Here is a 576,716-nt window from a genome sequence, read left to right as displayed (position 1 = left end):
TGTTTTTGGTTTGTAATATACTATTTTGTGTAGCGCTCTGATGCCTGCAGGCTTTTAGGGCTTTATAAACAAATACATTGATTAAATAAATAAAAAAAAACACTCCCTGAGCAAACGTTTGTATCTTTTCGTTCTAGCAAAGCTTTCCCGTTGGTGTGGGAGTCATTGTTTCTTTATATCAGAACGTCATCTGTTGTTGGGTAGAATTCACCAGCATCACTTGTTGCTAGAAAGAAAACCCAGTGTTGTAATTCCAATTCAGGGATGCTAGGCTATCGTAGTGGCACAGGGGGCATTCGTTTGAGCCACAGACATGTTGTGTACAGGCAGCAGCGGAAGCTCTTACTCAACGAAGCAAGTCCAAATTGTTATATTTCAATTATAATTTTACATGGAAACGTTGAGCACTGTATGCTAAAGCATGTATGATATCAGATGAAAGATGTGGATTTAAGGGGAACACTGTGCCTTTACCCTTTTCACTCTGGGCTCAGAGGCTTATTTTCTAGGCAAATGTCACTCTTGTGACACATGGGTGGCTGGTTGGCGCCTCGTCTCCAAATTTAAGTATTAGCTGAGTCAGGATACACTTTTAAATATGGATTTATTCTTTCCATTATCTTTAATACACCCACCAGTAACACAGAGTCCTTCAATACAGTAGACTCTCTCTTGGCCGGATTCTCAAGTGTGTGTTAAGTACCGAAAAGGTCATTAAAAGCGTTAACAACCTTTTCAGTGGTTAAGACCTATTCTGAAGGTGGCACATTCTTCAGAAGTTGCTATGAATGCGCCACTTTTGCAATATATGTGGTGGTTGCTAGGATGGGTGGGAAATGTAAGGATATTTGGCGTGTTACAGTACAGAGTACAGTAATACTGCACAAGTAGCACATTTTTTTTTTGCAGCACCACCACAAGGGTGCGGTGCATTGCTATATGGGTTACCAGATTAACAAGGAAAGACAGGCTATTCAGTCAAAACGATTTTAACATATAAGATGCAAATCTATTTTTACAGTTAAAAGCACACGTGCTCATTTAAAAATGCACACTATTTTTCACCTGAAATGCCTATATTGCTAGAGACACATTTGAAAATTAACAGCTAACCTATTAACAATTAACCTGACTAATAAAACATTATTTAACATAACCCACTAATAAAATGTGTTTTCCACTGCAGAATTAGGCATACTCTGAAAACCATTTAAATGCGTGTGCAGATTTTTTCTTCTCTTCTCTGCCTGATTCTCCGTGTTTTTGTGCACAGTAACTGCAGGAAGAAGGAAGTCAGATTTGCAACAATTGCAAATGTATAAGCGAAGCTATTGTTGAAGAGTAGGAGGATGAGAGATGATGGATTTCATTGGGACACGTCATACAGAGGGCTGAGAGGAAAGTTTTAGTGGGCAGTATCAGGGAAAAAGACAGGCAGACATCTTTCTGCACTATTGGGGAGAAGACCTGGCTGTGGGGCTCCTGACTGAATGCAGATTCCTGTGTCCTGCTGCAGTCGAGATTGGGGAGAGCTGAAAGAAGGACCTTTCCACTGGCTGAGGCATTCCTATCTGCAAAAGCTGAGAATTCCAGGCAATGACCCCGGTTTGAGAAGGCAAGCGTTCCTTTTTGCTGGAGTTAATCCAAGAGAGCCACATTCACAAAGAGAACAACTAAAAAGATAAGGTAATGAGAAGTGTGGGAGCTGAGTGTGTACGGTAATATGCAGTCAGTGTAGGATTCCTGTGCGTGTCTTAATCAAGTGCTAATGTTGCAATTTGAGTTCTGTTCTCCGCCACTCTCTTTGCAGTGTGTCACAGACAATGCTTTGACTGTACCATTTTATTTCTGTGAATAATGAGATCGTGTTTAAATACAACTTTTATAATACAGAAAAATATTTGAAAACAGACGGGTGATGTTTATTGTTTACCATTACAATGCTGATGATGTGGGGAGATTTTTAAACAGTGCAATGGTCATTTTAAGACAGATGTGTGCATGTCAAAATCAGTATGAATAATTGTGAGTGACTGTAGCATAGCTTGTTGGAGGTACATGAGCCAACGGGAAGAGAGACTCTCTGAACATAGCTCCCTACCGTATATAAGGTAGTGGAAATTACCACAAGACTACCACATATAGCTCTCTGTCGTAAATAAGTCAGTGAGTTCGCCCATGGTGGCACACCAACACTATCACTGGAAAATGTGGTATTCCTAGAATGCAGGTCTGAGGTCTCTCTAGTGATCACACGAAAAATCTAAGCAAAGATAAGGGATTCTGGACATTGGGGCCACAAATAAAACAAGGGAATTATGCTCACCAAAATACCACCAACCACGTATACCAAATATGCAGGTCTGGGTGCTGAAATAATGCATGTCCATTGTATTATTGTTGCACATGGCCAAATCTGAATACAAAGAGTGATTATTGCTAAGTTATTTTTCGGCGGTAATAAAATACCGTCAGGCCCCAAATCTCCACAAAATACCCTACATATTTATGGTGCGTTGCAGGCCGGGAAAGTGATCATAGAGTACCTACTGGGCGTGGCAAGTGTGTCTCACACTGCCATTTGCACATTAAAGGGAACCCATTTTATAATAGCAGTGTGCCACTAAAAACGAATTTCAGAATGTCACAAAGGGAAACCACATTCTCAGATCTAGTGCAATATTTAGAGGCAAAGTTATTTGCACATGGGAATTGGTCTTCGAATAGCACGTTAGAATGGAGTAACCGCATTCAGGGTGAGGTGCAGAAAGAAAAACTAGACAATATTTTTGCAGAAGGCAGCATAATCCAGGTCTGCCTTACAAGATTATTGAATGCAGCCGATAAAAGTGCAGAGAAAGACTGTTTAATACGGCTATGCGGCAAAATATGGTTTATTTTAAACAAATCCCTGCGAATGCAAGAGAATGATACTCAGCTAATTAACAGGTTAAAGAGTGAATTAGAGGGGGCAAGTAAAAATCAGGAAATGTTGAGAGCAGAATTGGATGTATGCCAAAAAGACATGCAATTAAAATGCAGAGACTTTGATACTCAGTTATCCAAAAGCAAGAAACAATTTGAAGATAGTGAGCAAGAATTGACACACTTAAAAGCCTTAGTGGATCACATTAGGCAGGATAAAGATGAGGTTGTTTCAGAAATGCAGATTTTACAAAAAGAACATTGTGAAAAAGAAGGTGATCTCCAGAGTGCAGAACAAGAAATGATTAAAATGATTCAAGAAAGAGACAAAAGAAATAAAGAGTTCAATGAATGCCAAATGCAAATGTGCGACATGCAGGAGGCGATTAATAAAATGAGCGATGAAAATAATTATTTGCAGAATGAAGCAACCAGACTCCTTAAAAAGTGTAAGGACTTAGAACAGCAAATGTGCATTCCCAGGTCCCAAGAGAGGCGGCAGGGTACCACATTCAATGGAGTGGAGGTGAATTCTAGCTCTGCCCAAAGAGCTAGTGCCCCAGTGACTGGGCCGGTGACTGAACTTGGTTGCAGCGCCCTTGGGGGATTTGATACTCCCATTGGGGGCAGTCACCAATCTCATACACCTGAAAACAGGATTGACTCACAAAATAGTGCAATTCCATGTATTGCAACAAGTAGCCCCATAAAAATAATGAAATCCATTAAAGCCCTGATCAAACAATTTAAAAAGGGAGGTGAATGCTGCATTGAGGATCACTTAGAAGCGGTGCATGACATTTTTAAAGCACTCCAGATACCTAAGGAACAGTACAGACAATATTTTCATTTAACTTTAGATGCCCCGACGGCCAGCATCATAAGGGGATTAAATGAACAGCAGAATATGACATGGCTGGAGTTTGAAAAAGAAATTAGGCGTCATTTTTCTCCTTTTCAGTCATTGCAGGAGGCAAAGAAAGTCGCGTACACAATTACTGCTGGACCTAATACATCCCCTCGCCAATTTTTACAAGACTTAAAAAGAGCATTCTCTCGCTTTGATGTATCTTTTGACTCAAATTCCAATGAGTTTAAAACTGCATACTTCTATGGGCTACAGAAAGACATCATATCCCAATTGGTCCGTGAATTTGACCGTGACAAGTCCCTTGAATGGATTGTACATCAAAGCACAAAGCTATATGAGGTACTCTATTGTCAGGGTAGAGAAAGTGATAAAATGAAAGATACTAGGCATAAATCTAAAGAACCCTCAGCCACAGTAATGGAAATCAGGTCAGCCAAAATGTCCCTTGAGTCTGCTCAAAGTCAAGGTAAAAATAATGTGACACCTGAACAAAGGGGTAATCAACAAAGATCGCCATTTCCTGTACCAATATTCCAAACACATGATCCTAGTAATAGAGAGAGCTACATCAGCCCTAGGTACTTAGGGGATAGACCCCGGGTAAGATACCGGCCTGATATGGCAGGTATGAACAATAACCAGAGACAAAATCAAGATCAAAGAAATGATGGTCCCTACCAGTCATTGGGGACACAGAGTAGGTTTGATCCCAACACCATGATATATGGTAATCAGGATAGGCCCCGATATGTGGATCGATTTACTGATAATGGAAATCAACATAGGGGCCAGTACCCACAATCTGAGAGACAGGACATGAGGCAAAACGTGAACTACAGTCCACGCCAGTACGATGATTCCCCACCAAGGGACTATAATCAAAGGATGGGTGCAACCCGCTCCCCTCCACAAATGAATCAAGAGTTCAGAAACCATCCCAACCGGTATCAATCACCTGAGAGGTATCAGAATAGATCCAATCAGGGGGAAAACAACCAATATCGACCTAGGCCACAGAAAGAGGATCCTAGAGAGATGGAAAGGTTCCAGTGCCTTGAGGCCCAAGTGAAAATGTTAGCTGAGCAAATAGGAAAGCTCTATACAGCGCAAAAACAACCTTCCAAAGAGGGGGCTGATGGCCATAGCAATGACCGGGGGGCTTCCGAAAAGTGACTAAGTACTCATGATAACTGCAGTGCCAAAATGACAGATTGCTCTGATATAATTTTGCATAACGACTCTGAGATGCCTAATGGATTAAAAATGAAAGTACCAGTAAATGAAATTGTGACAGAAAGTGCAAATACTTCTAAAAAAGAGGTACGGTTTAACTTAGAGCTAAATAAAACAGTAAAGATTTGCACAAATGAAAAAGAAACATTAGGAATTCCAAAAGAACAAAGGAACAGATTTAAGAAAAATGACTCATGCATGGGGAATACCAGTGAACAGGGAGTAAGTGGGGATGCCATAGCTCCTTCCCTGGGCAATCAAAACAATGACCAAACACAGACAGAAAAAGGAAATACTCACAAGGAGGGTACAAGTCAATCACCTGAAGAATTCTTTGAGCCACATATTTTTGAAGAGGCTGAAAGGGCTGGTATTACACTAAATGATCACAAATGCACAGAATTAAAAAATGACAAATTGCTGAATGATGTTGTTACACATGTTCAGTTGGAAGGTTGTAATGTGGTCTCTGATGTTACCCAGATGGATGGGCGAACAGTGGCCACACTCCAAAAAACCTCTGAACATGGAGAAATGAATAAAATATCTCGCACAGAAATGGGTAAAAAGGAGGGAAAAATGTCTTTTCATTTACCAATGTGCTTAGCCAAAAGTGAAAAAGACCTGAGAAAGGTGAGCCCTGAAATCAGTAAGAATTCACATTTCTTATGTGTATTAGAGGAAGTTGAGGACAGATATTATGCACCCATCACTGTAGAAGAAAAATGCCACACCTTCGCTATGATTGACACTGGCGCACAGGCCACAATTATGTCCAAGGAGCTGGTAAAGAGTATCAATGAAGGGAGGCCTCCACAGAGTCAGATCACAGTGAAGGCAAATCAAGGCCCAGTGCATAACTTTAATGGGGAGGAGGTGCCCATCATAGGTGTAACTGAGGTTGACATAAAAATAGGAAAGCACAGAATGAAACAAGAGGTATTGATCACATCTATTTGTGAAATTCCATTTCTGATGGGGACAGATTGCCTGAAAAGATTGTCTCCTCTCATAGATGGGGTGAATGGAGTGCTGTGGTCCTTAACCAAAAAACCATTGAGGCCTAAGAAACTAAAATCACAAAACAGCAATATAAATGAATGTCACACCGTTGCCAAAACAAATGATGCTGTGGAGGTATATCTCCAGAATAGCTGCATACCTAGTGTCACTGTTATATTAATGTGTCAAGACAAAGATCAGAGCGACAATGAAAAACTACCTGTACAAATATACTTGGACCCAAGGAAAGATTGGCAGACTGCTATAGATGAGCACACATTACGTTTCTATTTAAAAGAGAATACATGCAAACAGAATATTGTTCCTAAAACAGATTCAGAACAACACATTACCACTCTGGCAGAAATACACATGGAAGATGAGCAACCATGGGTTCACGTTGGTATAAATGATTATCTTAAAACAATAAAAGCCACTTTAGCGCTTGAACATGAAAGGAGTTTCATTAATGAGAAATTGTTGCAAAAAATTATGGAGAGGGAAGAAATCCCGAAATTTAGGATTAAAAACCAATATGTTTCTGGGTTGGACAGTCCAGACTTTGAAAACCGAATTGCAGGCAGATGCATGCTTAAAATTAGCATTGGGCAGAAAACAATTTACCATAATGTATGGATAGTGAATGGAGCACAAAATGAATTTTACATGGGCAATGACATCATGCACAGAATGTGTATGGTGTTAGATTTCCTTAATCAAAAAATATGGTCACGCCTAGGTGGGCCGGCACCTGAATTTGAAGACAAAAGAAGGGCTTATCATTGTGCACAACTGGTTCCTTATGCCATCGAATTACAAATAAGGAAAGATACTATTATTCCTGCATTTACAAATTGTCCTGGTGACTGATTCTGACTATGCACGGAATAGCTTTGTGGAGTATTTGCCTGGTTGGAAAGCAAGAGGCATGGTTACATACAACAAAAAGCCACTTAAACATGGAAAAATGATACAAGCCATAGACAAATTGGTGTCAGAAAATAATTTAACAATATACTGGAGAAAAATTCGTGGGCATTTAAAAACACCAGGAGAGGATAAGGAGGGAAATGATAAGGCAGACCATCTGGCTAAGATTGGGGCTGCGATGGGAGAATTGCTACATATTGATTATTTAATGGGTGAAATACAAATTGATGCAGTGACACGTTCTAAAGCACCAAAGGAGATAGATCAACCGGTGGTGCAGTGGAGTCATGACACGCCAGACCAAGATTTGATTGAGGCACAAAAGAATGATCAAATTTTGGGAATCTATTATAATCATTTGATAGATCCTGAACAAAATCCTTTAACAGAAAAAGATTGCATGGGAAAAGAAGAGTTGAGGGTGTTATTAAAGAACAAAACACGAATCAGATTACAGGATGGACTCATGATTAGAGAGTCCATAACAGGACAAATACAGTGGGTAGTACCCCTTTCATTCAGAGGACTAATGCTACACCATGCACATGATGCCATAACTGCAGGCCATAGAGGTTCACAAAAAACATTAGAAATACTAAAAGATTATGCTTACTGGCCTCATATGTTCCAAGATGTGGAATTATATACTAGAGGATGTCTAGTATGCGCCCAATTTAAACCTGCTTCACCAATGCATAGAGCACCATTGATGAAAAGAGGCCTAACTCTCCCATGGTCAGATTTGCAAATAGACTATGTAGGTCCTTTAAAAAGGTCGAGCAGGGGACACCGTTATATTTTGAGTGTGGTATGTTTGATGTCAAAGTGGATTGAATGCATTCCTGCACCAGATTGTAGTGCGCAAACAGCAGCCACATTGCTGGTGAACCATGTGTTCTCAAGGTTTGGGTTGCCACAAAGAATTGAGTCAGACAGAGGAAGTCATTTCACAAGTACTCTAATGAGTAAGGTATGGCAAATACTAGGTGTGAAAAGGAAACTACATATCGCATATCGGGCGGTGTCTTCAGGTACAGTTGAAAGAAGCAATAGGTCTGTTGTGGATATTTTAAAGAAATTTGTGGCAGAAGCAGGTTCCAGCTGGGATTTACGTTTACCGTTGGTTCTGATGGCAATCAGGTCGACTCCTGCCAAAGCAACAGGTGTTAGCCCCCATGAGGTCTTGACAGGTAGGAAAATGGTGTTACCACAACACCTACTATACAGAACACATGAGCAAACTCTAGTGAGTGCATCCACGGTTCATGAATATATTGATGAACTGAGGAGGCATTTGCAACATGCATTTGCTTTTGTGCAGAGAAATCTGGAAAGGGCTGCTGACAGTGCTAAGTCATATTATGACAAAAAGACATCAGTAAAGGAATACAATGTAGGGGATCAGGTGTACAAGTTTCATTTTGGAAAAAGTAAACAGAAAAATTCTAAATTTCTAGCAGCCTGGCAGGGGCCATTTCGAATTATAGATAAGGTCTCTCCTGTAGTGTATAAAATTTTGAAAAATGAAGGTGAAACAGCAATAGAGCAGTTTGTCCATGTAAATCAAATCAAACCATGCCATCCCAGACATGAGATCAGGCGGCTTGAGCATGTAGAAACAGATAAAATCACTTGAACACAAAAAGAGAAAATAAATGAGTACAATCAGGAGGCAGTGACAAAGAAGTTAAAAAGTTGATTGTTATGATGGCACATAAACACTGTAGTATATGTAAAATATATAATATAAAATAAATAAATAAATAAATAAATAAATAAATAAATAAATGCACATATAATGGAAGCTCATGGTTGGTGTGCAGAGAGAAAGTGTATTAAATATTGAATGCTGTTTTATATGTGTTTGTTTTCTTTTAACTTGTGTTTGATTTCAGAAGAAAAAAAAAAAAAAGAAATATTTTTACCAAGCATGTTTTATTTTTGGCAAAAGGATGAAGTTAGTATTATGCTATGTACTTAATCTGTTTATTTTCTATTTTGATTTAGACAATTAACATTATTTGGTCGGAGGTTCCGGGATCAGAGGCCACGGGAGACGATGGAGTCCTGGAGTCCCCTGGATGAAGACCAAAAGATGCCTGCCTCCAGGTGGAGGTGAAGACAAAATAACCGGAATGCCAAAAGAGATGACTACTGTGGATTCAAGATTGCCAAGATGAAAGAGTACTCGAATGAACCGAATGACATCGCTGGTCGGGACATACCAAAAGAGACAAAACAAAAGTTCCGGCATATGAAGTTCCACGTATTTATTATTTTAATTATTTATTTTAACTTGTTATATTACTTATTTGTTTTAGTTAGTTGTTTTATTTCATTGTTTTTAATTGACTTGGAAAATTTAAACTTAAAGTAATGCCACTTCCACTGAGAAGGCAAATGTGGAACATTTTATGAACTGATGGACTCAGATGAAATGTTGATTGCAAATTTTCATTGATGCACATGAATATTCATTTTGTTGGATTGCTATATTGTAAAAAAAATAGAACAAGTTGTTTTTAGGAATTGGCTTGGATTATAGCCAAGTTCTAAAAACAAAAGGAGGGTATATGTAAGGATATTTGGCGTGTTACAGTACAGAGTACAGTAATACTGCACAAGTAGCACATTTTTTTTTTGCAGCACCACCACAAGGGTGCGGTGCATTGCTATATGGGTTACCAGATTAACAAGGAAAGACAGGCTATTCAGTCAAAAACGATTTTAACATATAAGATGCAAATCTATTTTTACAGTTAAAAGCACACGTGCTCATTTAAAAATGCACACTATTTTTCACCTGAAATGCCTATATTGCTAGAGACACATTTGAAAATTAACAGCTAACCTATTAACAATTAACCTGACTAATAAAACATTATTTAACATAACCCACTAATAAAATGTGTTTTCCACTGCAGAATTAGGCATACTCTGAAAACCATTTAAATGCGTGTGCAGATTTTTTCTTCTCTTCTCTGCCTGATTCTCCGTGTTTTTGTGCACAGTAACTGCAGGAAGAAGGAAGTCAGATTTGCAACAATTGCAAATGTATAAGCGAAGCTATTGTTGAAGAGTAGGAGGATGAGAGATGATGGATTTCATTGGGACACGTCATACAGAGGGCTGAGAGGAAAGTTTTAGTGGGCAGTATCAGGGAAAAAGACAGGCAGACATCTTTCTGCACTATTGGGGAGAAGACCTGGCTGTGGGGCTCCTGACTGAATGCAGATTCCTGTGTCCTGCTGCAGTCGAGATTGGGGAGAGCTGAAAGAAGGACCTTTCCACTGGCTGAGGCATTCCTATCTGCAAAAGCTGAGAATTCCAGGCAATGACCCCGGTTTGAGAAGGCAAGCGTTCCTTTTTGCTGGAGTTAATCCAAGAGAGCCACATTCACAAAGAGAACAACTAAAAAGATAAGGTAATGAGAAGTGTGGGAGCTGAGTGTGTACGGTAATATGCAGTCAGTGTAGGATTCCTGTGCGTGTCTTAATCAAGTGCTAATGTTGCAATTTGAGTTCTGTTCTCCGCCACTCTCTTTGCAGTGTGTCACAGACAATGCTTTGACTGTACCATTTTATTTCTGTGAATAATGAGATCGTGTTTAAATACAACTTTTATAATACAGAAAAATATTTGAAAACAGACGGGTGATGTTTATTGTTTACCATTACAATGCTGATGATGTGGGGAGATTTTTAAACAGTGCAATGGTCATTTTAAGACAGATGTGTGCATGTCAAAATCAGTATGAATAATTGTGAGTGACTGTAGCATAGCTTGTTGGAGGTACATGAGCCAACGGGAAGAGAGACTCTCTGAACATAGCTCCCTACCGTATATAAGGTAGTGGAAATTACCACAAGACTACCACATATAGCTCTCTGTCGTAAATAAGTCAGTGAGTTCGCCCATGGTGGCACACCAACACTATCACTGGAAAATGTGGTATTCCTAGAATGCAGGTCTGAGGTCTCTCTAGTGATCACACGAAAAATCTAAGCAAAGATAAGGGATTCTGGACATTGGGGCCACAAATAAAACAAGGGAATTATGCTCACCAAAATACCACCAACCACGTATACCAAATATGCAGGTCTGGGTGCTGAAATAATGCATGTCCATTGTATTATTGTTGCACATGGCCAAATCTGAATACAAAGAGTGATTATTGCTAAGTTATTTTTCGGCGGTAATAAAATACCGTCAGGCCCCAAATCTCCACAAAATACCCTACAGAAAGCAGCCGCCACATTTGTTACCTGCCATTTAAGACAGGTATTCTTGTGGCACTCCTCCACCTTTAAATGTGCACTAAAGTGGCGCACATATACAGTACCATTTTGGTGCCATTATTGTGGAGGAGTGCACAGGAAGTCAGTCACAGTGCAGGTGGGTGGGCAAACCAGTAAAGTAAGCAGCTTCAATGTTGTATACTGTGTCAGGGCAGGATACAACGTTGAAGCTACTGTTAGGGTGAGCATAGTTGTTTAATTATTCCACTAGCTTGTTTAAATAGCCTGGTGGGAAGAATTAGATTGGGCCGTGTGGATTCTTCACTTACTTATAGATTATGTACACACTGGAACATTGCTTTCTGTAAGTTGGTAGGGTATTCACTGCCAAGAACAGGACTGGTGCAGGAGATGATACACCTGTGTCCTTGGCAGCACTTTCGTAAAATAGAGATTATGTTATTTTACAAAATAACTAGATTCCTGCATTGTGCCCGTTGTGCCCAAAAACAGGCGTAATGACCACAGTGCACTGTTGTGCGCTACGAGGATTCCCGGGCCCACTTGAGAATAGTGGTGGAGCCTGGGCGTCCTGATTTGGCGCAGTAATTAGTGCTCCTTAGCACGCTAACTGCGCCAACTTGAGAATCGGGCCCTCTCTCTATAGTCTTACTCCCTTCGATTCTAGAGCCGTCATATCTTAACATTCCCCACTGTACATCATTAACACTTTGTATGCTGAATACTACCGTTTTGATTTAGGCTAATTAGAGTGGTCACTAAAAGATGGCACCATCACCTTCAGCCACTGATTATAGTCTCCTCCTGCCTAACCAGAAAAAAACACACTTTCCTTCTAGCTGGTGTGTGGTATAGCCACATTGAGACGGCATGTACCGTTGCACTGCATATACTCATGAAAAGTGTATATCATCCTGCCTACCAAGAAATATATAACTTATTATGTGGATAACTGTGGCTATTGTGTTGTAGGCAGGGAAGATGGCTTTTGAGAGGTAGAGATTACAGATGTGGGAGAGCTAAAAGGGGGTGACAGCTGCAAGCACTTATACTGTGGCTGCAGGTGATGGTGCATACTTTAGTGACTAGACCAAATACTAGTGGCATAGAAAAACTCTTACACTGTTCCAAACAACTTGACTTGTCAATAATGTGCAATAGTCAGGATTTTGGATTTGTGTCGACATAATTTTGGCCCTGTTTAGTTTCTACCTGACTGATGATGCACCTGACTGCTCCGCTCACTGGTCACCTGGTTACCCTCTTAACTCGGACCCAGGCTCCTGCATGTCCAGTTGCCCTCGCACTTCCCCTGGGCTCCCCAGCACTTAAGGGTCTGTATCTGCTATCCTCCAGTCTCTTCTCTCTGCACTTATGAGCCACCTGCTGGCCGCACTTGTGAGTTAACTGCACTTGCCCCTTCCCTTCCCCCCTGGCACTTTTCCCCTTCCCTCTTCCCCCCACTTGCACGATCTGAATGCCGCAAGGCCTGGTAAAATCGTTATTTTGTCCTCCCTTTGTTCCCCCTCCTTGTCTTACCACACCTAGAAACACTTTTATGTTATAAATGCCACATCATATCATATCATATCATACCACAAGCTACATCACTTGCCCAGACTATGGCTTGGGTAAGTAAATAGCCCTCCTATAAAGTAGCAGCATAGAAAACATGTAGATTTGCTCTGTAAATGAAAGTATGGTGACAGAAGTTTAAAACAAAAACTTACTCTAAAGTGAAAAATAAATCACCAGATGAATGCAAAAGGTTTATCAGAAATTGTGCTGTAAGTAACAAATGTCCGAATCTGTAAAGAGCACAGTGGCTTTTGTCATGAGACTTGTTAATTAGGAGCGTTGGTATTCACAGCACAGCTTCCTATGCAACCCAAAGGCCAAAACCATACTGACAGCCACAGAAGAGCAGCTGTCAGACATATGGTTTTGACTGCATTAGAGATATTGTTTGACCCTGAATCAATACACCAAGCATCTACTCCAAGTGACAGAAAGGCACAAATAGATGGAAAATGCAAATACATATTTGAAGAATGGCTTACTTAGCAGAGGAGAAGGCTCTTTATGTCCTACTGAAGCATTGGCTGTCTGTCAAAAGTCAGCATGTTTGCCAGCTCCACTGAGTTGCTTGGCGCACCGGATGACAGAAAGAGATTCAGATCATCCACGGACCTTTAAATAGTTGGCCCACAGATGGGGTGGCGTTGTGCTGCCTATTTGACATTTGCGTCCCCTGACCTGCAGCTCGACATTTTCAATAATACCAAACTACAACATAGTTATGCTTTAAAAGCAATGATACCCTGCCCTTCTCCTGGAACTCTGGGATTTTAAGAAAGGTGTCATTTCTTTAAGTGCAATTACGTGTGAAACGTGTAAGCCACTGAACCTTTTGGTGTGTGTGGGCTGAAGAGAGAGACAAATAAAGCACCGTCTGAGTCATAGATGCGCTACCACAGTTTCATTTTATGAACTACAGGACTTTCAGAGCAGTTCCGTCAGTTATCAAGAAACAGCATTTAGTTATGCAATCCGTAAAGGTGAAACATAAAATGTCACCGATCATAAGACCGAATCGCAAAACGCAGTTATCAGGTGGTTTTCTCTGAAATGAGCAATGCTGTAAACCGTGCGGTGCTGACAGCATTAAAGAGGTGCGACTTGACAATGTGCTAAGGAGCGTGAACAATGTGGCAGCTGGTTTTACGAACAGTTGAACAGTCTCGTGTATCACATGAACAAATGTGTCTGTAAAATGTGTTAAGGAATACCACAACAACAATGGGGTTTGCCTCTGGCCTGCTAGTACAGAAGCACAGAAGTCGATTCCAATCAGCGAAAGCGCGTTACCAGGCAGGAGGAACTTCATTCCGCTGCATTTACCGAGACAGCAAAGCCAGAAACACATGTCCACAGACTGAACAATTCGCTGTCTTGCTAAAATATTTAAACGCTAATTAACAAATAGGAACATAGTGATATTCAGGCGCAGAAAAGCACAGCAGCGTTCCTATTTTTTTGTTTAAATAGTTAGCTAATTCAGACAAAACGTGTCTGATCACTTTTAAGAGAAGACTTTAAAACATACTAACCGCCAAATATGTAGATTGCAGTTTTTGCTCCAGAAATGTCAGTCATGTGTTAAAGTGAGGTACTTTAGGGATGATTTATAAAGATTGCACATGCCTCGCCTATTGATTTATGGCGTTATATGCAATGCATGAGGATAGGAGTATGGGGTTTGATTCTACTTAGATTTTAGTAAAAATTGGATTGTGCTGTTATTTGTGCTTTGGGGTTAAGTAAGCAAGCTGTTTATGTTACAGTATGAAAACAGTGATAATAAACTGTAGAGCAAGAACCCATCTGTGCTTGAACATCCCATCACCACCCATAGCCAATGCTCAGTGTAATAACAAAGTCTTGGCCAGAGATGACACTGAGACTGGTGTAGGAACAGGAAACCTTTTTACTGAGGTACCAGTCTCAGGTCAAAGGCACAGGTATACATTTAGGGAAAATCAGGTAGGTTACATGGACATAGCATCCACTGGCATCCTCTCTCAGTCAAGCCATCTTCCCAAGGACACTCTCAGAACCATTCAGAAGAAACACTTTTCACCCACAGCATTCCATGTCAGTCATTCCCAGCATTCCATGCATACAGGCAGGGTGTAGGGAAAGGCAAGACACAACATATCTTCCGCTATCAACAACAGAAGACAACACCCAAGAAGAGACATACATAAATGCACATTCACAACACATGTACATCCGTCAACTTTCAGCACAATTCTCCCAACAAGGCACCCAATGCAAACCCTGTAACCGTCCTCACGTAGTGGGACAGCTGCACCATACAATGCCCCTCCTTTTTCTACTGAGTAAGGGAGAGACACCAAACAACTTAAGAAAGGATATCACATCGAGTCTCTCATACAACTTCAGGCATCCAGCCCCAAACCACATGACTCGGGCAACAGCATACCATACAAATATTAAAGGTGTTCCCAGCGGGCATGGAGAACAATCTCCCAACACAAACCTCCACACACACTTATCACTTCCTATTGGAGCAACTACACCTCACTGGTGACTCCATAACAAGCGTCCAACACCCCTTAGGACAGGGCACTCCAAGCACTCCGGTTGTCCAACACCCCACATCACAGAGCCCTCCAAGCAATACTGGATGTCCAACACCCCACATGACAGAGCACTCAAAGCACTCTGGGTGTCCAGCACCCCTCAGAAGACATCACACACCTATGCAGGAATCCCTGCCCCTCAGCTCCTCTATTCTCCTCTCACTCCGATTGCCAGGGATAGGACCCCTCCACCAGTCCTGCAGCCACCCCAGTAATCTGTGAACACGTGCCCTAAGACTGAACTTTATCCCCTACAACCTGTAACCAAAGGCACCAACTATCGGAAGGCCACCATGAACTCATCGATAGCAATTAGCAACGGTCAATTATGGTTTGTCATCCACTGCTTCTCATCACGCTGGGTAAAACCGTGTCCTGAAATTATTACTGGCACCTTTTACATGTATAGTTTAACTTAGAAACTTGTTAAATACTAACATGTTACCCCTGCAGGCCCAGCACCTCACACCTACTCTAGCTCTGATTGTATTAACTACATGTACCAATGCTATAGATAGCGCAAGATAGACCCAATCAACCACGGACGGCCATTTGATTGTTGCATTTGGCCTCTATTTGCTCTGACATTTGATTGTTGTAGTTAGCCTCTCTTTGCCCTGCCATTTGATTGTTGCATTTAGTCTTCCCCTAGCGGCCCTAATCTATTGTGTACTGCCTGCCCCTAGCGGCCCTGATCTATTGTGTACTGCCTGCCCCTAACGGCCCTGATCTAAGGTGTACTGCCTGCCCCTAGCGGCCCTGATTAACAGCATAATTGCCTGCCTGCACATCTGTTGCCTACAAATGCAGCCTCTTGGCACACACCCCACAGCGCTTACGCATCTCCTTTCCTCTTCCTCCATCCTCATCTTATCCCTCTCCCTTCTGGCCATCTGCAGCATGCCGCCTGCGCATCCAGACCACCATGCACACCCAGGCCCCACTCCTCTACCTGACCTCATACACTCCACACCAGTCTGCACTCCAATCCACACTCAACCACCGCACCAATCCTTCCGGACATCACCCACTCCACCTCAGGCTCTCCAGACTAGGAACACGCACCAAACCTTTCCTAGCTCCCTGCAGCACTCCACCCTCCACCCTCCGCACTCCTTAGGAACAACAGACTCCGTTCTCGCACCCATACGTCAGTCACCCAGCTTCACCTCCCTGGCCATGCTCACTACCCTAGCACCCTTCACGCCGCATCTATCACGCCCAAACACGCACCTTCCACCTCCAGCATCCCCAAAGCTATCACACACACTCCACTACCAGATTTAAGATGTGCACTCATCAATGCGTGCTGTGTTCAGGCCCATGCCATCGAAATCAATGACCTTATCACCACCCACAATCTTGACCTACTGGCCATATCTGAAACCTGGATCCATGAAGCCTCCAACCCTTCCATCCACCTCGCCCTTCCTCAAAACTATACCATTCTCAGACAGGCATGGGCGTAATTTTAGGGGGGACGGGGGTGTTTGTCACCCCAACTTTCATGGCACACCATTTTGTCCCCATTCATTTGATGGGGCACACCTTTTCTTCAGATGTCATGTCCCCCCCAACAATTTCAGCAAAGTTACTCCACTGCAGACAGGACAAGAAACACTATAAAAGTGGTGGCGGCGACACCCTCATCCTTAAAGACACCCTCGCCATCAGAATGGGTAATCAACAATGGGACAACAACACTGATCTCCTCACCGCTAAACTAGCCCTTTCCCCGAACTGCACCATAAACTTCTTTATCACCTAAAGACCACCAGGATCATCTCCCGCTGACTACCAAAAGCAACTCCTCCAAAACATAGGCAACAACCTCAAAAACACCACCAAAAGCATCCTTCTAGGGGATATTAACCTTGGTTTATCTGACCCGAAGGACAAAGCAGTCGCTAATTTAGCCAAAGAACTATCACACATGGGGTTCGAACACAAAATTACTGCACCCACTCATAACAAAGGCAGATCCTTTGACTGTCTAGCGGATCACAACTGCTCATCTACAATCACCTCCATCTCGGCCCTCCCATGGACGGACCATTACCTCATTCAATTCTCCATTCCTACCACGCCCACCCATAAAACCTTAACTCATGCCCCCCTGCAAAAGTAAGAAGCTCCAAAAAGCTTGCTGCTTCCAACCTCGCCCCTCTCCTCGACATCCCTGAACTCAAGCCTCCATTTACCATTGACCCTACCTCCCTCACCAACACCTACGCCAGTACACTCTCTCAAGCCATCAAACTCATTGCCCCTCTAGAAGATAAAAAAGGGAAAAAATCTATGCACTACAACTCTTGGTTCAGTGAAGAACTATCTGACCTTCGCACCAAGAAACGCAAAGCTCTATCCAGATGGCACTCAGCACCCAATCAATCCTCTCTTAGCGATTTCAAAGAGATCTCATTGACCTACAAAAAAGCCATATTTCACGCGAAATCCGAATCCTATAACCAGAGAACACCAACGCCAGCTCCAAATCTAGAGAAATATTCTCCATATTCAAGGAACTCGCCACACCTGCCCCCAGCCCCCAGCCCAGACGAAATCATCAAGGATGAAGCATGGTGCACTGACATTCAGTCTGCACTCCTCAATAAAGTCAACACACTCCAAAACAAAATAGCCGCCCAACGCAAAGCACTCAATACCCCCACCTGCTCGCCCACACCTCCCACTAACAACTCTCTCTCACAAACACCCCTCTTCACCTTCAGAGAAGTCTCAGAGATGGAAGTCAAGGACCTCCTAAAAAAAATCAAACCCTCCACCTGCAAAGGGGATATCTGCCCACCCTCCTTAATCAAAGAATGCTCAGAATCCCTCACCCCATCATCACGGCTTTCATCAATGCCTCATTCGCATCTGGAACCGTACCACAATGTCTAAAAGAAGCTTGGGCTCGCCCGCTTCTGAAAAAACCCTCTCTCGATCCTTCCTCCCCTAATAACTATCGACCCATCACCGCCGTCCCCTTCCTCTTCAAAATCCTCGACAAAGCAGCGCACAACCAAATCCAACACTACCTGGAAACCAACACCATCCTAGGCAAAAGACAATCAGGTTTCCGCAAAGGCCATGGGACTGAAACTGCTCTTCTCGATCTAAAGAATTAAATTACCATGATAATGGACACAGGCAAACCTGCTCTCCTCCTACTGCTCGACCTCTCTGCAGCATTTGATCTGGTCGACCACAGCAGAATTCTCACATCCCACCTCTTCAATGCTTAACACTTCTCCCACAAGGCAACCACTTGGATCACATCCTTCCTTGAAGGTAGGGCCATGAAGGTGTACTCAGACCAGGCCAGTGCCCCCCCCCACCACTATAAATTGTGGAATCCCACAAGGCCACAAGGGTCTTGCACTGCACCGACCCTTTACAACCTATTCACTAAACCACTCTTTGACTTACTGGACTCCCTCAACATAGCCTACACAAACTACGCCGATGACACACCAGTTCTCCAGCCCTCCTCAAAATCTACTCCACTATACAAACCTGGTTGGCGATCAATGGTCTTTGTTTAAACTGAGACAAAACCGAAATCATCATCATCCTAGCCCCCAGCGAAACACTAACCAAACTCAGCCCCGATTACTCTCACATGATCATTGACAGTATTAGCATTCCTGTCCCCTCCGCCGTCAAGACCTTAGGAGTCTACTTAGACGCCACACTCTCCATGACCAGACAAACCAGCGCCATCGCCTCCGCATCTGCTCTGACCACCAAACTCATTCATGCCATAAAACCCTACCCTACCACACCCAACTGCCTCTCCATAGCCAGAGCTACTATAGGAGCCAGATTGGACTACTGCAACGCCCTCCTGGCAGGCACATTGACTAAAAACCTAAGCAGGCTCCAAATATTGCAAAATAATGCCCTCCGCACTGCACTACACATCCCCAAAACTGACCATATCTCACTGGCCAGAAGACTCGTCCATTGGCTCCCAGTCAAGGAAAGAATCAACTTTAAAATGTTCACTCTCACACACAAATGCATCAATCACACAGCACCCCCATACTTATCTGAAACTATAACTAAGAACTCTTCCACCGGTCCTAGAAGAAGCCATCACGCCAACCAACTCCGAGAACCCACTATAAGAAGAGCCAAAGCCGGCGGCATTGGCTTCCCACACATAGCACCTAAGCTCTGGAATGCCCTCCCCAACTAACTCAGAGCAGAACCTTCGCTGTACTCCTTTCGCAAATCCCTAAAAACTATGCTGTTCAACTAACGTCCTCCCTCGCCTACTCTTGCTCGCATACGTATGCTACAAAATGTTTTATGTAAGAAAATTTGCTTTGTAACCATCTTCCTTCCATTGTAACCAGATTATGTATTCATGTAACAGCGCCACGATGCCCCTGGGCTGACGTGCGCTATAAATAAATAAATAAATAAATAAATAAATAAATGCTAGAGGACCATACACGACAACTCCAATAAAGGAAGCCAACCACAAACCACACCAAATCCACAACCACTCAAACAAGACAAAGGTCAAACATGTTAAATAGCAACATTCCTAAACGTGCTGATAAAACCATAATATTCTAACAGTTCTCACAGCACATAAAAGTGCAAAATGATTTCGTTTTTAATAATGCATTGAAAACGCTGCACTGTAAAAGTTAATGCCCTAACTCATGCTGCTCACTAAAAGTCCAGCCTGTAAACAAAAAAGGTTAAGCGGAATATGCTATGCAATTTGCTCTTCGCCCTACCATGCTTAGCAAGTCCATGTCCTAACTACATTATGTTAAAAGTCCAACTAATGAAGGAAAAGGTTAAAAACACAACATTAACAGGGTGCACTATAACCTGAGCCAAACCTTAACACAGTGCACTTTAGACAACACTACACAGAGAACACGAAGTGCAACCAATCCATTCATTGCAAGATCAAACTCACTCCGACAGGCCTCGCATCACAACACTAAATTGCTATACCGAAATTATTAATCCCAGCAATACTGAGCAGAGAACAGCTTGGATTCAACCAAGTTGGTTGTTTCTCTTCCTGGCTGAAATAGAAAACTTTCAAAATTGGCAAAAGATTCTCACAATGATCAAAACTTGCATTGACCACTCTTCCTGCCACTTCAAGCACAGTACCTCTGGGGAACACGACCCCCTTGTTCTCTGACCAAATCCAACTTGCCTGGGGGAGATGATCTCTTCCCACTTCTGCAAAGATACTCCCTTGCTGCACCAGCACTCCCACACACGCTGCTCCATTCACCACTTCTTCATCACACTTGTGCTGCCCCACACAGCTATACATGTCACAAGGCTCCGCTCTCGCTCATTATTACGAGCACGTCTTCACCAATTCACAAGAATCAGCATGCGCCACCTTGTCTCCGCCACTCTCCATAACGCAGGTCTGCAGCCACGACAAGAAAGCAGGACCCAGCAACACCATTGCAATGTGAGATTGTCCCATTCTCTCTACGCCTGTTGCCTTGGAACACAGCATGAGGCCACATTCAAAGATGTCATCTTTTTGCTTCCGCACTTCATGGTGAGCTGAGCTTGCTGATCCCCATTGACAGCGCAAGGTGCTTCCCAACGCACAACACTGGACCAGGCTCGCTCATGACGAGATCCGCTGCGCCTTAGTGGCAGAACTAAGCAACAGGTAAGACCTGTGTTGGCTTCTTTGACCTCAGCTGCCTCCAGCAGCCACATCTTGGTGTCTCGCCCATCAAAGGCGTAAACTCCAGCAGGAACACGCGCCGCTCCCTCTCTCAGCATTGACAAACCTTTCAGCAACTACAAATATTCAATGAGTTAGCCTTCCACGCCATCGCTGCTCAAGGCTTTCCTGACAGCTCACAGCTAACCACTTCTCCTTTATGTTCCTGCTGCTTGGAGACCTTTGCAGCTCACCTTGCTGCTCACAGCAGTCAGCAGCTCCTCTTACTGCTGAGCTCCACTATGGCAGGCAAATGGCTGTCTTCTTATGACAGCAAAGTCCATGTCTGCCACTGCAGACCCAGTTAGCCCTTGGCCCTGGTGCTGCTCCTTACATCAAAGTCTGGACCTCACAGGCCCCACTGCTCCGGCCAGTGCTCCTACCTCAAGAGAGGATCTTCTCTGGGTTTGGGGGGTGGTGGATGTCCATCTTCTTGATGTCACTTCCAGGTGCTGTCCCGCCAGCACAGCCCATGCAAGTTCCTCCAGCTCGTCACCAGTTTAATAAAGGAAGTCTAGCACAGCGATGGCATTGAGACTGGTGTAGGAACAGGAAACATCTCTACTGAGGTTACAGTTTCAGGTACAAGGCACACACCTATGCTAGGGGACCATAGACAACAACTCCAATGTAGGAAGCCAACCACAAACCATCCCAAATCCTCAACAGCTCACACCAGACAAAGGTCAAACATGTTAAATGACAATTGTGTCAATCCCCAACAGTGGATTGGATATTGTCATTCTTTAAAGTTTCCATACTAACAGATAATTGTCATTTTCACAATGCTTAATGAACAAATATTGGCAGTTTCTGTGATGCCAGATAATATTAATGCCAGAAGAGGTGAGTCTTAAGATGGCCTGGTGGACAGATTTTAGCAGGCTACCCTAGTTATTTTGAAGAGGGGAACTCTGAGAGATTAGCCAAAACCCAATCAAGATAGCAATGGAGAGCAGTCAAAGTGTGAGTGGGATCATGTGTCCACAATGAGTCCACACAGTGAAGCACACAATGATTCAATTTAGACAGGAATGTACAAAACCGCTATATTTATTCTAGGCCAAAAACACACACTAAAAAATGAAACAAGCAGGTGACAATATACAACACTCAATAATAAACATAAATGCAGCCACGATAGGTTCTTAAATGCATTCAATGACTTACATCAATACAATAAGGTAAGTGATGCAGTAAGATGGATGCAAGTCATAAGAAATATGCCTTAGCTTCAGAAGTCCAATACCTATGAAGATTGGGGCCTTATGCTCAATAGTCACAATGTTTCTCCCCAGAATGTATCTGATGCAGGTAAAGTGCTAGTGTTAGTGATTATTCAAGCAAAAAGATGCAACAAAGTTACTAGTAAGTAAAAATGTGTTCTTATCTTTCAGGGTACACTGCTCAGGTATGACGACCAACAAGCAGTGGAATGGAAGGATACTTAGAGACTTGTCCTCAATGTTTTCCTATGGAGAACAGGGGGAGACAAATGCTTTGTGTTTACTTAACCCGCTGACTCTGATTTTCCCAGAAGACTGGGTGGGAGGAACGGGCATTGCTGAAGGTTGGGTTCAAAGCTGGTTGAGGGGAGAAGTTCCCAAGAGCTGCAGGTGAAAGGATTTTTCTGGTCGGGTCAAGGAAGGCAACTTACAACCCTAGACTGGGTTGCTGATCGGAACTGTAACATCAGCATTACCAACATAATACCACAATCCTGGACTGACCACCACTTAATTGTATTCAATGCCTCACTAGACCTTATCCGGCCCAAACCTATACTCATGGCCCCGCCACTTCCCACCAGAAGTAAAAAAGACATCACATCAGAACAACTCCTACCCCACCTTCTCCCTACTCTCAATAACTTAGACAACATCACAGACCCTACGTCGCTTGTAGAAGCTTACAACAGCTCTATGATCAAGGCACTTGACTCGATTGCCCCTACCAAGCTGCGCAAAAGCAAACAACTCTGTCACCTTAACAACTGGTTCACGCCATACCTGAAAGACCTTAGAATCCAAAAAAGAAAGTTGCAGTCTATCTGGCAACACTCACCCACTGAGGAGAACAAAACCAAATTAGCCACCCTCGCCAAACAGTATAAAAAGGAAATCATAAGTACTAAAAGAAACACCTTCAATGACAGAATCTCCAAAGCCAAATCAGACACTAAGGAGCTATTTTCCATCCTCCGTGAAATGGAAACACCCATAACCCCACCTGACAACATTCCTAAAAACAAGCTCTGGTGCACTAATATACAAAATGCCCTGGCGGGTAAAATCAGCTTGCTCCAATCTAAAATTGCTAACAAAAAAGCTTCCTTGCTCCTGCCTACAGAACCCATATTGCAACCTCAGCTCCTCCCAAACCAATCTAACACCCCTCACCCATTTAGCTTCAGAAAAATATCCATATTGGAGACAGAAAAAATCATACTATCTCTAAAACCCTCCAACTGTAAAGGTGACAACTGTCCGGCCCAAATTATAAAAGATGCAGCTCGAGACCTAGCACCCTTCATTTCGAAACTCATCAATGCATCCTTTAAGTCTAATCTAGTACCTAACAACCTCAAACAATCCTGGGTGCTTCCCTTGCTAAAAAAACAAACACTTGACCCTGCTATACCAACTAACTACAGACCCATCACTACTGTCCCTTTCTTACTTAAAATTATAGACAGAGTAGCATACCTGCAAATCCAGGACTACTTAGAAACTAACAATTTACTAGGATCACGGCAATCTGGCTTCCGTCCCCTTCATGGCACTGAAACAGCCTTGATTGACCTCAAGACCCAAATTGACGAGTTGAAGGACAATGGTAAAACAGCGATGCTACTCCTCCTTGACCTATCTGCGGCCTTCGACTTGGTAGATCATGCAGTCTTATGCAATCATCTAAGCTCAGCCGCTCATTTCTCAAGTGATGCCATAACCTGGGTACAATCCTTCCTTGCAAACCGGACAATGAGAGTCTTCTCCCCCTCAGCAGCCGCTGATCCCATACAAGTTTCATGCGGTGTCCCCCAAGGATCATGTGTTTCTCCGACGATGTATAACATCTTTACTAAGCCCCTGTTTGATAAGCTGGACAGACTGGGTGTTGTCTACACTAATTACGCAGATGACACTCAGATTCTAATCCCCCTTTCGGGTAACTTCTTGGAAGACACGGACTTAGTAAATAAGATATATCTCCTCATTCAGGCTTGGATGGCATCCCATGGCCTCTGCCTGAACGACGACAAGACTGAGCTACTGATCATTGGCTCAGCGTTGGCTATCAAAAAACTTGACCCTAACTATGCCTCATTTAACATCGACAATAACGTCATCAAAGTGATGCCTGCAGTCAAAACCCTTGGGGTTTATCTTGACTCAACGCTCACCTTCAAAAAACAAACAAACTCTCTAGCATCCTCCACGGCATATACTTGCAAATTGATCCGAGCATGTAGACCTTTTCTAACTGAGACTAGCTGCATCACATTAGCCAATGCTCTCATCATATCCAAGCTGGATTACTGCAATGCCCTCTATGCAGGCTCTAACAAGTATATCCTTGACAAACTACAAACTCTCCAAAATAACGCTATCAGAGTAGCTTTAAATATTCCTAACAGAGCCCACATCTCCACCTTTAGGAAAAATATCCATTGGCTAAAAATCAAAGACAGGATCACCCTCAAAATACTCTCCCTCACATCCAAATGTCTTAACAACATTGCCCCCCCCTATCTGGCCAATAGAATCCACAGGAGAACCTCAAACCGTCCCACTAGACTGACCAACGCCTTCACCTTAGTGATGCCTAGATACAAAAAGAGTACAGCCGGCGGCTCTAGTTTCCCAATCATACCTGCGCAAACTTGGAACAAACTCCCTTTGGATCTCAGAATGGACCAACCTTACTCTAGTTTCAGGCGAAAAGTCCTCACTTGGATCCATGCCAATGACACTTAGCTTGACCTTCCCCTCCCACATAGACACTAGACGTCTGCAACCAGCTGAATGACATCCGATCAACTAGACTGAACCGTAGTTCCGCATTTTTTCTTCTTTTCCTTCTGCTTTCCTTCTATACTTACCTTTGATCTAACGTGAACTGTATAAACTGCACTTTTCTTGATTTAACTGCGAACTGCATAAATTGTATTTCTCCTGTAACTAAGTTCTTAAGTAATCTTGTACTGTTTGCGCCCAGCTACCCCTTCGGGTTTGGTTCTGCGCTATACCAAATAAACAAACAAACAAACACAAGCTGGCGAATACTGAAGTTTTGGCTGCAAAAATGGAACAGCGATTGTTCTAGCGCGGTAGGCCAGTGGCGAGCTGGTCAGTGCACTGGGTAACATATATTCACACAAAAAACTCACTTTGTAGCACAACATGTGAGAATACCAAAGACTGCCATATAAAATGTTTGACCAATAGGTAAACAATAAAAAATGTCTTTATTTATTAATTGTTACAAACAAACCTCAACTTTCTTAAAACAACTGACCATTAGTGCTGAGTTCAATGTCATCCAAAATGTAAATATGCCACATTACCAGAAAAGTGTATGAAGAAATGTAATAAATACATGGAGAAACCACTGCACACAGCCTCACAATATACTCGTGAATAAATACAAAACATGAATGAAACTTATGAATGAAAATGATTTGCCCAACACCGCCACCAGCTGGTCCAGGGATACTTCCAAAGGCTCAGGATGGCAGGATCCTTGAGACTGGATAGTCCTACTACTCCAGGGATTGAAGCACAACACAGCGCCTTCGCAAATCAGGTAGTCATACAGGGCTTCTCTGGGCCAGATGCTGGGTCTCTTCAGACATCTTCCTAGGATCTTCAGTATGCTGCTCTTCTACACAGGATTCTTGGCTCCAACGCTGATCTGTAGAAAAGCCTCAGTAGTCCTCATCTTATCTAAAAGCCTGGCTGGCATCAAGTCCAAGCCCACCAGTGTAAGGTTCTACACCATTCAAACAGCCAGCAGTGGTCCAATAGGGTACCACTGTTGATTTCACTCATGTCCCACACCCAGACTTTCGAGAACCACAGATGTGGAGGGGACCAGACAGTGTCACCCTCTTCCTGATCCCCACACACACAGAAAGGCAACACACAAAGGCATAACTTGCCCACGAAAGCAGCAGCTTTCTAGGGCAAGTGCATGAGCTTATATTGGATTTCCTGACCTGTCAAGGCAGTAAGAAATCCAAACCGCATTATGCAAGCGAAAGTCTCGTGGCACAGACATTTTAGTTCACTAGCCACAAGTCTCGGGAGGATAGCTCAGTGGCAACACGCTAGACTTTGAAGCAAGACAATGTGGAGCAACACAAGTTCGATCCATGTGTTCGTGCTTAGAAACCTCTGGGTATTAAGTGTGCTATAAATAACCAATTATAATATAATAGTAGCCATATGCGGTACATGCAAATGTGCATACCAGAAATAATGCAAACATGGTAAAAATATATCTGCTGCCACCAGCTTGTCTGTACACACATATAAAAGTCACCACAAATCCCAAGCGTAAAAGACATCCTTGTGGCAATGCATTGTAAGATGCTGCATTAAAAGTTAAAAATGTACACAAGTGTAAAAGTCAAAAGGGAAGCATAGTTTCCCAGTACTGATAGTCTGAAGGACAGATCAGTTTCCCCATAACAAAATAAGAAAAAGGCCAGGGGAGTGAGTCAGGACAGGTCAAAAACAAAAGCAAAAAGTGTGGGGGTCCGTGAAACTATGAGGGGACATTTGATAAAGGAGAAATCTCTCCTAACATTGAGTAAGCAAACATAAAAAACTTCAACAAAACCTGATTTACTACTTTCAACAATGCTTCATGACTGAGTTTTTGCCTTTCCGATCTGTCAAAGCAAGCTGACATGTGGGCGGTCATTTTGCAGAATAACTGAATTGCACTGGAGGACTTCATGTCCTTTTGCACTGGTGTGCAAAAGGTCCCATGCATGCAAATCTGGTCATTTCCAACACGGAGTGGACATGGAAATAGAAACACATGGGGGAAATCACTTTTAATCTTTATATTTCCAAAGCATTTACAAAGGAGTTCTATGAAATCTGACTACTTTACCAGGTGGAAAAGTCAGTTGGATTTTATAAGAACCCTTGGGTTTTCCACCAGCATGAAAATGCATCCTGGCAGAAAACCATGGTTTATTTAAATGCAGAGCAAGAATGCACCACAGAAATGCATATCCCTTTCGAAGCCCGACTCCGTGTTGACATTGAATGAAAATCCCCCTGATCGTAAGGAGCCTATAGGCTTTTACACTTTGCTTTAATAATCCGGGTGCTTAGAACATTGCCCCCTTTGTGTATTTCCATACCAGTCGTTTTTTTCAGACAATTACATTCTTACTTTGTCTGAGTTTCCTTTGTTTCAACATCACTTAGCTCATCTCGTAATTGGTTTTGCTTTATGTATGCTATTTTGCACAGCTATTGCTTTATGCATGGGCACACCCTTTCCTTTATGAAGTAACCAGGGAGAGAGTAAGGGGTCCCCTAAAGAAACTATAGTTCAGCATTTGGGAAAGAGGTTTTGCCATGCCTCAAAACATCTCATGCTGAACTGTATAAATAAGTATTGCAAATATACATAACATTTTCAACTGAAGAAAGTGGCATAGACACTCATTAACTAGAGCCTGCAGTATTTATTGAGTAATTTAGTCAGCAAATTGTCCAATGATACATAAGTGCCAACAAAGAGACTAGATCATGAGTTCTTCCATTATATATAGTGTTTTGGTCAGCTCACACGACTACGTGTTCTGCAGTAAACTCTACACTTGTGTGTGTGGCATGGGATATAACAATAATCTATTACCTTAGCTGATCAGAATCCACTACACAACTCGAGAATTTCTTGTTAATTGATGACTGGCTGATTTTGACCTTTGTGCACCAGGGACGTCATTTCACCAAATTGCTAGGGTTAGCGTAAGTGACATCACACGACCCTTGACTACTGATGACATCACAGGAAGTGATGTCATTTGACCCCACCGCAACATTTTGCGGGAAGCGATGGAGCACAACCTTTCACCCGTTGACAAAACAGGAAGTGGCATCACATAGCATTATACACTACGAAAAATATGGTTACGATATGACTTTTGTTAGAAGTCGCAAGTGAGACCTTAGAGGTTGCAGTTGCGACCTCTGGCGACCACTAAATGACGTCCCTGTGTGCATCTCTGGTGTCCCAGATACTGTCTACCTTTGACATAGCTGGCAACTGCATCTTAGTGGGGCAACTGAAATGTGTAATATATGTAGATTTGTCTAAAGCATCGGTCACTGGTTTAAGAGAAGCTTAGCATTCAAAAATCTATCAGGTAAACAAAAGATAGCTAACATCACTCATGGCTGAAATGACGAGAGGGAACTAGGCCAAGAACTCGGCAGTTATATTTCAAATGGGGGCTTATCCTCAGTTGAAAGTATCTCCTGGGTCAGGCGAATATCCCAACTATAGAACATGCAATGCGTATGTGTTTGGTAGTTATCGGTACAGTGTGACATAGCACAGACACAACAGAGCACAAATGCTTCCTTGCTTAACTGACACTGCAAGGAGTTTTCTCTTAAGGGAGTAGTTTATGAAAGTCACAAACCTCCCCTCAAAGCTGTATTTCCTGGTCGCCTGTACTAGGTAAGATCACTACTGTGCCGTATTTGCAACCATACATATTCATGCTAGGAAAACTTGACATGGTGTAAGCTTTTCTTATTATGGGGTTTGTCCACTGTACGGGGATGTTCTGTGTGCTATAAACCTCACTTTATCTGGATGTATTATCTCTCTTGTATGTTAGTGGACAATGCATGTGCTTTCATCAGTATTTTAAGGTTATAGGTAAAAATATAGAATAGTAACTGTGTTGGTTATCACAATAAATATGTTGTGTGTCGTTGAGTCTGGGAATTTACTATGATTCCAGAAAAGAATTTTATAGTTTTTGTAAGCATAGAATCAAAGCAATCTTGAATTGTTTGACAATCTATCTGCCTAATTCACCGGGGCTTGGAAACTCGCATTTCTCTAATTATTTATATTCTGGCAACTCCTTGGATACACGTTTCCAAGAATCATTAGACTCATAATGAGTGATGTGATCTAAGAGCCACTCCATGTGTTCATTTAATTTTGAATTGGACAACTTCTCTTTGCATGTTCACCCCTAGCACTTCACATTCGTGCCGACCTGCATTCCCCATCCCTCGGACTTCTTGTTACTGCACTTGAATGATCTGAATGTCACAATGCCTAGAAGGGCCGTTATTGTCATCTTCCTCCCTTGTCCCATCCCCCAGCCCCTTTTTGTCTTGTGGCACCTTGAAACACCATTTGTTGTATAGGCGCTTTACAAATATCCAGTAAATAAATACAAATAAAACCCTATTTAAGTGTTCCATACAACCCCTCGCAGGCCAAATCTTTGTGTTACTCATCTCATGATTTCATCTAAAACCCTTTTTATCTCTGCTCTATTTATGTTTTTATACAGCCCTCACACTAGCCCACATCTCTGACCGTTTTTGCCATACTCATCTTTTCTCCCTTATTCTTCTCATACTTCAAGTCCACCTTACTCCTTTCATTGCTTTTCTCTGCCCATCATATGAACCTTTCCCTTTCTGGTCACCCTCCCAAATTCAACAATGCCAGAATGTTCTCTTTCCCTCCACTGTGTAGGCCGGGCTTGCCCTTGCTTTTTTCTCCTTTGCACCATGTCTGATTGCTCTTGCATTCCTGGGCTTGCTTGGCAGTCCCATCTGCTGTAGGAGACAGATGTCTGTACTTATATCTTCTCTACACTCCTCAGCCCTACCCCCATGGCAGGGGACCTCATCATAATTCACCGTACACCCCCAGAGATTGCCTTTCCTTTTCTGCAACCTCACAGGAAGGGAATACATACTCAGCATTCTATCATCTTTTCTTCCACTGTTCCATCTTTATAAGTGTGTGTAGTGTATGAAATGGCTGCATTGAGGAGAGGGGAAGAGACTCTACATTGGCCCACAGAGAGATTCGTCCATGCAACATTCCAATTCTATCCTATATTTTTTGTATGCATGTTCATGATTTAGCCATTGTAGATTTGTTTTTGCTCTGTAAAAGTCAGTCAATGGGCAACATTTGTGCAAAAAGATGACATATATGGCCAGTCTGTTTAGTGATATATCATCAGTGATGTTAGGTCTCATATTTCTCGTATTACCCATTGTTGCCAAACTACTAATATATCTCACAAGAGCTATATTTGACGGAAGAAGCATGTTGGTCGGACCCCGAGAGGATCCGTTGCAACATTGATCTGACTTATCCCCTAAAAATCCTTCCGAGGGCCACTTACCATGGGGTAGAGCCAATACCCACTCCCAAACCCTGCTATGCTTATGCAGTCCTAATGCCAGATTTTCATTCAACTCCCCATTGATCACACCCATGTGTATCTGATTCATGTTTCCATCCAAATTCCATTTGTATCAGTTTGCCCTACTTATGTTTCCATGCAACTGCCTCAAAAGCTCAGACATGTCACTTTTTAATCCTACTCAGCTTTCATCCTTTCTCTTCTCACACTGCAAGGGCATCTTTCACCTTTTCATTGCTTTCCACTGCCCATGTGTCAGCACTTAACGCCCAAAACCCTATGGTCGCTCTCCCTATTTCAACCATGTGGTCCAGCATTTTCTCTTCAGCATCTTTCTTGATTTAGGCCCGGCTGCTCCTTCCAATAAAATTCCTCCCTGCCTTGCTCACTTTCACCCAACTTAAGATTGCTCTTGCAGTCCTACGCTCTAATGGCAGTAGCACTAGCAAGCAGCTGCCTCTACTTTTATCTTATCTTCATGTAAGCAGCATTGCCCATGCAGCCCCAGAGCTTGTCTTTCAGAACTCCTTCTAAGGTAAGTTACACTCTACATTCTGTCATTGTTAATGCCCTTGTTCCCTCTGTATGAGTGTGTGTAATGCATGAACATATGCAAATGGCTCGACTGTTGAATTGGCGCAGCCTTTACATTGGCCCAAGGGGGACCTCATAGGGATAATGGACCGATTCTGCCATAGATATTCTGTACATTATATCCCCTCAAATATTGATGACTCCCATATTGACAATACTGTCATCTGCCTCCTCTTTTGCATACCACTGTGTCTTGTCATCTGTTGTTCATATCAGTCACCCAGCCTACAAGCGCTCTTTTATTGCCCATCTCCCACTGCACAACTGTGCAACTCTGTGCTGATAAAACTCTGGCGCTGGCGCCTTTCAGATAAGTGTGTGTTTGCCTACCTCAATTGTTGTCAGTTCCCCCATGTCTTCCTGTTAGTGTAGCAGAGATGGGAAGTCCTCTGGCTTCTCCAGTGCAGGGCACTCCACCCCTGGCTGTTGTCAATGGCTGCCGCTGCTATTGGATGAATTAACAACAGGCAATGATACTTGTATGGACTGGGTGTAGACAGGGTTTGACACGTTGCTTCAGGCACTATGGACCAAACGTGTTTGTGCCCAGTTATGTATTCTTAACACCGTTCTGTGAGAGTGTGCACATGTACAGAGTGGTTGGGATTTGCTTTTCTCACTGAATTTATGGAGTTTCAGCAACGCTTCAACTTTTAGATGCCCCGTGTTCTCTAGAGCTCTAAAGCAAAGCACCAAACAAGCTTTGATAGCTTTTGCAGATTGTTTGAATGGCTAATTTCAAATACCCTGCTTGGTTTAATTTAATAGTGTCATAGAATATGCTTCCTCCGTTGTGAGTCCGTGACATAAATTCCCATTGAATTTATGCAGTAATTTACCCGCTTTGCTACAGGGGACACAACGTTGCCAGGACCATTTTGCATAATGAGATAATGTTATTTAGCCACTTCTAACCTTGGGATTGATTCATAAGCAATATTGGGCTCAGCCTAGTTGCACAGCACTAGGATACTTAGTAAATATGGACTGACAGGGGCTTAGGTGGGTGTATGCGGGCACAGTTACACCCTATACCATGCGAAGGTCATAGTTCATTTGAAAGAAATCTCTATATTTTCGTTGGGCATTTGCGCTGAATAAATCATTGAAAAGTACATCAAGAGTGTACATGTAATACGTATGTATTTAGCCAGATAGACACTGATCTTAGTTCTATAATACCATAAATCTGTTTACAGTTCAGTTCTCAGTTCAACATTAGTACCATTTGTTAATTTTTTTACATTTGTTCATCCATACACTTATCTACATAGCTTGTTTCCTGATTGACATACAGTACAGTTATAAGCTGTCTGTGTGTAGTTTTGTAACTTAACATCGTAATACATCGAAGAATGTTTCTTTAAATGTGAGTTGGCCCAGTATTTCTACTCCTGGCCGCACACGCCAACACGTATTTCAGCCCAAACAGGTACTTATCAAGGCTGGCCCTTTGCTATATCAGTATCATCGGATGCTTTTGATAGCCTGTTTGATAAGAAACAACGAGCAATAATAAACAATAATAAACTATCATAGTTAAGGTCAGTAATTAAGCAATAAGACTCGAGAGATAGGGGGCATTGCTGTGTTAGGTAAAGCCCCCGGGGCCCAAAGTTACAGGCCCGAGCGAATGATAGAGAGCTATGAATATGTGTTAAGTGCCCTAATCACAATATTTAATGTGAATTTGCATTTGACTAAGCATAGAGAATGTATAATTATATGGTACTTCTAAAACAAAAGTCAATGTCCTCCTCAATTCAGTACCTTTTGTCATGAACCAGGTGCAGACCCAAGCTACTCCTCACTGATGAGGCCCAGCAATGCCCGAAACATGTTTGGGGAATCTTGTGGTCTTCTGGAGAAGGGATGTGACCAATCAGTATGGGCTGGATGGCCCCTTTTGGGGTGGAACCAAGCCTGATTTGCACATGTTCCTACCCCTTTTGTAATGGCTTGGCAGGCAAAGAACGATGGTCGGAGGGTTGCCCATAGCGATGCCAGAGGTTGGGATTGGATTCATTATAAACCTTCCAGCAGTCACACCGAGGGGCAGGGGTATGCCCAGACGTGGGTTCCCTGGTTGCTGGGCACAGAGACCTAAGCAACTCCTCACCAATGAGGCCCATCAAGGCTGAAACATGTTTGGGAATGCCCGTGGTATTGTTCAGAAGGGATGTGACCAAGCAGTTCTGGCTGCACAGCCCCCTTTGGGGTGGGACCAAGCAGGATTTACAGATGGTTGTTCTTCTTTTGTAATGGCTTGACATGCACGGACCAATGGTCTGGAGGGTTGCCAAGAGCAACGCCAAAGGTTAGGATCAGTTCCAAACATTCATTTGTTTTGCGTAAATCACCCTGAGTGGGACAGGTATGCCCAGGTGTGGGTCCCATGCCTGCTGGGCCTAGAGACCAAAGATAGTCATAACTGATGAGATCCAACAAGGCCGAAACAAGTTTGGGGATGCTGAAGGTCTTGTGCAAAAGGGATGTCAACAAGCAGATTGGGCTGGATGGCCCCTATTGGGGTGGGACCAAGCCTGATTTGCATATCATCTTTCCCATTTTGTAATTGCTTGGCGGGCAAATAACGATGGTCTGGATTGTTGCCCTGAGCAATGACAAAGGTTAGGATTATTTTCACACCTTCTAGCCTTCACCTCTTTTGTTTTGCATAAGTCATCCCGAGAGGGATGGGTATGCCCAGACGTCGGTCCCGTGCCTGCTGGGCCTAGATACCCAAGCTACTCCTCACTGATGAGGCCTCTCCAGGCCAGACAATGTTTGGGGATGCCCGTGTTCACATGCAGAAGGAATGTGACCTAGCGGTTTGTGCTGGACTGCCCCTTTTGGGTTGGGACCAGGCCTGATTTGCAGATAGTCTTTCCACTTTTGTAATGGCTTGGCAGACAAAGAACAATTGTCAGGAGTATTGACCAGAGCAATGCCAGAGGTTGGGATTAATTCCAAACCTTCCAGCCATAATCTTTTGTTTTACGTAAGTCACCCTGAGTGTGATGGGTATGCCCAGATGTAGGTCCCATGCCTGCTAAGCCTAGATCCCCAAGTTACTCCTCAGTGTTGAGGCCCAAGAAGTCTGAAACATGTTTGGGGATGCCTGTGGGCTCGTGCAGAAGGGATGTGATGAATCAGTTTGTGCTGAACTGTCCCTTTTGGGTTGGGACCAAGCCTGATTTGCATATGGTCTTTCCCCCTTTGTAATGGCTTGGCAGGCAGAAAACAATGGTCTGGAGGGTTGACCAGAGCAATGCTAGATGTTAGGATTAATTCCAAACATTGCAGCCATCACCCCTTTTGTTTTACGTAAGTCACTCCAAGTGGGATGGGTATGCCCAGACGTGGGTTTCGTGCCTGCTAATTTGTATTTGTATTTTCTTTATTTGTAGAGCGTGCCGGGCCTGGAGGCATCTGGGTGCTTAGTTTTAGGTTACAGACATGTGATGCCGTTAAGGTACAGGGATATAATACATAATGATAATAATAATTCAAGATATACAATGAGGTAGATGAAAGGCATGTGATACATTGTACAATACACAAGTGTAATACAACATAATAATGACAACTACAAAATATACAGTATGGTAACTGAAGAGCATGAGGGGTGAGCATAACTAATAGTACTAGGAAGTTCAGAATATATACAAGAGCAGGTTGTCTTAGGTGTAGTGGCAGACGGCGCAGACTAAGCACCCAGAGGATTGACAGGGGCTGATACCATAGTGTGGTCTTGAATTTGAAGGAGTGGAATGAAGGTTCAGATCTCGACTGGTTGGGCAAGGTGTTCCATAATTTGGAGGCTAGTGTAGGGAAGCTGGACCCACCCTCTTTCTGTAGTTTGCATCTAGGCATAACAAGGCAATTTGTTTGTGCCGATCTGAGCGGTCGGTGTGAGATGTGAGGTGTGAAGCTGGCAGCCAAGTAGGTAGGCGCCTGGTTGTCTAGGCATTTATGTGTGAGGGCCAGTGCTTTCAGCGAAATTCTTTGACATACTGAAAGCCAGCGTAGATTGCATCTGGTGTCTGAGATGTGTTGGCCCCTGGGGAAGTTGAGAGCCAACCTGGTGGCATTATTCTGTATGACCTGAAGTTTGTTTAGATTATATTGACTTGTCCCGAGTGCATTACAATAGTCAATCTTGGACATGATGAGGGTTCTCGCTAAGGTAATGCAATTAGCTGTGGTGAGGAAAGGGCGGCAGGCAGTTATAAGTTTACAAACATAGGCGAAGCTGAGCTAACCGCATTAGTTTGCCATACAAATGATAGGGTGGAATCAAGGTAGATGCCAAGCGTTTTAGTGTCGTTTGAGACCTTGATGATATTGCCGTCAATGGTGAAAGTTTTGAAAGCATGGTCGAGTTTCTTAAGTCGGTGGTGGGAACCCAAGATGAGGAGCTCAGTCTTATCATCATTGAGGCACAGCTCGTGTTGAGCCATCCAAGCCTGAATGACCATGTAGACCTTGTGCAGAGCATTAGTGTCAGCCAGATAGTCTCCTGTTGTTAAAGACTCCAATCAAGCAGTCCCACTAAGTCAGTGCCTTGTCTGGGATTGCTCAAGGGAAGCCCTTATTTATATATTTTTATGACAAGTTATAATCTGGATGATGAACCCTTGTATCACGCCCCTCTCTGAGAATCCCCCTGACCCCACTGAGCCAAGAAGTAGGTTTGTTTTGCAAATTGAAAAGGTTTATTTGAAAAATTAAACAATAGATATATATCACACTTTTATAATAAATTAATATTTGATATCACACTTAGACATATGACAGTGATCAACAATGGATGATGTTATACTGGCACACTGGTTTAATTACTTAGGAGTAGTATAGAGGATAAGATTGCTGAGAATGCTTTATATGGTACATGAAATGCAAGGTGGAAAAGAAGCAACACAGGAATAAACTTGATATGATTACAGCAAAAGGTAATAGAATCACTTTTCCCCGTTTGGCAACTCACCCCCCCCCATGCAATAGAAAATGGAAGAGAGAGCACACAGTTCTCAGGAATACAATCACAGTAAGATACAAATTCAGTTCCCCCCTAGCAAGCTTAGAGAAACAGGGATGATTTTAAACACAGGCAAAATACTTTAAAGGTGGTATGCAAAGAAGGGAAAAATATGCTAAAATGATTTTAATTCCCTCTAGAGGTTCAGGGTGAGTGAGAGATACTTTAAACCAGTTCAGGCCAGCCCTATCAATGATTCAGGGATGGTTACCAGGTTGAAAATGGAATTCCGTAATGGAAGCAAGACAAATATTTTTACACGTGGCTGAAATGAAGCAAAATGTCAAATTGCAGCAATTTAGTCGCGTGCGTCGAGCGCAATTACGGAGGATGTATAAGGACTAGCAAGTCAGTTTCGAGCTTGTTAGAAAGCTTAGAATCTCAGTTAATAAAATAAAATAAAAGTTAAATCACGCTTCTATCACAAACGGTTCAAGAGATACGGTCGATTTTGTGAAGGTAGATTCTCAAAATAAAAGTAAAGCTCAGAATGACAGATGACAGTTTTGCAGCTTTAAAGTCACAGAAGAACACACAATTCTATGATGTAGTTCTGGATGGGTTAAAATAGTTTGAATTAGATTTTTTTAAACTAAGAGATTTGTTTTGCACAGTTCTGGCTGAGTACTCGCACTATATTTTGGACAGGAATGCGACTTCGTCACGGATCGGGTCAGGATTGGCTGCGGTTCTCTCGCCACTGGGTACTGGTTCTCTGGTTCTGCTCACAGCGATCTGGGTCAGCTCCCAGCACTGCACAGCGATCTGGTCTCTCTGGATCTCTGGTCTCTGGAGATTGATGGATTTGAAGTCTGGAGTCTCCCGGCAAAGCGTCCCGCAAGAAAGTGGAAAGTGAATGTCCCTGCCTGGGTTCCAGTGGCTCTTTTTATGTCTTTTAAAAATGGGTGTGGATGCTAACTTTCATTGCCCAACCCACTCACGATTTGATAGGTCAAGGGTTTCTCTTTGACCTGATTTGAGAAGGGAACAGTGAGTCAGAGTGATGAGGTAGGTTTATGGGTCAGAGGGTCCTCCCCTTGTCAAATTTCACACAAATCTATATTTGATCCAAATATATATTTATCTATGTACCATTTTTCAAATATTATATGTCCAGTTAACTTATTTTCTGTAGCACCAAACCATCCAATCCCTGTCTTTGTAAGATGTTGTGTCCACTTATGACAGAATTCTGCCCTTTTCATCAAGAACACAACCTCTAAACTTTTCCAGATTTTACACAAATGTGCACAAGGAATATGGGAATCAGATGATAAGGTGTCAGATTTTTAACATACATACATTTGGAGTAACAACCTATTTTCCGCTACTATCCCCAAGAACATATCACAGAGTCCTAACACCTCTTAAAATGTGCACAGAAAAATCACAAGAATAATGATATTACTTATATAATTTTGACAAGTCCGTACTATGAATTATCCATCTTTTTAAAATTATGCTCTGGCCCAGAGGGTGTGGTTTCCCAAAGCACATGGTGGAATTTCTGGTTTGTCCACTTCCCCCAACTCAAGTTGCTCACAGATGCAGTGCCCCTCCCTGTTTCCTTCCAAGAGAAAGCCATTTACGACCCCCCTAATTTAACATTTGCCTGGGCCAAGGAATGCTCATTGTTTAGTTTCCTGCAGTCCCCAGGTGCCACTCCCCTAATTCAATCAGAGAGGTGTCATCTCCTTTAGGCAGGGGCAGCAGAATGCAGCCAGGCCTGGGAACACAGCTGCTGATCAAGTTTCAACTCCTGTCGGGGGTAGTTGTCAGGTAGAATTCAATCTCTTAAGCCAGGCTTCAGCTAAATGTCACTTTGGTTCCCAGTTTTCTACATTCAAGCCAAACTTGCAATTTTCACACATGCAGCTAGAACACTGATTCTAAGTTCAAACCTATGACATTTAAACAATTGCAACCTATACGACACTCAAAAGTAGGTCACTCATTTATTCTAAACATTTCAATTTTAGTGGCTTTAAACCCAAATTCACTTAAGCTGATGGCATCCCCAGCTATTTTCAATACATACATTAGACAATTACTTCCTTCAAGTCATTTCAGAATATAGTTTTACATTGTATCCACCTCTTAGTAAGTCTTTCTTTGGCCTGGTTTGGTTCATTTGTTCAGTTTTACACAAGTATCTGGTGGTTTTAAAACACTGGCTTTCTGGTAGTGGTGAGCACCAGTATTGCACCTATTTTTGACATCAATAACAACAGATTTTGAACAGCACCATCTTTCTTTGCACTGGTGGGTGGCAGGTCAGGCGACCGTTTTGGTGTGCGCACAAACTGCACGGTTCTCCTGGATTCTGGCGCAAATGTGGGCTTTTCCGCCCTCTTGGATTTCCTAAACCCACAGCACAAATGTTGTAGGCTAATTACTTGAACGTGGGTCAAGACACCCAACAAGCCCCCCCCGACTGCGCTTTGATTTCAAGTCGAGGGGGAGTCGGGTGCAAAGGATGTTTTGATCCACGCGCTGGTATGTCCGCATCCTCTTCTTCCAATTCCGCAGATGGCACAGTTCAGCATCTTTTCCTCCATCCGGTTGGATCGATCGGTTCTCCTCGCCTGTCCTGATGGGAATATTGGGCGGTACACCGGGCCCCTCAGATCTTTGCTCCCGGTCTCCAGGTCGTCTTCCGTGGTCAGTCTCCGGGTTTCATCTCTCCTAGGATGATAAAGCACAGCGGCAATACACATTCCTAGACATTTTTCCACCACTATTAATGGTGTGGCGAACATATACATTTTATACATCCGGATACATTTTGCAGTGATATTTTTAAAAAACAAGATATAACAGGAGACATTTTCATACCAGAATCATGATATTTTAGAGACTATATGCGGGATATTTTAGGGTTGGAACTGAATTACTCTGGAGCGGCCCCCTCTGGGATTCCAGAGGATTCCTCCAGTTGCTGCTGAGTGTGCCTGGGATGGCAACACTTTAGCTGATTGATGTGGACCCACTTGTCTTTCCCCTCTACCAAACTGCCTTTGGGGAGGCGGATCTTGTATGCCACGGGGGAGATCTTGTCTATAATTTCAAAGGGTCCCTTCCATGTAGGCAAAAATGTTCCCTGTTTGGCCTGGTTCCTTTGGAAATTGTATAGATAGACCCGGTCTCCCACATTATATACTTTCCTGGAAGTTTTCAAATCGTAATGGGTCTTCATGCTATCAGCTGATCTTTCTAGATTCCACTGAGCATAGGAAAAAGCACGTTGGAGGTGTTTCCTCAAATTCTCCACATACTCATGAGTTGTGGAGGCATTGATCAACGTCTGCTCTTGAGTCCTGTTTAGCAAATGCTGGGGAAGCACCATCTTGCGTCCAGTCATCAGCTCAAATGGTGGCATTTTAGTTGCAGATGAAGGGGTAGATCTGATGGTCATTAGGACCAGAGGTAATCGGATAACCCAACTTGGCCCAGAATCTGCCACAAACTCTTTTAATATGCTCACAATGGTCCGGTTGTAGCGTTCAGCTGCCCCAGAAGAAGCTGGCCGGTAAGCAATATGTAGCTTCCTTTTGACCCCCAGTATCTCCCACATCTTAGTCATTACTTCGCTTGTTAAATGGCTACCTCTGTCTGACTCAATCATTTGAGGTAGACCAAAACGGGAAAAGATGTGGTTAATCAACAGGGCAGCTGCTGTTTCTGCCTTGCAGTTTGGGGCCGGGAGACATTCCACCCACTTGGTAAACAAGCATGTGACCGTCAACATGTACTTGTTTCCTCAAGACGAGTGAATCACAGGGCCTGCGAAGTCGATTTGCAAATCTGACCATGGCAGTGTCATCCCCTCTTTTGGAGAGGCGCCCGGTGTGTGAGGGATGTTGGCTGAAATTGTGCACACACAAGACACCCCTTCAAGTATTGGTCGAGATCCTGCCCCATGTGTGGCCAGTATGCAACCTCTCTTAAGATTTCCAGTGTTGTGTGAAACCCCCTATGACCGGCGGTGGCCACATCATGGGCATGACTTAACATCAGGCTTCGGAATGAGGTAGGAACCACCCACTGATCATGGCCAGCTTGAGATTTCCTTACCAACAAACCGTCTTGGATTCAGAACATCTTTGGACATTTCATCAACACTCTAAGGTCCTCTTTCCCAATGTAATCGGTATCCGTCAGGGGAAAGTTCTCAGGGTCCTCAATGTGTTGGTAAAACTTACCAATTATTGGATCCCCTTTTTGAGCCGTGATCAAATCGGCATCTGGGGTCTCCTTACTCCATTGTGCAGTTGAAAGATCATTGTGAGCATTTGTCTGGGACCTAGTGATAGCAGTGACCTGGATTTCCCCCAACAGGGACTCTATTTCTATTAGATCCCCTTGGATGGCCCCGGATTTGGCCAGCTGATCAGCTAAGTCATTTCCAGTTTTGTCTGGTCCCTCTACTTTGGAATGACCCTTGATCTTCTTCCAATAAATGGTCATCCCATTCAAGGTGACCAGATCGTCAATGTTTTGGATCAACTTCCCATGTTTGGTTTGTTGTTAGCACATATAGCATGCCTCTGGTTTTCCAATTAACCAGGTGCTCCACAAACCCGTTCCGTACATAATCCGAATCTGTGATTATGACCAGTTCGTGGAGTTGATGTTGGACAGCAGTGAGGATGGCCTGATGTACAGCCATCAACTCTGCCACCTGACTACTTCGGGGACCAATTTTGTACCCAGCGGGGGGTTCTGGAAACTCCGTCACCCATGCATTCCCTACGCCGGCCACCAGTTCTTTCTCCCCGCTGTTGTCAACATGGTAAGAGCATCCATCCACATAGACAGTGGCCATTCCCTCACACTTGTCTTCTTCAAAGACTTTGTGGGGGGAATTAAGGTATGCCTCCATGTTGTCCTTGATTTTTAGACTTTCGTCCTCAAGACCGTTTTCTCTGGCACAATCGTGCAAGTCAGCCAGACCTTGCGCAAGGGGACTCTTCTTGTTTTGGCCATATCTGACCTCCACAGGATAGCCTTGCATTGACAGAATCCAGGAAGTAATTCGGGAATTACTCACATTTCCGGCCTGGATTCTGTCACTTTGGAGATATTGCCGAGGCTGGTGTGGAGTCTCCACTATGATGTGTTCCCCCTGGATGAACAGATGGTAATTCTTCAATGCCCACACCGTTGCCAGGAGTGCCTTCTCACAATCGTTGAATGTTTCCTCCACAGAGGATAAAGTTTTGCTAGCATAGGAGATTACTTTATTGACCTTGTCATGCTTTTGGTATAATACTGCAGTCAAGCACTTATTAGAGAACCCTGTCTCCAGGAAGAACTCCTTGTTTCTGACAGGGTAAGCTAGGCAAGGCGCTTGTGAGAGGCTTCTTTTGAGTTGTCTTACTGCCTCGGATTGTTCTGGACCCCATTCCCACTTGACCCCCCCTTCAAAAGATCAATCAGGGGTCTAGTGATCTCTGCGTAGACCTCAAAGAACTTTCTGCTGTAATTAGTCAGTCCAAGGAGGCTCCTTAGTTCCCGCAGAGTTGTGGGGTCTTTTAGTTTCTGAAGTGCTTCCACTTTCTTTTCCTGGGGACAGAGACCCTGAGGAGTAATCTCATGCCCCAAGAAATTAACACGGGTTCTACACCACTGTGCTTTCTGAAAGGAAAGTTTTGCTCCGGCGGCCCTCAACTGTGTCAGAACATAACAGATCTCTGCTATGTGTTCCTCCACAGATGAACTTTTGATGAGGACATCATCTACATAAGCCAGGTTACCCCTCGCACCCAGGTCGGGCATGGCCTTGTGTAGGAAAATGTTGAATTCATTGCCGGAGTTGAGGTATCTGAAGGGAGTCCGGGTCCATGTGTACTGCTGGCCTCCAAAGATAAAAGCCAGTTTGTATTGGTTCCTCCCTACTGACAGGGACTGTCCAGTATCCATTGGTCAGGTCTATTGCAGTGAATACCTGTGAACCCTGGATCTGGGCCAGCCCTTGGTCAATGTAGGGAAGAGGCCATCGGGAAGTATGGACCCGTTTGTTGAGCACCCTAAGGTCGGCGCAGAGTCTCCACTGGCCGTTTGGCTTCAATATTCCCAGCACCGGATTATTGAAGGTGCTGTGTACTGGACGGATTATTCCCCGGGACTCAAGGTTCTTAATTATTTCAGTAAGGGAGTCCATTGATGCGAGAGACAAGCATATTGCTTCACAAACACTGGAGTCATGCCAGGGTCCGTTGGAATTGTTGTTGTGTGGATGTTGGTGCGACCACAGTCATATGAGTCTACCGCAAAGAGGTCTTGGAAATCCAAGAAAACATGTTTCAACTTTTGCTTCTGTTCCAGAGTCACGCAGGCATCAGCTAGGTTGACTCTCTCTTTCACCATCTGCCTGAAGCCTGGAAAGACTTCTGGTTTTGCTATCTCAGCGGCCTCCTCCAGCTGGGTGGAGAAGTCCCTGGTCAGAGTGCTGATTTGGACCGGAGGCTTCAGGTGGGAAAGGCAGCCCTCATGGACCTGGAAAATCACCTCATCCCCTCTGAAGTCACAAGTCACATCTTCCTTACCATAAGGGCAAGAAGTGTACACCAGGAAGTCCCCCCCCCCCCATGCCGGTGTTGTATTGTCATCACTGTCACTGTCAAAACAGTCCTTGGGGATTGGTCCTAACAGTTCATTTCCTAAATAAATGGATTAATGTTGGTCATCAACCACCATTCCAATAATGGTGCCTGCGGCTAGAGTAATACTCTTTAAGTCGCTGTTATCCACCTCTATTGGAATGGTGTCATGTTCTATGTTGACTAATGGTGTTGGGTTTACCCCTAACCCTTGCTGTTGGAGGAAAGCATTTAGATGAATATAAGCATCAGGGTTTTTCAATTTTTGTCCTCTTTTAACTTTCACTTCCAGGGAGAATTGTCAGGTCCTTTCTGCGATGGTGACTTCCTCTTTAATCTGAATTTCAACTGCATAAGGTAGCAATTGAGCTGACCTAAATGCTTTTTCTGGATCATCAAAGCCCATGGGATTATCCACTAATCGGGACCAAGCTTTGAAGTTTATTAGGTCCAAACTAATGGCAAAGCGATTGAGAATGTCACTGCCTAAGTAAAAGGCGGCAGCGACGTCTCGCACGACCCAACAATTATGGACTATGCTCTTGTTGCCAATGGAGATTTTGAGCATACACCTGCTTGGCAGGAGATGTTTGGAATTGGGTGCTTCCAGGTCCATTTCCCATTTGTCTATCAGTTTGAATGTGGGAATGGCTGGATCTTTTGGGAGTCGGCGGAACATGGCTTCGCTGATGAAGCTCTTACCGTTGTTCACACACACTCGAGCGAAAACAGAGTCCTTCCCATCATTTAACTGAACCGGGCTGAACAACTGCTCTCCAATTTGCTGAATATCAGCCAGGAACTGAAATGATTTCACATCTTTCTGGACTATAGGAGTGGGAGTGTCCGATTGTGGATTGGTAAATAATTCTGAGTGTTTCCTTCCAGTGTGGGTCCTCTCTATTTCTGAAAATCAACCTTCCTTCCAGTGTGGAATACCACCTTAAACTGGAAGGAAGGTTGATTTTCAGAAATAGAGAGGACCCCACATCACCAGTTTGTTGTCCTACTGCTATTACTGTCACTTCTGGAATTTGGTTGCTCTGGAAGTGAAATTCTACTTGGTCAGATTTTTGTTCAACCATGTGGCACGTGCTGTTTAAACTAACATGGTTGACACTCTGCTTTAATTTTATTGGTCGGCTAGTCTGGGTCCAGAGGACCTTGTTTACGCAATCTATTAGGGGTGACAACCTTCTCAGGAGGTCATTCCCTAGTAAACAAGGGATGCCCACTGGAGTCACTACTATGACCGGGTGTTTCACCTTGTGTCGCCCAATTTTGATGTCCAAATCTGCAGTCCCCTCGACTGGAATTTCCTTCCCGTCAAAGTTCTAGAGTTGTCCAGGAAGACAGGTGAGAGGAATGCGATAATTCTCTCCCCTTCCTGCATTTAGTTCATCAAAGGCCCTTTTGGACAGAAGTGTAGCTAGGGATTCAGTGTCCACCAGTGCCAAAATTGTACCCTGCCCCTGTACTTGTACCGGGGCATAATATCTTCCCTCCTTCTCCTCAAGGGGTCACAGATAATGCACATTTTTGGACAACTGGTGGGCTAATTTTCTGGTTTTGGACATTGAGAGAGAAGAAATTTGGGCAGAATTCTGTGGAGAGCCTTGGGAATCTGAAAGAAAAAGTTTGCAACTGGGTATTGATGCAGTTTTTGGTTCCCCTGGTTCTGGTTCTGGGCCGCCCTCCCCCCCTTTTGGAGGCAGTCACCTGGATGGGTTTGAACCAGGGGTTTTCGGTCTTGTTGGTTCTGGGATAGAATGATGGGCGGCGACAGCTCAATCCCCACATCTACCCAGTCTGGGTTGGAATCCCTTGGGACCCATTTTTCCTTGGGAGGAGTTCCCCCATCTCTGAAGGAGAAGACCCTCTTCCCAGGATCCTCTGAGGATCCCTCTCCCTCAAATTGGAAGACCTGTACCTTCTCCACAAAATGGGTCTGTTTGGGTCCTTTGTTTCTCCTACTTCCTCTTTGCTCCTTGGGTGGCAGACTTTCCGGGGTAGGAGATTTTGTTTCCGGTTCCTGAGTTTCCAGGGGCTGTTTACAAGTGGGGAAGGAAGCTTCCGCCAAGGCTTTACACGCCCCCTTCCCCTTGTGCCTCCTCCCTGGGAACCGGTGGGTTATCGGGGTGCTGCCCTCGTCATTGTTCTGGAGCACCAGGCCCAGAGTTTGGGGCATTCTGCGGTGGCATGCTCATCTGAGGGTTCTGTTGAGCCCTCAGTATGTGACCCAGATCCCGTGCCATTTTTTTGGACCTGGCGCTCAAGTTGGGAAACCCGCTCAGGCTGATACGGGGTTCTGTTTTCTCCCCTGGGGTAAAGAAGGATGGATGGTTTTGGGGTTGGAAATTGGGTGGATACCTGGGAAAAAAGTTCTGCCCAGTGTTTGGGGAATTTCTGCCCTCCTGTGGGAAGTTAGGAGGGAAGTTCCCTGGGTCAGGTGCTTGGCTGGATCCCCGCCTTGGGCTGGAGGAGTCCACACATAACTCATGATTGGTCTTTTTCCCTTGTAGCGGGGACTTACATAGTCAGGGGAGCGAGGGACCCCATTCGTGGGATTACCTCCTTGACTTCCTGTCTGTGACTAGCCCGAGGGCCTTCTGGGCTGTGAATTGCTCGGTGCAGGCAGGTTTTTAGGCCCCCCATCTCCAAATCTAAAACGGGGGCAACCTTTACCTCTGCCACCTTGGCAGCAGCAGGGGTGCTGTTGGTTTTGGGGTTTTTGGGTTGATTCTTATTTTCCACCGGTTTCTGCACCTCATAGATGCGGGTGGCTTGCTCAATGACCCAGTCTAAAGATCTTTTCTCGTGAAAATCTCTCACGAGCTGGGTCATTATGTATTTGGGGAATGCATGGAAAAATGTGTTTATGAATTCTCTGCTGTCCGTGCGCACCCTTCTGGTGGTCTGCGCAAAGGCACGCTTCAATTCTTCCACAAATTCTTGTGGGGCCTGAGCCTCCTCACATTGCCAATTGTAGGCTGCCTTGCGAGCCTCTTGGGGATTCCAGTGAACAGAACAATGTTTCAAGATGGCCGCCCTATATGTGGACCATCTTGAATGGTTTTGGTCCTCCAGCCCCGCAAAGAAACTGGAGTATTCTGGGGAGAATGTCCATTTGACAAACTGAATGCAGCTACTGCTGTCATTCAAATGGAAAGTCTCCATAATTTGCTCGAAGAGCTCCAAGTGTTCCCAAACAGAATACTTGGAGTTCTTGTGATAAGGGGTGATGACACACCTTATTGCCTTGATCTGCTTTAAGGGGTCCTTAAGCAAGGCCCTTTTTGCCTTATTGGCCTTTTTGGTTCATGTAACCCTGGTCCATTCCTCCTCTGACTCAGAAGCACTGCTCCCAGAGGTGCCCGTCTGATCTTCCAGGCTTTCCCGGCTTCTGCGAGCCTGGGAATGGCTGGCAGAATGTGGGGACCTGGTCTCCTGTGTCCAGGGCTGCTCAGAGGAGTCTTCAGATCCCTCCTTGCTGCCAGGATTTGATGGGTACCCCCCCCCCCCCCACTGACCTAACTGGGCAGAGGTTTTCAGGATGCCCCTAGTGGGCCTACTCTCCTGGGGTTCCCCACTAAATTGCACTGTGCTTAGGTGCCCATACCCGGATGCCCGCCCATCCATTCCTGGGAGGTACTGGCCTATGAACCCCATACTTTTGGCCGGATAGTAATCTGCCCTCCCTGTGGCCCTGTGCTCCCGTGCGCAAGGGGACATGGGGGTGGCAGAGTCCAAGGACTGGGAGAGATGAAGGCCTCTGGTACTAGGGCTCCTGAAGTTATGCTCAGGTGTTTCCCTTTCCCAGCAAACTTCATCTCTATCAGCCCCTGCTCCCTGTTGCAATGCAAGAGCCTGTGCTTTCAGTTCCCCAGTTAAGACCTTACTAGACTCTATCAGTCTCTCCTGCATGGCTACCTGTTGCTGGAGCCTATCATTGCGCTGACAGAGAGCCTCATTCTCTCTCTGTGCCTCCTGATTGGTCCTGGAATACTGGACCAGTCTTTGCTACATGAGGGTTGTCGTGACTTGCCACGTAGTGAAGAGTATTGAGCCTCTGTCCACAAATCACCCACAGGGAGAGAAAGATTAACACTCTCTGTGCGAGCTTTGAGGCCACAGGTGGTTGATGGTTCACCGAATCGGATGGCGCCGAGGACCCCAGAGGCTGTTGGGAGAAAATCAGAGTTAGTACAGGCAAAGACAGTGCTGTAGTGAAAAGCAAATCAATGATACTCTCTTACCTAAGTTCCGTGGAAGGGAGCCTGAGGATTTGGTGCAGGAGAGCGCCGATGATTCCAACAGTCAAGTACCTGGGGGCAGGTACGGGCTGACCACCTGTAACCCTTAGGTTAAACGTAATGATTTTCCAAGAAAGCGGAATGAAGGTCGTAACCAATCTCAAGATCTAAATCCAGGTTGTAGAAAGCGAGCAGATAGGGAAATCCAAAGCAGTCCGTTATGCGTAAGCCAAAGGTCCAAAGTACCAGTATATATGCAAAGTTCCAGCAAACGTATCCAAGGAGCAAGAGTTTAACCAATCCGTTAAGTGGAAGCCTGAAGTCGAAATCCGATGAGACCAAAATAACAAGAGTCGAGACGCCGAACAGTGTTGTGAAAACAGCTGTGAAGCGGCGAGTGAATCGAAGCTCCCGGGTTTTATGCGAGCCGCCTCCCAATCACGTGAGCGAGGCTCCGTGCACGTGATCGGGAAGTTGATGTGAAACCCGGAAGCAATCGCGATCGGCTGTTCCAGCCCGATCGCAATCTCCATGGCAGTTGCCATTGGAGACGAGGAAACAAACAACGCCGTCCTCTGCGTCTGATTTGAAACCATCGGTGATGGCGACTCCCCTGCACCCCAGGTGATGGGACAACTGGTGGGTTTGGCTGAGACCTGGGGAGCTTGACAGTACTGTGTGTTGGAGTGTTATGCAAGGTGTTGTATGGGCGTGTAACTGACCTATTGTGCATGACAAGGGTTACCTCCTGTGTCCCATCCCTACTGGCCTGCTCCTTTCTTGCCAGAGCATCTTCCACCCTCCTGGTGTGCTCTAACAAGTTCTGATGCTCTTTTTGGAGGTCACCCAGTCCCTGGGGGGCCAGGTGATTTCCTTCAATTTTTTCTTTTAATTGGAAGACTTCCTGGCCTAAGGTGTCCCTTTCCTGAATAAGAGCCTGCATCTGTGCCGACAGGTCGTCCCTCTGCCTTTGAAAGGCACCAGCTTTCTGGCATTTGTGATTAAACTCTGCCTGGGTATCCAGGTCTTTCAAAATCAATGTATTGCTTTCCTCTTTCTCCCTATCTAGGTGGCTTTGCAGGGTGACTACCTGCTCTGCGCATGCCCTATTGAAGTCCAGTTGTTGCTCCAGCTTTTTCTGGCTCTGCAGTAGGGCGTCCAAACCTTCTTGGTACTCCTTCTGCAAGGCCAGAAATCTGTTATCCAGGTCAGACTTTTCCTGTTGCAGGATATCCATTTCCTCCTTTTAATAATATACTGCCTACTATCATTTTCTGACTATTGGCTGCTCTGCAGCCTCTGCTCAGAAGAGACCAGGTCAGATTGGGCCTTCTCTAATGCCATCAGTTGCCTATTTGCCAGAACTTGGCATTCAGCACATTTGCCCTGTATGGCTCCCATGTGTAAATATAAATATGCCGCTACCCTGGCAATCTTGTTGTGCTCATCCTTGGCCTTAGGGGCCATATATAGTTCACTCAGGGCCACATGTAAGGGACCCTGATCTCCATATATCTGACCCTGTTTCAGTGATCTGGGGTGCGATTGCCTGCAACCAGACCGCCTGGTCCTGATGAGTCCACTCACCTCTCACAAATAGCTTATGTAAGAGGTGTTCCCTGGCTATTTTGATATCTACCAAGGTCGTCATTCTGGAGCTTGATTTCCTTTCTGATTTACAGAAGTTTGTATTTTATTTTGCAAAACAGACCGTTTCCTTAGAGCGTTCCTTTGCTGGGTGTCTTTGCAGTGTAACACGGCATGGTGATCCAACAGAGTTTATATATTCTGTCAGTTAGCACACTGTATTAATCTGCACAAGTGATAGATCTAATCCAGAATCACCGGCTACGAGCCCCCACTCTGTTAAAGACTCCAATCAAGCAGTCCCACTAAGTCGGTGCCTTGTCTGGGATTGCTCAAGGGAAGCCCTTATTTATATATTTTTATGACAAGTTATAATCTGGATGATGAACCCTTGTGTCACGCCCCTCTCTGAGAATCCCCCTGACCCCACTGAGCCAAGAAGTAGGTTTGTTTTGCAAATTGAAAAGGTTTATTTGAAAAATTAAACAATAGATATATATCACACTTTTATAATAAATTAATATTTGATATCACACTTAGACATATGACAGTGATCAACAATGGATGATGTGATACTAGCACACTGGTTAAATTACTTAGGAGTAGTATAGAGGATAAGGTAGCTGAGAATGCTTTATATGGTACATGAAATGCAAGGTGGAAAAGAAGCAACACAGGAATAAACTTGATATGATTTCAGCAAAACATAATATAATCACTTATCCCCTTTTGGCAATTCACCCCCCCTCTATGAAATGTAAGGAGGTGGAAGTAACACACACAATCGTCAGGAATACAATCACAGTACAATACGAATTCAGTTCCCCCCTAGCAAGCTTAGAGAAACAGGGATGATTTTAAACACAGGCAAAGTACTTTAAAGGTGGTATGCAAAGAAGGGAAAAATATGCTAAAATGCTAAAATGATTTTAATTCCCTCTAGAGGTTCAGGGTGAGTGAGAGATACGTTAAATCAGTTCAGGCCAGCCCTATCAATGATTCAGGGATGGTTACCAGGTTGAAAACGGAATTCCGTAATGGAAGCAAAAGACAAATATGTTTACACGTGGCTGAAATGAAGCAAAATGTCAAATCGCAGCAATTTAGTCGCGTGCGTCAAGCACAGTTACAGAGGAAATATAAAGACTAGCAAGTCTAGCAAGAGCTTGTTAGAAAGCTTAGAATCCCAGCTTTAAAATAAAAGTTAAATCACGCTTTTATCACAAACGGTTCAAGAGATACAGATGATTTTGTGAAGGTAGATTCTCAAAATAAAAGTAAAGCTCAGAATGACAGATGACAGTTTTGCAGCTTTAAAGTCACAGAAGTACACACAATTCTATGATTTAGTTCTAGATAGGTTAAAATAGTTTGAATTAGATTATTTTAAACTAAGAGATTGGTTTTGCACAGTTCTGGCTGAGTGATCATACTATATTTTGGACAGGAATGCGACTTCATCACGGATCGGGTCAGGATTGGCTATGGTTCTCTTGCCACTGGGTACTGGTTCTCTGGTTCTGCTCACAGCGATTTGGGTCAGCTCTCAACACTGCACAGCGATCTGGTCTCTCTGGATCTCTGGTCTCTCTGGATCTCTGGTCTCTCTGGATCTCTGGTCTCTCTGGATCTCTGGTCTCTCTGGATCTCTGGTCTCTGGAGATTGCCGGGAGACTCCAGACTTCAAATCCATCAAAGCGTCCCGCAAGAAAGTGGAAAGTGAATGTCCCTGCCTGGGTTCCAGTGGCTCTTTTTATGTCTTTTGAAAATGGGTGTGGATGCTAACTTTCTTTGTCCAACCCACTCACGATTTGATAGGTCAAGGGTTTCTCTTTGACCTGATTTGAGAAGGGAACAGTGAGTCAGAGTGATGAAGTAGGTTTATGGGTCAGAGGGTCCTCCCCTTGTCAAATTGCACACAAATCTATATTTGATCCAAATACACATTTATCTATGTACCATTTTTCTAATATTATATGTCCAGTTAACATATTTTCTGTAGCACCAAACCATCCGCTCCCTGTCTTTGTAAGATGTTGTGTCCACCTATGACAGAATTCTGCCCTTTTCATCAAGAACACAACCTCTAAACTTTTCCAGATTTTACACAAATGTGCACAAGGAATATGGGTATCAGATGATAAGGTGTCAGATTTTTAACATAGATATATTTGTAGTAACAACCTATTTTCCGCTACTATCCCCAAGAACATACCACAGAGTCCTAACACCTCTTAAAATGTGCACAGAAAAATCACAAGAATAATGATATTACTTATATAATTTTGACAAGTCCGTACTATGAATTATCCATCTTTTTAAAATTATGCTCTGGCCCAGAGGGGTGTGGTTTCCCAAAGCACATGTTGGAATTCCTGGTTTGTCCACTTCCCCCAACTCAAGTTGCTCACAGATGCAGTGCCCCTCTCTGTTTCCTTCCAAGAGGAAGCCATTTATGACTCCCCTAATTTAACATTTGCCTGGGCCAAGAAAGGCTCATTGTTTAGTTTCCTGCAGTCCCCAGGTGCCACTCCCCTAATTCAATCAGAGAGGTCATCTCCTTTTGGCAGGGGCAGCAGAATGCAGCCAGGCCTGGGAACACAGCTGCTGATCAAGTTTCAACTCCTGTCGGGGGTAGTTGTCAGGCAGAATTCAATCTCTTAAGCCAGGCTTCAGCTAAATGTCACTTTGGTTCCCAGTTTTCTACATTGAAACCAAACTTGCAATTTTTACACATGCAGCTAGAACACTGATTCTAAGTTCAAATCTATGACATTTAAACAATTGCAACCTATGCGACACTCAAAAGTAGGTCACTCATTTATTCTAAACATTTCGATTTTAGTGGCTTTAAAACCCAAATTCACTTAAGCTGCTGACATCCCCAGCTACTTTCAATACATACATTAGACAATTACTTCCTTCAAGTCATTTCAGGATATATTTTTAAATTGTATCCACCTCTTAGTAAGTCTTTCTTTGGCCTGGTTTGCTTCATTTGGTCAGTTTTACACAAGTGTCTGGTGTTTTTAAAACGCCGGCTTTCTGGTAGTGGTGAGCACCAGTATTGCACCAATTTTTGACATTAATAACAGATTTTGAACAGCACCATCTTTCTTTGCACTGGTGGGGTGACAAGTCAGGTGACCGTTTTAGTGTGCGCACAAACTGCACGGTTCTCCTGGATTCTGGCGCAAATGTGGGCTTTTCCGCCCTCTTGGATTTCTTAAGTCCACAGCACAAATGTTGTAGCCTAATAACTTGAACGTGGGTCAAGATACCCAACATTGTGATGGGGATGAGTCTAAGCTAAGCTTAGATATCCAAGCTACTCCTCAGTGATGAGGCCCAACCAGGCTGAAACATGTTTGGGGAGGAGTGTGGTCTTGTGCAAGAGGGATGTGACCAAGCAGTTGGGGCTGGACTGCCATAGGTTGGGACCAAGCATGATTTGCATATTGTCTTTCCCCTTTTGTAATGGCTTGGCAGGCGATTAATGATGGTCTGGAGTTTTGCCCAGAGCAACGCCAGAGGTAAGAATTAATTCCAAACATTCCAGCCATCACCTCTTTTGTTTTGTGTAAGTCATCCCAAGTGGGATGGGTATGCCCAGGCGTTGGTCCTGTGCCTGCTGTGCCTAGGGACCCAAGCTACTCCTCACTGATAATGCCCAACAAGGCCGAAACATGTATGGCTATGCTCTTGGTCTCGCGCAGAAGGGATTTGAACAAGCAGATGGGGCTGGATGGCCCCTACTGGGGTGTGACCAAGCCTGATTTGCATATGATCTTTCTCCTTTTATAATGGCTTGGATGGCAAAGAACAATGATCTGGAGGGTTGCCCAGAGCAATGACAGAGGTTAGGATTAATTCCAAACATTCCAGCCATTGCCTCTTTTGTTATGCATACGTCACCCTGAGTTGGATGGGTATGTTGAGACGTGTGTCCCGTGCCTGCTGGACCTAAAGAGCCATGTTACTCCTAACTGATGAGGCACAACAAGGCTAAAATATGTTTAAGGATGCTTGTGGTCCTGTGCAGAAGGGATGCGAACAAGCAGTTAAGGCTGGACTGCCCCTTTTGTGGTGGGACCCAGCCTGATTTGCATATGGTCTTTCCCCTTTTGTAATGGCTTGGCAGGCAAAGAACGATTATCTGGAGGGTTGCCCAGAGCAATGCCAGAATTGATGATTAATCCCCAACCTTGCAGCCATCACCTCTTTTGTTTTGACTTTGGACACTGCCTTATTTGAAACCATGGTTACATCTTCTCCACATATTACATTGGCTTCAGTTAATTATTTGGTCATGAGAGATCTGCCCATATCCATGGTATATACTTGACGACTGACCAGCCTTGGACATTGGCATCTACCAACCACACATGCCTTAAGTGGTAAAGAGCCAACATACTTGCCTTAGCCACTGCCTTATGACATCCCTTAATGCCTCCTGTGAAGCCATCCCTCATTTTATTATTTATTTTTTTAAACTTTTATTTATTAAGCAAGACTTTGCAGCAGAGACAACGAGCAACATACAGATGGTCAATGAGTTTACATTCTGTGTACATATTTGGACTGTAGGTTGTATATAACAGCGAAACACCAGTTAGGATGACAGTGTTCAAAGACATGAGTAACACAAGGGCAATCAGGTCACATCAGTTAAGCTGAGTTAGGTACCGGAGGGGCCAGATCGCTGATCTCGTCATCAGTGTCAGTGGACAGAGAGGAGATATATGAAGGGAAAGGGGCCCAGATGTTGCTCGGTCTAGATGCTATCGGTTGCAGGTGTGTCCAGCATTCTTCAGTGTTAGAAGCCCAGGTGACAGCCCTGAGCCACTGAGCATGCGTGAGGGTCCTAGGCCGAAGCCAAAGCAGTAGAATACAGAGGGTCACAAGGAGCAGACAAAGGCCTGCCAGTTTCTTGGAGTCGTGGTGTAGTCTGAGGAGTTCATGAAAAATAGATGTCAATGGGGAATGGGGAATATTGCAGTCCAACTTTTCAGAAAGGGAAGCGCTCACCCCCTCCCAGAATTGGGATAGGCGTGGGCATGACCACACCATGTGTATGTAATTTGCGTCATCAGATTTGCATCTCAGGCATGTGGGTGGATGGTTTCGCGACATGCGGTGGAGCCTGATCGAGATCTAGTGGAATGTATGAAGTACCTTCAACTGTATCAGCTTAAACCGGTCATTAAATGAAATTTCATGGGTATGGGCACACATATGATCCCAGCGCTGGTCGGACATTTAGATACCCAGGTCTCTACCCCAGGAGTCTCTGAGCTTGGCGAATGGAGAAGCTGTCTAATTCTGGAGGGTGGGGTACAGCCTGGAGACCTTCCCTTTGAGGCTCATGGTATTTAGGATTTTTGACAGTATGCGGTTATCTTGGGGGGATTGAGGGGAAGTCAGGAAATCTGTTCTTAAGAGAGTGGCGCAAGCCCACGTATTGTAACCAATGACAGGTCTGAACATTCAATGAAGATGCCCTGTTCGAACGCGCCATGGACAGTGGCCAGTCCCGCAACCGCCCAACGACGCATTGTTGCAGCATCTGCTCGAGGAGCTTCTGGAAGAGAATTCCAGAGGGGAAGGTCACCATGGAAGGGGTGTGAGGTGTCAGTCCATTATCACATTTTACCCATGGCTAATGCCGTAGACTTAACCAGGTCAAGGGGGTCAAATTTCACATTACATGAGGGGAGTACTATAGAGCGGTGTTGCAACCCTCTGCAGCAAGGCGCTCAAGCTTGACATGAAGAGGAGGATCGGTAGGCATGAACCAAAACGATGCAAAATGGGCTTGAGCAGCCATCCAATTCCCTTCAAGGTTAGGGGTGTTGAGTCCACCCTTTGGCATTGGGGCGGTTAGTGTTCCCAGTTTTAGATGGACCACTCCAGAATGCCATAAAAATATGTTGATAGTTCGGGTCAGTATTGTAAAGAATTATCGGCCTGGCCATAGTGGAACATTGAAAAATCTATACAAGAGTTGGGGCAGTACCACCATCTTGAGGATGCCATTCTTGCCAGCCAGGGAGATCTGTAGTTTTTCCCAGCCTACGCACTTTCGGGCAAGGGTGGTGAGATATTTCCCAAAATTGGCTTCATATAAGGTGTTTTGCTGCAGTGTGACCGTCACTCCCAGATAGGTAATCTCAGACCGCGCCCATGCAAATCCCACAGAGTTCAAAGGGGGAGTGGTGGCCTCAGTTAATGGGAACAACACAGATTTAGAACAATTTACCTGGAGGCTCGATAGTTTATCAAAGCGTATGACGTCTTCCAACACTGGGGCCAGATTATGTTCCGAGAAATGGATGAAGAGAACAGCATTGTCCGCATAAAGGCAGATGACCTCAGGGGAACCTGACAACCGAATGCCTCTATGTGCATGCTGTTGGCGTTTCCTGTCGGCCAGTGGTTCAATGGCTAGGGCAAAGATTAACGGTGAGAAGGGAAATCCCTGTCTCATACCTCTGGCTATCGGGAATTGGGTCGAATACAGACCTCCCGTGCAAATTCTAGCAACAAGGGAGGAATAGAAGAGTTGAACCCAGGATCTGAAGCCAGGGCCAAAGTTGCATTTCTTGAGTACCTGCCATAGGTATCTCCATGAGACAGAGTCAAAGGCCTTCTGCATGTCAAGAATAGCCATGACTGCTTGTGTTCTTGGATTAATCCAAGCAAGTATGTTAAATAGCCGGCGATGATTCAGAGAAGTGGAGCGACCACGGATAAAACCGCACTGATCCGGGTGAATAATATATGGCAGATAAGGGACCAATCTCAGAGCTGAAACCTTAGTGTAGATTTTAGCATTGCAGTTGATAAGATAGAGGGGGCGATAGGAGCCACATTGTGTGGGGCGTTTGCCCGGTTTAAGTAATACCATTATTATTGCTTCACAAAGAGATAGGGGAAGGAAGCCTGTATCACAGGCCTCACTCCATAGGGTGGACAATTGCGGGACAAGACGGGATTTGTAGCATTTATAAAATTCATCTGGGAGCCCGTCGGACCCAGGAGCTTTCCCGGAGGCCAGCAAGTCTATAGCCTTGGAGATTTCTTCAGGCTTGATCCTAGTGTCTGGAGCATCCCTAGTCTCCGAAGATAGGATGGAAAGTTATCTAAGAATGTTTCTATGTCAGCAATAGTGGCCTTGTCTCCTTCGGAATAGAGGTTTTAGTAAAACGGAGCAAAATTCGGTATTGACATCATGTGATGATAGAGCCAAAGTGCCATCGGCCCTCTCTATAGCCGGGATATGTGATGTGCCTTTATCAAGTTGAATCAACCTAGCTAGGACACGACTAGGACGCTCACCCTCCCTGTACCTGCACGCAGACTGGGGGGGGGGTCATTAAGGAATTTCCATTCCGGCTCTGCATGAGTGCGGAACGTATCCAATTCAGTGCCTATACCGGCAAGAGTATCAGCCCGCTCGGAGGAAGCATACATGGTCTCAAGGAGGGCAAGTCTAGTCTCATTCTCAGAAATGTCTCGTCGTATTGCTCTGAGAATCCCCGCCTCTTTGGAGATTGCTATACCCCTTGTATAAACCTTAAATGCCTCCCAGAGGGTGGCTTGTGATTCAACGGAGCCAGTGCTCAGTCAGTAGAAATCGTCTATGCTGGTTCCCATTTCGGTTTTGAAGGCAACATCCTGCAGAGAATGTGTTTTCTGCCTCCATGAACCGGTTTTCAGGTCATCTGCACCCCATCTCAAGGAGGCCACTACAGGGGAGTGGTCCAAGAAAGGTCTAGGAAGAATAGTCATTTGGGTGATAACCTTAACAAGGGTGTCTGAGATAAGCCATATGTCTATACGCAAATAGGGATCATGAACCGAGGAGTAGAAGGAAAACATGCGGGAGTCGGGGCGAATCAACCGCCACGCGTCAGTGATTTCAAATTGGTCCTGCAAATCTATGATGGTTCTGGCTGCCCTGGAGAGCTGACAGGGTTTGGAGCCTAATGTATCATAGTTAATGTCCAAAATATTGTTGCAATCTCCAGCCCCAGAGTATAGAAATGAGAGGGAAAACAGATAGCAAAGAGGACAGGTGTATATAGAAGTCAGGGTCATCGACGTTAGGGTCATATATGTTCAATAGTATGACTTCTCTGCCCTGCAAGGCTCCGAAGAGCAATACATACCATCTCAGAGGGTCTGTGTGGGTAACTTTGTGTTGGAATCGGAGACTCTTATATATGAGAATCATGACTCCGCGGTTTTGGGTGGAGTAGACTGTGTAATAGCTTTGAGAACACCAGGACCTCGCAAATCTCTCACATGCGCCGGAAAGAGCATGTTTTTCTTGCAAAAAGAGCAGCTTAACTTTGTGCTGTTCTATATACAATTGCATTTTATGCATTTTAACGTGATTACCCATTCCCATGATATTCCAGCTCATACATATGATTTCACCATCAGCCATTGGATCGAAAGTCCAACATCAATAGAGAATCAACCCAGCCAAGCATATCGTGACAGGACCAAGACCCAAAACAGCGAGATCTCAGTGCAACCAGTCTCATCTGGGATGGTGGAAGAACCCAGATTCCAGCTGCGTGTCATGCATTTTTCCAACTAAAAGTCACTCACCACCCTCTCCCACCCCCACCCGTCCCCCAATCAGAGAGGTGATATTTGTAAAAAACTTGAACCCAGTCACAAACAGTGGTGACATTGCCTGTGGGGCCTTGCGCCGATTATGAGCGGCGATGCACCCGAAGTGGGGTATTGCCCAGGCATTGTGTGGTGTGCAATGTGGTATCTTTACAGAAGTGGTAGGAAATAAGATCAGACTAATGGGCCAGAGTCGGATTTCGGCTGATCCCATCCGTCCCATGGTGCATCGGGAAAGTGATCATGCGAGCCCTGTCCTGGTTCCATGTAATAATGTCGCCACAAAAATATCACCATGCAAAAATATCGCCGAAAAATGGTCGTTTTTTGTGGTGACATTATTGCATGGAACATGCGGGGGACACCCCGCAACCCCCACATTTTTTGTTTTGTTTTTAAAATTATTATTATTATTTTCTTTTTTTTTGCCCCTATCGCCACAAATATGGTCACCCAAATAATATCGCCACAACATTTTCCCGGTGATATTATTTACGGCGACCATATATGTGGCGATATTAATACATGATACCCCTGTCCCGCGCTAAGATATTTCAACATTCAACAACAACCATAAACCGAAAAGTCATCAGGGATAACATTCAGAGTCGGTCAGCCAGGGAAATGGTCTTCAAAAAATGTAGAGGCCTCTTCGGGAATGGTGAAGAAGAAGACCCTGCTGGAATGCTCGATCCTGAGTTTAGCGGGGTATAGCATTGAGTATTTGACCCCTAAGTCTCGTAGTTTCTTCTTGATGGCCAGGAAAATTTTCCGTTCCTGCTGAATGGCCACTGAAAATTCTGCATAAAGGTGGATCCTGGAGGAACCCAGGAAGATGTCACCTTTGGCCCTCGCCGCTTGAAGTAGAGTATCCCTGTTTCGATAGTTTAATACTCTAGTTATGATGGGGTGGGGAGGGGCCCCAGGCCTAGGCTTCACCATCAAATATCGGTGGGCTCTCTCAATGGTGAACTACGCGGACAGTTTTGGAGAGTCTAGTAAAGAGAGAAGTGTCCGCTCGACCTAGTCTTCCATGAAGCCTTCTATGTCATCCTCTGGAACCTCGATGATGCGTATATTACTATGCCTGAAACGCATTTTTTAACGTCCTCGTTCTTTTTGCTGGCATCTTGAACCTGTCTGGACAGGGAGGTCACTTCAGCCCGGAGGATTGTGATATTGTCCTCCGCCGTCCCGATCCTAGTCTCCACCTCTATCAACCGACCATCTGTTTTCTCAATATGGGCTTTAATCGCGCATATGGTTCCGCTCATATCATCTAATTTTGAATGAAGAGCAGTGACCTCCTACTGCATGTATTCAATCATTTTCTGCAACTCTGAGGCTTCAGGAGATGTTGACTTGGATGCCACCTGCTCCGGTAGGTGCTCGCTTGATTTCTGTGCTGCCTTAGTGTACATATTAATAGAAATTTGCTTCTTGTTGGCCCCCTTGGTCATGATGTCCACAGCCATGTGCAAAACAGGATTGCACAGTTCCCCCCCGTTATCAGGAGGGAGGTCTTGGGCTGGAAGAGTGGTCGGTAAGTGGCAAGGAATGGCGAGGGTATCCAAGCAAGTCTCTAGTTGGCAGTCGAGTTACCGGGTTGTGCAACCCAGAGCGTCATCAAGCCAAGAAAGTTAGACATTGAGGCATGAAATTAATTACACCAGGGGGGTTAGCCAAGCAGGCAGCCAGCACCTCGAAACAATAAGAAGCAGTCACATTCACATTACCTCAGGCCCTAGTGGTAGGGGAGTGTAACGCTCACCTGATTCCCGCAGAGGCACCGGTCTTGACTGGGTGAATGCCGTATCTTCAAAGGTGATGTGTAACACACGGTTGGCTCTTTGGGCTGGACCTCTGTGCACTGTATGTCTGACTCGAAGAGTAAGATGTCTGCAGATAGAAAATATGGGATTAATGAACTGGGGTTATTGGGTGCCTCTCTCCTCTTCCCTTTCTCTTCTCCTGTAGAACCCCAAAGGTTAACGCCCTCACCTTAGGTAAGTGAACGCCGAGCTCTCCATCTGCCTCGGGGCAGGGTGCCGTAACCAGTTTCTTCACTGGATAAGGGTGCAGGCCTCTTGACCTCAGAGGACTGCTGTCCGTCGTTAACTGCACGAATGGTAAATTCTGGGCACTTCAAATGTCTTAAGTCTTTTGTAATGATATCTCTTGTTTTGCAGGGTTCCGGCGATGGCGGATGGCGGGCTGATGAGAGTTGAGGATCGAACCGCGTGAGGAATAGAAGCGCCTGGAAGCACGCAAGTAAGCGCTTGTAACCTGCTTCACGATGCGCACTAACTGTCCCTTTTATCTTGCAGGTACAAGTTCGGAGCTTTAGAGAAGCTGAAGGGTGCTGGAATACCCACTGGATTCGGCGTGGGAAGGAGTAATGGCACGTGAGTAATAAAGTTGCCCAATGTCTTTAAACGCACCTTCTTTTGTCTTTCAGATGCGGGATGCAGCGCCGAAGGCCTCCGGAGCGTGCGAAGAGCTGGTAAGCTTTTGTCTTTCAGATGCCGGAATGCAGTGCGAAGACCTCCGGAGCATGCGAAGAGTAGGTAAGCCTTTGTCTTTCAGATGCCGGAATGCAGCGCGAGGCGTTGGTGACAGCCGATGGACCAGGTAAGAGATGCGCTGCCACTGAAGACCGTAGTGCTAACCTGTTCTTTCTTTGTCTTTACAGGTGCTGCTGAAGACTGGATTCCAGGATGGTAAGCCTTTGTTCCCTTAGGCCCAGGATCAGAAGCAGAAGACACGATGAGCGTTCTGCTGCAGAGAATGCAGAATAACACAAAGCAAGATTCATCCATCGGATGTGGTTTAAATAGCCTCCTGTAGTGCTTAGGTGTCTCCTTCCACAGCCACGCCTAGTTAAGAAAAGAGTTCCTGCTTTCCAGAAGAGTTCCAGTGTTCTGAACCTAGGGAGTGGCTCCTGCCCCACCCAACAGGAAAAGTAGTCCCAACAGAAGAGGATCAGGGGTTCAACTGGCAGGTAAGTAAGCAGCATGGTCTGCTGCAGGTAAGTCCACCCAAGCATTATGAGCCCGGCGCTTCCAGCGCTGGGACTGGGCATTTTATGAGCCTGGTGCCACTGGCGCCAGGACAGGGTCCCAATTGGGACTGGCTGGCACTCGGAACCGGGGTTATGCGTCTGCTTCCAAGGGAGTCGGGCAAGTCCTGATCTTTTGGAAGCAGAGATCATGACAGGGAGACAGGGTCTGCCTCCTGTCTTTCTCCTGCCCAGGATAGAGCAGGGTGCATCAGGTCCATCCGTAGTGATAATTGCAGCTAGCCAGGGGTACAAGCCCCCAACAAATGGACTGTGGCCTCCCACGTATGTGTAAGCGATATTCAATCAACATTACAGCTAAGTCAATGCCTAGTCTGGGATGCTGAGGAAAACCCTTATTGATGTATTTTTATGTCCAGTTCAGTACTCTGGATGACAACCCTTGTGTAACACCCCGCTCTTAGAATCCCCCTGACCACACTGAGCCAAGAAGTAGGTTTGTTTTGCAAATTAAAAGGTTTATTTGAAAAATTAAAAAATCTATGTGTCATACTTTTATAACAAATTAATATCTGATAGTACACTTAGACATATGATGTGGATCCACAATGGGTAATGTTTCAGTGGTACACTTGATTACTTAGGAGTAGTATTGAGGATGAGGTAGCTGAAATGCTTTATGGTTTCAAGGAAATGCAAGGTGGAATAAATGCAGTACAGAAAATAAACTGATATGGTTTCACAAGAGATAATATGTTCACTTTTCCCCTGGTGGCAATTCACCTGCCCTATATGCAATGCAAGGAGATAGAAGTAATACACACAGTCTTCAGGAATACAATCAAATACAATACGGAACTCAGTTCCCCCCCAGCAAGTTTAGAGGAAACAGGTAGAAGTTTGAAACACAGGCTCAAAATGCTTTTAAATGTGATGGCAATGGATGGGAAAATGTGCTAACTGATTTTAATTCCCTCTAGAGATTCAGGGTGAGTGAGAGATGCTTGTTGGTATTAGTTCAGGCTCACTTTAGCAATGCTCTGAGTTATTACCAGGTTGCAAACAGATTTTTAACAAAGGAAAGAATGGAGCTGCTATTTTGACAAGTGGAGAAATTGAGCCAAAATCGCAAATCGTGGTAAATTTCGCGAGTGCGTAAATTGCGATTACGGAAAAAGTATAGGGAGTAGGAAGTCGGTTCTAGGTTCGTTGGAAAGCCTAGAATCGCAGCTTTAAAATGAAATTTCGTAACTAGCCCAACGGTTCCAGAGATACGGACAATTTAATAAAGGTAGATTTTCGGATTTAAAGTAAAACTCAAAATGACAGGTGACAGCTTGCAGCTTTAAAAATGACAGATGACACGATTTCTAGGAGGCAGTTCTACTTAGGTTAAAATGGCTTGAATTAGATTATTTTAACTAAAAGATTGGTTCTGCACAGTTCTGCTAGGTACTCACAATATAAATTTGAACTAGGCCTCATCACGGATCTGGTCAACTCGTCCGGCGGCGGTTCTGTCTGCTCGGTGGGTCAATCAGGCCCCGGTTCTGCTCACAGCGATCCGGATGTCTGGTTCTGCTCACAGCGGTCTGGGTCAGCTCTGCTCTGCTGGTCTAGCCTCTCTGGATACAGCGGCCTCTGGTTCTGGATACTGCTCTGCTTTCCGGTCCGGATCAAATGGATTCTGGATGTAACACTGCTTTCTGGGTACTGGCAAAAGTTCTTGGCAAAAGAATTCAGACAGCTCGCCCGGCTGTGGAATAGTTTGCAAATGATTTTAAGGATGCTGAGGCCTGCTGAGAAGAGTTCTCAGTTTGTGGGTTTAGGCCCTTGCTTTAAGTTCTGAAGTAAATTTCTGGTCTCTGAAGATTGATGGATGTGAAGTCTGGAGTCTCCCGGCAGAGCGTCCCGCAGAAAATGGAATTGAATGTCTCAACCTGTCCCAGCAGTCTCTTTTTATGTGTTTTGGAAGTGGGTGTGTGCGTGGCATAACTGAGCCTGCCCCTCTCTACTTGTCATTGGCCCAATTCTCCCCTCTCCCATGATTGGAGGAAGCAAATGGATTGTCATCATGATGAGGTCTGTTTATGGGTCAGAGGATCCTCCCCTGGTCAATTTGCCCACAAATCTTTATTTGATTCAAATACATATTTCCCAGATACACAATTTGTTGAAATTACATGTACACATTATATATTCCTTATGGTCCATGCTTGTCCGCCTCTGATCTTCCTGGGAGCTTGAATTAAAAAAGGACAACATTTTGCGCTTTTTGACTGGTTTACCAATATCGAATATTTACCAAAAATTACACACATGTGCGCAAGGAGTATGGACATTAATTGATGAAGTGTCAGATTTTTAACATGCAGACATTTGGAGTGAGACCCTATTTTCTGCTAGCAAACCCCCAGAATACACCACAGGGTCCCAACGCCTCTTAAAACATGCACATAAAAATCACAAAAATAATGATATTACTTATATAATTTTGACCAGTCCGCACTATGAGTTATCTATCTTTTTTTAAAATTATGCTCTGGCCCAGATGGGTGTGGTTTAGGTTCCAAAGCACATGGGGGAAGCTTCTGTCTGCCCCCGCCTCCAGCTCAGGTGGCTCCCAGAGGCACTTCTCCTCCCACTTCTCTCAAGAGGAAGCCACTTTATGGCCCCCCCAATATAACATTTGCCTGAGTCCAGGACAAGGCTTTGTTCAACCTCCTGCGGTGCCCCTCCCCTTATCTAATCAGAGAGGTGTCAACTCCTTTTGGTGGGGAAGCAGGATGCAGCTAGGCCTGGGAAGAGTGGCTGAGCAGGTTTCTCCTGTCGGGGGTAGTTGTCAGGCAGAATTCAGCTAAATGTCACTTTAGTTCCCAGTTTAAATCAAACTTACAATTTTTACCTATACATTAAATAATTACTTCCTTCAAGTCATTTCAGAATATAGTTTTACATTGTATCCACCTCTTAGCAAGTCTTTCTTTGGTCTGGTTTGGGTTCCTCTGTTCAGTTTTACACAAAAGTCTGGTGGTTTTAAAACGCCGGCTTTCTGATAGTGGTGAGTACCAGTATTGCAACCATTTTTGGGATTAAGAAAATGAATTCCCCACAGTTCTGAGTTGCTTTTTGGCAATCAGCATTGCCATTCCCAATGGTTTCAGGCTACTGTGTGTGTAGCCCAATAGTGGTTTTAGGCAGGGCCCTCCTGTGCTCACAACATAGGCAAAAATGGGTGGCAGCCTATTCTTCATGTTTTCCCTGTGCACTCTCTGGGGAGTTCTGGCCATCATGATGTTTTCCATGCCAGTACTGCACAGTTTTATGGTAGGGCTTGGATGCATGGGTAAAAACATCCCACATATGTCAGGATTGGAGATAATGCCAAAGGTGGTCGGTGTTGCCAATCAATTAGTATAACATATGTGGGAGCTCACAATCAAGTGAGCAACAGGAACTCCATTGTAGGCAAATATTATGTTCTGTGAAAGTCTGGCACTGGAAATAGGGGGTTGGTGTGTATAGCGAGAGAGCTGCAGCCGGAGATGCTTTTTCAAGTTTTCCCAGTGTTTATGGGTGAACAATGTGACTCTCACTCTCTGGGCCCCCAGTCAAGTACTACAAAAATGGTTGCTGTATAGCCCAAAGTGTGGGACCTAAGTGGTCCACAATGGGCAGAAGGGTGACCTTGCAGTGATGCCTTGGCAATTCCAGGCACTGCGTGGTGTGCGAAGTCCACCCGATGCCCCCCAAGCAAGTGAAGCCCCCACTGTGTCCTCTGTGTCCTCGAGGGGCCTCAGCACCGCTGTGGGTGGAGAAGGACTGCCCCAACCCCCAGAGCTGCGTTGATTGCCAAGGGAATGTACCTGCAGTCTTGTGGGGAGGTCGGTCCTGTAGCTCCTCTGGCCTACCAGGTGTGGAACGCTGGGGACGTGAATTCTGGCTGCAGCCAGCAGCACCCTCTGCTGCATCCGGGTCTCACCTGATCCATGGGTCACTTAGTGTATCACCAGAGTAGTGCCAACAGGGTAGAGGCAATGCAGCTGAGGTGCCCGTCAGCTCTGGGGTCTCCACCACAGAGCAGCACGCTGCCGGTGGTAAGGTCTTGGAAGTTGGAGACTGGAAGGCTAGCGCCGCAGGGTGCTCATCGGGATGTCCACCATATGAGCGGGGGGCAGTGGGTCCGCCACATCAGCCACCACCGGTCAGTGCAGAGCAGGCGAGGCTTGCGGATCAGAGTGGCTGCCGCCCCTCCCCCATCAGGGTCATGCAGACTCGCAGCTCAAGTCTCTCCCAGGCCACCCACTGTAGAAGCGCAGTGAGGGTTGCTGCAAGGGAGCCCGACGGCACTCCTAGAACATTATTTCCTCCACAGCAGACCATTCACCGGAGCCGCCAGCCAAGCAATACCCACAGGCAGGTTATGGGATACAGCCGATGTCTTCACAGGAAAAACCGGAGCACCACTACAGCATATTTTGAGGTTTAGGATCTTCCCCCATGCAGAGCTCATGCTCAAGCAGTCATACTACTTGAGCGCAACAGCACCCCCCCCTCATCCCTCACATTTTGATAGCCAAACAACACAAAGATTCCTAGTAGTTAATGACATTGCACACCAGAGCCATATTTGCCTATATTTCCCTCATCTACCTTGTTTCAAGTATATACAACCAAAGATATTCCTCTTACCAGTAGATTTACAAGAAATTAATTAGTTACTTCCCCCTAGATAAACCCAAAGAATGAATCAGATTCCCCTATTTATGAATTCCAGAGTGACTTTTTATTAACAGATCCTCAGTGTCCCACCATACCACTGAGTCCAACACATTGCAATTACACTAATCTACAACTTTGCCCACATTGCACCTCAGAAACACCACCCATTCCCATTTCAGTCATGACACTAAGCATGTTATCAGGTTTATGTGAATTTGTCCCCCAGTTAAAGAGCCTCCATAAAGGAAAGAAACCAGCATGTTTGACAAGTATAACCTGTTGATGTTTCTGATGATCGTTGCTGGAGGGAACAGCTAAAAATATAATTCACTAAGGAAATATTCGGCTATGGGTGCAATGGTGTGGAACAAGGGGGTGAAAATGAATGCTGAGGCACATATGCACCAACAATAGACGTGGTTTTCCAAAATTAAGTTAGAACCTAATCGGACAGTGGCCTCAAATCTAACTATTTTGTATTGCAATACACTTGAAATAGTAAGGGCAAACAAATAGTAATTTGTCCTCGGTGTAATAGCTTACAAATAACCTTCTCTACTTGATTAATTTAATGTGCATGCAGAAATATGTACCAGCACCCTTTTGTTTCGTATTACATCAGCACTGTTATCGTGAATGAGAAACACAGATAATATGAACATTGAGAAAAATATAAGGAAAGAGACTCATCCAGAGAGATCTGCCAAAGAAAATAGTATGTATTTTAGTTTTATGATTCGGTATAGGTCTTTCTCCTATTCGGCATGTGCTTTGACACTCGCTCTTGATCCATTTTGCACAGTGTGAAACATTCAGCATTAGAGAAATCATGTTACCTGGTCTTAGCGTCTCACTGTTGTAGTCCTGCCTGGTTTCCTATTAAAAGGTGAGTGGATTCCTTCTAGATAATTGCATCCAGATTGTGTTTTCTACAGACCCCTGGGTTAGTGGGTACCAGGTGCAGTCACTAACAGCTATTTTCTGAATAGGTCAGAAAACCCATACATCTCAATGTTTATAGTCCGATGGGAGTATCTACTTCCTGTGCTGCATTTATCTCTTTGAAGCATTAATTGTACATAAGTCAAGTCATCTGTCCATCAGCAATGGAAACACTGATCTCTCCTGCTGATGTGGCCTCACTCAGCACCTATTTTCCATCGCTTCCAAGAATGAGAAATCTTAACAGTGAGACTTTGCTTGGTTAGTAATGGCCTTAGGTGAAATGATAACAGGTCCCCTGCTGTCACGACCCTCGCCCAAAACCCTTTCTGGCAAACCCATTGACCAGGTGGAGTCAGGACTCAGGGCTCTAGAGCCTGGCATCCTCTTCAAAAGCCCTCATGGGGCCAGTCCTGGCGCCTATGGCGCCAGGCTCATACGCCATGAAAAACAATGTGCTTGGGAACTACTTTATTGTATTGTCAGCCAACATGGAGGCATCCACATAGCTTGGTTCCTAAGAACCAAGCTATGCGGTCTAGTGTTTTGGGTGTGGTAGCCTAGGGACTACTTTACTTGGACTATTTTTCTGGGGCTATTTAAACCACACCCGAGCAAGACAACACGCTTCGCGTTACTTTGCAGCTTGCAACGTGACGCTCACTGTGTCCAGCTATTCCCTCGAACCTCGCAGAAGCAGAACCTGCAAGGAGACAAAAGGAACATCATTAGCTGCAGCATTTTACCTGCAGTCTTCATCTTTAAACACTTGCAGCTACTGAGAACAGCTTCCTCGAATCTGCACGCCTCCCGGACAGAACAACCTGAAAGAGGAAGATAGAGGCAACATTAAAGAAAGCAGTAGAGACATTTACAAATTATGAACTGCTCAAAAGGCTTACCTGGCTGGTCGCCTCTCGGCTGACGCCACTCCGGACATTCCACTCACGCTGAAGTACACCGCGAGCTACAAGGAAGGTAAACAGAGGTTAGCAAAGGCAAGACTTTGCAGTGCTGCGCATAGCGCTCACTTACCGCATTTTAGCGCTCTTAATGCGGCATCATTTACCAGCGGGGCTCAACCAAGCCAGTTCGCTGCGCTGAAGCTCCGCATACCTAAGGTAGAAAAAAGAGACATTTTAAACAAAGAAAGGCATGCAGGATAGCAACAAAACTAAAGAACAGCAATAAGACCTACCTGAACAATATCAAACTGGCCGGCGTCAGTGAAGTAGTGAAGTAACTGGACCGTACTCGCCCATGAAAGACACCGCGCCCCTGCAAAGAAGGCAGAACGGAGAGCACGCCTAATTCTACCACAAGGTGAGGAGAGGGCGCCAGAGGGACTGAAATCATATGGGGCTAGAGGGAGGATACTTACCCCAGTCGGTCAGTCTTGAACACAGTCCTCCTGTATTTTCAGGCAGAATCTTCCCCGCAGACCACATCAGGGCAAGCTGAGAAGCATACCAGCGAGTAACCTGGGTGGGTGGCATCCCTGTGGATACCAGGTGAGTGTAACACCTGCCTTCCATATACATGCTCATGAACACTCCTTAAAAGAAAGACGGGTCCTCTTTGTACTATGTATGCTTATATACTACTTAGTGATTTATGACCATGTCAGGTTTTAGTGCCATACTTTCTGAATCATTCTGTGGGACCTTGCAGCAGCGAAGTGTCTCTGTCCCCAAAAGCCACAGAATAATCTGCCTAGAAACTGCATCCTCTCATTAAAAGTATCCTGAAGGCAAACATTTAGAGCACATGTCATTTCTCAAAAATTGCCTAATTATTAGCACTTTGAAGCACGTCAAAAAACAAAACAAAAATAAGGTGATCCAAAAAACAGGAATTGTATTCGGATTCATAATGGAACTATGATGCCCACTCAATGTAAATTGGCAGGAATAAACTCAATTTCACCAATTGACATCTCTGTGGGGGTGGGGTATGTGTGAAACACAATTTAAGGATAGTTTCTCTTCATCTTCAGAGCATGAAATCCTAGGGTGAGAGAAGGGACAATCCACATGCCTTTTCCACAAGAAATACTTCTTACTAAAACTCCAGTAGATATCAGTGCTTTCCCTCCTATTAGATGGACATATCTACCAATCTACGGTCTGAGGGTCCTTTTTGCGACTTCCAGGAAACATTAGGGAATTGAGGCTTCCCTCAAAGGAAGGTAACAGGGATCCTGACAGAGAGGTGATCATTTGGGTGACTCTTGTGGATTCCAATTGGAGCAATATAATTGTAAAAGTTGCTGCCTTAAAGAGGTATTTGATGTGTGATGAATGAAAAGTGTTTTGTGGCTCAGAAGAGTACACACAATCAAAAACTATTTTCCAGACGGATCAGACAATAGTACACAGTCCAACTAACATTACACAAAATCCACACTCTATCAATGCCTTTAGAGTGACATAAACACAGATTCCTTACATACAAAATCTTCAAGATCATAGATATACACCCTGATTCATGCAATTATTTGCGCGTAAAATGCAGATTTGCATGCCATTCTGCCCGAAGATTCCCCATAATTCAAATAGGGATTTTCAGGCAGAAAGGCTCGCAAATCTGCGTTTTACGCGCAGATAATTCCATGAATCGGGCTGATAATCTTCTCAAGTAAAATAAAAAAAGACACAAAGATTCATGTTCAGATACAAATGCACAGAAGACTTGATCCAAAATTAGAAAGCCACACACACACATACAAAATCACCATATACATAAACAAGCTTGGAAAATACCAATAGCTTTGGCTTTTTATAGTTTAAATGTGTAATGTATTTATAATGAAGTTGTGCTAAAATTATAGTGTTCCGGTTTCATATGAAAGATATATAGTACTAGCAAAAAGTACCCATTCTCCGAAAGGGTTCTGTGGACAGACATGACAACACTCATCAATTGTTGAAAATGAATGATCCTGTTGGTCGCTGTTCCAATTTGCTTATCGCTTGATGTACTTTGCACTCTGAAGTAAACCACACTGAGAATGGGTGGCTGTGGATGGCTGGAAAAGGCAGGAGAAGGCATAGGTGGGGGTGCATGAGAGATGGTGTGCTGCTGCATACTGGGACCTACTGTGCTCTCTCTCCACATGTTGCCTCTCTGTGTCATGGCACAGTTTGTTGCAGTGAATTGCAGTGCAAATGTCCCAGAACTGTGCATTCAAGGGTTGAGGACCGGTCCTTCTACAACCACAATGATTCGCCGATTTTAAGAAACCACCTCATGTGTGAAGGTGCTGAAATCTGGTGAAGGGGTGGGGTGGCCAAACCTTATGTGGCCAGTAATGTCCAGGTAACTATGCAGATTTGGTGCAGATTGGTGAAACAGTGTCGAATTGTATAACAAACAAAGCTTCACCAACCCACAATAAAAACAAATTTAGAGTTTTGCTGGACTCCAGGGAAAGGGGTGGCGTGTCCACATGTCATTTAGCCACTAATGTCCTGACGGGTAACTATGTGAAATCTTGTGAGGTTGGTGAAACAGTTTGAAATTGTATAGGGAACAACTGTTCACCAACCCACAAAACCACACATTTTCACTTTTATAAAAATAGATTACTTTTCTTATATAAGAGTAGAATGAAAGTTGCTATGGTTTTGATCATCAAAAAATAAAATTAACATTATGGTCCTGATTCACAAAGATGTGCACTGGAGCCAAATGGGGATGCCCATGAGCATTGTTAGTTTCCTTCTGACAACATATAGGTTATTCTCAGAGTCTAAAGCAGGAGCAAACCTCTGGATGCCTGGAGCATTTCTGAGATGTCCATGAGCAATGATTTGTGCATCTCATTTTCACTTGAGCATCTCATCATTTTGAATATCACTGAGAAAGGTGATCGCTGCCATCATCTCACATGATGACCACATACTTGGAATAAGTGCACGACTGTAACTGATTCTCAAATTTGTTGAAGGATTGAGTCCTTCTTAAGTGACAGGACCCCCTCAGCAGTGGCAGACCCCACCCCTATCACCTGTGGGGTGCCCCAGGGCTCCTGCGTCTCCCCCACACTTTGCAACATTTTTACCAAGTCCCTTATTCGATGATCTGGACCAGCTTGGTATCACCTTCACCAACTATACAGATGATAGTCAGATTCTCCTCCCACATTCTGGGTATTATGTTAAGGATTTGTTCTTGTTCAATAGAGTGTACCTCATCATCCAGGCATATATGGCGACCCACAGTCTGTGCCTGAATGATGACAAAACTGAGCTCATCATCCTGGGTACCCCAACCAACATCAACAAACTCGGTCAGGATTACTCATCCTTCACCATTGATGGTAACCTCATTAAAGTAGCCAAGGAGGTAAAGACCCTTGGCTTCTACCTTGACTCCACGCTTTCCTTCACCAAAGAAGTGAATTTGATGGCCTCGTTCACCGCCTACACTTGTAAGCTTATGAGAACCGGCAAACCTTTTCTATCCGATGACAGTTGCATTATCCTGACCAGAACCCTTATCCTCTCCAGGCTGGACTATTGCAACGCCCTCTATATCGGAGCTAATAAAGCAATCACCCAGAGGATCCAAGTTCTCCAAAATAATGCCGTTATAGCAGCCCTCGGCGTGGCTAGAAGAACATATCTGAGATTAGACACCAAAACAACTGGTTATCAACTTATGATAAAATCCAGCTAAAAACTGCTTCCCTCACCCACAAAGGCCTGAACAACACTGCCCCTAGCTATCTCACACACCAATTCTGCAGAAGAAACTCCACCAGACTCACGAGACGAACTAACACCAACTGCCTTACGATCCTCAGGTTTAAGCTCTCGAAAGTCAGCGACTGTTGTTTCCCTGTCAAGGCGGCCCAACATTGGAACTACTTGCCACCTTCAATTAGAGAAGACCAACCTTACCTCAACTTCAAACTTAACTTTATCAACTGCCTCAAGTCCACCGATCATTAGGCCCGCTCATCCCCTTGCCTCATTGCATTTATTGACCTATACCTATTTACTGTACCCTCACTTCACCTATTTACTGTACCTTTACGTGACTTCTTCTACCTGCGTACTTATATATGCTCCCTAGTGTATGTATTGATGTATACATGCTTCTGTGCCTATAATATTCATTCTGTACTATGTACTATTTCTGTTCAACCTGTGTAATGTCCTTTAACCTAAGCTTTGCATAGCCTTGTAATTTTTGCACCCTGATACACTCGGGTCTGGCGCGCAGTACACATGAATAAACAAACAAACAAACAAACAAGGACTGCATGACCATGTTTTTTATCTATAGGTACACCTCTTTTCTTCCTGATGAAGCTGAATTAGAGCAAAACATGGGTTGAATGTTTGCATTTGAACATATGCAATTAACTGTGGAATCAATGAAATAATCTTTACGTAATCTTTACACTACAACTAACTGATTTCAGTGTCCTGTATTCGTTATATGTGGCAAACTAGTGCAAGACCAAACACAAACATCTCAAAATGTGCTACATGCAGCATATGGCTGTTTAGAGGCCACCCTCGTGCTGGAAAACTCTATAGACAAAATTCGACCTTTAGATGTGATATTGTGGTAATATTTTCTAATTCTATTTTTATCTTTATAAAGGCCTGTTAGAGAACATCTTTCCACATTCCTTTGCACATTCTTACGAGCACGCATTGCATCAACTGTAGAGTCTTTTTTCATAAAGCTTTACGCTATTTTTGTGTTTTTCAAGATATAAACATGAATATCTACATTCTGTTGTTTGCAATTGTCTTAATTTATATGTGAATGTATGTTTTGTTTTATTGATGTATTGCTAAGCATACTGTTAATCAATTGTGTTTTCATTGAGAATATATTTATTGTGATTGTGCATTGTGTAAAGCTTGTATTGTTTTACAACTGAACTAGCAGAAAATACCTGTACTCCCCAGGTGTTCTTGTTCCACGTTTGTGATGAATTTGGCCTTTCAATTTGAAAGTTGGCAGGAAGACAGTTTCTTCAACATTTGCTGTTGTACTGAAAGATGCCATTTGGAAGAATGAATTGTAACTCCTTATGTTTTGCAGGAGGTTGATTTAAAGGCGGAAGTTTAAGTTTCCCATGTGAGCAACACATTCCAGGCGATTCACATTGTTTCATCTTTTTGCTTGACACTGATTGCATATCACGTCAATTTTTCCAATTGTAACTTTTGGATGTACTCGATGATCGTAATCTTGGATCCAAAAATGTAAGATTTTAAATTGCGCGGCTTAAATGTATGCATCGATTGTGGATGTCGCATACGGTCGATTTGAAGCCGGTTTTGATGCTGCTTGGCTGTTTCCTCAACCCTTGATTTAGCCATCCTTGCTTGTTGTTGTACAAGCCAGTCTTCATTCCGCTCAGTGTTCCACATTCTGCCTTATTCTTTGTTGTTCAAGACAGGCTTCACACTGTTGAGGTTTCTCAGCTGCCCTTAATAATCTCACTTTCTTTGATTTTGGAATCATTTGGACAATAGGGTTTTGCTTTTTGGGAGGCATCTGGAAGAGAAAAGCATAGAAATTACAACAGCATTAAAATGTATCTGGTGTGGTAAAGCGCATTGTGGTGCAAATATCCTGGAAATGGTATGCCCTAGTGCCTTGAAATGTGGCCCCATAGAGAACTCTGTTCCTCATGTGAAACACTTAAAATGAGCTTTATCCAGTCTTTCTACAACCACATTGATGTTTCACCAATTTCAGGCAACCAACTGTCTCATGTGTGAAGGGGCTGAAATCCGGGGAAAGGGATGGGGTGTCCAAATGTCATCTAGCTAGTAATGTCCAGAGGGTCCTAACAAGTTACTATGTCAAATGTTATCCAGATTGGTGGAACTTTGTGGAATTGTATAAGGAATAAACTAACAGATGTTATGCTTTATATAGAGAGTGATTGAGTGATTGATTTATTGGTTACATCTTCAGTTGAATCTTCAGTCATCATTGTTCACTCAGAAAGAAGCTGGAATTGTACCCACAGAAGATAGATGTAAATGCAACTCTCAACAAAAAGATGTTACAGTAACTCTTGTTTGTGGTATACGTTGGACACAGACTGGAGCTCTAGCTGCATGGATATAGGTTATCTACTGGGGGAGTGGGGTTTTAGGGAAGTCGCCAAGTATTTTGGAGTGCAACAATGCATCCATGTGTGTACCATAGACAAAGCAAAGTTAATTATTTTGGTTGGTGGCATGCTAATGACTTGCAAAATCGGTTTTGTAAAAACCACAGTGGGGCAGATTTGAATGCAGCACTTGGGTCTCACTGTGCTGCGAGAATCCACTAGTATGGCTTTGTTTCCACAATGCTACTTTGAAAACAATATGTTGTGCATGAGATATCAAGGCACAGAGCATGTAATCAGGCATAAGTAAGTGTTCCTGAATTTTACTTTTCACAGCGACTATTACGATAAATCTCCCACCACTATGCTGCACTAACATACAAGCACAAGATCTATGTGCACTGAGATTTAAGCAGTCGGCAACAAGTCATCCTGTTCAATACTACCCCATCTTCACACTCATTGTATACAGCAAAAAGGTACCATACAAACATACCCATTATGTGTTGAAATGTAACCACTAATAGTAATGAAAGGATAGCGTTGCCAATATTTTTATTCTAAATAGCAGTGCCATGGTTGTGAAGAACACCATAGCCAGCCATTAATTCAGGATTGTTTTCAATTTCGACTGATAGCTGTGTTGCAAATATGGCACAAGCACTGGTCACACACTTCTTTTGCTAGCAGTGAAAATATCAGCCTGTGCAATCAAATATAGCAACACTGCTGTATCACAAAACACCATATGAAATCAAGGCCTATCTTGCAGAGGCATTCAGAACTATTTGCATTTATTGGTTAATGCAAAATTAATGTATCTACCTGTATATTTATAAGAGACTACTATTAAGTTGAGTTCCTGGCCAAGCACATCACTGAAACCAGTATAGCAACAGGAAACATCTTTACTAAGTTATTTACTAAGTTCCAAATCTGGGTACATAGTACAGGAATACATTCAGGCCACATCAGTTAATTTACATCGACAGACATCCACCGGCATCCTCCCTCAGTCAACCCATCTTCTCAACTGACATCCACTGAACTATTCAGAACATAACATTCTCACACACAACATTCCATGTCAGTCACTCCAAGCATTCCATGAATACATTGAATTATGCTATAAATGCTCCAAAACCTATTTGTCACTCGTTGTGTACTTTTATGGTCTGCCAAACTGGTTTGTTTCTAAATGGCTTGCTTTAAGAAAATATACCAAACTTATAAATTTAACAAAACCATAAAATTGAAATTGTTCACTAAAACACATGAATGCAAATCCCCTCCACCCCCACAAAAAAGAAAGCAATAACAAATATGCATGTAGGAAGTCTATGCCCTAACCGGGTATGTTATAAAGACCAACCTGTAGGAAGAAAATGTTAAAAAGATTGCTTAAACATATCTTACTGTTTTAACATGCATCCATACCTTTACTAATCTAAATTAAAAAGGTGTGTCCTAAAAAGCCCAAACTGTAAAAGAAAGTGTTAAAACACTGCTAAAATGAATGCATGCCAATATCTCAACCACATGTTGCTATGGTGTGAAATAAATCTATTTAGAACTGAGGCCAAAACTTCCAGAAACACAAGAACACCCAGAGATGTAGAAATTCAACAGGCCCCACATCACAACTCCACAGTATTTTCTAAACTAAAAACACTACTAAAACATTATCTGAAGATCAAGCTACTAAACATTTCTAACATTCCACCTCACTAACGCGATGGCTACAATGCATTCATAAAAAGGAGGATCAGTAATATCACCATTAAAACACATTGCGATCTTGCTAATGCGGCTCCTCTCATCGACACAGAACACATAGGGTTCCTCCTACTTGGAAACGCTGCAAGCAACTTTATTGTAGCCATTCACTTTCATGTTGTTTGCCCAGATCTTATGCTGAACGGCAATGCGCTGTGGACATGGCCTCCTTTTTTTTGCCTTGCCGTGACCCCAGACTTTGCCTGACCCTGCCTCACCTTCCTTGATGTCCCATACTTTTCCTCAGGCAGCGCCATAGCAAATGGCCACACACTCCCTCTTCGAACCATCATACTGGCACATAAGAGGAAGGGACCTAAAACGAGCAGAGAGCACGTCACAGTGTGTCTGAATGTTGCACAGTTCTTTTCTTCCTCACCCACAGTTCCATTATTGAAGGAGCTCTCAGAGACTTTGTCACACCCCTGAAATGGTTGCCATCACCCCAGGGATTCTGGGTTATTTTATCAGTATGGGGGACACTCTGAGCAGAGCTCCTGACACCAAGAGTCCCTGTTCCTGCAACTGCTCCTGTCCCACACACCTTCAAGCTCGCACACTGGACCACTGCAGTCCAGCCAGGATGGAACCTCCTTTACCGAACCCAGCTTCTCACGAGCTTCTCCCTGTAGAAAGGTAAGCCCCACAACTTCAGCCTTCAACGTGGCTCACACTGTCACCACAGCACTGCTCCTCTAACCCTTGGCTTTGCCTGTGCTCACTGGTTCTTGCACCTCACAGAAAAAGCCTTGCCTGCCCCTACCCATTTGCTCCTGGCCAATATAAACAGCACAACATATTAACTGCTGCCACTTGCAGCACTGCTATGTCTGCCCCTCCAAGACCCGACTGTCCTCTGGGCAAATTTCTGCTCACTGTCCTGTCTGCCCCTTGCAGACTCGTATGGGCCCTTGGCCCTGCAATATCTCTATCTGCCCCTTGCAGACTCGATAAGCCCCAAGGACCTGGCGCCGACTCCTCACATTAATGGCTGACCCTCACAGGCCACACTTCAGCCCGCAGCGCTCCTACCTCGAGAAGGAATATTCTCTTGTTTTGGGAGGTGGTGGATGTCCCTCTCCTGGTGCTGTTTGCCCAGCACAGCCAGCATCCTCGTTGCCATTTTTAAGTTGAGCTTCTGTCCAAGCGCGACACTGACACCAGTGTAGGAACAGGAAACATCTTACAGCTCTGGTTACAAGAATACATTTAGGCCACAATCAGGTATGGTACATGGACAGACTTCCACCGGCATCCTCTCTGTCAACCCACCTTCTCAACTGACATTCACAGACCCATTCAGAACATAACATTCTTACAGACAACATTCCATGTCAGTCACGCCAAGCATTCCACGAATACAGGGAAAGGTGCAAGGAAAGACAAGACACAACAACTACACATGAAATATAGAGCATATTCAAAATGTTAACTATTATCAAAACAGTTCCCCATTCTAAGAGTCTTGCATACCAGCAGAACGAAAAAAGTGTATATCGCACCACCAAATCACATTCAACTGATTTATCTCACATCAAGAGCACCTATTCTATTCACTGAAAACAAAAGAGTTACACAAATATAAACAATATCCTATGACTCACTCTCAAACACAATCAGGCACAAGCTCATCTATTGGTCTTTCATGCACCCTTTCCTTTTGGTGCTTCTCGCCATTCACATATATGGTGCTCTGAGAGGCATAGCTGTTGTGTTTGCATTATATTAGAATCAAGGATCTATTGCGATGTAAATATTTCTGTTTTATTTTTGGTTAAAATAATTGTTCTATTTTATAATAATTATAATAATAATAATCATGATAATAATAATATTTCTTAACATATTAGCCCAAACGTCAGCGAGATAGAGGTAAGCATTCTCTGCTGTGATCTGTATACATTATTCTTTAAACATCATCACACAATTGATTTTTGGACATGAGTGTTTTATCAAAGATTAGAACAATACAAGTCAACATCATAGTAAACATGGTATAAGTCTTAAGATTCAATTTCAATACACATAGATAAAATATATACAAACATAAAAAGAATTCATAACACATGATGCAGCCAGATAAAATCCCAATGAATGCCACTTAAAACTCTAATATCATAAATTACGAATACCCCTTTACTAATTAATTCCTTTTAAACCGGGCCCTATGAATAAAGCTTAAAACGGCTAAAATGACAATATGAATTGCTGTACATTTACAAAAATTAATTGCATCTGTAACAGATCTAATCTTATGTTGGATTAGGAATGGTTTCAAATGATCAAGTCTCAAAACACTTCACGCCGTGCAAAGAAGTATAAAGTGCTTCAATGACCCTTTTCTCAGAGTGCATGAGATGCATAAATCAGACTCAGGCGTAATCCATCTCATTTTCAGGTCTGCAAGCGGGAGGATACCAAACTTCATGTATAGAGATCTAGCTAGTTGAGGCTGAATCATGTCCAGGTAGTCCTCAAACCCTAGTGCATTTATACACAACAATTATTCACGCATTAATGTGCATTTTTGAAAGTTCTCAATTTGCTGATGAATGCCCTTGTAGCATACTCTGTTTACCTGTTCCTTAGTGGTAGAATGTAGACTGGTAGGGTTCACCCACAACTTCATATAGGCTTGATTTTTGAATATGGAATTGACGTGTTTGCACGTGGGAAATTTTGAGCTCCCCTCCTGGACAAGGATGTCCAGCATTACTTTAGTTAACATCGGGGATGACCACAATCAGAGCAAATACAGGACAGGTTTGAGATTCCTATCATAAGTTATGCTTTTATGGTCAAGGTATATTTTAAGTGGTGTGTTTGGCGCACTCTTGGGGAGGCCGATTAGCCCCTTCAGGAATTTATTTTCCATTTTTGATAACTTTGTTGTGTTTGCGTGCCCCACAGCTCAGCACCACAGTTTGATGAAGAGCATGAATGTGCTTTATATAATCACATAGAAGGGCTAACGGCACCATTACCATGTACACACGCAAATCTAGGGAGTGCATTGGTGGATCACTCAAGCGTGAAGTGAGATTCTTGAATTATTTATCCCACATTCGCTTAATATCGAATCTGATGCCCAAACAGTTGTAACTAGAAACCTGTTCTATTTGATTTCTCCCAAAGTCGAGAGACAATTTAGGTACCTTTCTCCCTTGAGCACTAAACACTGAAGCCTTGATTTTAGACAGATTGAGCTCAATCCAGTTGTCTATACACAAAATAATTCAAGAAAATTCTAAATTGATTGGTCAAGCCTATTGATGTTTTAGAAATCAAAATAGCATCATCTGCAAACTAAAACATTGGGATTTTTCTTATGGACGTTGCAAGTCTGGAGTGCTGCAAGTAAACCTGGGTGAACATACACAGCCAAATCCCATATTATCTGATCTCATTTACTTTGTCTGAGCTAAACATCTCCAAACTTTCTTTAGAGTATGGGCAAAGGGGTTTTGGTGCGGTTTGCCTAAAATATCATAAATAAAGCGTGTGCAGTTAGAGTTCATAATCTGTTTTATAGGCAGCTGACGAGGTAGCTAGTGCAGTTGTGGGAAAGGTACACATTATGACTTGCATTCAGTTTAATGAGAGGTAAATATTGAAATAGTATTTAGTATTGTCAATTGGATTTGTGTTTATTGAACAATGGGTGGAATTTCAAACAGTAACGATGCACGTGGTAGGAAATATAGATGGCAGAGGCGGTCCCTAGACAGAGCACCTTTACAAAAGAAAGAGCATGATTGTGTTTTAGAGACTGCTTTATGAGAGGATAGGGTAGTAGGACATGGAATCGGGATAAAGACTAGATAACAGATAGAAACATAGAACTAACATTAATGCCTTAACAAATATTAATATATGCCAATGTATAAGATCTGTTTGTCAAGATGTTTTCTTACCAATCCCTATTAGAAAAGAAAAAAAACTAGACAAGCAGGTCAGACTAACATTCGATTGAAGACCTGGACACTCTAACTAGCCTCATTAGTCTATAAAATCACCTAAACCAAGAGGACTCACAAGTTCCATTAGATTGGGTGGAACTTGGCATCAGCACTGACTGGTGGAAAACATCAAAACTGAAATGTGAGTCCAACTTTAACCCACTGGCTCCATCAGGTGGGTATATTGAAGCATTTCAGGGTTTGGTTATCAAGGATTTAATGAATTTAATGAAGTCCACCCTGATGATGTCCGACAATCTTAACTTCAAATCTAAAGGAGCTATAAGAGCTATACAGGAATTGCAAGACCTTTCAACGTGTATCATAAAGCCCCCAGGTAAGGGTAGGAATATTGTTCTTATGAATAAATCTGACTACATAAGGGAGGCCAAGAGACAACTTAATGATAAAACGTTTTATGAGGTTTTGATTGAGTCCCATTATATCCATGGAGACAGTATTGGATTCTTTTTTGAATCAGTGGAAAACAGCAGGACTACTCGATGAAGACGTATGCACTTTTTTTGTTCACTAAAACCTCTCTGACACCCACTATTTATTTTCTCCCCAAAATTCACACAAATGCTAAGATATCTCTGGGAAGACCTTTCGTTACCCTAGTGGGGTTTTTGTATAAGAGAATATATTGAAACTGATTGATGAAGTAGTCTTACGATTTGTGTCCATAATACCCTCATTTTTGATAGACACCGAAGATTTCTTTGGTAAAATAAACAAAATCCCAAGGGAGAATGAATATGTGTTTGCTACTATCGATGTGGTATCACTCTACGCCAATCACACATATGGGTATAGCACTCATTTGTGTTATAGGGGGGCCCAGCTCATGAGGAACTAGTCAAACATCATATACACACAATTGAGTAACAATTGTTATAGGGGGGCCCAGCTCATGAGGAACTAGTCAAACATCATATACACACAATTGAGTATGGGCTACCCCACCATTCCACACACTAAAGTACGGGTAATAGCCAACAGCCAGACTGGGGTACAAATCCCCCTGTCATTTTGATCAGAAAACAGTCATCAATTGATACAACCTAACCAATTGGTGACTAGGAGCACACATTATATTCTAATTACTGCTTTGATACTTATGAAAGCTAACAGGCTGCATGGGAGATAAACCTACCTGACAGAAGATGGAACATACAATGAACAACACCTTTGTGGAACCTTCCCGTCCCTTGCACACCCTTTTTGTTGTGTAAACCAAGTTTTTAGTGTTAATTAAATCTTTTACAATAACGCCATTAGATATGTATTTTATAAACAATTAGATTTACTATTCTTGTGCTTTGAATTTCATATGAACAATTGTGGATCATATTTATACACATAACATTTAATCATTTTATCAAAAAAAGGGGTTGAAATGAAAAATAAAGTTCATCCAGATATACTTTTTCACTTTTCTTTCTCCAGAGCACAAACACCATTACAATTATTCACAATTAAATCCTAAACTATTTGTTGTGGTGCGTCATCACGCAATTGCGTGATTATGCCTGCCCTGTAGAGGAATAAACACATACAGAATAAAAAGCTCCTTAAGAAGAGGTTAAGTTCCCGAAACGCATAGAGAAAACACCTAAGGAATTGTAACACTACCAATACTATGAATACAATGATATTAGAAATTGTTTAGGATTTAATTGTGAATAACTGTATAGGGGGTTGTGCAATATACTCTGGAGAAAGAAAAGTGAAAAAGTATATCTGAATTAACTTTATTTTTCATTTAAACCCCTAAGTGATTCGATATTATGTGTATACATATGATCCACAATTGTTCATATGGAACTGAATGCACAAGAAAAGTAAATCATTTTTTTATAAAATACATATCTAATGGTGTTATTGTGAACGATTGAATTAACACTAAAAATGTGTTGCTTACACAGCACAACAGGTGTGCAATGGACGGGAGGGCTCTACAAAGGTATGGACTTCTACTGTTGTTCATCAATTGATAAAACAAAATGTATTCACCATCAGTATTACAAAGCAACTATTAAAACCACACACAGTCATACATGTTATAGCACAGCTCATATGCTTAATGTGATGCTCACAGTATCAATCAGTGTGATTTGGTGCACTATGTTGATCAACATAGTGCACCAAATCACACTAGTTACTAACCACACTATTTTTGTGTGTATATCTGATTGATACTGTGAGCATTACATTAAGCATATGAGCTGTGCTGTAACATGTTTGACTATGTGTTGCTTTAATATTTGTTTTGCAATACTGATGAAGAATGCATTTTGATGACTGTTTTCTGATCAAAACGACAAGGGGATTTGTATCCCAGTCTGGCTGTTGGCTATTTTCTGTACCATAGCTTTTGGAAGGGTGGGGTAGCCCATACTCAATTGTTTGTATTTGATATGTGGTATCAATCTATATAGCTATACAGCATGGTATAGGTTTGAGAGCTTATCAGTACTAGTTGAATTCAAGATCGCTAAATTAAAACATACCGAGATGATTATAGGTATGATTGAACTGTGCCTGACTAATAATGTGTTCTTGTTTGATGGCATTTCTACAGACATCTACAGGGAACTGCTAAGGGTTCTACATTTGCGCCATCCTATGCCAATCTCACAATGGGTTGGTTCGACAAATGTATTGTGTGGTCTGAGAGGAATGTGCAATACACAGATACAATATTTTTATGGTTACGATTTATAGATGGCATTAGTCATCTGGAATGGAATGGAAACAGAGTGGTTGAGTTTGTTAAAGTTCTCAATGAGTACACATCAAACCTCAAATTTACTAAATCCCAATGCCGGAATGAGATCATATTTTTAGATGTCATGGTTGAACAAAAATTGGGCAAAATAGAAACCAACCTGTATAGGGAACCGACTGGTTCTAATACTCCCCTTCATGCTATGAGCAATCATCCCAAGAGCTTAAAATGGCGCACACCTTATGGGGAATCCCTAAGACTACGCTGAAACTGTTCAACAATGGTATACTTTGAAGAGCAGAGCAGATTGACTGCAAAAGGTTTAAAAGATTGAGTGATTGAACATGCTTTTCTGAAAGTAAGAAAAATGCAAAGAGAGAGTTTACTGATTAATACTAATTCTATGATCATGAAGGAGAAAGAAGTGGATGAGTCAAGAATAATTTTCACATTTGATCTAGCTTCTAAAAATATTAGAACCATCATGAACTGTCATTTGCATGTGCTAAGGCTAGATAAAATCTTGGATAAAGTACTTTCCAGTAGGCCTAGTACCTCTTACAGACGGTCCACTTCGGTTAAAGATGTATTAGTGTCCAGTTTTATGCATAAAGAGCCCATATTATCTTTGAGACAATGGTTACAAGCTGCAAGTGATGGGTTTCGGAAATGCACTAAATGTAAGGTGTGTCATATTGCTCATAATTGCACCTCTTTCGAAAATCCAATACTGAAGCAGACAGTGAAAATCAAATTTAGTATCTCGTGCAATACGAAATCTGTTGTTTATATACTCATGTGCTTATGCCAGAAGTGGTATGTAAGAAGTACTGTATGTAAATTAAATTTACAAATATTACAACATGTATAAGCCATAAAGAACAACAATCAATCATACCCTACCGCTAAACATTTCAGAGAAGCACATGAAAATGATTTGCATGGCTTCAAGTTCTTTGGATTACCAACTATACCTCCATTATCTAGAGCAGGTAATCGGGAACTGAGTCTGCGACAGCAAGTGACTATATTGAATTGCAAGACTCCTTTTCCTTTTGTACACAATATAGTTGACACATTGTACACTTTCCTATGATATGTCCATTATTCCATGCATTGATTTTATCAAAAAATGTTTGTTCATGTTGTGTGGTTTTTTGCTACTATGTTGATAATAAGTAATGCCCTCAGCAGGGGAGCCTACTTATGAATTTCCCGAGCGGTGCCCAATTATAGGAAGTGACATCACCGGCAGTTATATGACCGCATTCCACGTGGTCGCCAACTTTGTGCAAAGGGGTTTCGGGGTGCGCAGAATGATGGAAACATTGGCTAACATGTACTGCATATACTAAAGTCATGTAAGAAGGAGGTTTAAGACTTCCAGGTGCATTCTAGTAAGCCAACACTGCCCCTTCTCCACCCCTCTATAATCAACCAGGTTGTAGTAGCCCTCGAAAGGCAGAGCAACTAGGATGGGAGAATGAAATGCTTGCTAAACAGAAGGTACAGCTGCAAGGTGAAGTACCACCACCAACACCAAAAGAAAGTTCCCAATTCAAGGGCAAACAAGTAAAGATGTTTCCTGATTAAGAAGGACAACAGTGCTTTCTCATGATCTACATCATTCACTGCATACCGTAGCATGCCCATCATCCCCAAGGTATCTATGGCAGGTTTTTAGACCATATTGCTGTACCAGAAGGATCCTCTTTCCCTGGGTGGTAAAAGGGCCACATGTCTTCAGTTCACAGCCCCAACTACTTTAGGGAAGCCCACTATTGTGTAGAACTGGCTGGGCTATGATGTACTTTAGGGCCAATGGGTTACTGTTGAAGGATATGTGGTATTGATTATTAACATAAAGGCATTCTCAGCCCATGGATTTGCACCAGCTCTGTCACACGTGTACCACAGTTCAAATTAATGTGACGTAAAAGGGCCCATTCCTGTTTGATTCTACTTTGGTTAGCTGAAATTGTGTTAGTAAAGTTAGTAAAGAATAAGCAGTGGAGTGTCAAGATAAAACAAACTAAACAAAATAATCAATACAACCAAAGGCACACAGTGAGGTTACTGACATACATCCAGGCAATGAGGTCAAGGGTAAGTTGAGCCACTAGAACAACACATTATTTTCCAGGTACAATCAGATCCAACAAACCCTCAGGGTTGGAAGGAAGTATGTCATCCCAGATGACAACAGTGTCTGGACATGGAAATGGTAGCTTGGTATGAGAGGAGTATGCAAGGAGTACAAAATGATCCATAACAACAAATATGAACTGGACTGTCAGAGACCAACCACAGTGAGAGTACAAAAGGCTTTGCAAAAGCAGAAAAGCAAAATGGCAATGACACTGACCAGGTGGAACTCGAGTGCTGTTCAGAGACATTTGGCAGCACAAATAGCTATGGAGGAATGCCACGTCAATGGTACGAGAAAGGAGATACCCAGCAAGGTTCAAAGGATAGGAACTCTGTGAACTGGATCTTCTCTGCTGTTGTTTTGTTCAAAAGAGAAGTGTGCATTATATGTTATACTGTCCTGCTTCAGGGTCATAGAACAAATGAGTCATGGAACATATGAGTGGAGTGTCAGGACATTCTCCATTCATATATCTACCCAAGCACAGACCCAAAATGTAATTGCTAGTCCCAAGGCAGCTCTGCTATCTCCAGGATGACAGCCTAACTTTATATCCTTATGAAATAAAGCAGTGTTGTTAACCATTCATGTTTATCTCCTCAGCCTTCAACTTTACTACAGGGCGTCTCTCTAATAGTGACCTAGTGGGACCCCTAGCTATGCCTTGGCATGGGCCAGATGTATATTAAACACTTCAGGCCTTACCTTGGGTGTGTGGATGGAACAGTGTGATACCTCATGTGCTGGGCATATCCACAGTCACAGTGGTGGAAGATAATGAGTTACTTATATAGTACTTTCCCCAAAGCACTGTGCAGAGGACATATTCAAACACACACAAATACCACCCAGGAGAAGTTGGTACTCATCTTTCGACCTCGGTCAGAATGATTAAAGGCTGAGTTGGACTTGCTGGATTAGAACATGCAGATCACACTCAGTTTGCACTGCAGCAGCATGCACTTATCAGAAGAAGGACACGTGATTTGGAATGCGAGCAGCCTGTATGTGAATAACCCTGCGCTGCCAGATTGCACAGCAAATGAACAACTGTCTCAGTGGGCAAAGTCACAAACTGAGGAAACTATCTTACCACCAGCTGCCTGCACAAGGAACCAATATAATGGGTCTCATTACGAGTTTGCTGGTACAGTAGCAATGGTACAGTTAAGCTTGCCGGACCGTTGTTACCGTATCGGCAAACTACGAGTTCTGCTCGCGGGTGCCCTTGCAGCCACCAGGTCTGACCTTGTGGCTGTACTGGCACCCGTGAACAGAACATGACAGTAGCATTGTAACTACTAGGCTCAATGGGAATGGGGAAGAATTTTTTCTGGCACCCAGAAAAGGGAAATTACTGGGTTTGGCAAGGCCGTAATGACCCGGTAATTGTCCTTTTCTGTGTGCCAGAAAAGAAAATAATGAATACCGGTGGCAGCAGTGCCTGTACAACAGGCACGACTACCGCCAGCCTCGTAACATGGCCCAATGTCTCTGCGAGATCATTTGACTGTGCAAAAAGCATTCCATTAGTGCACAGTGGGAGAAAATGTGCATTCAGATTATCACAATCTTAGGTTGGCGCTGAAAACAGCATAAATCAGTAAAATTAATAGGTCGGCTATTGCTGATCTTTTATGACAGGAATAAAACCTGAAGGAAGAGAAAAACGGTGAAATGCAGAGAAAACGATAGATTCAAGAAGCAAGTTGAACATCTAAGTAGCGACAGGAGGGAAACTCAGTCACTGGTTCAATCAGAGGGGGTCACAAGAGGCTGGAGGGGCTAAAGTCTTGGGTCTTTTGGTTCTAGCCCCGGATAGAAGCTGAGGGTCTGCACCCAAAAGGCCAGATAGCCCTGAGTCCCAACAGTCCTTACATTAGCGGTCATAGCACCAGAACCTTTCCAGACCTAGCAACACCCCTGTGTTCAATGGTGGGACAGGATTCAGAGGTGCAGGGAGAGGAAGTGATAATGTGACACAGTGTTTGAGGGGGTGGGGCTCTAATGAACGATGGAGGTGGCAAATCTGACATGGAGAAACATTTGGATATGAATTTTGGGTTGAGGAAAATACTTTTGAGGAAAGCAGAAATCACCTGATAGCAGTATCATGACTATCCCTGTAAAACGACCTTGATGGGTTTATTAAGGCATGAGTCATGACCTAAAACATATTTAAATTAGCACAACTGTTGGATAATAACACAGAATTTAAGGTAATGACTACAGAGGAAGCTGCTGTTCAGCAGCTCCTTGGAAGGGACAACAACGTTGTCAACATGACAACGTTAGTGAAGCAAGCAGGAGGGGGAGACGAGAGAGGAGAAAAGATAGGAAAAACATGAACGCGCGAGGGAGAGAGGGAGCTATAGGCTACTATGAAGGGGAACACCTTACCCACATACCGGAATGGAGCAGTGGCGTGGCGGTAAGTAGTAACAACACAATGACACCACAGACCAGGTGGGACTCGGACTCACTCCCAACCAGATTCTGAATTCAGTCTAAGCAGGGCAGTGGCACTGTCTGGCACCAATATGTCAGAGTGGCAAAGGTCAATGGAACCATCAAACACCTGCCTGTCACAGTGCAGGACTCCAAATAATCCGGGCCGTGAAATGGTTCAGGTTGCTGGGCATGCTAACTATCTGACTTCAAACGTGCGCCTGGAATATTCTTGCAGTAGCACCCTGGGCCCGGGCAAACTCCACCTCCTCCAGTCCCTGGCTCGCTAAATGCAAACAGCCAGCCTAATACCTCAGAGCCTTCAAGCCACTGCATTTGCAAAGTCAGTGCACTGAAAATTACAGTACAATTTGCAAAACCTCACACCCATTCAAACAAGGTAACGTTTAGTGATGATGAGATTGTTCAGGCTGACACGCTCAGAGATAAAGTAGTACAGATGCTATCTGCTGGCTGCAGCAAGAAGAGACCACAGAGACGTCATGTCATATTGTATGTATATTGGCCCTAAATGATCTTGTTATACAATAAAACTACAACAGACGCAGAAACAAACGCGGTGTGAATTTCAAAAAGATGTTAGTTAGCTCTGAGCTAATCCGATACGAGTGTAACCAGGGATTGGTCACAACATGCACGAATCGCTCAACTCTCTGGTCCCCACTTCACCATTCAAAACGGGGAGCCCTTTAATCCAGACAAAGCGCCCCTATTAGTCGGTGTTTGAAAACAACATGCCTATTTCGGTGTGTGTCCGAATATGGTGTATTGCTGACAAGTGTGGGCAAGAGCTTAAATGTGACATGATAGTTGGTTCCACTGAGTCACCCTTTAATGTTGACACGCAAAATTAAGGGTGTGATTTGCTTTTTGGGGGGTTTTGGGTTTTCAAGCTGAGGCAAAGGCAAGGTTTTCATAGTAATGTGCTGACTTGAAGACAATACCCGCAGCTTGCAGACTTCAGCTCTGGGGGCGTCACAATGTATGCTTGAGCTGTTCTTGTATCTGATCTTCTACGACCTCTATATATTTTGTTGTCTTTTTGCCTGGAACTTGTAACCTACATTCTATGGCCTGTATATACTGTGTTTATTGCTTGTTATTTGTAACCATGTAACCCTAAGCCTCACATTTTCTGTACTGCTCCACCAGGTTACCCTCGGGTCTGGTGCGCATTATAAGTGAATAAAACAAACAAACAAACCTGTACATATATACCCATATACAAATATACCTCTCCCTTTTTTTAATATGCCGCTAATCAACTCCTCCCTCCCACTCCTCTCACTGTTCTTGCTTTCTATTGACCTCCTGGTCCTCTTCCCTGATCTGAACCTTCTCCTTGAGTCACTTCCTAACAGAAATCCCGTTTTGATGCCTGGGTACCTTAAACTTCCAAATCCCTCTGCAGCCACCTGCCTTGAACTTAAATTTCTCCTATCCGACCACTCCTCTACACCCTCCATGACTAGCTTAACCACTCTGGTGGAAACTCTCTTGATTTTGTCTTTCTCTTTACTTGGTGCTTCTCTGACCTCTCCATTGATCTCTCGTTCTCCCTGATCACTTCATTTTTCACTTTAACCTCTCAGACCCTCCATCTTCTACCATTCATCTGCATCTGCCCTCTTTAACAACTAAGAGGACATTCATGCAGGAATATCTTGCCCCTTAAATTGTTGAGGTTAGAATCACGTTCTTGTCTCTCTCCCCTATCTGTGCCTCTTCCATTGACCCCGCTTGATCTGACTTTCAATTCACTTATGACTCCATATGACCAACGCTATCCGGCTCACACATTCACACCTTCTCATCCCTATTCTGACTCGGATTTCCTCTAAAATGCATGTCCACCAAACAAACATGGGGCATGACCAATATTGCTGGTGAAAATTAAAGACACCTACCTGTGAGGAATTCTGCAGAGTCATCACTGAACCCCAGCCTCAGACTTCCTCCCATGTGGCCAGGTGGAAGGTAGCCGCTACCTGATCCTAACCCTGGGGGTTGTATCATGCGTGAGAATCACATGGGAGGAGATGGTTGTCAGGTGGAAGTGGTGACTCCTTTTGGAGGGATGCAGTATTCATCTTCTTGAAAGGATGAGAACCCTATAATTCCAAAATACTTAGTGGCGTGCTGTCATTGTACAAGTCCCTCCCATTAAACTAACTAAAGAACATACTATGCAAAGTAATCTAAACATAGTAGGTTTTGTACCTCAGGAGTTCATGAACTATATATGCCATCCTCTAATTTTCATTATTCTACGTAGGTAGAGGTCCTAACCCCAATGTTAAATCACAAAACCTTTTACATAACATCCCATAGCTCTGGCAACTCTCAGTTCACAAAGCATCCATAAAGCCTGTGATACTGGGACGAGGAAGAGGAACTCAGATTTAGTAAGGATCAGAGGTGCTGTTGAATAGAATGTGCAGTCTAATTGTTGTAGCGCAAGGGACCAGAACAAGACATTTAAATCCAAGAATGAACTACAGCTGGAGAGAGAGGTGCAAGGAGTAGTAGATGTAGAAGCAGTCCAGAGTTCTGGGATTGCTGCAGAAGCAGAAGAGGAGCACCAGCTGAAGCAGACACAGGAAGAGAAGGTGTGAGGTATTGCACAGTGTTTGCAGCAGGAAGCATCATTGTGGTCGACAATGGAAGGAGAAGCCAAGCCGTATGGGAGACATGCTCCCAACCAGACGTGTGTTGCTTTGGTATGCGGGAAGACACGGAGGCCCAACAGAGCTGTCCGAGCTACGGAGAAGAGCCATGCATACCGCTGAAGCAATGCGAAGCTGGCAATGGAGTGGGCAGAACGCAGAAGGTCCACCGCAGCAGCAGAAAGTGAAGCAAAGTCACCAAGGAGAACTGTGAGTTGTCCTGAAGTCCAAGGTGATCAGGAGCTCACTGAGCAGGACATTTGCCGTAACCAATCATTTTGATTACCTAACAAACAAAGAAAAGCGGCAACAAGGGTGTAATTCCCATTTATTGGGACACCAACTTGGGGAAACCTTTAACCCACATTACCAACAGCCAAGGGTCTATCAAGAAGCAGTCAAAGGGCAACTTGGGCACACTTCTCCTTTATTGAGTTTCCAGCTTGGTGAAACCTGTAAACCACATTGCCAAGAGCCAAGAGACTATCAAAGGAGGCAGCCATTGTACAGCCCACTTCACAAGGGATACTGATGTGGAGAAACTTGGAACAAATATTTCCACTAAGACCAATTGTAGTTGCACGAGTTTTCTTCCTGGCTGGTGAATAAACCAGGAAAGGGATCAGTGGTAGTTAGTCCTGGCATGTGAGTATACCAAGAAATAAGACAATGTTTTAAAGAAGTGTGGTTTTGGCAAAAAGGTGTAGTGGAAAGAACTCTATTATCATGTTGACAAATTGTTGCATCACCAAAGGTAGTTGCTGCACTATCCTGACAAAAGTATTCCATTTGAAGAATAAGTGTGATACGCTCATAATTGCTTTGCATCCTGCGGAAAACAATTGCCTTGGTTTATGAACTTGTGTTTTGTGAGAGAGACATTTGCCTTACCAAGAAGGATACTGTGGAAGACAATAATTGCTTTGATTTTTTAACAAGTTTTTTTGTGAAAGAGACGTTTACTTTACCAAGTAGAAGGACACAGTGGATGGAAAAGACATTTTGGGCCTCATCACGAGTTTGGCTGTAACCCTTAAATCCGGCGGTAGCGCTGTTATCGCGGGATTTAAGGGTCTGCCAAATCAGGGTTTTGGCAGATTTCTCCCCACCTCTAAGCTGGGGGGAAATCCGCCGAAAATTCACACCCGCCGGCGGTATGAGCGCGAAATTTCCCCATTGAGCCCAATGGGGAATGGAGCATTCCCGAATGGGCCCAATGGGGAATGGGGAATTCCAAATCCGCCAAACCCGTGATACGTCGCTAATAGCGCCGGTGGGTTTGGCGGTAGGGCAGATGGCGCCAGCGCTATTAGCACCGGCGTTACCGCCCAACTCGTGATGAGGCCCTTTGTGTTGACCTGAACCGAACTTTGTTGAATCAGAACTTTTCCAAGGGTATTCCTGAATTGATCCAGGGGACGGGAGCCCCACCCTGGTCACAATGAACACTTTCTAAAATGTATAAGTTTGAACCTTTACAATGTATTGTTGAATCGAAGACAGACAAATATTCCTTGTATACTTTGTTGTATGTATTAGTGTGATGGTCAAATTATTTTGAGCACTAGGTCATCTTCCTTTAATTTCAGTTTGCTAGATGGGGACAACCTTGTTATGATACGGAACAATAGGCATTTATCTCACCCCTATAACTATACCTTTGTGTCTGTCTCACATTTCTGACCCTTTATACATGGTGTTAGATGTGGGATGCTGAAGTGGTTGCTACAAACTTAGAACTCATTAGTTATAATTGGATCCTCTCATGAAACTTGTCACACAAGAGTTCGAGGAAGAGGATTTTACCCTTGAAATACATCCTCATTATACAATTCTTATAAACCTCAATTCCCCTTACTAGGATTAACCACAGTCTCAGGAAATTCACCTTGGTCCCTGCCAATCTGGCAGAATTACCCAAACCAATAGAGGTAGATCCAGCCCGTGAAGTAGAGGGGGAGATTATCTTACACAAGCACAAAGTTGAAAACTTTAATAAAGGCCAGTTTGATCAAGATATATCCTTTAATGAAGGGAGAATAAGATTACTTAGAAGATAAGAAGTCCCAACTATAGAGAATCTCCTAGCCCACTTGGCTGACCATCAGAAGAGGGCAGTAGGTGATGGATTGACTTGCTGCTACTTCAAAGAGATGCATATTACTACAAGGATGCAACAACCTTATAGGCAGGGGGAAGACCTAGGCAAACTTTTCCTTAATTTTGAGTGACTGGCTCACCAGTTGCATTGGGGAGCAGAACTGGAGACCTGTTATTGGAGACTACTGTAAAGTTGGGTTCCTGGCCAAGCATGACACTGACACCAGTATAGGAACAGGACCCATCGTTACTAAGTTCTTTACTAAGTTCTTTACTAAGTTCCAGCTCTGGGTTCACAGTATAGGAATACATTCAGGCCACATCAGTTAAGTTACATGGACAGACATCCACCGGCATCCTCTCAGTCAACCCATCTTCTCAACTGACATCCACAGAACTATTCAGAACATAACATTCTCACACACAACATTCTATGTCAGTCACTCCAAGCATTCCATGCATACAGTGAATTATGATATAAAGGCTCCAAAATTTGTCTGTCACTCGTGTACTTTAATGGTCTGCCAAACTGGCTTGTTTCGAAATGGCTTGCTTTAAGAAAATATGCCAAACTTATACCTTTAACAAAACCATAAAATTGAAATTGTTCACTAAAACACATGAATGCAACCCCCCCCGCACCCCCAAAAAGAAAAATTACAACTCTGCAGTTAGGAAGTCTATGCCCTAACCGGGTATGTAATGTTAAAAAGATTGCTAAAACATATCTTACTGTTTTAACATGCATCCATACTTTTAATAATCTAACTTAAAAATGTGTGTCCTAAAAAGTCCAACCTGTATAAGGAAGTGAAAACACTGCTAAAATGAATGCATGCTAATATCTCAATCACATGTTGCTATGGTGTGAAATAAATCTATTTAGAACTGAGGCCAAAACTTCAGGAGACACAAGAACACCCACAGATGTAGAAATTCAACAGGCCCCACATCACAACTCCACCGTCATTTCTAAACTAAAAACACTACAAAAACATTTTCTGAAGATCAAGCTGCTAAGCATTTCTAACATTCCAACCCACTAACGCGATGGCTACAATGCATTCATAAAAAAGGAGGATCAGTAATATCACCATTAAAACTTTGTTGGCCCAAATCTTATGCTGAACGGCAATGCGCTGCGGCCAGGTCCTCCTGTTTTACCTTGCCGTGACCCCCAACTTTGCCTGACGCTGCCTCACCTTCCTTGATGTCCCATACTTTTCCTGAGGCAGCACCATAGCAAATGGCCACACACTCCCTCTTCGTACCATCAACCTGGCACATAAGACGAAGGGACCTAAATCGAGCAGAGCGCACGTCACAGTATGTCTGAATTTTGCAGGGTTCTTTTCTTCTTAACCCACATTATTGAAGAAACACTCAGAATGTTGACTTTGTCACACCACTGAAACGGTTACCATCACCCCAGGGATTCTGTGTTATTTCATCAGTATGGGTGACACTGAGCAGAGCAGAGCTCCTGGCACCAATGGTCCCTGTTACTGCAACTTCTCCTGTCCCACACACCTTCAAGCTCGCACACCGGCCCACTGCAATCCTGCCAGGATGGAACCTCCTCTACTGACCCCAGCTTCTCATGAGCTGCTCCCTGTAGAAAGGTAAGGCCCACAACTTCAGCCTTCAACGTGGGACACACTGGCACCACAGTGGGACACTTACACCACAGCACTGCTCATCTGCCCCTTGGCTTTGCCTGTGTTCATTGGTTCTTGCAACTCAGAGTAAAATCCCTGCCTGCCCCTTGCATACCCATATGCTCCTGGCCAATATAACCAGCACAACAGAAACTCTGCTGCCACTCGCAGCACTGCTATGTCTGCCCCTGCAAGACCTGACCGGCCCCTGGGCAAATGTCTGCTCACTGACCAGTCTGCCCCTTGCAGACCCGGATGGGCACTTGGCCCTTCAATATCTCTGTCTGCCCCTTGCAGACTAAATAAGCCCCAAAGACCTGGCGCCACCTCCTCACATTAATGGCTGGCCCTCACTGGCCCCACTTCAGCCCGCAGCGCCCCTACCTCGAGAGGGAATATTCTCTTGTTTTGGGGGGTGGTGGATGTCCCTCTCCTGGTGCTGTGTGCCCAGCACAGCCAACATCCTCGTTGCCATTGTTAAGTTGGGCTTCTGTCCAAGAACGACACTGACACCAGTGTAGGAACCGGAAACATCTTTACTAAGTTACAGCTCTGGTTAAAAGAAGTTCAACCGGGATCCTCTCTGTCAACCCACCTTCTCAACTGACATTCACAGAACCATTCAGAACATAACATTCTTACAGACAACATTCCATGTCAGTCACACTAAGCACTCCATGAATATAGGGAAAGGTGCAAGGAAAGATAAGACACAACAAATACGCATAACATATAGAGGATATTCCTATTATCTAAACAGTTCCCCATTCTAAGAGACTTGCATACCAGCAGAACAGAAAAAGTCTTTATTCCACCACCAAATCACACTCAACTGATTTATCCCACATCAAGAGCATCTATTCTATTCAATGAAAACACAAGAGTTACAAAAATATAAACAATTCCCTATGACTCACTCTCAAACACAATCAGGCACAAGCTCATCTCTTGGTTTTCCATGCACCCTTTCCTTTTGGTGCTTCTCGCCATTCACTTATATGATGCTCTGAGAGTCAATTCTATTCAAATATTGCTTCTTTTTTGGAATTGATCCACACTGTTGGGTTCCTGTTTACTTTATCCTTCAAGGTTCCACACTTTCTGTTTTTTTGTGTGTATGTTGTTTCCCAAATAAACATTACATTTTATTTGTTTTTTTTGGAATGCAACCAATTATAATAGAGGTGTTTATCTAATTTCTCTCAGCTGGAAAGGAGATTATATAAATCGAGAGGAAGAACTTGTGGGTTCACTTCACAAAAGATTTATGTTAAAAACAAAACATTGTATTTGGAGTGTTGGACCAAGAATAATCAGAGACAACTCCTATTTTTTTGGGCTCGGAGATGTATTTTTTGTAATAAGCTCCTTTCCTAAGGTTGTTGAATACACAATCCCTCTTAGTGTTGGGATCATTGTGTGGCCTGGTCTGGGGATCTCTCTGATCTGTATTTGTCTAATCAGGTCACATAGAAGCTGACCGATTTCAGTGGTATTAGGATAATTAAAACCGCTTTCTTCAGGGCTACGGACCAGCACCGATTAGTGTGCGGTCTAATTTCTTCTTGTGATGATGAATCTCTAATATTCAAATAGGAGGTTGCCCTATATTGTGAAAAGAGCGGGGTATGGGAGTGAGATAAAAGAGGGGAGAGTGCCGTTAGGAAAAAAATTTGCCCCTCGAGACACTTTGGAACCATGAAAAACCAACAGGACATACCCCATGTGGGTCATGCAGTGCCTGCCCTGGGACTAGGAGAACAAAATCTATAGATATTGGATATTGGATGGCGCTATCCATGGATACAATACGCTATCCATGGAAAAGAAATGACTAACTGCAACACCAAAAATGTTCTATGTGACCTGATTAGACAAAAATGGATCAGAGAGATCCCCAGACCAGGCCACACCTTGATCCCAACACTAAGAAAGATTGTGTATTCAGCAACCTTAGGAACAGACCTTATTACAAAAAATACATCTCCAAACCCAAATAAATAGGAGTTGTCTCTGACTATTCTTGGTCCAACACTCCAAATACAATGTTTTGTTTTTAACATAAATCTTTTGTGAAGTGAACCCACAAGTTCTTCCTCTTGACTTATATAATCTCCTTTCCAGCCGAGAGACATTAGATCACACCTCTATTTTAATTGGTTGCATTCCAAAAAACGAAATAAAAATGTAATGTATTTTTGGGAAACAACACACACAAAAAAAAGAGAAAGTGTGGAACCTTGAAGGATAAAGTAAACAGGAACCCAACACTGTGGATCAATTCCAAAAAAGAAGCAATATTTGAATAGAATTGCATTATATTAGAATCCAGGATCTATTGTGATGTAAATATTTCAGTTTTATTTTTGGTTAAAATAATTGTTCTCTTTTTTCATAATAATAATGATGATAATAATAATAATAATGATAATAATAATAATATTTCTTAACATATTAGCCCAAACATCAACGAGATAGATCAGTTGGATAAGCATTCTCTGCTGTGATCTGTATTCATTATTCATCATCACACAATTCATTTTTAGACATCCATTGCTCTTATTAGGGCCACTAATTCTGCCGCCTGTGCAGAATAGTGAGCCGGTAATCACACCTGCAAGCAAATGCAAAATTCTCCCCCTATATGCGCTACCATTGCAGCACCCATATGCCTGAATCTCATGCTGGAATCAACCTTTGATGACCTGTCAACAAAAAGCATATCTCCCCATCTATTAGTTCCACCTTCACCTGGGGGTTCCCTTCTGTTATGTCCATGTAAGATGCGCATGTTACGCTCACCAGATATCCCCGGGGGAGTCTGGAAGGCTCTGAGATCTGGGACCCTGGATGCGTAGTTGCCCAGTGCTGAATAATGAATCTGCAATTACAGAAGGGAGGATTTGTGATAACTGTCTCTAATGGGTGAGTCTCCCACCTCCTTCTGACCGATTCCCTTCCCACTGGGTTCTTTTCTCACCTTAGTTATTTGTAGGGTGAGCTATCCGTCCTGCATTTCTTGTGCAGGGGCACTTGACGTTTGTTGGCGAGCTGCCCGAGTTGCTTCACTGGTGCAGTACGGCTTCCTTGGGCCCTGGCCTTCTGTGACCCCGATTCTGCTGGTAGACAGGTAGGTTTGTTAATTTTAAGTCTTTGTTCTGTTTATGGTGGGAATTTGTTAATGTCTTTATCTCCTTCTTTTCAGGTGCGAAGGTCTTGATGCTGGCGTGCCGGATGGAGAGGCACGTTTCTAGGTAAGAGAAAGTGCGAAGCGCAGCACCTTTATTGTCTTTTAAAGCTAACCTGTGTTTTCTTCTTCTTCTCCTCACAGGCCGCTGTGGTGCTTAAGTGGATGAGAGCGCGATGAAAAACAGGCATCCAGAATCTGTTAAGGTAAGTACAGCGCTGTGCAGTTGTTTAATATTGAAAGCAAACCTGAATATGTCTCTTTTCCTTTGCAGATGTTGCTGTGGTGCTCCGGATGGAAGCGTGGCGCAGCGCGATGGAATTCAGGTAAGACTGATGGAATTTGTTGCTTTGGAAGCACGCGTTCTAATATTGTTTTTCCCTTTCTCGTAATTGTAGGTCGCAATGTTCGAGCAGCAGCTGTGGTAGCGGTTCGCCGGAAGTCTTTAAGCGAGTACTCACAGGTGAGTGATGTTTCTTCTTCTCTCGGTTTGCACAGATTGCAGCCCAGTTGAGATGCTGAGTGCTGGATGGTGTTTTCTCAGGTAAGACAGAATAATCGTGTTCTTGTTCATGCAGGATTACAGGAAGATGCTGAAGACCAGGAGCTGGACACGGTGAGCGTCACGCTGCTGGTGGCAGAATAACACGAAGCGTGTTCTGCAGTCAGGGTCTGGTTTATATAGCCCAGGTAAAGTAGTATCGTGGAAAGTAGTTCCAGGCCTGCCACACCCAAAACACTAGACCGCATGGCTTGGTTCTTAGAACTAGACTGTGTGGGTGCTTCCATGTTGGATTTAAAGGCCCATGTACTTAAATGGGACCTAGTTTGAACAGCCCTTCCTTCCTACATATGAGCCTGGTGCCAAAGGTGCCAGGACTGGCTACAGGAGCCCTTTTGCAGTGGTTTTAAGACCCTCAGGGTTCTGGTTGGAGCCTGCTTGTGGTGTAACTTGTGCACTTGTGCCCCCTCACAGTCGTCATGACATCGCAGTAATGAACATAGTTTCCTGGCTCAACATACTGTGCTATGAATTCTGCTGGATACACTACGCGACATCTTACTATCTCAATTTCTGGATTCGTCACTATGACCTCATATCCCGAGGCCTTGGTGTAGTTAGCGTGGATTTTGAATCCTCAAGTATGGCAAAAAGAGAGTGCTCCATTTACAAAACTATGGTGTACCCCATTGTTAACATTGCTGCCTTTTCTATTGTGAATGCTGCTGCTGAAAGGGCTTGTTCGTAGGGGAACTAACCCTGCAGCACTGGGTCCAATTGACTGCTGTAGTATTCTAGGGGCTTGTGTCCATGTTGAATTTTCTAGGTGAGGACAGCCATCATTGCCTTGTCATCAGAGTGTGAGAACAGGTAGAACTTTTATTTATAATTAGGGGTTGCCAAATCTGGGGTATGGGCCAGTCCCTTTTTGAATTCAGCTAAATTCTCTTTATGCTCTGAGGTTCATTTAATTTGACACTTAGCTTTTTGCTGTTCCTTGAGTGCCCGGAGGAGCGGCTTGGTAAAGGTTGAATAATCAAACACCCAAACCCTATAAAAATTACACAGTCCTACGAACTGCTGTATCTCTTTTCCCGTATGAGGAGGTGGGGTCCTATGTATTGCCTCTACCATTTCTTCACCCTTCAGTAGATATTATCTGCCCCAGGCACACCACCTCCTCCTCACAATACTGTAGCTTCTCCTTGTCTACTGTGTAACCCTTTTCTTCCAGCAGGGTCAAAGAAATAATGGAGTATGTCCTGCGCTGTTCCTCTGTCTCACTGCAAACCTAGATTCTGGATGTAATGGCATGGAAAAGATAGGATTCTTGAGATCAATTACTGTGAAATATTTTGCATTCATAGTATGTTGCACAATATTGTGGCGTGGTTTAGTAAAAGCAGAAATTCAGCTTCTGCCACATTGTTTATGGGGCGGAGGTCCTATGTAAATCACCATGCTCCTCCCTGTGCCTTTTTAATCAGATATATGGCCGTGTTACAAGGGGATGTGGACGTTTGTATTATGCCCTGCTGCCATAACACCAGTGGGTCTCGTAAATACTTATATATGATTAGTGGTAAAGTGGGTAATGTTTTACCTTGGGCAGCAATGCCCCTTCTTTTAACTTTGTGTGGACTGTCCCAGCTCCTTTGAGCACTTTCACATCTTGAGGGCCTTTTGTCCACAATGTTTCTGGGACCTTTTGTAGATCTTCGCAAGATTAGCTAGCTAGTTTCTTACTATATGTGTCAGTTGTGAAACTAACCTTGCTATCACTCATATTGGACATGGGATGTGTAGTTGGAACACTACTTCCCCTTCCTCCTCCATCAGTCGCATCAGTCAGTATCAGTGTTTTGTCAATACAGAGTACTGTGTGCATTCTATGTTGTTGTCAGGGATGGCACTCTATTAAGAGTAGCACAAGACACCCAGAAAGGGTTTGGGTGGTTGTGCCAAAATAAAGTGGACAGATAAGTACACACACAGCAGAGAGGAAAGAGAACAAAGAGTAGGCCAGAGTAGCAAGGGAAAAAGGTACAGAATTAATTCCCTCTTGGGGTGTATGCAGATCTAGGAAAAGAGTATTCCACGAACCTTAGGAAATACTCTAGCCTTCTACACAGTTTGCTATAACAGAGGCCCACGCTGTTTGCTCATGGCTTGGAACAGCAGCTATGGGTGTCTGTAATGTAGAAACGAAACAAGGGAAAGGGCAGAGGTTGACTGATGGGAACCAACAGACAAGCTCTGTACAAAAGGGTCTACAAACAGTAGAAGAGAAGATACTACAGACAAATCCAGGAAAGGAGGTGATAGCAAACTAGCAGAAGGAAATGAAGGGAAAGTCGTGTAACAGGATAGGATAGCAGAGGACAGTAAGGAACAAGGTTGAGAGCTCAGAGGAGCAGGAAAGCAATGAGCAAGCCCACAGGAGCAGGGCTGTAAGTTAGAGAGCCCAGATGAAAAGGGCTTAGGGCAGCAGAGTAAAGCAGGCTGCACGGTAAGGAACCCAGAAGGGCCGGGCGGCAAGGAGTGGGCCCTGAGTGGCAGGGCCGCTGACCGTAGAAGGTAGCAGAGGACTGTAGCGGGCTGCTAGGCCGAGAACCTAGCGGAAAAAGATAGGTAGTAGGCAGCGGAGCGTGATAAGCTGCAAAGTAGGAAGGCCAGAGGACAAGGGCCGTAGGCAACCGGAGTGAGGTAGACTGCAGAGCAGGGAGCCCAAAGGACAAAGGCTGAAGGCAGCCGGAGTGAGGCAGGCTGTAGAGCAGGGAGCCCAGAGGACAAGGGCTGAAGGCTAGAAAGCAGCAGAGCGTGATCAGCTGAAATGTAGAGAGCCCGCAGGGCAAGGGCGGAGGCTGGAAGGCAGCAGAGCGTGATCGGCTGCAATGTGGAGAGCCCGGCAGGGCAAGGGCGGAAGCTGGAAGGCAGCAGAGCGTGATCAGCTGCAATGTGGAGAGCCCAAAGGAGCAGGGCTGTGAGGCAGGGAGCCTGGAAGGCAATGGCAGGAGGCAGCGAAGTGTAACAGGCTGCAAGGCAGGAAGCCCAGAGGAGCTGGACTGAGGTAGGGAGCCCAGAAGGCTAGGGCTGTAGGCAGCAGGATGTAGCAAGCTGCAAGGCAGGAAGCCCAGAGGAGCTGGACTGAGGCAGGGAGCCCAGAAGGCTAGGGCTGTAGGCAGCAGGGTGTAGCAAGCTGCAAGGCAGGATCCAAGCAGGAGAGATGGTAAACAGCATACAAAGATCCGTAGAAAGACGCGAAAGGTGGAGGAAGGACTCTCAGATGCAAGAGGCAGAGCCACTGCAGGCAGCAGCCTTTATACTGCCTAGCCCAGCACAGAGGCAGGCTAATTGGTTGCACCTGGCTAAGCACACCTGCAGGCAATCGGCCACCTCCCTTTCTGTTCCTGGGCTGGTGGAAGCAGGGCAAGTCCCTAGGGCTTCTGGGGGGTGTAGTTCCTTTGATAACCAATAGGAACAGCCAGGAATCGATGCTTGTAGCCAGGTGCATTGTGGTATATGTAGTTTGTTGGAAAAAATAATAAAGCACCAAAGTCTCACAAATGGGAAATAAAGTTCCCAAAGTAAATATAGATGGATCCAAGAGTCTGTTGTAAATAAATGATAAACAAATAGTCCATATTGAGCGTAAATGGATGCGCCCATGGCGCAGGCGTGACAGTTGTCCTCATCTGTTCCACATAATATCACCATGTGTTTTTGTGCTATCACCTCCTCTAAATACAAAAATATGCATGTGCCGGGGATATGTCTGTTTGACATGAGGGCCTGAACAGAAATTATGTGGCTATTCAGAATGTCTTTCTTTTATCCCTGCCACCCATCCCAGTAGTATGTGAACTGTGTATAGGAACACCTTGGGGTGTACGGGTTGCCATCGTAAAGTGATGTTGGCATAATAGGTTTATGCAATGATGGCCACCCTCACTGGATACATGCCAGGAGTAGAAACACTATACTTGTCTCTGTGAATGACATGGTAGCATTCAGCGTGCTCAACAATTCCTTTCCCAGATTTTTATGGGAGTATCCTTGGAATACGGGAATGGGGCTACAAGATGTTCTGGACCTATTGTAGGGGGTAAATTGTGTGTAACTGGAACCATGACACTAGCCCCAAAGAAGCCCTGTTTGTCCATAACTTTTTTTGATAGTGGGTACCACTCTCTTTTAAGCACGATTTGGTGCCCCTGTATCTATCAATAAGGATAAATCTCTCTGTCCTATCTTTACTGCTACCTCAGGATATCATCAGTGTCTTCAGTTACTGCAAGGACTGGACACATGACCACACTTTCAGTGGGCACTCCTATTGGGGGATAAATATTCTGCAGAAATGGGAACAGATTCCCTCCCAGGACAGTTCCTCCCTGAGCGCATGGAGACCAACTCCATTGGTGAGGGTGCACTATATAAATACATTTAACATTAACATTAACATGTAATGGGGTACTACATGCTGGCTCAACAATGTACTATCCCCTTGTGAGAGTGTTTGTGTGGGTGCATGGAAAACATTTGTGGGCATCCCCCAGACCTCTACCAGCCCTGGTTGGGCAAACGGCAGTGCCTGTGGGGGCGGAGGTTGCACCTGCTGTGTTTGGAGTTGCTGGGTCTGCATCTGCTGAGGTTGGAACTGCTGGGGCTGCACATTCCATGGGAGTCGGACCTGTTATTATGTCAATTGATTCCATGGTTGTGGGCTCCATTGCTGTGGGCTCCTGGGTTTGTAAAATGCTTGTTGCCCAAAAGGGCACATTTGTGTGAAATGTCCCTGATTGCTGCATATAAAACATGGCCCACCAAACCAATAACTTGCACCTCTATATCCACCCCGTTTGGCCCCTCTGTGAGTAAGCTCTCCCTTGTGGGCAGCATCCCAGTGGCTGGTAAACTCAACCTTGTGATAAAAGCCCCAGCTGCTGTCCCCCACTCTGTGGCATACTGTGACTGTAGATACCCCTCTTGCTGGGGCACACTCCCTACTGGGAACCCCCTGTTGGGCAGCGGCCACTGCTGCCGGGTCTGGAATGAGCATTGCCCCCTCCATGGGCAACTTCACTAGCTTCTTTTGTACCAGCTCATTCTCTGACTTTTTGGTGTTATCTGGTGTCTCTCTCTCTCTCTTGCTTGTAACCTCTCGCAATAGTGTATGATAGTCACTTGTATTTTTTGGCCACCCTTTTACCTCTATGCCCACTATTTTGTCAGGGGAAAGCCTGTACATCTGGTGTAAGCCCTTTGACCAGTACATGAGAGTCCAAAACTCCTGTACGTGTTGTATGTATTACACAGGGTCCTGGTCTGGCTTCATCTTGTGGGCCTTTAAAGCCCCATGATCCGAGGTATCCGGGTACATACTCCTCAACACTTTCCACACATGGACATGGTAGTTATTGAAAGGTACTCCATCATGTGCATTTGTGCTTAATTTTACCCCTGTGTACCCTGCTTGTTCCCATATTTTGTCCGCTCGTTCCCCTATTATCGCTGTAAACAGGCTCTTCATGTTCCCTATTGATAGGATCACCCCTACTCTTTCTTTTTCAAGAGCATATGTCCTGTGACATTTTCCATCACTATTTTTTCTTTTCTAGGGCAGAGGCTTGTTTACCAATTTCTACTTGGCCCCTCTTAATCCCTTTCTTCCATTTCTTCCGTCCCCTCTCTTTCTCTTTAACAGCCACCCACAGCTTAATTGTCCCTCCTCCTACTTTTCATCTGATATACTGTTACCTCCCACCCAAATATCCATCTATTCCTTCCCCTTGTCAGACTCTTCGTTAAACAATTTTAACGTTATCCTCCCCGACACTCACCCCTCTCCTCCTACAGCATCCCCTCTTTCCCTTTCCTTTCTCTGCACCTCCTTCTCTATCATCTTCTCTGCCTCATTGAACAAAGCATCCACTTGTCGCTGCTTGCTTTTTGTATGTCTGCCAGTTACGTCCTGTCTCCCGTATCCTTCAGTTCTTCATGTCCGCCCCCTTTGATGTTCTTTCTCCACTTGTCCAAATCCCCCCTCCTTGGGGACTCACGTCATGGGTTGTATCCTGTGTCAGGGTTCAATGTGAGGTACAACCCCTAGGCAGGGGAGCGGGGCACTTGGTAATTCTGCCATGTTACTGCTCGGCCTGCCTCTATTTTCACAGGCTCCTCCTTTTTCTCTTCATATAATTTCCAAAGCCCTAACATGTTTTGACTGCTCTTAAGTCTGGAACCTTTCTATGTTGCTGGCAGGTACGAGAACATGTGTACTATGACCCCCACAGGCAAACATTCACTCTCCTGGCCATTCATGGAAACACTGTTCCACAGTGTCCTGAACTCACTGAAAGTGGTATTGTAATATGTTATTGCAATATTAGGGCAACTTGTTACACAGGTGATCTAAGGGTGAGTCTCTGAAAGCCATTGCCACCCCATTTATATACCTGCTATTCTATCGCCTAAAGGTCCCTCCCTCTCTTTTTACTTAAATACTTTCCACAATTCAAATTACCTGTATACCCCTCACACCACTCCTTTATCACTTTCTCACCTTCACTTCTTCACTCCCATTCACTCCTCACATATCCATACTTACCATCCTTTCCACTCAAAACCCTATCCTCAGTCACTCGTCCTCCCCACAGGGCTGCCACTCACTCCAACCATGCACCCCGCCCTTCTGCTCAGGCCCACCAACTCACTCAGTGTTGGTACAAACCAACCCTCTCCATAGGCCCATCTTCTTTTATGTTAGTATGCAGATTCTAGGCCACACCCCTCCTCTGAGCTTGTGTCTACCACAACTAATCTGAGCGGAAGTATGTACACGTTACCTGAGGATATGATCCTTCCACCTCGGCAGTCTCCACACAAATCGACAAATGCTTCTCTCTATGCTATGTCAACAAAACACCAAAAGGTAAGGCCAAAAAACGTGCCTACATACACTATACATATACAAAATCCTAAACTCTCCATCCCTGAAATTAACTATACTATTGCCTGGACTATGCTCTACTCCCCTCAAATGTGTTGCCCTGTTCTACACTCTCTTCTGCTCTAAAGCAGACATGACCACCAAACATCCACTCCCTATCGGGTGGATGGAACTAAATTCTAAGACTAAGATTTTCCTCCCCTCTGTGGGCTGTGTTTTAAACACCTTAAAAATATAATTAAAGGTCATCATTTCCCAGCGAGTGCCCAGAAGCCTGGCTCGCTGACCTCGAGAGTATCGGCTGGACCCCTCTCCCATCGACTACAGTCTCATGGGAATGGTTTGTCTGCAAAATTTCTCCAGCATGCTGCTATGGCTGAGTGCTCGAGAAATTCATGTCAGCCCACAAACACCGGGCCTGTCAGTGAGAAAGCCCAAGCAACTTACTTACCTAATGTCCACACATGGCTGTGGTATGGTTTATGATATAAGGTACTATAACTTCTACACCTTGGTCATCATCCTGGGTCCCTCTTCCCCCTGGATGCCCCCTCTCTGACTCTTCTGCACATACATCTCTAGCTGCACCTGTGCACAAAGCGCATAATTTACACATGGCAGATATCAGTGATGTCTGTTCCCCATCAAGGGATACCACTTCCTTGTTCCCGTCATTGCCACAAATGGTAGGCGTGCTCCCCTTGACAGCATTGAATTTGCACCTTTACTGCAAGGTTAAGGAAGGACTATTGAAAAAGCTGGGCCAAAATGAACATTTCTATAAACAGAAATTTAGAACCATCAGACTAAATACAGCTGAAATTCCAGTAAAGTTATCCTCTAGGATACAAACTACTTTGTCCCTCTGGATAGGGAAGAAATCGTTACCAGACATTTGGACATTTTGACTCTAGAACACTTCCCTTATCTACAAAAAGCTATTTTACAATTGGAAATACCCAGTGTATCCCTGGTTGTTGAGACAACCCACATTTTTACGGAAGCCAATTGCGACGTGAAAATTATCCAAAGAGGGGAATTGTCAAAACGAGATCTAAAAGGATTCTCTTACCTTCCTACTCCGTTAACTTGGATTCAAAATCAAAGGAATCCTCCTAAATTGTTAATGTGAGAAACCTCCAGCACAGAGAGAATGTCCTGTTTATTTAAAGAAAGAAGTGACCCAAAAAACAACAAAGGGTGATATCAATGGTGTATTGCGATACTATGCTTTTCTTGTGGACTGTCTGGCCATTTAGCCTGCCATTGTACCAAACAGAATAGAAGAACCAATAGAAATTGGTTTTATGGTGGCACAAAACTGGGAAGAAGAATATTTAGAGGAAGTAGAAGAGGAGGGAACTAATATTTGTTTACTTGATAGTAAGTCCTTTAAAACTCTTGATTCTGCAATAGTCAATGTGGGTTCTGGTTAAATTCTTGATTAATTCCGGAAGTAAACAGATGGCTATATTGCCTAATTATCTTAAATATCAGAGGAAAGGCTGCCCAATTAAGTTGAGTTGTGTACATGGGGCGAAGAGATGTATCATAGAACCCCAGTTACTATTAAAATACAAGAGGAGGCTACTGGGTCAAGTCAAGAGAAAGAGCCTGGAAAGGGAGGATGGGGGTCTTTAGGGGAAGGGTATGTGATGAATCCTGCAGAGTCATCACTGAACCACAGCCTAGTATCACCTCCCATGTGACCAGGGGAAGGCGCCACTACCTGATCATAACCCTGGGGTGGTATCATGAGGGAGAATCACATGGGAGAAGATGACTGTCGGGGGGAATGGTGACTCCTTTGGGAGGGATTCAGTATTCTTCTTCTTGTGAGGATGAGAGCCCTATAATTCCCAAATACCTAATGGCATGCTGTCATTGCACATGTCCCTCACATTAAACTACCCAAAGAACATGCTATGAAAAGTCATCTAGACAGAATAAGGTTTGTGCCTTGGGAGTTCAAGAATGAAATATGCCATCATTTAATGTGATGATTCTGTCTTAGGTAGAAGTCTTAACCTTATTGTTAAATCACAAACCTTTTACATAACATCCCATAACCCTGCAACGCTCAGTTCACAAAGCAATCAAAATGAACTAAACGCAAAAGGACCAAAACCACTATAGACTTCAGGATCCATAATGCCTGTGGTACTGTGACAGGGAGGAGGGTCTCTGAGTTAGTAACGATCAGATGTTCTATTGAACAAAATGTGATGATTAGTTGTAGAGCAAGGCACCTGAGAGGGACATTTGAACGTAAGAATGAGCTACAGCTGGAGAGAGACACAGAAGGAGTAGTAGAGGCAAAAGCAGTCCAGAGTTTTGGGATCGCTGCAAAAGCAGAATGAAGAGCACCAGCTGAAGCTGATGCAGGAAGAGAAGGCCTGCAATATTGCAGAGTGCGTTCAACAGGAAGCAGTATCATGGACGACAACAGGAGAAGAAGCCCAGCCATATGGGAGAAGTGCTCCCAACCTGACCTGTGTTGCTTTGGTGTGTAAGAGGATGCAGAGGCCCAACAGAGCTGGCAGAGGTCTGAAGAAGAGCCATGCAGTCGCTGAAGTTATGCGGAAGCTGGCAACGCAGTGGGCAGAATGCAGAAGGTCTGCTGCAGCAGTAGAAAGTGAAGCAGAGTAGCTAAAGGAGGCCGGTGAGTTCACCTGAAGTTAAAGGTGATTCCGGGGCCCTCTGAGCAGGACATTATGAAGCAACCAATATTCTTTTAATACCGAACAAATAAAGTAAAGATGTGACACAGTGCAATTCCACTTTATTGGGGCACCAACTTTGGGAAACCTGTCACCCATTGCCAACAGCCAAGAGGCTGTAAAGAAGCAGTACAAAGGCTACAAGGGTACAATTATTTTTTTATGGGATACCTACTTGGGGAAACCTGTAACCCACATTGCCAATAGCCAAGGGGCTATCAAGAAGTAGTTAAGGGGCAACTTGGGCATAATTCTCCTTCCTTGAGTTTCCAGTTTGGGGAAACCTGTAACCCACATTACCAATAATCAAGAGACTATACAAAGAGGCTGCCATTGTTCGGCCCTCCTCAAATAGGATACTGTTCTGGAGAACCTTGGAATAAATAGTGACACTAATATCAATTGTAGTTGTAGGAATTTTATTCCGGGCAGGCAAGTAAACCAGGAAAGGGAACAGTAGTAGTTAGTCCTGGCAGGTGAGTATACCAGGAAGGAAGATGATGTTTTGAAGAAGTGTGGTTGTGGCAAAAAGGTGTGGCTGAAAGAACTTGTTAACTCCATTATCATTTTGACAAACTGTTGCATCACCAAGGGTAGTTTCTGTGCTATCCAGACAAAAGGTTCAATTTAAAGAATAAGTGTGGTATGCTAATAATTGCTTTGCATCCCGAGGAAAACAATTGCCTTGATTTATAACGATGTGTTTTGTGAGAGACACACATATTGCTTTTATTTTTTAACAAGTGTTTTTGAACGAGACATTTACTTTACCAAGTGGAAGGACGTAGTGGAGGGAAAAGACATTTTTTGTTGAAACAAACAGAAATGTTTGAATCAAAACTTTTCAAAGGGTATTTCTGCATTGATCCAGTGGAAGGCTGCCCAACCTTGGTCACAAGGAGTACTTTCTAAAACCTATAATTTAGAACTTTTACACATTTGTGTTAGATTGAATCAAGACAAATATTCCTTGTATACTTTTGTTGTATGTATCAGTGTGAGAGTCAGAGACTATTGGACACTAGGTCATCGTCCTTTAGTTTTAGTTTTATATGTAGGGACATCCTTGTTAGGATAGTGAAAGATAGGCTTTTATCTCACCCTTTTCCATTTTAATAAATAGCAAACATTGAGAAAACTATACCTTTGTGTCCAAATTGCATTTCTGACCCCTCACATACTCTACTCCTAGCCTAAAATAATCATTACGACATCTTCTCCACTACCTCTCCTATTAAAGCACCCGTCATTCACATTGCTACGCGGCATTGCAATTCTATTGACCTTTTTTCTCTCCAAATGGTCAAACACTTATCTCATTCACTTGCCATTAAATCTCCACACTGGACTCTTCCCTGTCTCTGTCAAAATTGCAACTGTCTTACATCTATAGAAGTAACTCTTAGCTGACCCAAACATCTTAGAAAACTAGTGCCCACTTGCTATCATTCCCCATTAATCAAAAGTCCTTGAGTGATTGATTTTCTACCAAATCACTAAACACTGTGAGGATAATGTCATTGGAGAGCCACTTTAATCTGGCTTTTAAGGTAAACACTCCACCGAGATATCACTCATGCATATCTGCTGACTTTGCTGAATGGAAAGAGCAGCAGGCTCAAGCTTTAGTCAAGTTTGCTGAGCAGGACAGAAGAGAGGGATTTGGCTAATGTGCACGTGAGATGGTGGAAGATGTTATTTTTCAGAAGGCTGATTTGTGTAGCAGTAACCATAAACTGTTGCGGTCTAAGGTCACTATCATAGAGACCTCCATGATTGCAAGCCGTCAGTGAAGAAGTTAGGATAACCCGAACAAAGGAGATAGAAGATGGAGAGTGGGGTGAGCATTGGTGGCCGGGAGGAATATGAATGCATTTCCTGTTTGCATTGTTTTTATTTATTTTTATTCTGGTGGAGTTTTGCTGCTGTTTTAAAAGCAATTTCTGAGTCTGTATTTACCATTGTTTCCCTATATTTTACTACAAATAAATCAAAGCCATTTGTGTTTTCCTGTGGTTACAAAGCAATGTTGTTTTTAATGCTGCATGCATAATTCAAAAGCCCACAAAAGCTAGCACTGCTGTTCAAACCCTGTCCAATGTTCTTTCCTAACATTAGAAGAGCACGTGGTTAACAAACGTACAGGTCATATTCTGCAGTCCTAGCAATTCATTGTGCATTCTTGTACAGCGTGTGTAGTTTTTTTTTCTCGATGTAATTGCCGTATTAATCATGCCAGAATGCAACATCAAGTGACGCTAATAATCGCGGCAGGCTCCTCAGTTCACACCTAGAGATTGCTGTAGACTACACTTGGAAGTGTTATACGTTTACGATATGAAGGCACAGCCCAGAAGAGCTAGTGTGCTGAAGTCACATGTTCTAACCACCATTGTTAGACTCAGGCTTACAACATGTGGTCATGCATTATATGACAGAAATGGCTAGTGAGTTCAAGTTTAAAAGGAGGTTTATATTGTGATTCAAATTATTTTAGACGATGAATATGTTAAACTGAATTTGGGGCTTTGAAATGAATCAATTTCAAAGGTAGGGCAAATTACCAACCATTAACAGTTGGTTCAACACACATGAATTCTGCTGGCCGTTACTATCTCCCCAGCAGTGATGGGTGAGGAATCTTGTTTAGCGTAAACTGCTTCAAGGAATTCAGGGTTTGACGGATCAACTACTCTGCATGTGATAGTCTTCTGATCATAGCACCGCTGCTTGGGGAGGCTTACATCAGGACTCTGCAACCTTTAGCTCTCCAGATGTTTTGGACTACGACTGTTCATGATCCCTCACCACTGGCTATGCACGTTCGTGCTCATGGCATGTGTAGTGCTAAACATTTGGAGAGCCAATGTTTGCATTGAGATTCAGTTTTTCAAAAAGGGTGCTAATCCTAGTACAACATTGGACAGGTTGTTCTTTCCTCACGTTGTCACTTAGACAGGGATAATCGCAGATTAAAGAGTTAATTATAAACCACAAGGAAGATCAAGGGATCAGTATCAGACAATATACTATTTTTTATTTATTTTTTATTTATAGTGTTATAGTTTTTTGCAAACTTTTTTTACACTTTTAAGCAAAATAAAAGAAGGAAAAAGAGGGAGAGGCAGCAAGATAGGAAACAAGATATCTCCATGTTTCGTTATTCCGTTTTTTTTCTTTCCAATCCTTTCCTATCCTTTCCCTGTCTTTTCATCCACAGCCATGTTCTTACATATTTCGTATTTCCCTCGTTTCTTCTGTGTCTAATAAGATTTCAAACAGTGCATCTTCCTCATTTAATTTTTTATCTAATATCCGGTCGAGGAAGTTTATACCTGCACATGGTCTTACTATGTTTTCACCAGTCATGAATACCTCCTACCATTCATTTGCAGTTAATGTGTTGGTGGTGTATTTTCCTAGAAAATTAGTTCTTTCCAACGTTAACCCAGAGCATACAGTCAAGACATTTTTTGTTGTTTCAATAACATTATTTTGCTTGCAGAAACAGAAGTTGGCCTTACAGTCTCTTTGTTTCCATCTAAACAGAGTCTCCTTTGTTTAATATAGGTTTAGTTTTAGCCGTAAGAATTGATTCTGATGATATCGGCTGGGAAACGTTCATAGATACTTCAGTATTTTATTCAGCCTTCAATGAACTATTGACATATTAGAGAAGGATTTCTACTGTGCTCTTTCATATTGAGTTGCTATCCAGTGTCTTATTTAGAGTTTTCTTTTTTCAACGATTCAGGATTTTCAATTCAGGTGATAATGTCCATATCAAGGTGTGTCAACTGCTTCATACAATTCTTCTTCCATCATTTAATGGCCATGTGGATGCACCATTATCTGGTCCTGCTAGAATTCGAAATGGAACTGCAGAGTCTTTCAATATCATTTTCCTAAGTGCCAAACATTTCCATATTATTATTGAGTGAATCATTACAAACCAAGTTCACTACGAATTTCACTCATCTGGATAGTTTTTGGGAAAAGGACTCTTTTCAAAAAATATTCCTTCAATTAAATTCCAGGTGGACCATACCATGCTCAAAGCCGTTTCACCTCCAAATGTAACTATTGGTATCACTTTTTGTTTGTAAAAGCTTAATAGTGGTATCATTGTGAATTTTTCAAATTGTGCATGAACAGCTAATAATTTGGTTTCTGATCACAACATCTCTATCCAAATTTGTACATCAAAGGTTTTATTGAACTGAATTCCTAGATATCTGATGGACTCAACTTGTTCCAGACTGTCATGCCCTAGGCACCAATTGAATGGCCATTTTTTACTTCTAAATTCTTGGTTGAATGTTACTATGTTGGATTTCTCTGTGTTTACTGAAAGCTGGTTAGTTCCCATATAGCTTTCCAGTCGGATCAATTTCCACTGAAGCCCAATTTGTGTCTGATCAGTGAGCACCAAGTCATCAGCGTATATGATCCATGCTATTTGTTGACCATTGATTTTTGGTGGAAAATCATTTGCCTCCATCAGTGTTTTGGATAGGTCGGCTAGTTGCCCCCAATGGGCAACCTTGTTTTACACCTTTGTTTGTTTGAATTGTAGAGGAGACTGCACCTTGTTTATTTAACCTGATTTGAATTGAGGTATTAGCGTAAAAGGCTTTAATCATTTGCAAGAGTCCTTCTGGACATTTCCAAGCTTGCACTTTTCCCAGAGTGTAACTCTATTTACGGTGTCAAATGTCTGCTGCAGGTCAATGAACGCTAGATGTAGATTCATTTTAGTTTTCATTGCATGAATTTTGAGTAGATTTGGGATAAATAGATTTAACTCTGTGCCCATACCTTTACTGAATCAGTTCTGTCTTGGATCCATAATCTTTGTTTTGTTGGCCCATGATGCAAGTTGTTTTTGAATATTCGATGCCAGCACTTTACCAATTACATCCAATAAACTATTTACCTGTAATTTTTCATATCTGTTTTGTCTCCTTGTTTAAATATGGGTACAATAATTGCAGTTGTCCATGATGGAGGTAATTGACCAATTTTTACTATTTGTGATATCATTTTAGATATCAATTTGGCCCATGCTTCTGGTTCCTTTTTTAGTATATTATTTGTAAGGCCGTACGGTCCCGCAACGTTAGATGATTTTAATTTTCTAATTGCAATCTCTATATCTGCTCGGTCGAAGTTAATTCTGCATCCAGCTTCTGGAGTATTCGTAGACATTAGGGGCTTATTCTTGGGATCCATAAAAACTTTGGAGAAATGATCCACACATTGGCTTTCTGTTACTCTGCTGCATAAGATTAACTGTTGGTTGCACTTTGTTTGATTAAATAGTGCCCATGTTACTCTAGTATTTGCTAGTGCTACTGCCTTTAGCATTATCTCTCCTTGTTCTTGTTCTCTCAATATTCGAAAGTTAATCAGCCAGTTTCAATACTCTGTTTCCTCTTTTTATTTTAGTCTGTCCTTTTACCTGGATTTAAGTTCTTCATCATGTTTAGGGTCTTTTCTCAGGCATTCTTTTTCTTCTGCTACCATGTTGCTAGATTGATGTTTGTGTTTGAAGTGTGGATGTTTGAAGCCAGTTTGAATGGCAGTGTAACTTTCCAATAACGGTTGGTAGCATAGACCACTGCTTTCATCCTTTAAGTATCTGTATAAGCATTATTTAACTGTGTAATGTCTTTAGCATTACACTTTAGCCTATTTATTCCTTGATTTACTGTTATATCAATTGCGAGAAGGGACTGAGATGTCATGATCGCTTTCGGTCATTGATAAAATATCTAATTGCTTGATGTGTGTGAAGTTGCACGAGCTCCAAATATAGTCGATGGTCGAAGCTGAACTGTCACTCTGCCATGTCACTTTTCCTGGAATATCTCCTCCTGTTTTACCATGCAACATAGGGCAGTTATTTTGTGACAGTTCTTGGTACCACATTTGGTTTCTTTGCTCATCCTTCTGAGGTGCTGCGTGTTCAAATCCCAACAGGATACCTCTCTGATCCAAACATTTAATTTTTAAGTCACCACAGATTAGCAGGTGTGGGTTTCTTAATTCTAGGTAACAGTTGTCGATTATTGCTGTACCTGCTTGCAAACATTTCCTGCCTGTGATCATAGCTAGATTCTGTTGGCAGAGATGTAGTGTTTCCCACCCCTCTTACCATTACTGCATGAACAGATCTCACTTATGATGGAGGGGGGGAGATGTCCCCCCTCTCTCCTATGCATAGTCTGTACTAATCATCTCTCTAATTACTAACAAAAGGAAAATATGTAACCAAGCCTTATTGGGGCTCAGAGACTCCATCTTGTAACAAGCCTGATGTCATCTTTCACTAGGTCCAACAATTATTTCTAGAAACCTGTCTCTCCCCTGCCCAGTGCCTTATACAAACATTCCAGGCCACCACTGCCTCCTTCGAGCTCAAGACAAGTCCAGTTCTCACTGAAGTCCAGCCATTCATTGTTGCAAAAGTTAACATCACCCATGGGAAAGAAGAGCTCACTGCACTGTGTGAGACCGGAGCAGGCACCAGACTAAGAACCCTTCCATCTCCACTCACCTGCCTGTGCCCCCTTGACCCCCACCCTGCCAAGCCACAGTCCACCAGGCCTGTGCCCCTCTGTTGTTTGATCCAGATACACATATGACCCCTTGCAGTGACTAACTGAGGACACTCACCATAGCCCTAATCCCAGACACCAATATATTCTATCCAAACATAACACATGCATACTCGTATCATGAGGCATCGGGAAGATCAAAACCCCCAAGGGGAGCTCCTGGGTCGGGGGCACTGGGTTCATAGGTATCTAGGTGCAGAGGGTAGAATACATATATAAGTGTCTATGACCTCTGAGAAGCACCCCCATTCATGTCAAAATGTTATGCCTGCCATTTGTCTCATGTCCTCATAACCTGTTATTGGAGCTTAGACAGCTAGCAATGTAGCGCTTTACCAACATGAGCTTCACTCCATCGAGATGAGCCTAACTGCCCTACGTGCTGCGGGATCGACACCCGAGCAACAGCCAATCCAGCTCGGTCATCTCTTATGGCTGTATAATGTATCATTGTATCTCACCAATTGGATTACAGAATTGTGCACCTATAGTATGGCATCATTAGTGATGCAGTTTTCTTTTATACTGTGCTTCCCGTGTAATTTTTGGCAGAGCGCTCTCTGGGAAGCAGAGTTCTCTGTGTGCACAACTTATCTTATATAAAACTTTGTTCCACTTGCAATCCATCTCCTGGTCTAATTCCCTCATTGGGTGCATCCATTATTTGGGTGTTTGGATATTGTGGGGGTGGGGGTGCAGGGGAACATGAGTTGGACATGGGTGGGGGCCTGGTGGAGGCTGCCCCTGGTGGCTGGGGGGTGGGGGTGATAGGGGACATGAGTGGGGGCCTGTTGGAGGCTGCCCCTGCACTGCTGGGGGGTGGGGGTGCAGGGGAACATGAGTTGGACATGGGTGGGGGCCTGGTGGAGGCTGCCCCTGGTGGCTGGGGGGTGGGGGTGATAGGGGACATGAGTGGGGGCCTGTTGGAGGCTGCCCCTGCACTGCTGGGGGGTGGGGGTGCAGGGGAACATGAGTTGGACATGGGTGGGGGCCTGGTGGAGGCTGCCCCTGGTGGCTGGGGGGTGGGGGTGATACATGAGTGGGGGCCTGGTGGAGGCTGCCCCTGGTGGCTGGGGGGTGGGGGTGATAGGGGACAGGAGTGGGGGCCTGGTGGAGGCTGCCCCTGGTGGCTGGGGGGTGGGGGTGATAGGGGACAGGAGTGGGGGCCTGCTGGCAGGTGCCCCACAGTGCTGGGGGGTGGGGGTGCAGGGGAACATGAGTTGGACATGAGTGGGGGCCTGCAGGCAGGTGCCCCACAGTGCTGGGGGTGCAGGGGACAGGAGTGGGGGCCAGGTGGAGGCCTCCCCTGCACTGCCGGGGGTGGGGGTGGTGGGAGACATGGGTGGGGGCCTGGTGGAGGCTGCCCCTGCTGGCTGGGGGTGCAGGGGGACATGCGTTGGTGGGCAGTAGTGCAAGTTGACAAGTGGGTTGGCTGGGGGGCATGGCCATGGTGGATGGGGTGCCTGCAGGACATGTGCAGGGTAGGCCCCTGTGGTGTGGGCCACATGCAGGGGCCGTGGAGGGTGCAGAGAGAACACCTGGGAGGACCCACACGTGCAATTCACGTGTGGTGCTCCCGGTGCACCCCTGTAATACACGTACCCTGATGGAATCGCGTGTGATACTTTCCGCGCACCCCTGAAATACACGCACCCTGCTGATATCGCGTGTGAAACTTCCCGCGCACCCCAAGATACACGTAGCCAGGACATTCGCGTGTGTAACTTCCAGCGCACCCCGAAATACACGTAGCCAGGACATTCGCGTGTGGAACTTCCCGCGCACCCCTGATATACATGTACCCTGCTGATATCGCGTGTGAAACTTCCCGCGCACCCCAAGATACACGTAGCCAGGACATTCGCGTGTGGAACTTCCCGCGCACCCCTGATATACATGTACCCTGCTGATATCGCGTGTGAAACTTCTCGCGCACCCCAAGATACACGTAGCCAGGACATTCGCGTGTGGAACTTCCAGCGCACCCCTGGAATACACATACCCTGCTGATATCGCGTGTGGAACTTCCTGCGCACCCCGAAATACACGTAGCCAGGACATTCGCGTGTGGGACTTCCCGCGCACCCCTGATATACACGTACCCTGCTGAATTCACGTGTGAAAATTCCCGTGCACCCCTGATGTACACGTACCCTGATGGAATCGCGTGTGGAACTTCAAGCGCACCCCTGAAATATACGTACCCAGCTGAAATGACGTGAGGTACTTCCCGCGCACCCCACTGATACACGTAGCCCGCTTGCCGTGCTGGTACAGGGTTAGCACAGCCCTTTGCGCTGGATTGGGGATTTTGATGGCTTTTCCTTGCGCGAGAGGCATTCTTGGGGGCGTAACTGGCGCTGCTGCAGGGTCGCTGCGCCACTGTGCGCCATGGCTGGTTTTGGTAGCTGGAATCCATGAATACGCTGTGCGCGGAAATGGGTTCTGGCGCAGGGATTTACACACGCACACTGTGCGCCAGCCACGTGCGCCACTTGTGCGCTAAATTCTATGAATTACACCCTCAGTCACACCATGTTTTGGGGGATTAGCATGTTGACTTTTCCCTCTGTTTGATACGTTGGGCGTAGAGACAGAATTGTTTTCTTCATTGTTAAAATGTCTTTCATTGAAGGAGAAGCGTAGGGACTGTTCACAAATTTGTTCCTGCATTTCTGCCACGTCTTGTTCAAATCTGGCAGCCAGTTGTATGTCACGCTGCTTAACTTCATTTGTCAAAATTCTGGCAGATACAATCTTTCCTTTAGGTTCCTCCTGTGCCTTGTGTGTCTCTGCCACATCGCTGTTATTGAATTCCTTCTCCAGCACGTTGTTACAATTCTTGGTGGACTTATTTCTCTCAAGTCTCTGTGTCTTTAAGTCCTTACTTGAATTGCCCTCATTCACCAGAGGTAAAGATGTCCGTTCTTCATTGTTCGCTATGTGCCACATTATTATTTTGGTGACCTTTTTAGATAGTTTAAGTTGTTCCGTCAAGCCACTGAGAGCCTGGGCCAACTCCCAGCATTCCTCTTTTGCTTGGTCATATTCTTCCTGTTGTTTTTGCCCTTGTCACATCTCTCTCTGTGATCTCAGTTCAGAAGGCATTGTATGCAGGTTTGCTTTTTCTTACTCCTGTTAAGCGCAGTGGACTTTTCTATCTCTAGCAATTCAGTGGGGGTCATTACGACCCAGGCGCTAATTGCGCCAACTTTACCACCATGGTGTAAACTACGTTTACACCATGGTGGATGGCGGATTTACCGCCCCATTCCAAGGTGAGTGGGGCGGTAAATCCCCATTTCCCATTTTCCCTTCCCCATTCCCATTTTTGCCCCATAGGGCATAATGGGAATGGGGAAGGCGCTAATTACGCCACCGTAAATTACGGTGGCGTAATTAGCATCATGGCAGGTTAGCGCCATGGATTTTAACGGCTGCTAAAAGCAGCCGTTAAAATCGGAATCAGGCGATAAGGGTTAACGACGGCGTTAACCCTTAACGCCTGAGATGTAATGAGGCCCTATATAGACTTGATTCTTTCTTTTTTACGGCTAGCTCGGCCACAACCACAACTACATTAGTGACAGGCTCCACCCGCAGTATCAATGTCAGTGCTGCCATTGCTGATGTTGTATTCATGTTCCTGGGACCTTGTCCACTCACCTTCGGAGTTACGTGGAGCATACTCTGCAACGGTGTGGTTGCCATCAGACATTGTTGTTTCCGAGTTCGGGGACCAGACTGTTTAATTTGTCTCGGACTGCTGGATGCGCTCGTTGCAGGGGTTGTTGCTTGAAGGCGCCCAGAGCATGACTGGAGAGAGACTGGACTCTCTGCCGGACTCACGTGCTGGAGCTACATGCCCCCTGAGGTGGAGCCAAGTAATTAAAGTGGTGGTAGTCAAATCTCCACACTCCAGCACAGGAAACAGCATGTCCATCTAGTAGAGTGCATTGCCATTCAGTCAGCATTTTAAATTTGTATTAAGATGAATTCCAAGAAAGAAACACTTCTTCATGTGTTTTTTTTATACCAGAAAAATTCTGAATAGGACAAAATCTGCAAAGCCTGAATATGATGCCTTTTTTGGAGGTCTTAAACATCAGGTAGCATAGAAACATCCAGTGGTAAATGGCTAGCACAAAGCTGGTGTATATTTAAGTGATGCTAGTAAGGCCTATGGAGGGAAGAAGAACATCTGAGTGTTATTGGCAGATAAGTGGCAGAGGAAGTCAAATGAAGAGATTATTAGGCAGAAAGTCAGCCTTCATACCACACGTGGTAGCCTTCTGTACTTTCTGCTGACTTTTTGGGTTTTGTGAATTTAATATTTTTCAGCCAGGCTTATTCCAAACCCTTGCTGAGAGTGGGGCTCTGCCTTAAGAGTCCTTATGACTTCTGAGACAGGGGTACTCCATTGTTAGCCTTACTGATCCAGATATACCACAATGTCTCTGTCATTCATGTAGCTAGGCTGATGGTAACTTGTTCACCTATGTGGTGGACACTTCATTGTGTCTGGGTGGGTCTTTTTAAAACCTCTTCCCAATCATCATAATGAAGATTTTATTTAGTGCATCGAAGACCTAAGGGGTCACATTATTATCATGTGTGTGTGCACAAGCGAGGAGGTGGCCATCTTTGGCCACTTGGTGTGTGTGTCCTATGACTGGGGGCTGTAGTTAGCCTAATACCAGTTTTGACTGGCATACACAAGTGCCCATCTGGGATAGTCTGAATTCCTTCCGTTGTGTCATAGACACTTCAAGAATGCTTGGGTATGTTTGGAGCCATTGGTTGACCTGCCCTCTCTTTGAATTATGCTTGTTGTTTGATTGGGTGCATAGGTTAATCAATGGTTCCTGGGTGGATAAAAGGAGACCCTCTTGCCCAATGACCTTTTATATAGCTGGATCACAGAATATCTCCCTCGCTCCCTCCCTGCCTTGAAGTGCTTTGAAACATACTAGCTATAGGCGCTATACAAATAAACACTTAATCAATCAAATAACCTGTCCCATCCTCTGAAGCTGGATCCTGTAGCCTAGGACCATGTGGGAGCTCTGCTATCACTGTAGCCCTCCCGTACCTGCTGAACTACATGTGCAGTAACTGCCTCTGGAAACTGCCAACCACATCCTGCAGAACTGCTCACCTGTTCCAAGGTTATTTCTCCCCTGATCATCCAGCACTTCTGGTAGTCATTTTCTAAATTGTTTTCTTTATCCCTAGACTTCTTCTGTATCTACTCTGACTCTTGAGGGTCTCCATCTAACGGAAATCCAGGAACTGCTTCTTGGGTGCACTTTTACACTAAGCTATCTCTCTCCCACCAAGGACTGTCCCTATGCACAATACAGGTCCCTTTTTATCTCTGAAAACTTACCTACCTAAATCTAATCGCTCAACCTGTTACTTGCTATTTCTCTATGAGGAAGGAATGTTACATTGACTATGAAAGAAACCATATTTATTATACTTTTTTTGTGTTTATTTTTAATGTGTTTTAGTTCATTGTGAACTGTTTACATACTTTACAATGGAAATGGACTGAGGGCAAATGAATATCATGACATTTCTAATTGACTTCATCTATTGGTAATAGGAGCTTAAACACAGAGATAAAAGTTGATTATATATGATATGATATGATAGTTTATATAACGCCTATACACAATGGGCCTCATTACGACTCCGGCGCTAGACCATGGTGCTATTAGCACCATGGTCCATGCCGGGGTCCCTCATGGTGAATGACAGAATTACCGCCCCATTCCAAGGTTGGCGGGGCGGTAATTCACCATGGGCCCTTCCCCATTCCCATTTTTGCCCCATAGGGCTCAATGGGAATGGGGAAGGCGCTAAGTATGGTGCCGCAAATTGCGACACTGTACTTAGCACCAAGGTCCCTTTGCGGGTTGGATTTTAACGCCTGCAAAAAGCAAGCGTTAAAATCGCCAAGCCGCAAAGGGACCTCGTAATCGGGCGTTAAGGGGTTAACGACGCTGCCACCTTTTGCGGCATCGTTAACCCCTTAACGCCAGGATTGTAATGAGGGCCAATGTGATTCAAAGCGCTTCAAGGCTAGGGAGGGTAGAAGGGAAAATACAATGACATTCTTACAGGCCATGAACAATAAGGATGTGAAATTAACTATCGTACTCGGCCTGACGACATTTCAGATAGTCGGCCTGATGACATTTCAGATAGTGCAAGAGCTAATGCATAGATAAGGGAGGGGGAGAGTGGGAAGGAAATAGAAACAGACAGGCAACTACTGTACTAGGCCTGACGACATTTCTGTTAGAGCCAGAGAAAACAAAAGTTGAGGGAGAGGGGTGAAGAAAGGGAGGGAACATCAAATAGACTAATTGCAATTGTTTTAAAGGGAAGTGATTTTAGTACTTGATTATTTTTTCTTTTTTTCTTTCTATCATTGCACTTTTATTGATTGTATTTATTTTATTCTTTCCTGTGTTTTTATACATATATGCAAAGAAGATGCAATAAAATGTGCTTAAGGTATGTTTTTTCTTTTAACCAAATGCACAATAAAGTAAAACAAAAAAAACAAAAAAATTAAGAAAAACATGCTTTACAAACAGCAAAAACCAATTACACAGTTAATAAAATGTCCATTATTTTAGCATCATTAATGCTCATATCCCAATTCACAATTAATGCATAGGCCTTTATACAAAGTACACACATGGAAATCCAAGAATGGTTTAGACACAGAGACCACAGCACATAGTGATGGCAATGAAATAAACATCTCTATAAAAACATGTTAACATTATAACAAATTGATATATTTGCGCAAAATTGAAAGTAAATATTGACTGAATAAAGTGCCTAGTGCTATTAATGCAGTCAACAAGTCAATTTGTAATCTTCATATGAAAACAATCACTGAATAGAGTGATAAGCAATTGATTAGTAGATCATAGATCAATAGATCATATTTAACTAGTTATTGCATATATTACACGGCCACGGTAGTGGCTGTGTAGTTATGGTTAAGTTGCTAATCCTATAGAAAGAGCACTTTATGGGTTGCTTATAACTTCGCTCTCTCTGGACGAATCCTCCCCAAACTTTGCAAAATAAGTTTGGTAAAGTTCGGTCCAGGGGGACAAAGTTATGGGGGGGGTCCCAAAATGTATTTTTTTCCCATAGACTGAGTGGGGAAAAACTTTGCTCACGCCTACAGCGCAAACAGCTGGACGGATTTTCACCAACTTTGCGGCAAGAGCAGCGGCTTGGTCCCGAAAGTGTGCTTTTGTAAATTTGGTGAAAATCCGTCCAGTAGTTTTTTAAAAAATGACCAAAAACTAGGTCACAAAAAATTAGTGATATCGATGTCCGGTCTGCGGACACACTTCCCTGTTTGCTTCGCGGACAGTGTCCTGATTGCCTAATCGGCTGCGTCATGTCCGCGGACAAGCAACGTGTCTGCTGAATGGATGGTGAAGAGCGTGGAGTGCGTCAGATTTTGGGAACACCCGCCATCTTGGACAGTGCAGTGACAAATGGTGGAGAAATACAATTTTGGCAAGTGTGTTGGCATGTAAGACTGTTTGGGGAGGGTTGGGGAGTAAGAGATGTGTCAAATATGGTATCTATTTAGGTGGCAGGCACCCCTGTTGTGTTTGTTGTGTCCACGGACAGCCGCGCTGTCCTCGATGTCTGCAATCAACCCAAGGACACTATACCTGTCTGTACTGTTCGCAGGCAAGTTAAAACTGTTCTAGGAATATACACGGTGTCTGGGAAGTCCGTAATTAAACACAAATGGAGGTGTCCTAAGTACACTATACCTGTTCATACTGTTCGCAGACAAGTTGAAACTGTTCTAAGAACACACGGTGTCCGGATGTCCATAATGAAACGAAAATGGAGGTGTCCCAAGAACACTATACCTATCCGTACTGTTCGCATGCAAGTTGAAACTGTTCTAAGATCACACACAGTGTCGGGATGTCCGTAATTGGGAAAACGGTGGTGTCGTGAGGACAATATTCGTGTGCTTACTGTTCGCATGCAAGTTGAAACTGTTCTAAGAACACACACGATGTCTGGGATGTCCATAATTAAACAAAAATTGAGGTGTCATAAGGACGCTATACCTGTTCGTACTGTTCGCAGGCAAGTTGAAACTGTTCTAAGAATGCCCACAGTGTCCTCGAACATAAAAAATGTCCATATGGCATAGTTAAAATGTTTGATTCTATGGGTGTCATCTATGGGTGCGGTGGTTGTGGCCAGAGCTTAGAGTCTTGGGTGCATGGCCGAAGGCCGTAGGCCATGCACCCAAGACTCTAGGCTCTGGCCACAACCACCGCAGCATATCACACCCATAGAATCAAATATGGGTGTGATATGCTGTGGTGGTTGTGGCAAGGCCTAGATTCTTCGGTGCATGTGGTGGTTGTGGTCAGGGCCTAGAGTCTTGGGTGCACCCAAGACCAAAGTTCAAGACCAAAGTTATAAGTACTGAAGTTATAGTCTGTAATCAAGCCAAAATGGAGGTGTTCTAAGGACACTATAGCTGTCTGTACTGTTCGCAGGCAAGTTGAAACTGTTCTAAGAACACACACGGTGTCCGGGATGTTTGTAATTAAACAAAAATGAAGGCATCCTAAGGACACTATACCTGTCCGTACTGTTCGCAGGCAAGTTGAAACTGTTCTAAGAACACACATGGTGTCCGGGATGTCTGTAATAAAATGAAAATGGAGGTGTCCTAAGGACACTATACCTGTCCGTACTGTTTGTGGCAAGTTGAAACTGTTCTGAGAACACATACGGTGTCCGGGATGTCCGTAATGAAACGAAAACGGAGGTGTCCTTTGGACACAATACCTGCCCGTACTGTTCGCATGCAAGTTAAAACTGTTCTAAGAAAACACACGGTGTGCGGGATGTCCGTAATTAAACAAAAATGGAGGTGTCCTAAGGACACTATACCTGTCCGTACTGTTAGCAGGCAAGTTGAAACTGTTTTAAGAACACACACGGTGTCCGCAGACATAAAAATTGACCATATGACATAGCTTAAATGTTTGATTCTATGGGTGTGATATGCTGTGGTGGCCAGGGCCTAGAGTCTTGGGTGCATGTGGTGGCTGTGGTCAGGGCATAGAGTCTTGGGTGCATGGCCGAAGGTCATGCACCCAAGACCAAAGTTCAAGACCAAAGTTATAAGTACCAAAGTTATAAGCTAGCATTGGTGTGATATGTTGCGGTGGTTGTGGCCAGGGCCTACCCAAGACCAAAGTTATAAGTACCGAAGTTATAAGCTACCATGGGTATGATAAACTGCGGTGGTTGTGGCCAGGTCCTAGAGTCTTGGGTGCATGAGCATGCACCCCAAGACCGAAGTTATATGCACTGTTTGCGTCAATGGTTGTGTTATGGAGCAGTATGTATGAGATGTACTTATTGTAATATATTTACTGTTTGGTTTGTTAACTGGAGTACATATATTCTTTGTCAATTTCTGTGATAAAAGAAAAGATCATGTTAGTATTGGTAGTTTCTAAGGACTTACAGCATTGAACAATAGACATCATTTATTCATTTTGACCCTCATATTTAGTAGATTACAAACCAGTGTACTGTGCTATTTGCTCAGTTTCTGTGTTTGTTTTTCAGATCATTGGGTCTGTGGGGAAAAAAACAAATCCATGTCAGATTGAAAACCCCCTTTTTTTTTGTTATGCTACAGTCTATTTGTTTGTTTGTTTTCAGAGTTCACTTGTTGTTTCTAGCTAATGTTCTATCTGTTGGCTTGTTGCATATTTTGGGAGCAGTTAGATACCTGTTGTCGTATTCTGTCTATTTTTTGTTATAATTTAGTGGTATTGATTTATCTGTTTGGTTGTTGCATATTTTGGGAGCAGTTAGATACCTGTTGTCGTATTCTAACTGTCTATTTTTTGTTATAATTTAGTGGTATTTATTAATCTGTTTGGTTGTTATAGAATCTTGCGGCAGTTACATACCTGTTGTCGTATTGTAACAGTTTATATTTTTTTACTGGAAGTTTTGTTAATGTTTAAGTACAGATTAGTTCTTAATTTTTGGTTTTAAGAAGATTAAATAAGCATTTAGCTTTGTTGGTAATCTCTGCTTTATAGTAATGGCATTATCATTACATTTGAAACATCCACATTTCTTTTTAATACATGCAGTGTAGTGAACTGCATTGGTTGTGGCTCCTGCGTGGTCGATAAAAAATACTTTTTTTGTTATGCTATAGTCTATTTGTTTGTTTTGTTTTTAGTGTTCACTTGGTGTTTTTGGCTAATGTTCTATCTGTTGGCTTGTTGCACATTTTTGGAGCAGTTAGATACCTGTTGGCGTATTCTAACTGTTTATTTCTTGTTATAATTTAGTGGTATACATTTATCAGTTTGGTTGTTGTAGAATCTTGGGGCATTTAGATACCGTTGGCGTATTGAAACAGTTTATATTTTTTTAATTGAAGTTTTCATAATGTTTAAGTACAGATTAGTTATTAAATTTTGGCTTTAAGAGATTAAATAAGCGTTTGTAAGATTTGCTGGTAATCTCTGCTTTAGAGTAATGGTACTATCATTACATTCAAACCATCCACATTTCATTTTAATATATGCAGTGTAGTGACCTGGATTGGTTGTGGCTCCTGCCTAGTAGATTATACCTATTGTTATGAAGGTTTTCTTACCAAGTGATACTTGACCATGTGTGAATCCAGTCAGCTTGCAGTTGTTTTTTGTACCATCTGCATTGTAACGTAGAAGCATTAGTATTATTTATTTACTATGTGTTTGTATTAGTAAAGTGGAGCAAATATCTAAATTGCAGGTAGTACATAATATACCATGGTTTGCCTTTTGTACAAGTTGCTGAAATGGAACAGATTCACAATTAGGTATGGATACATACACGAAGCGCTCATTAGGGATTTGTTCCTGTGTCACATTGTTGCAGAGAGTGCATGTATGTTTCCACATGTATGAAATCTGGAAAATTTCATTTATAGGTTTGTTTTTGTTTTCAAGTACTTGTAGTAAGTACATAAGAAATTCTTGCGGATCTTCTTGTCAGTTTATAGTGAATTTCACCATTCCAGCACAGTAGTCCAATTCTTGTTTTATTCCATGAACACTATACGTGTTGCCAGGATTGTTTGTTGCGTTTCTATGAAGTACTAACATTTGCAAACACAATTGGTCTATACTGTGTAAGTAAATGTTGTCAACAATTGGTGGTAATTGAAATAGAATAGTCATTGCTACATTTGCGTTGCAACCTACACCAGTTATATTTGAAAATTTGAATGGACCAGCTAGGTCTGTGTCCAAGTCATTTTTTCAGAGTGTTTGTTGCTTCTTTGAAGAAGTACCTGAGTTACTTTGAGTGATAGGTTCTTCTTTGGTTGTGGTAATTGATGAAGTATTAGCTTCTTTTTGTTTCTTTTGAGGATTTGCAGTGAGATCCTGTTGCATTGCTGTTTGAATTATTTTTCTTTTACAACATTTTCTTTTTTGTGGAAAAGGATATGTTTTTAGATGGGGGGTGTATAGTGAACATAGTCTATTCTAATCTAAAATCCAAGGATTATCAGTGTTTACTTTACTTGCATCAAAGTTGATTAGAAATAGACCGTCAAGTGTACGTAAGGGGGATAGTGCTAAGTAGCTCTTGCCTTCTTTAAAGACTGTGTTACCAATATGTATCACTGCTTTGTCTAGGGTAAGACCTTGTGATTTATGAATGGTGACTGCGTATGCTAGAGTTAGAGAATATTGTTCTCTGCGTACATACATGTCTTTGAAGAGAAGGAATCGAGCTGTTGAGCGCCCTATCCTTTTTACTTCTGAAAGTTTGTCAAAGAGAATATTGACAAACGGAATGTTGTTGTCACGTGGGTATGTTTGAAAGCCAACAACTGTACCCAGTGCTCCATTGACTAATCCTTGCTCCACATCACGGTTACGTTTAAGCATTACTCTACAGTTTAAGGATAATTTTAATATTTTTTCCGAACCAGCTGTTTTGGAGATGGAATTTTCTAAGGTATTTAGTCTTGTTGTGGCTTGTTGACACATGGGTAGTGTCATACCATGTACGTCCAGTGTGTCTGTTGTGGAAATTTCAATTATTGGTTGCATTTCTTTTTTCAACATTGTTTCATTGAATTTGGAACAGCTTGCAAGAGTTGCCATTAAGGACATACAATTGACATTTTTGTATGCTAATTGTTCCATAACATCAGTAGCACATGAGTTATGGCCACAAGGTACATGGATGTGCTAGGTTTTTAATATTGCTTGTGCTTCTTGAGATAGTACACCAACTCTAATACTTTTTAAAATGTTGGCATAGGTGAGGTCTGCAGACTGTTGCATGTTTTCTGTTAATTCTCTGTATTGGAAGTGTTGCCAAAGGTTGACATTTCCTATGCTGCCAAAAGATTTCTGGAAAAGTTTGTGTCCAGAGGTTTTAAAAATTGGTTTACTGTTCACAGGTGTGAATTAAAGAAGATCTCCGAAAACAATAATGTGTTTTCCTCCAAAGAGCTCTTCATAGTTTGTTTTAAGTTGTTCTTGTAATCTGAGGTGAATCAAAGCCGACATTAGGTTGGAGACCATGCTCACTTTATCTATTAGTAGCATTTTCATTTGTTTTAACACTCTGCGTAGTTCCATTGCAGCTTCTGTAGAAAGTTTGTAATATTCTAATTTGTTTTGGTGTTCTACTGGCAGGAGTAGTAATCGGTGTAAAGTGACACCGCCTATGTTGTAGGCAGCTAAACCTGTGGCGGCAGTTACAACAGCTGCCAGTTTGTTGTTTGTCAATTGTTGAAGGAACTTGCTGATGATTTTGATTAAGAATGTTTTGCCTGAACCAGCTTCAACACTGACGTATAATAGTCTAGGTTTGTAATTTTGGCAGGTACATTCTTTATTTTCATGTTGTACACCATGTGCAATTTCCTTTGTTACTTATTAATAAATGCTATGCTGCTCATTGTTTAGTTTTGATTGTAGTGTACTTAAGTCTTCTGTATATTCATACTGACACATGGGGCCTCATTTACGACCCTGGCAGTACGGAGTGAACGGCGCCGTAAAAGGTGCCGGCGCCGTTCACTCCGTACCGCCGCATTACGAGTTCCTCTCGCTGGACACGGAAAGCACGCCTGGGAAAACCAGGCGTGCTTACCGGGTCCCGTGAGGGGAAGAGGGAGCAAACAATGGGCCATCTCGTAATGGCCCGTTGTTTGCTCTCTCTCCCATTCCCATTCCGCCCTATGGGGGATGAAATGGGAATGGGGAAGGACCGTGTCTGGGTGCTTGGAGGGAGGAATTACCGGGCCTTCCGAACTCAGAATGTCCCGGTAAATCCTCATTCCGAGGACCCGGACCCCGACGCGATTTCGGCGGGAGCCATGCCACCAATAGCGGCATGGTGACCGCCAAACTCGTAATGAGTGCCATGGTGTTTTCTACTTCTGTCATAGCTAATTCTGCATCATTAGTGGCTGTCCCAGTGGTTCTTGGCTTCCTGTTACAGAAGGTTGACTACTGTCAGGAGTGTCCTTATCTAGTTGGGCCTGGAGTTCTTCTTTGTGTTGCTGTTCTTTGTGCAACATTGTTTTGTACTGTGTAAAGTTTACATCGGTGATAGTGCTTTCATTTGCTTTGAAAGCGTCTTCATAGGAGTCATAGTTATCTAGCATTTCTTCTTCTTTTCTACATGGTTTAAAGAGTTGTAGCAGGGATATGTAATATAGTTCTTCATGTTGAGGAGTTCTTAAGGACAATTTGATATAATTAATTAAACTTGGTTTGGTACGTTTTACTAAGCTGCCTTCACAATTTGTCACTCTGTATCTATCTTTTTTCATCAGGTTTTATATTTTATGTTATATTTATATTCTTTTTGTATGTGAAGTTTTGGGCTATGTGGTATAGACACATGGTTTCCAAAGTGGTACTTCTGTTTGGGTAGTATGTGTCTAGTAAATTGTTTTTCAAAATGTCTTGGCTGTTGGGATCATTTTTGGCTATTGTTTCTATGTCATCGTATGATTTGAGAACTCTTTTTGTAGATTTAGCAGGACCAAGACTTAGCCATGCTATATTTTCAGATTTTCCATACAAAGCAGTACCGGTTAAACAGTCTGCAGCTTCACAGTAGCCACATTCTCTATGGAGAGAATTTTTACGCCCAAGCTGACAGGTCATTCCAGAGGTCTTGAAGCTCTGTTTTTCTGCTTTCGTTAAGTAGGCTGTAACATATCATGCAACTTCAGTGGAATTGTCTGCAATGTACTGCACATCTATGTTTGCATTCCACAATAGGGCAATGATTGCATTGTAATCATTGATATATTTTGCTTTTTCTGTTCTTTTTATTTAATATGTATTTTTACGTGAATTACCTTTAACACTATGTCTAACTGAAGACAAGTTGTTCACTTCAACTGTTTCTGTAACCGGTCTAGGGAAACCAAAACTGCATTTAGTGTAGTATTTCCCATTGTTTTTGTATTTGCGACGGCAATATTTGCCACATTTGTATCCTTGAAATTGTACAATTTGTGCACGAAGATCACTATTTGTTGCTTTTGATGGAATTTCATAAGTGACATATTTTTCGATAAACTGTAACACAGTGGCATCACTGTCTTGACCAAATTTAGGAGCATCTTTAATCCATAAAAGCATGTGGATATGTGGTGCTTCTCTGTCTTGGTATTCTTTTCTACAAAAGACGTGTGACACTTCTCTGAGGGGAGGAACAGCTTTATTACAAATAAAGTGTAGCATAGCAATGAAGTGATGATGGAAATATTTTGAAACATTAACGGGATCTAGAGAGCAAAGTTCTCCAGGTGTTAGTATATCTATGTTTGTTTGATATGCGTAGGAAATCATGTAGATCTTTCCATGCATATTCTGCACAACTTAATGTAACAAACCAAGTGGGTGGGCCAAGGATTCTTATCATACAACGTACATCTCCGTGACGTCAGAACCAGTACTCTTTTGTACCACGCATGTTTGCTGACAGATTTGTAATGCTTGATTGTAAAACTTCATCTTTTTCTTGCACTGTTGTAGTAATTGCGTAGCTGACATATTTTGAAAGTGGGTTCCTGATTTTAATGTGTGTGCAACTCCGTAACATAGAGTTGCTAGTTCACTTTCAAAGAGTAGGGGGAATATGTATTCCACATTTTGTCTAAATCTGGGACCTTCAGAATGCATCCGTAATGAGCGGTATTCTGATGCTGTATCTGAGTGGGTCTATCATCGTACCTTCCTCCTTTTGCCATTAAGAAAGAGTAGAAGAGTAGAGGAAAAGCATGTGCTTCTATACTTTTTTCCCATATGCTGATTGGTGATCCTTTCATTTGTCGCATTTAGTATGTTTCTAATGCATCTTCTATGGTGTCATTAGAGTGTAATGGATGAATTGTATACTGGTCTAAAATATTGGATACTGTAGCAGAATCTAGAAGTTCAAATTGACCAGTTTCTGGTGACTCTTGAATTATTTCAGTTGTTTCCCTTAAGTTTTCTTCAATATTTATTTCTTTGTAGTATTCATTATTGTCTTTTAGATATTGCAAGGCTTGTCTAACTTTATGTAAGTCTACCAGTTGTCTTTTTTAAAGGTACACCATTTACTAAGACAACTATAGATTGATCTATTGGACGTTGCACTCCCAGTGGTTGCACATTTTCTTTTAGATCTAATGGTAAATATACTACTTTGCCGCAAATGCCTTTCACCAATTCAGAGGGAGGTAATTTTGCTGTTTTTGGTTGAAGGCGTAGTATTGCTTGAAATCGGTGCACTGTTTGAATTATGATGCTTTCATATAAATTGAGTTGTTGCAGGGGTTTTGGTAGAGGGAATAATTCCAAATTATTTGTGATAGCACGTGACAGAGTTTGATTGTTGTTGGGGTCATTTATTTCATATTTTTTTCTGCTATAAGGAAGAGAGCTAATTCAAACCATTTTGAATCTTCCTTCTCTTCTATTTTGTATGTCATGGCTATGGTTTTTGTGTTACTTTTATAAAAATTTCTGCGGCAACACACACACACAGTTTGGTATTTCAGCGTATGTACTTTTGAATTTTAGTATTCCTTTTTTGTATGTGTGTAGTAGAAGGCTGCCATATGCAGAATTGTTTCTAGTCTGTTTTAAAGCTATTGCATTTTGTAAGTGGTTTTCACTTCCAAATTATTTACTCTGAATATGGTTGATTTCTTTGAGTAGGTATTGGCTGTACCATGTAGAAGATAGTTATTTAAATTGTCTAGTGCTAAAGCAGAACTTTTAGCATAGTACAGTTTATAGACTAGATTTCTTATAGTTGAATGATGTGTTGATATCATTTTGATATGATGGAAGCTGCTTTTGCAAATAGGTCCTGAAATGCCAATGAATGTCCTTGCAGTCCCGTGTATTGGCGCACTGGACAGGTATCTTTATTTTGCAGCAGTTTTTTTTTGATTTTATCTTTGCCTTTCACATATTGATTGAGGATCTGGCGTAAAGATTTCAAAGATTTTTTGGCAATGTTACACATTGACGTAAATGACCATTTGTATACTGGACGTTCTGGTTCAGTCGAATGGAGAATTGATTCTGAGTTTTCTGGGGATATTTTTGTAAGCAGTATTTCTTGTTCCATTTTGGTATTATTAAGTTTTTCATAACCTCGTCCACTGCTATGGATGGCAATTGTGTTTGTTTGATTTTGTTTGTATGCTCTTTCATTGAAATATGGGTCTGTGCTTGTGGTGTGACTCCATTCACCACCACAGATATTCAAGAAGTTATTTTTGTTGACATTCCGTTTATTGAGAAGCCTTTTTTGTAATTTAGCACTTAGATTTGTTAGTGGTTTCATTCTGTTTAACACTAAAATAAATAACTTTCTTTTGAGAAGGCTTGCAATTTCTATCAAAGTTTCTAAGATTAATTTTCTACGCTAGTTTTTAAGGGTTGTACATGATTTGTCTCCTGTTTTTATAAGATTCTGAAGGACTCTGTGGCGGAACATTTTTGCTAATCTACTTTTTTTGGTATGGTTACTTCCTACTATATCAAGATTTTTAGGAGCAGTTTTAGCATTAGTGGTAGATGCATGTCTGTTAATCATTTTCTGTTTTCTTTTACATTTTGATAGAGGAGGCAAAGTTTATGTACTGGAAGATTGTTTAGTTTTGCTAAATGACTGTATTAGCTGTTTTGTTTGAACTGTTTGTACAAACTCTGCTAGAGATGGATGCTTATTTTGGACATTTTTATTTTCATTTGCTCTATTTCTGCATTGCTTTCTACAGAATTGCTTTCTGGTAGGCATTATGTGGGGTCTGTTGAAACCAGAAAATAGAAGGTATGGGTTGGGCTGTTGTGCAATGTATGTGTGCTGCATGCATGAGTGTTGGTGTGTGATTGTGCATTGGGCAGCTACAATTAGTTGGGAAGGCTATTCTTCTATTTGTGTGGTACTATACTGCGGATCAGATGACAGTAGCAAGTGAGCTAGTGTTGAAGATAAGTACTAATAGTAAATCAAATGGTCTAAAATTAAAACAATTCTTTGTTTTGTAATAGTAATATTCTAGGGGCTGAGTTATGTTATTTGTGCTCTGAAAAACGGGGATTTGTATGCCTTTCTGCATGATAATCCCTGTTTAATAAATGGTGATTTGTGGGTAGAATGGTACACACATCTTTGTTTTTTTGGTGCACAAATTACATTAATCACCCACACAGTATGTCTGAGTAATATATTTTAATAACGAGATGATACATATAACAATTAACATTATAACAGTAACAGTGGAAGCAATTTAAAATTGAGAAACAGTAAGTAGGCCAATTAAACTGAAGGGGAGAAGGATAGTAGTGCAGTAGAAGTGAGAGAGAGGGAAGGGTGGGGAAGAGGAGGAGGAGGGAAACAGATGGGTTAAAGGTGAGAATGGGGAGAGAGGGAAGGGGAGGGAGATCATTAAGGAGATAAGGCAAAGGGGAGGGGGCAAGAAGGTGGGAGGGGTTTCATGTTGGGGAATGGAGAAGGAGAGATTTGAGGAAAGTGTAGAATGAGGAAAAGGTAGAAATAGAGCCGAGTGGGGGAGGTAAGGAGTTCCAGTGCAGGGAGGGCTAGGAGATGGAAGGAGCGGAAACGGGATGTGACACAAGGGGAAGGAGGAACAGTGAGAAGAAAGTGAGCAGCAGAGTGAAGGGAGTGCGAGGGAGTGTAGAAAGAGAGGAGAGATAAGAGGGAGCAAGATTGTAGAGAGATTTAAAGAGTAGGCAGAGAAACTAGGGTAGTATTGTACTTACTCTTTTTTTGTGGAATGAGCAGGTTTCTTTGTAGTTGGTGTTTGTAGTTCAGATGTTGCTGTTTTCCAGGAGAGTGATTGCCACTGCAATTGTAAAAGAAAGAAGTCAGTAATTGTGTGTGTTTATAGCAGCAATGTTAATTGAGAGATTCATTTGTATGTCTTTGTAGTAGGATTCTTGTTTGATTTCTGAATGTAGTGTATGCATGCAGCTTTGTAAATGAGTAGAATATTAAGTGTATGAAATTCACTTGCTTTTTTAAAGCTGTGTTATAGAATGTTAGGAGAAAGAAGAAATAATGTTATATTTATGTTGCATTTTTTATTAGGTAAATGGTAGAAACTGTATAGAAAAAGCATGGAATATATGTATTTGTGAAGCTGTGGGTAATAAAGTAGAAGGATGTGATGTACAGGTAGTGGTGTTATTACAGCTGGGAGCATTTCAATGATATTGTCTATGTGTGTGAGTGTATGAAGATGCATGACATTTTACTGACTGTGTGTAATTTTATGATACACTACTAAGTGTTTTTCCACAATTATATTGTTATTTCTTCCATCTTCAAATGTTATAATTTTTTAGATAGGTGTGTGTGTAAAAAATAAATTAGATAGCAGACAGGTTTGGAAGTGATAGTTGATTTTAGCAGATGGAAAAAATGACAATAAGTTAATTTTATAGGCTATACAGGTTAAGTGGCATTTACTCTGTTTATATTCATTTGTAAGAGTTGTACACGCACTGTGAAGAAAATATGAATACCTGTAGTTTGTATTCATGCATGTGGATATGCACGCAGCTGCAAGTAGAAATCTTGAAGACTTGTACAGTAGTTTTTGTAGTAAGTGCTTTTCAATGATATGAGACTTGTACTTAGTGATCTATAGTACATTTGAAGTGCTGAACTCTGATGATGGTGTTAGATGTAGAGGTCTTGGATGTGATTGGTGGATGGTTGTGTGACTGCTTAGCGCTATCCAATGAGGGAATGGCACAGAAAGTGATGTGGAAAGGGTAGAAGAGCTGCCTAAGAGTTACACGGTCCGTGGACACCGCGGCTGTCAGTGGACAGAGCGTGCCACATCCAGGGTTTTCCAGCAAATGGAGCATGGAAAGGTGACTGTAGGGATCAGCCAATGAGATGTTGAGGTTGTGGGTTTGTGTTGAAAGAGAGTGTAGGGTAGATGGCAGAGGTAGAGAAAGTCAGGGTGTTGGTGCTTGGAGATATGCTTGTGCATGGTTTACAGCAGTATGCTCAAAGCAGGCATGTGGCAAATAATGTTGATGTTAAAGAGTGAAGGTGGTGTGGAGCACTGTGCCTGATTGCAATGTACAGGGAGTTGTACAAGTTTGTAAAGATATGAGCAGTATGGACAGTCCTCATGTGGTAGTTTTGCATTATGGAGTTTTCCATTTAGGCTATGTCAGTGCCCCTACTTTGTTGGAAGATTTGGAACACTTGGTTCAAGCAGTAATGAACATCCTTCCAAATTGCAAAGTATTTTTTTCTGGATTAGTACCTACGGCAAAATGGGACAATCGTTCTGTTTTTTGTCCTCAGCAAAACATTGCTAGGTGTGCAATCAACCAAGGCATGTGTGCTTTCATGCTTAGAGCTGGTATGTTCTTCCGTAATAATGAGAACATTGACATTCCAGTAATGCTGTTAATTTCGAAGAAGATGGTATTTCCTTATCTTTTTCGGGAAATGCAATTCTGTTTTGGAATGTAAGGGTTGCTTTGGAGAAGTCTATGTGAAGATTTTAGGAGTAAAGTAAGGGAAACAAATATGCAAAATAACAGGTGTTTGTGAAGCATCTACAAAAAAACAAAAAAGAATGCTCTTTTCAGAGCCAAACTCAAAGGGGAAATGGAGCACACTATTTAAATTTACATTCAGCATGCTCAGATTTTCAATATGTCCGTGGACACGGCGGTAGTCCGCGGACATTGTGTATTACATACAGGGATTTTGGGGTGGAGAGGCATGCAAATGAGAATGAGCAGAGCAACTGATTGGTCAGTAAAGTTTAGTTGGTGTGTTGTGTAAGGAGAGAGTTTGTCAGAAAGTATTTTTCTGGAGAGAAGAACAGTTAGCTATGGCTGTGTGTTTCAGAAAACAAATTGTCTGGATTTTGGGAGACTCATGGATACATTGGTTGGAGGTGCATGCAGAACGCTGTGGAGTAGCTGCAGATCTTGGATTCCCTCATGTGGAAGTGCAATGGCATGGAGTGCGTGAAATCAAGTGGCTGGACGTGGTACCTCTCTGTGCTAGTTTGGAGACAGAGCTTCATCCAGTTTTAATTTAATTCATTGTGGAGGGAACAGTTTAGGACATATGTCAGGAATTTCTTTGCAATTTGCGATGAAAGAGGACTTGGGAAGGTCATGGAAATGTTTCCAAATTACCAAGTAATATTTTCTCGTATTGCGCAGAGACAAATGTGGCTGCGTTCTTCTTCATTTGGTCCACAAATGGTGAAAGCACGGTGGAAATAATAAGGCTGTTTGTGCCTTTCTAAGAGATGTTGGCATGTCCTCTTTTCACAATGAAAATATTATGTTTCGTAGCACATACATTTTTCGCAGAGATGGAGTCCATCTTACTTATGCTGGTAATCAGATTTTTCTGAGAAATGTACAAAATACATTGCGTCCTTTTGTGGAATTACAGCCATCCATTTTGCAGTAGGTGTTGACTAGTTCAAGTTTTTCAAACACAAAAAAACGCCACCAAAAGGCTCTTTTCAGAGCCACCACTTCCTCCCAGAGAAAAGTGCAATCATTTTGATAGGGCAGCACCCCAACATTTTTGAAGTTCGCGAACTGTCCGCGGACTTCTAAAAAAAAAAAATGCACAGGGCCCTGCTCCATTTATTTGTCACTTCTTTTTTTAGACTGTGGAAGGCGGCTCTGAAAAGAGCATTTTTTGGGGGGGATTTTTGTTGTTTTATATTCTTTTTGGTTTTTACACATGACACACTAGGAGAGGAGGGGAAAGGAGGGTAAGGGGGGGCACCAGCCACGGGGATAAGAATGGGCGGGTGGAGAGAGGAAGATGTAGGGTGGGCCTTACTTAGGTAGTGGGCAGGTCTTCTCCTGCTCCGAGACGGTAGTCTCAAAAGCACTTCAAAGTCTCTCCCCTCTGCAGAGTAATACATCGCGTCGCGGTACATAGGTGAATTTTTACTATAAAATACTGTGGATTGCCTGAAAAGGTACTTTTAAAATGTTCTTGGGTGCGGTCACATGATGGCATTGCGAACATGTCCGCTAAGCGAATGGGTGTCCGCAGGACACCAAATGCACGGGAACGGTTGTGCGCATGTGCGCGGGTGTTCTACGGACAGTGTTCGGGTCCTGAAACTAATTAAAAATGTGACACAAGTGCGACAAACAGTTACTGACAGGCCCGATGTTCAGAGAACTTATGGGTGTGGTGTGAATGTGTGTAGATGTTCTTCAGGCAGTATGGACAGGTGTAGTGTCCTTAGAACACCCCCACTTTGCATATATGCAGACATCCCGGACACCGTGTTTGTTCTTAGAACAGTTTCAACTTGCCTGCGAACAGTACAGACAGGTATTGTGTTCTTAGGACACCTCCATTTTGGTTTATTACAGACATCCCGGACACCGAGTGTGTTCTTACAACAGTTTCAACTTGACTGAGGACATTACGGACAGGTATAGTGTCCTTAGGACACCTCCATTTTGGTTAATTACGGACATCCCAGACACCGAGTGTGTTCTCAGAACGGTTCCATTTTGCTTGCGAACAGTAAGGACAGGTATAGTGTACTTAGGTCACCTCCATTTTGGTTTATTACAGACATATCGGACACCGAGTGTGTTCTTAGAACAAATTCAACTTGCCTGCGAATAGTACGGACAGGTATACAGGCCAATTCATGGAATTAATGTGCACTGAAATTTTCGGCGCAAGCGTGCGAATCGCAGTGCCAGTGCGAAAATCGCAGCGAAATCCGCGCACAGCGAATCATGGAAGTCCGTGCGCGTGTAAATCTCAGGATGTGTGCCAAAATTCTGCGTGGCGCACGCTGGTGCACACGTCTCCAGACAGCGTGCACTACACGCACAGCGAAATCGCACATAGCGCGGCGCACACAACAAAAGTAGGAGGAACAGGGAGCATGCTGAACGCCCACACGCACGTTCAAAAAACACATTCATGGATTCGAACGGGGCTAACGCGTGCGCCAAAAAAGACGCGCTAATCCGGAAACACGTACGCCAGCAGGTAGCAGGCGTACGTGGACCCGCGCAGCATAAAAGTGCACGCAAAGAACAAACAAGCTCAGATGCCAGGATGAATATACCGTTCCTAGCAGCAGTGGTCGTGGGATACCGCAGGAGGAGGAGGAGGAGGATAGTCAGGCCCAGAATTTTCACACCCAGAACCAGCCTTTTTGGGATGCCTGATGACCAGGTGTATGGGAGGTACAGATTTCCACCTCACATAATACTCAACCTGGTGAGTGAGTGGGAGGATGACCTCACATCACCCACCCTGTGCTCCCAAGCACTCAGCCCCCTGGAGAAGGTGCTCAATGTACAGCACTTCTTAGCCACTGGATCATTTCAGTGGACAAGTGCTATAGTGGGGGGGGGGTCACAGGCCACGCAGTCACGCTGCCTACACCAGGTCTTGGCCATCATGAGTGCACGCCCATCAGTCCGCAGGCACATATACCTGCCCAGAACACCTGCAGAAAGGCAGGCTGCCATCCAGGATTTCTACGGGGTGGCACAATTCCCAAAGTCCTAGGTGCCATTGATTGCACCCATGTCGCTCTACGTCCCCCGAGGGCATCAGAGCACATCTATAGAAACCGCAAGCACTGGCATTCCATCAATGTGCAGGTAGTATGTGATGCCACGGGAATCATCACATCAGTATATGCCAACTATCCAGGGTCCACCAACGACAGTTTTATTTACAGAATGTCAACCCTAAACCGGGACCTAGAAGCTGGGCGGCATGGCGATACATGGCTGCTCGGTGGGTATAAATGCCACAGCACATGCATTCATGTCAGATACTGAGTAATGTCACAACCCCACTAATGATACCCATCACCACCTCCCCAGGGGACAGTGCCTACCCTCTGAGCACCCACATGATGACGCCAATTGGGAACCCCACCACGCCACCCGAGGTAAGATACAACACAGCCCACATTGCAATCCAGGGTATAGTGGAGCGCACATTCAGAGTGCTCAAGTCACGCTTTCGCTCCCTTGACCGCTCTGGCAGGCAGCTGTTATACGCTCCCCCAGTAGTGTGCAGGATCATAGTGGCAGCATGTTTCCTGCGCAACGATGCAACATGCCGGGGCCTGCCCATGGACATGGTGGTGCCCCCACATCCCCAACCACATGCACGGCCGCTGCGCATGGGAGGGTAAAGGGCACGGGGTGAGTCAGCCCGTACGCTGCTGGTGGCTAATTACTTCACCTAAAATCACACACCTGTGGAGTGCACAAAGCCCTGGCACATACCAGCTGACAATCAATGATGATGACATAAGGGACAGTTAACTGTCACAACCATACCAGCCTGAGATTGGTCACCTGGAAGTGTTACATTGTGTGCATCCCTACCTACACAAACACCACCAATTCTGTGTCATCAAAAGACACACTTCTATGCTTCTAAATTCATTACCCCCTTGCAAAATACAACATGACAACAGTGCCATGTCACCCAACCCCTCCCAGCACCGCCACCCAACAAACCATGGCATGTCATGCTATGTGACAGCAAACAAAGCAATCCCCAAAACCTGACACAAGTGTTACGAAGTACAGTGTCCCTAATGGCACCTGGCCACACACAATATGCTCCCAGCAATGTAGAACTAACAACACACATGACCAAATACTTACCAACAACACAATGTAGCTACACAACCTCAAACATAGCAAAAACTTGACAGTACTAAGTTAAAGTAGTGGTAGTCTTACAACCTGATCATGCCAGCACATTGACCCCTTCCAACTGTACAGTGTTGCTGCCACGCAAATGTGTAAGTGCACTGCTTACAACATGAACTCCATCTCCAAAGTAGACGGCCTTGTGAACACATGAGGAATGAACCTGAAAATTAGGAGGAAGACATGGATGCACAGTATTGACTACAGACTGCCCACACAGCTCATGGGAGTCCAACGTCACTGTGTAATTCACTGTCACTTGGGCACACCTTTTGCAAGCCCATGGAAATGGGAAGCAGGAGGGGTGTGTGTCTCACAAACCCAAGCATCTAACCCAAACTCAGGACAAGCCTACATGTGCCCAGCCGGAATACAGTGGATGCCCACGGTGGCCACACAAGGCAACACACTGTAAAAAATCAAAAATGGCCATGTGGGGTATGGGGGGGGAGGCCACCCAGGAGGTCTGAAGACAGGGTGTGCACCAACAGCCACCTGTGTGGATGTTGGGGAAAAAAAAACACCTCCATGGGCTCATGGCCTGCACGGCTATGCCAATGTGGGAGAACTGCTGCTGTCGCTCTCATCACCCTCTGCTGCTGCATCAGAAGGTGGTGGTGCTATGAGAGGCAGCCCATGCAAAGCCCTGGTATGGTCCTCCATGGCAGCAAGCATGCGGATGTGGAAGGTCTCGTTCTGGAGGATTATAGTGTCCCCATGCAGCACCTGACGTGATGCCCGCATATTCTCCCGAGTTGCCTACATCTCAGCTGAGAGCGAACGTGTGAGCCGCTCCAGCTGTTGTTCTGTCCTCAAGTTAGTGGAAGCTACAAGGTCAACAAGAGTCTCCCTGAGGTGATGGAGTTCTACCCTCAGGGCTTCCCTGTGGGCCTGGGACTCTATTGATATCTATTGGCGTAGAGTCTCCAGTGCCACCCGTCGGTCCCTGTTGGACACCAACATGTCTTCCCTGTGTGATTGGCAAATGGAGTCTGTTGCCTGCTGTAGTTGCTCCATCTGCCTTTCAGGGGGTACAATGGAAGTGGCCACCCTCTCCATTCCTTGAGCCATCATCTCAACTGATGCTGCCTTTTGGGTTGCCATACCGTACATGGATTGTTCCCATACGGTATTGCCTGGTGGCGTACGGCCACTGCGTCGGTGGGTACCACACCTGTTTGGGGCAAGGTGATCTGCGCCTTGCTGTGCGGCACTGCCTGAGGCTACAGGACTGCATTCCCCCTCTGATCTGCTGGCCCAGGAACAGGATCAGATGTTGTGGAGTGTGACCCTGCATCCGTAACCGCCAAAGGCGGATTTACCAACACTGACATCCCCATAGAGGGTTCTACCCTGGTGCAGGTGGGTTGGACAGAACAGAATCCCTGCCAGAAACACTTACCTGGGACGGCACATAGGTCTCATCATCCGAATCAGCACCTGAATAGAGGTTTGGGGAGGTGCACCCAGAGAAACCCCTGAACAGAATGGTCTGCAGCAAGATTGGGTTCTCACCCACCACCATAGCACGTCCCCCACTGGTGCCTGGTCGTGCCTGAGATTCCTCCTGGGTCTGCACCATCTCCTCAACCTCAACAGCATCAAGTGCGTCATCCCCTGCAAAAACATGAAAGACAAAAAATGGAAACAGGCATTAACACCAAAGCACACAAATAGGCCTGACAAGCTACAGAACCAGTACATGATTGTTAGGCGGAAACCTGTGCAGTTCCCTCTGGGACCACTGCAAAAGATTTAGGACTACAGGCGTTGGCGGTGAACCCACTTGGTAGCAGTCTGCACCACACAGATTCACGTGATAGCTGTGGCTGAGCAGTCAGACTTCTCTCAAGAAAAGTTGAGCAGTATGTGGAGTATACAAAATAGGACAATTCTTCACAGCAAGACAAGCAAACACGCAACGAGGCTTAGTGTAAAGATATTAAGGCATTTATTTATAGCAGAACATCTATGAAAAACACTAAGGCAAATCACGGCAAACAAATCAAACACAATTACTCTAGGAAGTCGAAAACGATCAATCCCCCTAGCAATATTTCGACAACTCTAGGTTCTACCGGTATCACTTATTTTCAGACAGAGGTCTATACCTCAACCCAGATGACACTCGAATATTAGTTAGGACGGGAGAGAAAAAAATAGGCAGGTCATGAAATCAACACAGTTCAATCCTAGCGGATAAAATGCAAGGCAGGAAGGCAAGAATCACAATAGATCGTAAAGTTCAGAGGCCAGGCCCACTCGGAGAGAGGCAAGGCGCGATGTCCCAAAAAGTCTCTAGTGGAGATGCATTCAAGTCTGTATAGCAAATTGTTATCGGCAGGTTGAACCAGTTCAGAACAAAGGATGAGAAAAGCTTGGAGGCGACCCAACGGAACGGAGAGGATTAAGACACCTCACTCGAACCGATCGAAAGGGAAGCCAGGCGGACACGGTACCTTGTTGTGGAGGGCAGCTCCGGCGGGGGCAGTTGTTCCTGGTGGTGGATGCACGTCGGGTCTTTGCCAAGAGTAGAGATGATCTTGTCGTCGAAGAAAATGAAGTCCGGTGCACCACCAGGGAAGAGACCAGCCGCGGAGTGCTCCGTCACAAGGCACCACCTTTTGGTCGCGGTTCAGGGGTAGTGGCTATCCGGTTGCCGGGGTGCTCTGCACGGGCAATTCGACCACTGCGTCCTTAGGCGAATAAAAAGCAAAGGGGACTGGTTGTTCCCACCAGCCAGGGGAAGAGACTCTCCGGCAGGGAGATCTCCTCTGTCGTCGGGAAGTGGTGTGTCGGCTCCGCAGGGCTCCACCGGAGGTGTCGTCGTGCAGGTCGGCTCAGCGTTACCCTCGTCGGATTCTTAGGTCCTGTGGCGACTTCTGAAGATCCAGTCCCAAAAGCCCTGCTTTTATGCAGAAAAACCCCCATTCATTCAGCCTAGCTGTCAATCAACACATGGTAAGTGGTGAGCGGGAAGGCTCACCACCTGGGCCAATCACTCCAGAGTGCGACCGGGGTTGGCAAGGCAACTCGGTCCAGGGTGCCTAAACCCCCTCCCACACCCCTGAGGTAACCCAGACAGAATGGCACCACTTTGGAGGGTCTCTGTACAGAGGCCCGCCAAAAGTGGAACAAAAGGCTCAACCTTTGGTTTAGGAGTCACAGAGACGAACACAGACACCATTTTACAAACCGAGTTCTGGCAGAAAATACCATCCGATAAACTTATTTACGATAAGTAGATCGGTGGTACGTTAGAGATTAACGAGAAAAAGTATCAATATCCAACAATGGGACGAATCCCATAGGGTTATGCTCGGGGTCGAACATAACAAGTAGTTTCCACTGCCACCAGCCAAAACTCGACGAGGGGGGACGGGACAGTGCCCCCTCGAGTAACAGGTCTAGGAGTAATCGAATTACCCCTACTAGTACGTCCACAATAAGATGGTTGGTACTAGTCCTGTTAGTAAATTTAGGTCTAGTAAAGCCAATGGTGACTTTACATGTCCAGGGAGACAGTAGTCAGTCCCCGGGTATGGAGTCTATGGTGGGGGTCTGCTAGGACGCCCCAGTGTTACGGCACGTAGGGTGCGGTGTAACACACACAGAAAAACATATGAGACCCTATGGAGTAAAAGACCCCATAGCCCATCGAACACATTGAAATTTCAAAGGAATTACACACACATACATGTCCAAGAGTGGGAGAAAAGAGTCTCACTCTTGGCAGGATGGAAAAAACAAACGCCAGAAATCCAGCAAAGCTGCTGGGGGACTCACTAGGTTAGGAAATTCAGCCTAAACAGAGAATTCTCCCTAACAATGATTTACACATGTCCCACATGACTACAACCCTCCCATGCATGCACTGTCACTGAGTTGGAAGGGGAGGCAAAAGGCAGACACTGATGACACCAAGATGGAAGAGCAACACATTTGCTGCATGCTGGGTAGCACTGCCATCACACATTGGCCTGTGAGTGGCATGTCCAATACACATACATGACACATGCCATCACACAGATGGCATGTACCATAGCCATGGTACATTCCACAAGTACATCCATATGTCAGTGAATGAGTACTGTCAGCCATCCATGTGAGATGGACATGATGAGATGAAAAATGCTACATAGTGTGACAAAATACGCATGTGCCACACACTGCAACACATCCAGTGTACACAAATACAGTGATTGCAGGCCGATGTACACATCAATGGTTGTGCACTTCGACATGACAGGAAACAACTATCATGTTCCACATTCAAACAGGCCCCAAAAATGTATGTGATCAGGCCAATACTCAATCAGCCTGAATGGTCAAATCATTCACCTAACAAGGTAACACATGTGGGCCAATGTGGAGTTCATCAATGACAGAAACATGTCACAAATGTGACAATAGGGCTGAGGAATGCGTAGCAAAAGTGGGAGAATTGAAACAATCAGCCTGAACGAACACTGAAAAATACAAACAATGTTGTTGCAAGATGCCACTTCAAGGGCTACTGCCGTAATGTTGTGCTAAATTACTACTGTGGGCAGAAGGGCTACTGTCACACCCAAATCCAAGGCCGCTGAATGTTTTGGATGAAGCACATGGGTGACCCATACTGTTAGATATTGGCAACGTTCAAATGTATTGGGACGTAGTACAGATCAAGTTATGTCTAAACGTGGGAGTGCTGACTCGCGTTTAGACAGAGGATCGGTAGCTACTGGTCCTTTAAGGTCTCGGCTGCCGGGATCTTGGAGGTTGGCATGGAAACGATGGCGTCCTGCCTGTACTTCCTGATTTCGCTTAGCACGTTGAGGAGCGCCATTTACATCAGGTGACCTTATTTAAGCTCCGCCTTTACTCCGAGTCGGCGCTTCTGAATCTTGTATTCTTAGGCTCTTGTTGTTTCCTCGTTCTTGGAACTTTGTCTGTCTACGGATCTTCTGGCTTCTTCGACCATGGCCCTCCATTGATATTGTTTTGCCTATTCCCCTGTGCCTCTGCTGACCGCCTTGTTTCTTCGACCATTGACCGTTTTATGGATTTGCCCTGCCTTGCCTCTTGTACTGCTGCTGCCCGCACCGCTTCACGACCTCGGACCGTTTTTTTTGGATTTGCCTTTCTTCGTTCCGCCAAAGGTGCAGCGGAGCCCGCACGGAACTGTAGGATCTACTGCTTCCCAATCCTTTCCTTCAACCCCACTGACCTTCAACGCCTGGAACTCAGCTCCACTCACGGCATTTAGACTTTGGAAGTGTACTTGACCTTGGATTGTTCTTGGGACCTTGAACTATTCGGTACACGGACTAGAGACTGCCTTGGTGTACCTTTTAGGCGTCCGCGTGCCGTCGGGTTAGGTCTTGGAACTTTTTATTTCTTGGATTTGTTCTTACCTTTGCATCTGGCTTCCACGATCTACTGGCTGTTCTACCCATTCCTAGAAACTACTTACCCGGTTCTTCAGTCCAAGGTGTTTACAAGATACAGGTTAGTCTTATTTTATTTGGTTCTATTCTAAGTACTGCTACGAATTGCATGGTGGTTACTGGTGCTCTTCTTGCAGTTACCTGGGGTCATCGCCTGTGCTCCTGAGACATCCTGTTGTAGTATCCTGCCCTCTGTTGTTCCGGGTTTTTCGTTGGTCTTCCATCTTTTGGCCAATCAACTGTTCTGGTTGTTTTCTTATTCAATCAGTTTGGTAGATTGGCAAGAAGAACTCCTCAGCTACACTACGAGGGCAAGAGCAAGTCTGACACATACCACTCAGGCACACACACCCTCACCTGGCACTCAATCAGAACCCGTCACCCAAACAACATACACATACATTACACACACATGCATGGGCACTCACCGGACAATGCATCATAATCAGGTAGTTCTCCCACACCTTGGATCTGTTCCTCTGTGACGAAGACCCCAGCAACAGACTCATGTTCAGTGAGTTTGTTGTCCTCTTGTGGAGACCCGCCGCCAGTCACCAGCTGCATGATTTGAGGCCAGCTTGTTCTTTGCTCTGCATTTCAGGTCATTCCACCTCTTGTAGCAATCATCAGCTGTGCGCCTCACAAATCCAAGGGTACTTATGCGGTCGGCGTTGGTCTGCCAGTGTGCCCTACGTTGACCAGGTGTGGTCTTGCACCCTGCAGTCACCAACATTTCGCGGCTATGTGCCGGCACATAGGACACATAGGACACAAGTGCATCAAGTTCTGCGTCATTAAAGCAAGGCTTCCTTGACGTGCCGGAGTGTGTAGCCGTGTCTGGGGCCTCAGCCTGTCGTGCCAGAGCACCCTTCTTCCTCTTCTTTAAAGGTGGAGCGGAGCCAGAGCGTCAGTAGGGGCAGAATCACTGGTGGACTGGGTAGTAGGAGTGTGGGAATGCACAATGACCATAGGTCTTGATGCAGGCATTGGTTGCAGGGTAAAGTTGGCAGGGAGAACATCAGTTTGCTGGACCTGGACTGACACTGTCCTGGCTGGGAGAGTCAGAGCTGGGGCGGATGGAGCTGCAGCTGCCCCTGCAGCCTCCCCACCCTGCACATTTGGGGCAGCAGATGACATAGCTGCCCCAGATCCACGTTGATTGGTGACAACAACTTGCACCACCACACGTGGCCTAGACTTGCTGACCTGGAAGTCATCCTGGGAGTCATCCTGTGCCAGCTCAGGTGCCACAATGGGCTGGTCCAACAGGGGCTGAGCTGGGATGGTGTCAGCCGCGTTTCCCTCAACCATGGGGGGGCATGGGTGTCCCCGATTGTTCCTCCACACATGGGGGTATAGGGGCACCCTGCAAATCCCGGCCACATCCCCTACCGCGCCCACCACGCCCACATTTTGAAGGTCGGCCACCTTTGCCTCCCTTACTGCTTGGTCGCCTCCCAACCATGGCACTGATGTTGTTGTGCGTATGGGAGTTGCAGTAAACTATTGTCCTGGGCAATTGGGGGTCAAAGGGGTAGGATACTAGATGGAATTCGTACCCTAGTGCTCTAACAAGGCTGTCTGTGACCCCTGGGGAAGATGACGGGTCACGCAACTCACAGGCAGCCCAAAATCAAAAATTAACATGCACGCAACTGCTCGTAGACCACGTGCATGAAAAAATGAACCCGCACTATGCTGTGGCACCCAGAAACACAAAAATAAGCGTACGCGTAATACACACAGCCTACAATGACCTCTGAAAGGGAACACGACACACGGGGCAAGCACAGTTGCTAAGTACGTGCTGAACTCACCGTCTGCCTGGAAAAAGAACGTGAAAAATACATGCGTGTGTACGTTGGCAACACCCCCGCCAAAAGAAGAATTGTACACTGTCTGAGGAGACAGGACAAAAGGAGAAGTGAACTCTGTTTGAGGAAACAGGCCCAACAAAAAATCAGAAAAGAGCTGTCAGAGGTAACAGGGAGTATGAACTAGAAACGCTGTGAAGTAATCGCGTGTGAACCGACAAGAAGTACAGATTTCACCCACTCGCTCTCCACGAAAAGCACGTACATGGAAATGGCGCCCTACACGTAGATTTTAAACCAGCCCACACGTACGTGTCAGATACGCGTGTACGCGGGCCCTTTCCTCCAATTACACACGATGACACTCGGACGTGCAGTCTTTCCACGTGTGCTCTGTCATCACGTGCTATGAGGGAAACGGGCGCGCGCGTAATGTAATTTACGCGCTTACGTGCTAAGGGCCTTTGGTCCAATGAAATCGCGTGCGTGTGCTGACGCGCTTACGTGCTAAGGCCCTTTCCTTGAATTACACGCTGTCGTGCAATTTTGTCACGTGCCAAATCACTCCGTATCAAGCAGGCCACACGAAAACACACGGAAGACCACGCTCCTGCCCAGAAGGCTGAATTACTGCCCCCCAGAGCCCCGAGCATGCTCCCACCTGCCATCTGCTGCTGCCTGACTGCCTGCTGCCCACGTGCCCTGCCATTTGCTGCCAGCAAGTCAGCCAGGGGTGTAGTTGCTGTGACCACCCCTGCTGGAACCGAAGACTCCCGACTGGGATTCCATTGCTCCACAGCCGAGCCCCAGGACCCAGTTGCCCACCCACTCCTGCCTCTGGAGTTGCCATGTCCAGCACAACACCATCTGGCTGCACTGGCAACCCCCAGCCAGAGAGGCAGAGGGCCACCAGCTTCACTGCCACCGAAGTTGGTGTCCTGGTGGAGCAAGTCCTGGGGCAGTATGATGCCCCCTTTGGAAGTTTGCGCGCCGACAATGAAGGACGGACCAGGATCTGGATGGACATCGTGACTGCCATCAATGCGGAGGGGGTGGCAGTCCACGACTTACATCATGTCAAGAAGCGCTGGGAGGACTTCAGGTCCAGGACCCTCAACAAGGCCCGGCGCCTCGCTAAGCAGCGGAAGCCAAGGGGCGCCGGGGCCAGCTGTCGAACCATCAAATGAGGGTCATGGAACGCATATGCCCAGCGCTCTACGTCCAGATGCTTGAGAGGCAGACCCGTTTGGAGTCAAGGGGTAAGTGTAAATGCATGTTGATGTATGCTGTGCGTGTCGTGGTTTGCCAGTAGTGTGCAGGTTGCACATGTGTTTATGTAGGGCCATGTAGGGTTGTATATGAACATGGGCGTGAGGCTGCCACATATGAGTCCTCTCAGTTGTGAGACACATTGATGGTGTATGTGTTGGTAAGCATGCTGGGCAAATGCAGGTGTGGGAGCACACATGTTTGAATTTCTGTGTATGTACATTGGCATGGTTGTGGCATGGATGGTGGTTCATAATGCATGTATCTGCACTGTATACATGTGCATGTCTGTGTATCTGACAAGTGTGCGACTGTGATGCAACATGGATGCACGTGACACTGATATGTAGAAGGATGAATGGCAGATGTGACATGCAGGGCGATCTCATCACTGCAACAGTTGGAGGAGATGAAGACATGCATGTAAGTGTGGTGGCGTGTGTGCATGTCTAGTGCACTGCTTGTGTTTCATGTGATGTCAGGCTCACCTTTGGCTGTTCATGCTTTTGAATGTGTATGGATGGTGCTGCCTGGTGCAATATTGCTGTTCAAATGTTCATGTGTGTGAGTTAAAATGGCATGCGTGTCGTGGAGTGTGATACCGTGTCTGTAGTTACACACATGACAGTTGCACATGAGTGGCATTGTTTATCAGTCCATTGTACAGTGCCCTGATGCCTGTGTTTTATCTCTCCCTGTCTGAAGCATCAACTGAAGAAGAGGGCGGAGAGGGTGCTGTGGAGCACAGTGGCAGGGATTATCCCGCCAGCCGGAGACGCAAGGCCCGGCTCCCCTCCCAGGTTGTCATCTTGTCGGGGAGTGAGGAGTCCGGTGCCGCGTCCCAGGCTGCAGCTGCCGAGGGAAGATCCAAGAGGCGAAGGTCGAAGTTGGACTCCTCGGCAGCAGAAGGGGCAGTTGAGACCCCACAGGGTCCACGGAGGAAGATGGCACGGAGTCATCCAGGTTGGTGGGGGGTTTGGTGGAGGAGGAGGCCATGCAAGGGACAGACACGGGGTCTGGAGGTGGGGATTCCACTGGTGCTAGTGGTGCAGTGCAGGGGCAGGGACAGGAGGCAGAACAGGCCACCGCAGAGGTGCCTGTGTATAATCCTGTCCCCGATCCTGTGATTGCATCATCCCGCACCAGCAGGGATGCCTACGTCCAGACCCGTTTTCAGGGCTTACAACAACTGGCCTTCCTCTCCCTGTGGACGTGGCTATCCGGGACCGGTTTGAGCCTGTCCTGGGTGGGGTAGCGTTGCGTCAACAGGCCATGCGAGGTGACCTGCAGTCTTTTCATGAGGAGACTGCACGTCATCTCGAATGGCTCGTTGACTGCATTGACCTACTGGGAAAGCTCACCAGGGCCGGATTCATCCATTTGCTGGACCTTGTTCCGACCCCCTCCTCAAATGAACCCCTTATGCGCCAGTCGTACTCCATGCCATCTTCCCACCCATGTATCACCTGGGTACCCTGTGGAGCTGCATCTGACCCTGCGGCCAGGCTGGTGGAGGACACATCCCTGCCACAGTTTGCAGTCGGACGTCCAGCAGGGGTGGCCACATCAACAACTGCACCCCAGACGGAGGAGGATGTGCAGGCAGCAAGAGCCAGGGCACAGGCAGAGGCACAGCAGCAGCAGCAACAAGGTGGGAGCCATGATAGCTCAGGGCCTTCGTCATTGGAGGGGCAGGCATCGGCCAGAGGGCAGGAGGACCCAGGACTGGAAGTGTCTTCCGTGTGGCAGCGGTTAGGCCATGCTATAGATGCGGAGCGGCAGCGGGCAGAAGAGGCACGGCTCACGATGGACAGGGCGGAGAACTCCATGTGGAGGGCCCTGAGGCGAGCCGAGTGCCTCTAGGCAATTTGCAACGAGTTGGAGGAGAACATGTCATCGTCCCTGCGAACCCTCGGGGTCATGGAAGAGAACCGCCTCCAGGACATTGGACAGGAGTTCGATGATGCCCTGGCCAGGGACATCCAAAAGTGAGCCGTCGGACTAGCCCGCTGCCATTGTTAATAATTTTTAGAGTTAGGTTTCCTTTTCGTTTTCCTTTTATTTGTGGTCAATGGACAATGCCACACACATTTGTATATAGTTATATTTTTAGGTAGTTTCTTAGGTAGGTTTCATTTGTTTAGTTGGGCTCATAGACCCTTTACATCGTTGAACAATGGATTGATTTATTTTTGGGATTTTTGCACGCACATGGATTAATGGATTTTTATTTTGGACAATGGATTGTATATAGTTACATCATGGATTCATTTGGATTTTTTTTTTCATTATGGACATGGAGTAATGTTTTTTTTTCAGGACAATGTATTGTAAATAGTTGGACTATGGATTGATTTCGCATTTTTATTTGTCATTATGAACATGAAACAATGGATATCTTTTTTTTTAACCTTTTTTTGGATTTGAGTTGGTGGAGGGAGAGTTTGGACTGTTTCTTTCAAATTTGTTTGCATAGCTTATCATTTTCATTCACTCATCTTTTTCACATGCTTTTAATTTCATGTTTGATATTTTGTTATGTTTTCATTTCAATTATTTATTTATGTACATAATACATTTTCATATTTTAGTTCCATGTGTGGGATTTGCTCATTGGGTTGATGCATGTGAAATTGTGGGTTTACACAAGCAATGCCAACCAGTGTATATGTGTGATGGACATTTGTTGATGTACATAGTTGAGTTTTGGTTTGTGTCTTGAGATAGGCATGTCAGTGTGGGGTGGATTGGGAAATCATTGCGTCTCAAGAATGGGGTGGCGTGATGTGGTATTTTTTGGTGTAGAAGTGGGCCATGACTGCATCTTTATTTTGTGTAGGGGGGACAAGAGTGGGACATGAGTGGGGGCCTGCTGGCAGGTGCTCCTGACTACTGGGGGGTGGGGGTGCAGGGGGGCATGAGTGGGGGACTGCTGGCAGGTGCCCCTGACTTCTGGGGGGTGGGGGTGCAGAGGGACATGAGTGGGACATGAGTGGGGGCCTGCTGGCAGGTGCACCCGACTGCTGGGGGGTGGGGGTGCAGGGGGACATGAGTGGGGGCCTGCTGGCAGGTGCCCCTGACTGCTGGGGGGTGAGGATGCAAAGGGACATGAGTGGGGCATGATGGCAGGTGCCTCTGACTGCTGAGGGGTGGGGGTGCAGGGGGACATGAGTGGGGGCCTGCTGGCAGGTGCCTCTGACTGCTGGGGGGTGGAGGTGCAGGGGGACATGAGTGGGGGCCTGCTGGCAGGTGCCCTGCACTGCTGGGGGGTGAGGGTGCAGGGGGACATGAGTGGGACATGAGTGGGGGCCTGCTGGCAGGTGCCCTGCACTGCTGGGTGGTGGGGGTGCAAAGGGACATGAGTGGGGGCCTGCCGGCAGGTGCCCCTGACTGCTGGGCAGTGGGGGTGCAAAGGGACATGAGTGGGGGCCTGATGGCAGGTGCCCCTGACTGCTGGGGGGTGGGGGTGTAAAGGGACATGAGTGGGGGCCTGATGGCAGGTGCCCCTGACTGCTGGGGGGTGGGGGTGTAAAGGGACATGAGTGGGGGCCTGATGGCAGGTGCCCCTGACTGCTGGGGGTGTGGGTTCATGGGGACATGAGCGGGGGCCTGCTGGCAGGTGCCCCTGACTGCTAGGGGGTGGAGGTGCAGGGGGGACATGAGTGGGTGATCAGTAGTGCAAGCTGACATGTGGCTTGGCTGGAGGGCAGGCCCATGGTAGATGGGCTGCCTGCGGGACATGACCAGGGGTGCAGGGTAGTCCCCTGTGGTGTGGGCTGCCTGCAGGGGCCGTGGAGGGTGCAGAGGGAACACCTGGGAGGACCCACACTGCCAATGTATTTGTAGGACTCCCTGCGCACCCCCGAAATTCAATTCATCACTCTGACAGCAAAATCGCGTGTGAAACTTCCCGTGCAACCCAGGAATACACGTACCCTGCTCCAATCGCATGTGAAACTTACCGCACACCCCAGTTATACACGTACCCTGCTCGCACAGGGCCAATCGTGTGTGAAACTTCACGCGAACCCCAGTAATACACGTACCCCACTCACACAGACCCTTTCGTGTGTGAAACTTCACGCGAACCCCAGTAATACACGTACCCCACTCACACAGACCCTTTCGCGTGTGAAACTTCCCGCGCACCCCAGTTGTACACGTACTCCACTCGCACAGGCCCTTTCGCGTGTGAAACTTCCCGCGCACCCCGAAATACACGTACCCGGATCCAATCGCGTGTGAGATTTCACGCGAACCCCAGTTATACACGTACCCCGCTCGCACAGGCCCTTTCGTTTGTGAAACTTCCCGCGAACCCCAGTTATACACGTACCCCGCTCGCAAAGGGCCAATTGAGTGTGAAACTTCCTGCGAACCCCAGTTATACACGTACTCCACTCGCACAGGCCCTTTCACGTGTTAAACTTCCCGTGAACCCCCGTAATACACGTACCCTGCTCCAATCACGTGTGAAACTTCCCGCGAACCCCGTAATACACGTACCCTGCTCCAATCGCATATGAAACTTCCCGCAAACCCCAGTTATACACGTACCCCACTCACACAGGCCCTTTCGCGTGTGAAACTTCCCGCACACCCCAGAAATACATGTACCCGGATCCAATCGCGAGTGAGACTTCACGCGAACCCCAGTTATGCACGTACCCTGCTCGCAAAGGGCCTATCGCGTGTGAAACTTCACGCGAACCCCAGTAATACACGTTTCCCGCTTGCCGTTTGCTGCTTGGCAGCCCTGTAAATTAGTCCCGGGTTAGCGCAGCCCTTTGCGCTGGATTGGGGATTTTGATGGCTTTTCCTTGCGCGAGGGCGTACTTGGGGGCGTAACTGGCGCTGATGCAGGGTCGCTGCGCCACTCTGCGCCACGGCTGGTTTTGGAGGCTAAAATCCATGAATACGCTGTGCGCAGAAATCGATTTTAGCACACGCTGCTGGCGCAGACATCCGCACACACACACTGTGCGCCAGCCGCATGCGCCACTTGTGCGTGAAATTCTATGAATTACCCCCATAGTGTCCTTAGGACACCTCCATTTTGGTTAATTGCGGACATCCCAGACACCGTGTGTGTTCTTAGAACGGTTCCATTTTGCTTGCGAACAGTACGGACAGGTATAGTGTCTTTAGGACTACCCCATTTTGGTTAATTACGGACATTCCAAACACCCGCGCTGTCGGCAGACACCCCAACTGCCTTTAAAAAAAGAAAAAAAAGAACTAAATTAAAACACATATAATATTTTTGTTTCATTATATATAGATGTACAATTTATGAAAGAGAAGGGGAAGCAGAAACTGACACAAACACAGGGGAATTGGGGGTTCAAGAGGATGGATAGGAGGAGATGAAGGGATGGAAGTCTCATCAAAAGGTTTTTCTTCGCGGAGAGGGTTTGGGGATAATTGACTAGGATATGGAGAGGGGGAGAGGTACATGTGGGACAATGCTATTTATTTTTTCTTTTATGTGGTGCTCCACAAAGTTTTTCAAATGGTTGAAATTTGCCATGAGCATGTCCATTTTTCCGCCACTGCGGAGGTGCCTGTGTATAATCCTGTCCCCGATCCTGTGATTGCATCATCCCGCACCAGCAGGGATGCCTACGTCCAGACCCGTTTTCAGGGCTTACAACAACTGGCCTTCCTCTCCCTGCGGACGTGGCTATCCGGGACCGGGTTGAGCCTGTCCTGGGTGGGGTAGCGTTGCGTCAACAGGCCATGCGAGGTGACCTGCAGTCTTTTCATGAGGAGACTGCACGTCATTTCGAATGGCTCATTGACCGCAATGACCTACTGGGACAGCTCACCAAGGCCGGATTCCTCCGTTTGCTGGACCTTGTTCCGACCCCCTCCTCAAATGAACCCCCTATGCGCCAGTCGTACTCCATGCCATCTTCCCACCTATGTATCACCTGGGTACCCTGTGGAGCTGCCTCTGACCCTGCGGCCAGGCTGGTGGAGGACACATCCCTGCCACAGTTGGGAGTCGGACGTCCAGCAGGGGTGGCCACATCAACAACTGCACCCCAGCCGGAGGAGGATGTGCAGGTAGCAAGAGCCAGGGCACAGGCACAGCAGCAGCAGCAAGAAGGTCGGAGCCATGATAGCTCAGGGCCTTCGTCATCGGAGGGGCAGGCATCGGCCAGAGGGCAGGAGGACCCAGGACTGGAAGTGTCTTCCGTGTGGCAGCGGTTAGGCCATGCTATAGATGCGGAGCGGCAGCGGGCAGAAGAGGCACGGCTCACGATGGTCAGGGCGGAGAACTCCATGCGGAGGGCCCTGAGGCGAGCCGAGTGCCTGTAGGCAATTTGCAGTGAGTTGGAGGAGAACATGTCGTCGTCCCTGCGAACTCTTGGGGTCATGGAAGAGGACCGCCTCCAGGACATTGGACAGGAGTTCGATGATGCCCTGGCCCGGGACATCCAAAAGTGAGCTTTCGGACTAGCCCGCTGCCATTGTAAATAATTTTTAGAGTTAGGTTTCCTTTTCGTTTTCATTTTATTTGTGGTCAATGGACAATGCCACACACACTTGTATATAGTTATATTTTTAGGTAGTTTCTTAGGTAGGTTTCATTTGTTTAGTTGGGCTCATGGACCCTTTACATCGTTGGACAATGGATTGATTTGTTTTTGGGATTTTTGCACATGGATTAAAGGATTTTTATTTTGGACAATGGATTGTATATAGTTACATCATGGATTCATTTGGATCTTTCTTTTCATTATGGACATGGAGCAATGTTTTTTTTCAGGACAATGTATTGTAAATAGTTGGACTATGGATTGATTTTGCATTTTTATTTGTCATTATGAACATGAAACAATGGATGTCTTTTTTTTTTAACCTTTTTTTGGATTTGCGTTGGTGGAGGGAGAGTTTGGACTGTTTTTCTTTCAAATTTGTTTGCATTGCCTATCATTTTCATTCACTCATCTTTTTCACATGCTTTTCATTTCATGTTTGATATTTTTGTATGCTTTCATTTCATTTATTTATTTATGTACATAATACATTTTCATATTTTAGTTCCATGTGTGGGATTTGCTCATTGGGTTGATGCATGTGAAATTGTGTGTTTACACAAGCAATGCCAACCAGTGTATGTGTGTGATGGACATGTGTTGATGTACATAGTTGAGTTTTGGTTTGTGTCTTGAGATAGGCATGTCAGTGTGGGGTGGATTGGGAAATCATTGCGTCTCAAGAATGGGGTGGCGTGATGTGGTATTTTTGGGTGTAGAAGTGGGCCATGACTGTGCATCTTTATTTTGTGTAGGGGGGACATGAGTGGGACATGAGTGGGGGCCTGCTGGCAGGTGCACCCGACTGCTGGGGGGTTTGGGTGCAGGGGGACATGAGTGGGGGCCTGCTGGCAGGTGCCCCTGACTGCTGGGCGGTGAAGATGCAAAGGGACATGAGTGGGGGCCTGATGCCAGGTGCCCCTGACTGCTGGGGGGTGGGGGTGCAGGGGGACATGAGAGGGGGGCCTGCTGGCAGGTGCCCGTGACTGTTGGGGGGTGGGGTGCAGGGGGACATGAGTGGGGGCCTGCTGGCATGTGCCCTGCACTGCTGGGGGGCGGGGGTGCAGGGGGGCATGAGTGGGACATGAGTAGGGGCCTGCTGGGTGGTGGGGGTACAAAGGGACATGAGTGGGGGCCTGCCGGCAGGTGCCCCTGACTGCTGGGCGGTGGGGGTGCAAAGGGACATGAGTGGGGGCCTGCTGGCAGGTGCCCCTGACTGCTGGGGGGTGGGGGTGCAAAGGGATATAAGTGGGGGCCTGCTGGCAGGTGCCCCTGACTGCTGGGGGTGGGTGTGCAAAGGGACATGAGTGGGGGCCTGATGGCAGGTGCTCCTGGCTGCTGGGGGGTGGGGGTGTAAAGGGACATGAGTGGGGGCCTGCTGGCAGGTGCCCCTGACTGCTGGGGGTGGGGGTGCAGGGGGACGTGAGTGGGTGATCAGTAGTGCAAGCTGACATGTGACTTGGCTGGAGGGCAGGCCCATGGTAGATGGGCTGCCTGCGGGACATGACCAGGAGTGCAGGGTAGTCCCCTGTGGTGTGGGCTGCCTGCAGGGGCCGTGGAGGGTGTAGAGGGAACACCTGGGAGGACCCACCCTGCCAATTCATGTGTAGGACTCCCCGCGCACCTCCGAAATTCAATACACCACTCTGACAGCAAATTTGCGTGTGAAACTTCCCGCGCACCCCAGGAATACACATACTCTGCTCAAATCGCGTGTGAAACTTACCGCGCACCCCAGTTATACATGTACCCTGCTCGCACATGGCCAATCGCATGTGAAACTTCTCGCGAACCCCAGTAATACACAAACCCCACTCGCACAGGCCCTTTCGCGTGTGAAACTTCACGCGAACCCCAGTAATACACGTACCCCACTCGCACAGGCCCTTTCGCGTGTGAAACTTCCCGCGAACCCCAGTAATACACGTATCCCACTCGCACAGACCCTTTCGTGTGTGAAACTTCACGCGCACCCCAGTTATACACGTACTCCACTCGCATAGGCCCTTTCGCGTGTGAAACTTCACGCGCACCCTGAAATACATGTACCCGGATCCACTCACGTGTGAGACTTCACGCGAACCCCAGTTATACACGTACCCCGCTCGCACACGGCCTATTGCGTGTGAAACTTCACGCGAACCCAGTAATACACGTACCCCACTCGCACAGGCCCTTTCGCGTGTGAAACTTCCCGCGAACCCCAGTTATACACGTAACCCGCTCGCACAGGGCCAATTGCGTGTGAAACTTCCTGCGAACCCCAGTTATGCACGTACCCCACTCGCACAGGCCCTTTCGCGTGTGAAACTTCCCGTGAACCCCCGAACTACACGTAACCTGCTCCAATCGCATATGAAACTTCCCGCGAACCCCAGTTATGCACGTACCCCACTCAGACAGGCCCTTTCGTTTGTGAAACTTCCTGCGCACCCCAGAAATACACGTACCTGGATCCAATCGCGTGTGAGACTTCACGGGAACCCCAGTTATACACGTACCCCACTCGCACAGGGCCTTCACGCGTGTGAAACTTCACATGAACCCCAGTAACACATGTTCCCCGCTTGCCGTTTGCTGTTTGGCAGCCCTGTAAATTGGTCCAGGGTTAGCGCAGTCCTTTGCACTGGATTGGGGATTTTGATGGCTTTTCCTTGCGCGAGGGCGTTCTTGGGGGCGTAACTGGCGCTGATGCAGGGTCGCTGCGCCACTCTGCGCCACGGCTGGTTTTGGAGGCTAAAATCCATGAATACGCTGTGCGCAGAAATCGATTCTAGCACACGCGGCTGGCGCAGACATTCGCATGCAAACACTGTGCGCCAGCCGCGTGCGCCACTTGTGCGCGAAATTCTATGAATTACCCCCATAGTGTCCTTAGGACACCTCCATTTTGGTTAATTGCGGACATCCCGGACACCGTGTGTGTTCTTAGAACGGTTCCATTTTGCTTGCGAACAGTACGGACAGGTATAGTGTCCTTAGGAATACCCCGTTTTGGTTAATTACGGACATTCCAAACACCCGCGCTGTCCGCGGACACTCCAACTGCCTTTAAAAAAGAAGAAAAAAAAAAGAACTGAATTAAAACATATATAATATTTTTGTGTTATTATATATAGATGTACAATTTATGAAAGAGAAGGGGAAGTAGAAACTGACACAAACACAGGGGAATTGGGGGTTCAAGAGGATGGATAGGAGGAGATGAAGGGATGGAAGTCTCATCAAAAGGTTTTTCTTCGCAGAGAGGGTTTGGGGATAATTGACTAGGATATGGAGAGGGGGGACAGATACATGTGGGACAATGCTATTTATTTTTTTCTTTCATGTGGTGCTCCACAAAGTTTTTCAAATGGTTGAAATTTGCTATGAGCATGTCCATTTTTTCTTCCATGCGCTGGAGATTCTTTTCCAATGTATCTTTTGGTGTACTATTTTCAATGTTTGTATGGTCTGTTAAAAATATTACAGAGCCACGCTAGTGGCTGTGTAGTTATGGTTAAGTTGCTGTTTCCATAGGAAGAGCACTTTTTGGGCGGCTTATAACTTTGCTCCCCCTGGACGAATCCTCACCAAAGTTTGCAAAACAAGTATATTGTACGAAATGAACTTACGGCGTCCATGTCCGCGGACAAGACAGGGATTGGGCCAGCGGGTTGCGTGATGTCCATGGACATCTGACGTGCTCTCTCATTGGATGCGGTGAAAGCGTGCAGTGCGTGGTGGCTTCAGAGACGACCGCCATCTTTCTTTCTCGCATGAGAGGCTTTAGGCTTTGTCAGGTCAGCAGGAGCGAGATTTGCCGCCTGCACAGTAAGTCCCCCACCCCCGCTTATGCCCGTGTCTGTCTCCTGTTCCCCCCACCCCCGCTCATGCTCCGTGTCTCCCCTGTTCCTCCAGCCCCCGCTCACGCCATCGGCACACGGTGGCCAGCGGAGGGCCGAGGAGTGGGATCTGCCGCCTGCACATGAACTCATGTCTGTGTTTTTGTCTGTCTCCCCTCCCCCCTACCCCTGCTCATTCCCCGTGTCTCTCTCCCGTTCCCCAACCCCCGCTCATGCCCTGTGTGTCTCTCCCCTTCCCCCACCCCCTGCTCATGCCCTGTGTGTCTCTCCCCTTGTCACACTCCCCCGCTCATGCCCCATGTGTGTCTCCCCTTCCCCCCACCCCCGCTCATGCCCCGTGTCTCCCTCCTTTCCCCCCGCTCATGCCCCATGTGTCTCTCTCCTTCCCCCCACCCTCCGCTCATGCCCCGTGTTTCTCTCCCCTTCCGCCCCACCCCCGCTCATGCCCCGTGTGTCTCTCCCCTTCCCCCCACCACCCGCTCATGCCCCGTGTGTCTCTCCCCTTCCCCCCACCCCCCGCTCATGCCCCGTGTTTCCCTCCCCTTCCCCACCACCCCCCGCCTATGCCCCGTGTGCCTCTCCCCTTCGCCCCACCCCCCACTCATGCCCTGTATGTCTCTCCCCTTCCCCCAAATCCCGCTCATGCCCCGTGTTTCTCTCCCCTTCCCCCCACCCCTGCTCATGCCCCGTGTGTCTCTCCCCTTCCCCCCACCCCCTGCTGATGCCCCATTTCTCTCCCCTTCCCCTTACTTGGTGTCACCGGGGTCGGTGATATCTTCGTCCGACAGTGTAGATTCTGAGATCTCCCCCGACTCCTCACCTTCTTCTTCCTTCCAAGAACCCTTCTTTTCCTTTCTTCGAGATCCACCTTTTTTTTATGGAGATAGGGACGACCCCGGGAGGAAGCCACCGTGCCCCCTCCCAAAGAGGGGAGACCAGGGGGCCCCTCCCCCGGGATCAACCAAGAGGGGAAAAAGCCCTTAGGCACAAAAAAACCCTGTTAACGTTGGGTGCCTTGGTGGTGTGGAACCAGGAATCCTTGAAGGGTGAGAGCTGGTGGAAAGTGTTTGGAGGCAACACGTGGAGTGAATCCCCCCAGAACACAGGCAGTCCAGTAAGCGGTCCGAGGATCTGATACACAAGGCTAGAAGTGGAAGTAACAAAACGGCAAGCAAAGGCAGTCCAGGGGAACAGGCCAGAGTCTGGTACACGGAAAGTCACAGCAAACAATCCTGAAGGTAGGCGAGAGCAAGTCCAAAATGGACAAGGCAGGGAACTGGCACACGGAAGGTACGGAGCAGAGCGAGAGGAAGTAGGAAACAGAAGAACAGAGTGAGCGGAACAGACAAGAGGAGGAAAAGCGGTAAGTGAAGATGGGAAGGAGGGAGGGTAAACAAGTTGGAAGGAGGGCAGAGGAGGTGGGCGAGTGAAACAAAGCCAAGGGAGCGAGAGAAAGGCAGATAGAACCAGCGGAAGGACGAAGGAAGAACAGAGGGGGCTGGACTGGGCTCGAGGACCCGACCGGCAGGAAAGTGAGTAACCCAGGAAGAATAGCAACAGGTAGCAAGCAACTCAGGGCTAACGGACGAAACCGGAAGCGTTGCGACGCATCCGTGACCCGGAAGTGGCCGGTTAAAACACTGGGCCGCGGAGCGCCCAACCAATAGGAACAGAAGGAAAGCAAACCCAGGAAACAGGGGGCGTGGCCGAAAGCTGCCGGCGAACGGGACTAAGTTCAGCGTCGCCAGCGGCTCCATAGACGCCAGGAACCATAACGTCACTTTAACAACGTTTTTTCACTGAATTTAGTAGCGCAACTTAACCGTAACGTCCCTTTAACAAAGTTTTTTTACTGAATTTGATAGGTTTTTAGTAGCGCAACTTAACCATGACGTCCCTTTAACAAAGTTTTTTCACTGAATTTCATAGGTTTTTAGTAGCGCAACTTAACCATAACGTCCTTTTAACAAAGTTTTTTTACTGAATGTCATAGGTTTTTAGTAGCGCAACTTAACCATAACGTCCCTTTAACAAAGCTTTTTTACTGAATTTCATAGGTTTTTAGTAGCAAAACTTATATATATATATATATACACGTTATGGTTAAGTTGCGCTTCTAAAAACCTATGAAATTCAGTGAAAAAACTTTGTTAAAGGGACGTTATGGTTCCAGTGATGTCAGTGATGTCATCAATGGCATTTGTGATGTCATCTTTGATGTCCTGGGTGTTAGGCTTAGCAGTGCACAGTGGTGGCGCGAGTTATGGTTGCTTAGCTTACCATAACTGGCGAATTTCGGTATTACTTGGAACCAAAACGTTCCTTTAACAAAGTGTTTTCACTGAATATATATATATATATATATATATATATATATATATATATATATATATATATATAAACACGGCCCACGGCCACGGTAGTTTTTGGGCGGCTTATAACTTTGCTCCCCCTGGACCAAACCTCATCAAACTTTGCAAAACAAAAAGTATATGGCCCACTCTGATTTTTTTTGCAAAGTTTTGTGAGGTTTGGTCTAGGGGGGGCAAAGTTATAGGGGGGTCCCATTATTTTTTTTTTCCCATAGACTGAATGGTGAAAAAAACTTTGCTCACGCCTACAGCCCAAACCGCTGGACGGATTTTCACCAAATTTGCGGCAGGAGCAGTGGCTTGGTCCCGAAAAGCGTGCTTTTGTAAATTTGGTGAAAATCCGTCCAGTAGTTTTTTTTTTAAATGACCAATAAGCAGGTCACAAAAAATGTGTGATATCTATGTACGCACTGCAGACACACTTCCCTGTTCGCTCCGCGGACAGGACAACGATTGGTTAATCGGCTTGTGTCATGTCCGCGGACATGCAACGTATTTGCTGATTGGATGGTGAACAGCATGAAGTGTGTCAGATTTTTGGAAACACCGCCATCTTGGATTCGCAGACATCGCCACTGTCCACGGACATCGCAGTAAAAACATATTAAAAAACACAACATTGCACTTATCAAATAATCTCTGGGGAGGTGAGGGGTGATGAGTATGGGATGGGATATGGCTGCAGGAAGCAAAGAAACGGGTGTGTTTTGCTGCGAAAGTCCGCAAACAGTTTGGATATTCGCAAACAGTCCTGAAAAGTTTGTGGACACCTCAGCATTACATGGTTGGTGTAATGCAGTTTTTGGATGGCTTATAACTTTGGTGCCACTTAATGGAACTGCATGAACGTTTGCATGTATATTTCTGAGCTGATTCTGAGTGAGTATGCAAAGTTTGGTGGGATTCTGTCATGAGGGGCAAATTTAGAGGGGGGTCCCAAAATAATGTAAAGGCCTATAAATGAGGGCCATTTGACAAATCTACACTTAATTTGGGAAACTGATAATACATTTAGATATGCATGTTTTTCCGAAGTTTGATGGGATTTTGTGCAGAGGGGGCAAAATTAGAGGGGGGTCCCAAAATAATGTAAAGGCCTATAAATGAGGGCCATTTGACAAATCTACACAAAGGTTTGCAAAAAGATTATAGATCTAGATATAGATGTTTTCATAAAGTCAGAATGGATTTTGTCAAGTGGGGGCTAGGTTATATGACAATTGTATGTGCATACATTTGACACTTTTGAAAAAATAAAACATGGGTGGATTTCCAGCAAACTTGCGTATGGAGCATTGGCAAGGACCTACAAGCATGGTTTGACAAATGTGCCAGTGTTTTATTATTTGACAAGTGTCATAATGTAGCTACAAAAAATAGCAGTATATCTTTAGTGACTGAGGGGTAGCCTGTGGCCATGGGCAGTGGCCAGATTGTCCGGGTCATGGAATAAGGTCATGATCCAGACAATCTGGCTACTCGCCATGACCACAAGGGACAAAGCATAGGATTAAAGTGGCAATGTCCACCTGGGACTGGCTTTGTGGTAAAGTTATTAGAAATAAGGATAGATCTGAAAGGAAAGAAAAATGTGCTCGTGGTAATATGGTCATAGGGTTCTCTTTTTGCCTTCTACATGCTGCCATGGAAAGCGAAGAGGGACCCTGTATGGAACCCTTGCCTTCCCTTTCCATGGTGGCCATCTTCGTAAAGGATTTTCCTTCCTACACCAGGACGCCACAGGCGTCCCGGTGTAGGAAGAAAAGTCCTCTTTTAGCACCCTGGGTTCCTGCTTTGGGAACCTACGTTGCTAATGGCCTTCATCCCCCATTTCAGGGGCTGGAATGGGGGGGATAATGGTCCAGAGACCTCGTTATCCAACCTCGCTTTGCTTGGGCTGATAACTTGGGCTGCTGGGCCGGTATCCACCGTTCCAGTCCCTGGAACGGAAGCTGACCGCAACAATATTCCCATTAGCATAAAACAAAATGTAAATGAAATGTTGGAAAATCTTATTGAGTCTATGTACTTTACTGAGAAATATAAAGTAGATGGAGTCTATACATGTTTTTTTAGTTTTATTTCTTAACTGTGAAAGGTGGTTCCTAAAGGAATATGTCTTTTGTTGATTTTGGATGCATTTTTTTTGGCAGGAGATCTGAGAACGAAAGGTGGAGAGGGAAATGAGGGAAGAGGAACCAAACACTAATATCGAGGGGTAGGTGGACGAGGGAAAATGTGTGTGTGTTATTTCTAAGGTAGGGGGCAGTGATTCTCATGCTCCTTGATTACAGCAATGGTGTTGGCTCTTGGGGAGGAGGGATGGCATTAGATGATGCCATTTTAAGATAAATAGCAGTTTTGCTAAAAGTATGTACTGTGTATTAGATTATTAATGGATAATGAGTAGGAATAGGTGTTGAAACTGTGCAAGGGAAATTTTGAAGTTGAAAGTTCCTAGATCAATAGAAAATGCAGTTCTGAACTGTCCGCAAAGCAGAGATCTTATCGTGAAATGCGGACGGGTTCTCAGACATATCATCATACCGCGCGCCAGCGTATGATCATGTGGCATTGTCCGGAAGGTCCGCTATGAAGTCAGATGTTCGTAGACGGCTACAGATGCAAAACTAGTTGAATTAGTTGCAAAAAGTGTATGGAAGTGATAAAAATTATTCCAGAAGTTGGGAAATGGCAGAGATGGGACACAAATATAGCTATATTGGGTATGTATATTGGTAAGTTGTAGGAAAATAACATGTACTGGTAAAAGACTATGAAATTCACTGAAAAAAACATGTTAAAGGGGCATTATGGTTTATTTGGACTAATAAAATCCTATGAAATTCAATGAAAAAACTTTGTTAAAGGGACATTATGGTTAAGTTGCGCTACTAAAACACTATCAAATTCAGTGAAAAAACTTTGTTAAAGGGACGTTATGTTTACAAGTAAAACCGAAAGACCCACTGAAATTCGGCAGTTATGGTAAGCTAAGCAACCATAACTCACGCCAACACCTTGCATTGCTAAGAATAACACCCATGACGTCAAAGATGACATCACAAATATGATTGATGACAATATTTTTATTAGTGCAACTTAACCATAATGTCCCTTTAACAAAGTTTTTTCATTGAATATATATATATATGTATACTACATGGACGCAGTAGCATCCATGTAGTTATGGTTAAGTTGGTGTTTCCATAGGAAGAGCATTTTTTGGACGAATCCTCAACAATCCTCACCAGACTTGGCAAAAAAAGTATCTGGCCCACTCTGAATTTTTTTGCAAAGTTTGGAGAGGTTTGGTCCAGGGGGAGCAAAGTTATAGGGGGGGTCCCAAAACTTTTGTTTTTTCCCATAGACATAATGGGAAAAAACTTTGTGCACGCCTCCAGCCCAAACCGCTGGACAGTTTTACACCAAATTTGCGGCAGGAGCGGGGGCTTGGTCCCGAAAGCGTGCTTTTGCAAATTTGGTGTAAATACGTCCAAAGGTTTTTTTTTAAAATGACCAAATTGTAAGGCAAAAAAAATTAGTGATCTCTCCGTTCGCTTCGCGGACTGACTTCCCTGTTCGCTCCGCGGACAGTGCCCTGATTGGCCGAGCGGCTTGCGTGATGTCCGGGGACATCTGACGTTTTCGCTGATTGGACGGCGTGGGGCGTGGAGCGTGTCAGATTTTTGGTGGCACCCAACATCTTGTATTTGCGGACAACCGCGGACAGCGAAGTGAATCTTGGTTTAAAAATTGTATTTAGTGGAGTGTGTTGGTGTGTAAGAGTGTTTGGGGAGGGTGGGGGAGTATGAGATAGGTGCAATGTTGTATTTTGTTTATGTGCTAGACGTTTTTACTGTGTTCGATTTGTCTGCGGACAACACGGCTGTTCTGAAATGTTCGGAAATAAGCAGAATGGATTCGGTGTCAAGTCGAAAGTGTTCTAAGAAGACTCGTGGGGTCCTGGAATGTTCGCAGGGGGTGTCCTGAAGAACTTGTCTGTATTGTTCATTGTCAAGCTGAAAGTGTTCTAAGAACACTTGCGGTGTCCTGAAATGTTCGTACATAAAGAAAATGGAGTTGTTCTGAGGACGCTGTCCGTATCGTCGTCTGGCAAGTTGAATGTGCTCTAGGAACTTCCTTGTGTCCGCAGACATTAAAATGTTTGCAATGCTTGAATCTATGGGTGTGATATGCTGTGGTGGTTGTGGCCAGGGTATAGAATGTTGGGTGCATGGCCATTTGGCCATGCACCCAAGACTCTATGCCCTGGCCACAACCACCGCAGCATATCACACTCATATGCCATGCTCCCAAGAGTCTATGCTCTGGCCACAAGCACCGCAGCATATCACACTCACAGTGGCTTATAACTTTGGGTCAAAAACAAATTTATAAGGAACATTGTTATAAGCCAGTATGGGTGTGATATACTGCGATGGTTGTATTTATCATGTTATACTTACTATTTGCTTTAGTAACGGGAGTCCATGTTTTTCTTGTTCATTTCTGTGATAAAGGAAAATAGCATGTTAGTATTAGTATTTTATAAAGACTTATTACATTGTACATCTTATTACATTGTACAATCAACATTTTCTTCTTTTTTTTACCCTCATATTTAGTAGATGACAAACCAGAGTACTGTGCAATTTGCTCAGTTTCTGTGTTTGTTGCTAAAATCATTGGGTCTGTGGGAGAAAAAAAATCCATGTTGGATTAAAAAAAAAAACTTTTTGTGTTATGCTACAGTTTATTTGTTTGTTTGTTTTCAGTATTTACTTGTTGTTTCTGGCTAATGCTTTATACATTGGATTGTTCCAGTTTTTGGGAGCAGTAAGATATTAGGTATTTGTTTGGATATTGTAAAATTTTGGAGCAGTTAGATACCAATAGGCGTATTCTAACTGTTTATTTTTTTATATAATTTCGTGCTATTGATTTATCTGTTTGGATATTTCTAAATTGTGGGACAGTTAGATACCAATTGGCGTATTCTAACTGCCTGTTTTTTTCTCTATTTGAGTGGTATTAATTTATCTGATTAGTTGTTGTAGCATCTTTGGGCAGATAGATAGCTTTTGGAATATTGTGACAGTTTATATTTGTTTACTACAAGTGTAATTAAGGTTTAAGTACAGTTTAGTTATCAAATTTTGGTTTTAAGAACATTAAGCTTTGTAAGATTTTCTGGTAATCTCTGCTTTAGAGTAATGGTACTATCATTACATTAAAACCATCCACATTTCTTTTTTATATATGCAGTGTAGTGCCCTGAATTGGTTGTGGCTCCTGCGTGGTAGATTATACCTAATGTTGTGAAGGTTTTCCTACCAAGTGATATTTGACCATGTATGAATCCAGTCAGCTTGCAGTTGTTATTGGTACCATCTGCATTGTAACGTAGAAGCATTAGTATTACGTATTTACTATGTGTTTGTATTACTAACGTGGAGCGATTATCTGAATTGCAGGTCGAAAATAATCTACCATGGTTTGCATTTTGTACAAGTTGCTGAAATGGAACGGATTCACAATTAGGTATTGATGTATACACAAAGCGTTCATTGGGGATTTGTTCTTGTGTCACATTGTTGCAGAGAGTGTATGTATGTTTCCACATGTATGAAATCTGGAAGATTTCATTTATAGGTATGTTTTTGTTTTCCAGTACTAATAGTAAGTACATTAGAAATTCTTGTGGATCTTCCTGTGAGTTTATAGTGAATTTCACCATTCCAGCACAGTAGTCCAATTGTTGTCTTATTCCATAAACACTATACGTGTTGTCAGGATTGTTTGCTGCATTTCTGTGAAGTACTAACATTTGCAAACACAATGGGTCTGTACTGTGTAAGTAAATGTTCTCAACAATTGGTGGTAATTGAAATAGAATATTCATTGCTACATTTGCGTAGCAACTTACACCAACTATATTTGAAAGTTTAAATGGACCAGGTAGTTCTGTATCTGACTGCTTTTTTTGGAGTTTGTCTTCCTTCTTTGAAGAAGTACCTGGTTTACTTTCCCTAATTGATTCTTTTTTGCTTGTGGCACTTGATGAAGTATTACTTTCTTTTACTCTCTTTGGAGGATTTGCAGTGACATCCTGTTGCTTTTCTGTTTGATTTATTTTTCTTTTATAATGTTTTACTTTTTGTGGAACAGAATATGTGTTTAGATGGGGAGTGTATAGTGAACAAAGTCTATTGTATTCTAAAATGCAAGGAATATCAGCGTTTATTTTACTTGCATCAAAGTTGATTAGAAATAGACCGTCAAGTGTACATAAGCGTGATAGTGCTACGTAGCTCATGCCTTCTTTAAAGACTGTGTTACCAATGTCTATCATTGCTTTGTCTAGGGTAAGACCTTGTGATTTATGAATGGTGACTGCGTATGCAAGAGTTAGAGAAAATTGTTCTCTGCGTACATACATGTCTTTGAAGAGAAGGAATCGAGCTGTTGAGCATCCTATTCCTTTTACTTCTGAAAGTTTGTCAAAGGGAATATTGAGAAACTGAATTTTGTTGTCACGTGGGTATTTTTGAAAGCCAACAACTGTACCCAGTGCTCCATTAACTAGTCCTTGGTCCACGTCAAGGTTACGTTTCAGCATTACTCTGCAATTTAAGGATAATTTTAATATCTTTTCCAAGCCTGCTGTGTTTGAGATTGATTTTTCTAAACTAGTTAGTCTTGTTGTGGCTTGGTCACACATGGGTAGTGTCATTCCATGTACATCTAGTTTGTCTGTGGCGCTAATTTCCATTATTGGTTGCATTTCTTTACTTAACATTATTTCAATGATTTTGAAACAGCTTGCAAGAGTTGGCATTAAGGCCATACAATTGACATTTATGTGGGCTAATTGTTCCATAACATCTGTAGCACATGCATTATCACCATAAAGTGCATGAATGTGCCGGGTTTTCAACATTGCTTCTGCTTCTTTAGAAAATATACCATCTCTGATACTTTTTAAGATGTTGGCATAAGTGAGATCTGCAGATTGGCGCATGTTTTCTGTTAATTCTCTGTATTGGAAATGTTGCCAAAGGTTGACATTTCCTATGCTGCCAACAATTTTACGGCAGAGTTTGTGTCCTAATGTTTTAAAAATAGGCTCACCTTTTACTGGTGTCAAACGAAGAAGATCCTCAAACAATAATGTGTTTTCCTGCAAAGAGCTCTTCATAGTTTGTTTTGAGTACTTCTTGTAATCTGAGGTGAATCAAAGCCAACATTAGGTTGGAAACCATGCTCACTTCATCTATTAGTAGCATTTTCATTTGTTTCAATACTCTGCGTAGTTCCATTGCAGCTTCTGCAGAAAGTTTGTAATAATCTAATTTGTTTTGGTGTTCTACTGGCAGCAGTAGTAATCCGTGTAAAGTGACACCACCTATGTTGTAGGCAGCTAAACCTGTGGGGGCAGTGACAACAGCTGACAGTTTGTTGTTTGTCAATTGTTGAAGGAACTTACTGATGATTTTGATTAGGAATGTTTTGCTGGAAACCAGCTTCACCACTGACATACAATAGTATAGGTTTGTAATTTTGACAGGTGCATTCTTTGTTTTCATGTTGTACACCATGTGCAATTTCTTTTGTTACTTCTTGAAAAATGCTACGTTGCTCATTGTTTAGCTTTGATTGTAGTATAGTTAAGTTTTCTTTATCTTCATACTTACACATGGTGTTTTCTACTTCTATCATAGCTAATTCTGCCTCATTTGTTATTATTGGGTCTCCCAGTGGTTCTTGGCTTCCTGTGACAGAAGGTTGACTACTGTCAGGAGTGTCCTTATCTAGTTGGGCCTGGAGTTCTACTTCGTGTTGCTGTTCATTGTGCAACATTGTTTTGTACTGTGCAAAGTTTACATCAGTTATACTGCTTTCATTTGCTTTGAAAGCGTCTTCATATGAGTCATAGTTATCTAGTGTTTCGTCTTCTTTTCTCCATGGTTTAAAGAGTTGTAGCAGGGACATGTAATATACTTCTTTATGTTGAGGAGTCTTTAATGACAATTTGATATGATTAATTAAATTTGTTTTGGGGAGTTTTACTAAGCTGCCTTCACAGTTTGTCACTTTGTATTTACGGTTTTGTTCATCAGATTTTATATTATTTTTGTATGTGTAGTTTTTGGCTATGTGGTATAGACACATGGGGCCTCATTACACGGATGGCGGTAAGGATTTACCGGTACCGGTAAAATACCGGTACTGGTAAATCCTTATCACCTTACTACGAGGTCCCTTTGCGGGTTGGGGGATTTAATGCCTGCGGTACCGTAATTAGCGCCTTCCCCATTCCCATTATGCCCTATGGGGCAAAAATGGGAATGGGGAAGGGCAATGGTGGAAGGGGGAATTACCGCCCTGCCAACCTTGGAATGGGGCGGTAATTCCCCTTTCCGCAAAGGCGGTGCCGGTATTTTACCGGCATGAACCATGGCGCTAATAGCGCCATGGTTCTCCGCCATCCGTGTAATGAGGCCCATGGTTTCCAAAGTGGTACTCCTGTTTGGGTAGTATGTGTCCAATAAATTGTTTTTTAAAATGTCTTGGCTGTTGGGATCATGTTTGGCTATTGTTTCTATATCTTCGTATGATTTTAGAACTCTTTTCTTAGATTTAGCTGGACCAAGACTTAGCCATACTATATTTGCAGATTTACCATACAATGCAGTACCAGTTAATCGATCAGCTGCTTCATAGGATCCATATTCTCCATGGGACAGCATTTTTGTGCCCAAGCTGTGTAATTTCTGATACACTGTTTTATCTGATGACCGGTCATTCCAGAGGTCTTGGAGCTCTGTCTTTCTGATTTGGTTAGGTATGCTGTGACATATTGTGCAACTGCAGTAGAATTGTCTGCTATGTACTGCACATCTATGTTTGCATTCCATAAGTGGGCAATGATTGCATTGTAATCATTGATATATTTTTCTTCTTCTTTTCCTTTTATGCAATATGTATTTTTAGGTGACTTACCTTTAACACTATGTCTAACTGAAGACATGAGGTTGTTCACTTGACCTGTATTTGTAACTGGTCTAGAGAAACCAAATCGGCATTTGGTGTAGTATTTCCCTTTGTTTTTGTATTTGCAACGACAATATTTGCCACATTTGTGTCTTTGGAATTGTAAAGCCTTTGCATGAAGATCACTATTTGTGGATTCTGATGGAATTTCACAAGTGACATATTTTTCAATGAACTGTAAAACAGTGGCATCGCTGTCTGGACCAAATTTAGGAGCATCTTTAATCCATAAAAGCATGTGGACATGTGGTGCTCCTCTGGCTTGGTATTCTTTTCTCCAAAAGAAGTGTTGCACTTCTCAAAGGAGAGGAACAGTTTTATTACAAATAAAATGTAGCATAGCAATGAAGCGATGGTGAAAATATCTTGAAACATTAACAGGATCCTGAGAACAAAGTTCTCCAGGTGTTAGTATATCTATGTTTGTTTTATTTTCGTTTGATATGCGTAGGAAATCATGTAAATCTTCCCATGCATATTCTGCACAACTTAATGTAACAAACTAAGTGGGTGGGCCAAGGTTTCTGATCATACAACGTACATCTCCATGACGTCGAAACCAGTACTCTTTAGTACCACGCATATTTGCTAATAGATTTCTAAGATTTGCTTGTAAAAGCTCATCTTTTTGTTGAACTTTTTGTAATAATTGTGTAGCTGTCATATTTTGAAAGTGTGATCCTGATTTTAATATGTGTGCAACTCCGTAACATAAAGTTGCTAGTTCACTTTCAAAGAGTAGGTGGAATATGTATTCCACATTTTGTCAAAATCGGGGATCTTCAGAATACATTCGTAATGAGCGATATTCTGATGCTGATATTTGAATAGGTCTATCATCGTATCTTCCTCCTTTGCCAGTTGGAAAGCACGTGCTTCTATACTTTTTTCCCATATGCTGATTGGTGATCCTTTTGTTTGACGCATTTGGTACGTTTCCAGTGCATCTACTATGGTGTCATTAGAGTGCAATGGATGAATTGTATAATGGTCTAAAGTGTTTGATATTGTAGCAGGATCTAGGAGCTCAAATTAACCAGCTTATTGTGTCTCTTGAATTATTTCAGTTGTATCTTTCAAGTTTTCTTCAATATTAATTTCTTTGTAATATTCATTATTCTCTTTAAGATATTGCAGGGCTTCTCTAACTTTATGTAAATCTACCAGTTGTTGCCAATTTTTTTTTGTCTTTTGTAGGTAGTCCATTTACCAAGATAATTAAAGATTGTTGCATTGGACGTTGCACTCCTAGAGTGCGCACATTTTCTTTTAGATCTAATGGTAAACACACTACTTTTCCACAAATATCTTTCACTAATTCAGAGGGAGGTAATTTTGCAGTTTTTGGTAGAAGGCGTATTATTGCTTGAAATGGGTGCACTGTTTCAATTATGATGCTCTCATATAAATTAAGTTGTTGAAGGGGTTTTGGTAGTGGATATAATTCCAAGTTATTTGTGATAGCACGTGAAGGAGTTTGGTTGTTGTCAAGTTTTGTAGTACAGTAACTGCAAAGTATTATGGGGTCAGTTATTTCATATTTGTTTTCTGCTATAAGGTAGAGAGCTAATTCAAACCATTTAGATTCTTCATTGTCTTCTATTTTGTATGACAGGTCTACAGTTTTTGTGTTACTTTTATAAAAAGTTCTGCGGCAAAATACACACACGTGGTTTGGTACTTCAGCTGAAGTACTTTCACATTTTAGTATTTCTTTTTTGTATGTGTGTAGTGAAAGGTTGCCATGTGCAGAATTGTTACGAAGTTGGTTTACAGCTAATTCATCTTGAAAGTGGGTTTCACTTCCAAAATATTTTGTCTGGATATAGTTGATTTCTTTTAGTAGGACTTTTGCTGCACCATGTAGAAGAATGTTATTTAAATTGGCTAGTGCCAAAGCAGGACTTTTAGCATAGTACAGTTTATAAACTAGATTTCTTATACTTGCATGATGTGTTGATATCCTTTTGATATCATCGAAGGTTGTTTTGCAAGTAGGTCCTGTAATGCAGGCCAATGAATGTCCTTGTAGTGCTGTGTACTTAAGTACTGGACAAGCATCCATATTTTGCAGTAGTTTAATTTTGATTGTGTCTTTGCTTTTCACATATTGATTGAGGAATTGGCGTAAAGACTTGAACATTTTTTGGGAATGTTACACATTGACGTGCATGGCCATTTGTACACTTGATGTTGAATGGAGGGGTAAATCATGTTTTCAGGGCATATTTTTGTAAGGAGTACTTCTTGTTCCATTATGGTATTATCAACTTTTTCATAACCTCGACCACTGCTATGTATGGCAATTGTATTTGTTTGCTTTTGTTTGTACGCTTCTTCATTAAAGTATGGTTCTGTGCTTGTAGTGTGACTCCATTCACCTCCACAGATATTTAAGAAGTTATTTCTGTTGACATTTCGTTTATTGAGAAGTCTTTTTTGTAATTTAGTTATTAGTTTTGTTAGTGGTTTTATTCTGTGTAACACTAAAATAAATAACTTACTTTTGAGAAGAATTGCACTGTCTATCAACGCTTCTGAGATAACTTTTCTACGATAGGTTTGAAGTGTTGAACCTGGTTTCTCTCCTGTTTTCATAAGATTTAGAAGGACTTTGTGACGGAACATTTTGGCTAAAATACTTTTCTTGGTATGCTTACTTTGTACTTCATCAAGATTTATAGAAGAAGTTTTATTTGTAGTGATAGTTGATTTTCTGTTAATTGTTTTTTGGTTTGTTTTACTTTTTGATAGAGGAGGCAAAGTTTGTGTACTAGAAACATCTTCTGTTTCACTACAGGACTGTATTACCTGTTGTGTTTCAACTTTTTTTTAAAAAATTCTGCTATAGATGGATGTTTATGTTGGAGAGTTTTCTTTTCATTTGCTCTACTTCTGTGTTCCTTTCTATGGAGTTGCTTTTTGGTAGGCATTCTTTAGGGTCTGTTGAAGAAAATACAGAAGGTATGGGTTGGGGTGTTCTGGAATGCATATGTGTTGTGTGCATGAGTGTTTGAGTAAGATGATAAAGTTGTATGTAATGGTGTGTGATTGTGCTTTGGGAAGTACAACTAGTAGGGATGGGTATTCTTGAATTAATGTGTTACTAAACTGGGGTTCAGATGACAGTAAAAAGTAAGCCAGTGGTTTGGAGTAGTATAAATAGTATATCTAAAGCTATACAATTAAAACAGTTGTTTGTTCTACATCTGAATTCTGGCGGCAGAGTTGGGTAATTTGTGTGTCAAAAAATCGGAAGTTGTGGGCCATTCTGCCAGTAAATCACTGTTTAAAATGGGGGGATTTTTGGTCAGAATGGTGCAGAATCTCTATTTTTAGGCACAGAAATAGCATGAATTAACCTTACAGTGTGTTTGAGTAATAATTCAAATATTATGGTAACATTTTACTTACTTTTTTTTTTAAAATGAGCAGTTTGCTTCTTAGTTGTTCTTTGTACTTCAAATTCGGCTGCTTCTTTTCTGGAGAATGGTCTTCACTGCAATTGTAAAAGAAAGAAATTAGTAATTTGGTTTGTATATAGGACTGTTTTTAATTTAGACATAGATTTTTTCAATTGAAATGCTCAGCGCCTTCCTCAAAACAATTAAAACTATCTTATGACTAACTGTAGGAAAGAAAATATCTTTACTATGGCTTGTGAAATTCATAATGTACCACTGTATACCACTATTCCTGTAACTAAGCTTTTCCACGTAATAGTGAGTCAATGTCATAGCCTGCTTGTCCTATATAAATGTAAGTAATTATATAAATTGAACAAATTCAAACCAATTATGTGTTTGTACAAATATTATTGTTTGAGATTTGATCATAGAGTGTGCATGTAATTTTGTTTGATTATGTGTAGTCTATATATTTTATTTCAAAAATGTTGGTTTAACATTATTTGCGTGTGTGTGTGTGTGTATGAAGAAATGAAATGGTATAAAGGTTTGTAAGTCACAGTTCATTTTAGGACAATGAAACAATGATCGTAGATTCAATGCTCCCGGCTATCTTGCTTGTAGTTTGTGAAATAAATATTTTTTACACTTTGGTTAATACGAATTAATTCGTTTATTGTTGGTGTTTTTCTCTATGATCTTTCCATAAGTACATGTGTTTATGAAAAACACTATTTCGAACTTGACGAGCAAGCTTAGGTCAGCCGACACGTGTTTCGACCTTACGGTCGTTCTCAAGGCCAATTAGGTTTGCTGTGTGCCCTCAGTGGGGTTCTGTAATATAAACTGTCCTTTGCGGCAGTCCTGGCTCCTGTTGGGCCCTGTTGCTCTGTCTGGCGTCCCAGGCAACAGGGCCCAACAGGAGCCAGGACTGCCGCAAAGGACAGTTTATATTACAGAACCCCACTGAGGGCACACAGCAAACCTAATTGGCCTTGAGAACGACCGTAAGGTCGAAACACGTGTCGGCGGACCTAAGCTTGCTCGTCAAGTTCGAAATAGTGTTTTTCATAAACACATGTACTTATGGAAAGATCATAGAGAAAAACACCAACAATAAACGAATTAATTCGTATTAACCAAAGTGTCAAAAATATTTATTTCACAAACTACAAGCAAGATAGCCGGGAGCAACAAACCTCTCTTTTTCTACTTACCAAACTGGGGCTTAGGCTAACCCCAAAACCGCTCCTGTGATCTTGCCCCCAAAAAATCGTAATCACAAAACATTTGGAGCTTAGCACTGGCAGGTTCCATTCCTAGAGCCTAAAACACACCCAATGATCGTAGATTCATTTTACAGATTATACAAGGTAAAAGTCGGTTAGAAAATGTGTTCATGTACTGTATAGAAAATATGCATACCTGTAGTTTGTGTTGATGCATATGGATATGGACGAAGCTGCAAGTAGAAATCTTGGAGACTTGTATAGTATTTCTCGTAGATCGTGCTTGCCAATGGTATGAGACTTGTACTCCGAGAGATTCACCGTACATTTGCAGTGCTGATCTTTGATGATGCAGTTACATGTAGAGGTCTTGGATTTGATTGGTGGATGGTTATGTTATTTCTTAGCTACATCCAATGAGGGAATGGTGCAGAGAGTGAAGTGGAAATGGTAGAAGGGCTGTCCATGTTACGATATGTTCGCAGACATGGCGGTAGTTCTAGGACACCGCGTATTACATCCGGGGAATTTGGGGTGGGGAGGCATGCAAATGAGATTGAATGTAGCAAGGGATTGGTCAGTAAAGTTTAGTGAGTGTTTTGTGCTAGGAGAGGTTTTCTCAGATATTCTTTTTGCTGAGAGAAGAACAGATAGCTATGGCTGAGTGTTTCAAAAAACAGATTGTGTGGATTTTGGGAGACTCGTGGATACATTGGTTGAAGGTGCATGCAGAAAGCTGTGGAGTATCTATAGATCTTGGATTTCCACATGTGGAAGTGCACTGGCATGGAATGCGTGGAATGAAGTGGTTGGACTTGCTACCACTCTGTGCAACTTTGAAGATAGAGGAACATCCAGACATAATTGTAATTCATTGTGGAGGGAACAGTTTAGGACGTGTCTGGAATTTCTTTGCGATTTGCAATGTAAGAAGGACTTCAGAAGATCATGGACATGTTTCCAAACTCCAAAGTAATTTTTTCACGGATTGCGCAGATACAAATGTGGCTTTGTTCTTTGTCATGTGGTCCACAAATGGAGAAAGCAAGGCATAATGTCAATAAGGCTGTTTGTGCCTTCCTAAGAGATTTTGGCATGTCCTCTTTTCACAATGAAAATATTATGCTTCGTAGTACATACATTTTTCACAGAGATGGAGTCCATCTTACTTATGCTGGCAATCAGATTTTTCTGAGAACTTTACAAAATACATTGCAACCTTTTTTAGAAATACAGCATCCATTTTGAAGTAGGTGTTAAGTATTTATAATTTCTGACATACAAACTCCTCCCAAAGGCTCTTTTCAGAGCCACCACTTGCTCCCAGAGAAAAATGCAATGATTACAATAGAGTAGCACCCCAATATTTTTTATGTTTGCGAACTGTCCGAGGGCTTTTAAGATATACAAAGGGCCCTGCTTTATTTATCTTCACTTCTATTTTTTAACTGTGAACGGCGGCTCTGAAAAGAGCCTTATTTTTTTTTGATTTTTGTTATTTTGTATTTTTTTTGCTTTTTTATACACGACACACTAGCAGAGGAGAGTAAAGGAGGGTAAATGGGGGACACCAACCACAGGGATAAGAAAGGGCGAGCTGAGAGAGGAAGTTGTAGAGTGGGTTTTATTTGGGTAGTGAGCAGGTCTTCTTGTGCTCTGAGACGATAGTCTCAAAAGCACTCCGTAGTCGCTCCCCCCTGCAGAGTACTATGTCACAGTACATACATACAACTGTGACCCTTGAAAGGTAAGGATCATCAGAATTCTGTATGGCCTGTGAGGCAGCTTGAGGAAGACGCTGTCCCACAGAGGTGTTCCTTGTGGTGACAGGATCAGAAACGCAGGATGAAGTAGAGGCAATCAACCTACTACACTCTTCGCAAGGTACAACCTGGCGAATGGCCCCAGTGTGGAATGAGTTCAGGTGTCGCTTCATGGTCGTGGTCCCAAAGCTGTACACACCATGCCTCCCGCGACTGAGTACCATTTTGCACTCATTGCCGGTGTAACGGTTCGCACGAGCCTTAGGAACATTCCCATGAACAGTAAACAACCGCCACACCCAAGAATCACGCCGAGGGCGGGTAGTAGGGATTTCCTCTACCTCATTTTCACCATCCTCTTCTTCCTCCTCTGTATCCTCACTCCTGTTCCCCTCTTCAGGCCCTTGGGGAGATGGTGGTGGTGGAGGGGGTGGGGGTGGTGCTGAGGCAGATGTAGCACCAGGTGGCAATAGTGGAGCCATGGATGTCATCGTCTTAGAGATGGAAATCTCAAAATCTGCAAAGTATGCAGCAAAATGCAGTGTGCTCTGTGGAATAGCCAGAAACACAATGAGAATGAGCTCTAGGGCGTGGTCTTTTATAGGGGTGCTTGTATGCGGTTCGCAGACATGCGCGCCGTCCGCAAGACAGATCGAACACCAAAAAAGGTTCAAAAAGTCACAAAAACTATGTGGACATTTAGGATTAGTATGTGGGATTTGTGGTATGATGAGTTTTTAATGAGAAATATTGTGTATTACTTGGAAATGTACTTTTAAACTGTTCGGGGATACAAACAGTGTCCGCATTCAGAACATGCGATCAGCGTGGGCGCGGTCAAATGATTGCTTTGTGAGCATGTTCGCTAAGGAAGCGGCCTTCCGCAGGACACCCAATGTACGGACATTGTTTTACGCATGCGTGTTGATGTTCTACGGACAGTGTTCAGGTCCTGAACTAATTAAAAGTGCATCACACTTAAAACGAACAGTTACGGACAGCCGTTTGTTCTTAGCACATTTTAACTTACTTGCGAACAATACGGACAGACATGGTGTCCCCAGCACACCTCCATTTTCGTTTATTTACGAACATTTCAGGACAGTCCGAGTGTTCTTAGAACAGTTTCAACTTGCATGAGAACATTACGGACGGATATAGTGTCCTCAGGACACTTACATTTTCGTTTATTTACGAACATTTCTGAACAACCGCGCTGTCCGTGGACACCTAAATTGGTTTTAACAGAAAGAACTGAAAGTAATTACAACACAATATAAAAAAGTAACTTTATTTGACATATATAAACAATTTATGACTGAGACGGTGGGGCAGAAACGGAAACAAAAACAGGAGAATTAGGGATTTCAACATAATTGGGATTAGGTGAAGAAGGGATGGAAATGTCATCAAAACGTTTTGGTCCATGGAGAGGGTTTGGGGTTAAATGAGTGGGATATGGTGAGGGGGACAAGTACAGGTGGGACAATGGTATGTTGTTGGTAGTTTTAGGTGATCTTCCACAAAGTTCTTTAAATCGTTAAAATTTGCCATAAGTTGGTCCATTTTTTGGTTAATGTATTCCAGAGTGTTATCCACCGCTTCTTTTTCTGTGGTAGTGGCAATTTTTGTATGGTCTGTAAAAAACAAAATGTATATGTTAAATGTATACAAAATAATATTTATTAATTGGTTTATATAGTAAAGTGTGTACCATTAGGTGCACTATCTTCTGACATTTCGTCTTGTGGGAAATGCTCCTCTAACCACTCCAGAGTACTACACATTTCTGTGAGAAAACAAAAAAGTAATATTTTTTTTTATCTAATACAGAAAGTTGATAAATATATGAGTAAAATGAAGTGCACTTACTATTTCAGGAAAGTATGTGATGAGTAGTCTGTACGTCTGGTCTTGTTCTTAGTTGTGGAGTGTCTGTGAGGTAATTATGTTGGAAGCCACTTTATCTTCTTTTGGTATATTCCATTTTAGAACATATTGTATTTAAATGAATGGTTAGTGTGTTACATATATGGGTTACATTTCTTAAGTATTATTACATATACTTTGTATGTGTGCTGCTTTGTGAATTGGTTAAATGTTCCTATGTTATGATATAACAATTACACATACCCCCCCAGAGTTTTTAGGTGGTGGTACTGTTGTTCGAACATGTCCGCGGACAGTCAAATTCAGTAGAAACGGTTCAGTATGTTCCATATTACATGTACATAAAGTCAAAGTTATTATTGTTAAGTTGTGCTACTAAAAAACGATGAAATTCAGTAAAAAACTTTGTTAAAGGGACGTTATGGTTAAGTTGCGCTAATACATTTGTGATGTCATCTTTGATATCCTGGGTGTTAGTGTTAGCAGTGCACAGTGGCGCGAGTTATGCTTGCTTATCTTACCATAACTGCTGAATTTCTTGGGTTTTTCGGTTTTACTTTGAACCATAACGTCCCTTTAAAAAAGTTTTTTTACTGAATTTGATAGGTTTTTAGTAGCGCAACTTAACCATAACGTCCCTTTTAACAAAGTTTTTTCATTGAATTTCATAGGTTTTTATTAGCGCAACTTAACCATAACGTCCCTTTGACAGTTTTTTTACTGAATATATATATATATATATATATATATATATATATATATATATATATATATATATATATATATATATAGTCAAGGAAAAAACGTTAGTGTCATGGACGTTAAGGTGAGAACACAACAAAATCCTTGAAATTCAGCTAAAGCCACCTTAACTTCGCAACCCCTGTTGCAGAGCCTATGACCACAATGATGACATCACAGATCACATTGCTGATGACATCACTATTTACATGTTTTAGCAGAACACTTATAACATCACATGCGTGTTGATGTTCTACGGACAGTGTTCAGGTCCTGAACTAATTAAAAGTGCATCACACTTAAAACGAACAGTTACGGACAGCCGTTTGTTCTTAGCACATTTTAACTTACTTGCGAACAATACGGACAGACATAGTGTCCCCAGCACACCCCCATTTTCGTTTATTTACGAACATTTCAGGACAGTACGATGATATCAGTGGTGACAACCACTGATGATATCAGTGGTGACAACACTAATTGCATTGTATATAACAGATTACATCAATAATGGCATTAGACATAACATAACACAACATAGGTTAGCTCATAAAATATATTTTTTTAATAACAATTTAGGCCATGGACTTGGCCATGACAAAGGCTGTGGTCACTGGCCATCACCAAACATCATAGCTAGTGGTCAGTTAGTGTGGCAAAATAGCAATGTGCATGGTTAAATGCCATGCCTAGTGGCCTGTCACTGTTCATTGAAGGCTGTAGTCAGTGGCCATAGTTAAAGGCCATAGATAGTGAGCTTTAATGTTAGAGTATATAGTCAGCACATCCAAAGGCCAGGGCCACTGGTTAGTATTGTGTTGAAGACCATGGCTAGTGGCTGGTTTGTGTATGTAATATACCGTGGGCACGACTGAAGTGCATAGATAGGGACTGGTTAGTGTTGCATAATACAAAGTGGGAACGTCCAAAGTCCATCGCTTATGGCATGTTAATATTTCAAAATATGTGAAAACAAGGGGGTCCTCAGAGTCCCTCTGCCTGCCAATAAGTCCCGGTTTCGAGATTCTTTAGCTCACTATCTCTTTAACAGAGGAGAAATATCCATAACATATCAGTATTTGTCCTGCCCTGGGGCAGTCCAGTACCGAAATACCAGGCAATTCTCCTCTGAACAAGAATACAAACAGCAACCCCAGACACGTGTTTTGGCCTCGTTGGGCCTCATCAGTAGGGTGGCGCTATGCCTCTCTAAGAGCATTGAGCAAGGTGTCCATGTCTAGATTACCCTAGTAACTTAGTATTTTAAAATATACAGTATACATACCCAAAAGATGTACACAATGCTCATGGTCAAAGGCAATGGCTAGTGGCACATTTATATATTGGAATATATAGTGGGCATAGCCAAAGAATGTGGCCTTTGAGCAGTACTGTGCTAAAGCCTGTGGCTAGTGGCTGATTAGTGTATATAATATACATTGAACACAGCTGAAAACTGTAGCCACTGGTGAAGGGCAAAGTCTATGGTTGGTGGCCTGTTAGTGTTTTTTGAAATATACAGTTCACAAGAATGTGGTCAGTGATCGTGACTGAAGGCCATAATTAGTATCTGTTAATTCATTAAAGTATATTTGGCCATGCACACTGACCATGACTGAAGGCCATCCTTAATACCGGTTACTGTTGTAATGCAAGTAGTGATGTCATCAGTGGTGTGATCAGTGATGTCATCTTTGTGGTCATAGGCTGTGCAAGGTATAACGTCCCTGCAACTAAAGATGTTTCCTTGAATATGTATATAAATTCAGTGAATAAACAGTGAAAAAACATTGTTAAAGAGACGTCATGGTTACAAGTAAAACCGAAAAACCCCAGACATTTACCAGTTATAGTAAGCTAAGCAACCATAACTCCCGTCACCACTGTGCACTGCTAACACTAACACAGAGGACATCAAAGATGACCTCACAAATGTCATGTACAACATCACTGATGACATCAAATATCTAAGCCACTTGTTTTTGTTCGCTGAAATAGATAGGCCAGTTTTTTTTGTTCACTGACAGTCAGAATATTAAAATGTAAAAGGTGCTATATAGTTAGACGTTAACCATGTTGTATGTACTTAAAGTACTTTCCTTAGGGTTTAGTATGAGCTCACAGTGGACATACATGGGGCAATAAGCGGGCCTCAAACGCACAATTCATTTGTGTACATGAAGATGCACTTAAATGTTATTGACATTTTCTGGTCATGTTATTTCGTGTTTCCTTACTTTAGTTTCTGTGTGTGCCTCTGATTTGTATGCATTGTGGCTCTTCATATGTATTGTTTGTACTAATACAACGTGTGGTAAGTGTTGAATTGTTAGCTATTTATTTCATGTTTAACATTACTCAAATCTCTGATAAGCTAGAATGTATTATTTTACTATTTAAAATTACCAAATAAAAATATTGTATTTCTATGGTGCATGCTGCAGCCATTGCCTATCTGTATGTGTGACTACGTTCTTGCATTATCAACAACACTGCAATATAATGTTGTGTTTACTTTCGATCACAATTAATTGAATATAAATCACTGATATCATAAATTAAATGTGTGATGTCATCTTTCATGTGCTGGGTTTTAGTGTTGTTCTAAAACTTAAGGGATCTAGCCTCCACTATGATGGGAGCTAGAGAGACACACACTAATCCAAAAAGGTTATTCCCATCAGAACATATTATATAAATGACTCAACAAAGGTTTAGCGTGTAACATGCAGATCGGAAATAATTATTCAAATTTTTTAAATATTTAGGCACTTGACAAAATGCAGAAAATGTGTGCAATAACAAACATTGAATGTTTGTGATAAACACAAAATCCATATGAGTAAGTGTGTATAAATATTTTGTTATTATGCACAGTCAAAATTAATTAAGCAAACATGGATAATGCAGTCCAAAGCTTTTACTAATCCCTTTGGCATGAATACTGCTTGTTGAATGCGTATTAATTACTGATGCACTTGTAAATCATAGGTGTGCATATAAAGGCAATGACATAATGCATAAAACAGACATTAATTGCATTAATAATTGTCAAGAGTCAATTATGGCTCTGATCTCTTCATCATTGTAACTAAGAGTAAAATTGTCTGCCATCCTAAACACAGCGTAGCACAGGGGAGACAGATAATAAGAAACAAATACGAAAAGTGATTAAAACAATGGCAGTGCAAGCATAGGGTAAGCAGAGAAGGTGCACAACTCTGTGCTGGACTCTCAACCAAACATTTAAAAACAATCAAACAAATCAATAAATGGAAACATGATTCCGTGGTCCCTATAGACAGACAAGCTGTTGGTCACAGTAATACTAAAGGGAGAGAACCTCCGCTATGATAGGAGCTGGAGAGACATACTAACCCAAAAAGGTTGTTCTCATCAGAACTTAAATTCAATGACTCAAAAAAGTTTAGCATGTATCATGCAGATCGAAAATAAATCCAAATATTTAAATATTCAGGCACTTGACAAAATGCAAAAAATGTGCGCAATAACAAACATTGAATGTTTGAGATAAACACAAAATCTGTATGAATAAGTACATTGTACATGCCCAAAGATTGGATGCTCAAAAGCATGAGGTGCATATCTTTTGAAACGTCGCCATGTTGGATCCACAGACATCTGCCAGTATCCACGGATAGCGTGGTGTGAAAAAACTCTGGAAAACACATTTGGAGTCATTTGTTGTCCGAAAGAGGGTTTGGAAAGGGTGGGGGAGTGCAATAAAGGACACATGCAGCTGTTTTTATAGGTGAAAAATTAGTGTGCAGGTGCCGCCAAGTCCGCTGTCACTTTTGGTGTCCCCAGACATCATTTGGATTGTAGGGGGTTCAGGACGAGTTTTGTTATTTGAAGGTGTATTGCACATACTTGTTATATGGTTTAATTCTATTGTGGTGGTTGTGGCCATTGGGCAGATTTGTGGGGGCATATGTAATGTCATCTTTCATGTCCTGGGTGTTAGTTTTAGCAGTGCATGGTGGTGGCGCGAGTTATGGTTGATTAGTTTACCAAAACTTTCAAATTTCTGGGGGGTTTCGGTTTTACTATTAACCATAACGTCCCTTTAACAATGTTTTTTTCACTGAATTTAATAGGTTTTTATTAGTGCAACGTAACTATAATGTCCCATTAACAAAGCTTTTATCACTGAAGTAAATGGGTTTTTACCAGAGCACCCTAAAATGCAAAGAATTTATAATATCATACTTACACTCAATATAGCACCATTGTTGGCTGATGTAGAAATGTTGAACTTAAAATTGTGCTATTGCCCACCTTGAGGAACATTTGTAACAATTTTATTAACTTTCTGTATCTTTTATCAATGTTTTTGTGTTCGCAGACATTTGCAAACGTCTGACGTCATTATAGACTTTCCGGGCAATGTCATGTGACCAGGCATGTGCATTGCATGATGATGTATTCACAGACAGGTCTGCTCTTCGTGAATGAGTCATTGCTATGCCAACAGTTTAAAACTGCTTTTTCATCTGATCTAGAAAGTTTCAAGCTGAAAACGTACCCTGACACGGCCACTAGACCTATTTTTATGATGATCTACCTGCAATCCAGCATATAGCACATGCTTGGAAGAACATTAGCAAAATTGCTATTTATCTTTAAAAATGGCATCAGACATTGCCATCCCTCCTTCCCAGGAACCACCAGTGTCAGTAGCAGAGCATTGAGTTACCAGGTAAGGGATTAAGTAAAACAGGAAGAGAAAAACAGAGTTTGCAAAAGGTTTCAGAACCTAAGGAAGTCCAGCTCAAGTATAAAAGGAGCAGCAAGGCTGTTCCAAAAAGAGGCACCAGTCAGAGACCAGTCAGAGAGAGAGACATGCCTCCTGCTCTGTTTCAAAAAGCATTTCACAAGCAGAGAATTAGAGTTACTGCAGCAGAGGAATCTAGCAGGGTAGTATTTAGGAACACTAAGTTGGAGATAGTGTAGTTCCAGGCACCTAAAAGCCTTCTCAATTATACAGAGGATCATGGTTTTCATCCTTACAACCACCAAGATCAAATGTACATATTTTGGGGTTGCAGTGATACGATCCCTGGACTTGAGACCAAACATAAATTGTACATCTCTTTACTGGATTAGCTGAAGGGGGCATATCAAACAAAGGGTGAGTTTTAAAAAGTGGCTGTTTCAGTAGTTCACCCTACAGAGGACCAGGGCTGTAGAGATGGTCAGCTTTTAGAGGAAGGTAAGGAACGGTAGAATTCCTGTAAGGAGATGAAGCTGAAACTGGGACTTCTTCACAAGCTCAAAAATGTAAGGAGTAAAGGTCAGAGAGGACTTAATGATAACCCCAAGGATTTTGGCCTCACAGCATGATGAGAGTCGAAGGCCCAAAAAGGACAGCCTGAGGATCCAAAAAAACAGGGCCCAAGTGTCACAATACAAAAAGGATGTGCGTCTTATTGACATTGGGACAGAGATTGTTAACTGCATGCGATGCCTAGAAACCAGTCAGGCAATCAGGGATAAAAAAGAAGTAGAAGAAATTAGTATAGGGCAATTTAAGGAAAGCTGTGTGTCATTAACATAACACTGGAAATCAGAAAATAAAAAGATGATCAGGTAAGCCAGAGGGACAACATATATATTGAAAAGCCACAAGCATAGGATAGAACCCTGGGCTATGCTGCAAGTACAGAGTGAGGTGGTATAGTAGAAATGGCCCACTTGCAGCAGGAAAGGGCAGTAAGCAAGGAAAACAGGTCAGCTAGTCCATTGCCAAGTCCATGATGCTAACGGTATCAGGCAACCGTTTAATGAAGGTAGAATCATTGACAGTATAAAAGGTGGAGAACACATAAAAGAGCACTATTCTCAATTGTCATACTACCATAAATACCATATTTACTTCAACTATGTAATTCCACCATATTACAAATATGGTATACTACCCCTATAGTACTTATAATAACTATACACGTATTACTATACTGTATTTAGCCAGTGGCCACATCCACCACAATACAATTAAACCACATTACATACAATAGACCTTCAAATAACAAGACTAACCCTAAAACCCCCTACAATCTAAATCGTGTCCACAGACACCAAAAGTGTCTTTTCAGCACTATTAGCGCAGTTCTAATTGCATTGGCACTAATAGTGCCAAGAAACTCCCATTGGGACCAATGGGCCCAATCGGATTGTGGATCTGCCTCCCCCTGCAAATCGGGATCTGGCGCAAATTGTGCCGGACTGAGTTGCGGTAATGCTATTTGTGTTCAGCAGTATCACAGCACAATTAGCAACAGCATCCCTCCCAACCCCGGACGAGGCCCTTGGTCCTTTGCCCAGAAATATTGCCAACTGTCAGCACATGTTTTTTGTGGCATTGCTTGTTCCATGGAGTTAAAGCCTAAGCCACCCAGACCACCTCATCATCACTGCTGGTTGTAGTCATTTTAAAATACAAACCCGTGGAGGATAATGGAAAACTGTAAAAATAAACAAAACAAAAAGGACTCTGCCATTTAATATCAACAACTTTAAAAAAAAACAACTACAAAGCACAAGACAAAGGACAAAGAAGAAGAAGAAAGGTAAAAAAGGAATGGATAAGTCAAGGTACTGCTTTTTAAACATTTCTGAAGTCTTACAAAGAAGTCCACCCACCAAGAGACAAAAAGCAGTAACAGAAAGCCGGAAAAGGTGTTTGGGAGAGGGGTATAACCTGCGTTACGTGACAAAACAAACCGGCATGTGTTGTCCATATGCGTGCATACCACCAAGCGCAATGTCGTGTTCGCACCTAAATCATTGACCAATCACCTGGGTCAATGAAAAGACACGCATGCACATGGCCGTAGTCAGGTAAAAGAAAGGCCCAATCACTCTGAAAGCTGCATTGACGCAGCTACACGACTTCATGCCACTTTTGACAGTCACTAGGATCACAGGCTGCAGTCACCCACCTAGCCATGTCAATGAATGACCCAATCACATGCTGCTGTATATTGATGTGGCTACTCCCATGCAGTGTGATGAAATCAGTGCGTGCAACATGCCCCAATAGGATGTCGGGTTTCGTCGATGCACCTAGGAGACTTTGCACCTAATGCACCAGCCAATCATGTCACGTGGTGCCTTTACCTGCACATAACTCCTGGCAGCTTCAACAAACTGACCAAACATTTTGCCATGTATTGACCTGGCTATGCCCATGACATATGATGAAACCTGTGCATGCAAAATGACCCAATTGGATGTCAAGCTTCTTCTATGCTTCTATGCATCTTCATGCTTGATATGCCAGCCAATCATATCAGGCGCTCCCGCTGCACGTTTACACGTCTTCTATCCACGTCAATGAATGGCTCAATCACGTGTCATGCATAACACAATATATGTATATATTTTCAACTAACGTCATCTTAACTTTGCGCCCCCTGTTGCGCAGCCTATGACCACAATGATGACAACAAAGATGACATCACTAATTACATTATCTGTCAGATCTCTGTTTACTTCATAGATCGCATCACTCATGCAATCATTTTCCTAATGCTATCCAAGTAGACATTTAAAAGTACAATTAGTTCCCTGATGAGGGAAAATCAAATTGTTGCAAAGGATCTGATTGACCCCCACTGGGTCCTTAGCAGCCTGACAAGGCATCGGTCGCCGCCATGTCCTTCAGTGTTCCTTCAACGACGGGCTGCCATAGAAAGGGAGAAGGGAATCGTCTTCCTTGCCATGGCAGCCATTTACTTTAAAAAATATATGTTTTTAATGGCAACCCAATTGTGGCATATGCAGCACATTACCTTCATAACAGATAGATTGGGTGCCTGTAAAAAAATAGCAACAGGTGCAATTGAAGCAGCAGCCAGAGTAATTGAGGGTTGACTGTCTGTTGGTTGTGTCCCACTGGTGGATGCAGTTGCTGGAGGTGCTGCTGATTCTCTGCCACGTATTGCATGAGTCCCATGCATTTTTATTTTGTGGTGCTCACATGATCTACAGTACTCATTCACATCATCCAAGTGGATCCTCACCAGATGGTTAATTTGGACAGACATTCCCAGGCTTTCAAAGAGAACATTTGAAGGCACATGTCTTAGTGTTTTTTGCACAATGGGCATTGGACAGCTGCCGCTTCTTTTTTCGAACAGTGCTCTGTTACTTTGAAGTGACGCCAACTATCTGCAGTGGACCTCATTGCAGTTGCCTTCTTTTTGGTTGGGGATGGATTGGGGACTCACACAACATCATCATCACTGATACTATGATTGTTAGACATGTTTATATGTCTAACAGGGGAGGAACATATCAAATATCACAAATTGCAAGACTAAAAGGTCAATGCCAAAAAGAAATGTTGTTTTCAGTAGTCGTCATGTACATTATTCCTGTAGACCTGAACCAGATGGTTTATTACAAGGACTGATAGCAATGATCAATATAAAGTTATTTACTTTGGGTATGGTCATAAGTCATGGATATGGAATCTTGTGTATCTTGACTGGTCATGAGTAGTGTTTCTAGTCTTGTCACTGTTTCCACTGAAAATAAAGCTCTACATATGTACCGACACTTACAATGTATTTATTCCAAAAATCCACAAATTTTTACATAAGCAATAGAGTCTGCATGTGCACAGTGTGACTTCTGCAATTATAGGCTAAATTGTTATTATGAAATTGAAAGATGTTATAAGATTACTTATAAATAATATTAATTCTAATGCCATCATTTCTGTTATCTGTTACATACAATGTAATTCATACTTTTTGGAAAACAAAAAAGCAGCATCAGAGGCTGCTGGCACATTGCCACCTAGCAATGCTTACTTTTGTGTGCAAATGGGGTCATCCTCTTCTCCTGGTGTGGTCTGGGCATGGCTGACTTGGGAAAAGTGGGAACACATGCTCCACTCCACTCTCAGTCTATTTGCCAGCCATGCCCAGATTACACCAGCATGGTTCCTTTGGCAGTCTGCATCACGCAATACGGAAAGACCTCAGTGGCTGATGCATTGTCTATCTCTTGCAAACAAAGAGAGATAGATCATCATAGAAAGCAGACATTCAGCTCCAAGTGAGTATTCGCAAAGGTATTCGGCTGAAACTCAATACCTAGATTTTGGCTGAAATTCGGTAGGCACAAGGAGCAGTGTATCTCTTAGGCAATGAAAACTACACCATTACAGCAGAACACTGTCATTCAATTCTAGTGAAGATTGACCCTAAGATAGGGAATTGGCATTCAAAGAAGCTGAGTTGACAGTCAAAGGACTACCTTTTGGTGAAAACCTTCATCAATGATAAGTCTAAGTTTGCAATTACCTTTGCAACCCTGGATTAGGCTCAGTATTTACTGAAAAAAGTATTCATCCCCCTGATGTTTGTCATGGCTGACAGAGGCAGACTCAGGTCCGCCTGCTGGAAAACCAATCAAAGGCCCTATAGACGAAACAACTGACACCAAGAACACAGGAGACCCCTTCTTCCCCTCCCATGGGAGAGGGAAAGGTTGAGTTTGGCCCAACGACAGCACAGGGCAGGACGGTAACACTGGTGAGCTTGCAGTCACTTTCGCAATGCTGAGTGATAAACAGCACAATTTCAACCATCAGAGGCATGCTTGGCAAGCAGTGGTCAAAGTGAGCCGGAGCGGTCGGGAGCGGTGCTCCTATACTTTTATAAATTACCTTGTACAGCTCCTATACTTTTATTTGAAAAAGAAACCGTTCCGGAATGGTTTCATTTTAAAATAAAAGTGTAGGAAGAAGTTGAAACTTGCACTTCCAGTGCACTGCACTGAACGTTCTCTTAAACATCAGGTGCAAGTGTTTGGGGGTGTGTATTTTGTGTGGATGGGGACGTGGTGATGGGGTTTGTGGGAAGTGCGTGAAGGCCAGCAGGGAACATAGCTCCACTACTTCTTTTCGTACACTTCGACCACTGTTGGCAAGTTCTTACAGCAGACTCATGAGTTTTAAAGATACATTAGTTGCCAATAATATTGCAGCAGCAGAGGTTCTGAGTTGGGTGCTCATTGGAGTTATTCCAATGGTAGTTGGAGCTGCTGATAGATGAAGTACTGTTTTACGATGATGTAGGAAATGAGGTTAATGCATTTTTATTTTGTAGTGCTGGTGTGCTTTTCTATATTCCTCATCCATATCATCCTAGTGGACCTTAACAACATGATTGATCAGCACCAATGTTTGTAAACTTTAGGATGGAACATTGGAAGAGCCACATCGCTCAATCTTTTCAAACAAAAGTGTATGTCATGTCTTCTGCTGCTTTAATGGAAAAGTGTTGTTTCACACGAAAATACTTTAAATTGTCCACTGTAGACTTCATCCCTATAGGTCAAAGCTTTCCAAACTGTGTGCCGTGACACATTACTGTGTCAGTGGGAGTATGTTGGGGTGTCGCACGAAATGCAGAAAATGTTGTGGAAGGAAAGCACAGAGCTCCCTCACTCGTGTTTGCTTCCCTCATCCCCTCCCCCGCAACTTCCAAAAACAGCTAATGTTAAAGCAAAGCTAAGGCTTAGCTGCTTTAACATCATATGCTGTCTTGATGTAGGACACGCGTGACTGACGATGTTGGAGCGACACAAAGAAACATAAACACTACAAACAGTCCTGTTATTTTCATATTTAGTTAATGCCAAAACCTAGAAATAAATGTGCATAGATATATTCCTTAAATTGCAGTTGAATTTCCTGTAAAATGGATACTAGTTGCGCAAACCATTGGAAATTAATTACAAAACATTTGGACAAAGTGGTTCAAAAGGTCAATCACATAAAAATAAAACATCTTCAAACATGAATATTTGCTCATATTTGTGACTAAATGTGGGTAAGGTTTAAAAAGCTTCTACTGCACACAGACATTTGTTGTCTCTGAAGAGGTTGAGTGCTTTGTCAGGTATATGAATTGAGGGAAATGATGCTTAAACCTTTTCATGAAAACAAGCAAAATGAATTCTGTGATCTAATTCAAAACAAACCTTTGTACACAAAATCGGGATGAAATGGATGAACACTTCCAGCAACTGCATTGGCATTAGAAAGAAAAGATCCTGGGAAGGCTTCTCACTCATCCAAGTGATACTGCTGGAGATTGGAGCAGCACATATGTAGACACTTCATCAAAAGCCTCATCTCTGAACCTTTGAAGCATTTCGGTTTGACTCGTCAAATGGAGTGTTCCATTGCTGCAGGTATTTCAATACTCTGGGTGTTGGTGGCAGCACCTTTAATGAGTGGAGGTTGATTCTGCACAACCACTGCTTACAGCTCCAGTGAAGAGGGAAGACCACATGCAAGACAAGAAGGGCTGCAGCCCAAAATGGCCAGACCATCCAGAAGTCATTAGGAGCTAGTTTGAGACATAGTTTGCAGCATTTATTCCTCATGTAGAATTGGTTAAAGTTCTCCCAAGGCACGGATGAGATCAGAGATAGAGGCGAGACAGGAAGAGAAAAAGGGTGAAGAAAGAAAGCCCAGAGGGCACATGATGGTGGCACACCTCCGGGTACACCACAGAAGGAGAAAGGTGGCTAGAAAATAATGAGGTTGAGGATGAAAGAAATCAGGTGGCAGAAAATATTCTCACCCAGCATGATTGAGGAACATTACAGCCTGCAGGAGCATTCCACTGAAGAGGAGGCAGAAACACTGTCATCATCCAGTGAAGATAAAGGCAAAATACCTTTGATCCAGACACTCTCATTCATCCCTGGTCATCAGAATGGAAGCCGCCAATGAAAATAGTGGCTTACCTGGTGAGGAGGTTAAGAACACCACTGGCCAAAGAAGCAAAATCAAACTACAGACTGAGCATCCCATAACACATCTGCCAGAAAGACATCTTTTATGACATTCCTAGTTTGGAGGATGTCACATCCACAGACATCCAACAAGTGGAGTTTATCGACGAAAGAGATTTAACAGAGGCAAGATTGTGGATTCTGTCAGGAGTCATTTTAAATGCAATCTGGAAATCTAGGGTGGATTTATATGCCTTAAGATTTGTTAATGTGCGGGATTCATTTGCACAGCATTCCATTAACTTCAGACAAATCGACAAACCTGCAGACTTTACAAACCAACCACTGTCAATTAAAGTGACATATTCATCTAAATCTTGGCAGATTGTTCAGTATGCAAACTCAGGTTTTCACAACCAGAATCAACAAACTAACTGGGCGAGTTTGCATGCATAACAATGCAAGTCACAGATCATCCATCTGGTTCAACTTGCCAGCTGGAATACTCAAGGGTTTATATATTTGATGGATGCCAGTAACAATCATTTGAATTACTATGACATTGTGGCCCTACAGGAAACATGGTTCACATAACTGCTGAACCCATATGCATACATTAGTAATGGGTGAAACCCGAACCCTCAACCAAAATAATAGGCTCACAACTTGTATCAAGTTTTGGCAATAAAAGGACGTAGGATTTTATTGTACAGATATGGGTTATGGCAATAACAATATCACAATGGTATCATACTTTTGGGCACCGGGTCCTGAGGTTACCCCCTCAGACCCGTGCCGCCTTCTTGTGTCCCACGACTTGTTGTGGGCACCGTACAGTTCCTTGTACTTCTTTTTGTTCTTCTCCCCTTTTTGTAGGGTGGGCGGGTTCTGTGGTAAAGAAGCAAGAAGATTTGGAAGACACTGAGTCAACAGTGAACCTCCTTTTTGCTTGGGTCCCCGTTTAGGGTCCACAAACCAATTGTGTTTACTCTGAGCATGCTGCTCTCATTTATAGGACCCAGGGAGGCCCTGGGTCTTTGTTGTGTATGTGGTGGGGGCTGCTGTTGTCGCAGCCCCCGACCGGATAGCCGACTGTCTGACCCCCTGGTGGGGGCAGATCTTTTGAACCTGGGCCCTGCCTGATGGTTGTTTTCCTTATGGTGCTTAGCACCTTGCTGGTTGGAGGAAAGGTGCAATGACTGTTCGCACCTTAACCTTACGTGGCTTTTGTGCTGCCAAGATTGCGTGTCTCCGTAGCTGGTGGGAGGAGAGGGGCAGGCGCGGGGAGGTTGGGGCTGCCCCTCTCCCAGCTGCTGATGGTAACAGCAGTTACCCTACCTCGCTTGTGGGATGCCAATGCAGCATTGCCCATAACTGCTGAACCCATATGCATGCATTAGTAATGGCCGAAACCCAAACCCTCACCCATAATGATAGGCTCACAACTTGTATCAAGTTTTGGCAATAAAAGGCTGTAGGATTTTATTGTACAGAATGGGTTATGGCAATAACAATATCACATATCATGATGGTATCATACTTTTGGGCACCGGGTCCTGAGGTTACCCCCTCGGACCCGTGCCGCCACACAAGGGCAGGTTGCCGGCTGACCGTGTTCCCCCAAGAGTATGCCCCAGAGACAGCCCATGTGAGCAAGTGTTGTATTGATTTCCCGAAAGAAATGCTCCATGCCCTGGCTAGATAGATGGGTGCCGTTGTGGAGAAAAAGGTCTGGGTTGCCTAGTGTAATGGCTGTGTGTTTTATGAAACCCAGTCCTCTTGTCATACAGAATCTCTTTATCGTCCTGTTCAGTTTTCCTCTGAATATGTCTATGGATTTGTAGCAGCTGGCCTCGAGCCATTCCTTTCTTGGTAAGATGGCTGAGAAGTATATTTCAGTACCCCTCCAGTTGGGCAAAATGCCTGCTAGGGAGGAGCAGATTTCTTCGCATAGCTGTGTTGACTAGGTCGTTGCCCCCTAGATGAATGATCAGGAATTCTGGGGGATCCCTGTATGCCACCAGTTCTGCTAGTGTTTCGTGGTCGTCAGCCCAGCGTTGGCCTCTGTATCCCCACCATGAAGTAACAGTGTTTCTGAAAGGTGGCCCTTCTTTGGTCTCTTCTGCCCATCTGCCTGTCCTGAAAACGAATGAGTGGCCAACTATCCATGCTGATCGGAGTGTGGTCCTCGATTCGCCTGTTGTTTCTGTGGTGGTGGGAGGTAGGGAAAAGAAAGAAAATTTTAGGGCGATGGCTATATCAATTTTGGTCTGATATATCTTTTATAACAGTCTGACTTCCATCCCCCTATGTTTTTTAGTAGTTGCGGTGCTAAACTCCTTGCCATGCTGCAGTGGCGGCACCTATCCTGAAGGAATGAGTGCCGAAATGTTTGGGATCCCACCCTGCTCTGCTGATTGGTTTTATCAGCACTCCTTTAAATTGGTAGCAGCTTAGGGCCGATGCATCCTTGTGGATTAAAAAACTCCCCCCTACTTTGGGTCGTTGTGCGTAATAGAGGTTGGTGATGCAAACCGGGCAGTTTGTTGCCTCATCGATGCAACAAATATTGATGGTTCTTTTTGCACCCGTTTTCGACTGTTGCATTTCTATGTTAACACTCTCCTGTCTCACCCTGATTTCCATGACGCCCAGGCCATTTGTGGCCTTGGTGCTGGAAGCGATGAGTTCTCCTACCCGGAAAGCCCCGAAGTATGCTAGGAAAAAGGCTGTTTTAAATGACATTATCTCGTATGGGTGCTAACATATGGCATCCAAATGGCTTGCTATCTGCACCAGTTTGCCGAAATCAAGGGGTTGGCGGGTGTCCACTAGCGGACCCTCTATTCTGCCCCATCCCTTCATTGCATAAGAGATGAGGGCGTTCTGGGTGGGGTCTGAATCGCCCTGTATTTTTGTAAAGTATGAAATTGCCACCAGGTGTCTTTTAGCCCAATCCCTTTGGAAACCTTGTTCCGGGCCCATTTTAAAAATACTTCTATATCTTTAATCGTTATTAGTCCTACGTGGTTTACACCTGTGGCCTTAAATACTGTTTGCAAACACTTACTGTACTGTGTTGCGGTGGTGCTTTCCACCGCCCTCTCTGCCATCTCCGTTAGGAAGCCTGTGAGGTTGTTGGCACCCGTTGTTGATGTGCCTGATTCTTGTTGGGTATCCCGGCCTGGGCTCTCTGGCGCTGGCGTTGATGCCAATGTGTTGCTGGCACCCCTTTTAGAGGTGCCTGCTTTGTATTGGTCATCCCGGCCTGCACTCTCTGGTGCTGGCGTTGATGCCAATGTGCTGTTGGCACCCGTTTTAGAGGTGCCTGGTTTTTGTTGGGCATCCCGGCCTGTGCTCTCTGGCATTGGCGTTAATGCCGTTATTCTTGTCTTCCCATTATTGCACAGCATTCTGCTGGTATTGGCGTCATCTGTTCTTGGGCGTGCAGCGCTAGCTCTCGGAATCTTGTCCACTGGAAACGAGATAAGGCATCAGCAATGTTATTATCTGCCCCTGAAATGTGCTTCGCTTTGAGTACAATGTTTACTTGTAGTGTGACTGTTGTAATGGCTTGTAATACTTTTAGTACTAAAGGGCATTTCGTAGACCTTCTGTTTATGGAGTCCACTACAGCCATGTTATCGCACCAGATCAAAAGTTCTTTATTCGCTAGTCGCCTGCCCCAGATGTGTAATGTTAGCCAGATGGGGAATATTTCTAGTAGGGTGATGTTTCTTGTCCACCCTGCTGCTTGCCATGAATTGGGCCAGTGTCCTGCCACCCATTTGGAGTCTAGTATGGCTCCAAACCCCTTGCTCCCAGCTACGTTGGTGTATAGGACCATGTTTGACCGGGTATTTAAAGGCGTTCACCAAAGTAAAGACCAGTTGAAATCTCTGAAGAATTTTCCCCACGTTTCCAGGTCTTGTTTCACCTCTCTGCCTAGCCGGATATGCAAGTGTGGTTTGGTGAGTGATTTGATTTTTAACTCCAGGCATCTGGAAAATATCCTTCCTTGAGGTATTATTTTGGATGTGAAATTGAGGCTGACTGCTAAGGATTGTATTTCCTTTACAGTCCCCTTTTCACTCATTATCAGGTTTTGTATTTTAGCCAGGAGTTCTGATATTTTTGTTTTGGGGATTCTGCAGAGCCCCTTTGCTGAGTCTATTTCGATGCCCAGAAAAATGATGTTTGTGTCTGGTTTGGTGGTTTTTCCCCTCGCTAGGGGAACTCCCCACTGGGCGGCCATGTGCTCCAGTTTTGCTAAAGCCCGGCCTCGGAGTTTGATGGCCCTATGACCATGAAATCGTCTAGGTAATGCACTATTTTTGTCCCTGGTCTCTGCTTTAGGAAAGCCCATTGAAAAAAGGAACTGAATTGCTCAAATAGTGCACAGGATACTGCGCACCCCTTGGGGAGGCATCTATCTACATAGAATTTGTTGTTAAAAGTGAAATCTAGCCACTGCTGTGACTCTGGGTGAACTGGCAAGAGTCTGAAAGCAGATTCGATGTCCAGCTTAGCCATCAAGGCGTTTCTGCCACACTCTTGTATGAGCCTTACCACCTCTTGGAAATGCGTGTAAGATACAGCGGATTCTGTGTGTGGGATGCCATCGTTTAAAGACTGGCCTTTAGGGTAGGAGAGGTGATGGATGAATCTAATTTTCCCGGGTTCTTTTTTGGGGACCAGGCCTGGTGGAGATATTAAATAGTCCTTTAAAGGCATGACGTCCCAAGGACATGCTACCCTGCCCAGTTGCAGTTCTTTCTTGATTTTGGTTTCTACTATCTGGGGGTTGTCCCTGGCTGACTTTAGGTTCATCGGGATGTATTGTGACCCAGTGCCCTTAAATGGGATGAAAAAACCTTTGGTGAAACCCTGCCATAGTAACCTGCTGGTTTCCTTGTCTGGGTAGCTGTTTAGGGCATCCCTAAAATTGCCCGGATTGATGGGCATTCGTCCTGGTTCTAAAATTGGGATATCATTCTTTCTAGGCTGGTAGTCTGGTGCAGTTGTTTGCTGCATGGTCGCCATTGCAGTTTGTGCAGGCGTGTTTGTACCAGTATTCTTTGCCCCATGTACACTGGTTTTTCCCAAAATTTCTGCAGGGGATGTTGGATTTGACAGCCTGCTGTTTGTTCTGTCTGTGGGTATTATTTTTAGCTGCCCAAGGCTGGTTCCTCCGAAAGGGCTGCACCCCTTTTTTGGATTTATCATTGTCATGGGATTTGCTTACTTGCAAATTTTTGCTATTTTTAAGAGAAGAATGCATGGTATCTTCTTCCTGTGGAGGTTCGGCGTTGAGGGTGTATAAATCGTTCTGGACTTCATCCCACTCAATGGCCGGCCTTTCTGACATGCTCCTCCTAAATCTGAAGTCGTATGCCAGCCATGTCTTCCCCCTCTGTGTTACTTTTACTTCCCTTATTTTATCAACGTATGCCCAGATCTTCCTACCATCCATGGGGAATTTTTCTTCAATATTGTTGCTAAGATGGCAAAGGCCTGTAACCAGTTGTCCCAGTTTTGTGCGACCTGGGCGTTTCTGGCAATAGCTTTTTCTTCAATTTTTTTGGGGTCTCTGAAAGCATCTTTCCCCTTGCGCTGGGCTTCTATTAGGGAAAAGATTTCTATAAATTCTTTGGCCCATATGGCTTCTTTGATTGTGGTATCAATGTTCCATGCCAGGCATCTTTTGTATCTATTTAATATCTCTGTTTGGAAAGATTTCATTTTTAGGTCTAATTGTGCATTACAGATTGTTACAATGTCAGTTGTATTGCTGCCGGATGCCCCTGTCGCGCCCGTGTTGTCTGTGCCTGGGCTTGCCCATGCTTTTAGGGCACCTGCTGAATCTGTTGCTGGAGTTGTGGAGGCTGTTGTATTTATAGCTGTGGGCGCTATTGGCAAATGCTGGACTTGTTTTGGCGGGATTGCTGTGGGTAGTGTTACGGGTGGGTTGACAAATGTTATTGTAGGTTCTATTGCGATGGTAGGGTTTGAGGCCCCAGGTTCCTTTGTGGGTGGTGTCTGTTTCCCCCTTATATCTACCATTAGTTGCTGTAATTCCACTACATTTTCACATAGTTTTGAATATTTTTTGGTACCTTTTCTGGTGCCTTTGGATATTTTTCTCCTTTTTAATGGTGCAGAAAACTCCTCCTGGCTGGGTAAGCTGGTAATTCCTTCCCTGGGTAGGCCGTACATGTTTTCTCTAACACATGCCCATCCGTAGTGCTCTGCCGCTTCAATGGCTGCTAGCAGTTGTGGTGATTTGTACTTCTGCCCCGGTGTTGGGGGTGCCTGTGCTTTCCGTTTGGGCCCCATGTTCTTCTATGCCTGCTATAGGAAAAGGAAAAAGATTTTATCAAGGGGTTAAACTGTTGTTATCGGCGAGTTATCTGCGCCTGTTCTATTTGTTGCCCGTGCTGGGTAACTGTTGACTGGTGCCTTCTTGCCCAGGTTCAGAAAATTGGGCTGCTCCCAGGCTTGATTTACTGGGTTTAAATAATTGGTTTCGCTTGTGAGGACACCCTGTAATATTACAGAAATTATTATTATTATTTTTTTTTTTATTTGCATTTGGTTCAAAATACATGACAATTCATGTAGAACCTTTACAAAGTTTAAAATCTTACAGATAACCATTTAATCAATCATTACAGTTTAGAAAATAACTCTAATTCATTTTCAATGTGCGTACAACAATTTGCCACTTCATATATTAAGGGTTTATATGATCCCTGCATCATTCTGGACCACAAAACTTCAAGGCAGTCCTCAAATTCAATTTCTACAAATTTCCTCAATTTAAGTGTCCTTAAGTTCTTAAAATGCGGACAATACAATATAAGATGTTTCAATGTTTCATAAGATTCATTACATTCAACAAATCGACATCCCACACAATTATTTGATTTATTCATTTCCCAGTTCTTAGTTCTTTCCCTAGTATAGTATAGGTTTAGTCTGAATCGAATATATACCTTTCGGATATTTTCACAGGGGAATAACAAGACATGATCGTAACGTAGAATGCGCTGTTTTACATGTGTACCATATTCTTTATATAGCCCATAGGTCTTAATTGAATCAATTGTTATACACCAATCCATTTCAAAGAGTTTTTTCTTAGCAAAACCAGGACGATATTGAATATCCTCAACAGTAATATTTGCATTGTCCAAAATTTGTTGCATTTTTAATTGATAGTTAGAAAAGGATTTTGGAGTTTGAAAACCCAACATTTTGTTTAGATCGATATACAATGAGTTAGTTGGAGGATAATGAATCTTGACATAGTTGGACAGCTGTCTCCATTTCCAACGAGATGATAGTGCAACCAGCCCCAATTCATGCCGAATAATGGCATTTGGAATTGACATAGGGAGAGACATTGCAGATTTCAAAAGAGAGCCCTGTAAGCTGTCCAGCGTGCTTGTCATATCACATAGACAAATATCTAATGTATACAATATAAAACTTTCAATTTTTAATGTCGTAAAATCTATTAGCGGGATTAAAGAGAATTCGCAATATTGGGTATAGATCCTTTTCATTTGGGACAATAGTGGTCGTGTTTTGTTTGTAATTATAATTGACCAAGCGTTAATGGAGTTGAGGGCTGATATATAATACCCTAGATAGATAGCATTATTCACACAACAAATTTGTGTATTCAACATTTGCCATCTAAAATTCCCTCATTTTGATTTAACTCCAAAGGTCATAATGGCAGTTTTCGCTGGGCTAGGTGTCAAATTATTAGCTTTTGCAAAAGTCTCAAATAATGAGAGTTTAGTTTGAAGTCCTACCGGAGTAGGGTCAAACAAGATGATATCATCAACGAATGCAATCCATTTCAGGTGAATACTCCCCACTTTAACAGAAAACAAATTCTCTTTTTCCCAATTTTCACCCAGATCAGATAGGTATAAATTAAATAAGGTAGCCGCCAGATTACAACCCTGTTTCACACCAATTGTTGTACATATGGGGGCAGTGGCTCCACCTTCCGTAGAGATTCTTATTCTATACGAAGTATTCGTGTGCAACTTAATGATCCAATACATCAGCACAGTTGGAATCCCTATCTTCGTCATTTTCTTCCACAATAAATTGCGGACCACCGTGTCGAAAGCTGAACTCATATCGATCATTGCTATATAAACAGGATTAGAATTCTTTTCTTTTGCTCCCGCAATGACATGCGACATGATAAAAGCATTTAAGGTTGTACTCATGCTCTTCCTAAATCCAGTTTGGTATTTCGAGTACATGTCATTCGCCTCAATTACTTTCTCCAATTCGTTTAAGAGAAGGATAGAGAAAATCTTAGCCTCAGTATCAATTAAAGATATTGGACGATAATTTTCTGGGAGAGAAGGATCACCCTTTTTAAATATGGGTACTATATTAGCAGTTAGCCATGAGGGTGGAACCTCCCCAGACCTAATGATAGAGTCGAATTTATGGTTTATAATGCCAGCCCACAGCACGGGATCCGCCTTATAAAGACATGGGGGAAGACCATCCGGTCCTGCAGCTTTTGAATATGTCAACCTGGAGATTGCCCACATAATGTCAATGCAATCCCACTTCAGCCTTGGGATTTTAGAATATTCAAGAGAAACATCTGGGACAAAACGAAAATTGCAAGGCAATTGGTATTTAACCTTTATAAATGTTTGCCAAGTCTGCTCAGGAATATAGTTTAGCGAGTACAATGCCACACATTTATTATCAGCTTTCAAGGTGCGCCAGATTACTCGTGTGTCATGAGCCAGAATGGCTCGAATTAATGTGCAATTTACGTCATTGTATCTTGAAATACGAGCAGATCTCAAATTATGTTTGTAGGCTGATAATATTCTATTCCTCCTTGCCTTGCTATCTTCGATGCCCAAGTTGCTTTTCTTTAAATATCTCAGCGCCCTATTCTTCTCCCTTTTTAATAATTTGCATGTATGATCATATAAATGTGCATGTTGCACATTACTTTGTATTTTGCCAAGTCGCTCGAGTGCTGTGGCAACTATATCAGAATAATGCATGCACAATGTATATTCATAATTTCCCCCTGCACGTCTGATCCTCTCAATCTCCAAGGAAATTTGTTTAACAAAATTGCAGATCCCTCGATTCCATCTGATGGAATGCAGAGGACGATCAATTTCAACCACTGACAAGGTAATATTTGGCATGAGCGAATGACATTTTAGTTGATAAAAGGTAGAAAGTTGTGCGTGATCTCCTATCTCAATCTGTCCTATTACTAGGGGAGCCATATGCATGATAAGATTGTGAGATACAAATATATAATCTATCATTGAGTGCTTCGTTCCTCTTGCCCATGTATTTCGTAAATTCATGCCATTTCTTACCATTAAATCCATATCCCACTCTGTGAGGAGTTCTCTAAATTTAACTCCTCTACTATAAGAAAGAGTGGATGATTTAAATTTGTGGGTTTCAGTCAAATCTCTACAATCACAATTAAAGTCACCGCCTATAATGATTTCACAAGTCTGGTATCTACCAGATATATATAATAAGCATGCATCTAATTCGTCCAACATCTCGTCGACTGATAAGGCCGCTGGATTCCAGTATAGGGAAATTATCATGAGTGAGGAATATCTAAATGAGGGTATTGTAAGATGAATCCCCAGTATACTTGCAGATTCCCAAGCTAATTCCACTTGAGCCTGCAAGGATATCTTAACTCCAACCAACAGACCCCCAGATGGACGTCCTAGCAAAGATCTTCTTGCTGGTGAGGTAAAAGTTAAATTCCCAGGAATAACGAATGGCTCAGTTTTCATCGTTTCTTGTACCATTATTATTGTTGGTTGATCTACGTGGGTTAAAGCAGAGTGCCACTTCATTAAGTTTACATGTCCGCAAGAATTCCAAGATATAATTTGCATATTCGTATCATTGCATGGCTATTTAGCAGGGGTAGGTTATTTTTGGACATAGGATTGCCGAAAGCATAGGTTCCCTCCATGGTAGCCCTTTTGTATTGGCTGCAAATTTCAAAATTTCCAACATACCCCCATCCAGCCCTGCTTCAGATTGTGGATAAGGCCTACCTGCTTCTTCTATCTTTTCAACACCCTTGGCCGGTGTTTCTAGAAATATTAAAGCCTCCGACTCACAGTCAAACGTAAACAGCATCAAACCCTCCTTTTTTATTTCCTCGTGATTAGACCAGATAAATTTCATTATAGCCTCAGAGGTAAGATAACATATAGCCCTGTGATTATTTACACTTGCCAAAGAAACCCTTGTGATATCTTCGGATTTGATTATTCTCAATTGAGGTATTTTTGAGAATACGGAGAATGTATAGGATCGATTAATGCGATTATCCGCCAATATCCTTTCATCCCCTTCAAATCCAATAATGTACTGTGTTTCCAATTCACTATCTTGGTGCCTAGTTGGAGGTGTGTTTTTTCCTGTATTTATTAGTGTTGTAACCAATGGGGATGCCCTAGTAGCCACACGGGGATTCAACTCAAGTGAAAATATGCTCTTGCTATCGGAAAGATCGTATTCTTTATTCATATTAGTTTGATTCTCAGATAAGGACCTTCTTAAAGGAGGACCATGAATAGATATGTATCTCGGTGCAAAAGGGGCACCCACATTATTTACTTCATTAATTGATAAATTCCCGGACTGGGTCCTCAGAAGTGTCTCAACAATTTCCGCTTTTTGCCTTGGCCATTTACCATCACTACATTTTTCTTTTTATCCAATAAACAATTTTCAAACCTTATTGAATCGTCACGTGTTACATTCATTTTATTACTGTTACTATTTGCTACTTCTAATTGTATTTCATTACTCACTGTGCACATATTATTTACATGTGTTCGATTGTTAGTAACATTAGTACATATCTCGCTATAGGATTTCCTCATAGGTATTTTTAGGGAGGCGCTGATTGCTTCGTCCTGATATTTTATTTGATTTTTCGACGTACAGCATCTACCAACTATAGGGAAATATTCGCATAAAGTGGCTTTTGCCGAGTTTTGAGTAATGAGATCTGTGTTAGACTTTACGATTTCATTTTGCTGAGTTGAGTGGTCTTTTGGAATAATCATAGGTATTTTTTGATGTAACACAGTTTTGGAAGTTGAGTTTTTTTGAGAGTTTGATTTTGCCAATTGTGTGGTACTAGTTTTTATGATTCCCATGTTGGTGTGCACGTCTTCCTTCAATAGTGAAGGGGTGCCTAGACCACCTCCTCCTTTTTCCACTTTTACTTCAATAGCAGATGTGAGGGCATACTGGCTCTCTTTCGACAACTCATCCAAGTTGATATGCTCCTCATCTGCAATTTCTAGGATGGAAGTTGATTTAATAATCTTCGCCTCCCTCCTTCTTTTAGCAAGTCTTTTCACAGCACGCATATGCATCCTTTTTGCCCGGTGAGACATAAAGGTTGGAGTTGCTTCGGTGTGAATATTTTCAATTTCCGTCTTTTCTTGTTTTTCAATTTCATCCAACAAGACAGAAGGGCTATCTGGCAGATCTAAAATCGGAACTTTAGCAATAGGACTTCGCAGCATATCAAAAGGCTGTGCTTTATTAAATAGATGAGAAACTATTGTATCGTTTAATGCAGTTATCGATGATTTAATCTCACTCAGATCGTTCTCACAATTGCACTTCAATGGCTCAGATGATACCCCATGTGATTGTCCAGAATTGTTACATTCTAGGTGAGCAGGTAGCGAGCATTGCGTGCTTTTCTCATGACACTCATTTGTAACTTCTCTTAGAATTTTTCTTTTAAATCTTCAGTGTTTGGGCCCGCCGAGCTTGAAACTGTGTTCGCCAGCTCTGCATGGCTGTCAAGAAAAGACGAGCTCCCTGCTCGCCGTGCTACCAAGCTGGCTTGTGACTCTGCCCGAGTTTAAAAATGGCTTGTGTTATCTTGCCCCGCCTGCCTTATAACGCGGGGGTTCCAGTCCACTGTAATAAAATGTATCTCTTCCGGACATAAATGTCTATTTTTCCTCCCTCGTAGCCCCAGCGCGTTGGCTCACCTGTAAGTTGTTGAATCGGAAGCCGTCCGCGCCGTGCTGTTCGAGTGCCACTCTCTCCTTCGTTCGCACTGGTTTTGGGGATGATTCCGCAGCACGCGTCTTTGTTTGTTTTGTTTTGAACACGCTCGCCGCTTGCTTTTCCTTCTATGCCGAAAATGTTGAAGTTGACAGCATCCGCGCTGGCCGTTCGGTTGCTGCTTCTTCCTTCGTTAAGGCTGCATTGCAATTGCTTTGAACAGTACAATGTTTAGGAAGGAAAAGAGACACTGCAATGTACAGTGAACTTCAAGAATTGCTAAAGAAGCAAGAAGATTTGGAAGACACTGAGTAAACAGTGAACCTCCTGTTTGCTTGGGTCCCCGTTCAGGGTCCACAAACCAATTGTGTTTACTCTGAGCATGCTGCTCTCATTTATAGGACCCAGGGAGGTCCTGGATCTTTGTTGTGTATGTGGTGGGGGCTGCTGTTGTTGCAGCCCCCGGCCGGATAGCCGACTGTCTGACCCCCTGGTGGGGGCAGATCTTTTGAACCTGGGCCCTCCCTGACGGTTGTTTTCCTTATGGCGCTTAGTACCTTGCTGTTTGGAGGAAGGGTGCGATGACTGTTCGCACCTTACCCTTCCGTGGCTTTTGTGCTGCCGAGACTGCGTGTCTCCGTAGCTGGGGGGAGGAGAGGGGCAGGCGCAGGGAGGTTGGGGCTGACCCTCTCCCAGCTGCTGATGGTAACAGGAGTTACCCTGCCTCGCTTGTGGGATGCCCATGCAGCATTGCCCAGAACCCCCTCTCTAGGATGGCTATGAGGTTATCCTGCAGGCGGCCAAATCATCTACCAAAGGAAGACCCACATCAGGGCTGCTTATTGCAACCAAAATAAGCTCTGGGTTCTCAGCATGGGCATGGGGGGCCCTAAATCAATATATTCAATTAGCTAAGATTAAGTCAGCTGTCAAAGACATCACACTAATCAACATTCACTGTAACCATGTAGAAATTGATTCTAATCAATTCTCCCAAGACCCCAAAGCGGTTCTAGACTGCATTATACAAGACCATTCCATTGCACATAGCATCTTGGTAGGGAATTTAAACCTCCACTGCTTCTCGAAATACACCACACATGAAGCTACCTTATGGAGAAGATGGCTCTCCCTAATGGAAGAGAGACAGTTGGTGATGACGAATGGTGCGCTTCCTGGAGGCATTCCTCCGCAAAGTATGTGGAAAAGGTGTCCCCAGGAAGCAATTATTGATTACATTTAGCTAGATAAAGATCTCTTTGTACAAGTGATAAACTTTGAATTCAAACCGCAAAAGCACAGTGACAACAAGATGCTGTCCCTGAGCTGGTCATTGACTTTTGTTGCAGATAACGCCTCAGAGAACACATTTGGAAGCCAATTAACCATAATGGGTGGGAGAAACCACTTTCGATGGTCTGAGCAATCGGTAAAACAGCTGGGGGGAGGAGAGGGGCAGGCGCGGGGAGGTTGGGGCTGACCCTCTCCCAGCTGCTGATGGTAACAGCAGTTACCCTGCCTCGCTTGTGGGATGCCCATGCAGCATTGCCCAGAACCCCCTCTCTAGGATGGCTATGAGGTTATCCTGCAGGTGGCCAAATCATCTACCAAAGGAAGACCCACATCAGGGCTGCTTATTGCAACCAAAATAAGCTCTGGGTTCTCAGCATGGGCATGGGGGGCCCTAAATCAATATATTCAATTAGCTAAGATTAAGTCAGCTGTCAAAGACATCACACTAATCAACATTCACTGTAACCATGTAGAAATCGATTCTAATCAATTCTCCCAAGACCCCAAAGCGGTTCTAGACTGCATTATACAAGACCATTCCATTGCACATAGCATCTTGGTAGGGAATTTAAACCTCCACTGCTTCTCGAAATACACCACACATGAAGCTACCTTATGGAGAAGATGGCTCTCCCTAATGGAAGAGAGACAGTTGGTGATGACGAATGGTGCGCTTCCTGGAGGCATTCCTCCACAAAGTATGTGGAAAAGGTGTCCCCAGGAAGCAATTATTGATTACATTTAGCTAGATAAAGATCTCTTTGTACAAGTGATAAACTTTGAAATTCAAACCGCAAAAGCACAGTGACAACAAGCTGGTCACTGACTTTTGTTGCAGATAACACCTCAGAGAACACATTTGGAAGACAATTAACCATAATGGGTGGGAGAAACCACTTTCGATGGTCTGAGCAATCGGTAAAACATTTAACTGACTGCATTATAAATAATCAAGGCGCTGCATGAGTGATTCAGGTACATTATGTTGTATCGCTGTTACTTTTTAGCCAAGAGCCTTCCACATCAGCCAAAACGATTGACAAAATCAAACATAACTATGACCCAGAATTGCATAACAGAAAAAACATTTTTCGTCAAGAGAGAAGATTTGCCGGGTCCCTAGCTCCAAATAAACCCAAGCTCTCAAGCAACTAAAAACCAAGTCCAAAAATTGGATACAGGCTTGAATAGCTCTAATGTATCAAAAAGATGGAGAACAAATGCTTTTGGCAATCGCTTAAAAAAACTCAGCACAGGTCTGGAATGTACTTAACCATGTGAATCATATCAAGCAAACTCCCATCTTACTCAATGGAGCTTCAGACCTGCAATGGAAAGATCATTTCATTGCTGTTTATGCATTGCCAAGCGCAATTGTTTCCGTCCATCATAGAGCTCCACCCATAAAAAATATCAACTCGAAATAACTAAAGAAGACATACTGTAATATATTTAAAAATCCAGTTGATCAAGAGCTCCAGGTCCTGGCAGGCTCCATAATGCCATGTTTAAATAGCAACCTTATGCCTGGGTGGAAATCCTTTATAACATCTACATTCATGTACTTAAAACTAAAGTACTACCAAAGTCTTGGCTCAAATCAATCGTTAGGCACTTCTATCAAACGAATGACCTTTAGTGCCATAAAGGCCCACTCCCAGTCTCAGAGACAACACATTTATTTGGCTTTCATTGATTTTCATTCATCTTTTGATTCTGTGTCTAGGCACTACTGAGTTAGTACATTAATACCATTACATGGGTATCAATGTAAACTACCAACCCCAAGACCTTCCAAATTTCACAGAAATTGAAACAAAGATTCAAACTGCTATTTGCTGAACAAGAGTGATACATGCCAAATATGGCAAGTTTTCATGTTCAACAGTGCTTACCTTTTATAATCAAAAGGTAACATCTCAAATGCTATATGGGGCGGAATCTAAAGCGGTCATTCCAGAATCATTATGGCTTAAAATGGAAGCCACATTTTGGAGATGCATCTTGTCCATTCCTCAATGCGTACCTGCTGCCATGATCAGATTTGAACTAGGACTTCTGTCTTTGTACACATTATGCATGTGGAAATAGTGCACCTTATATAGGAAATGCTTGATGCCACCCAAATCTGATATGTTAATTTCCATTTTGGCGATGAATGTAACATCATCAGATCATAATTTTGTTAGAACTTGGAAGAGCACAATTGCATATATACTAACATCTGCAGATATACCTATTACCCTTTTGATAGATAATCCGATACACGCTAGACAAAAATTGTAGCAATTTGATTGGATTAGAACACGACAAGCATGCTTAAAGTATGCTGACTTTAGGAACAACCCCTTCAGCCACAAAAAATACCATCTTCTGGAGACTTATCTAATCAGAATGTCCCTAACCATTTATGAGAAATGCTTTACTCAGACTCAGATTCAACTTGTGGCTGACAAGGGAAGTTTTAGCAAGAAGAAAAGTTTCTTGTTTTGTTCCTACCCTCCCTTTCTGCACCCCTCTCCCTCACCTTTTGTTTTTCTACGGCTCTACCAGAAATGTTGTCAGGCCTAGTACGGTAGTCGCCTGTCTGTTTCCATTTATTTCCCACTCTCCCCCTCCCTTCCTTATCTATGTCTTAGCTCTTGCACTATCTGAAATGTCATCAGGCCGAGTACGATAGTTAATTTCACATCCTTACTGTTCATGGCCTGTAAGAATGTGCTTATATTTTTCCTTGTTCCCTCCCTTGCCTTGAAGCGCTTTGAAACACATTGTGTATAGGCGCTATATAAATAAACGATCATATCATAAACGATCATATCATTGTAAAAACTGAAAATATATGTTGATTGTGTAATAAACCAAGGCAGACAGCAGGCCTCATTGCGAGGTGGGCGGAATGGGTTTAACGGTGCTGGTAATGGTGCCAGTGCCGGTAGACCCATTCCGCCCTATTACGAGGTTCCCTTGCGGGACCCGCTCAGAACGTCTGGTCAGACTAGATGTCCTTTGCGGGTCCCGCAAGGGGACCAGAGAGATAATAACAGGACCGTTATTAACAGACCCGTTATTAGCTCCCTCCTCATTCCCATTGAGCCTTATGTGGGCTCAATGGGAATTGGGGATGGGTTTTTTGAATGAAGAATTACCAGGTCCTCCAAGGTTGGAATGACCCGGTAATTCCTCATTCAAGGAACCCGGACCCGAGTTTGGAGGCAGCCATCGAGTTATATATCTGCAAAAGCATTTTAAACATTATCAAAATCTCTCCATACAGAATCTTTGCAATATATCTTTCCAACTAACCGCATGTCTGTCAGAATTGCAACAATGAATTTACTTGCAGCTCTACATCTTACTTAATGGTTGAATATTTTAAATAATTATCTGTTGCTACCTTTTGATCAAAGTGTTTTAATCCATCATTGATATATAGCATGTTTTGTTTCAGATTTGAAAGGATGAATCATTTTAACCCGATTGTAACCATTTTATTCATCCTCGATTACTGTCAATTATAAAATTGTAAGGATTGTAAAGTTCTAAATTGAAAGGATGAATTAATTCAGCCAAATCAATAAAAATAATTTAAAAATCCCAAATGGCTGAAATAGACAAAAGAATGCACACCTGCATGGGCGAATATACTAAACACATGAATAAATGGCTTGATGGATCTTGGAAATCATGCTAAGATAAATTACTGGATGTTTTGGGACCAATTACAAAGGTACTCCATCTGGCTGATAAAGCGAAAGTGGAAGAGGGGAGCATAGACCCCATGGTTCTGACGAGATGGGCCCCGAAAACCATATGCCTACTGCGTAGTGCCAACTGTACAATCACAATGGAAAGGAAAAGGTCCATCAAAGTAAAAATTGATCCTAAACTGAGTGACCGAGAAACATCGGAGGCTGCAGAAGCCAAGGGCAAATTATTTGGCGACTCGTTCATCAAGGAAAACCCTACAAAAAATGTACATTTGTATTCATTCTTTCAGACTTTGCCCATTCCCTGTTTAAGAAACACCAATTTTGTGAAAAAAAAACATTTGTTACGTGTTCTGTTTTGTTTGATTTTTTATATAATTCACTAGCTTAAAGATCTTCTACGACATATCTTGCTGACATATATCAACAACAAATAAAATAAACACCATGGATATGTCTAACTTTCTGAATACATTCCCTGCCCTACATAAGACTCACTCTTCACTGAAAAGAGTATTCACCCCTCAGGTTTTTGTCAGGACTGGCAGAGGCAGAGGCTGCTCAGTCAGCTTCAGAGGTAATCAAAGGCCCTAGACAGGACTCAGCTGATGCCAAAAGGACAGCATGAACAGTGCCTGTTACATTAGTTCCACTTTTCCACACTTGGTTAACGATACGCTGTGGTTGTTTTTGTCAAATACTAGTGATGCCACATTGGGCAATAGCCTACAGAAGTACCAAGAATATGTTTTAGAACACTACCAAAGTTGGATAGCAACTGCCATAGTATATTCCAAAACAGCTTGCATTGGACATGGTCACTTTCTTGGGGAATTTACGAATCACTCGGAAACCTCAGCACAGCGAAGAACAAGCAATGAATGAAAGTTATGAAGACATGCATGGGTATGCTAAATATTAGCCGTAACTCCAAGGAAGAACCAGTGTGCCCAGAAAACTGTCACTGACAGCTGGCAGTATCTCTGTATCAAGTAGCAATGGAGTAAGAGGGGCATTAAAGAAGTTTAGAGTGTTTCCTATTGTAAGCTGTTGCAGATGGAAGCTTCAACTAAACCATCTCAAAATTTAGCTACATCTAATTTGATTCAGCACCTCATCCGGTTCCATTACAACAATGAGGAGGAACCCTATAGAGAGGCTAATTTCCATCAAAATGTACAACACCATGGCCTATAATCTGCACACATGTATTTGCTGAAGAAAAGAGCCCCTGCGTCACTCACTTCCACTTCTATTGCTTCCTCTGTTCTATCCACCTCCACCCAACCTCGTCCCAGCCTACCCAATCTGCAGGACTGCAAAGTAATGTGTTTGAAATATAATAACTGCATCATGGTGTGAACTCGTACCCTACATGATTACAGAAGATCTATTTTAGAACACCAAAGCAATTGCTGCCACTACAAATGTATTTAAATTTAAAATAGGAGTTTGCACAGCTTATACGATGTCTGTATTCTTTTTGAGTATATCTTTAAAGATAGAAACAATCAAACATATTTTTCATGAAATTAATAAACACTAGGTTTCACAATAAACAAACAAATGAAGACAATATATGTTCTCTTATATATAACCACACAGTAACACAATCCTGAATAAACAATCTTTGTAAAGCAGACACATTTTCAGATCACCCCAAAAAGCTCTTTAATAAACACCATAAGTGATTATAAAAGCATTGCAAGTAAATCCCATTTATACTGCTCTGTGACCATTCTTTCATTGTGAGTGCTACTTAATAATACTATATTCTGTACCTCACTAAAATACATTTTCTTTCCTAATAAACAACTTCCAATAATTGTGCCCACCCATCACAGCAGTACCACTTCATTGTTAACAAATACAGTAAGATTTTAAAAAAGTCAAAAAGCCCTATTATCAACATATCTATCTATATATTCAAGGAAAAAACTTTAGTTGCAGGGACATTAAGGTGAGAACTTAACGCAATAAAACCACTGAAATTAGCACCACCTTAACTGTGCGCCCCATGTTGTGCAGCCTATGACCACAATGAAGACACCAAAGATGAATGTGTGGCTAAATGCAGCAATGACTGGGTGGAGGGGCCTACCTCCAGCTCCCACATAGGATAACTGTGGCTATAATAAAATAAATAAGGATATGTGTTTTTTTTTTTAACACGCACTGTATTGAAAGGATACATTCAAGGTTTTTGATCCATATTTACTGTATGTTTTTATTGTCTATTTGCCTAGCTGAAAAGTTGGCCCTAAAAAGGACCGTTTTGGAGCATAAGGAAAAAAGATGTAGGAACTGGGAAGGGAAAAATACTGGGATTCATACATATAAGAAAAGGTTAAAACAAAGAACATTTCTTTTTTCATTTTATATTTTGTACAATTTGTGTGTTTTATTTTCTAAAGAATGGTGTAAAAGAATGGACACTTAAAAAATATACATAGCATTGGCAATTGGTTGAATTTTCTGAAAAAGCCTTGCCCCAAGTATCTAATGTACCACCTCACACCGCAATCAAGCTGTGACAGGTATTGCACATCACAATAAAATTAGAAAGATCGGGTGCAGGCTGGATGGACTGAGGTTGGGTGTTAGTTGGTGGAAAATAGCTGGTAATCGAATTGGACGTCTGTGGCACAGATGACAAATACTGCTGTTCTGATCTTGCTCCATGTGCTGCTATGTTTCACATGAGTCTTCCTATAGGATTCATCAACTTCATCCCAATGAATATGGGCACGATGTTGAAGTAATATGGATGTCTCCAAGCTTTACGATGGCTTGTGTGAAGGCCCCCCCACAAAACCTTACCACAGAAGTTAAACATGACCTCCTCAATCTACGTATTGCTGTGTGTACATCCTGTACGTGGAATTATTGGCAACTGTCATTTTTTTGCGCAAATTGTTTCTTCCGTGGCAGTGAACCTGAAGCTACCCACAACACCTCATCATCACTGCCGGTCGTAGTAATTTTGAAATGCAGGACCGTGGAGGAAAAGTAAAAACTGTAAAAATACACAACACAAAAAGGACTCTGCCACTTATATCAAAAAAAGTTTTGTTAAAAAACATATCACAAGCAAACAATACCACAAACTGACAATCTACAAAGCACAAGACAAAGAACAAAGGTATGGGAAGAAGAACGGTAAAAACAGAATGGATAAATCAAGCTACTGCTTTTAAAAGTTCATGAAGGCTTACAATGAGGTTCACCCACCAAGAGACAAAAAGCAAAGACAGAAAACATGAGAAAGGTATTTGGGAGAGGGGTGTAACCACGGTTAAGTGACACAGCAAACCGGGATGTGTTTTCTGTATTTGCGGGTACTCCCAAGCGCAATGATGTGTTTGTCCCTAAATTATTGACCAATTGCATGGCCCAATGAGGGGTCGCCCATTAACATGGCAATAGCCACATCAATGAAAGACCCAATAACTTTGAAATCTACTTTGACGTGGCTACCTGGCTTTGTGCCTCTTCAAAACAGCCAATTGGATCATGGGCTGCGGTAACCTTCCTACCGTTTCAAAAAATGAGCCAATGATACACTGCAGTGCATTGCCTCAACTAAGCCCATGACGTTTCATGAAATCAAGTGCATTCTGAAATGAGCCAATAGGACATCGAGCTGCTTTAATGCAGCTGTGCATCATCGCGCTTGTTGCGCCTGCCACTCATAAAACAAAAAAGTGTTCCCTGTTAAGCAACTCCCGTCCCTTGCACAGTATCTAGAGTCTGAACAGATCAGACAAATTATGTGTGGTATGATATGCCCATAGTCATTCACCTATAACCAAGGTGGCTACCATTGCATTATACCACTTATATTCATAGATATTTAAGAAGTTTCAAATAACCAATAGTCATGTACTGTGTACAGAAGCAGAAATTCAAATGACAAGTTTGCTTGATATCACAAGACATACAAATGTATTTTGTTTGTTGGCCCAACACGTTTCAAGCTAATACTCTTCATCAGGGGAAGAACATTTTTTTTCTGTAGCTCTTAACAATAGAACAGATAACCTAATTAAGGTTCATGTAACAATTTTCACAGAGATATGTTCAAAGTTGAATGCAATTATTAAATAAAGAATTTTACAAAAAATGAAGTCAAAGTAAATACACTATAACATATCCATTATTATATCATATTCATGTACATAATTATGGTTACCAATCAAGACACGTTTGATTGACCTAAGCTGTGGTAACTTTTTAATGGTAATAGAATGCCTAGATGGTGCATATCATGTCATAATAATGGTGTACATTTTCTAAGTTAGGGTGTATCCCAATATATGGAGCAAGTTGTGGCGTAATTGGTATATTCTGTCAAAGTTGGGGTAAGGAAAGCATTCTGATCTTGTGATAACTTTTTAGGGGAAGATTGTGGATCTTCCTGGTGGTAAAAAAGAGGTTCTATCTTCCCTCAGGGGTTAGCATCATGGTCAGGTCCTACAAAGTACAAATGTCATCTTGGTAAGTGCGTTAACAGTGACTTGTGATAGAGAAGGAGTTGAGCATTTGGATATAGAACTTACCAAAAATGTATCGTGCAGTGATTACTGCATGTCCAAGACAGGTCTACTAGAGTATGTTTGGGGATGAAGGCTGAACTGGCATAGATCTTCTAAATCTTCAAGGTACGGCTTCTTAATACCTAGTAGTGCAAGTATTTTGTATTCTATCAATTGTAGAATCTGGGGAATCAGGGTGAGTTACATCAATCTACGGACTACAAGTTGACAATTATTTAAATTATTGTCAATTTTAGTAAAAGGAAAGGCCTATTCTAAGACTTACTTGAAGATTTTGGCAAAAATATGGAACACCTTGTGGACCTCTGAGTTCAAAGAACACCGAGGAGGGACTGCTACAGTGACCGGTAGTGGTCACTGTTTATATAAAATGCTGCTCATGATGTCACACCGCGCATGCATGGGTGACGAGCAAATATATTAGTAAAACTAGTGAATCAGTAATATGCTCGTCTTATGAGGTTTGATAGCTATAAAAGACGTGTATTGTCATCCTGTTGTGACGTCATGCCGCGCATGCATCAAAACTGATATTGTCATTATTGGATGTCGAGGAAGAAAAAACTACTTAGCAATGGTAAAAGTAAAAAAAAAATGTTTTCCTCTCATGGAGGTGAGTAGATGGGATTAAAGGGGTAACTGTTATATTTGGTAATCTGCCTTGTGCAAGTGAATGCGCCAAAGATACAGATGGTAATGCACCCCGGGAAATAGTATCCTAATCGGAATCTACATATTGCGATTTAAGTATCGGTAGTGGAAAGTGCCAGACCATGTGACACTATTTCAGATTATTTTAGCATGTGCTAATAATAGTAATGATCTTGTGTGGTTACAGCTTGACCCATAATGCCTACGGGTAGAGTTCCTTCTGTGATACATCATTGTATCAGGATATCCAGACCTGAATACAGTTTAGTAACGGCTGTCCCCTGAGAGGTTCACAATCTATAGTTTGAAGGACATTAGCCCAAGTTATAAGTTGGGCGTGTGTGCAGTCTACTTCCCCATATGAGGGAACCTGGTCTGCATTTTACAGAAATATTTTGCATTTCAGACAATTCATTCAGAATACAGAATACCCATTGTGGACAGGATGTCCGTTCATGCATACAGTTGACTTAGGACTGCCCCATGTAAGTGAACACAATCTGTAGTTTAAACAACATTTTCCTAAGAAATTCAAGAAGCAACCAATTATGCAGATGGGCATATGTACAGTCTATTTTCTCAATACGGACTACTCCAAATGAGAAATCCCTGTTTGTAGTTTCAAATGTTTTTACTTTCAACAATACATTAAGAGAACATAATACTCATTCTGGACAACCCATTCCGCTGATGTTCTACTTGTAATGGTAATAGAATGCCTATCACGCTGTGGCTGCCCATCTACACGTAACCCCTTTCAGCGTCAATGAATGGTCCAATCAAGAGTTGAGATGTATTAACGCGGCTACACCCATATCATATTAGGAAATCCATGTGTGTGAAAGTGTCCAATCAGGGTGCACGGCAATGCCTAGCCTCGAATAATCAGCCCGCCCAAAACAAATATGTTTATATTGATTATTTTTATCAGTGCTTATTAGTGAAAGATTATCCAATTAACTGCAATAAATGTTGGCACTTTAACTCTTTAATTTGTCTTCTTTTACCCACTTTTAACCAAATTCTCTTTTCGCCTGTCTTGTGATTTGTTCAGTTTGCCTAGTTTTTGTTTTACTTTTTTAATTTTTTTACTTTTTTCATTTTTGTGTGGCCTTTTCTTTTTAGTGCTGTCATCTATGTTGTTTTACATTTTCCTCCCCAGTTGTATATTGCAACATGTTGAACCATGATAGCAGCAGCAGCGATGATGAAATCATCTGGATCCCCAATCCATCGCCACCCAGGAAAAAAGCAACTGGAATGAAGACCTCCCCAGACAGTTGGCAATATTTCAAGGTGAAAGAACATTCTTCTAAAAAAGAGGCGTAGGATGTATTATGCACATCATGCAAGAAAACACTAAGACGTGGACCTTCTAATGTTCTGTCACAAAGCTTGGGAACATCAGTTTTGATAAATCATCTGTTACAAGTCTACTGGGATGATTTGGATGATGCAAATTGGAAATCGCATGAGCACCACAAAATAATAATGCATGGGGCTCATGCATTACATGCGTGGAAATCAGCAACACTCCCAGCACCTTCAACCACCAGTGGGACATCACTTATACTGAACGAACCCTCAACTTCTGCATCAGTGTCAACTGCACGTGTTTCAATATTCCCGGATCTCAATATCTCAGTTATGAGAGTCATGCAGTAGGTAGCCGTGGGAGTTAATATCTCAACACAAAATTAACTTGTATACTTAGATTTTAGTGGCAATGCTGTCCCCCTTTTTTCAGAAAGAAATCCAAAATATATAATAAAATAAAATAAAACCCCAAAAATATGTTCCTTTTAATTTTAATTCCCTTTGTTATATGTTTCATCATTATGTGTTTTCCTTGCTCATTTCACCCCCTCATTCCTTCCCCCCTTTTAAGGTCACCCTTTAAGACACAAAGGTAGATGAAATTGAACATGGACTGCAAAAATATATTGCATATCTATTGTAACTTATTTAATGCAGTTTGAGTGTCTAAAATCCCCCAAAATGTTTACTTGCAACTGCGGTTACAATGTTAACAGTGTGTTATGTAGCCTTGGATAGAATCTCTGCAGTTGTTGCTCAATTTAGCCGCTCTTGCATAAACCCGCATCTGTGCTGTAGCTACTGCTATAAATAATAATATAAAAAATAAACAAATCTGTGTGCATACATATGTGTATTTTAGATATTACAGGGCCTGTGGTAGTGGCTCTGTAGTTATGGTTAAGTTGCTTAACTCATAGAAAGAGCACTTTTTTGGCAACTTATAACGTTGCCCATCCTGGATGAATCCTTACAAGACTTTACAAGAAAGGTATATGGCCCCCTCAGAATGATTCTGCAAAGGTTGGTGTGGTTTCATCAAGTTATGGGGGGGGTCCAAAAATGTGTGAAAATCCTCATAGATGCAATGGAACCAAAATTTGCTTGTGCCTACAGCCCAAACCGTGACCAATTGTCACTAAATTTGCATCATGAGCAATGGCTTTGTTCCAAAAGCATGCTGTAACTTTGGTGTAAATTTGTCGAGTAGTTTTTTTTTTTTAAATACCCAAAAAGTAGATTAAAAAAATAGTGATATCTGGGTCCTGTCCGCAGACTCACTTCCCAATTCATGGTCTGTGGACGCCTCTCGGCCAATCATGGGGGCGGTGTGATGTTCATCAGACATCTTATGTGCCTGCTGATTGGATGCTGAAAAGCGTGAGGAGCATCATATTTTTTTAAACGGTCACCTTGTTGGATCCATGGACAGCCACAGGTGTCCACGGCTAGTGCTGAAGGGAAAAAGTCTGGAAAACACATTTGGGGTTATTTGGTGGCCAAAAAAGGGGCTGGAAAGTGTGGGGGTTTGGAATGCTGCTCTTTTAATAGGTGAAAGAAGGGTTTACGGGTGCTACCGAGTCCACAGACATAGCCGCTCACCAAGGACAGCGGGGTGAGAAGAAGTCTGGATATCACATTTGGAGTTATTTAGTGGCCGAAAGAGGGTTTGGAAAGGGTCGGGGAGTGCAATAAAGGAGACATGGAGATGCTTTTATAGGTGAAAACTTGGTGTGCAGGTGCTGCCGAGTCCGCTTTCACTTTTGGTGTCCCCAGACATAATTTGGATTACAGGGGGTTCAGGGCGAGTTTTGCTATTTAAAGATGTATTGTGCATGCTTGTTATATGAATTAATTCTATAGTGATGGTTGTGGCCAGTGGCCAGATTCATGGGGGCATTTGTGATGTCATCACTCATGTCCTGGGTGTTAGGCTTAGCAGTACACACTGGTGGCGTGAGTTATGGTTGCTTAGCTTACCATAATTGGTGAATTTCTGGGCATATTTGGTTTTCTATGTAATCATAACGTCCCTTTAAGAACGTTTTTTCACTGATATTTGTAGGTTTTTATTAGTGCAATTTAACCATAACATCCCTTTAACGTTTTTTCACTGAAATGCATGGGTTTTTCCCAGTGCATACTTAATTTTCTACAGGTTCCATATATCATACTCACCCCCAATGTAGCAGCTCTAGAGTCAACGGACAGTGTGATAGTCTGCAGACCAAAAGCAGCATTCACAAAGCCCAGAAGCACAGGGGAGAACAGAAAATGTTCTACCCATCACCCAACAAACACATATACATAAAAAAACCTCACTTACATTTACTACACCCAAATATACCTTTGTGTATAAAGGATTACTTCAAAATTTACAAATTGTTTTAATTTATGACACAACATAATGGAATGCACCAAGCACAAACCAGAACTGTACACCTCATATGATCTCTTCAACACAACTCTTCAAAGAGACTCACATACACCAGACAATCATTCTAAAACAATCTCTCACATAAGTACACTGCATTTATTTATCTGTTATTACCATTATTCATTATGTAAACATTTCTTATAAGCAAATATTACATTTCTTTTTATTTTAACAGAAATAACAAACACACTTGAGTGGTTGGAAGAAAACTTTCCAACAGAGGAAATTAGTAATGATAACATCTCTAATGGTAAACAATACATGTTTTAATATAAAAAATAATGTAATTTCTACAGAACTCAGTGAAATACTAATTTCTTCTTTTCTTATAGTACGTAGTTTACATGAAGAAACAACACCCAAATTTAATTATGGTAGAATCCCAGGAATCACAAAGACCATCTCTATCCCCAACTGTACATGATGAAATCATGATCTTTTCTGCAAAATTAGATAAACTCAGTAATGGCTTTAAGGAACTTTTAAATTATATTAAAAATCATGTTATTAAACATGTTGATTATCACTGTCCTTCTTGCACCTATCCTCCTTATCCCCAGAAATCATCCCCATCAAATTCCCAAAATATATGAAAGTCGCTTTGATGAAACTTCACTCCCTCCCCCCCTGATCATTATTGTACAGACATTCCAAATTCTCCCATGTATCTTTCTAATTCTGATACCACATCCCTTTCTTAAATGCTTTTATTTTTTATACTATAAATACCTTGTATATTATTCCCTCATTCTTTTTTAAAAAAAACCCAATTAATAGTCCGCCGACAGTACAATGAAATAACAAATAGGATGTCTGCAGACAGCATGCTGTGTCAAGACATGTCTGTTGGTGCAAGATCCACTTCTAATTAGTCCGCAGACAGTGCGCCAGTTCTTCGGACACCCATGCTCATGTGCCCTGCATCTCCCACCTGATGGGTGTCTGCTGACAGCCGTAAGCACCATGGCTGTCCGCAGACAACATGATGTGACTGCACCCGTGCAGTGTGAAGGCCTGCATGCAAACAGTTTATGTACTCCACTGACAGTTTAAAACTGCATTTTCAGCCAATTCTGTGATTTTCAAGTTGAAAGTTGACCCTTCCAGAGTTCCTAGACACAATCTTAGTTTATCTAGCAACTTTTAACAACTTTACATGCCTATTTTTGACTCAGTAGTCTGCTTACCTTTGTAGGGTATCCGGACGGTTCCTCTGAAGGGACCCACTCATTACTTCCAGTTATTCTCAGTCTGGCTATCCAGGAGAGAGCAGCTCACAATACCTTCTTTGCACAACAGCTAAATTTGAATACAATGGCATCTGTCATGGCCATCCCTCGTCCCCAGACACGCCCACCACCAATAGCATTACCATCTGGAGAACCTGGAAAAAGAAAAAGACGGGAGAATGCAGAAAAAGAGGAAGTGGAAGACAAAGATGAGGTAGAGGTAGAGGAAGTGCCTACCACCAGCACCCGATGTGAGTCCTGGGTGTGGATTTTTTTACCACTGTTCGGGGTGTACCAAAGGCTCAGGCAACCAAGGTTGGATGCACTGAGCATGGGGACGCATTCAGTCATGGAAAACCTGGGCTGTACTCCTACAGGACCACCTCCAAGCACCGCTACACCAGATAGAACCAATACGGTGCTCTGAGAAAGTAATTCCTTTCTCAGGGAAAAGCAGGTTAACAAGCTCTACCCCATCGTCCTCGACTGCTCCTGCAACCACACAGACTACTCCTGTGGGGCAGAGGATTCTGGCGGCCTCCTTGCTGGCCATACAGAACGCTGTTGACCCTTACATTTTGTACAATGTTTGTTCTGTGATGCACCGATCTGCAAGGGGGAGCATTTGCGTAGTGCTTAAAAAGCCGTGGTCAAGGAGCATGAGAAACCATGCCACCTACCTTAGATTTATGGTGCAACCAACATCTTCCTATGTCCACCTGCACTTAAGTCTCTGTGGTTGGTGCCCCTTTGCTCCCTTCCCTCCATCACCTTACCTTGCCTCTCCTGATTTTTTTTAAATGCCCCAAAAAATATAAAATCATAAAACACAAACAGGGTTCCTTTAGGAACAACCTTTCACAGTTAAAACATAGAACTGAAAAAAGAAATCACAGGCCCCTTGGTCAGCCTACATAGTCTGCCAGCAGTGCGGTAGTCTGTAGACAACTGGGAAATTTTAGGAGTGAGGTGGGGAAATGAAAATCATTTAAATTTTTTGTTAAAAAATGTTGGCTCTTAAAATAACCTTTTTTCTCTTTTTGATTTTCATATGTTTTGCTTATTTCATTGTATGTGCTAACTAACAAATATTCTAAAGAACTTAATTACTTTTTCTGACTTTCAAAGAAAGTACTTCTATTTTTTCTCTTTTTACTTTTTGTTTAATTCAACTTCTAAATAATGCTTGAATCCATATGTTATGTGTGTACAGAAACTGCTTCAATGCATTTTGAATGTTTTCAAAAGAAATTTGATTACCCACATCAACTAGATGTTCTCCATCTCTTTGGAAAATGTTGACAATATAAAATGTAATGTTTTCATTATATAAAGATATCATGCTAACATCCCGCAAAATGTCAAATACAACTGTGTTCACATTGTGCCATGCTTTCACAATTTTTGGACAAAATAACTTTGAACACATCCACATCAATCTCTGAGATATCCAAGAAAAAACATTGTTTGAATGAGGAAACAGTTCCATCTACTTTCCAAATGTATAGTTCATTGCAAACTGTAATGAAATTCCGATAACATAGCCCAAACTGTTGCCTCCACAGTAAAGTACAATGATGTACGGATGCTTCAAGTGAACTATATTCGCATTAAATGAGAGGAATTCTGCCCACTTCATTCCTCGAACTCCAAAACATGAAACTTGCAATTTACTGAATCCAAGATTCTCAAACAATCCACAGTGCTCAGAATACGCCTTTAGCCAATGGATCCCAGAATCCATACACTCTGCTTCCTCAAACACATAGCCTTAGACATCTTCGCTGCACACAACAAAGACAACTCTCGCCACCCAGTCTTCCTGTAGCACACACCAACAAAACCTGATTGGCTGATCCCCCGATGTCCACGGACACCACAACTGTCCGTAGTCTCTGCCGTCCTATTTCCATGCCACACATCCTTAAAAGACTGGGATATCATGTGTGGTGTCCTCGGACTACTTTGGTGACCACAGACACCAAAGCATAAGGCAGCCCTTTTACCCTTTCTACTTTCATGTTTGTAACTCTCCCTCATTGGCTGCTTTCAAACAGTCATACATCCATCCACCAATCACATTCGAAAACTCTACAAGTAATCCAGCCATCTCAGTTCAGCACTTCAGATGTACTCTTGAACTCTCTGAGTACATGTCTCCTGTTACTCAAAGCCAACTGCATGAAAATCTACTATAAAACTCTCAAAGATTTATATTTGCAGATTCAACATCTGCTTTTAACAAGTCATTGCAAAGATATGCTTATATTTTTAAAAGTGTTATTTCCTACTCTTTCAAATGTATATATACAGGGTTGCTGCCACTTACCCTGTAATAAGCTTCTGAATATGCGTATTGTCTTTGTTAACCACTTTAGCAAATGCCCTGTATTGCAGAATTGAGCACCTGCCCATATCATGTGGCAGTTACCTACAATGCTGTGCTTTTAAAAATGTTTGTTATTGAATTTAAAACACTGCATGTGTGCATTATTAGCAGCACTGTGTGTAGCTTTTGTTTATACTGTGTAACATTTTCAAGTGGCACTTGGTGTGTGGAAGTTTAATATGTTGACAGTACATGCATACTTGAAAACATGACCCATTTCAAACTCTAGCTGCTTATCAAGTCTTGGTTTCTTTCTTTACATTCTTTGACTTTTAATACCACTTCTCCCATTACACAACTTGCACTACAAGTCCCAGAATCCAAAAAAAGCAGGCCGAACAGAAAGATTGAAAAGTCACATTTATATCAAATGAAAATGCTGAGCATTTAACAATATCATATTCATATTTATAATTACATATTCATTTTTAGGAGCATTTTCACTAAAGTTACAAAATGCATATGTACATTTACAGCAGCACTGTGTGTAACCCCTTTGTAAAACAAAGAAAAAGCAGATACCAAACATTTCTCCAACATTTCTAAGGTTCAATAGCTTCATAGTACATGCATAATTGCTTACACACCCATTCTGACATGTATGTGCATATCCACTTCTAGTTTCTTCTATACATTCTGGAACAGGTAGTCCACGTTTTTTCATGGAAAAAGTGCAACTACACCTCCTAAAATGCAAAGAATAAAAACAAGACTTTATAAGCACCTACATATTTGAATGGATCATGTTGGCAAGTGTGCATGTACTGCAACACACCAACTGCCACTTAATAATGTGCTACAAATCTTTTAAATCTGCTTTTCTTTTCTTTTACAAAGAGGTTAAACACAGTGCTGCTTGCATTTTTTTTTTACTTTCATGAAAATGCTCCTAAAAAGATTTTTTTTAAAACGGTTAGCATTTTACATTTTACATATACATGTGACACTGTCCATCCTCACTCATTACATTCCTTACACTGCCAGCATTGTCCAACTGCTCATGCGTGTGCGTATACCAACAAAGTATCTTTATACAACACTTCACCTTACATATAAAGTACTCTTCTTTCCCAACCTCTACTATAAGACACCAAACACTGCTGCAACATCAATCTACCATTGCATTAGCACTAGACCACAGTTTCCCTATTCTTTAAAAACACTGCAACACATTACAAATATTACACCACAAACATTGCACTTATTTTATTTTCAGCAGCAAATAAATAACCTACATATCCACTGTTTTCTCACACCCATGTTTGCCCAGTATCTTCTAAAGTGGCGTACAGCACTACTCATACTCCAATTGTTCTAACATCATAGTTAACAGTCTTTAGGACACCACCCATAACAAAACGTATGAAGAAGACTTTTCAGTGCTGAAATCACAGTTACATTCTGATCAACTCACCATTCATCTAGAAGTCACTGAAGAAAGTGAACATGGTTTTAAACATGAAACTAAAACTTGTAGCTCTAAAAATTATAAACCTTTGCCACTGTATGTAAGTGGTGAAGCTGGTTCTAGTAAAACATTCTTAATTAAAATAATCCACACATTTCTTCAAAACTTGACAAACAACAACCTTTTAGCTGTTGTAGGCAGCTAAACATGTCGTGTCGTTTACAACATAGGAGGTGTAACTTTACACCAACTACTGCTCCTCCCAGTAGAACACCAAAACAAATTATAATACTACAAATGATCAGCAGAAGCTGCTTCTGAAGTGCACAGAAATCTGAAACAAATGAAAGTGCTCATGATAGATGAAATAACCGTGGTTGCCATTAATGTTATGTTGGCTTTAATTCACTTCAGAATGCAAGGAGTCCTAAAAAGTGACTATGATGAACGCTTTGGAGGAAAACACATTATTGTTTTCAGAGACCTCCTACAGTTAACACCAGTTAAAGGTCAAACAATTTTCCAAACATTTTCAAACATAACCATAAATACAGGACCACTGTGGCCCTGTAGTTATGGTTACATTTCTTAACTCATAGAAAGAGTACTTTCTTTTTGGATGACTTATAACTTTGCCCCCACTCGACAATCACCAAACTTTGCAAAAAAAAGTATATGGACCCCTCGGAATAATTTTGCAAAGTTTGGTATAGTTTTGTTAAGGGAGGCAAAGTTATAGTGGGGTTCCAATATTTGTGGAAATCCTCATAGACACAATGGAACAAAATGTTTGCTTGCACCTACAGCCCAAACGGCTGGATGGATTTTCACCAAATTTGCACCAGCAGTGGCAACTTGGCCCCAATTTGAAGCTTTTGTAAATGTGGTGTAAAGCCATTCAGAATTTCTTTTTAAATGGGCAAAAAGTAGGTACAAAAAATGTATATCTGGGTCCAGTTCATGGACTCATTTTCCTGATTTAGAGTCCATGGACACCTCCGAACCAATCAGGTCTGGCGTGGCTTGCACAGACATGGTACAGGGCCGCTGTTTGGTTGTTGGAAAAAAAAGCTGCGTTAGATTTTTTTGAATGGATGCCGTTTTGAATCCATGGAAATCTGCTGCCGACCACAGACACTGCAGTGAGCAAAAAGTTTAGAATACACATTTGCCGTTATTTGGTGGCTGAAAGAGGGCCTGGGAAGGGTGGAGGAGTCAAATAGAGTTGATATGGAGCTGCTTTTGTGGGTGGAAAAAAGATTTGCACATTTTGCTTTGTCCACGGACATCCCCATTGACTGCAGACATCACAGTAAGTAAAAAGTATGGGAAACACTATTGGGGTTATTTCGTAGCTGAAGAGGACCTGGGAAGGGCGGGGGAGTCATAACATGTTAAGATGGAGCCATTTTAGTAGATGCTAAAAGTGGTGCAGGTTTAATTATATTGTGGTAGTTGTGGCCAGTGTAGGTGGAAGGGCTGCCCTATGAACAGAAATAAAGGGTAGCCTGTGTTTTCTTTGTTGTCTTTGTTGAGTGCTGTGAAGATGTCTGTAGCTATGGCTATGAAGAAGTACAGTGTGTGGATGGTGGGAGATTCTTGGATGCATTCATTGAAGGGCTACACCGAATCTTGTGGCATCTCTCATACTACTGGATTGGAAGAAATGAACGTTTTGTGGTATGCAGTTTCTGGGTTTAACTGGGCAACCTTATTGCCATTCTGTAAGAGTATGGCTCACTTTAAATGTACATATGTTATTGTTGTGCAGTGTGGAGGCAGCAGTTTGGGCTATTTAAGTCCAATATTGTTACGGCTTGCCATAAAGAATATGTTGTGAAGCCTAATGGAAATGTTTCTAGCTGCAAAGATTATTTTCTTCTGAAATCAATCCAAGGCAAATATGGAGATGTCCACATTTGTTTTCTCCACAAATGTAAGAAGCTAGGCACCTTGTTAGTAAAGGTGTATGTGTTTTTTTATATGGTTTAGCAAAGGTATTCTCCAAACTGGACCTGCAAAAGGGGTATCACCAGCTGGTCTTACACCCCGACAGTAGAAACATCACAACATTTGTCACCCATGTTGGTCTCTTCCGATACAAGAAACTAAGCTTCGGGGTGTCCTCGGCAGCAGAAACCTTCCAGGCTGAAGTTCACAACATTATAAAACACATTCTGAACTGCCTCAATTATTCAGACGACATCCTGTTCTTTGGAGCTGATGTGAACAAACACGATGAGACCCTGATGTTGGTGTGCAAGGCCCTGCACAATGCAAACCTCACGCTAAACAGAGACAAGTGCGAGTTTCGGAAAAATACATTAAATTCTTTGGACATATTTTCTCCGAATCCGGCATGACCCCTGACCCAGATAAAGTGGCAGTACTCAACAACACGGTGGCTCCTTCCAACATATCAGAACTTTGGTCATTTTTGGGACTTGCCAGCTACTGCAACCGGTACATCGGAACTTCGTGTCGGTCAGCGAACCCCTCAGACAGCTAACGCACCAAGACACAAAATTCGAATGGTCACAGGAGTGTCAAAAAGCCTTCGAACTCTTAAGGGAAAGGGTTGCAAAAGCAGAGAACATGTCGTACTACGACCCCAGCAGACAGACCGAGCTCACTGTCGATGCCAGCCCATTTGGCCTCAGAGCCATATTGGCGCAAAAGGACCCGAAGGATCCCTCACGGAAACACATAGTGGCTTATGCCAGCTGTAGCCTATCGACTACAGAAACTGGTTACTCACAGGCGGAGAAGGAAGGACTCGCCGTTGTATGGGCGTGCAAACAATTTCACCTGTTCTTGTATGGGAAACCTTTTCAAGTCGTCACAGACCACCAGGCCTTATTGTTCCTATATGGCAACCCTCAAGCCAAGATGCCCCCGAGAATCGCCCGATGGGGTCTGAGACTTCAGGACTATGCGTTGTAGATCATCCACAGACCAGGGAAAGGTGAAAACCCGGCTGACTTTCTTTCCAGGAGACCACGGGAGCAAAACACACCAGAACCATCAGTGGCCGACAGGTACCTAAGGTACCTCATTCACCAGGCTGCACCAGAGGGCATTAACATGGAAGCACTCGCCCGTGAAACGGAAAACGACCCAGCCTGTCGCATCATCTGTGAAGGACTGGAATCAGGACAGTGGCGGAGGGCAAAAGAAAAGGGGAGAGCTGCAGGTTGAATGGTGTAAATAATTATCAGAGCGATGGAGTGCATTTAACTGATTTTGGCAATCAAATCTTTCTTTGGAATGTTACAAATTAATTTAATTCTAAATCAACGGGTCCACATGTCCTAATGGCCTCTCCCCTACATTGACCAGGGGCTGGCCCAGATCCAGGGGTCAAAGGTATACACTGTTTGTTTGTTTGTTTATTTATTTGGTAATGCGCTCCAAGCCCGTGGGCATCTGGGCGCAGCAATACAAGAGGACTCGAAACTTAGTTACAATGCCTGACACAGGCTATTACAGAAAAACAGTGGTCGCTTACAATAGGTGATACAATACATATAGAATAAAAAGGGTTAAGGGCATAAGAATAACATTTTAACAGGTTGTAATGTTTCCGCTAGGATGAGGATCGTTGCATGTCGTTGTTGTGCAGCCATTTGAGAGCGTAGGATCTGAATCTTGTGTAAGGTAAAGGGCATCTAAGGTCGGATGGGAGTGTGTTCCATGATTGTGCAGCTCTAACTGGGAAGCTCGCTCCGCCCGCTGTGGTAAGTTTGAATCTAGGGACTTCCAGTAGGAAGGTGTTGGCAGATCTTGTCAGTCGGTTAGAGGGTCTCCAATTGATTCTTTCCGCTAGGCAGGGGGGTGCTTGATTGTTGAGGCATTTAGAAGTGAGGGAAATAGTTTTAAGGAGGATTCTGTCCTTTATCTTTAGCCAGTGGGCTTCTGTCCGGTGTTTGGAGATATGCTCTCTGCGTGGGATGTTCAGAGCTGCTCTAAGAGCGTTATTTTGTAATCTCTGGAGTTTGTCGGTGACCGACTTGTTAGCACCCGAGTATAAGGCGTTGCAATAGTCCAGTCTGGACATGACAAGGGCATTGGCCAAGGTGAGGTAGCTGGCACTGGACAGGAAGGGTCTGGCGGCACGGATGAGTTTGCACGTGTAAGTGGTTGAGGAGGCGAGGGAGTTCACTTGCTTTTTGAGGGTAAGAGCGGAGTCGAGGTAAAAACCTAAAGTTTTGACCTCGCGCATAACCTTAATAGTATTGTTATCGATGTTAAATGAGGCATAGTCCGGGGTGAGTTTGGATAAGTTGTGGTCTGAACCGAGGAGCAGGATTTCAGTTTTATCGTCGTTCAGGCAGAGGCCATGTGTGGCCATCCATGCTTGAATGAGGATGTAAATTTTATTCACCAGAGCCAAGTCCACTTCATAGTTGCCCGAAAGGGGTATGAGGATCTGGGTGTCATCTGCGTAATTAGTGTAGGTGACGCCCAGTCTGTCCAACTTGTCAAAAAATGACTTTGTGAAGATGTTGTACATAGTGGGTGAGACACAGGAGCCCTGTGGGACTCCACATGTGATTTGGATGGGATCGGCACAAGTGGAAGAGGAGAACACTCTCATGGTCCGGTTGGCTAGAAAGGATTGGACCCATGCTATAGCATCTCCTGTGAAGTTGGCAGCCAGCTTGAGGTGGTTGCATAAGACTGCATGATCCACCAGATCAAAAGCTGCTGACAAGTCCAGTAAAAGTAGCAGCGCTGTTTTCCCATTATTCTTAAATTCCTCCATTTTAGTTTTAAGATCTATCAGGGCTGTTTCCGTGCCATGGCGAGGGCGGAAGCCCGATTGGCGCGAGCCTAGTAGATGATTAGCTTCTAGGTACTCTTGAATTTGGAGATAGGCTACTCTGTCGATAATTTTTAGTATGAAGGGTACCGTGGTGATAGGCCTATAGTTAGTCGGGATAGATGGGTCGAGGGTTTGTTTTTTGAGAAGGGGGAGGACCCAGGATTCTTTTAAGTTGGCTGGCACTGTGTTGAATTTGAAGGATGAGTTGATAAGCTTCGAGATGAAAGGGGCTAAGTCTCTGGCAGCGTCCTTTATTATTTGAGCTGGGCAGCTGTCGCCCTTACAGTTGGAGGGCTTCAGTGAGAGGATAGCCTTTTCAGTGTCGATGATGGAGATGGGTTTAAAGCTAAAAGGGGGGATAGTAATAGGTTCAGTTACTAGAGGCACGTGTTGATCAGTAGGAGAGAGGGTGTCTTTTTTATTCATTATTTTAAGTTGGAGGGTGGAGATTTTGTTTGATAGGGCATTCTGTATATTAGTGCACCATATCTTGTCCTTTGGGACCGTGTCCGTTGTTTGGATAGGGGATTCCATTTCCCGGAGGATGGCAAAAAGTTCCTTGGTATTCGATTTGGCATTGGTAATTCTGTCATTGAATACGTTTTTTTTAGTGTTGATAATTTCTGACTTGTAATGTTTTGTAACTTGGGTTAGCGTAGCTTTGTTGTCGTTGGTGGGCGAATTACGCCAGATAGTTTGGAGTTTTCGTTTCTGCTTTCTAAGGTCCTTAAGCTGGGGGGTGAACCAGGCATTGAGGTGGGCTTCTTGCTTAGCTTTGCGTAGTTTTGCAGGTGCAATGGTGTCTAGTGCGTGATACATAGCTTTGTTAAAGGTGTCTACTAGTGTGCCTGGGTCAGTGTTGTCCTTCAGACCGTTAATAGTGGGCAGGAGGAGGGGGATGAGTTTTTCTGTAGTAATATCTTTTTTACTTCTGGTAGGGAGTGGTGGTATCATTTTGATACCAGTATACATCTGACCAATGGGTACTGGACTGGGCCTGTCAGTAGGGAGGACCAATACAAGCTGGCATTTACATTTGGGGGGCAGCAGTATACCTGGACCCAGACTCCCTTCGGATACATCAACTCCGGTAACAAATGCAACATCTTCCTACATAAGGTCATGCACGACTTGGGTGAAAGGGGTAACCTGGCCTATGTGTATAATGTCCTGATAAAAAGCTCAACTGTGGAGGAACACATAGTGGAAATCCATTATGTTCTGACACAGTTGAGGGCTACAGGAGCAAAACTATCCTTCCAAAAGGCACAGTGCTGCCGAACCCGTGTCAACTTCTAGGGACATGAGATAACTCCTGAGGGTCTCTGTCCCCTGGAGAAGAAAGTGGAAGCACTCCTAAAACTGAAAGACCCCACAACTCTGCGGGAACTAAGTAGCCTCCTTGGACTAACTAATTACAACAGAAAGTTCATTGAGGACTGCGCAGAGATCACAAGACCACTGATCCATCTGTTGAACAGGGCTCAAGTGGGAGTGGGGTCCAGAACAAGCCGAGGCAGTAAATCAACTCAAAAGAAGCCTCTCACAAGCGCCTTGTCGAGCTTACTCTGTCAAAAACAAGGAGTTCTTCTTGGAGACAGTGTTCTCGAATACATGCTTGACAGCAGTATTATATCAAAAGCATGACAAGGTCAATAAAGTCATCTCCTATGCAAGCAAGACTTTATCCTGTGTGGAGGAAAAATTTAACGATTTTGAGAAAGCCCTCCTGGCAACGGTGTGGGCATTGAAAAATTACCACCCGTTCATCTGGGGGAACACATTATAGTGGAGACTCCTCAGCAGCATTTGCAATACCTCCAAAGTGACAGAATCTGGGCTGGAAATGTGAGTAATTCCAGAATTACTTCCTGGATTCTGTCACTGCAAGGCTTTCCTGTGGAGGTCAGACATGGCCAAAACAAGAAGAGTCCCTTCGCGCAAGGTCTAGAGGCCAAAAGTCTTAAAACCCAGAACAACATGGAGGCATACCTGAATTCCCTGCACAAAGTCTATGAAGAAGACAAGTGTGAGGGAATGCCCACAGTTTATGTGGACGGGTGCTCCTACCATGTTAACAACGGGGAAAAGGAACTGGTGGCCGGTGTTGGGAATGCCTGGGTAAATGATGCCCCGTAACCCTTTGCTGGGTACAAATTAGGTCCTTGCAGTAATGAGGTGGTGGAGTTGATGGCAGTTCATCAGGCCATCCTCACTGCCATCCAACACCAACTCCACAAACTGGTCATAATCACCGAATCAGATTATGCCCTGAACTGGTTCATGGAGCACCTGGTTAATTGGAAAACCATAGGCATGCTATGTGCAACAACAAACCACTTTAATATGGCAAGCTTATCCAAAATATTGATGATCTGGTCACCTATACTGGGATGACCATGTATTGGAAGAAGATCAAGGGTCATTCCAGAATAGAGGGGCCAGACAAAACTGGAAATTACCTAGCGGGTCAGTTGGCCAAAACCAGAGCCATCCAGGGGGATCTCCTTGAGATCGGGTCCCTGTTGGGGGAAATCCAGGTCACTGCCATCACTAGGTCCCAGACAAATGCTCACCATGAACTCTCAACTGCCTCAACTGCCCAATGGAGTAAGGAGACCCCAGATGCTAATTTAATCACAGTACAAAAAGGGGATCCGATCATTGGTACATTTCATCAACACATTGAGGACCCGCAGAACTTTACCCTGATGGATACTGATTACACTGGGAAAGAGGACCTCAGAGTGTTGATGAAATGTCCAAAAATATTCTGAATCCAAGACGGTTTGTTGGTAAGGGGTTCCAAAGCTGGCTGTGACCAGTGGGTGGTCACTACCTCATTTCAAAGCCTGATGCTAAATCACGCCCAAGACGCGGCCACAGCCAGTCATCAGGGGTTTTACACTACTTTAGAAATCTTGTGAGAGGTTGCATACTGGGCACACATGGGGCAGGACCTCGACCAATACTTGAAGGGATGTCTTGTGTGTGCACAATTTCAGCCAACATCACTCACACACTGAGTTCCCCTCCAGAAGAGGGGGATGACACTGCTTTGGTCAGATTTACAAGTAGATTTCCTCGGGTCGGTGATTCGCACCTTTAGGGGGAACAAGTACATGTTAACCGTAAAGTGCTTGTTTACAAAATGGGTGGAAAGTCTCCTGGCCCCAAATTGCAAGGCATAAACAGCAGCTTCCCTGATGATTAACCACATCTTCTCGCATTTTGGCCTACCCCAAAGGATTGAGTCAGACCGAGGTAGTCACTTCACCCGCAAAGTTATTACAAAGATGTTGGAGATACTTGGGGTAAAAAGGAAACTTCACATTGCATGCCGCTGTCCTCTAGTGGTGGAGTTGCGAGGTACAATAAAACCATTGTGAGCATTCTAAAAAAGTGTGTGGCAGACTCTGGGCCAAGTTGGGACATCCAATTACCGCTTGTCCTGATGGCCATCAGATCTACACCTTCTTCTGCAAATAAAATGTCTCTTTTTGAGCTGAAGATTGGATGAAGGTTGGTGTTAACTCAGCATTTGCTCTATAAAAACAGAGGAGCAGACACTGATAAACGCCTCCACAACTCATGAGTATGATGTGAATCTAAAGAAAACACCTTCAACATACTTTTATGTATGCTCAGCGGAATCTAGAAAGGAAAGATCTGCAGAGGGTATGAAGACTCAATATGATCTAAAAACAACCAAAAAGGAATACCAAGTAGGAGACAGGGTCTACTTGCACAATTTCCAAAGGAACCAGACCAAAGAGCGCACATTTTTGCCGACTTGGCGCGGTCCTTTTGAAATTGTAGATATAATTTGCCTACAGAATCTGCATCCCCAATGGCAAATTGACAGAAGAGAAATGCATCTATATTAATTAGCTAAAAAGTTGTCACCCTAGGCACACTTTGCAACAAATGCAGGACCCCAGAGATAATAATAGAGGAGACATCTGAAACATGAGAAAAAGAAAAAGAGGAACCAGCAGTGAACAGAGAGAGTTTTCGGTATAATTTTGTAACAGGGAGTATTTTTCTTCATTATCAATTGTCATCATTGAAATCCTGCGTATCCCACTGCTGTCAACCCGATTGGAGGGCGGCTAGTGGGAAATGGTAGTAACCGGTTTGTGTTCTCTTTCATAGATTTGTACTGGTTGCACCTTCACTACCAAGGAGATCCTCCTCGGGTACCTGGAAAGGAGAAATCAAAGAAAATCTGGGAGTGTCGCTCAACACCATAAGGGAATATCCAAGAGAAATCTGGGGGTGTCATTCCACATTCCAACCAGAGACAGTGAGAGGAGCGTGACGCACTGCTCTCTGATGGAAGAAGGACTCATACCTGACTGATCCTGCTTTGCCCCATTGAGGAATCCCACTTGCCCAATTTTCCCTCAACTTGGAATCACAAAAGAAGTTGGGGGGGTATGTAGGATATACTGATCCTCTCAACAGTATTTCCCCACATCACTAAGCTGCATTGGTGCAGAAACAGCAAAATGGCTGTGCTGGCTCCCGTGAGCGCCATGGCCTCAAAATTGTGTTTTTTGCAGCAACACAAAGATGCACCTTCTTGCCAAGCATACATTGGGCAGGATGGAACAAGAGGACACACTGAAAGAGCGTGCCAGTGTGTTCTGACATATACAAAAGGAAGAAAGTGAAAAGGCAGCACTGCGTTGCTGAAAACCCCAAAATCCCCATTGAAAAGGAAACTTTTTTACCTTTAAAAAAATGCTGCTGTGACGCTAATTCCATCTGTTCTTTCTTAAACCACTGTGATTAATAAGGTCCTGCCATGCACATTCATATCCCCATTTTGCTTCAGCAAAACCAACATGACCCCTGAATGACAGGCTCTGTTAAGCAAAATCTGAAAAAAAGCCCAAGAAACTTCACTTTCTGCCATGCACAGGAAACACTTTATTTTGTGCTACACAATGTCAAAGGAATGAGCCCTGCAAAAGAAATCATAGCTCTGCACACATGTCCATTCCAGGAGACCTTTGCCTTGTACAGACTGTTGTGCACAAGAAACTAACTATGGCTGCAAGACAATATTGGGAATTCAGATGGCAAAATCGAATTTGAAAGAAAATGCTAGCAGTTTCACCACATGTGTAAAATGGGCTTTGCAAACCAAAGAAAAATAAATGCCCGTTTTAAAGGAAAAGTAATATGTTGAATTAAAACATGTCTGTGCCTAGCAATGGGACGGGGTTGGCTGCAGGGAAACACACATGGGCTCTTTTTATTCCACAGGCTTGTTTTTTCTGATTCAGGGCCAAATAAAAGAAAATAAAGGTTTTAAACTGACTTGGCTAGATTTTGCAAGCTTCCAAAAGAAAGTTATTCTAGTTGGCAGAGCTAAGGCTTCCCCAAAGGAAGGGAGCCACCATAAAGTTCCAGGACACAAAAGTGATAATTGTTAGGTTGGAAAACTATGTCTGACCAGGACAAAGAAACTTCACATACTAATCAGACTTCAGTCTGGGCAGGGGCCTTTTTCAATAGAAATTCTGAGACATCAAAGTGCGAAGTAGAAAAGGTGCAAGAAACCTTCAATCAAGCTGTATAAACCCATCCTCTCTTTGGGGGAAGTGACAGTTGGTGGTAGCTGAAAAAGAAAATGGTCCAGTGCAGGACAAAGGACTGCCATTTGCTTCCGGAGACCATTTCATAAATAAACTTTAAAGACTTTTATCTCTGCAGCAAGACTTAGTAAAAATGTGAAAATACTAGTTTAAATTTGATTTTATGGGCTTTTATTTAAGAAATTGTAGAATTTCATGACACCTTGGGAATAGAAATGGCAAAGTATTGTGGATTTTAAGAAAGGTATCCATGTTACCAATGCAAATGTTTATACTTACATCCCTTATGATAATCCACACAGATATATAATTTTATGTGATTTTAGGCCGAATCTTTCATACTCAAAATGACCAGAAATGATTAAAAGGAAAAAAACAATGTCTCACAGATTGCAGGATTGGACTGCTATTCTCTACATAAAATATGTAACCTGGTCATGTCATTTATTAAGGTGCTGCAAATGTACAAATGTGTTCATTCTGTTATGACTGATTTTTGGCAAAAAGGTCTCTGGGAAGTTTTTTTACATCATAAAATGCAACCTCCTAAACTGAGCCACATCCTAGGAGAGGCGGCAAACATTGATTGCCCAATCTAGTTGGTAAAGGCGTGTTTAGCAGACCCGGCCCAGCCATATACTTCGATGATGTCACTATGCATTATAAATAAGAGTCCCTGACAAGACTCTGGACACACTCTTCCTGAAGTTCCTGTGTAGCGTTGCTGTTCCATTTATCATCCAGATACCAGACCCCAATACAAGGCCAAAGTCTTGCTGACCCTACTCCAGGGCCCACTGCAAAACCCAAGCAGTGCTGATGCTATTCCCAGCAAGGCCTCAATTCTGAAAACCACTAATCTCCCATTAAAAAGGATAAAGCTGTGGTACCTTTTGCATCCTGAACCAGCCTGGATTGCGGCCCACTAACTGCATGTCCACTGCAATCCTGCCATCCAGCTGACCTTTAGTTTCCAGTGACTAGAATTGCCAGTCCAGAAGTGCCATTCGGTGACCAGCCCTTCCCGGCTGTTTGCCAGGTGCGCTACCGTGTAGTGACCAGAAGCTATTGATGGTCCAAAAATCCCAAAACTAAAAGGTGGACTGGGAGTATAAATCACCACCCCACAGAAATCCATAGTATACCCTGTTTTGCCTTGGTCCTTATTGCACTCTCATAGTCATCCTATCCATATCCTGAAAACTTGTTGAAACTGTCAGACTCATTCTTGCAACACTGCCCTTGATTTCTAGTGCTACCACCATATCTGTCTTGTGTAATCCTAAAACTTTAATCCTATTTCGAGTGATCGGACTGGTTTCTGCCAGGGTTGGACGCTGGGGTGACAGGGTTAAAATCGTGAATCAACCCTGGATCTTACTGTGTCCCTCTTTGGTGGGCTAGCCTGAATACTCTAGGTTAAAGTAAAACTGTTCTAGTCAAAACTGATTTCCTTTCCTATTTCACAGCTTCATTTTACTCAAAGTGCACCTTTTTCCATCTTGTATAACTCCTCCAATTTACCAGCTAGAGACCCAGTTTCACTTTTAGAATATCCCTGGGATATACCTCTATCTCCCAACCCAAACCATACTCCAAATCAGTGTATTTCACCTGTTTTTTATTAAAAACCATTTGGGTAATTTCAAGCGGGAATTGAAAAATTGCAACTTTTCCAATGTGTCATTTTGCTGCAATCTGTTTTAAATGTTCCACTCATTTTCAAACTGTATGCTTTTGGTAATCCATTCTTTGCGATTGTTACTGTCTTTGCATTGTTGCTTTAGTGAGGAATTATATTTGCTTCAAGGTTTTTTTTTAACGCACATTCATTATTTATTTGTCCATTTCCGAGTGTCATTTCATCACATTGCAAGGGGTTTAAAATCTGTTTTTCTCTCTTATTTAGGGAGGGAAGGTCCGATTTGGATTTTGTTTCCTGTTTCTAATTCCTGATTACCTGCGGCTTCTGTTTATCCACTCGGAATTGATTATTTGTGGGGGAGGGAACATTGGTGGGGAACATTCTAATTTGCGTGCTATCTTTCCCAAATCAAAAAGTGCTCCTATTCCACTGTGTTGTGTATATGTTCCACTAGAAGGGTAAACCATGTGCATTGCTCACATTCTCATTGTAATTATCACCCCATTGGTAATTGCGGCCCCACATTAAAAAGTGTATGATTTCTTTTGAATTTTAAAATAAATAAGTATTGTATTTTACCAACCAGCATGGTGCATGGTCCATTGTGACCCGGGGTATTTGAAAAGGGTGTGTGATATGAGTGGTATACCATCTCAATATTGGATCTATATAATATAAAGAGATAGGCATTTCAGTCGTGCGCTGCATACTAGACCGAGACCAAGGTGTGTGTTGCCTGATTGAAATCCTTAACAGTTTCCATGATGTAACATTATTAGGGAAATTATCATTGTTAAGTACACGCATTTCTTCAAATTGTACCATAGATAGGTTAGCCAGAGATGGAGCATACTTGGATCCCATCACCACCCCCTTTGTCTGTACGCAGTATGCATCATTAAACCTTTGAGGATTGTTTGTCAGGGTAAATCTTAAAAAAAAACATTTCAGTACTTTAATATGTCTGTGAAAAGATGCAGAGGAATTGTGGTAAGTATATTCAACAACTTTGATGGCTAGTTCATGGTCTATGCTCATATAGAGGGCTGTTACATCAAGAGTGACTATGAGGAAATCTCCTTCCAGTGAATATTCTTTAGGAACAGCAAAACGTGTATACTATCCCTGATATAGGACATCATATTGACTATATGTGGTTTTAATGCATCATCCAAATATTAGGAAATACCTTCTGTGGCCCAACCTATGCCGCTCATTATAGGGCTAACATCTGAAAGAATTTGACATGGTTTGTGTATTTGGGAAGAAAGTATAGGGTCGGCATGGTGGGTTCTGTGATAAGCAAACCCCTTTTTCTCCTCATCTGTGAGGTAACCCAAAGAGTGCATTCATGAATGAGGGCCTTTAAATCTTGAACAACCCTCTTTGTTGGATTAGAGCCTAATTGCTTATAACATTCCATGGTGACTAGATTTTTGTTGCCCATGTTAATATAGTCTTGTGTATTGAGCATAACTGCATTGCCTCCCTTGTCTGCCTCCTTAATTGTAATGGAACCATCCCTTGCTAGACTCTCCAAAGCTATGTGTTCTTCTATGCTAAGATTGGTTCTGGTTCTCTTCTTTCTGGAAGAAGTCTTATCTAAGTATACACATATATTTTATGTTAGTGCTCTATTAAATGACATTTACATTCTCCAATTGAGGAGTAAATTTAGATCTGGGTTTTAAATCATTGATTTTCAAATGTGTGGCTTTCATTCCTAGCTCGGTACATATCGTCCCCTGATCTGAATGAGTATCTTTATCCGATCTCATGGTGAGAGTGTTCAAGGGGTCAAGCAAATGTTTTGAAACATATGTATATACTTGGTTGGAAAAAACAAACAGTTTTCTTACTAATTTGAACACATCAATTCGGAAATCTACAAAGTTAGTATTGAAACTTGGTGCAAATTATAATCCTCTATTGAAAACTTTGATTTCTGGCTCACTCAGTATTCTACTTGAGAGATGCACGACTAGGTTCATTTTGGTCACTTCGCTAATTGTTTTCACGTGTTGGATCTGGTCAGAATCCTGGTGGGACTTGCGTCCTCGTCCAAACTTCTGCATCCCCCCTCTAAGCCCTGGTGTGCATTTGGTATTGTAGTATTTTATGTTAATGGACTTTGGAATCTGACTTGTTTTGTGTTACTTTGCCTGCCCTTCTTGTATCGACAGATTTGATCTAAAATACCCTTGATTTCAGTGGAGATTGGATCTGTATTCTCTGAGCTAGTTCCTGTCATATCAGTATTCTCACCCTCAGATTCAGGTCAGAGTTGACTTGAGTAGTATTAAATGAACTGCTTCTTGATTTGGTACCTGTATTGTCATATTTACTCTGAAAGGTATAGACCCTGTCTTGTTTTTTAAACCATATCATCCCTAAAATATTTCCTAAATTTCCTTAGTTTATTTTCATCTTGATATTCCCTTAGAGTATTATACATTTTGTCATAATTCTTCTGTTTAGGTGCATCTGCATGTGTCATGTTTTTAATTTCTTGCTTCAGCTGTTTTATTTGTGCAGTCAGTCTTGTATGTTCTCTATTAGTGTGTGCAATGTGCAATTCTAGCCTGCTTTTCGAACTTTGATTAAGAATGTCCTCCCATTTTTTGGCTAGATCTTTATCTTCTTATTATCAAAATTGGGAAAAATCAAAATACATAGGCCTCTAAGACTTTTGTTATTTTCTAAGTAATTAGTGAATGAGACTAGTTCCCAGTATTTGTTTATTTCTTTTTCTGATAGGCATTCTAATATGATGAATGTTTGTCTTAGTGTCTTAGTGTTTCGATTGAATTATAGTTGCTTTTAAATTCATTGCTGGTTCTTCCCCTGAGTTCAAAAAGGGCCGTCTTATCCTCATCCCGGTTAAGTAGGCAGTCTGTCATAGTGTATGGCTAGTGGTCCCCAGCAGGCACTGAAAAATGTAAAGCATGATTGAACTGCATTTTGGCGAATCGCGCTCTGTCTCCTCAAAGTTTGTAAGCTACGTAATAATGAGCAGTTAATTCAGAGTCCTCCCAATTGGTCTTTCAAAAATAGGTTTGTTCCTGATAAGGTTATCCGACATGTGTTTCGACCTTATCATCCTCAAGGCTGACAAAAGAATTTTGATTGTGTTCATAATAAAATAATGATTACAGATAAGTGAGTATATGCAAAAGGCCATACAGTGGTTATTTCCATTCAAGCCAATAGTCAAATAATGTTGTGGTACATTTGTACATTTGTTTGATTACATATATGTAAGTAAATAATATTTTCCAAAAGATAGAAGTATCACATTATTTGTGTGTGGTTGTTACATACCCAACATCAGTTTAAGGATGGAGGGTCACTCAGAGGTTTAACAAGAGACTTGTGAACCTTGGCCAAGAAATAAATGGTAGATATCACCAGAAAGTCAGGTGACAAAAAAGTGACAATCTTCTTCATATAAAGGTCCAGTCATTTTCCACCTGATTAATAGCTCACCAAGATTGTCCTGAATTGAGGAAAATAGATTCTCTGTTAGCTTCATGTAGCAAGCATAATCTCTCAATTGTGTGTTTGCTTCAAAATGATAATCCTCACGACTCAAAATAATGATATTGGGCCACTTATAGATGGTTTGATATCAACCTCAGATAGCTGTTTTGATTTATTTAAAGTACTCAGATGTGCTTTGGACAAATGGTTATGATGTTTGACATGGTAATTGATCCTGAGTTAATTTTAAGATCAGAAACAAATCACTTTTATTAGGCCACTCCGGATCAATACCGAAGTCCCTCAAGTTGATCTCCTCAATTTCCTGCATGGTTTCCTATAAGCAAGCCAAACCTGCTACAGTGATTATAATGGATATAGTACGATTAGTTCTGCCTTCCCTCTCTGCTTGTCTGGTTTCTTTTTCAGGGTTCATGGCAAAGATGTTATTTTATGTAAGTTTGCGCATGAATTGGTCAAAATTGAGTCTTGTCTGGACGTAATCATAGTGAGTTGCTGGACAGAAATGTAAGCACAGTTTTAAAACCCTAATTAGTGGGTTGGTCAACTGATAGCCTAATCAACCACTTGCATATAAGAGCTGTCATTCATTTCTTGCCCAGCACTCCATAACGCATGGCCCTCTCCTGTGATGGATTATTGGTTACATGTATTAATAGAACCTCAATTTAACATTCCTTTTAATTTGGACCGTTACTTGGTGTTTGGGTTGCTACTGAATCACAATCACACACCTCTTGAGAGTATAGCCTTTCCTCGGCCCACTTTGCCATAAAAAGTGAAGGAGTTATACCTCCTAACTGTGTCTGTTTTACCTTTATAATTGGGGTCACTGTTGGTTTGTAGAAGTATGAGGGCTGACTAAGTAGTTTTGCTTCTACTCACCCTTGTACTCCTGCATAGCAGAAGTTATTTCATTAGCGAGGGCTCGTTTCCATTAATTTATATGGCGGGGGAGACAATTTGCATTTTCTCTGCTTTCTTGCTCTCCACCATGGAAATGCTCAGGATCACAATGGAGTCCGTTGATTTTATACAACAGCAAAAAGCTGAGGGACTCCATAGGGATAAATTGTAAACACTGCTTGCTATCCATGAATAGCAAGCAGTGGTTACTTAATTTCTACAGCGGAGTGCAAAAGGGGAGGCAAAAGGTTGCTTACCTGCTTGTACGTCACCTTTTGCTATCACCTTTTGCATGCCTCCATGCAAGTGAGGAAAATTCTGTGTCAACGTGTAAGTCTACAAGTAACGGGTCTGTGCCACCAAATTACAAGCTTCAATAAAATTAGCTCCACAGGGTGTTACACAAATGTTTTAACAAGGGTTTCCAACAAAGGGTTTCTTGCTTGGGGTCTTTTTTTGGGAGGAAGCTTAAGTGAATGGTTTTAAAGAACACTAATGACTTCACTTTTCACTTAGGTCTTCTTAAAGGTTGATTTTCTTGTTTGTTCTGGATGGATGAATTGAGAGGAAAAGGGAATCCCATAGAAATGATTACAAAGGGTTTATCAAAGGGGGTCATTCTTTCGGGAACTTCACGTAACTAGCACAATTAAAAATAAAGTGTTGCAAATAGGAAACGGCGTGAAAAACACATAGCAAATACTCACTATGAGTACGGAACAAGCTCTCCTGATCTTGCCTACTGTGGACTAGCGCTGATTCTCCTTCTAAAAGCCAAACACAAAACCAGGAATTGATCTGGACCTTTTATGTATCCAGCAACCCTCCCTAGACTTTCTGGGCCACTGTTTAGACCAATAAATTGCTCACAGATGATCAGTTATATTTAGCCCACCAAATTTGAGCCCAAGTACCCAGTTTGCATTTGAATTTGGGCAAGAGGTGACCTTCTTCCTAACTTTGCAAGCCTGCTCAATCACTGCTGGCGGCGTTTGGTTTGACAACATGGAAGATCACCAGACCATAGCTGCAAAGCCAAATCATCGGTACAACCTGCTGGGGTCAATACAATGAATACGCATCAATTTTTCTGTTGGTTTTGCTTGTTATGTAACAAGAATCGAAACATACTCTTATGGAAAGCTCTATACAAGTTGACGTTATGAAGTGAATAATACTATTAGATAAGTCTGATGTGCAGTAATTTGAACTATAGCTAAATAATTATGACTCTGCCAAATGATCTATCTTTGCAGTGCTGAGAAATGAGTGTAATCTAACATGTGATCCTTACAATTCATTTCAGGACATTAGAATAGATGATCAAAGAGATGGATAAACTTTCGGAACATAAATGGCGGAACATTCCTTCTGCATATGGTATGCTACACCAAACCCCACCAACGCTACAGTGGTTTTAAACAATGTGTCGGAACAAATATTCTACTGTGTAATGTCGAAGTGTGAAAGGTCATTTCAGTTAACAAGTTACACAGGTTAGAGTGCCTAGCATTCAGCCCTGGAAGTTCATCTTAATCTGGAGCCAGAGAGCAAAATGTGCGTGCGCCATTACATGAAATGCTTCGTGTTTGCTCTGTGTGGGATTAATGCCATTGTTTTACAGGTTCGATCTATTTCATAAATAGCTTTATTAGTCCAAGACCAACAGCTGTCAGTGATACAAAAAGCAAATATGCGTTTCACTTCCGTTGGGGATTCTCTCGGTGATGTAATTGGCATCTTATATGATAAATAATTTGGTCTGTAACAATAAACAGACTACAGATGGGCAAGAGATGTAAGACACAAGTGCCTAGCACACAGCAGGAATTGCCCTCCAGAACTAGACATCAAAGCAGAAATAGGTTAACTGCCTGTAAATAAGGGAGCCAAGCTACACCCAAGCCATGGGCGTGGCCTGGGATGGCACGTGCTACCACTGGAATCTGATTGGCCACCCCAGGTGCCACCCCATTATCCTGACAACTATGATAATTAGGGGTGGGTGCTCGTACTTCATGCCACCCTTGCATACCCCAGTGGCTCACTTGGGCCACCACAGTCAAAAGAGTCTGGGCACACCTTTGCCTGAAACGTCTCTCGATCACACAAAGCCGGCGTGCAGCGCTGTTTTGCATCAAAAGAGATGCCAGTTCCCTGACATCATATAAAGTCGGCATAATTCTGGCTAGGAAGCGTGATCAACGTGTAAGAATGTCAACGATGCAAGAGGGTCTCTATATGCCAGTGTGATGACAAAATTCAATTCTTCCTACCATGGGAACGAGAACAAAAGCCGATCCCTACAACACGAGAAGCTGAAGCGTCTGGCCGTCAAGTACATGGGTCTCGCCACTTGTCACTTCTGGCACAAATATGAGCACTGCTAGAGTACCGTGTACATAATCGCGAGCCGGAACAAGCGTTTCTCTTGCTGAGCAAATTCATCATCTAGAAAAGCTGCCGAAGGACGGAACGACTCGGCGACAAAAGCAGGCAACACAAAGCAACATCTGCCGGCGCTTTAGACAAAGAAACAGTTAACTACCCAATCATGCACACGTCAAGATAAAAGGCTTTATTGAGCCAGTTCAGAATATAGTTTCTAGGGGAAACAATCACCGCCATGCACCGCAAAATTGACGTTTTTGTTGTTGAAACATTTGCTTCCTGCCCACTGGCTTTTTCCGAATTCAGCAAGTCCGCGCAAATTGCCTTAGCATCAGCGTTTCTTAATGGTCCTTGGACTTGTATTGATTTTCCAGGCTATGGCAGCTATCAGCTTGGATTGTTGTGTGCCACGATGCGCCCGTTGCTCTATTTCAGTAGACTTGTTTTTAGCAATGATGAGTTAACCAGTTCAGCGTATCGCGAGACTACAGTTGATGTCCTGTGAGAAAGGCAAAATAGCAATCCGCTGCATTGCCATGCATTTTTTCTATCAATCTATTGGTTTGTGCTGCTTGTATTTCTCGAATAACCTTTGACAGGAAGTGCGTTGTTCCTATTATTTATTCTGTTTCCGTGAAATGTCAAGTATAGGCCACCCTTTCCCTCCAAGTGCGATGCTGGTGCTAACATGGACAGCTGGGAGGATTCGCAGATACGCTGTTGACGCACTGGATTGGTCCTTTTGTTTTAATGTTCTGAGCAAACCCTGCATTGGAGTTGTGTTTCCGATTGGGGCTGGAAACTGGAATTCTGTGGAATGATTTCTAGTGTTGCTACAGTTTGATAACGTGTTTCCCAAGCTCACGCTTCAACACCGAGGAGCTAATTTTCTGTTTGTGGTGTAACATGAATGAAAGGCATAAACGTCTTGAGCAATGCATTTACGCTTGTATCCGTGTCCCTCCACAATTTCAACCATGTGTATGGTGCCTGCCTTCCTCTTCACCATACAAATGCTCCAGCATTTGCGCTGGCATGGATGTTGACGCTGGCGCAAATAAAGAAGATCCTTACGGGGTCCGACCACTTAATATCCCAGCATAAAGTAGGTGGACCTCATAGGGATCCATTGTACATGCTGCCTGCAATGCTCACATGGCAAGCAGCATTCACAAGTGAAAATTAAACCCTGTCCGGCATGTAAGCATATCGGTCAGCATTTATCTGGAATTATAAACACTGCTTTTCATGCGTGCATTGTAAGCAGCGTTTACTCACTTTACACGGCGCAGTGCAAAAGTACAGGGCAAAAGACTGTACACATGCGTCTACACAACCTCTTTGCCCTGCACATTTTCAGTCAGCCATGCAAATAACTAGCAAGTATGAGCAGGGACCTGTCTAGGCCCAAGTGCAAACATACCAGGTCCCCTCTGTCGAATTACGTTTCAGAGAGAAAAAGAGCCCCTTACTGTTCTTGAAGACAGCATACGTTTTGCTCGCTGAGGACTTAAACATATCCACTAGCAGTACATGATTGCTTCCTCACTAGACTGACGTAGTCTATCACCATTTTAGAGCAGGCTTTCTAATGTCAGTGAAAGGACAAATAGCCAAATGGGTGAAGATGTGCACTATACGTTTCTCTGGTAAGTTTTTTAGGAGTGCCATGGAAAGCTAGGCACACAGTATTAAAAAAAAAAAAAACTTCGAGATGACATTGATTGAGGATTGCATCAAAAATCTTTCTAGGATGCGCACTTAAAGCATTTTCATAAGTGCATGTTTCTCAAAAGGTCAACGTATAAAGTGTCTAGACCAGGCAATTTTGGGGCTGCCAGCTTGTGTCAGAAGCTCGAGGATTAGCCCCTTAATTGTCAAGGACGAGTATGCTCGTCCTGTTTGCATTGACTTGCATAATAGCCTGGCAGTTATCAGTACCTTTTGCTGGAAGTGAGGAGGACCAACATCCTTATCCAGTAGAAAACCTGTATTAAAAAAGATAATTTTAAACATCTTTAAGATTAATTTTTAATCTTAGCAGTGTGTTTGTCTTACCCTTTGGAAGGGCTAACACTTCATTTGTTTTCAACAATACAGCACGTGATTGAATTGATATAACCCCATAATTCCGCTCCAAAGACCGCTTCAGTGTAAATGCACACCTTTAAAGAAGGGCTGACAAACTATTTCCATGAGTAGAGCAAATATAAGTGGGACATTGCAAGACCTTTCTATGGCCAGAAGCGACATATTTAGCTGATCATTCCACTTACACCTACTATCGAATCTGACACCCAGATAATCATGACGGGAAACGTGGTAGAACATGTGTTTGACAGAATAAGCAGCAAATTTAACTTAAACAAGACTTGTACGAATAGAGGATTTGGGTTTGGTCAAGGACACTGATAAAATACTTAATACAGAATAAGTGGAACATGGACACTGACATGCGGCTTATGGGACCTGATTCTTTGTAAAATAGTTGGTTTCTCATGCTACTTTTGAAAAAAAATATGTGCATAATGGAAAGCCTTTCGTTATGACATAAGCAAGCTCTGCAGCAATGCAAAAGGATTCCAGAACACCCCATGCAAACTTGACATATACCCACATTTATGACACTCACAATCCAAACTTGGCAGAAAACTAGCTATGCATCAATAGAGACAAAACCGAGCTTCTGATAATTGGATCTCCTGCCACTCTCAGGAAAATGGACAAACAATACAGCTCCTTTACAATTGACGATTCGTCAATCCCATTATCACAAGCTGATCAAGGCAGCAAGATCATATCTCACTGAACTAAATTGTCTTACCATTGCAAGAGCCATAATCAGATTTAGATTAGACTACTGCAATGCCTTTTTTTTAGGAACTTCCAGTAAAAGCATTGCCAAACTCCAGACAGTCCAGAATAATGTTCATTGTCTCCCCATTAAAGAGAGGATAGTCTTCAAAGCCCTTGCCCTAACACATAAATGTGTCCATAACCAGGCACCCCCATATTAGCTCAAAGAGTTGTCAAGCCGGTACTCACCAGACCCACAAGAATGTCCTACGCCAATAGGGTCTCCGTTCCTAAAACTAGGAGAATTCGAGCAGGAGGATCTAGCTTTCCAGTGCTGGCAGCGATACATTGGAACGCCCTGCCCCCCATGTCTGAAAGTTCGAATCCCACCGACCATTCAGGAAATTAATCAAAACATTGCTGTTCACCTAATCACCCTACCCTATGAATGTTGTTATTCTCAAATCAGACTGTTTTTGTACCGCTCACTGGAACTGTATCACACTTACTGTAACCCAGAGCTAAACTCCTCTACAGAACTAAGATCATTTCATGTAACCAAGACAATCTTGTATCATGCTCACTGTAACCAAGAGCCACGCATCTCTATGTAACTAAGACAAATTGGTGTAAGACAATCTCCGCAACAGTGCCTCTATGCCCGTGGGCTGCTAGTACACTTTACAAATACAAATAAATAAATAAAATGTTTCAAACTTGTTATCTACTTTTGACTTCGTAATATTTGTTTAAAGTTTCCTACTATCCTGTAATAGAGGTAGAATGCATATATAAAACAGACACTCCTCTACAGAACTAAGATCATTTCATGTAACCAAGACAATCTTGTATCATGCTCACTGTAACCAAGAGCCACGCATCTCTATGTAACTAAAACAAATTGGTGTAAGACAATCTCCGCAACAGTGCCTCTATGCCCGTGGGCTGCTAGTACACTTTACAAATACAAATAAATAAATAAAATGTTTCAAACTTGTTATCTACTTTTGACTTCGTAATATTTGTTTAAAGTTTCCTACTATCCTGTAATAGAGGTAGAATGCATATATAAAACAGACACATGTAAATGAATGAGTTAAGCTGTGCAATATGGCATCTCTGTGGGATGCATTGACCCACTCCGCTATGCTATGCGGCATCACCCTGCCAGTTATGGTGACAGAAACAGCAAAATGGCCACAAAACCCTTGTGTGCGCCCACAACCCCTGAACATCACGCTTTTCAATGCACAGAAAGATGGTTGCCCAATCTGCCACGCAGGTTGTCAGTGGTGGAACAGAGCTCTCACTACTGAAATGTGTCACTGGGCTCCACAACAATCGAAAGCGGAGTACAGAAGGAAAAAGCAGTGCTTTGCTAAATAAAACTTCAAATATTGCTTTAAATCACCTTTTCTTTGTTGCTGAAACTTCAGAATGCCAGTACATAATGCCTTCCAAATATTCAACACTCTCGCTGGGTGCTACAATTCACTTAGTTTAAGGAATCACTGTGAATTTACAAGGTCCTGAAAGGCTAAGAGGAAAAAGAGATCTCAACAGCAAAAGTGGCCTGCCTTTGGATCTGTCAAAGAATCTCTGTGCAGCAGAGGGCTACCTGTGATGATAGCTGTCATGGGCCTTCCAGATTAAACTTTAAAATGTTATAACTGAAAGTCAATGTTTGCAATTTAAGAGGCCTGTTACTGATAGTAACCCATATTGTAGTTGCTTTTGATCCCATAGGTTTAAAATCTTGAATGAGAATTATATCTGTTATTTGATGCAACAAATTTGTTTTGTGCTAAAGTAAAGCCAAAAGAATTTAACAATTAAATTAAGCCTGGCTGGGGACTGTAATTCTATCCAGGGGGAGGGCATTCCTCTCAGCAGATGCTGGCTGAACTGTGCTAATTACAGGCTAGGCCAGACTATTGTCTCCAGCCCAGGACTAAACAATGGACATCCTCCAACCCAGGATATTGAAGGTGTGAAAGGTCGTAAAACTGCTGCAGCCCAGGAAACTCCTGGCTGACAGAAGAAAATTACAAAGGAAGGGGCTACCGCATGCTACAAGGAGTGACAAATACTGACCATTTGGGGGCCGATTCATGGAACAAACGTGCGCCGAAAATCTTCGCGCAAGCAGGCGCAAGCAGGCGTGCGATTCATGGAAGTTCCTGCGCGTGTTTACCTCGGGATGTGCGCCAAACCCGTGCATGGCGCACACGTCACTGCAACATCCCAAAAGACGTGCGCGGCGCGCACAGTGAAAGCGCACAACCTCGGCGCATACACCAGAAAGTGGGCGGAACACGGGGCGTAACGCGCGGAATGGGGAACAACTCGCGAAAACAAGGGCGTAACTGGGGATATACTGCGGGAAGCAGACGGAACGCCCACACGCACCCGAACCACACGTATTCATGGAATCGAATAGGGCAAAGCCACGCACAGCGAAAGACACGCACAAGCCGATACACGTCCGCCACACGAAGGCAGGCGGTAGCGTCCCTGCGCATTACAAAAGTGGCAACATACAGCAATTGTGCGAGCGGGGCACGTGTATTTCGGGGTTACGCGGGAAGTTACACACGCGATTGAGCGGGGTACGTGTATTCCGGGGGTTCGCGGGAAGTCACACACGCGATCTGACCTGGGGGAGCGGGCTACGTGTATTTAAGGGGTTCGCGTGAACTTTCTCACGCGATCGGGCCTGGGGGAGCGGGCTACGTGTATTACAGGGGTTCGTGTGAACTTTCTCACGCGATCGGGCCTGGGGGAGCGGGCTGCGTGTATTTCAGGGGTTCGCGTGAACTTTCTCACGCGATCGGGCCTGGGGGAGCGTGCTACGTGTATTACAGGGGTTCGCGTGAAGTTTTTCACGCGATCGGGCCTGGGGGAGCGGGCTACGTGTATTACAGGGGTTCGCGTGAACTTTCTCACGCGATCGGGCCTGGGGGCGCGGGGTACCACTCACCGTCTGCCTTGCGTGTAGAAGAACGCGTAGCCAACACCCGCTGTGATGTAATAGCGTGTGAACCCCAACGGATGGAAAACACACGCACCGCACGAAAAGCACGTACAGAACATAAAGGCACGCGGGATCACCAAGCCCTGCCAGGGCAACGCCCGTACGCAAAACGTCACAGACACGCTTACGCTGTAAGGGCCTTTGGTCCAATGAAATTGCGTACGCGTGCTGACGCGCTTACGCGCTAAGGGCCTTTCCTCGATTTTCACGCTGACGTGCAGGATTTTCATGTGCCAAATCACTCCGTATCAAGCTGGCCACGCGAAAACACACGGAAGACCACGCTCCTGCCCAGAAGGCCGAATTACTGCCCCCCAGTGCCCCGTGCAGCCTCCCACGTGCCATCTGCTGCTGCCTGCCTGCCTGCCTGCTGCCACCGTGCCCTGCCATTTGGTGCCTGCATATCAGCCATCTGCAGGTGTCCAGTTGCTGTGTCCACCCCTGCTGGAACAGAAGACTCCCGACTCGGATAACATCGCTCCACAGCCCAGCCCCAGGACCCAGTTGCCCACCCACTCCTGCCCCTGGGGTTTCCATGTCGGGCACATCAACATCTGGCACCAGTGGCAACCCCCGGCCAGAGGGGCAGAGGGGCACCAGCTTCACTGCCACCGAAGTTGGTGTCCTGGTGGAGCAAGTCCTGGGGCAGTATGATGCCCTCTTCAGATCGTCCCGCGCCAACAAGGAAGGACGGGACAGGATCTGGGCCGACTGTGTGGTTGCCATCAACGCGGAGGGGGTGGCAACCCGCACCATCCAGAAGGTCAAGAAGCGCTGGGAAGACTTGAGGTCCAGGACCCTCATGAAGGCCCGGCGCCTCGTGGAGGGGGGCCGGGGCCGCATGAGTTCCATCCAGTTGAGGGTCCTGGAACGCGCACACCCAGCGCTCCACGCCTAGGTCCTTGAGAGGGAGACCCGTCTGGAGTTGAGCGGTAAGTGGCCAAGCATTGCTGTGTGAGACAGGGCATGTTGCAGTGTGCTGGTTGTCTGATACTTGCCTGCATGTGTGACATAGGCCATGTACGCATGTATGTGTGCAGGGACATCATGGGAATGAATGTGCGACCTGTAATGTGTGAACCGCACGGTTGTTGCATGTGTTTGAATGCGACATGGGGAGCCCTGTGCAGATTGCACACATGAGAGCATGGCAGTCTCTGTTCCTGGACATGGGTGGGGGCGAGGGATGGGTGCTGATGCCAGATACATATGTGGTATCCATGTCTGTGTGCCTGACCTGCGTGTCTGTGACTTGTGAGTGCCATGGATGCATGACACATGTCTGTGACAAGGTACAGATTCACTGATGCAGCCTAGTCATCCTTGTATGCACTGTGATTGGGGTGTACGGGGCCAGATGGATGTGACTGAGGTGAAGTGTGTGCATGTGATAGGCATGACCCATGATGCATGTGAGTCCCATTACATTGTATGATTCGAGAGTCCATTGGACATGCATTGAAATGTCCATGGCACGCACCATGACTGTCACTGTGTGTGTTTTGCCTGGACTGACATGTGTTGTGGTGTGACATGATGGAAGTGTACTTTGACAGTGGCACTCATCTGCTATTGCTTCCTGTCTAGGGGACCATTGTACAGTACCCTGATGCTTGTGTTCTATGTCTCCATCTACGCAGCGGCTAGTGAAGGAGAGGGCGGAGACGGCGCTGTGGAGCAAGGCGGCGGGGATGCCCCCACGGCTGCAGCGGAAGGGGTGGGTGAGCCCCCACAGGGGCCTGCTACGGCGGTAGACGGCGAGGAGCCATCCAGGTTGGTGGTTTCCACAGAGGAGGAGGAGGCCGCCACTGAGGCGCACATGGGGCCTGGTGGGGGCATCCCTGTTGGTGCAAGTGGTGCAGTCCAGGGGCAGGGGCAGGAGGCAGCACAGGTCACCGTGGAGGGGCCTGTGCATGTCGCTGTCCCTGAACCTGTGGGTGCACCACCTTGCACCAGCATGGATGCCCCGTCCCAGGCCCGTCCGCAGGTAGAGGGGATGTCCATGTCATCTGACTCCCCTCCACCTGCGGACGAGGGGACCCCTGGCCGTGTGGAGAAGGTCCTGATTGGGGTCGCGATGCGCACGGCTGTGATTCGTGATGCCGTGCGTGCTTCCCAGGAGGAGCACGCACGTCATCACGAAGAGCACCGTGCCGAGGTGGCCCAATTGGGATCGGCCATGTTCGGGGGTTTCCTGCATGTGTCGGCCAATCTGGCGGCCCTCTCCTCCTCTTTGGAGACTATACGCCAGTCGTTCTCCTTGCCGTCTTTCGGCCCAGATGCCACGAGGGCCCCCTGTGGACCTGCCCTGACCAATGCAGCCAGCTCGGTGGGGATCCCATCCCTGCCACAGTCGGGAGTCAGAGGTCCAGCAGGAGTGGACAACACAGCAACTGGACCCCAGCAGATGGAGGATGTGACGGCATCATCGGGCAGGGCACGTGCACGACGGCGTCGGTGGTTTCCATCATCCTGGATGCCGTCGTGCTGGCAGAGGCAGTGGCGTCGGAGGCAGCAGCAGGCTCGACGTGGGAGGCATCATGGCTCGGGGCCATCAAGATCAGAGGGGCAGGCATCGGCCGGAGGGCAGGAGAACCCTGGGATGGTAGTGTCTTCCGTGTGGGAGCAGTTGGTCCAGCGGATAGGTGCGGAGCGGCAGCGGGCGGAAGAGGAGCGGCTCACCATGGTCAGGGCGGAGTTCTCCATGCGTCGGGCGTTGAGGCGGGCTGAGTGCCTCGAGGAAGCTCGCAGGGAGTTTGAGGTGAACATGGGGTTATCCCTGCGAGACCTCGGGGCCAGGACAGAGTCCCGCCTCCAGGACATCGACATGGAGTTCGATGATGCCCTGGCCGGCAACATCACAGAGTGAGCCGCAGGACTTGCCCGCTGCCATTGTATATAGTTCTTTAGTTAGTTAGTGTTAGGTTTCCTTTATTTTTTGAGATTTTTTTGGACCGCTCGGACAATGGCCACTTTTCTGTATATAGTTTTTTTATTAGGTAGTAGTAGGTTTCATTTATAGTGTTGGGCTCATGGACCCTGGAATATTCTTGTGTATAGTTGGATTTTTTAAAATACATTTTTTTGATTTATATTTGTGTTCACCATGAGGCAATGGTTTTTCCTTATTTTTTTTCACCATGATTTTGCTTTGGACAACATTAGTTTTTGGATTCCCTTGTTTTTTGGATTTTTACATTACTTATCGGATATGGACAATTTATTTTGTTATCCCCATTGTTGTATGTTTGATTAGTTTACTTCATTTTCTTCGAGAATACATGTTTTTATAACTTTCTTTTGTGGTATTTTCTCATTGGTTTCATGCATGTCATGATATGGGTTTTGACATTCACTTGCACCCATTGTGTATGTGTGTGTGACGGACATGTGTTCATTTACATACTTGCCACTGGGGTTGTATCATGTAATTGCATTTGCTATGTGGGTGGATGCAATCCTTGGCTGGGTGTTTGTGCTGGGTATGCTGCCCATTACTGCCATGATTGTGTATCGTCAGGACCTGGGGGCAGGGGGACATGGTTGGGGGCCTGGTGGTGGGTGCCCCTGCACTGCTGGGGGGTGGGGGTGCTTGGAGACATGGGTGGGGGCCTGGTGGAGGCTGCCCCTGGTGACTGGGGGGGTGGGGGTGCTGGGAGACATGGGTGGGGGCCTGGTGGAGGCTGCCCCTGGTGACTGGGGGGGTGGGGGTGGTGGGAGACATGGGTGGGGGCCTGGTGGAAGCTGCCCCTGGTGACTGGGGGGGGTGGGGGTGGTGGGAGACATGGGTGGGGGCCTGGTGGAGGCTGCCCCTGGTGACTGGGGGGGGTGGGGGTGCTGGGAGACATGGGTGGGGGCCTGCTGGCAGGTGCCCCGCAATGCTGGGGGTGGGGGTGCAAGGGGACATGAGTTGGTGATCATTGGTGCAAGGAGACATGTGCCTTTGCTGGGGGGCATGCCCATGTTGGGTGGGCTGCCTGCGGGACATGACCAGGGATGCAGGGTAGTCCCCTGTGGTGTGGGCTGCCTGCAGGGGCCGTGGAGGGTGTACAGGGAACACCTGGGAGGACCCACACTGGCAAATCACATGTAGGACTCCCCGGCACCCCTGAAATACACGTGCCCTGCTGAAATCGCGTGTAAAACTTTGTGCGCACCCCTGTAATACCCGCACGCAGCCCAATCGCGTGTAAAACTTCACGCGCACCCCTTTCATACCCGCACGCAGCCCAATCGCGTGTGAAACTTTGCGCGCACCCCTAATACCCAAACGCAGCCCAATCGCGTGTGGAACTTCCCGCGCACCCCTGGAATACATGCGCCCAGGCCAATCGCGTGTGGAACTTCCCGCGCACCCCTGAAATACACGCGCCCAGGCCAATCGCGTGTGGGACTTCCCGCGCACCCCTGAAATACACGCGCCCAGGCCAATCGCGTGTGGAACTTCCCACGCACCCCTGAAATACACGCGCCCAGGCCAATCGCGTGTGGAACTTCCCGCGCACCCCTGAGATACACGCGCCCAGGCCAGTCGCGTGTGGAACTTCTCACGCACCCCTGAAATACACGCGCACAGGCCAATCGCGTGTGGAACTTCACGCGCACCCCGAAATACACTTACCCTGATGGAATCGCGTGTGGAACTTCACGCGCACCCCGAAATACACGTACCCTGATGGAATCGCGTGTGGAACTTCCCACGCACCCCTGAAATACACGCGCCCAGGCCAATCGCGTGTGGAACTTCCCGCGCCCAGGCCAATCGCGTGTGGAACTTCCTGCGCACCCCTGAAATACACGCGCCCAGGCCAATCACGTGTGGAACTTCCCGCGCCCAGGCCAATCGCATGTGGAACTTCCCGCGCACCCCTGAAATACACGCGCCCAGGCCAATCGCGTGTGGAACTTCCCGCGCACCCCTGAAATACACGCGCCCAGGCTATTCGCGTGTGGAACTTCCCGCGCACCCCTGAAATACACGCGCCCAGGCCAATCGCGTGTGGAACTTCCCGCGCACCCCTGAAATACACGTACCCTGCTGATATCGCGTGTGGAACTTCACGCGCACCCTGAAATACACGTACCCTGCTGATTTCGCGTGTGAAACTTCACACGCACCCCGAAATACACGTACCCTGATGGAATCGCGTGTGGAACTTCCCGCGCACCCCTGGAATACGCGTACCCTGCTCGCACGGGGCCAATCGCGTGAGGTACTTCCCGCGCACCCCAGTGATACACGTAGCCCGCTTGCTGTGCTGGTACAGGGTTAGCGCAGCCCTTTGCGCTGGATTGGGTATGCTGATGGCTTTTCCCTGCGCGGGAGGCGTTCTTGGGGGTGTAACTGGCGCTGCTGCAGGGTCGCTGCGCCACTGTGCGCACGGCTGGCGCAGGGATTCGCACGCGCACACTGTGCTCCAGCCGCGTGCGCCACTTGTGCGCTGAATTCTATGAATTACCCCCTTGGTGTTAACAGGATATGTAATGGCCATTTTTAGAAGGTGTATGGTGCAAAATATGAAAATGGCAGATTAATTAACCTAATTTCTAGCACTACCTTTGAAAACTCAGTACAACCGTGTAGCTTATTCTGAACAGGAATGGCAATAGATGCGGGTTTATGGGGACTTTATTCCAGCTAGAAGTGTGAAACTTTGTACACACATTCCCATGGTAAACATGCATATTTGTGGAATTTTACAGAAATATTGAAACATCTTCTCATTACAAAATTGACAAAATTCTCCAGAAAGTCGAAACAAAGTCTGAGGGCTGTGGGATTTTGAGGAGCAGATACTCCATAAAATATGCAATCTGTGTATGTGATTTTTTTATAGAGGTTGCACATGTGTAAATATGTATTTTGCCAAAATTAGACTTTGTGTTCCAGTGGCTACGGTTGGATTCTCAGCATCATAAAATTATACCATAAAGGTGACACTCTGTTTCTCTCCTCCTATCAAGGCAGAGAGTAGACTCTGACCCAAACACCTTTCACAGGAGCAAGCTTAGCTAAGCCGGCCCAATACTCCCCTTTCGTGATGTCATCTGGCATAACATATAAGGACAGCTGACAACACATAGGGACTTCTGCAACTTTTCTATCTCCTGACTGCTGGCGGAGCGCTCTTCTGCTGAAATCTACATCTTCCTTGTTCCAGACTCCAGAAACTTGGCAACGCAAAGGCCTATGCATAGCTGAACCATTTTCAGCTAGGCCTCAAATTCTAGAAAAGAATCCCAAAAGCATAGGGGAAGCATCATAATACAGCCGGGCGCACTGTTAATGTTTGCCTGCTCAATTGAAATATCCTAACAACCAAGAAGGGCAGATCCCATGCAGTCCTGTGCTGTGCTATGACCAGAGAGCCTTGCTGACCCTGTCCAGTCCGATGTGCCCAGCTGTCAGTCCCTGATAGATCAGATTCACTGGTCCAGAATCCTGACGGTCCAAAATCTTAAATCCATTTGTTTTGTGAGTATTAACAGGAAGCTAGAAACTGTTGATTATCGTGCATTATCTTGGCCCCCCTAACCTCTGAACTATCCTTACTTCCATAATCAGTAACATAGTCTAAATCCGTAGTGAAATCTTATTCTGTCTATCTGTAAAAGCATCCTTGCCCTAGTCATTTTGTTAACTTTGATCTATTAATTTCATTCGAGTGACCAGCCTAGCGCTCCAGGGTGGACATCGAGGAACCAGGATTGAGTCACGAATCACTCCTGACTCTTACGTTGTGCCGTCCTGGTGGCTAAGCTTGGATGCTCTAGTACATAGTCAATATTTTTCTGAGTTTAAAACTGAAGCCTCTGTCCAAATTTGCGTGCCTATTTTACAAAATGACCTTTACTAAAACCTCTATAACTCCCTCAGTTATTATTATAGAAACACAATTTCAACTCCTACTTGAACTAAACATCCATAGCTAAATCTCCCGTTATAGCAAAAATCGTGCAAGGAAAAGTTTGCCGCAATTTTAAAAGATTTTTACATGTGTAAAATAGATTTAATCTGCTTCCAGCTTGGATTTTAAGATTTCAAATGTTTTCTTTGGACTAAATCATTGCTGGTGCTTGTGTGCAACTGTACAAAGCGGTTCCCATAAGAATTTATAAAAATTTAAGTATTTCTTGACCACATTTGTTGTTTTTACCCAGATTCTAAAAGACAATTTTAAAGCCATCATGACAGCTGAAAAGTCAATTCCGTTTTTCTCTTGTATTGGAAGGGGGAAGGCAGGACTGATAATCTGTTTGATTTGTGCTATTCCTTACTACCTGCTCTCTCCTCCCATTTCTTTACATTGCTTATTGTGAGGTTGAAGTGTGTTGCAGGGAGAACCTTTAACCATTGTGCCATCTGTCCAAACCAACACAAAAGTATTATTTTCTGTGCTGCATATGCTTGGTTGCTCATTACTTGATTCATAGTGTATTAAAGATATTATTCTGTGTTCTGTCACCCCATTGGTGATTGTTGTTTACCCATTAAAATATATTGTGATAACATTTTCAATACATAAATAAATATTTACCTTTGCAAACTAGCCTGATTCCTAGTTCAGTGTGACTGGGGGGGGAGGGGGGGCGTCTCAGGAGAAGGGTGTGATATGAGTGGTATATCATTCAGAATATTGAACTTATAGACAAAAATAAATAAGGGTTTCAGTTGTGCACTACCTGCCGAGCTTTGACTTAGGTGTGTGCCGGATTGAAATCACTTATATCCCACTGAAGAAAATCTGACGAAATGTTCTTATTTGAAACTCCTACATGTACAAAAATCAGAAAGTCCACTGGAGAGCCATACAGAATTAGAAATTTCACATAGGCTGAATGGGGAAAAAGTCACACAGCACAAGTGTTCACTTCTGTATAACTGGCAGGCAGAGGCATTGCTGGGGGGGGGGGGCTAAGAGGGCTATAGCCCCTGGTCTTTTGGTTGTAGCCCTGGATAGAATCTCAGAAGCTACAACCAAAAGGCTTGCTAGCCCCCAGTTCCGACAGTTCCGACATTAGCATAGCCCCTGGTCTTTTCCAGACCTAGCAACTCCCCCGCTTGCAGGATGTGTCGAGGAAGTAAGTTGTGGATTTACACAGTTTCTACAAGTTACTCCTGTTTATGGCAAGCCAAATTATGAAAACGTTAAAGTATCGGGTTGCCTGTTTCTTCTCCTATGGTCATCATCTCAGTTCCTTCAGGTGGTGCTTTGAACTCTGCAGGAGGCCATGTGCAGGTTGTGCCTAATGGGTTTGGAAACAGGAAGCAGGAACCTAGCAGTGGGTGGGGGACAATAAGAACATATGTCATCAACAAAGGAACTGCTTCAGGCAACAGAAAGATGTTGCAATTAAAGCATAAATCCCAAGTTTGAATACCTTGTATTTCCTTAGGCAGTAAAGATACAAACCTAAAGACAGTTATTCACGTTCATATTTTTATTTTCAATACACCGGTTGTGTTACCAAAAAATAACCAGACTGGACATTCATCATTGCGCATGTGTCATTTAATCTTGCACAGTGCATATTGTACAGTGCATATTGGACATGTATCCCCACACCCAGTGCCCTATGTCCTAAAATTATGTCACCGTGATGATGTCCTGCTACATCTTCCTCCTCCCCTTCATCATCATCAGGTGGTAGCAGTTCCATGTCAGGGGGCAGGGGCACGTTCCGGCGGATGCACATATTGTACAGCATTACACATGCCATGGTGATCTTGGCCACCTTCTCATGGCTGTAGAGGAGTGCCCCACCCAACCGGCTCAGGCAGCAAAATCGTGCCTTCAGCAGGCCAAAGGTCTGCTCAATTACCACACGTGTACGGGTATGGGAACAATTGTAGTCCTCCTCGTGCCTGTTCTGTGGGTTTCGGACAGGGGTCAGGAGCCACGGCTTCAAGGGGTAGCCACCATCACCTGCATGAGAGGGGAATGAAGGTAAATGTTCGCCCATTCATGTTGGACAACTGTACTAGTCTCACATGGCTGCACGTAATTTGTGCCCACATGCACATGTCCCTGGATGCATTGACCCCATTTCAGGTCCCGCTATGTGTACTGTGCAATCGACTAATGGTGTGGGCTGCATATTCAAGCTGATTCATGGTGTGCACTGACATCTTGTTGCACGTGCATCATATATGCATACAGCAGTGTTGGAGTAAAATCAGTGATTTGTTGTGTTCTGTGAGATTTGGTAGTAGGGAGCGTTGGCTGTAGTCAGTACAATATTGGGCATTCTGCACTGATCATTTCCATGGTGACATGCAGCACTCCTATGGGTGTGCTGAACCAGTGACACACTGTGGTAGCCCTGGTTGGCTCAGTTCAATGCACTCCCAGGGATGATTGTCCTGTGTGGTGATATGCTGGAGGCAGCAACACAGTGCATATGCACTGCATAGTGCAGGATGGCCTTAAGGTGTGTGAGGGCCACTGATGAGTGGTGCATGTGTTGTGGGATGTGGCCTGGTTACCTGTTAGTAATGTAGTGATAGGTGTCGGCCTTACTTCATCACTATGGGATTTGGGTTTCATGTACCGTTTCAGATGCTTTGGGGCACAGTGTTCGGTGATGTGCACATCGTGCACTGATATCAACATTCCCACGCAGGTGGAGTATGCATCCCCCCCATTCCCACCCAGGTGGAGTATGCATTCCCCCCATTCCCACCCAGGTGGAGTATGCATTCCCCCATTCTCACCCAGGTGGAGTATGCATTGGCCCCCCCATTCCCACCCAGGTGGAGTATGCATTCCCCCCCATTACCACCCAGATGGAGTATGCATCCCCCCCATTCCCACCCACTTGGAGTATGCATTCCCCCCATTCCCACTCAGGTGGAGTATGCATTCCCCTCCATTCCTACCCAGGTGGAGTATGCAGCTACCCACCTCACAACCCCGATGCACTGCCATGGCCCAGTCAGGCAACTCACCAAGCAGCCAGGCACGTCGTCCAGCATGTCGCTCCATGAAGCGTGGTAGCGTGGTGTTCCGCAGGACCAAAGAGTCATGAGTTGATCCGGGATATCGGGCTCAGCAATGTGTGATGATCTTGCTGGCGTTGCATACAATCTGCACATTGATGGAGTGGTATTGCTTGTGGTTGCGATACACCACCTCCATGGCATGCAGGACCACCAACTCCATGTGGGTGCAGTCAAGGACACCTACACAGTTTGGCATGCCTGCAAGTGCATGGAAGGCAACCTTTGTATTGAATATCTCCTGGGGAGTCCGTGATAGGGATGTGTAGTCCCTTGTGTGCTTGAGGAGGTTATCCAGCACTTAGTTTAGTATCCAGAAAAATGAGGGTTGTGATATGACATGCATGTGCCCCACTGTATGCTGGTAGGTGCCTGTGGCAAGGAAGTGGAGCACAGACACTACCTTCAATAGAGGGGGGATGGCGGTGCGTATTTCTATGAGGCTCACTATGTCGTCGTGTATCAGGTCCACTATGGTGGTGATGGTGTCCCGGTCCAGACGGTACAGGGTGTGGATATGCTCAGGGGTTAGGTTGAAAGGAATGGCTCTGATGCGAGGAATTGGGGGCTGCCTGCGTGGTAACGGTGGCTGCACTGGTGGGGCATGCTGGGCCTGTCTCACCCTCCTTCTCCTCCTGCGTCTCCTCTGTGGTGGCGGCTGTTGTTGTTGTTGATGTTGAGGCATTGGAAGCAGGGACTCCAGCTCCAGTAATGCTACTACTATTGGTATCATCTTGGTGTGGGAGGGGGTGTGGTGTGTGGGTGTGCTCCTTTTGTACTGGCCCTGACTCCATTGCCTCCACCTGTGCTGATTGTGTGCACCTGTGGCATTTGGAAACACTGCTCAGTTTTCTTTACGCCTGTTCGGCGATGCCGATATTTACACCATGCTGGTATGCACTTTTTCCGCCTTCATGAGGCTGTTATTTGCATGTCCGCCCCACTTGTGATCTACTCCGGTTTACGGCATGCCGCTAATGCCGGCATGGTATGTTGCATGTGAGTGCCCAGACCGCTATTTACGGCCTCGTACTTTATGATGCCGTTAATAGTGGTCTGGTTGGTCAGAATAGCCTGTAGCGGTAAGCAATGCCGGTAATCCTTTACCGGCATCATTTTTCCCTTACCTCCAAAATCGGAATGAGGGCCATATATACTTAAAGAATTGTCCAGCTCGAACTTACTCAAGCTAATGCTACATGGCTACTGTTAATGACACCACAGACTGACCACTTGCCTACCTGAATACTTGTCTCTAAACATCCAATGTCAGCATCAAAATATATAACGCTTAAAAATACACAAAAACAGTGAGCATTTTGTGCCATACAATAGCATTTTCCCAGTCATGGCTGGATGGACATACACAAGACCACTTGCAAGTGCCGCCCTGTGGAACACTTTGGCAATAATTACCTTGGTGCCTGGGTTGTATTGGCCCACTAGACTGAGGAAATGATCCAACCAAAGCAAGGGCCACTACCAATGACAGTGTTGCTTTTATCAAGCAATGGAGACCACCACCTAGGAAACTATGACTGTTACCATGCTAGCACAATGTCCAGGTCCAATTACTGGGAGCAATAAAGATTCACGTGAGACCAAACAGAAACACTTCAAAATAAAGTGGCCACCATGGAGCCTGTGAAAGGAGTTCCAGGAAGTGCCCTTTTTTCTTCTTTCCACGGTGGCCGGGAAAGAGATGGCTGGAGAAAAAGTGCAAGCAAGGGATTGTTCCAAAGAACAGAGGCCACAAGTAAGTTTCCTTGAATTGTTTGTTCCATGTCATTTCATTGCAGGGTGTTTTTTTCGTGGGGTTTTTTACTGCAATATTTTTTTCGAAAAACCCATCCAATTTTTTTTTTTGGGGGGGTATTTTTTGGGAGGGTACCCCCCACCCACTTTATAAAAAATTGATGTTTTTTGAAAAAGAAAATTGCAGTACAAAAAACCCTGCAAAAAAACATCCCGCGACGAAAGGACATCGTACCGAATTGTTTTACTGTCAATGGGAGATGAAGAGGCATATCTGGAAAGATAAATGTGGTCACCTCGTAAACTGCTGGTACATAAGGTGCTAATGATAATATTTCACCTTCCCAGTCACACCTCAGGATCCGAGAACATCTACGCTAAAGGGGCCAACAGGGCTTTTTGCTTAAATGTTCTACTTTTTATGTGCAAGCATGCATCCCTCAGCCTTTCCCAAAATATGTTCATTAATCCATAGGAATCCACAATTAACTCCTTTTACCATCTCTCAAGCAAATGTGCTTATCATCTCCACATCATTCCACATCTTCTTTGATTTTAGCGCACACGAGCGAGTACAGACGAGTACTGTCAGTTGTCCTGCTGCAGACTCTGCCCATCGCTGGATTGCTTTTGCTTTCATTGATCGTTGGACTTTGGACTACTTCTGCCCACGTACCTTCTGGATTCTGGACTCTGGTTATATCCTTCATCTCTATACCCTAAGACTTCCATTTTGAATTGCATTATACACTTAAAACTAACATATTTTCTCTATTCTTGTAGCCATGCCCCGTCACGCCACACGCCAAACGCTATAAATTCAGCCTCGCGCGCCACCATGATCAAGTACAGACGAGTACTGTCAGCTGTCCGCTGTACTGCTGTATTGCTGCTCGGCTCTTTGGCGTGGCTTCTGTTCCTTGTTTCTTATTGTATAAGCGTTCTCGCTTAGTCAGGCGAGAGTAATCTCCCATTAGTCTGGTGCTTGTCTCTTGTGTAATTTCTAACTGAATGAGCCCCAGTACGGCTAAGATACCGCCAAAGCGTGGAACTGCATGTTTAAGCCTGTAATGCTGTTTATCTTGTTTTACCTCTAGACTCCACACTCTTTTATAAAAAAAAAATGAGTCGCATCTTGTAATCACAAGTTTTTCCTGAACCCCGCTTTTGAATTATTATAAAAATGATGAGACTTACTTCCGGCATGCCTTCCTGTTATCCGTATCGCATGCCTGTAAATCTAAGACCGGGGTTTCTCATCGCTGCCACTATGGATCACTCAATTAGATCACCTGCCCCGTGCTTTCCACTTGCACGTAACCAAAGATTGTCTAATGTACATTTCTCAGTTTCTACCAAAGAAACCTCACCAGTTCAATTCCTCTCAGATCACACCATGCATGAATATGCTTTAGACTAAGGATCTAGACCTGTACAGTATGGTGCTTGCGAGTTATAGGGTGTGCTTACACACTTATCTGACTCGGATCCAGGAGCATCTCAGTCCATAATTCCTCCGAGCCCACCCCTCTGTACTCTCCGGTTTTGTCTGGATCTGCTCCATTGGTTAATCCAGACCACTTGAGTGAAATGTTCAAATCTCAATCTCACAATTCGCTGCAAATTCCCCATGTACCATTAGCTCACTCTACTCAAACACCAGGGTTTAACCCCCCTTTTACTGCTGAGGACTCCTGTTCCCGTTTCAAGGCTTCTAGACTATCAATATCACCGGACCTATACCATACAGATTGTCCTGATGATATAATATCACCACCTGATTCAAATGTTTCAACAGCGCCCTCTTTTGCCAAACCAATGGCCCGTCCCTCATTTGGCTTCCCATCGGTGGCCAATCCTGCTTTTGAGTTGGTTATAAAAGCAAATAATACCTCTATCTTTACTCTCACGAAACTATTTGAAATGCTGGAAACCAGAGCATCTACGCAAGAAAATGTAACTTCAACTTTGATTAACAAACTTGACTGGTTGGTTTTAAATGTTCCTAATATGTTGAAAAATGTACAACTCTGCTCATGTCAGGTTGTTGTTCCCAATGTACCTTCAGTGTCTTTTCCAGAAGTTGAGCAAATCATTGAGATCATTCCATCCCCAATGATTAAAGACAACATTGTCCCTGTGGAAATTGCTCTTGAAAACAAACGGCTGTCTCCTAATGGTCAGCATATAGAGGACGATACACCTGATTCATCTGCCCCCGAGGTTCAATTTTATGATGTCTTCTGCCGCCCCTTGCAAAACATCTGCAGAAGATGAAAAAGAAATAGAAAAATAACGTCTGATCGGGGAACAGATAGAAATTCCTCCTCTGAACAGCCCCAATGGAAAAAAATGAAACATCTTCATATCTCTAAAACACATTTTCTTTTTAAAATCTAAAACTAAAGCCTTTGTGGTTAAGCTTTCTGGTTCGGACCCGCTGCAGGATCTGCCACTAAATTATGAGTCTGCAAGGAATTCAAACTCCATTCCCGGTGAGTAATGTCCCTTGTCTCCTAGATTGGCTCAGATGAAAGGGAAGAAAATGGAAGGTCAAGGGCTCATCCCAGTTATTGTAAATCCTCCAGCTGCTGATTGTGACAGAGTAGATGGCCCTGCCTCTAAAGGGCAGCTGATGAACCTTTCAGTTTATTGTCATAATAATTCATCTAGTCAGGATGCTATTTATCAAAGTTTACATGAAAACATTTCAGACCTTCAGCCACAAAGTCCCAAGTTCTGTGTCAATTTAAACTATGATGGCTCAACCTTTAGAACGCTAGAACAAAAGCGAAAGGGTTTAACCAAAAGACTCCCGTTTGTCAAATCCCCTACTGCTAATCATGGCGATGGTAACTCGAGAGATATGTTGCAGCCTGATTCAGTATCTGTCGCCTCCTCTAGGGCACCAGCTTGGGAAGCTGCTTCTCTTCCAGCAAAGGATGCTTTTCATTCTCTGGAAAATCTGCAGGAAGAAAGTCTGCAAATTACTATGGTACACAGAGTTTATTCGGATCCGTTCCCAAGCAAATCCACACTTTTGGCAGCCTTTCAGCTTATTCCAGCCCTACGGCATATCAACAATAGAGATATCTTTAGTGTATCCTACCCAAACCCAGCCTATCAAGATACAGTTGACATCACAATTCCCTCTATAATAATTAAGAATTATGTCTGGCAGCAGAGGCATCTTCTTGTTGAGAAAGGCCTAGCTCTTGAAATTGTTACCCCTCGGATACCTGTGGTAAAACCATCTACTTCAATCGTTCAACCTAAGTTGGCTGGTGGTAAGGAAGCCTCCGATATCCCCAATGGGGAAATACACAAGTGCTGCAACTGCAAATCTGCCCCTTCTAACCCTCCCCAAACAGTTCCTTCAAAATGGGCGTGGTTAGCTCACATTAATGAAAGGGTTGGCAATAACCATTAGCTATCATCCTCAATAAGGTTCCACAAGTGTTCCATGGTCTCTCATCTACTAACATTCAAATCAAAGTTGCTCGATCGGTCTGATCCTGTACTGCTACAAGAAACTTGGATGTCCCTTCCAGTTTGGCCTGTTCACCTAGTCGCCCTGGTCCCAGCCTCTAAGGCTCCCAGGGGCAGATCTGGTGCAGGTCTTCTAATTACGGTGCGTATTGACTCCCAATAATTCACTGACCCATTGCCATCTCCTGATCAAGGAATCCAACCGGTCATCATTCGGACTGCAAATAAAAATCATCCTTTTTTCCAATGATGACGGTATTGAACCTTTATTGGAACCCCCTCTCAGCAACTGAATCTCAGTTTATAAATACAATTGAGATCCTACTAGATCAAATACTGTTAAATCCTAACAACACAATGACCATTATTGCTGGTGATTTCAATATGAATTTGATTTTAAACTCTTCTCCCAGCTCCAATCCTAGAGCCGACAATTGGACAATGCTAATGAAAATAAGGCAATTTTCCTATTTGAACGGCACACATATAAGAGGCTCCCCACCTCACGCAACTTGGTCAAGAGGTAATTCAAATTTCAACCTTGACTATGTTTATATCTCAAATCATGCCAATAAGCTTATATCTGCCTTTGAAGTAATCCCTACGCAAGCTAGTGATCTCAACTTGCTTGAAGTCCGTTGGTTTCCTCATACTGTGCATTCTGTTTCAAACTTCATAGGTGGCTTTGAGGTAAATAATTCCCAGAATCGGATTAAATGGAATATGAAACAAATGTGTTTCTTACATCAGAGAGTTGTGCATTTGGCTGGAAATAAAGAAACAAATTTCCAAACATTCTATAATGACTGTATCCATATCATTGCGCAATCATTTAGAAACGGTAATAAGCCAATTTTTTTCATAAACACAAATGGAATGCAACCATTTTGACCTTAAAAAAGAACTACGAAGATCTCTAAGAAGAATTCCCAAAAATGCAAATAAGACTCAAAAAATGTCCTTGAAAACTTTATATAGAAATAAAATTAAACAGATTGTCCTTATTCAGAAGCAAAGAGATGCGGAAGTATTGCTCAAAGCTTTATTGCTAAAATCTGCTAGTGAGATATGGAGAATAATAAATTCTGTCTTGGGTAATGCACATAAATCAACTCAATTAAATGGCATTCATGTGTTTGCTTGGAAAGATCACTATCAAAAACTCCTTTTTAAAAAAGAACTAAGTCCCTTACATATCGACTGTGAGTTATCAGACCTAGCTCAATTTAAGTTTGACTCTACAGACATCTTAATAATAATCAAAAAACGTAGTTCATCATGAGCCCCAGGGCCTGATATGCTTACAAATCTTATTTGTAAAGCTCATCCGGAGGCTTGGGCGGATGTACTAAATTTAATTTTTCAAATTATTATTAAGACTAAGGTAATTCCGCCCTATTGGCATTCTGCCATAGTCATTCCAATTTTTAAACAGGTAGATCGGGCTGATCCTTTTAACTATCGCCCAATTCCACTTTTAGATGCCCCCGGCAAGATTTTAGCAAGACATTTAATACTTGATTTTACTAAATGGCTTATTAAGGAAGAGTTAATGGATCCACATCAATCAGGCTTTGTTGCCGGCATTGGTACATCTCTAAATCTTATAATAATATCGGCCATCAAAGCACAAGCAATAAAGAACAAACAGCCAGCATGTTGCATTAGTGGATTTTAAACAAGCCTTTGATTCGGTAGAGAGAAACATAGTGTGGAACAAGCTCTTATTAGCCAACTGTCCCTCGTATATTATATTTTTAATTCATCAATTTTACTCAAACACATCAATTAACATTAAACTTTCAACTGAAGGACTCTTTCGGAACCCATTGACACCAATATAGGCCTGAAACAAGGGTGCCCTTTTGAGTCAATTTTATTCAATTTTTGTATCAGTGACTTTTATAATGCCTTGAAAAATATTTGTTCCTTTTCTCCCAGGTTGGGCTCTTATCATATCCCAGATTTATTATATGCAGACGATTTGGTTCTTTTTGACATAACTCTGATTGGTCTTCAAAGAAAGCTAACCGCTCTGACAATATTCGCTGAACAAAATAACCTAGAAATAAATACAAAAAAATCTAATGTCTTAGTATTTAACCATGTTAAAAAAATAATCTAAATATAGTTTTACTTGGGTTCTTGCTAAAAAAACTCTAGTTCCAATAAGCACCTATAAATACTTAGGAGTCAACTTGAACACCCATTCTCTTGAGAAACCTTATAATGAGGAACTTATATTAAGAATGAGAATGTTGGCAAAGGCCCTGCAGCGAAAATATGGAAAATTCTCATTACTGCCTGCTCGCATGTACTATCTTCAAAAAGCAGTGCCTATTATTACTTATGGCAGTCAAACTAAAGAAATGGATAAAGCAGTTAGGTGGGATATTTTAGAAGGAATTTATTGGAAAACTCTATTACCAGTCCCTGAAAGTACTCCAATTGCCCTAATTTGCTATGAAATGGGACTGATATCCTTAGAAGCAGCAGTCCATTGGTCAATGTTAGCCCTCTATACGAACATCTATCTACGAACCTATCCAAAAACTTGTTTCCTGTTATAAAAACTCTTCTAATAAGCATCTCCAATAATCCTCATACAAAGTGGAAAGACCTTTGTGAAACACTGCTCTTAGCTGCTGATATTTCGATGGACCTTCTAATCCAATTTCCTGACAAAGCTAATCTGAAGTTACATAAGAATGACTGGATCACTACAGACAATAGATGTTCTAACTATAATGCGTACAAGGCAGGCTCCTTTCTATGTAAAGCGCTGAACGTGATTCCCTTGAACATTCAACATTTCCCTGATAGGACATATGCAGATATATTTTTACGATTTTGTTCCAATCTTTTAGCAACAAAATCTAGACCTACATTATACTCTAAAGAACTCAGTCGTTCTAATGATTGTAGATTTTGTAAATCATATCAATACCAAGAGACTACTGCTCATTTAATCACCGTATGTGAAGGGTTGCTCGAATTGAGAAAACAGTATTTTATGAAACATTTAAAAAAAAGACCAATGTTAACAAAAGAACAAATGTGGAATGAGGTCTTTAACGCTCCCTCTAATAAGCTGATCATTGCGACGGTAAACTTTCTTTTAAAACTGAATTCATAAACAGGCAATGGTGTTGTTGTGTATGTACTACTAAGTTTTAAAGATATTTTAGGCTTTCTGTTTGGTCCTTTTATGATATGAATATTATATCTGAAGATTGATGTAGAATAACCTTTCAATAGACATGGAACTAACGACTATTTTAATAGGATCTTATGATTGTTAGCCTGGTTGATCAAATGTAGATTGTAAAGTTAATTAATTTCTAGCATGCTGACGAAACTGATTGCCTTGCTTATTTTATGGCCAAGTGTTGAATTTGATCTTGAGAAATCCATGGCGAATCTGATGTTGTCTTCTTTGTTAAGTGTTTTATTTGAAAATGAAATTATGTTAAACTGTTGTTTTCTACATAATTGAAAAAGTTGCTTGCGACTAATACAATTTTCTAATAAAAAAAGAAATTTCAATTCAATGTATGTGATGTTCTGTTTATGAATGTCACTATTTTATGTCCCCTCTAACAGTACCCAATTGTACTTTTGTTTTCTTGATCTAGATTCATGGAATTCAGAGATTTCTGATGAGTGGAAACTCATCAAGAATAATGTTGCCTTTATTGTAAACAGTAAGGGCATAATTAGGAATTGACATTGGCATGTTTCAATTACGAGTTTTGGGCCATAAACAGAATTTGAAACATTAAAATGATTATAAAATGAGAAGCATTCGAGTATGAACTAACCTCTCTGAAATTGTGAAGATCTCAGAAGTCAGGTGCAGAGCTTCAGAGTTCGGGAGGAGCTGCTGGTACACATAATCGAGGTAAGCGGGCTAGGGAGAGATGCTGCTAGAGGGGTTGGTGGCAATGCAGGCAGGAAATAAAAAATATAGTTCATGAATAACCTAGAATAAATATACATGCATCAAATTGTTCAAATACTGTTACAGATTTAGGTGCTCATACTGAAGGATGACATGAATTAAACTGTGTATGCACACATTACTTTGGGTGTCTAATTTGCTCATTCACACGTATATGACAAGTAGAACACAGACAGCTAGGAAGAGGCGGCACACAAGATACAGATAGAAAAATACAGTAGTGAAGGAGTGGGTCAGGACATGTGGCGCAAATAGTGGCAACTTAGACAACAAAAGGCAATGTTCTGTGATTTCAAATCAATAGTTTCTCTTATTATAACTTGATCCTGTTCATACAGTCAGAAGTGTTTATTTCAAAAGGGCCTTTTTTGTAATTTAACAGTTTTATAACACGGCACACTCCAGCCAGGGACTCCTTGCACTGACAATGAATGTGGCACACAATAAAAATATTTTTTACTTTTAATCAACCACGGGTTCTTTATTTGAGTAGGCCCCCGAACCAGTCTCGCACCCACCTTAACAAACACTGTGTGTCGCAATGGAGCAAGAAACAGGCCGGTGTGTAACACTATGATATTTATTAATTTTATGGTCAAATGAAAAATCAAGCAAAATCAAACAATTGGGCAGCAGCCACCAAGGTTGTGGCCATACAAATGCAAAAATCCCCACAATACAATTAATGCAAACTCCTAACACAATATACAGAAACCTTTAATAGCAAGCCAAACAGAAATCCTTTTTAAATGCAACAGATGACATTCAGGTTAAACACTCCCCTTGCAACACTACCCCCAAACATCTGCAAACTAAATTCTTTGTAGATGGAGGGCAATGGCAAGGAGTCAGTATCAAGAGGGAAAAATCAGATTTAGGATTCAGCCCACCACCCCAAGATATGAGGCCAGAAAAGAAAATGAAAACCTTATTTACAAGCAAAATGTCATGATCGGACTCACTTGTTACTCACACAGCAGTTTGAAACTGCGGTGGGATAGCTAGGAGAGAAATCTGTGTTGCTACACTTTAGAGATAAGGAAGCTTATAGACTACTAAGCAGGGCACCAAGACAACGTGAACACAAGGTAAGAAAGTGAAGGTGAGAGGCCCCCAGCCCTGCTGGCAATTACCTAACAGAGTCAATTTAAGACGCGTCCCAGAAGGGAAAAAGACCAGGACCAAGTGAGAGTGCGGTCAAAGGTTTTATCTAAATTAGGGCAAACAGAATCTACTCTGCTCACGCCGAGAGCCCTCAGCAGGAAATATGTTGCAATACAATTTTATACAAGATTTTCTGTCCGAAAGGGGGAAGGCCCACTGTGCACAAAATCAATCGGGATTGGTCACTAAGGGATGGCTGTGATGCTGGAAATGCATCTGAGGGACAGGGCCTCTGAATCCTTGTCCTATTACTGTTTTTACCGTGTGTTCTGTTATGTTTTCTGCCCCGGAGTCCATGTGGGACTCCTGGCAGTGCAGCTCTCTCTTTTGGTTTGGTGAACAGACCCATGGGATACCCTTATGGCACCCATGGGTAGGGGTACAACCCTGTGCCCCTAGTGTATGTTTTTGGGCACCTGTGGGTGGCCCACAGAGCAGGGTATGGGCTGGTGGCAGCTCCATGCTGAATTTGACAGGTGCTCTGGGTGTCCTCCATTTTGGGATACCCAGGCCCTGCCATTGGGATCAGTTGATTCCTGATAGAAAACAAGATGGCCCCTGTGGCCTCTTGCTTTCTATGGCCTGTTATCTTGTTTTTCCCAAAGTCCTGGGAAGCCCTGACTCTGTCCCTTCCCCCTGACTGGCTGTTGGGTGGAAGGTCCATATATGGTGTTGTTGTGAAGGCCCAGCTAGACTGACTGGAGCCTTCCCATTGACTGTATGTTGTGGGTACCTCCTGTGGGTGGGACCTGGGTGAATGGAGTGGGTGACCAATATACACTCCTTGTTGTGGTTGTCTGGTTTCTGGCATGTGAGACAAAGACTGAGACAGCCCTGCCCGAAACTGGCCTGAATGCAGTGTGTAGTGTTGAATGGCTGGGTACTTGCCCCAATCCACATTCCTTGTTGTGAGTGTCTGAAAGGGAGGAGTGTGGCCTGAATGCACTGTGTGCCTGATTGGCTGACTGACTGCATGAATGCCCTGCAGTATGATTGGCTGCTGAGTGTGTGCCAGCAGCGTGGATGAGAGAGAGGATAGTATATCTGGGGACCTCTCACCACTGAAAATTGTTCAGAAGGAACCATTGGTTGAGAAGCGACCATTGTGTTCAGAAGCGTTCAGAAGCTGAGTCTCCACTCAAGAGTAACTGGAACTGCGGATCCTCGACGTCCAGCTGGAAGAAGAAGACTTGCTGTGGCATTTGCTTCGACCGATCCGAAGGCTGACGAATTCGTCGAGGGCTGACCCGAGAGAGGACCTGGTAAGGCGCCCTCTTCCCGTGCTCCGAGGGACCATCGAGCACCGCTGAATCTTCGCCGAAGCGCCCTGGAAGTCAGACCCTCGAAAGGCTGCCGACCCGAGACGGGACCGCCGAGGAGATCGAAGTGAAGCACCCGGACATCGACGCTGTCGATGTCCATTGCCGTCGACCAGGGTTCGCAGGTTTGTGTAACCGCTGGAGGCCCGTCGAAGTTGTGTTGCCCAGCCGTGGGAACCACTTGACGCCGTGCCGCCGACGACCGGAGCCGTCCGCTCCTTTGCCTAAGAACATTCAATCGAAGGACTCTCTCGACCGCTTCGTCGACCGCTTATCCTGCCGGAGAAAGTCGAGGACGACCAACGCGCCGAGGAGAAACCTGCCGGTGGGTTTCCCGCCACCCGACGACCTCGAAGACTCGGACGACTCGACGCCCTTGCTGGGCTCCCGTCTCTACAATCCTTGCGGTCCAGAACTATTGTCATCGAGGTGCCCCGCACACCTCCGCCTTGCAGGACGCCAACGCCCCGACGCCGACGAGCACCGCTCGGACGAAGCTGCCGCCTCTTCGACATCGTTCTACCTCGTTTGTCGACGGACGTTCGACGCCCCGTGCCTCCCGCTTGAAAGGGAAGGCATTCAAGAAGGGCCGTCGATTCCCCGTCGCCGAACAGCGAGTCCCTCGACGTTTGTCGACGCCTTTTCGAGGAACTCGACTCCACCAGGTACATTGGGGGGGTAAAAACATTATAGGAGAGAATAAGACTTGCAGAGCAATATATGGACTGGGCTTGTGTTATATCTTTCTTTACAGGTTGCCCAGGTGGGGGGATCTCCACACAGAACTGTGCCTAGTGGTAGGGGTCAGTATTCTGCCTATTGCTCAACCATCTTATTTTCTCTCCTCTCTCTATTGCTGGTTTCCCTCTATTGGTCTGTGTGACATTGTACAGTATTGTTCATGCACTTCAATGAGATCTAGGGTGGTACCACTTTAGGATTGTAAATATTTGCCATTGTAGATTTTGCCGGAGTACAAAGTGAGTTACTATGATAAATGTACATAACTTTAACTATTGATTATATAAAGACTGTGTTCTAACCAATACAGAGTGTGGATATTCCTTTGTGGGGGCTTGGGGATACACTGTACTTAAGAACCAGCCTGCATCACCTCCTGAGAAGCTAGGCCTTCATTGCTCGACCATTGCTACCGAATAGAGAATCTTGGCTGGGGTCTCCTGTGCCTCTCCTCCACCATATAGGGAGTGGGAGTACAGATACCCCCCACCGGTCGTTGAGGCCCGTTCTCTCACACTGGTGGCAAGCGGTGGGATGCTTATGGTTTTAAGAATCAGTGTATAACCGTGCCACTTACAAAGGATATTTGCCCTTTATTAAATTAAGGTTTAGTTGTGTACAAGGTAACTGCATTACAAACAATGGAGTCTATTGCGAATGGCAAATTAACTCGGATGAGCTTGGAGGCTCTCCAGAGTGCTTGTGAAGCTAGGGAGTTAGACTTTGTGGAGAAGTCTAGGGCTGAGCTGATAGCTGCCCTGGTGGACTACCAGACTGATAGTGAAACTCTTGATGAAGGGGGGAATGCAACCAATGAGGACTCTGCCCCTGGGGTTTCTGCTGAATCTGTTTCTGGGAATGCCGCCATTCCTGCTGCCTCTATTCCAAACTCCAGCAATTCCTTAGAGCTTGAGTTATTAAGGATGAAATTGGCCTTTGAATACCGCAAGTTGGAAATAGATGCTGAGCTTAAGAAAGAGGAGTTGGCTCAACAAGTGGAGCTCAAGAATAGGGATCTTGAACTCAAAAATAAGGACCTTGAACTCAAGAGCCAGGACACTGAATGTCAGAGGATCCAGCTAGAGAAAGCTAGAGTGGAGACTTCAGCTAGAACCAGTGAGAGTGTCAGGTCCCCCGCCACCAAGTTTATGAAAGATTTGGTTGGTGTATTTGTGGAGGGTTCGGATATCCTCCAATGGATTGAAGCGTTTGAAATGGCTTGTGAGATTCATGATGTGGATAAAAGAGATTGGGCGAAGTGTTTGTTAAGCAGAGTGCCTCAAACTGGGTATGACTGTATTCTGAAGCTGAGTGTGGAAGAAAGGGGTCAGTACGAGTGTATGAAGTCTGCTTTGATTGCCAAGTTCGGCAAGACACCTACCCAATACCTTAGAAGGTTCAGGGATTTTAAGAAAAAGGACAATATGTCTTGGGTTGACTGGGTGAGTGCTGCGCACATGAACATGATGGGGTGGATCGATGGATACAAGGTTAAGACTTTTGTTGAATTGTCCCACCTCTTGTTTTTTGAGCATTTCTCTGAAGCCTGTTCACCAGAGCTGCGTCAGTATGTGGCTGACCAGAACATTTTGGACCCCTTTAAGCTGGCTAGGTTGGCTGACAAGTGGGTCTCCCACCGGGTGTCCCCTAAGGAGTCCAGTGGGAAGGACAAGGATAAAGAGAAGGGGGCCTCTCAGAAAGCTGAGGAGTCCCCCAAGCAGTCACAGTCGGGTAAACCAAAACCTTCCTCTCCTAAGACCCAAAAATCTAGTGGGGATAAGTCATCTGGGGGTGGGAATAAGAGTAGTGGTCCACCTGCTGCAAAGCAGGCTCCCAGTGGTTCCAGTACCGTACCCCGCACTCCTGGCGCTTGTTGGGACTGTGGAGCTCTGGATCACAAAAGGGGTGACCCCAAGTGTAAAGGTAAGGCACTTGGAGTACAGGCTGTCAGCCTGACCTACCCTTACCCCGTGTCTGAGGTGGAGGCCACTGTCCTCCCCTCCTCTGCCGGGATCACATTTGGTGCTCCGGTGGAGATTTCCTTAGTGTCCCTTGGGGCCTGGGACCAGTATGCGGAAGTACTGGCGACTATCCCACAGAACACCGGTAGGTTTTTGAGAAGTGTCCTCTTGAATGGCCAGCCTTCTACTGGTTTGAGAGACACTGGGGCAAGCATGACAGTGGTGGACAGGACCCTGCTCAGGCCAGAGGACTATGAAGGTGCTCCTCTGCAAACCACCAGGTTAGCTGGTGGGCCTCCCAAATTATCACCTGTAGCCTTAGTCACACTCATGATTGGCGACAAGACAGCGAAGCTTCCTGTCCTGGTTCAGGACAATGTCCCTGCTAACATTTTGTTAGGGAATGATCTAGTAGAGTTGGGGTTGATCTCGGATGGTCTTCCCATGACTGCTGCTGCAGTCACTAGGTCACAGGTGACACCGGGTCTGGCTGTGGGTCAGGTACCCGAGCCAAAGGCGAGGCCTAAGGCAAGAAGAAGGAAGACCAAGAAGGCCACCTCTGTGGAGGGAGCACCTTCTCTTCCTGCTGTTCCGACAGCACCCATTGGGATCCATGCTCCGGACGGGCTGGGTCCAGTGGAAAACCCAAACTCAACTCCTTTGGGAGAAGAGGCAGAAGACTCTCCTGTGGGAGACGTTCTCAACCCGGAGGATCATCCCGACCTTCAATGCTTGTTAGCTGAAGGGGGACCCTCCCGGGCAGACTTCTGTAAGGGACAGAGAGAGTGCCACTCTCTCGAGGGACTGAGGAAACAGGCCCTGGCCCAGGCACAAGGAGAGGTGCCTAGGAATTTCCGGATTTATTGGGAGGGTGAGCTCCTTGTTAGTGAGCCCACTAAGCCTGAACCTGGTGCCCGCAAGAGGTTGGTGGTACCCCAGGTTTATAGGCCCTTCCTACTGCAGTTGGCGCATGAGGTGCCCTTGGCTGGTCATCTTGGGACCAAGAAGACTAAGCAGAGGCTCTCTGCCCATTTATACTGACCACGGATGGGAGTAGAAGTGGAGTCCCACTGCAGGACCTGCCCAACTTGTCAGTTGTCTGGCAAGACTGGAGGCAGTGTCATTGCCCCACTGCAGCCGTTGCCAGTGGTTGGCACCCCATTTGAGAGGGTGGGCATCGACATCGTCGGTTCCCTTGACCCTCCCACTTCAGGTGGACATCGGTTCATCCTGGTCTTGGTAGATCATGCCACCAGGTACCCTGAGGCGATACCCCTTCGGACAGTTACGGCCAAGGTGGTTGCCCGTGCTCTCCTGGGCATTTTCACCCGTGTTGGATTCCCCAAGGAGGTTGTCTCTGACAGAGGATCCAACTTCATGTCGAGTTACATGAAAACCATGTGGAAAGAGTGCGGGGTAACCTACAAGTTCTCCACCTCTTACCACCCCCAGACCAATGGTCTGGTTGAGAGATTTAATAAAACTCTCAAGGGCATGCTAGGGGCTTTGGAAGAACCCCTAAGGAGGAAATGGGATCTCCTCCTGCCATGCCTGCTGTTTGCTTACAGAGAGGTACCTCAAGAGGGTGTTGGTTTCAGCCCCTTTGAGTTACTTTTTGGACATCCCGTGAGGGGGCCTCTCGCCTTGATCCGAGAAGGCTGGGAAGCCATTCCTCCAGGTCCCGCCAAGCAAGTGGGGGACTATGTGTTAGGCCTCAGGTGGAGGATGACACAAATTATGGGTCAGGCAACAGCAAATCTCAAGGCCAGCCAGGAGTTGAATAAGTACTGGCATGACCTTAAAGCTTCGCAAGTGGATTGGACTCCGGGACAGGAAATCCTTGTGATGGAGCCTACCAAGCCTAGAGCTTTGGCAGACAAGTGGACTGGACCCTTCAGGATAATCTCCAAGATGGGCGAAGTCAATTATCTGGTTGACATGGGTGCCTCTGGGGTAGCTCCTCAGATATTCCATGTCAACAGGCTCAAGCCTTTCCACAGGCGAGCAGAGGTCTCATGTCTCTTGCTAGCTTCAGGGCAAGAAGAGGATGAGAGTGAGCCCCTTCCTGATTTGCTGCATAGCAACCCTCAGGATGGCTGAGTGGAGGGAGTACATCTCTCTCCAGATTTGACAACAGAGCAACAGAGGGCCTGTAGGGCTTTGCTCCAACAGTACGCCTCTCTGTTTTCACTGAAGCCAGGCCTTACACCGTGGTGTAAGCATGAAATTGACACTGGTGACAGTGTACCTGTCAGAAGCAGGTGCTACCGTATGTCAGATACCGTCAAGAACCACATACAGGCTGAGGTCGCCAAGATGTTGGATCTGGGTGTTATTGAATCCTCAACCAGTCCCTGGTCCAGTCCAGTGGTCCTTGTCCCCAAGGCAAGTTCCCAGGCGGGTACCAAGGATTGGAGGTTCTGTGTGGACTACCGAGGAGTCAATGCCGTCACCAAAACTGACGCGCACCCATTGCCCCGGGCTGATGAGCTCGTGGACACCATCGGTGCTGCCAAGTTTGTGAGCACCTTTGACCTTACTTCAGGCTATTGGCAAATAGCTCTGACGGACCATGCCAAGGAAAAGACGGCATTCTCCACCCCTGAGGGACTATACCAGTTTAGGGTCATGCCTTTTGGGTTGAAGAATGCCCCTGCCACCTTCCAGAGATTGGTCAACCATGCGCTCAGTGGGCTGGAAGCCTTTTGTGTGGCTTACTTAGACGACATTGCCGTCTACAGTTCCACCTGGGAAGAGCATTTGACACATCTGGATAAGGTGTTGCAGGCCTTGAAAAGGGCTAACCTCACTATCAAGGCCACCAAGTGCCAGATAGCGCAGGGGAAAGTTACCTATCTTGGTCATGAGGTAGGAGGGGGTCAAATCCAACCTCTCTCCAGTAAAGTACAGGATGTACAGAACTGGGAGACTCCCACTACTCAAACCCAGGTGAGAGCCTTTTTGGGCCTCACTGGGTACTATCGTAATTTCATGGCAGACTATGGAACCATAGCTGCACCCCTGACAGCTCTAACGTCACCCAAGCAGCCTAGGAAGGTTAATTGGACCGAAGACTGTCAGAGGGCCTTTGATGGCTTGAAAGAAAGTCTGTGTAGGGCACCTGTGTTAAGTGCGCCTGACTACAGCCGACCCTTTATCGTCCAGACGGATGCCTGCGACACCGGAATTGGAGCTGTCTTGTCCCAGTTAGATGACAAAGGGAGAGAACACCCTATCATATTCATCAGTAGACAACTCAAGGGTAGAGAACTTAGGTGGGCTACTGTTGAAAAGGAGTGTTTTAGTATAGTTTGGAGCCTTAGGCGTTTTAGGCCCTACCTTACGGGGTCTACCTTCAAGGTCCAAACAGATCATAAGCCCCTGAAGTGGCTTATGCAGATGAAGGGTAAGAACCCGAAATTGCTCAGGTGGTCCATTAGCCTGCAAGGGCTAGACTTCACCATAGAGCACAGACCAGGGAAGAGTCACGATAATGCAGATGGCCTTTCCAGAAGGTATGTTGACCGTCTGGATGAGGGTGTCTATCCCGTGGGAGATTAGACACCCTCCACCTCAGTTCGTGGGGGGTGACTGTGATGCTGGAAATGCATCTGAGGGACAGGGCCTCTGAATCCTTGTCCTATTACTGTTTTTACCGTGTGTTCTGTTATGTTTTCTGCCCCGGAGTCCATGTGGGACTCCTGGCAGTGCAGCTCTCTCTTTTGGTTTGGTGAACAGACCCATGGGATACCCTTATGGCACCCATGGGTAGGGGTACAACCCTGTGCCCCTAGTGTATGTTTTTGGGCACCTGTGGGTGGCCCACAGAGCAGGGTATGGGCTGGTGGCAGCTCCATGCTGAATTTGACAGGTGCTCTGGGTGTCCTCCATTTTGGGATACCCAGGCCCTGCCATTGGGATCAGTTGATTCCTGATAGAAAACAAGATGGCCCCTGTGGCCTCTTGCTTTCTATGGCCTGTTATCTTGTTTTTCCCAAAGTCCTGGGAAGCCCTGACTCTGTCCCTTCCCCCTGACTGGCTGTTGGGTGGAAGGTCCATATATGGTGTTGTTGTGAAGGCCCAGCTAGACTGACTGGAGCCTTCCCATTGACTGTATGTTGTGGGTACCTCCTGTGGGTGGGACCTGGGTGAATGGAGTGGGTGACCAATATACACTCCTTGTTGTGGTTGTCTGGTTTCTGGCATGTGAGACAAAGACTGAGACAGCCCTGCCCGAAACTGGCCTGAATGCAGTGTGTAGTGTTGAATGGCTGGGTACTTGCCCCAATCCACATTCCTTGTTGTGAGTGTCTGAAAGGGAGGAGTGTGGCCTGAATGCACTGTGTGCCTGATTGGCTGACTGACTGCATGAATGCCCTGCAGTATGATTGGCTGCTGAGTGTGTGCCAGCAGCGTGGATGAGAGAGAGGATAGTATATCTGGGGACCTCTCACCACTGAAAATTGTTCAGAAGGAACCATTGGTTGAGAAGCGACCATTGTGTTCAGAAGCGTTCAGAAGCTGAGTCTCCACTCAAGAGTAACTGGAACTGCGGATCCTCGACGTCCAGCTGGAAGAAGAAGACTTGCTGTGGCATTTGCTTCGACCGATCCGAAGGCTGACGAATTCGTCGAGGGCTGACCCGAGAGAGGACCTGGTAAGGCGCCCTCTTCCCGTGCTCCGAGGGACCATCGAGCACCGCTGAATCTTCGCCGAAGCGCCCTGGAAGTCAGACCCTCGAAAGGCTGCCGACCCGAGACGGGACCGCCGAGGAGATCGAAGTGAAGCACCCGGACATCGACGCTGTCGATGTCCATTGCCGTCGACCAGGGTTCGCAGGTTTGTGTAACCGCTGGAGGCCCGTCGAAGTTGTGTTGCCCAGCCGTGGGAACCACTTGACGCCGTGCCGCCGACGACCGGAGCCGTCCGCTCCTTTGCCTAAGAACATTCAATCGAAGGACTCTCTCGACCGCTTCGTCGACCGCTTATCCTGCCGGAGAAAGTCGAGGACGACCAACGCGCCGAGGAGAAACCTGCCGGTGGGTTTCCCGCCACCCGACGACCTCGAAGACTCGGACGACTCGACGCCCTTGCTGGGCTCCCGTCTCTACAATCCTTGCGGTCCAGAACTATTGTCATCGAGGTGCCCCGCACACCTCCGCCTTGCAGGACGCCAACGCCCCGACGCCGACGAGCACCGCTCGGACGAAGCTGCCGCCTCTTCGACATCGTTCTACCTCGTTTGTCGACGGACGTTCGACGCCCCGTGCCTCCCGCTTGAAAGGGAAGGCATTCAAGAAGGGCCGTCGATTCCCCGTCGCCGAACAGCGAGTCCCTCGACGTTTGTCGACGCCTTTTCGAGGAACTCGACTCCACCAGGTACATTGGGGGGGTAAAAACATTATAGGAGAGAATAAGACTTGCAGAGCAATATATGGACTGGGCTTGTGTTATATCTTTCTTTACAGGTTGCCCAGGTGGGGGGATCTCCACACAGAACTGTGCCTAGTGGTAGGGGTCAGTATTCTGCCTATTGCTCAACCATCTTATTTTCTCTCCTCTCTCTATTGCTGGTTTCCCTCTATTGGTCTGTGTGACATTGTACAGTATTGTTCATGCACTTCAATGAGATCTAGGGTGGTACCACTTTAGGATTGTAAATATTTGCCATTGTAGATTTTGCCGGAGTACAAAGTGAGTTACTATGATAAATGTACATAACTTTAACTATTGATTATATAAAGACTGTGTTCTAACCAATACAGAGTGTGGATATTCCTTTGTGGGGGCTTGGGGATACACTGTACTTAAGAACCAGCCTGCATCACCTCCTGAGAAGCTAGGCCTTCATTGCTCGACCATTGCTACCGAATAGAGAATCTTGGCTGGGGTCTCCTGTGCCTCTCCTCCACCATATAGGGAGTGGGAGTACAGATACCCCCCACCGGTCGTTGAGGCCCGTTCTCTCACACTGGTGGCAAGCGGTGGGATGCTTATGGTTTTAAGAATCAGTGTATAACCGTGCCACTTACAAAGGATATTTGCCCTTTATTAAATTAAGGTTTAGTTGTGTACAAGGTAACTGCATTACAAACAATGGAGTCTATTGCGAATGGCAAATTAACTCGGATGAGCTTGGAGGCTCTCCAGAGTGCTTGTGAAGCTAGGGAGTTAGACTTTGTGGAGAAGTCTAGGGCTGAGCTGATAGCTGCCCTGGTGGACTACCAGACTGATAGTGAAACTCTTGATGAAGGGGGGAATGCAACCAATGAGGACTCTGCCCCTGGGGTTTCTGCTGAATCTGTTTCTGGGAATGCCGCCATTCCTGCTGCCTCTATTCCAAACTCCAGCAATTCCTTAGAGCTTGAGTTATTAAGGATGAAATTGGCCTTTGAATACCGCAAGTTGGAAATAGATGCTGAGCTTAAGAAAGAGGAGTTGGCTCAACAAGTGGAGCTCAAGAATAGGGATCTTGAACTCAAAAATAAGGACCTTGAACTCAAGAGCCAGGACACTGAATGTCAGAGGATCCAGCTAGAGAAAGCTAGAGTGGAGACTTCAGCTAGAACCAGTGAGAGTGTCAGGTCCCCCGCCACCAAGTTTATGAAAGATTTGGTTGGTGTATTTGTGGAGGGTTCGGATATCCTCCAATGGATTGAAGCGTTTGAAATGGCTTGTGAGATTCATGATGTGGATAAAAGAGATTGGGCGAAGTGTTTGTTAAGCAGAGTGCCTCAAACTGGGTATGACTGTATTCTGAAGCTGAGTGTGGAAGAAAGGGGTCAGTACGAGTGTATGAAGTCTGCTTTGATTGCCAAGTTCGGCAAGACACCTACCCAATACCTTAGAAGGTTCAGGGATTTTAAGAAAAAGGACAATATGTCTTGGGTTGACTGGGTGAGTGCTGCGCACATGAACATGATGGGGTGGATCGATGGATACAAGGTTAAGACTTTTGTTGAATTGTCCCACCTCTTGTTTTTTGAGCATTTCTCTGAAGCCTGTTCACCAGAGCTGCGTCAGTATGTGGCTGACCAGAACATTTTGGACCCCTTTAAGCTGGCTAGGTTGGCTGACAAGTGGGTCTCCCACCGGGTGTCCCCTAAGGAGTCCAGTGGGAAGGACAAGGATAAAGAGAAGGGGGCCTCTCAGAAAGCTGAGGAGTCCCCCAAGCAGTCACAGTCGGGTAAACCAAAACCTTCCTCTCCTAAGACCCAAAAATCTAGTGGGGATAAGTCATCTGGGGGTGGGAATAAGAGTAGTGGTCCACCTGCTGCAAAGCAGGCTCCCAGTGGTTCCAGTACCGTACCCCGCACTCCTGGCGCTTGTTGGGACTGTGGAGCTCTGGATCACAAAAGGGGTGACCCCAAGTGTAAAGGTAAGGCACTTGGAGTACAGGCTGTCAGCCTGACCTACCCTTACCCCGTGTCTGAGGTGGAGGCCACTGTCCTCCCCTCCTCTGCCGGGATCACATTTGGTGCTCCGGTGGAGATTTCCTTAGTGTCCCTTGGGGCCTGGGACCAGTATGCGGAAGTACTGGCGACTATCCCACAGAACACCCGTAGGTTTTTGAGAAGTGTCCTCTTGAATGGCCAGCCTTCTACTGGTTTGAGAGACACTGGGGCAAGCATGACAGTGGTGGACAGGACCCTGCTCAGGCCAGAGGACTATGAAGGTGCTCCTCTGCAAACCACCAGGTTAGCTGGTGGGCCTCCCAAATTATCACCTGTAGCCTTAGTCACACTCATGATTGGCGACAAGACAGCGAAGCTTCCTGTCCTGGTTCAGGACAATGTCCCTGCTAACATTTTGTTAGGGAATGATCTAGTAGAGTTGGGGTTGATCTCGGATGGTCTTCCCATGACTGCTGCTGCAGTCACTAGGTCACAGGTGACACCGGGTCTGGCTGTGGGTCAGGTACCCGAGCCAAAGGCGAGGCCTAAGGCAAGAAGAAGGAAGACCAAGAAGGCCACCTCTGTGGAGGGAGCACCTTCTCTTCCTGCTGTTCCGACAGCACCCATTGGGATCCATGCTCCGGACGGGCTGGGTCCAGTGGAAAACCCAAACTCAACTCCTTTGGGAGAAGAGGCAGAAGACTCTCCTGTGGGAGACGTTCTCAACCCGGAGGATCATCCCGACCTTCAATGCTTGTTAGCTGAAGGGGGACCCTCCCGGGCAGACTTCTGTAAGGGACAGAGAGAGTGCCACTCTCTCGAGGGACTGAGGAAACAGGCCCTGGCCCAGGCACAAGGAGAGGTGCCTAGGAATTTCCGGATTTATTGGGAGGGTGAGCTCCTTGTTAGTGAGCCCACTAAGCCTGAACCTGGTGCCCGCAAGAGGTTGGTGGTACCCCAGGTTTATAGGCCCTTCCTACTGCAGTTGGCGCATGAGGTGCCCTTGGCTGGTCATCTTGGGACCAAGAAGACTAAGCAGAGGCTCTCTGCCCATTTATACTGGCCACGGATGGGAGTAGAAGTGGAGTCCCACTGCAGGACCTGCCCAACTTGTCAGTTGTCTGGCAAGACTGGAGGCAGTGTCATTGCCCCACTGCAGCCGTTGCCAGTGGTTGGCACCCCATTTGAGAGGGTGGGCATCGACATCGTCGGTTCCCTTGACCCTCCCACTTCAGGTGGACATCGGTTCATCCTGGTCTTGGTAGATCATGCCACCAGGTACCCTGAGGCGATACCCCTTCGGACAGTTACGGCCAAGGTGGTTGCCCGTGCTCTCCTGGGCATTTTCACCCGTGTTGGATTCCCCAAGGAGGTTGTCTCTGACAGAGGATCCAACTTCATGTCGAGTTACATGAAAACCATGTGGAAAGAGTGCGGGGTAACCTACAAGTTCTCCACCTCTTACCACCCCCAGACCAATGGTCTGGTTGAGAGATTTAATAAAACTCTCAAGGGCATGCTAGGGGCTTTGGAAGAACCCCTAAGGAGGAAATGGGATCTCCTCCTGCCATGCCTGCTGTTTGCTTACAGAGAGGTACCTCAAGAGGGTGTTGGTTTCAGCCCCTTTGAGTTACTTTTTGGACATCCCGTGAGGGGGCCTCTCGCCTTGATCCGAGAAGGCTGGGAAGCCATTCCTCCAGGTCCCGCCAAGCAAGTGGGGGACTATGTGTTAGGCCTCAGGTGGAGGATGACACAAATTATGGGTCAGGCAACAGCAAATCTCAAGGCCAGCCAGGAGTTGAATAAGTACTGGCATGACCTTAAAGCTTCGCAAGTGGATTGGACTCCGGGACAGGAAATCCTTGTGATGGAGCCTACCAAGCCTAGAGCTTTGGCAGACAAGTGGACTGGACCCTTCAGGATAATCTCCAAGATGGGCGAAGTCAATTATCTGGTTGACATGGGTGCCTCTGGGGTAGCTCCTCAGATATTCCATGTCAACAGGCTCAAGCCTTTCCACAGGCGAGCAGAGGTCTCATGTCTCTTGCTAGCTTCAGGGCAAGAAGAGGATGAGAGTGAGCCCCTTCCTGATTTGCTGCATAGCAACCCTCAGGATGGCTGAGTGGAGGGAGTACATCTCTCTCCAGATTTGACAACAGAGCAACAGAGGGCCTGTAGGGCTTTGCTCCAACAGTACGCCTCTCTGTTTTCACTGAAGCCAGGCCTTACACCGTGGTGTAAGCATGAAATTGACACTGGTGACAGTGTACCTGTCAGAAGCAGGTGCTACCGTATGTCAGATACCGTCAAGAACCACATACAGGCTGAGGTCGCCAAGATGTTGGATCTGGGTGTTATTGAATCCTCAACCAGTCCCTGGTCCAGTCCAGTGGTCCTTGTCCCCAAGGCAAGTTCCCAGGCGGGTACCAAGGATTGGAGGTTCTGTGTGGACTACCGAGGAGTCAATGCCGTCACCAAAACTGACGCGCACCCATTGCCCCGGGCTGATGAGCTCGTGGACACCATCGGTGCTGCCAAGTTTGTGAGCACCTTTGACCTTACTTCAGGCTATTGGCAAATAGCTCTGACGGACCATGCCAAGGAAAAGACGGCATTCTCCACCCCTGAGGGACTATACCAGTTTAGGGTCATGCCTTTTGGGTTGAAGAATGCCCCTGCCACCTTCCAGAGATTGGTCAACCATGCGCTCAGTGGGCTGGAAGCCTTTTGTGTGGCTTACTTAGACGACATTGCCGTCTACAGTTCCACCTGGGAAGAGCATTTGACACATCTGGATAAGGTGTTGCAGGCCTTGAAAAGGGCTAACCTCACTATCAAGGCCACCAAGTGCCAGATAGCGCAGGGGAAAGTTACCTATCTTGGTCATGAGGTAGGAGGGGGTCAAATCCAACCTCTCTCCAGTAAAGTACAGGATGTACAGAACTGGGAGACTCCCACTACTCAAACCCAGGTGAGAGCCTTTTTGGGCCTCACTGGGTACTATCGTAATTTCATGGCAGACTATGGAACCATAGCTGCACCCCTGACAGCTCTAACGTCACCCAAGCAGCCTAGGAAGGTTAATTGGACCGAAGACTGTCAGAGGGCCTTTGATGGCTTGAAAGAAAGTCTGTGTAGGGCACCTGTGTTAAGTGCGCCTGACTACAGCCGACCCTTTATCGTCCAGACGGATGCCTGCGACACCGGAATTGGAGCTGTCTTGTCCCAGTTAGATGACAAAGGGAGAGAACACCCTATCATATTCATCAGTAGACAACTCAAGGGTAGAGAACTTAGGTGGGCTACTGTTGAAAAGGAGTGTTTTAGTATAGTTTGGAGCCTTAGGCGTTTTAGGCCCTACCTTACGGGGTCTACCTTCAAGGTCCAAACAGATCATAAGCCCCTGAAGTGGCTTATGCAGATGAAGGGTAAGAACCCGAAATTGCTCAGGTGGTCCATTAGCCTGCAAGGGCTAGACTTCACCATAGAGCACAGACCAGGGAAGAGTCACGATAATGCAGATGGCCTTTCCAGAAGGTATGTTGACCGTCTGGATGAGGGTGTCTATCCCGTGGGAGATTAGACACCCTCCACCTCAGTTCGTGGGGGGTGACTGTGATGCTGGAAATGCATCTGAGGGACAGGGCCTCTGAATCCTTGTCCTATTACTGTTTTTACCGTGTGTTCTGTTATGTTTTCTGCCCCGGAGTCCATGTGGGACTCCTGGCAGTGCAGCTCTCTCTTTTGGTTTGGTGAACAGACCCATGGGATACCCTTATGGCACCCATGGGTAGGGGTACAACCCTGTGCCCCTAGTGTATGTTTTTGGGCACCTGTGGGTGGCCCACAGAGCAGGGTATGGGCTGGTGGCAGCTCCATGCTGAATTTGACAGGTGCTCTGGGTGTCCTCCATTTTGGGATACCCAGGCCCTGCCATTGGGATCAGTTGATTCCTGATAGAAAACAAGATGGCCCCTGTGGCCTCTTGCTTTCTATGGCCTGTTATCTTGTTTTTCCCAAAGTCCTGGGAAGCCCTGACTCTGTCCCTTCCCCCTGACTGGCTGTTGGGTGGAAGGTCCATATATGGTGTTGTTGTGAAGGCCCAGCTAGACTGACTGGAGCCTTCCCATTGACTGTATGTTGTGGGTACCTCCTGTGGGTGGGACCTGGGTGAATGGAGTGGGTGACCAATATACACTCCTTGTTGTGGTTGTCTGGTTTCTGGCATGTGAGACAAAGACTGAGACAGCCCTGCCCGAAACTGGCCTGAATGCAGTGTGTAGTGTTGAATGGCTGGGTACTTGCCCCAATCCACATTCCTTGTTGTGAGTGTCTGAAAGGGAGGAGTGTGGCCTGAATGCACTGTGTAAAAACAAAGAGGTGATGGCTGGAAGGTTTAGAATTAATCTTAACCACTGGCAACGCTCTGGGCAACCCTCCAGACCACCGTTCTTCGCCTGCCCAGCCATCAACTCTTTTGTTTTGCTATTGTCACCCCGAGTGGGAAGGGTATGCCCAGACGTGGGTCCCTTGCCTGCTGGGCCTAGAGACCCAAGCTACTCCTCACTGATGACGCCCAACAAGGCTGAAACATGTCTGGGGATGCTTGTGGTCTCGTGCAAAAGGGATGTGACCTAGCAGTTCGGGCTGGACTACCCCTTTGGGGGTGGGACCAAGCCTGATTTGCATATGGTTTTTCCCCTTTTGTAATGGCTTGGCAGGCGAAGAACGATGGTCTGGAGGGTTGCCCAGAGCAATGCCAGAGGTCAAGATTTATTCTAAACCTTCCAGCCATCAACTCTTTTGTTTTGCTATTGTCACCCCGAGTGGGAAGGGTATGCCCAGACGTGGGTCCCTTGCCTGCTGGGCCTAGAGACCCAAGCTACTCCTCACTGATGACGCCCAACAAGGCTGAAACATGTCTGGGGATGCTTGTGGTCTCGTGCAAAAGGGATGTGACCTAGCAGTTCGGGCTGGACTACCCCTTTGGGGGTGGGACCAAGCCTGATTTGCATATGGTTTTTCCCCTTTTGTAATGGCTTGGCAGGCGAAGAACGATGGTCTGGAGGGTTGCCCAGAGCAATGCCAGAGGTCAAGATTTATTCTAAACCTTCCAGCCATCAACTCTTTTGTTTTGCTATTGTCACCCCGAGTGGGAAGGGTATGCCCAGACGTGGGTCCCTTGCCTGCTGGGCCTAGAGACCCAAGCTACTCCTCACTGATGACGCCCAACAAGGCTGAAACATGTCTGGGGATGCTTGTGGTCTCGTGCAAAAGGGATGTGACCTAGCAGTTCGGGCTGGACTACCCCTTTGGGGGTGGGACCAAGCCTGATTTGCATATGGTTTTTCCCCTTTTGTAATGGCTTGGCAGGCGAAGAACGATGGTCTGGAGGGTTGCCCAGAGCAATGCCAGAGGTCAAGATTTATTCTAAACCTTCCAGCCATCAACTCTTTTGTTTTGCTATTGTCACCCCGAGTGGGAAGGGTATGCCCAGACGTGGGTCCCTTGCCTGCTGGGCCTAGAGACCCAAGCTACTCCTCACTGATGACGCCCAACAAGGCTGAAACATGTCTGGGGATGCTTGTGGTCTCGTGCAAAAGGGATGTGACCTAGCAGTTCGGGCTGGACTACCCCTTTGGGGGTGGGACCAAGCCTGATTTGCATATGGTTTTTCCCCTTTTGTAATGGCTTGGCAGGCGAAGAACGATGGTCTGGAGGGTTGCCCAGAGCAATGCCAGAGGTCAAGATTTATTCTAAACCTTCCAGCCATCAACTCTTTTGTTTTGCTATTGTCACCCCGAGTGGGAAGGGTATGCCCAGACGTGGGTCCCTTGCCTGCTGGGCCTAGAGACCCAAGCTACTCCTCACTGATGACGCCCAACAAGGCTGAAACATGTCTGGGGATGCTTGTGGTCTCGTGCAAAAGGGATGTGACCTAGCAGTTCGGGCTGGACTACCCCTTTGGGGGTGGGACCAAGCCTGATTTGCATATGGTTTTTCCCCTTTTGTAATGGCTTGGCAGGCGAAGAACGATGGTCTGGAGGGTTGCCCAGAGCAATGCCAGAGGTCAAGATTTATTCTAAACCTTCCAGCCATCAACTCTTTTGTTTTGCTATTGTCACCCCGAGTGGGAAGGGTATGCCCAGACGTGGGTCCCTTGCCTGCTGGGCCTAGAGACCCAAGCTACTCCTCACTGATGACGCCCAACAAGGCTGAAACATGTCTGGGGATGCTTGTGGTCTCGTGCAAAAGGGATGTGACCTAGCAGTTCGGGCTGGACTACCCCTTTGGGGGTGGGACCAAGCCTGATTTGCATATGGTTTTTCCCCTTTTGTAATGGCTTGGCAGGCGAAGAACGATGGTCTGGAGGGTTGCCCAGAGCAATGCCAGAGGTCAAGATTTATTCTAAACCTTCCAGCCATCAACTCTTTTGTTTTGCTACTGAATGCACTGTGTGCCTGATTGGCTGACTGACTGCATGAATGCCCTGCAGTATGATTGGCTGCTGAGTGTGTGCCAGCAGCGTGGATGAGAGAGAGGATAGTATATCTGGGGACCTCTCACCACTGAAAATTGTTCAGAAGGAACCATTGGTTGAGAAGCGACCATTGTGTTCAGAAGCGTTCAGAAGCTGAGTCTCCACGCAAGAGTAACTGGAACTGCGGATCCTCGACGTCCAGCTGGAAGAAGAAGACTTGCTGTGGCATTTGCTTCGACCGATCCGAAGGCTGACGAATTCGTCGAGGGCTGACCCGAGAGAGGACCTGGTAAGGCGCCCTCTTCCCGTGCTCCGAGGGACCATCGAGCACCGCTGAATCTTCACCGAAGCGCCCTGGAAGTCAGACCCTCGAAAGGCTGCCGACCCGAGACGGGACCGCCGAGGAGATCGAAGTGAAGCACCCGGACATCGACGCTGTCGAAGTCCATTGCCGTCGACCAGGGTTCGCAGGTTTGTGTAACCGCTGGAGGCCCGTCGAAGTTGTGTTGCCCAGCCGTGGGAACCACTTGACGCCGTGCCGCCGACGACCGGAGCCGTCCACTCCTTTGCCTAAGAACATTCAATCGAAGGACTCTCTCGACCGCTTCGTCGACCGCTTATCCTGCCGGAGAAAGTCGAGGACGACCAACGCGCCGAGGAGAAACCTGCCGGTGGGTTTCCCGCCACCCGACGACCTCAAAGACTCGGACGACTCGACGCCCTTGCTGGGCTCCCGTCTCTACAATCCTTGCGGTCCAGAACTATTGTCATCGAGGTGCCCCGCACACCTCCGCCTTGCAGGACGCCAACGCCCCGACGCCGACGAGCACCGCTCGGACGAAGCTGCCGCCTCTTCGACATCGTTCTACCTCGTTTGTCGACGGACGTTCGACGCCCCGTGCCTCCCGCTTGAAAGGGAAGGCATTCAAGAAGGGCCGTCGATTCCCCGTCGCCGAACAGCGAGTCCCTCGACGTTTGTCGACGCCTTTTCGAGGAACTCGACTCCACCAGGTACATTGGGGGGGTAAAAACATTATAGGAGAGAATAAGACTTGCAGAGCAATATATGGACTGGGCTTGTGTTATATCTTTCTTTACAGGTTGCCCAGGTGGGGGGATCTCCACACAGAACTGTGCCTAGTGGTAGGGGTCAGTATTCTGCCTATTGCTCAACCATCTTATTTTCTCTCCTCTCTCTATTGCTGGTTTCCCTCTATTGGTCTGTGTGACATTGTACAGTATTGTTCATGCACTTCAATGAGATCTAGGGTGGTACCACTTTAGGATTGTAAATATTTGCCATTGTAGATTTTGCCGGAGTACAAAGTGAGTTACTATGATAAATGTACATAACTTTAACTATTGATTATATAAAGACTGTGTTCTAACCAATACAGAGTGTGGATATTCCTTTGTGGGGGCTTGGGGATACACTGTACTTAAGAACCAGCCTGCATCACCTCCTGAGAAGCTAGGCCTTGATTGCTCGACCATTGCTACCGAATAGAGAATCTTGGCTGGGGTCTCCTGTGCCTCTTCTCCACCATATAGGGAGTGGGAGTACAGACACCCCCCACCGGTCGTTGAGGCCCGTTCTCTCACAATGGCACCTATGGGTGCTGTAGGGTCAGAGAAGGTAGATTGGTCCATGGGTATGTGACAAGATGACATGATGCTCGGGTCAAATGTTCAGCTGGGCTCAGCGTCTTGGCATCCTGAGAGTGACGTGTTGACACCCTATCTGCAACATTTGCCCTTGTGGCCATTCATTTCCATTCACCCAGAACTGTATTTTGTTGTCCAGTGGTAAGGCATGTATCATTATACTTGGGAAAACATGGTTCTGAGACAAGCTTGATCATCGTGAATTATTTCTTATCACTAACGGAATTACTTTCCTACCAATACACACTTAGGATATATTAGACAAGGAGTGGAGGTTAAGGGGTCAATAGGTGGTCAGGAGTGTCTGTTCTACATGAGCACGGGGAACTTCAAAACGCATGGCCAGCCTGGCTGGGTTTCAGGAAAACACACATCATGGTAAATGGACATTGCAATGATGGGGGTTCAGGGTCCAAACATCGATAATTCTTCACTTAGGTTCAAAGTAACAGGATGAGTTGGGGCCTTCCTCTGCGGTCTGTTCTTATATTACACAATAGCTTAACTCCTCTCAAGAGAACATTTGGCATTCAGTCTTCTCCATGCGGTTGGCTATTGTACTTAATAAACACACGTTAAAGATATGGCTTTTATTCTCATATGGCTAAATGTCTTTTCTTCACAAGACGGACAATCCATTAATTCATAGGCTAACTTCTAATTTGTGTTTATCTGGTTGCATTCGATTCTGTCAGAGGTGAGGTAGCAGAGTGTGAGCATATAAAGACATACCTTTTGCTAACTATTGTACTATAATGAGTCGTGTTACACGACTTCAACAATATAGGTCAGCATTGATTATATTTTCAATATAGCAGGTTAACATAAACGCTTCCAGTCATTCATGCATAGTATTTACACGGCCTACTCGTAGGCTTTTCTCAGCTCACCGACACGTTAGTATGGGTTTTACATAAGGTAAAAAAGACACATCTAAATTCACTGATTAAGGAACCTCCTTTGACATGTTGACCTTGCTTTCGGGTACACAGGGATTATATTTTTATGGCTGGGGTCTGTGAGGTGCAGAGTAGGTTTCTAGAGACAGATATCCCTGGCTCCGGACAGCATCTGAGTTAGCGAGGGGAGGTGAAAGACAATTTATACAGTGTGGATGTTGTTGCGTTTTTTGCCGTCAGCCTTCTCATGGGAACCGAGCAGTTATGTAAACGCCAAGAGGGAGGGGGTGGGGAGATGATTTCGCTCGCTGTGTGTGTGTGTGTGTGCTCGAAGGAGCGTTTGCGAGCCAGGGAGAGCTACTACTGGTCCATTACCTTTACAAAATGAAATGGAGTCTATGGTTTACAAAATGGAGTCTGTACGGCCCCCAGTGTTAATGGGCAGGGTGCTCACACGAACCTTGTGGCATTCAGAGGTAGTTCCCAACAGAAGGGCTTGTGGTTCCTGAAGGTGCCCCCACACGGGTGCCTTGCGGCAGGGGCCCTGGACCCAAAGCAGCCATGCCTGGGCCTCCCCAGGAAGCATAGGAATAAGGGTGGGGGGGTTCAGACCCCCTCCTTGCACTCAAAAGTCAATTTGGGAAAAACAAATGCAAAAGAAAACACATACGGCAGAATGGCAATTTGTTTCAACATGGAACGTGTGATGACAGGGAGCCACAGAAAGGGCTTGGCTGCCAAAATCGAAAATTGGTTTTCAGGACAAGGAACAGAGGCACATAAAATGATAGAAAGGGGTTACTCTTAATGAGACTACAGTTTGGGTTTTTCTATGGAACAAATGCAACTCAGAATTGGTAGGAAAGCACACGCAAACAGGCAAATTAGTTTTTTTTATACAACGGCTAGTTTTGTTGAGACTATATTTTACTGGCTATAATCATTACAGAAAGGCACTTGACATGAGGTGGTTGATTCTGAACATCAACCAACTCACTGTGAATCTTTTTATGGGGGAATTAATTGATTTACTTGCAAATTGTTATGCTCGCCTGGTCTCTGCAGAGGCGTTGGGTCACGGTTGCAGCCCTCCTGGAGGTGAGGTCACTTGGGTCCAACTTCACCCTCTGCACTTATGTGATGACTGGTGGTAATAGGTGACACTGCTCGGGACTGCTCCTGTGTGAGGAATAGGGGGCATCAGTATGCCAGCTTGTGCGCCTGATCCCCTTCCAGAGCTCTTCTCCCAAACCATGGTACCCGTGGGATGTGCTGTCCCTGGAAAGCTTACCTGTTGATTAGTTTTGGCAAGAACTTCGTCCTGCTGCTTCTGGCAGGGGTCCTTGTATGATCTGGACCGCATTCATTCACTGGTCCCTTGCACATGGTAATCCAGTACTGCTGCGACTAAGCCACTATACTTCAGGTAAGTGTTCCTGTTTGCCTTTGTCTTTCCTCATCTGTTTTTGTTGTATTGTAAAGTTTATTGTCTTGTATTGCTGTCCGTTCCACTTTTGATGTTTGCTCTTTTGCTTTCTTCCCTTGCAGGTGATGATGTGGTACAGTAGCTGGTAATTTTTTAACTATGGGGCACGCTGGTTTCAAATGTGGTGCGGCCCTAGGACGGATGTTCTAACTTTGTCTTTCTTCTTCTTCACAGGGTCCAAGTTCATGGATGCAGAGTGTGGTGCTGCGGCATCAGGATCAAGATTACTGGATGTCAGGAGATGAGTCTTCAGGAGATGAGTCTGCAGATGAAGTGATGAAGCACCAGTCTCTTGGAGGTGAGTATGCAGGAGAATGCCTGGTTTCAAAGGTAAATAAACTGGCCGGTGAGCATCACGTTGCAGGCGAGTGCACAGTAACACAAAGCACCGCCTTAAGGATGGAGCAGCTTATATAGCTGAGTTTCAGAAGCCACGCCCACCAGGTTCAGCCTGCCTGCTACACCCTGCCACACCTGATGAGTCAACACATGAACACCAGGCCTAGGGAGCCACACCCGATGAATCAGCACGTGAGGATGGTCTCTGGAATAAAGGCTTTCAGCTCCTGGAAAATTCTTGTAAAATAAAAGCACTCCTGCACTGAAATAAAGTAAAACCACTCCTGCACTGATATAATGTGTTCCTGCTCACATCTCTATATGAGCCTGGCACCAAAGGCGCCAGGACTGTGTACAGCCAGGGCCCCTGTGTTTATGGGTCCCAAAGGGACATAAGTGAGTCAAATGACTCATTGCCCCCATCACTAGATGGTGTGTTTTTTGTGTTCTGCAGCCTGTGGCCATGACAGCACCCCCCTCAAGGCCCCTCTCATGGTGGTTTCCCCCCTGGCCCTGGTTTAGTGGGGTTATTATGGTGGAACTGCCTGATTAATCGTGGAGCGTGAACATGCTCACTGGGTTCCCAAGTCCAATCTTGTTGTCCACAACCTTTCCAGTCTATAAGGTAGTATAACTTGGACCGGACCATATTAGAGTCTAGGATCATTTTACCTTTGTATTCTGGGTCTCCTTCAACTATTTGAGGATCCGGTGGAGTATCGATACGCGTACCTGGTCTGAATGGTTTTAGGAGGGAGACATGAAACACCGGGCGGATCTGCATGTGTGCCAGTAATTCTAATTTCATGGCTGCAGGGTTGATCACAGCCTTGATAGTGTAGGGTCCCAGATATCTGGGACGAAACGCCTTTGGTCCTTTCAGGGGGATGTTTTTGGATGCTAACCAAACCTTGTCTCCGACTTGGTAGTTGGGAACTTCCCTTCGGTGTCGATCCGCAAACTGCTTCTGTTTCTCATTGGCTCTGGCAAGATGCTCTGCTGCTTCCTTAAAAACCTGGGTGATGGTTTTGTGTAAGGTCATTACAGCAGGCATTTCTAATGATTTGAGTGGGTCGAAACGGATGTCCGTGGATGTTGACAGTACACTATGTAGAATGGGCTTTGTCCTGTACTGGTGTGAATGGAGTTGTTATATGCGTAATCTGCTAACCAAAGTATGTCCTTCCAGGTATCCTCGGTTTGCTGCAGCATACACCTTATGTATTGCTCGAGGGTCTGGTTAGTCCAATTAGGCTGGCCGTTGCTTTGCGTGTGATGGCTGTAGATAACCGGAGGTCGATTTTGGCAATTTTTCAAAACCTTTTCCAGAATGCAGAGACAAACTCAGTTCCTCGGTCTGATATCAATGTTGATTGGAACCCGCGTAGCCAGACGATCTGTTCCAAAAACACGGTAGCCAGAGTAGAAGCAGTTGGGAGACCTTTCAGGGGAATAAAGTGGGCCATTTTGGACAACAGAACTATGACGACTAAGATGGTATTGTATCCGTTACAGGAGGGAAGGTATGTAATAAAATCCATTGATAGCGTATTCCAAGGTGCTGGGGGTACTTCTAAAGGAGGTAGCAGACCTGTGGGACTCTGTTTTTGGGACTTGTGTTGTGCACAGGTGCAACAGGTTGTGATGAACTGGACAATGTCCTTTCGCCACGTTGTTCACCAGTAATTTTTCTTTATTTTAGCTTGGGTTTTGGCTATTCCCGGATGCCCTTCTACTAATGAATCGTGATACTTTGCGATGATTTGATTCTGTAATTTCTTCTCCGGGATGTACAATCATCCTTGGTAGTATGGTAGGTTGTCCACGATCGTATACCGGTCTCCCTTCCCTAGCCATTCCTGTTTCGCTGGTGGACTAATCAAGTGTTGCAGGTCAGATTTTAAGTTGTCTAGAGTGGTGGTTGCGGCAATCATGGCTTGGATTCGTCCTTCAAGGATGATTGCCATGGGGTCTGGTGTAGTGAATGCCTCTTCTCCCACACTCATGCGAGACAGGGCGTCAGCTTTTCTATTGTGGAGTTGGCATGATGATTGTGCTTTAGCGGTCTTCAGATATTGTAGATTGCGATGATCCATGATGACGGTGACTGTATGGCTAGCTCCAAGAACATAATGTCTCCAGGCTTTGAATGCTGCCTTAATTGCTAGCAGTTCTTTATCAGTGATTGCATAATTCAATTCAGGGGCTGAAAACGTGCAAGACCAGAATGCCACGGGATGCAACTGACCTGTTTCGGGGTCTTGTTGGGACAAGACTGCTCCCATTGCTATGTTGTAAACATCAGTTCCGACCACGTATGGTAGTTCTGGTCAACGATGCCGTAGAATTGGTGTTGTGGTAAATGCTTGTGTTAGCACTTGTTAGTCTTTCGCTGCCTCTGCAGGCCAATTAAATTGTTTATTTTTCCGTAGTAAAGAGGCGATTGGGTGGACGATCTGGGAGAACCTGGGAATGAACCGGCGATAAAAGTTGGCGAACCCAAGTACACTCTGTACTCCCTTTATGGATGTCGGTGAGTGCCAGTTAAGGATAGCGTCTACCTTGCGCGTTTCCATACGTACGCCCCGTGGTGTGAGAATAAACCTGAGAATTCTACCTCTGTCACATGAAAGAAGCATTTCTCCAATTTGGCATATAGCCGGTGTTGTCGCAGTTTCTCCAAAACTGCCTGGACATTGTTGACGTGGTCCTCCTTGGTAGTCAAATAGATCAGAATGACAACAATATAAGCAAGAGCGCATATGTGCAAAAGTTCTCGGAGCACGTCATTCATGAAAAATTGGAATGCCGCCGGGGCATTACATAGCCCATATTTTCGTGTGAAAGGCCGTCTTCCACTCATCTCCTTTTTTGACTCTTACTAGATGGTAGGGCCCTCGTAAGTCTAGTTTTGTATATATCTGAGCGTTTTTTACTTGATCCAAGAGCTCGGCGATAAGCGATAACGGGTACTTTTTTTACCATGATCTCGTTAAGTGCTCTGTAGTCAATGCAAGTTCTCAGGTCTCCCTCCTTTTTAGGCACAAAAGAGAGGGGCAAGGATGCAGGGGACTTGGACGGACGAATGAAGCCAATTGCCAGATACTGATCGAGGTAGTTTTTTAGATGTTGGTTTTCCTGTTCTGTTAGGGTGTAAATCCAGCTGCAGGGAACTTGGCCTCCAGGTACCAGATCAATTTGGCAGTCATACGGTCTGTGCAGAGGTAGGGTGTTTGCTTGTTCTTTTTGAAAGACATCTTGGTAACCCAGGTATTCAGGTGGTAGTGAAGTGGTGAGGCCCAGTATGGCTTCTTTCTTCGACGAACCTGGGTTGGTAAGACCTTTTAATGAGAATCCCTTGCTATAACAGGTAACAGCCCTGTCTTGGGGAAAGGTCAGAACTTGTTTACGCCAGTCAATCCTGGGATTGTGGGTCTCCAGTCATGGCATTCCCAATATGATCTGGAACTGAGGAGCGCCGATGAGATCAAAGGTGATGTCCTCTTCGTGGCCGTCCTGACACAGAAGCGTAATCATCTCAGTGTAATGCGTCACTGGGCCGGATGATAGCTGAGATCCATCAACTGCTGTGACGTTTTCCAAAACCTGCCTTTCGGAAAGGAAGGCCTATCTGGGTAGCCAGATCTTGGTCCATGTAATTTCCCACAGCCCCACTGTCAATGTATGCCTCCAATGCATGTATTTTCGACAGATGCTTGTGGTTTACCAGGAGCACAGGGATGACTAGATGTGAGGTCTGTATAGTTTCCTTTTCACCGCTCGACAAGTGGACCTCTACGCTTGCCGGGCATTGGAGTTTCCTGAGCCCTGTTCTTCTTCTTCACCCTTGTCAGTTGCCCCAACTGCTTTCCTGGGTGGTTTCATCTGGCATTCTCTGAGATAGTGACCTGTCTTAGCACAGTACAAACAAAAGCTTCTGCTGTCTCCTTCTCTCCCTTTCTGCCTTGGTGAGTGGGCTCTGCAAGTCTCCGATTTTCATTGGCTCGGACTGATCGTGTGATTTGGATTGATTCTCACGGGGTCACACATAGACCGACCGCCCCTCAGCCTTGGCCCGATCCATCTTCCAATCCTGCAATCTGTGATCAAGCTGCACTGTCAGGTCGATGTATTCAGCACATCTTTCCGGGGGATTTACTACTTGAGCTAATACGTCCTTAAGTTCCCCTTGCAAGCCTCGGTAAAAGAGTGTAGTTCTTGTATCCTCTGGCCAGATAGTTTGTGCTATCAGACGATTGAAGGAAGTGATATATGTTAGTAAGTCTTGATTACCCTGCCGTAGTGATAACAGTCCATTTTCCAGAGCCCGTCTTGATTACCCTGCCGTAGTGATAACAGTCCATTTTCCAGAGCCCATCCTTGAGTATGCCGTGTAAATAGTTTCTCCATTTCATGCTGGAAACCTCTGAAGTCTCGAAGCAAAGGATCATCCTGGTTTACCAAGGGTATTGACCAGTCTGCTGCACGACCTCCCAAATATGAGAGTACAAATGTCACTCTCGCTTGATCATTGGGGAATGCCCCAGGTCTGCACAAGAAATGTAGGTGACATTAATTCATAAAGATGGTGTACTTGTTCGGATCAACTGTGAAGCATTCTGGTGGGGCGAGGGGAACCCGCCTGGAAGAACAACCTGTACTGGCGTGGGCTGTGGAGGTTCGGCAGGAGGGGCATACCCTGGCAGTGGGACCTGGCCTGCCTGTGCCTGGAGCATTTGCCTTGCTAGTTCATCTGTCTGCACCCGGTTCACAATTAGATCCCTCCTTAGGGCATTGGTTTCCTGGCTTGAGGCATGAACTTCAGCCCGTAACTCTCCCAGTAATAGGGCCAACTGGTCCATTTCAGAAGTTGCCATAATGCCCAGGCAGAGATTTGAAGAGGCTTTGCATTCTGTTACTCTCACCTGGTCTCTGCTGAGGCGTTGGGGCAGGGTTGTAGCCCTCCCCGGGGTGAGGTCGCTCGGGTCCGACTTCGCCCTCTGTGCTTATGTGGTGACTGGTGGTAATAGGTGATGCTGCTTGGGACTGCTCCTGCGTGGGGACTAGGGGGTGTGAGTATGCCAGCTTGTGTGCCTGATCCCCTTCCAGACCCCTTCTCCCAAACCGTGGTACCCGTGGGATGCACTGTCCCTGGAAAGCTCACCTGTTGAATAGTTTTGGTGAGCACTCTGTCCTGCTGCTTCTGCCAGGGGCGCTTATATGATCTGGACTGAGTTCCTTCACTGGTCCCTTGCATGTGGTAGTCCAGTCCTGCTACAACTAAGCCACTATACTTCAGGTAAGTGTTCCTGTTTGCCTTTGTCTTTCCTCATCTGTTTTTGTTGTATTGTAAAGTTTGTTGTCTTGTATTGCTCTCCATTCCAATTTTGATGTTTGCTCTTTTGCTTTCTTCCCTTGCAGGTGATGTTGCTGGCCCTGCAGAAGCTGCGGAGCTCGAGGGGTTATTTGCTGCTTAGAATGTAAGCTTGAGTTTGAGATTCTGCAAAGCCAGTAAGTTATCTGGACAGCTTGCTTGGCCAAGGGATTGGTCTCTCAGGATGGCTGGGCCAAGGGATCTGGTCACTGTGAAAGCTGGGCCAAGGGATCTGGTCACTGGGCTATCCTGGATGGGATGCTGGACAGCTAGGCATGGTCTGGTCACTGCACTCTCTAGGATGGGATCAGCTGCCTTCTCTCTTTTCTTCCTGGAATCTTGGGCGTGCCTGGACCTGGATGAATGGATGGATCTGCCTGGATGGATTGATCTGGTTTGCTGGATCCTGAATGGATTTCGTCTTCAGTGAGTGAGTACGTCCCTTGTGTTTCTCTGTCTCCCCTTTATATAGCCAAAATCATATCATCAAATTTATAACCTGGGGGAAGTACTCTGGAATTATTCCTCTGCTGTGATTGGACAGCCTACCGGTCCTACCTCCTCCTCCTGAGCTGATTGGTTCAGGAGAAATGACATCATTTACATGTTGGCATGTATGGCCTTTCTTTGTCCCTCCAGCCTATTTTGTTTTTAACCAAAAATGAGTTATAGATCAAAACTTCAAACTTATACTAGGCACTACCATGAGAAGTAGATATACAGATTTACTAGGTCACAGGGAATTGGACAATCCAATCACTGACTCTGTTCGAGATCGCATTTTCGCAGTTTTTATGAAATGCATAATATTTAAAATTCTGCAAATGACTACACATATTCCCAATAACAATTTGCATCACCACACCTAGTTTCATATTTGTCCCATTTATAATTCACCCCAAAATGCATCTTTCATGGCCATTTCAGTTCACCAAGTGCCAGAAACATGTGCTTTGTCTCCTTACATTTGTCAAAAAATCACATGGAAAACTGGCATAATACAAAATGACTACTTATTCAGGGTGCTGGGAAAAATGTCTTAAACTACCCCCACAGTAAACTGTCTCTGCCAGGCTCGGTTTACAATAAAGGACTTTTATAATGCCCTTTGAAGTTTGACAGCTCCTTCTTTAGAGTGGGTGCTGGTGGAAATTGCACCTCTTGGTCATCCACCAGCCCATTGGCTTCGATTGTTCCTTCTTCCACGGCTGCCTGCTAGTTTAGCAGGGGCAGTGAATCCTCACACTGTCTGCCTTTTCATATGTCATTGTGGGCTGGTTCACGTATGGATGTGACTTTTTCAGTGGGAGGCAGGGCTGGTCATTGAATTCAGTGCCTGGGGCAAAAATCCCGTTGTACTGGTTTCTGAGTCTTTTGTAAGTAACCAAGTCTTTTGGGGACAAATATAATGGACATTATATAACCAAACCTCCACCCATATATTCAATCACATTCCTGTGCGATCAAAAGCTCTCATTTGACATTAACTTTTAAAAAAGCCTTTTCCTTGTTTTCAAAAGAGGAGATTGACACATGTGTTCATTTCAAGTTTACAAATGCGGTTTCTGCAAGGCACGGGATTGACTTTCAATTAATCTTCTGGGGAGTTTTGCATATAGTGTTGGTTTATGGACACAAAAGATTGCTGCACAGGATTTCTTTGATATTGACATGCACAAAGAATTGCCACGTTATTTCTTTCATTTACTGAAATTTGAGCGCAATGGTTCACAGCAAAAGGAAAGAAATGGCAGTGTTGAGTGAAAAGCAGAACTCTCTGCCCCTCATGTGATTTATTAGTAGACAGTGCTGTTCTTGTGAGGTATTGTTTAACTTTTTGGCAATCAGATTAAATAAAGCACGCAGGGGTGTGTTTCAATGGAGCGCACAATTTGGTAATGTTTTACATGAAATAAAGAACAAATGCAGGGCAGTCTTGAATGTTGTGTGCAACTTTAGGCTTTCAGAGGACAGAACAGCAAATGTAGAGCCGTTCTGAATGCAGGTGTTTCTGATGATTCAACTTGAAAGTAAAGCAAATGCAGAGCCATTCTTAGGGTGGCAGTGTTCAATGCTCGCCACACATGTGCCAGGAAAAGAAAAGAACAGCCTTTTTTGTGGCATTATTTCAATGCGGTTTTTGGTTTGAACAGGATTTCTGCTGAGGGCTTTAAATGTACCCCACAGTAAGAATTACTCTTTAATCAGTGTTAATTAAAGATACACCTCAGAAACATGATGCATACATCACAATAAACCACCAAAACAAAAATCCTCCTGAAGTCAATCTTGATGATACATGCAAAATATTCTCTTACAACTTCACTTCCGGGTGGACTCAATTTCTGGCAATTTAGATAAAACCAAATGTATGTAATGTAATATGTGGTATTGTATAGATCTAGTTTGCTACTATTGTTGCTCTCTCTGCAAATGACTGTGCAAGTGAAAAGGGTATGGGGTTCGTTAGTGGGATAGTGGGAAGGGCAGAGGATAAAACCTGTGGTGTTGATGGGTACAAGTCGGAAATACCCAGTTCCTCAGTCACAAATATACTTTCAATGGATTTGACGGAAGAAACTTGGCAGTATGTTATCCGTAGAGAAGAGACCAAGATCAGATATACTGTAGCGCTTTGGGTATGGAAAGCCGCAAGAGGGGAATCAATAAGTCGGTTTGGCAGAAAGGCAGGAGTCGACTTTACAAGGCAAAACACCTTTACACCCTGCACTTCTACCCTTGTCCATTTGCAGAGATGTCACTTTTCTCTAGGTTGTAATGACACCCATTTCTCTGTCTCTCTGTCTCTCTTGCTCTCTCTCTCTTTCTCTATGACTCAAATAGATACATTGTACCACACCAGGGACAAAACATGCCTCTGCAATTTGGCAGATGAGGGAAAGGGTTGGTGTGGAACTCAGGCATTAAAACAACCCGCTACGGCTTATGGGAGACAAGAACAGAAGGTTTAGTAGAATGGCGGTTTAAAATTTGAGGACCATTGTCACCCATTTCGCCTTTCTCAGTATGTTGCTTATCAGTCTGAAAGATGCCTCAAATGTTAGCCTAACATGCTCACGTACTATGCACGGTGTCCTGTTGGTACTTTTCACATTGCGGTTTAAGGCCGGTCGAGGCAGGGCAAGGTCTTTGTCAGGTGTTCATCCAGGAATTGGTCTAGGCAGGTGCCTGAATCCCTGCACATTTCACCCAGAGGTCTACCATGCTTTCTCCCACAAGCCCAAGACACCTTTTACACAATCAAAAAATGAACTCCCACTACCAACAGCCACAACTCACCAGGTTTTGACACAACACAAGGTCTTCGGTATCAGAGTGATGATGCACATTTATGAAGATAAGTATGCAGAAAAAGTGTGCTGAAAGAGAGGGGAGAGTTTAATAAAGTTTCAAAAATCCAGATCAAGAGATATTATACCCACAGCTTCAGAAACCAAACAAGTAATTAACCAGATCAGATTACAGAGTTCTACTTCAATTTCTGAATAAGTGCGTGTTTAGTACTTATGGTATGGTGACATCCTTTATTGATCCTGTAGAATGCAATGAGCAAGATGATTGCAGAAAATGGTTGCCTCTTATTGGTGACATAATACAAAAAATATATTAAGTCCCTCCCTTTCAAAATAAAGTTGCTCTCTACTTCTTAGACACAACATATTGATATGGCTAACTCTCTTGAGTTAACTATCTGCAACTAGATATCCAGCTTTTAAAATGTTGCTATGTAGTTGCATCTAGACATTGGCCCTCATTACGACCCTGGCGGAAAGCGACTGACCGGAGCGCCACAGCGTAAATAGCGTTTCCGCCATTGCACGAAGGAGCAAAGTGCGGCCCATTCCGACCCATCGGGCACGAGCACCACGGCATGGCGGAAGTGCAAAGTCCGCGATGGCGGAAATGACCCCAAAACGGCCCACACCGCCGCCGTACGGCGCCCTAGGTGCAATACCGCCACCCCTCTTAGCGGTCACCGCAGTGTGCGCCTACCGGAAAGTACGGTGCCCGGAAATATACGGAAACGGAAGCTAAAACATGGGCCCGGAACGGGAAACATCCCGGCGTACACCTATAAATACACTAAAACCACACAACCACTAAAATCACAACCCTGAAACACACCCCAACCCGTCAACCACCCTAGCGAAACCAAGAAAAATGGGAAAAGTAGCGAAGAAAGCGTGCGACCGCAAGCGGCAGGTCCACTTCTCCCGTGAGGAACTCACCGTGCTAACAGAGACCCTCCAGGAGAATGCTGCCGTCGTCTTCTGCACGCAAATGACCAGGACGGCACTTGCAAACAAGAAGGCCATATGGGCTCTGGTGGCACAGCGGGTAAGTGCGGGGGGACCGCACCCCGCACCCCACAGCAATGCCGCAAGCGATGGGACGACCTGCGGATACGCGTCCGCAGCATACTCTCTGCCAACCGCAACATTGCCACAGCCACCGGGGGAGGTCCTGAATCACCCATCAAGTTGACCCCCTGGGAAGAAATCTGTGCCTCCACCATCGGAATGGAGAGCATAGAGGGAGTCGGAGGGATGGAGAAAGGAGTGCAGACATCCGAAGATTCAGGTAGGTGGGCCAGATAAAACAATGCCAAATCCACAAAGTCCATCCATGTGAAGTACCATGCGTCCACATAGTGCAACAGAAACACATGTCCAGGAGAACGTCCACACACATCGGCCTGATAGCGCACGTTAAAACCCACAATAAATACATAAATAATTAAAAACCCCTAATACACGCACTACACGTGCAGCAGGCACACCCTAACTGCAGGCTGCCAAACAACTGCACCCTCACTCCACACACAAATCAAAGCACCTCCAAGGCCCCGACCCAAATCACCCTCAGGTACCACCCCAATGCATGTGATACAATGCCATTCCAATTCCCACAGACCCATCAATAACCCTCGCCCTCCTTTACTCCACCACAGGGTCCGATCCAAACGACGAGCTACAGGACACCCCTACCAGCACACCTGCAAAGAGGGCCAAGACCAACGGCCAGAGACCCTCCACCTCAGCTGCACGCATCAAGACACGGCAGCAGCACAAATCAGGTGGCAGCACAGAGGAGGGAACATCAACAGGCACCCCAGCAGCCAGCATGCCCACAACACCACCACCACAGGTCCCCCCAATGGATGCCACAGAAGGCACTGCCTCTGGTGGCAGCAGCACCATAGGTGACACCCCATTGATGGCAGCATGCTCGGACACAGAAAACGGGGATGCCGAAGTCAGATCCATCCATGACCTGTCCCAATCCCCCTGTCTGTCCCATCCCGTACAACATGAGGATACCACGCAGGGGCACCCACAAGACGACGACTGGCCATCCCCCACAAGCCCTGTGGCAAGGCAACATGAGGACAACAGCCCCTCTGTGACACCCCCGCAAATGGCCATGGCCCAGCAGAGGCAACAGTCCCTCGACCAGTTGATCGAACAACAGCAGCAACTGGCCACGCTCCTCAAGGACCATGCTGATGAATGTGGGGCCACTAAGGCAGACATAGAAACATCAACTGAGACACTTAGGGCACAAATCGAGAGTAGCACCGAGAGCCTGAGAGTCCAAATGGAGAGTAGCACCGAGAGCCTGAGAGTCCAAATGGAGAGTAGCACCGAGAGCCTGAGAGTCCAAATGGAGAGAAGCACCGAGAGCCTCAGGGGGGAACTGCATGCGACGGCCAAGGACGTATGTGCCGAACTTGCCGCAGTGCGCCGTGTGCTCACTGAGCTCTCGCAAACCCTTAGGGACATGCATGGACGTGAGCAGGCAGACACATCATCCGTTGCAAGTTCCGTCCAGGGCAGCCCCCAACGTAGATCTGGAAGGAACCTGCGCTCCACAGGCAGGGGTGCCCCTGATACCCGCAGAGGGGGCATGCAATAGCGACAGCCCACTGACAATGAGCATCTTTGGACACTGGTGTTCGGGGGGGAGGTAGGAGGGTGGAGGGGGTGTGTTGGGCTCACTTGGGTGGCGGGTCGATAGGGTGTTCAACATGACCTCACATATGCCATAAAAAGTGCACGATCAACCAATGAGATGTGTGGACATTGATCTTTGTGTACTAGGCCATCATAGGCGTACAGTCCATATTGTGCATGTCCCAGACACACGCAGTGCCACGAGTCCCGTGTCCATGTATCAGCCACCAGGCGTGAGTGCTAGAAGCATACATCAATGAGATGCTGACGAATGTCACGGGCCTCCGGTGCCTCGCAGACTCCATGAGGTGCTGCCACATCCCCACCCTCATCATGACCATCTTCAGGTGCTTGCAGTTCTGCGTCAGGGGGCATGGGCACATTTCTACGTACGCACATGTTGTGGAGCATGACACATGCCATCACCATCTTTGCAACCTTCTCATGGCGGTACAGGAGTGCCCCGCCAGACCTGCTGAGGCAGCGGAAACGGCCCTTCAGTAGGCCGAATGCCTGTTCTATGACTACACGGGTACGTGAGTGGGCATGGTTGTAGTCCTCCTCATGCTGGTCCCGTGGGTTCCGGACTGGTGTGAGGAGCCATCTCTTCAGTGGATATCCAGCATCACCTGTATGTGGACGAGAAACGTATGATGTGGAATGCCATTGATACGTACGCACACCCCCCCCCTTCCTGCCAGGTCATTGCCAATTCACATACCCCACATCATCATGCATGTAATGAGACTCACCGAGTAGCCAGGATCTGTTCCCTGCGTGTCGCTCCATGTAGCGTGGTATTGTAGAGTTCCTCAAGACCATAGAATCATGGGTTGATCCAGGGAATCGGGCACAACAATGTGTAATGATCCTGTTGGAGTCACACACCATTTGTACATTCAGGGAATGAAATTGTTTTCGGTTGCGGTACTGGGCCTCCATGGCATGTGGGACGACCAATTCAACATGGGTGCAGTCGATGGCACCAATGCAACCCGGTATGCCGGCAAGTGCATGGAATCCCACTTTCGTGTTTGTAATTTCCTGCTCCGAGCGTGGTAGGGAGATGTAGTCGTCTGCGTGCTGCAGGAGGGCATCGAGCACTTGCAATAGTGTCCGTGAGAACAGTGGCTGAGAAATGCCATGCAACTGTCCGACTGTGTGCTGGTAGGTGCCTGTGGCCAGGAAGTGGAGTACGGACACCACCTTCAGTAGGGGTGGGATGGCGGTTGGGCTATCTATCATGCTGACAAGGTCAGCCTGTGTCATGTCCACAATGGCGGCTATGGTGTCCCGGTCCAGACGGTAGAGGGTGTGGATCTGCTCATCAGTGAGGTTGAACGGATGTGCTCGGAGGCGTGGGATTGCGGGCTGCCTGCGTGGTGGTAGTGGCTGTGCTGGTGGGCCTTGCTGGCCCTGCCTTGGCCTCCTCCTCCTCCTGCGTCTCCTCCGTGCTGCTGGTTGTAGTTGGTGTTCGTCTTCTTCTTGGAGTTGGAGCACTTGCAGTGCTATCAGGTCCCCCAGGGCCAACATCGCGAGTCCTGCCGGTAGCATTTCGGTGTGGTTGTGGGAGGAGACTGGCTGTGCAATTTATGTGTTTTCAGGCTGTATGGCCTCCACCTGTGGTGATTCATTCCACCTGTGCAAACTGCTCTCCCCTTTGGCCGAGCACGTCACGCGCACAACGCTGCAATTCGGGGAATGGTATCTTGCTATTGCTATCATGTATTTGTACCCGATGGCCGTGTAAGATTGGTTGATATGTTCATTCTGCTGTGGTCCCATTGTTTCCCATACTATCTTTGCAGTCGCGAACAGACTTGTGAAGGGTCAGTGGAACGTAGTACTCGAGTAACGGTGGGCCCTCATGCATCACTGTACCGAGTTGCAACGACGGGCAGGGCGTCCCATTCGTGGGTGAAGGCAGTTGCCATTTTCACACACAGCCGCACTCGATGGAATAATTAGTGATTTCAAACGGCCACAGATGCCTTTCCGACGTGGTGTTGCAAATGAGGAATTCGAAGGGCGGCGCTTTCGGTTTCCAGCTAGCGGCGAGGAGATGCCCACAGGTCTGACTGCAAATATAACGTTCTATTGTTCAATGTCCTTGAGACAGGGCCCATGGCGAGGGAGCAATGATTGATATGAATAGATTGGGATGCGCAATAGCTACGTGGGCGATGAGGCCGGCCGTTCCCAAATACATGTTACTTCACAACACTGGAATTACGGGCTGGGGCACTGTGGATTTTGCAGGCTGCATAACGCACAGACTCAATGGATGTTTCTAATGTTATGTGAGTAATAATTCAGGCGTTTTGATCCCGGGATGAGGGAATGATGAATGGATGCATGGGCAGGTGATTTGATACAGAGTTTGCCATGTACAGGGCTACTTGGGATCTATCCGCCTCCCCTACGCTATGTGATGCAGGGCTGCCATAGTGGGACCATCGTCTATCTGGCCTTGTTGAGCCCTCCCTGTCTCGAGGCGCCCTCAGACACTTGTGTCCATGCACGTTAACATTCCCATCTGATGGATTCTGTTTTGACAGACGCATGCACAGGTACACTCGTTTGTGATGGTGTTTGCACCTCGATATAGATGGTTATGAGTCGCAAGTGGTTTTGGGGTGGTGATGATCCTTTTGAGTGGGCTAGCATGCATATGGCTGTGGATTTCGTGTGATCATTGAAGTGAGTTGTTCGAATGTAGTTCTGATGGCCATTCTGTTCTTTTTCTTTTCTTTTGGTTGACAGGTATCTCCTCCCCTTTTGCCACTGCCATCTGTATGCCACTCCTGCAGATGGATTTTACTCCCGACACCTGCTGCTTCGTGTTAATCAGTGGAGCAGCATTACGGTCTTATGGGACGATCGCCAATGGCCCACATGCCCTTACGCAGTACTGGTGGCTCGGAGCAACATTTCGGCCTTTCAGCTGGACTAGTGCCTCCCCATTGGGACGGCCCTGCGGTTCTGTGCGCTTCCATGTTGCCTTTTCGTACGTGAATGTGGCTCTGTGTACCATGGGGGAACAGGGCGACACACAAGTAGTGGCTGGTCATTTCTTGCGGATGCAGCCCACAATGGTGATTAGTGTTTTGGAGTTCATGGCCTGATGGCTGTATGGGCTTGGTGACTTTGATGTGCATACATTTCTATTCTGATTTGGCCCGTGTAGCGTTTTTCTTTGCAAGTGATGTGGCACATGCCTATTTGGGGGGCGATGTATTGTGAGGAGATCTGCATTGGGTTCCAGCTTCGGGGTTTAGTTGCGTGGTACTGTACTGGGCGCGTTTGCCTGCTAAGCCCGTGAGGTCAGGGATGGGGGCTGCCTATATGACAGTTTGAATGTTGTCATGCTCAGGGGCGGGGGATTGGGTTTTGTGTAACAGATGCCGGTCAGCCAGGTGGACTGGTGGAATGATGTGATTTTCGGAATATTGCTGGTCACAGGTGCCTGTGTTTGCGTGCGTTTCTTGGTGGGGGACTGTGGTCATGTCCATTGTGATGGCTTCTGTATTCGTGCCATCTGTGCCCTGCAGCTCCCATTGGCCCCTGTTGTGTTTCATTTGTTCGTTGGCATGCATGGGTGACTTGTACATTTCAATGGTTGCATTGTGACTTCATTGCACCTACGGGGAGTTGTACTTTGTGGGCAGGGAGCGGTGTATAGGCACTCAGTGGGGCCGTTTACGGTTGATTCGCGATGCCGTACTTCTCGCCATGGCGGAATGGTACATTACGCCATGCCTGATGGCGTTAGGTACATGTCCGCTAGGGTCGGAATTGGCGTACCCTTGCGCCATGGTGGTGTTTGCGGTTTGGCATGGCGCGCGCGCGCGTGCTTGGTGCAGTTAGCGTTGGCGTTCACTACGGTGTCGCTAATGGCTTCGTACTTTGCGGTGACGGGTCATAGTCGCACCGAGCGCTATTCGATGGCGGTATTGCATTTCCGCCATCGTTTTTCGCTTTCCGCCAGGGTCGTAATGAGGGCCATTGCCTTTTAAACAGGTGGTGCATAAACCACATACTAAGGATATATGGCTCTACTAGTCATTCTTAACCAATTGTAGTCATCTTTTTTTGTTATTGTTAGGAACAAAACCTCCTCTCATGTGCTAACAAACTCTATTTCAGTATGGGAGGCTTTCAATATGCTTAGAAATTCCCTTTGGGGTTAATTTTAATACATTCCAAACCAAGACTTATACCATGTTTGCAGTCATTGATCTTGCAATGACTTCCCAAAGACCAAAAAGTATTCTAGGTACAAATGCAGAAAAAGCCTTTCACAGAGTGTACTGGAAATAACTAAGGGCCAACTTTTCAAATACAGGCTTAGGCCAAATGGGGATCAGCTCAATCAAGACTCGATTCAGCAAACCTTCAGAAGTGGTCACATTCTTAAACATATACTCTTAACATTTTCATATAACATGGGGAATTAGGCAGTGTTGTTTCTGTCAACTATAATGTTCAATCTTGCATTAGAACCATTGGCCACACAAATAGCTAGAATTGACATATACAACAATAATTTCAGCATTTGAGCATCATTATGATTAAAAGTCTCAACAATACCACATGCCATAATTTCCCTTGCCTCGTAATAGAGGGTCAATGCCTTAATGCATGTGATAAAACAGGAAATTACACCCAGTGTTTCTGGAAAAAATTCTCCACATGCACAAATACTGTTTCAAATGCAGTAAGCCTACTGCCACCATGCACATTATAAAACTGCATGACTGCCATTACTGAAAGAATAACTCAAAAACGAATTAGGAAAATGATGCAGGGGACAGTGCACATGACAAAAGAGATGACGGGTGCAAGCTAAAGTTAAAGTTTTCAGAGTGGCGTTCACTGTATTTGCAGATAGGTTTGTGAAGGTGGCACACAGGTGCATATGCCACCTAACCTCAAACACATCCACACGCAAATGGGACAGCTGTGGGATAGGATGTGTAACATAGATATAGCTATTTCCACCCTTCCTTGCCTGACAAAATACTTTAGAAAATGTGGGATTACCAAAAACAGTGTGTGTGTGCACTTTGATGGCGTTATTGTAAAACCTCTGGCCATGCACCCCTTGTAGGAGAAGTCTACCACCTCCATACAAATCAGTGGCCTGCAAGGTAATTTAGACACTTATGTCAGAGTTGGATCACAGTAAAATTCTGGAGTCTACAAATGTAAGCGAGCATACTCTATGGATGAAATTAGCCTGTATAGTGGACATTATAATGCAATGGCATTGGGAAAAGCACATATCGTCTCAAATAATTCATAACTGTGCACACTTGTCAGGGCCATTGCTGTGGACTTATGGCAGCATGTGACCTGAACTTCCAATAGATGAGAGTTCAAGTGACCCCTGCCTCTAGAGAACTAAACCATGCCCACCATTAGCACAACTTTGTATTGCACACCAAGACCACTGGGGCAGCACCTTCATACACCACAACCAATGGGGCAGCATCCTCAACCAAAACAACACCACTTGAATTTCACCCGCAACCACAAAGGCCACCAGAAGTGGTGCTGCAGCAGGCCTGAACAGTTGAGCAACTGAATTACATATGCCTTGCCTTGACAGACACCGAACAGTCTAGATACTCTGTTCATTGCGCCAGATAGATATGGCGGTATTTAACTTTTTTTCACTGTTTGTGGGAGATTGAAGGTTTAGGCACTAGGGACTTTCTGTATCCGAAGTCTCTTTTACTGACTCTTGCTCTTGAGGCGGCTACACCCACATAGCCAGTTGTTACACACTACCCGCAAAAATGTTTTAGCTTCTTGCGGGTTAGTTAAGTTACACTAGTGCTTTCCGACTAGAACCGCACACATTGTATCTACGGGGCCATCGATATTTTCGCATATGCGATACGGCCGTTTCTTGTGGTATTCATGTATGTACTTACATACAAATATTTGTTTCCATTAGGTCTTTCCACTGGCTCTTTTGGGAACATAGAAGCCTTATGGATAAATGAATTGACCGTTTTTTATTGCAACTATAATCGAGCCAATTTAAAAAAAACCGCATTGCCATTTAATTATCAAGCTTGCTATCACTCGAATGTTTGAGTTGCTATGAAGGTGAGATTGACAAGTTCTTAGCCCCATTTATTCATTTACCTTTTAGTTTAGTTCCATTATTATTATTTTGTAGCATTGTAGCCTTTACCTCTCCCCAAATCTCTGTTGGGCTCCTTTCTTCTTTTCTTATATTATTGCTTTATTTAATTTAGGACCCACTATTGGTTGAGTCCATTTACTGAACATTATTTTTTCTTTGTTCTGATGGTTATTTTACATTTATGGTTTTCTATTCACTTCTTTGATGCTGTTTTTATTTAGTTTTGCACTATTTATTGTTGACTTTGTCTACTTTTTTGTCTATATTTCCCTTCATTTTTCTCTGGCTAATGGGCTGAGTTTATGCTTGAATCTCGCAGACTGTATTGCCCCTCTCTTACTCTGGAGGACTTTTGCAATTGTGCAACATAAAACATTTTTCAAACATAGTACCCACTTGAGCATACTATGTTTTAGTCAATGGTTATTACAATTGTGCATTGATGCCTTGCATTTTAGATTCAATTCATTTGAGATCTTCTTCTGGTGCGGTTGAATTGTTACCCCCTGGATTTATCGACAGGAGCGCCGAATTTGCCTTCACAAAGGGTTGAGACTCTGGTAATTTCCCTTTCTCCCCTTTTATGTTTGTAGTCACATGACATGTTCAGTCCGTTTGATATGGGAGTAGTCCCACACGCTGCATTCACGGATCATCTATTTTTAACCAGTGTTGTACTTGTATTTGTTATTCATAATGTGTTTTTTTGTCCCCCTTTTTTTCCTTTATTTGTCTCACACCTTATTTTAGGTGTTTTCCTTTTTTCTTATTATGTTTCAAAAATGTATGTGAAACACTCCTAACCTAAAATCGAGGTTGTTGAGAAAAGACACAGATGAATGACCAAGAATTTATGAAATTGACGTGAATGCTTTGTCCTGACGAAGATGGACATCACCTGCATGTCTTGCTAGATGTGTTATTTCCATTGAAACTACTCTTTCTTTAATGGTGCCATGTTTTCTATATTATTTGTCTTATTCTTCTTTCATGACACCAAAGTAGTTGGCACACAGCATCCCAAAGTTAGATTTTAGTGTGTGTGCTATACTGTCGTATTTTGAAATGAATACTAATATTATTTGTTCTAGTTTCTTGTCTATTCTTTATCTGACCTTTTGGAATAATTTATTTACTGTTTTTTTTATTACTAGTAACGTTCAGATTGTGCCATTGTTATACATCTTGCTATTTGCACATTTAGGGCCTCATCACGACCTCGGCGGTAGCGGTGGCGCTATTAGCGCGGGGGCTATTAGCGCGACCACCATAGCCCCCGGCGTTAATAGCGCGGGATCACGAGTTTGGCGGACTTGGAAGTCCCCATTCCCCATTGAGCCCATTCGGGAATGCCCCATTCCCCATTGGGCTCAATGGGGAAATTTCACGCTCATACCGCCGGCGGATTTCCCGCCGGCGGTATTAGCGTGAATTCTCGGCGGATTTCACACCAGCTCAGAGCTTGTTTGAAATTCGCCAAAGCCCTGATTCGGCGGACCCTTAAATCCGGTGGTAATAGCGCTACCGCCGCATTTAAGGATTACCGCCGAGGTCGTGATGAGGCCCTTAGTCTGGTCAGAGCGACTGGGGGTTCCCCACCTGAGTGATCCCCTTCACTCATTTTGGAGCACCTCATATGGCATGCCCAGACTAATCCTTAGGATCAATGTGATTAATCTTCTCTGTGACCCATTGTAATAGTTTCCAATTGAAACTAGCACTTTAACCAGTATGCACTTTTATATGTAATTGTTCGATATGTCTTGGTACACTGTACTTGAATTTTTGAGGATTTAATACTTTTTTAAAGATTCTAATTGTAATGAATAAACATAATATTTTAAATCATTTTGTGTTGGATATATGATGATCTGTGTGGCAGCTTAGGGGACTTTTCCCTCTCTGTTTGGTTGGACAATGTCTGTTAAGTGAACTTTTTCATTGTTCCGCTGGCCTGACCCCTGTTTATTAGTGTCTGATATGGGAACAACTTATGGGAGCTTGGAGGCACTCAGTATGAGATTAAACTGAACCCAGTGGACGACACTCCTCATCAACAGGATTACACAGATATTGATGATGAGTATTATGCAGTTGAAGCCGGCAACAAATGGCATGATATATAAAATCATTTCAGGCTATGGAAAATAATCAGGAGACAAAGGAGATTGTTACCAGCAGACAGCTGGACGTTGTGAGAAACCTGAAGGTGTTTTCTTAGCTAGTCCCCAGGGATCTGTCATCCAGGTGGCCAGGACACGGCCATCGCTATTGGATCCAGTTCCAGGGAGTGGACCAGTGAGAGAGGATCACCTGGATCGGGGGGTCCTCGGGGAGTGGCAGAGGGACACCAACAGGTAAGGCATAGTTTCCCCCTTCTTTCAACACCTTGTCCCCATCCTACCACATAGGACATTCAAAAACACTGCCCTCCCCCTTCTGACACAAACATTCTGCACAACACGCAAGAGAATGGACTAACACCAGAGCTGTTTACCTGACATGTGTCTATATAAGGGTCAGGCAAAGTCAAGCAATTGACCAGAATCACACACACCTGGTGGCCCTTTCCCTTTGCCACAGGGATAAAAGATGGAGTAAGAGAGCACAGTACAAGCACGGCAGAATGCACAACAAGACAGCTAATCTACCATGGTAGTTCAAGAGGAGGAGAATGGCACTCAATATCGAGAGGTTAACAAAGAGAGACCTGACTTTGCCCTTTTCGACACAGATCTACGAAACCTCAGCAGAAGGAATCATAATACCTAGGAGAATAGCCCAAGTGTGTTGCAGCAGATGCTGATGGTACACAGAATGTGCCTATGCTGATAAGAAGGAGTGAGGGAAGCACCTGCTACTGTGGTACCACCTTGTCTCTAGATCCAAGGAAAGGCAAGCAGTTCATCACAGCTGGTGAGTCGAAGGAAGAAGCCAATTCGAACCAAACTGTGTTAAGTAAAATCGCAAAGTGGCATAATGAGAAAAGTACAAAGAGACTTTGAAACAGTAAATTATTAAGGGGCGAGACCAGCGACAGAGGGGACCTGCACCACATGGGTTCTGCTTTGAGAAACTCTGGTCAAGCCCCATCTGAGTGAAACTACAGGAACCAGAAGGCCGTAGGAGAGCCGCCAAGATAGGTCAAAGTGGTCATACAGAAGGTCAAGCAAAATCCCCATACAGTCGAAAGCCTTTGACCTAAGAACTGTAGAGAAAGTAAGGGAAGTGAATCCCACATCATGAGAAAGCAAGGGAAGTGAATCCCGCAGATATTGAAAGCAAATGTGAATATGAAGTTGGCTAGAGTGAACCTAGTGACTGGAAGCTGACAAAAAGGGAGCAAAGTCTAGGGTCAACAGGAACAGTGTGTTGACAAAGGTGACCCCTGCACATGAATGTCTACTGGAACTGTTTAAAAATAAATTGATATTCATGAACGAGGAAAACCATTGTGAACCTGGTGGAGAGAGGCTGGAAAGTGAGAGGGGTCTTTGCCCGGAGGGGGGGCATAGATGAATAATGATCATCCCAAATACAAGTTGAAAATAATGTTTATTTGTCTGTTATGTTACTGGTCCTCGAAGGCAAGAGTCTTCTGTTGAAATGACACTTGGCTGTCGAGGCTTCTGAGAAGTTAAACCTGGAACTGTCGTCTTGTGCAGGGTAAAGCTTGAGAAGTGTGCTGTGGTCAGAAGTCTCACCTTATCCCGTGCTTAAAACATGGGGATGGGAGACCCAGGCTACAGCATCCTGACATATTATTTGTGAACACTTCTTTCTTTTCTTGAAAACTAACCCACACCATTTTTGTATTAGTTGTAAGGATTTGCAATAGGTTTTGTTAGTATAGTCACTTTTTATTTGACACAACGCAACTAAGACTGCCTTATTTTTCATTTGATTGTCGATGCTTCCTCCTATCTTAGATTTAGGTTTAGATTAGATGTTTTTCCAACCTACATACAGTTTCATAAACACCCTCGAACTTTGATCACTTGTGTCTGTCTTTACTGTTGCCTCCATGAGTTCATTAAATATGGTGTCAGAGTGGGATGTGACTCAATTGAAACTAACTGTGGAACCATACAATTTCATAAACTTAGCCAGTGAGCCTCTCACCCTTCCATTACCACCAAGCAATCAATAGGGTTTGACAGCTGTAGCAGTAGGGAAGCTACGTATCTCTCCTTGGAAAAGAGGAATGATTCCTACGGACTTGGTTTTGATACCCCCTCCAGGATGCTATATACAATTAGCCCCAACTTCTGACTTAGCCTGGACATTTGCTACAGATGTCTTAGCAGGCGTTATTGATCCAGATTTCCGGGAGATGTGAAGGTTCTTTCACAGAATCATGATGAAGGCTCTTTTGAGGTGCGTTGGGGAGATCAAATGGGCCTGGGAATATTGGAAAGAGCTCTATTTCCAATTTTAAAGAAAGCAAGCTACATAAAAGAGAAAGAGGTAACTTAAGCTGTGGGGAAGCTAATAAATCTCTTAATATCGAAGAAAGGAAAGAAGAACCCACAATCTATCCCGACCCAGCCTTTGCCCAGCATAATGATCCCGCTCTCGCTGAAGCTTTTATACAAGCGATTTCAGAAGCAGAATGCATAGAGAGGTGAAGTCCCTTTTTCTTCTTAAAGCAAGGGTTACTTTACCAGAGGGAAACAAACACAGCTAGTGATTCCTAAGAGCCACCGAAAGGTTGTGCTAGAGATCGCACATTTTCACCTTATGGGGGGAGCATTTAGGACAAGTTAAAACTCAGGCTCATATCTGTGGGAGGTTTTACGGGTCAGGTATCCACACCAATATAAAATCTTTCATTCAGACAAGGGAAATCTGCTAAAAGACCAGCACGCAAAGACCAGCAGGCACATCCCATTACCTGCCCCTCTGAACCCGTTGCCGATCACAGAAGTCCCCATTTCAAGAATTGATATGGACATAATAGGACCTCTAGCGACATCTAAACTAGGCAATAAGTACATCCTGGTGATTGTAGACTATGAGATCCGATATCCCGAGACATTCCCAATGCAAAACAATACCATGCAACAGATCCTTAAACATCTTCTACCGTATTTCTCTATAGTTGGTTTTCCCAAGGAACTACTAACAGAACAGGGTTCAAATTGTATGAGTACACTTATGGCCGAAGTCAAAGAGCTACTCCACATTACCACCTTGCAAACTTCTGTGTACCATCCTCATACCAATGTCTTGGCAGAAAAATTCAATAAGACCCTGAAACTGATTTTACGGAAATGAGTGGACAAGGATGGGAAAGACTGGGACTGAATGATCCCATGGACACTATTTGCAACCCCCAAACTTCAACGAGTTTGTCTCCCTATGAGTTACTCTATGGAATAGAATCCAGAGATGTCCTGAACATGCTACAGGAAACCTGGAAAGAACCAGAAGAGGCACCAATTCCAATCTCACAAGCTGCCACTGGATTGCGAGAACACATGTAGTTGGTTCGAGACTTAGTTTGCACTCATATGGGAAAGGCCCAAAGACAACAAAAGGCTAGTAATGATAAAAAAAGTAGAATTGAGATGATTCTCTATAGGCCAGAAAATACTGGTCCTCTTACCCACCTCAGAAAACAAACTTGTCTACAAGCTGCATGGGCCTTATGAAATAATAGAACGAACGGGAACCTGCAAATATAAAATAGCCCAACCAGACAGGAAACAGAAGGTTCACTTGTATCACATAAACCTCCTGAAACAGTGGAAAGAGAATCGGTCAGCCACCCAATGCGAAAGTATTAGCCTGCCTGGTTTCCGAAGACATAGATAACTTTAGGGGTCATTCCGAGTGTGGCGGTAAGGGGTTAACGGCACCAGTACCAGTGCCGGAGCTGTCAACCCCTTACTGCCTCATTACGAGTCTGCTCGTGGGAACCCGCTAAGGGCGCCTGGTAAATCCAGGCGCCCTTAGCGGGTTCCCGTGAGCATACCAGGGTGGTAACAACGAGCCCATTATTAACGGGCCCGTTGTTAGCACCCTCCCTATTCCCATTGAGCCCTATGGGGGCTCGAATGGGGATGGCTTCCTTGAATGAGGAATTACTGGGCCCTCCAAGGTCAGAATGGCCTGCTAATTCCTCATTCAAGGAACCCGGACCCGGTACACGGTATTGGAGTAGCCATGCCGCTAATAGTGGCATGGTTACCTCCTACCTTGTAATGACCCCCTTTGACTTAAAGTGGAAGTTTGCTGAATAAATGTATTGTGCCGATTGTTCTGGCATGTATTTTTAAGCATACTGTAATCGATCATAAATTGTTTCCTATGCATCTTACCTTAGTTTTCCTCACTTTTACAAATGCAAAAACAGCGGGTTGGGCGCAGTCATCTTGTGCTAATCTTATCCGTTGCTGCATCACCCTAAATTCAAGTGCCCTTGCAGCAAGAATACAGATCACCCACCCCTGAAGCTGACATCACTAGCCCAAATGATATGCTCCACCTATGTTCATGACGTTTGTGGCCAGTGTAGCCAAACGTGCCCAGTAATCACCCACGCCATAATGTCACTAAACGCAGAACCAGGAAGATAAACACACACATCCTCTCACAGCCCATAACTTTTCTTTCTTGTCCCAAATAGGATAGGAAAACATAATTTTTGAAGAAAACATCAATAATCTGAAATCTAACAGGTGCTTTTATTTATCAAATAACGCTCACAAGAGAATATTAAGCCACAAAATGAACAATGTTTTTTGCCATACAAGTTATAGTTAGCAAACATTGCATGCTCAGAATGTTCTTTATAATTTCCTCATGATACCCAATTGGGATCGATTAATCCCAGTACTCCAATTCTTGTGTGTCCTTATGTTACACCAGCAAAACCTTCTAATGATGCACGTGGTGTTCCTCTTGTGAGAAGATATGGATTCTTTGCACTTTCAAGTGCAACGCTTTTGCTTCAGCACATGGTTACATTGTGACCGCTGACAGCTTTCTCCTTTTTGCTGGTACCGCCAAAGGGCAGATTGGTCCCTGTTGGTCGTCCCACATAACGGTTATGCAATAAGCACCATTTATAGTTATCCGCCAATGTTGAATGAAGAATCCATCCAACGGTAGCAGGAAACTATGGCATATGCAGAACGGTACAATATATCTGTGTAGATAACAGAATCAAATATATTTTAGTAGCCGTTCTGTAGTTGAACATAACAAGTTTCTGTATAATTCAGAACTGTATGAAACCTAATCATAAGCACAAACCACACATAATTAACACAAACTTGACAACATGGGAGAGTATTTGAGACCACGACGTGCATGAAAGGTTAGCGCTGAGAAGTAGGTATAGCTTCCAATATGATGGAGAACCAGATAGAGATGGAGAACCACAGACAGATGGCATTATAACAGAACTGTGAACATTAGTGATCGAAAAGCGAACCAAGTGCCCACAGAAAATCTTCAGCTCCCGACCCTTCCCTCCCACCCCTACTTTATGGTCACAAAGATGCAACAGCACTTACTGGAATATCAGGTGACAGCACACCTGGATATTCCACAGGACAAAGCAGTTCAGATATCACTAGCCTGCGTACAGGTTGTGGTTGCGGGTCATCGATTAATAATTGTCACAATATGCTCCAGCTAACAAACGACAGCAAGGCCAGTAAGCAACACTGTCAATAAAATCAAACCTCCATTTACTCCTCTTTAAAATATAGACAAATAACAATCATTACTAGACAGATAAACAAACCGCAAGTTACTCACTTGGTTGTTTATAGTGCGCGGTATCAATGTAATTCAACATAATATAATGTAGTATGTCCATTATTTTTCATCAAATCGCACATTTACACGTCGTTGAATTATTAATTATGCATACAGCACACATGCCAGTTTTAATTGCTAAATATCATATATAGTTGAACTTACATAATGTCAGGAAGTTCCATTCTCTCTGTGTCACGCTGAGTAACCGCTCCAAACAACAGATCTCAGAAATGGAAAATAAATTTTTGTATGTCCACTTTCATTATAGAAAATTTTATTGTTTGAGGGTATTCAACACCTTGTGTCCTTCGAGCAGTTGCTGACTTTCGCTCAATGTTAAATAACAATAGCAGCTTGTTTTCCGTGATTGAAGCCAGAGACAGGTAGGTTTCAATTTTGTGAAAGAATGGCATATAAATAAAACAAACCGAACAAGACGTATCAGTGTGGGTGGATTTATTCCTCCATTCCCACATTCACCAGCCCACGAGCTTTCCTGGTGCATTCCATAGTGATGTAGTAGTTGGCTTTGCATACTATCGTACTTTTCACAAAGTAACTTATGAGAGACCTGACCTTCTCTCCATGGGGAAATGAACCCAGCTGACCCACATGGGAATCGACAGACGGCTGAGAAACAAACCAATTGTAGGCTGGCATTCCCTATGGAGCACCATCAAGTATCCTGTTTTACCAATCAACAGTGTGGGTTCAGGCACTATATGTGATGTCATTACTGATGCTGTGATCTCGCAAAAGGCAACAACATTCATTCTGGAGTCCAAATGTTCTTGAACAGCAGAGGCCACCCTTATATTTTTGGTATTCTGTACAGTGAAACCTTGTTATCCGTGCAAGCTATCTCTTGGCTTCTTTTCATAGAGTGTTGCATTAATTCTGTTGTGAGTAGAATAGGTGACAGCCTTCAGTTGAATGCTGCATACTATAATTCATGCATGTCCGTTCATATTCCCTTGAGCTCCTGAGGCATACCTCTCTTCCTTCATGCGAGACAGGTGACATTGCGTGTCCATACCAAATAACTTACATTCATGCTCTGACTAGGCCTTGCGCCAATTGGCCGTGCTAGTGCATAGGATAATCAAGGAGGAGCACTACATCATTTTTCAGAGTTGTTCCCTAACTTTCTAGTCCAACCCTGAGAAGTGGGTAGCCTTGTGCTCAACATTGCAGTAGTGTGTGAAAGCGCACAATCGCGTTGGTGAAGCAAGAACCCCTTCTTCTTGTGAAGGCTGTAACAACTCAAGAAGGGACCTGAGGCGATGAAGGATTTGTTCCCATTAATCGAGTAGGATCTGCCCTAGGTAGCAGATTAGTTTTCAAAAGGTGAGAATAGCTGGGGAGCACAGGCTCACCCAGCCAACATTGAATGCCTTTATGGGATATCCGTGCATAAAAGGTATAGGTTTTGCCGGTCCGAAAGCGTCAAGTGATGCAAGCGCTTAATTCATGTACCCAACTGGAGTCGTGGGATAGATTTTATGTCTGCAACGACATGCTTTTTACCCCTTTCAATTACCCTTTCATCACACTTATTGTTGACGGGATGCACCTCCACCTCGTACATATATAAACCATATACCTTATTGTAATGAATTATTTTGTATGCTACAGCAAGGCTGTTAGGACAGTTTTTATAAAGTCCAACTTAGTAAAAAAAATCCAATGATGCAGTTCAATACTGCAATCTTAGTATAATGCTGTACCACCTCAGTTCTGGTTAGCATAGACAGAGCAGCTAGGGTTGTCTTAAGAGGGAGAGAGGACTGAAGAATCAATACAAATGAAATTGCAATTGAAACGGTCCAAAGAAACACAGAAACACTATGTAATGTGAGAATACATTGCCTATTTAAATAAGAGTAGGCCCAGATAAATGTTGGGGGAAATAAGTACTATCACATTACATGTAACCAAATTTATAAAAACACAATACAATGCTTGAAGGTATATAGTTATTTTTAGATTAAAAACAACTTGGCCAAACTCTTTTAAATCTGCAAGGAGCTAGACAATTCTGCTGCAGTCTTTTTATCTCCTGACCCCTGCCAGGCCCTATGCATGGTTCTAGCTTCTCATTTCATGTCTAAACCCCAACACATCCTGTCCACCCTCTCATCCTCTCCTCCTTCTCACTCTACTCTATACTTCTGGTCTCCCTGCAGCCACCTCTCCTCCCTCTTTTTCTTCCTTTCCCCTTTTCTCCCCTGACGAGATTTCTAGACAAGTCTGATCTATGAAAGTCTTCTCTTCCAAAACCATTGAGGAATATATTGGCACTCTCGCTTCTTCCTTGGCCAACTTGTGCAATCACCCCTTCAGCACTGGCCATAATATCCAGCCTTCTTTGGCCCTCTTCCTGCACTGACCTGTGAGGCTAAGAACCTCTGGGTCATCTTCAACTCTACACTCTCCTTTTCTTCTCACATCACTGACATCCCTAAAATGTCAAACTACCAACTTCACCTCCTCAGAAGTATTTTTCCTTTCCTCACCTTTCCCCAGAAGCTCAATGTCTCTAGAGTTCTGGTTCTCTCTAGGCTGGACTACTGCAACAGCCTCTTCCTAAATCTGCCTGCTCCTGCTCTCTGCCCTCTGCATCTCATCCAGAACAGGACTGCACAACTTGTCCTTGGCCTAAGGCCCAGGGATCGTACCTCTCCAATCCTGACATCTCTTCATTGGCTTCCAGTGGCTGCAAATATCAAGTTCAAGACCCTCTGCATTGTCCACAAGCCCTTCTGGAGCCCGGGCTCCTCTCTAGCTCCAACTTTCTATTCAGAAATATCGTCCTATTCGAGCACTTCGCTCCTCCTCCTACAACCCCCTCAAGGGCAGTCGCTTCTCCAAGCAACAAGTTGGTGGTAGATCTCTTTTTTCGGCTGGGGCCTCCTTCTGGAACAATCTCCCAGCCTTTCTGAAACTTGAGCAGAAGCCTCTCCCCTGCACTTGTGTGATCTCAATATCACTTGGCATAGTAAGATTGTTTGTCTCTGTCCTCCTCCTTTGCCTTGTCACGCATTGAAACACGTGTGTATAGATGTGTTATAAATGCCATATCATATCATATAATTTCACTAATACCAGAGTAGTAGACACTATCCATTTTACCATGACGCTCAGCACAGCATCAGATGGGCTAATGAACTAGACAATACCTTTTTATGATCTAGTTATACTCATTTACTAGGCACAGTACAAAACCTATAACTTGTATTCAGTCTAACACAGTTATTCTAGGGGAGTAGGACCTGGGGTGTAATATTCAATTACAGTTTCTTTTCAGTCCACAGACTAAGGGAAGCAATAACTATAACTTATTTTAGGATAACACAGTTACACTCAAGGTAAATAAAACCAATACTAAAAGCAACTGAACGGCAAGTTTAACCTAAGACTCTTTTTATGTCTGTCTAAAACAGACCATGCTAAGCAAAACCCTGTGTTAAACTGTATGAATGACCCAAAGTTATTCTATGTATGTAAAACGTAAGGAAGACTTTTTTCTGGACAGGCTAACAGCAAGTCAGCGGAAGCAAAACCCAGTTGGGGGACACTTCTACAATTATCCTAACATAGGCCATCAGCGCGGGTGCCAAGGATTGCATGTGTTGATAGGGGTTTGGGTCGAGCAGAGGGTTTGACAGACACCAAGCCTCAGTATACCTTTCAAAGATGTTAAATATCCATTAGCTTAACACTCTTTCTCCAACCCAAATGGGCAGTGCAGCACTGATATGCTAGGGCAATTCTCATCTTAAAAATAGTCCCAATGGCAACCACAGATTTGTGTCTTCTCATCAGAGACTAAGTAATATAAACGGAGGGAAGGTAAAAGATATACATTAATGCATCATAAACCCAAGTATATCAGTGTAAATACATTCTTTGTAATACATTATCTAGCATTGAAAATGCAATAATAATAGCATTTGATTGTTTTTGTACAATGACCAAACATTGGAGAACATATCTAAAATGTTATTGTGATATATTTTGAAGACAGCTACAAATCATTTAAATCTGGAAGTCAACCTTTCAACACGTTTTGATTCTGGAGGACAAGGCACATTTGCAATGTTTTGTGGCATTGTATGTGTCCTAGGAAGAAAATAGGATCCATTCCATGAGTATCCATGGCCAACACAGTCAATGTCAGATCTTTCACGCATTCAAATTCCATTTCCTGGTATACTAGCTTGGCCACCCATTGTTTGGCTCGTTTTCTAAAGGGCATGAGGTAACAAAGCATCCCGAATGTTCCTGCAGTTTTCACTTGTTCCCTCCCAAATTTCTCATTGTGCGCAAGTACAGCTAGTCTTTTTCTGGCCTCCATACTGTCTATGCTGAAATGCAACTTTTTGGGCCTGTACTTTATGCACATATTATGGAACACCTCCAAATCTCCAGTATGACAGAATTCTGAGAGTCCTGTTAGGCATCTTGAAAGCAATTTATCATACGTGATCTTCTCAAGTGCTTTGTGTGGATAGGAATATGGCACCAATCACTTCTTCTTGAGTTCCTGCTCCTTCGATAATGGTCCATGTGCACATTTATGGAAATGTTGGTTTTCTGTCCATGAGTGTACGTTTGAAAAATGGTGTATCAATAAATGCCATTTTTCAAATAGAATTTGTAAAGATCCATCACAAGTTTTGGAGCTTCATCAAAGATGGTTGCTGATATACTGTCACCACTTATATTTTCCGAACCCTTTTTTTACCAGCAGCTGTACCTTTTTTATTGATTGATTTGGCAACGTGCCATAAATCAAATTGATGATGAATGTGTGGAAACTGCTCTTGCATGGCCTTGTCTATTGAAACGTGCCTGTCAGTGGCTATCAGGTTTATTTGCATTCCCCTGGATTCCAGATGTTCGACAGATTTAATGAAACCATGTTTCTCCCTGACCACAGATGATGTACATTCAGAGACCTGCACAATCACCAAACTCACATTTATTATCAATTCCCATGTATTCAAAGTGGTATATGAACTACTTAGCAGAAAATTGTTCCATTTTCCAGGCACAACTAATAGCGGGGTATAATCATTTCCTTTGATATTTGTAGTACTGGGTTTTAGCACAGAGCTCAGGTCACATAAATTGACAGAAACTGGATATCTTACTGAAAGTCGATCCGCTGAACAGAAAAGCTGCTGAACAAAGTAGATTTCTAGCAGACACTTTGCCGAGCATCTGTTGAGCAGACCATGAAAATGTATTATGGAGGTAGACACAGCTGGCCTGGATTTTCAGGTTGGTGCCTTGTAATACACGAGACACATTCACTGATGGCTCCCCGCATATATTAGCTCTTAATGTATGGACACATTTCAGCATTTGTACAATCTCTAGCAGGCAGCTGTTGAATACAATATATTTTTGGTCCTTTCTAAGCCAATCGTCCTGCAGTACTGTGTTTTGTGAATCGACGGTGGTGCACAATTCTCCCACACTAGGCTAACTGAAGTCTAGATCTTGAGCAAATTCTGCAGTCAATTGCGTTGAAGCTTCAGCCTTTGCTAGTTCAGGCAGTGATATTTCAACATGGATTGGAGAAACAGGCAACATTGAATGTTTCTTGGTTGGAACATTTTTAGAGGGTGTGGATTTTGTCAAAATGTCAAGCAAGCAATTGCAATCCATCTTCATTGTCTTCAGTTTCATTTGGTTAGGTTTGCACAAAGTAGCAATGGTTGTTGGTAACTTTGTAAGGTTTGCAGGTGAGATTCCCTTCATTTTCCAGCCACTGGACATATACATCACAAGTCTGACAATTGACTGGACCATGCTGCGCCTCAAATATTAGTTGCTCCATTGTTAAATCTGTTTGGCAAGCAACATCTTTGGTTTCAGTTGTTGTCTGAGTCTTTAAACTCCTCTTCCTTCTGGGCCTCTAACAGATGTATAGAAAAACATGCTTAATGTAAAGCACCCATACAGCAGATACAATTTTCCAACTAAAAAATGTATATTGATATCTGCTTAAAAACTTCTCCAAAACAAACAGGTTCATTCTTTACCCTTGTTTTCTTCATTTTCTTGAAAACTGTGGCCTTCTCTTTGCCGACCGCAACATCAAGCTGAAAAAAACACAGTTTGTATATAGTTCAAATCAAGCAAATTTAATTTCCACGAAAACACACATATGTACATATCTACAAACAGATCCAACTTGACAGACTTGAAAACATTACATTATAAAAATGAATTGCCAATGCAATGTGATGCCACATTGTATTTCGTATTAATTTATGTACACCTCTGGTCCATGGGCCTCTTCTAATTCCACATCTTGAGTACATTCCTTGAATAGAATAATCATTTTAAAAGAACATTTCAATCGTACTGAAAATTTAAATCTTTCATTGTACAGAGAACTTCTGCACAAAGTAGATTAAAATGATTGCAAACCTTATACTATAAGGTTTGTTGTTGCAACACAAATAGAACATTCTTATGAACATACCCTTAAAAACAATGTATGTAATTTGGTCATAATATACATTTCAGATTTCACCTGACAACCTTCCAAGATGGCACATGGACTTGATCTGAGATCACCCTGCAAAACATAGTGATTGTAATGTCGACTTCAAAAATAGTTTGCTTTGCAATGTTCGATTTTTAATCTATTCTGCATTAGAAAGGAAGTGTAACCTTAGAACCAAAATCAGAAAAGCTTCAAACAGTGCAAGGTTACATGCATTTCAGTGTCCTTTGTAGGATTTACTTTCATTCTAGCAAGGGAACTGTAAGTATGCATACCTCATACTCTGGACATGTTGCAAAGGAGGAAGTGATTGTAGTCGAAGTTCCAGCATCCCCCTATAACACAATACTTGTTTTAATAGGGATAAAAAAGTGAAATGAAACTGAAATAATCAGATGCAGACGATAGTACATACAGAGAGACACCCGTACATGCCACTTTGTGTCAATAACCAATACTATACATAACATTTTTCCACATTCCAAGCATAACAGATGCACGTAGTTCATTCGCATATAAAGGACTAGTACAATATAATTACTTGATAGGCAAGTGTGGTTGATGGCGACTCCTGAAAAGTAATTCATGTAGAATCCTGCTCCTTCATTTTCAGTACATTGTCGTAAAATAGTACAATGGAAAAGGTAAATTATTATTAGAAATGTGGCCACATCCAATGCTCTCAAATATCACTTTGTGCAAGTCGGTAGGGCTCACCATTGGGATACCAGACGTGTCAGTGGTTTTGTCACTGGTGAGGGTCTGTGCTTCCACCAGTGTGCTCTACTTAAAGAAGGATATGTCAACCAACACATTTTGAAAACATTATGTGACTTTTAAAGGGCAATATGGTCGTTTTTGCTATTGGTCAGAATTCACTGATTTATTTATGCAGTCCGTCCTCCTATATACCAACAAACATAACAAATTCATCGTACACTACTCACCTGAGCCACTGAGTGCCAACATGTATTTGAAATTGCATTTGGAAGCAATTTACGAAGAATTCTGGGTCAATCCTTTTTTGTGTACTTTGATTGTTTGTACATATCATTGGTGAAGTACAGGCTGCAGAGGCGGAATCGATTGGCTCTCACTTCCCCCAGGAAAACCGCAATTTGTAATCCATCTTCTTATTAAATCAATATCCTTCGGGAGTGTATGCCCTGAGTTTTGGCATGGCTCACAGAAGTGCAACCGATAACGATACATGAAGGCATTCTTGGATAGTCTGTAAAATCTGTATACAAAAATATAAATATTTATAACAAATAATACTGTATGAATGTGAATAAAGGAATTATAACACAGCTTTGTCTGCAAGGTTTGTTTTAAAGAAAGAAAGAAACCTGTGTAACCTAGTCAAATGAACACAGAGCTATCTTTCTTACAGAATTGATTGATATACTGCAGATCGTAACATGTTACTCGTCCGATGAACCAACTTTCAAGCATCAATAGAAAACTTGCCTGCAAAAAAGGACCACAAAACATTCCATTCTATTACAATGCACACTAATGCAATGTGCTATTTACCGAGCTCAAAATAAAACAAACATTTGATAATGGTAAAGTCTTTGAGATAAATGAACATTAGAATACTGGGAACATTAGGTGCAAATCGATAGAAACTTTCAGAGCAGTGATCGATGAACATAGAGATGCAAATAGGTGACCTACCCTTACTTGGACGAACAAATGAGCCGATTCAGCAAGCAGGGGAACAAGTAGCCGTGGCACAGGTATCCCGGGAACAGGTAGCTCAATGGCGATATACCTTGTAGATCAATGAGATGTTCTCCTGGTAAATGCCAAGGTGTTTATAAAGGCTTAGAAAAGTGGGTGTGTATGTGAATGTGTGACATTTTTGTTGACACCCACTCAGCCTCAGCCTCAATGCCAATGCTTCACATCTGCCATACAAATCCACCCCAGCACCCTTGCGAGAGAAAAGGGATAGGCCTACTCATACAGCCTATAGATCAATAGGGCCAGGGTTGAAAGAAAAACGCAAAATGCTTGTGTGGGTCTTTCTTTGTTAATGAAAGTGGCCTCCGTTTTTCTGCCAGTTTGGTGAGTTATTTCAGTAAGCGGCTAGTAGTAATGAACACTGTTTCTGAATATATATTATTTTAAAAGCACAATTTGCATCACCTTTTCATCAAAATACTCACCTTTGAGTAATATTCAAACGGTGCTCAAAAAGGAATGAATAGCGACTTTGAAATGTGTGCAATGTTTTCATCAGTGCCCGAGACAATCTTATGGCCCAGTACGACCGTGTTAATTTGTGCCAACTGCCATTGATACTAGGGAGGAGGATGGATGGGGATTAGCTGAGCGCTAAAGGCTCAGAACAATGCTCAATGGACAAAAACATATGTTGATTGTAGAGACAGGGTCTTGAAGACGGGAGTTAGGAGACACTGGATTTGGCCTGGTCATGTGGACAATGGATATCATCGGCCTGAAAGAAGCTGCCAGCATGCACAAGAGAGCTGACCAGACAACCCCATCACAGGGACTTCAGAGCCCACAATGGGTGCATCTGGAGAGCTAAGGAGGCCCAGTGCGTGTTTCACGGTCCAAGTGCCCAAAAAGTACAGAACTATGATAATGATGCACACCTGTTGATTTGTGGCAAACACATTAATCTTGTTTGATTTATTATTGTTATTTCTAATAAAAGCCACAGGCTTTTATTGCCATCACAAAAACAAAGAGTCTGCATAATTGTGTATGATGCGTAATGTATATTTGCAATGCTACACCCACCCATCTGGCTTTCGAGCGCATGGTCTTAGGTGTGAACTGCCATCGATACCTGAGGAGGGAGAGAGCGAGGAAGGGGGACGGATGCACTTGACCAGGGGAGTCTGGAGACACTAGTTCTATGGAGGCCATGTGAACAATGATCCCTGTGTGGAAGATCCCTTTGAAGTGTATGTGGTGTTTGGCAACTTGAGTGTTCCCACCCACCCAGACCCCTTGGTAGTGCACGGCCATAGGTGTGAACTGACATTGATACTGCAGGGGAGATGCATGGGCATGAGGTGACCTCAAAAGGCCCAGAACACTGCTGAAAGGACACAAACTTATGTTGATTGCAGAGACGGTGTCTTGAAGAGGGGAGTCTGGAGACACTGGGTCTGGGGTGGCCATGTGACAATGGTCACCATACAGAAGATCCCTTTGAAGTGTACATGGTGTTTGGCAACTAGAGTGTTCCCACCCACCCAGCCCCCTTGGGAGCGTACGGCCGTAGGTGTGAACTGCCATTGCTACTGGATGGGTATGAGGCAATTGCAAAAGGCCCGGGAAACACTGCTGAAGGGACACAAACTTATGTTGATTGCTGGGTCGGGGTTTTGAAGAGGGGAATCTGGAGGAACCCTTTATGTTGCACCTTGGCCTTTCCCACCCACCCAGTACCGGAGAGGGGATACTGGAGGGGGAAAGATGGAGACGAGGTGAGCGCAAAAGGGAACCAACCATTCTTTCATGACCCTCATAAGCAATTGAGAGTGTTCTTGACTCACTGAAAAATTCAAACAACTATTCATATATGTTGGGGGTGTGGCTTTCAGCCGATGGAGTAGGTCAGCTCCCTGTACTTCTCCTGCCTGATAATTGCATGATCCGACAAAATGACAAGCATACTGTTGCCAATATTGCCTGAGATTGCCGGAGAGCATGCATGAATTCTACGGAAGTGCCCAGCTGACTTGTGATGATTGAAGGCTGAGCCTCCGCCATGCTATCCAGAACAAAATAAGTGGACCGGCTGGCAGTGCCAGGAGACAAGATGGCATGTTCATTATAAGAAGAGCAGCAAAGGCGAGGAGGAAACTTTGAGACCCTGGAACCCCGAGGGACCGCAGAGTATGCAGAAGTGAGTGAACAGGGAATGAGACCTGTGAGATGGACTGAGGATCTTTGGCAGAGGTGGAGGACTGTCAGTGTTCCGACTCGCCCAGCTGGAAAGAGGAACTAGGCAAGGACAATGGAGGCATACTGAGGGAGACAGCTGTGGCGGTCGGAGAATGGTGAGAGCTGTGCACACCCCCCCTTTGGAGCTTGGGGTCTACTGCAGAGACAGAGGGCAGAGAGTCTGCTGAACGCCGGCCTGCATGGCCAAGGAACGAAGAACGTGGAGCGTCCGCAGCAGCAATGAGGTACGCAGGATCGCAGTTCGGGATCTGTTGCACCGATTCCTCCATCTTGATGACCGGACAGAGACAGTGTGCGGGCAGAGCCCTGGAGACAGATTTAAGACCACAGGCCGGGCAGTGCATTCCAAAGTTAGAGTCCCGCTGCATGGGGCTGGCTGCTCCCTGAAATGGAGACAGCGGTCTGCTGGTGAGAGGCAGATGCACCCAGACTGCACGGTGACATAACGAGAGGGGCCCCCTGCCACATGCTACTTGCAGTGGCAAATGAAGAGACACAGAGTTGGCCAGGGGCAGAGACTGGAAGAGGGGCATGTGCCCAGACCTGGGCCAAAGGGAGTGACAAGTGAGTGGCCCCAAGCGCATAGGACCTGCAGCGGCCAGGAAAAGGGACAGTGGGCTGCTTGGAGACCCACAGCCATCGGTAGAAAGGAGGATGGAACCTGGGCTGGGTGGTGAATGACGAGGAGCTGCCCCCTGCAGAGCTCGCACTGTAGCGATGGAATAAAATAGCAGACAAAATCTGTCCTTACTTGAAAGAAAGTTGTTACAAGTGGATTGCTGGAAGTGGCGATTGGTGAGCTACAAAGATTTCATATTGGCACATGCACACTTGGTAAGGTTTTGGGCGGTGTGCCCATTTGGAGGACAAGCGGGAAATGTGGCCCAAGTGCATGGAGCACTGAGATAAATCACGAAGGCCGGAGTACCAGCGCTCACTCCCCCTTCGAGAGAACGCACACATTGCCAATCTGCGCACAAGGCAGTGCCAGGGTTCATGCTAATATAGGATGGGCCCATAAACTCTGCTTCCCAAACAGAACATACCCATTTGCTTTGAGGTACCATAGGCTTGGCAGGAAGCAGCTGAGGCCCACTGAGTGGGGGGTAGACAGTCTGAATACCGCCCAAGTTGTCAAAAGCCAAAGCGGGCCAGCCAACATTAGACAGCGTTGCCAAGCCCAAGCAACAGGAATCTAGAGGAAGTATGGACTTGGAGCAGAAGAAGATAAGGGGCACACTGGAGTTGCATAAGCAATGTATGTTGGCCATAGCAGATCTAAAGGCCTCCTTGGGGACACAAATTGAAGCAGTGGAACTAGACATTGGCTTGTTGCGCTAGGATGTGCAGAGCTTGGCAGAATGCACCACCACACTGGAGACACGGGTGAAGGACGAATTTGGGTGTGCTCTGAGGCACGCTAGCGGATGTCTATGTGCTGCAACAAAAGATTAGCCTTCTCGAGAGCAGAGTTGAGGAAGCAGAGGGATAGGCCCAGAGAAATAATATCTGCATTGTAGGCCTTCTTGAGAGAGAAGAAGGCACAGACCCGATGATGTAAATAGAAAACATGCTGCTCCAGGAGATCGGGCCAGGGAACATTACGCAAGGCTTCACAATAGAGAGAACGCACAGGGCGCTAATTCAGACACTGCCCCCGCAGGCAACCCCCGAGATCCATTATTGCTAAAGTCCGGAATTACAAGGTCCTGGACGGGAACAAATATTGGCTTATTTCAGACATAGCAGAGAACTGAAGAGAGCCTCTGCATTACTGGCAGTCTACCCTGATTATACATTTCAAGTACAGAAGAATAGAGCACAATTATGGGCAGCTAAAGCTAGACTGCATACGGCTGGACTGAAATACATGTTGACCTACCCAGCACGGCTTAAGGTCATATGTAAAAATAAGACTTTGTTTTTTGATCTCCTGGGGAAGCGCAGGCATAGATGGACAGAGAGAAGATTGGCCCGTGCGAAGGGTGGAGGAGATGAAAACCAATGAACGCGCAAAGGAAGGCCCACTCAACTGGAGTCGAGAGCGAATTAGGTTACTTTGGATGCTGTGACCGTCGCAACTCAATGCTCCAAGTGAACTGCAACTGTGCGAATATCCGAAGACTAAAGGGTGTTATTATTGTCCACTTCCCTACAAATTTGATCGTAGATGCTTGTAACTGGTTTGGTCTTATATGTGGCAGGCTTGTTAGTAGTTGATGCTTTACAACAAGGAGGGAGAGTCTGAGTCCACGGCTGCACCTCGCGCACCCTTCAAGTTTTATAATTTGAGGGCACTTATTGTTCCCATCCATTGTGCACTAGCCCCAGGCAGGATTGCCTGGGGCAAATGCGGGAAGCAGATGTGCCTAAGCAGGAGTACCTTAGCAGGGCAGTTGTTTTTAGTTAAGGAAGTTGGGAAAGTTAAATGGGAGAAAGGGTTGCCTGCATGTATGTTGAAGGGTTTCAGTAGCACAGCATTCCCAGAGCGGGTACTACACGAGAGGCAAGGGAAGCCTGTCGTAATGGCTGTGACATCTGGCAGATCAGAGCGGGACAAGGGGAAAAAATGGCAGGGACTATAAAAGTACTGACCTGGAATGTCAGAGGGCTGAATGCTTACTTACAGAGGAATAGAGTGTTCTCATATCTTAAGAGATGTAAAGTAGATATTGCCTTATTACAAGAAACACATGTCACATTGGATAAACAGGCATTATTAGTGAGTAAATGGAAATGGCGAGTATTCAGATCCCTGTATTCTGCCTATGCTCGTGGGATCCTAATATGGAATGTACCCTTCAAATTCACCCATACTAAAACAGACAATGAGGGCAGGATGGTGTTAGTACAAGACCTTTTATAGCAAATAGATACTTGCCTTATTAACTTGTATGCCCCCAATCGCAGTGCCGCTGTGGCTTTTTAAGACTCTGTACCAACGAATAGGCTGCTATCGGTACAGCATTATGATATGGGGGGGGGCGACTTTAACTGAACCCTAAACCCAATCCTAGATAGGTCGGACTGCAAATACATCAAATTGTCTCCGCCTGCCAGGGCATTAAGGATGCTCCTGGATTCCTTTGATTTGGAAGACGCCTGGCGAGTTCTGCACCCAGCCGCTAGACACTATTCTCACTTCTCTGCTCCATATGCAGTACAAACGAGAATAGATCATTTTTTCGTGAGTAAAGAATTGGTACATCAGGTCATGCATGCACATTATAAAGGCAGAGTTCTGTCAGTCCACGCCCCACCGAGCCTGCAGTGGCGATATGTCCCCCTCCAGGGCTCCAATACCCATGTGGAGCCTCTGGAGCGAATCAATGAAAGATTCCCCATTTCGTGATTGCATAGGACAATGCATTATAGGATATGTCTCGCACAATTTGGGCAGTGTACCTAGTGCTGGTACTTTCTGGGAGGCATTGAAGGTGGTGTTTAGAGGGGTCGCCATAGCGGGAGCTAGCAGCGCTCAGGCAAATATCAATAGAGAGCTAGTTTCTGCAGAGGAACAACCGACGATACTAGAGCAGTCTAGAGTGCATCAACTTGATGGTGGGGAGAAGGCTAGAGAATTAAAACAAAAATGCATGGATTGGTGGGAGAGGCTGGGCAAATGCAGCTTTGCTAAATATACGGAGAGTCAGCACAAAGAAGGGGATAAGCCTGGCCGGATGCTAGCATGGCTATATAGGAGAGAATTGTATCAGGGCCCCATAAACTCAATAGATAAGGGAAATGGGAACTTATGCTGTACGCAAATCGGGATTAATGTGGCATTTCATGAATTTTACCGACAACTGTACCATAAGGGACCCCCTGTGTCAATTGCCCTCTTGGAGGAGGTTCTAGGCGAGATTGAACTACCAGAATTGTCCCTGGACGATATCGATGACCTTGAAGGGCCCATAACCCTAGAGGAGATACAAAATACAATCCAGAGTTTGCTAGCAGGGAAAACACTGGGGACGGATGGTTATCCAGTAAATTCTATAAAGAGTATGCACAAGAGTTGGCGCCCCATTTGCTTAGCACTTTCAATGATTCGTATGAGGCGGGAGATCTTCCACTTAGCCTGAGAGAGTCTATTATAATACCTCTCCTCAAACCCCACAAAGCCCCAAAGGAATGTGGTTCCTACAAACCCATGTCAATGCTGCTTAACCAGGATTGCAATATATTGACGTCCATACTAGCAGCTAGAATGAAAACTGTGTTACATAAACTAGTGCAGCCAGATCAAGCAGGCTATGTCCCAGGCCAAAGCCTGGCCTGGAAATTGAGGAGGCTACATCATGTGTTGGATAGGACAGCATCCTGGGAAACTCTGTGTGCTATAGCTACATTGGATGTGGTGAAGGCATTTGATTGGGTGAGGTGGGACTAGCTGTATGCAAATCTGCATAGATTTGGATTTGGGCATACATACATTAAATAGGTCCTAGTAGTGTACTATAGGCCGTTAGCTAGGGTTAAATCAGGCAAATAAATTTCGGAGGCATGGGATTTGGGTAAGGGAATGAGACAAGGATGCACACTGTCGCCGTTGCTTTACATCCTGGCTATGGAGCCGATAGCCCAGTACCTCAGGATGGAATATAGTGAAGCGGGTGTTGAAATAGATGAGTCCGAAATGTGATATACCTGTATGCTGATGATACTCTATTATATTTTTAAACATTTGGAGGATAACCTGAGTTGCTGCTGGAGGCCATGGCATGTTTTGAGGGGCTGTCAGGGATTACAATTATTATGGATAAATCAGCATTATTCACACTAGCAGGATTGCGTTAAATATAGTGCAGGGCAATGCTGGCACTTGCTCTGCAATGGATAGTGCACACGTTTAGGTATCTGGGGGTTAACATGTACCATGACCCAGTTGATGAACCCACACACACAACACATTACACACCCTGGAAGGTATCAAGAGCTCTATGAAGTTCTGGACTAAATGAATGATGGGCAGGCCTGCTTTGCTGAAGACGGTGGTATTGCCCAGACTGCTAATTTTATTTGTGAATGTCCTGTTCTACATATCTAGGCCCTTTTTTGGAGGGTATCAGCAGAAGCTTTTTGTGGAAAATTGGAAGAAGTAGAATAGCGCTGTTATTATGTAAGCCGCATGATGAGGGTTGTATCAAGGTCCCACACTTTGAACTGTATTATAGCGCTGGGCAACTGCAATTTGTGGTAAATTGGCTGGCTGAAGACCCGACTCCGGACACATTGATGTTGCAACCTGCCGGGCAGCACCATTACTTAACGGAGATATTGTGGTTCAAGAAACCTTGCAGGAGACAATGGGCACACCTGGTGTCTTTAGGGGTGAACATTTGGTACAAGTTCTGGACAGTGATGGGTTTGACGGACACAATATCGGTACAGATCCCTTTGGTCTTGGTAGTGTCCACGTCATCCCAGGCGAGAATGGGTATACGCAAGTACTGGGAAGCCTACGGGGTGGCCAACATAGGAAACATGTTGCAAGATACAGCTTTTGTACCCTTCTTAGAGTTGACAAGCCAGACGGGAATGCACGCAGGCCAACATATGCTACATAATACTATTAAGAGAGAGGTTGTACGTAGCTGTCCTGCATATAGTGGACTCATGCAGAAACATTCGATTGAGGATACCCTATATAATATAGCTGAGGGGGGGCATTATATATGACGAATATATGAACTCCTATTGACTAATGGGCTAGCCTTCTCAATGGGGATGAAAGGAAAATGAGAAGAGCATTTGGGAGACACCTTCACTGAAACACAATGGGTACCACAAGAAGGTGTCATGAAATGTGAGACTGCAGCTCATAAATCTGCTAGTGACTCATAGGGTGTATATGATACCTCAGCGGATATCCAGGCTTCCAGGGGCAACAGCACAGGGATGCCCCAGGTGTGATACGATGGATGCGGGAATGCTCCATATGTTTTGGACTTGCCCGGTGGTGGGGTGATATTGGCGGAGGTGGCACATAGAATTCATAAAAGGGGGGTGGAATAGGACATGCTTTCCCCAGGTGCATGTTTTCGGGGCTGCTTCTCGCACCCCAAAGGCCGGAAACATGTCACTAGACTAAAAAAACCTGAGTGACGGAGGGAAAGGCCAAGAGGGTTGGGGCAGGTTCACGATGTGTGTTAATGTGTTGGCTGCTGATATTGCATTAATACAGTTGTGTGAAGTTTTGTTTGTGTTTTGGAAAATTAATAAAACAAATAAAAAATACAAAAAACTATATGTATATGCTAATTTGTATTTAATTTGGTGATGTTGATGGCACAACAAACTACAAATGGTATACTTGTGGTTGCAGCACAGTGTTTGAAAATCCCCTGTGCTGTCCACTGTCAATGGTGAAGTTGACGTGAATGGCTCCAACGACACAGGCGGGTATTACTCATTGAACGTGGAATCCTAGCCTCCCATAAAGCCACCATGTAAATGAACGATAAGCCACCAGCCTGTACCACCTGTGAAAAAGAAACATACATATTTTAATTGAATGAACCTGATAGGTGTACCACCTTACTTGAAAATGCATTCTAAATTGTATGGCATATTTGCCCTTAACAAAAGTAACTTTATGGAAAAATGTACTTGGGCTTTGAAGTCTCGACACATTACAAAAGTGAACACCCATTGAAGCCAGAATGTTTGGGCAACGCAGAGAAACATTTTTTTTAGTTGGAAGCTAAAGACACATAAGCAATGAAGACTCTGATTTCCAAAGAGCAAGAGAAATGTATTCTATTTATAGACTAAATTAATTCGTCAGTGATCGATCAAAGTTACGACAATGTAGGAGAAAAACATGACATGGTAGTCGTCTCAGTGGTCAAAATGACATCACATCTAGAGTATACTTACTCGTTACTTGGATTGCGAGGGCAAAGAGTTGCGCAAAGTTTGTGAATAAGCACGATCACAGTCCTCAACCTAGATCTTGTGAGGCAGGCTGCCCTGAAGTCATGCAGCTTGGTAACGTGTATCAGTGGTGTGCCTTCTTCGGCTATGTAGGCCAAGCATCCAGAGTTTTCTTGGCAGCAGCAGTTCTCCACCTTGGTTGGCATGACCTCACAATCATTGCAGGTACACCAGGTGAAAATGTCTTCCATGCGACTAGGCTTAGGCTCATGCTCTGATGATTCATCTTCCCTACTGTCGTCTGATTCCCCATTTTTTCCGCATCTTTCATTTTCCATTAGTTCCTCCTAGGAATACTCAGGCTCATACTCATGGGGCTGTATTGTTGCCATTATATGGCAAATAGTAAAATAAAATGCAAGCAACTATTGAAAATAGTTCTGCTAGTGTAAGTACCTGTTCACAAGGACTTTTTACTAGGAAGATAGCTGAAAAGAGCAGAACCGAATCACGGGCGATCTAAACAAAATACAGTGAAACGATTGAAAAAGCAACTCCAATGTTGTCTGATCAGAAAGGGTCTGTTTATACATGTTGATGAAAGACTCGTCCTGGAATTTCCATGGAGACACGTTAAGAGCATGCGCATGGACAACGTTGACATGAGACGTGCATTGGTGTTGTGAAAAGGGCCTTACACATCTAGTGATGTCAGCTTCAGGGGCGGGCAATCTGTATTCTTGCCATGAATGCACTTGAACTTAGGGTGATGCCTCAATGGATAGGATTAGCACAAGATGGCAGCACACAACCCGTTGTGTTCGCATTTGTAAAAGTGAGGAAAACTAAGGTAAAATGCTTTGGAAAAATCTTTAAGATCGATTACAGTATGCTTAAAAATACATGCCCGAACGCTCGGCACAATAACATTTTTGAGCGAACTTCGCCTTTAATTCCTTCAGAGTTATCTATTCAACAGAGAGAAGCTCTAAAAGATGTAGTAGTGTAATTTCCTGATGTATTCTTAGAAAAACCAGGAAGAGTGAAAGGTACATACCACAACATTTGAATGCCTTAAGGTAAAGTGGTTCACTTAAAACCATATTATCTACCAGAAGCCCATAAACAGATAGTGACAAAGGAAGTCAACAAAATGTTGAAAGCCAACATTATTGAGCCCTTTTCAAGTCCATCGTCCTCTCCTATTGTGTTGGTCACTAAACCTGACCATTCCTGGAAATTCTGCATAGACTTTCGTCAAGTTAACGCTATATCAGACTTCAATGCCAATCCCATGCCACGCATCAATGATCTAATTGATAAACATGGGACAGCCACCTTTCTATCTACACTAGATTTGACCAAAGGGTACTGGCAAGTACCTGTATATGGGCCAGATAAGGAGAAAACAGCGTTTTCAATGCCCCTTGGATTATTCCTGTTTAAATTCCTTCCTTTTGGCCTACATGGTATGCCAGCTACGATCCAAAGTCTTATGGATAACATTCTGCAACCATGTCCCTATTTGTGTGGAGTTTATATTGATGATATTGTCATTTATAGTAAGAAGTGGGAGGCCCATCTTTTCCATCTTTGTACCATCATGAAGGTCCTCAGAAATGCTGGCCTAACTGCTAATCCAGCTAAATGCAGATTGGCCCAATCAGCCGTAAAATATCTTGGGTTCTGCATACGGAATGGGAAGGTACAACTCCAACATGAAAAGGTAAAAGCCGTCTTGGATACACCAACTCCCAAAACCAAAAGATACCTCCGAGCTTTCCTCTCGTTAATAGGATATTACTGTAAGTTTATCTTTAACCTTTTGGACAAAATAGACAGGTTGACAAATAAACTTAAAAATGCTGAACCCCAGAAACTTCATTGGAACGACGACAATGAGGTATGCTATAACATCCTAAAGCAGACTGTATGCCAGAACCCAATCCTAAAGGTAGTTGATTTCTCAAAGGAGTTTGTTTTACAGATGGATGCCTCCCTTACAGGGCTAAGAGCTGTCCTGTCCCAACTAGAACATCCTATACTATACACCAGTCGCAAGTTGTTCCCATGTGAAAAAAATTACTCTGTGGTAGAATTAGAGGCCTTAGCCATCAAATGGGCCATTATTCATCTTAGATATTACCTATTGGGACACAAATTCACACTAGTCACAGAACACTCACCCCTAGTTTGGATTAGTCAACACAAAGAGTCCAACCCTCGAGTCATGCAATGGTTTCTAGACCCAAACACTATAGTTTCATGGTGGAACATCAGAATGGAAAAGAAAATGGAAACGTGGATTTTCTTTGCTGATTCCCCAGTGAAATAAATGCGACTATATCGCATGGAAGAAGGGTATGTGAGACACCTGAAAGTGTCTTCTTAGCTAGTCCTCAGGGATCTGCCATCCAGGTGGCCAGGACACAGCCATCCTGGGGGTGGACCAGTGAGGGGGGATCACCTGGATGGGGGGTCCTCCGGGAGTGGGACACCGATGGGTGAGACATGGTATCCCTCTTCTTTCAACACCTTTGCCCCATCCTACCACATAGGACATTCAAAAACACTGCCCTCCCTTTTCGAACACAAACACTTTTGCACAACTTGCAAGAGAAGGGATTAACACCAGAGCCCTTTACCTGACATGTCCCAATACAAGAGTCAGGCATAGTCAGGCAATTGACCAGAATCACACATGCCTGATGGCCCTTTCCCTTCCTCACATGGATAAAAGATGGAGTACGAGCAAGGCAGACTGCACAATGAGACAGCTAATCTACTACAGCAGTTCAAGAGGAGGAGAAAGGTGGTGAATATCGAGAGGCTAACAAGGAGAGACCTGACCATGCCCTTTTCAACACAGACTCGCGAAACCTCAACAGAAGGAATCGTAAGACTGAGGACAATAGCCCAAGTGTGTTGTAGCATATGCTGACAGTACACGGATCGTGCCTATGTTGATCAGCAGGAGCAAGGAAGTTGCTGCTACCGTGGTACCGGCCTTGACTCTAGTTACAAGGAAAGCCAAGGGGTTCAACACAGCCGTTGAGTCGAAGGAAGAGGCCGCTAAGAACCGATCTGTGTTAAGCGTAACTGCAGGGCTGCATAATGAGAAAAGTACAAAGAGAATTTTGAAACAGTAAATTGATAAGGGAGAGACCAGCTGCAGAGGGGAACGGTACCACGTGGATGCTGATCTGAGAAGCTCAGGTGAAGCCCCTTCTGAGTGAAACTACAGATACCAGAAGGCCATAGGAGAGCCGCAAAGATAGCTCAAACTGATCATACAGGACATCAAGCAAAATCCATGTACAGTCGAAAGCCTTTGACCTAAGAACTGTAGAGAAAGTAAGGGAAGGGAATTCTGTGTCATGAAAAAGCAAGGGAAGTGAATTCCACAGACATTGAAAGCAAATGTGAATATGAAGTTGGCTAGAGTGTACACAGCAGAGGGAAGATGACAAAAAGGGGGCAAAGTCTAAGTCCCAAGGAACATTGTGTTGACAAAGGTGGACACGGCAGAGTGATGTCCACTGGAACTGTTTAAAAAGACATTGAGATTCATGTACTTGGAAAGCCATACTGAACCCGGTAGAGGTATGCTGAGAAGTGAGAGGGGTCTGCGCCCAGACGTGGGTGACCCAGGGGTAAAGAATCATCATCCCAAATAAAAGTTGAAAAGAACTTTCATTTATTTCTTATTTAACTGACCCTCAAAGGCAAGAGACTTTTGTTATAAAGAAACTTGGCCGTCGAGGCTTCTGAGAAGTTAAACCTGGAACTATCGTCTCATGCTGGGGAAAGCTCGAGAGGTTTGCTGTGCTCAGAAGTTCCACGTTATTCCATGCTCAAAACATGGGGAAGGGAGACCCAGGCTATCACATCCTGATATATTAATTGTGAACAGTTCTTCCTTTTCTTGAAAACTAAGCAACACCCTTTTTGTAATCGTTGTAAGGGGTGGCAATAGGTTTTCTTAGTTTAAGCCTTTTTATTTGACACAACACCAATAGGACTGCCTTATTTTTCGTTTGATGGTCAACGCCTGCTCCCAACTTAGATTTAGATTTAGATTTAGATTAGGCGTTTTTTCTAACCTGCATACAGTTTAATAAACACCCTTGAAATGTGATCCCCTGTGTCTGTCTTTATTGTTGCCACCATGAGTTCCTTACAATGTCCAGGATACTATCCATAATGCCATTGTGCAACTAACAAAAATTGTAAGGTGTAAAAGTATATTTTGCATGAACACTGCCTGATAGTAAACGATTGGCCTAAGCACATTTGCATCGCACTGTAAATTGCATTGAATGAACCTGAAACAGGCTGACTATGCAGCCATTCTAAGTTATCTGCCATTTTGATCGCCTATTGCTTTCAGTTGGATGTTAGAATTTGTGTTATCGGCTCCAGCAAAGCAAAATGAACTTTGTACTGTTTCATGATGTCCACATAGATAAACATGTTGAAGCTGCTAAGGTGGATTGTTTGCCTTACACTGAGGAACCTTGGAGCTAAACAAAAGCAATACTAATCAGTAATTTAGATACCATCTTTGCCAACCTTCAAACAAGCAAAATAGACACGCAAAATAGAATGATGAATAGCTGGACATGTGCTCTTTGAACGAAAGCGTCCCCAACCAGCACGATCCTCCCCGCAATGATGGACTCTCCCAGAATGGGAATAAGGCCAGGACAAGTGCGGGTGAGCTTAAATGGGAGTTTATCAATCAGAATAGGGCATGCAAAGAACTCTGCAAACTCCGAGAGCGCTCTGTCTGACAATCGCAAAGAAAGGCATATATATTTACAAAAAACGTCATCAAAACCTACACACTATAGGGGGCACAAGTTCAATGGGATTGGGTGGTGACGACTAGCTATAGGTGCTGCTGTGATGTGGTTGGTCTTGGCTGGAGGACGTCACTGGTCAGCCTCGTGGGTTGGGCTGGGCCTGGTGGGTCAGCTGGGTCCATCTGGGCGGTGTTGCTGTGCCATTGTGGCTAGTGTCAGAGATGAATGTCTTTTCCTGACTTCTTTGCCCTAGGCCATGCACACCGCAGTCATTCGGTCATTTGCAATATTATCCCCTTTAGTAAATCTCCCAATAGGGTATGCAATAGGTTAATGCAACACAGGAGGAATGCACCTTGAGAGGGGTTTGATGGCGATTCATCAGTACATGGTTACCAGTGTCCTGTTGACCGGGTACCATTGGTCGTGGGGCTGGGTCTCAGGGCATGGGACGGACGGTACATGTCCTCTTGTCTTGTTAGAAGTCGTTATGAATGTGTTGCTGTAATGTTGCCATAGTATTGGGTGTCCTAATTTTACAGGGGCCATTAACCTAGGGTGATCCGGTGGGTTGCGGGGTTTAAGAGAGGGCGCCTCTGGATTTGTGTATTCAGGCGGAGGTTTACTGCTGGGCTGTAAATAATGCAGGTGGCGGGTCGTGGCCTTGGGTGCTGCAGAGCGAACTACAAATCTTTGAAGCGGCTCCAGCCTAGTTGGGGGAGGTGGAGCAGCGCGGCGCGGGCCTCTGCTCTCTCATCTGGCAGGCTTCGGAGGGAGGGAGGGGGAAATGGCCTTGCACATATTCACAAAAGGTATCTTCCTCGTGTGTTGCCGATTTTAGGTGAAAGCATCAGAAACATTCGAATACTATACAATACTCATTGAATCATTCCAAAGCTTACATTTTAACTTTGCTAAATGCCTCTCAAATATAGCCAGTCCGAGCACATTATTTGTACACTATGTTTTAACAACTATAACATTTTGTTATATGCATATACATTTGCAGTAAGTGAGGTAGTAGTGAGCTTGGTGGAGCACATAGAAAACGACTCGCCACCGTACGTGACGGTAGTGGCACATAAGGGGCTTGGACATACACACATGAAGGGTGCATTCCCACGCGTCCTTCACATGAGCCCTCAGTATGGTTGCATTTGTCTTCCTTTGCATTCTAGCAGCATTAGTTCGGTTATGGCGCGGGACCGTGGGGTGTAAACTTTTCAATGATACGCATAACAAATAACCCCCCGGGACGCTTCTACTATTTGTACATAACTGCAGTGGTGTGGGTGCTTCATTGCTAATGCCATGTGAACATGCCTTCTGCCATATCTATACGTTTTACAGGTTTTCTAATAAAAGAGGTTTGTGGAGAAAAATGCGCCCATCGCAGGTAGTTTTGGAATTAGTATATGGGAACTTTTGCTTTTAACCCAGGGCCACTTTACAGTTCTTTTTCCACCCAGGCTCTGCTGGCCGGGTCATGTTGGGAGCAGTGATACACTGCGGAAGGTGAAATGTTACAGTGTTGGTATCTTACACTAGCTCATGTCTGTCTTGTCCGTGGGAACGGGCTCACAGCGGATCTGCCAGGGAGCTGTGGCCACAGGGATAATTGAAACTCTCCAAAGGTGGGGGCCGCGCTGCAGTGCGCCGAGCTCACACCATCTTTACTAGACAAAATGGTTCCTGAGGCCTGGCTAAATTCAATATGTTTGGGCAATGCCTTCAGCAGGTGAGCCATCCACCACCTGGGCCCTGGTGGTAAGGAGTGGACGCCTGATGAGCCATGGCCCTCACCTGGGGAGGGGATGTAGGCAAGGGGGGTCTTTTGGACCAATCCTCCCCTACATTTCCCCCCTTTCGTTACTTAAGTAACAAATTCTTTAAATCCTCCTGCACTCTTCCTCGTCAATTATTGTGTCATCCCATGCAGGTGTGCCTTTTATGGGCATCCATGCTCTGCACACCCCCCTTAAGCTCTCACCTCTCCTAGCATACTCATCTGGGGTACAAGTCAGGTATATACATCCGCTCTCTCCTTCCAAGTCTACCCATACCTCCTTGTACGATTCTAGTACACGGGGCTCTCTAATGGTAGTATGCCACAATTTATCTACGATATTCTTGTCGTGATATCTAGGCATTAGCTGATATCTTGGTGTGTCATCTGTTCCTGTTTGTACCTGCACTTCCTGCATAGCTTGTATTGTACCACGGGTGTTGCCCATTGTCACCATCATCATTGCACCATTCGGTACTGCGTTAGCACAACATCGAAGACCCACCTGGCACAGGCAAAAAATAAAGAGGAGGAACACCACAGCCGGCATCAAAAATTTCACAGTCATTCCCAGCCATGATGGAACCCAGGAGAAAATATTGTCGAACCAAGTGCTTTCTTCCGCACCACCTTCCATTCTCATTCTTTCTCCTAGGTTATGTACTGCTTCGATCACATGGGACAGGGAGCCGTTGTCTGCGTCTTCGGAAGGTACGAAAGTGCAGCAGGCACTTCCGATTTTTTGGCAAACACCTCCATCCATCGCTGTCAACAGGTCCAAGACATACCTGTTTTGCATGTTCATCAGCCGTAGTGATCTTAGTTCCACTGTTATTGCGTTGAACCCTTCTTCAGTGTCATTTGCCAGCTGGATCAGCTCCCAACATGTTATCTGGAGCCATTTTGCATTTGCTCTTGCCTGGATACTTGGGATGAGTGAGGCAAAGAATGTTTCTGCCGAGCTGAATAATCGATATCTGTCTGGGATCTGTGCCAGCAACTCTGAATATGCCTCTGATATGTAGTTTGATGCTTGCCTGTTTCGTGACAGCACCTCTTCCTTGTTCCCGGAGGACAGGACATAGATTTGTGACTCTGCAGTGGGCTGGACCACAATCTGTTGGGTGTTTTCTCGCGTCCTTTTGCTCCCATCAATGTGGCTTTCTGGGATTACCATTAGTGCTGAGTGCAGAGTGGCCATCGAGCAGCTGCCACTCCATGATTGTGGGAGGTGCAGGTATGCCTGGTTGCCACATAACCAATATGTGTCCATCAGGGCCGCTGTCCCTTTTCTTAAATCTGGGATGGTGAGGGTCTTGTTACAGTTCTTGTTTGTTCCCATGGAGGCGTTCCCCTCTCCTTTAAAACACAGTTCATAGTCTATTTCCTTCTGCAGCTTGAAGGGTTTTTCGATGGCTGTTACCCAAGTTAGTTTTGAAATGTGTTCCTTCCATACTGGTGTGCACGTTTCTTGTATCCATTGCAATTTCTCTGGCGCCACACCCCTCAGCGCTTCAGCCTTACACATTACTTCTTCGTCCTTCCACTTGTTGTCTGAAAAAAGTGTCCCTTGTATTATAAAAAATGGTTCTTCCAGACATACCACTCCTACTGTCTTTGGATTGCAGGTTTTCTCGTTCTGCAGCAGTCTAAAAGTAACTTCATGTGCCTGGAAGGTGTTCTTAATTCTGCACAACGTGAGATGAAGGAGACATTGGGCATCTACCATAGGCAACTCTTTGGGTAACAATACTTTGGGCGTGCCTGAAGCATGAGGAATGAGGGAGCAGACATAACAGCTTTCATTTGTTGTTTGTTTAGCTGTCGCACTCATGTCCGCATACCATTTATTTGTCTGGTGGGGGTGTCGCGGGTCTTCCATTTTATCTAGCCCTAACCCATAATACTCATCATACTTCCTCCTTCCCGCCTCCCTTTTTCGTCTGTTATTTTTGTGCCTAATGTACTTCCCAGCTTCATGGGCGATGGACAAAGTGGGCCCCCCTTTCTCCTTCCTGCCCCCCTTTACCCAATCATCATATAATATTTCATGTGTTGCTGTCATTCTTTCATTTTCTTCCTTGATGTTATCTGACAGTGTGTTTTTGGCTATGGGGGCCGGCTGGCTGGTGGGGGTGTTATAGAACAAGGATATGGCGGAGGGGTTTCGATCATTTAAACTGTGGGCATTATAATTACATATTTTTGGCGGAGACACTATGTTGTTTTGCATTTCTCCCTGTGGCCCTTCATTTTTCGAGATGACAGCATTGGATGGTGTGGTATAATATCCCCATACAAGTTTAGTTCCGTCCCATACCAAAAAATCACCTTCTTTAGTATTTACACTTGCTGTTGCATTGGTCACAGTAGTGCTGTTAATCCCTCCCCCCTCGTTCATCTCGATAGAGATGAACGCTATGAACCAATATGTAACCAGGCCAAACATGATTGTAAAAAACAATGTAATGCACACAGACAATCCACACTCATACAAGTATTTGCATCTCTCAGGTAACAATTCTCTATATCTAATAAATCTATCCGTTGCAGGCTGCCCGTTAGATGCCATGGTAGCTCCTGTTTGAGATACAAAAGTGCATTAAGTGCATGAATGTAAACATTTTGTTGGCACTACCAGTGCCAGTATATATTGACAGGGACTGGAAGTGGGTAGGGCAGTAGGGTTGGGGATGCACAGACAAGGGAGAAGACACTACGTATTTTTACCACATCATTATTTACATATAAGTTCATAGCATTTTTTTTTTTTTTAAATACTCTTAAAAGTAATTCTACTTGTCAGCAACTCTCGCATTCATGTGCATTTCTGTCACACACAAGTTCATATTCACACATTCTTTTCATTTGCATTGTTTGCTGTTGTCTGTGCCCCCTCATCCACCTCTTCCTGCACATTATTATATGCTCTTCGTACATCCGTCAAATGTATCCAATACTTGAGGCCCTTCACTTTTACAGCCGTAGGGGTGCAAAACACCACTTCGTATGGGCCATGGAACTGTGGTGCGTTCCACCGGCGCACAAAACTCATGACATAAATGAATTCACCCGGCGTCAGTTGTACCTGAGTTTCAGGCTCTGTAACTGACCCTGTTGTGTTCCCCTCTTCTCTCGTGAACTGTGGTGAAAGCTGCTTTGATATTGCGCGCGCTACCCTCGTTAATTTGTTCAAGTAGTCTGTGAACTCATCTCCCAGTATCGCAGCGTTTCTTTGTGCATCTGAGTGTTCGCGCATTGGGGAGTGTGCTGTGTTCATTCGTCTCCCTGTCACGAATTTGTGCGGGGACAAATGGTGGTCCTTGCTTGGCTGATTTCTCAGATCAAACAGTGCAAGGGGTAAACAGTAAATCCAGTTCTTTTTTAATGAAAAGCATAGTTTGGATAATCTTCCTTTTAACAGGCCGTTCATCTTTTCTACTACGCCATTACTTTGAGGATGATAAATAGAGCACAACTTATGCTTTATTCCCAATAGCGTTGTTACTTCCTTGAAGAGTTTGTTTACAAAGTGAGTGCCGTTGTCTGAGCGAATTACGTCACAAATTCCCCAGCGCGGAAATACTTCTCTCACTAGGAATTTTGCAGCGCTTTTAGCATCAGGTCGTGCACATGGGCCTGCTTCCACCCATCTTGAAAATGGGCACACAATCACAATCATGTAACGTGCCCCATTACACCTCCCTCCCATGTCCGCGTAGTCAATATGTAGCTCTCTGAATGGCCCAATCGATCTTGGAATTGTTCACCTTAGTGTACGTAATGTCATTCCTGAACTGTATATCTGGCATGTTGTGCACTCCAATGTCAATCTAGACAAGTGCTCCTGAAGACAGGGCACGAACCACTCTTCCTGTATCTCTGCTGCAATGTGTTGTTTCGTGTTGTGTGCTAGGAAGTGTAATTGTTGAAACGCTATTTCTAATAATTTTACTGGCATTACCACTTTTCCTGAGTTATTTTGTCGCCACAGTAAGTCTGTTGCTGATTGGCTGCACCCTCGTTTTACCCGCATCGCCTTTTCATCTGCACTTGCTCCTTCCTGCAACTCTAGTATTTGTGAGATAGGCATTGTATTCTACACTTCTAGAAGCTCCTCGTTTGTCTTCTGCTGTAGCATGTACTCACCTGCTTCATATTTCTCAAAGTGTGAGGCTTCTTTGGCAGCCGCGTCCGCTGCGCGTTTCCCAAAGACACAACGTCTGTGTTGGACGTATGTGCTTGGCACTTCACTATTGCTACCTTGGTGGGATCTCGTAGGGCTTCAATTAACTCCTTCAGTAATTCTGCATGTTGCACTGGAGTCCCATCTGCTCGTCGAAACCCCCTCCGTCCCCATCTTGCCAGACCTCCATGTACTGTTGTCGTCATATAAGCTGAATCCGTGTAAATTGTCACTGCGCACCCTTTAGCTGCGTGCAATGCTTCTATTAGGGCAATGAGCTCTGCTGCTTGTGCTGAGAAATGTGATGGAAGGCGGTACTGCACTAGTGTCTCATACTCACCATCTTCTAATCTCACCACTGCCATACCCACATGTTTTTCTCCTGTGTCCACGTCAATTGATGCTGATCCGTCTACAAAGTACACTTCCCCCTCCGTCAGGGCATTCTCGCACACCACTGTGTCCTCCCCTCTTTCTCCTGTGTAAGTTGCACAATCGTGTTCCTGCATGTCCTCTAGTGTGCATGCTTCTGTAATGAATGTTGCCGGATTCACTGTCCTGCATCGCACCAAATGGATATTGGCGCTGGACAAAATGATTTCATAGGCGGTTGCTCGCTGTGTGGTCAGTGTACTCTTTGACCTTTCAAGTATTGCAAATAATGAATGCTCCACAAACAAGGTCACAGGGCATCCCATTACTATTGTGGCACTTTTCTCAATTGCGAACGCGGCTGCAGCGAGCGATTGCTCGCACGCGAAATGTCCTTGCATTACAGCATCCAAAGTGCCACTATAGTAAGCCAATGTTTTGTGTCCTAGGGACGTCTTTTGTGTCAGTACAGCTGTCATGAGTGTCCCCTTGCAGTGTGAGAATAGGTAAAATTTGCGCCCGTAATCAGGATTTGCGAGCACTGGAGCGCTTGAGATCAACTCTTTTAATGATTTGAAGGAGGGGCTCATTTCTTCTGACCATTCTATTTTCTTGTTCTCCTGTTGGGCCTCCTTGAGCGCATGCAGTAAGGGTCTGGTGTACGCTGCATAATCTAATATCCATGCTCGGCAATAGTTGCACATTCCCAAGAATTTCTGCATCTCCTTCACTGTTGTGGGTTCTCTTACTGATCTTATTGCTTCTACCCTGTTGGGGATTATTCTTTTTCCATCTTTTGATATTAGCTGTCCCAAGTATAAAACTTCTGTCAGACAATATTGTAGCTTTTCCTTGTCTATTTTGTACCCCTTTTTGGCCAACAGGGTCAGGAGTGTTATCAAATCTTTTCGGCATGTTTCTTCATCCTGTGCACAGCCGAGTAAATCGTCTACGTACTGGATAATTGTGCTCTCAACTGATAAGTTTCCTAAGTCTTCATGTAGTATGCGGTTGAATATGCTCGGGCTCTCACAGTATCCCTGTGGTAATCTACAATGTTCATATCTCTTCCCCCCTAGTGTAAATGCTGTCAGGTGTCTGCTTTCTTCAACCAAGGGGATGGAGAAAAATGCGTTTTTCAAATCGACCACCGTGAAATGTGATGCCGTTTTTGGGATGCTGCATAATATTGATGCAGGGTTCGGGACCAAAGGGAACTCTTTCTGTATTACATCATTTAGGGGGCGTAAATCCTGGATCATCCTCCAAGACCCTCCCTTTGCTTTTTTAATTGGGTAGATGCATGTGTTACATGGCCAGTTTGAAGGCACTATTATCCCTTGTGCGAGCAGTGCATTTATTGTCTCTTTTATCCCTTCTTCAGCTTCACGAGACAATGGGTATTGTTTCACTCGGGGTAGAATCGCTCCGTGTTTGAGCTTTATTATCACAGGCTGTACTTCATGCAACAACCCTACGTCATGGGGGCCTGTCGTCCACAAATTATTTGGTACTAGCCTCATGTCATCATCGAAGAATGACGGTGGTGCTCCCACCACTGCCATCAGCTGGACAGGGATTTCTCTAGTCTGAATCAAAATGTCACAGGGCATTGCTATTTCCATTACTATTTCACCATCCCCTTCCGAATCTGAAAAGAGATCCTCATCAGTTAAGTCTCTCAGGGCAATATTGGCATTGGTACACAATACTGTACGCTATTCACATCCTTCTATATCCATTCCAATCACAGAGATCCTTTTCGCAGACACCTGTACAGCGTGCAAGTCTAATGATACCACTGATCCTGGTGCTATGTCAGGGTGCACTATTGGGCAGAAGAGGAACTCCGCCGGTATTCTCCAATCCATTCTTTTCAGCTCAGGAACTATGAGGGCCAGCGTCTTTAGTCCTTCAATAAACATTCTCTCGTCCACTGGCAAACCACGTATTTCTGGTGCGGTTGTGTGAGCTTGTACTACCAGCATTACACGCAATGGGCATATTCCTGGTGTTGAACACACTATACCTCTCTCAGTGAATGATATTGTCATATTGAGTTTGCTAAGAAGATCCCTCCCTAGTAAATTTATTGGCGAATGTTCATAATACAGTAAGGGTGTTTTTACAGTTTTATCCCCTACCGTTACATCCAATGCGTCTGTATAAGGAACTTCAATTACAGCCCCAGAGAACCCCTGCGTCTCTAACTTCCGGTTAGATAATGGGAACCAGCCCTCCCTAATACATGAGTTCTCCGCTCCCGAATCCACCATGAATATGAATTGCTTGTCTCCTATCTGCGCCCCACCAATGGTTCCTCTGCTGCATCGTAGGTGGTAGATAGAACTGGACACGCAAGTGTTCTCTGTGGGCTGTCCTATGCGGGGTGTCTCATTGCCCCCCCTTGGTTGAATACGCTCCCTGAAACCACTGACACGCCATTATAGGGGGCTGGTGCTGGGGCTCCGTTGACTGTTGTCGCGAAAGGGTTGCCTGGCGTGTAGTTCATAGTGTCATTGTTTTGTGGGTGATTCTGTGTTCTGTATTGGTGTCCCTGTTGTTGCTCATTGTACCCCTGTCCCGGGTTTCTTTGTTGTTGTCCCATTGGGAGACCATATGGGCTCCCCGGATGGGGATGGCCATAATGTTCTGCCTCTGAAAATCCGTTGTTTGGTCTGTTTCTGCACTCCCTAGAGTAATGTCCCCACCTCCCGCAGTTCCAACAACTCCCTTGCGCTCCTCTGGGACCCTGCCATCCATTTCCTCCCATTCCCCCGTACCCCGGTCCACCTCCTCTTCGGCCCCTGTACCCACCTCGTCCCCCTCGAGGGGCCCACTCTTGCCACTGTGGACCTCCGCCCTGCTCCTGCTCATTCCACTGCCGCTGTCCTGCTCCTGCCCAATTAGTTGCCATCCTTCCTTGTATTGCTACCAGCCCCTCCTCTTCCTCATCTCCCTCCCTGCTGTGTGGGAGCGCGGCTACTGCTGCTGCGACCTTCACCAACTTTGTCTGCACTAGTTTCGCCTCGTCTGCCAATCTTTTCTGCGCCACCTCCTTCTCCCTTTCTTTTATTCGCTTACAGTGGTGCACTATTATGCTCTGAATTTTAGGCCATCCTTTCGCCTCAATACCTGCTATCTTGTCGAGCGCCTTTTGCACCTCTTTTGGGAGCCCCCTCTTTATAATGAAGTAAAATAACGATGTCGATTGATACCAGGGCGTGCCCGTTTCTGCTCTCCACATCTCTTGGACCCGAAAAATGTAATCCATAGCATCTTCCCAGTCGTTCATTGTACACTGCATTACTGACTGTAAGTCTGGGGTATCTGGAAACGTTTCCCGCACGGCATCCCACACCCTTGCACACACTGTGTTAAAGGAGGCCCCATCATGGCGATCGCAGTCTAATGTTACTCCTGGGAAGCCAGCCTTGACCCATACTCTGTCGGCCTGATCCCCCACTGCTGATACAAGCAGGCTCTTCACATCCCCTATTGCTAGGGGTACCCCGGCAGTGTGTTTCTCAAAGGCGTATATCCACTTGCTCGCCCTTCCGGATAACGGGGGCAATAACTTTAGTAAGTTGGCCTTATCCATCTGAGCCCAGGGTATGTAATTCGGCCTCCCTCCTCCGCTATGTATTAGCGGGAGCTGCAACTTTCCCTTCGTTGTCGTATCTGTACCTGCCTTCACTCCTGATTTTCCTAATGATGCCATTTTCCCCACCCGGTTCCTTAATCGCCCCGTCCACTCATCATCCAGTGTTCTCATTGAGCATGCACCATCCAACCCTTCACTTCCCCCTCCCATTGCCATACTCAGCCTATCGCTTTCTTCCAAATCATCCCTTATATCACACAGTAGCTCCTCCCTGTCCCCTATAGGCCTCTCTTCATTGTCAGTACATCCCTCCCTTGTCTCTAGTTCAATTATTCGGGTTGGTTCTTCCTGGATTCTGAACAGTATCTCGCCTTTTTTCCACCCTTCTTCCAATGTTCTACCCTCGCTCTGCGCTCTAGACGCGTGCTCTGATCTGGCTGCATTAAGTGCGGTCCGCTCACATATGCTTTTTAACCTCGAGAGCTCGTCTTTTGCTATGGAGAGCCTTGATTCTAGATCGTCTGTTAGTTTTTCTATGTCCACCCTTGGTGTGCTCACTTGAGCCCGCTCCCTATGACTCTCGTATGGAGGGGGTGCTGTTGGCCCTTGGGTTGTGGTAGTTGTCGGTGGGGGCACATAAGTAGGGTCACTGTATCCCTCTGCGGGCACTGGCTTGTTTAGTATTGGGTACAATCTTGTTACTTCTATCGGTGGCTCTTCTTCTGGCAATACTTTATCATCTTTTTGTATCATTAGTGGATTATCAGTGGTAGATGGTAGATCAGGATCTAATTCCCTTGCCTTAGGCGGCGGTATCTCTTCAAACAGCCTCCAGAGATTTAATATTTCTCTCCTATTATGCAACTGCTTCCCCTTATATTTCAAACAAATGCATGTGGCTACCATATCTAGGACACTCTTGTCAAATGAACCCCCTTCGGGCCATATCTGAGGCAACCCCTCTCCCTTCAACTCTGTGATCCATTGGTCATGATATTTCTTAATCCGTTCCGCGTACCCAGGTAGGTTCTTGCAAATATGTGATAAGGGTGTTTCTGCCCCCATACCTTGTGCCCACCTGGTACTTGTGTTTCTCTATGTATCTCGATATCTCAATACAAACGTATCACCATGTGAGTTTGCGTATTTTATGTCTTACTGAATCGTGGGGACCTTTGTGTTCCTCCCTTCACCTGCACACCATGAGACTGGCTGCGCACACCCTCTATTCTATTGTCTTTGGGAAGCACATACAAGAGCAAACCATCAATAATCTCAACAATGTTAACCCAAAAATCAGAAAGGTACACACTCACTTCACCTTATTACTCTTGTCTTTATGATGTTTTGTCTTGTCACACTTACCATGACCACTCAATGGCTATACATTTCTGACCATTTGTACACAACCATTACACCAAATTATCTCTTGACACATACGATGTTCACACATCCCTCTGTAACACTCTATTCACAGTTCAATTTGTCCTCCCTTTCCTCCCTGGCCGGCTGTCCCTGTCCGTCTTATTCAGATATATGTATATATATATATATATATATATATATATAGGTTTGATCTTCAATTTTAGAGTAAAACTCTCTGTCTCTTTACTCTATCTCTTTGGTTTTGTACTGACCCACTTTTTTTCCCGTAACCCTAAAGAAAAGAATAGAAAGAATAGCAGTCACTAATATATTCTCCGTGTCTCCCTTTGCCAGACACTTTTATCTTATTTTCCACTTCTTCATATATTCCCAGTACTAGTCAAGATAGCACTATGCGGCGCCGCCTTCCACCCCCTCTCGGAGCTAGGTTCCCGTCACTTTTATCTCTTAATCACCTCTTAATCCTAATGGCCATATGCAAAGAAAAAGCAAAGAAAGTTTAAGATGGTCTTTAGTAGACCCAACGTACCCCTTTTTACCCCGCCTCGTTCCCTGTCCTAAATTTCCTCCTCTACTCCCTTTATGATCGCTCGCACTCAATACTCACGTGCCCGTCTTGAACCAAGAGTCTCCAAAACTGGGTCCGTCCAGGCAGTGCTGCCGTACGCTCAACAGTCAGCCCCGGCTCCGGCGAGCGGTACTCAAAGGGGATTTTTCAACCGGGATCCCGTACCCTCTCTCTGTTGAGTGCGCACTTCTGAGCGTACCTGTCGCCGTTGGCGGGCAGCCTCCCGGAGCCTTTGCACCGTGCGTATCCCTTTTCGACCGGAGATTTTCGTGCCAAAAGGGGACGGTAGGGATATGTTGGGAAAAAATAATAATCACGCTTTCGGGGTCACCACTGAACATAAGCGTCCCCAACCAGCACGATCCTCCCTGCAATGAGAGACAATGATGGACTCTCCCAGAATGGGAATAAGGCCAGGACAAGTGCGGGTGAGCTTAAATGGGAGTTTATCAATCAGAATAGGGCATGCAAAGAACTCTGCAACTCCGAGAGTGCTCTGTCTGACAATAGCAAAGACAGGCGTATATATTTACAAAAAACGTCATCAAAACCTACACACTATAGGGGACACAAGTTCAATGGGATTGGGTGGTGACGACTAGCTATAGGTGCTGCTGTGATGTGGTTGGTCTTGGCTGGAGGACGTCACTGGTCAGCCTTGTGGGTTGGGCTGGGCCTGGTGGGTCAGCTGGGTCCATCTGGGCGGTGTTGTTGTGCCATTGTGGCCAGTGTCAGAGATGAATGTCTTTTCCTGACTTCTTTGCCCTAGGCCATGCACACCGCAGTCATTCGGTCATTTGCAATATTATCCCCTTTAGTAAATCTCCCAATAGGGTATGCAATAGGTTAATGCAACACAGGAGGAATGCACCTTGAGAGGGGTTTGATGGCAATTCATCAGTACATGGTTACCAGTGTCCTGTTGACCGGGTACCATGGGTCGTGGGGCTGGGTCTCAGGGCATGGGACGGACGGTACATGTCCTCTTGTCTTGTTAGAAGTCGTTATGAATGTGTTGCTGTAATGTTGCCATAGTATTGGGTGTCCTAATTTTACAGGGGCCATTAACCTAGGGTGATCCGGTGGGTTGCGGGGTTTAAGAGAGGGCACCTCTGGATTTGTGTATTCAGGCGGAGGTTTACTGCTGGGCTGTAAATAATGCAGGTGGCGGGCCGTGGCCTTGGGTGCTGCAGAGGGAACTACAAATCTTTGAAGCGGCTCCAGCCTAGTTGGGGAAGTTGGAGCAGCGCGGCGCGGGCCTCTGCTCTCTCGTCTGGCAGGCTTCACAGGGAGGGAGGGGGAAATGGCCTTGCACATATTCACAAAAGGTATCTTCCTCGTGTGTTGCCGATTTTAGGTGAAAGCATCATAAACATTCGAATACTATACAATACTCATTGAATCATTCCAAAGCTTACATTTTAACTTTGCTAAATGCCTCTCAAATATAGCCAGTCCGAGCACATTATTTGTACACTATGTTTTACGTACGTGACGGTAGTGGCACATAAGGGGCTTGGACATACACACATGAAGGGTGCATTCCCGCGCGTCCTTCACATGAGCCCTCAGTATGGTTGCGTTTGTCTTCCTTTGCACTCTAGCAGCATTAGTTCAGTTATGGCGCGGGACCGTGGGGTGTAAACTTTTCAATGATACGCATAACAAATAACCCCCCGGGACGCTTCTACTATTTGTACATAACTGCAGTGGTGTGGGTGCTTCATTGCTAATGCCATGTGAACATGCCTTCGGCCATATCTATACGTTGTACAGGTTTTCTAATAAAAGAGGTTTGTGGAGAAAAATGCGCCCATCGCAGGTAGTTTTGGCATTAGTATATGGGAACTTTTGCTTTTAACCCAGGGCCACTTTACAGTTCTTTTTCCACCCAGGCTCTGCTGGCCGGGTCATGTTGGGAGCAGTGATACACTGCGGAAGGTGAAATGTTACAGTGTTGGTATCTTACACTAGCTCATGTCCGTCTTGTCCGTGGGAACGGGCTCACAGCGGATCTGCCAGGGAGCTGTGGCCACAGGGATAATTGAAACTCTCCAAAGGTGGGGGCCGCGCTGCAGTGCGCCGAGCTCACACCATCTTTATTAGACAAAATGGTTCCTGAGGCCTGGCTAAATTCAATATGTTTGGGCAATGCCTTCAGCAGGTGAGCCATCCACCACCTGGGTCCTGGTGGTAAGGAGGGGACGCCTGATGAGCCATGGCCCTCACCTGGGGAGGGGATGTAGGCAAGGGGGGTCTTTTGGACCAATCCTCCCCTACATTTTGTTTGTTTTCTCTCCTTGAAACTAAACTGACTGTAAGCTCAAGAACAAATGGTAGACAAATATAAGTGAGTAAAATAAGGAATGTTACCTTTGTGTCTTCTGTTTGGAAAACATGTGAAATGTTTAAAGGAAAACAACGAACATTGTAGAGATGTTTGAGCATGTATTAGTTATGTGGAAGGGTATGAACCCTAGGTAAATGTATTACGCAAAGAGGGGCTGGACGATGTGTCCGGGATTGTGGAAAATCTGTATAAATACTTGTGTTTTTGAAATGTCCAGCACTCTCTCATCCCACAGTGTCTGCTTGCACACATTGCGGGGTGTTGAGAGCCAGACAGCTGCCTGTTAATAAATGTACATTATACTTTGACTTTGTGACTGGTGTATTTCTATTGTGTGGTATTAAGCCTCGATATTCTTTAATCTTTCAGATGGCACCCGAATAGGGACCCTCAAGGTTGATGTCACATCGCTAGATGAAGACAAGGATACTGGACCGGGATCGGAGAGTAATGGGGGCCTCTGCAAAGTGAGATGCAATTCCTCTGCCGTACTGCATGCTCGATCCTGGGACGGTGAGCAGCGTTTAGTAGGACATTGTGACGAGGGTCCCCGTATCAAGGACTGTTTGCGAAAAACGCCAGCCACGATGATTTGATGTCTGATCAGACCCTTTTATTGATTTAAATCAGGGGAGTCATACCCAGATTCCTAAAATTCCTCATATTTGTTACAAGTGCAGAAACAAACGTAGGCAGGTAAGATCGCGATTTAACTATGCCTGGGAAATTGTCATCCTGTTTCAGGGTATTATTCTGCAGGGAAAGACAATCTTTGAAACAAGGCCAATCGGCACCACCCGAAGGGTCGCCGGCTTATTTAATGTATTGTAAGTATGGCCTGGGAGCTATCGTATTTAATGAAATTGGGCACAGACAGACCAGACATGTTTCCGAACTTCAGTGGCCAGTTTATGGTAGTTTTGAAGTTGCCCGTCTAGAGCATTTAGAATCTGTATTGTTGAGAAAAGAGGCTAGGCCTGCAGCATTTGATTCAGTTAAAGATTGGAGAAAGGAAGCTATGCAGCATCTCAAAAGTAGAGAAAAGCATGCACATAGACACATGACAAATGCTGAAAAAGCATTATTGCACGATCAGCAGAAACAGTCAGAATCAATTGGATGTAGGATAGGGCTTTCCAACTAGATGTGCAAAAGACATATCGCCCTCAGGATTTTCATACATCAGACAAGTTAATTAATACATTATTGAATGAATGTAGAACTGTTTTAACTGCACCACCTCCTTATGTGCCTCCCCTGTTGGTGTTCCTCTTCCTGCACCTCCACACGTGCCAAAAGTTGCCGTCCCCATAATTCCATCTGCACCGCCTGCGGTATTGCCTCTGCTACCTATTGTACAAGATTTGTATGAACTCTCTTTGTCAGGTGGTTCTGGTCCACCTGTAGTGGTTGAAGAGGCGGGAGCTGATCAAAGAATAGTGACTCGTGGTACAGTATCTAAAGACAGAAAGATATAATTATATACGTGGGCTAAAAGGTACATAGAAGAGGGTGATGTATCGGCTGTTTTAGTTGTGATTTCTGACCAAAAGGGTATTCCTGAACAGAATACTTTGATAGAACGGATGGGAACGTATTTAGTTGATATATAGAGTAATTTGATGGATATGAATGTCCCACAGTGGTTGAGGGATTTGAATATCCTTACCCGCTCAAGGGACACTGCAGAGAATGTATATAAGCATGTAGAGAATGTATTTGAGATTAAAAGGTAGCTAGATCGGTTACAAAAAGATGAGAAGGATGGTAATGAACGGCAAGCTTCATTTATGCAGAAGCGATTTCTTCCTCGGTTGAAAGCAACGAGTGTAGAAATGCACATTTGCACAAGAGACACTCTGAGATGGATTTTGGATGTTTCAATTTCTCCCATTGAAGTGCATCACACATTTAGTCGGTATGCTCCGGCAACGCAAAAGAAAGTGGTACATGTAATGATGGAGTATTTACAATATGAATTTTTGAAGAGAAAAGTGTGTTGTCTCGCAGATTTGATGGTTATAAAAGAGCATTTTCGCCTGATACTGCTTTGACTACTTTGTCACTCGATTTGGCTTGTTGCTTAACAGACACTCAGATTTGCCTACTTTACAATTGCAGATGAGGGCGGTTCCTCTGACATTTGTTCCAAAAGTAGATATTCCAGTTCATGCTGCAGCAGGAACACCTGCCACTACTATTGAAGCACATTATGTCTCACAGTTTGTTCATTTCACGTTTTCTAGACAGGAAGTGAATACCATTAGGCAATCAATTCCAGATATTAGGAAGAATCCAACAGGATTTTATAAAGAAATTGAATCTGTCTTGCATTTGTCAGTTTTCACGCTGGGTTATATTTGTGGTTTCCCGTGATCCTTCCTGTTGATCTGTGGAAGCAGATTAGAACTGTAGATGATCAGGCAGGGAGGAGTGATACATGGGATGCCTTAGTACGAGTAGATGGGGAAAGGAATGCCGGTGAGAAACCACCACAGGTGATACTGATGTTGCCAGATAGAATAGTGACTAAATTAAAAACTCTGGTTCCTGAAAAAAGAATCATATGGGATAAGCGTAAGGCTTATATGCAGGGAAGTCAGAGGGTGCAACTGAGTATTTTAAAAGATTTGAGCAAGTATTTTCAGATTTTAGTAGTCAAGATTTAAGTACGGAGCCAGGAAAGAGGTTGTTCATTGATAAGTGTGTGCGTGGATTATTGCCTGTAATCCAATCACAGATTATGACTTCTGAGAGTGCTTGGCAAGCAAAATCACGATCTGAGTGTTGCATATGGCTCAGTACTATGAAAATAGGGTTAATACAGAGAGAAAGAGAAGGTGGAAAAGAAGAAGGGAGACCTTAAGACTAGAGTTTTATTGCAGCAAATAGCTAGAGGAGCCAGAGGTGGGAATACGCAGTTCAAAGGCCAATTTACACCAGAGGGTGGCACACAACTGGGCCCCGTGCATATAAACCAGTGTACATATTGTAGACAGGAGGATCATTGGCGAGCACAATGCCCGATCCTTCAGCAGAGATCAAATAGAACGTATGGCCCCATGAGTAGACGATCCACAGGCCGTCCTGGGATAGAGGGTCCTGGTAGAAATCATTTCGCACAGAACCAACAAACACCATCACAAGATGGTCAGCAACAGAGTGTTAACAGTGGGAACATTTTTGATAATCCTTTGAATTTCTACTTTTCTGAAGATTTCTCCTCTGAAGATATACTGTTCCATTAGGACAGCCCGAAGCAGGGTCTAGAACCAGTACCTATCACCGTTGATCAGAAAGGGCCCGACGTTGAAATGAAGGTAGGGAATAGGGAGCATTTCTTCTTGATAAATACAGGAGCACAGAGTGTTCTATTGATCATTCACGGGTTCCAGATATTCCACGGTCATTGCAAGGCAACATTTCTGTAGGGTTCTCTGGTACGTCAGTGGGTAGTCCAGTCTCTCGGCCGGTACCAATTTCACTGGGACTCTTTACTGATTCTTGTCCATTTCTATTGACAACAAATTGTGGCGAAAATTTGTTGGGATTGAATGTATTAAAAACATTTTATGCTGTGATTTACTGTTCTCCAGATGGAGTGTATTTAACGATTTTGCCCCAATAAACCTCTGTCCCACATTTTTTGTCTATGCCTTTACCAACTGAATTGAATAAGGTTCCGACATGTTTATGGCCAGTTAATGATAATGACGTTGGAATTTTAAATATTGAGGCAATTAAAATTGTGTGGAAACCAGGTGTTAGATTGCTGCATATCCTGCAATATACGATTTTGGTTGAAGGTGAACAGGCTTTGAAGAGTATTATTTCTGATTTTGTACACCAAGGTCTAATTGAGGAAATTGTGGGGAGCGTGTGTAATAGTCCGATTTTAGCAGTTTACAAAAAAGGGGATAATGCGATTCCTTTTCATTTTATTATTGATTTGCGCACCATTAATAAGGTTGTTGCTCCACAGTTTCCGATTGTACCCGATGTCATCACAATTCTTACTATGATTCCATTTCAGTGTTGTGGATTTGAAAAACACTTTCTTTGGTATCCCTGTGCACGTTGATAGCAGATATGTGTTCGCGTTCACCCTATGGCGACGCTTGTTCACATTCACTTGTTTGCCACAAGGGTACACTGAGATTCCAAGAATCTACAGTAGAGCATTCAAGGAACAGCTTGATACGCTTGAGTTACCTTCCACTTGCATGTAGTTGTAATATGTTGATGATCTACTTGTAGCTGCTGATTCTGAAGATGCTTGCAAAGAGGGCACCGTGTTGCTGCTTATTCATTTTGCAGAGCATGGGCATAAGGCTTCATTGAAGAAGTTTCAGTATTGTTGACAGGAGGTCACCCATTTGGGCTATCTCCTGTCGAAGGAGGGAAGAAGACTGGTACCTGAACGGATACAAAGCATCTCTGATATATCTGTTCCAAATATTCAGAAAGAGGTCAGAGATTTAATAGGCATGGCCTCATATTGTAGACAGTGGATCCCATATTTTTCGTTGTTGATAAAACCTATGTTGGCACTGACAAAGAAGGACATTTCTTTGCCTTTACCGTGGAACATGGATTGCCAGAACACTTTTAATTTAGTTAAGCTGCGCTATGTTCAGCACCAGTTTTGGGCACAGTAAATTATGAAAAAAGGCTTTTTTTTTGTATGTGCATGAACGTGATGGATGTGCTTTGGCTGTTTTGACACAGGAACATGGGGCAAGAATAGGCTGTGTGGCTATTTTTCCTCTATGTTAGACCCTGTTGCATGCGCTTTGCCGAGATGTTTGAAAGCTGTAGCTGCTACTGCTGCATCATGAAACAAAGTGAGGGTATGGTTTTAGGCCACTCTTTAACCGTGATGGTATCCCACGCCGTAGATGTTGTATTAAACAGAACGCAGATACAACATCTCACATCAGCTCGACTAACAAGGTACAAGCTGATTCTATTTGCTCCACATATTCAAATTAAGAGATCTTGTTCATTGAACCCAGCTGAACTATTACCTTCTGCACATGAGAAGAATTGCAGTGACAATATGTTACATGATTGCCTCTTTATTACAGAACAATAAACAAAGGGCAGAATTGATTTAAGTGATAAACCTTTAAAGAATACACAAGGGTAGCTATTAAACTTCCGGATGTTACATCCACAGCTGCTTACGCAATCACATTAAACACTGCTATGGAAAGTAAACAAATTCTGCATAATTCTGCGGAAGCTGCAGATATTATTGCGCTAACCAGAGCTTGTGAAATTTCTGAAGGGCTTAGTGTAAACATACATACATATAGCCAGTATGTATTTGGGGTGGTTCATAATTTTCGCTGACTATGGGCTGAGAGAGGATTCTTGACTTCACATGGAACAAAAATTCAACGTGGCACTCTGATAGCCTGGTTGCGCTTCCTACACAACTAGCAATAACAAAGTGCGCCGCACAAAGTGACGGACGATGTAGGAAAAGGAAACGCTTTTGCTAACAGAATAGCCAAACAGACTGCTACTGATTTGCACTAAAAAAAGTATGTGCTCGATCCAGCAAGATGGGTCACTGACACTTGTATGATGGAAGAAGAGATTAGCTGTATAAAAGAAATGCAGGCTGAAGCTACTCCAGAAGAAATTAAACAATGGTCTGAGGGTCCAGCGGGTCTAATTGATGAGGGTTGTTGGGTGGATAATGAGAAGCAAAGATGGATGCTACCCAATGCCTATTTTACTGCTATGGTCACCATGGCTCATGGCTCAACACACATATGTGCTAAAAAGATTTGCCAACAGTTAGATCCCATCTGGTATAACACTAATATTCAGAAAACTGCTGAACGTCTTGTCCAGAGTTGCATGATATGCTTGCAACATAACATTGTTTGGGAACACTGACACTGAAGTGCAGTTTTGGTCTCACTCCATGCCTTTCCAGGTGATCCATTTTGATTTCATTGAGATAGAACGTTGCCAAAACTATAAATATGTCTTGATTGTGATCTGTGCCTTTAGTAAATGGGTTGAGGCTTTCCCACTGAAAGAAGCCACAGCAATGTCAATGGCAAAGACCATTCTTAAGGAATATTTTCCTAGGTTTGGTTTGCCGAGAGTAATTTGGTCCGATAATGGCCCACATTTTAACGCTGCTGTCATCCTGCAAGTATGTACGGGATTACAGATCGATAAACGGTTCCACTGCACCAGACATGCTCAGAGTGCCGGCCTTGTGGAATGCCATAATGCAATTCTGAAAACAAAATCGCTAAAGTGTGTGCATTTAGCAATCTGAAATGGCTTGATGCTTTGCCAATAGCCTTACTATCAATGTGGACGACCGCATTTCCCCCTATGAGATTGACATGGAGAGACCAGCCAATGCATGGAATGCTCCGAGACCCAAGCAGTTTAAAGTTATTGAATACCAGCTTTTGTCTGACTATTGTGATCAGTTGACTCAAAACTTGCATTTGATTCACCAACAAGTCAGAGCAGCTCTCCCTGTAAAATACAAGGTCCCGGGTCATCGACTTCCACCTGGTCAGTGGTTCCTGTTAAAGAATTTTGAAAGGGGCACTTTTCTTGCACCTCGCTGGAAGGGTCCACATCAGATCCTTTTGGCCATGCAAACTGCAGTACGAGTGACCGGAAAGAAATACTGGATCCACGCGACACATGTGAAGAGGATTCCTTTTCGTCTTCCCTATGACAAAGGGCAGGAGAAGGGAATTGATGAGGGTGCCACAAAAATACTTCCTGAGCCTGTGGGGCCTGGGGAGCCTGCTGCTTCCTCTTCAAAAGGCCTTCCTGAGACCGTGGGAACTGGGGCGATTGTTGCTTCTTCTTCATTTTCTTCTTCACCGTCGACCAATCTTGTTTCTGCTTCTTCATCTTCTTAAGGAAACAACAATGCTTTGTTCACTGATCATTCTGTACCTGGGGTTTCAAGGTACAATCTGCGACCACGAAACAGGATTTAGATTTAGAGCTTGCTGACATTAGATTAATATAAATAGAATAGGAAAGTACAGCTAGGATTCTGTGCCCACAAGAAACTCTCAAGAAACCAACATTGATCCAGTCCCTTGTCATTTCTCTGCTGCATACAATAAGAGGCAGGGACCGGCAAAGGTACCTTCAATCAAGATACCCCACGTGGTCAGGTGCCACCTGCGGATGAACTAAAAAAGCCTAACAATGAGGCTTCTTAACGGATAGTGAGAAAAATGCCTATTTTAGGGGCCACTCGTACTGATGAGGATACTGATAGTTATGCTGATGATGAATCTGACTTTCGAGGACCATGGTCCTCGAGGACCAAATGGGTACTGATCACAATAACTGCTTGTATTGTAATTACATTGACATTCACGTTTTGGTATCTGGAGGGTGCACATCCGCTTGATATTTTATTGCCAACTGCGTAGTGTCTGTACTATGTCTCCACCATATGTGCAGTCGCACTCTCTTTGTCTTCAAAACCTTCAACAAAGAGGGGGTTATCACAACAACACCCTCTTGATGATTGTGAATGCCACACATGCCATTCTGAATAAGACCAATTGTTGGATATGTTCACATCTGACACAATATGGGAAAAAGGGATTGGGCTGGTATATACATACTCTCCCTCTAACTACTGCTTGTTATGCTTCACTTAGGGCATTATTCTTTGGCCGATGAAATTATAGTGTCACAGGGAATTTTGATGGGACTAATCTTAACGAGTTTGAAAAACGGCTTTTAGCACCTTTAGGATGTTCTCTGTTTGCAAATAGGAGCAAGCTAAATGTTGCTTCTATTAGGCCTTCTGGTAGACTCCCCAGACCTTTCCAATCTATGATTATCTTTAAAATGGCTCCCGTAGGTAATAGGGATGCCATGCCTCTTTCCTATACCATCAACCATAGTCCAAACTCTGTTCCATTTTGCATAGAAAAGTGTGTTGTCTCGCAGATATTCTTTAATCTTTCAAAGGCAGCATATCTCATGTATGTGAGAATCAGTAAACGGCTGGCAAAGGCCATCAACAAGGATAGCCAGTGTTACACAGAGGTTACATAGGGTGCACAGCATAGATTATGGTATCCTTGAGAGAGTGAAGTTCTCACTCATCCAACTCCAAACAATTGGATGTGGTGATTCAAATTCATCAACCTCTATCACTCCTACAGAATCCTCTGTGCACAATTAATCTCACCTGATTGTTCCAAACAGGGTTGTTTTCATTGAGGACATGAAACACACAGATCTGTGGGAGGAAGTCTTGGGTAGAGGGGTGTTTTACAGTGGGCTTTAGGGTAAGGGGAGTAAGAGGAGGGTTTGTTGAGGTATTATAGTGTGAGCGGTGAATGGCTGGAGCATGTTTTTGGAAGTTTTTCTTTTAGGGGCGGTGAGTGGAGGGGTGGTTTGCAGCAGGTGTGGTATTACATGATAGGTATTGTGGTAGGTCAGAGATAGGAGACGGCACAAGGACATGTCTGCCAAAGAAAGTTGGTTTTATTAAAGAAAAAAAATACCTTGCCTATCCCTACATCTAAGATGAAGCCCAGACTCTTTAAAAAACTATTTACCAAGCGTTTGTCAGGATGTCTCAAAAGAATTCAGTACTATGTCCATACCTATACTAACTTACTCTCTGACCATACCACTATAACAAAAAAGATAACATAAATTGAGCCTAGGAAAGCGTCACTTCACCTATTTCAGGTCTAGTGGTGGTTGGTTTAATGACCTCCACCCAGATTGTAATGTTCTTTTTCAGGCCCAGCACCTTTGCAAGCAATTCAAATGTCTTTCAGTCTTTCTTTTTTCTCACTGAAGTTCAGTCCGGGCCCCTAACCAAACCTTTCCTCTCTCCCAGTCAATCCACCTGGCTGTACAGTTCACACAGTTCAAGTTAACAGATTGTGCAATGGAGAAAATGTTTCTCAAACTTACTCAGGGTAGTCTGTTCTTTATCTCTATTTGGGCTAACTGGCTCATCATCCCTTCTCTGCTTGTTGGATTTCTTACCCCTTCTTGCGTTTCTCATTCCTCTGACCAGCATGGGCGGTCATGCACTCACAGGGTATCTTGTTGCTCAGTCTGGCGTAGACTATCACTTTCTCATGAGGTCCCTCATTGCTTATCCCAGCATGGGCTTTCAACCACTTGTGGGGTCTCTTGTTGCTTAGCCTGGTGTGGGCTCTTCCCTCCCCATGGGTTCTCTCATTTCTTAACCCAGCTTGGGCTTTCACACCCTTGAGGAGTTTCTTGTTGCTTAGCACTGCTTGGGCTTTCTGTCATGATCTCTGCTTCCAAAAGATCAGGACTTGCCCGACTCCCTTGGAAGCAGACCCATAACCCCGGTTCCGAGTGCCAGCCAGTCCCAATTGGGACCTTTTCGACCCTGTCCTGGCGCCAGTGGCACCAGGCTCATAAAGATGCCCAGTCCCAGCACTGGAAGCGCCGGGCTCATAATGCTTGGGTGGACTTACCTGCAGCAGACCATGCTGCTTACTTACCTGCCAGTTGAACCCCTGATCCTTTTCTGTTTGGGACTACTTTTCCTGTTGGGTGGGGCAGGAGCCACTCCCTAGGTTCAGAACACTGGAACTCTTCTGGAAAGCAGGAACTCTTTTCTTACCTAGGCGTGGCTGTGGAAGGAGACACCTAAGCACTACAGGAGGCTATTTAAACCACACCCGATGGATGAATCTTGCTTTGCGTTATTCTGCATTCTCTGCAGCAGAACGCTCATAGTGTCTTCTGCTTCTGATCCTGGGCCTAAGGGAACAAAGGCTTACCATCCTGGAATCCAGTCTTCAGCAGCACCTGTAAAGACAAAGAAAGAACAGGTTAGCACTACGGTCTTCAGTGGCAGCGCATCTCTTACCTGGTCCATCGGCTGTCACCGACGCCTCGCGCTGCATTCCGGCATCTGAAAGACAAAGGCTTACCTACTCTTCGCAGGCTCCGGAGGTCTTCGCACTGCATTCCGGCATCTGAAAGACAAAAGCTTACCAGCCCTTCGCACGCTCCGGAGGCCTTCGGCGCTGCATCCCGCATCTGAAAGACAAAAGAAGGTGCGTTTAAAGACATTGGGCAACTTTATTACTCACGTGCCATTACTCCTTCCCACGCCGAATCCAGTGGGTATTCCAGCACCCTTCAGCTTCTCTAAAGCTCCGAACTTGTACCTGCAAGATAAAAGGGACAGTTAGTGCGCATCGTGAAGCAGGCTACAAGCGCTTACTTACGTGCTTCCAGGCGCTTCTATTCCTCACGCGGGTTCGATCCTCAACTCTCATCAGCCCGCCATCCGCCATCGCCGGAACCCTGCAAAACAAGGGATATCATTACAAAAGACTTTTAAGACATTTGAAGTGCCCAGAACTTACCGTTCGTGTAGTTAACGACGGACAGCAGTCATCTGAGGTGAAGAGGCCTGCACCCTTATCCAGTGAAGAAACTGGTTACGGCACCCTGCCCCGAGGCAGATGGAGAGTTCGGCGTTCACTTACCTAAGGTGAGGGCGTTAACCTTTGGGGTTCTACAGGAGAAGAGAAAGGGAAGAGGAGAGAGGCACCCAATAACCCCAGTTCATTAATCCCATATTTTCTATCTGCAGACATCTTACTCTTCGAGTCAGACATACAGCGCACAGAGGTCCAGCCCAAAGAGCCAACCGTGTGTTACACATCACCTTTGAAGATACGGCATTCACCCAGTCAAGACCGGCGCCTCTGCGGGAATCAGGTGAGCGTTACACTTTCATCCCCACATGGGTTTTCTTGATGATTAGCCCAGCATGGTCTTTCAACCCCTGATGCGGTCTCTTGTTGCTTAGCCTGGAATGGGTATAAATTGGGATTGCTGCCATCCTCCCACTCTGTTTATCTGCTCTCCGGTGGCGGTGCTCGCTCGGGAAAGCGGTCTCTTTGGCCTGAATGTATCCATGCCTTTGACATGTTTCTGATCCACTAAGTTGCCTTTCTGGTGTCAGTTCTCCCTGTCTTTGACTGACAGTCTCTCAAATTCAGTTCAGCAGGATGCAAGCTCCCTCCCTCAGGGGTGGGGCATCACTCTGGATCTTTCCGCCTTCCTGGATGCAGCAGTGTACCAAAGGCTTTCCTGCTTATTCACCCACTACACTGTTTGAGTGGTCTTGCCTACAGCTATCTCTGGATAGGATGATAATCACTCTGCAAGGCATCCTCCCAGGCAGACTTCTCACGATGTCTGTCAGGTGCTTGCCTCTTGGCTCGGCGCCCTAGAACTGTAACATTCCTGAATTGAACAAGTTTGATAAATCCATTGGTTCCACTTATTGGGTAGGAGCAGTGAACAACCACAGTAAGAAAAAAATACAACCACCTTTAAAAGGCCCTGCACATTACTGACTTTGTCAACTCCCATATAAACAACCAACAATTGGAATTCAGTAGTAGAGGGAGGAGGATTACAAACCCTACTTCAGGCTTACTTTTCCAACAAGAGGGGTCACTCCCTGTGGGATCCTGCTAGACCTGACCACATGGGGAAATTAAGCACAGCAGCCTCACCTCCCTAATCCCAAAGGGGATGGCTCCCCGTTGGGGAGAAGGGATGAATTCCCTGGATTTGTCACATACTCCTTCCTTTACTTTGTAACTCCCCTCTAGTCAGACCTAATGGGAAGCGATTGAGGAAATTCAAATGTTCTTGTTTCTTTCCCTTTCTGAGTTCTACAATAAAAGACATGTGTTTTTATATGAATCACCTCATTACCCTGGTGTCAGGGTCCTTTCTGAGGCACATCCAGGTTAGTGTGAATGATCACTAATAATGCAAAATGTTTACCATGCAAATTAGTGGCGCAGACTGGTTACAGCCACATGATATGCAGAGCCTCCAGCTTCACAGTTGCATAGGATTGTTCACAAGTGAACATTTGCTGTAGATGTATAGGACTGGATGTTTTTGCCCATCATGGAACTGAGAGAGTACTTCTCCCAGGCCTACCTTGAAGGCATCAGTTTGTAAGAAAATATGCGATTGAAGTCAAACATCTGCAAGATTAGTTGTCACAAAGGATCTGTTCTAGCCCATCAAAAATCTTTTGATCCTAGAGAGTTCAGTTAAAAATGTGGGTGAGAGTTTTTAAGCTTATCTGTGAGGTTAGTCATTACAATCGAGAAGTTAGGAATAATCCTTCAATAATAGCTGACCAATACTAGAACGGCTCACAGTTCCCAATAATGTATTTATTTATTTATTTATTTATTTATTTATTTATACAATTTTTGTAATGCCCAAACCCGAGGGTATCACAGCGTTTGTGCAGAAGATACATGAAAGAGTCAGTCAGATGAGCAAGTGCAAGAAACAGCAGTTAGAGTAGCAGACTTGGTAGTGTTTGGTCGCAAGAAGAGCAAGGCATTATTTGTATTTATTGAATAGCCACATTTTGACCAGCTACCTGAAAGTAGTGTTATAGTGATTGTCTCTGATGAGTGGGGGTAGAGTTTTCCAGACTGTGGGGGCAGTGACAGCAAAACTGATACCACCAGATCTGGATTTTTTTAAACCTGGTATCTTGAATGGCAGAGCAGAGAGTCCGTGAGTAGTGTTTCTGGGAAATACATTTGTTAAGGTAGAGGGGGCATCCTTGTAGATACAGCAATGTCCAAAGCCAAAGTTTTGAAGTCAATACAAGCAATGTGCAAAATGTGGATATCGCGCCTGTCAGTGAAAACATGGTCAAAGTGGTACATGCTCAGTGCAGCCCAGACAGCCTTATTTTGGAGGAGTTTTGCCTTAGCTAACTTGGTGACTGAGGTATCCATAAAGAGCACATAATAATGGGTCTAGTGAATGTGAGGCAGATAGCGGGAGTTAAGAATTGTCTTCTCAAGCCGACGAGTTTCGCTATGTGTAGGCAACAGACAGGAGCCTTCAGGGACACCCAGTGGGACTGAGAGTGGGTCGGCTGCAGAATTACCAATGAAGATTCTAGTGGTAGGTTGGTCAAGAAAGGATTTCATCCAGGAGATGGCCTCAACAGAGAATAAGAAGTGAGAGCCAAGGTGTTAGCAGAGGGTTTCATGGTCCACTAGGTCAAAACTCACGTGGCAGTCGAGGAGGAGGATGGCAAGATTGACAGAGTCCCTGATGTGGTCTAGCTGCATTTTGAGGTTGAGCAGGGTAGTTTCAGTTCTGTGTTTGAGTTGAAAACCTGACTGATTGAATCCTAGGAGACTGTCAGGTTCAAGGAAGTGTTGTACTTGGGAGTAAGCAATGTGGTCAAGAATTTTGAGTAGGAAAGGGGCAGAGGTAAGGGGCCAGTAGTTGTTGGTGGGTAGTGCAGGATCCAGAGTTGTTTTAAAAAAAAAATTAAGCAGAGGAGTGATCCATGCAGCTTTAATAATGTTTGGTATGCTATTGGTCTGAAAGGATGCATTGACAAACTCAGTGATGATGGGTGTCAATGTGAGAGCACAAAGCTTGACAATGTGAGCCAGGCAGGAGTCACCCTTGCAATTAGATGGTGTGGGTGATTGGATGGTCTCCAGAACAGTCACTTGGGATACTTGGGATAAGGAAAAATTGATTGCTTGTGTGGAGTTGGGGAGCTCAAGTGGCGGAATGGGAGGTAGGTTCAAGAGATTTAGTAGAAATGTGGGACTTTTTGGCAGTAAGCCTGTGTCATATTAGGTCAATTCTATTTCTAAGGGCATCTTGAAAGATGGTACACCATGTTTTGGCAGATCTGTTGTGGGAGTTGGACGTAGTGGGATTTTCCAGTTTTCTTAGGATAGTAACTAATTCCTTAGAATTGGTGCTAGTCTTGGTAACTCTAGTGTCGCATGACTTGGCTTTTTGGGCAATGACTGCTTTCTTGTAGGTACAAGAGGCATTGGCAGCATTCTGACAGTTGGTATTTGAGGGTTGTCTACTGTGAAGGTGCTCTAAGGCTCTCTTTGTTCTTCAGAGTGCAAAGAGTTCATCAGAAAACCAGGGGTTTTCAGGTTTGTGGGGTTAGATATTTTGGATTTGAGAGGTGTACGTTCATCCATGGTGAGGGATATGCTGTGGTGGTGAAGGTTAGCTAATTTGCCTTAGCTTTTGTGTGACAACAGCGTGGGGCTAAGCAGAGTGGAGAGGGTGGATATGAGTAGCTCTTGAGTGAATGTGCGTGTGTTTCAAATCAGGATGGGTGAAGGGGAGATGACCGTAGTCTGTAGGGGGTGGAGTGAGTGAGGTCGAATTCTATGAGGGAATGGTCTGACCAGGTTACAGGTGAAGTATTGGGGATTACAATATTTCTATTCATGGTGAGAATCCAACCAAGTGTATGTCGTTTCACATGCGCGGGGATATAACTAGTTGTGAAAAAGTAATTTCCTTGAGGACACTGTAGAATAGTGAGGCTTTATTGTCGCTAGTGTCATTAAAACCAAAATTGACATCATTAAGGATAATACATTTTATGTTGGGCTTAATGAGTGACGTGACAAGTAGCAGGATATCAGTCTCAGGTTGGCTGGTAGTATTGGTTTGTCGATAGAGGAGGAGGAGGTTATATGTGGTCTGTGGGTTGATGGACAGTTTAAGGAGAAGTGTTTCATACACAGCCAGTACAGGTGCATGGGCACCTCTTATGAGGATGGTAGATTTAATGATGAGGGCAACCCCGTCTCCTGGGGAGCTACAACATCAATCAACCCTAAAGATGGAATAGTTAAGAGGGATGGCTAATGGGAGGAGAGGGCCAGATGCACTATGGAGCCAAGATTCAGTGATGGCCAGTAGGTCAAATTGGAGATCAATAATGAGATTGTATATGTTGGTGGCATGATTTCCAATGCAGCGATCATTGATCAAGGTATATTTGAGAGAAGTCACATCATTATTGGGTAGTGGTGGTGCTGGGGGTAAGTTGCTTAGTCCTTGAGAGGATGCAATATGTGGTTGGTTAGTGCATGCTGGGAGTCTGGAGAGTCTGGCAGCATGACTTCCCACAGACCATAAGACACTAGGTATCCATGCAGAAAAAGCCTCTCACAGAGTGTACTGGAAATATCTATGTGCCAACTTTTCAAATAAAGGCCAAATGGTGATCAGCTCAATCAAGACTCGATTCAGCAATCCTTCAGAAGTGGTCACATTCTTAAACAAATATTCTTAAAATGTTCATATAACATGGGAAAGGAGGCAGTGTTTTTTCTGTTAACTATAATCTTCCATCTTGCATTAGAACCATTGGCCACAAATATAGCTAAAATGGACATATACAGCAATATACTTTTCGCATTTGAGCCTCATTATGAGTTATGGATTAAAGGTCTCAACAATACCACATGCCATAATTTCCCTTACTTCATAATAGGAGGTCAATGCCTTCATGAATGTGATAAAACAGGAAATTACATCCAGCGTTTCTGGAAAACATGTTCCACATGCGCAAATGCTGTTTCAATTCCAGTAGGCCTACTGCCGCACATGCATATTATAACATTGCATGTGGGCCATTACTGAAAGAATCACTCAAAAACAAATAATCACCTACAAGTGTCATTGGCCAAAAATGAATTAGGAAAATTATGCAGGGGACAGTGCACATGACAAAAGAGATGACAGGTGCAAGCAAACGTTAAAGTTTCCAGAGTGGAGTTCCCTGTATTTGCAGATAAGTTTGTAAATGTGGCAGACAAGCTCATATGCCACCTAAGGTCAAAAACCTCCACCCACAAATCAGACAGCTGTAGGATAGGATGTCTGACATAGACATAACTATGTTCACCTTCCTTGCCTGACAAGATAGTTTAGAAAATGTGGGATTACCAAAAGCAGTGTGTGTGCACTTTGATGGCCAAGAGTGCAATACCACTAGAGGAGAAAACATCTGGTCATGCACCCCTAGTTCGAGAGGCCTACCACTGTCAAATAAATCAGTGCCCTGCAAAGCATTCAATACACTTATGTCAGAGTTGGATCACAGTAAAATTCTGGAGTCTACAAATGTAAGCAAGCATACTGTATGGATGAAATCAGCTTGTATAGTGGATATGATAATGCAATTCCATTGGGAAAAGCACCTATTATCTCAAATAACTCATAACTGTGCACACTTTTGAGGGCCATTGCTGTGAACTTATGGCAGCACGTCACCTGAACTTCCAATAGAGGTCAATGAAAATGGTGGATGCTCTGCCACGGGAGTCCAATTGGATGTTAAAGGCACCCAGGAAGAGCAGGTTGGAGGAAATTGAATATAAGGAGGAACAGAAATCAGCCCATTCAGAGAGGAACAGGGAGGTAGAACCTGTAGGCCGGTAAATGGTAGCAATGGTCACGGTGGAGGAGGGAGAGATAACCAACTTGCATACCAGGCTCTCAAAAGAAGAGTAGAGCTGGGTGGTTAAGATGAAAGAAGGAACCCACTCAGGGAAGATTAAAGCAACCCCATTACAAGCACAGTGAGGTTGAGTCTTTGAAATTATCTTAAAGCTGTCAGGTTGGAGGGAGTCAAAAGTGGTGACTGACCTGTCATTGAACCATGCCTCAGTAAGAGTGAGAATGTCATAGTCAGTGTCTTCAAGAAGGAGGCAGATGTCATCAGAGTGTGTCTTGCTTTAGCAGGCGGTAAGAGTTGCCAAGTGGAGATGGGCTCTGCCTTTGAAGGTTTTCTGAGGTGGAGTACAGAGGCATGGTACTTCAGTCAGGGGGGGGTCAGAGGGGGGAGTAGAGGGAGAGACAAGAAAAGGAAGAAAGTCAATGAGGGATGGCAGGATCCAGTTAAAGAGAAGGAGGTTGGGCTGAGGACCCTACTCCAGGATAGTGCCAGTGTGGTAGACATTAATGAGGCAGGGTGAAGAGAAGGAACCCACCAAGAGGACCTCCCACTTGTGCCACCATTAATGGGAGAGGATGTGAAAGGGGAGAGCGTAGAGCTGGGATGAGAAGTCCATAGGTCTGGAGAGGGGACAGAGAAGAGGATATCAGTGAAGATCTCCCTGGGGGATGCACTGACATATCTGTCTGCTATGGGAAGGCCCGGACATGCACCCAAGATGTCTTTTTTGTGCATTTTAAATCCAAATTTCCTGAGAGAGGGAGGATAGGTGATAGTGTAGCAGTTAGACAAAATTGGAGAGCTGGTGAGTGCCATCTCAGTGGCAGAGGATAGATGAGTGAAGGAACAAAGAAGAAGGGGGGCTGCACTGTTCCTGGCCCTTACTCGCAGGCTGACTAGTAGTAAAGAAAGTCACACATACAAATGCAGAGCAATAGTTGGGGTGCAGGATTTGATTTTAAAAAAAAATACAATGCACTGCGCAAAAATGAATGCAAGATTCAAAAACACACCCACATAGATCCGATTTTTAAAAAGGGAATACAATGCAGTGCACAAAATGGATACAAGATGTAAAAGCACACCCACCTATATTCCATTTTGTTAAAAAGGAATACAATGCAGTGCACACAGGGATGCAACATGTAAAAGCACAGCCACCTATATTCGATTAAAAAAAATGTTTTTGGCAATGCGTACTCATTTACTCAATTTACTTTTGTTGGACTTTTAATGTCAATAGTATTGGCTTTTGATGATGGTGGTTCATTCATTTGCTTGCTTATCTCTGTTGTGCTGAGGCTTGCCTCTACGTCTGCTTCACAGTATACATACGTAAGCACACCGGTGCCCTTATGGTTTCCCCCAGGCTCAATGAACATTCTTGGTGACTTCTGCATCCTCTGTTGTGTGAGAGCTGTGGCTTGAACATCCTCCTTCTCGCAGCAACTGCTCCAGCCCATTTCGGTCTGCTCACTGCTTCGGCCTTCACTCTGGAGCTGATGCTCCTCCCAGCCTTGCGACTGCAGCCTCTCAAACTCAGACTCTTTGCAACAAGATTTCTCTAGTTCTCTCCGTTGGTCTCTCCACACCGCACCATTGCTGCCTCCCAAACCGCATCAGGATCCAAGAGACTCCATCTTCTCAGATTTCTCTCACTTTTAAAGTTCCCGGTATTGATCACATGATGAAAACAACTAGTATGCGTCAGTGGTTCTCAGAATGAGTAACATTCGTTACTTGGTTGTTCATATTCATCTCAGTATATTTTTACTGACACATATAATCACAATCAAGGGTTTCCCCTACATCTTCTATCATACAATATGGCTTACACACAGAAGTTGGTGTAAAGTTAGAGTTGTTATTCTGACCCAAAGAGGAATTATATGTTTGTTTTAACAATAGAGAAATCTTCTCTTCCCTGGGTCATTCGCTTCGCAGGTGGTCCTCCCATAGATAGCCACCCCCAGGGTTGGTGTCATGTAGCTTTTGACCTTACCTGGGCACCTGGGAATTAACCTTCCCCATGAAGTTAGTGATGTTACCTTCAGGTTCAACACAATAGCCTGCCTGTGACAGTGTCTGATATGGGAACAGTTTATGCATGGGAGTTTGGAGGCACTCAGTATGAGATGCAACTGCTCCCAGTGGATGAGACTCCTCATCAACAGGATTACACAGACATTTATGATGAGTATTATCCAGTTCGAGACGGCGCCCAATGGCATGCTATATACAATAGTTTCATGCTAAGGAAAAGCACCAGGATACAAAGGAGATCATTGCCAACAGACAGCTGGATGTCCAGGACAATATCCATAATGCCACTGTGCAGCTAACAAAAAATGTAAGGCAGCATATCTCATTCCAGTGTGTATAGATTCTGGTATCCTTGAGAGAGTGAAATTCTCACTCATCCAACTACAAACAATGCGATGTGGTGATTTGACTTCATCAACCTCTATCACTCCTACTGAAGTCTCTGTGCACAATTAATCCCAACTAATTGTACCAAACAGGGTTGTTTTCATTGAGGACGTATAACACACAGATCTGTGGGAGGGAGTCTTGGGTAGAGGGACATTTTACAGTGGTTTTTATTGAAAGGGGTAGTCAGAGGAGGGGTTTGTTGAGGTATTTTAGTCTTACGGTAAAGGGATGGAGCATGCATTTGGGAGTGTTTTTCTGTGCAGGGCGGTGAGTGGAGGGGGGTTTGCAGCAGGTGTGGTATTACATGATAGGTATTGTGGTAGGTCAGAGATAGGAGATGGGTACAAGGACATGTTTTCAAAAGAAAGTGGGTGTTATTAAAAAAGAGAATACCTTGCCTAACCATACGTCTAAAATGCAGCCCTCTCTTAAAGAACAATTTACCAAGTGTTTGTCAGGATGTCTCAAAACAATTCTGTCCTCTGTCCATACCTATACTAACTTACTCTCTGTCTGTACCACTATAAGAAAAAAAATAACATAAATTGAGCCTAGGAAAGAACCACTTTGCCTAATTCATGGCTGGTGGTGGTTGGTTTCCTGAATTCCACCCAGAAATACTTTTCAATGTTCTCTTTCAGGCCCAGCGCTTTTGGCAGTAATCTAAATGTATTTCAGTCTTTTTTGTTTCTCATTGAAGGTCGGTCTAGGCCCCTAAACAAACATTCCCTCTCTCCCAGTCAATCCACCAGGTTGGACAGTTCACACAGTTCACGTTCAAAGATTGTAGTGTCTCTATGTTTGTGCTCCTCATTGGAGATTTTTCTCAACCCTACTCATGGTTGTCTCTACTTTAACTATGCTTGGGCTAACTGGCTCTTCATCCCTTCTCTGCTTGTTGGACTTCTTACCCCTTCATGAGTTTCTCATTCCTCCACACAGCATGGGTGTTCACTCCCCTCATAGGGTATCTTGTTGTTCAGGCTGGCACAGACTATCACCTTCCTGTGAGGTCCCTCATTGCTTAGCCCGGTAGGGGCTTTCAACCACTTTTGGGGTCTCTTGTTGCTTACTCTGGTGTGGGCTCTTCCCTCCTTATGTATTCTCTCATTGCCTAACCCAGCATGGGCTTTTACCCCCTTGAGGAGTTTCCTGTTTCTTAGCCCTGCTTGGGCCTTCATCCCCTCAAGGGTTCTCTTGTTGATTAGCCTAGCATGGGCTTTCACCCCCTCACAAGGTCTCTTATTGCTTAGCCTGGAGTGGGTATATGTTGGGCTCGCTTCCATCCTCCCCCTCTGTGTACCTGATGTCCGGTGGTGGTGCTCGTTCAGGAAAGCAGTCTCTTTGGCCTGTGCCTATCCATGCCATCAACTTCATTCTTATCTTATAGGTTGCCTTTCTGGTGTCAGTTCTCCCTGTCTTTGACTGACAGTCTCTCAGAGTAGGTTCACCAGGATGCATACTCCCTCCTTACCGGGTGGGACATCACTAGTGATCTCAGTGGTGGCTCAGAGTTCCTCGGACTCTGCGCCTTCCTGGATGCAGCAGAGTTCCGAAGGCTTCCCTGCTTCTTCGCCCACTACACTGTCTGAGTGGTTCTGCCTCCAGGTACCTCTGGCTAGGAAGATAATCAATCCGCAGTGCATCCTCACAGGCTGACTTCTCACAATGTATGTCAGGTGCTTCCCCCTTTGATCTGGGTCCTAGAATTTTAATGTTCCTTAATTGAACAAGGTGGACAAATCCATTGGTGTCCTTTCCTGGGTAGGAGCAGTGAACAATCACACTCAGAAAGAAATACAGCCACCTTTTAAGGACTGTGCACATTACTGGCTTTGTTAACTCCCATATAACCAACAAACACTTGTGATTCAGTAGAGATTGAGGAATATCAAATTTACTTGTGTCTTTCCCTTTCTGAGTTATACAGTAAAAGACAAATGTTGTAGTTCTATGATTCACCTCATTACCATGGTGTTAGAGTCCTTTCTGAGGCACATTCATGTTAGGGTGAATGATCACTAATAATGAAAAATGTTTACCCTGCCAATTAGTAGCACAGGCTGGTTACAGCCATGTGATATGCAGAGCTGCCAGCTTCACAGATGCATAAGATTGTTCCCAAGTGAACATTTCTCTGTAGGTGTATAGGATTGAATGTTCTTGCCCATTGTGGAACTGAAAGAGTACTGCTCCGAGGCCTATCTTGAAGGCATCAGTTTGTAAGGCAAACTCATGACTGAAGTCAAACATCTGCAAGATTAGTTTGTCACAAATGATCTGTTTTAGCGTTTTAAAAATTCTTTGACCCTAGTGAGTCCAGCTAAGCAAGTTGGGTGAGAGTTTATACACTTACCTCTGAGGTAAGCCCTTGCAATTGAGAAGCCAGGACTAATACTTCAATAATTGCCGGCCAATGCTAGATTGGCTCACAGTTCCCAATAACTTATTTATTTATTTTATAACGTTTTTTCAACACCCAAACCTGGGGGTATCACAGCGTTTGTGCAGATGATGCATGTAATAGTCAGTCAGATAAACAAGTGCAAGAAACAGCAGTTAGAGTAGCAGACTTGGTAGTGTTTGGTCACAAGATGAGAGTCATTGTTCCCCCACAGACATGCAGACAGAGTTGAGGAAGGTGTTTGGAATTGAGACAAAAGGATGGGCCTAAATACAAGAACACATATTACACCATTGTAGGCCAAAGCAAGAGAGGGAAAAGAAAACTGCAGAGCACGCTCTAAAGGCAGAGGCAAAACTAGTACAAAAGAAATCTGCTAAATTCAACATGGAGGGGACATTAGAAACACTGCTCCAGGGCAACCTGATCTCAGCGCCATGCGGGGAGGGAGGGCACAACATGGGTTCATGCAGCATGAAGGGTATTACCCACAGGGGGAATGGAAAGGCCAGTAGGGAGGGTGTTACCTGTTAGGGTACTATCAGCAAGGGTGGCACAATCCAGAGGGGGGATAATTCCCACAAGGAGGGTAGTTACCACAAGGATGAGAACCTTCCAAAGAGAGAGAGGTGATTTGGGTTTTGAGGGGCAAAACCCAGGTTTGGAGGTCCATGTTTTATTCGTGGAAATGTGGGGCACTTACCCAAGAATGTATGAGAAGATGCAAGGCACTGTATGACTGGTGTTGACCAAGAGCATATCAGACATTTACCTATACCTCACAGCCACAGATGCAGCCTCGTCCAATTCAAATACAGTCATAGATACAGCAGATGTAACCCCCACATCCACAGATGCAGTACCCACATTCACAAGTACTGTTTCACGCAAATGCTCAACACATGACACTGCAGCTGCCCCCAGTAGCATGAGGTCTGCAAAGCACTATCCAGCAACAGCAGTTGCCTTAATACCCACAACCCAATGCCCCCGAAACATAAGCACAATCACAAGCACCAGCCCAATAACAGTACAATAATTTGTTATCCCAGAATGCAGTACCACATTACACAGGAGTGACAGTGTTCGGGGGAAAATCTTTCTCATTCCCTGGGACATCCACACCCTCCTAATAGGACAGCCCACATAGAGCTATGATGTGCCCAGTCCATTCGGGAACTGCAGACCCAGAAGAGGAACCAGAGGTTGCAGTGAAGGTAGGCAAAAAGGAATTTTCATTTTTGTTTGGTCGACACATGAGCTACAAGCTTCTGTTTGAGGGTGGGAAGATTTTTCTAGTCAGACAAAGTAAGGGACACATAGGGCCTCATTACGACCCTGGCGGAAATGGAAAAATGATGGCGGAAATGCAATACCGCCATCGAACACCGCTCGTTGCGATTATGACCCGTCACCGTAAAGTACGATGCCATTAGCGACACCGCAGTGAACGGCAACGCTAACTGCACCAAGTACGCGCACGCGCGCCTTGCAAAACCGGAATCACCGCCATGGCGCAACGGTACGCGAATTCTGACCCTAGCGGACATGTACTGAACGCCATCAAGCACGTCGTAAAGTACCATTCCGCCATGGCGAGAAATACGGCATCGTGAACCAACCGTAAATGGCCCACTGAGTGCCTGTACTCCACTCCCTGGCCACATTGCACAACTCCTGGCAGGCGCAATGTACTCACACTATGCAACCAGTGAAATCTACAATTCACCCATGCATGCCAACGTAGAAATGCATGCAGGGGCTCAAAGCGCCCCGTGAGTGGGCATCCATGTACGGCATGTCACCATAGCCGTACTGATGCAGCACAGGCATGTGAAGGTACAATACATCAAAATGAAAATCAAGAACACATGACACAAAACAACAGTAGTCCCCCATCGCTTGCCACCAGCGCAAGGCAACATCCAAAACAGCATCCTGAGGGGGATTGCACCAGCCCTGTACTCTTGCCAGTAAACAAACCAACCATCAGCAGAAGCATGTACCACACAAGTTGGCAGAGTGACTGAGCAGCCAGGCTCATCCCAAGAGGGGCCGATGGGAGCTGCAGGGCACAGATGGCATGAATACAGAAGCTATTCCAATGGACATGACCCCAGTCCCCCTCCAACAAACGCACGCAAACACAGTCACCTGTGACCAGCCACATTCTGAACATCCCATCATTCCACCAATCGACCTGGCTGACAGGCACCAGTCGGCCCAAAGCCAATCCCCCGCCCCTGAACAGCACATCATGTAAACAGTCACAATGGCAGCCCCTATCCGTGACCATACTGTGCTACGTAGGCAAACGCGGCCAGTACTGTACCACACAACTCAACTCAGAAGGCGGAACACAATGCAGATCATCTCGCAATACATACCGCCACAAATCGAAAATCGCCACATCACCTGCAAAGAATAACGCAACACGACAAATATCGGAATACAATTTAAATGCACATCCAAATGACAAAGGCCCCACAGCAATTTGCAAAATAACACCAAAACATCCATCATCACCGAGGGCTGCATCTGCAATAATTGACCAGCTTCCACTTGTGTGACGCCCTGTACCATCATGGCACACAGGGCCTACATCAACGTTCCAAAAGGCAACATGGAAGCGGCAAGAACCGCAGGTCCGTCCCATGAGGCAGGCACTAGTCGAGCTGAAAGGCCGAAATGTTGCACCTAGCCACCAGTACAGCGTAAGGGCATGTGGCCCATTGGCGATCGTCCCATAAGATCGAAATGGTGCTCCACTGATTCACCCGAAGCTGCAGGTGTCGAGAGTAAAACCCATCTGGAGGAGTGGCGTAGAGATGGCATCTGCAATAGGGCAGGAGATACCTGTCACCCAAATGAAACACAAATTAACCGATTGCATTACGGGACTCATGATGCATTACAATCTTCATTCAACACACCAAATCCACACCCATATGCATGCTAGCCCACTCCAAAGGAATATACAGACCCCTAAATCAGTATCGATTCATAACGAAATCAATCGAGGTAAATACAACATTGGCAACGTCGGTTACTGTGCATGCGTCCGTCAAGATAGAACCCATGACATGGGATTAGTAACGTGCCTAGACACAAGTGTATGAAGGCGCGTCGAGACAGGGAGGATCCGACAAGGGCAGATAGACGTAAGTCCCACTATGGCAGCCTTGCATCACATAGCGCAGGGGAAGGGGAGTGATTCAAAAAACCCATGTACATGGCAGACCCTAAACGGAATCATCTGTCCATGCATCCATTCATCATTCCCTCATCCCGCAATGAAAACGCATGAATATTCACTCACATAATATGTGAAACTTCCATCGCGTCTGTGCGTAATGCAGTCTGCAAAAACCACTGTGCTCCTGGCCGGATCTGTAGTGTTGTGAAGCAAGATGGATTTGGGAACGTCCTGCCTTATCGTCCACTACGCTATTGCGCATCCCATTCAATTCATATCATTCATTGCTTGCTCGTTATGGGCCATGTCCCAAGGACATTCTACAATAGAACGTTACATTTCCAGCCAGACCTGTGGGCGTATCCTCGCCGCTACTTCAAAACCAAAAATGCTGGCCTTCGAATTCCTCACTTGCAACATTACGTCGAAAAGGCTTCTGTGAACGCTTGCATTCACAATTACATCAATGTAGTGCGGCTGTGTGTCATAATGCTAACTGGCTGCAATCACAAATGGGACGCCACGCCCGTCGGTGAAGTACGTTACTGTGCTGCATGAGGGTCGGCCATCGATCGAGCCCTACATACCACTGACTCTTCACAGGTATGTAAGCGGCTGCAATCATAGCATGTGTAACAATGGGAGCATAGCATGAAAATCAGTCAAAGTACATCACACTGCCATCGGGATTTGATACATGATTCCAATCCCAAGATGCCATGCGGCCAAATGCAGCCTTACGTGCGGGACGTGCTCGGCCAGAAGGGATTGCATCTGCCACAGATTCATTCAATCAGCACAGGTGGAGGCCATACAGGCCGACAGCACATATATAGCAGACCCAAACCCCTCCCACAACCACTCCCACTCCAAAATGCTACCGGCAGGACTAGCGATGTTGGGCCTGGGGGACCAGATAGCACTGCAAGTGCTACAACTACAAGAAGACGACGAACAACAACAGGTACAACAACCGGGCGCACAGGGGAGACGGAGGAGAAGGAGGAGGGCAAGGCAGGGTCAGCAAGGCCCACAAGCACTGCCACTACCACCACGCAGGCGGCCCGCAATCCCACGCCTCCGAGCCGATCCGTTCAACCTCACTGCTGAGCAGATCCACACCCTCTACCGTTTGGACCGGGACACCATAATCACCATTGTGGACATGACACATGCTGACCTCGTGAGCATGATAGATAGCCCAACCGCCATCCCACCCCTACTGAAGGTGGTGTCTGCACTCCACTTCCTGGCCACAGGCACCTACCAGCACACAGTGGGACAGTTGCATGGCATTTCACAGCCACTGTTCTCACGGACACTCTTCCAAGTGCACGATGCCCTCCTGAAGCACGCCGACGACCACATCACACTACCACGCACGTACCAGGAGATTACCAACGCAAAAGTGGGATTCCATGCACTTGGCGGCATCCCGGGTTGCATTGGTGCCATCGACTGCACCCATGTTGAATTGGTTGTCCCACATGCCATGGAGGTCCAGTACCGCAACCGGAAACAATTTCATTCAATCAATGTGCAAATGGTGTGTGACTCCAACAAGATCTTTACGCATTGTTGTGCCAGATTTCCAGGATCTACCCATGATTCTATGGTCCTGAGGAACACAAGAATACCACGCTACATGGAGCGACACGCAGGGCACAGATCCTGGCTACTCGGTGAGTCTCATTCCATGCATGACATCGTGGCCCATTTGATGCGTCAATGACCTTGCAGGAGGGGGGGGGGCTACTTAGCACTATCATTCCACTGACACCCTTTATTCGTCTCATACAGGTGATGCCGGGTATCCACTGAAGAGATGGCTCCTTACACCAATCCGGAACCCACAGAACGAGCATGAGGAGGACTACAACCATGCCCACTCACGTACCCGTGTGGTCATTGAACAGGCATTCGGCCTACTGAAGGCTCGTTTCCGCAGCCTCAGCAGGTCTGGCGGGGCACTCATGTACAGCCATGAGAAGGTTTCTAAGATGGTCATGGCATGTGTCATGCTGCACAACATGTGCATACGTAGGAATGTGCCCATGCCCCCTGACGCTGTACTGCATGCACCTGAAGATGATGATGATGATGAGGGTGGGGATGTGGAGGCACCTCAAGGAGTCCATGAGGCACAGGATGCACGTGCAATCCGACAGAGCATCATAGATGCATGCTTCTAGCAACCACGCATGGTGCCTATTACACGGAAAGGGGACCTGTGGCACTGTGTGTGTGTAGTACAGGCACATTGTGGACTGTACGCCTATGAAGGCCTCGTACGCAAATATCAATGTCCACACATGTCATTGGATGATAATGAGGTGCTGTATTGTTAATGTGATTTGATTTATACACCCTATGGACCCGCCACCCAGTGAAGCCCAACACACCCCCTCCACCCTACTACCTCCCCCCCCAACACCAGTGTCCAAATATGCATGCTGTCCGTGGTTAGACGCTATTGCAAGCCCCCTCTACGGGTATCAGGGGCACCCCTGCCCGTGGAGCGCAGGTTCCTGCCAGATCTGCGTTGGGGGCTGCCCTGGACGGAACTTGCCACGGATGATGTCTCTGCCTGCTCGCGTCCATGCATGTCTCTGAGGGTTTGTGAGAGCTCCGAGAGCACACGGCGCACAGCAGCAAGTTCAGCACAAACGTCTTTGGACGTCGCATGCAGTTCCCCCCTCAGGCTCTCGGTGCTTTTCTCCATTTGTGCTCTCAGGCTCTCGGTGCTTTTCTCCATTTGTGCTCTCAGGCTCTCGGTGCTTCTCTCCATTTGTGCTCTCAGGCTCTCGGTGCTTCTCTCCATTTCTCCCCTGAGGCTCTCACTACTTTTCTCTATTTGTGCCCTGAGTGTCTCGGTGGATGTTTCCATGGCTGCCCTGGAACCCCCGCATTCATTTGCATGGTCCTTGAGTAGCGTGGACACTTCCTGCTGTTGCTCGATCAGCAGGTCGAGGGACTGTTGCCTCTGCTGGGCCATGGACATTTGCGGTGGTGTGACAGGGGGGCTGCTCAACACATGTTGCCTTGGCACAGGACTTGTGGGGGTTGGCCAGTCGTCGTCTTCAGGGTGCCCCTCCGTGGTTTCGTCATGGTGTAGGGGATGGAACATGCAGGGGGATTGGGAAAGGTCATGGATGGTACCTACGTCGCCAGCACTGTTTTCCGTGTCGGAGCATGCTGGCATGACAGCTGTGTCACCTATGGTGCTGCTACCACCAGAGGCAGTGCCATCAGATACGTTCTTTGGGGGGACCTGTGGTGCTGGGGTTGTGGACTTGCTGGCTGCTGGGGTGCCTGTTGCAGTCCCCTCCAGTGTGCTGCCACTTGATTCCTGCTGCTGCCGTGTCTTGATCCTTGCACCTGAGGTGGAGGCTCTTGGGACGTTGGTCCTGGCCCTCTTTGCAGGCGTGCTGGTAGGGGTGTCCTGCAGCTCGTCGTTGGTATCGGACCCTGTGGTGGAGTAAAGAGGGGCGAGCGTTAGTTATGGGTCTGTCGGATTTGGAATGGCAACGTATCAAATGCATTGGGGTGGTACATGAGGCTGATTTGGGACTGGGCCTTGGAGGTGGTCTCATTTTCGTGTGGATTGAGGATGCATTCATTTGGCTGCCTGCAGTTAGGGGGTGCATGCTGCACATGTAGGGGTTGTTTATGGCATCTTGATTGATTTGTTTATTCATTCTGACTTTTAGAGGGCGCTGTCAGGGCAAAGTATGTATTGCACTATGGGGTCACATGGTACTGCACATGTTCGTGTTTTGTGGATTTCGCATTGTTTCTCTTGGCCAACCTACCTGATTCTCCGGATGTCGGCACTCCTTTCTCCATCCCTCCGACTCCCTCTATGCTCTCCATTCCTATGGTGGAGGCGCAGATATCCTCCCAGGGGGTCAACTTGATGGGCGACTCTGAACCCCCCCCGGTAGCTGTGGCGATGTTCCTGTTCGCAGAAAGTATGCTGCGTACGCGGATCCGCAGGTCGTCCCACCGCTTGCGACATTGCTGTGGCGTGCGGGGTGTTGTCCCCACCGCACTTACGCGCTGTGCCACCAGGGCCCATATGGCCTTCTTGTTGGCAAGGGCCGTCCTGGTCATTTGACTGGAGAAGACGACGGCGGCATTTTCCTGGAGGGTCTCGGTGAGCACGGTCAGTTCCTCTCGGGAGAAGTGTACCTGCCGCTTGCGATCACACGCTTTCTTGGCTACCTTTCCCATATTTATTTTTTTAACTGGGGTTGCTAACGGGTTGGGATGTGTGTCAGGGTCGGATTTTTAATGGTTGTGTTGGGATTCGGATTTTATAGTTGTGCGGCGTGCTGTTTCCCGTTCCGGCCACATGCTTTTACTTCCGTTTCCGTATATTTACGGTGCCCGTAATTTGCGGTGCCCGCTCGTTACGGTGACCGCTCATTACGGTGACCGCTAAGATGGGTGGCGGTATTGCACCTGGTGCAGCGTACGGCGGCGGTAAGGGCCGTTTTGGGGTCATTTCCGCCATCGCAGCCTTTCGGATTCCGCCATGGCGTAATGCTCGTGCCCGATGGGTCGTAATTAGCCGCACTTTGCTCCTTCGTGCAATGGCGGAAACGCTATTTACGCTGTTGCGGTCCGGTCAGTCACTTTCCGCCAGGGTCGTAATGAGGCCCATAGTGTTTCTCTGTGGCGAAATTGGAGCACCCTTGCTGTACTCACAAGAAATGACAATCAGCATATTAGAATGAGATATTATGAGCAAACTGAACATGACCATTTCATTTTCAGAAAACGGTATCTTGTGTTCCAATAGCAACTGCTGAGGCTATTGTTGATTTTTCTCCTCATGAAATAGATGTTATGTTCTTTTTTAGTGAAAGTAAATAGCTTTATAGTATTTTAAGAATCGTTTTTTTTTTTTAAATTTCAAATCGAGTTTCATCTTTTTTTAAAAGTGTATTTTAAATGATCAATTGTCCCATGATTAATTCCTCTTCTGTTTCTTAAATTGAGGAGCGCTGACTCCGTTATTCTTTGAAGTACCGGAGTCGGGAAATAGTCTTCATTCTTTTTCCCGCATCGCTTGCATCCCGCCTCCAGGCAATATTTAAACCCAGCCATGGAGCAGAAATGGAGCGGGCGAAAGGCAAGGGTGTTTGGGCACCTCCGGGCACGGATTGAGTTCGGAGACATGTCTAAATATCAAACTACTGAGAACCCATAAAATGTATGGAAACATGGCCATAAAACAGATACTCATGCTCTGAGCTATTGAAGCTGGCCCCTGAAGGGACTCTGCTTTTTCAGAATGCCTGTTATCTGGACCCAGAAGGGCAGGCACGTGGGGAATGTTCTATCAGAAGGGAGGATCTGAACGTAGGGAAGCCTTGTGAAGTTGTGGATCAATTATCATGCCTGCTGATCAATGCTAGATCAGCAGGAGCACACAGATATCATCTTAATACAATACTGACAGATACTGCCCCTGATTTCATGTGTGTTACAGAGACTTGGTTCTCTGAGAGTTCAGACCCTGATTTGTGTCAATGACTGCCTGCCGCTTATGGTGCACTTCACCATGATAACACCCCCTAGTAGAGGGGGTGGGCTGGCAATGTTCCACCTTGGGTCTTATCACTATCTGGTCATCCAAATGGACATTTTTTTTTGTGAACTCCTGTTGATTAGAGCACAGGTCAATGTAAATAGGACTGTCCATTTTTTACTCATGTACAGATCTCCATCCTCTAGTTGAGCTGACTTTGCAATTAATTTTGCTCAGTTGGTTTCAAATATGACCATGGCATATCCTGATTTACTGGTGCTGGGAGATTTAAATTTTCATCCTTATGACCCGGCTGATCAGTATGCAAAAAATCTGGTGACCAGCCTATCAAACTTCTCATTGGGTCTTTGCAATTATCTCCCCACCCATGATAGTGAAAATATGCTAGACCTTATTTTTGCTGAGGCAGGCTTGGTTTCAAGCTCTACTCCAGTTCAGGGGGGGGGGCTAGTCTGACCATTTTTTGGTTCCCTTCTCGGTTCTGATTTCACCATGTCCTCCGAAGGTCTCTCATGGCGTACAGATCCATAGACTTTGGCATGAAGTGGATCTGACAGATATGACGTATTGACTATTTGAGGCAAACAAGATGTTTAGGGAGCAGGGTGATGATCCTTGCTCCTCTCTCCTTAGTTCCTTGGAAACAATAACAGACATAGTAGCCCTTAGTCTTCCTCACTTTGGAAGAATCAAACCCTATGACATATTGGATACTCCTGAATTGAGATCTCAGAAGCAGCTTTGCTGCCGCCTTGAGAGAAAATGGCTGATAAAATTTGATGCTGACACACGGAATATCTATAAGAAAGCTCTGCTCTGTTATCATCAGATGATCCAGACTGCCAAATGTAAACATTGTGCTGCCCGGATAACAGAAGTGTCCTGCTCTTCCAGAGAGCTATTCTTACTAGCCAAGGAGCTATTAACCTGCCCTGTAGATAATGCAGTTAAATCACTAGATGCCCAGCTACGATGTGAAGAAATCAGTCCTTTTTTTCATGAAAAGATTCTTGATATTCGTGAAGTCATTAAAGATAGTCAAACTGATGAGGCGATGCTACAGGCCTGGGATTTGCCAGCAAGTGGACTCCCTTCTTCACTCTTGGTTACAAATTATAAACTGGAAGCTATAGATGATGTGGTGACTTGGAAAGCTCTTCAGGGTCTGAAGTCGGCCTCTCCTCTCGATGTGGTTCCTCTCCTTATCTTGAAATCTCTCCCTCAGAGGGCTATTGGTATGTTAACGGACACACTGCAGTATTCCTTTATCAATGGGCACAGTTCCAACTGCTCTTAAACATGCAGTGGTCCTGCCTCTTCTGAAAAAAAGCCAATTTGGACATGAGGGTGCCAGCCAGCTATAGACCTATTTCTTTGCTTCCAGTGATGATGAAGTTGATGGAAGCTGTGATCACTACACAGCTCTCAATATTTCCGGAGGAACATTACTGTCTGCACCCCTTCCAATCTGGGTTTTGACCCAAAATGGGGACTGAATCTCTAATTCTCTCACTCTTAATTGATCTTGCACTGCTTCAGGATCGGAGAGAGACCGGAGTCTTTATTCTCCTGTATCACGCTGCAGCTTTAGATGTGGTGGACCACGACATTTTATTGATTAGGTTGGAACAAGCTGGGATTACTGATCCCTTTTTAGCATGGTTTAAATCCTTTCTTGAAGGCCATTCTCAAACGGTTTCCTTCTAAGTGTGTTTGTCTTCCCCTGTGGAACTATTTTGTGGAGTTCTGCAGGATCAGCTTTGTCTTCCCTTCTCTTCTACCTGTATGTGTGACTTCTGGCTGACCTTATTACAGAATGTGGAGTCCTGTTTTATTTTTATGCTGATGATACACAAGTGGTGTTTCGGCTGGACTCCTTCCTATCTGCGCCTTCCGAGAGACTGCGGGACTTCTTGGAGAGGGTAGGCAGCTGGATGTTGAAGTTAAATGGAAGGTAAAAGGAAGTTTTGGTAGTCGGTTCCCAGGGGATGAACCATCTTTAGAATCCCCAGTACTGGCCTGAGTCACTGGGCCCCTGCCCGGTCCCCTCTGCCTCATTAAAAAGTCTGGGGGTGAAACTCCTTCCCAATAGATCACGAGAGGCTCAGATTTCTGCTATTTGTAATGCTAGATTTGGAAAACTGAAGGCTCTCATGAAGATTCTTCCTTTGCTTCCCCCAGAAAATTGGACAACACTTGTGACGTGCACTATAATGGGCTTCCTGGACTATTGCAATGGTTTCTACCTGGGACAGCCTAAGTACCAGATTTAACGGATGCAGGTATTGCAAGATTCTGGTGCGTGACTGGCACTCATGGGGCCGCATCTCACCCCTTCACCAGCACTTCTGCCCGGCTTGCACTGGCTGCCAGTGGATGCCCGAATTGCATTTAAGAATGTATGTTTTGTCCATCGATCTGTGCATGATGTTGGACCTCACTATTTAAAAGTGAAACTGGAAAGGTACTGCACGGCGAGAAAAATACACTCAGTGTCCCAGTTACTCCTCAAGATCCCCAAATATCAGCAAAGGCATTTGGGTGGTCGTTCTTTCTCAGTCTTGGCCCCTGGTTTGTGGAGCGTTCTTCTGCTATCTTTGAGATCACTTGTTGATTATCTCACCATTAGAAGAGCACTGAAAACTCACTTATTCAAATTCGACCTGATCTCTTTTCTCTCTCTTCTATTATCTGAGGATGAAGTAAATGGTATACTCAGGGTTGTTGTTCTTTAGCACCTAGATGCCTTTTGAGCCTGAGTTTTGAGCTCTATAAATCTATAAATCCTCCAATAATAATAATAATACCAATCCAGGCAGCTATCACACATGGGTCGCAGCACTGAATCAAGCATTCTGTGCACACAACACTTTGCGAGGTACACCACTCTACCCAGAGTTATTCCTTTTTTTGAGTACATGTATTGTTAGGATGGGCTCCCAGGATTAAGAGCTAAATGTTTTCTTTACCCACCAAATTCTTATTTAGAACAGCAGTGTACAAGGAAGTGGCACAAGGAACCAATATCACTATCCACTTAGAATCAGCACTCAAAAAGAGAGACATGGTGGTTTTGCAGAGCACAGAAAACAAAGCTACTGAATGGGGCACTGTGTTATGCATTGACCCAAGGCTACAATTGACAGACTTGACGGATGAACAGCTCTTTACAAATGACAATGATAAAGGGGAAATGCTGTTTCAAATACACATACCATGTCAGTTTATTGTAGAACACAGAGAGGTTCCCCAGAAATACTGATAAATAAGGCATTAACAGCACAATTACAAGAAGATAAAAATATCATATCATAAGATTTAAACAAGGTGCCCAAAGAAATATAGACTAGTGGCCCCCATGATGTCGGCATAGTGAAGTGAATAGGGATGGTCTGCCTCAGTCTAAAACAAGAGGAAAATGTGCCCCATGTAAAACAATACCCCCTCTCCCGGGAAGCAGACAAGTGAATTTCTGAAACAATTTCGGCTCTGTGGCGACAAGAAATTATTCAGATCTGAAAATCCCTATGAAACACGGACATATTTGTATTAGTGTTTGTATTTATTATTTATAGCGCGCACCTAACCCAAGGGTAACAAGGTACATAGGCAGCAAGAGGATTGTGAAACTTAGTTACATAACAGCAAATGTTGGGGTTCAGCTGGGGTTACATTGCTGGAGACAACAAGAACAATGAGAGACGATCAGGCTGATAGTTGCACAAGATATACAATATTTACAAGTTATATAATATATTATCTCTAGGAGAATCAGCAGATAAACATGGATATACACAATTTATCATAATTGTAATGTAGGACAGCAAGGAGGAACGTTATGTATCATGTTCCTTAAGCCAAAGGATGGTCTTAGATCTGAATTTTAGGTACGGGAGGTCATCCCTAGAGGGTGGTGGTAAGGAGTTCCAGAATTGTGCTGCTTTGACAGGAAAGTTGTTCCCTCCAGACATCGTATGTTTGAATCTGGGCACTAGAAGGAGATTAGAGTTGGCCTTTCTAGAAGGGCGGGAGGATGCTGGTCTGGTGAATCTAGTTCTCAGATATTGAGGGGCAGCTTGGTGGAGGCACTCATGAGTCAGAGAGACGGATTTGAGGAAGATTTTGTCTTTCGTTGATAGCAAATTGACAGATCTTCTGGTCTCCGAAATATGGGCTTTTTCGGGATGCTTAGGGCAGCTCTTAAAGCATAGTTTTGTAGAATCTGAATTGTTTTAGTGATATATTTGTTGCAACCTACATAATGAGCAATACATATACCCTGTAAAGAAAGCGAAAGGAGAGTCTTGAAGGATGATTCAGGACATCTGCCCTTTAAATAACATAGTGGAGGCATAGTTTCCAGTGGTGATGAATACAGCCACCATTTTGTATAACATTCCCACAGGACCAACATACTTCACAGTAATATTTTTCAAATCTATTGCACCCAGAATCACAGTATCTCACTGTGTTTAGCTACTGCGGCACCAGATTCCAAAACACTATTTTACCACAACGGTACTGTAAATCCCCAAGTGTTTCAACATAGTACTACAAATGGATTTAAGTAACTCACAGATGCCTAGCACAGTAATTCAATGTGTTGGTGATCTCCACGTGTTCAGCAACACCGAAGAGCAGTGCAGAGAGGATTCAGTTATACTCCTAACACTATTGGCTGACAAGAGTTACAAGGTTGACAAGGACAAACAGCAATACTGCCAAAAGAAGTTGTGTATCTAGGATAGATAATATCCTCGGATGGGGGGAGGGTTCCTATTGAAAGGACAGCTGTAATACACAACACACCGCAACTGAGGAGAATAAAATAGATGCAGTAATTACTGGGGCTGTGCAATTACTGCATGTATTGGATTTTTGATTGTACTATTTGCACCAAGCTCTCCTCCTGGGGTTGAACGAAGCACAGAAAGGAAAGGACTCCATCAATTGGACAACGGAAATGATCAATTAATTGCAAGAATAAAAGAATGCACTTAGCATCGTACCCGTTTAGCAACTCCACATTATGCAAACATCTTTTCCTTTTCTCCCATTCTAATAGTCAGTTGATGACAGGTGTCCTTGCCCAGAAGACCTCACAAGGACACGAGTCATAGGCTCATAATAGTTGTCATCTAGACCCAGTCATGCAGGGACACTTTTCATGTGAACAGGCACTCACAGCAGCAACATTTGCAATATAGAAATCATCCAAATCACTATGGGTTATGACGTGACGCTCTATCTGAAGCACTTATTATTTGCCATCTTGGACAAATCCAAGTCTACCCTTACCCAGTGGTCGAAGTGTACAAAAAGAAGTAGTGGATCTATGTTCTCTGCTGGCGTGTACCCACTCCCCACAAACCCCACCACTACGTCCCCTCCCACACACAATACACACACCCAAACACTTGCACCTGCTGTTTAAGGGAACGTTCAGTGCAGTGCACTGAACGTGCAAGTTTCAACTTCTTCCTACACTTTTATTTTAAAATGAAACCATTCCGGAACGGTTTCTTTTTAAAATAAAAGTAAAGGAGCTGTAAAAGGTCATTTAAAAAAGTAGAGGAGCACCGCTCCCGACCGCTCCCGCTAACTTCGACCACTGCCCTTACCACCTAACAAGCTTCTGGGTATGAGCTGATATTGCCCAATCCCTCCAATAACATAGTGCATATTAGGCAGAATCATCTGCAGTACCCTTTGGGAACACTACAGGTAATTAGGACCACAAGTGTAAGCACAATTTCACCTTTGGTACAAGCCTGTACTACATAGTAAAGTGGTAGCGATGGCTGAGCAGCCAGGCTTATCTTAAGAGTTTAAGTGAGCAGTAGAACAAGTTACACAAAGGACCAACAATACAGTTATTCAAGACAACACTTACTCAATGTTTCTCAGTAAAATAATATGCATGTATTTACTCAAACATTTATAAAACATTACACTAGCACAAGCAACTCAATATCACACACTAACACGCAACAAAAATCCAACCGTTAAGTAACTAAACACGTTTAGCTCAAAAATGAAGTCTGAGAACAATGGCATTTTAGATAATTAAAAAGGGAGGGAAAAGACAAGGTTATAAGAATAGCCTGCCCAAATACAATCATAGGCAGGGCAAAGGCTTCAGATTAAATACAAACAGCAATTCTTCTCAATAGGCCTGGGCCAAAGTCAATAGTTCAGAAACTTTTGTATCGGATAGCACAGTTCTGGTGTGCAACGGTTAAGTCTGTGCTATGGATTTTTAAAGGATTTGACTAGGCAAACAATTTGACGACTCTTTAGGGAAGGACAAGCCTTCGTAGTTGAGGAAAGTTTCACACACTTTCTCGATGGCCGAAAAGATTTCAGGACCGCGTTTGCACAGTAACTTTTAAATGAAGAAAGCTGTAGCTGAGGCAGTTGTTCCTGGCAGTTTGAGCAGATCTCGCTGTTCCTGTGCTTCAGTCGTGGGAACAAGAAGGAGGACGTCGGGAGGTTCCTGCACTGCCTAGGGAAGAGGCCAAAAGCTGTAGCAAGATGTCAGTTTAGGTTGTGAGTGTCTTAAAGTCCCCCTGGTTTCCTTCCCTCTGGCTATCCAGGTTTCAACCAGAAGAGGATGGTGTCTAGTTGGCTTGCGAGATGGTTGTTCACACCAAACTCAAGGGAAGAAGTTAACCTTGAAGGGCTTCTCTGTCGTCAGAGTTTGAGGCAATTCGGACCTGCAGCAGGGCTTCACCGGTCATCCAAGAGTTGCAGCAGTCCTCTTCATTACTCTCCTCTTCGGTTCTTTCTTTCCAGTGGTCGACTCTGCTTTCCAAGTACCAGAAGCCTGCTTTTAAACAGTTTTCCCCACATTCATTCTGCCTGGCTGTCACTCATACAGCAGGGTGGCTATTCTTGCCGGACAGTCAGCCAGACAATCACACCAGAGTGCATTCAGGTCTCCTAGGAGACTAAGCACAGGGAGTTTCTGGCACCTCCCTCACATCCTGTCCACCCCAGCCACTCTGCATGGGCTATCTATTTTAAAAGCACAACATTTTTTTTTCTCAATACCTATTTAAAAGCACACCATTTTATTTCTCACTTGAAATGCCTCACTTACAGGAGACACATTAGATATTTGATTAATTAACTTAACTAACAAATACTAACACGATTCTAACTGCTTAACATTATAATGTGTTCTCCATGTGCAAAATGAGGCAGGCTGAGATTCATTGTTTAAACATGCTATTTTTCTTTGCCCTGTTCACTGTCTTTGCAGGAAGCAAAATTCGAATGCCAGGAAATCAGTTAGATAGAGTTGCTTTCTGTAAAAGTGAGCTATTGTTGAGGAAGGAGGAGGTGAATGATCTATACATTTTGATTGGTGCTACGTAGACTTAGAGGAGGTAACAGAGATTGTTTGGAATAGCTCTGACACATTTACAGGGAGAAGACATTTTGCGGAGCTACAGTGATGTCACTTGGCTGGAGCTGCTGTGAGATCGTCTGGCTGGGCTGCTGGGAGGGGTCGTCCCAGTTGCATTGCTGACCTTCAGAGACTGGGGTTTCCTAGTCACTTGGCACCGGCTTGAGAATTCTGTGTTCTTGCTGTGCAGTTCAAACTTCAAACACAAAGAAAACCCTGGGCTCATTCATTGAAGGTGGCTAGCCAAGGGAGATTGCGTGTGGGAGAGCTACAAATAGCTGGTAAATATACAAATGGAGTGAGATTGCTGTGACTGCCGGACGAATGATCTACTATTAGGCAGGCAGTGTAGCGATAGGGAATTCTCCTGTGTTTAACTGCCACGTTATAATGTTGCAAGACAAATGATGTAATCTCTTTTTCTTGTTCAAAATGTAAAATTAAATTCTTGGTATTATTGCATTTGTTTCTCTTATGTTTATTTCAGAAAGGATTGTCTCACCAGAATGGTAATGTATCATTTTGAAATGAAATTGTGATAACACACAGTCTTCCTAAGAGTGTTCTTGCTTCTGTTTTTCATTTGGTGCCTCTAAAAAAAATACTCTGCAAGAGAGGGAATGATGTTTAATGTGCTAAGTTTCCTATACAGATGAAGCAATGTCATTAGCCATTATAAATAGTTGTGCGCGTGATTCCACTCAGGGTATGTGTGTGTGGCTTCTGAGTGGAATATAATGCAATAGTCTGCTGAGCGTATATGAATCAGCAGAGAGAGGCCTATGGAAACATAGTCTCACTAATGTAAAAAAATGTGTGATAATACCACATGTTATTGTGAATACTCTATGGAAACATAGTCTCACTAATGTAAATAAATTAGTGATAATACCACATGTTATTGTGAATAATGTATGGAAACATAGCTCACTGGTGTAGATAAATCAGTGATAACAGCCATAAGTGGCACTCCATATGAAAATGTTGTGTTTCTGAATAATGTAGAAGTCCAAGGCCTCTGAAGATCACAAGAATAGTCTAAACAAAAGAAGGGGGTTTTGTATGTTGGGGCCACAAATAAAACAAATAAATTATGCTCACCAAAATACCACCAACAAAATGTATTCCACTGTAAAGCCAAACCCAATCTGAATGCAAGGAATAGTCATTGTCAAATTACCATTGTGTTTAGTGGTAAGAAAATACCGCTAGACCCCAAATTTACACAAAATACCCTACATATTTATGGTGGTTTGCAGGACAAGAAAGTGATCATAGAGCACCTACTGGGCGTGGCAGGTGTGTCTCACACTGCCATCTGTACATTAAAGGGAACCCATTTCATAAAAACAGTGTGTCACTAAAAACGAATTTCAGAATGTCTCAAATGGAAGCCACATTCCCAGAGCTAGTGCAATATTTAGAGGCAAAGTTATATGCACATGGGACATGGTCATCAAACAGTGCCACAGAATGGCAAGACCGAATTCATGGTGAGGTGCAGAAAGAAAAACTAGACAATATTTTTGCAGAAGGCAGCATAATTCAGGTCTGCCTTCTAAGGTTATTAAATGCAACTGATAAACATGCAGAGAAAGATTGTCTGATACGGCTATTCGCAAAGATCTGGTTTATTTTGAATAGGTCCCTGTGAATGCAAGAAAATGACACCAAGCTGATTAACAGGTTAAAGGCTGACCTAGATAGGACAAGTAAAAAGGAGGAAATGTTCAGAGCAGAATTAGAAGGATGTCAGAAAGGCATGCAGTTAAAATACAGAGATTTTGATATTCAATTGTCCAAAAGCAAGAAACAGTTTGAAGGCAGTGAATAAGAATTGGTACACTTAAAGGCATTGGTGGACACATTAGACAAGATAAAGATGAGATGGTTTCAGAAATGCTGATTTTACAAAAAGAACATTATGAAAAAGAAAGTGATCTCCAAAATGCAGAACAGGAAATGGTTACATTGTGTCAAGAAAGAGAAGAGAGAAACAAAGAATTTAATAAATGCCAAATGCAAATATGCGACATGCAGGAGGTAATTAATAAAATGAGTGATGAAAACAACTATTTGCAAAATGAAACAGACAGGCTCCTTAAAAAGTGTAAGGACTTGGAACAGCAAATGTGCATTCCCAGGTCCCAGGAGAGGTGGCAGGGCACCACATTCAATGGAGTTGAGGTGAATTCTATTTCTACCCAAAGAGCTAGTGCCCCAGTGACTGGGCCGGTGACTGAACTTGGTTGCAGCGCCCTTGGGGGATTTGATACTCCCATTGGGGGCCGCCACTAATCCATATACCTGGAACCAGGGTTGAGTCACCAAGTAGTGCAATTCCATGCATTGCAACAAGTAGCCCCATAAACATAATGAAATCCATTAAAGCCCTGATCAAACCATTTAAAAAGGGAGGGGAATGCTGCATAGAGGATCACTTAGAAGCGGTTCATGACATTTCTTAAAGCCCTCCAGATACCTAAGGAACAGTACAGGCAATATTTTCATTTAACTTTAGATGCTCCGACGGCCAGTATCATAAGAGGATTGAATGAGCAGCAGAATATGACATGGGCAGAGTTTGAAAAAGAAATTAGGCGTCATTTTTCTCCTTGTCAGTCATTGCAGGAGGCAAAGAAAGTCGCTTACACAATCACTGCTGGGCCTAATACATGCCCTCGCCAGTTTTTACAAGACTTAAAAAGAGTATTTTCTCGCTTTGATGCATCTTTTGACCCCAATTCTAATGAGTTTAAAACTGCATACTTCTATGGGTTACAGAAAGACATTATATCACAACTGGTTCGTGAATTTGATCGTGACAAGTCCCTTGAATGGATTGTACAACAAAGCACAAAACTATATGAAGTACTCTATTGTCAGGGTAGAGAAAGTGATAAAATGAAAGACACTAGACCAAAATCTAAAGAACCCTCAGCAACAGTGATGGAATTCAGGTCAGCCAAAATGTCCCTTGAGTCTGCTCAAAGTCCAAGTAAAAATAATTTGGCACCTGAACAAAGGGGTAATCAACAAAGGTCATCACACCCTGCACCAATGTTTCAATCACATGATCCTAGTAACAGGGAGAGCTACATCAGCCCCACATACTTAGGAGATAGACCCCGGGCAGGCTATCGGCCTCATATGTCAGGTATGAACAATAACCAGAGACAAAATCAGGATCATAGAAATGATGGTCCCTATCAGACATTGGGGACACAGAGCAGATTTGACCCCAATACCATGATATTGTCATGCCTGCGCCATGGGCGCATCCATTTACGCTCAATTCGGACTATATGTTTATCATTTATTTACAACAGACTCTTGGATCCATCTATATTTACTTTGGAAACTTTATTTCCCATTTGCGAGACTTTGCTGCTTAATTATTATTTCCAACAAACTACGCATACCATAATGCACCTGGCTACAAGCATCGATTCCTGGCTGTTCCTATTGGTTATCAATGGAACTACACCCCCCAGAAGCCCTAGAGACGTGCCCTGCTTCCACCAGCCCAGGAACAGAAAGGGAGGTGGCCGATTGCCTGCAGGTGTGCTTAGCCAGGTGCAACCAATTAGCCTGCCTCTGTGCTGGGCTAGGCAGTATAAAGGCTGCTGCCTGCAGTGGCTCAGCCTCTTGCATCTGAGAGTCCTTCCTCCACCTTTTGCTTCTTTCTACGGATCTTGTATGCTGCTTACCTTCACTCCTGCTTGGACCCTGCCTTGTTGCTTGCTCCACCCTGCTGCCTCCAGCCATAGCCTTCCAGGCTCCCTGCCTCACAGCCCTGCTCCTCTGGGCTCTCCACATTGCAGCGGATCACGCTCTGCTGCCTTCCAGCCTTCGCCCTTGCCCTGCCGGGCTCTCCACATTGCAGCAGATCACGCTCTGCTGCCTTCCAGCCTTCGCCCTTGCCCTGCCGGGCTCTCCACATTGCAGCCGATCACGCTCTGCTGCCTTCCAGTCTCCGCCCTTGCCCTGCCGGGCTCTCCACATTGCAGCGGATCACGCTCTGCTGCCTTCCAGCCTTCGCCCTTGCCCTGCCGGGCTCTCCACATTGCAGTGGATCACGCTCTGCTGCCTTCCAGCCTTCGCCCTTGCCCTGCCGAGCTCTCCACATTTCAGCGGATCACGCTCTGCTGCCTTCCAGCCTTCGCCCTTGCCCTGCCGGGCTCTCCACATTGCTGCCGATCACGCTCTGCTGCCTTCCAGTCTCCGCCCTTGCCCTGCCGGGCTCTCCACATTGCAGCCGATCACGCTCTGCTGCCTTCCAGCCTCCGCCCTTGCCCTGCCGGGCTCTCCACATTGCAGCCGATCACACTCTGCTGCCTTCCAGCCTCCGCCCTTGCCCTGCACACCCTCTACATTGCAGCTGATCACGCTCTGCTGCTTTCCTGCCTCAGCCCTTGTCCTCTGGGCTCCCTGCAGCCTGCCTCACTCCGGCTGCTTTCAGCCCTTGTCTTCTGGGCTCCCCTGCTCTGCAGCCTGCCTCACTCCGGCTGCCTTAGCCCTTGTCTTCTGGGGCTCCCTGCTCTGCAGCCTACCTTTTTCTGGCTACCTACAGCCCTTGTCTTCTGGGCCTTCCTACTTTGCAGCTTATCACGCTCCGCTGCCTACTACCTACCTTTTCCGCTGGGTTCTCGGCCTAGCAGCTCTCTACAGTCCTCTACTACCTTCTACGTTCATCGGCCCTGTCCCTCAGGGTTCACTCCTTACTGCCCGGCACTTACGGGATTCTTGCCGTGCAGTCTGCTTTACTCTGCTGCCCTAAGCCCTTTTTCCTCTGGGCGTTCTACCTTATAGTCCTACTCCTGTGTGCTTACTCATTGCTTTCCTGCTCCTCTGAGCTCTCAACCTTGTTCCTTATTGTCCTCTGCTATCCTATCCTGTTACACGACTTTCCTTTAATTTCCTTCTGCTAGTTTGCTATCACCTCCTTTACTGGATTTGTCTGTAGTATCTTCTCTTGTACTGTTTGTAGACCCTTTTGTACAGAGCTTGTCTGTTGGTTCCCATCAGTCAACCTCTGCCCCTTCCCTTGTCCTGTTTCTACATTACAGACACCCAGAGCTGCTGTTCCAAGTCATGAGCAAACAGCGTGGGCCTCTGTTATAGCAAACTGTGCAGAAGGCTAGAGTATTTCCAAGGTTCGTGGAATACTCTTTTCCTTTATCTGCATACACCCCAAGAGGGTATTCATTCGGTATCTTTTCCCTTGCTACTCTTGCTTACTCTTCGTTCTCTTTCCTTTCCGCTGTGTGTGTTCTTATCTGTCCACTTTATTTGGCACAAACACCCAAACCCTTTCTGGGTGTCCTGTGCCACTCTTAATAGAGTGCCACTCCTGACAGAATGCAAGAGCCAAAAATGTCTTGTTCCATAGGCCGGAAAGGCACACACAGAACAAAGATGCTTTCCTTTCGGGTTAAGAAACCTTTGCATAAACCTATGATTTTCCTAAAGACAGCAAACAAGAACCTTAGTCTAAAGGACAGTCTTGCCTCAGTAAACAAAGATTTACAAGCACGGTACTATACTCACTGGCTAGCTGACCCTTCTTCCATGTACAATTATTATGACATTTGCGACTATGACCCGCAGTCCTTATCTGTTGCAGAGCTACAGCAAGATAGTGAATTCTTACAGATCTTGTTAAACCAAACAGTGAAAAACACTCCTGCTTCTTCTGACAAGCCTTCTAACACCACAACAGCCAAGGATATAGCACTCATTGTGGGAGACTCTAAACCAGAATACGCTGTTGCCAGAGTGATATGCGCAAGATCAGCTTGGCAAGCTCCCCAGAATGCTGGAAACCCTTATTTGACAGGACAAGGCAGTCATGATCCTGAGGTTTGTGCATCTGGTCCTGGGTACAAAAGACCTATACTAACCATTGGTTGTCTTAATGCTTCTACAGTATCTACTAAACACAATAACCCTAAGGTCAGTCTTCCCATTGCTACAACCAAATTTTCTACCACACCAGCTTCTGAAGCTTTAGATCAAACTAATGATACTTACCTGCTAGACGAACAACTTCTACGCCTTAAAAGAAAGACCGTAGACCTCTATGATGACTTTGTTTATTTGCATTATAAGAATCTTATGAAGGGACACAAGTCACCAGACCATCTGACACTATGTCCAACACCTGACATCTTATCTTTAGAGATCGACATGATAAGGCCTGGAATTGCCATACAGAAAAGTATACAGACTTACACCAAGCAGATGGAAGACCTAAACATAGCATATGTATCCCTTCTAAAGACTGACACAGCTCTTTCACCTTCCAGCCACAGAAACTCAGGTTGTTGTACTGACAGAAAAGAATTAACTCCTCCGGTGGGTCAAATCACGCACACAGCCATTACACCGCAAAACAAGGGTGGTCTTCTGATTGGAAATCCCTCTGAGTCAAAGGATGGTTCCGCCCTCACCCTTGCCTATTGTCCAGTACTCACACTTACAACCTCTTCTGAAATGACAATGGCAGCTGAAGAGACTGGCGCAGTTCACACCGAGCATGCTGAGTTGGCAAGCGGGGCTTGCCAAAGTGTGGCTGTGCTATCAGACAACACTCTTGAGCAATCAACATCTTCAGTTTCTTCGATACCCCCTGAATCGCCAGTGGTTGTGGTACCCGATCTACCAGTAGTTGCAACACCTGAACTATCTGTAGCTGCTACAGCACCTGAACTTCCAACTGCAATCCATGATCTTCCTGCTGCTGTGGTTCATAAACTCCCTGCCACATTTGAGACTCCTCAAGTCTCTGCTGCAAATCTTGAGGTTGCTATAGCCCAGATTTCTACTTCCTTCGCAGCTGTGCTCGCTGCAGCAGAATCCTCTGCTACACAACCTGATCCCTCAGCACCTTCTCTTCCTGATCCTACATCTGCCATGCTAACTGTTGCAGGGTCAGCGAAGGGGTTTCCTGTTAAGACTACTGCTCCAGTTGGTCCTGCTGGTGTATCTATAGCACTAAGACTGCCAGACTCTACTCTACCAGTCTCAGGTGCGTTCCAGCCCGCTGCCTCCCTCATGACACCCACACACCCAGTTGCTACTGCCTTGATACTCTCTACAGCCATTCAAGACTCTCACCTTGCAACCCGTTTCTGGTGCTTCATGATTTGCCTTTTTGGAGTAAGACTCTTGTACGGTGTGACAGACATTCTTCCTATAGGTCGGTCTTCAGGGAGCCTGGAGAGGGGCCTGGAGAGGGGCCTGAAGAGGGGCATACTGTCATGCCTGCGCCATGGGTGCATCCATTTACGCTCAATTCGGACTATATGTTTATCATTTATTTACAACAGACTCTTGGATCCATCTATATTTACTTTGGAAACTTTATTTCCCATTTGCGAGACTTTGCTGCTTAATTATTATTTCCAACAAACTACGCATACCATAATGCACCTGGCTACAAGCATCGATTCCTGGCTGTTCCTATTGGTTATCAATGGAACTACACCCCCCAGAAGCCCTAGAGACTTGCCCTGCTTCCACCAGCCCAGGAACAGAAAGGGAGGTGGCCGATTGCCTGCAGGTGTGCTTAGCCAGGTGCAACCAATTAGCCTGCCTCTGTGCTGGGCTAGGCAGTATAAAGGCTGCTGCCTGCAGTGGCTCAGCCTCTTGCATCTGAGAGTCCTTCCTCCACCTTTTGCATCTTTCTACGGATCTTGTATGCTGCGTACCTTCACTCCTGCTTGGACCCTGCCTTGTTGCTTGCTCCACCCTGCTGCCTCCAGCCATAGCCTTCCAGGCTCCCTGCCTCACAGCCCTGCTCCTCTGGGCTCTCCACATTGCAGCAGATCATGCTCTGCTGCCTTCCAGCCTTCGCCCTTGCCCTGCCGGGCTCTCCACATTGCAGCCGATCCCGCTCTGCTGCCTTCCAGTCTCCGCCCTTGCCCTGCCGGGCTCTCCACATTGCAGCGGATCACGCTCTGCTGCCTTCCAGCCTTCGCCCTTGCCCTGCCGGGCTCTCCACATTGCAGCGGATCACGCTCTGCTGCCTTCCAGCCTTCGCCCTTGCCCTGTTGGGCTCTCCACATTGCAGCCGATCACACTCTGCTGCCTTCCAGCCTCCGCCCTTGCCCTGCAGACCCTCTACATTGCAGCTGATCATGCTCTGCTGCTTTCCTGCCTCAGCCCTTGTCCTCTGGGCTCCCTGCAGCCTGCCTCACTCCGGCTGCTTTCAGCCCTTGTCTTCTGGGCTCTCCTGCTCTGCAGCCTGCCTCACTCCGGCTGCCTTAGCCCTTGTCCTCTGTGGCTCCCTGCTCTGCAGCCTACCTTTCTCTGGCTACCTACAGCCCTTGTCTTCTGGGCCTTCCTACTTTGCAGCTTATCACGCTCCGCTGCCTACTACCTACCTTTTCCGCTGGGTTCTCGGCCTAGCAGCTCTCTACAGTCCTCTACTACCTTCTACGTTCATCGGCCCTGTCCCTCAGGGTTCACTCCTTACTGCCCGGCACTTACGGGATTCTTGCCGTGCAGTCTGCTTTACTCTGCTGCCCTAAGCCCTTTTTCCTCTGGGCGTTCTACCTTATAGTCCTACTCCTGTGGGCTTACTCATTGCTTTCCTGCTCCTCTGAGCTCTCAACCTTGTTCCTTATTGTCCTCTGCTATCCTATCCTGTTACACGACTTTTCTTTCATTTCCTTCTGCTAGTTTGCTATCACCTCCTTTACTGGATTTGTCTGTAGTATCTTCTCTTGTACTGTTTGTTGACCCTTTTGTACAGAGCTTGTCTGTTGGTTCCCATCAGTCAACCTCTGCCCCTTCCCTTGTCCTGTTTCTACATTACAGACACCCAGAGCTGCTGTTCCAAGTCATGAGCAAACAGCGTGGGCCTCTGTTATAGCAAACTGTGCAGAAGGCTAGAGTATTTCCAAGGTTCGTGGTATACTCTTTTCCTATATCTGCATACACCCCAAGAGGGTATTCATTCTGTATCTTTTCCCTTGCTACTCTTGCTTACTCTTCGTTCTCTTTCCTTTCCGCTGTGTGTGTTCTTATCTGTCCACTTTATTTGGCACAACCACCCAAACCCTTTCTGGGTGTCCTGTGCCACTCTTAATAGAGTGCCACTCCTGACAGATATATGGTAATCGGGATAGACCCCGATATGTGGATCGATTTGCTCATAATAGGAATCAACATAGAGGTCAGTACCCACAACCTGAGAGACAGGACATGAGACAAAACATGAATTACACTCCACGTCAGTACAATGATTCCCCACCATGTCGGAATAGAAAGTATATCGTGCCTCCTATTGTAATAAATATATTAATATTGGCCTACTCCAAGTCGCTCGAAAGTCGCTTGCGAGATCTGTGTTGCAAGGTCCTGACCTTTAATCTATGTAGGCCGCCATTTTAGGTCAAACCGCCATTTTAGGATTTGTTGTGGAAAAGTCACCCTGTGAGCTAAAATGGTGGACGATGTCATTGCAAAATACAACATGGCCGTCTTGACCTCTGCACATAGCTAATGTGTAATCTGCCTGCAGGCCACTTGTTGAGGTCATGAACTGAGACCTCGTCCTTCGTTGACCTATGTGTAAAGGGATCACTTGCGCGATAAAACTAATCCACGAGCATATATTGAGATAATGTGTTTGCATACTGAACGAAGAACATCTGTCTTACTACATTGTATTCATGTTTAAGAAGGCCTGCATGCAAAACTTTAGAATACACAGTTAATGCATACGCTTGTTGTTACATGTATTAAAAACAAACCAGTTAAATGCGGTTATTTGAGACTCGGCTCAAACCCTAGAATTGGTGATGTATAAAGTAGAATATTAACCCGAAGTGGGGCTGGACATAGTGCCCACAAAATGTATAAAAAGTGAATGCATTCTAATGTACAGTCTCTCACTGAACACACTGAACCTCGCTGGAAGTTGTTGTGTTGTACTGATGGCCGATAGCTATCTGACTTTGCACTGTTTTTGTAATTGAATTCAGTAGAGACTAAAAGTACTTTGTATGTTCCTTTGTAACCCGTGTTGGGTGTATTTCCTTTTGGGGTACTCAGCCTCGATATTTTATTTTTGTTTTCTCAACCAGGGGACTATAACCAAAGGATGGGTACACCCCGCTCCCCTCCACAAATGAATCAAGAGTTCAGGAACCATCCCAATAGAAATCACTCACCTGAGAGGTATCAGAATAGATCCAATCAGGGGGAAAACAACCAATATCGATCCAGGCCACACAGAGAGGATTCTAGAGAGATGGAAAGGTTCCAGTGCCTCGAGGCCCAAGTGAAAATGTTAGCTGAGCCAATAGGAAAGCTCTGTACAGCGCAAAAACAGTCATCCAAGGAGGGGGCAGAAGGCCCTAGCAATGACTGGGGGGTTTCTGAAAAGTGACTAAGTACTTATGATACCGGCAGTGCCAAAAAGACAGATTGCTCTGATGTAATTTTGCATAATGACTTTGAGATGACTAATGATTTAAAAGTGAAAGTATCAGTAAATGAACATGTAACAGAAAGTGCAAGTACTTCTAAAAGAGAAGTTCGGTTTAACCTAGAGCTAAATCAGACATTGGAGATTTGTACAAATGAAAAAGAAACACCTGAAATTCCAAAGGAACAAATAGACAGATTTAAGAAAAATGACTCATGCATGGGGAATAGCAGTGAACAGGGAGTAAGTGGCGATGCTATAACTCCTTCCCTGGGCAATCAGAACAATAACCAAACACAGGCAGTAAAAAGAAATACTCAAAAGGATGGTACATGTCAATCACCTGAAGAATTCTTTGAGCCACATATTTTTGAAGAGGTTAAAAGGGCTGGTACTACACTAAATGATCACAAATGCACAGAATTAGACAATGACAAATTGCCAAGTGGTGTTGTTACACATGTTCAGTTGGAGGGTTGTAATGTGGTCTCTGATGATACCTGGATGGATGGGCGAACGGTGGCCACACTCCAAAAAACCTCTGAACATGGGGAAATTAATAAAGTCTCTCACACAGAAATGGTCAAAAAGGAGGGAAAATGTCTTTCCATTTACCAATGTGCTTAGCCAAAAGTGAAAAAGGCCTGAGAAAGGTGAGCCCTGAAATCAGTAAGAATTTGCACTTCTTATGTGTGTTAGAGGACGTTGAAGACAGGTATTATGCTCCCATCACTGTAGAAGAAAAATGCAATACATTTGCAATGATTGACACTGGCGCACTACCCACAATTATGTCTAAAGAATTGGTAAAGAGTATCAATGAAGGGAGATCCCCACAGAATCAGATCACCGTGAGGGAAAATCAAGGTCCAGTGCATAATTTTAACGAGGAGGAGGTGCCTATCATAGGCGTCACCGAGGTTGACATAAAGATAGGTAAACACAGCATGAAACAGGAGGTATTGGTCACATCCATTTGTGAAATTCCATTTCTGATGGGAACAGATTGCCTGAAAAGATTGTCTCCTCTCATAGATGGGGTGAATGGAGTACTGTGGTCCTTAAAAAAAAAAACATTGAGACCTAAGAAAATAAAATCACAAAACAGCAATATAAATGAACGTCACACAGTTGCCAAAACAAATGATGCAGTATAGGTATATCTCCAGAATGGCTGTATACCTAGCGTCACTGTCATTTTGATGTGCCAAGATAAAATGCAGAGTGAAGATGAGAAACAATCTGTACAGATATACTTGACCCAAGGAAAAAATGGCAAACTGCCATAGATGAGCACACATTACGCTTTTATTTAAAAGTGAAAACATGCTTACAGAATATTTCTCCTAAAGCAGATTCAGAAAAACACATCACCACTCATGCTGAAATACACATGGAAGATGAGCAACCATGGGATCACATTGGTATAAATGAATATTCTAAAACAACAAAAGCCACTTTAGCACAGGAAAGGAGTTTCATTAATGAGAAATTGTTGCAAAAAATAATGGAGAGGGAGGAGATCCCGAAATTTAAAATTAAAAACCAATATGTCTCTGGTTTGGACAGTCCAGACTTTGAAAACCAAATTGCAGGAAGATGCATGCTAAAAATTAGCATTGGGCAGAAAACAATTTACCATAATGTATGGATAGTGAGTGGAACACAAAATGACGTTTACATGGGCAATGATATCATGCACAGAATGTGTATGGTGTTAGATTTCCTTAATCAAAAAATATGGTCACTCCTAGGTGGGCCTGCACCTGAATTTGAAGACAGAAGAGGGGCTTATCATTGCGCACAGCTGGTCCATATGCAATTGAATTACAACTGAGGAAGGATACTATTATCCCTGCATTCACCAAACAGGTTGCAATAACACCAAAGTGCAAAAATGGACAACAGATGGAAGATTCTGATGCATTTGTGTGCTTGAATGAATCCATAAAACAGCAAGGCCTGGATTATGAATACACTCCATTGGTAGATATTGGTGAAGGGTCTGTAAAAATCATGGTGAATAATAAAAGTTGTCAAGATATTCATTTAGCGAAAACTCCTCATTAGGAATGGCCATACAATAATCACATTATACTGCAGATCGGAATAACATGGTGATTGGAAATATACCTGAAAAGTATGTAGATGCCAAGGGTGAGTTGCCAGAACACCTGAATTCTCAACCCTAAGGAATATTTAAAATTCATTCTGTGTACCCTTATGATTCAAGTGAGACAGTGTGCTATCATCAAGAGGATTGCAAAACATTTAACTTAAATGAAAATGAAATAGAAAATCAGCCCATTGAAATGGAAGCTGATATGCCAAAACATTTAAGAGTGGCAGCTTTACAGAGAGACACAGCCACACAGTTAGATCAAAGTGCCGAGATTCCCCTTCCAGAACATGTTCCAGAATTCTCCAAAATGGTAGAGGAGCAGATTTTATCAGTGGATGCATGTGACAGCGAAGAGGATAGAAATGAACTGAGGAAGATATTTATAGAGTTTAAAGATGTATTTGCAAAAGATGTTTATGATTGCGGTCTAACTGATTTACATGTGGCCATGCTACCGGAAGGGTGTAGCAGAAGCCCAGTATTTGTGCACCAGTATAGATTACCACTGGCATGTTTAGAGTCATTGGCAGAGATTATTAAAAATGTGGAGATCGGGGGAATCATCAGGCCCATTCATAGCACATCCAACACACCTATTTTAGGTGTGTTGAAGCCAAATAGTCAATGGTGGCTATGTGCAGATTTGAGGGAGTTAAATAAAAGAGTGCCAGTATCCAGATGGCCCCTGCTATTCATTGATCAGGGCCTAGCTCGGGTACATGGTTCAAAAGTGTTTACCACGTTAGATCTCACCTCTGGATATTGGTGCGTGCCATTGGCAGAGGAGATTCAGAATTTATTTTCATTTTCATTTGATAAGACGCAATACGCGTGGGTTAGAGTTCCATTTGGGTATGTCAATATTGGGAGTGAATTTGGAATATTTTTGAGAAAGGCCATGCCTGATGCAGCGGAAAGAGGTACCATAGTTTATGTGGATGATGTACTGATAAAAAATGAAAGCTTGAAAAACCATTTTGATGAAATAAGACATGTTCTTGGCCAATTGCACAAAGCAGGCACCAAAGTACCTTTACAAAAGGCACAATGGTGCAAGAAAAAGGTGAATTTTTTAGGCCATGAAGTGACTGAACATGGATTAAACCCACAAAAGAAGAAAGTGGAGGCTATACAAAAACTAAAAGACCCTAAAAATGTGAAAGGGGTAAAAAGTGTATTAGGAATGATGGTCTATAACCGGAAGTTCATTGAAAATTATGCTGAAATTACTCTACCATTAACTAAGCTGTTAAAGCTGAATACACCCTGGAAATGGGAAAAAGGGCAGTCTGAGGCAGTGGCTAAATTAAAGGAATGTCTTGTGAAGGCACCATGTTTAGCATACCCCATAAAGGATAGGGATTTCTTTATAAAAATAGGTTTCTCTGAACAATGTATGTCAGCAGTGCTATCACAAAAACATGATTTGAATAACAAAACCATTGCCTATGCAAGTAAGGCGTTTTCCCAAGTTGAAATTAAATTCAGTGAATGTGAAAAGGCCCTTTTGACCACTCTGTGGGCGCTACAGCATTTCCGCCCCATTGTTCAGGGAGAAAAGGTAATTATTGAGACCAATCATCAACCATTGCAGTTTTTAGAGAGTAAAAGAATCAGGTCAGGTAACCTAGCACAGTCCAGAATCACTTCATGAACGCTAGCATTACAAGGTTTTCCTGTAGAAGTGAGATATGGCCAAAATAAAAAAAAAGCCCGGTTGCTCAAGGTTTAGCACATCTACATGACTGTGCAGCTGAACATGTATCAAACGAAATAGAAGTGGAATCTAGTTTACGGGATTTTGGGCAATCACCACACAAAGCTTTTGATGAAAAGACATGCAAGGATTTGCCAACTGTATATGTTGATGGTTGTGCTTTTCACATTGAAAATGACAGTAATAAACAATTAGTGTCAGGAATAGGAAATGTCTGGTTGAAATGTGAAGGTGTCCCCAGTATAGGGATGAGAATTGGAGCTAGGAGCAGTCAAGTAGCGGAATTGGCAGCCATTTATAAAGCAATTGCTACTACAGTTGATAATAAATTTAGTGAAATTGTCCTGGTGACTGATTCTGACTATGTACGAAAAAGCTTTGTGGAATATTTACCTGGCTGGAAAGCGAGAGGCATGATTACATACACCAAAAAGCCACTTAAACATGGAAAATGATACAAGCCATAGACAAATTGGTGTCAGAGAATGATTTAACAATATACTGGAGGAAAATTCGTGTGCATTTAAAAACTCCAGGAAAGGATAAGGAGGTGAATGATCAGGCAGATCAGCTGGCTAAAATTGGGGCTGTGATGGGAGAATTGCTACCTATTGAACATTTACTTGGTGAAATACAAATTGATGCAGTAACACGTTCTAAAGCACCAAAGGAGATAGATCAGCCAGTGGTACAGTGGAGTTATGATACACCAGATCAAGATCTAATTGAGGCACAAAAGGATTATCGAATTTTGGGAATCTATTATAATCATTTGATAGATCCTGAACAAAACCCTTTAACAGAAAATGATTGTATGGGAAAAGAAGAGTTAAGGGTGCTATTAAAGAATAAAAAAAGAATTAAACTACAGGATGGACTCATGATTAGAGAGTCCATAACAGGACAGATACAGTGGGTGGAACCCCTTTCATTCAGAGGGCTAATGCTACACCATGCACACAATGCAATAACTGTAGGCCACAGAGGTTCACAATAAACATTGGAAATACTAAAAGATTATACTTACTGGCCACATATGTCCCAAGATGTGGAATTATATACTAGAGGATGTCTAGTATGTGCCCAATTTAAACCTGCTTCACCAATGCATAGAGCTCCATTAATGAAAAGAGGCTTAACTCTTCCATGGTCAGATTTGCAAATTGGCTATGTAGGACCTGTAAAGAGGTCGAGCAGGGGGAATCGTTATATTTGGAGTGTGGTGTGTTTGATGTCGAAATGGATTGAGTGTATTCCTGCACCAGATTGTAGTGCACAAACAGCAGCCACATTACTGGTGAATCATGTGTTTTCAAGGTTTGGGTTACCACAAAGAATAGCATCAGACAGAGGAAGTCATTTTACAAGCGCTTTAATGAGTAAGGTATGGCAAATATTGGGAGTGAAAAGAAAATTACATATTGCATATCGAGCTGCTTCTTCTGGGGGAGTTGAACACTGTAATAGGTCTGTTGTGGACATATTAAAGAAATGTGTAGCAGAAGCAGGTTCCAGCTGGGATTTACGTTTACCTTTGGTTTTGATGGCAATCAGATCAACTCCTGCCAAAGCAACAGGTGTTAGCCCCCATGAAGTTTTGACAGGTAAGAAAATGGTGTTACCACAACACCTGCTATACAGAACACATGAGCAGACACTTCTGAGCGCATCCACAGTTCATGAATACATTGATGAACTGAGGAAGCATTTACAACATGCATTTGCTTTTGTACAGCGACATCTAGAAAGAGCTGCTGACAGTGTAAAGTCATATTATGATAAAAAGACATCAGTGAAAGAGTATTGTGTAGGCGATCAGGTGTATACATTTCATTTTGGAAAAGGTAAACAGAAAAATTCCAAATTTCGAGCAGCCTGGCAGGGGCCATTCCGAATTATAGATAAAGTCTCTCCTGCAGTATACAAAATTTTGAAAACTGAAGGTGAAACAGCAACAGAACAGTTTGTTCATGTAAACCAAATTAAACCCTGGCAGCCCAGAAACGAAATTAAAAGGCTTGAGCGTGTAGAAACAGATAGAGCAACTTAAATACATCAAAAGAGATACATGAGTCTATTCATAGAACAATGACAGAAAAGTAAAAGTAGAGGTGATTGATTATTACATATGTATATAATGGATTTGGTTTGCAAAATGAAAATGTATTAAATGTTGAATGCTAGTTTATGTATGTTTGTTTTCTCTTTAGCATGTGCTTAATTTCAGAAAGCGAGAGGAAGAGGGCAAAATGATGTATGGTGTGCATGGATATATATAATTGTATTTTTGGCAAAAGGGTGAAGTTAGTATTGTGCTATGTACTTAATTTGTTTCTTTTCTATTTGATTTAGAATATTAACATACATTTAGTCGGAGGTTCCAGGACCGGAGGACACGGGAGATGATGTAGTCATGGAGTCCCCTAGATGAAGATCAAATGATGCCTGCTTCCAGGTGGAGGTGAAGACAAAGTAACCGGAATGCCAAAAAAGAGATGACTCCTATAGAAAAAGGATCCAAGAGTGCCAGGATGAAAGAGTACCCGAATGAACCAAATGATGTGACATCGCTGGTCGGGACATATCAGAGGCAGACAAGTGTCCTGGAGTATGGAGATCCACGTATTTATTATTTGAATTAATTATTTTGATCTGTTATATTAATTCTTTATTTTAACTATTTGTTTTATTTTATTGTTTTGTGATTGACTTCAAGTAAAAGTAAGACACTGGACTATGAACACTTCCATTGGGAAGAATATGTAAAATATTTTATAAGAACTGATGGACTCAGAGATGAATTTTGATATTATGATGATTGAACAATGGTTTTTCAATTTTCATTTTTCACATATGAATATTCATTTTGTTGGATTGCTACATGTTAAAAGAAGAAAGGGAGCAAGTTTGGTTTCTTCCAATTGTGGCTTGGACCATGGCCAAATTCTCAGAAAAAGGAGGGGATATGTAGTATAAATTAGCTTGTTTTGGAGTGCAGCACCTCTGCATGGGCTATCTATTTTAAAAGCACACCATTTTTTTTTCTCAATACCTATTTAAAAGCACACCATTTTTTTCTCACTTGAAATGCCTCACTTACAGGAGACACATTAGATATTTGATTAATTAACTTAACTAACAAATACGAACACAATTCTAACTCCTTAACATTATAATGTGTTCTCCCTGTGCAAAATGAGGCAGGCTGAGATTCATTGTTTAAACGTGCAATTTTTCTTTGCCCTGTTCTCTGTCTTTGCAGGAAGCAAAATTTGAATGTCAGGAAATCAGTTAGATACAGTTGCTTTCTGTAAAAGTGAGCTATTTTTGAGGAAAGAGGAGGCGAATGATCTATGAATTTTGATTGGTGCTACGGAAACTTAGGGGAGGTAACAGAGATTTTTTGGATTAGCTCTGACTGATTTACAAGGAGAGGACATTTTGCGGAGCTACAGTGAGGTCACTTGGCTGGAGCTGCTGTGAGATCGCCTGGCTGGGCTGCTTTGAGGGGTCGTCCCAGTTGCATTGCTAACCTTCAGAGACTGGGGTTTCCTAGTCACTTGGCACCGGCTTGAGAATTCCGTGTTCTCGCTGCGCAGTTCAAACTTCAAACTTCAAACACAAAGAAAACCCTGGGCTCATTCATCAAAGGCGGCTAGCCAAGGGAGATCGCGTGTGGGAGAGCTACAAATAGCTGGTAAATATACAAATGGAGTGAGATTGCTGTGACTTCCGGACGAATGATCTACTATTAGGCAGGCAGTGTAGCGATAGGGAATTCTCCTGTGTTTAACTGCCACGTTATAATGTTGCAAGACAAATGATGTAATCTCTTTTTCTTGTTGAAAATGTAAAATGAAATTTGTGGTATTATTGCATTTGTTTCTCTTATGTTTATTTCAGAAAGTATTGTCTCACCAGAATGGCAATATATCATTTTGAAATGAAATTGTGATAACACACAGTCTGCCTAAGAGTGTTCTTGCTTCTGTTTTTCATTTGGTGCCTCTAAAAAAATACTCTGCAAGAGAGGGAATGATGTTTAATTTGCCAAGTTTCCTATACAGATGAAGCAATGTCATGAGCCATTATAAATAGTTGTGCGCGTGATTCCACTCAGGGTATGTGTGTGTGGCTTCTGAGTGGAATATAATGCAATAGTCTGCTGAGCGTATATGAATAAGCAGAGAGAGGTCTATGGAAACATAGTCTCACTAATGTTAATAAATTAGTGATAATACCACATGTTATTGTGAATACTCTATGGAAACATAGTCTCACTAATGTAAATAAATTAGTGATAATACCACATGTTATTGTGATTAATTTATGGAAACATAGCTCACTGGTGTAGATAAATCAGTGATAACAGCCGTAGGTGGCACTCCATATGAAAATGTGGTGTTTCTGAATAATGTAGAAGTCTGAGGCCTCTAGAGATCACAAGAACAGTCTAAACAAAAGAAGGGGGTTTTGTATGTTGGGGCCACAAATAAAACAAAGAAATTATGCTCACCAAAATACCACCAACAAAATGTATTCCACTATAAAGCCAAACCCAATCTGAATGCCAGGAATAGTCATTGTCAAATTACCATTGTTTTTAGCGTTAAGAAAATTACCTAGGCCCCAAATTTACACAAAATACCCTGCAGGCTTCAGCAAAGAGGTCCACCAAAGGGCACGAACAAAGGGACCAAACTTGGTTGGCTCGCAGAGACAAACACAAGAAGGACTTTTCCTAAAGGAAATGGTGAAAAAAGATGACCAGAGTCTGTTTTTACAGATAGATCTGGGGTGCCAAATTGAAAAACATGGCTACCCCTGATCTTGAGCTACGACTGCCACCATCCATTTAAAATAGGAAAAGGTAACATTTTACTGTTACATGAGTGTTTTGACTCAGGGGAAGGTAAGCAACCCTTCCAGCACTCTATAGTAAGATAGGGTGTGCTGGTCCAGTAAATTTAAAGAGACTAGTAAAGTCAATGTAACTTTACTTATCCTGAGAGACAGTAGTCATTCTCAGGGAAGGTAGTTAAACCTTTGGAGAGTCTGAAGGTGCTGTGTGACACACAGAAAAAGATGATGCCACTGGAGTTGTTTTAAAACTCCCTAACCAAAAGTAAAACAGATCCAAAACACATGAAAGAGTGGAAAAAAAGGCTCACATTCCTTCCAGGTAAACCATTAAATCCTACAAATCCAGCAAAGTTGTTGGGGTCTCAAAAGTCAAGGGAAATTAGCACATTTGGAGAATCCTCCCTAACACTCGCACCCCCCAGACTAAAGTACAGGAGGATTTAACCTACTCCTGGATGAATCTCCTTACAACAGTCGGCCAAACATCCTGGAGAGACCATCAGCATTTTGGTGGTGACACCCTGACCTGTGTTCAATGGTAAAATCAAACCCTTGCAGGCTGATTGACCATCTCAAAAATTGTGGGTTTTCCCCTTTCATTTGCATCAACCATCTCAAGGGTTGGTGGTCAGTTTGAATCACAAAAGTAGATCCATACAAGTATGTTCGTAACTTTTTCAATGACTACACAATAGCAAAGCATTCACGCTCGATGGTTGCCCACCTTGTTTCTGGTTCCTTCAGCTTCCTGCTGGTGAAGCAAATGGGGTGCTCCCTACCTTTCTCATCCAGTTGACTAAGGACTGCACGTATACCTGAATTTGAAGTATCTGTAGGCACAAGGAAGGTTTGGTTATAGTCAGGAGCTCTTAGGACTGGAGCATAACAAAGGGCTTTCTTTAGGCCTTCAAAGGCTTGAGTGCACTCCTCATTCCACCTACCTTTTTAGGGAATTTGGGAGAGGAGATCACACTCAATGGAGAGACTATGGTTCCATAGTTCTCTATGAAGTTCCTATAGTACCCAGTGAGACCTAGGACAGCTCTCACTTGGGTTTGAGTACTAGAGGTGGCCCAGTTGTTGCCAGTTTGTACTTTGCTAGGCAATGGCCTCATTTTACCTCCTCCTACCTCATGTCCAAGGTAGACCACTTTACTCTGACCAATATGATATTTACTCGCCTTTATGGTCAGGTAGGCCTGCTCAAGAGCCTGCAAAACATATCCTAAGTGGTCAACGTGTTATTTCCAAGTAGGGCTAAACACTGCAATGTCATCCAAGTATGCCATGCAGAAGTCTTCCATCCCATTCATAACCTGATTAACCATCCTTTGGAATGTAGCAGGTGCATTATTTAATCCAAAAGGCATTACCTTAAACTGGTAGAGGCCTGCTGGGGTTGAGAATGCAGTTTTCTCCTTGGCATGGTCTGTCATTGCTATTTGTCAATAGCCTGAAGTTAGATCAAATGCACTGAGGTACTTGGCTGACCCAAGTTTATCCACCAGTTCATCTGTCCTTGGTAAAGGGTGGGCATCAGTCTTGGTGACTGCATTAAGAGCTCTATAGTCCACACAGAATTTCAACTACTTGGAGCCTGCCTTTGGTACTAGCACAACTGGACTAGACCATGGGCTGGTAGAGGGCTCTATTATCCTGAGATCAAGCATCTTGTTGACCTCCTCCTTTATCTGGGATCTTACATGATGTCAGAAAGCACCAAAGTTTTAACTGAAAAGGATACGGTACTCAAAAGGATACAGGTGGTAGGGTCTTCCGGATCCCTGTTCACGCGTTTTGATAGTTGTGAAGTCAAGTTAAGACCTTCCAAATGATACAACTCTCTGACCGGTAAAACAGGTGAGCGATGGATCACTGGAAAGGGCGTGGGTAAGGTATAGGAAGTCAGCCTAGAACAAAATAAAGTATCATGAATAACTGCCCCAACCTGGATATGATGGAATAGAAAATGTCATGAATGCACACACTGACCTTGAGTCTAGGGCAGACGAATCCAGCAGAGTCTCTTGAGGAATCCAAGGTAGAACAAACGACAAGGAAGGGAAGATTAGTAAGGGAGACTTATCCCGAACGGAACGAGGCTCACGCTAGATACCGGGTTTATGCACCACAGGATAGCGTCCAAAGTACTGTTCACTGTCACCTTCCAATTATCCTTGAAAAGCTTCCTTCCCACGTAGAGTAAAGTATAGAAATGAATTAATCCCCCTGTTAATGTCACAGGTGCAGGAGTTGGAAATAGCGCTCCTTTTAAGGTATAAACAAAGTTCACGGGGTTCTGTACAGCCACGAAGAAAAGAGCGTGTGCGTGTGGATTTACACGCGATTAGGATTCACGCAGTCCAGGCCAGCAGCGCTCGAAGACAATATATGCGTGTGGATTTACACGCGAGCAGGATTCACGCAGTCCAGACCAGCAGCGCTTGAAGATAGCTTGCGCGTGTGGATTTCACGCGAGCAGGATTCACGCAGTCCAGTCCAGCAGCGCTTGAAGATAGCGTGCGCGTGTGGATTTACAGGCGAGCAGGATTCACGCAGTCCAGACCAGCAGCGCTTGAAGATAGCATGCGCGTGTGGATTTACACGCGAGCAGGATTCACGCAGTCCAGTCCAGCAGCGCTTGAAGATAGCGTGCGCGTGTGGATTTACACGCGAGCAGGATTCACGCAGTCCAGGCCAGCAGCGCTTGAAGATAGTGTGCGCGTGTGGATTTACACGCGAACAGGATTCACGCAGTCCAGGCCAACAGCGCTTGAAGATAGCGTGCACGTGTGGATTTACATGCGAACAGGATTTACACAGTCCAGGCCAGCAGCGCTTGAAGATAGCGTGTGCGTGTGGATTTACACGTGAACAGGATTCACGCAGCCCAGACCAGCAGCGCTTGAAGATAGCGTGCGCGTGTGGATTTACACGCGAACAGGATTCACGCAGCCCAGGCCAGCAGCGCTTGAAGATAGCCTGCGCGTGTGGAGTTACACGCAACCAAACAGCTCCAGGAATCAGCGTGTGACGGAAAACACGCTATAGAAGGCCCAAAAAGTAGCTGTAGTAACCTGCAAGGATGCAGACCGGAGGTTCAGCTACACAACGCCAAATGATTCGATCAGAAGCAGCGAGTGAAGTTTCCACGCTGCTTAAATACGTAATGCCGTAGTTCACGTGACGAAGCAGAATACACGTGAAGTTAGCGACGTGAAAAGTGCAAACGTCGTTTTCCCGGCAACGTATCGAACAACCGCCATTTGGAATAGAACGGTCTAGCTGTTCTACGAGCGTAGGAGGTAGGACCACGTCCAGCATGCATGACACATGATCTGACATCCTGTAACTCCTGTTTTTGACAGGTAAGCAGTCACCAGTTTGAATATGATGCTGGCCCCAAGGGGTCAAGCCTGATGATAGTGAAAACAGGGAGGCAAACTGATTTAACAGAAACTTGCACTCCTCCTGTTGTTCAGGTGCCAAATTAGAAGAGAGATTAACTCATTTGACTTTCTCATCTAAAGGTTGGCCTTTGAGTAGGTCAGGTAGAGTTTCACTCTCCTCCTCCTCTTGAGCTGAAGCTAGAAGCAAAGCTTCCACTTCTGGTCTTGAGACATAAGCCTTTAAATGGTTGGTGTGAAAGACTCTGCGAGCCTCCTTAGGATTGCCTAAGTCCACTAGATAGTTGAACTCTCCAAGTTTACCCACAACTTTGAAGGGTTCTATCCACTTGTCCTGTAAGGCTCTCTGCCTTGTAGATAACATAACCAAAACTTGCTGGTCTTGAGTAAACTCAACCATGTTGGCCTTCTGGTCGTGCCAATGTTTGACCAGAGCCTGACCTGCTTTTAGGTTATCTGATGCTTCTGCCATCATGTGTGACATTTTCCTCCGGAGACCTATCACATAGTCAATGACTCTCACTGGCTTGGGGGAAGGAGCACTCTCCAACCCCTCCTTAATTAGGGCCAAGGGGCCCCTAACTGGATGGCCATAAAGAAGTTCCAAGGGACTAAATCCAACTCCCTCCGGAGGGCCTTCTCTATATGCAAATAGAAGGAATGGCAGTAGAAGGTCCCACTTTCTGCTAAGGGGTTTCTCTAAAGCATCTATCATGCTCTTCATTGTATGGTTGAACCCCTCAACCAATCCAATTGTCTGGGGATGGTAGGTAGTTTAGAACTTGTAAGTTACTCTACAGTTTTTCCACATGGGCTGCATGTAGTGGGACATAAAATTGGATCCCCTGTCAGAGATAACTTCCTTAGGAAAGCCTACTCTGGTAGAAATACCAAGGAGGACATTAGCAACAGCCTGGGCTGTAACAGTCCTCCTAGGTATAGCTTCAGGATACCTAGTAGCATGGTCTACTACAACCGGGATAAACCTGTTTCCTGAAGATGTTGGAGGGTCTAAGGGACCAACTATGTAAATTCCTACCCTCTCAAAAGGAACTCCCACCTCTGGGAGAGGCACCAAGGGTACCATATTCTTGGCTCCACTCTTGCCGAAGGTTTGGCAAGTGTGAAAGCTCCTACAGAACTTATTTACATCGGACTCCAACTTAGGCCAGTAGAAATATAAAGAGAGCCTTTCCTTGGTCTTCTTAAAACTTAAGTGACCAGCCAAAGGTATCTCATGGGCTAACTGTAGGAACTGGAGTCTGCTTTCAAGAGGCACTACAAGTCTTCTGTAGTCCCCTGGGATAGACTTGGTCGGTTCACTGTAGAAGAGGCCATCTTCCCAGTACAACCTATGCTTCCCTGGCTCTTGCCCGCCCAGCTGGGGAGCTGCCTGTTAGCGAAGACCTTCAGAAGTAGGAAACTCTCTTTGACCTCTGCATAAGACTGCCCTGCAGGGTTCACCTTCTGCCAGTAGAAACTGCAGCTCAGGATGGTCTGCAGGATCCAGATCTCCAACTGGAGCAAGGTCCTCTTCCAGCTCTGATTCCTCATCAGCTGACTCAACCACACAAGTTTGCACCACACACTCAGCCTCAGCTGGTGGAGGGATCACAGGTATGATCTTGGACAGTCCTCTCAGGGATTTCCGAGTTGGTAGCACAGGAGTGCTGGCTGGTTTCTTCCTGGAGGTTTTAGGTTGCGCCTTTTCCTCCTTCTTCCTAGAAATTGCAGTCAGTAAGTCCTGTGGACTGGGAGTTATGGTTTCCTCTCCCCTTTTCCTCCTTCTTCCTAGAAATTGCAGTCAGTAAGTCCTGTGGACTGGGAGTTATGTTTCCTCTATAACCTCCTCTGGAGAGCCCCTTAAGGTACTCTGTCTTGCCTTCCTAGTCTGCTCCTGTTTCCTTTTGCTGGGAGGGCTGGGGGTGCTTGATACAACTCCAAAAAATCTTAAGTCATTCCTCAACAGGACTTTCCCAGGTACTTCACTCTGCACACTTACAAGTATTTTGACAGTCATATCATTACACTGGATGAGAGTTGGTAAATTTGGAAGCATTTGGACAGGGCCACCAGTAAGCTTAGTTAATGCAACATCCTCAACATTGAAAACGGATTCATTAACTACAGTTATGCTGGCCCCAGTGTTTTGAAATGGCAGGGGTCTCCTGACCATTGACAAGAACACTGTCTTTGTAATACTCTTTAGTACTATCTGGGATAGTGTTGTACACATCTAAATTCTGTTGTTCCCACAGACCCAAGGCCACTAAAGAAACACTGGCTGAGAATTTCATGGATTCCACAGCCAGTAGGTGAAAGTTTCCACTTGCCATTGGGACTTCATCCACTGGGGAGAAGGCTAAGGAGACAGTGTGGACCCCTGAAGGTTTACCCTTGCATCTGGGATCCCCTTTCACATGGTCAGTTGACCCACAAGCATAACATTTACCAAATGTTTTGATGAAAGTGGGTTTGTTCTGACCTCCTTCTGGTTTGTCCCCAGAAGCTACACTAGCCTGATTCGGGTTTCCCTGTGGCTTACCCTTGTTATGTTTGTGGTCCTCTTTTGGATTGGAGGTATAAGAATTTTCCTTGTTGTTTTTCTTGTGATGCTTCCCCTCATCCTTCTTCTCCGTTGCCCCAAAATCTGTGTGAGTAGCCCCGTTGGCAACCCACAAGTCAGAAGCCCTTGCTAACTTATTTGGATCAATTTCCTTAGAGTCAGCCAAGTGTTGTCTCAGCTCCGGAGAGCAGGCATCATAAATATTGTGATAACACACAGTCTGCCTAAGAGTGTTCTTGCTTCTGTTTTTCATTTGGTGCCTCTAAAAAAATACTCTGCAAGAGAGGGAATGATGTTTAATTTGCCAAGTTTCCTATACAGATGAAGCAATGTCATGAGCCATTATAAATAGTTGTGTGTGTGATTCCACTCAGGGTATGTGTGTGTGGCTTCTGAGTGGAATATAATGCAATAGTCTGCTGAGCATATATGAATAAGCAGAGAGAGGTCTATGGAAACATAGTCTCACTAATGTTAATAAATTAGTGATAATACCACATGTTACTGTGAATACTCTGTGGAAACATAGTCTCACTAATGTAAATAAATTAGTGATAATACCACATGTTATTGTGAATAATTTATGGAAACATAGCTCACTGGTGTAGATAAATCAGTGATAACAGCCGTAGGTGGCACTCCATATGAAAATGTGGTGTTTCTGAATAATGTAGAAGTCTGAGGCCTCTAGAGATCAGAAGAACAGTCTAAACAAAAGAAGGGGGTTTTGTATGTTGGGGCCACAAATAAAACAAAGAAATTATGCTCACCAAAATACCACCAACAAAATGTATTCCACTATAAAGCCAAACCCAATCTGAATGCCAGGAATAGTCATTGTCAAATTACCATTGTTTTTAGCGTTAAGAAAATACCCCTAGGCCCCAAATTTACACAAAATACCCTGCAGGCTTCAGCAAAGAGGTCCACCAAAGGGCACGAACAAAGGGACCAAACTTGGTTGGCTCGCAGAGACAAACACAAGAAGGACTTTTCCTAAAGGAAATGGTGAAAAAAGATGACCAGAGTCTGTTTTTACAGATAGATCTGGGGTGCCAAATTGAAAAACATGGCTACCCCTGATCTTGAGCTACGACTGCCACCATCCATTTAAAATAGGAAAAGGTAACATTTTACTGTTACATGAGTGTTTTGACTCAGGGGAAGGTAAGCAACCCTTCCAGCACTCTATAGTAAGATAGGGTGTGCTGGTCCAGTAAATTTAAAGAGACTAGTAAAGTCAATGTAACTTTACTTATCCTGAGATACAGTAGTCATTCTCAGGGAAGGTAGTTAAACCTTTGTAGAGTCTGAAGGTGCTGTGTGACACACAGAAAAAGATGATGCCACTGGAGTTGTTTTAAAACTCCCTAACCAAAAGTAAAACAGATCCAAAACACATGAAAGAGTGGAAAAAAGGCTCACATTCCTTCCAGGTAAACCATTAAATCCTACAAATCCAGCAAAGTTGTTGGGGTCTCAAAAGTCAAGGGAAATTAGCACATTTGGAGAATCCTCCCTAACACTCGTACCCCCCAGACTAAAGTACAGGAGGATTTAACCTACTCCTGGATGAATCTCCTTACAACAGTCGGCCAAACATCCTGGAGAGACCATCAGCATTTTGGTGGTGACACCCTGACCTGTGTTCAATGGTAAAATCAAACCCTTGCAGGCTGATTGACCATCTCAAAAATTGTGGGTTTTCCCCTTTCATTTGCATCAACCATCTCAAGGGTTGGTGGTCAGTTTGAATCACAAAAGTAGATCCATACAAGTATGTTCGTAACTTCTTCAATGACTACACAATAGCAAAGCATTCACGCTCGATGGTTGCCCACCTTGTTTCTGGTTCCTTCAGCTTCCTGCTGGTGAAGCAAATGGGGTGCTCCCTACCTTTCTCATCCAGTTGACTAAGGACTGCACGTATACCTGAATTTGAAGCATCTGTAGGCACAAGGAAGGTTTGGTTATAGTCAGGAGCTCTTAGGACTGGAGCATAACAAAGGGCTTTCTTTAGGCCTTCAAAGGCTTGAGTGCACTCCTCATTCCACCTACCTTTTTAGGGAATTTGGGAGAGGAGATCACACTCAATGGAGAGACTATGGTTCCATAGTTCTCTATGAAGTTCCTATAGTACCGAGTGAGACCTAGGACAGCTCTCACTTGGGTTTGAGTACTAGAGGTGGCCCAGTTGTTGCCAGTTTGTACTTTGCTAGGCAATGGCCTCATTTTACCTCCTCCTACCTCATGTCCAAGGTAGACCACTTTACTCTGACCAATATGATATTTACTCGCCTTTATGGTCAGGTAGGCCTGCTCAAGAGCCTGCAAAACATATCCTAAGTGGTCAACGTGTTATTTTCAAGTAGGGCTAAACACTGCAATGTCATCCAAGTATGCCATGCAGAAGTCTTCCATCCCATTCATAACCTGATTAACCATCCTTTGGAATGTAGCAGGTGCATTATTTAATCCAAAAGGCATTACCATAAACTGGTAGAGGCCTGCTGGGGTTGAGAATGCAGTTTTCTCCTTGGCATGGTCTGTCATTGCTATTTGTCAATAGCCTGAAGTTAGATCAAATGCACTGAGGTACTTGGCTGACCCAAGTTTATCCACCAGTTCATCTGTCCTTGGTAAAGGGTGGGCATCAGTCTTGGTGACTGCATTAAGAGCTCTATAGTCCACACAGAATTTCAACTACTTGGAGCCTGCCTTTGGTACTAGCACAACTGGACTAGACCATGGGCTGGTAGAGGGCTCTATTATCCTGAGATCAAGCATCTTGTTGACCTCCTCCTTTATCTGGGATCTTACATGATGTCAGAAAGCACCAAAGTTTTAACTGAAAAGGATACGGTACTCAAAAGGATACAGGTGGTAGGGTCTTCCGGATCCCTGTTCACGCGTTTTGATAGTTGTGAAGTCAAGTTAAGACCTTCCAAATGATACAACTCTCTGACCGGTAAAACAGGCAGAGCGATGGATCACTGGAAAGGGCGTGGGTAAGGTATAGGAAGTCAGCCTAGAACAAAATAAAGTATCATGAATAACTGCCCCAACCTGGATATGATGGAATAGAAAATGTCATGAATGCACACACTGACCTTGAGTCTAGGGCAGACGAATCCAGCAGAGTCTCTTGAGGAATCCAAGGTAGAACAAATGACAAGGAAGGGAAGATTAGTAAGGGAGACTTATCCCGAACGGAACGAGGCTCACGCTAGATACCGGGTTGATGCACCACAGGATAGCGTCCAAAGTACTGTTCACTGTCACCTTCCAATTATCCTTGAAAAGCTTCCTTCCCACGTAGAGTAAAGTATAGAAATGAATTAATCCCCCTGTTAATGTCACAGGTGCAGGAGTTGGAAATAGCGCTCCTTTTAAGGTATAAACAAAGTTCACGGGGTTCTGTACAGCCGCGAAGAAAAGAGCGTGTGCGTGTGGATTTACACGCGATTAGGATTCACGCAGTCCAGGCCAGCAGCGCTCGAAGACAATATATGCGTGTGGATTTACACGCGAGCAGGATTCACGCAGTCCAGACCAGCAGCGCTTGAAGATAGCGTGCGCGTGTGGATTTCACGCGAGCAGGATTCACGCAGTCCAGTCCAGCAGCGCTTGAAGATAGCGTGCGCGTGTGGATTTACACGCGAGCAGGATTCACGCAGTCCAGACCAGCAGCGCTTGAAGATAGCATGCGCGTGTGGATTTACACGCGAGCAGGATTCACGCAGTCCAGTCCAGCAGCGCTTGAAGATAGCGTGTGCGTGTGGATTTACACGCGAGCAGGATTCACGCAGTCCAGGCCAGCAGCGCTTGAAGATAGTGTGCGCGTGTGGATTTACACGCGAACAGGATTCACACAGTCCAGGCCAGCAGCGCTTGAAGATAGCGTGTGCGTGTGGATTTGCACGTGAACAGGATTCACTCAGCCCAGACCAGCAGCGCTTGAAGATAGCGTGCGCGTGTGGATTTACATGCGAACAGGATTCATGCAGCCCAGGCCAGCAGCGCTTGAAGATAGCGTGCGCGTGTGGAGTTACACGCAACCAAACAGCTCCAGGAATCAGCGTGTGACGGAAAACACGCTATAGAAGGCCCAAAAAGTAGCTGTAGTAACCTGCAATGATGCAGACCGGAGGTTCAGCTACACAACGCCAAATGATTCGATCAGAAGCAGCGAGTGAAGTTTCCACGCTGCTTAAATACGTAATGCCGTAGTTCACGTGACGAAGCAGAATACACGTGAAGTTAGCGACGTGAAAAGTGCAAACGTCGTTTTCCCGGCAACGTATCGAACAACCGCCATTTGGAATAGAACGGTCTAGCTGTTCTACGAGCGTAGGAGGTAGGACCACGTCCAGCATGCATGACACATGATCTGACATCCTGTAACTCCTGTTTTTGACAGGTAAGCAGTCACCAGTTTGAATATGATGCTGGCCCCAAGGGGTCAAGCCTGATGATAGTGAAAACAGGGAGGCAAACTGATTTAACAGAAACTTGCACTCCTCCTGTTGTTCAGGTGCCAAATTAGAAGAGAGATTAACTCATTTGACTTTCTCATCTAAAGGTTGGCCTTTGAGTAGGTCAGGTAGAGTTTCACTCTCCTCCTCCTCTTGAGCTGAAGCTAGAAGCAAAGCTTCCACTTCTGGTCTTGAGACATAAGCCTTTAAATGGTTGGTGTGAAAGACTCTGCGAGCCTCCTTAGGATTTCCTAAGTCCACTAGATAGTTGAACTCTCCAAGTTTACCCACAACTTTGAAGGGTTCTATCCACTTGTCCTGTAAGGCTCTCTGCCTTGTAGATAACATAACCAAAACTTGCTGGTCTTGAGTAAACTCAACCATGTTGGCCTTCTGGTCGTGCCAATGTTTGACCAGAGCCTGACCTGCTTTTAGGTTATCTGATGCTTCTGCCATCATGTGTGACATTTTCCTCCGGAGACCTATCACATAGTCAATGACTCTCACTGGCTTGGGGGAAGGAGCACTCTCCAACCCCTCCTTAATTAGGGCCAAGGGGCCCCTAACTGGATGGCCATAAAGAAGTTCCAAGGGACTAAATCCAACTCCCTCCGGAGGGCCTTCTCTATATGCAAATAGAAGGAATGGCAGTAGAAGGTCCCACTTTCTGCTAAGGGGTTTCTCTAAAGCATCTATCATGCTCTTCATTGTATGGTTGAACCCCTCAACCAATCCAATTGTCTGGGGATGGTAGGTAGTTTAGAACTTGTAAGTTACTCTACAGTTTTTCCACATGGGCTGCATGTAGTGGGACATAAAATTGGATCCCCTGTCAGAGATAACTTCCTTAGGAAAGCCTACTCTGGTAGAAATACCAAGGAGGACATTAGCAACAGCCTGGGCTGTAACAGTCCTCCTAGGTATAGCTTCAGGATACCTAGTAGCATGGTCTACGACAACCGGGATAAACCTGTTTCCTGAAGATGTTGGAGGGTCTAAGGGACCAACTATGTAAATTCCTACCCTCTCAAAAGGAACTCCCACCTCTGGGAGAGGCACCAAGGGTACCATATTCTTGGCTCCACTCTTGCCGAAGGTTTGGCAAGTGTGAAAGCTCCTACAGAACTTATTTACATCGGACTCCACCTTAGGCCAGTAGAAATATAAAGAGAGCCTTTCCTTGGTCTTCTTAAAACTTAAGTGACCAGCCAAAGGTATCTCATGGGCTAACTGTAGGAACTGGAGTCTGCTTTCAAGAGGCACTACAAGTCTTCTGTAGTCCCCTGGGATAGACTCGGTCGGTTCACTGTAGAAGAGGCCATCTTCCCAGTACAACCTATGCTTCCCTGGCTCTTGCCCGTCCAGCTGGGGAGCTGCCTGTTAGCGAAGACCTTCAGAAGTAGGAAACTCTCTTTGACCTCTGCATAAGACTGCCCTGCAGGGTTCACCTTCTGCCAGTAGAAACTGCAGCTCAGGATGGTCTGCAGGATCCAGATCTCCAACAGGAGCAAGGTCCTCTTCCAGGTCTGATTCCTCATCAGATGACTCAACCACACAAGTTTGCACCACACACTCAGCCTCAGCTGGTGGAGGGATCACAGGTATGATCTTGGACAGTCCTCTCAGGGATTTCCGAGTTGGTAGCACAGGAGTGCTGGCTGGTTTCTTCCTGGAGGTTTTAGGTTGCGCCTTTTCCTCCTTCTTCCTAGAAATTGCAGTCAGTAAGTCCTGTGGACTGGGAGTTATGGTTTCCTCTCCCCTTTTCCTCCTTCTTCCTAGAAATTGCAGTCAGTAAGTCCTGTGGACTGGGAGTTATGGTTTCCTCTATAATCTCCTCTGGAGAGCCCCTTAAGGTACTCTGTCTTGCCTTCCTAGTCTGCTCCTGTTTCCTTTTGCTGGGAGGGCTGGGGGTGCTTGATACAACTCCAAAAAATCTTAAGTCATTCCTCAACAGGACTTTCCCAGGTACTTCACTCTGCACACTTACAAGTATTTTGACAGTCATATCATTACACTGGATGAGAGTTGGTAAATTTGGAAGCATTTGGACAGGGCCACCAGTAAGCTTAGTTAATGCAACATCCTCAACATTGAAAACTGATTCATTAACTACAGTTATGCTGTCCCCAGTGTTTTGAAATGGCAGGGGTCTCCTGACCATTGACAAGAACACTGTCTTTGTAATACTCTTTAGTACTATCTGGGATAGTGTTGTACACATCTAAATTCTGTTGTTCCCACAGACCCAAGGCCACTAAAGAAACACTGGCTGAGAATTTCATGGATTCCACAGCCAGTAGGTGAAAGTTTCCACTTGCCATTGGGACTTCATCCACTGGGGAGAAGGCTAAGGAGACAGTGTGGACCCCTGAAGGTTTACCCTTGCATCTGGGATCCCCTTTCACATGGTCAGTTGACCCACAAGCATAACATTTACCAAATGTTTTGATGAAAGTGGGTTTGTTCTGACCTCCTTCTGGTTTGTCCCCAGAAGCTACACTAGCCTGATTCGGGTTTCCCTGTGGCTTACCCTTGTTATGTTTGTGGTCCTTTTTTGGATTGGAGGTATAAGAATTTTCCTTGTTGTTTTTCTTGTGATGCTTCCCCTCATCCTTCTTCTCCGTTGCCCCAAAATCTGTGTGAGTAGCCCCGTTGGCAACCCACAAGTCAGAAGCCCTTGCTAACTTATTTGGATCAATTTCCTTAGAGTCAGCCAAGTGTTGTCTCAGCTCCGGAGAGCAGGCATCATAAATAGACTCCAACATGAACAGATTTCTCATACCTTCGTAAGTGTTCACTCTGTAACCCTTAACGCAACCATCTAAGTGTTTTAAACATTCACTCTCCCAGGTAGCCCAAGGGGTACCATCATGCTTTTTGAGGGTCCAAACCTCTTAAGACACTAAGAAGGGGTCTTCCCAAATCTAGCTATCAAAGCTAGCTTCACAGTTTCATACTCCTTTCTGTCTATATCCCCCAACTTCATTACCACATCAGTTGCAACAGGGGGTAGCCTAGAGAAAAGCCAAGGAATCAACTGATTCCCTGTAATGTCTTGCATCCTATGGTTATATTCAAAAGCAGCCAACCAATCCAAAATAGCAAACTTAACCTCATACATACTTACTGCATCTTTGGGCATGTGAGGCCTCTTAGGACTGGAAGACCTAAAAGAAACCAGTTTCAACAGACAACTTTTTCATCTCTAGTGCATGGTTCAATTCCATCTCTCTGAGTTTAAGTTCTTGATGTTTGCATTCAGTTTGACCTTGGATTCTTTTAAACTCTAACTCAAGTCTCATTCTTTGTAAAGAACAAATTCAGGACTTGGTGGGGTCCCTGTGGTCAGAGGTTGAGGTCTATGACCTGGTTGAGGTAAAACAGGGCCTACATTTGAAGACTCTTCTTCCTCCTCTAACTCATCTATAACAATTGAGTTACTCTCAGAAATATTATCATCCTCATCAACATTTTCCACATTTTCTGCAGGTGTGGGAGATTCAGACCCACTCCTCAGACTTTGGTATTCTAACAATTTTTCTATCAATTCAACCTTTTTGCCTTTTACAGTGAGATTCCTAGCTTTACACATATCTCTCAATTGATCAACAGTTAAAGTCACTAGGGTCTCCTGTCTGTAGCTTTCCATATCAGTCATGGTAAAACAATTGCTTTACTAGTGTGGCTTTGCCTTGGGAGGATTATTTGTACAAAAGTAAAAGTAGCACTATAAATGTAACCAGTATACTTATCCTCACCGCTGTACACCAGTGTTAGGCAGAATCCCCTGCAGTACCCTTTCGGAACACTACAGGTAATTAGGACCACAAGTGTAAGCACAATTTCACCTTTGGTACAAGCCTGTACTACACAGTAAAGTAGTAGTGATGGCTGAGCCGCCAGACTTATCTCAAGAGTTTAAGTGAGCAGTAGAACAAGGTACACAAAGGACCAACCAATACAGTGATTCAAGTAAACACAAGGTTTATCAGTAAAAGAATATACATTTATTTACTCAATCATTTATACAACAGTAGACTAGCATAAGCAGCTCAATATCACACACTAATACACCACAAAAATCCAACCGGTAAGTAAGTAAACAAGTTTAGCTCAAAAATGAAGTGTGAGCAAAATGGCACTTTAGATATTTAAAAAGGGAGGGAAAAGGTAAGGTTATAAGAATAGACAGCCCAAATACAATCATAGGCAGGGTTAAATACAACCAGCAATTATTCTCAATAGGCCTAGGCCAAAGTCAATGGTTCAGAGTCTTTTGTATAGGCTAGCACAGTTCTGGTATGTAACGGTTATGTCTTTGCAACAGAATTTTAAAAGGATTTGGCTAGGTGAAAAGTTTGGCAAATGTTAAGGGAAGGACAAGCCTTCGTAGTTGAGGAAAGTTTCACGCACTTTCTCGATGGCAAAAAAGATTTCCGGACCACGTTCGTACAGTACCTTTTAAATGAAGAAAGCTGCAGCTGAGGCAGTTGTTCCTGGCAGTTCGAGCAGATCTTGCTGTTCCTGTGCTTCAGTCATGGGGACAAGAAGGAGGACATTGAGAGGTTCCTGCACTGCACAGGGAAGAGGCCAAAAGCTGTAGCAAGACGTCGGTTTAAGGTGTGTGTGCCTTAAAGTCCCCCTGGTTTCCTTCCCTCTGGCTATCCGGTTTCAACAGCACTCTGAAGAAAATTTGACCAGAATAAGATGGTGTCCAGGTGTCTTGCGAGTTGGCTGTTCCCACCAATCTCAAGGGAAGAAGTTAACCTTGAAGGGATTCTCTGTTGTCAGAGATTCTGGCAATTCGGACCTGCAGGAGGGCTTCACTGGTCGTCCAGGAGTTGGAGCAGTCATCTTCCTTCCTCTCCTCTTCGGTTCTTTCATTCCAGTGGTCAACTCTGCTTTCCAAGTCCCAGAAGCCTGCTTTTAAACAGTTTTACCCCATTCATTCAGCCTGGCTGTCACTCACACAGCAGGGTGGCTATGCTTGCCGGACAGTCAGCCAGCCAATCACACCAGAGAGCATTCAGGTCTCCTAGGAGACTCAGCACAGGTAGTTTTGGTCACCTCCCTCACATCCTGTCCACCCCAGACACCCTGGCACCAGAGGAGGGCTTCAGCACAGAAGCCCACCAAAGGCCACAAACAAAGGGACCAAACCTGGTTTTCCGTGCAGAGGCAAACACAAGAAGGAATTTTCCTAAAAGAAATGGCGAAAAAAGATTACCAGAGTCTGTTTTTACAGATAGGTCTGGTACGCCATTTTGAAAAACATGGCTTCCCCTGATTATGAGCTACCGTTGTTAGCGGTCGCTAAAAATCACGGTAGTTGATCTAAACCACTGCCACCAGCAATTTAAAATAGGAAAAGGTAACATTTTATTTTTACATGAGTGTTTTGACTCAGGGGAAGCTAAGCAACCCCTCCAGCAGTTTATAGTAAGATAGGGTGGCTGGGCCATTACATTTAAAGAGACTAGTAAAGTCAATTTAACTTTACTTATCCTGAGAGACAGCAGTCATTCTCAGGGAAGGTAGTTAAAACTTTTGAGGATTCTGAAAAGACACCCATGTGCCACTGCACTGAAGGTGCTGTGTGGCACACAGAAAACGATGATGCCACTGGAGTTGTTTTAAAACTCCATAACCAAAGACCCCAAAAGTAAAACACATCCAAAATACATGAAAGAGTGGGACAAAAAGGCTCATATTCCTTCCAGGTTAAACATTAAATCCTAGAAATTCAGCAAAGTTGCTGGGAGTCTCAAAAGGCAGGGGCAATTAGCACATTTGGAGAATTCTCCCTAACACTGCAAAGCCACCTTGTGAATTCATCTACATTTCTCATGGAGCCAGTGCAGGAAGCGGACTATGTTCACAACTGTACTACCTACCAGGACACATTAGGTGATCTCACTACAGTTAAAGAAGATCCCTTAGAGGGAGGAGAGATACTCTTTGTTGATGGGTGGTTGAATATCAATCAGAACTTGAGTTATCGACACACGTTAACAGCCATATTGTGCTACGAAGAGGGGGCATTTGAGGTCATGTCAAAAGTAAGATTGCCCCTCTTAAATTCTGCACAAGCAACAGAACTGGTGGCTTAATAACGACAATAAAAATGTTGAAACAATGTTGTGTTATGATCTATTCAGATTCAGCATATGTCACATCCACAGTAAACTCAGGGTTGTTGAGATAGAAGAGGAGACGGTTCAGGAAAAGTAATGTCATCCCAGTGCAACAAGCAGATTTACTCTCCAGTCTAATAAAGGTACTGCCCTTTCCCCCAGCACTTTCAGTTGTAAAATTTGCAGCACACACCAAAGTTTAATTTCCAGGGATAATGATGCCGCAGAGACAGCAGCTAAAGAATCTGCATATTTATCACATGTTGCAGAACAAATTCCCGTATTCACAAACATTTTGAAACAAAAAGTACCTCTTATAGACCCTTATAATGCTCTGCCTGTGGCCCATATAATAGAGCTACAAGAACGTGCCCCGCAGAGAGAACAGGACCCATGGGCAAAGAGATACAGGACTTATGAGCATGGGGCAGAATAGGACAGGGAAGCCTGTTATAGCCTACAAATTGCTCACACTTGTACTGGATCAATTTCAGTACCCAGCGTACACATCCAAAGAGTTTATTGGAGCTGACCTTCAGGAGCAATGGTCCATTCCAAATTTCCAGGAACACATGGCAGAAGTCATCAAGAACTGTGTGACCTGCCAGCGGTACACCACTGGGCACACACTAAAAACAATAAAAGCAGCCCTGTCACACCCCTCAGGGCTGTACTGACATTTACATTACTATTTTGTAGACTGACAGGTGTAACAACTTTTGCTATTTGATTGTTGTGGTGTGCCTATTCTTCCGTTGGCTTGAGGCAGGACCCTGTGCCCATGCTGATGCCAAATCAGCAGCTCAATTTCTAGTGCACAAGGGTTTCCCTTGGTGGGGTCTTTGTGAGGTGTTGCAGTCTGACAATGGACCACATTTTTTCAACAACCTCTCAAAGAGATAACATTCCTATAGGGCATAAAACACAAATTATGCTGAGCGTACCACCGTTAGGCCAACGGAATAGTGGAGCCCCTCAATGGTTTGCCTAAAGAACGCCTTACAAAGATATGTAAAATGCTTCCCAAGAGCTGGATGCATAGCCTAACGCCTGCTTTGATTGCGCTTTATACCCAGCCTGGCTCTGACCACCACCTTACTCTGCACAAAATTGTTACAGGCAGGAAAGTGTAAACAGTGCTCACTCCTGCGCATACAATTTTGGATGGTCACAGTTCTGCAGAGGTGCTCGGGGAGGAATTTCAAGGGTGTCTTAAAGAACTTACCAATCCCTTAAAGTTTATATCAAGACAGGTTGAACCTTTGCAAAAGCTGGCAGTGGCTGAACCATCTGCAGAAGCACCAACACCACAAGAGGAAGAGTGCTTACTGCAGCAGCCAACACTATATTCAGGGGGTAAGATCTTCATTAAGAACTTTAAAAGAAAATGGAAAGAGCCCCCCTGCCTGGGACCTTTCACTGTCACCTACGCAACCCGGTGGCAGTCACGTTGGAGAGCCGGTGGGTATGGATCTATGTCACTGACTTCTGCAGAGACAAGGGCAACACCCCCCTTCATGGAGAAGTAAAGGTGGAGAGTAAAAGGAAGTATACTCCAATTGACTATTACATCGTTAACATCATGTTGTCTTTTCAGGAGCCCAGCCTATTTCTGTCCCACTATGCATTATAGAGGACCTCGATGAATGTGGAAATCTGGGAATTATTTATTATGGTTTCTTGTTGCTTTCTTTGTTCTCTCTTTCTTTCCTTTTATTTAAATTCAGAATGTGGCTTGTTAGTACATCCCACTGTTGCTGTAGATGTACCAAAGACTGGTAATATGTCAGGGACCAGTAGAAAAGGGAGTTGTTACCATCTGAGTTGTGGGCTGCGGTAGAGGAGAGCATCACACTGACACCAACAACACATGGTATAGCCACATGCAGGCAGCCGGAAGAGAGAGGGCCAATAACACATGCAATGTCTGCTCCCTTTTTTCCCATGCAATGGGCACACCCAAACTCTTGATCCCTCAGGAAGTACCAACATGGACTTAACACTGTTAAGTTCACCTGGGTTCATGCAAAATTAGGGGGTTGTTTCAGGGAAACAAAGTCCAAGTAGAGTGGGTGGAAGAGGCCGATGTTATTTATGAGGATAATTATATCAAACTCAAAAGGATAGCTGAAAAGGAAGTTATTAAAGTTATTGGAGTACAGTTTTAAACAAAGTCTGTGAGAATGGGGAAACTATCATTTACAAATCAACACACTCTGTCTTGTGATAATGAAACAGGTCATGCTTTGCCCTGGTGTAGAACGAGGCTCCGACTGCATATAGAAGGTGCAGTTCTGTATAATAATGAGTGGGTGGAAGGGTTGGAAGGCTGAACGATGGAAGGATCAGTGGGGTTTTCCAAAGAAACAGCTGTACATATATATTGTAATATATTTTTGCAGTCTGTGTTTAATTTCATCTATTTTTGTAACTTAAGTGTGGGCCTTAAAAGGGATGTGTTGGGGGAAGGAAAGATTGGGGTGAAACAGGGAAGGAAAACACATAAGGATGAAACATTTTTAAAAAGGGGATTGCAATAAAAAGGAACGTATATGTTTTGGTATTTTCTTTTTTTCTGAAAAAAGGGGGGAAACATTGTTGCTTAATAAAAAGCTAAGGATGAAAATGTATCTGGTGTTCAGTGATTAACTTGTCCCAATCCTTAATTGCGGCTACTCCCACAGCAACCCACAGCAACCCATTTGAGGCATAGATCACACAGGACTCTCATAACTGAGACATTGGGAGCTGGTAAAATTGGAACAAGTGGAGAGGACACTGCTGCCGATGTCAAGGGTTCATTCAGTGTCGGTGGCATTGCACTAGTGGAATCATGTGCTGGACCTGGTGTCGATTTACATGCGTGTGATTAATGAGCTCTATGCATTTTAGTTTTGTGGTGTTTGTGTTATTTACGATATGTGTCGTCCACATCATCCCAATGCCCTCTCACCAAATGATTGATCATCATAGATGTTCCAAGGCTTTCCAGCAGCACATTTGATGCACCATGTCTCAGAGTCTTTACGCACAATGTGCAGTGTACATCCTCAGCCTCCTTTTTAGAGCAGTGTTGTTTGACCTTGAAATATCTCCAACTGTATGCAGGGGTTTATTTATGTGCATTTATTTATTTTATTCTTAGTAAGGCGCACAAATAAGACAAACAGCAGACAAAATACCAGAAAGGAATACAGAATCAGTGAGCAGAGCAAGAATTAGATCTAGGGAGCCCTAAAGAAGAACATTTTCAGCTTCTTTTTGAAATCAACAAGAGACATGCTCATTTTTACATCCAAGAAGATGGAGTTCCAGGTGGCAGGAGCCAAGACATTGGGCCTCATTACAAGTATGGCGGTAAGGCAACGACAGACCCGGTATCGCTACCAGCACCATTGCTACCGTACCGCGATACTACGAGTTGTGCTTGCGGGTCTCGCTCTACCCACCAGGTCCGACCTGGCGGGCAGTGCGGCACTCGCAAGCACAACTCGTGGATGCACCGGGTGCATCCGAGCTCCCCATTTCCACTCAGCCCTATGGGGCCGAATAGGGATGGGAGACCCTTATTGCCGGCACCCGCGAATGGGCAATTACCGGGTCCGCCGACCTCGGCATGACTGGGTAATAGCTCATTCGTGGGTGCCGGTAAAATCACAGGTCCAGCGGCAGCTGTGCCTTTGTTACAGGCATGGCTACCGCCAGACCCGTAATGAGGCCCATTGTCTTCTCGAATTTGGCTAGGTGAAATCTGGTTTGGCTGAGTTTAGCCTGGTCAAGTGACATGAGAGATTGTGTGTAAAGATATGTGTATTCCTGTGGCTTTATTCCTGCGTGGTGATGGATTGGGGACACAGATCACATTGTCATTGCTACTGCTGCTGTTGTCATGGTTAGACATGTTGAAATGTCCAACTGGGGAGGAAAATGTAAAATAGCAAAAATGACAACACTAAAAAGAAAATGCTACAAAAATGAAAAAGTTTAAGCAAAAAAAATAATACACAAACTGAACAAATGACATGACAATGGAAAAGAGGTATAAGTGATAAGTGGGTAAAAAGGAGGAACAATTAAAGGGTTGAAGCGCCAAAAGTTCTTGCAGTTACTAGGTAAACCTTTCACTAACAAGCATTGGTAGCAATGATCAATATAAACAATTTTTTTTGTGGGTGTGGTGATTATTTGCAGCTAAGCACTGCCGCACGCTATGACTGGTTACTTTCGAAAGCGCAGATTTCATCACATCGCCTGGGCATAGCCACGTCAATACACCACAAAATGTAATTGGTCCGTTCATTGACACGGATAGGAATCACATGTAGACGCACAGCTGCAGTGCGCATTCCGATTGGCTTCCACATGAGGTACGAAGAGGCACAGGCATGTCGACAAGGATTTATGTTTTGTTGGGCCATTTCGCACACGTGGATTTCATCATACGGCGTGGGCATAGCCATGTTGAGGCACTTCATTGTGCGATTGGTCCGTTTAGTGACGAGGCATGTGTAAGGACATAACCGCAGCATGCATTCTGATTGGCTGCTGCAGGAGCCGCGAAGACGCATAGATGCATTGAGAAGGCACAATGTCTGATTGGGACATTTTGTACGTGCAGATTTTGTCATACACGTGGGTTTAGCCGCTTTGAAGCACCTCAGCATGTGATTGGTCCATTCATTGAGGGGGCTAAGAGTCATGTGCAGGCGTGTACCCACACCACACATTCTTATTGTCTGCCGCATCAGGCGTGAAGATGCGTAGGTGAGTCAGCAAGGCACAATCTCCAATTGGGCCATTTTGCATGTGTGGATTTTGTCATACAGCATGGGTGTAGCTGTCTCAATATACTGCATCATGTGATAGGGTAGTTTGTTGAGGTGGCTAGCTGGGTGAGCGCAGCCCGTGATCTGATTGGCTGTCAAAAACAGGCACAAGGCCACACAGTTGCATCAATGCAGCTTTCAAAGAGAATGGAACTACTGTCGACATGGCTATGAACACGTGCCTGCGCGTCCCCTTGTTCACTCAGGCGATTGGTCAATAATTAGAGCACAAACATGTGATTGCACATGGCCATGCCCGTGCATACAGAAAACACATCCTGGTTGGCTAGATTGCATAACGTCGGTTATACCCTCTCCCAAGCACCTCTTTTCTGTCATTGCTTTTTGTCTCTTGGTGGGTGAACTTCATTGTGAGCCTACAGGAACAAAAGCAGTATCTCCTTTTATCCATTCTTTTTTAACCTTTCTTCTTCCTATGTGTTTGTCCTTTGTCTTGTGCTTTGTGGTTTGTCAGCTGTTGGTATTTTAGCTTGTTATTTTTTTTTTTTTAAAGTGAGCAGAGCACTTTTTGTGTTGTGTATTTTTACAGTTTTTATTTTTCCTCCATGGTCCAGCATTTGAAAATGACTACGACCAGCAGTGATGATGAGGTGGTGTGGGTAGCTTCAGCTTTACTGCCACGGAAGACACAATGTGCACATAAAGCTGCAGCTGGCAATATTTATGCATACATACAGGACCAACACAGCAAAAAGGAGATTTAGGAGGTCATGTGTAATTTCTGTGGTAAGGTTTTGCGGTGGGACCTTCTCACAAGCTATTGCAAAACTTGGGGACATGCACGTTAACATCTTGTCTATGTTCATTGGGATAAAGTGGATGAATTATATAGAAAGGCTCATGTGAAACATAAGGTGAAAGCGCATGGAGCAAGAACAGAAAAGCAGTACTTATCATCTATGCCACAGACTTCCAATACAATTCCTAGCTATTTTCTACTAACACCCAACCTCAGTCTATCCTGCCTGCGTCCAATTTTTCTAACATTATTATAATGTACAAAACCTATCACAGCTTGATCGAGGCGGGATTTGGCACCCTAGATGCTAGGGGCAAGGCTCTTTCAGAACATACAGCCAATTGCCAATGCTAGGTATATTTGTAAGTGTCCATTTTTTTTACCCCATTCTTTATTACAAAAACACAAAAGAATGTACACATTATAAATGTATGAATCCAAGTGGTTTTCCCTTCCCAATTCTTACCTCTTTTTTCCTTATTCCCAAAACGGTCCTTTTCAGGGCCAACTTTTCAGTTATAAAAATAGACAATAAAAACACATACTGTATATATGGATCAAAGAAATTCAATCGATCATTTCAAAACAGTGTGCGTTAAAAAAAATTACAAATACTTATGTATTTCATTATAGCCACAGTTATCCTCTTTGGGAGCTGCAGGTAAATACCCCGAGCATTGTCACATTCAGATCCTTGGTAGCCGCGGCTATGAAACAGTTTAAAAATAGAAAGAAAAACAACAATAAAAACATATGATATGATATGGCATTCATAACGCGCCTATACACAAGTTTTTCAAGGCGCGACAAAGCAAGGGAGGGGGACAGAGGAAAAACAGACAATGATCCTACTAGGCCAAGTGACAATCAGAACGAGCAAGTGCAGGGGAAGGGGGAAGAGGAAAAAGTGCAGGGGGCAAGGGGGAGGGGACAGTGCAGTACATGGGAACTAGAGTAAAATAAATAGATAAATGAGCAAGAAGTAAAAGTGCGACCAGCTGGTGCCAGGTGCAAGGGTAAGTGCAGACATCAGGTGTCAAGTGCTGGTAGGGGGCTGTAGGGATACAGTCCCACAAGTGTAGGGGATTCCAAGTGGGCAGTGCAGGGGTGCAACTGGCGGGGAAGGGGACCTGGACCCGAGATCAGAGGGTAGCCAGGTGACCATGCAGTTTCAGTTTAAGCCAGGAGTTCAGCAGGAGAGATGAGGAGAGAAAGCAGAAGCAAAGAGGAAGGTTTTGAGGTGCTTCTGGAACCGGAGATGGTTCTCCTCAAGTTTCAGAGAGCCAGAGAGACTGTTCCAGAGGGAGGCCCCAGCTGAAGAAAGAGATCTGCCACCAACTCATTGCTTGGAGAAGCGACTATCTCTGAGGGACTTGGAGGCAGATGAGTGAAGAGCTTGAGAAGGAAGATATTTAGGAAGAGAGAGTTAAAGGTAATTAAGGCCCAAGCCCCAGAAGACCTTGTGGACAATGCAGGCTGTTTTGAACTTAATACTCGCAGCCACTGGGAGCCAGTGCAGAGATTTCAATCCTGGAGAGATAGGCCAAGGACAAGTCTTGCAGTCCTGTTCAGGATGAGTTGCAGAGGGCGAAGAGTAGAAGCAGGCAGATTTCAAAAGAGGCTGTTGGAGTAGTCCAGCCTAGAGAGAACCAGAGCTCTGGAGACAGTGAGCTTCTGCGGGAAGGAGAAGAAAAGGGAGAATGCCTCTGAGGAGGTGCAGCTGGTAATGAGACTTCTTAGAGATGTCAGAGATGTGGGGAGTGAAGGAGAGTGTCAAAGATGACCTCAACGTTTTTAGCCTCACATGTGCGAGCAGCAAGAGGGCCAAGAGAGACCGGAAGAGAATGATGGGAAAGGAGGAAGCAGGTGTGCTGATGAGGAGAATCTCTGTCTTACTGGCAGTAAGGCAAAGATCATTGGTGGCACACCACTGCTGGATAGCAGACAGACAGTCAGAGATGAGAGAAGGAGAAGAAGTTGTGGAAGGGAGCCAGAAAATAAGTTGAGTGTTATCCGCATAGCACTGAAAGTTGGGGCAGAGAGCAGCAATCCGGTGGGCAAGGAGTGTCAGGTATTGGTTGAACAGTCAGTGAGAGAAATTAGACCCCTGGGGAAGACCACAGGTAGAGATAGAGATAGAGATAGAGATAGAGATAGAGATAGAGATAGAGATAGAGATAGAGATAGAGATAGAGCAGAGAAAGGACCCAAGTTGGACCTGGGAGGGTCGATCAGAGAGGAAAGAGGTCAACCAAGCCAGGGCCTGATCAGTGATACCCAGGTTATCACGGAGATGGTTGAACAGGATGGCATGGTTGACCATGTCAAAGGCAGGCGAGAGAAGATGAGGACACAGGTGGTGTTGGAATCGAGGTTGGAGAGCAGGTCTTCACGGATGTTCAGGATAGCAGTTTCTGTGCTTCTGGCAGCTCTGAAGCCAGACTGATGGTCATGGAGACAACCAACAGATTCAGTGTGAAGGTTAAGCTGGGAGATGGCCAGTAATTCCAGGAGTATGACCAGGAAAGGAGTGATGGAGATTAGGTGATAGTTAGCTTGGCTGGAGGGGTTGGCAGTGGGTTTCTTTAGAAGTGGGTGCACAAGAGAGTGCTTCAGGGGGAAGGGAAGACTCCAGTGGCGAAGGAGTGGTTGCAGAAGTCAGCCAGAGCATGGGCCAAGGTGTCAATGTGGTCATTGTCTGTGGAGAAAAGGAGAAAAGCAGAGAAGGAGGGAGGAGAGGTGACCGAAGAAGGGCCAGAGGAAGAGCAGCGAGTAGATGGGAAAGGAGGAGAGGAAGAGAGAGAGGAGAGGATGTCCTGAGTTTTAGAGATTAATTGAGAAGCCATATATATGTGGCAGTAGGATATATTGAGTGTAGTGTGTGTACACAGTTATTGTAACACTTTAATAACTTTCTATTAATCAACAGTACGTATAAATGTAAAGACTTAAAATAGTTATGTAAATATGCAAACATTTTTTAAGAACAGGTTTATTTCGGGGGAATATGGTTGCACATTTTACTTTTATTTTACTTTCTGCACATGGTACTTTTTTTCATTAGCCCAATTGACTGTATTATTAATTCCAACTTTGAATGGAATAACAAAACCCTTGAAATTCAAGGAAAACACTAGTTTTAGGGACATTAAGGTGAGTAGTACATTCTAAAACAAAACTTGAAATTGAAGGAAAAAACGTTAGTAGCAGGCACATTAAGGGGAGAACTTAAAGCAACAACCCTGCAAATTCAGCTAATGCCACCTTAACGTTGCTCCCCCTGTTGAGTAGCCTATGACCACAATGATGACATCACAGATCACATCACTGATGACATCACTAATTACATGAAATCTGTAAGAGTCTTATTCATAGAATCCAGAGCAGAAAAGATGCAAGCGCTGCGCGCCAAGGAGGAGCATGCGCCAGCAGTGGCGCTAAGAAACAATTGCGTGGAATGCGTATTCATGGATTTTCTAATGCATCACCAGCCGGGGTGCAAAGAACATCAAGCATCACCAGTAACGCCCCCAACATGCCCCCACACGCAGTAAAAGACAAGTAAAATGCCTAACATGGCACAAGCCCCTGCACTATCCCTGGTTCAGCATACAGTCCCCTAGCAAAATCACGTGAAAACTCAGTGTGTACCCAGTCCACACCCTAGTGTAATCACGTGAAAACTCAGCGCGTACCCCGGCTGCACCCCAGCCAAATTGCGTGAAAACTCAGCGCGTATCCCGACTACACTCCAGCCAAATTGTGTGAAAACTCAACGCGAACCCCAGCCACACCCCAGCCAAATCACCTGAAAACTCAGCACTTCCCCCGGCCGCATGCCAGCCAAATCACGTGAAAACCTTATGCGTATCCCAGCCACACCCCTGCGAAATTGCATGAAAACTCAGCGCATACCCGGTCCGCACCACAGCCAAATCACATGAAAACTCAGTGTGTACTCTGGCCGCACCCCAGCCAAATCACGTGAAAACTCAGCATTTACCCCTTATGCACCAAGCGTAATCGTGTGAAAACTCAGCGTGTACACTGACCACACCCCAGCGTAATTGTGTGAAAACTCAGCGCATACCCCTGCCGCACCCTATTCGCTCCAAAACATCCTGCGAGACCTGCACAAATCCACTGGAAGAAGACCCCTCCTGATGGGACACCCCACCCCAGCCCCCATCACCTGTGATGATACCCTGCAGGCAGCCCCCACCACATGAAACCCCAAAGCCCCATCACCCCAGCCTGCAGGCAGCCCCCACCACATGGGACACCCCAACCTCCATCACTTGTAACACCACCCTGCAGGCAGCCCTCATCACATTGGATCCCTCAGCCCCCATCACCCCACCCTGCAGGCAGCCCTCACTACATGGGACCCCAGCCCCCAACACCTGTGATGCTACCCTGCAGAGAGCCCCTACCACATGGGACCCCCATCACCCCAATCTGCAGGCATACCCCACAACATGGTACCCCCTAACCCCCATCACCCCAGCCTGCAGGCAGTCCCACCACATGGGACACCCCAGCCTCCATCACCCCAGCCTGCAGGCAGCCCCCACCATATGGGACCACCCCAGTCCCCATCACCTGTGATGCTACCCTGCAGGCAGCCCCCACCACATGGGACCACCCAGCCCTCATCACCCAAGCCTACAGGCAGCCCCACCCACATGCCCCCCCCAGTCCTCATCACCCCACCCTGCAGTCAGCCCCCACCACAAAGGACCCCCCAGCCACCATCACCTGTGATGCCACCCTGCAGGCAGCCCCCACCATATTGGATCCCCTCCACCCCCAATCACCTGTGAGGCCACCCTGCAGGCAGCCCCCAGCACATGAGACCCCCCAGCCCCCATCACTGCAGCCTGCAGGCAGCCCCAACCACATGGGATCCCTCAGCCGCCATCACCTGTGACACCACCCTGCAGGCAGCCCCCACCACATGGGACCCCAAGTCCCCATCACCTGTGATGCCAGCCTGCAAGCAGCCCCCACCACATGGGACCCCCCCAGCTCCCATCACCCCAGCCTGCAGGCAGCCCCCACCACATGGGACCCCCCAACTCCCATCACCCCAGCCTGCAGGCAGCCCCCACCACATGGGACCCCCAGACCCATCACTCCACCCTGCAGGCAGCCCCCACCCATGGGACCCCCAGCCCCATCATCTGTGAAGCCACCCTGCAGGCAGCCCACACCACATGGGACCCCCTAGCCCCCATCACCCCAGCCTGCAGGCAGCCCCCATCAGATGGGACTCGCCAGCACCCATCACCTATAGTGCCACCCTGTAGGCAGCCCCCACCACATGGGACCCCTCAGACCCCATCACCTGTGATGCCACCCTGCAGTCAGCCCCCACCACATGGGACCCCCTAGCCCCCATCACCTGTGAGGCCACCCTGCAGGCAGCCCCATCACCCCAGCCTGCAGGAAACCGCCATCACATGGGACACCCCAGCCTGCATCACCCGAGCCTGCAGGCAGCCTACACCACATGGGACCCACCAGCATCCATCACCTGTGAAGCCAACCTGCCGGCAGCCCACACCACATGGGACCCCCTAGCCCCCATCACCCCAGCCTGCAGGCAGCCCCCATCAGAGGGGACTCGCCAGCACCCATCACCTATAGTGCCACCCTGTAGGCAGCCCCCACCACATGGGACCCCTCAGACCCCATCACCTGTGATGCCACCCTGCAGTCAGCCCCCACCACATGGGACCCCCTAGCCCCCATCACCTGTGAGGCCACCCTGCAGGCAGCCCCTACCACATGGGAACCACCAGCCCCCATCACCACAGCCTGCAGGCAGCCCTGACCACATCGGACCCCCAAGCCCCATCACCTGTGATGCCACCCTTCAGGCAACCCACACCACATGGGACACCCCAGCCCCATCACCCCAGCCTGCAGGCAGCCCCCATCACATGGGACACCCCAGCCTGCATCACCCGAGACTGCAGGCAGCCCACACCACATGGGACCCACCAGCCCCATCACCTGTGACGCCAACCTGCAGGCAGCCCACACCACATGGGACCCCCTAGCCCCCATCACCCCAGCCTACAGGCAGCCCCCACCAGATGGGACTTGCCAGCACCCATCACCTGTGATGCCACCCCGTAGGCAGCACCCACCACATGGTACCCCTCAGCCCCTATCACCTGTGATGCCACCCTGCAGGCAGCCCACACCACATGGGACCCCCCAGCGTCCATCACTTGTGACGCCACCCTACAGGCAGCCCCCTCCAGACCGGATATCACCTGCATGCAGGATGCTGACATCCCGACACATGTTCGCTCCATCGATGGCGTGTCGAGCACCTTCCAGAACCTCCTGTAAAACAAAAATATCCTGCAAACAGAAACAAATGCATACACCTGGGCCACATCCTTGAGTGTGGCAGCTGCTCAAGCACAATTTCTGTATGCAACCATCCCCCATCATACACAAAGTCATGCCAATAATCGCCATGTAGAAATAGTCACACAAACGCAGAAACCAAAGCACCTTCAATGTGTGCCACATGAACAGACACTGCAAAGGCGTGCCATGGCCTGAGCCTCAATGAGCTGGCATTATCAGAGCACATAACCTAATAAACACATCACTGTACCTCCCATGTGTGAAGGACGTGACATATTATCAAATGACATGTCATTCATAATGCGCATATACAGAAGTGTAAAAACCTGCAAAGAGTCCAGGGAGGTTGAAGACAGTGTCGACAGAGACATGGAAGTTGGTAGGGCTGGTAATAATGAGATGGCACCAGTTCATGGGAAGTGGGGAACGAGAAAAGGGGGTTGAAGGAGGGCACATTGCAGTACATGTGTAGGACATCATAACAAATAGAACAATTAAGATAATAAAGAAATTGCGGCTAGCTGGTGTCAAGTCCAAGCCTAAGTGCAGACAGCAGGTGTGAAGTGCAGGTAGGCAGCTGTTGTCATACATATAAACAGTCCAGGTTTGGGGGATGCCAAGGAGGCATTGCAGGTGTGTAAGTGTAATGCGAGGGAACCTTTGCCCAACTTCATAGGGTAGCAATAGAAAAGGGGGGGGTCCCAAGAGCAGTAGTGGAGTGGGACTGCCACTAGACAAAAACAATGAGGTCTACACTGCTATTGAATCAATTTGAAAAGTTACTAAGGTGGTACTTGAATTAATGAGTGTATCAAAGCAATATCACTAAACCAACAAATTAAGGCTACAGCAAACTCTGAAAGCAATCAAAATCATCTCATGGTGAAAACGAAGAGCATATTTATTTTTCATTTTTCAAAAAATATCATAGAGAATGAATAAAGCAATCTTATGAATGAATAAATAAACTGGTCTTCAGTTGAACATTAACACAGAGAATCAAAAACAATGGGTTCGAACAGTCACTTTGCTCATAAAAAATGAAATAGAAAACTTGAAGAAACAGACTGAAACTTAAATTGAAGAATAAAAGGTCTGTATCCAAATTCTTTTAGTTGACAGGTCTGCCTACGTGTAAGTGTCATATACAAAATGAAAAAGCAAAATCATAGAGTAGCCTGGTGACCAATGCAGATTCAGACACGAGTTCATCAGGGTACAGGAGAACCAAAAGCACAAGCACAGAGGAATGACGCAAGTCCTGAATGAGTAAATGGCAATCAGACTGCGTTAGCCACCAAGACTGACGCACTGGTCTGCCGATGTGTAAAAACAGAGAAATGGCAAAAGTGACTTCCAGTGTAAGATGCCAAGCAACACCAGAGACAATCATAACAGCACAAACACATGCTGGTGAAGGCCAAAGCACAACATGTGTGTAACACTGCATCAAGCAAATCCTGCTGAAAAAACTGGGCCATTTTATACTCCCATCAGTCATCCCACCCACTACCCTCTCAAACACAGTGAGGACCATTACAAAGTGATGCTGCTCATATGAAAGCCAATGACACATGACCGTGCACACCCAAACTCCCCGTCACACCCATCCACTGGTCATCCACAAGTGCATATGCCCCACACAAATGTATCGCAAACATGACACGTTCATGCAAATAAGCACACACATGACCAACAATGGACATTACCACAGACAACAAACCAAGTAATAAAACTGGCTAGAAAAAAGTGAGAGAAACAATTACTGTGAGTAAACAAAATAAAATATATTCTCCAGTTGTATTGTGTTCATACACACTGCAAATAATACAGCAAAATATGTACATTAAGAAATGAAACTAATGTTAAAATGTCCCCAAAATACTTTTCATAATATGTACCTGAAAACCTCAAAAGATAGAAAAAATGTCCATGTCCATAAAAGTATTTTTCAAATATAATGAAAATGAGAAGAAAAAAAACATTTCCGCGTGATGAACAGAAAAACAGGAAACCCAAGTAAACTATGTACAAAAACAACATGGAGAAAAGTCCATTCTAAACTCCAAATAATAAAAAGATCAAAAGCAAAACCAAACAATAAGAGCAATGTACAACTAATGGAGTGAAGTCCAAAATCTCCAAATACTAAATAAAAATAACTCAAACTTATATGTATATTCAGTGAAAAAACTTTGTTAAAGGGACGTTATGGTTAAGTTGCACTACTAAAAACCTATGAAATTCAGTGAAAAAACTTTGTTAAAGGGACGTTATGGTTCCAAGTAAAACCGAAAAACCCCTGAAATTCGCCAGTTATGGTAAGCTAAGCAACCCTAACCCGCGCCAAAACCGTGCACGGCTAAGACTAACACCCACGACATCAAAGATGACATCACAAATGTCATTGATGACATCACTGATGACATCACATGTCTGGCTCACTCTTTTTTCCTTTACTGACATATCTAAGCCACATGGTTTTCTTCAGTAACAGTCAGAAACTAAAAGTGTTATATTATTTGTAGATGTATCCTTCAAGTAGGTTCTTACAGTAATTCCCTTAGAGTCCAGTCACATCATATGAAACATATACATAGGGGAAGACACAAGCTTGAAAGACAGCAATCCCTTTTGTGCATAAATATAATCAATAGAGTTATCAGCACTTTCTGATAGTTCTGTTGTTTTTTATGGCTGTACTTTTCCTGTATATGGTCATATTTGTATACATTGTACTCACACTACTTTCCTTAGGGTCCAATCACATCAAGTGATACATATACACAGGGTAAATAGCAGCTTTGAAACAGAGCAATCATTTATTTACTTGAAAATAATCAGTTAGGTTATGAATTGTGTCTGCTACTACTTCTGCTTTTTTGCTAACTTCACTTTCCCTGTATATACCCATATTTGTATGTGTTCTTGTCTCTTTGTGTTTTGTCTGTATTAATGCAATTATGTAATACATGGGTTTTATTAGCTACTTATTACATATTTCACAGTACACAAAATTCTATTAAGAAAACAATTATCATTTCATTATTCAACATATCAACATTACGAATATTATACCTTCATCTTGTACGCTGCACACAATGCTATGTTTCTGCATGAGTAGCTTAGTATACTAGATAGAACCCCATAATAGAATGCTATTTACATCAATGCATCGTTCAATGCACTAACTAGGGTATGATATTTATTGCAATGATCCTTGACACTTTTTTCTCAACATTATAATAAGAATCCCTTGTACACATATTTTATGAAAAGTAAATACACATGTGATGTCATCAGTGATGTCATCAATGACATTTGTGATGTCATCTTTGATGTTGTGGGTGTTAGTCTTAGCAGTGCACGGTGGTGGCGCGAGTTATGGCTGCTTAGCTTACCATAACTGGCGAATTTCAGGGGTTTTTCGGATTTACTTGGAACCATAACGTCCCTTTAACAAAGTTTTTTCACTGAATTTCATAGGTTTTTAGTAGCGCAACTTCATAACGTCCCTTTAACAAAGTTTTTTCACTGAATTTCATAGGTTATTAGTAGCACAATTTAATAATAATAACTCTGATTTTATGTACATGCAAAATTGAACATACTGAACCTCCTCTACTGAGTTTAATGTCCGCAAACTCTTTTAATGCCCGCGGACATGTTTGGACAACAGCACCACTACCCAAAAACTCTGGGGGGTATGTTTAATTGTTATATCATAACATATGAACATTTTACAAATTCACAAACCAGCACACATACACATTATATGTAGTAATACATAAGAAGTGTAACCCATATATGTAACACACTAACCATTCATTTATATACAATATGTTCCAAAATGGAATATACCAAAAGAAGAAAGATAGGCTTCCAACATAATTACCTCACAAACACTCCACAACCAAGAACAATAGCAGATCTACAGACCACTCAGAACATACCTTACCTGAAATAGTAAGTGTACTGCATTTTACTCATATATTTATAAACTTTCTGTATTAGATTAAAAAAAAAATGATATTATGTTTTTTCTCTCACAGAAATGTCTAGTACTCTGGAGTGGCTAGAGGAGCATTTCCCACATGAGGAAATGTCAGAAGATAGTGAAAGATTGGTAGACACTTTACAATATAAACCATTTAATTATTATTATTTAATATACATTTAACATATATATTTGTTTTTGTACAGAGCATACCAAAATAGAAAGTACTACAGAAAAAGCTGTTATGGATAAGACTCTTCACAGCATACAAGAAAAAAATGGATCTATTGTTGGCTAATTTTAAAAATTTAAAAACCTTTGTGGAAGATCATTTTAAACAACAAACCACATACCATTGTCCCACATGTGCCTGTCCCCCCTCACCATATCCCAGTCAATTATCCCCAAACCCTCTCCATGAACCAAAACGTTTTGATGAGACTTCCATCCCTTCTTCACCTCATACAAATCCTGTTGAAACTCCTAATTCTCCTGTTTTTGTTTCAGTTTCTGCCTCACCTTCTCTATCATAAATTAATCATACATGTTAAATAAAGTTACATTTCTATATTGTGTTCTAATTCATTTCATGTTTTTTTAAAAAAAGCAATTTAGGTGTCCGCGGACAGCGTGTGTGTCCGGAATGTCCATAAAGAAACGAAAATGGAGGTGTCCTGAAGAAAACTATACCTGTCCGTACTGTTCGCTAGCAAGTTGAAACTGTTCTAAGAACACATGCAGTGTCCTGAAATGTTCGTAAATAAACAAAATAGGGGTGTCCTGAGAACCGTATGCCTGTCCGTTTTGTTCAAAGATAAGTTGATAGTGTTCTAAGAACACTCGTGGTGTCCTGCAATGTTCGTAAATAAACAAAATGGGGTGTCCTGAGGACGCTGTCCGGATTGTTCGCTGGCAAGTTGAAAGTGTTCTAAGAACACTCGCGGTGTCCAGAAATGTTCGTAAATAAACAAAATGGGGGTGTCCTGAGGACGCTGTCTGTATTGTTCGCTGGTAAGTTGAAAGTGTTCTAAGAACACTCACTGTGTCCTGAAATGTTCGTAAATAAACAAAATGGGGGTGTCCTGAGAATGCTATGTCTGTCCATATTGTTCGCAAGCAAGTTGAAACTGTTCTAAGAACAAACGCCTGTCCGTAACTGTTTGTTTGACGTGTGACGCACTTTTAATTACTTCAGGACCCAAACAGTTTCCGTAGAAAATCAACGTGCATGCGCAAACCAATGTCTGTGCTTTCGATGTCCTGCGGACAGCCGCTCCCTTCGCGGACTAGTTCGTGAAGCGATCATGTGACTGCGTCCACGCTGATCGTGTGTTCTGAATGCGGACACTGTTCATGTCCCCGAACATTTTAAAAGTACATTTTCAAGTAATCCACAATATTTTTCAATAAAAACTCACCATAGCACAAGTCCCACATACTAATCCTGAGTTTCTACATACTTTTTGAAACTTTTTGAACCTTTTTTTATGTTCGATATGTCCACGGACAGCGCGCATGTCCGCGAACCGCGTACAAGCACCCTTATAAAAGACCACGTCCTAGAGCTTATTCTCATAGTGTTTCTGGCTTTTCTACAGAGCAGAGCAAATTTTACTGCCACCTGCAGATTCCCATCTTGAACCTGATGGCATCCATGGCTGCACTGCTGCCACCTGGTGCTGCATCTGCCTCAGCACCACCCCCACCCCCCTCCACCACCACCACTCCCCGAGGGCCTGAAGAGGGGAACAGGAGTGAGGGTGCAGAGGAGGAAGAAGAGGATGACGAGGATGAGGTAGTTGAACTCCCTACTACCCGCACTCGGCATGAGTCTTGGGTGTGGCAGTTATTTACCATTCGTGGGAATGGTCCTAAGGCTCATGCGAACCAAGTCACCTGCAACAAGTGCAAAATGGTACTCAGCCGTGGGAGGCTTGGTTCGTACAGCTTTGGGACCACTGCCATGAAGCGACACCTAAGGTCATTTCACACTGGGGCCATTCGCAAGGTTGCACCTTGCGAGGAGCATAGCAGGTTGACGTCCTCTACTTCATCCTCCGTTTCTGATCCTGTCACCACAAGGAACACTCCTGTGGGACAGCGTATTCCTCAAGCTGCCTCACATGCCATACACAATGCTGATGACCCTTACTTTTCGAGGGTCACAGTTGTGTGTATGTACTGCGATGCAGTAGTCTGCAGGGGGGAGCGACTTCGAAGTGCTTTTGAGACTATCGTCTCAGAGCATGAGAAGATCTGCTCACTACCCAAATAAAACCCACTATACAACTTCCTATCTCAGCTCGCCCTTTCCTATCCCTGTGGTTGGTGTCCCCCCCTTTACCCTCCTTTCCCCTCCTCTCCTAGTGTGTCTTGTATAAAAAAAACAAAAAAATATAAAACAACAAAAATCAACAAAAAAATAAGGCTCTTTTCAGAGCCGCCTTTCACTGTTAAAAAATAGAAGTGAAAATAAATGAAGCAGGGCCCTGTGTATTTTTTAGAAGTCCGCGGATAGTCCGCGGACATCTAGAATTTTGGGGTGCTGCCCTATCATAACCATCGCAGTTTTCTCTGGAAGGAAGTGGTGGCTTTGAAAAGAGCCTTTTGGTGGTGTTTGTGTTTGAAAAATTATAAATACTCAACACCTACTACAAAATGGATGCTGTAATTCTAAAAAAGGTTGCAATGCATTTTGTATATTTCTCAGAAAAATCTCATAGGCAGCATAAGTTAGATGGACTCCATCTCTGTGAAAAATGTATGTACTACGAAACATAATATTTTCATTGTGAAAAGTGGACATGCCAACATCTCTTAGAAAGGCACAAACAGCCTTATCGACATTGCGCCTTGCTTTCTCCATTTGTGGACCAAATGAAGAAGAACGAAGCCACATTTGTCTCTGCGCAATCCGTGAAAAAATTACTTGAGAATTTGGAAACATGTCCATGACCTTCCCAAGTCCTTCTTTCATTACAAATTGCAAAGAAATTCCAGACACATGTCCTAAACTGTTCCCTCCACAATGAACTATAATTATATCTGGATGTTGCTCTCTCTCCAAAGTAGCACAGAGAGGTAGTAAGTCCAACCACTTCATTCCATGTACTCCATGCCAGTGTACATCCACATGTGGGAATCCAAGATCTACAGCTACTCCACAGCTTTCTGCATGCACCTTCAACAAATGTATCCACGAGTCTCCCAAAATCCAAACAATCTGTTTTCTGAAACACACAGCCATAGCTATATGTTCTTCTCTCAGCAAAAAGAGTATCTGGGAAACTCTCTCCTGGCACAAACACACCCACTAAACTTTCCTGACCAATCCCTTTCTATGCTCATTCTATTTTGCATGGCTTCCCAACCCAAAAATCCCCGGATGTAACACCCGATGTCCCCGAACTATCGCCATGTCCGCGGACATATCGTAACATGGACAGCCCTTCTACCATTTCCACTTCACTCTCTGTGCCATTCCCTCATTGAATGTAGCTAAGAAGTCACATGACCATCTACCAATCACATAGAAGACCTCTACATCTAACTGCATCATCATAGATCAGCACTGCAAATGTACTGTGAATCTCTATGAGTACAAGTGTCATTTCATTGGAAAGCATCTTCTACAAGAAATACTGTACAAGTCTCCAAGATTTCTACTTGCAGCTCCATGCATATCCATATGCATGAACACAAACTACAGGTATGCATATTTTCTGTAAAGTAAATTTACAATTCTTCTAGTTTCATATAAACTGATTAACTGACTTTTAGCTTGTATAATCTGTAAAAGGAACGTACTGTCTTATTTTACATCTCCTAAAATCAACTGTCACTTACAAAACTTTATACTATTTAATTTCTTTTTACACACACATATTCAAATCATGCTGAAGTAACATTTTATAAATAAAATATATAGACTGCATATGGTCAAACTAAATTGCATGCACACACTATGTTCAAATCTCAAACAACAATACTTGTACAATAACATAAACATGTATTTATTTATTTATTTACTTATATTTATATAGCGCAAGCAGCCCATGACATTGAGGCACTATTACTTGCAAGAGCTTAGTTACAGGAATAGTGGTATTCAGTGGTACATTATGAATTTCACAAGGCATAGTAAAATATTTTGTTTGCTACAGTTAGTCATTGCAATACAGTTTATTCATTAAGAACATATGATATGTATTCAACTGGTGCGACATATTTTATGTGAATAAGATAGTTTTCATGGTTTTGAGGAAGGCGCTGAGGATGTCAATTAAAACAATCAATGTCTAAATTAAAAACAGTGCTGTATACAAACAAAATTACTAATTTGTTTCTTTTACAATTGCAGTGAAGACCATTCTCCTAAAAAGAAGCAGCCAAATTTGAAGTACAAAGAACAACTAAGAAGTAACCTGCTCCTTTTAGAAAAAAAGTAAGTTGAATACCACCATAATATTTGTATTATTACTCAAACACACTGTAAGGTTAATTCATGCTATTTCTGTGCCTAAAAATAGAGATTCTGCACCATTCTGTCTAAAAATCCCCATTTATTAAACAGTGATTTGCAGCCAGAATGGCCCACAAATTCCTATTTTTCGACACACACATTACCCAACTCAGCCGCTAGAATTTTGATGTTATAGAAAAAACAACTGTTTTAATTGTATAGCATTAGATTTACTATTTGTACTTCTCCACACCACTAGCTTACTTTTTTCTGTCATCTGAACTCCAGTTTAGTAACACATTAATTCAAGAATACCCATCCCTACTACTTGTAGTTACCCAATGCACAATCACACACCATTACATACATCTTTATCATCTTACTCAAACACTCATGCACACAGCACACATACATTGCAGAACACCCCAACCCATACCTTCTTTATTTTTTTCAACAGTCCCTAAAGAATGCCTACCAAAAATCAAGTCCGTAGAAAGCAACGCAGAAGTAGAGCAAATGAAAATAAAAGTGTCCAACATAAGCATCCATCTCTAGCAGAATTTGTTAAAAAAAGTTGAAACAAAACAGCTAATACAGTCATTTAGTGAAACAAAAGAAGTTTCAAGTACAGAAACTTTGCCCCCTCTATCAAAATGTAAAACAAACCAGAAAACAATTAACAAAAAATCAGCTATCACTACCGATAAAACTGCTTCTATAAATCTTGATATAGTGCAAAGTAAGCAAACCAAGAAAAGTATTTTAGCCAAAATTTTCCGTCACAGAGTCCTTCAAAATCTTATAAAAACAGGAGAGAAACCAGGTTCAACCCTTAATACCTATCGTAGGAAATTAATCTTAGAAGCGTTGATAGACAGTACAATTCTTCTCAAAAGAAAGTTATTTATTTTAGTGTTAAACAAAATGAAACCACTAACAAAACTAATGACTAAATTACAAAAAAGACTTCTCAATAAAAAAAAATGTCAACAGAAAGAACTTCTTAAATATCTGCGGAGGTGAATGGAGTCACACTACAAGCACAGAACCATACTATAATGAAGAGGCATACAAACAAAAGCAAACAAATACAATTGCCATACATAGCAGTGGTCGAGGTTATGAAAAAGTTAATAATACCATAATGGAACAAGAAGTACTGCTTACAAAAATATGCCCTGAAAACTTACAATTACCTCTCCATTCAACTGAATCAAAACGTCTAGTGTACAAATGGCCATGCACGTCAATGTGTACCATTCCCAAAAAAATGTTCAAGTCTTTACGCCAATTCCTCAATCAATATGTGAAAGACAAAGGCAAAATCAAAATTAAGCTACTGCAAAATATGGATACCTGTCCAGTGCGCAAGTACACAGGACTACAAGGACTTTCATTGGCCTGCATTAGAGGACCTACTTGCAAAACCACCTTCCATGATATCAAAAGGATATCAGCACATCATTCAACTATAAGAAATCTAGTCTATAAACTGTACTATGCTAAAGGTCCTGCTTTAGCAATAGCCAATTTAAATAACATTCTTCTACATGGCACAGCAAAACACCTACTTGAACAAATCGACTATATCCAGAAAAAATATTTTGGAAGTGAAAGCCACTTACAGAATGAAATAGCTTTAAACCAAATTAGCAACAATTCTACGCATGGCAACATTTTACTACACACATACAAAAAAGAAATACTAAAATTTAAAAGTACATCAGCAGAAGTACCAAACCATGTGTGTGTATGTTGCCGCAGAACTTTTTATTTTTTTTAAAACTTTCTTTATTCGTGGTTACAGAAGCACAACGGCACCATAGCACATTTCAACTTGTATATACAATAAGAATACATCTTAATTTGATTCTATTTACACTGTTACAAGGACATGTCATCATTCTCAACCATATTGCACAAATAGACTCTGAAGGGGCCCCAGATGTCCTTGGGTCTGCATGATACAGGTTGGGTCATAACAAACTGTTCTTCTGCCTCATTTATGTGTGTCAATTCTTGCAAAAAATGGTACTGGGTGGGGCGGGACTCTTCCATTTCTTAAGTATGCATTTTTTGGCTATGGCACACGTAATGCTGAATAATCTACGAATTTCTTCAGAACATTTGCCAATATCGCCAAATAGGTATTTCTGGGGGGTCATCACAGGGGGAATCTGTGTTATTTCTTCCAACAATACTGCCACTTCTTTCCAGAACTCTGTCACCAGCGGACATTTCCAATACATATGAAAAGCATCAGCCTGAGGTGAATTGCACTTAGGGCAGGAGTCTGAGGCATTCGGTGCAAATTTTGCAACCCTGGTTGGTGTATAATGTAGCCTATTTAGGATTTTGAATTGAATCAATCTCAGCCCAGAATTCAGTGAGACGTTTTTAGTAAGCATGCAATACCTTGCCCATTTCTCCTCCTCGATTGACATCTGTAAATCTGCTTCCCACTTCTCCCTAACACGATTCAGCGTGGGGGTGTGTGCCTGAACCGCAGAGTACAGCCTGGAGATCCCCAGACCGTTTGTAGTCGTTATTAGTTGTACACACGGATGAACCACTGGTTCGTCCGGAAATAGCGGCCACCTCCTGATAAATGCAGACCTCATACGATAGTATTAGAGGGTTTTGAGCGGTCCATCTCCCAATGCCCTTAAGAACAACCTCAGTTCCACAAATTTCCCATCTACAAACATATCCCCCACTTTCATTTCCCTGTCAGGGTCTCACGAGTCTTGTACGCTAGTGTCATGAGTGGGAGGCAAGCCCGGGAAGTTCCACAGAGGTAGCTCCGGGTTATAGGGGGTTTCAATTTTCAGTCTTTTGAATATTGCTTCCCATGCCCTTACCGTGCAGCTTACAGGGTTATATTCGCACGTTTCCCTGTATTTTGTATCAAAGAGGACAGATTGTATATTCGTGGGGTGTGTGGTATATTCTTCTATCCACGCATGGGGTGTACTATCTGGGGCCTTATACCAGTGTTTTGCAAACTGTGCATGGGAAACATAATAATAAAGCTCGATGTCAGGGGCCGCTATGCCTCCTGTGGAATATGGTTCCGTCATTTTTTCCCAGCTTATTCTAGGCGTTTTTCCGCCCCAGAGAAATGTGATCACTATGGATCAGAGTTTGGTGAAAAAGACTCTGCCCAGCCATATTGGGATATTTACAAAGAGGTATAGTAACTTGGGAAGGATCACCATTTTGAGGACCGCTCCTCCACCCGCCAATGAGATTGGGAGGCTTCCCCAGATCTGAGGTTTTGTGCTTATAGTACATAGTACAGTTTCATGATTATCTGAGTACAGCGTGTGTTTGTCTCTGGATACCAGAACACCAAGGTATCTGATGTTGTGGTCTGACCATTTAAGCCCTCCTGTGGTGAGAGGACATCTAGTGGCCGGGGTGAGTGAGAATATTTCAGACTTATTTCTGTTTATAGTGTACCCAGAATATTCTGCAAATTCCCGTATCTCTTCCATTATGGGTGTTATATTTACCTCAGGCTCTCTAACATACATCAGTGTGTCATCTGCATAGAGTGAAATCAGCTGGGTGGACCCCTTCATCAGAATCCCTCAATTTGTGTGTCTGAGTCTGACCGCAGCTGCCATTGGCTCGATGGTTAATGCAAACAGTAGGGGTGAGAATGGGCATCCCTGTCTGGTACCTCTGCCCAGTAGGAACATATCAGAGATGGTCCTGTTAGTTAGGACTCGTGCACTAGGTTTTGTGTATAATAAACTTACATACTTTACAAAGTTGGGGCTCACCCCAAATTCTTCCAGAACCGCCAGGAGGTAGACCCACGAGACGGAATCAAATGCCTTTTCCGCATCGAGAGATATGGCTGCCGCACTTCTCGCCGGGTCTATCTGTGCCATGATGTCGAAAAGCCTACGGAGATTCAGAGCGGTGGATCTTGTGGGGACAAACCCATTCTGGTCAGGGTGTACAAGGGTAGGCACAGCAGGGAGAAGTCGATTCGCTAGGACTTTAGCGAATATCTTAGCGTCAGTATTTATAAGTGACAAGGGTCTATACAACAATACGTCCTGTGGAGGTTGTTGTGGCTTGGGGAGGACCGTTATTATAGCCTCCCTCATGTTGGGGGGCAAAATGCAACTATCGAGAGCTTCCTCCCATACCTGCATCAATACTGGAACAAGTTCCTCGTTGAACTCTTTGTAAAATTCGGCCCCCAACCCACCCGACCTAGGTGTCCTACCTGACGCCAGAGCTTTGATTGCTTCCGTGATCTCGTCTGGGGTGATCGGTTGATCCATGGCCAGACGGTCTTCCTCAGGGAGTTTAGGGAGGGAGAGGGCCCCAAGGTATGTCTTAATATCTGGGAGTGGTTTCAAATCTTTATTAGAAGAGAGTTGTTTATAAAAGTTCAAAAATTGCCCATTTATATCCGTATCAGTGAGGCATATCGCCTTGCACTGTTTGAATACTAGTGATCAGGCTGGGTTGTTTATCCTGTTTGAATAAGTTGGATAGCGTTCTACCCGCCTTATTCCCCTCTCCATATCTTCGAGCCCTGATAGGGGCTGCAATATATTGAATCTCTCTGCTGGCCAGTTTATTAAACTCTTGTCGGTGTGTGTGTATGTCAGCCAATAAGTCTTTATTTTGGGTACGTGTGTAGTCTGTTTCTAACCTACCAAGTTTGCTTTCGACCTCTGATAACTCAGTTATCACTCTTTTCAACATACCAACAGACCTGGATATCAGCACCCCCCTTATCCAGACCTTAAAGGATTCCCATACTGTTGAAATGTTGTCAACCGATCCCATATTGTTTGTAAAGTATTCTTCAATATCAAAATGCAGTGTTCCACTACCCCGGGGTCTGCAAGCATTCCAGCGGGCATTCTCCACCTCCTAGCGGGCATGGGCGCTCCCGGAGTAATAGATCTAACAACACTGGGGAATGGTCTGACATAGTACGAGGCAAAATTTCACACCCCTGCAGTGCCGTCGTCATAGATGAAGAGATAAACTAGTAATCAATCCTGGATTCAGAGTCATGGACGGTAGAGTAAAATGTGTATCTTCTACTATTAGGATGTAGCTCCCTCCAGGAATCCACCAACAGAAGTTGCGATAGGATATGTACCAGATTTAGGGCTGCTTTACTGGGAGCTCTGACAACCTTAGAAGCTCTATCTAGCACCGGATCAAGGACCAGAATAAAGCCCCCCCCCCAGATGACCCTTGAGATTTCAAGTGAGACAATTATCTGATACAATTCTATGTAGAAGCCGGGGTCGTCAATATTGGGCCCATAGGTGTTGACTAGGAGAAGGCGCTGGGAAGCGATCTCTCCCCATACCAAAACATATCTCCCCAAAGGGTCAATCCTATGGTTCTCCGGCCTAAACCCCAACCCCGGATGAATGAGTGTAATGACCCCCCGTAGATTGCGACGAATAGTCTGTATAGAACCTTAGGGGGCCCCATTTAGGCAGTACATGAATGTTACTGGTCCCCACCATATGAGTTTCTTGAAGCATCAGCACCAGGGGGATATGTCTGGTGATGTAGTTACCATTTTTTTTGACTTTCATATGATTTTTTAGCCCCCGGACATTCCATGTTAACAGTTTAACCCTCAGACCATCGCCTGTGAATCATGAGTAAATATCCGCCATCCTCCTGAACAGTAACTGTATAATGTTTGTGAATTCTAGTCAGTGCCGGTCCATATGCAACCACATTTTACATCTCAAATCCCAGTTACCAACTTTGTGCCCCAATAGGTCTAGTCCAAGACTGTACCGTCTAATCCCAACTCCCCTGCACTCCCCCACACCCTCACCGTCACCCCCAACTTGATGATGCATCAAACCAAACTCGTGGAATATTCCAAGGGTAGCCATGTTGCATCAGGTGGCCACCGACTGGGTCCCAGCCTCCACTTAAATACATTACGTGGGCCGATTAGTATTACACAATTTTTCAACTACGGCCTATGATATAGCCTGTGTTGTACCTGCATTTGCCTCATGAGTTTATGTTCCCCCTTCCGCCGGTTTGGGCCTGTTGTTTTGTGCTGGTCTGCCCCCTCTAGGAGGGAGAGGTATGGAGGTTTCGATGTAGTGTGTGGCCTCAGCTGGGGATTCAAAAAAATGTGCTCTGCCTGCGTGTTGGATCCGCATTTTGGCTGGGAAAATGAGGGCGTACGGGACTTGACGCTCCCGCAGGAGCTTCTTGACTGACTCGTAGGATCTCCTGTTTGCTTGCACCCCCGCAGAGAAATCAGGATAAATAGGAATACGGTTTTCTTCGAACTGGAGTGTTCCCACCTCTCTTGCCTTCCGTAGGATTGTGTCTCTGTCCCTGTAATTAAGGAGTCTTGCAATTATAGTGCGTGGCGGGGCGCCCGGCTTAGGTATCGGAGCCATTGTACGATTTGCCCTTTCGATCAGAAAATGCTCAGAGAATGTTTCCTGCCCAAACAGGGTTTTGAGTAGTTCCTCCAGTTGGCTTTCCATCTGGCCTTTCCCAAAGGATTCCGACACCCCTACTACACGGATATTGTTCCTCCTTGATCTCGATTCGAGATCCTCGCACTCGTTTTGTAATTTAGCGGCATTTTCTTTGATCAGGGCAATGTCTCGGGTATGTTGAGTAATGGTGTCCTCATTAGTGCTTATCCTATTTTCAGCCTCTGTGACACGTGCACTCTCCCTTTCCACTCTAGCCTTAAGGGAGCCTATGGTAGAAACAATGTAATCCAGCTTTGTGTTGACGGAAAGGAATCCACTCTGCACTATTGCTGTTAGCTTATCCACTTGATTACCAGGTTCCGGGTTCGAGGCCTCATCGGCGTCAGCATGTAGATCCGCCATAGTGGTTGGGTTTTGGTTACCCGTGTAGGCGTCCATCGGGCCTTTCTTCTTGCTCCCCGGGGTCTTAGAGCCCCTGCCCATCTCAGATGGTTCTCCCACTGTGGCGCCCGCTATTGCGGCCATGGTAAGGGAGTATTGTGCCTGTCTCAGCTTTGTTCAGCGTGTATCAGGCCTTGGAGCAGGAGCGGGACACAGGAGTGTACCCCTGCCGTCCGGGGGACCACTCAGCTGGGCCAAGTGGACTGCGCCCTCCCACGTATTATATTATCCGCATGGCAGCTTGTGGCTGATTCTATGAAAGTCTCAGAGCCGTAATTAGCCTATGCTTGCAGCCGTTGGTCTCCGGGTGGGATGTGATGAAGGGTGTGTGGTTCACTCCCGGGGTTCCCAGCAGGCCCCTAGTTCGTGCGCTGGGATCTCCAAGCGGGAGCCCGCTACAGCCCATAAAGTTTGTTCCACCGGGTGTTATATGGAGCCCAGGTAAGCCTCCGTAGGAGTGGCAGGGTTGCTACGGGCAGCGGAGTTCCCCAAATCCCGGGGCCCTCACGGTTTCTGACGTATCAACCTCACCTTCATCGGATGCTGTCTTCCAGTTCCCAGGACACCGCAATGCAGGTCAGGCACCCGCCGGGTGAATTGGCAGGGCGATTGGTTTGGGGGGTCTCTCTCCGTACCCCAGAGTGTAGTACCCTTCGGGCTATGCACCTCCCTGGTCCTGTGTCCGGTCCTCGGTTCCTCTCTCCAGATCCACCAAGGAGTCCAGTGGCGCAGCTCCAGAACGAAGAGCGGCAGCCAGTCGAGGACTTAGGCTCATCCCATCTGGGGCCTCTCGGGGCGCCAAAGCCGTGGCTCTCAAGTGGGCCGCCCTGGTGCTCAATTCCGGGTCCCGTCCACTGAGCGGGCCGGCAAATATATGAGATGGCACAACTCCGGTCCCTTTGGTCGCCTGAGCCCAGGAATTCTAAAGGATGTTCATGGGTATTCAGGCTAACGATGACTGTGTCCGAGGCTTACCAGGCAGGTCGGAGATGGATTTTAATGAACAGGATCTTTCAGTGGAGCGGGAGGTCGACAATCAGGCGACCATTGGTGTCGTGCGCAACAGCGCCCGTCCGCCGAAGAACTTTTTATAAAAGTAACACAAAAACTGTAGACCTATCATACATAATAGAAGACAATGAAGATTCTAAATGGTTTGAATTAGCTCTCTACCTTTTAGCAGAAAACAAATACGAAATAACTGACCCCTTAATACTTTGCAGTTACTGCACTACAAAACTTGACAACAACCAAACTCCTTCACGTGCTATCACAAATAGTTTGGAATTATATCCACTACCAAAACCGCTACAATAACTTAATTTATATGAGAGCATCATAATTAAAACAGTCCACCCATTTCAAGCAATAATACGCCTTCAACCAAAAACAGCAAAATTACCTCCCTCTGAATTAGTGAAAGGTATTCGTGGAAAAGTAGTGTATTTACCATTAGATCTAAAAGAAAATGTGCACACTCTAGGAATGCAACGTCCAATGAAGCAATCTTTAATTATCTTAGTAAATGGAGTACCGACAAAAGACAAAAAAAATATGGCAACAGCTGGTAGATTTACATAACGTTAGACAAGCCTTGCAATATCTTAAAGAGAATAATGAATACTAAAAATAAATTACTATTGAAGAAAACTTGAAGGATACAACTGAAATAATTCAAGAGACACGAGAAGCTGGTCAATTTGAGCTCCTAGATCCTGCTACAATATCAAATACTTTAGACCATTATACAATTCATCCATTGCACTCTAATGACACCATAGAAGATGCACTAGAAATGTGCCATATGCTTCAAACAAAAGGATCACCAATCAGCATATGGGAAAATGCACATGCTTTTTCTCTACTCTTTTCTACTGGCAAAGGAGGAAGGTACGATGATAGACCTATTCAAACATCAGCATCAGAATACCGCTCATTACGGATGCATTCTGAAGATCCCAGATTTAGACAAAATGTGGAATACATATTCCCCCTACTCTTTGAAAGTGAACTAGCAACTTAATGTTACGGAGTTGCACACACATTAAAATCAGGATCCCACTTTCAAAATATTACAGCTACACAATTATTAGAGAAAGTGCAACAAAAGGATGAAGTTTTACAATCAAATATCACAAATCTATTAGCAAATATGACTGGTACTAAAGAGTACTGGGTTTGACGTCATGGAGATGTATGTTGTATGATCATAAACCTTGGCCCACCCACTTGGTTTGTTACATTAAGTTGTGCAGAATACGCATGGTTTCCTACGCATATCAAACAAAAACAAAACAAACTTAGATATACTAACACCTGGAGAACTTTGTTCTCTGGATCCTGTTAATGTTTCAAGATATTTTCACCATTGCTTCATTGCTATGCTACACTTTATTTGTAATAAAACTGTTCCTCCCCTTGGAGAAGTGCAACACTTCTTTTGGAGAAAAGAATACCAAGCCAGAGGAGCACCACATATCTACATGCTTTTATGGATTAAAGATGCTCCTATATTTGATCAAGACAGTGATGCCACTGTTTTACAGTTTATTGAAAAATATGTCACTTGTGAAATTCCATCAGAAGCCACAAATAGTGATCTTCATGCACAAATTTTACAATTTCAAAGACACAAATGTTGTCGTCGCAAATACAAAAACAAAGGGAAATACTACACCAAATGCTGCTTTGGTTCCCCTAGACCGGTTACAAATACAGGTCAAGTGAACAACCTCATGTCTTCAGTTACACATAGTGTTAAAGGTAAGTCACCTAAAAATACATATTATATAAAAAGAACAGAAGAAGAAAAAAAATATATCAATGATTACAATGCAATCATTGCGCACTTATGGAATGCAAACATAGATGTGCAGTACATTGCAGACAATTCCACTGCATACAAAGATATAGAAACAATAGCCAAACATGATCCCAACAGCCAAGACATTTTAAAAAACAATTTATTGGACACATACTACCCAAACAGAAGTAATATTTTGGAAACCATGTGTCTATACCACATAGCCCAAAACTTCACATACAAAAATAATATAAAACCTGATGAAAAAAAAGGTATATACAGAGTGACAAACTGTGAAGGCAGCTTAGTAAAACTCACCAAACCAAATTTAATAATCATATCAAATTGTCATTAAAGACTCCTCAACATAAAGAATTATATTACATGTCCCTGCTACAACTCTTTAAAGCATGGAGAAAAGAAGAATAAATACTAGATAACTATGACTCATATGAAGATGCTTTCAAAGCAAATGAAAGCACTATAACTGATGTAAACTTAACACAGTACAAAACAATGTTGCACAATGAACAGCAACACGAAGAAGAACTCCAGGCCCAACTAGATAAGGACACTCCTGACAGTAGCCAAACTTCTGTAACAGGAAGCCAAGAACCACTGGGAGAGCCACTTATAGGAAATGAGGCAGAATTAGCTATGACAGAAGTAGAAAACACCATGTGTCAGTATGAAGATAAAGAAGACTTAACTATACTACAATCAAAACTAAACAATGAACAATATATCATTTTCAAGAAGTAACAAAAGAAATTGCACATGGTGTACAACATGAAAACAAATAATGCACCTGCCAAAATTACAAACCTATACTACTGTACATCAGTGGTGAACTTGGTTCTGGCAAACCATTCCTAATCAAAATCATCAGTAAGTTCCTTCAACAATTGACAAACAACAAACTGTCAGCTGTTTTCACTGCCCCCACAGGTTTAGCTGCCTACAACATAGGCGGTGTCACTTTACACTGATTACTACTCCTGCCAGTAGAACACCAAAACAAATTGGACTATTACAAACTTTCTACAGAATCAGCAATGGAACTACGCAGAGTATTAAAACAAATGAAAATGCTACTAGTAGATGAAGTGAGCATGGTGTCCAACCCAATGTTGGCTTTGATTCACCTCAGATTACAAGAAGTACTCAAAATAAACTACGAAGAACTCTTTGCAGGAAAACACATTATTGTTTTCGGCGATCTTCTTCAATTGACACCAGTAAAAGGTGAGCCTATTTTTAAAACATTAGGACACAAACTCTGCCATAAAACTGTTGGCAGCATTGGAAATGTCAACCTTTGGCAACATTTCCAATACAGAGAATTAACAGAAAACACGAGGCAATCTGCAGATCTCACTTATGCCAACATCTTAAAAAGTATTAGAGTTGGTATACTATCTAAAGAAACACAAGCAATTTTGAAAACCCGGCACATTCATACACTTTATGGCGATAATGCATGTGCTACAGATGTTATGGAACAATTAGCGCATAAAAATGTCAATTGTATGGCCTTAATGCCAACTCTTGCAAGCTGTTTCAAATTGAATGAAATAATGTTAAATAAAGAAATGCAACCAATAATGGAAATTAGCGCCACAGACAAACTAGATGTACATGGTATGACACTACCCATGTGTGAGCAAGCCACAACAAGACTAAATAGTTTAGAAAATTCAATCTCCAACACAGCTGGTTTGGAAAAGATATTAAAATTATCCTTAAATTGCAGAGTAATGCTTCAACGTAACCTTGACGTGGACCAAGGACTAGTTAATAGAGCACTGGGTACAGTTGTTGGCTTTCAAACATACCCATGTGACAACAAAATTCAGTTTGTCAATATTCTCTTTGACAAATTTTCAGAAGTAAAAAAGATAGGACGCTCAACAGCTCGATTCCTTCTCTTCAAAGACATGTATGTACGCAGAGAACAATTTTCTCTAACTCTTGCATATGCAGTCATCATTCATAAATCAAAAGGTCTTACCCTAGACAAAGCAATGATAGACATTGGTAACAAGAAGGCGTGAGCTACGTAACACTATCACGCTTACGAACACTTGACAGTCTATTTCTAATCAACTTTGATGCAAGTAAAGTAAACACTGATATTTCTTGCATTTTAGAATACAATAGACTTTGCTCACTATATACCCCCATCTAAACACATATTCTCTTCCACAAAAAGTAAAATGCTGTAAAAGAAAACTAAATCAAACAGAAATGCAACAGGATGTCACTCCAAATCCTCCAAAGAGAGTAAAAGAAACTAAAACTTCATCAAGTACCACAAACATAAAAGAACCAATTAGGGAAAGTAAATCAGGTACTTCGTCAAAGAAGGAAGACAAACTAAAAAAAAATCAATCAGATACAGAACTACCTGGTCCATTTAAACTCTCAATGAATATTCTATTTCAATTGCCACCAATTGTTGACAACATTTACTTACACAGTACAGACCAATTGTGTTGCAAATGTTAGTACTTCATAGAAACGCAACAAACAATCCTGACAACACATATAGTGATTATGGAATAAGACAACAATTGGACTACTGTGCTGGAATGATTAAATTCACTATAAACTCACAGGAAGATCCACAAGAATGTCTAATGTACTTACTACAAGTACTGAAAAATAAAAACATACCTATAAATGAAATCTTCCAGATTTCATACATGTGGAAACATGCATGCACTCTCTGCAACAATGAGACACAAGAACAAATCCCCAATGAACGCTTTGTATATATATCAATAACTAATTGTGAATCCATTCCATTTCAGCAACTTGTACAAAATGAAAACCATGGTAGATTATGTACTACCTGCAATTGGGATAATCGCTCCATCTTATTAATACAAACACATAGTAAATACGTAATACTAATGCTTGTACGTTACAATGCAGATGGTACCAAAAACAACTGCAAGCTGAATGGATTCACACATGGTCAAGTATCACTTGGTAAGAAAACCTTCACAACAATAAGTATAATCTACCACGCAGGAGCCACAACCAATTCGGGTCACTACACTGCATATATAAAAAAGAAATGTGGATGGTTTGAATGTAATGATAGTACCATTACTCTAAAGCAGAGATTGCCAGCAAATCTTTCAAACGCTTATTTAATGTTCTTAAAACCAAAATGTATTAATTAAACTGTACTTAAACCTTAACTAAACTTGTAGTAAAAAAATATAAACTGTTGGAATATTCCAACAGGTATCTAACTGCCCAAAGATTCTACAACAACTAATCAGATAAATGAATACCACTAAATTAGAGAAAAAAATAGATAGTTAGAATACACCAACTGGTATCTAACTAACCCAAAATTTTACAATATCCAAACTGATTAATCAATACCACTAAATTATATAAAAAAATAGACAGTTAGAATACGCCAATTGGTATCGAACTGCCCCAAAATTTTACAATATCCAAACAGATAAATCAATGCCACTAAAATATATAAAAAAATAGACAGTTCGAATACGCCAACTGGTATTTAACTGCTCCAAAATTTTACAATATCCAAACAAATAAAAGATATGTAACTGCTCCAAAAATCTGCAACAAGCCAATATATAGAGCATTAGCCAGAAACAACAAGTGAACACTGAAAACAAACAAACAAATAGACTGTAGCATAAAAAAAAAGATTTTTTTAATCCAAAATGGATTTTTTTTTCTCCCACAGACCCAATGATTTTAGCAACAAACACAGAAACTGAGCAAATTGCACAGTACACTGGTTTGTAATGTACTAAATATGAGGGTCCAAAAAAAAATGTTGATTATTCAATGTTGTAAGTCGTTACAAAATACCAATACTAACATGATCTTTTCTTTTATCACAGAAATAAACAAGAAATAAATGTACTCCAGTTACTAAAACAAACAGTAAGTATATTAAAGTACAACAATCACAGCATATCACACCCATAGCGGATTATAGCTTTGTTCCTTATAAATTTGTTTTTGGATCCCAAAGTTATAAGCCACTATGAGTGTGATATGCTGTGGTGGTTGTGGCCAGGGCATAGAGTCTTGAGTGCATGGCCATATGGCCATGCTCCCAAGACTATGCCCTGGCCACAGCCATCACAGCATATCACACCCATAAAGTCAAACATTTTAACTATGCCTTAAGGGAACTTTTAATATCCGCGGACATAATGAGTGTTCTTAGAACACTTTCAACTTGGCAGCGAACAATACGGACAGCGTCCTCAGGACACCCCCATTTTATTTATTTATGAACATTTCAGGGCACCGCGACTATTCTTAGAACACTTTCAGCTTGCAAGCGAACAATACGGACAGCGTCCTCAGGACACCCCCATTTTGTTTATTTACGAACATTTAGCGGACACCACGAGTATTATTAGAACACTTTCAACTTGCCAGCGAACAATACGGACAGCGTCCTCAGGACACCCCCATTTTGTTTATTTACGAACATTTCAGGACACCGCGAGTGTTCTTAGAACAGTTTCAGCTTGCTTGTGAACAACACGGACAGCGTCCTCAGGACACACCCTTTTCGTTTATTTACAGACATTTCAGGACACCGCGAGTATTCTTAGAACACTTTCAGCTTGCAAGCGAACACTACGGACAGCGTCCTCGGAACACCCCATTTTGTTTATTTACGAACATTTAGCTGACACCACGAGTGTTCTTAGAACACTTTCAACTTGCCAGAGAACAATCCTGACAGTGTCCTCAGGACACCCCCATTTTGTTTATGTACGAACATTTCAGGACACAGCGAGTGTTCTTAGAACACTATCAACTTGCCAGCGAACAATACGGACAGCGTCCTCAGGACACCCCCATTCTGTTTATGTATGAACATTTCAGAACTCCTTGAGTAGTCTTAGAACACTTTCAACTTGCCAGCGAACAATACGGACAGCGTCCTCAGGACACCCCCATTTTGTTTATTTACGAACATTTCAGGACACCACAAGTGTTCTTAGAACACTTTTAACTTGCCAGCGAACAATACGGACAACGTCCTCAGGACACCCCCATTTTGTTTATTTATGAACATTTCAGGACACCGCAAGTGTTCTTAGAACACTTCAAGTTGCCAGCGTACAATACAAACAGAGTCCTCAGGACACCCCCATTTTGTTTATTTACAAACATTTCAGGACACCGCAAGTGTTCTTAGAACACTTTCAACTTGCCAGCAAACAATACGGACAGCGTCCTCAGGACACCCCCATTTTGTTTTTTTACGAACATTTCAGGACACTGCGAGTGTTCTTAGAACACTATCAACTTATCTACGAACAAAACAGACAGGCATACCATTCTCAGGACACCCCAATTTTATTTATTTACGAACATTTCAGGACACCGCGTTCTCAAAACTTGCCAGCGAACAATACGGACAGCGTCCTCAGGACACCCCCATTTTGTTTTTTTACGAACATTTCAGAACACTGCGAGTACTCTTAAAATACTTACAACTTGCCAGCGAACAATACAGACAGCGCCCTCAGGACACCCCCATTTTGTTTATTTATGAACATTTCAGGACACCGCGTTCTCAGGACACCCCCATTTTATTTATTTAACATTTCAGGACACCGCGAGTGTTCTCAGAACACTTTCAATTTACCAGCGAACAATACGGACAGGGTCCTCAGGACACCCCCTTTTTGTTTATTTACGAACATTTCAGGGCACCGCGAGTGTTCTTAGAACACTTTCAACTTGCCAGTGAACAATACAGACAGCGTCCTCAGGACACCCCCATTTTGTTTATTTATGAACATTTCAGGACACCGCAAGCATTCTTAGAACACTATCAACTTATCTACGAACAAAACGGATAGGCATGCCGTCCTCAGGACACCCCAATTTTATTTATTTACGAACATTTCAGGACACCGCGTTCTCAAAACTTGCCAGCGAACAATACGGACAGCGTCCTCAGGACACCCCCATTTTGTTTTTTTACGAACATTTCAGAACACCGCGAGTACTCTTAAAATACTTACAACTTGCCAGCGAACAATACAGACAGCGCCCTCAGGACACCCCCATTTTGTTTATTTATGAACATTTCAGGACACCGCAAGCATTCTTAGAACACTATCAACTTATCTACGAACAAAACGGATAGGCATGCCGTCCTCAGGACACCCCCATTTTATTTATTTAGGAACATTTCAGGACACCGCGTTCTCAGGACACCCCCATTTTATTTATTTAACATTTCAGGACACCGCGAGTGTTCTTAGAACACTTTCAACTTACCAGCGAACAATACGGACAGGGTCCTCAGGACACCCCCTTTTTGTTTATTTACGAACATTTCAGGGCACCGCGAGTGTTCTTAGAACACTTTCAACTTGCCAGTGAACAATACAGACAGCGTCCTCAGGACACCCCCATTTTGTTTATTTACGAACATTTCAGGACACCGCGAGCATTCTTAGAACACTATCAACTTATCTACGAACAAAACGGATAGGCATACCGTTCTCAGAACACCCCCATTTTATTTATTTACGAACATTTCAGGACACCGCGTTCTCAGGACACCCCCATTTTATTTATTTAACATTTCAGGACACCGCGAGTGTTCTTAGAACAATTTCAACTTACCAGCGAACAATACGGACAGCGCCCTCAGGACACCCCCAACTTGTTTACTTAAGGACATTTCAGGACACCGCTAGTGTTCTTAAAACAGTTTCAGCTTTCTTGCGAACAACACGGACACATATTGCATCCTCAGAACACCCCCATTTAGTTTATTTAGAACATTTGAGAACAGCCGTGTTGTCCGCAAACAAATCTAACACAACAAGAGTGTCTACCACATAAAAAAAGATTTCACCCATCTCATACACTCCCACCCTCCCCAAATACTCTTACACACCAACACACTCTACTAAATACAATTTTTCAACCAAGTTTCACCGCGCTGTCTGCGGACGTCCGCGATTCCAAGATGGCGGGCGCTACTGAAAATGTGACGCGCTTCATGCTCTACGCCGTCCAATCAGCGAACATGTCGCATGTCCGTGGACATGACGTAAGCCGATTGTCCAATCAGGACACTGTCCGCGGAGTGAACAGGTAAGTGTGTCCGCGGACCGAACACAGATAGCACTCATTTTTTTAATCTACTTTTTGGTCATTTAAAAAAAAAATACTGGATGGATTTTCACCAAATTTGCAAAAGCACGCTTTCGGGACCAAGCTGCTACTCCTGGTCCAAATTTGGTGAAAATCCGTCTAGCGCTTTGGGCTGTAGGCACGAGCAAAGTTTTTTCCCCATTCAGTCTATGGGAAAAAAAAAGTTTTGGGACCCCCTTATAACTTTGCCCCCCCCCGGACGAATCCTCAACAGAGTGGGCCATATACTTTTTTTTGCAAAGTTTGGTTAATATTCGTCCAGGGGGAGCGAAGTTATAAGCCGCCCAAAAAGTGCTCTTCTTATGGAAACAGCAACTTAACCATCGCTACATGGCCACTACCGTGGACATGTAATAACTATTTACAAAGGCAGAGGGCTAGTCCTTATCCTCACCAAGCTCCCTCAATGTCTCAGCCAGGGCATCATCGAAAACTTCGTCCACTTCCCCTAAGCGGGCCTCCGCTCTCACCTCGAGGGCTTGCAGGGACTCCAACATGGTCCTCTCCATCCCCTCCCACTCACTGCAAGTCTCCTAGAGGACTTCAGCCCACCTCTCTACCCGACTCAGTGTAATCTCCACCCTGGCTATGGTGAGTTTCGCCTCCTGTGCCCGCTCCCTTTCTCCCCCGATTTGCTGCCCCAAACGCTCCAACACAGAAGACATCTTTGCCGAAAGTCAACATTGGCAACCGGCCTGATGCCCGATACCTGACTCTCTGAGATGCTATGCCCTGTGTCTTGTAACCTGCTACTCCGAACCTGCTGCTACCAAATTGCCTAATTCCTGCTCCTTAAGGACAGCCTCCGGGATGATGACAACACCTCGGCCGTCATGTACATGCCCTGCTACTTGGTGCCTGCTCTCCCTCCATTGCCAATGCTCCTGTCGTCGGCTGGAATGGTGTAGTGACCACCTGGGTTGATCCTATGTTGACTCCAGAATCTAGCAGGGATGTGATCTCCACCAGACGGGCCGCTGGAGGTTGGACAGGTACACAGGGGGCCCTGGTGGTATCTGGGCCAGAAGACGCCAGAGAGGATGACTGGCGAACTGTGGAGGAAGATGAGGAGTTGGTTACATTAGTGGCCAGCCCATGCACCCAAATTGAGACCAGGAAATGAGCTAGCCAGTTCAGGAGACGACAGACCTCATTGTGATGATGTGCAAGCCCACAAATGGAAGCCTGCACATCATCACAAATGATGCCTGTACGCCTTGAGATACCAGCTAGCAAGGGTTCTACCCTGTCTCGAATGGTGAGATCAGCACAAATTGGTGTTTCTGTTTGTGTGGAAACATCCGCCACCTACGGAAGGGTCTGGCTTGGGGCATGCCTGCAGGTGCATACTGGTGCAGTGGCAGGGCCAGAGCAGGATTAGGCACAGGCACCTCGACAGTGACCTGCATTGCCTCCTGCCTCTGAGTCAGGACTTCACCAGTAACACCCACCTCATCACCCCTGCCGGGCCCCATGGACTGGGCTGATGCGGCCTCCTCCTCCTCCCCTGACGACCTGGATGCCTCCCCAGCGTCTTCCACAGTGAATTGCTCCTCTGCATTCTCACCTATCCCTCCTGCTGCTGAGGAGTCCACGACCACCATCACCCTCTTGTATCTCCACTCAGCGCTGCGGCCAATACTCTGACGCAGCACCAGTCTCCTCCTCCCCGAAGATGAAATAACCAGGGGGCCTGACTAGGTCTTGTGTCTGTGCCTGGTGGAAGCATCCCTACTCCTTGCTCCACAGCACCTTCTCCACCCTCTTCTTCCAAAATTGCTGTGGATAGGGAGACAAAGAATACAAACATCAGGGTACTGTACCTATGTGTGTTTGGCACAAAACATGTGCACATGAAGTGCACTGGCAAAGGTCACAACCATCATCACCCTTCACAACACACAGGTATGTGGAATTAACACACCTGCACACACATGTCTGTCCTTCACAACAGACAATCACATCCTTGAACAAAACACTGTCAGCACCTACAAATTGTGCATGCTCCTCACATGCATCATAGGACATACAAATATCATTCACACGCATCACCTGACAGTCCTGAAGCAGGGCACAGAGCTATCACATCAGAGCCCACTCAATGTCAATTGGGCAGCAAGAGTCAAGCACACAATCAAATGCTCCAGTAACATCCATCCAGGAGAGTTGGACAGTCACACATTCACTTCTCAGACACATGCATATGTACACCGTGCATGTCCATGATGTTGACAACAGCACCCATGTCTCACACCTCTCACACAACCATGTCTCAGAAACATGTAAGCAACCACGTGCATGACTTTACATGCTGCAGCACATCACACATTGCAACAGTAACATCGTTGATATCACACATGCCTGAATGAACACAAATGCAGCACTGTCTGGGACATGCACACAGACATCAGTACAAGAGGTATACCTGCCATAAGGTCAAGGTGCACACTCCAACTACACATCAACATACACATGCACTGTGGAGGGCACCAACACATGGACAATTGCCAGTCGACTCAAGATGGAGATGCAAATCCATGACCTGGGCATGCAGCGCTGTGTAGAACCGCTCCAGAACCCACATGTTGTCGGTGTTCAACTGGCCCCGGTGCCCCACTTGTTTGACACCAGCCTTGAGGCAGCGCCAAGCCTTGTTGTGGGTCCTGGCTTTGAAGTCCTCCCAGCGCTTGTGCACATGGTTGTAGTCCCGGGGTGCCACCCCCTTCGCATTGACAGCACCCACGATCTCGCCCCAGATCATCTTCTGTCCTTCCTTGCCGACTTGCGTTGGTCCGTGGAAGAGGGCATCATAATGCCCCAGGACTTGCTCCACCAGGATGTCAACTTCTCTGGCACTGAAGCTGACAGCCCTCTGCCTCGCTGCCGGGGGTTGTCACTTGCCTCAGAAGATGTTTGTCCAGACATGGCAACCCCCCGAGGCAGGTGTGGGTGGGCAAGGTGGTCCTGGGGCTGGGCTGTGGAGGGTGGTCTGGCACATTGGGAGTCTTCTGGATCAGCAGAGGTGGTCACAGGTCCGACGACAGGAGCGCTGGCAATGGCTTTACAGCAGGCACTAAAATTGCAGGGCACGTGGTGTTAGTCAGAATCACCTGCAGTACCCTTTGGGAACACTACAGGCAATTAGGACTATAAGTGTACGAACAATTTCAGCTTTGGTACAAGCTTGTACTACACAGTAAAGTGGTAGCCATGGCTGAGCAGCCAGATGTATTTCAATAGTTTAAGTGAGCAGTAGAACAAGTTACACAAAGGACCAACCAATACAGTGATTCAAGTGAACACTTACTCAAGGTTTCTTAGTAAATAAATATACATTTATTTACTCAATCATTTATAAAACATTACACCAGCATAAGCAGCTCAATATCACACACTAATACACCACAAAAATACAACCGGTAAGTAACTTAAGAAATTTAGCTAAAAAATGAGCAGGAGGAAAATGGCACTTCAGATACTTAGAAAAGGGAGGAAAAGACAAGGTTATAAGAATAGACAGACCAAATACATTGATAGGCAGGGCCAAGGGTTTCAGTTAAATACAAACAGCAATTCTTCTCAACAGGCCTGGGCCAAAGTCAATGGTTCAGAGTCTTTTGTATAGGTTAGCAACGTTCTGGTATATAACAGTTAAGTCTTTGCCACAGATTTTTAAAGAATTTGGCTAGGCGAAAGGTTTGACAAATGTTTAGGGAAGGACAAGCCTTCGTATTTGAGGAAAGTTTCACACACTTTCTCGATGGCCGGAAAGATTTACGGATGGTGTTTGCACAGTACCTTTTTAAATGAAGAAAGCTGTATCTGAGGCAGTTGTTCCTGGCAGTTAGAGCTGATCTTGTTGTTCCTGTGCTTCAGTAGTGGGGACAAGAAGGAGGACGTCGGGAGGTTCCAGCACTCCTCATAGAGAGGCCAAAAGCTGTAGAAAGATGTCGGTTTAAGGTTTGAGTGTCTTAACGTCCCCCTGGTTTCCTTCCCTCTGGCTATCCGGTTTTCAACATCACTCTGAAGAAAACTCAGCCAGAATAGGATGGTGTCCAGGTGGCTTGTGAATTGGTTGTTCCCACCAAACTCAAGGGAAGAAGTTAACCTTGAAGGGCTTCTCGGTCGTTGGAGTTTCAGGCAATTTGGACCTGCAGCAGGGCTTCACCGGTCGTCCAGGATTTGCAGCAGTCCTCTTCCTTCCTCTCCTCTTCGTTTCTTTCATTCCAGTGGTTGACTCTGCTTTCCAAGTCCCAGAGACCTCCTTTTAAATAGTTTTCCCCCATTCATTCAGCCTGGCTGTCACTCACCCAGCAGGGTGGCTGTCCTTGCCGGACAGTCAGCCAGCCAATCACATCAGAGTGCATTCAGGTCTCCTAGTAGACTAAGCACAAGGAGTTTCGGGCACCTCCCTCAAATGCTGTTCATCCCAGACACTTTGGCACCAGAGGAGGGCTTCAGCACAGAAGCTCGCCAAAGGGCACAAAGAAAGGGACCAACCCTGGTTTGGCACGCAGAGTTACACACAAGAAGGACTTTTTCTAAAAGAAAAGTCAAAAAAAGATGACCAGAGTCTGTTTTTACAGATAGGTCTGGGGCGCCATATTGGAAAACATGGCTACCCCTGATTTTAAGCTACCATTGTTAGCGGTCGTGAAAAATCATGGTCGTTGATCTAAACCACTGCAACCAAAATAGGAAAATCTAACATTTTACTGTTACATGAGTGTTTTGACTCAGGGGAAGCTAAGCAACCCCCTCAGCACTTTATAGTAAGATAGGGTGTGCTGGGCCGGTAAATTTAAAGAGACTAGTAAAGTCAATTTAACTTAACATGCCCTGGGAGACAGTAGTCAGTCTCAGGGAAGATATTTAAACCTTGGGGAGTCTGAAAGACACCCCTGTGCCACTGCACTGAAGGTGCTGTGTGACACATAGAAAAAGATGATGCCAGTGGAGTTGCTTTAAAACTCTGTAACCAAAGAACACAAAAGTAAAACACATTGAAAATGAAAAGTTCAAAGCCCCAAAATATAGCAAAGGAGCTGGAGGGCTCTAAGGTAGAGGGAATGTAGCACTTGTGTGAGAATTCTCCATAGCACATGGGCAGCAGGCACACACAGTGGGCAGGCAGCAGCAGATAGCTCGTAGGAGGCAGCTCAGGGCAGTTGGAGGCAGGTAAATTGGCTGGTAGGCAGGAGCGTGGGTCTTCAGTCTTATTTGTGTGGGCAGCCAGAAACAGAGTTACCCTGCACGTGTGAAAACAGTGCATTAGCATGAAATCAGAGGATAGGACCTAAGCACGTAAGTTACGCGACACACGCTGAGCCTTGGGCGTTGGTGTTCAGGATTGGGATAAAGTAGTGCATAGGAGATCATAACACGCTTGTGCGAGTTATAGTGGACTTTGGTGATAATAGCATTTCCACACAATCTCTTCACTACTGCAACAGTGCAAGCTTTTTGTTTTGGTAAGGGATTTGCCTCCGTGCACACGCGTGTACTTTCCCCTTTTTTTAGGATAATGGTGAGTCGCGTATACATTTTGCATACTGCGGGTGCCCCTGTGTGTCGCATACCCCCATTCTTAACATCACAGTACCTTACGTGTACTTGGCTTACGCATTTTTTGTGTTGCTGGGTGCCACAGCGTACTGCATAATGTTTGTTCATTTCACGTGGGCTACCGAGGGGTCACGTACACATATTTTTCATTTTTGGGGTGCCTGTGCGTTATGCAGCCATTTTTTTCTGCCATGGTATTACATTGAGCCTTGTTGGAGCACACTGGTATGTTTGACATCACGTACACTGCCCCCTCACTGAAGTTGCCCAGGACAATTGATAACTGCGCAACCCATTACGCCATTTCATCAGTGCAATGAGTGGGAGGGAAACAAGTGGGAAGGGTGGCCAAGGTGGCCGAGGTGGACAAGGTGGCCGAGGTGGCCAAGGTGTCTGAGGTGTCCGAGGTGACCTGGGCCATGCAAGGAGAGCTATGCCCCCCGCCCAATGGGGTCAGGGAGATGCAGCTGATGCTGACGTCCGCTGCACCCGGGGTACAGGAGCAGCAGGGTCAACTGCTGTCCACACCAGCCAGGGTCAGGAAGCTGCAGGGGCAGCTGCATTACCCACCACCCAGGCTCAGGGTCCCCCAGCCAGGCCTGTAGTGGTCGAGACCCTGGACCCAGGGGCAGAGGTCCTTGTCTCTACGGGGAAGGGACGTGTGGTGAAATGTCCTGGCACCAGCACCTAGGTACGGATACCTGAAAAGCAACCTACTGTCCCAGAATCAGTGGGTGATGCCATAGCCCAGTCCACCAATGCTCCAGCCCCTACTGACCCAAGTGGTCCCAGCCACTGAGGGTCTGCACAACCTTGCAAGAAGGAAAAGCGTGCATTAGCAGAACAGGCTCAAACCCAAGGTATGGCACAGGAGACCCACAGGTCGAGGAAAAGGAGCTTCAATGATGAGGAACTCTAGATCCTCGTGGACTACATGCGGGAACACGAACATGACAGGCTCATATGGGCAGGGAGCACACATACACCTGCTCAGCGTATGGCCCACTGGCAGCGTGTCATGGATAGAATCAACGCCTTGGGCAATGAGAGGCACACCACCCCTGTGGTAGTGAAGCGTTGGAATGACCTCCGGCATAGAGCGAAAAAGAAGCTGCGTGCCGCCAAAGCCTCTACTCTGGTGACTGGATGTGGGTCACCACGAGAGGACAAACTCACTCAACATGAAGAGATCATTATAGATATGATTGATTTGGAGCAGATCCAAGGAGTGGGAGACCTGCCAATTTATGAGGGAATGTCTGGTAAGTGGTGATGCGTGTGCGTCCAGGACATGTGCATGCTGTTTTGTGTTAGGCAGAATCCTATTCAGTTCCCTTAGGGAGCACCACAGAAGATTAGAACTACAGGTATATGCAATAAATCCCCTTTGGTATCAGTCTGTACCACACAGATTTAGTTGGTAGCTGTGGCTGAGCAGTCAGACTTATCTCAAGAGGGTGATGAGCAGTATTCAGGGTTTACACAATAGGGCTACAGCATTATGGAACAAGGAAACACTGACCAGAGCTTTGTATAAAAAATATATATATTTATTTCCACACTGTTAAGTTAAACTCACAAATCACTATCATTAAAGCAAGTTAAAACAGTTAAAAACGTATACACAACTTCCTATTTAAATTGTAGACAAGTTTGAGCAAGAGTGAAAACTGAGCAAAACGGCACACTGTAAATCAAGCAGAAATGGCACTCTTAACAATTTCTTCAGAGAGAGGGAGGGAACGGACAAGTCATACAGGGTTAGACTCCTAAATACAGCTGCAACACTTCCCAATTGGATTGTGAACAAGTTACGCAAGACACCCATTTCCCTAACATTCTAGCCTCAGATTTGCCTGTGTTAGAGGTCATCTTATTAACATCAGGGTTTTCAGTGGGGGTCTCAATAGAGGTTCCCACAGGCTCAGAGTGGTACCTTAAGGTTGCCCCTCTAGCCCCTCTAGCCAATTTGGTTTGGTTCTGCTTCTCCATACTGGGAGGCCTGGGGTACTGCATACTACTCCTAGAGTTTTTAGATCATTCCCCAACAGACTCCCACAGGCACCTCAGTTTGAACACTGACAGGAATCCTCAATGTCATGTTATTACACTAAATGAGGGCTGGTAGAATAGGAACCAATTGGACAGGCCCTCCAGAAAGTTTAATGGGACATTTGGGTGCCTTAGCAACAGCCTCAGGCTTGAAAAAGCTTTTATCCACTACTGTTCTGCTGGCCCCAGTGTCTCTCCTGGCAGGAGTATCCTGGCCAGTGACAAGAACACTGTCCATGTAATACACTTTAGAGTTTTCTGGAAGGGAGTCATACACACACCTATTCTGTTTGCTAACCAGACCCATGGCCTCTAAGGATACAGTTGCTGCGTGAAGACCCAAGGGTGCTTCAGCAAAACATTCATAATGCCACTAGCCATTTGTACTTCTTCCTGTGGGGAGAAGGCTAATGAGACTGTGATCACCATTTACATGGTCAGTAGACCCAGAAACATAGCATTTCCCAAACGCTCTCTGGAATGGGGGTTTCGGCTGACCTACCACTGGTTGGGTCCCAGAGGGTTCACTAGCCCTATCTGGTGTCCCAGGTGGCTTACCCTGGCTATTTTGTTGTTTGTGGCCCTCTTTGGGATGGGAGGTATTAGAATTCTCTTGGTTCTCTTTTGGTGGCTGCTTTCCCTCATCCTTCTTCTGAGTTGCCCCAGATTCCTTGTGAGTAGCCCTGTTGGCAACCCACAAGTCAGCAGCCTTGCCTAACTTCCTAGGATCCATTTCCTAAGAATCAGCCAAGTGCTTTCTGAGCTCAGGAGAGCAGGCATCATAAATAGACTCCAACATAACAAGATTTCTCATTCCCTCATAAGTGTTAACTTTGTAACCCTTAATCCAACCATCTACGTTTTTCAAACACTCACACACCCAGGTAGCCCAAGGGGTAACATCATGCTTTTTGAGGGTCCTAAACCTCTTAAGGTACTGGGAAGGGGTCTTCCCAAATCTAGCTATCAAAGCTAGTTTCACACATTCATAGTCCATCCTATCCACCTACCCCAACTCCATTACCACATCAGCTGCAACAGGGGGGAGCCTAGAGAATAACCAGGGGATCAACTGATTCGCTGTGATTTCCTGGAGCCCATGATTGTATTCAAACATAGCTAACTAATCTAACACATCCAACTTAGGTTCATACATACCCACAATCTCTTTAGGCATCCGGGATCTCTTTGGACTGGAAGATCCAAAGGATCTTGGGTGAGAAGCATTTTCCAAAGTCAATTTCTTCATCTCTAGCTCATGATTGAGCTCCATTTCTTTGAGCCTCAGTTCCTGGTGTTTCTGTTCAGTTTGGGCACTAATTCTTTTGAATTCAAGTATCATTTATCTAGTGAGATAAATGCAGGACTTAATGTGGGACCTGACAATGGTCCGGTAGCCAAAGCTTGAGGCCTTTGAGCAGGCAGAGGGACAGTGGGGGTTACATTGTTAGCATCCTCTTCCTCATCTGTTTCAACAATAACATCATCGATATTATCATCCTCAAGGTTTGCTACATATGCTGGAGGAGTAGGCACTACAGCCTCACTCTCCAGTCTTTGTTTTTCTAACAATCTTTCAATCATTTCTGATTTCTTGCCTTTGACAGGAAGACCTTTCTGTCTGCGAAGATCCCTTAAATAATCAGCAGTATTTACAAGGAGGGTCTCCTGGCTATAACTTTCCATCTTTGATTTTTTTTAATTAACTTTTAGTGATTGTTAAGCCTTGTGGTTAATTGAACCAAGGTACTAGCAGCACTCTAAAATGTTAATCCAATACGTTTATCCTCACCGGTGTACACCAGTGTTAGGCAGAATCCTATGCAGTTCCCTTAGGGAGCACTACAGAAGATTAGGACTACAGGTATATGCAATACATCCCATTTGGTATCAGTCTGGAACACACAGATTTAGTTGGTAGCTGTGGCTGAGCAGTCAGACTTATCTGAAGAGGGAGATGAGCAGTTTTCAGGTTTTACACAATAGGACTACAGCACTATGGAACAAGGACACACTGAACAAAGCTTTGTATCAAAAAGACTATATATATTTATTTTTCACACTCTTAAGTTCAACACACAAATCGCTATCATTAAAGCAAGTTAAAACAGTCAAAAAAGTATACACAACTCCCTATTTAAATTGTAGACAAGTTTGAGCAAGAGTGAAAACTGAGCAAAACGTCACACTGTAAATCAAGCAGAAATGGCACTCTAACAATTTCTTCAGAGGGAGGGAAAGGACAGGTCATACAGGGTTAGACTCCTAAACACACCAGCAACACTTCCCAATTGGATTGTGAACAAGTTAGGTAAGGCAGTACTTTAGCAAAAGCAATACTTAGGAGAAAACCGAGCAAAATGGCACTTCAGCAATATTTCAAGAGGGAAGGAAAGGTGGTTATAAGAGTTTAGGTGGACCAACACATTTTTTGATGAAAAGCAATCTAGAGAAGGCAGTTGTAACAGATGTAGCCAGAGTCATTAGGCATGTGCCAGAGACAGTGGTACAAGGCAAGTGCCCAGGATCAAACGGTTCTAGTAGCTGCAGTCAAGTCTTTGTTTAATGATTCGAAAAGGCGGTTGCAAAATGTAAAAAGACAATGTTAGATGATAGGGGCTGCCAACCCAGAAGGTAAGTAAAGGATTTAAAACACATTTAGCAGTACCCAACGAAACGGGAGGCCTGGCGGAACAATGTACCTTGAAAGTGGAAGAGGATCCTGCGGTGGCGGTAGTTCCTGGCAGTTACTGCAGTTCGGGAGATCCAGCAGAGGAAGGGAGGCTCTCGTCATGGAGGAAGATTCAAGTTACTGCACTGCCCAGGGATGAAGCCAGCCGCGATGCTGCCAAAACGAAATAAAAGGTACGCTCCTTTAAATGGCAGTCGTGGTGGACGGGTGCCTGGCTATCCGGTCTACTAGTGCTTGGCACTGGCGATTCGACCAAGGCAGGTCCTGGAAGGCAATTGGCAAACTGGTTGGCCCCACCAGCCCAAGGGAAGAAGACACTTGCAGGTGAAGATCTTCTCGAGTCGTTGGAGAAAAGTGGTGAGGATCTGCAGCAGGGCTTCACCGGTGGTTCAGTCGTTGCAGATGTCTTCAGCTTCTCTCCTCTTCGGGTTTCTTAGTTCCAGTGGTGACGTCTTGTCCTCCAGTCCTCAGAGCCCTGCTTTTATGCAGAAAAAAACCCCATTCATACAGCCTAGCTGTCACTCACAGAGTGGGGTGGCTATCCTGGCGGAATAACCCCCCAGCCTATCAGGGAAGAGTGCAACTTGGGTTGCCTAGGTAACCCTGTCCAGGGTGCCTATTCCCCCTCCCACACATCCTGTCTACCCCAGACTCAGTGGCGCCAAAAAATGGGCTTCTGTGCAGAAGCCCACCAAAAGGACGAACAAAGGATCCCCGACCTGGGTTAGGATTTCAGAGAAAGACACAAGAAAGACATATTATTAATGATCTGGCAATAAAAAATGACCGGAGTAAAGTTAATATTAAAATAAACCAGCGGTATGTTAGAGGCTGTCAGTAAAAGTGGTAGCCTCGAACAATGGGAAAATCCCATAGGAACATATTTGCAGTCGAATATTTACGGTAGTAACCACTGCCACCTGCCAGAAACTTTGGAGAGAGGGACTGGACGATACACTCTTGAAAATGAACACCAGGGAAAAACGATCAACCCTTTCCAGTACTTCCATGGTATGATGGGTTGTACTGGTTTTGTTCATAACTATTGACTAGTAAAGTCAATGGGGACTTTACATGCCCTGGGAGACTGTAGTCAGTCCCAGGGTATGGAGTATATGTTTGGGGGTCACAATGACACCCGTGTGTTACTGCACGGAGGGTGCTGTGTAACACACATATAAAAAGATGATACCTATGAGGGTGAGAAAAACCCCATAGACCATAAGCACAAAAATAGCCTAAAACACACAGCAGCAATATGTCTAAGAGTGGGAAAAAGAGTCTCCTCTTAGCAGGAGAAAAAAATAAACCCTTCAAATCCATCAAAGCTGCTGGGGGACTCTATAGGTAAGGGAAATTAGCGTTAGAAGAGAATTCTCCCTAACACTTGGATGAAGTGTTATGGTTGTCTGGCAGTTCTGCCTGCATTTATTTGACTGCCATGGGTGTACCATGTCATGGTGGACTGACACATGCTTGTTGTCCTGCAGACTGCATACGAACGATGTGCTGCACACAGTGACAATCCTCATCACCACACCTGCTCACTCCTTCCATGTCACTCTCTGTCCAGCCTCTCTTGGCCCTCTTCCTGATCCAACCTGTGATGGTGGATAGCATGTGATAATATTCCTCTCCACACTTGCCTTCTCTCCTCACATCTCTGACATCTCTGAGAGGTCACCCTGCCAGCTGCACCTCCTCAGAGGTATTCTTCCTTTCCTCTCCTTCCCCCAGAAGCTCACAGTCTCCAGAGGACTGGTCATTCCTATGGTGGGCTCCTGCAGTGGCCTCTACCAAGATTTCTGTTCTTCTACTCTCTTCCCTCTGCAACTCATCCAGAACTGGACTGTGGGAATTGTCCTTTTGTCTTGGGGCCAGGTATTGTATCTCCCTAGGACTGTGATGATTGCATTGGCTCCCAGTGGCTACGACTGTTAATTTCCAAACCTTGTGCATTGTTCACAAGGCCTTGCAGGTCCTGGGGCCGCAATTCCTTCAACTCCATCTTCCAAATTTGCTTCCTTCTCTTTGTCTTTAAACATCCCTTTTCAACTCCATCAGGGTCAGCAGCTTCTCATAGCAATTAGTTGGTGGTTAATGCCTATCTTCAGTTGGGGCCTCATTCTGGTACAGCCTTCCTGCCTCAATGGAACTGGAGGTGAACCTTCTCTGGGTCTGGAGTTACTTTTTCCTCATGTGTTATGCTTTCTCTCCTCCTCTCCCCTGCTGGAGTCCTGGATGACTGAGAAAATGCACTAGTCACCTACCCACACTCTGATCTCTGACACAGGACTCTGAGCCACCAGTTGAACCCATGCACTGTCTATCTGCCATCCCCCACACTTGGTGGCTGTTTCCTGTATCCCTACAACCCACTACCAGCAATTGACACCTGATGTCTGCACTTACCATTCCACTGCCACCAGCCCACTGCATTTTCATTACTGATTATGTAACCGCTGGAATTTATATTATGCAATTGGAGGGGAGTTGGTTCCTGGCTACCAGCATTCATGTGGGACTCCTGCGCTGCGGTTTTTCCTCTTTTTGGTTTAGTGAACAGACCCTTGGGATACCCTTATGGCACCCATGGGTGAGAGTATGTTTTTGGGCACATGTGTGTGGCCCACAGAGCAGGGTGCAGGCTGGTGGCAGCTCTGTGCTGAAATGAGAGGTGCCCTGTGCATCCTCTATTTTGGGATGCCCATGCCCTGTGATTGGAATCAGTGGATTCCTGATATGAAACACGATGGCCCCTGTGGTCCCTTGCTTTCTATCGCCTGTTACTTTACTTTTCCTAAAGTCACTGGAAGCCCTGACTCTGTCCCTTCCCCCTGACTGGATGTTGGGTGGAAGTTACATATATGGTGTTGTGCTGAAGTCCAGGCCAGACTGGCTGGAGCCTTCCCAATGACTGTATGTTGTGGGTTCACCTGTGGGGTGGGACCTAGGTGAATGGAGTGTTGACAAATACGCATTCCGTGTTATGGGTGTCTAGTATCTGGTGGTTGACACCATGACTAAGACAGCCCTGCCCGAAACTGGTATGAATGCAGTGTGTAGTTCTGAATGGCAGAGTGCTTGTTTCGAATCCACATTCTGTGTTGTTAGTGTCTGAATGAACCGTGCGCCTGATTGGCTGCCTGACTGCCTGAATGCCCTTGTGAGTGATTGGTTTGAAAGACCAAAGAAATATCGAGGCTTAGTACAACAAATGAAATACATCAATCACAGGTTGAAAAGATACAAGTATCTTTTATTACTGTACAGTACCAAAGCAAAACAGATAGCGATCTGGCTCCCAACACCTCGCAGTATGTACCAGCAGACACAGTGAGAGGTGAGAGTGCTGGACATCCAAACACAGATATATTTATACCGTTTTTGAAACATTGTCCAGCCTCTCTCCAAGCTAATAAGTTACTGGCTAAAGTTTGTGCCCAGTTCATAGGACAAATATTACAATATTGTACAAGTGATTAAACATGTTTGCATGTCCATGAAGTTACAATGATGCTTGTTGGTTCTCTGATCCACAGTAAGCCTTGTTCCAAGAATCGCTACAATGCAGTTCAGCCAGAACACACGATCTGAGTTTGTTTTCCATTGTCTCATTGTTTATATGAGGATGAGGCTTGTGAGCGCAGACAACACTTGGATGGCAGTTCATTCGAGTCACAAGGTTTCTTTTCATTGGTCAAACAGTCTGCTCTCGGTCAGCCTAAACATTAACAAAACTCAAAGGTTGTTCAGCTCGACTGCAAATCGAAAACACAGTCCACCATTTTAGAACACAGAAACAGGAGTTGAAATCAAAATGGCGGATGATTTTTAAAATCCCAGTGACATCAATCGAAAAGCGAAACATTTCAGATGCAGTTTTCTGTGTAACGTGAAAGGGCTTAGGCCAATATTCATACTAAGGCAGTAATATGTGATTACAGTTTAACAAACCCTCATTTTGGCCTAAGCCAAGAGCATTACTCAAACATTGGCTTTACTCAAAACCCCACACCTCAATGTCCGTACATACTGAATCACATTCTTCAGAAATATCAATCGCCATAAGATCCTTGATAGTGATATCTTTCATTACAAAAACGTTAGCAATTTCATTGGGCGCATGTACCTTTGGTCCTAATGTACCTATAGTTTGTGCACAACATCCTCCTAACATCAAACCTTTGGCAGGAAGACATTGTACACAACAACAACAAAACAATAGAACACCAAAAACAATCACTCAGACTGAAAAGAGCTTCCAGCCCCATGAACGTAGAAAGTCCCAAAACCAAGCACTAAGATCTCAGTTTCCCTCAGGCACATGTACTTCTGTACTCAAGGTATGAAGATTTTGTATTGCCTTGAATATAGTAGGGGAGGAGTCAGGTACGAAAACATAGCAAGCAGATCCCACCAATTTACATACCCCACCATGCTCTGCTAGGATGACGTCTAACTCCATCCTATTCTGAAGGGCCACAAATCTGATTGCTTTTTGTTCCAGCGTCATGTTGTATAGTATATTGGTGGTTCTGTTCATGGTTTTCTCCAATACTCTTGCTAGGCTCCTAATATCCTCAGAGTTTATTATCTGTCCCCAAATTGTACAAAGGATTTTGCCACATCACCTATAACTTGCAAAGGGGTATCACCATTCTCGCCCCGCCTTGGATGAGCTCTAGAGACCTCAGAGGTGCTAGCTACATATACCCCTGGTAACAAGATACTCAAGCAGCAAGTACCCTGCCAAACTCTATGAAGCCAAGGATAAGCTTCATTGCCACAGACACAATAAACAGTATCCCCTACATACAAAGGTCTGTCCACACTAGTTAGCTTTGCAATGTTGTGTACAACACTCAAATGTACCCATCGGCTGAAAACCATCCCATTGTATACATAAGGAAACAGAGTTGGGGCTATGATTGATAGTGTAGGAAGGAGGCATGGAATCCTGTTTGCCTACAGGAGCTATCTTGAAAGAAATTAGCAATTGGAAACGTCTAGAAAGTCTATCGGAAGGCCTAATAGAAGCAACATTGAACTTGCTCCTATTTGCAAAAAGGGAATATCCCAAAGATGTCAGGACTTGTTTTTCAAATTTGTTCAGATTAGTCCCATTGAAGTTCCCAGAAATACTGTAATTCCAATGACCAAAGAATATTGCCCTCAGTGAGGCGTAGCATGCAGTAGTCAAAGGAAGAGGATGAATATACCAACCCAACATCTTTTCCACATGCTGTGGCAAATGTGAAAATACCCAGCAATTTGTTTTGTCTAGAATCGCACGGGTGGCGTTCATGATTAATAGGAATGTGTTATTGTGATAACTCTGTCTGTGTTGGGAATCCCTTGGAGGTAGAGTGTGCAGATGCATGAAAGGTGAAGACATAGTGGGAACAATTTCAGTTGGTAACAAAGTCTCAAGTGGACACATCCTTTCTAAATGTCAAAACCCACACGAAAATAAAACTGTCAGACTGATTAACATTGTGACAAGAAATCAATGAGTCCTCAAGGATCATGATCTTTGATAATCAGATTTTTTTGTCAGCCACAAGACCAATAGCTTGCTCTGTACGAGTAGAGTTAGAAAAGGGCATTTTTTCTCAGAGTCCGTTCAGAAGCCTCTCCGTCAGGCTCCTTTAGTTCATCCGTCGGTGGCCCCTGACCACGTGGCCTATCTTGCTTGAAGGTAACTTTGCTGGTCCCTGCCACTCATGTCCATTTCAGTGAGAGCGTGGCAAAGGACTAGCTCAATGGTAGTTTCTTGTGCGTGCAGCTGATGCTGTGCTGTAAGTCTAGTGCCGTGGACGCAGATCGTACCTCAAGACTCCAGGTATGGTGTGATCTGAGAACAAAGTGTCATCGCTTCCTGATGGAAGTGGTGAAACAGAAGCAAGATTGCTCAATGATGCAGAAAGATCTGAAGATGAATTCAAAGGCAAAGCAGCAATCTGCCCAGGCCCCATGGGCTCAGGAAGGGTTTACGGAACACCCTTGGTGTCAGTTAGAACGGGCTTGCGATGAGGAACAAAGTGAACAATTTCTTTCTCTTCTCCTTCGCTGTGCGGCAGAGGAAAAGTTATCTTCTTAACGTGCGTCGCATGTATCCAATGTTTCTTTCCGTCTACTCATACCGTGGTCTATGTGGCCACAGGACTTGGAATGGTCCTCTCAACGTGGTGCGAGACAGGATGCTCTTTCAAAAACCTTGGTGAGCACCCAGTAGCCAGGTTGAAGTCGCTGACCTGGCCCCTCGTATTTTACTGGGAGGGCTTCTCGCACCTGTTGATAAATCAAATACAAGTTTTGAGTTAACTGGTCACAGTATTCAGAAAGGAGCAAATGCTCCGCGTCTTTCATTCGCTTGGGCTTGGGCATGTTCCAAATATTAGCTGGCCTCCCCATCGCTATCTCATAGGTGGAGAGCCCAGATTTCATTTGTTGTGTTGTCCACATGGACAATAGAGCTATCGGTAAGGCATCTGGCCATTTCAAACTGCTATTGGTGCAAATCTTCGCCATTTTATTCTTTAATATCCCATTATGGCATTCTACAAGTCCGGCACTCTGAGCGTGTTGGCTGAATTGATCCATTTATCAATCTGTAATCCCACGCATATTTGCAGGATAAGAGCAGAGTTATAATGTGGACCATTTTCCAAAAGCATGGTTTTCGGCGTCGTTATTGCTGTGGCACCTTTTACAGGGAAGGCTTCGACCCATTTGCTAAAGGTACAAATTACTACCAAAACATATTTGTAGTTTTGGCAGTGCTCCATTTCAATGAAGTTGAAATGTATTACTTCAAAGGGCACAGAGGGGTACCAAACCTACCCCTCTGTGTCGATGTACCCTTTCACACATTATGCTGTAAGCATACCATGCAATTTCGGACCAAACGCTCAGCAGTTTTTGAGATGTTTACATTTACCCAGACAGGTTCTAGCAGTTTACTAATTTTTCTAGCACCTACATGAGTGGGACCATGAGCCATTGTAACCATAGCAGTGACATAAGCATCAGGTAGCATCCATCTTTTCTTGACATTGTATATCCAACAACCTTCATCATCTAAGCTTGCTAAACCCTCATCAGCTTGAATGGTTTTTATGGAATCAATTCCTTCATCTATTATACAACTATTGGTGGCGTCCTTTGTTACATACATTTCAGAATATAAATTGGTGGCAGTCTGTTTGGCTATCCTGTCAGCAAAAGTGTTTCCTCTCCCCACATCATCTGTTGCTTAATGGTGTGCGGCACACTTCATTATTGCTAGTTGAGTAGGAAGCGCAAGTGCTGAGAGTAGCTGAACTATCAAAGTGCTATGTTGAATCTTAGTTCCATGTGAGGTCAAAAACCCTCTCTCTGCCCATAATCTACCAAAGTTGTGAACCACCCCAAAGGCATACTGGCTATCTTTAAATATATTTACACTGAGCCCTTCGGAAAGTTCACAAGCTCAAGTCAATGCGATAATCGCTGCGGCCTGCGCAGATCTGTGCAAAATTCTTTTGGTTTCCACAATAGTGCTTAATGTAGTGATGGCATAAGTAGCAGTGGATGTACCATCTGGAAGTTTGAAGCAGGAGCCATCGCAAAACAGCTTCCCTTGTGGATTTTTCAATAGTGTGTTATTTAAATCTATTCTGCCTTTAGTTTCTTGCTCTGTGGTATAGAGACAGTCATGTGACATCTTGTCACTACAAGCAATGTCTTGCGAAAGAGGCAATAGTTTGGCCGGATTTAATATGCAACAAATCTTAATTTAGATATGCAGTGTAAATAGAGTCAGCTCGTATCTTGTTAATCGTGCTGAGGTAAGATGTTGTGTTTGCGTTCTGTTCAATAGAATGTCTACAGGGTGGGGTACCATCACGGTTAAAGAGTGACCTAAAACTATACCCTCACTTTGCTTTACAGATGCAGCGGCAGCAGCAACAGTTCTCACACATCTTGGCAAAGCGCATGCAACAGGATCAAGCGTGGAGAAAAAATAACCGCACTGTATATTCTTCCCCCCATGTTCCTGCGTTAACACAGCCAAAGCACATCCATCACATTCATGCATATACAGCACACACAGGCCTTGTCTGAATTTGGTGTGCCCAAAACTGGTGTTGAACACAACGCAGCCTTGAGCAGATCAAAAGCTTTCTGGCAAACCAAGTTCCAAGGTAATGGCAAAGAAATGCCCTTCTTTGTCAATGCCAACATTGGTTTTTATCATTAATGAGAAGTTAGGAATCCACTGTCTACAGTACGAAGCCATGTCTATCAAGGTTCTGACCTCTTTCTGTGTATTTGGGACAGACATGCTAGAGATGCTTTTTATCCATTCAGGTATCAGTCTCCTTCCCTCCTTTGATAGGAGATAGCCGAAATAGGCAACCACCTGTCGACAATATTGAAACTTTTTCAATGAAGCCTTATGCCCATGCTCTGCTAGGTGGCTAAGTAGCAACAAGATGCCCTCCTTTCAAGCAACTTCTGAGTCTGCAGCTAAAAGAAGATTGTCAACATACTGTAACAATGTACAAGTGGAAGGCAACTCAAGTGTATTGAGCTGTTCCTTCAAAGCTCTACTGTAAATACTCAGACTCTCAGTGTACCCTTGTGGCACACAAATGAATGTAAACAAGCGTCCCCCTAGGGTGAACGCGAACAAGTATTTAGAAGGCATTCTTAAGATCCACAACACTGAAATGAGTAGCAGAAGCTGGAATCATCGTTAATATTGTAGTCACATCAGGCACAATTGGAAATTGTGGAGCAACTATCTTATTGACAGCACGTAGATCAATAATGAAACGGAAAGGAATCACATTATCCCCTTTCTTATACACCGGTAAAATCGGGCTATTGCACAAACTTCCTGCAATCTCCTCAATCACTCCTCGATGTACAAAATCAGACACTATAATTTTTAAAGCTTGCTCACCATCAACTGAAATCTTATATTGTGAAATATGTTGCAACTTAACACCTGGTTTCAAGACAATCTTAACAGGTTCAATTTGCAAAATGGCAACATCATTATCGTCAACTGCCCATAAACATGACATAACTTTATCCAATTCAGTCAGTAAAGGACTAGTCAGAAATTGTGAAGTAGAAAATTGCTGAGGTGAAATCGTCAAATGTACTCCATCCGGGGAACAATGAATTACCACATTTAATTCTTTCAAGAGATTCAACCCAACAAATTCTCGCCACAATTTGTCGTCAAAAGAAATGGACATTGATCCGTGAATGGCCCCAGTGAAATTGGTACCGGCTGAGAAACCGGACTAACCCCTCGCATGCCAGAAAACCCTACAGAAATGTTATTCTGCCCTGACAGTGGAATATCTGGAACCCGTGAATGATCTATGGAACACTTCTTTGCTCCTCTATCTATCAAATATAGATGCTTCCAATTCCCTACCTTCATTTCTATGTAGGGCCCTTTGTGATCGACGGGAATAGGCACCAGTTCCAGACTCTACTTCGGGCTGTCCTAACAGAACAATATATCATCAAATACGAGATCCTCAGAAAGATAGGCAGTCAAAGGATTATCAAAAATATTCCTATTATCAACACTATGTTTCTGACTATCTTGCGAGAATGACTGTGTATTCTGAGTGAACTGACTTCTACCAGGACCCCCTAACCCCGGGCGGACTCTGGATCGTCTACCCATGGTACCATATGTGTTATTCGATCTCTGCTGAAGGATCGGGCATTGTGCTTGCCAATTACCTTCTTGTCTGCAATAAGCATATTGGTTCATGTGTACAGGACCCATCTGCGCATTACTCTGTGGAGCAAACTGACCTCTAAACTGTATACTCCCACCTCTGGTTCCTCGAACTATCTGTTGCAACAATACTTTAGTTTTCAAGTCTCCCTTCTTCTTTTCTATCCTCTCTTTTTCATTATTGACTCTATTTTCATAATACTGAGCCAAATGCAATACTTCAGACTGTGATTTAGTTTGCCAGGCACTTTCGGAAGTCATCATTTGTAACTGGATATCAAGCAACAATCCACGCACAAATTTGTCCACAAACAGCCTTTTTTCTGACTGAGTGCTTAAATCCTGACCGCTAAAATCCAAAAATACTTGTTCGAACCAATTAAAAAATTCAGTAGCACCTTCGGATTTCCACTGGGTGCAAGCAGTAAGCTTGTCCCAAACTATTCTTCTCTCTGGAACTAGAGTATTTAATTTAGTTACTATTCTGTCTGGCAGTGTCAGTATCACATGTGGCGGTCTCTCACCAGCTTTCCTTTCTCCGTCTATCCGTACAAAGTTAACCCATGTGTACCTCAGCCCTGCCTGATCATCTACAGTTCTAATCTGTTTCCATAAATAAGCAGGTAGGATCACAGGGAACAACAAGTCTATATCACCCAGAGTAAAAACTGATGAATACAAGACAGATTCTATTTCTTTATAAAAAAAAAACCCTGTTGGTTTTTTCCTAATCTGGAATCGACTGTCTAATAGTATTCACTTCCTGTCTAGAGAACGGGACATGAACACATTGTGAAACATAATGAGCTTCAATAGTGATAGCTGGTGTGCCTGCTACAGCATCAGCAGGAATTTCCACTTTAGGAACAAATGTCAGAGGAACCTCTCTCATTGGCAATTGAGAAGTAAGCAACTATAAACGCTTGTTAAGCAATAGAACTAAATCGAGTGACAAAGTAGTCAAAGCAGTGTCAGGTGAAAATGCTCTCTTATAAATAATAATCAAATCTGCGGGACAACAAATCTTTTTCTTCATACGCTCATCCTTCAGGTTCTCTACCATTACCTGTAACACTTTCTTTTGCATTTCTGGAGTATACTGACTAAACGTATCATATACTTGCATGGGAGATATCGAAACATCTGAAATCCATCTAAGCGCATCCCTTTTGCAAATTCGCGTCCCTCCACTCGTTGCTTTACAAGAAGGAAGAAACCATTTCTGCACATACAGAGCGTCCAATCTATCACCATCTGTTTCATCATTCTGTAAATGATCTAACTCCCTCTTAAACTCAAAAACCCTCTCAACATGCTCATGTGCTTTATCTGCAGTGTCCCTTGAGTAGGCTAAGACATTCAAATCCCTCGACCCTTGTGGGAGATCCATGTCCATCAAATCATTCCACATTTCAGCTAAGTGCATTCCCATCCCCTCTATAAAAATATTCTGTTCAGGAATACTTTCTTGGTCAGAAGTTGCAGTTAAGACAGTTGATTGTTCACATTTTCCTATACATTTCTTAGCCCATGTATACAATTCTCTTTTTCTAGCTTTTGAAACTGTACTACTTTTGAATTGGCACTCGCCCCTTCAATTGTTTCAAGTGAAGCAGAACTACTTGGGAAAGAAAGTTCAGACAAATCTGGCACAACTGGTAGTGGAGACGCTACTGCTGGCAGTAAAGACAGAGTTAAAGGAACAACAACTGGCAGTAAGGGCAGAGATGCAGAAGGAGGAGCAACAGCAGGAAGAGGAGCAACAACTGCAAGAGGAGCTACAACAGAAGGAAAAGGAATAACAGCGGGAGGAGGTGCAGTAACGGGAAGAGGTAAAACAGCTGGAAGAGGCACATAGGGAAGAGGTGCAGTAGCTACAGTTCTACGCTCATTTAAAAGCTTGCCAATTAGTTTGTCTGAGGCATGGAAGACGGATACATTTTCTCTACACCAAGTTGGAAAGCCCTATCCATATTTCTAACAGACTCCAACTGCTTCTGTTGATCATACAATAATGCTTTCTCTGAATTGGTGTCACACCGCGGGGAATCTGTCGGCTGTGGAATAGGTGGAGATTGCGTCCGCCTTTACTGGCACCATCACGTCCGAGGAAAACGTGAGGTGTCGGTCTAGTTGTTTCCTGCAGCCTCCCGACACCGGTATTTATACATTTCACTTCCGGGGTCGGGTTGCGTTGCAACGTACAGTTCTCGTTCTGTCTCTTGCCTGCGCTATCTCCGTTTGGTGTTCCCTTTCTGGTTATTACTGTTTTCTTACTTCGTTTCCTCCCCGCCTGTGTTTCTGGTCCTCTTAATATTCCCTTCCACCCTCCCGTCTTCTGTGAGTGCGCTTCCCTTCGTTTCTTTCAGTTTACTATTTTCCTGGCTACCCTGGTTCCTTCCTCTCTCCTTCTTTTCTTTTCTCTCCACTGATTTCCCGGTTCCAACTATTGCCTGCTTTTCGGATTGCTCTGCCTCGCCCATTCCTGCTTGGATTTACCGGTTGCTCCTCCCGTGTATCGACCACTGCCTGCTTTTCGGATTGCTCTGCCTCGCCCATTCCTGCTTGGATTTACCGGTTGCTCCTCCCGTGTATCGACCACTGCCTGCTTTTCGGATTGCTCTGCCTCGCCCATTCCTGCTTGGATTTACCTATTGCTCCTCCCGTGTATCGACCACTGCCTGTATTTCGGATTGCCTTGCCTAAACTTTTCTAGCTGAAGTACTTACGGCTTCACTCTTCCTATCGCTATCTGCCTTTCTTGTCAGCACCTCCACCCCCGCTGTGTTAGATCCGTTCCTACTTCACTACAGTATCCTTTGGAGTCATAATACTCGAGCTTCCTTCAGCTGCGGAATTTCATCTCTTCCGGGGTTTTTTATGCCTTTGGCTTTTTCCCCAGTACTCGGCGGCTGCAGAGGGTTGCCACAGATCACCCTTTGGGTGTCACTGTGGCGTCCTACCTTGGTCGCCTTCATCTACAAAAAAAAGGAGTAAAGACTCGAGCAAAAGACAACCCAACGCTGTCACAACGCCGGAGACTTCAAGGTGAGGTGGAAAGGGAGGAAGGGGAGTCGGGGGCATATTTGGAAGAAGAGGATAAGTTAGACCAGACTGACAGTTTGCAACGCCCAGAATCAGACATGGCTACGCCGCAACAGGTCCAGGAATTGATCGCGGCGGTTCAAAGCCTGAACTTGGAAGTTCAACACCTCAAGAGCGCCAACGTTGCGCTACAACAAAGAGTAGCAGAGCGGGATCCACCCACTGCTGACTTACCCCCTTTGCCACTGGTGTCTGGGAAGTTTGATGGGTCGCCTAAGAGGTTACAAGAATTCTTGGATGCCTGCCACCTGCATTTTTCTTTTCGGGCTCATGCCTTTTCTACGGGTCATGCCAAGGTGGGATATATGATAACTCATATGTCTGGCAATGCCTTGGTGTCACGACTCGCTCCCTTCGCTCCCGTTCCCACCGCTTGGGGGCATGGTTTGGGGTTTTTTCCCTACTGGACTTTTCCTTCGAACATTATGCTACAGTGCAGTGATGAAGTGGGAGCGCTAAATCCCTATTTTCCAGGCTACTTCCCTTCCGGATCCATTCCAGGTTTTTGGCAGCCAGCATGCTTCTTTAACCAAATGACTATGCTTCCCAGAATGCCTGGCCCACTGCTCCACCTCCACCCTTGCAGGACAAGGTTGGGTGGAGGATAGGTAACAGCTGTGGCTGCAGGTGCAGCAATCAGCACACCCGAGGCGTGTGCTCGTTAAGCAGCTTTAAAAGCCTCAGTCTTACTTCAGTCCAGCGCTGGTCATCGATTGCAGTGTTCCTGTTTTTGACTAGTCCCTGGTTCCTGGTTCCTTGCCTTTGTACCTACTTCCTTGTTCCTGTTTTCTTGTTTCCTCCGCCCTGAATTTCGGATTCATGCGCTAATTGATTTCTGCTCCCTTGATTTCCCTTTTGTCTTCCCCTGTTTGCAGGCAGCAATTCTCAGTGCTTTCCCCTTTTAGATGCAGCCCAGTTTGTCTGTGTTCTATATTTCTTTGACTCTGTCCTTTGCTGCTGTTACCCATTTGCCTTAGCCTTCCTCTTAGTTTAGTTTCCTGTCTTTTCCTTGGAGGGGTAGGGAAAAGTTTGCATAGGTTATTTCGTTTTTCCCTGCTCCTGATCCTTACTTTCTAGAGGATCCATTCCTTGTTTTCCATTGCACTTCTGCATCCATTTCCCATTTGATCATTAGGTGTGGTGTGTGGTGGTAGCTAGCTCCTGTGTGAATGCATATGTTTTCCCCACTAAGTTGTAATCCCTATTCCAACTTAGGTATTTAGTTTTCTGCAGCGGATCACGCTCCGCTGTCTTCCAGTCTCCGCCCTTGCCCTGCGGGCTCTCCACATTGCAGCGGATCTCACTCTGCTGCCTTCCAGTTTCCGCCCTTGCCCTGCGGGCTCTCCACATTGCAGCGGATCTCACTCTGCTGCCTTCCAGCCTCCGCCCTTGCCCTGCGGGCTCTCCACATAGCAGCGGATCACGCTCTGCTGCCTTCCAGTCTCCGCCCTTGCCCTGCCGGGCTCTCCACATTGCAGCGGATCTCGCTCTGCTGATTCCCAGCCTCAGCCCTTGTCCTCTGGGCTCCCTGACCGGCAGCCTGCCTCACTCCGGCTGCCTTCAGCCCTTGTCCTCTGGACCTCCCTACTTCTCCCATTGCTGTTATAGCCTTTCTGGGTCCCAGATTCACCAACAGGATTCGTGGGCTAGCTGACATTCAAGAGGTGTATCTCGTCCTCGTGAGTACAGTTCTTAAGTTCCCTTATGTAATACCATCAAGAGTGTTAGTACACAGATCCTGTCATTGCTTGCCCTCCACGTGGGTTTAGCGCTGTCAGTACCTGTAACAGCAATTGGGGGTAAGGCGCTTGCCGACTTTCCTCGCGGTCAGGTGCTTACCCCACATCCCTTTTCATATATTGGTTTTGATGTCACACTCTATTTGCACTCCTGGGTTCTAGCATACCTGAGTCGTTGTTCCTGGGTGCACATTTCCCTTGCCATATTCGCTGCCTTTGTACTCGCCTGACTAATCCTGACAGAATGACCAGCCCAAAATTCTCATTGAATATGGCAAGTTTAAGAAAGAAAGGCAGCAAGGCCTCTAACAAGTTTGTACAGAAAGCTTCCCCTACATTTACCTGTGACAATCAAATCACTAGTCCTGACTCCAATGAACTCCTGGTCACGAATGGGCATTTACGTGCAAAGTATTTTTCCCATAGGATGGCACATCCTACATGGCCTGCTCCTAGTTCTATCTTTGGTTTTGATCCCGATTCTATGTCAGCACAAGCCTTAGCCGCAGAAAACAACACACTGTTAGACTTATTATACGAGAGTACCTCTGTTGTTGAACCCCATGATTCCAGTTGTGCTTCACCTCAGATAGAACAGTTTCATGATACCAACATAAAGAATGGAGGGATTTCTTGCATAACTTCTGTTTTCTACCCTCAGTCTAACGCATACTCTGTTGCACAGGTACAGACTGTAGTCCCTAATGCCAAGAGGTCTAAAGTCAATAGTTTGTTTAAGGGAAACACAGACCAAGTTGGAAAGATAAACTATAAATCACAGAACCTGCAAGCAATAGAGGACAATGTACAATCGATGCATATTCAGATGGCTAGTGCAGGATCCAGTCCTGATGCCACTATGCTTCCCCCTGTGCCTACTGATAGTGATGTACAGTTAATGCAGGGCATGCTAAGAGCTAAACTTGAGGAGTTAAGACAAAAACTCATTTCTGCACAAGAGGAAAATAAAACCTTACACTCTTTACTGAATACACCTCAGACTTCATCTGTTGATGTGGAGGAAGTGAACACTGTTCAGCCCCTGAGGGTAGAGACTTTGGTAAACCATGATATTTGTCGATATGTTAGATCTATTGGGAGTGAAGGTCTTTCGTCTAGCACAGCGCTTAATCTAGGCACAGGTTCTAACAATTGTTCTGCTGTTTATCAGGGATTGCAGTTAGCCGAAGAGTTACAAGCCACTCCTTTACCAAAAATACCCTGTGTAGCAGTTTTTCATAATTCTGAGCTGGCACACATACAAGCTTCTGATTTCCAAACACAATCCACAATGGTGGCATACACAGATTCAGTCACTACCCTAGGCTTAGGCCCTGCTCTTGATACAGCTGCTGAGACTGAAGTAGATGTTAAAGCTGAAGTGGAAAACAATGTTACCTCTGGGTTCACTCTTCCTTCTGCCACTTCTGATCAATACGAACAGTCAGAGACAGTACAGATTTCATGTTCTGATGGACTCATTCCACAGTATACTGAACCAAAGAACCGTCAGGCGGTTCCTGAACTGTTGATTGATAATCTGCCTCTTTCAGAAGCTAAAACAGAGGAATGGACAATAGACGAATTCCTGATTAACAGAGACTTTACTATGGTGATTCCACTGATTGATTTGGACTTCTACAAAGAAAAAGACTCTGTGTCACCCACTAAAGAAAGGGACTGCACGGGTACAGCTCAGTCTTTGGTTACTGGTGCCAAGGAGTCTACTGCCCTAAAGGTGCCCTTCATTCCTCAGCCACCGATGGGTCTGTCAACTTCTGAGACTTCTGTCTGTCCTCCTACAACCATTGACTCTTCTATAATTCAATCCACAGCCCTGCCGTCATCTTTGGCACACCTGTCTTCAACCAATGAACCGCTGCCATGTCTGCCATTTACTCAAGAGCCAGTTCCAAAGACCTGGACATGTTGGTATCCAGCCACCGAGATTGCTCCAGCTTGCATGCCTTCAGCCTCAAGGTTTCCCCTGACCTGCCTGTCTTCAGCTACAGTGACTCATCCTGCAGATCATCCTTCAGCTTTAGAGCCTCCGGTAGTCCATCAAAAGAGCATGTCTTCAGTCCCGGAGTATACTGATTATTTGCCTTCAGTTCATGAGACACCTGTATCCTGCATAGCCTCGCTGCCAATATCAGAGGTATACCTGTCTACACCAAAAGATTCGGCTGTGTTTTCTTCTGCGCCAGCGATTCCTCCTGAATCCCAACCATTTACAGTCGATGAACGTCTAGCCTGCCTTTCTTTTGCTTCAGGAGGAGCACCAGAATGCCTGCCTTTTCCACAAGACGATTCTTCCAACTGCTTCATTTTAGCATCAGTGCCTCCTAAAGATGCAGCATCAGAGTTTGAGACTTTTGCCAGCTCCTGCTTCAGAGTCATCAAGCTGGACCAAGTGGTGAGTCAGAACCACTCACTTGGGTGTGCACAAGGGGTGGTGCAGACCGGCGTATTACCTACAGGACTTGTGCAACAGAATTCCGCCAAGAAGCACCAGTCGGGTGCTAGTAGCCAAAGGAAGGGAATGACTGCTGCAGTTCAAGATGTGTCTGTTATTGCTCCTTCTGCGAGTCTGCCTGAAATACCAAGTACTGCGTCTATCACACCTATCAGGATGCCAAACATCCCTGCTGTGGTATCCCACGTGAAACAAGGTGGCTACACGACTGTCACCAGGAGTACTAGCCTTGTACAACCCATTGGACTTTCAGGTATCCAAGGCGTAGAACATGTGCAGTCAAACCTAAGTCACTTTCAACCAAAAGCCTTTTCCCAGATGGATGACAGAAGGAATTCTGAACCTCTACCTCAGCCACCACCTTCTTTAATGGCTGAGCATAAACCTTTCCTGAAGCCAGCATTTTCCTCACCTCCCGCATGTCCACTCTCGGCAGAAAGGCTAACAGAACTTCTACCATTGCCTAAGGCACGTTGCACCAGCCTGCCTCTCTCCTCAAAGACTTATAAGGGTCCACTCCCAGTGACTGAGCTTCCTGGACCTTCCAACTCTGCTTCTGGTCCTGCAAGTCCTTCATGCCTTTCTTCGAACCATGTGTCTCTTCCTCATCAGAAACCACCGTTTCCAGCAGTACCACCTCCAAAGACAAAACACTCCTATCATGGAAGTCCATCTGCCTTTGTCCACAGACCACCATTTCCATCAGTGCCACCTCCAAAGAAAAAGCGCTTCCATCATGGAAAGAAGACGGCCGTAGGAGGGGGCATACTGTCACGACTCGCTCCCTTCGCTCCCGTTCCCACCGCTTGGGGGCATGGTTTGGGGTTTATTCCCTACTGGACTTTTCCTTCGAACATTATGCTACAGTGCAGTGATGAAGTGGGAGCGCTAAATCCCTATTTTCCAGGCTACTTCCCTTCCGGATCCATTCCAGGTTTTTGGCAGCCAGCATGCTTCTTTAACCAAATGACTATGCTTCCCAGAATGCCTGGCCCACTGCTCCACCTCCACCCTTGCAGGACAAGGTTGGGTGGAGGATAGGTAACAGCTGTGGCTGCAGGTGCAGCAATCAGCACACCCGAGGCGTGTGCTCGTTAAGCAGCTTTAAAAGCCTCAGTCTTACTTCAGTCCAGCGCTGGTCATCGATTGCAGTGTTCCTGTTTTTGACTAGTCCCTGGTTCCTGGTTCCTTGCCTTTGTACCTACTTCCTTGTTCCTGTTTTCTTGTTTCCTCCGCCCTGAATTTCGGATTCATGCGCTAATTGATTTCTGCTCCCTTGATTTCCCTTTTGTCTTCCCCTGTTTGCAGGCAGCAATTCTCAGTGCTTTCCCCTTTTAGATGCAGCCCAGTTTGTCTGTGTTCTATATTTCTTTGACTCTGTCCTTTGCTGCTGTTACCCATTTGCCTTAGCCTTCCTCTTAGTTTAGTTTCCTGTCTTTTCCTTGGAGGGGTAGGGAAAAGTTTGCATAGGTTATTTCGTTTTTCCCTGCTCCTGATCCTTACTTTCTAGAGGATCCATTCCTTGTTTTCCATTGCACTTCTGCATCCATTTCCCATTTGATCATTAGGTGTGGTGTGTGGTGGTAGCTAGCTCCTGTGTGAATGCATATGTTTTCCCCACTAAGTTGTAATCCCTATTCCAACTTAGGTATTTAGTTTTCTGCAGCGGATCACGCTCCGCTGTCTTCCAGTCTCCGCCCTTGCCCTGCGGGCTCTCCACATTGCAGCGGATCTCACTCTGCTGCCTTCCAGTTTCCGCCCTTGCCCTGCGGGCTCTCCACATTGCAGCGGATCTCACTCTGCTGCCTTCCAGCCTCCGCCCTTGCCCTGCGGGCTCTCCACATAGCAGCGGATCACGCTCTGCTGCCTTCCAGTCTCCGCCCTTGCCCTGCCGGGCTCTCCACATTGCAGCGGATCTCGCTCTGCTGATTCCCAGCCTCAGCCCTTGTCCTCTGGGCTCCCTGACCGGCAGCCTGCCTCACTCCGGCTGCCTTCAGCCCTTGTCCTCTGGACCTCCCTACTTCTCCCATTGCTGTTATAGCCTTTCTGGGTCCCAGATTCACCAACAGGATTCGTGGGCTAGCTGACATTCAAGAGGTGTATCTCGTCCTCGTGAGTACAGTTCTTAAGTTCCCTTATGTAATACCATCAAGAGTGTTAGTACACAGATCCTGTCATTGCTTGCCCTCCACGTGGGTTTAGCGCTGTCAGTACCTGTAACAGCAATTGGGGGTAAGGCGCTTGCCGACTTTCCTCGCGGTCAGGTGCTTACCCCACATCCCTTTTCATATATTGGTTTTGATGTCACACTCTATTTGCACTCCTGGGTTCTAGCATACCTGAGTCGTTGTTCCTGGGTGCACATTTCCCTTGCCATATTCGCTGCCTTTGTACTCGCCTGACTAATCCTGACACTTGGCTTGGGCCACCCCACTGGTTAACAGAACCGAACCGGTTCTCCAGGACTATGATGCTTTCAAAACCCTGATGAGACAGACATTTCTACGAATCGAAAGCACCTACATGGCCTCTGAGGACCTCTTAGATATCAGGCAAGGAAGCTCTGACCTGATGTCCTACGTTACCTCGTTTAAGCAGGTCGCAGCAGAAGCTGGGTGGCAAGAACAGGCCCAGTATGCCATTTTTCGAAGGGGTCTTCGAGAAGAGTTGAAGGATGAACTTGCACGTATTGAACGTCCCCTAAACTTTGCAGATTTGATCACTGCAACACTTCGGATCGACTTCCGACTGTCCGAACGTCGAGCGGAGCGCCGCAAGATCAAGAGTGGTGGTGCCATGCCCCTTGTCCTTCCTTCCTCGATGCCACCTCCCTCAACACGTCTTTCACGAGAAGAACCTATGCAAATCGGAACCACTCGTTCCCCTCTCACTACTGAAGAACGCAGACGACGAAGAGAAGGAAATCTATGCATGTATTGCGGATCCTCATCTCATTTACTTCGGGATTGTCCGTCTGTTCCTCCCCGGCGCTCGGGAAACGAGCACCCTCGGTAAACTTAGGGACTTATTACCGAGGGAGTGACTCCAGTCCCTTTGTTACTCTTTCAGTCACTACTTCAGACCGTTCAGATGAATCAGATGATGCCCGACTCATGGTAATGACCGTTACTCTTCTGATTGGCAAGAACTCCATTCAAACCCAAGCACTCCTTGATTGCGGGGCTGCTGGGAACTTTATGGATACTCATTGGGCAGAAAGCCAGGGCTTGTCACGGATTGCCAAGACGGAAGATCAAAAGGTGGAAGGTGTTGATGGGGAACCTTTGAGCTCAGGCCTCATTACTCATGCCACTGAAATCCTCACGATGCACATCAGGCAGCATTCCGAACGTCTTTCTTTTGACTTAATCCGAGCGGCCCACTTTCCGCTGATCATTGGCATTGGATGGTTACGTAAACACAATCCCACCATAGACTGGTCCAGAAACCTGTTGAGTTTTCACTCCGAGCACTGCAAGACAAACTGTTTGGCAAAACCCACTTTTTCTACCATCCAAACCTCCTGTGGAGAAGAAGAAGCAAAGACCATTCATTGTATACCCGCCTATCTCCAAGAATATACCGAAGTGGTTACGGAAAAGATCCCTTTGGAACTACCCCCCCACCGACCAGAAGACTGTAGCATCGATTTACATCCAGGTGCTTTGGTCCCGTTTTGTCGGATGTATCCTTTGACGGTACTAGAAAGACAGTTTCTGCGAGACTACCTTGATAAGAATCTGGCCAACGATCTAATCAAATCCTCCAAATCCCCTGCAGGCGCTTCTTTGTTTTTTATACCTAAAAGAGACACCCAGGAGCTACGACCTTGTATAGACTACCGGGGGCTGAACAAAGTTACTGTCAAGGACAGATACCCGATGCCCCTGATCTCAGAAATCATCCATGCTGTAGAGGCAGCCACGGTGTTTACCAAACTAGATCTCCGTAATGCATACCATTTGCTTAGGATCCAAGCAGGGGACGAGTGGAAGACGGCGTTCAGAACCCCTTTCGGGTTATACGAGTACCAAGTGATGCCCTTTGGCTTGGTGAACGCGCCGTCTACATTCCAACGTTTTATGGACAGACTCTTTTCGGATCTCTTAGGTCACTCAGTCATCGTATATCTCGATGACATTCTGGTCTTTTCCTTCTCTAAGGAAGAACATGTTGCACATGTCAAAGAGGTGTTCCGCAGACTCAAAGACAACCACCTTTCAGTCAAGTTGGAAAAATGTGAGTTTTCTGTGACATCTATCTCATATCTTGGTTACGTTCTTTCCTCAGAGGGGATATCGATGGATCCTCAGAAGGTTAAATCTATCTTGGACTGGCCGTCCCCTAAATCTGTGAAGGAGATCCAAAGATTCCTAGGATTGTCAAATTTCTATCGGAAGTTCATTCCGAACTTCTCTCAATTAGTACTCCCGATGACCACACTCCTTAAGAAGTCCTCCCTACCATTTCAGTGGACTTCTCAAGCTGAGAAAGGATTTCTACAACTAAAACAGGCCTTTTGCTCCGCTCCCATACTAAGACAACCTGATCAACACAAACCCTTCATCGTGGAGACGGACGCGTCTTCAGCTGCTGTAGGAGCAGTCTTGCTGCAGGAATTTCAGGGTGAAGAACATCCAGTGTCGTACTACTCTAGGACACTGAATCCTAGCCAGCGTAATTATTCTGTTATAGAGAGGGAACTGCTGGCCATGAAATTAGCTTGCACTGAATGGCGACATCTCCTTCAAGGTGGTGAACACCCTTTCACCCTTCGTACAGACCATAAGAATCTACAAGTGTTGCGTCAATTTGAGTGTTACAATACTAGGCAGGCTAGGTGGGCTCATTTCTTTGCTCAATTCGACTTTAACATAACCTACATCCCGGGAGAGCAAAATGTTGTGGCTGATGCCCTGTCCCGACGTAGTGACTACTTGTCAGAACAGGAAACCACCGTTGAATTGATGTTTGCTAGATCTCCCTGTATCGGTTTGGTATCGACTTTCCTACAACAGGTCAAGGATGTTTCAAGAGAGAGATTTGAAGATGAAATGCAGGGAGAGAAGCCGGAGTATGTTCTGAAGGATGGGCTGTATTTAGTCAACGCAAGGTTATACTTGCCAACCACATCCTTGAGAAGGACGGCATTGTTCTGGTGTCATGATACCAAGATAGCAGGTCATCGTGGAGTAAAAAACACTCAAGATCTCTTATCGCGTTATTTCTTCTGGCCAAAGATGAGGGAAGAAGCCAGACTGTACGTACAATCTTGTATCACCTGTCTCCGTAACAAGTCTTCTACCCAAAGACCATTGGGATTGTTGGAATCATGCCCGGTACCCACAGGCCCGTGGACCACCTTATCTACCGATTTCATAGTGGAATTGCCCGAATCTCAAGGATGCACCTGTATAATGGTGGTCGTTGATTCTTTTACCAAGATGGCACATTTTACACCTTTACCCGGGGTGCCTTCAGCCTCCAAGATGGCAGGAGTATTTCTCAAAGACATATTTAGACTACACGGTCTGCCTACCAAAATCATTTCTGATCGTGGCACCCAATACACTTCGCATTTTTGGGCAGCCTTTTGTCGGCGGTTGGGCATAGAAAGAGCTCTGACCTCTGGGTTCCACCCACAATCAAATGGTCAGACGGAACGTCTCAATGGTACATTAGAGCAGTATCTTCGATGTTTCGTTAATCAACAACAAGACGATTGGGTCCAGTTGCTTCCTACTGCTGAATTTTCGTACAATAATTCTTCCCATTCTGCCATCGGTACCAGCCCTTTTTTTTCTACTTACGGGTTCCATCCCCGTATTTTTCTACCCTTGACTGACATAGAGTCCTCAGTCCCTTTTGTTGAAACAACATTAGCAACCGTAAAAGAGGCCCAAGACCGGGCTAGACAGGGACTCAAAGATTCACAAGACAGAAACAGGCTCCAAGCCAACAAACACCGGAGACCTGTCCCAGATTGGACAGTCGGTTCTAGAGTGCTTCTCTCCACTAAATTCTTACCACGGTGGGTGCGTCCTTCAAAATTGTCACCTAAATTCATCGGACCATACAAGATAACACACGTGGTTAATCCGGTAGCCTTTCGTCTCCTATTACCCACACAACTACGCCGAGTGCACCCAGTGTTTCACACCTCCCAACTAAAGGCATTTGTTGAAGACAAATGGCTTCGGACGAAAGGGAAGGTATCTGTACCTCCGGATCCCTCTAAAGATTTTTATGAGGTCTCCCGCATTTGCGACTCTCGTTATCATCAAGGTCGATTGGAGTACCTAGTCCACTGGAAAGGCTATCCAAGCTCTGAGGACACATGGGAAACCAGATCCCACTTACGTACCCCCTTCCTTCTACGACAGTTCCATGTCAAGAACCCTTCTAAACCGGGGGGGGTGGACCTGGGGAGGGGGCATACTGTCACACCGCGGGGAATCTGGCGGCTGTGGAATAGGTGGAGATTGCGTCCGCCTTTACTGGCACCATCACGTCCGAGGAAAACGTGAGGTGTCGGTCTAGTTGTTTCCTGCAGCCTCCCGACACCGGTATTTATACATTTCACTTCCGGGGTCGGGTTGCGTTGCAACGTACAGTTCTCGTTCTGTCTCTTGCCTGCGCTATCTCCGTTTGGTGTTCCCTTTCTGGTTATTACTGTTTTCTTACTTCGTTTCCTCCCCGCCTGTGTTTCTGATCCTCTTAATATTCCCTTCCACCCTCCCGTCTTCTGTGAGTGCGCTTCCCTTCGTTTCTTTCAGTTTACTATTTTCCTGGCTACCCTGGTTCCTTCCTCTCTCCTTCTTTTCTTTTCTCTCCACTGATTTCCCGGTTCCAACTATTGCCTGCTTTTCGGATTGCTCTGCCTCGCCCATTCCTGCTTGGATTTACCGGTTGCTCCTCCCGTGTATCGACCACTGCCTGCTTTTCGGATTGCTCTGCCTCGCCCATTCCTGCTTGGATTTACCGGTTGCTCCTCCCGTGTATCGACCACTGCCTGTATTTCGGATTGCCTTGCCTAAACTTTTCTAGCTGAAGTACTTACGGCTTCACTCTTCCTATCGCTATCTGCCTTTCTTGTCAGCACCTCCACCCCCGCTGTGTTAGATCCGTTCCTACTTCACTACAGTATCCTTTGGAGTCATAATACTCGAGCTTCCTTCAGCTGCGGAATTTCATCTCTTCCGGGGTTTTTTATGCCTTTGGCTTTTTCCCCAGTACTCGGCGGCTGCCGAGGGTTGCCACAGATCACCCTTTGGGTGTCACTGTGGCGTCCTACCTTGGTCGCCTTCATCTACAAAAAAAAGGAGTAAAGACTCGAGCAAAAGACAACCCAACGCTGTCACAACGCCGGAGACTTCAAGGTGAGGTGGAAAGGGAGGAAGGGGAGTCGGGGGCATATTCGGAAGAAGAGGATAAATTAGACCAGACTGACAATTGGACATGTGACGACGTGCATGTTTCTCTTTACTCTTAAGTTGCTGCATAGCTTCCTTTTTGCAATTCAGAATTACATCAAATGCTGCAGGCCTAGCCTTTTTCTTTAACAATATAGACTCCAAATACTCTATACGAGCAATCTCAAAACTACCATGAACTGGCCACTGAAATTCAGAAGCATGTCTAGTTTGTGCCAAATATCGTTGAATACTATACTACCAATACTCTACTTACAGTACATAGTACATGCTGGTGACCCCTCCTGTGGCGCTGGTCAGCCAAATTCCAAATATTGTCTGCCTCTGTGGAATAAACCCCTGAAACAGGCAGACAATTTCCCAGGCATATCAGATCACTGGTGTTACCTGGTGTTGTTTGACTCGCGAGTACAAATCTGCAACCAAATATCAGGATACTTAGGAATCGGGTCACGACTCACATGATTACAAAGGACTAAGGAAGTCCGATCGGATTAAAAAGGACCCTCGTGGTTGGCAAGTTTGGCAAAACAGCCCACCTCGCTATGGGGACCCTCATCAAGATGCCCTCTCGAACTGCGTGCTCACCGTTCAGGGATCAGAAGGTGCTGTACTGTCGAGGTGTTGCGTCTCATACAAAGGGGCCCCCTTTTTCTCACTCTCCGATCCTGGTCCAATAGCTGCATCTTCTCTTCAGCGAGGTGACATCAATCTTGAGGGTCCCTATTCGGGTGCCATCTGAAAGACCTAAGAAATATCGAGGCTTAGTACCACAAATGAAATACGCCAATCACGGTTTGAAAAGATACAAGTATCTTTTATTACTGTAGAGTATCAAAGCAAATCAGATAGCTACCTGGCTCCCAACACCACACAGTGTGTATCAGCAGACACAGTGAGGGGTGAGAGTGCTGGACATCTAAACACAGACAATTTTATCCAATTTTTGAAAGATTGTCCAGCCTATCTCCAAGCTTATAAGTTATTGGATAGAGTTTGTTCCCAGTTCATATGACAAATATTACAATATTGAACAAGGGATTAAACACGTTTGCATGTCCATGAAATTACAATGATGCTTGTTGGTTCTCTGATCCATGATAAGCCTTGTTCCAAGAATCGCTACAAAGCAGTTCAGCCAGAACACACAATCTGAGTTTGTTTTCCATTGTCTCATTGTTCATTCGAGTCACAAGGTTTTTTTACATTGGTCAAACAGTCTGCTCTCGGTTAGCCTAAACATTAACAGAACTCAAAGGTTGATCGGCTCGACTGCAAGTTAAAACACAGTCCACCATTTTAGAACACAGAAACAAGAGTTGAAATCAAAATGGCAGACGATTCTTAAAATGGCGGCAACATCGATTGAAAAGCTGAACATTTCAGATGCAGTTTTCTGTGTAACGCAAAAGGGCTTAGGCCAATATCAATAATAAGGCGGCAATATGCAAATAGGGTTTAACAGGTTGCCTGAGTGTGACCCAGCAGAGTGAATGGAAGATCAACAGTATAGCTGGGGGCTTCTCACTGCTAGAAATCGTTCAGAAGTTGAATTTGAAACTGATGCTTGACTTTGAAGCCCACAGGAAGAAGAACTGATGCTGCTGCCCTTCGCTAATCTGAAAGCTGCTATGCCTTCAATTAACTAATACATGAGATGACCTGGCTAGGAGACCTCTTCCTGAGCTATGAGGGACCATTGTGCACCACCTGATTTTTGCCAAAGTTCCCTGGTAGACAGACCCTCGAAAGGCTGCCAATCGGAGATGGGGTCCACCGCGGAATCACAAAGCGTAGCGCCCGGACATTGAAGTTCATTACCGTCGACGATTGCCATTGCAGATCGGAGCCGCAGTGCTCCTTTGCCTAAGAACATTGAAACAAGTACTCCCTTGCTCATCATCATCGACCACATTTGTCCTGCAGGAGAAAGTCAAGGCCGTCGACAACAGAGGAGAATCCACTGAAGACCGCAGAGACACCGGATGACTCGACGCCCTTGCTGGGCCAAAGTTCTTCATTAAGAACTGATGCTGCTGCAGCAAAGACCATGTTCACCCTTTTTCGTTGTGGGATCTCGACGATCCGTGGCTCCTGCTTTAAAGGGAGCTGCTCAAGAAGGATCTGTCGATGACCCGACGTCAGGGTCAGACTGGGACAAGAAATAGGCCGAGTCACCCCAAAAAAAGTGGGCCACCCCATCCTCAAAAAAGTGTCCACCGCTCGTCTCAAGACACTTGACCTCGGATGAAATCACAGAAGTGATGTCATTTGACCCCACCCCAAAAAAACACCCCTTGACAAAACAGAAAGTGGCATCAAATGGCATTGTTCCTAAGTACACTACGGTAATATGGTCACATTATCACTGTAAAGTGGTATATATTTCAAACAAGAATGGATCACCATATGTATCATTAATATCTGTGTGTATAGGGCCATATTACCAAATTACTGTGAAAAGCAAGCAGACGTCCAAAGCCAAATGATAATATGTTATTGTATAGCATTTACGCATAAGCTCTTTTTTTATAGAACACATATGTATACAATATCACCCAACCTGTGTTGGTACTCATTTATCCACCTAAGAAGGATGAAAGGAATTTTGGAGGAAAAAAAACTCATTTTTTTCAATTTTCTTTTTTCCAAACCTGCCCAGGTGTGGTCAGAAACCGCCCCACTCCCCAGGGACTATTTCGGCCCGGCCACGGGCTGAAAGGCCCAGGGGCCAATCCGACCCTGCCCGATGTCGAACTCTGCTATTCCAGGTAGATTGGGGTTGTAGAAATATTTAGAAGGAAATAAGACTCTTGTGAAAAATATATGGACTGGGCTTGTGCGAAATATCTTTATTTACAGGTTGCCCAGGTGGGGGGGATTTCCACACAGAGCTGTGTCTAGGTAAACGGGGCGAGTATTCTGCCTATTGTACTAAAAAAACTGCATTTGTTTCGTTCTATATCTATTGTTGGTTCTCTTTATTACTGGATTTGTGTGACATTTGACCCAAGTACAGTTGATGCACTTTAATGAAATCTGATAGTAATTGTGGTACCTCGTAGAACTGTGTATATATTTGCCATTGTAGATTAACTGAGCACAAAGTCAGTTATTGTGATTGTGTATATAACCTTGAACCTTAATTATATAAAGATTATGTTTGCACTAATACAGTGGGCCTCGTTACGAGGTGGGCGGTAAGGGATTACCGGCACCGGTAAGGGCGCTGGTGCCGGTAATCCCTTACCGCCCTACTACATTTGCCGGTCCTTCCTTAACGCCTGGTTTTTGCAGGCATTAACGACGGGACCCGCTAAGGGACACCGGGGTCAATAACGGTACCGCAATTTGCAGTACCGTTATTGCCACCTTCCCCCTTCCCATTGAGCCCTATGGGGGCTCAAATGGGAATGGGGAATGGCCCTGGTGATTGGGGAATTACCGGTACCTCCGACCTCGGAATGGACCGGTAATTACTCCATTCACCAGGCCGGAGTCATAAGGGTTTAGGAGGCAGCCATGCCTCCAACCTCGTAATGAGGCCCAGTGTGTGGACATTCCTTTGTGGGTGCTTGGGGACTAAACTGTACTTAAGAACTAGCCCGCATCACTTTTTGAGAGCTAGGCCTGATTGCTTGCCACGATAGCAATATTAGAGAATCTTGACGGGGGTCCTCTGCACCTCTCCTCTGCCATATAGAGAGCAGGAGTACAGACACCCCACTCTGGTGCTTTACAGGCCTCCCTCTGGTACAGCCTCCCTGCCTCAATGGAACTGGAGGTGAACCTTCTCCGGGTCTGGAGGCACTTCTGATGCTTCCTCATGTGTTGTGCTTTCTCTCCTCCTCTCCCCTGCTGGAGTCCCGGAGGACTAAGAGAATGCACTAGTCACCTGCCCACACTCTGATCTCCGACACGGGCCTCTGCGCCACAAGTTAAACACATGCACTGCCTCCCTACCATCCCCCGCACTTTGTGGCTGTTTTCTGTATCCCTACAGCCCACTACCAGCAATTGACACCTGATGCCTGCACTTACTCTTCCACTGCCACCAGCCCGCCACATTTTCATTACTGATTATGTAGTATTTTAATTGGATGCCGTTCTCATGTACTGCACTACCCAGTCTCACTTCCAAACCCTCTTCTCCCCTTCACTGTGCCTATTCACTTGCGTGACATCAATGTGACCTGGCCTCGTGGCATGGGTGTGTCTGGCTTCACTCTATTGCACCACCCTTTCATCTTTTCATCTTATGACACTTGTGTGTTTTGAGTTTGTGAATTACATGTCATGTCATGTCACATCCATTGTACATGGCTCTGGGACAGCAGTCAGCAAGTTCCATCTTATGCAGTTTGACAGTTCAGGCATGGCTATGCTACGTGGCATCTTTTTATTTGCATCTGTGATGTCTGTGTATTTGCATCAGTGATGTTGGTGACTGAACTATGCCAGAACTATGCCAGTTAAGTGCTTGTGTGTGAAGCAGGTGCTATGCACCATGCACTACATGTGGTATTGAACCCTTCCAAACAAGTCCATGGCTGCTTTCATGCTACCCTTCCCTTCCATTGACAGTGCGTTCATGTGGGAATTTGTGCCATGAGCGACATGGCAGGTTATTGTGTTGCATGACAACATTCCGATACCTATTTGTGTGGGCTATGCTATTTACATGGGTCGTCATGTATTTCTATGTCCATGTGCAGGTGATGAGGCACTGGATGCAGAGGAGGAGGTGGAGGAGGAACAGGATACAGTGCTGCAAATGAGCACCAGTGGAGGACGTGGTGTGGCAGCCCATGATGAACCATTGGTGCTACAGTCCATCCCGGGCCATCCGCCTCTGATGAACCCTCTGGCTCTGGTGGTGAACCAGAATATGATTCCTCTGTGCTGTCGCAGGTGAGTGCATCGAGTGTGGGTCCTGTTTTATCCCAAACATATGCAGGGGGGGTGAGCCCTCACAGGGCCAGTCAGTGCTGGTACGTCCATCTGTGGTGGTTACAGCTGCAGGGTCACGCTCCACAGTATTGACTCCTGGTCCTGGCCCATCTGATCAAGGGAGGGATACAGTCCTGCAGCCACAGACAGCAGCATCACATCAAGGGCCAGGTTCCCTTGGGCCAGGCAGGCGTGGGGTCCGTCAACATGGTGGCCATGCAGCAGCTGGCGATACTGTGTGGGAGCAGTCCATATACACTGTTGCACAACAACAGGGTGCTTCATATGAGATGTTGGCTCAGGGCACGGATATGGTGGCCCCTTCCATGATCCTCCCAGAAGGACAGGTGGAACACCAGCTTCAGGCATTGCGGTCCACATACCACTCACACAGACTGCACATGGAAGCCAGAAACAGGAGCCGATGGGCGGAACTCAGGGCTCTGCAGGCATCCCTGGTTGCAGAGGGTCCGGCCCACAGGTATGCTCTGAGGGAAGAGTATAGGTCCCTCAGAACTACACTGGCTGCACTCAAGGCAGCCCGCAGTAGACAGTCTGAACAGCAGATGGAAGAGTTGACTCATACCATCACAGAGGTACTTCTTGTATTCCGTGAGATGTCGCATGGGAACCTCTGAGCCATCATGTTGCAGATGTAATCATCTCAGTCCTGCATGGCCACTGCCACGGAGGACCAGGCCAGGGCTATGTGTGGTAAACCTCCCTTACCACTACCACCTTCTAAAGCTACACCAGAGGGTGGCGACAGCAGCGACAGGTCTTCCGATCTATGCTAGCTGTGCGGCCCATGAACCCTTGGAGGTTTTTTTTTCTTCTCAACATCCACACATGTGGATTTTGATGTGCACCGTGCCCCTCCTCCATCCTGGGTGCCACCCCCACCCTGTCCACCATGTGCATTTTTGATTTTTGTTTACTTGTTTTTTGTCTATTGTGCATTTATGTGACAGTGTATTGCTTTGTGTGGCATCCAAGGGCATCCACTTTAGGTTCCAGCTGGACCCATGCAGGCTTGTCTCGTGTTGATACACTACTTGTTTGTGCCTTAGGGTCCAGGCACATATGTCACTCCTGCTTCCCCTTTCCATGGGCTTGCAAAGAGTGCAGCGTGTAAAAGTAACTTACACAGAGGCTTTTGGGTTCCCATTATATCTATGGGCAGTCTCAAGTACGACTTGTGTATACACCCCTAGTGGTATTCATGATTGTTTGTCCAGTGCATGGTTAGCATCCTTTTTTGTTTGGACATTGAGATCTATCCTTTGTTCATGTTCCATCTTCATGTATTAGCTTGCCTGTCTCCATTACTGTTGGCCTTTCTGCTGTATGCGCTTCCCTACCCCCTTTAGTTAACAGTGCCACACAAAAATACAAGGGTGCCATGTGCAAGTTACGAGACATTGAGGCACATGTGCAATTATGATTGGTCACTGTCATACAGATTCACTATTGGGTCCTGTGTTACTGGTATGTTGTACTGGTCAATTGATGTTCCTGTGTACATAAATATTTTGATGTGTGAGAGTGAATTATTTCTGAACTTGTTCTGTTGATCGCTGAGTGCTTTGGGACAGTGATGTTATGTGTTGGCCATATCTTTGTCTCTTTTGACATTGCATGTCATGACATGGTGTGTCAACCAGGTGACATGAAGTATGGGAGGGTTTAGATGACATGCCGGCATTTAGATGCACACTTTGGCATGGTACTAGTGACATACTCCATCTTCCATGTGTTCCTTTTGTGCACACCAGATTGAGTTAGTTTAAGTTCTAAGGGATGCACACAATGTAGCACTTCCAAGGACACATTCTCAGGGTGGTAAGGTTGGGACAGATGATTGCCCCTTTGTCATCATCGATTGTCACCTGGAATGTGCCAGGGCTGAGGTTGGATTTTAGGTGAAAAATGGTGCCACAAGCTGTGTACAGGCATCCTCGCCACATACGCTTTCCTCCCATGCGCAACTGCTGTGCATGTGGTTGGGGATGTGGGGGCACCACCATGTCTACCGTTTCGCCACGCTGTGTTGCAACTTTGCGCAGGACACATGCTTCCACAATGATCCTGCACAATACTGGTGGTGCATATAGTAGCTCACCACCAGAGTGGTCAAGGGAGCGGGAGTATGACTTTAGTACTCCGAATGTGCATTCCACTATGGCCCTAGTTGCAATACGGGCTGTGTTGTATCTTACCTGGGATGGTGTGGTGGGGTTCCATATTGGTGTCATCTTGTTGGTGCTCAGAGGGTAGGCACTGTCCCCTGTGGAGGTGACATGGTTTGTCAGTGGTGTGGTTTTGTCTGTGTGAGACATGCATGCATTTGCAGGGCCATTTGTACTCACCAATGAGCCATGTGTTGCCATGCCTCCCAGCTTCTAGGGCCCGGTGTAGGGTGACATTCTGAATATGAAACTATCATGGGTGGACCCTGGATAGTCAGCATATAGAGATGTAATGATTCCCTTGACATCACATACAACCTGCACGTTGATGGAATGCCAGTGCTTGCTATTGCAATAGATGTGCTCTGTGGCCCTAGATGGACTTTGGACCACATGGGTGCAATGAATGGCACCAAGCACTTTAGGGAAATGCGCCACCCCATAAAATTCCTGGACCACAGCCTGCCTTTCTGCAGGTGTTCTGGGCATGTATATGTTCCTGGAGACTGAGGGGGTGCAGTCATGATTGCCAACACCTAGTGTAGGCAGCGTGACTGCATGGGCTTTGAAATGCCCCCAACTATGGCAGTTGTCCGCTGAAATGACAGAGTGACCAAAAAATGCAATACATCGAGCACCTTTTCCAAGGGACTCAGTGCTTGGGAGCACTGGGTGGGTGATGTGAGGTCATCTACCCACTCCGTGACCAGGTCTAATATGATATGTGGTGGAAACCTATACCTGCCATAGACCTGGTCATTGGGCATCGCCAAAAGGCTGGTCCTGGTTAAAAAAATGCATGCCCTGGCTATCCTTCTCCTCCTGCGTTGTCCCATGAGCACTGCTGCAAAAAATGGAACATTCATCGAAGCTGTATAAGCGCATTGGTTTTTTGCATGCCCTTTTTATGCAGTCTTTTTCCACGCGCCGGTGAGCCCTGTTCGATTCCATGAATATGTGTTGTTAGCGTGCGTGTGGGCATTGCGAGTATTTTACTGTAGTACTTCCCACGTAACGACCACATTTACGCTTGTTGTTCCCCATTCCACATGTTCCGTCCCCTTTTTAAGTGACTGCGCAAGATGGTATGCCCCTTCACTGGGAATCTCGCGCAAGGCATTCATAGCGTTGCAGTGACCCACACGGATTACTCGCAAGTCTCCAGTGGGCCCCGTGCATTGTGTTCCATGAACCGTTTTCGCAAGCAAGTCCACCTTTTTTCTGCATCATTTATTTCCATGAATCGTGCGCATAGTGTCATTAAAGATGGACTTCAGCCATGGTCAGTGTGCATGAACAAATATGTTTTAATTTACAAAACAAAAATAATCAAGGTCTTTATGTCACACACAAATTACTTCAACCTGCGTTCACCTGTCAAAGCTATGATTATTTATCAACATATGCATTTTATCCATCGAACTAAAAGTTAAAAAACATTCTTATGTACCCATTTTTCAGACCACATTTTGATGATTACACATATTTCTGTAATACACATTGACATCTTAATTGATTTTCAGACATCAAAACCAAATACTTCCAACTTGTGACTTATCTTCAACATAGATCCTTCATGTGTATGACAATTGTGAACAAAAAACCGGGATTATTACAGATCAATTTCAATCTGTATTGGTACTGCTTCTATATATGTATGACCTGCCCTTTGTTTACAATGTCGTTATCATTTCATAGCATGTCAAAAGTCAACGGACCTAAGAATCTGGCTACAATCATTATAGTTATATGTATATAATAATTATATGTACTGCCCATGCTACGCTGTCCTTGGACACCGTGGTAGTCCGTGGTTGGCACACACCGCATCCAGGTATTTAAAGGGTGCCTAGCATGAAAACGGGACTGCTGAGACCGCATACTGTCATGGATGTCATGAAAGGGATAGAGTATCAGAATGGGAACCATTCATGGGAGGATTAGAAATGTCTGTACAGTAATGATTAGGCGAGGAAGCGAGTGAGGTTTCATCAAAGCATTTTTCATTTACATTTTGGGAATTTGATGGCGATGATTGCTGCGGCAAGGGGGACAGGTGCAAGAAGTACAGTGATAGTGAACATTTTTAATCACATAATTTTTGACATAATGTAAAAGTTTCTTAGAGTGATTACTTAGTTCATCCAATTTTGCAGACATGTTTATGATTAATACTGTCTGTGGACCCTACAGCTGCTTCATTGTGGGGGTGAGTATAATATATGAACGTCTAGGAAATTAAGGGAGTACTGGTAAAAACCTATGAAATTCAGTGAAAGAATGTTGTTTATGGATGTTATGGTTAAGTTGCACTAATACAAACCCATTAAATTCATTGAAAAAACATTGTTAAAGGGATGTTATGGTTACAAGTAAAACCCTCAAACCCCAGATGTTTGCCTGTTATTACAACAAACCTGCACAACAAGCATCAGCAAGGACCTAAAAAAGGTTTTGGAAATCTGTCTTGTATTTTATTTTTGTAAAGTGGAAAAACTAGTGATATACATTTGATGTTTGGGTAGTGGGCCTAGCCCTTGGCGAACGTAAATGTGTACTCTGATTTGCTTATTGGGGAATGCAGCATGGATTTGGAGACTGGCCATGGCTGCAAGCCATGAGCAATGGCCATTGATCACATTATTAGTGTATAGTGGACACTGAGCTATGATGCAGGATAGCTGTAGTGAAGGGTGATTTTTTGGAGCTGGTGTCATAGTTGAGCCTCATGCCATTGGCAATTCAATGATGATTTGCCTCCTCATTTGCTGCTGATAATGTATGCCATACGTATGAGTTGCAAAAAATGTGTTTGTTAAAGGAGGTATATAGTTGTTTTATATATACATATATATATATATATGTTGAAAAAAGAGGAGAGGGGCGCACTCCAGTTCCCTGCACAGTAAACCTTCCCAGCCACAGGTGTTCTCCTCCGACCGGTTTCTGTGCCAATACACGTCATCAGGGAGGCTGTCTTAACTTGCAGCTCACAGCAAGTGCAGGTGTTACCACTTAGTGAGGATTCTGCTGCAAGGACTTCTGGTAGCTGTAGTCATCAGGTTAGCAAGGAACAGACTCACACCCAATCCCACAGTGGGGAAAGGGGGGGAGTAGCCTACAGTGAGGCACTCCAAAGTTGGGCATAAATTACCCCGGTGCAGCACCCTATTAGATTTCTGAAGATTCCACCCTTCAGAAAACTTACAAATGTGTTGAAAAAAAGAGGAGAGGGGCGCACTCCAGTTCCCTGCACAGTAAACCTTCCCAGCCACAGGTGTTCTCCTCCGACCGGTTTCTGTGCCAATACACGTCATCAGGGAGGCTGTCTTAACTTGCAGCTCACAGCAAGTGCAGGTGTTACCACTTAGTGAGGATTCTGCTGCAAGGACTTCTGGTAGCTGTAGTCATCAGGTTAGCAAGGAACAGACTCACACCCAATCCCACAGTGGGGAAAGGGGGGGAGTAGCCTACAGTGAGGCACTCCAAAGTTGGGCATAAATTACCCCGGTGCAGCACCCTATTAGATTTCTGAAGATTCCACCCTTCAGAAAACTTACAAATGTGTTGAAAAAAAGAGGAGAGGGGCGCACTCCAGTTCCCTGCACAGTAAACCTTCCCAGCCACAGGTGTTCTCCTCCGACCGGTTTCTGTGCCAATACACGTCATCAGGGAGGCTGTCTTAACTTGCAGCTCACAGCAAGTGCAGGTGTTACCACTTAGTGAGGATTCTGCTGCAAGGACTTCTGGTAGCTGTAGTCATCAGGTTAGCAAGGAACAGACTCACACCCAATCCCACAGTGGGGAAAGGGGGGGAGTAGCCTACAGTGAGGCACTCCAAAGTTGGGCATAAATTACCCCGGTGCAGCACCCTATTAGATTTCTGAAGATTCCACCCTTCAGAAAACTTACAAATGTGTTGAAAAAAAGAGGAGAGGGGCGCACTCCAGTTCCCTGCACAGTAAACCTTCCCAGCCACAGGTGTTCTCCTCCGACCGGTTTCTGTGCCAATACACGTCATCAGGGAGGCTGTCTTAACTTGCAGCTCACAGCAAGTGCAGGTGTTACCACTTAGTGAGGATTCTGCTGCAAGGACTTCTGGTAGCTGTAGTCATCAGGTTAGCAAGGAACAGACTCACACCCAATCCCACAGTGGGGAAAGGGGGGGAGTAGCCTACAGTGAGGCACTCCAAAGTTGGGCATAAATTACCCCGGTGCAGCACCCTATTAGATTTCTGAAGATTCTGAACACCTGTGGCTGAGAAGGTTTACTGTGCAGGGAACTGGAGTGCGCCCCTCTCCTCCTCTTTTTTTCACCACATTTGTAAGTTTTCTGAAGGGTGGAATCTTCAGAAATCTAATAGGGTGCTGCACCGGGGTAATTTATGCCCAACTTTGGAGTGCCTCACTGTAGGCTACTCCCCCCCTTTCCCCACTGTGGGATTGGGTGTGAGTCTGTTCCTTGCAAACCTGATGACTACAGCTACCAGAAGTCCTTGCAGCAGAATCCTCACTAAGTGTTAACACCTGCACTTGCTGTGAGCTGCAAGTTAAGACAGCCTCCCTGATGACGTGTATTGGCACAGAAACCGGTCGGAGGAGAACACCTGTGGCTGAGAAGGTTTACTGTGCAGGGAACTGGAGTGCACCCCTCTCCTCCTCTTTTTTTCACCACATTTGTAAGTTTTCTGAAGGGTGGAATCTTCAGAAATCTAATAGGGTGCTGCACCGGGGTAATTTATGCCCAACTTTGGAGTGCCTCACTGTAGGCTACTCCCCCCCTTTCCCCACTGTGGGATTGGGTGTGAGTCTGTTCCTTGCAAACCTGATGACTACAGCTACCAGAAGTCCTTGCAGCAGAATCCTCACTAAGTGTTAACACCTGCACTTGCTGTGAGCTGCAAGTTAAGACAGCCTCCCTGATGACGTGTATTGGCACAGAAACCGGTCGGAGGAGAACACCTATGGCTGAGAAGGTTTACTGTGCAGGGAACTGGAGTGCGCCCCTCTCCTCCTCTTTTTTTCACCACATTTGTAAGTTTTCTGAAGGGTGGAATCTTCAGAAATCTAATAGGGTGCTGCACCGGGGTAATTTATGCCCAACTTTGGAGTGCCTCACTGTAGGCTACTCCCCCCCTTTCCCCACTGTGGGATTGGGTGTGAGTCTGTTCCTTGCAAACCTGATGACTACAGCTACCAGAAGTCCTTGCAGCAGAATCCTCACTAAGTGTTAACACCTGCACTTGCTGTGAGCTGCAAGTTAAGACAGCCTCCCTGATGACGTGTATTGGCACAGAAACCGGTCGGAGGAGAACACCTGTGGCTGAGAAGGTTTACTGTGCAGGGAACTGGAGTGCGCCCCTCTCCTCCTCTTTTTTTCACCACATTTGTAAGTTTTCTGAAGGGTGGAATCTTCAGAAATCTAATAGGGTGCTGCACCGGGGTAATTTATGCCCAACTTTGGAGTGCCTCACTGTAGGCTACTCCCCCCCTTTCCCCACTGTGGGATTGGGTGTGAGTCTGTTCCTTGCAAACCTGATGACTACAGCTACCAGAAGTCCTTGCAGCAGAATCCTCACTAAGTGTTAACACCTGCACTTGCTGTGAGCTGCAAGTTAAGACAGCCTCCCTGATGACGTGTATTGGCACAGAAACCGGTCGGAGGAGAACACCTATGGCTGAGAAGGTTTACTGTGCAGGGAACTGGAGTGCGCCCCTCTCCTCCTCTTTTTTTCACCACATTTGTAAGTTTTCTGAAGGGTGGAATCTTCAGAAATCTAATAGGGTGCTGCACCGGGGTAATTTATGCCCAACTTTGGAGTGCCTCACTGTAGGCTACTCCCCCCCTTTCCCCACTGTGGGATTGGGTGTGAGTCTGTTCCTTGCAAACCTGATGACTACAGCTACCAGAAGTCCTTGCAGCAGAATCCTCACTAAGTGTTAACACCTGCACTTGCTGTGAGCTGCAAGTTAAGACAGCCTCCCTGATGACGTGTATTGGCACAGAAACCGGTCGGAGGAGAACACCTGTGGCTGAGAAGGTTTACTGTGCAGGGAACTGGAGTGCGCCCCTCTCCTCCTCTTTTTTTCACCACATTTGTAAGTTTTCTGAAGGGTGGAATCTTCAGAAATCTAATAGGGTGCTGCACCGGGGTAATTTATGCCCAACTTTGGAGTGCCTCACTGTAGGCTACTCCCCCCCTTTCCCCGCTGTGGGATTGGGTGTGAGTCTGTTCCTTGCAAACCTGATGACTACAGCTACCAGAAGTCCTTGCAGCAGAATCCTCACTAAGTGTTAACACCTGCACTTGCTGTGAGCTGCAAGTTAAGACAGCCTCCCTGATGACGTGTATTGGCACAGAAACCGGTCGGAGGAGAACACCTGTGGCTGAGAAGGTTTACTGTGCAGGGAACTGGAGTGCGCCCCTCTCCTCCTCTTTTTTTCACCACATTTGTAAGTTTTCTGAAGGGTGGAATCTTCAGAAATCTAATAGGGTGCTGCACCGGGGTAATTTATGCCCAACTTTGGAGTGCCTCACTGTAGGCTACTCCCCCCCTTTCCCCACTGTGGGATTGGGTGTGAGTCTGTTCCTTGCAAACCTGATGACTACAGCTACCAGAAGTCCTTGCAGCAGAATCCTCACTAAGTGTTAACACCTGCACTTGCTGTGAGCTGCAAGTTAAGACAGCCTCCCTGATGACATGTATTGGCACAGAAACCGGTCGGAGGAGAACACCTGTGGCTGAGAAGGTTTACTGTGCAGGGAACTGGAGTGCGCCCCTCTCCTCCTCTTTTTTTCACCACATTTGTAAGTTTTCTGAAGGGTGGAATCTTCAGAAATCTAATAGGGTGCTGCACCAGGGTAATTTATGCCCAACTTTGGAGTGCCTCACTGTAGGCTACTCCCCCCCTTTCCCCGCTGTGGGATTGGGTGTGAGTCTGTTCCTTGCAAACCTGATGACTACAGCTACCAGAAGTCCTTGCAGCAGAATCCTCACTAAGTGTTAACACCTGCACTTGCTGTGAGCTGCAAGTTAAGACAGCCTCCCTGATGACGTGTATTGGCACAGAAACCGGTCGGAGGAGAACACCTGTGGCTGAGAAGGTTTACTGTGCAGGGAACTGGAGTGCGCCCCTCTCCTCCTCTTTTTTTCACCACATTTGTAAGTTTTCTGAAGGGTGGAATCTTCAGAAATCTAATAGGGTGCTGCACCGGGGTAATTTATGCCCAACTTTGGAGTGCCTCACTGTAGGCTACTCCCCCCCTTTCCCCACTGTGGGATTGGGTGTGAGTCTGTTCCTTGCAAACCTGATGACTACAGCTACAAGAAGTCCTTGCAGCAGAATCCTCACTAAGTGTTAACACCTGCACTTGCTGTGAGCTGCAAGTTAAGACAGCCTCCCTGATGACGTGTATTGGCACAGAAACCGGTCGGAGGAGAACACCTGTGGCTGAGAAGGTTTACTGTGCAGGGAACTGGAGTGCGCCCCTCTCCTCCTCTTTTTTTCACCATATATATATATATATATATATATATATATATATATATATATATATATATATATATATATATATATATATATATATATATATATATATATATATATATATATTACATGGCCACGTTAGTGGTTAAGTTGCTGTTTCCATAGGAAGAGCACTTTTTGGGCGTCTTATAACTTTGCTCCCCCTGGACGAATCCTCACCAAACTATGGCCCACTCTGAATTCTTTTGCAAAGTTTGGTGAGGTTTGGTCTGGGGGGGGCAAAGTTATAGGGGGGGTCCCAATTCTTTTTTCCCCATAGACTGAATGGGAAAAAAACCTTGCTCATGCCTACAGCCCAAACCGCTGGACGGATTTTCACCAAATTTGGACCAGGAGCAGCTGCTTGGTCCCGAAAGCGTGCTTTTGCAAATTTGGTGAAAATCCTTCCAGTAGTTTTTTTTAAAAATGACCAAAAAGTAGGTCAGAAAAAATTAGTGATATCTGTGTCCGCTTCGCAGACACACATCCCTGTTCGCTCCGCGGACAGGACAGGGATTGGGCAAGCAGCTTTTGTGATGTCCGCGGACATCTGACGTGCCCTCTCATTGGCTGCGGTGAAGCGTGCAGCGCGTCTTATTTTGAGAGACGCCTGCCATCTTTGTTTATCGTTTGAGGAGCGGGATCTGCGCCTGCATAGTAAGCTCAGGCCCTGTGTCTTCCTCCCATTCTCCCCAAACCCCACTCATGGCCCGTGTCTTCCTCTCGTTCACGCCACCCCCGCTTATGCCCGTGTCTTCCTATCGTTCCCCCTACCCCCTGCTCATGCCCCGTGTCTTCCTCCTGTCCCCCCCACTCTCCCTCATGCCCCATGTCTCTCTTTTGTTCCTCCACCACCCGCTCACGCCATTGGCACACGGGGGTGGCCTGCGGAGGGCCGAGGAGCGGGATCTGCCGCCTGCACAGTTAGCTCCAGCCCGTGTCTTCCTCCCATTCCCCCGCTCATGGCCCGTGTCTCCCCTGTTCACCCCCACCCCCTGCTCATGCCCCGTGTCTCCCTTCTTTCCCCCCACCCCCTGCTCATGCCCGTGTCTCCCTTCTTTCTCCCGCTCATGCCCCATGACTCCCCTGTTCAACCCCAACCCCCGCTCATGCCCCGTGTCTCCCCTGTTCACCCCCACCCCCTGCTCATGCCCCGTGTCTCCCTTCTTTCCCCCCCACCCCCGCTCATGCCCTGTGTCTCCCTTCTTTCCCCCCACCCCCTGCTCATGCCCCGTGTCTCCCTTCTTTCCCCCCACCCCCGCTCATGCCCCGTGTCTCCCTTCTTCCCCCCCCACCCCCCGCTCATGCCCCGTGTCTACCTTCTTCCCCCACCCCTGCTCATGCCCCGTGTCTCCCTTCTTTCCCCCCTCCACCCCCTGCTCATGCCCCGTGTCTCCCTTCTTCCCCCCCACCCCCGCTCATGCCCCGTGTCTCCCTTCTTCCCCCCAACCACCGCTCATGCCCCGTGTCTCCCTTCTTCCCCCCACCCCCGTTCATGCCTGTGTCTCCCTCCTGTACCGCCCACCCCTGCTCATGCCCCGTGTCTCCCTCCTGTACCCCCACCCCCGTTCATGCCCCGTGTTTCCTCTCCTGTACCCCCCACCCCCCGCTCATGCCCTGTGTCTCCCTCCTGTTCCCCCCACCTGCCGCTCATGCCCTGTATCTCCCTCATGTACCCCCCCGCTCATGCCCCGTGTCTCTCTCCCTCGTGTACCCCACTACCCCCCGCTCATGCCCCGTTTCCCCCCACCCCCCGCTCATGCCCGTGTCCCCCCACCCCCCGCTCATGCCCCGTGTCTGCCCTGTTCCCCCCACCCCCTGTGCATGCCCTGTGTCTCCGTCATGTTACCCCCCACCCCCGCTCATACCCCGTGTCTCCCTCGTGTTCCCCCCACAACTCTGCTCATGCCCATGTCTCCCCTGTTCACCCCCACCCCCGCTCATGCTCTGTGTCTGTCTCCCTCCTTTTCCCCCCACCCCCCGCTCATGGCCCGTGTCTCCCCTGTTCACCCCTACCCCCCGCTCATGCCCCGTGTCTCCCTTCTTCCCCCCCATCCCCCGCTCATGCCCCATGTCTCCCTTCTTTCCCCCAACCCCCGCTCATGCCCCGTGTCCCCCTTCTTCCCCCCACCCCCCGCTCATGCCCTGTGTCTCCCTTCTTTCCCCCCCACCCCCCGCTCATGCCCCGTGTCTGCTCTGTTCCCCCACCCCCCGCTCATGCCCTTGTCCCCCCACCGCTCATGCCCCGTGTCTGCCCTGTTCCCCCCAATCCCTATGCATGCCCCGTGTCTCCGTCGTGTTACCCCCCACCCCCGCTCATGCCCCATTTCCCCCCACCCCCCTCTCATGCCCTTGTCCCCCCCACCCCCCACTCATGCCCCGTGTCTGCCCTGTTCCCCCCACCCCCCATGCATGCCACGTGTCTCCGTCGTGTTACCCCCCACCCCCGCTCATGCCCCATGTCTCCCTCGTGATCCCCCCCACGCCCCCGCTCATGCCCCTTGTCTCCCCTGTTCACCCCCACCCCCCGCTCATAATCCGTGTCTGTCTCCCTCCCTTTCCCCCTACCCCCCGCTCATGGCCTGTGTCTCCCCTGTTCACCCCCGCTCATGCCCCGTGTCTCCCTTCTTCCCTCCCACCCCCCGCTCATGCCCGTGTCTCCCTTCTCCCCCATCCCCTGCTCATGCCCCATGTCTCCCTTCTTTCCACCCACCCCCCGCTCATGCCCCGTGTCTCCCTTCTTTCCCCCCACCCCCCGCTCATGCCCCGTGTCTCCCTTCTTCCCCCCACCCCCCGCTCATGCCCGTGTCTCCCTTCTCCCCCCACCCCCTGCTCATGCCCCATGTCTCCCTTCTTTCCACCCACCCCCCGCTCATGCCCCGTGTCTCCCTTCTTTCCCTCCTACCCCCGCTCATGCCCCGTGTCTCCCTTCTTTCCCCGCTCATGCCCCGTGTCTCCCTTCTTTCCCCGCCAGCCCCCGCTCATGCCCCGTGTCTCTCTTCTTTCCCCCCCACCCCCCGCTCATGCCCCATGCCTCCCTTCTTTCCCCCCCACCCCCCGCTCATGCCCTGTGTCTCCCTTCTTCCCCCCCACCCCCCACTCATGCCCCGTGTCTCCCTTCTCCCCCCCGCTCATGCCCCATGTCTCCCTTCTTTCCTCCCGCTCATGCCCAGTGTCTCCTTTCTTTCCCCCCCACACCCATGCTCATGCCCCGTGTCTCCCTTCTTCCCCCCACCCCCCGCTCATGCCCTGTGTCTCCTTTCTTTCCCCGCTCATACCCCGTGTCTCCCTTCTTCCCCCCACCCCCGCTCATGCCCCGTGTCTCCCTTTTTTGCCCCCACCCCCCGCTCATGCCCCGTGTCTCCCTTCTTTCCCCCCCACCCCCGCTCATGTCCCGTGTCTCCCTTCTTTCCCCTGCTCATGCCCCATGTCTCCCTTCTTTCCCCATCCCCCGCTCATGCCCCATGTCTCCCTTCTTTCCCCCAACCCCCGTTCATGCCCCGTGTCTCCCTTCTTCCCCCCATCCCCCTGCTCATGCCCCGTGTCTGCCCTGTTCCCCCACCCCCACTCATGCCCCGTGTCTCCCTCCTGTACCCCCATCACCCGCTCATGCCCCATGTCTCCCTCCTGTACCCCCCACCCCCGTTCATGCCCCATGTCTCCCTCCTGTACCCGCACACCCCACTCATGCCCCATGTATCCCTCCTGTACCCTGCACCCTCCGCTCATGGCCCGTGTCTCCCTCCTGTCCCCCCACCCCCCGTTCATGCCGCCTGTCTGTCTCCCTCCTTTTCCCCCACCCCCTGCTCATGCCACATGTCTCCCCTGTTCCCCCACCCCCCGCTCATGCCTGTGTCTCTCCGCTGTTCACCCCACCCTCCGCTCATGCCCCGTGTCTCCCTCATTTTACCCCACCCCCCGCTCATGCCCCATTTCCCCCATTCCCCCCGCTCATGCCCCTTGTCTCCCTCCCAATTCCGCCCACCCCCCGCTCATACCCTGTTTCTCCCCTGTTCCCCCCTCCCCTGCTCTTGCCCCATGTCTCCCTCCTGTTCCCACACCCCCCGCTCATCTCCCGTGTCTCCCTCCTTTCCCCCCCACCCCCGCTCATGCCCCTTGTCTCCCTCCTGTCCCCCCCACCCCCCGCTCATGCCCTGTGTCTGCCCTGTGATTCCTGTGTTTCAGGTCTTCTTCTACCCCTATATATGTACATCATAAGATGTGATTAAATTCTAAGGAAAGTAGTGTAAGAACATGTGAGAATAGCAATATCTATAAGTGTAATATCTTTAGAAAGTTAAGTTTCTGACTGTCAGTAAATAAACCCACCTGGCCTAGATATGGCAGTAAACAAAAAAGAAGGGGCTAGACATGTGATGTCATCAGTGATGTCATCAATGATATTTGTGATGTCATCTTTGATGTCCTGGGTGTTAGTCTTAGCAGTGCACGGTGGTGACACGACTTATGGTTGCTTAACTTACCATAACTGGCGAATTTCAAGGGTTTTTTGGTTTTACTTGGAACATAACATCCCTTTAACAAAGTCTTTTCACTGAATTTCATAGGTTTTAACAAAGTGTTTTCACTGAATATATATATATATAGGAATTATTAATAACGTATATACTGGGATGTAAAATCATGAAACATTTTCACTTAACTTAAAAACCTATTAAATTGAGAGAAATAAAACATTGTTGAAAGGATGTTACAGTTAAAATGAACCCCACCTTTGGGACTGCTCTGCCCCAGCAGTTAGCCAGTGATCTCCCACTTTGTCATCATCCCTTTGCACTTTCCTCCTGGCTCCCATGAGCGCTTGCCCATCTGTACTGCCTTTTCTATGTATGCACTTCCCTCAATGCACAATGCATATGTGCATTTGTTAAGTGGCAGTTGGTGTGTGGAAGTTTAATATGTTGATATGGTTATAAGTAGAGTTGTTAGAAGTGATTGCTGAATACATGTGTGACTGTTCCAAAGTAGACAACGAGGGAGTGTTACAAATATAAAAGTAAAAAGGTTTGAAGATCTGTCCTGTGTGATGGTGTGCATGTGCGATCGAGGCGTTTTAATGATGCATGGCCTGGAAAGGGCACTGCAAATACCACAAATAGTTATAAAGGTACATGGCTTATGGTCCTCATTGTGTGCTAGAGAAACATATTTGGGACAGAAAATTGTTTTTGTTCTTTACCATTTTTCGCTAGTAAAAATTGTCCATTATTTCCATTAGCATAATAAAAAATGCTAATGGAAATGTTGGAGATTCTTATTGAGTCAAAGTACTTTACTGAGAAATGTAAATTAGATGGAGTCTAAAAGATTATTTTATTTAGTTCTATGTTTTAAGTGTGAAAGGTGGTTCCTAAAGGAACTTATATGTTGATTTTTTTTTGTATTTTTAATTTTATTTGTGTTTTTTGTGTTATTTTTGGTAGGAGAGGCCAATAACTAAGGTGGGGGAGGGATTTGAAAAAAGTGGCACTAACCAAAGATAAGGAGGGAGAGGTGCATAGGGCAATATGATAGGTGTGCTTTATATAAAAGGTAGGGGCCGTATTTCTCATGCTCCTTAATTACAGTCTTGAAAGCATGCTCCCCTGGCAGAGTTGTGTGTTGCAGTATATACAGAGTACTGTTGTCTTAGAAAAATATGGATCAATAGCCTCTTTTATAGCTTCAAGGTAGTGGGTCGGATCCTCTGCCCCACAGGATTGGCCTCTGTGGAGCAGTAGCAGTTGATGAAGATGAGGTAGGGGAAGAGAGCAAACTAATTCCTGAGAAAGTAACAGCCTTTCTGAGAGCATCACAGTGGTTGGATTTGGTATGGTGCAGCATAGAGGTGCTCCCGTGAGAGTACTGACCAGGATGTCCGTGACAGAGTACAATGTTGCACTCTGTGCATTTAACCTTTGTAGCTTCAGCCTTCGGTACATCCCAACTGCTGGTAAGAAACTGCCACACCCATGATTCTCTCTGGGTGCGGAGGTAGGCATTTCCTCTACCTCATCTTCCTGGTCCTCTGCATTGTTTTGTGCATTATTGTGCTTTTTCCGATGTGGAGGCCCTCCAGGTGGTGGTGGTGGCTCCTGGGGAGGACAGATGGCCATGGCTGATAACATTTTTAATGTTAAATAGTAGCTGTGCTAGTATTGTGTTAGGGAGAATTCTCATTTTATGGCTAATTTCCTTCACCTAGTGAGTCCCCCAGCAGCTTTGCTGGATTTCTGGAGTTATTAATTTTTTTGGTAAGAGTGTGATCTTTTCCCCCACTCTTCCCCATGTTTTGCCATGTGTATCTGTTTTTTGTGATTGTGGACTCTGGAGTACACCACTTCAGTAGCCCCCTTCTTTTGTGTGTTACACAGCACCTTCAGTGCAGTGACACAAGGTTGTCTTTTAGACTTCCCATCGACTCCATTTCTGTGGCTGACTACTGTCCCCCAGAAAATGGTAAAGTTGCCATTAACAGTCATTTTACCACAGATCCAGTACACCCCATCTTACATGGAGTACTGGAAAGGGTTACTCCGTATCCCTTTTTATCTGTACCTCCTAGAGCATTGTTTTGCTGTTTTAACATTTAGACTTGGCTGGTGCCAGTGGTATCTACCCTAACTTTCTGACCGCGATTATACTATATAAACGTGGTATGGTTTTAGGCTATTATATTAGCCTTGAACTTAAACCCGCTTGACCAAATCATTTTTCTTTTGGCTTCGGTTGGATTTATTTGCCATTTCTTTTTGTGTTTTACTTTGCGTGGCTAACCAGGTCTGCCTCCTTTGTTCACTGCCTTTTGGCGGGCTTCTGCCAAGAAGCCTTCCTCTAGGCGCCTGGGTCTCTAGGTGGGCTGAATGTGAGGGAGGGGTGTAGTCACCCCCTGCACAGGGTATCCTAGGAAACCCAAGTTGCACCCAGCCATGATAGGCTGAGGTGGTTGTCAGGGCTGGACAACCTTCCTGCTGTGTGATTGACAGCCAGGCTGTGTGAATTGGGGATTTTCGCATAAAAGGCAGGACTCTTGGGCTAGAAGTCAGAGTCACCACTGGAACTACAAGGAACCGAAGAGAAGCGGAGAAGAGGACGGCTGCTGCAACTACCCCATCCCGGGCAAAGCCCTGCTGCAGTCCTGAGCTATCTACCCTTCGACAACCAGAGAAGATACAGTCCGTAGTCTCTTTCCCTTGAGCCTGGTGGGGATAGCCAGCTCATCGTCCACAGCCAGAGGATCCTCTTCTTGGTCGAAATCGCTGCACACTGCTGTAGTGGTCCGGCTAGCCATCTGAAGAGCCTCTCCCTTTTAAGGAATGCACCTTTTATTCACCGTCGCTGCTGCCGGCCTCATCCCTGTGTGGTGCAGACCCCTCCAGTCGTTCTCCTTCACACCAAAGCTCCAGGAACCGTGGGTCTGCAGGAAACTACCAGGAACAACTGCCGTGGCACCAGCTTCTTCATTGAATAAGGTACTGTGTTCTGCTTGAAGAAGTAGGGTGAACCCCTTTTCTTCGCCTCCAAGGCTTGCCCTTGTTTTCCCTTCTTCTTATAACTTTTGCTTCCTCTGTTGACAATATCTAAGTACTCCTGGCAACGTTGAATCTTGAACTATCTGACTGTGTGATCCTCGACAATAGGAACCTGGTTCCACTTGACACTGGCTCCGGTCTATTGACTCTTAAATTTCTGTCTATGAGTGTTCTCTGATTCTGTCTGCCTTCACAAAAGTATTGCCTATGATTTCTGCCCCCAACTCTCTCTGGTTAACTCAGGTGGCAAGTGTGTTTTTTCCCCGGTAACATATCTTGTCGCGGATACGTATTTCTTTAGTAAGACCGAACTGTCATTACTGTCAAAAAGTGATCGCAAGTGTATTCCCGGTAACGTCTTTTGTTTCGCAACACTGGTCCGTTAAAACAAACTGTACTTACCTTGAGTTAGAGTGTACCAAAATGAATTGGTTGGTTGTAGTGTTATTTACGCGTGGTTTTGAATTAATAGAAGTGTTGTGTTTATAAAAAATGGTTTAAAAATAAATGTACTTATATTCTTTTACCTGAAACCTTGAGTCAGTGTTTGCGTGAGTCACAGTAGTTGTGGTCCCTTTGTGTAATCTCTGCTACTGCTCATATACTCTTGAGATAAGCCTGGCTGCTCCGCTACTGCTACCACTTTAACATATTAGTACAGGCTTGTACCAAAGGTAAAACTTGTATTGCCACCTGTGGTCTTAATTGTGTGTAGTGGTCCCTAAGGGCACTGCGCGGGATTCTGCCTAAAATATTGTTCCAAGCATGTGCTTTCTCCTGGATTGCAGATGGAAAATCAAGAAGAATAGGTCTAGGAGCTGTGCGAAGGTACATTTTCAACTTGAAAGTTCCTAGATCATCTGAAAATGCAGTTTCAAACTGTTTGAAACACAGACCCATTCTCAAAGCGCCAATCTATTCGCAAACACGTCATCATGCTGCAGGGGAGCGCATGGTCGTGTGACATTGTCCGAACAGTCCACTGTGATGTCAAACATCCGCGAATGTTGGCAAACAGGAAATGGTGTTAAAAAGTTGTAGAAAGTTAATAGAAGTGTTAAAAATGTTTATAGGAGGTGGGGAATGGCACCATTTTTACTTTAAACGTTATAGCTTGGCTGAAAATGCTGATATATTGAGGGCAAGTATGATAATAGGAAGTTGGAGCACATCAGGGTGTACAGGTAGAAACCTATGAAATTCAGTAAAAAAATATTGGTAAAGGGACGTTATGGTTACAAGTAAAATACAAAAAAAACAGAACCTCCCTAGCTAAGCAACCATGCACTACTGAGACTAACACCCAGGACATCAAAGAGGGCATCACAAATGTCATTGATGACATCATTGATTACATCACATATCAAATTAATTCTGATAAAAAGTCTGTACAAGGGTTTGTAGAGATGGAGTCCATCTTACAGATGCTGGAAATCAGCTTTTTCCGTAAAATTTACAGAATGCATTGCAGCCCTTTTTGCAACTGTAGCAAGCATTTTCACAGTTGGTGTTGTGCAGTTGAAATCTTTCACAAAGAACAAAGAAACCGCAAAAAGGCTCTTTTCAGAGCCACCACTATCTCCCAGAAAAGAATAAAATGTTTTTGATAGCGCCAAAACTGTGAAAGTAGGGATGTCATTTCACCAAAATGTCAGGGTTAGCAGAAGTTACATCACACAAACATTGACCTCTGATGACATCACAGGAAGTGATATCATCTGACCCCACCCAACGTGATATCATGGGAAGCAATGGAACACAACCTTTCACCCCTTGACAAAACAGGAAGAGGCATCACATAGCACTGTTTCTAAATACACTAAGAAAAATATGGTTACGGTATCACAGTAAAGTGATATACATTGCATACAAGAATGGATTACCATACATCAATAATATCAGTGTGTATAGGCTCATATTACCAAATTACTGTGAATGCAAACCAAAGTCCAAGGCCAAACAATAATAATGTGTTATTATATAGCACTTATGCTTAAGCGCTTCTTATATTTTATTTATTTATCTAATTGTTTGTTTATAACATGGTTATGACAAGATATGATATGATATGGCATTTGTAACGCGCCTATACACAAGTGTTTCAAGGCGCGACGAGGCAGGGAGGGGGAACAGGGGAGACAGACAAACGATCCTACTAGGCCAGGTGTCATTCAGATCGCGCAAGTGCAGGGGTAAGGGGACGGGAAACGTGCAGGGGGGAAAGGGAGAGGGGCAGTGCAGTACAAAGTGATTAGTAAAATACAAGATAAATAATGAGGGCCAGCTGGTGGCAAGTGCAGGATAAGTGCAGACAAGTGCTGGGAAAGGGGGCTGTAGGGATACAGAGACAGTCCCGCAGTGCAGGGGTTGCCAGGGAGGCAGTGCAGGGGAGAGTGGCTGGGCCAAGGACTGAAATTGGTGAGTGGCCCAGTTGCTGATTCAGTACAGTTACAGTGATTTAGCAGGGGAGAGGGGGAGAGAAAGCAGAAGCAAAGAGGAAGGTTTTGAGGTGCTTCCGTAGATGGTTCTCCTCAAGTTTCAGGGAGGCAGGAAGGCTGTTCCAGAGGGAGGTACCTGCTGCAGAGAGAGATATCCCCCCAACTCGTTGCTTGGAGAAGCGGCTGACCCTAAGGGAGTTGGAGGAGGAAGAGCAAATAGCTCAAGAAGGAAGATATTTAGGAAGAGAGAGTTGAATGTATTTTGGCCCAAGGCCCAGAAGGCCTTGTGGACAATGCAGAGGGTTTTGAACTTAATCCTCTCAGCCACAGGGAGCCAGTGTAGCGATTTCAGTCCTGGAGAGATAATATCCCTGGGCTTGAGGCCAAGGACAAGTCTCGCAGTCCTGTTCTGGATGAGTTGCAGAGGGCGGAGAGTAGAGACAGGCAGATTTAGATAGAGGCTGTTACAGTAGTCCAGCTTCGAGAGAACCAGGGCTCTGGAGACAGTGAGCTTCTGGGGGAAGTAGAGGAAAGGAAGGATACCTCTGAGGAGGTGCAGCTGGTAGTGTGACTTCTTAGAAACATCAGAAATGTGAGGAGAGGAGGAGAGTGTGGAGTCGAAGATGACCCCGAGGTTTTTCGCCTTGCAGGTAGGAGCAGGAAGAGGGCCAAGAGAGGACGGCCAGAGAGCTGCAGGGAAGGAGGGAGTGGGTGTGCCGATGATAGAATCTCAGTCTTACTGGCATTAAGGCAGTAAGTTGTGGTTTCTAAGCCTGGAACGGTATTCAAACATGTGTGGCCCTGCGTTGTCTGGCTTCCAAGACAAACGTTTTGCCTTTTCCACTGGGCTATCCTTCCTCACCTATTTATAGAACAAATATACATACAATATCCCCCAACCTGTGTTGCTACTCATTTATCAACCTTAGCAGGATGAAAGGCTGAGTTGACCTTGCCAGGAGTCGAACTTGCACCCTGCAGATCACACACATTGCAGCAGTGAGTGCTCAACCCACTTAGATATTTTATGGGCTATAGCTACCAGAAAACCAGCCAATCCAGAAACAAAGAGCCACAAGTTGCTAGCCACAGTGCAGGAGCCACATTAAAAAAAATGTTTAGGGGTAGCAAGGGAGACCACAGCGGTAGAAAGGGAGACTTCAGGGGTCGCAATTGTAACCCATGGTGATCCCTAAATGACATCCCTGTGTAAAAAGTGACTCTGAAAAGAGCCTTTTTTTCTTCAATTTTGTATATTTTTTGTATTTTGTACACACAACACGCAAGGGAGTGAAGGGTAGGGAGTGTAGGGAAGGGGCACCAACCACATGGTTATGAGAGGGCAGATGGAGAGAGGAAGATGTCGGGTGTGCCTCATGGAGGTTATTTCCTTCAATGACATTTGTAATGTCATCTTTGATGTCATGGGTGTTAGTCTTAGCAGTGCACAGTGGTGGCACGAGTTATGGTTGCTTAGCTTACCATAACTGGCTCATTTCTGGGGGTTTTCGGTTTTAGGGCAATTGAACCATAACGTCCCTTTAACACAGCTTTTCCACTGAATATGATAGGTTTTTAGAAGCTTAACTTAAACATAACGTCCCTTTAACAAAGTTTTGCCACTGAATGAATATATATATATATATATATATATATATATATATATATATATATATATATATATATATATAATTACATGGCCACGGCAGTGGCCATGTAGTTATGGTTAAATTGGTGTTTCCATAGGAAGAACACTTTTTGGGCGGCTTATAACTTCGCTCTCCCTGGACGAATCTTCACCAAACTTTGGAAAAAAAGTATATGGGTCACTCTGAATGTTTTTGCAAAGTTTGGTGAGGATTCGTCCAGTGGGGCAAAGTTATAGGGGGGTCCCAAAACATTTTTTTCCCATAGACTGAATGGTTAAAAAAATGTGCTCACGTCTACAGCCCAAACCGCTGGACGGATTTTCACCAAATTTGGACCAGGAGCAGCAGCTTGGTCCTGAAAGCATGCATTTGCAAATTTGGTGAAAATCCGCCCAGTAGTTTTTTTAAAAATGACCAAAAAGTAGGTAAACAAAAAATGTGTGATATCTGTGTCCGCTTCGCGGACACACTTCCCTGTTTGGTCCACGGACAGTGTCGCCCGCCATCTTGGATTCGCGGATGTCCGCGGACAGCGTGGTGAAACTTTGTTCAAAATTTGTATTTAGTAGAGTGTGTTGGTGTGTAGGAGTGTTTGGGGAGGGTGGGAGTGTATGAGATAGGATGAAAGTTGTGTTTTTTTATGTGTTAGATGTTCTTTTTGTGTTCGATTTGTCTGTGGACATCACGGGTGTTCTGAAATGTTCTAAATAAACTGAATGGGGGATGTTCTGAGGACTCAATATGTGTCCGTTTTGTTCGCAAGCAAGCTGAAACTGTCCTAAGAACACTCGCGGTGTCCTGAAATGTTTGCAAATAAACAAAATGGGGGTGTCCTGAGGACGCTGTCCGTATTGTTCGTCGTCAAGTTGAATGTGTTCTAAGAACACTGGCAGTGTCCTGAAATGTTCGCAAATACACAAAATGGGGGTGTTCTGAAGACGTTGTCGAACACTCGCTGTGTCCTGAAATGTTCGCAAATATGAATGGGGGGTTGTGGCTGGCAAGTTGAATGTGTTCTAAGAACACTCGCGGTGTCCTAAAATGTTTACAAATAAACAAAATGGGGGTGTCCTGAGGACGCTGTCTGTATTGTTCTCTGTCAAGTTGAATGTGTTTGAAGAACACTCGCGGTGTCCTGAAATGTTCGCAAATAAACAAGATGGTGGCGTTCTGAAGACGCTTTTAAGAACACTCGCGGTGTCCTGAAATGTTCGCAAATAAACAAAATGGGGTGTCCTGAGGACGCTGTCCGTATTGTTCTCTGTCAAGTTGAATGTGTTCTAAGAACACTCGCGGTGTCCTGAAATGTTCGCAAATATGAAAGGGGGTTGAGGCTGGCAAGTTGAATGTGTTCTAAGAACACTCGCAGTGTATTGAAATTTTCGCAAATAAACAAAATGGGGGTGTCCTGAGGACGCTGTCCGTATTGTTCTCTGTCAAGTTGAATGTGTTCTAAGAACTCTCGCGTTGTTCTGAAATGTTCGTAGGGGGTGTCCTGAAGATGCTGTTTGTACTGTTCGCTGGCAAGTTGAAAGTGTTCTAAGAACACTCATAATGTCTGCGGACATTAAAAGTTTTCCATAGACCATAGTTGAAATGTTTGACTCTATGGATGTGATATGCTGCGGTGGTTGTGGCCAGGGCATATAGTCTTGGGTGCATGGCCATTTGGCCATGCACCCAAGCCTCCATGTCCTGGCCACAACCACTGCAGCATATCACATTCATATTTGCTTATAACTTTGGTTGAAAAACAAATGTATAAGGAACAAAGGTATTAGATACTATGGATGTGATATGCTGTGATGGTTCTCCTTATTATTGTATACTTACTGTTTGCTCTAGTAACCGGAGTACATGTATTTCTTGTTAATTTCTGTGATAAAAGAAAATATCATGTTAGTATTAGTATTTTGTAATGACTTATTACATTGAATAATCAACATACTTTTTTTTGGGACCCTCATATTTAGTAGATTACAAATCAGAGTACTGTGCAATGTGCTCAGTTTCTGTGTTTGTTGCTAAAATCATTGGGTCTGTGGGAGAAAAAAAAATCCATATTGGATTAAAAAAAACTCTTTTTCTGTTATGCTTCAGTTTATGTGTTTGTTTGTTTTCAGTGTTCACTTGTTGTTTCTGGCTAATGCTTTATACTTTGGCTTGTGCATTTTTCTGGAGCAGTAACATTTTTATTTTTCGATATTATAAAATTTTGGAGCAGTTAAATACCAATTGGCGTATTCTAACTGTCTATTTTGTTGATATATTTTAGTGTATTGATTTATCTATTTGGATATTGTTAAATTTTGGGACAGTTAGATACCAATTGGCGTATTCTAACTGTGTATTTCTTGGTCTAATTTTGTGGTATTGATTTATCTGATTAGTTGTTGTAGAATCTTTGAGCAGTTAGATAGCTTTTGGAGTATTCTAACAGTTTATATTTTTTAACAAAAGTTTACTTAGGGTTTAAATATAGTTTAGTTATCAAATTTTGGTTTTAAGAACATCAAATAAGCATTTGTAAGATTTGCTGGTAATCTCTGCTTTAGAGTAATGGTACTATCATTACATTCAAACCATCCACATTTTATTTGTACATATGCAGTGTAGTGCCCTGAATTGGTTGTGGCTCCTGCGTGGTAGATTATACATATTGTTGTGAAGGTTTTCTTACCAAGTGATATTTGACCATGTGTGAATCCAGTCAGCTTGCAGTTGTTTTTGGTACCATCTGCATTGTAATATAGAAGCATTAGTATTATGTATTTACTATGTGTTTGTATTACTAACATGGAGCGATTACCTGAATTGCAGGTAGAGCATAATCTACCATGGTTTGCATTTTGTACAAGTCGCTGAAATGGAATGGATTCACAATTTGGTATTGCTATATATATGAAGCGTTCATTGTGGATGTCTTCTTGTGTCACATTGTTGCAGAGTGCATGTATGTTTCCACATGTATGAAATCTGGAAGATTTCATTTATGGGTATGTTTTTGTTTTCCAGTACTTTTAGTAAGTACATTAGAAATTCTTGTGGATCTTCCTGTGAGTTTATAGTGAATTTCACCATTCCAGCACAGTAGTCCAATTGTCGTCTTATTCCATAAACACTATACGTGTTATCAGGATTGTTTGCTGCATTTCTGTGAAGTACTAACATTTGCATACACAATGGGTCTGTACTGTGTAACTACATGTTGTCAACAATTGGTGGTAATCGAAATAGAATATTCATTGCTACATTTGGGTAGCAACTTACACCAACTATTTTGAGAATTTAAATGCTCCAGGTAGTTAAGTATCTAACTGCTTTTTTTGGAGTTTGTCTTCCTTCTTTAAAGAAGTGCCTGGTTTACTTCCCCTAATTCATTCTTTTTTGCTTGTGGTACTTGATGAAGTATTAGTTTCTTTTACTCTCTTTGGAGGATTTGCAGTGAAATCCTGTTGCATTTCTGTTTGATTTATTTTTCTTTTATAATGTTTTACTTTTTGTGGAACAGAATATGTGTTTAGGTGGGGGGTATATAGTGAGCGAAGTCTATTGTATTCTAAAATGCAAGGAATATCAGCGTTTATTTTACTTGCATCAAAGTTGATTAGAAATAGACTGTCAAGTGTACGTAAGCGTGATAGTGCTATGTTGCTCATGCCTTCTTTAAAGACTGTGTTACCAATATCTATCATTGCTTTGTCTAGGATAAGACCTTGTGATTTATGAATTGTGACTGCGTATGCAAGAGTTAGAAAAAATTGTTCTCTGCATACATACATATTTTTGAAGAGAAGGAATCTAGCTGTTGAGCGTCCTATCCTTTTTACTTCTGAAAGTTTGTCAAAGAGTATATTGACAAACTGAATTTTGTTGTCGCGTGGGTATGTTTGAAAGCCAACAACTGTACCCAGTGCTCCATTAACTAGTCCTTGGTCCACGTCATGGTTACATTTAAGCATTACTGTGCAATTTAAGGATAGTTTTAATATCTTTTCTAAGCCTGCTGTGTTTGAGATTGATTTTTCTAAACTATTTAGTCTTTTTGTGGCTTGGTCACACATGGGTAGTGTCGTACCATGTACATCTAGTTTGTCTGTGGCGCTAATTTCCATGATTGGTTGCATTTCTTTACTTAGCATGATTTCATTGAATTTGAAACAGCTTGCAAGAGTTGGCATTAAGGCCATACAATTCACATTTTTGTGGGCTAATTGTTCCATAACAGCTGTAGCATTAATGTGCCGGGTTTTCAATATTGCTTCTGCTTCTTTAGAAAGTATACGAACTCTGATACTTTTTAAAATGTTGGCATAAGTGAGATCTGCAGATTGCTGCATGTTTTCTGTTAATTCTCTGTATTGGAAATGTTGCCAAAGGTTGACCTTTCCAATGCTGCCAACAGTTTTACGGCAGAGTTTGTGTCCTAATGTTTTAACAATAGGCTCACCTTTTACTGGTGTTAATTGAAGCAGATCTCCAAAAACAATAATGTGTTTTCCTGAAAAGAGCTCTTCATAGTCTGTTTTGAGTACTTCTTGTAATCTCAGGTGAATCAAAGCTAACATCAGGTTGGAGACCATGCTCACTTCATCTATTAGTAGCATTTTCATTTGTTTCAATACTCTGCGTAATTCCATTGCAGCTTCTGCAGAAAGTTTGTAATAGTCTAATTTGTTCTGGTGTTCTACTGGTAATAGTAGTAATCGGGGTAATGTAACACTACCTATGTTGTAGGCAGCTAAACCTGTGGGGGCAGTGACAACAGCTGACAGTTTGTTATTTGTCAATTGTTGAAGCAACTTACTAATGATTTTGATTAGGAATGTTTTGCCAGAACCAGCTTCACCACTGACGTACAGTAGTATAGGTTTATAATTATGGCAGGAACATTCTTTATTTTCATGTTTTACACCATGTGCAATTTGTTTTGTTACTTCTTGAAAAATGCTACGTTGCTCATTGTTTAGTTTTGATTTTAGTATAGTTAAGTCTTCTTTATCTTCATACTGACACATGGTGTTTTCTCCCTCTATCATAGCTAATTCTGCCTCATTTATTATTAGTGGTTCTCCCAGTGGTTCTTGGCTTCTTGTTACAGAAGGTTGACTACTGTCAGGAGTGTCCTTATCTAGTTGGGCTTGGAGTTCTTCTTCGTGTTGCTGTTCATTGTGCAACATTGTTTTGTACTGTTTAAAGTTTACATCAGTTATAGTGCTTTCATTTGCTTTGAAAGCATCCTCATATGAGTCATAGTTATCTAGTATTTGTTTTTCTTTTCTCCTTGGTTTGAAGAGTTGTAGCAGGGACATGTAATATACTTCTTTATGTCGAGGAGTCTTTAATGACAATTTGATATGATTAATTCAATTTGGTTTAGTGAGTTTAACTAAGCTGCCTTCACAATTTGTCACTCTATATTTACCTTTTTTTCATCAGGTTTCATATTATTTTTGTATGTGTAGTTTTGGGCTATGTGGTATAGACACATGTTTTCCAAAGTATTACTTCTGTTTGGGTAGTATGTGTCCAATATATTGTTTTTTAAAATGCCTTGGCTGTTGGGATCACGTTTTGCTATTGTTTCTATATCTTCATATGATTTTAGAACTCTTTTTCTAGATTTAGCTGGACCAAGCCTTAGCCATACTATATTTTCAGATTTACCATACAATGCAGTACCAGTTAAACAATCAGCTGCTTCATATGATCCACATTCTCTATGGGTGAGCATTTTTATGCCCAAGCTATATAATTTCTGAGACACTGTTTTATCTGATGACAGGTCATTCCAGAGGTCTTGGATCTCAGTCTTTTCTGCTTTAGTTAAGTATGCTGTGACATATCGTGCAAATGCAGTAGAATTGTCTGCAATGTACTGCACATCTATGTTTGCATTCCATAAGTGGGCAATGATTGCATTATAATCATTGATATATTTTTCTTCTTCTTTTCTTTTTATGTAATATGTATTTGTAGGTGACTTACCTTTAACACTATGTCTAACTGAAGACATGAGGTTGTTCACTTGACCTGTATTTGTAACTGGTCTAGGGAAACCAAATCGGCATTTGGTGTAGTATTTCCCTTTGTTTTTGTATTTGCGACGACAATATTTTCCACATTTGTGTCTTTGAAATTGTAAAATGTGTGCATGAAGATCACTATTTGTGGTTTCTGATGGAATTTCACAAGTGACATATTTTTCAATAAACTGTAAAACAGTGGCATCACTGTCTTGACCAAATTTAGGAGCATCTTTAATCCATAAAAGCATGTGGATATGTGGTGCTCCTCTGGCTTGGTATTCTTTTCTCCAAAAGAAGTGTTGCACTTATCCAAGGGGAGGAACAGTTTTATTACAAATAAAATGTAGCATAGCAATGAAGCGATGGTGAAAATATCTTGAAACATTAACAGGATCCAAAGAACAAAGTTCTCCAGGTGTTAGTATATCCATGTTTGTTTTGTTTTTATTTGATATGTGTAGGAAATCATGTAAATCTTCCCATGCATATTCTGCACAACTTAATGTAACAAACCAAGTGGGTGTGCCAAGGTTTCTGATCATACAACGTATATCTCCATGACGTCGAAACCAGTACTCTTTAGTACCACGCTTATTCTCTAATAGATTTGTAATATTTGATTGTAAAACCTCATCCTTTTGTTGTACTTTTTCTAATAATTGTGTAGCTGTCATATTTTGAAAGTGTGATCCTGATTTTAATATGTGTGCAACTCCGTAACATAAAGTTGCTAGTTCACTTTCAAAGAGTAGGTGGAATATGATTTCTACATTTTGTCTAAATGTGGGATCTTCAGAATACATCCGTAATGAGCAGTATTCTGAAGCTGATATTTGAATAGGTCTATCATCATACCTTCCTCCTTTGACAGTAGGAAAGATTAGAGGAAAAGCATGTACTTCTATACTTTTTTCCCATATGCTGATTGGCAATCCTTTTGTTTGACGCATTTGGTACGTTTCCCGTACATCTTCTACGGTGTCATTAGAGTGCAAAGGATGAATTGTATAATGGTCTAAAGTATTTGATATTGTAGCAGGATATAGTAGCTCAAATTGACCAGCTTCTTGTGTTTCTTGAATTATTTCAGTTGTATCTTTCAAGTTTTCTTCAATATTAATTTCTTTGTAGTATTCATTATTCTCTTTAAGATATTGGAAGGCTTGTCTAACTTTATGTAAATCTACCAGATGTTGCCATATTTTTTTGTCTTTTGTAGGAACTCCATTTACTAAGATAATTAAAGATTGCTGCATTGGACGTTGCACTCCTAGAGTATGCACATTTTCTTTTAGATCTAATGGTAAATAAACTCCTTTTCCACTAATGCCTTTTACCAATTCAGAGGGAGGTAATTTTGCTGTTTTTGGATGAAGGCGTATTATTGCTTGAAATGGGTGTACTGTTTGAATTATGATGCTCTCATATAAATTAAGTTGTTGTAGGGGTTTTGGTACTGGGTTTAATTCCAAATTATTTGTGATAGCACGTGAAGGAGTTTGGTTGTTGTCAAATTTTGTAGTGCAGTAACTGCAAAGTATTAAGGGCTCAGTTATTTCGTATTTGTTTTCTGCTACGAGGTAGAGAGCTAATTCAAACCATTTAGAATCTTCATTGTCTTCTATTTTGTATGATAGGCCTACAGTTTTTGTGTTACTTTTATAAAAAGTTCTACGGCAACATACACATACATGGTTTGGTACTTCAGTTGATGTACTTTTAAATTTTAGTATTTCTTTTTTGTATGTGTTTAGCAAAAGGTTGCCATGTGTAGAATTGTTGCTTAATTGGTTTAAAGCTATTTCATTCTGTACATGGCTTTCACTTCCAAAATATTTGTTCTGGATATAGTCAATTTCTTCAAGTAGGTCTTTCGCTGTACCATGTATAAGGATGTTATTTAATTTTGCTAGTGCTAAAGCAGGACTTTTAGCATAGTACAGTTTATAAACTAGATTTCTTATAGTTGAATGATGTGTTGATATCCTTTTGATATCATGGAAAGTGGTTTTACAAGTAGGTCCTGTAATGCAGGCCAATGAATGTCCTTGTAGTCCTGTGTACTTGCGCACTGGACAGGTATCCATATTTTGCAGTAATTTAATTTTGATTTTGTCTTTGCTTTTACATATTTATTGAGGAATTGGCGTAAAGATTTGAAACATTGTTTGGGAATGTTACACATTGACGTGCATGGCCATTTGTACACTAGACGTTCTGATTCAGTTGAATGGAGGGGTAATTCTAAGTTTTCAGGGCATATTTTTGTAAGGAGTACTTCTTGTTCCATTATGGTATTATTCACTTTTTCATAACCTCGACCACTGATATGTATGGCAATTGTATTTGTTTGCTTTTGTTTATACGCTTCTTCATTAAAATATGGTTCTGTGCTCGTAGTGTGATTCCATTCACCTCTGCAGATACTTAAGATGTTCTTTCTGTTGACATTTCGCTTATTGAGAAGTCTTTTTTGAAATTTAGTTATTAGTTTTGTTAGTGGTTTCATTTTGTTTAACAGTAAAATAAATAACTTTCTTTTGAGAAGAATTGCACTGTCCATCAACGCTTCTAAGATTAATTTCCTACGATAGGTTTTAAGCATTGAACCTGATTTCCCTCCTGTTTTTATAAGATTTTGAAGGACTTTGTGACGGTACATTTTAGCTAAAATACTTTTCTTGGTATGCTTACTTTGCACTATATTAAAATTTAAAGAAGTAGTTTGATCTGTAGTGATAGCTGATTTTCTGTTGATTGTTTTTTGGTTTGTTTTACATTTTTATAGAGGAGGCAAAGTTTTTGTACTTGAAACGTCTTGTGTTTCACTAAATGACTGTATTAGCTGTTTTGTTTCAACTTTTTTTAACAAATTCTGCTAGAGATGGATGCTTATGTTGGACACTTTTATTTTCATTTGCTCTACTTTTGCATTGCTTTCTACGGACTTGACTTTTCGTAGGCATTCTTTAGGGTCTGTTGAAAAAAATAAAGAAGGTATGGGTTGGGGTGTTCTGCAATGTATGTGTGCTGTGTGCATGAGTGTTTGAGTAAGATGTTAAAGATGTATGTAATGCTGTGTGATTGTGCATTGGGAAGTACAACTAGTAGGGATAGGTATTCTTGAATTTATGTGTTACTAAACTGGGGTTCAGATGACCAAAAAAAAGTAAGGTAGTTGTGTGGAAAAGTACAAATAGTAAATCTAATGTATACAATTAAAACAGTTGTTTGTTCTATAATATAAAAATTGTAGCGGTTCAGTTGGGTAATTTGTTTGTCCAAAAATAGGAATTTGTGGGCCATTCTGGCTGTAAATCGCTGTTTAAGTAGATTTTTGGACAAAGTCGGACACAATCTCTATTTTTAGGCACAGAAATAGCTTGTATTAACCTTACAGTATGTTAAGTAATAATACAAATATTATGGTGATATTCTACTTACTTTTTTTCTTAAATTAACAGGTAACTTCTTAGTTCTTCTTTGTTCTTCGAATTCGGCTGCTTCTTTTCAGGAGACTGGTCTTCACTGCAATTGTAAAAGCTTCAAATTAGTAACTTTGTTTGTATATAGCGCTGTTTTTAATTTAAATGTTGATTTTTTTAATTGAAATCCTCAGCGCCTTCTTTAAAACCATTAAACTAATTTATTTACATAAGATACATTGCATCAGTTCAGTACATATGTAATGTTCTTAATGAACACATTGTATTGAATGACTTACTGTAGCAAAAAAACTATCTTTACTATGTCTTGTAAAATTTATAATATACCTGTGAATACCACTATTTCTGTAACTAAGCTGTTCTAGGTAATAGAGCCTCAATGTCATGTCTAAATTAAAGTAATTAAGTAAATAAATAAATAAAAACAAAAAAATGTGAAATTGTATAAGTATTTTTTTAAAGATTTAAACATAGATTGTGCTTGCATGCAATTTTGTTTGAATATATGTAGTCTATATATTTCATTTAAAAAATGTTAGTTTAACATGATTTGAGTGTGTGTGTATAAAGAAAGTAAATAGTATAAAGGTTTATAAGTGATAGTTAATTTTAGGAAATTGAAAAAATACCGTAAATTCATTTTATAGATTACACAAGCTAAAAGTCTGTTTGAAAATGTGTTCATCTACTGTACAGAAAATATGCATACCTGAAGTTGGTGTTCATGCATATGGATATGCATGGAGCTGCAAGTAGAAATCTTGGAGACTTGTACAGTATTTCTGGTAGATGGTGCTTGTCAATGATATGCCACTTGTACTCAGAGAGATTCACATTACATTTGCAGTGCTGATCTATGATGATGCAGTTAGATGTAGAGGTCTTGAATGTGATTGGTCCATGGTCATGTGACTTCTTAGCTACATCCAATGAGGGAATGGCAGAGAGAGTGAAGTGGAAATGGTAGAAGAGCTGTTCATGTTACGATATGTCCGCGGACATGGCAGTAGTTCGCGGACATCGGGAGTTACATTTTGCTATGAAAGAAGGACTTGGGAAGGTTATGGACATGTTTCCTAATTCTCAAGTGATATTTTCACGGATTGCGCAGAGACAAATGTGGCTTCGTTCTTCTTCATTTGGTCCACAAATGGAAAAAGCAAGGCGCAATGTTAATAAAGCTGCTTGTGCCTTTCTAAAAGATTTTGGCATGTCTTCTTTTCACAATGAAAATATTCTGTTTCGTAGTACAAACATTTTTCGCAAAGATGGAGTCAATCTTACTTATGGTGGCAATCAGATTTTTCTGAGAAATGTACAAAATGCATTGCAACCTTTTTTGGAATTACAACATCCATTTTGAAGTAGGTGTTAAGCATTTATAATTTTTGACTTACAAACACCTCCGAAAGGCTCTTTTCAGAGCCACCACTTCCTCCCAGGGAAAATTGCAATGTTTGTGATAGGGTAGCAACCCAATTTTTTAAATGTTCGCGAACTGTCCGCGGACTTCTAAAAAATACAAAGAGCCCTGCTTCATTTATTTTCACTTCTATTTTTTAACTGTGAAAGGCGGCTCTGAAAAGAGCCTTATTTGTTTTTTGATTTTTGATATTTTGCATTTTTTTTGTTTTTTATACACGACACACTAGGAGAGGAGGGGAAAGGAAGGTAAAGGGGGGGACACCAACCACAGGCATAAGAAAGGGCGAGCTGAAAGAGGAAGATGTAGAGTGGGTTTTATTTGGGTAGTGAGCAGATCTTCTCGTGTTCTGAGACGATAGTCTCAAAAGCACTACGAAGTCGCTCCCCCCTGCAGAGTACTGTGTCACAGTACATACATACAACTGTGACCCTCAAAAGGTAAGGGTCATCAGCATTCTCTATGGCCTGTGAGGCAGCTTGAGGAAGACGCTGTCCCACAGAGGTGGTCCTTGTGGTGACAGGATCGGAAACAGAGGATGAAGTAGAGGAAATCAACCTGCTACGTTCTTCGCAAGGTACAACCCTGCGAATAGCCCCAGTGTGAAATGACCTCAGGTGTCGCTTCATAGTAGAGGTCCCAAAGCTGTACTTACCCTGCTTCCTGCGACTGAGTATCATTTTGCACTCATTGCAGGTAACATGGTTCGCACGAGCCTTAGGAACATTCCCATGAATGGTAAATAACCTCCACACCAAAGACTCACGCCTAGTGCGGGTAGTAGGGTTTTCCTCTACCTCATTCTCATCATCCTCTTCTTCCTTCTCTGCATCCTCACTCCTGTTCCCCTCTTCAGGCCCTTGGGGAGGTGGTGGTGGTGGAGGGGGTGGGGGTGGTGCTGAAGCAGGTGCAGCATCAGGTGGCAGTTCAGCAGCCAGGGATGCCATCTCGATGATGGTGTAATCTGCAGGTGGCAGCAAAAATTGCTGTGTTCTGAAGAATAGCCAGAAACAAAATGAGAATAAGCTCTAGGGCGTGGTCTTTTATAGGGGTGCTTGTACGCGGTCCACGGACATGCGCGCTGTCCGCTGACAGATTGAACACAAAAAAAAGTTTGAAAAGTTTCAAAAGCTATGTAGAAACTCAGGATTACTATGTGGAACTTGTGCCATGGTGAGATTTTATTGAAAAATATTATGGATTAATTGAAAATTTACTTTTAATTTGTTCGGGGACACGAACAGTGTCCGCATTCAGAACACGCAATCAGTGTGGGCGCGGTCATATGATCCGTTCGCGAACAAGTTCGCGAAGGAAGCGCATGTCCGCAGGACACCAAATGCACAGAGATTGGCTAACGCATGCGCGTTGATGTTCTACGGACACTGTTCGGGTCCTGAACTAATTAAAAATGCATCACACGTGAAACGAACATTTCAGGACACTGCGTGTGTTCTTAGAACAGTTTCAACTTCCTAGCGAACAGTACGGACAGGTATAGTGTTCTTTAAGACACCTCCATTTTCGTTTAATTATGAACAATTCAGGACACCGCGTGTGTTCTTAGAACAGTTTGAACTTGCTAGCGAACACTACGAACAGGTATAGTGTTCTTCAGGACACCTCCATTTTTGTTTACGTACGAACATTTCAGGACACCGCGTGTGTTCTTAGAATAGTTTGTTCTTGCTAGCGAACAGTACGAACAGGTATAGTGTTCTTCAGGACACCTCCATTTTCGTTTATTTACGAACATTTCAGAACACCTGCACTGTCTGCGGACACCTACATTGTTTTAAAAAAAAAACAAAACTATTTACAACACAATATAAAAATTAAACTTTATTTAACATATATTAATAATTTATGACAGAGAAGGTGAGGCAGAAACAGAAACAAAAACAGGAGAATTAGGGGTTTCAACATGATTGTTATTAGGTGAAGAAGGGATGGAAGTCTCATCAAAACGTTTTGGGTTATGGAGAGGGTTTGGGGATAATTGACTGGGATATGGTGAGGAGGGACAAGTACATGTGGGGCAATGGTACGAGGTTTTTGGTTTAAAATGATCTTCCACAAAAGTTTTCAAATTATTAAAATTAGTCAACAATAAATCCATGTTTTCTTCTATACTGTGAAAAGTGTTATCCATAACAGGTTTTTCTGAAGTATTTTCTATTTTGGTATGCTCTGTACAATATATATATATATATATATATATATATATATATATATATATATATATATATATATATATATATATGTTAAATGTATACAAAATAATAATAATTAAATGGTTTATTTTATAAAGTGTTTACCATTAGTTTCACTATCTTGTGACATGTCTTCATGTGGGAAATGCTCCTATAGCCATTCCAGAGTACTAGACATGTCTGTGAGAAAAAATAAAAAAGATAATATATTTTTTATCTAATACAGAAAGTTTATAAATATATGAATAAAATTAAGTACACTTACTATTTCAGGTAAGATATGTCCTATGTACTCAGTGGGTCTGCTTTTGTTCTCAGTTCTGTCGTGTTTGTGAGTTAATTATGCTGGAAGCCAATTTATCTTCTTGTGGTATACTCCATTTTAGAACATAGTGCATTTAAATGAATGGTTAGTGTGTTGTATTTATGGGTTACATTTCTTATGTATTAGTACATATAATGTGTTTGTGTGCTCCTTTTTGAATTTGTTAAATGTTCCTATGTTATGATATAACAATCAAACAGACCCCCCCAGAGTTTTTAGGTAGTGGTACTGTTCTTCGAACATGTCCGCGAACATCAAATGAGTTTTCCGGACATCAAGTACGGTAGAAGAGATTCAGTCAGTTACATATGACATGTATATAAAGTCAAAGTCATTATTGTTAAGTTGCACTACTAAAAACCTATGAAATTCAGTTGAATAACTTTGTTAAATGGACGTTATTGTTAAGTTGCACTACTAAAAACCTAAGAAATTCAGTGAAAAAACGTTGTCAAAGGGACGTTATGGTCCCAAGTAAAACCGAAAAACCCTTGAAATTCGCCAGTTATGGTAAGCTAAGCAACCATAACTCGCGCCACCACCGTGCACTGATAAGACTAACACCCAGGACATCAAAGATGACATCACAAATGTCATTGATTAAGTTGCTAATCCCATAGGAAGAGCACTTTTTGGGCAGTTATAACTATGCTCCCCCTGGACAAATCCTCACCAAACTTTGCAAAAAAAGTATATGGCCCACTGACTTCTTTTGTAAATTTTTTATGAGGTTTGGTCCAGGGGTGGCAAAGTTATAGGGGGGGTCCCAAAATTTCTTTTTTTCCCATATACATAAAAAAACGTTGTGAACACCTACAGCTCAAACCGCTGGTCGGATTTCCACCAAATTTGCGGCAGGGGCAGCGGCTTAGTGCCAAATGCGTCCTTTTGTTATTTCGGGGTAAACCAGTCCAGTAGATTTTTTTTTAATATTGCCAAAACGTAAGGCAAATGCATTAGTGATATCTATGTTCGCTCCGCGGACACACTTCCCTGTTCGCTCCGCGAACAGGACACCGATTGGTCAATCGGCTTGCGTCATGTCCGCGGACACGCAACGTGTCCTCTGATTGGCTGGGATGAGGCATGAGGTGTGTCAAATTGGTTCAATGCACGCGCTATCTTGGATCCCCAGACAGCGTGGCAGCGAACAGAGGCAAAATGCAATTTTGGGAAGCGTGTTGGTGTGCAGAAGTGCTTGGGGAGGGTTGGGGAGTAAGAGATGAATCAAATACTGTATTTGTTTAGGTGACATGTGCCCCTGATGTGTTTGCCATGTCCGGGGTCTTCGCGGCTGTCCGTGGACATAATAAAGGCACTACTAGCTATTTTACTTTAGTATGATGTTGGTTTTGGGTTCTTAGTAGAGGGTTGATTGTAATTAATATCCCTTATAAGCAGCCCACATACCACAGTCAACATGTTTGGTAGTATAGGTATGTTATGCTGCGGTGGTTGCGGCCAGGGCCTAGAGTCTTGGGTGCATGGGCGAATATCCACAATCCAAAAGTTTGTGTAGTGTTTAATTTGTAGAGTGTGTATGTGAAGTTTTGGCTAGGCTATGCAGTTAAGATTGTAGAGTTTTTTACAAGGACTGCAGTGTTTCTGAGTCTATTTATTGTATACTTCATGGTTGAGTATGTTGTGGTTGTATGCAGTTTTTTTATGAAATGGGTAACTGGACCAAGCATACTTGTTCGATCTCTGTGATTAAAGAAAGGATCATCAGCCTGATTCATGGAATTATCTGCACGTAAAACGGGGATTCTCACGCCATTCTGCCCAAAAATCCCTGTTTGAGGTATGGAGATTTTCGGGCAGAATTGCACGCAAATCTGCATTTTACACGCAAATAATTCCATGAATCAGGGGCCATATGTTAGAGCAGGTAGTTTATAATGAGTTATTGCATTGCATAATAGACATTTCTGTATTTTTTGACCCTCATATTTAGTATTTTACAAGTAGTATAGTTCAAACCAGTGTACTGTGCAATTTGCTCAGTTGCTGTGTGTTATCTGAATAGCGATTAGCTCAGTTAGAAATATAAAGATGAACGCACTAACCTGCACATCCAGCGGTAACCAGGAAGGGCAAAGGTACTGACGACTGTGAAAGCTTCCCTATAAGCCCAATCACTCCCCACCCGGATTGAACAACTAGGAGAAGGGAGGACTGTGCCCCCAGGGAAACCCTCTATGGGAAAAAAACCTGCGCGGCACTGAAGACACTGGTTCTGGGCTGGATTCAATGTCCTGGAATCTTGCAGGAACTGTGATGCTGAAGGACGAGTTCGGATGGGAAGAGTTCTGTAGAAATGAGAAAGAGCTGATGAGAGAGGTAAAGGTCGGAAGAGGAGAGTCCCCCAGAAACCCTGCGCCTACTTATATCTGCCTTGGATGTTCTAATGCAGACAAATTGCACTCCGTCTATCAAGGAACTCGGAAGGCTGAAGGGATGGAAGGAACACTCCTGGAAGGTACTCTTGTTGCAGATTTGTGGGGCAGTAAGATACCTGTTGGCATATTCTAACTGTATATTCCTTGTTTGATTTTAGTGGTATTTATTTATCTGTTTGCTTGTTGCAGAACACGTGCATGGGGTTGCTGTTGGTACTCTTGTTCAGAAGGGAATTGACATAGCATTTCATGCTGGACTGCCCATGTGGGCAGGACAAAGATTGATATGCAAATGGATATTTCCCATCTGTGAAAGGTACAGTGAGCAAAAAAGCAGATGGCTGCGAACTCTCAAAGTGATTAATAACCACTGAACAGGTTATCATGCCATGGTCTTTTGAGAGAGGGGCGCCTGCTACCTTTTTTGCATTTGTGCATTTCTAAGAAGGACTAACATTTGCATACACAATTGGTCTGTACTGTGTAAGTACATTTTCTGAATAATTGGTGGCAATTGGAATAGAATATTTCTTTCTACACTTGCGTAGCAATTTACAGCAGTTATATTTGAAATGTTGAATGGCCCTGACAGTTCTGTGTCAAAGTCATTTGTTCAGAGTGTGTGTTGCTTCTTTGAAGAAGTAGTTGAGTTACTTTGACCAGCAGATTCTTCTTTGGTTGTGGTACTTGATCAAGTATTAGTCCTTTTTTCTTTCTTTGGAGGAATTGTAGTGGTATCCTGTATTGTTTCAGTGTGAAGTAGTTTTCTTTTACAACGTTTAGCTTTTTGTGGAACAGGATAGGTTTTTAGATGGGGGTGTGGAGTGAACACAGCCTATTGTATTCTAGAATGCAAGGAATATCTGCATTTACTTTATTTGCATCAACGTTGATTAGAAATAGCCCGTCAAGTGTAAGTAAGCATGATAGTGCTACACAGCTCATGTCTTCTTTAAAGACTGTGCTACCAATATCTATTAATGCTTTATCTAGGGTAAGACCTTGTTATTTGTGAATGGTAACTGCGTATGATAGAGTTAGTGAAAATTGTTCTCTGCGTACATACATGTCTTTGAAAAGAAGGAAGCTAGCTGCTGAGCGTCCTATCCTTTTAACTTCTGATAGTTTGTCAAAGAGAATATTGACAAAATGAATGTTGTTGTCATGTGGGTATGTTTGAAAGCCAACAACTGTACCAAGTCTTCCATTAACTAGTCCTTGTTCCACGTCAAGGTTACATTTAAGCATTACTCTACAGTTTAAAGATAATTTTAATATTTTCTCCAAACCAGCTGTGTTGGTATTTAGTCTTGTTGTGGCTTGTTGACAAATGGGTAGTGTCATACCATGTATGTCCAGTTCTCTGGAGGAAATTTCAATTATTGGTTGCATTTCTTTTTTCAACATTGTTTCATTGAATTTTGAACAGCTTGCAAGAGTTGGCATGAAGGACATACAATTGACATTTTGTGTGCTAATTGTTCCATGACATCAGTAGCACATGAGTTATGGTCATAGAGTTCTGGATGTGCCTGGTTTTTAATATTGCTTGTGCTTCTTGAGATAGTACACCAACTCTAATACTTTTAAAAATGTTGGTGTATGTGTGGTCTGCAGACTGGTGCATGTTTTGTGTTAATTCTCTGTATTGGAAATGTTGCCAAAGGTTGACATTTCCTATGCTGCCAAGCATTTTACTGCACAGTTTGTGTCCCAAGGTTTTAAAAATAGGTTCAGCTTTCACTGGTGTCAATTGAAGAAGATCTCCAAAAAAAGAATGTGTTTTCCTCCAAAGAGCTGTTCGTAGACTGTTTTGAGGACCTCTTGTAATCTGAGGTGAATCAAAGCCAACATTAGGTTGGAGACCATGCTCACCTCATCTCTTAGCAGCATTTTAATTTGTTTAAAAACTCTGCGTAGTTCCATTGCAGCTTCTGTGGACAGTTTGTTATAGTCTAATTTGTTTTGGTGCTCTTCTGGAAGGAGTAGTAATCGGTGTAAAGTGACAACACCTATGTTGTAGGCAGCTAAACCTGTGGGGGCAGTTACAACAGCTGACTGTTTGTTGTTTGTCAATTGTTGAAGGAACTTGCTGATGATTTTGTTTAAGAATGTTTTGCCTGAACCAGCTTCACCATTCAAGTATAGCAGTATAGGTTTGTAGTCTTGGCAGGTACAGTTTTTATTTTCATGTTCCACACCATGTTTAATTTATTTTGTTATTTATTGGAAAATGCTACGCTGCTCATTGTTCAGTTGTGATTTCAGTACAGCAAAGTCTTCTGAAGCTTGTTCACACTGACACATGGGGGTAATTCAAAGAATTTATCGCACAAGTAGCACACGTGGCTGGCGCACAGAGTATGCGTGCGGCAGTCTGCACCAGCCGCGTGCGCCAAAACCCATTTTAGCGCACAGCGTATTCATGGATATTAACATCCATAACCAGTCATGGCGCAGAGTGACACAGCGACCCTGCAGCAGCGCCGGTTACGCCCCCAACCCCGCCCGTGTGCCAAAAACATCGCAGAAAACCCCTACATGGTGCAAAGGCCAGTGGAACAGCATACAGCCCCCCAACCATGATAATGCATGGAAAACTCCCAGCGCACCCCTCGGAATACACGTACCCCGCCCGCGCTAGAAAAAATGCGTGTGAAAGTCCACGCGCACCCCCGGAATACATGTACCCTGCCCGCGCTAGTGAAACCACGTGTGAAAGTCCATGCGCATCCCCGGAATACACGTACCCCGCCTGTGCTAGAGAAAACGCATGTGAAAGTCCACGCGCACCCCCGGAATACACGTAGGCCAGCGAAAATGCATGTGAAAGTACACGCGCACCCCCGGAATACAAGTAGGCCAGCAAAAACACATGTGAAAGTCCATGCCCAGGGGTGATGGGCTGTCTGCGGGCCTTGCCCTGGGGTAATGGGCTGCCTGCGGGCCATGCCCAGGCATGATGGGTTGCCTGTGTGTATTCCAGGGGTATGCATGGACTTTCACAAGTGATTTTGCTGACATACATGTATTCCGGGGTTGCGCATGGACTTTCAGATGCGTTTTTGCTAGCCTATGTGTATTCCGGGGGTGCGCGTGGACTTTCACATGCGTTTTCACTGGCCTACGTGTATTCTGGGGGAGCGCGTGGACTTTCACACGTGTTTTTGCTAGCGCGGGCGGGGTACGTGTATTTCCGGAGGTGCGCATGGACTTTCACACATGTTTTTGCTAGCACGGGTGGGGTACGTGGATTCCTGGGGTTTGCGTGGACTTTCACACACGTTTTCGCTGGCCTACGTGTATTTCGGGGTTGTGCGTGGACTTTCACATGCGTTTTCGCTGGCCTACGTGTATTCCGGGGATGCGCATGGACTTTCACGTGCATTTTCGTTAGCACGGGCAGGGTACATGTATTCTGGGGTTGCGCGTGGACTTTCACACACGTTTTTGCTAGCCTACGTGTATTCCTGGGGTGTGCGTGGACTTTCATACGCGATTTGGCAGTGTGTGCCCTCCTGGGTGTGCCCCCCCTCCCCATGCCCCGCAGGCAGCCCATTACCCCAGACCATGTCCCACAGGAGCCCATCACCCCACACCATGCCCCACAGGCAGCCTACATGGCACTATGCACTCAGGAGCATGACACATGTCCCCCACCAATATCCCCACCCATCCCCATTGACACGCACCTGCCAGGAGGCCCCAACTCATGTCTCCCCACACTCACCACCCACCCCAATTGACGGGCACCAGCCAGCAGGCCCCGACTCATGTCCCCCCACAACCCTACCCACCCCCCATTGACAGGCACCTGCCAGCAGGCCCCGACTCATGTCCCCCCAGCCCCCACCCACCACCATTGATGGGCACCTGCCAGCAGGCCTCGACTCATGTCCCCCCACATCCCTACCCACCCCCATTGGCGGGCACCTGCCAGCAGGCTCTGACTCATGTCCCCCCATACCCCCCACCCACCCCCATTGATGGGCATCTGCCAGCAGGCCCTGACTCATGTCCCCCCACCCACCCCCATTGACGGGCACCTGCCAGTAGGCCCCGACTCATGTCCCCCCACAACCTCACCCACCCCCATTGACGGGCACCTGCCAGCAGGCCCCGACTCATGTCACCCCACACCCCCCACCTACCCCCATTGACGGGCACCAGCCAGCAGGACCTGACTCATGTCCCCCCGCATCCCCCACCCACCCCCATTGACGGGCACCTGCCAGCAGGCCCTGGCACATGGCCCACCAAACAACATGTCCTAACAAAACAGGCCCATGGCCCTAATGCCAACCCAAATCCCCCTTGCCCCCAGTACAAGCATGCAACCATCCACAGCACCCACTCCCAAATTACCCATGCCATGAAAGTCTTAAAAGAACCACCATGCCCATGCATAAATGCACAACAGAGCCACACAGTGGCAAAGTATGACTGAGGCAATGTTCATTGACACATGCACAAAACCAATGATAGTACACAACACCAATCATGAAGTTAGAATAAATGTATTAAAAACATAATGAAATAACATAAAGAAAATCAAACTTGAAAATCAATAAACAATGACAGATATTCCCAACAAAAAAAAAAGAAAATCCAACGAAAAACCAAAATCCACGCCATGAAAAAAGAAAAGAAGTCCATCGCCAATGTCAATATGAAAAAAATAATCCAAAAACAATTAAACCATTGATCCATGGAAAATGTCAAAAAAGAAAGTATGTGCAAGTCATCAACTATATACAATCCAAGTCCAAAGGGTTGATGATCCCCAAAACAAATGAAACCTACCAAAAAGTCCTATGAATAAAAAACTATATACATGAAGTGGAGCAAAGTCCATTATCTCCAAAAAAAAATAAAAAACAAAGGAAATCTAACACTAAAGAACTATGTACAAAGGCGGCGGGCAAGTCCAACAGCTCACTTGTTGATGTTCCGGGACAAGGCATCATCGAACTCCACGTCGATGTCCTGGAGGCGGGCCTTTTCCCTGGCCTTGGGGTCTCGCAGGGATGCAGTCATGGCATCCTCCAACTTGCCAAGTTGCCTCAAGGCACTCAGCCCGCCTCAATGCCCTGCGCATGGAGTTCTCCACCCTAACCATAGTGAGCCATGCCTCTTTGGCCCGCCACCGCTCTGCATCTATCCACTGGCCCAACCACTGCCACGCGGAAGACACTCCCAATCCAAGGTCCTCCTGCCCTCCAGCTGATTCCTGACCCTGTGATGTTGAAGGCCCCGAGCCATCATCGCTCCCACCCTGAGCCTGCTGCTGCCGTGCATTTGCCCTGCTTGTCGATGCCTGCACGTCCTCCTCTTGCGGGGGTCCAGTTGTTGGGGTGGCCACCCCTGCTGGACCTCCGACTCCCGACTGTTGCAGAGATGTGTCCTCCACCAGCCTGGCCGCTGGGTCAGGGGCAGCTCCACAGGGTGCCCAGGTGATACTTGGGCAGGAAGATGGCACGGAGGATGACTGGTGCATAGGGGGTTCAGTTGAGGAGGGGGTTGCTAGAAGATCCAGCACACAGAGGAACCCAGCCTTGGTGACCTGTACTAGTAGGCCGATGCGGTCAATGAGGTATTTGAAATGATGTGCATTGTCCTCACGAGAACCGTGAACGTCATCCCGAATACCACGTTGACGCAACGCCATCCCAACTAGGACAGGCTCAACACAGTCATGGATTGCCATGTCCGCAGGGAGAAGAAGGGAGAAGAAGGTCAGTTGCTGTGTGCGCAGCCCCTCCCTGAAAACAGGTCTGGACGAAGGCATCCCTGCTGGTGCAGGATGATGCAGTCACAGGATCGAGGACAGGATTACACACAGGCACCTCCACGACGGCCTGTGCTGTCATCTGTCCCTGCCCCTGGACTGCACCACTAGCACCAGTGGAATGCACCCCTCCAGTCCCCGTGCGTGGGCCTTCCATGGCCTCCTCCTCAACCGAACCCCTCACCAACCTGGATGACTCTGTGCCATCTTCCTCCATAGGCCCCTGTGGGGGCTCAGCTGCCCCTACTGCTGCCGAGGAATCCACCTCCAACCTCTGCCTCTTGGACCTCCCCTCGGCAGCGGTGGCCATGGATGCGGCACCAGACTCCTCACTCCCAGAAGAGATGACAACGTGGGAGGAGAGCTGGGCCGTCTCCGGCTGGTGGTGGGATCCCTGCCGCTGTGCTCCACAGCACCGTCTCCTCCCTCTTCATCAGTAAATGCTGCAGACAGGGAGAGACAGAACACAGTCATCATGGCACTGTACAATGGTCGGATACACACATGACAGTTGCACATGAGTGGCAGTGTCAAGCTTCACAGATGGCATCACACTCCCCAACACTCATATCATTTTAATCCACACACATGCAAAAATTAACAGGAATCGTGCAGTAAGCAGCAGCATCCATACACACTCACCTGCATCAACATCTGAAGGTTGGCAAGACATCACAAGCAACATGGGGAGTGTCGAACACATGCACACACGCCAACAGACAGGCATGCATCTGTACATCTCCACCACCTGTCACGGTGCAATCATCTGCAAGTATATCACATCTCCCAATCGGGTTCCTGTATGTCTGTGTCACATCCATGGCATATCACAGTCGCACACATGTCAAACACACTCACGCACATGTATGCCGTGCACGTACATGAAGGTGGAACCAGCATCCATGTGTCACACCCCAACCATGCCATAGTACATTCACAGAAATGCTAACATGTGTGCATCTCCACATGCAGTTGTGCATCATGCTTTGGAACACATACACCATTGATGTGCATCACACATGACAGGACTCACATGCAGCACGGTCATGTCCCTGCCCATACACATCCATACATGGGCCTTTTCAGACATATGCCCAAGCTGCACACTCCTGGCACACCTTAACATGCACTGCGTCCAATAAGTACGCATGGACACTTACCGCTCGACTCGGGACTGCTCGGCCTCTCGAGGATCTGGTGGTGAAGCACTGGGTTAATGCGTTCCAGGACCCTCATGTCATCGGTGGTAAGGTGGACCCGGCGCCTCACAGCACCCGCTGCATCCAAGAGGCGCTGGGCCTTCCTGAGGGTCCTAGACCTGAGGTCCTCCCAGCGCTTCCGGACATGTCGTATGTCGCGTGCTGCCACCCCCTCCGCACTGATGGCCACCACAATGTCCTTCCAGATCCTCTCACGTCCATCCTTGTCGGTGCGTCTTCTTCCATAGAGGGCATCATAATGCACCAGGATTTGCTCCATCTGCGGGACTGAAGCTGGTAGCCCACTGCCTCTCTGACTGGGGGTTGCCAGTGGTCTCTGATGGTGTTTTCCCCAACATGGCAACCCCTGAGGCAGGTGTTGGTGGGCAACTGGGTCTTGGTGCTGGGCTGTGGAGCGATGGAACTGCAGTCAGGAGTCTTCTGTTCCAGCAGGGGTGGTCACAGCAACTGGACACCTGCAGATTGCTGATGTGCAGGCACCAAATAGCAGGGCACGTGGCCAGCAGGCAGGCAGCAGCAGATGGCTGGTGGGAGTCGGCTCGGGGCTCTGGGGGCAGGAAAATGGCCTTCTGGGCAGGAGCGTGGTCTTCCGTGTGTTGTCGGGTGGCCAGCTTGATACGGAGTGATTTGGCATGTGACAAACAGCACATTTGCGTGAATTCCGAGGAAAGGCCCTTAGCGCGTAAGCGCGTAGGTGACATAATGTGCGCGCAGGCGTTTCCCTTGGCACGGGTTGAAGGTCCCACGTGGGATTCCATCGCTCTGTATGTGCTTTTCGTGGAAAGCAGTGAGTGTGTTTTCCAGACGTTAGGGTTCACACACAATTACTTCACAGCGGCTACAGTGCGTACTTCTTCTTTTGGCATGGGTGTTGGCTACGCGTTCTTCTTCTACATGCAGGCAGGCGGTGAGTCCCACACGCTATTTTTCCTACTGCATTTGTCCCTGTTAGTCGCGTACCCCTTTTTTCGGGCATACTAACCTGCATGTTGATTATGTATGTATTTTTTGTGATCCTGGCTGCCACAGCGTACTGTGTGTGTTTTTTACACACAAGTGGGGTACAGGGGTCGCATTTCTCTTTTTCTTCCTTTTTTGGGATGCCTGAGCGTTGCGTCACACATCATTTCTCCTAAGGGGCCAAAGAATGGCACATTCATCGTATCTGTATATATGTGCATTGTTGTTTGTGCACCCTTTTATTCTGCACAGGGACGATTCCGCCTGCCTTTGGGTGGTGGACGTGTTTAGGCCTGTGCATGTCTTTTGGCATGCAAGTGTTTCCCCTATTCGATTCCATGAATACGTGTAGTTTGCATGCATGTGGGCGTTCTGTGTATTTCACAGCAGTACTTCCCCAGTTATGCCCTTATTTTCACGCGTTGTTCACCATTCCGCGTGTTCTGCCCCGTGTTCCACCCCCTTTTTGGTGTGCACTAATGGTGTGCGCTTTCGCTGTGCGCATCGCGCACGGCGTTCTAGATGTTGCAGTGACGTGCGCCCGTGTGCAACACGCACGGATTTGGCGCACATCCCGGGGATAACATACACTGGGCCTTCCATGAATCACACGCCTGCTTTTTAATGCTTGCGCCACCTAGTGCCACACATTTTGGTGGACATTTGTTCCATGAATCAGCCCCATGGTGTTTTCTACTTCTATCATGGCTAATTCTGCCTCATTTCCTACTAGTGGCTGTCCAAGTGGTTCTTGGCTTCCTGTTACAGAAGGTTGACTACTGTCAGGAGTGTCCACTTGTAGTTGGGAGGGTAGTTCTTCCTTGTGTTGCTGTTCATTGTGCAACATTGTTTGGTACTGTGTAAAGTTTACATCTGTTATAGTGCTTCCATTTGCTTTGAAAGCGTCTTCATAGGAGTCATATGTATCCAGTAACTCTTTTTCTTTTCTCCATGGTTTAAAAGGTTGTAGCTGGGACATGAAGGACAGTTCTTTATGTTGAGTAGTTTTTAATGACAATTTGATATGATTAATTAAGCTTCATTTTGTAAGTTTCACCAAGCTGCCTTCACAATTTACCACTCTGTATCTACCTTTCTTTTCATCTGGTTTAACATTATGTTTATATGTGAAGTTTTGGGCGATGTGGTATAGACACATGGTTTCCAAAGTGATACTCCTGTTTGGTTAGTATGTTCTAGTAAATTGTTTTTCAAAATGTCTTGGCTGTTGGGATCATTTTTGGCTATTGTTTCTATGTCCTCATAAGATTTGAGAACTCTTTTTCTAGATTTAGCAGGACCAAGACTTAGCCATACTATATTGTCAGATTTTCCATACAAGGCATTACCGGTTAAACGGTCTGCAGCTTCATAGCAGCCACATTCTCGATGAGAGAGCATTTTTATGCCTGAGCTGTACAATTTCTGTGATAGTGTTTTGTCAGATTTTATGTCATCCCAAAGGTCCTGAAGCTCTGTTTTCTCTGCTTTAGTTAAGTAGGTTGTGACATATCATCCAACTGCAGTGGAATTGTTTGCAATGTACTGCACATCTATGTTTGCATTCCATAGGAGGGCGATGATTGCATTGTAATCATGGATGTATTTTGATTCTTGTGTTCTTTTTATGCAATATGTGTTCTTAGGTGATTTACCTTTGACACTATGTCTGACTGAAGACATGAAATTGTTTACTTGACCTGTTGCTGAAACTGGTCTAGGGAAACCAAAGCGGCATTTGGTGCAGTATTTCCCGTTTTTTTATATTTGCAAAGACAATATTTCCCAAATTTGTGTCTTTGAAATTGTAAAATGTGTGCATGAAGGTCGCTATGTGTTGTTTGTGAAGGGATTTCACAAGTGACACATTTTTGGATGAACTGCAAAACAGTGGCATCACTGTCCTGACCAAATTTAGGAGCATCTTTAATCCATAATAGCATGTGGATGGGTGGTGCTCCTCTGGCTTGGTATTCTATTCCCCAAAAGAAGTGTTTAACTTCTCCGAGGTGAGGAACAGTCTTGTTACAAATAAAGTGTAGCATAACAATGAAGAGATGATGGAAATATCTTGATACATTTACAGGATCTAGAGAGCAGAGTTCTCCTGGTGTTTTTATATCTATATGTGTTTTATTTTTGTTTGCTGTGCATAGGAAATTGTGTAGATCTTCCCATGCATATTCTGCACAACATAATGTAACAAACCAAGTGGGTGGGCCAAGGTTTCTTATCATACAGCGTACATCTCCGTGACTTTGGAACCAGTATTCTTTTGTACCACACATGTTTGCTAAAAGATATGTAATACTTGACTGTAAAACCTCATCTTTTTCTTGCACTTTTTGTAATAATTGCATAGCTGACATATTTTGAAAATGGGTACCTGATTTTAATGTGTGTGCAACTCCGTAGCATAGAGTTGCTAGTTCACTTTCAAAGAGAAGGTGGAATATGTATGCCACGTTTTGTATGAATATGGGGTTGTCAGAATACATTCGTAGAGAGCGATATTCTGATGCTGTTATCTGTGTGGGTCTATCATCATACCTTCCTCCTTTTCCAGTAGGAAAGAGTAGAGGAAAGGCCTGTGCTTCTATAATTTTTTCTCATATGCTTATTGGAGATCCTTTGACTTGTCTCATTTGGTACGTTTCCAGTGGATCATCTATAGTGTCTTTAGAATGTAAAGGATGAATTGTATTATGGTCTAAAATATTGGATTCTGTAGCAGGATTTAGAAGTTGAAATTGACCAGTTTCTGGTGACTCTTGAATTATTTCTATGGTTTTTCTCAGGTTTTCTTCAATATTAATTTCTTTCTAATATTCATTGTTGTTTTTTAGATATTGCAAGGCTTGTCTACCTTTATGTAAGTCGACAAGTTGTTGCCAAATTATTTTGTCTTTTGTAGGTACACCATTTACTAAGACAATTAAAGATTGATCTATTGGCCGTTGCACTCCTAGAGTGTGTACATTTTCTTTGAAATCTAATGGTAAATAAACTACTTTGCCACGAATGCCTTTGTCTAATTCAGAGGGAGGTAATTTGCTGTTTTTGTTTGGAGGTGTATTTTTGCTTGAAATGGGTGCACTGTTTGAATTATGATGCTCTCATGTAAATTTAGTTGTTGCAGGGGTTTTGGTAGTGGGAATAATTCCAAGTTATTTGTGATAGCACGTGAAGGTGTTTGGTTGTCAAGTTTTGCAGTGCAGTAATTGCAAAGTATTAAGTGATCAGTAATGTTGCATTTGTTTTCTGCTATAAGGTAGAGAGCTAATTGGAACCATTTTGAATCTTCATTGTCTTCTATTTTGTACGTTATGTCTATAGTTTTTGTGGTACTTTTACAAGAGGTCCTGCGGCAACACACACACACATGGTTTGGTACTTCAGCAGAGGAACTTTTAAACTTTAGTATTTGTTTTTTGTATGTGTTTAATAGAAGGTTCCTATTTGTACAGTAGTTGCTAGTTTGTTGTACATCTATTGCATTTTGTAAGTGGCTTTCAATTCCAAAATATTTTCTCTGGATATGCTCTACTTCTTCGAGTAGTTGTTTGGCTGTACCATGTAGAAGATTGTTATTTAAATTGGCTAGTGCTAAAGCAGGACTTTTAGCATAGTAGAGTTTTTGGACCAGATTTCTTATAGTTGAATGATGTGTTCATATCATTCTGATATGATGGAAGGTGCTTTTGCAAATAAGTCCTGAAATGCAGTCTAATGAATGTCCTTGTAGTCCTGTGTATTTGCACACTGGACAGTCGTCCATATTCTGTAATAGTTTCATTTTGAATTTGTCTTTGCTTTTTACATTCTGATTGAGGAACTGGTGTAAAGATTTGAAAGCTTTTCTGGCAATGTTAAACATTGATGTGCACGGCCATTTGTAGACTGGACATTTTGGTTCAGTAGAATGGGGAGGTGATACTGAGTATTCTGGGGATATTTTTGTGAGCAGAGATTCTTGTTCCATAATGGTGTTATTAGGTTTTTCATACCCTCGTCCACTGCTATGTATGGAAATGGGGTTTGTTTGCATTTGTTTATATGCTTCTTCATTAAAATATGGTTCTGTAGCCATGGTGTGACTCCATTCACCTCCACAGATGTTTTGTTTATATTTTGTTTATTGAGAAGTCTTTTTTGTAGTTTAGTAGTTAGTTGTGTTAGAGGTTTCATCCTGTTTAAAACTAAAATAAAAAACTTCCTTTTGAGAAGGATTGCACTGTCTATGAGAGCTTCTATGATTAATTTTCTATGGTAGGTTTTAAGGGTTGTGCAGATTTCTCTCCTTTTTTTAAAAGGTTCTGGAGGACTCTGTGGCAGAACATTTTTTGTAAAATATTTTTTTTTGAATGCTTACTTGCCATTACTTCAAGATTTAAAGGTGCAGCGTTAGCAGAAGTGGTAGCTGAAGTCTTGTTAATCACTTTCTGTTTCATTTTACACTTTGATAGAGGAGGGAAAGTTTCTGTACTGGAAGCTTGTTCTGTACCACTTAATCACTGTATTAGCTGTTTTGTTTGAACTTTCTGCATTGCTTTCTACAGAGTTGCTTTTTGGGTGGCATTCTTTGGAGGCTGTTGGAGAAATACAAGAAAGTGTGGGTTGGGCTGTTGTGCTGTGTATGTGTGCTTTGTATATGAATGTCTGAGTATGATGGTAAGTATGATTGTGGAGGTGTGTGATTGTGCAATGGACAGCTACATCAAGTTGGGAAGGCTATTTTTGTATTTGTGTGTTACTATACTGGGCTTCAAATGAGAATATAAAGTATGCAACTGGTAAGGGGAAACACTAATACTACATCTAATGGTAAAGGGTTAATATACTTGTTTCTTCTACAATACTAAGATGCTAGTGTGTTTGAGTAACAGTTAGAACATTATGCTAGCTTTGTACTTACTTTCTTGTATGGAAATAGTAGGTTTCTTCTAAGTCCTTGTTCGTAGTTCAGACGCTGCTGCTTTTCAGGAGAGTTGTCTTCACTGCAATTGTAAAAGAAAGAAGTTGGTGAATATGTGTGTTTATAGCACTTTTCATAATTATACTGTTATTTCTCCCATCTTATAATATGAAACAATATTTATTTTAGATAGGTGTGTGTGTAAACAAACATTTGGAGAGCTGAAAGGTTTGCAATTGACACTTCATCATAGCAGATGGGAGAACGGACAGTAAGTTCATTTTACAGTTTATACAGGGTAAGTGGCAGTTACTCTGTTTATATTTTTATTTATTTTATTTTACATTTTGAAAGCATTTATATAGCCCGCGGGCATCGAGGCGCTGTACAGGAATTGTTTGTTTTTTAGTTGCGTAATTATAATGTCTTAGTTGCATATTTATAACACGCTTAAACACCCAGAGGTTTCTAAGCACGGACCTGGGGATCGAACCTGTGTTGCTTTCTGTCATCTTGATTCCAAGGCGCACACGTTGCCGCTGAGCTATGCTCCCGGGATGTATTGTATTCCTAGAAGAGGTGTACATGTACTGTGTAGAAACTATTCATACCTGTAGTCTGTGTTCATGCATGTGGATGTGCATGAATCTGCAAGTAGAAATCTTGGGGAGTTTTATAGTAGTTGTTGCTATAGGTCGTTTGCAGTCACAGCCGAATTGTACTGAGAGTGATTAATAGTATATCTAAAGTGCTGATCTGTGATGACAGTGTCAGATGTAGAGTTCTTGGATGTGATTGGTGGATGATCGTGTGACTTCTTAACAGTAGCCAATGAGGAAATGTTGCAGAGAGTGCAGTGGAAATTGTAGAAGGGCTGCCCCAGTGTTACTTACGAGCTCCGCTGACAGCGTGGCTGTTCGCAGACAGAACATGCCACATCCGGGGTTTCCGAGCATGAAGTAGGAGTGTACTTTGAGGATTAGCCAATAAAGTGGTGAGGTTCTACTTCATATTGAGTGAGTCTGTGTGGTGTGAAGATGGCAGAGGTGCAGAAAGTCAGGGTGTTGGTGGTTGGAGATATGTTTGTGAATGGTTTGGAGCAATATGCTAAAACTAGGAATGTGGCTAACCATTTTGATACAAAAGGAGTGGATATGGTGTGGAGCACTGTGCCTGATTTGAATTTGCAGGCAATTCTAGTAGTTTGTCAGGATATGGCTCGGTTTAATTGTCCACATGTAGTTGCCCTGCACTGTGGTGCTGTGCATTTGGGCTATGTCAGTGCCCCAACTTTGTTGCAAGATCTGCAAAACTTGGTTCAGGTAATCATGAAAGTCCTTCCAAATGCCAAGGATATTTTTTCTGCTTTGTTACCTAGAGCAGTATCGGACAATAGGTCTGTTTTTTGTCCTCAACAAAATATTGCTAGGTGTGCAATCAACTGAGGCATGTTTGCTTTCATGCTTAGAGCTTGTATGTTCTTTTGTAATAATGAGAACATTGATTCTGGTAATATTGTTTATTTTAAAAAAGATAGCATTTCTTTATCTTTTATGGGACATACCCTGCTGTTTTGGAACATAAGGGTTGCTTTGGAGAAGCTAATGTGAATATTTTTTGGAGGAAAATTAGAAATAAATCAAAAAGAATACAAAATAAAAGGTGTTTCTGAAGCATCTGCAAAAAAAAAAAACAAACGCACTTTTCAGAGCCAACCTCAAAGGGGAAATGGGGTACACTATTTAAATTTTCATTCTCGACGCTCAGATTTTTTGATTTGTCCGGGGACAGCGCGGTTGTCCGGGGACAGCGCTTATTACATATAGGGAATTTGGGGTAGTTTGGGGTTAAGATGCATGTAAATGAGACTGAGCAGATCAAGGGTTTGGTCAATAAAGTTTCCTGGGTATGTTGTGTAAGGAGAGAGTTTCTCAGTTGGTCTTTTTCTTGAGAGAAGAGCAGATAGCTATGGCTGTGTGTTTCAGAAAGCAGATTGTTTGGATGTTAGGAGATTTGTGGATAAATTGGTTGGAGGTGCATGCAGATCGCTGTGTAGTGGCTGCACATCTTGGATTCTCTCATGTGGAAGTGCACTGGCATGGAGTGCATGAAATGAAGTGGGTGGATTTGGTACCTCTCTGTGCTTCTTTGGTGAAACAGCGTCATCCAGACATTATTATTATTCATTGTGGAGGGAACAGTTTAGGACATGTCTCAAAAGTGAGAAAAACGAACTCCTGCTAGTTGGTTCCCCCTCCACCTTGAGCAAACTGGACAACCAATACTCTGCCTTCTTCATTAACAACATCCCCATCACTGTGTCAACCTCCATCAAAACACTAGGTGTCTACCTGGAACCCGACCTGACTATGGACAGGCATGTCAACGCCATACCCTCCTTATCTGCCGATCATTCAAAACTTGTCAACTCAGTCAGACCATTCCTGTCCCAGCAAAACCGCCTCACTATCGCCAGGGCTATAATTGGTTCCAGGCTTGACTACTGTAATGCACTGCTCATTGGCACTTCTGCCAAGAATGTCTCCAAACTTCAAATCGTTCAAAATAACGCGCTCAGAGCCACCACGGGCCTTGCAGTAGAGAACACATCTCGGAACTCAGAAGACAGGTCCACTGGCTTGCAGTCAAGGAGAGGATCACATTCAAAGCTCTCACCTTGACTCACAAGTGCCTCCACGACCTGCCCCCCCACCACCTGGCATGCAGAATCACCAAACCTGCCACCCTTGGACTGTCCAGATCCCACTACTCCAACCTCCTATCTGTTCCTAGAACCCGTAAGGCCCGGGCGGGCGGCTCTAGCTTCCCCACCGTCGCCCCCCTACTCTGGAACTCCCTATGACCTCACATCAGGATAATTGAATCCCACTCACCCTTTCGCAAAGCCATCAAAACAAACCTCTTTATCTGACTGTGTCAACATGTATTTTCTTACAACATGCACTAACATGTATTCTGTGATACTATGTAAACACTTACGCTGAACTGTAACTAAGTACTCTTGGGCGGCTTCCTTGTAAATCTTAATCAAGCCCTCTTAAACTCTGATATAGCGCCTCGATGCCTGCGGGCTGTACTGTGCTCTATAGATCTAAATAAATAATTAAATGTGTCTGAAATCTCTTTGCAATATGCAATGAAAGAAGGACTTGGGAAAGTCATGGACATGTATCCAAACTCCAGAGTAATTTTTTCCCGTATTGCGCAGAGACAAATGTGGTTGCATTCTTTTTCATTTGGTCCACAAAATGAGAAAGCAAGGCACAATGTTAACAAGGCTGTTTGTGCCTTTTTGAGAGGTGTTGGTATGTCCTCCTTTCAGAATTAAAACATTATGTTTTGTAGCGCACACATTTTTCGCAGAGATGGAGTACATCTTACTTATGCCGGCAATCAGATTTTTCTGCGAAATATACTAAATGCGAACTTTTTTGGAATTGCAGCAATCCATTTTGCAGTAGGTGTTGACCATTTCAAGTTTTTGAAACAAAAAAACACCACAAAAAGGCTCTTTTCAGAGTCACCACTTCCTGCTATAGAAAAGTGCAGTGGTTCTGATAGGGCAGCACCCCCAAAAAAATAAATGTCCGCAGACTGTCCACAGACTTCTAAAAAAAGCACAAGGCCTTGCACTATTTATTTGTCACTTTTATTTTTAAACTGTGAAAGGTGTTTCTGACAACATGTACTAACATGTATTCTGTGATACTATGTAAACACTTACGCTGAACTGAAACCAAGTACTCTTGGGCGGCTTCCTTGTAACCCTTAATCAAGCCCTCTTAAACTCTGATATAGCGCCTCAATGCCTGCGGGCTGTACTGTGCTCTATAGATCTAAATAAATAATTAAATGTGTCTGAAATCTCTTTGCAATATGCAATGAAAGAAGGACTTGGGAAAGTCATGGACATGTATCCAAACTCCAGAGTCATTTTTTCCCGTATTGCGCAGAGACAAATGTGGTTGCATTCTTTTTCATTTGGTCCACAAATGGAGAAAGCCAGGCACAATGTTAACAAGGCTGTTTGTGCCTTTTTGGGAGATGTTGGTATGTCCTCATTTCAGAATTAAAACATTATGTTTTGTAGCGCACACTTTTTTTGCAGAGATGGAGTACATCTTACTTATGCCGGCAAGCAGATTTTTCTGCGAAATATACAAAATGCATTGCAACCTTTTTTGGAATTGCAGCAATCCATTTTGCAGTAGGTGTTGACCATTTCAAGTTTTTGAAACACAAAAAAACCCACAAAAAGGCTCTTTTCAGAGTCACCACTTCCTGCTATAAAAAAGTGCAGTGGTTCTGATAGGGCAGCACCCCCAAAAAAATAAATGTCCGCAGACTGTCCACAGACTTCTAAAAAAAGCACAGGGCCCTGCATTATTTATTTGACACTTTTATTTTTAAACTGTGAAAGGTGTCTCTGAAAAAAAGAGCCTTTTTTTTTTTGCTTTATATTATTTTTTGTTTTTTTTTTAACATGACACACAAGGAAAGGAGGGGAAAGGAGGGTAAGGAAGGGACAGCAACCACGGGGATATGAAAGGGCAGGTGGAGAGAGGAAGATGTAGGGTGGGCCTTATTCAAGTAGGTCACATACTTTCTCATGCTCCATGACCGCAGTCTTGAAAGCAGTCTGAAGGTTCTCCCCCCTGCAAAGTACTGCATCGCAGTACATGCACAATATTGTGACCCTCAAAAGGTAAGGGTTAACAGCATCATGAATGGCCTGTTAGGCAGCTGGAGGGATGCACTGTCCCACAGGAGTGTCTTTTGTGGTGACAGGAGCGGAAACGGAAGATGCGGCAGAGGAACTAAACTTACTACATTTATTGCAAGGTACAACCTTAGGAATAGCCCCACCGTGGAATGACTTTAGGTGTTGCTACATTGATGTAGTACCAAAGCTATACGAACCAGGCTTACCATGACTTAGCACCATGTGGCACTGAGTGCAGATCACCTTGTTCGCATTAGCTTTTGACTTTCCATCAATGGTGGTAAATAACCGCCACACCCAAGACTCAGAATGAGTGCTAGTAGTAGGGACTTCCACTACCTCATCCTCTTCCTCCTCTTCATCCGTCTCCTCTGCATCCTCATGCATGTTCCCCACTGCAGGCCCTTGGAGACGTGGTGGTGGTGGAGGGGGTGGGGGGGATGATGCGTAGGCAGTAGCAGCAGAAGCAATTTAGGATGCCATCTGGAAGGTTAATAAACAGGAACTAGGAACCAGGAACCAAGAACAGCAACCTGCACAATTGTCCTGTTGTAAATCTTGGAAATCCAAAAGCAGAATGAGGATCAGCTCTGGGGTGTGGCCTTTAATAGGGGGGCTGGGGTGCGCTTCACGGACACCTGCACCATTCCCGAACACTTCGAACACCAAGAAAGGGATCAAAAAGTTCCAAAATGTATGTAGATCGACAGGGACATTGTGTGGCACATGTGCAATGGTGAACTTGTACAGTAAAATACCTAGCATTGCTAAAAAAAAATAAAAACACTTTTTAAATGTTCGAGAGCCCGGAGAGTGTCTGCAAATAAGGACACAAGTCAGCGTGGGTGTGGTCACATGATAACGTCGCGGACACGTACGCAAGTGGAGCGGCTGTCCACATGACACCAAATGCGCAGGGACGGTTGTGCGCATGCGCATGGGTGTTCTACGGACAGTGTTCCGGTCCTCGAACTAATTAAAAGTGCAACACACGTGCGGCGGACAGTTGGGGACAGGCGCGATGTTCGTAGGACCCAAGTGTGTGATGCGCATGTGCGCGGGTGTTCTACGAACAGTGTTGAAGCTCCCAAATAAAATAAATGTGCGTCAAAACTTTGCAGACAGGCAGACGGGATATGTGTTCTAGAGATATATTTACATTATGAACAGCGGGGGTGTTCTTAGGACACCCACATTTTGGGTGATTGCGGACAGGCGGACATCTTCTGTGTTCTAAGGACACCTCCATTTTAATTATGAACAGTACAAACAGGTATATTGTCCTTAGGACACCCCCATTTGGGTTAATTGCGGACAAGCAGACATCTTGTGTGTTCTGAGGACATCGCCATTTCAATTACGAACAGTAAGAACAGGTATAGTGCCTTAGGACATCCCCATTTTGATTAATTGAGGATATCCCGGAAAGCCACGCTGTCCGCGGACACCCTAACTGCCTTTAAAAGAAAAAATAAGACACATGCATATACTAACAACACACTTAAAATGTTATTATTGTTAAACAGTAAAACAATTAGGAAAGAGAGAGGGAAGCAGAAACTGAAAGAAATACAGGAGAATTAGGGGTTTGGACATGATGTATGGGAGGGGAGGAAGGGATGGAAGTCTCATTGTACCGTTTTTCTTGGTGGGGAGGGTTTAGGGACAGTTGGCTGTAACATGGAGAAAGGGGAACAGGTACATGTGGGGCAGTGGTATTTAATGGTTTCTTTAATATGACCAACAACACACTCTTTTAGTTGATTGAAATGTTGCATTAACAAATCCATTTTTATTTACATTTGTTTCAGAGGATCTTCTAATATCTCTTTTGGTACATTACATTTATTGATTGTCTGGTCTGTTAAAACAAAATGTGTTAAGTACACATAAAGTAATGGTTATTAATTGGCTTATATAGAGAAATGTTGTGTGTAACATTATTATCACTCTCTTCACTCATTTTGTCTCGTGGGGAATATTCTTCCAGCCGTTCCAAAGTCCTGGACATTTCTGTGTCAAAAATAAAAAGTATATGAAATAAGTGTAGTGTACTTACTAGTTTTTTACACATTTTTGCTGTTACTGCTGTGTACGTATGCTCTTGCTTCTTGCTCTGCAGTTTCTTTGAGTTACTTCAGTTCGAGGCATATTTATTTTGTTTTGGTAAATTCCATTATATTGCAAATGCTACTTCAGTGGATGGTTGGTGTCTTGCATATACAGTTTCCACTTCTTATTTATTATTAAATCTAATGTATTTATGTGGTGCTTTTAGAACATGTTTGGTGTTTTTATTGTATGATACAATAATGTAAGAAACCCCCTGAGTTTTTGGATAGTGTTGATGGTGACCGCGTCGATCCGCGGACATGGCCCAGTCCGCGGGCATCAAAATCACTAGCGGGGCAGTGGGATCAGTATTTTCTATGTCATATGTATGTAAGCTAAGGGAGTCTTAGTAAACATTTATAACATTTACATTATCTATATCTATATTCAGTGAAAAAATCTTTTTTAAAGGGACGTTATGGTTAAGTTGCGCTACTAAAAACCTATGAAATTCAGTGAAAAAATGTTGTCAATGACATTTGTGATGTCATCAGTGATGTCCTGAGTGTTAGTCTTAGCAGTGCACGGTGGTGGCGCAAGTTATGGTTGCTGAGCTATGTAAGTGTAAGGTAAGTGCTATGTGGCGTGCGGTCGGACTGGATAGAAAGTGCAAGCCTACATTATTGAGGTCCGTGGTTGCTGAGGCAAGTGCTGAGAGATAGTCAGAGGCTGGGTCGATTGGGTATGGGAGGCCTGGTCATCGGGGGATGCAAAAGGGCCCTGGCTACCAATCACAGAGACTGTGAGATTAGCAGACGAGGGATGAAGGGAAGGAGGAGGTCAAGAGGAACGTCTTGAGGAGCTTCCGGAACTTGAGGAAGTCCTGCTCAAGAAGCAGAGGGAGGGGCTGGCTGTTCCATAAAATGGAGCCAGCTGAAGAAAGTGATTGGTCTCCGGCCCTCAGTTTAGTAAAATGCTTTGCATACAGAGAGTTGGTGCCAGAGGACCGGAGAGGTCTACAGGGAGAAAATGAATTAAGAGAAAGTTGCATATAGCATGGTCCTAGGCCACAGACAGCCTTGTGGATGATGCAGAGGGATTTGAATATAATCTGTGACACAACCGGGAGCCAGTGAAGCATTTTTAAGGCAGGAAAGATGTTGTCCCTTGCCTTAATGCCAAGGATAAGTCTTGCTGACCTATTCTGGATTAGCTGGAGGGGTCATAAAGTGGAAGAAGGTAGATTTAGGAGAAGGCTATTGCAGTAGTCAATCCTAGAGAGAACCAGGGCTCATGTAACATCGAGCTTCTGGGGGAAAGAGTGTCCCGGGAGGATAGCTCAGCAGCAACATGCTTGCCTTGGAAACAAGATAACACGAAGCAACACAGATTAAATCCCCGGGTCCGCGCTTAGAATCCTCCAGGTATTAAGCGTATTATAAATACGCAACTAAGAGACATATTCCTGTAACATCGTCTCGATGCCCCGGGCTGGGTGAGCAGTTTAAAAATGCAAAAAATGTAAAATTAAATAAAAGGGAGAATTCCATTGAGAAGGAAGAGTTGAAAGGGGGACTTCTTGGCAATGTCCTGAGTGTGAAGTAGGAAGGAGAGAGAGGCGTCGAAGAAGACTCCAAGGTTTCTGGATTCAGAAGAAGGAGCAGTGGAGAGACCATAGAGGATGACCAAAGTGAGGGGAAAAAGAAGGAACACGGGTCCCCATGGGGTCCCACTGGGAATGATTTGCATGGCAGATAGGCAGTCAGGGATAATGGGAGATGCAAGAGGGTCAGCAGGGAGTTTGGAAAAGAGTTGTGTGTCATCTGCATAGCACGGGAAGTTGGCAGAGACTGTGGAAATGAGGAGTGCCAGCTGAGCAAGGGAAGTGTTGAAGAGCCAGGGGGAGAGGTTTGAGTCCTGTGGGATAACACAGGTAGAGAAGGAAGTAGGTGAGGAGAAGGTGCCCAAAATGACTTGGGACCAACCGTCATTTAGGAAGGAGGTAAGCCAGTCCAGTGCCCACTCTGCAATACCAAGGGTATCATGGAGCTGTTTTTATGAGGATGGACTGGTTAACTGTATCGAAGGCAGAGGAGAGATTATTTAGGATGAGGACAGCTGAAGAGTCAGAGTCCAGAGATGCAAGCAGTTCTTCACAGGTGTTCAGAAGAGCGGTTTCCCTGTCTCTGGACGCTCAGAATCCAGATTAATGTTCGTGGAGACCACCAACAAGTTCACTGTGTGAGGCAAGTTGTGGAAAGTTCAGCTTCTCCAGCAGTTTCCAAAGGAAGGGCGTAATAGAAATGTGTCAGGAATCGGCTTGATAGATAGGTCCTGCTGAAGGTTTTTTCAAAAGGGGGCGTACAAGGGTGTGCTTGACGGAGGATATGAAAGATTCAGTGGCAAAAGAGAGGTTGTAGAGATTAGCATCTGCAGGGACAAGAGAGCCAATGTTGTCCTTGATGGTTCTGGGTGAGCAAGGGGAAACCTGTTTGGAAGAGACATTCATGGTCCGGACACATCTGGTGACTTCTTCAGGTGTGACAGGGGAGAAGGGGGAGAGGGGGAGAAGGGGGAGAGAAAGAGGGAGGGTGAGAAGCCATAGGAGGCAAGGGAGTGAGGGAGGGGTTAGGTGGGAGGGTAGCGAGGGTGCTCAGGATGTCCAGTGTTTTAGTGGTAAAGTGTGTGGTGAGTGTGTTGCAGAGGGCCTGGGATGGAAGAGGGGAGGAGGAGACTGTGGAATGGGTGGCAAGTTCCCTGCAAATTTGAAAGACTTCAGCTGTGTTGCTGGATGCACCCGATACGTGTGCCTGGATGTGGGCCCTTTTCTTGGCACGGATGGAGAGTCGGTATTGCCTTTGGAACAGGTGGAAAGCCAGTTTGTCAGAGGGTGATCCTGATGTGTGCCACTTCCATTCCACAGCTTTGCACTTGTGTTTCAGGGCTGCAAGTTCAGAGTCATACCAATTGGTACATTTGGAGTCAGGTTTGAGGTGAATCCATATGAATGGGGCAAGAATGTCAAGGGTGTTGGTAATGGCCAAATTGAGGTTGCTGAGAGCAGAGTCAGTGGTAGAGTCTGGGAGTCGGAGAGAAGGGGGATGAAGGTGGTTGCAAAGGCAGCAGCTGACACTTGATTCATCCGACATATGTTTGTGAACAAAGTTGGCAGGGCTTTTGGAGGGGCAGTCAAAGGACCGAGGGGATCCAGGTGCGAGGAAAGGAGAGAATGGTCTGACCAAGAGAGTGGAGTGACCAGAGGGGGGAGAGAGAGAGAGAGGTGAGGATGAATGAGGGCATCCAGAGTGTGTCCAGTCGAGTGGGTTGGGCCATAAGGAAGTATGGAGAGGGATAGTGATGTGCACAGGTTAAGGACGAGAGTGGATGCTGTGACAGGGGAGTCCAATTGGATAATGAAATCGCCCATGAGAAAGAGATTAGAGGTGGTTGAGAGCAGGGAGGAATAGTGCCAGGAGGCCTGTAGATGGTAGCAATGGTCAGAGAGGAGGAGGTATAGATGACCAGCTTGCAGACCAGGCTCTCAAAGGAAGAGTATATCTGGGTGGGTATGAAGGAAGAGGGGACCCACTCAGCGAAGATTAAGGCAACCCCACCACCAGCACTGTGAGGTTCTGTCTTGGAGATGATCTTGAAGCCATCAGGGAGAAGGAAGTCAAAAGCAGTCACTGAGATGGCATTGAACCATCTCTCGGTAAGAGTGAGAACGTCGAGGTCAGTGTCTTCAAGAAGGAGGCAGATGTTGACTGAGTGTTTGTTGGCTGAGCGTGCATTAAGAGTAGCCAGGTGAAGGAGATCTCCGCCTTTGAAGGTTTTCTGAGGTGGAGTACAGGGACGTCTACTACAAGTGAGAGGTGCATGGACATGCAGATGCTGATCTTTACATTTGCACCTCCTTCTTCTTCTGGAGTTTGTTCAAACCAAAGAAAAACATGCATGGAAACACCATCACAGCTGCTGTTTTTCTGTTGGGTGGGTCACAATTGTGTGGCAAAGTTGCAATACATCAATACCCTAAAGATTCTGTAAATAAAAAAGACTTGAAAGTTCTGCCAGGCCATCATTCTCACGTGTCTCTTTGGTTGGATTACAAAAGGTCAGCCAAAGGTTGCTCACCTTGGCTGCTGTGCTACAATGCTCCATAACATTATGCAGGCAATTCATGAAAAGCAGAACAGAAAGCAGTTTTGATCATAGGCCTCCTGCAATAACTGGACACTTAAAATTGGAGTGATAGAAAAAACTGATGAGACTTAGGATAACAATGCTATCAAATGGAATTTTGAGCAAAACCCCAAAGATTGTCACCTTTTGCTGAGTGGTCATGACATAAAGAATGGAGTGAGGGAAAAAATACCTTTATAGGGCCCCCCTATAGATTTTAAAAACAAAATGGAATTGTGGAATTGTGCAAGCACGAGATTTGGGGATGTTGTCCAAGCTCTCAAGGTCAGGGCATGTTCTGCAAAGGAAGTACACTTTTAAAATGTAATTGACTAAATGTATCCTTCTTTCCAATGCATGCTTTCATTCGTGGAAAACCGTGTAAAAACCCTAAATGATTCTGTGCTAAGGGACCAGTTTCTCATTGTCGAGATACCTTTCTCTGTCTGTTTCTCTGCATTTGCATGGAAATAAACCTGAGTCTGCTAAATACTGTTGACTTGAACCCAGTTTGGTTTTCTATGGAGTTCTGACAGTGGGTAGTAAATGCCATCTGCAATATTCCAGTTAATTCAGCTAAATAGGCAAAGTAACATAGAAATGTAATGTAACAGAACAATCCCAATTTCCACCAACCAGTGAGGTTCATGTGTGTGTTCTGATGAACATGTACTGTGTAGGGCAGTGTAGATTCAGAGCACTGAGGCAGTTCCCTAGAATTAGAGGTATATGTATTAAAAGAAGTGACAGCAGTGTGGTAAATTCCAAATGAGGGAGATGAAAATCACATAGGAATCAAATGGGAAGCAATTGTAATAGATGTGAATGACAAAAGAAATAACCAGAAAAAAAGACAAAAAGGGGGATGTTGACTGTATGGATATAAGGAGTTAATTGCTAAAGACCGTTAGGTGATTTGTAATTCTTGGTTATTCTATAGATTATAGTTACTTTAAATTGTGTTTCAATCCAACATGTTGACCGTCTGAACAAGTTTCGGCAGAGGTCTTATCATTCACAATGCATCATGGCCATGCACCCACCTGAACATCGCCACCATTGGCTCTTTTCGAAAACCTATCCTGCCACTTTCCACTCTCACAAATGGACAAAGTCACTTTTCATCTCAGATGAACCACCCACACCCAACACCTTCATCGAAGACTTAATTGGCAACTTCAACATTCCTAGCAACTCAGCAACCAGGTAAAAGAGGGAGGATTTCCACTGCCTACTCAGCACTCTGAACCTCACATATCAAATGCAAGACCCACCTCACAGGAAAGGTCATATCCTCGACTTCATCTTCACCTCCATGCCCACCCTCGTCACAGTTCTCTTATCCCACTTTAGTTGTCATACCATCTGGCAAACCCATTTGAAATGAGTCACACCACACCTCTCAAGAAAACCCATTAGAAACTCAGCAAACACACCTTCAGGTCATTCAAGAACATCCCAGTGGAGGCTCTCATGGAAGACCTCCCAAACTTCAACTCAAATGGGCTAATTGTCACACCGCTCCCCGCACAAGCTACTACTCTTCCTACAAAGACACGCCCCTCCACGTCCACAGCCTCTTCTCAACCAGCACCCAAACACACACGTCCCGACAGGGGTACCTTATTGCTTTATCAGGTGTCACGCTATGGGGCACGGCGTGGAATGCTCGGCAGGGCTGGAGTTTATCGCCCTTCATGTTTGTGGCAAGCGAACTGGAGGCTTCTTCATCACAGAAGCGCACGGAGGACTGCGTGACCCAGCGCGGCTCGGAGCACGTGACTCATTGCCTAGCAATACTGCAACCCTTGGGCACATGTGTCACGTGACAGTGGTCACGTGTTTCCTTTCCATGGATAAAAGAAGTCCGGTTACGGAAAGCGTTGCTTCACAGCTTGCGCTTCGTTTCAGGACTCCTTACTTCATCTGACCTCGGCTTTTGTTCAACGGACCGCTCAGTACCTAACCCTTGTCTGCTTTGGAATCTTGGATTATTTGTTGACAAACTACTTTGCCCAACGGATCGCTTGTGTCTTGGCCCTTTACTTACCTTGGAATTTGGATCCACTGATGCCGACCTGCGCTCTGCCCTGCGGACTGCCTTGTGTTTAGCCCCTCGGACTGCTCTGGTACACTCTACGGATCATGTGTTACATCAGGACTCCGGTCCTGTCTTAGGTGGTCACCTGCCCGTCCCTGCTGCCACATCTGCCCGGACCCGCTGCCACTTTCTAACAACTGGCTAACGCCTACGTCCGATTCCCTGAGACAACGCTCCAGTACTCACAGGTATTTAGTGCCCTGGATGTTTTCACTAAGATTACTACACTCTGTACTGTTACATAACCTTATACCTTCCTTTGCAGTGCTCCAGGGGTTTTTCCGGTTGTTCCCGAGTCCTGGCTCTACGGACTACCACCTTTGGCCCTAAACATCACTCTGGCGGTATTACCGTGATTGTCAGTCTGATACTTGGGAACAGAGGGATAGCCCATACTCTGCACGACCAACAGCTGCGTAACACTAATTTACATCTTACACACCAGGAATGCAACTCTCTTCTCCAAGATATCAATACCACCCCCTCAAATAACATCAACCTCCATGACCCAGTGAAACAACACACACTTAAGCCTAAACCGTGCACACCATGGAATATTCAAGAACTGAAATTCAACAAATAAACCATTAAAACACAAGAGAAGAATTGGTGAAAATCCTGCAGGGCATCTGAACTCGCTCTGTTTTAGCAACTCTGATCACCACTGCCAACGCCACCTATTACCAACCACGAAGCACTCTGTCAACCTTCTCCCTATCCCACCGATACCACAGTACATTGAACAAATCGGCAACCACCAACTCATTCTTCATCAATAAGATCAGCATAATCCACCAATCCATAGAAACCAACGCCACAGCTACTAGCACACCACACAACCCAGCGTGCAATACCACAACTACAGGGACAACTTACAAGACAATTAATTTGGAAAACCTCACTGCCTGCCTGGTATCACTCAAGGCCACATTGTATGCGGGCCTCCATACTCCAGACCATTCTGACTGAAGTACTCCTCCCTTCATCAGTGAGATAAGCATGATCCGCCAATGCATAGATGCCTACACCATAACTGACAGCATACTAAACATCCCACATCACAAAACACAACTTCCTGCACAACTTTCAAGATGCTAACTATGGAAGACCTGACTGCTACCCTAGCATCACTCAAGGTCACATCTTATGTGGGCAACATCATCCTTTCCTATGTACTCTAAACCCTTCTGGCAGAAGCACTCCTCTCATACCTGACTATCATCAACTGCTCCCTAGCTAAAGCTACCTACCCCTTGACCCTCAAGACCAGACAAATCCCCCCACTTCTCTTGGAATCAACACTGGACCCTGATGACCTCAGCAACTACCACTGCATCACTGTCTTCCCTTCCTAAGTAAGATCCTTGGTAAATTAGTAGCCAGGCAACTCCTCCAACACATTGAAGCCAATAATCTCCTTCAGTCCTTCCAATATGGCTTCATATCCAGATGTAGCACAGAAATAGATACCCTCCAGCTGATCAACAATGCCCTTAAAATCCTTGATGATGGCCATCCTTGCTTCCAGGTTCTCCTGGGACTTTCAGCAGCATTTGACACAGTAGACCACCAGGTGCTCACTGACAATCTACATCGTCTCATGGGGATCAGCGAGATTATTCTAAGATGGTTCATATCCTACCCTTCTAATAACTAGCCATTCGTACAAAAAGAATCCTCCAGATTATCAACTCTACTAAACACCTGTGGAGTCCCGCAAGGATACATCCTGTCACCTGTGATCTTCAACCTATATGTGGAACCGCTTGGAACCCTGCTCACTTCACACAACATCCACATGCACCAAATTTGCAGATGGCACGCAGATCTTCCTCAAGATATCCTCCATTGAAGACATCCACAGGTTCAAGGCCTGCCTCACATTGATCCAGTTGTGGATGTCCAGTGCTTACCTGAATCTTAAACCCTCCAAGACTGAATTCCTACTGCTGTCTAACAACACCAAACACCCTAACACATAGAGCTGGCTCTCTTCCATGAACCTCGAGGACGTCACACTCTAACCTGCCACCTGTGCCACGTTCTTAGGTTCCACATCAACTGACACCTCACCTTCTAACAGCACATAGCAAGGAAGATACAAATGGCGTGGCACCAACTTTCTCTCCCAAGGATAATCAAACCAAACCCTTCATCCAAAAAAACAACTTCAAATCCACTGTCGAAGCCTTGGTCCTCTCCCAATTGGATGGTGGCAATGCAATTTTGGAAGCCTTTCTGGCAACTACGCTGAGATGTTTCCTGCATGAAGCAGCACAACTCATCAAAGGATTCTGAAAATTTGACATCATCTAGAACCTGACCGAACTGCACTGGCTCCTGCAGCAAGCCTGGATCATCTTCAAATTCTGTTGCATCATCTACAAGGCTATCACCCTAAAGTTCCCAAGCTATCTCACTGAGAAGCTCAGCATCTCCGGAGGCCTGCTATCCACCAGAGCTAAAGACATGAGCAAACAACTCTGCTGGTGCAGGAAGTAAAAAAATAAAAGACAAGCCTTATCTGTCAAGCCCCAAGACTCTGGAACCACCTCCCCTTCAACATCAGACTCAGCCCATCGCTTCTAGTTTGGGATTGTGCTCAAAACCTTTACTTCAAGGAATGGCTCCTCCCTAACAACTACGTCCACACACCCTCCACTGGCAGTACTACCTGAGACTCAGTGATTTGCTCTTCCCAGTTTCCTCCCCAGGTTGCTTTAAGATCCATTGCTGCCAATAGCCCACCCTTCCCTGATAGCGCCCTGTCGTATTCAGGCACGCCTGGAATGTTTTTCTATCTTGGAGAGCAACATTCCAAGCGAGTCAGTTAGAGTTGAAGTGTTGAGGCCTGGCGGCATCGCTGTGGGGTCCAGAATAAAGCTTCTACTTACGTTACGCTGTCCCGAATTTCTTCACCGGCGACGAGGATAACTTCTGGACCCCGTCTCCCTGCCACGCATGCAGGCGGCCTCGTCAGAAGGGGGGAGTCACCGCCGCCACCACCGAGGGAGCCTTAACCCTTGCCATTCCCATCCGCTGCACCCTGTCAGCACATCGCCCGTGCCTGCAGCGGGACGGCGAAGAGTCACGTCTTTTGGTTGGGGCTCGAGGGCAGGTGCCTCGGTGAGTGGTAGCAATGCAGAAGACGGAGAGGAAGGAGGCATGGGTGTGGCTCGACGCACCCTCATCGGTGATTGGTGGAGGCTCTACAACCACCTGGAAGTCATACGGCCTACCCTGGAAGGGGTGGGTGTGGCCGCTATAGGCTGGTGGTCAGCAGCTATACAGACCATGTCTGCCTCAATGCATTTGCAGCCGCGGCCAGTGAGAATTGACCTGCATTTTTGGAGGCTGCTGGGGAGAAGACCTTTTGGTAGGTGTGCACCTCCCACATGTAGAGCGCGTGCCTGACCATAATCTGAACTGCAAAACGCACCGTGGTGATTGTTTCCAGGTATTGTGTTCTGTTACTTTGACTTATTCCTGCGCTGCATGCCAGATGCTTGTTCAATCTAATTCACTACACCGGGCTGGTGTGGAAATTTTGTGCGCCTCTCACAAGCTCACTGGTTCTTCCTGAAGTTTGGGGGTGGTGTCACTCAGCGGCCCTCACGCCCTGCCGCTGTCATGTGACATACTAGTGCCAGGCCTCCCTGCCTTTTTGCCATTTCCTGGTGAGCCAGCATCCCCAGGGACCAGTGCATAGACACTTTTAAAGTATATTTGAGGGCCACTGGGGGTGCTAATTTATGCGACGATGAGAAGGACGCTGCACTTTTAAATTGCATTGGCACGGAGGGCCTATGTATCTTTAGACATCTGCCAGGCGAAGAGGTGTACATGCCTGGTAGCGGTGAAGGTGACAGAGTAGTCAGCGCCTATGAGACTGCTTTAAAGAAACTAGAAAGATGATTTGGGAGGAGGATCAATGTAGTCCTGGAACGTTATCATTTTTTTTCAAGAGCGCAAGGCGTAGGGGAATCCATTGACGCTTATGTCACTGCATTAAGAACAATGATGGCTACTTGTAAATTTAGCGGTATCCTGGATGAATACATACGGGATCAGATAATGATGAGAACCAGCAATCCTAAAATCAGGGAGAGACTTTGGATTGAGAGCGACCAATCCTTGGACAAGGTCATGGAGATTGCTATGGCTATAGAAGTGTCAAGGGCCAGTGTGCAGATCGTCACGTAGAAGGAAGGACAAAGGGACGCTGTACAGGCGGTATTGCCTCAGTATAGGAGGAGCAGCGCAGATGTAAAAAAAGAAACCTGAGAAAGGGGATAACCAAGGGTGGAGGTTTTCTAAGGGTAGAGAACCTTGCAGAAAATGTGGGTGGTTTAGTCATGAGACTGGCACAAAGGAGTGTCCTGCCATCAGCATTGAGTGCAGGCGATGCAAGTGCAAGGGACACTACGCACGTATGTGTAAGGTTAATAGTGATGTGCAGGTCAAAGGTGGTGTGAGCATGGTTGTGCCTGATGGTGGTGTGGTGTGCCAGGATACCGGGCATTTGATAAACCCAACCAAGGGGTAATATTACATGCGGAGGGTGCAGCACGAAGAGGACCGTGGGAGACTGTGTCAATTAATGGTCACCTCTAAGAGATGTTGGTGGACTCAGGTTCACCGTATACCATGATATCGGCTGAGGAATACAAAGAGAAGTTTGAGAAGGATGTGTCAAGCTTATGTCCTCCCGACATAAGTCCCAGTGCTTACAGGCAAGCTTCCAATAAAGTACTAGGTTACCAGCTGGCCCAGATTGAATTCAAGGGGGGGTGGTGCACTGTGGGGAAGCTTTATGTTGCACATAAAGAAGCTAGTGTTTTAGGTTGGGATGAGCAGGTGGCTCTCAATATTCAGATTCATCCTGGGAAGGAGGTGTCTGTGTTGAGTGTTCAGGAGATTCCCAGTGAAAATCGGAGATGGGTAATGGCTGAGACCCTGCGGGATCAATATCCAAATGTATTCTCTGATAAGCTGGGGAAGCTTAAGGGTTTTGCTCACCAGATAGAGCTCATGAAGGGAGCAATACCCATAGTTCATAAGGTTAGGAGTGTTCTGGTTTTGGCCAGAGAAGGACTAAAATGCGAGTTAGAGAAATTTAAAACTGAGGGAATCATTGAAGAAATAGAGTGCTCTGAATCGTTGTTTCTGGTGGTGTTAGTGAAGAAGGGTGATGGGGGTTTGCGGATGTGTGTTGATCTCTTGGAGTTGAATGTAAATAAAAGGGGGGATCGACACCCTTTATCCAATATCAATGAGTTGCTGTTCACCCTGGGCAGAGCAAAATCGTTTTCAACGTTTGACTTATCGGCAGTCTACCATCAGATTGACTTACACGTGGAATCATGACTGCTAACTTCTTTTATAACTCCTTTTGGTGGTTTTCGCTTTTGCCGCATGCCTTTCGGATTGGCGTCAGCATCGGCGGTATTTCAGCGGCTCATGCAGGAATTTTTTTGTGTGTTACTGGCGTGAGTTATTTCCAGGATGATATCCTCGTTTGGGGCAGATGTCGCACGGAACATGATGAGAGAGTGCACAAGGTCATGAAGGTGTTATGCCCGAAGGGGCTCACTGTGAAACTGTCGAAGTGCCAGGTTGGCATGTCAAGTGTGTCATACTTGGGGCATACGCTTAGTGCTGGGGGCGTTTGCCCCAAACCAGAATTAGTCCAAGTTATTAAGAAGACACCTGCTCCCACAAACAAAGATCAGTTGAGATTGTTCCTGTTACGCTCACCTGACTCCCACGGAGGCGCAGGTCTGGTTTGTAGTGTTGTTGCTTCTTCTATGGTGAAGTGCAGGACCTGGAAGATGGACTGGACCGGACCTTCGAATCTGGCTTGTCTGGCTTGCAGGAATATCTTTCTGTATGTGAAAAGGGAGTATTAACAATCTGCGGGAGAAGGTATAAGCCTCCCGCTCCCTTCTCACCCCTCTACGAAACCCTCCTGCGACCCCCACGTGAAGTCTCACCTTAGGGTTTGAAAGGTTGAGCTCTCCATCCTGCTTCTCATGCAGGGGCGCGTTGTATCCAGTTACTTCACTGGGATTTTGATTGTAGACGGTTCAAGTTTTGTTTTCCCGATATAGTACCGTAAGGATTCTGTTAATGAGTATGATTCTGCAATAATAATTGTTCGTTGTCTCTTTTTCAGGTGCGGAAACTATTCCGAGAAGAGCTGTGGAACCGAAGAATGAGACTCTGGTGCGCTTGATGAGAGTTCGCTCAGTGTCCTTGTATCAATGCGGTCACTAGCGCTGATGTCTTTTTTCCCCATAGGGGCCGGGGTCCGGAAATGCCTGGATGCGGCACCGACCCGAAACAAAGCTCAATCCAGAAGAAATCAGGTAAGTCTTTAATGGGCGTTTGGGTAATGTCTTTTCATGCACCCACTAACGTTGATGTCTTTTTTCCCCATAGGGGCCGGGGGCCGGAAATGCCTGAATGCGGCACCGACCCGAAACAAAGATCAATCCAGAAGAAATCAGGTAAGTCTTTAATGGGCGTTGGGTAACGTCTTTTCATGCACCCACTAACGCTCATGTCTCTTTTTCCCCTTAGGGGCCGGGGTCCGGAAATGCCAGGATGTGGCACCGACCCGAAATGAAGTTGGAATAACCCAACAGGTAAGCTTTGTAATGGAAATTAAGGTTTCCTTGTTTTCTTTCCCCTCTCACCTTTATTCTTGTCTTTTTCTCCCTAGGAGCGGTGATGTGGCTGCGAGTCCAGATGTCGCCGTAGAACGTGGTGGTAACTTGTACAGGTGAGTGAGATGCGGCGCTGCAGCGATCGATGCAATGTCCTTTTCAATGGATGTCATCCTTTTCAGGACCGTCGGCGAGATGTCTCCGGAATGCGGTTTAGCAGGTAAGGACTCTTCTTTACCCTTTTCTCTTCTCTTCTCTCTTTGCAGGTGTTCCAGGATGCTGGCAGGAGTGGCAGAAGACAGAATGCAGGAGCAAACACGGTGAGCGTCCAGCTGCTAGATGCAGAACAACGCGAAGCGTGAGTTGCTGCTTGGGCGTGGCTTAAATAGCCTTCAAAGTAGTTCCAGGTATGTATCCTTCCTCTCAGGTATGTATTCCTCCCCTGACCACACCCGTGTGGTTAAGTAGTTCCAAAGATAAAGTATTCCCATTCAGGCCTCAGAAGGCCTGGATGTTGCAGCATGGTCTGCATCAGATAAGTTAACACTAAGCACCTTTAACACAAAGTCCCCTTTTATGAGCCTGGCGCCTATGGCGCCAGGACTGTGGCCCGATATGAGCCTGGCGCCAAAGGCGCCAGGACTGAGTCCAAAGAGCCCCTACTTGAGGCTGTTGTGACTTCCCTTGAAGACATGATGTCTGCCTCTGGGGTAGCTGGGTCTTGTCTGGCACCTTGGAGGTAGGCATCATGACAGTTCCTAGGTTTAATGGAGTATTATGTAAAGTTAATTCCTAATTATGCAGAAATGACGGCATCAATGAGAGCTTTACTTAAGAAATGTGTCAGGTGTGAGTGGTCTAGCAAGTGTCAGGAGGAGTTTGACATGGTAAAAGATGAAGTGGATCATGCCCCCTGTCTGAGATCTTTTGATCCCAAGTGTAAGACAGTTCTCACTGTGGATGCCAGTGAGGTGGGGCTTGGAGCAGTTTTAGAGCAGTGGTGTGATGGTGAATATGGCCCTGTGGTGTTTGCTTCTAGAGCTCTGAGGGATGCTTAGTCTATGTATTCGGTGATCGAAAGGGAAGCCCTAGCAGTGCCATGGGCCTCCAAGTTTTTTAGAATGTTTTTTTATGGGGTATTCCATACATTGTTAGGACAGACTGTTAGGCAGAAACCTGTGCAGTCCCCTCTGGGACCACTGCAAAAAGTTTAAGTCTACAGGAGTTATCAGTAAACCCAATTGGTAGCAGCCTGTACCACCAAGATTTACCTGGTAGCTGTGGCTGAGCAGTCAGACTTCTCTCAAGATGAGTTAGGCAGTATTTGGAGTATACAAGATAGAGCAATTTACACAGTAGAACAGGCAGACACGGAACAGAGCTTGGGTGTAAAGATATATAATTATTTATTTAAGAACACATCTATGAAAAACACACTGGCACTAATACGGCAAACAACTTCAATCACAATTACTATAATTATATCAATCCCCTAACAATATTTCGATAAGTCTAGGTTCAAAGGCACCACTTATTTGCAGACAGAGGTGAATGCTTTAACCTAGATGGCACTCTAATATTCATTAGAACGGGAGAGAAAAGGCAGGGTATGAAACCAACTCGGTACCAACACTTTTATGAAGCAAATGCAAGACAAGTAAGGCAGGGTCTACTGTAGATCACAAAGTTCAGAGGCCAGGCCCACTCGGAGAGAGGCAAGGCGATATGTCCCAAAAAGTATCACAGTGGAAATGCACTTCGAGTCTTTCTAGCAAATTGTCACAGAAAGGTTGGGCCAGTTTAGAACAAAAAGTTAAGAAGGTCTGGAGGCGACCCAATTGAAAGGTAAGGATTTAAGACACCTCACGCTAACCGTCACAAAGGAAGCCAGGCAGACACGTTACCTTGAAGGTGAAGAGCCAGCTCCGGCGGGGGCAGTTGTTCCTGGTGGTGGATGCAAGTCGGGGCTTTGCCAGAAGATGAGAGGATCTCGTCGTCGAGGAAAAGTTGAAGATCGTTGCACCACCAGGGAAGAGACCAGCCGCGGAGTGCTCCGTCACAAGGCACCACCTTTTGGTTGCGGTACAGTGGTTAGTGGCTATCCGGTTGCTGGGGTGCTCAGCATGGGCAATTCGACCACTACGTCCTGGAAGCGAAGAAAAAGCAAGGGACCGGTTGTTCCCACCAGTCAAGGGAAGAAGACTCTCCAGCAGGGAGATCTCCTCTGTCGTTGGGAAGTGGTGAGTTGGTTCAGCAGGGCTCCACCGGAGGTGTCGTCGTTGCAGGCCAGCTCAGCTTTACCCTCGTCGGATTCTTAGGTCCTGTGGCAACGTCTGAAGTCCCAGTCCCAAAAGCCCTGCTTTTATGCAGAAAACCCCCATTCATTCAGCCTAGCTGTCAATCAAGCACGCTAAGTGGTGATCGGGGCGGCTCACCACTTGGGCCATTCACACCACAGTGTGACTTAAGTTGGCAAAGCAACTCAGTCCAGGGTGCCTAAACCCCCTCCCACACCCCCTGTGGTACCCAGACAAAATGGCACCACTCTGGAGGGCTTCTGTGGAGAAGCCCTCCAAAAGTGGAACAAAGGGCTCAACCTTTGGTTCGGAGTTACAGAGGCGAATACATACGCCATTTTAAAAACCGAGTTCTGGCAGAAAATACCAACCGATGGATTTATTTAAGATAAATAAACCGGCGGTATGTTAGAGACTAACGTGAACAAGTATTAGTCTCCAACAATGGGAAGAATCCCATAGGAATATATTCGGGGTCGAGTATAAAAAGTAGTATCAACTGCCGCCCGCCAAAACTCAATGAGGGGGAATGGGACAGTGCCCCCTCGAACAACAGACCCAGGGGTAATCGAATTACCCCTACCAGTGCGTCCACAATAGGATGGTTTGCACTGGTTCTGTTAGTAAATTTAGGTCTAGTAAAGCCAATGGTGACTTTACATGCCCTGGGAGACAGTAGTCAGTCCCAGGGTATGGAGTCTATGGTGGGGATCCTCTAGGACACCCCAGTGTTACGGCACAGAGGGTGCGGTATAACACACATAGCAAAACACATGAGGCCCTATGGAGTAAAAGACCCCATAGCCCATAGAACACATTGACATTCAAAGGAATCAACCACATTCATGTGCAAGAGTGGGAGGAAAAGAGTCTCACTCTTGGCAGGATGAAAAAAACAAACTCCAGAAATCCAGCAAAGCTGCTGGGGAACTCACTAGGTTAGGAAATTCAGCCTAAACAGAGAATTCTCCCTAACACTCGCCCCCCCCCCCCCCAGACTAAGGGACAGGAGGATTTAATCCACTCCTGGATGAATCTCATACCTCTAGTCGATGACATACATCCTAGAAAGACCATCAGCATTTTGGTGGTGACACCCTGACCTGTGCTCAATGGTGAAATCAAACCCTTGCGGGCAGATTGACCATCTCAGTAGTTTTGGGTTTTCCCCTTTCATTTGCATTAACCATCTCAAGGGTTGGTGGTCCGTCTGAATGACAAAAGTAGAACCATACAAGTATGGCCTAAACTTCTTCAGAGCCCACACTATAATAAAGCACTCTCTTTCGATTGTTGCCCACCTTGTTTCAGGATCCTTCAGCTTGCGGCTGATGAAGCAAACGGGGTGCTCCCTACCTTTCCCATCCAGTTTACTGAGTACTGCACCTATTCCTACATTTGAAGCATCTGTCTGCACAATGAAAGCTTGGTGGTAATCAGGAGCTCTGAGTACTGGGGCTTGGCAAAGAGCCTTTTTCAGGTTTTCAAAGGCCTGATTGCACTCCTCGTTCCATCTAACCTTTTTAGGGAATTTGGGAGAGGAGATTACATTCAGAGGAGAAGCTATGGGCCCATAGTTCTCAATGAAATTCCTGTAATACCCGGTGAGACCTAAGAAGGCTCTCACCTGGGTCTGAGTAGTAGGTGTTGTCCAATTTTGCACAGCTTCAATCTTACTGAGCAAAGGCCTTATTTCTCCACCTCCTACCTCATGTCCAAGATAGACTACCTTACTCTGTCCAATTTGGCATTTACTCGCCTTTAAGGTCAGATTGGCTCGTCCAAGAGCCTGCAAAACATCTCTTAGGTGGGTTAAATGTTCTTCCCAGGAATTGCTGAACACTGCTATGTCATCCAAGTATGCCATGCAGAAGTTCTCCATCCCATTCAGAACCTGGTTTACCATCCGTTGAAATGTAGCAGGTGCATTTTTCAATCCAAAAGGCATTACCTTAAACTGGTATAAGCCAACTGGGGTTGAAAATGTAGTTTTCTCCTTGGCATGGTCTGTCAGGGCTATTTGTCAATAGCCTGACGTCAAGTCAAATGTGCTGAGGAACTTGGCTGAACCAAATCTATCCACCAACTCATCAGTTCTTGGCAAAGGGTGGGCATCAGTCTTGGTGACTGCATTAAGAGCTCTATAATCCATGCAGAATCTAAGTTCTTTAGATATTGCCTTTGGTACTAACACAACTGGGCTAGACCATGGACTAGTAGAGGGCTCTATTACCCCGAGATCAAGCATCTTGCTGACCTCACCTTTGATATGGGTTCGTACATTTTCTGACATTCTGTATCCTCTGCTTTTGACTGGCAGACAGTCACCAGTGAGTATTTCATGCTGGCCCCAAGGGGTCAAGCCTGATGAAAGTGAAAGTGAGAACAGAGAGGCAAACTGATTCAACATAGATTTGCACTCTTCTTGTTGATCAGGTGTCAGATTTGAAGAGAGATTTACTCCTTCAATTTTTTCGTCAAAAGGTAAGCCTCTGAGGAGATCCGGAAGAGATTCACTCTCTTCTTCTTCCTCTGATGATGCGAGAAGCAGCGCTCCTACATCAGGTCTCGAGACATACGCTTTGAGTCTGTTGGTGTGGAAGACTGTCGGAGCCTCCTTGGGATTGCCCAAGCCCACCAGATAGTTGACCTCTCCGAGTTTACCCACAACTCTGAAGGGTCCCATCCATATTTCTTGCAAGGCCCTCTGCCGTTGGGATCATAACGAGAACTAGCTGGTCTTGAGTGAACTCAACCATGTTAGCCTTTTGATCATGCCAGTGCTTGATCAATGCTTGTCCAGCTTTCAAGTTATCACTTGCTTCTGCCATCATGTGTGACATTCTCCTCCGGAGACCTATCACGTAGTCAGTCACTCTGACTGGCTTGGGGGAAGGAGCACTCTCCAACCCTTCCTTAATCAGGGCCAATGGACCTCTGACGGGATGACCATAGAGAAGCTCAAAGGGAGAATAACCTACTCCCTCCTGAGGGACTTCTCTATAAGCAAAGAGAAGGCATGGCGGTAGAAGATCCCACTTTTGTTTAAGGGGTTCCTCTAAAGCACCTATCATGCTCATCATGGTTCGGTTGAACCTTTCTACCAATCCAGTGTTTTGTGGGTGATAAGCTGTTGAGAACTTGTAAGTAACTCCACAGGTTTTCCACATGGCTTTCATGTAGTGGGACACAAAGTTTGACCCCCTGTCAGAGATTACTTCCTTAGGAAACCCGACCCTAGTAAAAATACCAAGGAGGGCCTTAGCCATAGCCGGAGCTGTAACAGTCCTCATAGGAATTGCCTCAGGATACCTAGTAGCATGGTCTACTACAACAAGCATAAACCTGTTGCCTGAGGAGGTTGGAGGATCAAAGGGACCAACAATGTCAATCCCTACTCTCTCAAATGGGACTCCCACAAGTGGGAGAGGCACTAAAGGTGCCACATTTTTGGTGCCAACCTTACCAGAGGTCTGGTAGGTGTAGCAGCTCCTGCAGTGTTTTTCTACTTCGGCCCCCATCTTTGCCCAATAAAAGTAGAGAGAGAGTCTTTCCTTAGTCTTCTTGAAACTCAAGTGACCAGCCAAAGGAATCTCGTGGGCTAACTGCAAGAACTGTTGTCTGTTCTCTTGGGGTACTACAAGTCGTTTGTAGTCTCCAGGTACAGACTCGGTCAGTTCACTGTAGAAGAGGCAATCTTCCCAGTGCAACCTGTATTAACCAGGCTGTTGCCCTTCAGCCTGAGCTTCTGCCTGGTGGCGAAGACCTTCCAGAGTTGGACATTCTCTCTGTCCCTTACTGAAGTCTGCCCTGTTGGACCGACCTTCTGCCAGTTACGACAGCAGCTCAGGATGGTCAACAGGATCCAGATCTCCAATGAGTTCCTGGCCTTCCATTAGCTCTTCCTCAGAGTCTAATTCTACCACACAGGGTTGTACCACCCTCTCAGCCTCAGCTGGAGGGGGAGTTACGGGTGTAACTTTGGACAACCGCGGGGAAGTCCTTGTTGGCTGCACTGGAATGCTGGCTACTGGTTTCGGTATTGAAGTTTTAGGTTTCCCTTTCGCTTCTGATTTCTTGGGGACAGCAGCTGACAATTCCAGTGGAGCAGGAGTGATATCCTTCTTCATCATCTCCTGGGGAGTACCTCTCATGGTTCTCTCCCTTGCAGGTGTGGCTAGCTCCTGTAACCGTTTACTAGGAGGTCTGGGGGTATGAGATACAACTCCGAGAGTTTTCAAATCGTTACCCAGCAGAACTCGTCCTGGTGCCTCACTCTGTATGCTGACAGGTATCTTTACAGTCATGTCATTACACTGGATGAGAACTGGTAATTGGGGAAGCATCTGCACAGGCCCTCCAGCTAACTTGGTGAGGTGTTTTGGTGCCTTAGCAACATCCTCAGCCTGAAAAAAAGATTTATCCACCACAGTTATGCTGGCCCCAGTGTCCCTAATGGCAGGAGTCTCCTGACCATTCACCTGGACACTGTCCTTATAATACTCTTTAGTATTATCTGGGATAGAATTATAGACATCTAAATTCTGTTGTTCCCACAAACCCAGAGACACTAAAGAAACACTGGCTGAGACTCCAGTGGGTTCATCAGCCAGCAGTAGAAAGTTTCCACTTGCCATTTGGACGTCCTCCTCTGGAGCGAAGGCTAAGGAGACAAGCTGGACCCCTGAAGGTTTAGCCTTGCATCTGGGATCTCCTTTCACATGGTCAGTAGAGCCACAAACAAAGCATTTACCGAATGCTTTCTGGAATGGTGGCTTGTTCTGGCCTCCCTCTGGTTTGGCACCAGAAGGTACACTATTCTGCTGCAGTTTTCCTTGTGGCTTACCCTTATGGTTTTGTTTGGGGCCCTCTTTGGAATGTGAGTTATTAGAATTCTCTTTTGAGTCTTTTTTAGGCTGTTTTCTCTCATCCTTTTTCTGAGTTGCCCCAGAATCCTTATGAGTAGCCCTGTTGGCAACCCATAAGTCAGCAGCCCTAGCTAGCTTCCTGGAATCCATTTCAGTCGAATCAGCCAAGTGCTGTATGAGCTCAGGAGAACAGGCATCATAAATAGACTCCAACATAAAAAGATTCTTCATACCCTCATAAGTGTTCACTTTGTAACCCTTAATCCATCCCTCTAAGTTTTTCAACCCTTCACTCACCCAGGTAGCCCAAGAGGTATCATCATGATTTTTGAGGGTTCTAAACCTCTTAAGATACTGGGAAGGGGTCTTCCCGAATCTAGCTATCAAAGCTAGTTTCACACTTTCATAATCCTTCTTATCCACCTCCCCCAACTCCATTACCACATCAGTTGCAACAGGGGGAAGCCTAGAGAACAACCAGGAAGTAACTCATTCCCTGTGATATCCTGGAGCCCATGATTATACTCAAACATTTTCAACCAATCCAACACATCCAATCTAGGTTCATACATACCCACTAATTCCTTAGGCATCCAGGGTCTTTTGGGACTGGAACTTCTAGAGGAACCAGAGGAGAGAGAAGCATTTTCCACAGACAACTTTTTCATTTCCTACTCATGATTAAGTTCTATTTCTCTGAGTCTTAACTCAGCTTGCTTCTGCTCAGCCTGGGCATTCATTCTTCTGAACTCTAGCTCTTGGTTCCTTTCAGATTGAGCTAAAAAACGTTTGTACTCTAATTCGAGCTTCATTTTTTCAAGTTCAAAATAAGCAGGGTTACATGTGGGACCTGGTATGGGCCCAGTAGGTACAGTAGGTACGGCAGACAGAGGCTAAGAGTGGCTAACTTCATTAGGTTCACTTTCCTCTTCTGACTCATTATCAAGACTTTGATTCAGATCAATACCATCACTGTTTTCTACATTTGCTGGGGGAGTTGGTTCCTCTGAACCAGTGCCCAGACTTTGGTTTTCCAGCAATCTCGCTATCAGTTCTACTTTCCTGCCTTTTACAGAAAGATTCTCTTGTCTACAGAGAGCTCTCAAACTCTCAGTATTTTCACCTGACAAGGACTCTTGACTGTAAACTTCCATAGTAGACATGTTTTTTGAAAGTTGCTTTTTTAGTGCTAAGCTTTGTGGTTAGTTATCCTAAAGTGTTGAAAAGCACTCTAAACTGTATACTCGATACAAATCCCACCACTGTACACCAGTGTTAGGCAGAAACCTGTGCAGTTCCCTCTGGGACCACTGCAAAAAGTTTAAGTCTACAGGAGTTAGCAGTAAACCCAATTGGTAGCAGCCTGCACCACCCAGATTTACCTGGTAGCTGTGGCTGAGCAGTCAGACTTCTCTCAAGATGAGTTAGGCAGTATTTGGA

This window comes from Ambystoma mexicanum, chromosome 7q (assembly GCF_040938575.1).
Source record: "Ambystoma mexicanum isolate Mex_15411 chromosome 7q, UKY_AmexF1_1, whole genome shotgun sequence".
Taxonomy (NCBI): domain Eukaryota; kingdom Metazoa; phylum Chordata; class Amphibia; order Caudata; family Ambystomatidae; genus Ambystoma; species Ambystoma mexicanum.
Note: the sequence above shows the minus strand (reverse complement) of the source record.